This window comes from Hylobates moloch, unplaced genomic scaffold (genome assembly GCF_009828535.3).
Source record: "Hylobates moloch isolate HMO894 unplaced genomic scaffold, HMol_V3 SCAFFOLD_2, whole genome shotgun sequence".
Classification (NCBI taxonomy): Eukaryota; Metazoa; Chordata; class Mammalia; order Primates; family Hylobatidae; genus Hylobates; species Hylobates moloch.
Window position 1 is genome coordinate 35846248 of NW_026652277.1, and position 439013 is coordinate 36285260.

At 35.4% G+C, this 439013-nt stretch overlaps 1 long non-coding RNA gene across 1 annotated transcript; it reads right to left on the bottom strand.

Annotated features, from left to right (window-relative positions):
• Window positions 1-72970: 72970 nt before the first annotated feature.
• On the bottom strand, window positions 72971-395442 carry LOC116457532 (uncharacterized). Its single transcript, XR_009210332.1, has 3 exons — window positions 395365-395442; window positions 286536-286601; window positions 72971-73121 (listed from the first exon to the last, which is right to left on the bottom strand). It is a non-coding gene; the product is annotated as an uncharacterized LOC116457532 (long non-coding RNA).
• Window positions 395443-439013: the final 43571 nt, after the last annotated feature.

Genomic DNA, 439013 nt, shown 5'->3' on the forward strand with positions numbered 1-439013 from the left:
CAGACACTTCTCAAAAGAAGACATTTATGCAGCCAAAAAACACATGAAGAAATGCTCATCATCACTGGCCATCAGAGAAATGCAAATCAAAACCACAGTGAGATACCATCTCACACCAGTTAGAATGGCCATCATTAAAAAATCAGGAAACAGGCCGGGTGCGGTGGCTCACGCTTGTAATCCCAGCACTTTGGGAGGCCGAGGCGGGCGGATCACAAGGTCAGGAGATCGAGACCACGGTGAAAACCCGTCTCTACTAAAAATACAAAAAATTAGCCGGGCGTGGTGGCGGGCGCCTGTAGTCCCAGCTACCCGGAGAGGCTGAGGCAGGAGAATGGCGTGAACCCGGGAGGCGGAGCTTGCAGTGAGCCGAGATTGCGCCACTGCACTCCAGCCTGGGCGACAGAGCAAGACTCCGTCTCAAAAAAAAAAAAAAAAAAAATCAGGAAACAATAGGTGCTGGAGAGGATGTGGAGAAATAGGAACACTTTTACACTGTTGGTGGGACTGTAAACTAGTTCAATCATTGTGGAAATCAGTGTGGCGATTCCTCAGGGATCTCGAACTAGAAATACCATTTGACCCAGCCATCCCATTACTGGGTATATACCCAAAGGATTATAAATCATGCTGCTATAAAGACACATGCACACGTATGTTTATTGCAGCACTATTCACAATAGCAAAGAGTTGGAACCAACCCAAATGTCCAACAACGATAGACTGGATTAAGAAAATGTGGCACATATACACCATGGAATACTATACAGCCATAAAAAATGATGAGTTCGTGTCCTTTGTAGGGACATGGATGAAACTGGAAAACATCATTCTCAGTAAACTATCGCAAGGACAAAAAACCAAACACCGCATGTTCTCACTCATAGGTGGGAATTGAACAATGAGAACTCATGGACACAGGAAGGGGAACATCACACTCTGGGGACTGTTGTGGGGTGGGGGGAGGGGGGAGGGACAGCATTAGGAGATACACCTAATGCTAAATGACGAGTTAATGGGTGCAGGAAATCAACATGGCACATGGATACATATGTAACAAACCTGCACATTGTGCACATGTACCCTAAAACCCTAAAGTATAATAAAAAAAAAAAAAAAAGAAAAAAAAAAAAAAGAAATTTATTCTTCAACTTTGTTCTTTTTCTTCAATACCATGTTGGCTATTCTGTGTTTTTGGCCTCTCTCTATAAACTTCACAATTAGTTTCTTGATATACATAAAATAACGTGCTGGTAATTTGTTTGGGATTTTATTGAATCTATGGATGAGGTATGAAAAACTGACAGCTTGAAAATATTATATCTTCCTATTTATGAATGTAAAACATCTCCACTTGTTTAGTTCTTTGATTTCTTTCAACAGAGTTTTGTAGCTTCCCTTGTATACAACTTGTATTTTATTAGGTTAATACAGAAATATTTTATTTTGAGGTTGCTAATGTAAAAGAAATTGTGTTTTTAATTTCAAATTACTCTTATTCATTGCTGAAATACAGAAAAGCAAGTGACTTTTGTATTAATCAAGTATATTAATCTTGTGTTGTACAACCTTGTAATCACTTATTATTTTGAGTAGTTTTTTTGTCAATTTTTAAAAATGATGTCATTGTGAGGAAAAGCAGTTTTATTTATTCTTTTCCAAATTGTATGCCTTTTATTTCCCTTTGTTGTCTTACCACATTAGCTTGGATATAATTTTTATTGGATTACAGACGATACGCATTTTACTTTGTTTTGTACTGGTTGTTTCATATTTCTGAAAATATTCTTGAGCTGTCTTTTGTAATGTGGTAAAGTTACTTGGAAATAGTTTCTGGTGTGTGTGTGTGTGTGTGTGTGTGTGTGTGTGTGTGTTAAGGTGGAGGTGGCTTTATGCTTTGTTAAATAAAACTAGATCTGTATTTAGTCTTGGGTAAATTTTCCCTATTATTTGCTATTCTCCTTGATGCCCTGTGAATTATGAGGTTTTCCACTCAAGAATTTGGGAGGAACCCTCTGTGTGCCCTGCACACTGTTCCTTCCAATGCAGAATTTCTCAACCTCAGCATAATTGTGATTTTACACTGGACAGTTCATTCCTGCCAGAGGCTCTCCTGGGATTTATAGGATGTTTATCAACATCCCTGGAGCCTATCTACTTGATGTTAGTTGCAACCTCACCCTAAGTTGGGAGAGGCAAAAATATCACAAGATATTGCCAAATATACCCTGAGAGACAAACCTGCCCCCAGTTGAAAATTGCCACTTTTAACGTTTGCGAGCAGTCCTTTTTTTGATCTCAGGTAGATTTTTTGCATGCCTGTGCTGATCACGGAATACCTGAAGAAGGTACTTCAAAGATGTTTGGAGTTCTCTCTGTGCACCTGTGTCCTCTGTGTTTCTCTACCTGTAAATTCTAACCATGTCACTTTTTTTCCCAACTCCCTGCTCTTTCTCCTCAATGTCGAGAGTCTGCTGGGCTATTTTCTTGGTTACTTCTCCATCTGGTGCAGCCTAGAAATTTTCTCTAAGCAGCACATTCAGCAATTATAGGACTTCGCTCATTATTTTTTATCTTTAGGGATCGTTGGGTTTCTTTTGTTTGATATTCAATCATTCACGTATTTTCTTTTCTGGATTATTAGTTGTTTTAGACAAGAGAGTAAATCTTATTCTTGTTACATAATCTTGGCCAGAAAGAGTGGTGTCTTATGTTTGCAAATATATAAATATTATACTATTATATTATTCACATATTTACAGTGTTCTGGCATGTTTAAATTAAACTAATTTTATTTTAAATTATATTAATTTAAATTAATTCATTAAATTAAATTATTTAAATTAATTAATTTTAGTTTTAAAATTTATCCCCTGTTAATTCTCTATACTTAGAAAAAAAAATTATCCCAATAAAATTTGTCCTTATGTTGGGAATGCCTACCTTGTCACAATTTTTATTTAAGAATTATAGATCTAACAGTTCCGCTTATCCTAAAATAAAATCCAGAACTGACCCACCAGATTCTACTTGCAAAATAACTATGACTTTCGACTTGAATTATTATATTCTTATCAATAGGATGGTAAATCATAAATAAAAATCAAAGGCTAAAAGTGACTTTATATTAACCTTTAGCTACTAACCAGAACTGGAATCCTTAAAATATAATTAGCAGAACTTTAAGTGATTGCCATTAATATATTTTATTAAATTTTCTTCTATAATTGAAAGGTAAGAAAAATGTATGCAAACATATTTTGCAGTATTTTCTAATACTGCAATAATTTGAACTTGATACTGTTAAATTATTCATCTTTTGCTCCTGCCCGTTTACTTTTGCTAGTTCTCAGACTCCATCCTGCCCAGCTTACATTGGCATTCCCAGATAATTGTCCAAGTTTCAGACATACTTCAATTTACTCCCCTTTTATTGGAACTCAGGACCTACCTCGTCTAAGAAAAAACTACCTCTAATGCAAAAAAAAAAAAAAAAAATCTGTGTTTATTTGTAAATAGGAGCTAAGTATCTTTTGCTATACTTATCACCCTAATGCATGCATTTTAATTCAACATGATTCATTGATATCTACTATGCTACAGTCATAAATTTGTGTGCTGGAGTATAGCTTTAGTTAATTTCCTCATGCAAAACATAGTGATAATGTTAAGTAATTTAGATATGCTTCAGGGGCAAGAGGAGGATTTTTACATCTTTGCTGTCACTTCATATAAGTTGTTTTTATTCTGCTTACCACAGGCCAATCAAAATTTGGAGATAAACCTTATTAAGTAAGGAATATCCATAGAGTAGATACATGGTATTTGCTTTCTTTTTCCTTTAAAGAGACATTTCAACCCAAAATTTTCTTGGTGTTCCTTGGGATGATAGAGTAATTTTCATAATGGACTAAAATCTGTTAGAAATGGCAAAACATAAAATTGTCCTTTATACGAACAAACTGAGTACACATTGCACCTACATACAATCTGTCACCATAGCATAGCATTTTGCACAGAATAGGATGTCCAGCTGTGTTTTCATAACACAATACAGTTCCATCGTCCCACACAATGTTTGGATACTCTTCCAGAGGGCCTGAAATATGCCTCTAGATAAACCACTGGCAATCTCTAAAATTCTGCCTTTCCCCACTATCCCCAACTAATTATTTTTACCTATTTAATTACTTTCTTTATTATTGAAGTTCTACTTCCTTTCTAATTTTTGTTAGTTTAATTAAAGTTACTAAATAGTATTTTAAAACATGTATATTTTACATCTTATAATAATGTTCTCATTTGATGTTCTTGGATTAAATTCATTTTTTAAATAGAAAAGTTTAATTACATCTCAGAGAAAAGTTCTTTTGCTTAAAGTTCATATGACTTTGAGTTTAACCTTTGCCAAATATTTATATTCTCACATATAACCTAGTGCAGACCATCTACTTCACAGAGACATTTTAATGTGTTTTGAAAATTTGTTTTACATCTTCAGTCTATTGTATGCTGGCCCAAACCAGTTTTGACATTCACAATTACTAGTTTTTTGTTTGTTTAATAGATATCATTAGCCTCCAATAACTAGTTAGGTGAAAGCCATTAAGTTTTTTATTTCTTACAATGCTACTACCGGATAGTAAATAAAATAAATATGAATTTCAGAATACTAATATGCATGCAAATATTTATTAGGAAACAGTGATGAAAACAGTCGTATCACCTTTTCTTACAAGTTCAATAGAGTCCAATTTATTATCATTTTGGGGACTCTAGTGAGAATCTTGCATCTCAAGGCATAAATGACAGTCTTCTAGTAGAAGAACTCAGCTGCTCATCTGGTTCAAATATAGTTACATAATTCTTTGTTACATGTCTGAATGAAGGGCTGATTCAAAAGTTTTGGGCCTAGGATGCTACTCTGAAAGGTACAACATGCTAACCAAATCAAGATACTTCGAATAACATACATCATCAATGAAAAATCATTTCTAACATCTCCTGTATTAGTTAAACTCACAAGAACTAAAGATCATGGAAGACATTTGAGTGAAATCTGGCATTTGGCTAAATCTGGCTAAACTAACCAATCATCTCTGAAGTATGTATTCTTAATTAAGGTTATTTAAATTAAGCAACAGCCATTAAAATATAGATTAAAGTTAACTTAGACACACACACACACACACACGTACACACACCCAATTGAGACTTTTAAACATAAGTTACAGCTGTATGACAAAGGCTACATGAATAAAATCCATGCTATAAATATATTCCAGATCCACTTCTCTAAAACAAAGCTCTGTTCTTCTTTTTCACCTACTCACTTCCTGCTCAAAAAAGTTCAGTTGTAATTTATGATCTACAGAGTTAATGCCAAACACCTCAGCCTGACCGTGATGAGCATCCAAGATCTGATACCATCTACCTCACAAATCTTAACTTTCACCACTTCTCTAATGATCTCTTTCACTAACTGACATTCTTTCCAGTTTTACTTTTCTCTCACTGTTACATTTTTTTCTTCTTCATCTCCATTAGTAAACTCTTATTCTTCATAAATGCTATGACACCAGTTTTTCCTCTGCTGTCTTCTGCACATTTTCCTGTGGCTAACTAATATGCTCATTGGACTTCAGCAACCACCATGTGCTGAGTCTAAAAAGGAAGTGAGGGAAAGAAGAAAAGCAGGGGAAATAGCAGGAGCATTCGGAATGAGAAGGAGCAGGGTTCTGATGGACAGAAATCTTCAAAATCAATCCCAGTGGTCGAATTTAGAATCTCTTAAAAATTCAAGGTTTACATTTTTTGCAAAAATGACAATTTGAAGAAACACCAAAGGCCAAAGAAGAAAAGGGACATTTGGCTGGGCATGGTGCCTCATGCGTGTAATCCCAATGTTTTGGGAGGCAGAGGCAGGAGGATCACTTGAGGTTAGGAGTTAGAGACCACCTTGAGTGACATAATGAGACCCCCCCATCTCTACAAAAAAAAAAAAAAAGAAAGAAAGAAAAAAAGTAAAATATGGCCGGAATTGTGGAACGCACCTGCAGTCCTAGCTATTCTGGAGGCTGAGCCAGGAAGATCCGCTTGAACCCAGGAGTTCAAGGTTACAGTGAACAATGATCACATCACTGCATTATAGACCAGGTGACAGAGCAAGACCTTGTCTCTCAACTTTTTTTTTTTTTTAAAGAAAAAAGACGTTTAGGAGAGGTCTTCAAATACTGAGACAGAGTATTCACTTTCTCTCCAAAAGTGTTGAAATTCCATGATACTATTCACAAAATTATTTTCCTTTTTATATGGAAACAGAAGTTACTAACATTATGAACAAGTAAGATATGTAGGTAAGATATTTCAAAGTTAATTGCAAACTTTTCCATGAGACAGTTACATGTTTTTTATGAGAGAGAATAAGTAACACATGCAATTTAATATTTACAATTTATTTGTATAGAAATCCAGGTGGCCTGCCCACTGGGTTTTCCCCATTAGATTAAAGAGAAATAGTCACAAATGACGCAAAATGAGAACTTGCAAAGATATCAGCCAATGGATTGAGAGGTAGGTGGAGGCCTAAACTTTTCCTCAGAAAAATGGAAGAGGTTTAGAATACTACTTTCCCACTTGTTGCACCTTTGTTTGGTCCCTTTTTGCCTTTTGTCTGATGATTATCATCAAGCAAATAACTGTTGCTCAGAGCACAGGACCAACTGGCAAAACTGAAATTTCCCTTTGTCAGGCAGAGAACAGAAGGCTGTATAGATAATACTGGGATGTAGACTGAGTTTGCACATGGAATAAATGATACCCTATTATCAGTTTATTTTTTCCTGTTGTTACTCTGAAGTGTTTTGTTCATTGTGTTTAGTTGAATCAAAGTATTGATTTCAGGGAGAGACCTGTCTAGATTTTGGCAGATTTTAAACAGGGCACTTTAAAAAGAATTAAAAATACTAATTGTTTAGAAGCGAACTTAATTTTCCCAGAGTCTTTCTAGATAGGAAAGAGACCAAGAGATATATCAAGTCTGGCCAACATGGCAAAAGTCCTTCTTTACTAAAAAATACAAAAAAAAAAAAAAAAATTAGCCGGGTGTGGTGGCAGGCACCTATAATCCCAGCTACTCTGGGGGCTGAGGCAGAAGAATGGCTTGAACCCAGGAGGCAGAGGTTGCAGTGAGCTGAGATTATGCCACTGCACTGCAGCCTGGGAGACAGAACGGGACTCTGTCTCAAAAAAAAAATAAAAGAAAACAACAATAACAAAAAAAAAAAAAAGAAAGAAAGAAAGAAAAGAAAGCTTGGAGCAAGCAACCAATGATCACTTTTGGCACTTATGTACCCTACAAGCTCCAGGGGGATAGCTTCCAAGGGGAGATTCCATACATTGACTCATTCTTCAATGAGGAAGGAAAATAATTCCCTGTTTAGTCTTTACTCTGTATTTAGGGCTTCTTTAAGGGCCTACCACATGTGTCCTATTACAAACTCTCTCTTCTCTACATTCTGAGAATCCACTGATACCATCCACTCCTGTCTTTTAACTTGTATACTCACTAAACTCACCTCTCCCCACACCACTTCCTCCATGCCCACATGCATATGATATGTGTATGTCATCTCCAGAGAGAAGATGCTAGAGCCTTATTCTTACTTTTCTTCCTTTCTTTGCCTGGGTGAGAGGGAAATCGTAGAATCATGATATCCAACTCTATATAACAAATTCAGACCTTTATCCTAAGCACCTTTCCCACATATCTACTCAAGCTGCATATTTCCACCTGAGTTTGTTAATTCTATGAATATTCAAGTACTCAGGTAATTGTAACCCATTAAGGTGTGATTCCTGACCTCATGGAGATTACATTCCAGGTAACATTTATTGACTATATTATCCTAATTTGATCTTCACAACAACTTTCTTTTTCTCCTTCACTTATGAATAACTGAGTTAAAGGAATTTTTCAAGGTCATATTGTTAGCAGGAAAGGAGGCTGATGTGATTCACAAGCAAGTCAAGCTTTATGTATCCAAAACTAAACTCTTGGTCACTTTTCCCCTCCCTTCTGTTCACAAATGAAAGAGAAGGAGAGAGAAAGGCCCACCCGTCTTCATATAGTCTCAGTTTCTATGGTTGACTACCCCATTTTGCAAGCAAGAAATCTTTAGTTATCTTTGATTTCTCTTTGTTCTTCATTATCTGCACTTACTTAGTCAACAACTACAGTCAATTTTACAACCTAAATATTTTTCAGTTTCATCAGAATGCTACTGCCTTACTTCAGACCCTCATTATTTCTTCAGTGAAATGTCATCCTAATTGATCTAACGTTCAGTGATTTCATACCCTCCCATCTATTTTCCACATTGTCACCACATTTATTGCTCAAAAGTCCAAATGTAATCATTCCTCTCTCATGTTACTACCTTCCACGTCTCTCAGTTACCTTCAGTGAAAAACTTCATCTCTATGCCTCTCCCATAAGGAGCTCCTGTTATAGGTATAGAGGCTACCTGTGATTTGCTGAATCTGAGTGTGATCCAATTGTAAACTGGTAAAACTTCTTTGGAAAATAACTTAATGTTTTCTTATAAAGTTGAACATGTATTTACCATGTGAATTAGCAGTTCCACCCCAAGGTATTATCTTATGGGAAAAAAATACATGTTGGTCCAAGGTGTCATATCAACTTTCTTTACAATAGTCAAAAACTGGAAACAACATTGATAAACCACTAAAAGATAAATTGATTTACATGTAATAATGTTCTGGAGCTAGCTTATTATCACCCACCAGAGCCTATTGTTAAATTTTCAAAAATTTTGCCAGCTGGTTATATCATGTTGGTAGTTTGTATCTGTCAATGGTAGGAAGAGTTACACCATATAAACTGACAAGTTACACATCAAGACTCCTCGCTTCCCCCGCCAACAGAAAGCTGGTTTTAAAGCACTTATCACATCACTGGTTATATTTGTAATATGGAATTCTTGCTTGAAATAAACTGAAACAAACTACAAATAAATACAACAACACAGATAAATCTCAAAGACATTATGCTGAGCAAAAGAGGCCAGGCAAGAAAGATCACAATACATATAATTTTATTTACTAGGTTGGTGCAAAAGTTATTGTAGTCTTTGTCACTATTTTTAATAAAAAACCACAGTTACTTTTGCACCAACCTAGTATTTGCAATTCTTCAGGCAAAAATAATCTACACTGACAAAAGACATAATAGTGGTTTCCTGCATCCAGGACTTTCGTAGTGGTGGGAGGCTGACTACTTAAGGATATTGGGTAACTTTTTTGCGGTGATGAGATGTTCTATGTCTTAAGTCTGGTAGTAGTCCCAGGGATATATTTGTCAAAACTTGTCAGACTGTGCTTTCAAAATGGTTGCATTTTACTGAATGCAGATTGTAGCTTAATAAAATTGATTTACATTTTATAATTATATATGAATTATATTATATATAATTATTCATATATACCTGTACAGATATAACTTTATATTGAGAACTAGCTGAGTCATCTTATTTCTAGCATTGTAATCTCTGTGTGAAGCATTTGTGGTTTAATAGGAAAGATTCATAAAATTAATCTTATTTCAAGTCTTTTTATTAAAAATATTGTCACATTTCTAAATGCTAACTCTCTTCTTAACAGTTTTCTTCTGGTATTTAAAATTGCTTTTCTTAAGTTACTTCAAGTTAAATTGTTTTAGGAGGTGTGCTTAAGCAATTTTCTGGTTGGAGGTAGTATTAATTCCTAAAATCAGTAACAACCGAATTCAATAAGAAATACATGACTCATATAGTTAATACTGCTTTAGAAAAAGTGTAACTACTAGTAAATGACTTGCCCCTCAGAAATCACTAGTTATTTTGTCCTGACTTTAATGCAAATAAAATATTAAAATGTATTATAAATATTTTGGAAATATTGTTGATGCTTTAAAGACTTTTAAGGCCGTAAAAAATAGAATATTTTAAACAGAAGGACAAGTTACTACAATTTTAATTTCACTTGAAACTATACAAACTTTATTTCTGTACATATTTCAAATTTAATATTACATGATTTATCTTACCTTTAACGTGTAGCACCATAAAACATGTGAGAAGTCCTTGCATTTCTCTTGAAGCACACTTGTCTTAGTCTACTATCCAAAAGAAATTGCTCTCCTGAAGTATAGGTTAAAGGTAATTTAGTGATGAAGTATTACGCATTTGTAGTGGTGATATTAGAAGTTCTAATTAAAGACAGAGATGAAACGTGTTTATATCCATATATAACAATTTTTCATTCATTTTCATTCTTTGCTTATGAATAATTCTATTTATCATTCAACCTGGAAATTGAATCTCTTGGGAACTACACATTGTTTTGGAGAGATGTGTGCTGAACTTTAATTGATAAGGAGAAAAGTATGTCATCTGTTTTCTATGAGGTCTGATGTAAAATTTTCTATTATGCTTTGTCTCTGTATTTTCCAAGTACATGTCCAGTCTCAGAAGTAATGAGATTCACTTTAACACATTCACTTTAACATCAGACTATTTCAGGAATGACTGTAGCAGACACTGTTGGTGTCCTGTGCCAGGTCTTCATATTTCTGCCTCCGAGTCCTCCTGCAGTTGTAATCTGAATTCTTCTCACCCTCTGTCTCAGGTCTTTCTCTAGGCAGCAGAGTCAATCTCTCTGAGTCCAGATGCAGTTGGGCCTACAGGGGCCCTGGGAGTGTTAAAGAAAGGGAGGCATGTGGTGACTTCAAACAGCAGGAATCTAGAGCTGGTGGGTAAAAGCCCCAGCCTCCAATCCTTCAGGGGAAGGTTTTGTGTACATATAACAGGACTTACCAAAGTCTTAAGGGAAATTCAGTCTCAGTTGCCCAAATTGATGACAAGCTCAAAAATTCCCTCTTTACTGTCTTTATATTTCCTTGTCTCATTCTCCGCATTCTCTCACTCTAGCTCCCCGAGATCAACTCCCAAATAAAATACCTGTACCCAAGTCCTTAGCTCAGGTTCTGCTTTCAAGTGAACTCAAGCCAGGACAGCTTTTTCAGTATAATTACTTTTTAAGTTGGAAGTAACCTTTCTTGACTATATGTGATTATGCTAAACGGCGTTTGTAGTTCTCAGCTCTAAAATGAATATTTTGAATCATACAGTGGAAATGAGAACACTGATTTGAGTTCTTGCTCAAGTTCTAATTATGTGACCTTAAGAATATGATTTTCTTTCTGTGATCCACAAGTTCACTCTTTGTGGAGTGTGATGATAGTAACTATTATAGAACTCTTTTAAAGTGAAATTAGCTAATCTATGGGAAATTCTTTTTTTTTTTTTTTTTTTTTTTTTGGGACGGAGTCTTGCTCTGTCGCCCAGGCTGGAGTGCAGTGGCGCAATCTCGGCTCACTGCAAGCTCCGCCTCCCGGGTTCACGCCATTCTCCTGCCTCAGCCTCTCCGAGTAGCTGGGACTACAGGCGCCCGCCACCACGCCTGGCTAATTTTTTGTATTTTTAGTAGAGACGGGGTTTCACCGTGGTCTCGATCTTCTGGCCTCGTGATCCGCCCGCCTCGGCCTCCCAAAGTGCTGGGATTACAAGCGTGAGCCACCGCGCCCGGCCGGGAAATCTTTTTAAGTACAAAGGACTGTATAAATGCAAGCCGATTTTAAATACTACCTGCTATGGTTTGAACGTTTTCCTCCTCCAAAACGCATGTTGAAATTTAACCCCCAGTGCAATTGTGTTAGGAAGTGGAGTATAATAGGAAATGTATAGGTCCTGAAGGGTCCACCTTCATCAATGAACTAATGGCACTATAAAGAGAGCTTGCAGGCATGGGTTCTCTCTTCTGCTCTTCTGCCTTGTTAAGGCAAGAGTTTCTTCGTTCTGGAGGCTGCAGCACTCAAGGCACCATCTTGAAAGCAGATAGCAGCCCTCACCAGACAACAGACACAAGTGCCTTGGTCTTGGTCTCCCAGCCTCAAGAACTCTGAGAAATAAATTTCTGTCCTTCACAAATTATAGTATGTGACATTCTGTTATAGCAGAATAAAATGAAATAAGATGCTACCTGACACAAAAACTTTTCTAAAATATTGTTCTTTAAAATTTAGTAGTTATTAATATTTACCTTTTGATTTTACTGATGTACATGTTTATCTTGTAAACTTTTAAAATTTTATTCACAATAGATAGGTATCAATCATGTGCACAACCCGTTATGTGAATTGCTAGAGTAGTGTATTGTAGGTATGTATTAGCTCAATAATCGAAAAGTTTAGAAATGACTTCAAATCTGGAAGAATATAGAATTCATTCAGTTAATCTCTTTTTCACTCTCTCTCTCTTTTTCTCTCTCTCTCTCCCCTTCCCTCTCTCTCTTTTCTTCTCCCAGGTATTTTATCTATTGTTATTGAATTCATTCTTAGGTTTTCTGTATATCATGGAACAAGGGCCCTCTCTAGCTACTGTCTTTTATTATCCCAGTTTGGCAAATGAGGACAGGCTATATCTTGCTTAACAGTTTCAGAAAAATTCCAGATATCACTCTAATTGAACATGTTGTGATAATTGGAGATGTTGTACATCCTTGACCAATTATTGTAGGAGATAGAGTCCTCTGATCTGCCGAGCCTGACAGTTATCTCTCCTCCCTTACTCCTTCTCAGTAAAACAGAAAAATATATCTACACATTTATTTACTATACCTCTTTCTTCTAAACAATGAGAACAGGTACCTTCATCGGGCCTTTTTCTTTTCTGGCAGAAGTGATGAGCCCAAGTATTCACATTTAGAAGTGCACTATCCCAATGGTAAATTTATTTGTATAATAAAGATAGGAAGAATTTATGAGGGATAGTTTCAAAGAGTAAGCAGTACTTATCAAAGCTGAGCACAGATTGGAGACAAATTGTGAAGAATTCTAAGGAGGATATCAAATTATTGTTTGTAGTATGCCTTTCCCCATGGAATAATCAGGTAATTCTACATTGGAGGACCTCTTGGTACATCTTAAAAGTGACCAAATTGCAACCTAGAATGGTACAGGGACAGAGAGACTGAAGGATTTAAGATAGTGTGTACACAGAGAGACTATATATAAATTCATTCTGACAACTGGTATTTGGTAAGCTAAATTTTGGTATTAATAGCACCATCTTACCTTTAAAAACTAGTTTATCATTTATTGTTTAGACACTCTACTCTGCTTGGAGGTATTCTAGATTCATAGTGAAGACATTGGTGATAAGATGTTCCAATTTATCCCATTGCTAGGTTTTCTTTCCCAGTCATGAGTAATGAGAAGCAGAATATACTCCAAGTATAAATTTATTTATTAACCTCATATCCTAATAATATATAGTGGGATAAACAATGATTTTTGTCATTTTGGTATATTCTCTTCCTGGGCATGCAGTAAGTTGAGTTTTGTGTGCCCATGAATTTGGTATTCCTTTGCTATTCAGGTGTGTCATGGAGATTGAGTTTTGGCCAATGGAATGTTGATGGCAATAATGTGTACTATTACTTGTCATGGAGTTTTTTTAAAAATCTGCATAAATCTCCAGGTCTCATTTTTTCTACTGTGGTATTCCTGGAGAACAAGTATTACAGAAGATGTAACTGCAGGATGAAGGAGGGCTGCTGGACCCATGTTGGACACTGCACTTATTTGTTATGACTCTGAGTATGTAGGATTTTTCTGTTGCAACAGTTAGGGCTGCTTACTCTAAAGAAAATGCATTATGCCATTAACCTAATCACTGTATGCTTATGACTAAAAATAAATAAAATTCAGCTTGATAATAGACTTCAGGATTTTGTCATTACTTTTTGTTATCAATTTGCCTTTAAATGTCTTAATGGGGTCAAAACTAATCTACCTTTATCATGAAAGTTGCTTGATTCTTCTAAAATTTCTGTTCCCATACGTGCTCCTCTAGCCCTATTTATGTATATCTCCAGTTCTTAAAAAACATTTGGTCCATTTTTTAATTTATTGGAAAATACTTTGCTACATCTCAAATTTATCAATTTTTTTCTGAATTAATTTATTTCCAAAAATAACACCAAGGGCTCTGGTTACTATTTTCAACTTTCACATGCCTAATAGGTCCTCATTCATTCCATTAATGTGGAGATTAGTTAAGAAACTGATCTTATATGCCTTTCAATTCAATAATGTTGTTGTAATTTTAATGCAAGTACAAGTTAAATTCAGTCAAAGCAAATATCAATAACTTAATTTTAGAATATATTTTTATTAGTATTATTTTAAAATACTCTTCTTCACTGAATAGAAACCATACTACTTTTTAGGCTAGTCTAAGAGTTGGCAGTGCTGCTATTTCAGTTGTCTTAGCCCATAAGAATGAATACTGGCACCTCTTGAATTTGCAATTTAATATTTCTCCCTTATATCCTCAGCTTTGTATTTTACTTATGACTCTGCTTTGTTCTTGCATTATACATCTCTCTTTTTCAATTATTTAGTATTCTGTGTAATGCTTTTTTATCTTCTTATCTTGTCTAGATTTTCTTCCTTCAGTATCTACTTTTTTAAGAAAATCTCTTATTGCCATAATTTATTTTTTCATCCTCTATATAACTCTATAAAAGGATGTTATATCAAAGTGATATTTTATTTTTCATTTATTTAACTGACATCTAATTATTTTGCCTTATGTTCTCTCTATAAGAATCTTTATGGGTTCCATGTAGATTTAATACTGTCTCTTATACCAACTTTCCTAAAGGAGGTATTTCATTGTATATTATCTTGTTTCAAACTCCAACTCTTCCAAGTATATGCGTTGCTTCTCAACTTCTATTGTAACAATCTCTGGTGCAGATATGTTAAAAACTACTTTTCTCTTCTTCATAGTTCCTAGTAGAGTGTGCAGTTTCTAGTAAGTTCTTAACCATATATTAAATCAAATGGAATTAGATTAAATTCACATGCATATGTGACTGTAACAATCATATAAAATGATATAGATGTCAAAATCTTTGCATGTACTCTAATATTCTTTAAAAAGAAAAAGAAAAAATGCAATGTGCAGTTCATTCTAGTGAAAAGGGCACTTAAATTGGAAGATTCTTAGCCAGTAGCATTTCCAGTGTCGCAAAATGTTATGGCTCCCTGAAGAGCATCAGTGTAGTAATTAAGCTCTTAGCTTCTGGAGTTGAACCCCCTGGATTCAAAGCCTTGCTGCAAACTTACTGATGTGAGTGTTATGTAATGTAAGTAAACTCCTGTGACTCAGATTTTTATTTTTTGGTTATTTTCTTTTTCATCTTTAAAATAGCAGTAATTAATTCACAGGTTCTTATGAGAATTAAGTGTCAATACATGTGGTTAGTAGTAAACAGCATACAAGGGTTAACTATAATTTTAAATCTGTTTTGGTTATATACCTTGCAACTCATCACTCATGAGCATAAGTACAAAATTAAATTTGCTGGGGATCTCATATTACCTGAGTAAGTAGCTGAGTAGTTGCCTGTCAGGCTACTATCTACAGAAACCTCATGAAGTGACCTCCAAAAGGTTCAGGTTGATTTTGGTTTAACAAAACCTAAAAGAATTTTTTGAAATTTGGGCTTTAGGACACCACTAAGAGAACTGTTTGGGAGAAAAGTAAGTAGACAGAAACTTTGGTTAAATCACATACAATTTTATACAACAGGTAATTAAACATACAATTAAACAGATCATCAAGTATGGTGTTATTTAAAACCAAACTTTCCTATCTAGGGATGATTTCATAGTCCTTTCCTGCTGCTATAACTAAATACCACAGACTGGGCGATTTACAAGGAACAAAAGTTTGTTTTTCATTTTTTCTGGCAGCTAGAAAGCTGAAGATCAAGGCACTGGCAAATTTGGTGTCTGGTAAGCGCTTGCTCTCTTCTTCCAATATGGTGCCTTGTTGCTGTGTCTTGTGGAGGGGACCAACGCTATGTATTCACTTAGCAAAAGGCATGAACTGACTCCCTCAAGCCATTTTACAAAGACACCAATCCCACTGGTGGAGCCCTCATGGCCTAATCACTTCGTAAAGGTTCCACTTCATAATAATGCTGTATTGGAGATTAAATTTTAACATGAATTTTAGAGGGACCCAAACATTCAAACCATAAGATGGGCATCAGTCATTGGTGGTTACAGTACTTTAAATTAACTTTAAGAATAACTAGTTTAAGAATAACCACTTTAAGTTATTCCCACTTGGGGGAACTTTAAGAATAACTACTTTAAGTTATTCCTGAGTGGGAATAATTATAACATATATATACTATATATAATATAATATATGTTATGATTATTATATATTATATAATTATTTTATATATATATATATATATATCTTTCTTGTTGTATTATCTTCTGCTGGCTCGCCCTACTATTCATGTCTTTCTGAGCTCCTGCTGTGATGATCATGCAGGGCGCAGCACTAACCCTCTCACACTGCAGTGTTTTTACTAAAGTACCTAAGTTCCAAATGGCTGTCACCATTACTCAAGCTGCTTCTCCTGGCAGCATGCTGAAATACTGGTAAACCGGGAGACTGATTTGTAGCAGTTATCAATATCCATGGTATAAATATTGCTTCTAAGTCCAATCTAAAGCTACCAATAGTTTAACAATCAGCTCATAAAATACCTGAACATATAACAATGGGCTTGTGGGAACCAGAAGGAGTGGACCCCACAAGTGAGTGCTGATATTTCCTTTCCTATATACATTCTTGACTTTCAAAATTTCATAAATGTGAACAAGCTTAATGTTTTTTTTTTTAACATCAGCCTCAACTTCTGCAATTCTTGAGGGACCAAGAAGGAATTTGTGATTTAAAACAACTTCTGAGTAAAGTGATATGAGAAGTTTATGCTTCTGACTTTTTCGTGTCTTTATCCATTAAAAAGCCCATACCATAATTATAGAGCAAGATCAAAGCGACAAAGTGTTCTTGAGGGTTTTGCAACTAAAAGTTGGGGCATGGGATATGAGGGGTGTCTACTCTTTTTTTTCTTTCCCTGTAGGCTACAAAAAGCACATGGAAAAATAATATATAGAGAGAAGTTTAGAATATTTTAATTCAATATGCCTAGCACAGCTTGGCCTTTCCTCTCCAATATGCCAGCAATTCTCCCTTAAGCATTCTGGGAAAAACTTTGAAACAATTAAACTATAATTCAATGCACTGCAGCTGTCTTACTAGACTTGCTCACCACCCTCTTTTAATGACTCCTTTCATTTTTCAATTCCCTTTACCAACTTGTATTTTAGAAATTATTGAATTTGAATATTCTCAAGCTGGTAATAATAACAAAAAAGTCCCTATTATTTTCTATTTATAACAATACAAAACTCTAAAAGCACATATTCTATTAGACTTACCTGATTACCCCATTTATGACGGGGAATTTTGCATTCCTTTCCACCAGGACAGTAAGGGATGCCAACTGCCTTGTTCATTTAGCAAAACATGCACAAATGACATTTTACATGACATCTTGAAGTTGAAGAGGAGAGAGATTAGTGCTAAAGTCTGCAAGAAAAAATTGATACAATTCTTAGATTTCCCAGGAGCAGACTGATTCCTCATTTTCATGAGCTTCAAATATTATTTAGTGATTTTAGTGTTTGCCAATTCACTTGTTCTTCTTTTATCTGAGTCCCACAATTACTCCATTGACATTATGTTTACTTGATTCAGAGCAAACAAGCTGAAAACCAGTCTGCTAACATAAGAGCTAAGGGAATAACGTGCAGATAAAATCATGCTGTTTTTTTCTATATATACACACACACACACAAAAAAAACGCCTTTCTCTAAACAACACAAGACACATGGAATACCTTGTTATACCTTTTTAGTCTTTGTGATAATCTGATCAAATTAATTAGGTAGATATTGCTTTGTCAAAGAGGAAGTAGCATCTCAAGAGAGGTGGTCATTTTCTCAACTGTCTTTTAATTAACATTAACCTGTCTTTTGTCAGTCTAATTTGCAAGGCCATAGCCAATAAACTTAAGATGGTTAGAGGAAAAGCAAATTTTTTTCTTCCTTGAATAATAATACAAATATAACTGGCCAATATTACTGATGAACAACCTTCTGTTTTACTTGGTACAGATAAACCCAGATCTTCTAATTACAACAGCTTAACTCAATCCTACAGGCTCCAGCTAGCATTATCCTATACATCAGCAATATATATTCGTTAGATATGTGAAAGTTCTCTTCCACTCTTAGCAATATAGGGAGATAAATGATCTTTTTAGGACTTTTTTTGTGAGATTGGGCCGGGCCTGAGCAAAGAAATTGGACAACATTGGAATGAGGAAAATTGAGAAACAATAAATTGGTAATGCTATTGTTTTGAAACATAGATTGAATGACAAAATTAATATGCTAAAATGCAAATAGTTTCAAAGACTCAATTTTGGTGAAAATTATTCATTGATAATTTCTGTAGGTTGAAAAATAAGGACAAAAATTTATATGATAAAACAAAACAAAGCAACTTAAAAACCTTTGGTGTGTTGTAAAAAGCACCAAGGGAAGTACTTCAGAAATTTTAAATACATTTTATGTTTATGGTTTCTAACATTGATTAAGGATGACGAACATACAAAGTGACGTGAAGATAATTACAAAACAATGTATCAGCAAATACACTGATTACATGAAGAGTAGCAGAATATGTCACCTCAAAATATGCTTCTTTGGCATGTGGACTATTTTGAGCTGAAGGAAATCGAGAAGAAAGAGATACAAGAAAAAGTTTCTGGCCTCTCCCTGTTTGCCTGAAGACAAGACATTCATTTTTTAGGTGTTTTCCCCTCCCATTTCTATCAAGAAGACCATAAATTAATTGCTGGAGACAACTCCAAATCCTTACTAGCCAAGAGATGGCAACAGAGGAATCTACATAAGAAACTTTACTAACTAGTCTTTATCTACCATTATTTGTCCCATATGTATTACTTTCTCACAATTTGCAGACCCTAGAAACCCAAAGTCCTTTCCTTTATCTTGTCACTTACCTACAAATTTATTGGTCTTTTCTTATGAGGCTATATAAGCCCAAGTTTTAACCATCACTTTGAGTTACTGATCACTGAATGCTCTTGTGTGTATACATGATGCACTCATTAACAAAATTCTACTTTTCTTTCATTAACCTGTCTTTTGTCAGTCTAATTTGCAAAGCCATAGCCAATAAACTTAAGATGGTTAGAGGAAAAGCAAATTTTTTTCTTCCTTGAATAATAATACAAATATAACTGGCCAATATTACTAATGAAAAACCTTCTGTTTTACTTGGTACAGATAAACCCAGATCTTCTAATTACACCAGCTTAACTCAGTCCTGCAGGCTCCAGCTAGCATTATCCTATACATCAGCAATGTATATTCATTAGATATGTGAAAGTTCTCTTCCACTCTTAGCAATGTGCAGATCAATTTTCAGGAGTCATTCTGACTGAGCAATTTGATTGCATCTTAAGAGGTTCAAACTCCTCTGGCAAGATATGCTGATTTATTGGTTTCCAAATGGAAATGAAAATTCTAAGTGCTGGATCAGCAAAAACAAAGCACAGAAAGCTAGTGACCTTCAGGACCCTCGAGAGATTCCATGTGAGGGTTGCTTGATCCCAAACTCAAAGAAAGAATTGGCTCCATAGGCCCTAAACAAGCTCTGATGCTCTAAATTGAAAATCTTGTGACTGTGAATGATGTATTCTCATTTTAGTCTATGCAAATAGTTCTCCCTTAAGCAAAATTTCCATTGGATTTTTGTTATAGAACTGTACAACACGGTAGCCCTGCTGGGCATCCTTCACTGACAATGCCTTTCCATGCTCTTTATCACTTGCTTAAATTCTACCCCATCCTGAGATTTCTTCTCTTGCCACCATTGTGTCTCTTTCTCTAACATCTCAGAACATGTAATTCTAAATGCTATTTCAAATTGCTAAAAGTCTTTTTATATGTTTTCATTTTCACCACTAAATTATTCCTTATGCAGGGAAACATTGCCTTATAATTCAGGAATACTTAGCCTTTGGCTCAGTGTTTACTAGCGATTTTAAAAACAATCTTGAAATACAGAAGATAAGCAACATTTATTTGCTTGACTGTCCATTAATGAGTTAGAAGCAACCCATGTCCTCAAGAATTTCATGCTATGTTGATAACTCCAAGCAATTCTGTGTTTCTTTTTTTCTAATAGGTAATGCCCTTTCTCTGCTTTTCTTTGAAAACTTTCTGCTTAGCCTCAAAACTCAACTGAAATGTTATCTCTGTTTATTGAGACGGTGCATTATCCTCTTTGATTTAAATACTCTCACGCAGCAATCTCTGTTGCATCATACGTTTAGAGGAAGTGAAGAGTATGGGCAGCAGTGAATGTTAATTTTCATTTTACAAAACTTTTCCTATCAATGTTGGCCTTTTGCAACTAGTCCCAAGGTTTTAAAGGGGTAAAACTTGGTCTCAGATTGAAAGTTTATTGAGACTCAACTAAAACTTCATTATGCATTATTTTATGTGTATGTAGTATGTGTGTATATCCTACAAAAAAACACACATATATATGTTTATATAAATATATGTGTTTTATAGGATAAACGTATATATGTGTGTATATTTTATAGGATAACACAGAAACACATATGCATACATATATACATATACACATATATCCTGCAAAGGAAAACATATAAGTATATATAAAAGCATATATGTTTATACATATACAAACCCACACACACAACTTTCAATTTTATTACATCAGCTGCTGGGTCATTGTGGGGAAGGGCTAGTTGCTGTTCATGGGTGTGGGTCACCCACATGATGTAGGTTTGAATTTCATCCCAACAAGGGGTATCTTGCCACAACTCCTTTAATTCAGTTTTGCTATTAACAGGTGTTAATAGAAAGTTACCATTTTTGTGCTCTTATAAGTCTTTTGTGTTTTGAATAAAATAATATATTCTATTTTTTAGTAATCATCTTTTATTATATATATTTATTGAATATCTTCCTGCTAAACATTAGAATTTGGAATGCATTGCATTCTTTTGTGGGATGATCTAAATATAACCTTTTTCTTTTGTGAGATACTCTAAATATCTTTTGTGAGTTAATCTTTTATGAGATAATCTAAATATAACCACAAATAAGTCATCTCACATTGATATCTCCATTTTTCTTAAGGAAAAAAAACAGACCTTATTGTTTTATTTCCAGGACTGCATTCTTAGTACTCTTTACTTTCAAGTAGTTGGTTGAGTCAAAAAACAATTTTAAAATGCCTTCTGTATAAAATGTCAAGGAACAGAATCACGTATGGGTCCCACAGAGCTTCTCAGCTCCTTCATGGGCCCAAACTCTGCAGAGTCACAAATGAAGAGTGAAAAGTCTGAACTCAGAGAACTCATAGAATAATTTGGATATTATTAAACATCTTGAAGTTGAGTGCATATAAATCATAGAGAAAGTTTTCTAAAATTGGCTTTAGGAATATCTCTGTTTTCCTGAATCTTTCCCCTCTGAGAAGCACCTGAAATACCTTCCTCTTTGTCTCCTGCACACAGCCCTCCATGGCAAGCTGACTCCCTCTCCCTGTTAACTGTCTCTGCCCACGTGCTGCTCATGCATGCCATGCCGCTCATGCATGCCATGCCCCTCATGCTGAACAATTTGCCCTGGGTATAGGCCCTAAATATATATTATGTGCCCTTCCCCATGAGGCCTGACCACTATTCCAGCATCTTCCATCAAGGTGGCTACAGATTAATAAGGTACAAAGGAATACTTTCAAATTTAAAAAAATCATGAGTGAGGTGTTGAGGAATTGGTAACAATGAGAAAAATGTCACTGAATAGCATAAGAGAAGTATTCTTTTGATAATTCCAAGGACTTGCTTTTATAAAACTGTCTTTCTAGTTTTTACTTTCTCAAAGTTCTACCAACTTTGTACTCTTTTTCAACATCACCATCAATTCCCTGCATAGTTTTGAGGATAGTATAAAATACTAATTTTTCCATGCTGAGGCCAATACTGGTATGTTACTATTTGTCATATGGACTGAGGAACTGAAATTGAAACCAGCCCTATTGTCCCATACAGCTAATGTTATGGATTATTTTGAATAAATATAGAAATTGACTCCCCCAGTCTCAAAATGTAGAAAATTACATTTGCCTTATTTGAGTTCCCTTCTCAGGAAACCAACCGATATTGTTTGGTTGTTGTTCCCTCTAAATGACATGTTGAATTGTAATCCCCATTGTTAGAGGTAGAACCTGGTGGGAGGTGACTGGATTATGAGGATGGGTTTCTCGTAAATGGTTTAGTGCCACTCCCTTGATGCTGCCCTTGTGATAGTGAATTCTCATGAGATCTGGTTGTTTAAACATGTGTGGCACCTCTATCCACTGCCCAGCTTCCTGCTCTTGCCATATAACATGCCACTTTGCCTTCCACCATGAGTAAATGCTCCCTTAGGCCTCCCTGGAAGCCAAGCAGATGCCAGCACCATGCTTCCTGTGCAGCCTGCACAACTCTGAGGCAATAAAGCATCTTTTCTTATTAAACTACCCAGTCTCAGGTATTTTTTTATAGCAATGCAGGAATGGCCTAATTCACCAACCATCAGGCCTCCAAGATAGTATCATGAAACTGAAGCTTATCAGATCACCACATCTGGTCAAGAACATGCCAAACCCCTCACCCGTCATGATTGCCTTAAATGCCCACCTGCTTTCTGTTGAAGGCTTCTTAAGCTTCAAAGCTTCTTCCTCACCCCTTCCTAACTTCTGTTTTCACAAACATGGTGCTTCCCTGCTATTTAAACTCCTAATTTTAGATGGTAGAGGAGATGGATTTGAGACTGATCTTCATCTCCTTGGCTATAGCACCCAAATAAGGCCTTCTTCCCTGACATGACTTTTTGTCTCAGTGATTGGCTTTCTGTGCAATAAGCAATGAGACTTAGAACAAACCCCTAGTGTTTTGGTAGCAAAATCATTGTGAATGTGATTTAGGGCATTACCTGCCAGGAATCAGAGGTAAGTGGTATGGGTAGTATCTACTGATGGAATATATAAGAACTTTGCTGTGTGATTATAAAAAAAGGCAATCAATTCTATTTAGGCAGTAAAATAGACTTGAGGTTGATTAGGTGTAGACAGCAATTGATAGGTGCCACAAATCCTTATAAATTTATCCAATAGAGTGACTATAAGTGATGAAAGTTTCATTGGTTAACGTAGTATTCAAAAAAACACTACAAAAGCAATAGTTTTGATTGGAAAAATTGATGATAATGTCAGGTAAAATAATTGTTAATAATTTTTTTCTGAATTCATTCACTTGTCCCTTTGTTCATTCATCTATTCATTCCTTCAGTCAGTCAGTCAGTTATATAGCCAATACATCTTTATGGTGATCCTTCTCTTTGCCAGAAGGTATATACGCATACATGGCCCAGTCTACTAGGAGTCAGAGACCAAAGGAAAGACAAATACTAAATCAATATGATAATAACTAAATGTATAATTATACATTGTGATGAATACTATAAATGACAAGAACAGGGTTCTATAAAATAAACTGAGGATACCCAAATGAGTTTACGAAGGCAATATTATAGTCATATGCCTATATAATGACATTTTGGTCAATAATGGACCACATATATGACAGTGGTCCCATAAGTTTAGAATATCCTATTTTTACTGTATTTTTTTCTGTTTAAATATTTTTAGATACATAAATACTTACTTTGTATCACAACTGCTTATAGTATTCAGTACAGTAACATGCTGTTAAGATTCATAGCCTAAGAACAATAGGCTATAACATATGGCTATATCATCTAGGTTTCTGTAAGTACACTCTATGATGTTCATGTAATAATCAAATCACTTAATGCCCATTATTTTGAGCCTATGTGTGTCTTTGCATATGAAATGGGTCTCCTGAATATAGCACACCAATGGTTCTTGACTCTTTATCCAATTTGCCATTCTGCATCTTTTAATTGGGGTATTTATCCATTTACATTTAAGGTTAATTTTGTTATGTGTGAATTTGATCCTGTCATTATGATGCTAGCTGGTTATTTTGCCCATTAGTTGATGCAGTTTCTTCATAGTGTCAATGGTCTTTACATTTTGGTATGTTTTTGCAGTGGCTGGTACTGGTTTTTCCTTTCCATATTTAGTGCTTTCTTTAAGAGCTCTTGTAATGCAGGTCTGGTGGTGACAAAATACCTCAACATTTATCTGTAAAGGACTTTATTTCTCCTTCACTTATGAAGCTTAGTTTGGCTGTATATGAAATTCCGGGTAGAAAATTCTTTTCTTAAAGAATGTTGAATATTGGTCCCCACTCTCTTCTGGCTTGTAGGGTTTCTGCAGAAAGATCCACTGTTAGCCTGATGGGCTTCCCTTTGTGGGTAACCCAACCTTTCTCTCTGGCTGCCCTTAACATTTTTTCCTTCATTTCAACCTTGGTGAATCTGACAATTATGTGTCTTAGGGTTGCTCTTCTCAAGGAGTATCTTTGTGATGTTCTCTGTATTTCATGAATTTGAATGTTGGTCTGTCTTGCTAAGTTGGGGAAGTTCTCCTGGATAATATCCTGAAGAGTGTTTTCCAACTTGGTTCCATTATCCCCATCACTTTCAGATACAGCAGTCAAATGTAGGTTTGGTCTTTTCACATGGTCCCATATTTCTTGGAGGGTTTGTTTGTTCCTTTGCATTCTTTTTTCTCTACTCTTGTCTTCACACTTTATTTCGTTGAGGTGATCTTCAATCTCTGATATCCTTTCTTCTGCTTGATTGACTCAGCTACTGATAATTGTGTATGCTTCACAAAGTTCTCATGCTGTGTTTTTCAGCTCCATCGGGTCATTCATATTCTTCTCTAAACTGGTTATTCTAGTTGGAATTTCCTGTAACTTTTTATCAAGGTTCTTAGCTTCCTTGAATTGGGTTAGAACATGATCCTTTAGCTCAGAGGAGTTTGTTATTACCCACCTTCTGAAGCCTACTTCTGCCAATTCATCAAAATCATTCTCCATCCAGTTTTGTTCCCGTGCTGGCAAGGAGTTATGATCCTTTTGAGGAGAAGAGGCATTATGGGTTTTGGAATTTTTGGCCTTTTGGCACTGGTTTTTCCTTACCTTTGTGGAATTATCAATCTTTGGTCTTTGATGTTAATGACCTTCGGATGGGGTTTTTGAGTGGTTGTCCTTTTGTAGATTTTGATTCTACTGCTTCCTGTTTGTTAGTTTTCCCTCTAACAGTCAGGCCTCTCTTCTGTAGGTCTGCTGGAGTTTGCTGGAGATCCACTCCGGACCCTGTTTGCCTGGGTATCACCAGTGGAGGCTGCAGAACAGAAAAGATTGCTGCCTGCTCCTTCCTCTGGAAGCTTCATCACAGAGGGGCATCTGCCAGATGCCAGCCAAAGATCTCCTATATTAGCTATCTGTTGGCCCCTCCTGGGAGGTGTCTCCTAGTCAAGAAGCATGGGGGTCAGGGGCCCACTTGAGGAGGCAGTCTGTCCCTTAGTAGAGCTTGAGCGCTGTGCTGGGAGGTCTGCTGCTCTCTTCAGAGCTAGCAGGCAAGAACATTTAAGTCTGCTGAAGCTGCACTCACAGCAGCCCCTTGCCCCAAGTGCTCTGTCCCAGGGATATGGGAGTTTTATCTATAAGCCCCTGACTGGAGCTACTACCTTTCTTTCATAGATGCCCTGCTAAGAGAGGAGGAGTCTAGAAAGACAGTCTGGCTATAGCGGCTTTGTGGCACTGCAGTGGGCTCCACCGAGTCCAAACTTCCTGGTGGCTTTGTTTACACTATGAGGGGAAAACCACCTACTCAAGCCTCAGTAATGGTGGGTGACCCTTCCCCTACCAAGCTTGAATGCCCCAGGTGGACTTCAGACTGCTGTACTGGCAGCGAGAATTTCAAGCCAGTGGATCTTAGCTTGCTTGGCTCTGTAGGGGTGGGATCCACTGAGCTAAGCCACTTGGCTTGCTGGCTTCAGCCCCCTTTCCAGGGGAGTGAAGGGCTCTGTTTTGCTGTCGTTTCAGGTGCCACTGTGGTATGAAAAAAACAAAACAAAACACAACAAAACAAAAACAAAACAAAACAAAAAACAACTCCTGCAGCTAGCTCAGTGTCTGCCCAAATGCCCACCCAGCTTTGTGCTTGAAACCCCGGGCCCTGGTGGTGTAGTCACCTGAGGGAATCTCCTGGTCTTTGGGTTGTAAAGACAGTGGGAAAAGTGTAGTATCTGGGCAGGATAGCTCTGGTTTTCACAGCACAGTCCCTTACAGCTTCCCTTGGCTAGAAGAGGGAGTTTTCTCACCCCTTGTGCTTCCTAGGTAAGGCAATGCCCCACCCTGCTTCTGCTCCCCCTTTGTGGGCTGCACCTACTGTCTAACCAGCCCCAGTGAGATGAGCCAAGTACCTCAGTTGGAAATGCAGAAATCACCCTTCTGCATTGGTCTTGCTGGGAGCTGTAGACTGGAGCTGTTCCTATTTGGCCGTATTGCCTGGGATATCCAGTGTGGGTAATTTATATGATTTACCCAGAGTGGGTAATTAATAATGATACTATAGACTGTGTAGTTTATGATCACAGAATTTTGTTTTTCACAGTTTTATAGGCTGAGAAGTCCAAGATCAAGGTGCCTGGAGATTCAGTGTCTGGTGAGGGCCCACATCCTGTTCATAGAATTGCCCCTTCACGCTGTGTTTTCACAACTCACATATGATGGAAAAGGCAAATAAGCTCCCTAAGACCTTTCTGTATAATAGCACTAATCCCATTCATTAAGGCTCTACCCTTATGATCTAACCACACTCCAAATACCTTGCATTTTTAATATCATCACCTTTGGAGTTAGGATTTCAAAACCTATGAATTTGGGGGGAACACAAACATTTGGACTATAGCAAATAGTATTTTAATGAAGACGAAGGGACAATGATATCAGATTGATAATGAGAAGCAAAGAGGACATCAACCCTACCTCTAGTCACAGTAGTACCTATGATGTAGAAAGGAAAGAAAAGAACACCAGAAAGCAGTGTGCTCAGTTAAGGGGGCTTGGTTTCTTGAGCAGCTTGTGGAAACAAAATTGATGCTACACACATAGGCTGGGGTAGTCCTACAAAGTGCTCAGGGTGATCTGTCCCCCTTAAATCTTGAAGCGGACAGTATTATGGCTGTGGTTGTCCCTGGAAAAACTGTGAAAAACAGAAGGCTTCCCACTAAGCACCATGAAAGTTTCCTGTTAGCATCTTCTTTGTGCCCACATAATGCAGCAGGTTTGCAATGCACACATACCTAGTGATTGGTTAACCTTGACAGCCATGTGGATTCTCCTTCCTTGGAGCAATAATGCTTTTATTTACCTCTTTTATTTACCCAAGTACCTAAACAAGAGTCTTCCCTCTGCCTTATCCTCTCTCTCAAATCAATCACCAAGTCCTTAACAGCTCTCTAAGACTATTATTTCTTTTGAGTTTGCCATTTCCTCTGTCTTGGCATTTAGACCACTCTCATTTGTTATTGGTATTATTACAACTTTCCTGCAGCATCCAAGCTTGTCTCCCTACCTTCAGTCTTCAAGCCTCTAATCCTTTTACACTAAAGTGTGAAACCGATGCTGTCATTTCCCAATTAAAAATGCTTAATAGCTCTCTCATGCTTCCAAGATAAAGTTCAGCCTCTTGCCACAGCTTCCAATACCCTCATGATCTGTCTTGCTTATTATCAATCCTCACTACTACCTTTGCTACTTTCAACCTTGTACTCTCAATTAGCTATACTGAACAACTGGAATTTCTTCAATACACCATGCTGTGTACACCGTTGCACATGATTCGCCCTCTGCTTGGACCTGGTAACCTCCTACTACTCATTCTTGGGTCTCGACTTAGATGCAACTTCCTCTGAGAAGCCTCCATGATAATACAATGGATGACCTTTCTCTATTTCCAGAGTCCTCTATTCTTATTCTGCTCACAGCACTTAACAGTTAGACTTGAAATGGTCTGTTTTTATTTCTGTCTTGTCTACTAAAACAAGTTCTTTGGCAAAAATTATGTTTAATTTCCCTCATCATTAGTATCTGAGGGACTAGTATAGTATGAGGCATGCATTAGAAAGTCAGGGATAAACAGCACCAGTAAAGGAAAAGAACTTTACCAATGAAAATAAAGAGCAGCTCTGATTATGTATGAGAATGTCCTCTGCCTACCCACCCACATAGACATTTCCAGAGATTTACAGATAAGAAAAGATGCAGTCCTTTCTCTTGGCATGAATAAAAGTTCTTTCAACAGATTTAGGAACAATTTGTGTATCTAATACCAAGTAAAACCCACTTAAATTAGAGCCCAGGGAACATTTGGGTAAAGGCAATTTTATGCAGTGGATAAGTTAGGTCTTCTAGCCATCCAACTTTTGCTCCAGTTCGACGATTGTTCTCTCTCAATGCCTTTGTTGACATCTATATATCAGATCATTAAAAAATGTATGCATACATGAACCCTGATTGAGGACATAGCTTTATGTCTTTCTTTCCCAGGGATTCATCCACCTCTATCTAATTAAGAAATAGAGCTATAGCATTCTATTATATTCAAGGTGGCATTATTTCTTAATTGCATATAGAAGACTTCTAGGGACATTGCAATTGGTCAGCCAGGATATCTTTTTATTTATTCAAAAAACAAATTTTGAGCTTCTGTTATATGCCAGGCTTTGGGGATAAAACAGTAAAAACCATAAGCCAGGTAACTGTTCTCCTACCAGTTATAAACTAGGAGGAGAGGCAGCAATGAACAAGTAAAAGTATGATGTGTTCATTGAAGGAGTAAAACAGAGTGCTACAGATGCACACCCAGAATTTGGGAAAGGCTTTTCTAAGGAAATGATGTGAAGCTGTGGCAGAAGAATGAACTGGTTAAAAACTGAAGTTCATTTAGAAGGCCCTGTTTCCTTGAAGCCTCATGAAGGAACCTTCCCTCCTGCCAGTAGGGATGCTGCTTTTTCTTGCTGGTCCTATAGTCACAGTCACCTGAATTATGGCTCTTATTGCTACCAGAGTTGTGAGAGCTGCTGCAATGATGCAGATTAAAAGCTCCAAAACTGTTTTTTCTTCCAAAAAAAAAACTCAATGAAAGGAAATTGCTATGGCAAAAATGGTGACACTGAAACACTAACCGCTACCACCCACACTGAAGCCATCTCATCACATCCCAATACCACTGCTCTGTAGTCACTAGCACCACCCATTGTATAGGCTTACTTACAGCATACCAGTGCAGTACCACTGCATTGAAAATAACCCATTTCTCCTATGTCTTGTGCCCATTTATTTCATCGCCCTTGCATCCCACAGAAAGTATTATGTGAACAATTTTCTAAGTTATTTTCACTTTGTAATTGAAGATCTTCCTGAGAAGACTAAGCTGTGGGCCCATGAAGGTGGCAGCAGGTGTATAAGACATGTCTGCATAGCAGATGCCATATTGCAGTCAACATTGCTCTTCATTTAATCATAGACACTGTAATTGGACCGAGTTTTTGATGTCACCGCCTTTCACTTAGGATTTATAAGGATGTTTACATTGGACTCAACTAATACTCATCTTCAATAGTTGTACTGGAAATGCTTGATACTGTAGTTGTCATACTACAAGGAAACAAATTACCAAAGCCATATTAATGAAGAACAAGTTATTATCCAGTACTATTGTGCCACATAGGCATTACTATGGTTTGGCTCTGTGTCCCCAACCAAATCTCATCTCAAATTGTAATCCTCATAATACCCATGTATCCAGGAAGATACCAGGTAGGAGGTGATTATCCAATCATGGGGGTGGTTTCCTCCATGTTGTTCTTGTGAGTTCTCATGAGATCTGATGGTTTTATAAGGCAATTTTCCCTGCTCTTGCTCACTCTGTCCTGCTGCCTTGTGAAGAAGTTCCTTGCTTTCCCTTTGCCATCTTCCATAATTGTAAGTTTCCTGAGGCCTCCCAAGCCATGCAGATCTGTGAGTCATTTAAAACTCTTTCCTTTATAAATTACCCAGTCTTGGGTATTTTTTTATAGAGTGTGAGAACAGACTAATACAGTCATCTTTATTTAAATGTAGATGATAGACACCCTATAAATACAAAGATTTGTAAAAGAGGCAAGCCTCCAAGACCACGCATTCAGAAACACATTTAGAAAATGCCTTTTTAGTAAATGTAAATGCATTTCTGCTTAGCAGATTCGACCTAGGAAATGATGAAGCCTTTGTGAAATAGTTTAAAGAGATTGTCATATACTAATCAACTAAATATATTCAACATCCGGGTAATTATTATTTAGAAGCATTCAGATCTGATTGGCTCATTGAAAATTTTGTCACATAAATGTGAAATGACAAATTTACTACCTAAAGCTATTCATTCCTAAATTTTGCATGCATTAATGTCATTATATCATCTCCTGTCTGGAATAGTAAAATGGGTAGTTTATTTTTTATTATTGTTACTAAGAATTGTCTCTCCTACAGCATGCTTTGCCAACACTTTCTTATTGCTTTTCCTAGATGAGACATATTTTCTGAGAAAGAGTCAAGTTTTTTTGAACTTTTGTCATAAAATAAAACTATGTATTAGGTACAGAAAAGATTATTCCTGATCCAAGTCTCTGTATTGTGGGTGCTCAGGTCAGTGGACTATACAAAGAATCACTTGAATAAATTGACGCAATAGATAAACTGGGTAATTGCTCAGTGTATTGACTTTATATCTCATAAACCTATAGATCTCTAAAGTTGATATGCCATAAACTTGTACTTACTTGAACTGTTCCTACTGAGCCCTCTCATTGACCATAGTAAAGGTCCTTTTTTAGCCAACCCAAGATTGACTCAGATTAGATAAGATCCAGAAGACTGGTTAAGAAATATTTACCAGCATACCTCACATCCTACTCCTACCTCAAATGCTTACAAAATGAATTTCTTATTACCATATTTCTTTCCTTAATTAATTTTCTATACTACTTATTTTGAGTCTTTTCCCAGTTAGTATGTTTTGGGTTATTTGCAGCTATTCTACAATATAATAAATTCAATAATTTCAACAATTTGATTTGTGATCCTTTATTCTTAAGATCTTACTTAAAACAATGAATAAAAATCAAAATTTACATTTGAGTTGTTGTGTATTAGGTAATACATTCAGTGCTATTAGGAAAAATGATGCTGTGATTCGTGAAGCGATAGTGAATTTTAAAAAATTTAATTTACTTTATCTCTTTAGAGTGTTTAAGAATACAAATATAAGGCAGTAAATGAAAGAAAACTCATAGTTTATTTTATCAGAAGAAAAAGAGTTGTCTATCTTAATCATAGCTCTTGTGATTAAGCCATTCAAATTAACCTGAAGAAGAAAAAAACAAAGAAGTAGAAGATGTGTGAAAATGAGATGGGAATTTAGTGTAAGGCTATTGGGCTATTTCATGGAATCTGAAGAGAGACATATATTTAAACTTCTTCAGGAACTGAATCTCATTATTATTAATTTTATTTTTAGGATCTTGCTTTCTCCCTGTCTTTGTGGGCCTTGAGAAGTTGTTGTCTTTGATTTTTATTACACGTTTGTTTGATTCCTTGATTCAAGTCTCCTTTTACTCTGAAATCAGCATTTTCTTTATTCACAAGACTAACCAAGGGAAACTAGATTTTGGAACCAACCTGCAGGTCTACAGAGAGAAGACCTGGTGAATCTAGCCTGAATCCAGTGCCCATTTCTGGCCCAATAAACAATGACCAGTGGTCAGTTTCACATAGTGCACACATGATTAGAAGTGGTCTGACCATATGGGATAGGAAAAAAATTTTCAGAAAAATAAAATAGATAATAGATTGAGCGAACCTCACAAGATGTCTCCTCTGTTGGTACAACATAGTTTTTCAGAGGGAAATTTAAAATATTCATGTTAATGAGCCCTTGCTAATAATGGTTCTAATTAAGACCTTCTTTCAGAAAATGATTTTTTCACAAGTGGGAGATCACCTTGTAAGGAAAGAAGCCATCTTCTTGTATCTTGATTATAACTAACTATGATCTGGTTAACTACTGTTTTTTTAATGGTAAATTTTGAAACGTTCTATACTACAATTATATTAGTCAAAGTTCTCTAGAAAAAGAAAACCAATAGGATGGATTAATGGATAGATAGAGAGATGGACACAGATGGATGGATGGATAGATAGATGGATACATAGATGATAGGTAGGTAGATAGATAGATAAATCTATTTTAAGGAATTGGCTTGTGCAATTTGTGAGTTCTGGCAACTGGAAAGTCTAAAACCTGTATGACAAGCTGGCAGGCAGGAGATTCAGGTAAAACTTGAAATTGCAGTCTTGTGTCTGAAAGCCAGAAACTCAAGTAGAGTTTCTATGTTGCAGAAGAGAAGCAGGATCCATCCTTTTTCAGGAAACCTCAGTCTTAAGTACTTCAATTTATTGGATGAGGCCCATGCACATTATGAGGGATAATCTGCTTTATTTAAAGTCAACTGATTGTAAATGTTAATCACATCTTTTTATAACAAAATCTAGATGAAGGTTTGACTAAACACCTGTCACTATGGTGTAGTAAGTTGTCACATAAAATTAATTATCACAGTCACTAAGTATTCTTGTTTTTTTAATTATTATTATACTTTAAGTTCTAGGGTACATGTGCACAATGTGCAGGTTTGTTACATATGTATCCATGTGCCATGTTGGTGTGCTGCACCCATTAACTCGTCATTTAGCATTAGGCATATCTCCTAATGCTGTCCCTCCCGCCTCCCCCCACCCCACAACAGTCCCTGGAGTGTGATGTTCCCCTTCCTGCATCCATGTGTTCTCATTGTTCAATTCCCATCTATTAATGCTGAGCTGCTAACTACTTAAAGCTCTAGAAGAAAAGCCTGGTGTTGTCTTTTTCATCTTCTTATGATTATATTTTCTAGTATTTTAGTATCCAGTCTGCTTTTATATTGTTATTTAAGAATGACAAGCCAGACAGAAATGCACTTGTATACATTTTCTTTTACAATTCTTTAAAAAATTTCAAGTCCTGAATTTCGTCATTAGCAAACTGTTTTCATATTCTTTCAACAAATGAAATTTACATCATTACAAGATATGTGACAATGTTAGGAAAAATATGTTTTAGGATTGCAAGAAATTAAATAACTCCTATTTTTATTGTTACAAATGGCCAAGTCAAAAAAAGAAGATAAAGCACCTCTAGCTGTAGAGAGTGTTGTGAATAAATTCTAATGCAAGTCAAATATTGATGAAAATGAGAATGCAAGAGAAAAGAGAAAGTTCACAGGAGATCTGAAACTATTAGATGAGAAACTAAAACTCTTCTGAATAAACTACGGACATCAACAAACTAGCAAAACAGAATGACAGAATAACTGAGAAATGAAGAGAATTCAAAATAACTAAATTTAGGAAATGAATAAAAGGTTGCAGATTCATTATGTCAAATTTACTTACAAAATTCAAAGGCTAAGCAGAACTAGGTTTTAAAAGATGAGGGTTCAAATAGAATTTTCATTAAACTGAATTTAATGATGCAAATTATTTAATCTCAATTTTAACTCATCATCTTAAAACAACTTATATTTGGCAGTGATTGATGTGGTTCCAGTAAACAAATGGATATTGGGCCCTGGATTTGAATTTATAATCACAAGTCAATTACCCAAAATCAACATCTTATCAAGTACATGAAATGTTTTTATCTATAATATTGAGTTGTATCTTTTATATTTGTTAAAGAGAATGAATAAAGTATTATAAAGTTCTCAAGCCCAGGTTACCTTATGTTGTTTAGAAAGACATCCTTCTATTTGTTGTCACCACTATTAATGCATGCTGCCAGCTAACACACCCTAAATTTAACTGAACTGTGTAACTCAGAATGAGAACATTCCTACTCATGCTACATGCTGGTAAGTTCTGAAACTGAGTTGCCAAAAGACTCAATCCATCTATTAAAATACCCAGAGTATTCATTTTCTAAAAATACTTAGATTAGTATTTATTACATTCTAACGTGGAATTCCTGGTAACTTTTTTCTGGTAGTTCCTACTCTACACTCCAACATAAGGCTATAAAAAGGAGATTAAAAAAATAACAGACTACATATTATTCAATTTTATGTCTAAACCAGGGGAGATCAAGCTCTGTGGGCAAAAAACCATGTTGCATGTTTAATAAACTATGCACACAGAGCACACATGAGTAGAATTTGGTGTACTAATCAAATAAAAGACATAAAATGTTAATGAAACATTTAATGGTCTACATAATCATTATTGTACAGCATAGTAATTAGGTATAAAATTGTAGGAAACTCACTGAAAGTCAATAATCATACTGTTCTTTTGTGATGGTTTGAGTTCAAACAGTGTCTTCACAGCCTCTTTTCGTGGTGACCGGAGAAGATTCTATTCAAGTAGTATTGGGAGTTCTGGTCATTCATCTTATCAAAACAGTTCATAGTCAGATCAGCTGAAGGAAAGGAAAGAGGATTCAAGAAAAGGGGTAAGGAAACTATTTCACAATGAATTAGTACATGTAAATGAAAAATACACTATTTGACATTAGTTTTCTGTTTTTTTGAATAATTTCTAACATCATCTTCATTTTGGTTGTTTTCCAGAATACAAATAAAGCTAATTTAACACTTTTCCCCATCATCATATATTGCCAAATATCTCTGCCTCTGTCTCTCTCTTTTAGACAAAATAATACCTTATATGCTGAATTCTCTTCAATGTTAATTTCCCATTAATGCTCTTCCTTAAAAAATCAACATAATATTTTCACAATTCCCCAAATGCTTGGGAAGCAGGAGGGCAGCATAGAAAATTATCCATGGCAGTAAAATCAGTATGGTAAGAATGCGGGATTATGTTGGGGGTTGAGGCAGAGGATGAAATTTTAGGCCAAGAGCCAAGTAACAGGCTTAAAGGGAAGAGAGCCATAGAGTGCTCTAGGGTTGGATTTGAGCAGGGCAGGTGCTGGAGGAAGAACTTGAAACAGGTCATCATACCACTGCTTAGATAACAATCTGATCCAGAGACAGAGAGATTATAGTTGCTGGTAACAGCATCATGAGTGTTCCTCTGACTTAAAAGAAAACAATCTTGGGAAACAGTCTCAGAGCCTGGGATGAAAGGCAGAAACACTGATTGCCCTTCCTCACTGTGCTACTCCCTCAGCTCCCTGAAACCCCCAAGGTAAATTTCCCTCAAGAGCCATCCACTTGCTCAGCTTGGGGTCAGCCCATCAATTCTTGACCAGTAGAAATATCAGAGCTGAAACTTTCATTATCATACTGGTGTTAAACTAGGTTACAACTCTCCGGTTTTCTTCTAGGCAACCATCTTGTGGTGGCTACTTCTGATAGTCTGACCTTTGTGTTCATCTTCTCCCAAGACTCAGCCAAGGACCTAAGGGTTACCATGTAAGGGCAATAAGGAAAAACAGTATCCTCTTTACCACATCCCTTTCCCTCTTCCCATTCCTACTTTAGCAATCTTCATTTTCTATTTAAGATGATAACCCAAAGTAAAGTGGAAAGCTCTTAGTTTTTCACTCATGCCAGCTCATGCAGGTGAGAGGAACCTGGTAGAAGCTTCTACTTGTGTCCTAAGCCAAGCACAACACAGCAATTTGAGACTGAGAGATAAAAGCTTTTCTTGGCATCCAGCAATCCTCCATGTAACCTTTTAACATGTATATGGAAAGCAGAAAGGACTAGAAAGTCACAGGCTTACCTGCCCCAAATTTTCTCCCAATTGTGTCTATAGGTTTTCATCTACATTCCCTGGAAGGAGTTGGGCAAATTTTTTTTTCCCTGCATTGGTCCTTTCTTTCAGCCTCTTCCGCCCCAGAGTCATTGCCCCGACAGAAGTGCACACTCTTTACCCATTTTTTTTTCCTTTTCTCAGATCTATATTTAAGAACAGAATAATACAAATGGTACATGCTCCTAAACCTGTAATCCTGATGATTTAACTCATCTTGCAAAGTACTTGTTAGAAAATATAAGACAATATCAAAACAAATTTGATTTCTTTTGCACACAGCAATAACTTCATGGGAAGAAAACAGAGGTTGGCTGGCTGGCCTCCCATTTTGGGGGCCCAGATATTCAGAGCTGAGTACTCCCCAGTTTATGGTCCCTTTCAACTGCAGTCTGTCAGATCACTCTCTTAGTCTTATTTTTTCTTTTATTCCAGGATCCTACTTCAATTTAACCTCTCCCCACTGTAAGTATTTATTCTTTGTGTTTATAGTAAATATCTCTGGATATGTATCTTTGAAAATATGCATCTTTGAAATATGTACATATCTTTGAAAATTATATATAGTACTGTTTTATACACGTATTTAAATTTAAATAAATTGAACTGTACTAGAAATCTGATGTTTTTTCTTCTTTTGTTTCAAGACAATGATATATATGTAAGCATTATCAGAATATCTGCATTGTATTTCAGATGCTTCAGAAGTTTTTCCATCACATTTCATTTTATTTAGTCCTATAATAAATTTCTCATTTAGACTCTTAAATTACTTTCCAGTCTCTGCTATAAGAAAACAACAACAACCACCAAATGTTTATTTGTATTTGTGTACTAGTTTCTCTGAGGTATGAAACTAAGTGAATTTGAATTTCTTGGTGATAGAATGTAGCTAATGTTATTTCACTGATTCTCAAAATGGCCATACTAGCTTAGATTCCCATCAGTAATGTCTCAGCTTGCCTGCTTCTGAACATTCTTACTAATATTTGCTATTACCCAATAATCTATTTTTGCTAAACTAATATTTGCAAGGGGATATCACTATTGTTTTAGTTTCATTTCTCACTTCATAATGAGGTTGAACATATTTTCATATAATTTAGATTTCCTTTTTGTTATCTTCTAATATTCATATTAGGTTTCCTATATTTTTCATTCACATTGGTTCCTTACCTTATGTTTTTTTGGTTTTTCTACTGCAAAAATCTCCTCCCAGTCTGTCAACTGTCTGTGGACTGCCCCTAGTACATCCTAATGCCCCCCTCCCCCGCCTTTTTTTTGAGACCCAGTCTCGCACTGTCACCCAGGCTGGAGTGCAGTGATGCCATCTAGGCTCAGTGCAACCCCCACCTCCCGAATTCAAGTGATTCTCCCCACTCAGCCTCTGGAGTAACTGGGATTACAGGCATGCGCCACCACGCCCAGCTAATTTTTGTAATTTTAGTAGAGACGGTGTTTCACCATGTTGGCCAGGCTATTCTCAAACTCCTGACCTCAGGTAATCCACCCTCTTTGGCCTCCCAAAGTGCTGGGATTACAGGCGTGAGTCACCGCACCCCACTACATGCCCTTTTTTCTCCCTTTTACCTCTCCAAATTTTCATCATTCACTAATGCCTGACTCAAAACATTCTTTCTTATTAAACATGTTTTACTACTCAAGTATTATGAACTCCTTTATAATTTATTATCTATAATATCATATGTCACAACACAATCTTCGAGATATTACATGTATTTTTACAGTATGCCCTCAGTATGGTAGATTGTGTTTAATATAGTTACACCTTTTATGATGCCATTGTACCTAACGTAGTGTTTAGGAAACAGCTGTCTATTTATTGATCAGATATATTTGCTGAGGTCCTTAAAACGTGATTGCCATCACCCATCATGCGTTATTGTTAGGTGATTCATTTATCAGTACATTTTATTTGGTCATAAAGTCTCAACAAGGTTTTATTATTGTTTTACAATGAATGTAGCAAGAAAACCTAATAGAAAAGACTAAGTAAATGTTCTTGTTAGTAAAGCTTATGTGCTTACGTTAAACATATTGGAAAGCTGTTATTCCTATTACATCAAAAGTATTGATTGACTTTGAACTTCTAATTGTGCTTGCTTACTACTTATTTTTCTCAAACTGTACATAAACATAGCTGTTAATTTTATAGCAAAATGTCTTATAATACAGTGATACATGTATTAAATCATTTCCTGATACACATACATCCAGTGGCATATAATGGCACTCTAACCAGTTTCTATGGAGTTTATTCTCATGATTATTGTCATGATGATCTTCACTCTAGTAGGAATGCTAAACATATGATTATTGTTTTTGAGGTGATGGGGTGCTAAGTATTGTAACATTGTCCTGATTGAACTACTAACTATTGAAAAAAGGCTGCATGCAAAAAATGAAAACATAAAAATGGAACCCATTTAACCAATTTCCCCAACCTTGCCAATTTTCCAACCCCAAGTCTGGACATATAAAACATTGATTAAGGGATCAGCAACAAATGCACACATGGTATTAATAATCTTTTCAGAACCAAAGCTTGACTAGATTAGGTTTCTTAATAGAAGGAGAGAGTCGTTAATTACAAATTGGCTTCAAATTAACTGAGATTTGCTTCAAGATAACTGAGATTATCTTAATGAAAAAGTCCCCTTAGATAACTTCTCTCTAGGTTCATGGCCAGATGAATAAGAACTGATTGAGTTAGACTTGTCTGTTTCACTCAAGACTTTCACAACATAGAAATGGTTTATTTCCTCTGTCTCCTACCTTCATAAAGTCTCAAAGACTGGAGCAGATGAGTGCTTAATCATTACCAGTCTTGCTGAGGCTTTGCTGAAGTTGACACTTTGGTAACCTTTGGAAAATAAGACACTCTGAAGGCTATATCACAAGGCCTATGAAATTTGTTAAAATTTAACAAACATTTTGAAAGAAATAATAAATATCTACATACAAACATATCCAATATATTTTTCTGAAAACATCTACATACATACATACTTACATCTTGAAGTAAACTTTCTACTCACAGGTTAACATCTATCTTTATCTATTTATCTATTATCTTTGAATAAATGCAGAGTATCTTTTCAGCTTCCTGCACAATATTAACAAGGCAGCATTTCTTAAAAGAACATATGCATACAGAGAATTTTCCAACATCAAAGCCAAAGTGTTGATTTTTTCTACATATTGAATGACAAAATGTAGTCTTTATAAAAAGATAATACATTTAAAATTTATTAAATTCCTTACTTAAATTCTCTAGTTAATCTTGCTTTTTATAAAAAAACTTTTCATTGCAAAGAATTGGCAATTTTATACACACACTTATTTATATAGTTTCAACTTGAAGAATTATAGTAAAGGTATCATAGCTTCAGTATGATTAACTTAGAGCAGAACTGTAGGGCACAAATAACGTTCAAATTTTATCAGTAAAGAACTATCACAGGCATTTATTTCAGTGTCATGGATCTATCTCTCTTCAGGGCACCAACAGATTTTTCAGACATCCCTCAAAATACACAAATGGACTGGATGTCAAGTCATAGAATTCTACTTGAAAAATGTTTTCATTAAACCACTTTATCAGCGTCTACACTTGTTACAAATTTCATCCAAGGTCTATAACAAATCTTTCTACTCAATTTTATTCCCTTTCTCCAATTCATTCTGTGTAAGTTTGAAGTGGTTAAGTGAAAAACAAGACCATATACCAATGCAAGTATATTATAAAGAGAATCGTTTCATTTACATGGCCCCTAGAAAATTAAGGAGCATAAATCACCTTTCTGGTGATCCTGAGAAAGCATGAACAAGTCTTGTACTTAATGACTTCTTTCTTAAAAAAGCTATTCATTGCACAATCTTCTAATAATAATAATTCATTTAAAATAATGCATAAGCTCATGATTCTAATAAATCTACTTCATTTTCATTTTGCCATGTTTTCCTCCAATTTCCACTAATACTTATGGTTTACATAAGATACTTATATAACAAATAAAACTTTGTATTTTCTTCTTTTTAAATGTAATATTTCCATGTCAGGCTTCCTTTCTTTGATGGCACATAGCTTTCTAAAATATCATTTTTTATTTCCACAAAATATACCATAATATGCCATAGAGTTTATGTACTCAATGAATTAATTGAGCTTTTTGTTTGGAACATTTAATTTGTTGCAGCTTTTGCTTATTTATGCCAATACAATTAGCTATCATTTGTTTATTTTCCTTCAGATAATTTCTCTGTGTTTAGGTGCTTATACTAGGATTATAAACTCTTTACTTTTTTCTATCTCTGAAAAGTATCATCAAATTGCTTTCTAAAATAAATATAACTAGTTATACTGACACTAACAGAATATTCCCATACCCATGTGAAAATAGTATTGCAACACTGGATATTATCAAAATATTTATTATTTGAACATACTATAAATAATTCAATAATTATTTGCATATTATGTTTTTATTGATTTAATTATAGTACATAAGCAAATATCCACTGACTCATATAAATAAATTATATTCTTATTCTTATCTACTTAGAAAAATAACTTCCCCAAATCATTTATATTTAGAAGAAATAGTCTAGGGAACATTGCTGCTTGCAAATAGCTCTAGAAAAAGGTACAGACTTGATTATGTAAATAAACCTATCTGGCAACTCACTATATTTCTTTTTAAAAAATATATAAATATGAAAAAATATGTATACAATATTGAGTATAATGCAGAATCTCAATACAGAGGGATATTGGGAAAATATAAACATAGTTTTCTGGCCAAAGCACTAGAGGTTTCTTCCAAAGACTTTAATCACAAAGGAAGATCCATTAAAATGGTATTCTCCCACAATACACAAGCACAATAATTATGGTCAGAATTCAACATATTTATTTTAACTTAACATACCAAGCATGGTTCCTTATTGAATCACATGAAGAGGCCTCCTTGAGAGGGAAGGATGGCATGAGCACTTCAGGCTAATAGAGAAATGGATCCAGAGGAGGCAAGAGAACCACGGGGAGCAACAGAGGATTCCTAGAAAAACCCTGCTTCCCAGTCTCTGCATATGTTTCCAGCACCCACTTCAAAATGTTGTGATAAGTATTAAATGAGTTACTATGGACAATATCCTCTAAATAGACCCTGCTATGCAATATCTGTTGGCTGGCTACCTAATATTCAGGTCTGTACACCCCAGAAATTAAGGCATTTCCTTGCATTCCAATACTTTTCTCATCTCCCTCATCTGCCGTGACTATATTATGCTCGTATTTACCTGGGACAGTTCTGGTTCTTGCTTACTGTCAAGGTGTTATTACTCCATGTTATAACTCCATTGTATGGTGTTAAACACTCCTTTTTTCTCTTATGTTCAAAAGTCTCCCATTTTACACAATAATTTTTACGGTCACCCTATATTACCCTGTGTATTTTCCCTCCATAATACTTGTCACCATCTAATATACTGTATATTTATTGCAGATGCATTTATTGTCTGTCTTTGCCACATGTAAACTCCACAGAAAATAATCTGTCTTTTTAATTCATTGTTCAATGTCTATAAATATGTCTGATACAAGAAAAAATCTCAAAAAATATTAGTTGAATGAATGAACTAACCATTTTGAGCATGGTAGAGCTACAGTTGGGAGAGTGTCATGCTTAAGGTAAGAGTGAGGCGTGTCCAAACCACTCAGAGTGCCAAAGTGGGACAGTTGATGGAGGTGGTCTGATCAGCTGTAAAGGGAGAATTGCTGCAGTCTTTAAAGCCAGAAGACACTTTCTGGAGACAACTTTAACATTAGTAAAAGCTTTTTAAAGAAGGCTTTCTTTAACTACTTTAAAGAAGGATTTCTTTAACTACTGCTGTTACTAAATTTGCATTCTGTTAATGTTAAATAAAGTTGCCTTGATCACTTTTATCCTAAGATATCTGGGGCTTATAATTGGAGATGGGGATTGGTTCACAAAAATACTGTGGTTTGTACTGTATAGTTTGTATTGTATAGTATGTACACTTAATTCCCCTTAAAATTATCCCAATCATAGACTGGATTTTAGTCAGTCACAAAGACTGTTCTATGTGCAGAATATAACATGACAACTTGATGGGTGTTGAAAAGAATGGCACAGCAATTCACCAACTGTTTTTCACATTATTAGTATAATCACAGAACATTTATTTGGGTCCTGTTGGCAAAGCATGCTGCTGAATTCCAGAAAGAGTTTGAAATAACTTCTCTTGATATCTGAAATACTTGAAAGTATTTATATTAAATATAGTGTACATAACATAACACATTTAACACAAAAATTTGAGTTTTATTGAATGTCTGTTTTGTTCCAGATATTGACATAGGCACTGGGAGGACACCCCATCTGCCATCAAAGAGTGCCTCATCCAGTGGGTGAGAGAGACAAGGAATAACTTTTGTCCAATATCATTGGAGCTAAGAGAGTATTAGGCAGCGTATTAAAGGAGCAAATCCAAATGTAGAGTGTGTGGTGATTGAGCTCTGCTTTGAGTTTCCACTGAGGAAAGTTTCTTGTCAATGTACTAAATGAATAGAAGGATTTATGTTTAAGGGGTTGGTCTTTCAAACTTCTTTATGATAATGATAGTGACTACTTTCAAGTAATACCACAGGGATTGAAGAATCATCTACTCTAGGAGCTTGTATGAAAAAGATGAAACCATAATCTATTTGTTCCAAGAGAAATAAAATAAAATAAAATGACATCCCAAATTCTCTTTCAGTCTTTTAGTTTTATGAAATGCATCACTTGCCCCTAGGGTATGTGATCCTGAAACTGTTTATCTAATGTTCAGGGATAAGAGGGGAGTGTCTGCCTATTTCTGTGTGGAAGGCTTTCCTGTCCTATAGACTTTCCATTGCCCCTCAAGCAATGCCCTTTTTCAGGGAACTTAGAAATAATCCTGTTAAACAGGCTTACCTTTGCACTGTATTAATATTCGTGTTTAGGCAGTGAAATGGCCTTTACATTTTCCTGACATGTCAGGAATAGGCTTAAGTTTTCCTTGCTATGCAGTCAGCCTTTCTAACAGAAAACACAGGGTTTCAATTTATGTTTCCGAAAACCAAAATAGACCCATCTTACATAAATGAACAGTGTCATTGGCTGCAATTTACATCTCAATGTAAATGTCATTTCCCTGCTTACTGTTGAAGCTTTAAGTTCAGGCTTTGAAAAAAGCGCTATCTGTTCCTGTTATTATAAGCTACATTCCTGACAGCTCTCACATTAATGACAGCAGATTGCTTGCTTAGTATCTTCCTTTTTGGAGCTTATTTTGTCATCATTCACCCATTCTTTGCCTGCTCACAAACAGAATACATTCTATTGAGATTTGGAAAAGTTATAAGCTTTTAGACTCAGAAGATAACTTCTTTTTCTGGGTTACTTGACAACTGACCCACAATTTACTTAGAAATGGAAGCCTACACACCTTAGCTAGGTTCCGTTAAGGTAGGAAGGTGGATAGAAATTTACTCCTTCCCAGGTATCACATGTATGCTCAACATATTTAAGAGTAAGGATAAGCTGTCATGAGGGATTGAACCAAATAAAATAAATTTGATTTTGTGTTTTTTCTGCAGTATGAAAAAACAAACCTGATAATGTTTTTTAATTTTTAAAAAAATATAGAAAAATATCGTATTGTTATGTAGTCAACATACAATAAGCAAATTGTTTTATATCATTCAGTGACTTTTATAAGATTATATAGCTTGAAATAGCTAATGGGAAAAATATAGAATGCAGAGTGCTAAAAGCTGATTCTTTAAAGGAGATTTATTCTTGTAAAAGGATTTTGACAATATGGTGATGATGATATAGTCTGAGGACTATTGTAAAAGGAAGATGATGATATTGGATAACAACATGTTTGGAAAGGAAAAAGAGAGATAAAAGCAAAATATTATGTCATTTCTGGTTGTGGTAGATAAGACAGTTGCCTAGTTTAGAAACAATGAGAATAGGAATGTTAAAGGAATATTTCAAGAGAAAAAAATGGTAACCATAAAAGCTATGCCTCCATATCTTTGAGATGAGATGATATTCATGAAAGCTCTTTTAGTTATTTGGAAGACAGTAAGTAGATGGAGCCAGATTGCTATATACTATTATTATCTGAACGAAAAGCTTCATTTTTTCTCTGAAACTTAAATTGTTGTGACATATAAAAGAAGATGATGGGAAGACTTCTAGTGGAGGTTTTTTCTTCATCAAATATAGCATAATAGACCCTTCCATATTAAAGAGATGTCAGATGGCATAGCCAGAGCCACAGGATACAGAAGGCTATGTACTTGTCTGGAAGCTTGAGCTGCAAATGTGTTATGTGAAAAAAAGACAAAGTCATATTACTCAAGGTTTAAATGGACAAAAATAAGTCAATGCAAATCTTAACATATTACTAGATTATTAGATCCTTGACCAATGATGATCAATACTTGAAGACATGGATGAGAAATCGTGAATTATTTTTCACTCTTTATATTTTCTTTTCACATTGGGGAAAATAGTACATTCTTGATAACAATTTTGTGGTTAGTTGCTTCCTAATTCCTTGCCAACATATTCTCCTTGTCTGTTCACTCATTATATGCCAATGTACCACTTATCTGAGGGTGATGCTTACTATTATTACACCAGAACGCATTATAGAAAGGAATAGGGCAGTTAGAAGGAAGAGAGTGTATGTGTTTTCTGATTTTTTTTTTTTAGTCAACAAAACAAACACAAGAATTACGAATCAGAATGGGTCATGTGGCTTCCAAATGATGAGAATGCTATCACAAATGTGATTCTGATTGTACAATCGAAAATAATTCTGATGGGTGAGAGAAGGATTAGTTTCCCAAAGAAAGCCATGTAACTGTGCAAAGACTGCAATGGTAAACTTGGATTTTTGCAAGAGGACATGAAGCAAAGACTGAAAAAAGTCATAGAACCCAGGGCAAATACAGAAGACTGACATGGTATGATAAGAATGATGTTAGCAAGGACAAAGCCTCAAATTAGCATCCCAGAATTTATCTTTCTGGGAGGGCGCAGCTTGGATTTGGGGACATTCTTCTGTAATCTATAGAGATGCTATTATTTCCACTGACAGAGATCCATTGGCATGTCTCCTCCACTAGACTGCCATCTCTGTAAGAGAAGATAATGTGCTTTTATGTCTTAAACTACTAATGAAGTCCCTGTTATAAAGAAAGGAATTTAATAAATGTTTGATGAATAAATGAAATATTGTGTACACATCATGTCAAGGGCAGCAAAAAGCAGGGTGGGGATACTTTTAAAAGTCATATATGATACAAGAAAATCAAAGAAAGGATACACTTGCTGCTGGCAGTCAACAACAAAGAATACATATCTCTGGCATTTCAAACTTATATTTCCTGTCAATAAAAACAATCTTGAAACAAAAGAAGATGCACTAAACCTAAGAGAGGTTGGATGCTTAATAAGAATGAAAATTGGAAAAGGACATTGACCTGCTCTGAATGAGGTTAAGCTTAGGTTGCCTGGCCTACTTCCTTATATTCCAGTTCAGGAAATAATTTATTTCATATGTAGATCCTTTATAAGAATTTAAAATGTTATAACAGGCTATCTTGAGAGACAGTGAGTTTTCTACCCATGGATAATTTTAAACAAGGGGTAGTTACTGACTTGATGGAGATAAAATAGAGGAGACACAGCATCAGAGAGGGGTTGGACTGAACTATATAAAGATTCTTTGTCTTCAACTCTAAAGTTCTAAGCATATAGCAATCTCTTGAAGTCATCTCTCATCTTAAGAGTTTGGCTTAAGTCTTACAAGTTTACTTCTAAGAAATTCATTTTTTCCTGCTGTTAATTTCCTTTAAGACATAAAATCATTTTAGTAGAATATTAATGTGAATTATAATTATTACTTTATTAAGAGTTGTGCTTTAGCAAAAGTAGTATGAATTTTTGAGTCAACTCTGGTATAAAATAGTAATTATGGGCATATAATTTGTTTCATTTATTGTTTGATTTCATCTTGATTCTGCTCTTACTATAGTATCGTTTTGGGTAAGGTATGTAACTTTTAAATTTCAGTTTACTCATCTATAAATAAAAATAACACTTTTTCTCACAGGGCTGCTCTGAGAAATAAATAAAATAATGCATGGAAGAATGGCTAGCAAAGATCATGGTACATGATAATTGCCTCAATAAATGTTAAGGTCTAATTTGCTAATATGTAATTGTTCTGACCCTCAAGTTTTTCAACTGTGAAATGGAGTAAAGCAGAATCATTTCAAAGAATTGCAGTTAAGATTTAATGAGATGTGAAAAGCAAACAGCACAGAGCCTGACTCATAGTAGTAGATTAACAGTTGCTAGTATTCTCTTCTCTATTGAAGATCTTCAGGACTGTGGGCAATATTTGCCACACTTGTCCGTTTTTGGTCTTAGCTTGCATTAGCTGTATTTCCTATTAATCTTTGGAAACACATGTTTAAATGCCAAACCAGCTATTTCATGGGTTGAACAGTGATTCTTAACGTTTTCTTGGGGCTTTAAGCCTCTTTGAGAAGCTGCTAAAAGCAACAGCTCCCCTTTCAAGAAATACACATACGTGTATATAGCCACAAATTTTGCAACCGATTTCAGCTAGTTTATAGATCCCTCGAATCAGTTCATGGTCCTGTGGACTCCAAGTTAAACACTTTGGTCTACTGCATATCCCAGTTGTGCATGAAGACACATAAATGATCAAAATGGAATCGTCCATTGCACATTGCTATCTGACTCTATGCACATCAATCCTGTATTCATTTGAGTTAGTGCTTTCTAGTTTAGTTTCAATGCTTCCAGAGGTCTCACACATAATTTTTACTTTGGAGCATGACTAATACACTAGGGTTCACAAGTGGGCAGCCTTCATAAATACTAATTGATATTAAAATTAAATGAAGAAAACCTCACTCTCTGAGAAATACCACCTAGGATTTAAAAAATGAAACCAAAATGCCAACTTGTTTATATAAGGGGCTATAGCAAGGGTAAGAGAGAAGTCAAGAACTCCAAATTAATAAACATTGAAAGTAAATATATGCATACATATTCAGGTAATAGCTTACCTAATTCAAAGCAACAAAATGCAATTTTCCACTTGCCTAGTTTCATGATTTGATTGAGCCACTCTTTAAACTTCTTCCTTCCGTAGCTGTCTCTGATCTAATTGCACCAGCTAAGCACACAAGCTGTTTAAACGTTGGAGAAAAGTATAGCTTTGTGAAATAGATTTCTCACACTTCCCAAGTATTTGCCAATACTAAAAAAAATAAAAGTAAAAAAAAGGCTTTTAGACACTCAATATCCTTCTCCCTAAATCACTGATTTTAAAAGTACTATGAAAAGATAAATAATTTCTGATAAATAGATGTAATAGATAAACATCTATTGCCAGACCAGGAAAATGAAACAAGTGTATTTAGAACTGTTCAAAATGGTAAGTAGAGTTCTTCCAAAATGTGTTAACAAGAGATCTCAGTGTGAACTTTTTTTCTCGTGGTAGGATTTTTTTCATGATAGGATTATCCTGAATTTTGTATTATGTTAACACCAAGTCATGGTTTCTGAGACTGCATGTTAACTATTATATGTGTCAGATGTTATGAAATTCTACTTTTTTAATATATAACAGACCTTGAAAAACATGTATTCAGTTCAACATATTTTCTGTACCTTAGATACTTATAAAGATCTAGGTGGGGTACGGTGTCTCACGCTTGTATCCCAATGCTTTGGGAGGCTGAGATGGGAGGATCACCTGAGAGCAGGAGTTCAAAATCAGCCTGGCCAACAAGGAGACCCTGTCTCTACAAAATAATAATAATAATAACTAGCTGGGTGTGGTGGCACATGCCTGCAGTCCTAGCTATTCAGGAGGTTTTGGCAAGAGGATCACTTGAGCCTGAGAGTTAGAGGTTACAGTGAGCTATGATGGTGTCACTGTACCCCAGCCTAGGCCACAGAGAAGACTCTGTCTCTAAAACAAACAAACAAACAAATAAATAAAGCAAGTAAAAAATTAAGAAGTATGCTATCAACTGCTTTTAACATATCTTCAAGGAAATAATTATATTTACTAAACTTTATTAACTTTTTCATTTTAAATGTTTTTGGAATTTAGGGGCTTAGAGTTTATCAGAAAGGAAATCAATATTACTTTGTAAGAGTTTATGGCCACCTTCTAGAGTCAAAGTAAATTCAAATTCTGGCCCCATCATTTACTATTTCTGTGACCTTACAAACTTGTGGTTCTGACTTTGGTCTTTAGCCCCACGGGTAGAACAAGGTGAATTACTCCAAAAAGCACATAAAGGAGTCTAGTCAATTCAATTTAACACTAAATGAAAATTTAAAGAACGTATGCAAACTGAGTGCTACCAATTAGTTTTGAGTAACTAAAATTATTGTCATAAGTAACTACATTCTAATTTGTGAGACATTTTTATGTTTTATTTACAATTCAGAAATCACTACTCTTATGTACTAATTGTATATATCTATATGACTTCAGAATTTGACACTTCTGCAATCTGTTTATATGAGATGAATGTAGATTTCTAAAAAATTCTCCCTTAAAACTTTGCTACTCAGAACATGATCTGGGGACCAGAAGCATCAGCCTCAAGTGAGATTTGTCAGCTTCAGAAATGCAGAATCTTAGGCCTCCCTCAAGACACTGACTCTGAATCTATATCTTAACAAAGTTATTAAAAAATCTCTATGGACATTGAAATGGGAGAACACTGTACTGAAGAGTGATAAATATGACATCTTTCTGGTGTACATTATGTTTAATTTTTTTAATTTAGTTGTTTTCTTTTAAAAGAGATCTGCTTATATTAAAACATATAATGCAAAGTTCTTATGAACTTAAAAAAAAAAGAAGCAGAAATCTTAAAAGAAATGTAATGATTGTATTAGGCCAGAGTGAAGTATCCAAAGGAGACATTTTTCTACTTTCAGTAGTATGAGGAGAGAGAAGTTTTAAAGAATTGCCTAACCAAATGCAATTCTAGAACACTATCCAATCACAGATCCCCTTGAAGATAGTTTCAGATAAATTCTGACTTATTGTTAGAATGTTCTTTTCTCTATTGGAAGAATCAGAGAACATTTTATTAGCCATATCTGATAAAGAATTTTTACTAGTTATTTAGTGACTAAGATTTAAGAAATCAGAACACCATTATATGATTTCCAGAGTAGCTGGAAAAAACAAGGTTTAGTTAACTATATAATTCACTTTACATAGTCTTTAGAAGTTTTCCATCTCAAGAAAATAATATCTCCAAGTTGTTTTCCAAAGTCTCTACTTGCTTAATAAAGTCCTACCCAATTACTTAAAAATCCTTATCCCCAGTGTGGGAAACACCACATAAGTGGTTCTCCTTAGAGAATGATGCCTTAACCTGAAACATTTCTACCCCATGCCATAACCATTAAATAATAGAAAAAAAGAGAACATTTTATCAACACAATGTAGGAGTGAAACCACAAGTACGTATATCAATCAGAAAACACGCTGCCAAATGAAAAGCGTAGCTGAGTCTGAGACTTTTAATTAATGTACACTTGAGGCTCAGCAATTCATTTTGTCACTTTCAGTTCCCCTAGCAGCCAAAAAGTAACAGGCAGAAAAGAATTAAGAAAAATATATACAAGAGAAAATTTCAAGCTTCAGAAAGTGAACTGGGAAATGTACATCATTATTTGATTTTTGCACATGGAAGAACTTGTTCCAAATTGCAGATTGTTCCTCAAGAGGGATACTGCTTTAAATATTTCTTGTTAGGTGCATTCATTGTACCATTGAACATATACAAGAACTATTCTGATTTGGGGTTTGTAGGCTTGACACCTTCCATTGGGTGCAGTAGGGGGTGGAAACTGGGGAGACATTAGGAAGGAAAGCAAGACACAGCAATACTTATTTTTCTATGTTTAGGTAGGAAGATATTTAAATGTTTATAAAGGTTCTGTATCTTTATAAAAAGGAGGAATTGTTTCCTGTATTCTTCCATTTAATAATAACAGTAGGCTCATTTGTCAGATGTTATTCATATTTTAGAGATGAATAAATTAAGGCTCAGTGAAGTCATATGACTTAACCAAAGTCACAACAGAGATCCAAGACTGAAACTCAGGTCTTCTCATGGGAAGTTTTGCTAGTAGTCCTACTACAGTAATTTTGAGAACAAAACAAACTATCCTGAATTAAAACATGTAACAATAATAGTCATCATTACTTCTGTGCTTCCTATATGCCAGACTCTGATCTGAATGCTCCAATTGAGTTAATCCTCCACAGGGAATTCACATCAGGGATGTGCACAGTAAGACACAGAGATGTTACATAATGGTCACATAATTTCCCCTTAGCCACTCAGGTGGGAAGTGATAGAGTCAAGATTTGATCTCAGATCACTGACTCCAGAGACTCTATTCTTAATCTTTTACTAATGTAATGCTGCTGTGAATATGCTTAGCCTAGTGTCTGACACAGAATCAGATTTCCAAATAACTGCTAACAATCATAACTTTCAATATCTAAAATTGACTCCAATTAGCTAACAGAAAATATTTTTGGATGACAGCAACTGCATTGTTGAAAAAACACACTGACAGATTGAGAGTTAAATATAATTAATCACTAGTTTGTGTATATAACATATATATACACATATATGTGTGTAGATATATATGTATATATGTGTAAAAATAGGATTATACCAGAACAGAACAAAATCAAGAGAACAATAAAGCCCTTTTGAATACTATAAAAACCCACACAGACAATATTCCTTATATGTCAAGATAACATACAGCAGCAGGCAATGCAGAGTCGATTTTCCTTTTCTCTTTAAAAAATAATTATGTTCCTAGAACACAAAATCTAAAATTTTTCTTCTTAATAAATTGGAGTCAATTTTAGATACTCATTGCCTAAGAGGTAAATTCAATATCCAATGTTTACTTATCAATAAACAGAGATGCAGAAAGTTAAATAAGTTGCACACACTCACAGTAAATTATAAGGCTCAGAACCTAGTCAGTGTGGCTCTAAAACCCAAGTGGAAAGTTCCATAACAAATGAGGCTTAGTACCCCTATCTCAGTTTGTTTGCAATGTTGTAAAAACATACAACAGACTGGGTAATTTACAAACAACATAAATTTATTTCTTATGGTTCTGGAGTCTGGGAAGTCCAAAATCAAGACTATTCAGTGTCTGGTGAGGGCCTTCTCGCTGTATCTTCACATGGAAAACGGCAGAAGGGCAAAAAGACCTAGCTAGCTCTCTCTGGACCCATTATAGAGTCACTAATCCCATCCATGCATGCTCTGCCTTCATGACTGAATCATCTCCTAAAGGCACCACCTCTTTTTTTTTTTTTTTTTTTTTGAGACAGTCTGAAATGGAGTGGGATGATCTCGGCGTACTGCAACCTCTGCCTCCTAGCTTCAGGTGAATCTCCTGATTCAGTCTCCTGTGTAGCTGAGACTACAGGCATGTGCCACCATGCCTGACTAATTTTTGTATTTTTAGTAGAGGAGGGGCTTCACTATATTGGCCAGGCTGGTCTTGAAATCCTGGCCTCAGGTGATCTGCCTTCCTCAGCCTCTCAATGTGCTGGGGTTACAGGCGTGAGCCACCATGCCCAACCTAAGCACCACCTCTTAATATTATAAAACATATGCATTTTTGTGGAATACATACATTCAACATACGAAGATGGTTTGAATGTATATTCAAACCATAGAACCCTATTTCAGATTCTTCTTTTTGGAAGGACTGAAAGAGGAAGAAGTTTAACACAAGAGACCTAGGGGGCTGTGAGGGACTGTGATTTAGTTCCAGAGCCAAATATATCCCTACAAAATACCCTCTATTTCTCACCCTTACCCTGTAAGAAAATGCAATGGCACCTGCACATTTGCTTAATTTTCTCCATTAGTTTTCTGTTATATCTATGTATTTGGAAAGTAATGTGTGAAAGTGACTGTAGACATATTTAAATTTTATTTCAGACAATTGTCTCATTTGTTGAGCAAAATATTATTCTTTTATTATTCTTATTCTCACTTATTTGATACTACTTATCTTTGGAATATGTGTTCCAACATAATAATATTTATTAATTTCTTTAACAGCTCTTGTTTGAAGGCTAAATTGAAGAGACACAGTTTTATCTACTTTATTATACTTGTTTACCAATACGGAACAATATTTTTTAATATCAGTAGTACTAAAAATTTTATATTTGTTTTTATAAGCAAAATTGTGCACATCTACCTCTGCTCTGTGTTTAAAACTTGCGTAAACTCTTTTACTCTCACCTGGGACAATGTACTGAGATATTTTATGAACTGCCAGGACAAAACTTCCAACATAAGCATCATGTTTTTTTTTTTTTTTTTTTTTTTCACAAAGTAAAATACAAAAGTAATAATAATTCTTTACTTTTGTACAGCATTTTATAAAATATCACTCCTTCCACATGCATTTTCTCACTTGTTCCTGATTTGAAAAAACAAATGACATAGTTGAAGTATTGTTTTTTTTTTGTTCTGAAGTTCTCAAAAATATTTAAACAGAGCATAACTCAGATGTCAAACTGGTATCCCACAGATATGTTTTGTGTGACATATAAAGCTTGTCATTCACATTCCTTTAAAAAATGAAGTTTTTATAATATTTAGAAATATTACATAATTTTAATGTAATTTTAAAATGTTCTTCTATATATAATTGCCAATATTTTATGTTTCATTTTAGCCTTCAAATTGGGAGCTGATAAAATTAATTCAGTATTATATTTAGAGATACATATTTCAAAAATACCATAACCATCTGAATCATAGTAGTAACAAAAGACTAACATTTTGGTTGATAACGTTTTACTTGATAAAACTTTGTTCCTACTTGACAACTTGTAAGATATGATCTCATTAGGGCTACTGACCAGCAAACAATAAGAACCAGTTTCCTTCCTTACAGCAAACAGGTATTCAGTTGGCCACGTCTGTAGTTCCTCTCTGCTTAAACCAAATATTCGTTGTTGCTACATGCAATATTATGCAATGAATAAACCCTATGAAAGAATTTGTGTGAATTTATTAGAAGATTTTTTACCATAGTATCACATCTAGGATTCCAAAAGTAGGGTACTTTTTATTTCTATAAATGTAAATGTTGGCATGAGTTTTAAATCCTCCAAATGAAAGATACTGTGTCGCAGTAACTAAGTGTACATTTTTGCTTTTAAGAAGGACAAACTGTAATGTAAGGGAGAGGAGCACTCACAGAATGAATACAGATGGCTTGTTGCTTACTCAAGCTTGCTTTCTTTGCTCTGCTACTGGAAATGTCGAAGAAGATAGTGGGAACCATGGTACCCTACCCTCTGCTTTCCAAACCTAGCACTTTATTCTGCTGTTTTTTTTTTCCCCAGAATTTGTTAGAAGATTTATTTAGGTGGTTCTGAGAAAATCTGAAACTTAATTATCATGGAAACAAATTTTCCATCTGCTAACCAAATATGTCACTCCCTAGATTTTCTGTATTCCTGAAAATGAGACTTCAGACACCTTTTGGATCATGACCTTGGTTTGTGTGTAGGTTTCCATGTATAGTTTTTTAACTTTTTAAAGATTTTTGAACTGACATACACAAAAGTTGGAGAGATAATATGGTCTCCACCATTCTTTTATATTTCTCATCTTCACTTACTTTCCGTCATGTTAACATTTAATGTAGCCACAGTGTAGCTGTCAAGAACATAAAATAAAAGTGGTACAATAACATGAACAAATGTATAGCGCGTACTCAATTAGTGTCACTTTTTCCACTGATGTTCTTTTTTTGTTCCAGATTCATATCAGAATCACGTAGTTGTGATTTCTTCTTAGTCTGTCCTGGTATGTAACAGTTCCCCAGTCTTTTCTTGTCTTTCATGATCTTGAGACTTTTGAAGCATATTGATCAAGTATTTGGTTTTCTTTTACATGGTCTTTTTATCACCTTCCCCAGCACACCCTCTGTCCTTGTGCAGATTTACATTAGGTTCTGTCCCTTTCAGTTTGTTGGAATAAGTGCACTTAGGAGGATCTAGGTGGATGTGAACCACAACTTCAAAGTAAAAAGCAGATTTTATTCGGTGAGTTCATAAATCTCAGCAGTCTTAAGCTCCACAAAGAGAACGCAAAGCAGAATAGAACAGTAGTTTAAAAGGAAAAGAAAGAACCAAACCAGAGTGGTTCTTTAGTTTGGTAACTGTATAATATAAAATTGTACTTTATATTATGGTGACTATAATAATTAGGTAAAAAGGCAAGAAATTTAAAAAATCAAATGGATCAAATTAAAATATCTTGATATCCTACAACGTGATATTTACATGGCTGGTTAAGAAATGTCTTAAGAGTACAAACAGTGCATGTATAAAGTAGAGCAATTGCTCATGAAAAGCAGGCTATCTATTAAAATGTGGGAGACATCTGGTAAAGAGAGAGGTAGAAATTGCCCTGCAGTCTTTTTGCTGCTCTGTTTAAAGTAATGAACTTTGTTAAAATAACACAGTGTGCATTTTATTTTCAGCTTTACAGACTGTGTCAAATAGCTCTTGTGAACTGTAGAAAGCAACATGCTGAAAATGAGAAATGTTCCTCTACCTTATAGGAACAAGTGGGAAGGAGAAAAAGTGCATTGAAATATATGGGTGCATATAACTCCCCATAATTGAGAAGTGCATTGCTTGTGCCTCTCAGGTAGGAATAGGCCTATCTAGCTGGTTACAGTGAGGGTAAAGAAATGTGATACTATTAATACTAGTCCTAGAAAAGACAGATCTACCATTTGAACCTCCACCAACTGTAACCAGGTTAGAATGTGAACCTGTTGTTTTACTCCATCTATTTCACCTTAGTGTCATATTGGAAATTATAACAGAATTTTAAAATCATCTTCATTATTATCTTATATGGCTTTAATAATTACTAATGTAAATGTAACTTAATTGGCCATAATTTTACAAGAAAACAATAGAATTAAGACTATTGAATGTTGGCCAGACGTGGTGGCTCATGCCTGTAATCCCAGTGTTTTGAGAGCTTTTTTGAACAATATGCTCACTTTTAAGAGTTTGTTCTGTGAATCACCATGTTATGATGATGATTAAACTCTGTTCTATGAGGAGCTGTTCATCATGTTTCTCCACTTGTTGGAGAAGAGTGCAGCCCTTCTCAAGTTCACTTCATTTTGTCATTTGAAAATATCCTTTACATAGTAGGTACTCAAAATATAATGGTGATGATGATATTCAAATAACAAAACACACAAGAACGAAGAGAATCAGTATAGTGATGGTTTAAACTATGTGAAAATAGTGGTGATGTTAACACAGCATTTGAAAAGGAGAAACAAGGAGAGATTGGGGAAATGAAAAGAATGTGCTATATAAATGAGTGTATTGGAAAAGCAATAACATCACTTATTGAGAGACTCTGCATGAAAGAAAGTGTTCTAAAGTCGTAATACTTCCCAAGTTCATAGAGACTTAAACATTTTTTATTGATTCTGTGTGCTTGCAAGTAGATGACAGAGTACATATGCCTTCACTTATAGATGGAGTCCCTAAGATGTAGCAGTAGAGCTCCACTTAAGACAAAATGACATAGCACACAAAAGGAAAGGCTGTCATTAAAACTTAAGCTCTCTTGATTTGGTCTTAGATTCCCTGAAGAGTGTGGAATATATTTGCAGTGTTTTTATGTCTGAGAGAACTCAAAGCCTAAGATGATATAAATATGTTTTTCTTGTTAGCTAAGTCAAGTCCTTTCTTAGTATTTGTCTTACTGTCAAATATATGAAAAATGGTTTAAAAATAAACCTTCAATATACCCAGCCTGAGTCTGTTGTGATGGTGATTAGTGGCTGCTTGTTCCCGATATCCTTCTGTTTGTGCCTTCTTCACTCTCACGCTCTGCTTTCATATTCACATTTTCTTTTCTTAATCTTTAATGAGAGGCAAAACACCATTTATGATTTAGCGTTGAGGAAAATTAACTAACATTTCAAATGTACCTTGAGTTAATAACCTAACAATAAAAAGAGAATTAAAACTACTATAGTTGTGGCCAAGCGCAAAGCAAAGCTTTCAGTAAGTGCTTCCTGTCCCTTTCAATTAACATAAACTGTAAGTCCAATTTTATATGTATTAGCATAGTTAATTTATTGTCATTTAAATGCTTTCTTCAAGACGTTCCCAAAAATACTGTTTAAAACTCTCTCCATACTCTCAGTCCAGAGTTTGAAACATACTTTTCTTTCTTAGAAAAAAATTCGAACCTGTAAGATCAAGTGCACATTGTTTGGAAAACTATGTAGACTAAAATTTAGCCACATTCCATCATTCCTTATTTCATTAATTTTTCATAAAAAGAAAAATCCCATTTAGAGACCCATAATTAGAAGTCTAAGTTGATTATCAAGTAAATTTTTTAGGAATGATGCATTTATAACTGATTTCTAAACCAGACCTAGTTCTCTCATATTTTGAAAATATGTTTCATTAATGTGGTTCAATGTGTTATGGGTTTTCTGTTTTTATCTTTTACTGAATCAAACAGCCAATAACTTGTGTTTTTGCTTTTTACAGAAAAGACATCACAATAAACAGTGCAATTGTCAAATATTGTAACTTTACCTTGTAGCTTGGTTGCCATGATATGTAAGCTTTTAAGGAGATCAATAATATTAAAGATCCAGAAAAAATATTGAATGCAATTGGATATGAGTTCAAGAAATATCTTTGAAAATGTGACATTTTCTATTAACTTTAGAATATTGCAAAATAGGCAGACTGAGCTTCCGTTACTGGCTACTATTAACAAAATTTGAGCTGAGACTGGTTTGAAATTGAGCAATTCAGAGCAGTGATTGAGGAATTAGTATCATATGTCCAGTGCACAGAAGTTGATGACATATCACAGGGGCCCAATACTAATTTAATAATGTATAATATTCATTGAGCACATATTAAGAGGCAGACACTGTACTAAGCACTTTAGAAATTTATAGCAGAGCCAAACCATTCCTTTACCAAGAAAACTCATAGTCTTCATTATAGCTTGACATGACTAGGGTTTATTCATTAGATTGTTGACTTTCATATGCCTTCATTGTAGCTCTCTGATACCTTTCTGAGATCTAGTAACTATTTCACTTGACAGAAATTGAAAACATTCTCCAAGTTTAGCACTTCCACCCATTAGATTGGACTAAGTCACAACTGTTTGGGTTCTCTTTGTGTTTTTAATAACATTGCTTTGATTTCAACTGGCAACCACTACAAGTCTCAAGGGATTTAGTATTTCAGCAAAAAGGCCAGCTTCAAGTCCAATCCAGGCACTGTTCTACAAACTGAAGTTGGAGTAAGAGGAACAAGAGGAATTTTGAAGGGAAGGGGCGTGTTCTGGGGTAGTTTTAAGATAAGAGGAGGACTCAAAAATGACATGCTAATATCCATCATTTCAAGAAGATCATGGTCCAGTGATGGACCTAATTGCCAAAGAATTTTAAGAGATTTTTAGAAATATAGACAATAAAGAGCCTCACTGCCTAGGAGTGTTAGGTAGATTTCATGGCAGAAATAAAAGACAAGCATTGAAACATGGGTATCATGCCCAAAACAGGATGCAAATTAACAAGGTATATTTTTTAAAGTTGGGATAGCATTGTATATACCTGGATATAATTCGTTCTTTTGTTTTTTAATATTTTTTCTCAGAAAAATTAAATTGGGTTGGCCTTTAAAATTTTCTATTTTGTGTTGATGCAGTTAGACTAAGTAAGCCGGGTAAAACCATTCTTAAATGCAAATTTGTATAATTTAATTTTAAAATAAACTTAAAATTTAATGAAAAAATGACATTAAAAATATTTTGACATTCTCCACAACAATGCACAGCTGTTTAGAAGTTCGTTGTCATCAACATGCATGTATATATACCTAGTTTTTCTAACACTGCATGCAGAATTCTTACTCTGTGTTTTTACTTAACATTATCCTGTAGACTTTTTTTTGTTTTTTGGTTTTTGGTTTTTTTTTTTAGATAGAATCTCACTCTGTAGCCCAGGCTGGAGTACAGTGGTACGATCTCAGCTCACTGCAACCTCTGCCTCCAATGTTCAAGCAATTCTCCTGTCTCAGCCTCCCAAGTAGCTGGGGTTACAAGCACGTGCCACCATGCTCAGCTAATTGTTGTGTTTTTAGTAGAGACGGGGTTTCACCATGTTGGCGAGACTGGCCTTGAGCTCCTGATCTTGTGATCCTCCCTCCTTGGCCTCCCAAAGTGCTGAGATAACAAGGGTGAGCCACTGTGCTCAGCCAGATATTTTTATATTTTACATTTCTTCCTTTTTAAAATATTATTGAGAATTTTAATTTAAGAATGTTATATTTACTTTTATATTTTGGAAAGAGAAATCCTATCTTTCTAATAGAAGGGAGAGAAATGAAAATGAGACCCACAGTAAGTGTTTGCTGCCATTCAGTTTAAAAATGTTGAATGGTTTCAGAAAACAGGCCAGTATGGGTGGTCTTGAGAGATTTATCAGCGGTAAATCAATGGCCAGTAAGAAAGAGAGAGAAATGGCAGCAAGGGGGTGAGCACTGAAGATTCAGATCTAGAAGTCTTTGTCCCATGTGTTGATTGTTGATGATATCACAGAAGAAGAGCTCAAAGAAAGAAGAAAACTCATGGGCCACAACACCTGATTCCACAGGTATCAGTGGTACTCTTGGTGAAATGGAAGATGAAAAGGTAAGGAAAATGGAAACTATTTCCAATGTTTGCTGATAAAGAGATGGAAAAAGAGTGATAATTTGAGAGATAAAGCAGTGAAGAAAAGGAGATTTGATTTAAATTTCTTTATTAGTTCTATGTATTTTTAAGATTGTACATATTTGCAAATGTAAGGGAATTTTTAGAGGAAAAAGAAGAATTTTATAAAACACTCAAAAAGAAATCAGAGGAGATAAAATTTAAAAGCCATGAGAGACAACACAGTGAATGTCAACTTATATTTATTAAAACCCACTTCTAAAGCATTGGAGTTTAAAATATGAATACAGTAAAATTGATTATTTGAAACAGATAGCTTTTTCCTTTAAAGAAGAAACATTTTACAAAAAGAAGAATCTTGTGTACAATGACCATTTAAAAATTCATGGTATCCAATAACATCTTTTTAACACCATTTTAAAGCAAAACGATATATTTATCGTCATTTCAAAACTGCAGTAAGATAATTTAAAAATTAGTGACATAGTCAAAAATATAAGGAAATTAGAAAAGAGAAATATTGGAAGTAATCAAAGCACATTCTCTGTGAGCTTCATTTACACTGCCCTGTATACTGTGATGACCATATTAATTTAGTTTTGCATGACAAAATACGTGTGTACCTTAGTGTGTATCACCACTATAAATTCATCATCAAGTCAGCAGCCACTTTGTTCATAAGATATACTTTGGTGAGCTAGAAAGAAATTAGTGTAATCCTATTCTTTAATTCTAGAGAATTACCCTCTATTCTATGACTCTTCTCTCATTTCTCAGCATTCATATTAAATGAAAAAAGAGTTCTCCATGAAAATATGTAAATCGCAAGCTTTTTTTGGGCTATCTAACTCTGCTTTTCATTTGGATCATGAGGAAATTTTTAAGATGCCTTTAAGATGGCATACAATTCTCTTAATTTTTATGTAAATATAACGATGTGCAATAAGTGAATGAACACTGAATTTAGAAACCTAGTACTTAGATTTGAGCCCTGACTCTACACTTAGTTGTTTTATGATCCTGAGCCAACCTCCAAAGTTCTTTGCTCCTGAGTTTTATCACCTTAAAAACGGAGTTAATCCTTCCTTACCACATTTATTGGAGGATTACATGAAATTCCAATTTGTAATAATAAGCCCTTTGTAAAGTATGTATCACATTTCACATACAAGAGATTTTTCTCTTATTGCCTGTGCTCAGACCTACAGCAAAGATGTGGGTGGATAAAAGGTCCATATCTTTTCTTTTGTCTCTGGTTTAACCAGGTTAGAGCAAAACAATGCGGAATCCCCATTGCTTTTGTCAGGTTTGTCAAAAATCAGATGGTTGTAGATATGTGGCATTATTTCTGAAGGCTCTGTTCTGTTCCATTGATCTATATCTCTGTTTTGGTACCAGTACCATGCTGTTTTGGTTACTGTAGCCTTGTAGTATAGTTTGAAGTCAGGTAGCGTGATGCCTCCAGCATTGTTCTTTTGGCTTAGGATTGACTTGGTGATGCGGGCTCTTTTTTGGTTCCATATGAACTTTAAAGTAGTTTTTTTCCAATTCCATGAAGAAAGTCATTGGTAGCCTGATGGCGATGGCATTGAATCTATAAATTACCGTGGGCAATATGGCCGTTTTCACGATATTGATTCTTCCTACCCATGAGCATGGAATGTTTTTCCATTTGTTTGTATCCTCTTTTATTTCACTGAGCAGTGTTTTATAGTTCTCCTTGAAGAAGTCCTTCACATCCCTTGTAAGTTGGATTTCTGGGTATTTTATTCTCTTTGAAGCAATTGTGAATGGGAGTTCACTCATGATTTGGCTCTCTGTTTGTCTGCTATTGGTGTATAAGAATGCTTGTGATTTTTGTACATTGATTTTGTATCCTGAGACTTTGCTGAAGTTGCCTATCAGCTTAAGGAGACTTTGCGCTGAGACAATGGCGTTTTCTAAATATACAATCATGTCATCTGCAAACAGGGACAATTTGACTTCCTCTTTTCCTAATTGAATACCCTTTATTTCCTTCTCCTGCCTAATTGCCCTGGCCAGAAGTTCCAACACTATGTTGAATAGGAGTGGTGAGAGAGGGCATCCCTGTCTTGTGCCAGTTTTCAAAGGGAATGCTTCCAGTTTTTGCCCATTCAGTATGATATTGGCTGTGGGGAAATGATTCCCTATTTAATAAATGGTGCTGGGAAAACTGGCTAGCCATATGTAGAAAGCTGAAACTGGATCCCTTCCTTACACCTTATACAAAAATTAATTCAAGATGGATTAAAGACTTAAATGTTAGACCTAAAACCATAAAAACTCTAGAAGAAAACCTAGGCAATACCATTCAGGACATAGGCATGGGCAAGCACTTCATGTCTAAAACACCAAAAGCAATGGCAACAAAAGCCAAAATTGACAAATGGGATCTAATTAAACTAAAGAGCTTCTGCACAGCAAAGGAAACTACCATCAGAGTGAACAGGCAACCTACAAAATGGGAGAAAATTTTCGCAACCTACTCATCTGACAAAGGGCTAATATCCAGAATCTACAATGAACTCAAACAAATTTACAAGAAAAAAATAACCCCATCAAAAAGTGGGCAAAGGACATGAACAGACACTTCTCAAAAGAAGACATTTATGCAGCCAAAAAACACACGAAAAAATGCTCATCATCACTGGCCATCAGAGAAATGCAAATCAAAACTACAATGAGATACCATCTCACACCAGTTAGAATGGCCATCATTAAAAAGTCAGGAAACAACAGGTGCTGGAGAGGATGTGGAGAAATAGGAACAATTTTACACTGTTGGTGGGACTGTAAACTAGTTCAATCATTGTGGAAGTCAGTGTGGCGATTCCTCAGGGATCTAGAACTAGAAATAACATTTGACCCAGCCATTCCATTACTGGGTATATACCAAAAGGATTATAAATCATGGTGCTATAAAGACACATGCACAGGTATGTTTATTGCAGCACTATTCACAATAGCAAAGACTTGGAACCAACCTAAATGTCCAACAATGATAGACTGGATTAAGAAAATGTGGCACATATACACCATGGAATACTATGCAGCCATAAAAAATGATGAGTTCATGTCCTTTGTAGGGACATGGATGAAACTGGAAACCATCATTCTCAGCAAACTATCGCAAGGACAAAAAACCAAACACCGCATGTTCTGACTCATAGGTGGGAATTGTACAATAAGAACACATGCACACAGGAAGGGGAACATCACACCCTGGGGACTGTTGTGGGGTGGGGGGAGGGGGGAGGGGTAGCATTAGGAGATATACCTAATGCTAAATGACGAGTTAATGGATGCAGCACACCAACATGGCACATGTATACGTATGTAACAAACCTGTACATTGTGCACATGTACCCTAAAACTTAAAGTATAATAATAATAAAATTAAAAAAAAAAGATGTGGAATCACAAAATAGAGATGATTAGTCTGTTTAAGGGCTCTGAGTGCTAACATTAGGGATGGTCAATGCAGAGGGCTCTATATCAGATTTCCCTTCCTGGGAACATCTGAGTTCCAGGCCTGGGGTGGAGAAGCCCTCCATGCAGTCACAGTATATTTGCCTTCTACCTTTGAGCAGTGTCATTTAAACAGTCCATTTCTGAAATCTATTCTGAAAATATTGGGAATTTCAAACTGAGCAAGGTGGTTCCAGGAAATGGCATATGGCACAAATTGAAATGATTTGGCAAGAGAAATCATACTCAATATACTCTTTGCTCTCAATTTATTTATTACTCAATGTATATATATTTTTAATTCCTGAGGTTGGGTGTGGTGGCTCACACCTGTATTCCCACACAGAGCTTTGGGAGATTGAGGTAGGGGGATCACTTGAGCCTGGGAGTTCAAGACCAACTTGGGAAATTCAGTGAGACACCGTCTCTATGAAAAAATTTAAAAAGTTAGCCAGGTATGGTGGTGTCCACCTGTAGTCCTAGCTACTCAGGAAGCTGTGAATTGCATAATTATGATGTACTGCACCCTACCTGGTGACAGATGAGCTGGTATATATATTAATATATATATATATATATACTGCATGTCCTTCTGAGCTATGTGCATACCCACACAATTCTGTGGGTGATATCTAGACCAGAGCTTCACACACTGAAGGCCTGGTTATAAATAAAGAAATTACTTAGGATGACTTTACAATATGAAATCAAGAAAGGGGGATCTTATATTTTAGAGGAAGCAGTGTATCATAATCTCATTATAAGTAATATCTTGCTTACGTAGGGAGAACAAGACAGGAGGATACAAAAGAAGGAAATTGAAAGTAGTGAAGATGGCTGCCAGGAACTGCCTAAGAGAGATGCTGAAGTTTGTTTCACCAAGTTCTGTCAGTTGGTATCCAGTTTGGCCCCTGCAATAGTCCTGCCTTCCCAGGTTCCAGGTTCCCCCACGGTTAGTTTGTTTTTTGAAGCCAAATTTCCTATAACAGGTTCATGCTTGTGTACTGTAAGGAGAATATCGTTGAAAAATATTTCCAAGCAAGGCTTTTAGGTTCCTAAACTGGGGGTTAAAATAACAGTTAAGATGAGATAGTTTGGAGAAGAAAGGTGCAGCATTTTCAGTAGGGCCTTTGATAACGTGAGGCTTTCCTAATATGATATGGCTTTAGAAAGTTAACTTCCTATGTAAGATTCCATGTCTCTGTGAAACAAATAAAACTGTGGATGGAATGCAATTATGGATGGGAAAAGCATGGGTACTACTGGGCAGCTGTGGGGATAGAACGTTTTGTCTCTGCTTCAACCCTAATAACTCTCATGCTACTCCACTCTCTTTCCTGTTTGCGTGACTAAAATGTCCTGAATTCAGTTAAGGGTAATTGAGTTAAATCAGTTTCCTATCCAAATAATATTAAAGTAATGATATATGGTAGAAAAAAAAAGAACTGCTTTGGAAACCTCTGTTTTAAGGCTGAGAAACAGCCTGATGAAATTTATTCTCTTCTGCCCTCTCTCTGTGTTTGAGAAATGAAACCATGTTTTACAGAGCGATGCATTCCTTTCCTTTTTCCTTATGCCCATATCTATCTTCTTCATGTTGGCAAAAGATCATTGAATTCCCTTTCTGAACATCTGAAGTCATACTCTTGCTGTAGTGACTGCCAGGTCCTGCCACACAGTCAGGGGAGCTGGAAGGAGCCCTGAGAAGCAGCCTGCTGAGTAAATGGCTAATTAATGTAATGCACTTTAAAAAGTATTCATAATTAAAAGCTGTATTGGAGAGCAAGATGAAATCATTCACAGAACTTTGGCTCCGTTTCTCTCAGCATGCATGGCTACTTGAAAACAGTCTTTTAAACTAATCATTAATGGCCTGTAATGTAAATGTTGAATTTCATGAGGAGGCTTTTCTTTCTTTATTATGTTGAAAAATCAGCTGCTTCTGAAGCTAGGAAGAATAACCTTTACTTGTTTGATGTTTTCGTGTTTCTAAAATGAACTCATTGAAACTGGTATTTGGAGCATAAAGTGAAGTCCTACTCAGGGGTGCCTGGTGTGACTAACCATGCTGTGAATTGTACAACTCCAGGGAGTGTTATTTACCTAGGCAACAACAGGGCTAGGTCTCCAGAAGTTATGTTATTCAGTAGACTTGGTCAGAGCATTATTTAATAGTACATTTATGGCTCATTCTTCATATCGTATCTTCATAACTGTACATCAGGTTTTTCCTCCCTGGTGCATTTGGAAGCATTGAGGTCCAGACTTGGAACATACTTTTTTTTTTTTTTTTTTTTTTTGATAAGAAGTAAGCAAAAACAGGGGATCTTTCTTCATTAGTCTGTGGATTCCTTGACAACAGAATCACTCTTCTCTTGTCAGTGCTTAACACACAAGTAATGAATGAGTAAGGAAAATAACCTCTGGGTGGAATAATTTATTCCTGGGGTTCGAAGAATGTCGAAAAAAGTTGAGCGTGAACTTTTGGGTTCTCTTCTAGATGCCAGATATGCCAAATTCTTTAAGGCATTGTAGGAATGATCAGACTTGGAAAATTAAGTACAATTGTTACATATTTTGAGTGCTACTTTTGCAGGGTGCTTCTAAAGATTTCGAAATTGCATTGAAAGAATAATATGTTTTGCAAAAATTTTGAGGATTTTTTTTTTACTGGTGAACTTTTGAGTATTTTTCTTTTTGGAGAGGATTATGAATTCAAAAAGGCAAACAGTTATATAACTTTGTAAGCAAATGGTGATTATTGTTTTGTAAGAGTTTATTTGTATAATATTACAAGGATGTTTATGTTTTACATTGTAAAATAATCAAAACCTATTTTCTCAGGAATTTAGTAGGAAATGTAGATAATAAGGTTTTGGTTGTTGACAGTGATGTTTATTTTGCAAATTCATTTTTAAATGGCTTAAATGCACAACTGCCATTATGCAAAAGCAAGTAGCAAAATAAAGAGCGAAATCTCCCATAAGGACTAATATAGTATATATGTTATATACATACATATGTGTAATACATATATATTATAATATATACATTATATAGTATGTTAATATAAATTATTTATATATAAGATATAATTTATCAGTATACACTTTATATATATATGTGTATGTGAGTGTATACACACAGAGAGAGGATACATAGGCCTCGAACCCACAGGTCTACATTAAATCTTTTCCTCTATGCTTCTCTAGCACACTGTCTATCCTCTGTTAATTATATTTTCTTGTAATTGTTTATTCAGTTATTTATATTCTTTACAAGACTGTAGGTTCAATGAGTGAAAGAGTTAATAACAAACATCTTCAGTGAGATTCCCTGGATTAAATCTTGGCTGTATTATTTATAAGCTCCATGACCTTGAACAAGTTATTTAGTATGACTGGGTCTCAGTTTCTTGATCTGTAAGTTGAGGGGGGTTAATAGAAGTAACTACATCATAACTTTATAGTGAGAATTCAATGAGTTTTTAAATGTAAAACACAGAGAACAACAATTGGCTTATATTAAGTGCTTAATATACATTAACACTGCACATTCCTAGTACACTATGATACGTTATGTTTTTATGACAGAACTCAATAAGCTTTTGTTGAATAAATTATACTTTCTATTATAAAATGAATGCTTAGGAATGGGTAGCATTAGAAAAGATATGTTAAGAAACAAACAAGAAAACACATTATTGCTGCCCTCAGGGAAATTAGAATATCACTGGGGAAGAAGAATTTTTAGTCATAAATCATTTTTCAAGAAGATAAGGCAAAAGGCAATCAATTGGCTATACACTGGTAAACAGAGCAATATAGTTCAGAAATTTAGACAGCAGCTGGTCTGCTCTGCAGGAGCGTCATTGGAAAGGTAGGACCTGAACTACACCTAGGAGTATAGTTGAGACCTGACTAAATACAGACATATGAAAGGTTCCTGCTGTACAGAAGGGCAGATGGAGAACATTATATGTTCAGTTAGTGTCAATACATCTTTGGGTAAATTGGTCCTCACTGCAGCTTATCAATTGTCACTTTTGATAATTCAGACTTAAAAATCAGCCTTTCCCCCACCTTGGGAATTTAGTAAAGGCTTTGTATGACTAACTAGTATATTTCAAGCCCAAGGTAAGAGATGTATCATTAGAGGGAAGGTAAGGAAAAGGAAGGGAGCAAACACATACGGGGTTTGAGTAAAGCCTTTTGTTTGTTTCCTTTTCTTCTTGCTCTCCTAAGAAAAGAGATCAATAGCAAACAATTTTCTATAACTCTGCCAGACAGTAACCTTTTCAAAAAGTTAGCAATGACTTTTGTGGTTTTTCTTTGTACATTCATCTTATATACTGAATAGAAACACAGAACCATCGATGTGCTTTTGTTTATTACACTCATCTCTAGCTTTAAAATTCTGATGTTTATAATAATTCTCAGCTCACCTACTTTATATAGTAGTTACAAAAAATATTTCTTCAGCCCAGAGTCTAGTGAAATTTGTTTTTTTTTTTCTCAAAATACTTACCTAACATCACTTAAAATGAAATAGATTGGTAGTTTCAACATCATCTAAATAGGTAGGCAATTTTTTTTGAAAATGTCTATTTCCCATTCAGTTTTAATGAACTAGCAAAAATTAACTGTCAAACATGTTAAGAGTAGAAATAATAGCATGCCAAGCAAGCCAACCAACCAACCAAACAAACAAACAAAAAAACAAAAAAACAAAATATGCACAGATCTGGAGCTGAGAGAGAGTGCTTGATTTGCTTTAAAACTCGAAAAAAAAGGCCAGTGGGGCTAGAGTGCAGAGTGCAAAAGGTAGAGAGAAAGGAAGGAGGGAGGGGAAGTTGATAGCATAAGATCACAAAGGATTATGTAGGACGTGCCAAGGCATTTTTGTTTCATTTTACCTGCAACTAGACGCCACCAAAAGGTTTTAGGCAGGGCTTAATTTAAGTTTTTAAAACGTTGTGCTGGCTGCTATGTGCACAATTAGTTTAAGAAAAGTAAAATTGGAAATGGCAAGATCAATTAGGAAGCAGTTTTATTAGGGAAGAACTGATTATGATTTGGATTACTTTGATTGCCATCAAATTGGAGATAAGCAGAGGGATTTAAAGTAGATTTGAGGTCTATACGCAACATTGTTGGACTAAATATTAGCGGGCGTGGAGTAGGGGAATCCAGATGAGTTTCAGTTTTGTGGCTTAAGCAGTTTGGCTAATTGTGGTGCCATTTGCTGATCTGGCAAAGCCTATGAGAGGCAAAAACTTCAGAGTAAAGTAAAATATAGTCAAGAATAGAGTCAAGAGTTTTTCTTAGGGCATAGTATATTTGTGATATCTGAATGAAATTTCAATAGGCTATGATAAGAAGATATTTGAATATATGAGCTTACTGCTAAGATAAGAAGTCTGATATAAAAATGTAAATTTGAGAAATGTGAGCATATAGGTTATATTTAATGCCACTGGAATATAGGAGAACATTTTAGTGATAGAGCAGAGTTACAGAGTAAAACTGTGAATCGAGCTCTAGTAACTTGAACACTTAGCACAGGCACAGGTGGGAGGAAGCTAAGATATTGCTCATTCCAGAAGCAAAGATAAGTTTATATATAAAGAAGGGGAAAATGCTCAAACAGATGAGAATAAAAACGTATTATTTAGAGTCTGTAACATGAATTGTCAGGCAACTTGGAGGAGAGTTGTTTTGATCAAGTAATGGAGACGAAGCAAAATAGAAGTTGATTAAAAGGTTATGGGAGAAAAGGAAGTAAAGACAGTGTCAGTAGATTTAGGGAAGAAATGAAATAGATGTATTGGGCAGTAGCTGTCATTTCATGTTCTGCATAACATTCTTCATTACTGTTTTGAAAATTTTAGTTACTATAACTAATGCAGGAAGTTGGCTGGATATCTCTGCTTTCCCACATGCTGACACTTAATTCTTTTTTTAAAAAATAGCAAACTTCTTTATATTTTAATAGTGTTGTCTTAGGAAAGAATGATATAAACCTAGCTTGGATGTGCAAATTAGTAATCCTGACAGCTCATCTAAAAATCAGACTTTAATTGACTGAACTAAATGAATATAAACATTAATTTCAAGTGTAGGGCCTAAAATGTTTGAGGTGGAGAGCAGATTTAACCTGCCCAGAATCCTGATTCCAATTCTACTCTTTTTCTATCTGATACTCTGTCTGGACTGCTCTGTAGGAGCGTTATTGGAAAGGTAGGACTTGAACTACAACTAGGACTATAGTTGAGACCTGACTAAATACAGACACAAGAAAGGCTCCGTCTGTACAGAGCCCAGATGGGTGCACCTTGAAAAGTTGCCTCCTTTCCTCCTGGTTACCTGTTGGTACACTAGAGGAGTGTATTTAGGTGACCACACAATGCCAGGAAAGGAAACGGAGCCTCATGCATGATTTGTTAGTTAACTATTCATAATCTTATGTGCCTCTTAAAGGGATCTTAATTAAATTATTCGCTCAGAATTCCTGTCATTTTCACATTGTGAAAGCTATTTAAAATCTATTTTGGTGAGTCTCTAATTTATCATTTACTTTACACACACACACGCATGCACACACATGAACTGCTTCTTCGTAGTAACCTATAAAAGATTAAAAGCTGTTAACAAGTTTTAAATTTACTATCACTCAGGGTCATAATTCACTGTTTAATCACTAAAGGGGAATAGCTACAATCATTTCGTAATAAAATACAGCATTCTTAGGTATTCTGCTAAATTACCTACTAAGAGAAATTTCCATCTATACCAGGACTAACTGCCCATATTAAAGGAAAACACAGGGGCTTAGAATTTATCTGCACTACATTCTAATTCTTCAAGCTGTGGCTATACTTTAAAGAGGTATTTTGTTTTTAATCTATCTAAAGGTGTCAAGTTGATATTCGCATTAATTCAGAGACATTGGGCCTCTTCATTGCTAGGTCAATGAAATGCTCAGTGGGTGGCACTGTGCTGAGGGTCTCACGGTGAGACCAGGAGGTCTAAGTACAAAATCAGCTTCATACATAAAGGTAGCAATCATTGAAGTCAATCTGAATTTCAGTGGAGGTTTTCAACACCATGCCAAAGACTGTAGCTAATTGCCAGTTGCACACTTCCTGTTTCATCACCTGTATTATTTGTGTTATCTTTATTCTTTCTCTACCATCTATGTTCCTTACTTCAACCTACAAATAAAAAACTATTATGTGACTTTAGGTAACAACCTCAACTAAGAAAACAATGACCTAAACAAGTTTTTGTTTTTGTTTTTGTTTCTGAGATGGAGTCTCTCTCACACTGTCACCCAGGCTGGAGTGCAGTGGCTCGATCTTGGCTCACCGCAAGCCCGGGTTCACACCATTCTCCTGCCTCAGCCTCCTGAGTAGCTGGGACTACAGGTGCCCGCCACCACGCTCGGCTAATTTTTTGTATTTTTAGTAGAGACAGGGTTTCACTGTGTTAGCCAGGATGGTCTCGATTTCCTGACTTCGTGATTTGCCTGCCTCGGCCTTCCAAAGTGCTGGGATTACAGGCGTGAGCCACAGCACCCAGCCCATGAGTTTTTAAATTACTTTAACCTAGCGAATGTCCTAAAAGTCATTTTTTCTAGGTTACTTCTATCTGGAAGGTAACACTTGTTTGTATTCTATTCAATATTCCTTTGTATACAACTTTTAGTAAGAAGCATTCCATGTACGCATAAGCAGTAATGAAAGTGAAATATTTGTTACATTTGTTTGCTTGACTGAGGGCCAAATTTTAATAGTTCTACCCTAATTTTCTTGAAGTCTTTGATGCATTGACCAGAGTTCATCTTCATAACTACAATACTCGTTTTACAATCTGTAAAATAACAGATAAGTCAAGAAATCACTGTGTAAGATGTGAAATATAGAGCCGTCATTCATTCTGGAGGCTGATATGTTCACAAGACTAGTACAAACAGACGTCTCCACTTTGTGCCAAGGGCAAAGTATTTAATGTTCCCCATTAAAATTTGCTGTTCTGGCATTGGTTGTGTTAGAGATTATAGGAGAAGGAAACGGCATCTTTAACTCTAAAGTCAACCATTGAAATCTGAAGCAAATTGAGAGTACCTAGAAGTAAATACCATTAGATAATGGAACATGAATTTTTAGTAGAACATCATGAAGAGTACCATTTTCACTTGTTCATATTTTGGTTTGTTTGTTGCTTATTATTTTTCATCAATATGTTCGTATCACTTCTCTCATCAAAGTCATGACGCATTTGAGAGTGAAAATCGTGTTAAAAACATAATATAACATTTGAATTATATACAGTTATATTTGCATATTTTTACAATTGTAGCTTCTATTTCAACTGGAAAATATCCTAATTAATTAGGATGTAGTTAAAAAAATCAATGCACACCATACCAGTGACATTTCATCTTCATTGGTTTCTTCAGGAAGAACATTGTTTTGCTTTAAGACACTGTGCTATGCAAAGTCATACGTTTATATTATACAGGTAATTAACTGCGAAAAAGCAAATAACCGTCCCTTCATTGTTGAACATTTTGTACAATTTATAATGGGATTCTTAGCAATATCAGATGTTCATTATTTCTTAGGATGGCTGGTAAACAACCTCATAATATTCCTGTCATAATTTTCTTCAGATCTCATTATCTTGGACATGGTTTATTTTCATCACTCCATTCCCAAATTTAGAACTTGTAACCAGCCAGTAGGTAGACCATTTGCTATCACTCTTGCCCTGTGTCAAATACTATTGGAGGAGCTGCATATATTTTTGGTATCTGAGCAAGTCAAAGTTAAGTTGAAGAAGATACATTTATTTTGGATTTCATTGAATTGAATATATTTTGCATTTATAATACCATATTCTTTATAGAAAATTATATTACAAATTATTGTCATATGGATAAATGGTCAAAGACTATATAGCCAAAAAATGTAACTTAATATATAATTAAGTTAGTGCTACTCATTCCCATGTAGAAATGGCTCCAGGAATACCCTACTCCCTACCTAGTATCATAACATGATGATGTCAGCCCAAAGGTCTTATCACAATGTAAATATGTCCTAAAACATCAAGCACTAAAAGTATGAGGATATGAAGAAGAAACAAGTATTTAAAAGTATAAGCAAGAAGCAGTTCTATGTAATATCATCTCAATCATTAAACATGTAAAATAATAAAGGAAGAATTTTATTTTCATTGACACTTCATCAAAAGAGAGTATTCTCCTGCAAAATGTAATCCATAATGCAGTGTTTACTATCACAAACATATCATTCATAAGCTTTTGATAAGAATTAAGTGAAATATAATTTGTGAAAATTTCAAGAAAAAATATGTACCAGTATTAAAAAAATCCAGACATCTGTGCTTTATACACCTCAACTATCAATAATCATAAAAATAACTAATTTCACTCAACTATAGTAAAGGATGGTTTAATGATCTTTCCATTACCTACAGATGATATTTCAAAATTATTGCCATATAAACAAGAAATTTAAAAGTAATACATTTTTAAAAACTAAGAAAAAGTATTTTATGAATATGTTAGGTAGTTAAATAATACTTTTTCCATGGATGGCATGATATTCTTATGTTCGTCAACTATGCTTCAATAGAAATTTGTTGTGATTTCTTTTTTTCTTTAAACATGTATTTATTTTTATATTTTATTTTGTGCTTATATTTGTCTTTTCCTTTAAGAGGGTCCCTGGTTTCACCACTTCTTAAAGGATTCTGGAAGGGCTAAACACTACTTAAGATATTTATATTAGTTCGTTCTCACGCTGCTTTAAATAAATACCTGAGACCGGGTAATTTATAAAGAAAAGAGGTTTACTAGGTTCATGGCTCTGCAGGCTGTACAGGAAGCATGCTGGCATCAGCTTCTGGGAAGGCCTCAGGGAACTTACAATCAGGGAGGAAGACAAAGGAGCCTCAATGCCCATGGCTGGAGCAGGAGGAGAGAGAACGGAGAGGTGCCACACACTTTAAAACAACCAGATTTTGTCAGAACTCTTATCAAGAGAACAGCAGCAAAGGGGGAAATCTGCCCCACGATCTAATCACCCCTTACCATTTCCCACCTCCAACATTGAGGATTACAATTCAACATGAGATTGGGATGGGGACACAAATCCAAACCATATCAATATTCTAGGGAGCAATGTAACAATATTTACCCATATTAAGTTTAGGTCTTAGCCAAAGTTTCAGTCTATGACTTGGTAATTCTGATCCTAGGTATCTCTATTCTCCAATAATTCAAATAGCCTTTGACTTCCCTACTGTAGTAATAAGTTGAAAAGTGTCCATAATTGAGAAAATAGATGGAAAAAATATGGTGGTTTGGTATCTCATTGTACTACTTTGCGAGTAGAAGTAATAAACTAGATATCCAAGTGACAACACAGCTAGATCTTAAAAACAGCTTTCAGTGGATAAATACAGTTTAATTCTCTAAATTCAAAGCAATCATATGCACTTTGCCAAAACCCCCACGCAAAAAAATCATAGACAGTGTCTACAGTAGGAACAAAGAATGGAAACAAATGACGGTATAAAACAAAACAGATGTCTTGTGAGAATTTTCCAGGAACTGAAAACCAGCATTTTTCCAGAACCTGAGAAGAATGATAGATTCACACTTGTTCATCTAATGTCAGTCAGAAAAAGAAAAAAAAAAAAAAAACAGATTGATTAGTTATCATGAGAATAAATATTTATAGGTTGCATATACACACTATGTAGTGTAGTGTTAAGTATATTGTAGAGATAATTATTCTTGGCTCTTGTTATATACAAAATTAAATAATCTGTGATGGATAATGATGACATATTATCAAAACAGACTATAAAAATATATGCAACTAAAGGAATGCATATAGTCCAGCTTCCTCCTTCTTTGCTTTAAGTTCTCATAGTCCCCAGGACCAACTCTTAATTTTTTTCCTTGCCATTTTTTCCCTCAATTTTTGTATTATTGTATTCCTACCACAAAATTCACTAACACTAATAATTTAAATTCCAGAACTCTGGGAATAAGTGCTTACTAGATAATTCTATCAACACAAACTCAACAAATGCACAGCTGAACTTAGTATGTTTTGTGCAAAATGTTCTCCTCAGCCTAGATACTGAGATTAACATTATTTGCTAAAAAAATGAAAAACTACTTGAGTCCTCCATCAATCGAAATTCAAATCCCATTTATTCGTTATCTTAGCACCTCTCCTCTATTTCCATCTACATCTTTTGATAGGACTCTTGCATTGGTTTCTTATGTTTTTCCCTTGTCTCCATCAATTGTATTCTCTATAGTGATATTCATCACTACAAAAAAAAAGGCCCATCCTTTTAAAAATAAAAATCTGAATAAAAAATACATTTAACTTCATTACTTGGTTCTAAACTTTATTTGAAACATCATCAACATCACCATATAATCACATTTTTAAAAATAATATACATTTCAGGAGGCTGAGGTGGGAGGATTGCTAAAGCCCAGGAGTTCAAGGCCAGCCTGGGCAACATAGCAAAACCCTTTCTCTATGAAAAACAACAAGCCGGGGGTGGTGGCTTACGTCTGTAATCCCAGCATGTTTAGGAGGCCGAGGAGGGCGCATCACTTGAGGTAGGGAGTTCAAGACCAGCCTGGCCAACATGGTGAAACCCCATCTCTACTAAAAAATACAAAAATTAGCCAGGCATGGTGGTGCATGCCTGTAGTCCCAGCTACTTGGGAAGCTGAGGCAGGAGAATCGCTTGAACCCAAGAGGCAGAGATTGCAGTGAGCCGATATTGCTCCATTGCACTCCAGCCTGGGCAACAGAACAATACTCCATTAAAAAAAAAAAAAAAGAAAAAGAAAAACAACAAAAACAGAAACAGTGCATTTGGAATTACTGTTCATAATTCTGCCATTTTTTTAACTCCTAAATTTATTTACACATGCTATCTCCTCTATCCTCTGCCTGCTCAGGCTTCTAGATCAAAGGTCTCTTACTCCTCAGTTGTTCTTTGATCTCATTTCTTAAGCAAAATTCATCTTTGCCTTAGTATATTCTATTTTGTGCATAACAATCTCCTATTATTTGCATTGGTTATATTTATTTATCTTTTATTCCTGCTATTGGAGTATAAGTCCCTTGAGAGCATAAACTGTGTCTTATATGTATTTTTTATCTTAGTATAGTGGTGCAAAATTGGTATTCAATAAATACATGGTATGCACATTGATGAACTATGAGTAAATGAAACAACCTAAAATTCTTTCTATAGCAGAATGGATAAATTGCTGTGATTTCATACAAAGAATATTTTATTTTATTTAGCAATAAAAATAAATTAATCACAGAAATATGATTTTAAGCAAAAATGCCAGACATATAAAGAAAAAATTTTTAATTTTATCTATATTGTTAGGATAAAAAAAACTTTCTCTCTACTCTCTATGTTCAGTGATGGGAACCTGCAAATTAAACAGACAAAAGATAGATTTAAAAGATTTTTTAAAAAATGTTTATTCGTATTCATATGCAGCTACCAAAGAAATACTAGCTGGCTAAATTGCTAAAGTTAGAGGTTTATACACCTAATTTGGTAGAGAAAGGGAGAAGGAGAAAAGACTTCTATGGGAATAATAAATAGATTTCTTTAGCAAAGATAAATAGAATTTTAGAACAAACTGCAAATAAAAAATGTTGTTTATACAGATGTCAGTGGTCTTTCTCTCATCTTCATGGCCATGAAACTATCCCAGAGAGGAAATTTATGGTAGCTTGATTTCACAATATTGCCCCTTTAAGAAAGTAAGAAAAGCTCTAAGAAGGACTATTTTGGCATTTGTTGAAGTTTTGACTGTATTTAGCTTAAAATAAACTTTGTACTAACTCTGGGCTTCCAAAATGGCTCTCCACAACAAGAAGCTCAAAAAACAAGAAAACAGGTAAATTTATAATGTTAGCAGTTAGGATATGGGTTACTTTTTTGAGGAGATGGAAGTGATCAAGAGGGGCTATGAGAAGGCTTTTGTAATATTGGTGGTATTCTATTTCTTGCTCTGGAGAGCAATTGTTTACTTAAATGTATTCAGGTTGAGGGAATTTGTTGAGTGATACGTGCATGGTTTCTGTAATTTTCTGTCTGTGTATTTTCCCCAAAAAGGTTATTAAAGAAGAATGAAAGAATAAATGGATAAATTTAATTTGATGTTTAACAGAAATTGAATTAAATATGTTGAATAGTAGGGACCAGAGAAATCATACAAGTGTGTAATCAGGACCAATGTGACTATCTTTATAATTAATCAAGTAAAGATTATGAATAGCTGATTTCAGAAAATGCTTAACTGGAGGAGAAATATTGACTTCCTACCTCTGAGATATATTGAGGCTCAGACTTACATAACTAATGATCTGCTTAGCTCTGGACTTGGATGCCACAAAGGACCTCAAAACTATTTCCCAAACTGAACTCATCATCTCTTCTTCCTACTGGCCAGGCCAGTGGCATCACTTGTGTTTTCTGATTTGGTAAACATCATCATCAATCTTTCAGTTTCTCAAGTCAGGACGCTGGAAGGTAAAATAGAGTCATCCAAGCAATCAATACATTCTGTTTATCATGCTTTGCATGTATTTCTTAGGTACGTCTATTTCTTCCCATCGTCACTGTCCTGTTCATGTCAGGGCCATCACCTCTTTCGCCTGCATTGCTATAGCATCCACCCAATTGTTTTACTAGCTCTGGTATTATCTTTACTGTCATTTATTTTCTATAATGTAGACAGAATGATCTTTCTAACTACCTCCAGAGAACTAAACAAAGGTGTATTTTAAGAATGCATTGCCCTAAGGAGAGTATTGTGAGAATAAAACAAATAGCTTCTCAAAAAAAAAAGGAAAGTATAGGCATCACATTTCTTACATGCCACAAAGTTAGGATGGCATCCTATTTATATACATAAACAGTCTCTCTGTTTAGAGTTAGCATTCAGGAAAAGAGATTGTTTCCCCAGTAATACATATTAACACATAAATTCAAATTTAATAATAAAGCCACACATTTTCAGATGGAGTAATTCTATTTGGCTGCTCTGTATAACAAAGACTAAAAATTGCCATATAATGTCCACAAATTAAATGCAGTAAATTGTACCTCCAAGATTTTGATGAAAATATATTTAAAGCATAGATATAATACACAACACCCCAGAAATTTTAACTTGGCAATGACTTAACTATAAAATTTAAGTATCAAAATGAAAAACTATAAGGGGCTATACCATTTTTGAAAACCTTTTTAGGTGGTGCATGAGCAAAAATGTTTGACAACTAATAGATTAAATGTGACAATAAAAAACCACCACCTAATGAAAGAAGGTTTCACTATGAAAATTATGAGTAATATGACAATTGCCTTAAACTCTAAAGAAAGGAAGACATGCCTTTTAATTCCCTCGAGTTAGTAAGTGTTTTACATCACAGGTATATATGAGGTTTTGAACTTTTGACATTTCAATGTATTATACCACACGTAGTCAGAAAATAAATTCCAGCGATTATGACTTTCCTATGAAAAATAAGTTTTAATTTACTGTATAAGAAAATCCATGTTTATAGCGATGTCTATTGGAGCTTTCTCTCAATTTATGCAAGCCAAATTCTGTCTCACAGAATGATAATGAAATTTCATCTGAGCAACAAATAAAAGCTTCAGCTCCAAGAATATAATAGACCTGTATTGGTATAAAGAGTATTTGTAAGTAGTATTGAAATGTTTCTGCTGTGCTGGAAACTAAATAATGCAGAATACAGCTAAAAAAGTAATGAGTAAAATGTGATAACATTTTGATGTCTTAAACTGAACTTTCAATGATTATTATTTTTAACATAATTTTGATAGCAGTGGCAATCTTGTCCACTGTCTACAAAGTGTGTTTAACTGATTTATTATTAATCATTTATTCAAGTATTTCAGAGAGATTAAGATATTTTAATTACATGTTTTCTTAAACCTATGTTTATACAAATGTATAATATAAATATTTATGTTCCAATTTAGAGTTTTAAAGTTTTGCTAAAATATTATTAGAGAAAATGCTATGTAACTTTTTATTCCTGATGTTTATTTAAATATTTATTACCAACAATTCTTGAACACTTAATTTCTACTTTCAGGCTTACAATATTTACAGTTACATTTTTATAATTTTTATTTTCGGGCTCTTTTTTTACATCAAGTCTGAATGTAAAATCTCAAAATATCAGATAATTAATTTCCATTGCAACATGTTTAACATCTCTTGACAACTATAAGCCAAAATATTATTTAGTAAACACTGAGAAGCAATAACAAATGGCATTCCAAAATTTTTACAAACATAACTCATTTTCTATTATTCCCCCCAAAAAAATTGGCAAACAGGTTTATTAAAATAAAAAACATTGCTATTAGTCTTGATGCCCAATAGAAAATGTACCCACAGTCCTGCACAAAAAGTTATCTCATTAAGATTCATCAAAATCAAGCTGTACAAAGAAGAGATTCTGCATCTCTAAAATAGCAAAAATAAAAAAATAAAATCTTAAAATAGAAGCCATCATAATCATATATTCCTATGGGATATGTTAGGATGAAATAAATCTGTGCTTTGCTTAAACAGAATAGGCTACCAGTGGAGTTTGGAAATGATATGCCAACTGGTAGGTGGAGAAGATTTCCAGGAATAGAGAGAGAAAGAGAAAAGAAACCACAGACATAAAAACAAAAACAAAAGCTGATGTACCTTTTATGTCTTATAAAATTCACAAGGTGAGCCACAGATGAAAATAGATGATGCCCACTAACAAAAAACTAAGATAGTCAACCCCATAATCTGTTGCTGCCCTCTGAGGATGAGTGTCTCCATGAGAACAATAGAAAATCACAGACCAATGGGAAAGACAATAGAAAGCACAGGGTCAGAAAAGCCTATGCAGATTTATTCTACATATTGACAAATATAATAGGCTTGGCATAGAAATTCTTAATTTTTTTTCTTTAATTTTGATAGTCAGCTTCCTATGTCAATACTGAATATTGACTTTTACCTGAATTATATACACCTGGTATTAAGAATTTCTGGTAGTTTATTGGGAATGGCATTGAATTTATAAGTTTCTTTGGGCAGTGTGGCCATTTTAACAATATCGATTCTTCCTGTCCATGAGCATGGAATGTATTTCCATTTGTTTGTGTCATCTCTGATTTCTTTGAGCAGTAGTTTGTAGTTCTCCTTGTACAGATCTTTCACCTTCCTTGTTAGCTATATTCCTAGGAATTTTATTTTTTTTGTGACAATTATGAATGGGAGTTCCATTCGTGCTTTGGCTTTTGGCTTGACCATTGTTGGCATATAGAAATACTAATGATTTTTGCACATTGATTTTGTATCCTGAGACTTTGCCGAAGTTGCTTATCAGTTTAAGAAGCTTTTGGGCAAAGACAATCGGGTTTTCTAGATATAGGATCATGTCATCCGCAAACAGGGAGAGTCTGATTTCCTGTTTGAATGCACTTTATTTATTTCTCTTGCCCGATTACCCTGGCCAGAACTTCCAATACTATATTTAATAGGAGAGGTGAGATAGGGCATCCTTGTCCTGTATTGGTTTCCAAGGGGAATGCTTCCAGCTTTTGCCCAGTCAGTAAGATATTGGCTGTGGATTTGTCATGTAGTACTCTTATTATTTTGAGGCATGTTCCTTCAATATCTAGTTTATTGAGAGTTTTTAACATGAGGAAATGTTTAATTTTATTGAAGTCCTTTACTTCATCTATTGAGATAATCATGTGGTTTTTCTCTTTAGTTCTGTTACGGGATAATTACATTTATTGTTTTGCATATGTTGCATCCCAGGAATGAAGCCAACTTGATCATGGTGGATAAGGTTTTTGATATGCTTCTGGATTTGGCTTGCTAATATTTTATTGAGGATATTTGCACCAACGTTCATCAGGGATATTGGCCTGAAGTTTTTGTTGTTGTCGTTGTTGTTGTATCTCTGCCAGGTCTTGGTACAAAACTAAAGAAAACTATTTTAAAATTCATATGGAACTAAAAAAGATCCTGAACAGCCAAGGCAATCCCAAGCAAAAAGAACAAAGCTGGAAGTATCACACTGCCTGACTTCAAACTGTACTACAGGGCTACAATAACCAAAACAGCATGGTACTGTTACAAGAACAGACACATAGACCAATGGAACAGAATAAAGAACCCATAAATAAGACCATACACCTACAATGATTTGATCTTTGACAAACCTGACAAGAACAAGCAATGGGGAAAGGATTCTCTGTTCAGTAAGTGGTGCTGGGACAACTGGCTAGCCATATGCAGAAAACTAAAACTGGACCTCTTCCTTGAACCATATACAAAAATTAACTCAAGATGGATTATAGACTTAAATGTAAAAACCCAAACTGTAAAAACCAAACATATAAAATCCCTAGAAGAAAACCTAGGCAATACCATTCAAGACATAGGCACAGGCAAAGATTTCATGATGAAGATGCCAAAAGCAATTGCAACAAAAGCAAAAATTGACAAATGGAATCTAATTAAACTAAAGAGCTTCTGCACAGCAAAAGAAACTATCAACAGAGTAAACAGACAACCTATAAAAGGGAGAAAATTTTTGAAACTATGCATCTGATAAAGGTCTGATACCCACCATCTATAAGGAACTTAAAGGAATTTACAAGAAAAAAATATCCCATTAAAAAGTGGGCAAAGTACATGAACAGACACTTCTCAAAAGAAAATATACATGCAGTCAACAACTGCAGAAGAAAGGCTCAACATCATTGATCTTTAGGGAAATGCAAATCAAAACCACAATAAGATAGAATCTCAAAACAGTCAGAATAGCTATTATTAAAAAGTCAAAAAATAAAAGATGCTGGTGAGGTGGTGGAGAAAAAGAAATGCTTATAGACTGTTGGTGGGAGTGTAAATTAATTCAACCATTGTGGAAAACAGTGTGGCAATTCCTCAGGACCTAAAGACAGAAATACCATTCTACCCAGCAATCCCATTACTGGGTATATATGCAAAGGAATATAAATAGTTTTGTTATAAAGACATATACATGAGTATATTCATTGACCACTATTCACAACAGCAAAGACAGGGAATCAACCTAAATGCCCATCAATGACAGATTGCATAAAGAAAATGTGGCACATAAACATGATGAAATACTATGCAGCCATAAAAAAGAATGAGATCATGTCCGTTGCAGGGACATGGATGGAGCTGGAGGCCATTATGTTTAGAAAGCTAATGCAGGAACAGAAAACTAAATACTGCATGTTCTCATTTATAAATGGGAGTTAAATGCTGAGAACACATGGACACATAGAGGGAAACACCACACACTGTGGTCTATTGGAGGGTGGAAAATGGGAGGAGGGAGAGGACTAGAAAAAGTAACTATGCATACTAGGCTTAATACCTGGGTGATGAAATAATCTGTACAACAAACTCTGGTGACACATGTTTGCCTATGTAATAAACCTGCACATCCTGCACTTGTATCCTTAAACTTAAAAGTTTTTTTTAAAAAAAATTTCTGCCCTATATTTCAGATTTTCCTAAATATAATGAAATTATTAAGGAAGGATATGCCCACCTTCTTGTATCCTATGAGGCTATCTGAGGAAATTTAACAAACTACTGTGTTGAAACTCCTAATAGGGTGAGTTCTAGTACTTGTGGTCAATATTATGAGGACAACCCATATTATTTCCATATGGAATTAATAATTAGAACATCTTAGTTCACCAGCAACTTAGGTATCAAGATCCAACATAAATGATAGCCAGTTTAAGAAGAATTTACCAGTAGTAATGAGGAAATTTCCCCAGTTAATTCAACTCAGTCAAAAATATGTTTTCTTGTTATTCTGATAGCAATAATGCCTTGGGCTGTTATATGACAAATAAATTCAATGACAATATTGATGAATGGGGTTGATAGAGCCATTATCTCTCTTCAGTACAATGCTAGAAGCAAGCATCTCAGATCCTCTGTATGATATTCTAAACACCCATGGGACTGTTGGAACTTTTACCACAAGGTGGTGAGCCCAGGATGCACCTGATGTTAGACACCGGAAGAAGGAAGAACTTCCCCTCGAGTAGAACTTTACATTGCTTTTCTAGGAGAATAGAAGGAGCAATGCTTCCCATGTGCCACTGAGATGATAAAATAAGTTGACATATAAAGTAATGCTAACTGGCCAAATTTTTCCACCTTAATTGAATTCTCAGAAAGAAGAGGAAATAGGTCCCTAATGATGAAGTGACAAAAACAAAAAGTGAGTTCCGACTCATAAAAAATTCTACAAAGACTTGAGTTATTTATCTAGACATTTTAAAATAAAAACCTGACTTAAATATTTAAAAATTTTCAAACTTTAAATATTTTAAAATTAATATTAAAATACTATTAAAATTAAATATGTTTAAGTGTTATATGTTTGCTTTTACTTGTATTTGGTTGTTTTATGGTAGTAATTTCCATCAGTCTATTTGAAACTTTTAATCATTTAGTAAGTTATATATATTATACTAAGCACTGGGCTAAGGGAGAAGATATAAATATACTTTATTAATTTATAGAGTAATTGATTAATTATTATTCCAGACACCAATTTATCATAAATACATTAATTTATCAAAAATTTGAATACTGTCTATTATGGACTCTGGAGATTCAGAGGTAAACAAGGCAGATGAGATTCCTGATCTATCAAATGTACATTATAGTGAGAAAAACAGAAAACAAACAGGCATACACAGTTTTCAAAAATATACAAAGATTATGGTAAGTGATGAGAGAAAGAAACAAGGATACATGACAGGGTCTGTGTGCTCATTTTCAGAGTCAACAAAGATGAGGTGAGGATCGTTGATCTGAGAAATTAGCATTCCATTCCACAGTCTAACCTGGGAAAATGAAATCTTGAAGGTATTCAGTGTATGCCATCCCAGAATATGCCACCCTGGCATAATGATTATTTTGAGCTAACAGCAATTAAAAAAAAAAAGCAGACACAAGAAAAATTATTCTTGTAGAGAGGAGCTGTTCTCCTCTCTACCAGGAAGGGCAGGATAATTCCTAATCACCGGAGACAACAACTCTAGATGCTTATCCCCCAGAGATGGCACCAGAAGAAACTGCTTAACAAACCTTGCTAAACCCAACCCTTATCTTCTATTAGTTCCCCCATATATTTATCTTTCCACAATTTGCAGCCCCTAGAATTCCAATCCTTTTCCATTATCTTGTTACTTCTTTACAGACCTTTATTTGCTAAAATGCCATTTAACCCCAAGTTCTAACCACCCCTTTGAGTTACTAAAAGGGGTAACTCTTTAGTTACGCGTTCTGTGTATACGAGTACTTCTGTGTATACGTGCAATGCATGCAGTAATAAATTTTGGATTGATTTTTTCTTGTTAATCTGTCTTTTGTCAGTCTAATTTGTGGGGTCTCAGTGAAAGAACCTAAAATAGGTAGAGGAAAAATAACAGTTTTTCTTCCCTTATAGTCCCAAAAGCCAAAGTCAGTAGTGGCAGCCAATAATAAGGAAAGTAGTCAAATCCCTTAAATTTGCTAATATTGTAAAAGTGTGTCATACAAGGGTCTTGAAACAGCTGCTTGTTCAAGCATTAGAAAGCCCGAGTGTTTTTACATTGCAGAAATGTGCTGGTTGATAGTCAAAACCAGAAAAGCCATATCTGGGAAGTTCAGAGGGTGGTGGTGGGCACTGAAGTGGCAGCTGTCAGAAAAATGTGTAGGAGCCTAGAGTACCAAAGCAGATCACTTGATAAGATTGGGATTTAGCAGAAATGCTGTTTGCCTTATTCACAAGCCACTCTTTTCAAATGCCCTTTTGTGACTTTGAATGAAGAAAGGGAATAACACAATGATAAGATATTGGGCAAAAGCAAATACGTAATTTTCCTTTGTAAAAAACACATTCATAGTCTATGGTTTTTATTTTAACTTGTGCTTCACATTTAAGAAAAAAAGAAACACTTAACATTTGCTAATGAGGAGAAAATAAAGGTGGATGGCAGAAGTTGCACGGAAGATAAAAGCACAGAAAGAACAGTAGCTGTTACTTTTATTTAACATTTTACCAAAACAAATAAGTAAAAATAAGTGTGCTCTATATATTTTGTGACATACCAGTAAGGTTTGGCTTTCTCCTTGCAGCCCAGTTGATTAGTCTGGAATGTTCTCTTTGCCCTCGGCTTTCCTTTTTCTGACTAAATCTTGGTTTAGCTTTTCCCCAATCTAAGGTAAGACCCTCGCTCCACCCCATCTGTCTATTTTTTTAACCTACTCTATGTTTTCTGTTTTCTGTTCCCTACACTACTTTATGCTTGCCTGGTCCAGAAGCACTTATTCTATGTTTTCAGAAGTGTGCCTGCCTAAAATAAGGCTGTGAGATCCATGAAAACAGAACCTGTACCTGTCTTGACCAGTATTGTGTCCTAAGTGCCTAGGCACTTAGAAAGAGGGCCTTTTATAACCAATAGATAGCTCGTAAGTGTCTGACCAAAAGGTCACTAGGCAAGTCATATTCTTCTTTTATTCCTTCCTTCCTACCCACCCCATCCCTCTCTTTCTCCTTCTCTTTCTTTGGGCCCAAGTCATGTGATAAGCATTTCATATAATTATATATTTGAAACAGTATTGCCATTATAAAGGAAAAGAACACACTTCTGAATTCAAATTGTAAAACACAGGAGACTAAGGGTATTAAACAATGAATTAGCCAATATGTCAATATATCAGTGAGCCTTAATCCAAATAATTCACAAATGACTTCCTTTTGCTCTATAATTACAAGTTTTGTCTGTGCTCTTTGTTTTTGAGTGCTATTTTCCTTAGAGTATAGGTAAAAGAAGTTTTTGTTTTCCATTTTGTTTATCTCTCAATAAATTCAGTGATTCAGAAGAAGAAAGCTTCCTGCACTCAATTTTATCATCCCTTTGATAAAGCAAGGCTCAGTAAATAGCACATCTCCTCTCACCTGTTGCTTTGTTTGTTAGGAAAGACACAGAGCCCTCGACTGTAAAGAGCAGGCTTTAGAGAAAAGTGTCTTATATACTAATCAGAAAAATGTTACAAAGAGTACACAATGACCCTTTTATAATATTTCCATCTCCTTTTTTTTCTTTTCTTTTTTTTTTTTTTTTTTTTTTTTTTTGAGACAAAGTCTCACTCCGCCACCCAGGCTGGAGTTCAGTGGCACCATCACGGCTTACTGCAGCATCTACCTCCAGGGCTCAAGGGATCCTCCCACCTTGACCTCCCAGAGTGCTGGGATTACACACATGAGTCACTGTGCCTGGCCTCCATCTCCTTTTTAAATAGAAAAAATATAGAAATAAGCCTTTCAAGGCATCATGTAACAAGCCATCCTCCTTTATACTTCCTGGGAGACAAAGCAGGTGGGAAACCTATGAAGTTTAGGAAACCCAAATGTTAAGAATCTTAGAAGTTTTAACAATAAGAATGTTTCCTAAGAGAAGCATTTTTCCAAGTAGTTCTTGAAAGACACTCTTCAGAGAACAAAAAGACAAAGTGTTTATGGACAAAGATGTTTGGGAAACACTACACATTATATCCCTTGCTTGGATTAATGATACACAGGCATAGGTTAAACTCTAAGAAATACTACAAAAGGAACGTATTTGATTTTGATGACAGAATAATTTATTGTGGTTTTTAATCTCATTTTTAATTTACTGCTGTGTCTTCTTCATATCATTCAGGCAAGTATTCTGATCTTTTCTCATTTCTTGTTTCTTGGTTTCTTGGCTCAAAGCAGAAGATGCTTCATATGATCGCTTTCTCTCTCTATTTTTCTCTTTGTGAAAGCATAAGGTTATTGAAAGAAAGATAGTAAGTGTCCTAAAGGTACAAGAGTTTGGAACAGATATAAATGAGACATTTTTCTAGACTGAGAATCAGACCTGAAATCAGCAGTTCTTGGTTTTGATAGGAATACACATCTCAATCGCTGATTTTACCCTCGACAGATGACAAAATCCAGAGGGTAGAGGCTGCATGTGGGGAGCCTAAGTCCCAGGGCTTTAAACATTAGAAAAATTAAAACTCATGTGGCCCAAGGTTGGTACAAAAGCCATGGAGCAGCCTGCCGCTGGGGGCCTTGTGAGCTGAGACAGTGACGAGGCCAGGAGTTGCCATGATGGACTGTCTATGAGCAATACTCCCCACACATATCCCAGCACCCATCTTAGTCTCTAGTGTTCTTGTGCAACCTGAGTTTATAAGCAAGCAGCAGAGAAACACTGATAAGGCTAATGTTGAATTTCCTGCTAAACTAGCACATTGTGTAGCTCCAAACTGAATTGGGTTGGTATTTAAAATAATTTAATATAATCGTTCTTTTACACTAGAGTTTGTGAAATAAGATTCAGAACTATAACAGTTTCCATCTGAATCCTCTTCTTAAGTAACACAGTTAATTTATGTCGCTCCTGACATATGTAAGGGATCCAGATATACTTAAAGAATAAAACTTCTTATGCAACTGCTATTCCATGAAAGATATTCGGGGATTGCAGCCATATAGTGTCCCTTTGAAAGGACTTCCTCTGTTAGAAGTGTTTATTGCCACAGCGAAGCAGTCCTTTCTACTACCACCCAAAAGGCAGATACTCATATCCCTGTTAGACACCCAGAAGGAGAGACCCAGCACAATGTCATTCCTGAAGCATCATTTATTTTTCAAATACTCAGGTATCTAGGAAAGCTGCCTCACTTCTGCCACCAACCTGATTGTGCATGTCTTCGTGGGCCCAGAAAGGGAGGCTCTTTGCTTTGGTGTGCCCTTAAAGTGGAAAAATTCTGGTGGCTATGATTAAAACATTCTGAGCTAGACAACACCAATTAAAATACGCCCCAAATTACAGGTAACACCATCAACTCTGGGGCTAAACTTCTAGGTTGAAATCCCAGCTTTGCTCCTTAATTGATGTGAGCAAGTTATATAAGTTTCTTCATCCATAGAATGGGGATAATACTAATAACTATTTCATAGGATTATTATGGATTAATAAATTTAAAAATGTGACATTTTCAGAAAAGTACTTGACACATATTAATCATTATTATTGTGTACATTTAATTAACAAGAATAGATAAATTGCATCATTTCAAAGGTTTGCATTTTCTGTGTCATTATAGTTGTTTCAGACTACTTTAGGGCAAAAATGAGAATGCCCAGAGATGTCTTCTGTTACAATTACATAAAGCAAATCTAAATCCATGTATGTTTTTAGATATATAAAAGCAGAAAATCAGGAAAAAAAGCAGAAAATCAGGAAAAAAATATCTATTTATAAATGCAAATGTGTAGATGGGTCTTTCTATGAGTAATAAACCTAAGTCAGTTGATATTAAATCAAAGTTAGAAAAGTTTCTGAAATACAGTGCAATACAGCTCCAGTGGAAATCTCGCTTTTTTTAAAGTAAGGAATGAGAGATTCTGAAAGCTATTTAACACTTTACAGTACGATCATAGTGCATCATCACAAAGAAATTTAGTCCAGGTGTTGCAGTAATTGTAATACGTGGGGTAACTTCATAGCTCACTGACTGTCAAATGTGAATTTCCATATGGGAAGTGATTTAAGTCTATTACACTGTAGAGTAAGAGAGTGAAAGCTCTAAATTGAGCTTGCATTGGTTATCAACTGTTTGTATTTTAAGTGCCTTTTATAGCTTTCTGGATATTCCTATAAAACAATATTTTTACAAAGCAAAATATTTAATACTCTAAAGTCAGTATACTTGCTATGACAATATCAAGTATCATAATAAAAATAAGAGTTAAGCAATTTGAAGATGGTTAGATTATTGCACCAAAACTTTAATATTAGATAAAGTAGGTGATTTACACTTGGAAAATATCTCAATTTACAAGTTACCTTTGTTTTCAATAAAATTTTCTTTTCACCATGTATGTGTTTGCTGAGATTAAAAATGAGAAAATCTATGAAAATATTTAAGTAAAATTTACTATTTAAGTTTTCTTCCTATTAAGAGATAACTATATTAAACATTTTTCTAAACTTTTAAGGAAATATCTTCAAAGCAGAAAATTAATTTATTTCTGAGGTTGAATATAAAACAGTTGAGATCTTATCCAATAAATTCTGTTTTTGCACCGTTATATTTTCTTGCATACATAAACTAAAATAAAGGTAACATATAAAACAATGTGCCAAAAGTCACTGGAGATGTTCCAAATTTTTACTTATAAGGACAAGGGGACAGCAAAGTATAATTGGCATATTAGGATATTTTATCCTGTTTTTTTTTCTGACATATGTTATATATTCAAGTTTGGGGATAAAAACTATATATAAGCATTGGTTTCAGGTGCTTTATGGCATATTCTACCCTAAATTTGTTGATAAAAAATAATGAAATTCAAACTTGGATAATGTCCTGTATGGTGATTAAAGAATTACTGAAAATGAGGTATCATTAGTACTGAGGGGTCAGTAATACCTAATGAGATAGTACAGGGTGACTGAGGCATAGAAAATACCTGCAATATTTACTTAAAGACATCTATTTCAGGGTGTTTCTCTTAGAGCAGTTTATAGTAATTGTACTGTCTTAGTCCATTTTGTGGACGGAATATCAGCAACTGGGTAATTTATAAAGAAAAGAGACATTTCTTACAGATCTGGAGTCTGGGAAGTTCAAGGTTAAGGGGCATACACCTGGTGAGGGCCTTCTTGCTGCATCATTCCATGGTAGAAGGTAGAAGAGCAAGAAAGCATGCAGAGAGACGGGAAGGGAGCTGAACTCATCCTTTATCAGGAGTGCACTCCCTCCGTAACTAACCCACTTCTGTGATAATGACATTAATCCATTCATGAAAGCAGCACCCTCATGACCTAATGGTGTCTTAAGGCTTCTGTCTCAACACTGCTGCATTGGAAATTAAGTCTCCAACACAGGAACTTTGGGGGAATACATTCAAACCACAGCATGCACCCTCATTTATAAGTTTTGACAAAAATTTATTCTATTTCTGCAATTTAGTCTAAAATCATTTGTTTAATATTTACTATTCTACTTAACTTTGTAACAGAATAAAAGTGAAATTGGAAACATATATGCTATCCCTATAAATATAGATAACCTACATTCTCATTCCTTCTGTTTTTGACTGTTTTTCTCAGTCACTATTTGTGTCTTTTAACCTTTAAATTCTCATAGCACTCAATTCAGTTCAGAGCAGGGCAGTATTCTTTTATAAAAAAATTGTGGCTACATATGTACAACATAAATTTTGCTATTTTAGCCATTTTTAAGTATACAATTCTTTGCCATTAAGTATGTTCGCATTATTGTATGATAAAACTTATTGTATGATAAAACTATCATCACTAACTCCACACAATTTTTGTCTTCCTCAGCTGAAACTCTGTACCCACTAAACACTAACTCCATATTCCCCTCTCTCTTCAGTCCCTGACAACCACCATTCCATTTTCCTTCTCTATGAATATGACCACTCTAGTACTGCAAATAAGTGGAATCATATGATATTTGTCCTTTTTTGACTGGCTATGTCTCTTAGCGTAATATCTTCAAGGTTTATCCATGTTGTAGCATGTGTCAGAATTTCTTTCCTTTTTAAGGCCAAATAGTATTCCATGACTATTATGTGGTGTGTTTGTGTGTGTCCGCACCTGTGTGTGCGCGCGTGTGTGTGGATGTGTGTGCATGTGCATGTGTGTGTGCGTGTTTGTGTGTGTGTGTATACACTACATCTTGCTTATCCATTCTTCAGTCTATGGGCACTTCTATTGCTTAAACCTTATGGCTATTATAAATAATTTTATAAAAATGAGTGTATAAATATCTGAAAATATAATGTTTCAATTATTTTGGATATAGACTCAGAAGAAGAATTTTTAAATCATACGGTAATTCTACATTTAATGTTTTGAGGAAGTGTAATACTGTTTTTCATAGGTCTGTATCATTTTACATTCATACCAGCAATGTGCAAGAGTCTCAACTTGTGTCTTAGTCCATTCAGGCAACTATAACAAAATACCCTAGATTGGGTGGCTTTTAAATAACAAAAATATATTTCTTATGGTTCTGGAGGCTAGGAAGTCTAAGATCAAAGGGGTCAGCAGATGTGGTACCTACTGAAGTCCCATTTCCTAGACAGCCATCTTTTCACTGTAACCTCACATGGCAGAAGGGACAAGGGATCCCTCTAGGAACTCTTTCATCAGGGAACTAATGCCATTTATGAGGGTTCTGCCCTCATGACCTAATCACCTTCCAAGGGCCCCACTTCCAAATACCATCACCTTTGGGGTTAAAATTTCAACATATAAATGTTGGAAGTATACAAACATTCAAAGCATAGTAACTTCTTATTTTCTGTTTTTTATTACTATTAAGAAATGTGGAAATCCAGCTCTTATTTGCAACTTTGCTGTTCCTCACTTTTTCTGTGTATAAAATCAGGAAAGTACCTGCTTTCTAGCATTATTGTAGAAACAAATATATTAATATCTGTGATATCTGTAAATTACTCAAAACAGTGCATGGCACAGAGTAAGTACTATGAAAATGTTAGCTCTTATTATCATAACACTTTTTTTTTCTTTAAGCTTTCTCTTTTCTTCTTTAAATATTCATCTGGATTTTTATGGTCTCAACTTTTGCTCTATACTCATAATTACCTATTTTAGGACTTCTGGAATCTCTTTTATAATTGTCCTTGTTGTTTGCTGGTCGTTTCAACTTTCTCATTTTCCTTACAGTATCCTCATTTTTCCTTATTTTTCTCCCTGAGACTACTAGCAGAATGTTTTCCTTCAGAGCGCACCTGCCATCATCAGACAGTTGTTTTCTTGTTTTCTAACATTTTTTTCTGCTGCTGCTACCATTTTCTTATTTTCTCTACAACCACATAAAAATTATCTGCTTCGGTCGCCCTCTCCCCCAATTTTTTTTCTGCTTTTCTTACTAACTTCTACTTCCCTTAAGGCCCCAGGTGACCTTGGGGATGCAGCTGTCTGCTGTGCTGCACATTTGTGAGGCCAGCTCTCAGAATCTTTGCCTAGACTGAACCCTCTGTGCCAAGGATGCGGCTCACAGCCCCTCGCTGAGCCTCATCACCCATACCTGAACATTATTTCCTAGCTTTTTACAGTTAGCTTCCCAGGGTATATCTATAGCACAACTTGGGGATTATACAGAACGAGGGATGCAAGCCACAGGTCAAATTAACTCCTTCCCCCCAGGGCCACAGTGCTGCCATTCACAAAGCCCTTTCTGCCAGCTTTACTGGGACGGGTAATACATCCCTATTCATTTTATTAGGTTGGTGCAAAAGTAATTGTATTTTATTAAATACAATTAAGTAATTTTACTAGGTTTGTGCAAAAGCAATTACTTTTGCACAAACGTAATAGCAGGGCCACAGAGTCTCCTACAGTCACTCATGTCTGAAAAGAATAAATACCTTTTATTTATTCTTTAATACATTTTATACCATTTACAAACACCACTTTCTTGTCCACTTTTGAACACGTCAATGACTTTAAAAATTGGTCTCTAAGGCCGTCCTAATGGAATAATTGTTCGTTAAGTAGATACACAAAATTCATAAGAATTCTATTCTTGAAGGACTCCTCCAAATGTCTTCTCCCTTCAAAATAGCTATGTAGACAATTTTTCTTTTCTTTGACCTCAAATCCTATTTCATGTACCAAACAGCTTCATGTAAGCCTCGCCAAAGGGCCAGTGTGGTTGCTTCCCCTAGGTCTGCTTATGCCTCACATGTCTGTGAGTCCCCGGCCTGTCTGTCAATGACGTGCACTTATTAAACATTTTCTTATGTACATTGTGCTTATAAAAGTATTATCATAAGATAGGTATAATCTATGTTTATACTCAAAATACATCAATTATTGAGGGTTTTTTTTTACCATCACGAAGGCAAATGAAAAGCAATATGAATAGCACGAAGAGTGTTAGATATGTCTTATTACATATCACTTAATATGTTTCTCCAGTTTTATACCTAGCAAATCATTTAGATATAAAAGGCATAAAAATAAATGAGACAATAAGAGCTCAAGTTTGTATAATAAGACTGAGACATACACACAAATAAGTATAATACATGACAAAACACAGAAAGTACCTTCAAAGCTGTGCTATGGGAGTTTCAAGGGAGCAGTTGCTGGGAGAAGCAGAGGAGAATTGGGACAGGTCACCTAGTCATCATTTGAAATGCTCAACAAAGGTTGATTAAACTCACCATGAAGCATTTGCACCATAGTGTGCTTGTTTAGTTTGCTTTAGATGCATCTGTAAGTAATGGCAGAATCTTAAATATATGTTTATTTCTATCTCACATGAATGCAGGAAGTTCAGGGCTGGAATGGCTACTCTGAGATCATCATGGACCTAAACTTACTTTCTTTTAAAAATCCATCATACAAAACATGTGGCTTCTATTTCACGCTCCAGTATGGGTTTTCCAGCTCCAATCATGATGCACTCCAGTCAGCAGGAAAGAAGACAGGGTAATGCAAGGTTGTATGCTTTCTCTTTAGGAATATTTTCCAATGTTGCATACGCCAATTCCAATTTCACCCCATTGTTCAGAGCTTAGTTACATGACATCTATCTGTGCAGGGGGCCTTTGCACAATCCAAGAACCTTCTTATTGAAGGAGAAGAAGAAGAGGAGGAAGAAAGAGGGAGAGTGGGAGAGGGGAAAGAGGAAGGAGGGATGGAAGAAACTTTAGGAGACAGTCACTGAGATCTTTTTGGTACTTACATACTCATAATATCTTTAGACTTAGGCAAATTGCTTTTTTTATATTGGAATTTATAGGTAACATAATATCTAAAACAGTAGTACTTTAATGCTTATATGCAGATTAGTATTGGGCTAACCAACAGTATAGTGAGAGACTCATTCAATTCATTTTTTAAAAAAAATCAGAATTATGCTTTGACTTGATTTTTAAATACTCTATGTCATACATAATGATAGTGAGAGAAAATGGCATTTATTGTTGCTTTTTAAACTATCTTTCAGGCTAAGAGAAAATTTACCATTCCTATACAAACACTCACTGTTGATTACATTGCTGTTCTGGTGGTGATGATTGCCACTTTACTGGCTTATAAAATCCAAAAATGTCTTGGAAACACTTTTGTAAAAAGTAACATTTACACTGAGATATTGTAGATTCACATGTAGTTGTGAGAAATAATAGAGAGGTCCAGGGTATTGTTTACCCAGTTTCCTCCAATGATAACATCTTTCGAAACTATAGTACAATGTTAAACATGGAATACTGACAATGATACATTCAAGATACAGAACGGTTCCATCACCACAAGATCCCTCTTGTTGTCCTTTTATAGTCATATCTCTTCCCTCCTGCTATCTCCCTCTTCTCTATTTTCCATTTCTGGTTTTGTCATACAAAGAATGCTATCTAAAATTTTGAAATATATACATATTTCAAATATATGTATATATTTCAAATATATGTATATATTTCAAATATATATATATATTTCAAATTTATATATATATATGCCCACTGCTCACCTCCTGGTGCAGATATATATCTATATCTATATCTATATCTATATCTATATCTATATCTGTATCTATATCTATATAAAACACAGCAAATGAAATTTAAAGACTGATGTTTTTACTCAAACAAGTCATAAGATATTCCCCAGGGATTCATTTGATTTGTTATGTGCTTTACTAGTTCATTCCTTTTACTAATAAGTAACAGTCCATGGTATGGATGTACCACAATTTGTTTAACCATTCACCTATTGAGAAACATCTGCTTGCTTCAGGCTTTTGGCTAGTACAAATAAAGCTATATATATATAGGTTTTTGTGTGATTATACATTTCTATTCTATTGGTATGAATGCCCAAGAGTACAAGTGCTGCATCATATGATAGTTGATGTTCAGTTTTAAAAGAAACTGCCTAACCTTTTTTCCAGAATGGCTCTAACTAACACAGAGGTATCCAATCTTTTGCCTTCTCTGGGCCACACTAGAAGAAGAATTATCTTGGGTCACACATAATACACTAACACTGACAAAAACTGGTTAACAAAACAACAACAAAACAAAAAACTGCCAAAAAAAAATCTCATAATGTTTTAAGAAAGTTTACGAATTTGTGCTGGGCCACATACCAAGCTGTCCTGGGCTGCATGTGGCCTGGGGATCATGGGTTGGACAAGCTCTCTGTGACATTTTACATTCAGACCAATAATGTATAAGGGATCTGGTTTCTCTGCATCCTCAATAGCATTTAGTGTTATCATTATTTTTTGTTTTAGCTATTCTGAATGATATCTAGAGAAATACTTTTTTTGGAATAAACATTGATAATCAAGGCAAACAAGTAGAGGAATAAGTTTTGAGTTATTTTTTCTTTATTTCCTTTCCTTTCCTTTTTTCATTCTTTAAAAATAAGTATAAATCCATTCAAGTGTAGGACTGGTGAAAAATCCTGTATTATAAGGATATCAGAATGCAACAAGCTTCACAGGGCTGATATGCAAGTAGCATAAATAAAGCTATTCATCAGGGGTCCCTGATCCCTGGTTTGTGGACCAGTACCAGTCTGTGGCCTGTTAGAAACCAGGCCGTGCACTAGGAGGTGAGCAGTGGGCAAATTAGTGCTACTGCTCCACCTCCTGTCAGATAAGCTGTGGCATTAAATTCTCATAGGAGTCCAAACCTACTGTGAACTTCACATGTGAGGGATCTAGGTTGTGTGCTCCTTATGAGAATCTAATGCCTGATGATGTGAGGTGGAACAGTTTCATCCCCAAACCATCCCCCAATCCCACATATGTGGAAAAATTGTCTTCCACCAAACAGGTGTCTGGTGCCAAAAAGGTTGGGGATTGCTGCTATAAATGGAATATTTGAATTAGAAAACTACATCTTGCATTTTATCCTTTTTAATTCACTCATTCTCAAATATTTACTGAGAAACTTCTTAATAGAAGTCATAGCACTATTGCTGAGGATAACAGATATGGCACCTACGTTCATAAAGTACATGAATAGAAAAAACACTTAGCATTAATAAAACAAGTAGTGTACTTTAAAGGGTAAATTGACAATCTTCTATAACCCTTATCACCACAGTTTTTCTGCTATTGTGAGTTATTTTGTAGTTCATAACTTTAATTGGAAGATAGTAATTGAGTTTTATATCTTTCACTTACTATGATTATATAAGATTTTATAATATCATTTATAATATGATTTTGTAAGATAATATAATCGCTACTTCATGAAGCGATTATGTTATCTGTGAGTCTCCTCCTACTTACATATTAAAGGCAATATCGACTAGCACATATAATGATGATCATTACCATAATAATAAACAGATTTTACAGTTGGGAGAAATCCCAGCCCAAGAAACAAGCAAGCTGCAAGGACAAGAAAAAATTAAGGAATTATGACAATCTCACAGGGAATTTAAACATATTTACAAGAAAAAAGCCAACAGCCCCATCAAAAATGGGCAAAGGATATGAATAAACACTTCTCAAAAGAAGACATTTACACAGCCAACAAACATATTAAAAAGAGCTCAACATCACCGATCATCAGAGAGATACAAATCAAAACCACAATGAGATACCATCTCTTGCCAGTCACAATGGCGATTATTAAAAAGTCAGGAAACAATAAATGGCTAGCAAGGCTGTGGAGAAACAGAAACGCTTTTACACTGTTGGTGGGAATGTAAATTAGTTCAACCACTGCGGAAGACAGTATGGTGATTCCTCAAGGATCTAGAACCAGAAATACCATTTGACCCACCAATCCCATTATTGGATGTGTATCCAAAGGAATATAAATCATTCTACTATAAAGACACATGCACACGTATGTTTATTGCAGCACTATTTACAATAGCCAAGACATGTAACCAACCCAAATGCCCATCAATGATAGACTGGATAAAGAAAATGTGATATATATACACTATAGAATACTATGCAGCCATAAAAAGGAATGAGATCATGTCCTTTGCAGGGACATGGATGAAGCTGGAAGCCATAATCCTCAGCAAACTAACACAGGAGCAGAAAACCAAACACCACATGTTCTCACTAATAAGTGGGAGTCAAACGTTGAGAACACATGGGCACAGAGAGGGGAACAATGCACACCAGGGCCTATTGAGGGGTGGAGGGTGAGGGGAGAGAACTTAGAGGATGGGTTAATAGGTGCAGCAAACCAACATGGCACACATATACCTATGTAACAAGCCTGAACATTCTGCACATATATCCTATTTTTTTAGAAGAAATATAGAAAACAACTTAAGATTTTATGACAATTTGAAATCCTTTATGGATGTTGGAATTTATAGGAAATATAATATCCAAACGAGTAGTATCCTAGTGCCTACATGCAGATTAGTACTAGGCTAACCAACAATATAGTAAGAGATTCATAAAGTTCAATTAATTTTTTTAAATCAGAATTTTGCTTTGAGTTGATCTTTAAATACTCTACCTAGTGTGTAATAATAGAGAGAGATCCTATCAGGGACGACTTAGGACCCTTCTCCTAGCTGAGCCTTAGAAATAGTTATTCCTAATGATTGTAAAACATGAAAGAAACACAAGTTAGTCAACAAAGACCATATATTTAGTTAAGTAATAATAAATATGCCAAATTTCAATAAGTAGAAGATCTATCTAGCTTGACAAAAGTGTTATATCAGAAACATTATCTTAAGACATAACTATTTTTACCATGACCGTTGTTTAATTAGTTCCTATTTTTAAAATATAAACAATATAGGAAACATCTTCATATAAGCATTTGAAAATAGATCACTTATAAATTTTAGGAACACTTCACAGATTAAATGGTTGCACTTGATAATCACATGTTTATCTCCGATACCCTCTCTGCTTCAGGAAGATTTCTCTGAGAGATCTGGACACTATTAAGATTAGGTACAGAGGTTAAAATAAATAAGTACTGATGAAAAAATACTGGCATAATGCAATTGACAGAATTGGAAATTAACAGAAACACCATTTTATTCTACCTCTTAGCAGCATTCAACACTGCTAATCCCATTCTTCTATGCAAATGTGGCTTCAGAGACACTCTCTTAAATATTTTTTCTGCTTCACCAGTCACTTCTGATTCTTCTTTAGTGGCTTCTCCTCCTCTACCTGGAATGCTTGAGAACTCTCACCCACATTCTCTTTCCTTCTCTTTCTACACTCTTTTTCCAAGGTTGTCATGATTCATTGATGAAATTCTCAAATGCCTATGTACAGCCTAGACCTCACATGTGAGCTAAGGACTCACATGGCCAACTGTTAATTGGCATTTCTGCCTGGATGTTCCACACATGTCTGACACTTTTGTCTAAATATGAACTATTGATTTTACTTTCTGGGTCCATCCTAATCCCCTTCAGTATTTCCATTTAATTAAATGGCATTACTACCCACCAGGTTCATCAAGTAATACATTTTTACTTGATTCAAAAGTATCCCCTTTCTATCTCCACCCTTGTCCTAGCTGAGCTTTATAATATTTTTTATCACAAAAACGCATATGAGGCCCCTCACTTGCCTTCATCCTCAGTGTCACCACCGACCATCAACTTTCCTTGCCTAACATTTCCTTGCCAAAGATTTCCAGTGATGGCTCTATGTCTGAACTTGTCATTTCTAATCTATTTTGTTAATATATAAAACAGCTAGGGAACTCTTAAAACTGAAATCAGCCTCTGTCAATGCCCTGTTTAAAAACAAATATAATTTGACTTTTTAAAAAATTTGTGGTTTAACCATAGTGTAGGGCATTAGATGAGGTTAAAAAGGTAGGTGAACTGTCTTCAATCTGCCAGATGATCATGGAAGCCAGATTATCTACCTTTCTAACCTCATCTAATGCCCTTCATCGCCACACCACATGCCTTTCAGTTCCTTGAACAGGAGGAGTCTTTTTCCTGCCTGTATCTTTACACACACAGATTCTTCTTATTGCAGTGTTCTTCCCTTCACTCTTTACATATATTTCTGATATATTTTAATGTTCCAGTGTAAATTCCACGTTCTCAGAAATGCCTTTCCTAATTGCACCACTTAATTAATACTCACCTAACCTACACTTTTCCCTTTCAGGAAACTCTTTCTGTTTCTTTAATAGCCCTTGTGTTAACTTTTAATAAGTTATTTGCTCATTTTCTTTGTTCCTATTTTTCTACCTTACTAGTCCATTATTTTCGCAAGAAAGTCGTTTGTTTTCTTGTTTCCCATTACACCCTCAAAACCTAGCTGGTTCTTGGAATATAATAGAACAAATATTTGTGGAAATGTAAATAAGTATTAGAAATATGCCCCATCAGAAGATTCATTTGGTTGTTGAAGTCAGTCTAAAAGGACCTAATTATAAATAATAAGAAATCTAGGCAATCAAGAGGATTCATCAGTCAGATAGCTGGGGTTAAGTAGCAATCCAGAAAGATGATCTAGTGGAATCAGAAGTATCTGGCACTACAAAGACTAGGCCTGGGAACAGAAGGTTAGGAATTAAACTGCAGTATATGTGAGTTCTAGCAAGTGCTAGATACTAGTGCCATGCCTTAGGAACAAACTCCAAATTCAAGTCATACAAAGAATATACATGATTCTGGAGTCCATAGTTATAAGGAATCTGAAGACCACCCTGGTTTTAGAACTAGGTTCAGCAGAAAGAAAGAGTAGACTAATATGAGTTATTAAACATTTCATTTGGAGATTCCCAAATTCTTCTTAACTCTGGAGAGGATATTTCCTACTACTTAGAAGATGATACCTATGCACTAAATCTTTCTTTGTGGTTTTGTGCAATACAGACTATTCAAAGCACAGGCCTTGGAAGCAAATCAACCTGATTTTTTCTTTAAAGTTAAATATGTAGAATCCATGAGATCTTGGACAAAAAATCTTTGAGACTTCCTGTACTTAACTTGTTAATGGTAAAGTTCAGATAAGATACTAGCTTCTTAGGGTTGTTGTGAAGAATAAAGATTAGTTTATACAAAAGGCTTTCCATGATACATAGCACATTGTCATCATTCAATAAATGCTGGGTAATATTATATTTTAGGCTCTTGCTTTGTGGATTGGGAAGCATGAGGATTGTGGGTGAGTTGGAGGGAAGCAAAAGAAATAGTTAGGTTTTTAGTAGGGCTGTGGCCTGACCACTTTCCTTGTTTGTGCTCTCTCTCTCTCCACATTAGTAGGTGCACCCTGGCAATAAGTGTGTGTGAGAAGGAAGGAGATGTATTCTTACCTACTCTTGGAATGTGGTCTTTAGTCTTTCTAAAAATATTTAAGTGGAACTTTCAATATTTCACTCTAAGAAATTAATAGGGCTCTGTGAGAAGAAAGTCCAATCATGATCAAAATATGATTTAATGCATGAAAATACTGTACTTTACACTACTGCAGTTAAGTAGATTGCTTGTTGGATATTTATTATTTCTACATTAGAAAAGGGTAAATAGCTTTTGACAGAGAATTTTTTTATTGTTGAAAATCTTAATGAAAATCAGTCACAAAAGTGAAAACAAAACTAAAGATGAGTGAGTCTCAGTGTAGGGATGAAATGATTAGGCACAGGTCTGTTGTTCTATGGCATTCCACAATAGCCAGCATTTAGATTTTATTGTTTATGTCATTATCAGAAGGAAAATAAATATTCTTTCAGTTTCCAGGCTGTATAAGATAATCTAAGTACAAGTAGGTAAATTCAGAACTGAGTAATCAAACAGCATTAATTTAAGCGGTATAGACTTGGGGAGTCCTTTAATACACACATAAAGAAAATTTGGAAGAAGATGAAAATATTCTAGGCATGAAGGTCACTGCTGAACATTCATGAGCAAGCATAAATATCACTTACAGTGCTGCCAGTAGAAATGGCACTGGCTTGTCACCAAAAGAGCAAATAAAATTGCAATAGGATGAGGGAAAAAGAATCAAAGGATAAAGTCAACTGGAAAATTTTTCACGAACAGGTAAATGTAAATATATTTTTCTTTCTGAAAATGAATCCCAGAGCACTATTCCCATTAAACATCCATCTTGATAACTGCCTATCAAATAGTGGTAAAAAGACAAGGCAGAAAGGGAGGGAAAGAGAGAGGCGGGGAGGAGGGATGGCAGGCAGGAAGGAAGGATGGCAGGCAGGCAGGCAGGCAGGAAAGAAGGAAGGAAGGAAAGGAGGGAGGGAGGGAGGGAGGGAGAAAGGGGCTCACATCCTTAGAAGCAATTGAGGAGAAAGTCTAAGGGGCTTAGACTTATTTTAGCAGTGGGCTTTTGTTTAGCATCTCTTCCTTTCCCTGTGTGGTGCATCTCCCTCTGCATAACAATGTACTAATGTTTTTCAGTGCTTATGTCAAACAACATCAGCCTAAAAAATTGCTGTAGAATTTTAAGCCTGATACTGGGCAATTTTCATAAAAGGAAGAAAATTCAATAATTTTAAGTCATATCCATTGATGGATTAGAGAAACTTAAATTTATAATGCAGAAAAATTAGATGTTTACCAAAGTAGATCATTGTATGATGAATATCCAGTATGTTGAATTGTGAGGAGAAAGGTGGAAATTGAATTATGGTATGTTTTGTATAGAAATATTGAAAAGAGGTATATATTTATGATAGATATACAAAGGTCATGAATGAAAAATTACATATTTTTGATATGTCTGAATATTTCTGCTCTATTTCTTTCTCTAAAGGTTTTTGGAGGTATAACAATAAAATTTTAGTGCTTCGGGAAGTGAAGGCAGAAATTTATGTGAGAATATTATTGGTGTTCTATCTACAACATGGTGAGCCATTAGTGCTACATTTGGGAAACTGGAATTTGTTACTGTAACTTATGTTTTACAGCAGGGTTTGTGGCATAAATTATTTATATTTATAATACAATCATAAAAATAATATAGTATAAAATTAATAAGTATATAATATAGTATAATTAATAATAAAAATAACAATTATAAAAACATATCTGTATGTGGTACGATTAGTTATAAAAGGATGGGAGGAGAGTATGTTAGTGGTAGGTATGTATGTTGATGAAAATGAACACAAAAGGTTTTTTAAAAGTATTATAAGATAAAAATGAAAATAAAGATGTGTTTTAGAAAACAAAAGTCAAATGATGTCTTTACTGAGGCAGTGTGGACGAGTGGATGCTTGAATAGGTTGGTTGGGAGAGCAATCTGACCTTAGTTTAAATTCTGGAAACTCACTTATCCTGTTTGAGCCTCAGATTCTTAATCTGTACATGGAGTTAATAATACCTTACCTAGTTATTATGAGGATCAGAAACAAGATGTATAAGATGCCTTTTAAAAGAGTGACTCTGAAATTAAATGCTCACTAAACATTTGCCATTACTAATAAAGCTGTTGTAGCCAATCTATTAATTCTACATAACTTAATTTAGCAGCCTTCCAATTGTTGAATGGCCTGAAGAAATAACATGAATGTAAAGACCAGTGACATTCAGTAAAACAAAAAAAATTAGAGTATCTTTGATATTTTAAAGCACTTTGAATTCAAATTTCAAATAAATGTCAAATATTTGAAAATTTTAAAATCTTAAATTCAGGGAAGTATCATTTTAAAACAAGATGGGGGATAGTTTTTAATCTTTGTCCCATAGTATATTACTCATGAATAACAGAGCTGAGTTTAGAACAGTCCTAACCACCATTTACTGAGTACTTTGAGGAATGTTAATTACTACACATATATGATATATACATTTATCTGTTTAACGCCATCACGCGACATCTGAAGTCCATCTCACACTTAATATGGAGCCTCCTCCATGCTACCCCCTTCAATCCCAGTTCTGCTCCCAGCCCCACCAAAACTACAGCTGCTTCATTTCAACCAATGACCATTTGATCCTTATAGTAGCCTAGACCAAAAATTCTGTTCACCATAGACTCTTCCCTTCTTCTCACAAATGTCATTCACTCCATCAGCAAATCCAGTTGCCCCTACCTTCAAACTTTATCTAGAATTCAACCACTTCTCACTCATACCCTACTTATATGATCTGGCCTTCCAAATTTTCCCCTTCAGTCTATTCTCAGCTCTGCAGTAAGCAAGATCCTAATAGATTTGTACATGAGATCAAGATTATTTTCTGCTTAACCCTCCCAGTACTTCCTTGTTTACTCAGAACAATGCTCAAATACTTAGACTGACTTCCAGACTTCCAATTACCTCTCTAAACTCATGCTCTCACTCAAATTGCTGCTCATTTCACTCCATTCACTCAGGTGTTGCTGTTTCTTAAACACTTTAGACATACTTTTGCATCAGGAATTTTGTACCTGTTATTTCCCTGCCTGTAGCACTCTTTCTCCAGATAGATGTATGGCCCACTCCCTTAAATCTTTTCTTTCCAATAATTCCTTGTTGATGACTATATTTTAAGTTCACATATTCTTTATATTCTTTATGCCACTTCCCTATTTTTCTCCTTGGTGCTTGTTACTGTCTTACATATAACATAGTTATTTTTACATTTTTTCTTCCCTCACAGTCTACATGAGGGCAGGAAAAATTCTCCATTTTGATGCCTGGGGTTTTTTTCTTCAGTGTCTAGAAGAATGTCTGATACATATTTGCTGATGAATAAATAAGTATTTGCTGAATGAAAAATGAACTAATCATTTATTTATCTTAATAACCTTGTGAAGGGAAATATATTTATTTCACAAATGAGAAAACTGAAGGATAACTTATGTACCATTTCTAAGATTCCACAACAAATAATGGAGGTCAGTCATTTAAAATACAACCTGGGCTTGAAAGGCCCACTATCTGTGTCCACCTAGCATTCCTAATACACAAAACTTTATCTGATCAGACACTGTTACCACCCAGTTGGTTGCAGTTCTTAAGTCTAGCTGCTATTTGATTGGACCTACATCTTGCTGTAATTAATTGTGGTTATGGTAGCAAGAGCAGATTCCACTTTGCAAACATCACCAAATAGCAGCCACTTTATGCAAAAACAAATATTGGAACAGTGGTGAATGCTTTGGTCTTTTTTTTTTTTTCTTTGCAAAAGGTATTTTATTTCTTATATAAGTAGAAGTTCTTTGATTTTACAGAATCCTAAAACTGGGAGGGACTCTTAAGAGACTCTACTTCATTTCCTGCCCTAGGTCTTCAGGAGAAATGCTGGGTAAAGATTTTGAGGGAGGCAGATTTCATAACCTGCCTTAGTTCAGTGGCTTGTTTTATTACTGAACATCCTTATCTCAAAAATCTCTCTGCATTTTAACTACTATTACCTTTGTTGTTTTTCACATATATATATATGAAACATATATATATATATATGAAACATATATATATATATATATGAAACAGGAAATGAATAACTTTTTTAATGGGAAATTCCTTTTTAAGGGATAATAGTACAAAAAAATGCTGAAAAGTAACTGTTGGAATTGTCTGCTAGAAAGACTTGAAAATCTTTATAGGCCATAAACATTAAATTCCTGTCTCTTAGAATATATTATGTTTCTTCAGGCACAGTAGCTCACACCTGCAATTCCAGCACTTTGGGAGGCCGAAGCAGGTGGATCACTTAAGGTCAGGAGTTTGAGACCAGCCTTGCCAACATAGTGAACCCCGTCTCTACACATATAGAAAAATTAGCCGGGCATGGTGGCTTGCGCCTGCACTCCCACCCACTTGGGAGGCTGAGGCATTTGAGCCCAGGAGGTGGAGGTTGCAGCGAACCAAGATCACGCCACTGCACTCCAGCCTGGGTGGCTCAAAAAAAAAGAAAAATAAAAAAAAGTGGAACCAGCCATATCGGCAAGGATGATAACGTTAAAAATTTATTTTATTTACTTTGGTTTAGCACCATAATGAACACCTGTGACATCTAGCATCAAACTTCACCTTGAAATTTAAATTTTAAATTTTTTTTTTTTTTTTTTTTTGTCACCCAGGCTGGAGTGCAGTGGCGCGATCTCGGCTCACTGCAAGCTCCGCCTCCTGGGTTCACGCCATTCTCCTACCTCAGCCTCCCAGGTAGCCGGGACCACAGGCGCCCGCCACCATGCCCGGCTAATTTTTTGTGTTTTTAGTAGAGATGGATGGGGTTTCACCATGTCAGTCAGGATGGTCATGATCTCCTGACCCTGTGATCCGCCCGCCTCGGCCTCCCAAAGTGCTGGGATCACAGGAGTAAGCCACCACACGCAGCCTTAAATTTTTAAATTTTTGATTCCTTGGAGTCCTTTGGCTTCTTTTTTTTTTTTTCTTTTTTTTTTTATATTGTTATACTTTAGGTTTTAGGGTACATCAATGCTTTGGTCTTATACATACTTTTAGATGTGTTGTAGGAAAGCACTCTTAAGGATAAATAGAAGCAGGGAGAAGGAATTCTGGTAATGTGTTTCTAATATCTCTCCCACTATTGTAGGCATGAGAGCAGTTGACTGGTGGGATGTGCTGTGCGGCAGGATGAAGTTCCCAGGCTCCTGAGAGCTGGAACTGACTCTCATCCCGTGTGTCCCTGAAGCACTCAAATTGCCTGGGTGGCTGCTCCACATTAGGTGGAGAAATTCCTTATCTTTTACATCTCGTATTCTTTTCCCTCTCACTTTCAAATTAGTTCTTTATTAAGCAAAATAAGAAAAAAATAGAACAAAAGAAATAATCTCTGCCCTTCTGTCTCTTTGTTTCTATTTCTCTCTCTCTCTCTCTCTATCTCTGTCTCTGTCTCTATCTCTATCTCTATCTATCTCTATCTCTATCTTTCCCTGGGCAAGAGGGTTCTTTTGTTAACAGCAAAGCTGTTTGTTTTCTGCCTCCTAGCCAGAATGGGCAAATTCCATACAGGGTCGGGGGTGGGGGTTGAGCATGAGCCCGTTCTCAGACCCTTATAATGTGTCAATTGACTTCATCTAATAAAGTAGACAAATAAAGATTAAGTTTTTATGTCAAAAAGGATTACATGTTCGTATGTCACTACACCCCTCTGACATCAACCAACTTTGGATTCAATTGAGAGCTTTTTACTTATTAGGAACAAAACTATGACATGCATTAAGTAGTTAACATTCCTGGAAATGGAGGCTGGTAAAAGTGTGACCCAAGGACAAAATGTGTCTAAATGCAACATTCTCTCAGTCAGTGTTCACTTCTCTGGATCATAAAATGCGATAGGTTTCTCAAGAATAGTCAATATATGTAGAGTACTTAAGCCTTTCGCAAATAATTATCGTAAGTGAGAGACAGCCTTTGGAAAAAAATTGTTAGGGCCTTTTGATTTTTGGTATGATGTTTATTTTTATATTAGGTTCTTGATATTGCTGTGTTTTAATAAAATAGTCTAATTCATGATAGCTACATGATAAATGTTTTATGAGGTGGGTGAGGTCATGGTAAAAAAAAAAGAAATATGAAAAAATGAAGCCATACCAACAATATTTTGATGTATGTTGGAAGGCAAGTGGTGTTTTATGTTTCATATGTGGTAATAACTATTTTGCTATCACCCTATAAAATGTAAAATCTTTTTAAATCGTCCAAACTGACTTATGAATGAATAATATAATTTAGGTTTTCCAGCAGAAAAATCATGCTACAATATTTACATACTGTCAAGATTCACTTTTATGATATAGTACAATAAAATTACCTTTTTCTAAAATAGCAGGTGATTAATTGAAGTTAGCATCTCATATTTATTTTTTCTTAGGTATTCCAGATTAATGTGGAAAACCATTCTGTTTCTGATTAAACAAATAATGCTATTAGAATCATTGTCTTTATAAGCCCAATAAAATCTTATTATAGAACTAAAGTTGCCTTCTTAATATATGAATATACCAATATTGATAAAACTTAGCCCAATAACACAATTATTTAAAAATTAAATAAGTAGAAAAATGTAAGAAATCTTTGAAACTGTATTTGGAAAGTTTTACTATTATTCTATATTTTTCTGAGTTATTAAAAGCCTTTACTACTTAAATAAACCAATCTCCCTACAAAGTAAAGTGTCAACCTCTTCTAAATTAAAAAAAAAAAATTAATTCCCAGGTTTGATCTGTGACTGCTGGAGATCCTTTCTATAATTAAGTTAAATTAAATTAAACTAAACTAATATTGAATGAGTATCTATTTACCAAACACTGCCGGCACTGGGGAAAACACATAGTCGAATATGACAAAGCCTTCTACATAGTAATAATAGAGCACCCATCCTATTTGGCTCAGCTCTTTGAAAAGTAAACATAAAGCCCATAAAATACAAGCACATAAGAAATTCAAGTTCATGACTGATTTATTGAACCCAGCTTTGAACCAGTTTGTCATAAGTCAAAACTTTCCATGCTTTTTGTCCCTATTTAGAACACCAGTTTCACCTTCCTCTATAGTATCCTTAGATTTGAGCAAGTATTATTCATGCAAGCTTCACATCCCTGTAGACCTGTTAACGGGTATTCTCCTTGGCACTACCTAGAACTTTTCACACTGAGAGCTGCTCTTGGCCGCCCCTGAGACTCAGCATAGGCCTCCTGGAAAGCCAGGTCTTTGTACCCATCTGTTAGATGTGCTTTACGGAATACCTGCTTATTCATTTTATAACAAAGCAACAAAAAATGTTGAACTCCTTTTCCTATGTTTTTCTCTTTTATGATTTTTTCTTTACACACATGATTGTAATAGAGGTCTTTCATTCTAAAATAATTGATTTTATAAGCTAATAGTCAACAGAGGAAAAATAAAAGAAACATTCCACAAACTTAATTTTAGCCAACAGTTTAATATGTCCTCTCTCTCTCTCTGTCTCTCTCTCTCACTCTCTTTCTCATTAGAACTGAAAAATTAAGTAATAAGAGTTCCCTTTTCCCAGCTGTTTTCTGAAAGGAATGTTAAAAGTAGTGGAAAGACGGAAAGTTAATGAAAGAAATAGATGAAACAAAAAGCTACATTAATCCACCCATGAAATCACCCTTCCCCTGATAACAGAGATGACCATTTGGGTTTTGATTTTCAGATGTAATCTACTGTCCTGAGATACTGAGATTTAAAAATAGATGCCCTCCATTTTATTGAGGTCACTTAATTAACTAAAAAGGGCAAATGGAGTGTATAAAGCCTGTGAAGCCCTTTCTTACATTCTTTATTTCACTTATGTTGAAATACTTTACTCAAAGGAATGGGAAATGATTTCATGTTGTTTATATATCTACCTCAGATAATTTAAAAGATATTGAAATTCTTTATCTATTTTTTAACCTGGGTATCAGCCTACATCAATGTTTTCAAAAGAACAGAGGAAGAGTTCTATTTAACAAATCACTTAAAGTTTTGTCCTTGCAAGCATCTTTTTATTATAGGTTACTAAGGAAAAATGCTACTCCTTTCTCAGTTACAGCTTTTATGTTTGCAGACCATTTTTTACCTGTTAATGTCTGTCCAAATAATTTGCATGCAGTTATGCTCTGACTCACTTTTTCCCTGTAATTTTCTCCAATGTCATTGTTAATTCTTTGGGAATTAGTTTTATCTCTTGCATAAAAGGGTGGAAATGAAGTACAAAAAAAGATGTTTTTTTTCTTATTTTATTGGTAACTGTAATATTTTAGGGGAAAAGATGTAAATTTAATGGGAAATAATATTGTAGTGTCTCATAATTTAAAGCTACACATTTCTCCCAGACGAGCATTCAAAGGTCACATTTTAATCAGAATTGTTTTAGTCGGAAATTTTCATAACTAATAGAGGTAAATGGCTAGTTACAGATATTTGAAGTATGATGTGCTGTGTGAGTGCCATACAAAAGCCAGAAAATATACTCCATTTGCAAACATTTCTTGAGCACTGTTGATGGGACATAGTCTCTGAGACATCATGGTGAACAAGACAGAGGTGATCATGCCCACATGGAGATCACAGTCTGGGGTGGAGCTAAATTGATTTTACCAGCTGCTCGGTCTCACATAAACTTGGTCTTCTGATCTCTCAGTGTTATGATGCACAATATATTGACATAGAAGCATAAAATTGTCAACATTTCTGTAGTATTTCCAAAATACACCCTGAAAGACCAACCACAAAAATCTTAAAAGTAAAAAGAGGCAAAAATTAAGATAGAGTTGAAGAAATAAGAGAAGTTGGTCTTACTGAGTTAAATCTTGATCTTGATTTAACACGATAACCTGGTGAGTGCTCTTCCATGATAATGATTTTAAATCTTCATGAAATAATAAATCAGTGGAAAGTGATCTGTCCTGTCTATCCATAGCTTCATGGAAATGCTTACTATCAGATTGCGGACCAATTCTGCTGAAGGGGAATAGGACAGTCTGAGAGCTTATGGTAGAGTGTTCTTAATGAAGAAACAAATCGGCCACCTGTGAATGTGAATTACCTGTAGACAGTAACTCATGAAATAACTGTTTAGCTAGAGCATTTTAAAATAACTTCCCAGAAAAGTGAAATTCTAATTACAGATGTATATAGAATCTGTGTCTGTGTTAATAAAACATAATTTATAATATCAAAAGAAACAAATGAAGTATATATTTGCAGAATGATCAAGAAAACTTATTTTGGATGGAAGAAAGTAATTTTCTATCAATTCAATTCACACTTCTCTTGATTGAGAGAAATCATATCTAAATCATACTGAATAATTACGCAGGTCATAATGTGAGGAAATCAAATACTTTACAGTCATGAGCTGCATAATGATGTTTCCATCAAAGACAGACTGTATTTATGAGGATCAACCCATAAGATTATAATATTGTATTTTTACTGTACCTTTTCTATGTTTAAATATGTTGAGATACACAAATACCACTGTGTTACATTTGTGTACAGTATTCAGCACAGTAACATGCCTTATGAGTTTACAGCCTAGGAGCAATAGGCTATACCACATAGCCTAAGTGTGTTACAGGCCATACAATCTAGGTTTGTGTAGAGTACATGCTATGATGTTCACACAGTGACAAAATCACCTAATGATGTACTTCTCAGAACATATTTCTATTGTTAAGTGACACATGGCAGTACATGAAAGAAGCAAGGCCAAAAGTAAACACCACTGTATTCCATCAATTATCCCATTGATTATATTAAATTGTAATTCAAGTAATTGACCTCCAATTGCCTTGCTTAGACAATTTTAAATTTTTGTGGTCTTTATTTTGTAATTTTCAGGATTATATAACATTTGTACATATTTATGGGATCCACGTGATATTTTGATACAAGGAAACAATGTGTAATGATTACATTAGGGTAACTGAGATATCCATCACCTCAAATATTTACCATTTCTTTATGCCGGGAACATTCAAAATCAATTCAACTTATCTAGTAATTTTGAAATATAGAATAAATTATTTTTAACTACAGTCACATCATCTTGCTACTGAATACTAGATCTTATTCCTGCTAACTGTATTTTTGTACCCATTAACCAACACTTTTTAAAACCAATCCCCACTACACTTCCCAGCCTCTGGTAACCATCATTCTACTCTCTACCTCCATGAGATCAATGTTTTTAGCTCCCAAATCTGGTAAAAACATGAGATAATTTTCTTTCTGTGCCTGGCTTATTTCATTTAACATAATATCCTCCACTTCCATCCATGTTGGTGCAAATGACAGAATTCAATTCTATTTTATGGCTGAATAATATTCATATATATATCTCCCATGTTTTCTTTATTCATTTATTTATTGATGTACACTTAGGTTAATTGAATATCTTGGCTATTATGAATAGTGCTGCAATAAACATGGGAGTGCAGATATCTTTTTCATATACTGATTTCTTTTTTTTCTGGAAATATAACCAACAGTGGAATTGGTAGATCACATGGCATTTTTCATTTTTGATTTGTTGAGAAACCTCTGTAATGTTTTCCATAATGGCTATACTTATTTACATCCCACCAACATAGTACAGGGTTTCCCCTTTCTCCACATCCTCACTAGCATCCATTATTTTCGTCTTTTTGATAAAGGCCGTTTTTACTGGGGTGAGATGATATTTCTTGCGGTTTTGATTTGCACCTTCATGATGATCAGTGATGTTAAGCATTTTTCTTCATATACCTCTTGGCCATGTGCATGTCTTCTTTTGAGAAATGTCTAGTCAGATCTTTTGCCCATTTTAAAATCAGATTATTGATTTATTTTTGCTCTTGAGTTGAGTTCCTTAGATATTCTGGTTATTAATTTCTTGTCAGGTAATAGCTTGCAAACATTTTCTCCCATTCTGTAGGTTACCTCTTCATTTTGTTTATTGTTTCTTTTGTTGTGCAGAAGTTTTTTAGCTTGATGTGATTCCATTTGTCCATTTCTGCTCTGGTTGCTTGGGCTTTTGAGGTCCTGCTCAAATCTTTGCCTAGACTAATTTTGAGAATGGCTTATTATTATATAATTTTTACTTACATAATAGGAGACAACTACTTTGAGGGGAATTAAACAATACATTTTCTTTCCCTCTCTAGTGTAATGCCTTTCCACCAAACTGTGTCATGAACATCACTGTGATCTGTTCAACTGATAAGTATTAAGTCAAACTATTTGACTAATGTTAGTAAATGCTGTGCTACCTTGGACCCCTCCTCTCATCTTTATTCATAATTTAAGGTAATCCATAAGTTATTCTCATCGTACAATTAGTTATTTACTAAAAGTCGTAAATGATAGAGTAATATTCTGACCTAATAATTAAAATGAAGAGAAAAGCATTTATTCATTTCTTAAGCAAATATGTACTGTATGACTACTGCATATCCAGGCAGTATTCCATAAGAGGCTATAAAAGAAAAAAAAAGGCAGACAACAGCCTTACCCTCAAAGGGTTATATTTTAGTTTGGAAGGGACATTTTTTATGTAATAAATATAGTTATAATTACTTAGAATAAAGCAGGAAAACGAGAATAGGAAGGACACTTCCATAGAGGACTGTGGCTACATTAGGGCCTGACACAGCAGCACACTTGGAGTTTGGGAGGAAGAGCCACTCCCAGCAGAGGAGGCCAGTGTGAGCAAAGGTGAATGTAGAATGAGGTTAAGTCACAGAGGGAGCAGAGTTGAGCAGATGGCAAAAAGAAGGAAAAACTTCAGCTTGTATTCTGAATGAGAAGCTGAATGTTTGGAGTGTTTTGAGAGATAAGTGATATATTTGCCCTATATTGCTTCAAGCTACACAAAACTTTTATAATAATCTAAAATGTTTTCAGAAATACTTTATTCTAAATTGTAAGTGAAGTTTATAATGAAGAGTAGTATACATAGGGAAAAGTTCAGGAATCATCAATTTGCAGCTTAATTCGTTTTGGCATAGTGCATAGCTTTGTCATCATCACGCAGATCAAGAGATAGAATATTAAGGCAATGCAGAGCAAGCCCCAGTGACTGGGGAGGCCCCATTCCTCTCCCAGTCACTACCTTCTTCCTTCCTCCCCAAAGGTAGCCAGTATCTTTATCTCGTTCATTGTAGATTAATTATGCCTATTTTAGAATTTTATAGAAAATGAAACCATTCAGCATGTGCTCTTTCATGTCTGACATTCTGTTAAGCATTATGTTTGTAAAAATTTATTCATGCTTTTGCATATAATAATCATCTGTTGTATCTCATTGCTTCAAAAAGATACATAGCAAAAAAAAAATGCCACCATTTGTTTATCTTTTCTATTGTTGATGGGCATTTAGGTTGCTACTCTTTTGGGCTATGGACTACTTCTACTATGGATATTGTACATGTCCTTTGGTGCATATATTTTCACTCATAAACAGTTAGATCATAGAATATCTTTTCAGCTTTAGTCGGTACTGTCAGAAGTTTTCCAGAGTGGTCATACTAACTTACACACCCATCAGGTGTGTATGAACATATACTTTTTCAAACAATGCTTGGTATTATCCTCGTATTAGTTTATTATGGCTGTCATGACAAAGTACCTCAGACTTGGTGGCTTAAATAACAGAAACTATTTTACCGTTTTGGATGCTAGAAGTGCAAGGTCAAGGTGTTGGCAGGATTGTCACTTCTGAAGCTTCTCTTGGTGGCTTGTAGATGGCCATCTTCTCTCCCTGTCTTTACGCGGTCTTTCCTCGGTATTGTCTGTGTCCTAATCTCCTCTTCCGTAAGCACAGCAATCATAGTGGATTAGGATCCACTCCAGTGACTTTATTTAAACTTAATTATGCCTTTAAGATCTTTTCTAGAAACGCAATCACATTCTGAGATATTGGGGGTTAGGTATTCACATATGAATTTTTAAGAGCTCACAATTCAGCCCACAACAGATATCTTTGAAATTTCAGCCAACCGGTTGGAAATTATTCCTTTAAGGTTTTCATTTATATTTAACTGCTGACTACTGAGGTTGATTACCTCTTTACGTATTTAGTCCTTTAGACAACCTTTTTTTTTTTTTTTTTTTTTTTTGAGAAAATCTTAACCTATTGTCCAGGCTGAAGTGCAGTGACATAATCTTGGATCACTGCAACCTCTGCCTCCTGGGTTCAAGCAATCCTCCCATCTTAGCCTCATGAGTAGCTGGGATCACAGGTGTGCACCACCACACCTGGGTAATTTTTTTGTATTTTTTTGTAGAGACAGGGTTTCGCCATGTTGGCCAGGCTGATCTCGAACTCCTGACCTCAGGTGATCCGCTTGCCTTGGCCTCTCAAAGTGCTGGGATTACAGGCGTGAGCTGTAATCCCACCATGCCTGGCTTAGATAACCCTTTTTAAAAAAGTGTATGTGCTTAATTACTTTGTCCATTTTTCTATTTTATTTTCTTTGTTTTTAATTGATTTTAAGAGTTTAAAAATATTTTCTTCATGTAAAATTATGATTGCACACCTTTTCATCAATCCTCTGGCTTATATTTCACTTTCTGAATAGACTCTTTTGACAAATGAATGTTTTTAATTTTAATGTAGTCCAATTTATCAATCTTTTTTAAGGTTAATAGTTAATTTATCCTATGTAAGAAACCTCTGACTATTCCCCAAGTCCTGAAATGTGTTCTATAAGAAACTTAACTGCTTTACATTTCACATATAGGTTCATAATCCAATTATAACTGATTTTAGTATATAGTTGTAATTATAGTCTAGTCATATTTTTTTCAATATTATATCTAATCATTTGGCACCATGTGTTAAAAAGATGATCTTTTTCTCACTGCACTGCAGTGATTGTTTTGACAGTTCAATGACTGTGAACATGTGGGTCTCTTTCTGCAATTTTTTTCTGTTCCATTGGTCAGTGTTTTCATCCTTGGGCTAATGCTACACTGTCTTAAATTTTGTAACTTTAAAATTCTTTGAATACATTTAATTTTGTCTTATAGTCATTTTATCTAGAAAGATGAAAACAATTTTCACATATTCATGAACCTTTTCATGTTGTGAGCTCAAGAACGTAGCATAAAACTGGCAGCACACTTTGCATGTGACTGATGGATTTGAAAACATCATTATTTATGTAATTTAGAACTTTATATTTTTAAGGTTACTTATAAGTATGCATCTTGGGTTTCTCATTATGATGTTCCAACAAGGTAATTGGGTATTATTTGTTCCATTTTATATCCAAGGAAACCAAAGCTAATTGCCTCACCTAGTGTGAGATAAATCATTATTTAAAATTAGAATTCACAGTCCCTGTCTTCTCATTCTGTTGGTTAACCAGTGAGGCAAGATGCCATTTTAAGTCATTAGTCTTCTTTAAGAAAACAGAACGCTGTGTTCCTGAAATCAAATATTGTTTACAGACTCCCATTAACTCTTAATTTATAGCCTACAAAACTGAAAATTTCCTTGCTAAACAGCATGTGCTTGGATGAGTCATAACTCATGACATAACTTATTCAGTTATATCTTAGTAATTTAAGTTAATTGAGTCAAATAACAATGTGTCACTGGACCTGAAAGTAGAAGATTTCAGATTCTGCCTTTGCTGCCTCTTTTCAATTACCAAATCATACTAATCACCATTACTGTCCAAATTGACATCTGTATCTTCCAGAGTATTTCTCTAACTGCCAGGATTTTGGTTTAGTGATTTTATTTGCATTCTTATCCATACCCCAGAAGCAGTTATATCCTCTGTTTTGAACCCTCTGGATGTGAAATATGTCTTCATCCAACTTTGCCTCATGCTAGTGGTGTCAGCCTTATTCTAAGCTGTTTCTCCTCAACACTAATTACATAGCTTCTGCATTTATTTGGCCTCTAAAGGTATTCTAAGCTGAGTATGTATTTAGTGGATCTTAAAAGAGACAAATAATTGGGCCAAAGAACTTGCTTCCACTTGTGGTTTTTTGTTCATCCTGCAAGCTTACAATGAAGCACACCTGGGATATTTATGAATAAATTGTAGAGTTTTAGTTTATGTAATAGGTATCCATATATTTGTGCATATATACACACTATATGATACACACACACACACATATATATATATAGATAGAGAGCAAGTCTAATAGTTTTGGCGTTTTGTAGCTCATATTGATCAATAATTTAGGAATTTACTTTCATCTATTCAACATGTTTTTATTTAGCACTTTTTTTTTAGCCTCAGTATTATTTTTCTCAGTCTCAGAATTTTTTTAATTTTTGGCTTAAAAGGATGAAATGACTTAAATATTTGAATACTGCTGTGATATAGCCCTGGCCCTGTCAATCATAACCTTTTCATTTATTAATTGACTTTATGCTTCTTCATTACCTGTGACTCCAAATCTTATTTTTTCTTTTGAATTTAGGTTTGGACAAAAATGCTAACACACTTAACAGCTTAGAAAAAGATGTAAAGGCTCTGGGAAACTCTTACCAAAAGGAATCCAAGGTTTTCTCATAATAAAAGTGTAGCATGTAGCTTATCGCTGTTACTTAGTCTTTTAAATTTTGAAGTTAAAAATTTCATTTAAATTTGTATTCAGTAGCATTGGAAATTTATAACTGCTGATTCTAAGATGTTCCTGGCAAAAGAAACCAGTCTACTTAAATAAATTTTACTATAGTGAAATTTAAAAGTCATATTGGAATCAACTGATGTGTTGTGATGGTCAATAAAGTGAATAAATAATGCTGTGAGTATGAAGCTCATTGATATAAACAAGTAGACATATTTTGACTATGAAGTGTTACAACAAATTCTTAGAATTTTATGTTGCTTTGGCATTTATTTAGAATATAAATTTAACTTTTTTATACTATAAGTGGGACTTGGTCACCCATGACACAGTTTCTAGCTCTATATCTCCTCCCAGTTCCTCAATGTGGTCCATCCAAATATAGGCCTGTAATGGGAACAACACAAAAAAGGTTGTTGCCAAACACTAGAAATAGGAAACCACACCCAAACAGCCAAAGCCAGTGGCCAGAGATAAGAACTTAAGGGCACCTTTTCTGCCCAGCATACTGGGCTTCCCACTTTTCTGATGCTTTCTTTAAATAGATCATTCTGATATGTGCCCCTGAAGTTAAAGTGATCCACTTCCTATTCCCCAATATATACTGCTAGCTGTGTATGGGCTCTCTCTCTCAGCTTGACTCTTCATTCCTGCCTACCCCTGACCAAAGGACAGAGAGCTGCCCTCCTAACTCATTGTTCCCATCCTGCTCAGAATCTGTAGGTAACATATCTTTGGACTGATTTCAAATTATGGTGGTGTACTGAATTTGAACCTCTCACCTAAAGAACCAGGGGCTACCACAGGTTGAGTTTTCTCCCGGATGCCCAGGAGAACACAAGGGCAGTCTCCTCAAACCAGAGTAATGGTCAGACAGGTATAAACTGGACATAGGTCAGATAAGAACCACAAAGGTGTCTGCCAATGTTAATAAATTTCCTGTGTGAAAAACACATGGTCAAATGTCAGAAAACTAGGTATTAGACCATCTACCAGATAAAAAGACTATCCTGTGAAAGGCAAGCTGTAAACACACATGAGTTTCTCATCAGGGCACAGTTGCCAGCTGCCCTGGTACTGGAATTCCAATTTAGCTTAAGGCTCTCAAGACAGATGTACATTGTCATTATTTGAAATATGATGTTTCTATGAAGGAGGACAAAAGATTGATTTCATGACATGTTTTTCTATTCATTGGACTTGCACCAACCACACACACACACACACACACACACACACACACACACACACATTACTGGCTGAGAAAGGATTTCAATTCATTTGTTGATAAATAAGAAGTGCTTTCAAAATTTTTGTTTTAAAATCTACTATCTAGATTTCCTCATTTCTACATGTAATCAGGCTTTTTGATGATATTTAAGTCTGAAACCATGACTCTTCATTCATTATTTCATATCTGAAAAATCTCATCACTGCCTAGAAGACTCAGTCAAGTCATTTGAAAATTTCTCTCATTTTGTAGTTACACCTCTTTCTTCACTACACAAGAATGTTCTGCCACATGGCCTCTGTCTTTTTTCCCAGCAAATATTGTTAGTGTGTATCTTAGAAAAGGGGTATTTTTTTTTTTTTTTTTTTTTTTTTACTAAACTGCCCAGGGAGAGGTTCCTGTTCTTTCTCTGATTAGCTGTAACTGCTTGTCAGTGGGGTTGGGTTTCTGGGAAGTAGAATCAGATGAGTATAGCTTCTAATACATTTATCAGAAAAAACTCTTGGAGAAGGAAGCCTACCTGGGCAAAACAGGAATTTGAGATACAGTGTGGGCCTGGGAACAGCTATTGCATACTCCCTCAAGAGCTCTGGACCTCAAATGGGCTTTGAGAGTTGTTCTGAATTCTTTCATCCTCTGCTCTCTTAGTCATTGGATGCTAGCCGTGACCTTTGGTGAGGTGGTTCTCTGTACCTGAGGCAATCCCTCCAGAAGCTGACAGTTTCAAGGCTGTTTGCAAACAGCAATGCCCAGAAACTATGGCAATAAGTCCTTCCTTGAAGACAGAAATTGGATAACTCAACACCATGTCCACCACACTGCCTTTGCTGGGAATGATGTGAAAAGATGGTGACTGCACTAGGATCCACAGCTTGGAGGGCTTTCTCTCAAACAGCTCCTCTAGATACTATTGTCCTTTAAATGATTTGATCACATTTTTTTCAGCTAACTTCAAGGTGGCTTATAGCCAAAGTCCTCAAGTAACATTTCTTGATTGTCATACTTCTTTGAGACTAACACTGGAGATCCTCTGGATCTGGATCCGATAGGCACATTTAAATTCAAATCTCCATGCTTCCTGGTACCAAAAACTCAGGGAAAGAGTGGTAATACCAACTTATGCCACTATGCTATTTCATTTCTAGCATTATGAGCAGTTTCTGTGAGGTATCTCTTCCCTCTTTTCATGAATACTCCACTGTCTCTACAAGTAACCTCTTTTTCTTTCTTACTTATCATCTCCTCTTATCTGTGAGGGTAGAGAAAAATAAAGGAATACTGGCTCTGTTGAAATGGCAGCCCTCAGTAAGGCCATACAAACATGTATCTGGATCTCCCAAACTTAAAATCAAATGTAGTAAGAAACATTTCCTGTCCATATAGGTCTTAAGAGAAATTTCCATATTTAATAACAAGTATAATTCTATTACACATTTTTATTTCCATGGCTGCCTCAGCATGTAGGAGACTAATAGGCTAGAGATTAATAGTTCTAATTTAGCAAAGCTACCACTTTATAGAGATGTTTTTATTCATTATTGAATCCAGTTATATCCTATGAGGGTCCATAATTAATAACCATATATTTAAAATATCAAATGTACTATTCTTATATATTTTAATTTTTAATAAAATTAAAACCACATAGACATTCTAAAGTATGTTAATATGTATTTATATGTTTTTCCGTAAATATTTATCTGCATTTTCTTTAAATTTATTTTGTTGGTTCTGAAGTATATGTGTATTATTTTAGAATATTGGAAAGTATTTTATATCTCCTTGATTTCCCCTCATAATTTCTAGAACTCAGATAGTTATCTGTGGGTCCACAATATATAAAAATGACTAAATTATGACTTTCTCAAAGTCATGACTTTCATCTGTCCTTCCCTGTAAACTCAAGTCAAATTAAGCAGATCTAGCATTGACAGTGAATCCCTAGTTTGTCATGTTAGTAAAAACAAAATTGGTGATTTGAAATTAAAATATGCCAATGGTTTTGATTCACTTGTCTTAAGATATTAATGAAACACTTCAAAATACTGATACTAAGTGTCCAAATTCTCAGATGTCTATTGCAGAGTTTTGTTTCAATGTGTTTGAATTTTTTTCTCAGAAACAATGTGAGGCATAAACTACATAAGAACAGAGAAAGAATAATCTAAGTAAGAGGTAAAAATACTGGAAGCTCCCTCATATAGAGTAGAGAATAGAACCTGTTCCAAACAGTCACAGTAGTAAACCTTGTAATTTTCAGGGTATTGAAGAAAGTTTTCAAAATGGTTTTGCCTTAATAATGAGAAAAATTAAACCCAGACTAAGTGATGCTCTGGTCCTTCCTGCAAAATCTTTAAAAGCAAGATCTGAAAGGATTAATCTGTTTCAATGTAACTCAATTGGGTTCTCCCAAAAGTTTAATCATGTTTATAAGAATACAAAAATATCCACCAAGGTAAAACTCGCAATGTCTGGCATCAAACAAAAAATTAGGAGGCATGACATAAGCAGAAAAATACTACTCCTAATGGGGAGAAAAATTTGCATTTTATATTGACCCAGAGTTGACACAGAAAATTAAAAATAGAAGACAAAGACATTAAAACAGCTATTATAAGTATTTCTCATACATCAAAAAGGCTAAAGGAAATATCAAATAAGGTGAGACATGAAATATGTAAATAGACCCCAAATTGAACTTCTAGAATTTAAAACTATAATGTCTAAGATAAAAAAATACATCACATGGGATTAATAGCACATTAGATACTGAAAAAGAAAAGATTAGTGAACTTGAAAACATAGCAGCAGAAACTAATTAAAAGTAAAACACTGAGAGGAAAAGAAAGACAAAACCAAATGAATAGAGCACCAATATTTCCAATAGCCAAACATATAACTGATGTCCTTAAAGGGGGTTGAGGGTAGACAAAATTTGAAAAATAGCTTAAAAATTTTCCAAATATGGGAAAGATAATGAATCTACACATCCAGGTAGCTTTGGGAACCCAAGAACCAGAAACACGAAGAAAACTATACCAAGTAACTTCATAAGAAAATTACTTAAATCCAATAATAATAAGGAAAATGTCTTAAGCAGCTAGACGAGAAAATCACACAATACCTTTGAGAAAAAAAAACATAAAGCTATCAGTAGCACATTATATATTGAAGAGACATGTTAGAAATTGATGATTTCTCATAAGAAATACTGTAAGCAAACAGGCAACAAAGCAACATTTTAAAATTACCAAAAGGAAAAAGCAAACCTTCCTTCCTAAATACTTTTATCCACATTAAAAAAAAAAAGAACCAAAACTTTTTATGCAAAAAAAACTGAAATAATTTCTCACTTACAGAGGTACACCACCAGAAATATTAAAAGATGTTATTCAAATAGAAAAAAATATGAGATAAAAATCTGTACTAGAATGAAGGCCATCAGAATTGGTAACTATGTGAATAGATAAAATACTGTATATGACTATGTAAATCTTTTCGAAAGTTACTTGACTATTAAATGCAAAAACAACTCATAATTGTGTGTGTGTGTTTTGTGTGTGTGTGTGTGTGTGTGTGTGTGTAAAATAGCATGGCACCAATATCCCAAGGACTGAAAGGGGAGAGATATAAGTATAATACAGTGTGCTTTTATACCGTATATGAAAACATATACTATTACTCGAAGGTAGACTATGATAAGTTTCAGATGTACACTATAAACCTTTAAGCTATCGTTAAAAGTACAACACAGAGTTATATCTAATAAGCCAACAAAAATCTAAAGTGGAATTTAAAAAAAATACTTAACCTGAAAGGAGGTATAAAAAGAGCAAAAATGACAAAAAGAACAAGTAGAATAAATTGAAAACAAATAGCAAAATGATAGCCAAAGCAAACCATATCTATACTAGCATTGAATGTAAATTAGAAGACTGATTATCAGATTAGATTTTAAAAATCAAGATCCGCAATATTTTTAAAAATATAAATATGTTAAAAATTAAAGAGGTGGAACATAATATGTAATGATAACCTTAATTTTTAAACTTTGGAGTGGTTAATTTTAATATCAAACAAAATTGATGTCAGAGAAAACAATATTAAAAGGGATGATAAGAGCTAATAAATTGTAAAGAAAGAGCTCGTTCATTAAGAGAAAATAACAATCTAAAAGTTTATGTACCTAATAACAGCTTCAAAATATATGAAGCAATAATCTATAAAACTTCAAGGAGAAATAGACAAATCCATAACTATACTTAACTATTTCATCACATTTTTCTTAATATTTGATAGAAATGTTAACAGAAAAAGTATATAGAAGACTTGAACACATTGTTAACAAAATTGACCTAATCGATATATATAGAATACTCCACTCAACAACAGCAGAATAAATGTTATTTACAAGTGTACATGTAATATTTGCCAAGATACACCAAGCTGTGGGCCATAAACAAGTAAAAATAATTGAAAGTGATTTACACCGTGCAAAATATGTCCTTTGATCACCGTGGAACAACAGAAAGATACCTGAAAAGTCCCCAACTATTTGAAACTAAGTAACACATTTCTAAACAACTCATGTATCAAAAAAGAAAAAAGACACTTTAGAAAATATATTTTACTAAACAAAAATGTCATTAAAACATATTTTAAAATTTGTAAGATGCAACTAAAATATCACCTATAGGAAAATATGTAACATTACATGCCTATTTAATACAACAGAAGAAAGAACTCAAGTCAATAATTTCACTTTCCACCTTAAAATTTGTGTAAAAAGCAAATAAAACTCAAAGTAAGTAGACAAAGAAAAAATAAACATCAGAGTGAAAAATCAATGAAAAGTAGACCAAAAAGTAGACCAAAAAGTAGAGAAAAAAATGGAACAAAAGTTAGTTCCTTGTGAAGATCAGTGAAATGTATAAGCCAGTGAAACTATTCAGGTGCAAGAGAAAAGAGAGAGAAGATACAAATTCCAATATCAGGAATGAGAATAATGACACCTTTACAAATTTTTCAAATACTAAAATGATCATATAAAATATTAACAACTTTATGCCAATAAGCTTAACAATTTAAAAAGACTAAATCCTTGAAAGACACAAACCATTAAAGTTTATTTAATAAGACATAGAAAACTATCTCTATATATATTAAAGCAATTGAATTTTATTTTTAATTCCACAAAGAAAACTCTAGGTCATAATGTCTTCACTGGAAAGTCTAACAGACATTTAAGGAAGAACAGTAGGTAAAATTTCTCCCAAAATTAAAGAGGATCAATCATATTTAATGACATTTTATAAGGCCAACATTACTCCAAAAACAAAAGCAAATAGAAACCTGAAAAACTATATTTTATTGCCTATAATGATAATCTCTAATGAACATGGATAAAAAGTTAACAAATTCTTAACAAATCAAATCTGACAATATATTAAAAAGGATGATATATTATGACCAAGTAGAGTTTAATCGTAGAAATGCAAGTTTGGTTTAATATATATAATATAGTATATTTAAAAAATTGATCAATGTAATTTACCTTATGAACAGACTAAAAGCAAGAACATTATATGATGATCTCAGTAGACACGGAAAAATCATTTGATACTATGTATATACACTTCTTCTAAAAACTATGAGAAAACCAGAAACGGAAGGGAACTCCCATTAGCATAACAAGGACAATTGCAAATAAGTTACAGCTAACGTCATATTTAATGGTGAAAGACTGAATGCATTCTCCCTAAGATCAAAAACAAAGCAAGAATGCCATTGTTTACTACTTCTGTGTAAGCTTTTCCCCATTGGATATTCCAACCAGTTCAACAGGCAAGAAAAGGAAGAAAATCCAACCTAAAAGTAAAGGAATTAGATGGCCTTTACTTGCAAATGACATAATCGTTTACATAGAAAACCAAATCAAACTTACACATAAGCTATTTGAACTAAAAAGTGAGTTTAGCAATGCTGTGGGATATATATTGTCAATATTAACAAACTCATTTGTGTTTATATATACCAACAATAAGCAGAAATTGAAAATTTTTAAATGCATCAAAGTATCTATCTTAAAAACTATCTAGAATTTATGAAAAAAATCTGATTAATGATATGTGAAAGACCTAAACACTTAAAACTACAGAAAATTGCTAAGAGAAATAAATATTAAAAAATAGAAGTAAACAATTTTCTTAGATCAGAAAACCTAATATTTTTCAGATGTCAGTTCCCCCAACATTGACCCACAGATTCAATACACAACTGAGTCAATCTCAGTAACAGTTCCAGAAAGATTTGTAAGGAAAATGTCCTAGATAATTATAGAACTCATGTAAAAATGCAAAGATTATACAATAATCCAAACAACTTTGGAAATAAAGGAAGCAGTTATAGAAATTACACTACCCGACTTCAAGGCAGTAAAGTGACATTAAGCCAAATAGTGCAGTATTGGTATGAAGATTGACAAACAGAGCAATGAAACAAAGAATTAGTAAATAGTGCCAAATATGTGTGATGAACTGATTTTTCACCATTACAAATGCAATTTAATTCAGAAAACAAACATTTAAAAAAACATGCTGGAACAATTGGATATCCATATGAAAAAATAAATAAAAACTCCTCTGATTCATACTTTGTAATATTTAATAAAGTTTACTCAAAATTATTTACAGTCCTAAAGGTTTATTTTAAAATTATAAAACTTCTAGAAAAAAAACAAGGAGGAAATCTTTGTTACCTTGGGTTAGCCCAAGATTTCTTGGAAATAACACTAAAAGCACAATCCATTAAAAAAAATGTACATCCTTCTTTGTGAAGTGTCTGTTTTTGTGAAGTATATTTTACCGTTATATCACTGGGTTGCTCGATTCTCTAACATTGCTCTCTTTCTTCTTGTTCACTTCCTTCTTCACTTTCTAGCCTCTGTTCCTGTTCTAATCAAATAGAGGTGAGTGGCGAGTAGAGTTAATGTGGTTCTTACTGGAGAGAGTGGTTCCATATAATCTGAAGTTACAAAGTCGTTAACTTTGAATTTACTGATTGTTTCCTCATTTCTTTTGGAGAGTTCTTGGGTGAATCCCATAGGCAGAACTTTTACCTCTTGACAATGTTTTCTATTACTCTGACTCACAGGAGTAACTTCAGGCCCTGGTTCATTGATGTTCAATTCCACATCAATGTTCCACAATGAATCTGTACTACTGGATTTCCTTCAATCTCTCTGGTGATCCTATTGAACGAAAAATTTAAGTGGTTCTAGATTTACTTGATTTTCTATATAGGGCAGTTATGTTGCCTGGGAAACATTCATATGTTACTTGATCCAAGAAAATCATGGACGTTTAGCCTGATCCTAACATAATCACCTCTATCTTACTGCCTCAGGACACATTTTAGCTGTTTTTTTCCTAGTGATTGAGTCTAGCCTCAGACTTCCTTTCCTCTCAACTGCAACAAATCCATTTCAAGGTCTCTGAGTGGCCCCATAAAGGCCCCTTCATTAGACTTTAGGCCAAGGAGATGTTGACACCCACCTCTTTCAAGAAAATGCATAACATGGCAACAACTCTTTAAATAAATATCTGTACAAATTCAACTTTTTCTCTCCATGCTGTAACAATTATTTGATATTTTCAAAATGAGTAATGGAATTCATGAGTCATGGAACTGATTTTAAAACTTCAAACATTTAGTTTATAAATTATCCATATGAAGATGTAAATTTAGATTTTCTTATCCTTTTTTGTATGCCGTTTTTAACAACTTTTAATTTTAATGATTCTGTTTCATGCAAAATTTAGATTCTGAATCAGATTGCTTATGTCAAAAAATAGCAATTCTGAAAAGGTACAGTGTTCCAAATGTTACAGTATAGTGTCATAAGATCCACAGTATGACTTTCTGAGTTAGTAATACATGCTTGACCACCAGATGGGTAAGTTAGATAATGTACTTAGCTCAAGTTATCTCCTTGCAATATGATGTTATGCCATGAGATGATATCAAAGATCCCCTCCAGTTCTACCATTTTATATTTCCATATAAATAATAATATTTTTAATCACAAGAAGAGTAAGTACTATGTTAGGAAGCAAAAAAAGGTTATAATAATACTAAATAATACTAAAAAAAATAACGATAGTGAAAATGTTCTCCCTTACTTCCACTAACTGGATTTATAGTAACAATAAAGAATTTGTAGTTAATGTATGTTAATATCCTGAATATGCCTCTTTTTAACCATTTGTAAGTTGACAATCCTTGGTAATTCATCCTGTTTCTATTGAAAGCTTATACCTTCAGAAGTCTCCCCATCTTAGAAATTCTAAATCTACTCTGGTCATCTGTCACATGTCAACAGAACTTACCTATCATTCTCTTTTACCTGTCTTCAACTCTGGTCACCTCCATATCTGAGGCCATGCTAGGGGATTCTTTCCCCTCTCACTAAGGTGTTTACTATTAGGCATCACTGTCATTGCCTCCCTCTGGGTAACATCATTGCTGCTGTCAATATAGGGAAGCATTTGTGTTTTTTGAAGACCTTAGTTTGATAAAGTCAATTTGTGAAACTTATAGTAGCTGGTAGTTTTCCTTTCTCTGCTTGAGTGTTATTTATCTCCTCAGGGAAGCCAAAAGCCTTTGTGCTTATACTGCAATGTGTTGCAAAAACTTTTGTGAAATAAGTCTTGTGGCTTTTATTTACAGTTACTGTCACCTCTGCCTACCACATGCACACACACACACACACACACACACACACACACCATTTCTCCTTGTCTTTTGTGAAGAATGTAGGAATGGGTGTATCAATAGTAAACAAAAATTAATTACTGTGATAAATGAATGATAATTTGTACTTGGATTCTAGCCAGATTATGTAGAAAGAGAAACAAGAGCAAGCACAGGCACATGAAGAGCAAGAATTCATGAGTGTGTAATGTGTGTACTGTAGTGCCTCAGAGATACGTTTATTGTGCTAGAATGTGCTGTACTTAAGGGATATGCCATTTAAGAACTAAATCAAGAAGGAATTGTCTTATAATAATGTGGCCTGTATTCATCAAAGCTAAATAAATGAGGGAAACTGCAAGTTATTCAATAAGTGTATTATTTGATAAACATTTTTTGACAACCTACAGTATGGAAGGCACCATATCAGAGTGGCTGTAAAAGAAGTGGCTACTTTTTTCACACCAGGAGAAAGTGAAAAATATTGAAGTTGTCAGCGTTTGAGTTTTTAAATATACCACCTCTAATAGTTCACGCTTGTGTTCTTTAGTGTAATCTTGGCCCAGTGCCTGAGGGCTTTAGAAGAATCACCCATTCCCTATGAGAAAGTGAGTCAGAAGACGCATTTGAGTTACAAACACTTTACTAAATTCTGATTATCCCCTGACTCTAATGACTAATGTTTTGTTACTAGATCAAACTTGTCTGCTTTTCTTTCTTCCCATAGCGTAAATAAATTCCCAAGAGACTTCTAAGTTCTTGATACAAACAGACTTTGACTCAATTTGACAGACTTTCCCAGATATGCCCAAATATTCGATTGAGTTGACATGCAAATTGGGCTATAAGCAACAATCTACATGTGTCTAGATAAATTATTCAAACTGTTTGTGCCTCTCATTTTTCACTTGTAAATATGTGTAAAATACCACATATTTTAAACTTAACCCATTTCAAACCACAAATTCTTAAATAGATGAAAATAAATGCACTTGCTACTGACATAATAGAGATAGGAAAACCAAGAACAGGTAGGGAAATCTGAATAAAATAAAATATTAAAGCCAGATTTTTTAATGATATAATTATTGAACTTCATTTTTGTTATGAGCTTTCATCCTCCAGTTAAATTGGGAGACACAGTCAATTATTACGTTTATTTTTTTGTTTTTTTAGACAAAGTCTCACTCTGTCATCCAGGCTAAAGTGCAATGGCGTGATCTCAGCTCATTGCAACCTCCACCTCCCGGGTTCAAGCGATTCTCCTGCCTCAGCCTCCTGAGTAGGTGGATTTAGAGGCATGTGCCACCATGACCAGCTAATTTTGTATTTTTAGTAGAGATGGGGTTTCTCCCTGTTGGTCAGGCTGGTCTTGAACTCCCGACTTCAGATGATCCACCTGCCTCAGCCTCCCAAAGTGCTAGAATTATAGGCGTTAGCCACCACACTTGGCCTAAGTTTTCAATATGAAAAATAAACTTGAGTTCCACTTTTACTTAGAAAGCCATTAAGAGAAAGATATTGCTTCCCCACCACCAACAAAAGTCATACAAATTGTATAATTATAACTTTACCTCTCTAGAGATTTTGAAAGATTGAGGTTGTAGGTGAACTAAATTTCAAAGAGTAACAAGCATCTTAAGAGATATAGGACATGTTGAATGTTACACTTTAGGCAGACCACAGGAGGAAGAAGTGATAGACGTGAACATGAGCCAAAAGTAAACCTGTGCATGCAGACATGCATGTGGTAATTGGCTGACACCTGTGGGCAGGACTGATAATGCCAATGTATTGAACTCTTCTTTTATGCAAATAATATCCTGGGATTATGTTTTCCACTCTATTTATTGAATGTCACAATAACTGAGCCATTAAAATGAGAGCGTTCCTTGGATGCATGTCAAATTGATTAACTTTTCCTACCTAGTGTCAACTACACAAAATGCTGAAGTCATTTTTATTTGCATCATATATGGGTGGTGACTTTTTTGGAGTGGAGAAATTGCTGATTTTTATTTTAAAAACTTTTTGAAGGGGGCCTTCATGATGAATTTCTAGAGGCATGTGATACTTGCCTCCTCCACAAGGAAGGATCAAAACAGGGAGTTGATAATCACACTTTAAATAGAGCATCTAACAGAGATCACTAGAATGCAACAAAGAAATGCCAGAAAACACCTGAGGCATGGAAGAAGGAAGCAAGATAGCCAGCCCAGCCGGGATCAGCTGTGAGCCTGCAAAGGCTCCTCAGTATGGGGAGAGAGTAAATGAGAGGTCCCCAGCAATCCATATTCACACCATGGACTCCTGCAAACCTAACCACAGGAGAGCTCCTCTATCCCTGTAGACTCTGAGACTAGTAAAAGGAGCTACCTGGAGTCTGTGCAAAGGCAGTGCCCCAGAGATGAGGTTCACACTGGGGTCCCACATCTCACACAATTCCTGAAACCCAAGCAGCTGTAGCATGGCACCATTTTGAGATCCCAACCCCCATCAGACTGTATTAGGCCGTGGGTTCCAACTGTCTCTGCATTTCCACATCCCTGGAGCCCTAGCAACAACTCCTACATCCATCCAGAGGGCTGTAGTGGCTTGACACTTGTTGGACCCATAGTGCAGGCAGATCCCCAGCACTCTAGCCCACACACTGTCCTACACTTTGGAAAATGAATGATGTAGCACACTGGGGAGGCTGCTCTCAGGACAAAGGGAGCCAAAGTATATGCTCCCTAGAACCTGAGTGCCCTCTGCCTAAAGTTGCTGTTACTGATAGCATCCAGGCTCCCCTCAGCAGCACAGCCACAGGGCACTTACACATGCCCTGATGATGGGTTCTCCCTGCCAACTGCCACTGCAGCCACAAATACCCAAGCACACTACCCTGGAACTTCAGAATTGGCTCACCCTCCAACCCCATTCACAGCCTTCACCTATGTAGGCCTGAGGACCAACTACCAGGAGCCACTTCTCCCAGTGCCTAAGCACACCACCCAGGGGGCCTTGTCAGTCACCTTGGGTATGCCTGTGCACCACCGGGAGACCTAATAACAAGAACAGAATGCCTGCAACAATTAGTGCCCAAGCACACCATCCAGAGGCCTGGGGGTTTCCCTGCTTAGCCCACCACAGCCTGCACCTGTGTACACTGTCATGGGGCTTAAGGATAGATGCACCCAGCCTGGCATTGTCCCCCTGCAGTTCCCTAGCACTCTATCTGGAGCCTGGGTATCCCCCTCTATCCGTCTATCAGTTGCCCCGGGCATGCATGCACACATTTAGAAAGCTAACGGTATGCTCAGAACGACTGCCATTGCTAAGCATGCCATCTAGAAGCCTGGGTATTTCCCTGCCCCATCCACCACCACTGGCACCCATACACTCCTCCTGGGGACCTGAAGATGGACCTGCCCAGCCTGCTGCCGCCACCGTTGCTGGAACCCCCTCCACACACACACCACTTGGGGGCCTGGGGACTGGCCCTCCGAGCCTGTTGCTGCCAAGGCTAACACCACTTCGTGCCACCTGTTAGCCTGAGGGTTGTTCTGCCACAGCTACTGCCATCATGCACGCCATACATGCTGCCCAATGATCCAGGGACACACCCCCATGCGAAGTTCACTGCTGTCACTGCTGTCACTTAAGCAAGTTGTATGAAGGCCTAAGAAACAAACCAATAACCCACTTGAACCTGTTAGTATCAGTGCATGCATATGTCACTTAGGGGCCCAGGAGAAGCACACACAGCCCACTACTATAACAATTGAAGCCAAGGACTGGCAACCTGACATCCTCATCCCCAGAAAATCATCACCACAGCCTCCACTGACAACTTCAACCTAAACCACTGAGGAAATCACAAACATGACTGATGCTGTTTACAGCTGAAGAAATCAAAGACTGCATTATTGCATGCACACAGAATCAAAGCTAAAGTGCCTTACCGAACAAATGCCATAGGCATATCTACAGGAAAAAGTCTTCCACTATGAAAGCCAATCCAAAAAACTGGAAAAGTGACTGTTATACCAGATGCACAGGTATCAACATAAGGACACAAGAAGCACAAAATATTAAGGAAAGATGACACCTTCAAAGGAACACAATAATTCTCTAGCAACAGATTCCAATGAAAAAGAAATTATGAAATGTCTGGAAAAGAATTTAAAACAATAATATTAAAGAAAGTCAGTAAGACACAAGATAACACAAGCAAACAATACAAATAAATCAGAAAAATAATTTAGGATAAAAATGAGAAATACACCAAAAAGATAAATATCATTAAAAAAACCAGAAATCCTACAAATAAAAAAAATCAATGAATGAAATAATAAATACAATTGAGAGATTCAACAGATCAAGAAGGAACTGTTTCAAAAATTGAAGATGGGTCATAGAAATAACCCAGTAAATACAAAAAAAGAGAATAAAACATTATTAGAAAAGCCTACTTGACATATGGGATGCCATATAGTGACAGAATTTTCTAATATTGGGTGTTCCAGAGGAAAGGAATGGAGTAAAGGTATAGAAATCTATTTAAGGAAATAATGGCTGGAAACTTCCCAAAGTCTAATAAGACATTTAAATATCCAAATACAGGAAGCTCAAAGATTCCCAAACACATACATCCTAAAAACATTTTATTCAAGACACAGTCAATCTGTCAACAGTCAAAGAAAAAGGGAGAATTCTAAAAACAGCAAGAGAAAAGAATCAAGTCACATATAAGTGAAATCCCATCAGAATAACAATGGATTGCTCAGCAGAAACCTTACTGGCCAAGAGAGAATGGGATGATATATTCAAAGTGATGAAAGAGGAAAAAAAACCAAACAAACAAAAACCTGTCAGTCAAGAATACTACACCCAATAAACTTATCCTTCAAAAATGAAGGAGAAATAAAATCGTGTCCAGACAGGCAAAAACGGAGTCAATTCATCACTACTAGATCAGCTCTACAAGAAATGTTTAAGGAAGACCTATGCCTGGAAGTGAGAGGATAATATCCACTATCATAAAAATAGACAAAAATCTAAAATTCAATTATTAGACTTTTGATAGAAAAGCACACATATGAGGAACAGAAAAGCCTGTTTTTTTTTGCTGTTGTTATTGTTGTTCTTATCACTACAAAAAACACCAAGCTGCAATGATAAACAATGAAAAGAGAAGAAAAGAATAAAGGATATAAAAAACAATCAGAAAACAATTAGCAAAATGACAGAAATAAAAACTTACATATCAATAATAATGCTGAATGTAAATGGATTAAATTATCCATTTAAAAGATATAGGCTAGATGAACGGATAAAACACCTTACCCAACTCTACACTACTTATAGCAAACTTACTTCACCTGTGATGAGTCTTATAGACTGAAAATAAAGGGTTGTAAAAAGATATTCCACGCAAATGAAAACCAAAAACAGGCAGGAATAGCTATACTTGCATCAAATAAAACAGACTTTAAGTCAAAAACTATAAAGAGGGACAAAGAAGGTTATTATGTAATGATAAAGGGATCAATCTAGCAAGAGGATATAAAGGAGCACCCAACACTAGAGCACCCAGATACAGAGAGCAAATATTATTAGATCTAAATGAAGGGATAGACTCTAATATAATAACAATTCAGGATTTCAGCACCCCACTGTCAGCATTAGACAGATCTTCTAGACAGAAAATCAACAAAGAAACACAGGATTTAAGCGGTACTTTAGACTAAATAACCTTAACAGGTATTTACAGAACATTTTATTCAAAAACTGAAGAATACATATTCTTCTCATCAGCATATAGAACTTTCTCCAGGATCCACCATATGTTAGGCCACAAAAGAAGTCCCAATGCATTTTAAAAAACCAAAATCATATAAAGTATCTTCTCAGACCACAATGGAATAAAACAAGAAATCAATAAGAAGTTTGATAATCGTACAAATACCTGGATCTTAAACAACATGCTCCTGAAAGACCATTAGCTCAATTTAAAAAGTAAGAAGAAAATAAAAAAAAATATATTGAAACAAATGAAAATGCAAACAAACCTACCAAAACCTATGGGATACAGGAAAAACAGTGCTAAGAGGGAAGTTTATAGCAAAAAATGCCTATTTCATAAAAGCAAAGGATTTTAAATAAACAATCTAATGATTCAACTCTAGGAACTAGAATAGCAAAATCAAATCAGACCAAAAATTAGTAGAAGGAAAGAAATCATAAAGATCAGAGCAGAACTATAGGAAATAAGGACTAATACAACTATATAATCAACAGAAAATCAGTTTTTTAAAAGATAAAATTAATAAGCTGCTATCCAGACTAACCAGGAAGAAAAGAGAGGACTCGAATAAAATCAGTAAGAAAAATGGAGACATCAGAACAAGTAACTCAGAAATACAAAAGATAAGCAGAGACTATTATGAACAAATATACACTAAGATACTGGAAAACATTGAGGAAATAGATACATTTCTGGACACATTAATCTTACCAACATTGAATCAAGATGAATCGAAAACCTGAACAGACCAATAATGAGTAATAAGATTTAATCAGTAATAAAAAAAATCTTCCAATAAAGAAAAGCTCATGATCAGATGGCTTCACTGTCAAATATTACCAAACATATACAGAAGAACTAACATCAATTCTCAAACTCTTTCAAAAAATTGAAGAGGAGGAAATTCTTCCTAACTCATTCTACGAGGCCAGAATTATCCTGATACCAAAACCAGAAAAGATGCAACAAAAAAGAAAACTGTAGGCTAGTATTTCTGAAAAATATAGACGCAAAAGTCCTCAATAAAATACCAGCAAACAGAACCCAACAGCATATCAAAAAGATAACATACCATGATCAAGTGGGATTTATTCTTATTTTATTATTATTTATTGCAAGGATGGCTCGGCATACACAAATCAAAAGTGTAAGCAAGGATGCAAAGATGGCTCAGCATACACAAATCAATAAGTGTGATATATTGCATTAGCAGAATGAAGGACAAAAACCACAAAATTACCTCAGTAGATGCAGACGAAGCATTTGATAAAATTCAGTATCACTTCTTGATTAAAAAACTTTCAAAAAATGATCCATAGAATGAATATACTTCAATGTAATAAAGGCCATATATGACAAACTCACAGCTAACATCATACTGAATGGGGAAAATCCGAAAGCCTTTCCTCTAAGATATGGAACAAGAGAAGGATGCCCACTTTAATCACTCCTATTCAACATAGTACTGAAAGTCCTAGGCAGGGCAATCAGGCAAGTGAAAGGGAAAGGCAAGTGAAAAGCCATGCAAATTAGAAAAGAGGAAGTAAAATTGTCCCTCTTTGCAGAATACACGATCTTGAATTTAGAAAAACCTGAAGATGCCATCAAAAAGTCTTTTAGATATGATAAACAAATCTGGTAAAGTTTCAGGATACAAAATCCACATACAAATATGAAGTGTTTCTATACGCCAATAATTAACTGAAAAACATCAAGAAAGCAATTTCATTTCATTTACAATAGCTACAAAACAAATAAAACAACTATGAATAAATTTAGCCAAGGAGTTGAAAGACCTCTGCAAGGAAAACTGTAAAACATTGACGAAAGAAACTGAAGAGGACACAAACAAATGGAAAAACATCCCAAGCTCATAGATTGGAAAAATTAATTTTGTTGAAATGATCATACTATCCAAAGCAACCTACAAATTCAATGCAGTCCCTATCAAACTACCAATGACATTTTCACAGTAATATAAAAAAAATCCTAAAATTCATATAGAACATAAAAGGAGCCCACATAGCCAAAGAAATCTTGAGCAAAAAGAACAAAGCTGGAGGCATCACACTACCTCACTTCAAAATGTATTACATGCTATAGCAACCAAATGAGCATGATATTGTTGTAAAAACAGAAACATAGACCAATGGTACAGAACAGAAAACCCAGAAATAAATCCACCTTTTTATAGCCAATTGATTTTTGACAAAGACATCAAGAATGTACATTGGAGGAAGGGTAAAGTCTTCAATAAATAGCGCTGAAAAAATTGAATTGCCATATGCAAAAGAATACAACTAAACTCGTGTATCTTTCCATATAAAACGAATCAACTCAAAGAGGACTATAGTCTTAACATTTAAGATCTGAAACTGTAGTACTACTAGAAGAAAATATACAGAAAACACTCTAGAGCATCTGTCTAGGCAAAGGTTTTATGACAAAGACTTCAAAAGCTCAAGTAACAAAAACAGAAGCGGACAAATGGGACTATATTAAACAAAACAGCTTCTGCATACCAAAGGAAACCATCAACCAGAATGAAAAGACAACCTTGTCAATGGGAGAAATGATTTGTAAACTATTCATCCAACAAGAGTCTAATGTGCAGAAATATACAAGGAACTCAAACAACTGAATAGTAAAAATAATAATAATAATCTCTGGCTGGGTTCGGTGGCTCATACCTGTAATCCTAGCACTTTGGGAAGCTGAGGCGGGCGGATCACCTGAGATCAGAAGTTCGAGACCAGCCTGGCCGAAAGGGCGAAGACCTGTCTCTACTAAAAATACTAAAATTAGCCGGGCATGGTGGTGGGTGCCTGTAATCCCAGCTACTCAGGAGGCTGAGGCAGGAGAATCACTTGAAGCCGGGAGGTAGAGGTTGCAGTGAGCCGAGATCGCGACATTGCACTCCAGCCTGGGCAACAAGAGCAAAACTCTGTCTCAAAATAATAATAATAATAATAATAATAATAATAATAATAATAATAATAATAAATAATCTCATTAACGGCAAAGGACATGCCTCAAAAAAAAATACGTACACATGGCCAAGAGATATTTTTAAAAATACTCAACATCGTTAATCGTCAGGGAAATGCAAATCAAAACCCCAGAGAGATATCACTTCACCCCAGTTAAAATGGCTATCATCAAAAAGAAAGAAAATAACAGACACTGGCAAGGATGTGAGAAAAAGGGACCTTTTATATACCATTGGTGTAATGTACAGTAATATAATCATTATGGAAAACAGGAGATTTCTCAGAAAACTAAAAATAGAACTACAGTACAATCCAGAAATCCCTCTAATAGGTATTTATCCAAAGGAAAGGAAATCATGATACCAAAGCGATATCTGCACCCCCATGTTTATTGCAGCACTATATACAACAGCCAAGATATGAAATCAGCCTAATTGTCCATTGACAGGTAAATGAATAAATCAATGTGCTATATATACACAATGGAATTCTATTTGGCCATAAAAAAGAATGAAATCCTGTGATTTGTAGCAACATGGATGAAACTGGAGGTCATTATGTTTGGCGAAATAAGACGGGTACTGAAAGACAAATTTTGCATGCATTCACTCATATGTGAGAGCTAACAAAGTAGATCACATGGAGGTAGAGAATAGAATGATAGAAACCAACAGCTGGGAAGGATGTGTGGGTGAAACTGCGGGAGGCAGAGAGGTTGGTTAATGAATTCAAACATTCAGTTAGATAGAAGTTGTAAGTTCTAATATTCAACAGCAGAGTAGGGTGACTATAGTTAGCAGCAATGTATTTTATATATTTCAAAGTAGCTAGAAGAGAAAACCTGAAATATTCCCAACACATAGAAAGGATAAATATTCAAGGTGATAAATACCCAAAATATGATGATTTGATCACTATACATTCTATTCATGTAACAAAATATCCCATGTAGCCCATATATATGTAAAATATTCTGTATCCATAAAAATATATAAACAATATTGGCTGTTTTCTTGTCTTCAATTTACAGGTAGATCCCACATGTCATTTGCCTGTATCAACACTGTTCAATATAGCATGGAACACTAACTAATGCGTGGATGAATAAATCCATTCATTTGTCCTGATTGATGTTAATTAAATGAAAACATTTGAATTAATATGCACAATATAATAACATAATCAGTATCCAGAGAATTGATATTAGATTTTATATTTCCTAATAGTTAAGCAAGAAATTTGTATTTTTAGCTATAACTGTTTCAATAAACTAAATTTATAACTAAAAATAATAAATAGTTTAGGAATCTACTCCTTACCTCTAACTGCATTTTAGGAACATTTTTAGAAAACTTTCAAGAAGGTAGTATAATGAATTTAGGCTTATTTTTTAGAGACATTATTTACTAAGGGCTAAATGAATGAAGAGCAACTGAATTTTCCTTGATCTCCTTGTCTGCCTCACAGCTTAAAAGTGATTTAAAAAAGAGGCAACGCTTCCCAATTGGTAGGTAATATTTCAATTGACCACACAGGGTTCTTGAGTCAGTTAGCTAATGAGATTTTACTTTCTATCTGTAATGAGAATAAAGAAAAACAGTATGTTTTCCCATGATGGGTCATTCAATATCATGACCATGCAAGAGGCTGAAACAGAGATGAAATGTTCAGCAAACTCTAACTCATTATCTCTGCAAGCAGAGGTTTAAAGGGCAAGGGTATTAGTGGTGACTTTCAAAACAACTTAATGTATGTTTCATGGATATGGTCAAAAAGATTATTTTTGAGAAGAAAATGTCACATTATTTACTTTTAGGGGCTCTGTTACAAAAAGGGCAGAATAATAATATAGGGCAAATGATTGTCCTAGCCTGAAGATTTTCAGGAAGTTGATTAGCATTGCTAGGAATTCTTTGGTATTAAATTATTCTTTTATTAGGTATTGACAGACGTGTTTAGAGTTAGGTTTCTTGTAGGAATATTTTCAACTTGAACCTTTTCTCATTTTAGTCCACTCTCAAACATGGGTCACAAAAGTAACTCAGGGAAAGAATTCTGTATATATGTCAGGACAATATGAATTACTGAGGAAATGCTCGGAAGGAAGAACATTCATTATTTTCATTTAGAAGCTTCTTGTCTCCCAAGAAAGCACTACAGATTAATGAATAGACATTAGAGTAGCAAGCTGAGTCATATGTGAAGGTTTCAGGCCTTCACCTGAAAGAAATCTGCTGTTCAACCCTTTTATGTGTTTGTGAAAGCAAAAGACAAAGGTGATATCAGTCAAAATTACCTATTTGATTTTTCTTGTGTTACCTCTTTAATAAGGACAGTTTGATGTACATATGTGTACGTAAGTGACAGATTAAAGAAGGTGATTTGTAAGTACATCATCAAAAGCACCATTTTAATTAGCCTTCTTTAACAGGCACTGCCTGGATGTCATTCAGTTCGGAACACCCAACGCTGTCTGATTTCATTCCTCCCTAAGCTTGTCTGTATTTAGAAGTCATCAATAATGAAACTAATTTCTTTCATCTCTATGGGCACTGACAATGAAAAATGAACAAACAAGTTGACGTGAATATAAATATTAGATGCTTAAATACATTGCTCTTCATCATGGCACAGGGACTGAGCATTGTGTTGATCTGGGCACATTCTACATCTGACAGAGTCATTTCAGTTTCTTTCAAAATGATAAATAGGTCAAGGAGCTCAACTACATAACTAGTAACATGTATAGGATCTAGTTCTCCATATAAAAATGTTGAATTTTCTATGCTTGTATTAATCTTTCATGAAAAAAGGAAGAGAGAAAGAGAAAGAGAGAGAGAGGAGAAACTTAAAAACTGTTAAAGGAACCAGAGATACCAAAGTTATTTTTTTCTAATAGCTTGTGAAGAGACACATTTCATTTCACTATAGGGATTTTGATACGGAAACAAAATGTAGGTAAATTAATGTTTTTAGATAATATCAACATATGAGTGCACTCTTAATTTTTGTACTGACCACTAAGAACTCTTTGCCTATTCAAAAACTTACATTGGCTCTTCATGACTGATAAACTGGGTACAGATTCCTCTGACTTGGCATTTAAGTTTCTTTGCAATACTGTATTAGTAAGGATTCTCCATAGAAAAAGAACCAATAGAATTTATATAGATATAAAAGATTTATTAGGGAAATTGGCTCATAGTATGCCATCTGCAAGGCTCACAGTATGCCATCTGTAAGGCAGGGAACCACAAAAGTTGGTGGTCAAATTCAGTCTGAATCAGAAGACTCAAGAACAAGGATCTTTGATATTCAAGGGAAAGATAAGATAGATGAGCCAGCTCAAGGAGAGAGACATTATCTTTCCTTCCTCTACTTTTTTTGTTGTATATGGGTCCTCAATGGATTGGATGATGCCTTCCCTTATCGGTGAGGGCAAATCTTCCTTACTCAGTTCACTGATTCAAATCTTACTCAGTCCATATCTCTTTCAGAAACACCCTTAAAGACTCACAGACACACAAAGAACTAATGTTTTACTAAGTATCATGGTATCCATTAATGCAGTCAAGTTGACACATAAAATTAATGATCACAAATATGAATATGAATGCTACCTATCTCTGTATATGATTGTCTTATTGCTTATCTACATTTAACTAACACAAAGTACCTGGGCCATTCTCAGAAACTACCCTGCTTGTCCTCACTTATGTTCCTTAGCTCACATTATTACCTTTAGTATACATATGCCCCTAAAGTATCATGCTTTTAATTTTTTTTCCTTCAGTGAATCTCTCTTAATTCCTCCAGCTCCATAAGGCTGGGGATTTTTTGATTGTTTGGTCTTGAGCAATATCTTGTACATAGTGGCAGCTCAAAAAATAATTGTTGAATGAATAAAGTGCTGATTTATTCTGTAGCCCCTTCTATGCCTCCTAATTCTTTGCACATGGTAGATAGTCAGTACATACCTATTGAACTATGGCACATTTTTTAAATGCTGTAAGTACAAATGTTAGTTGCAGATGTCTGACTTTGAAACCTAATTAGTGTTTACCCCTTTGGATATGTGAATATTTTGAAAGCAGTTCTATGCAGGAGTGGGGATTAAGATTCAGACTCTCCTCAAGACAGAAGAGGTCTCCTGAGGTCCTTTAGTTTTATGGCAGCCCTACTTTATAAAAGTGATCCCTTGGCTAAGAGTTTTATAATAAAAATGGATTTTACCACAGCCTGCTTTCTGCCTTTTCTGTCTGGTTACATAAAAGTCATCTTCTGTTGAGATCTAGATTCCTCTTCTTTAGTGGTTTTCTACTTGTGCTCTGTGAAGATCTACAGTTCTACAGCGATATTTCAAGGGTTTTCACAAATACTGGAATCAAATGTTATACATATAAATGTTTTAAAAGTTTCAAGGGTACCTAAAGCACTTGAATATTGTAGTACATTTTAACACATTGGAGACACAAGAAGTAAATGTGTATTCTCAGTTTAGCTAAGATTTTGTGCTATTCTTCTCTTGACATGGCTGTTTCTTATGTTTAGAATGTTTTGAAAAAGCATAGTGAGTAAAGACATGAGCAGTTCTGCATTGTTTTTGCTTTGCTTTGTTTTTGAATCTAAAGTTGTGTGGGTTTGTACAAATAAAAGCATACCAATATACAGTACTTCAAGACATATGTGCATGAGAAATTAATAGCAATACAAGCTTTAATACATCAATTTATGGCATGTTATCCTCATTAATTCATGTGATAAATATAAAAAATAATATTACCTAAGTGCTCATTACCTGCCAGTAAAGCTCTAGGCTCTAAGAATATAGATATAAATAAAACAAAGTGCTTTCATGTACCTGGAATGTTAGTGAAAGGTAGGAGAGAAAATAAGCAATAGAAAATGCTTATATAATATGCTAGGTCACTATAAGAATGTATAAAAAAATGAGCAGAAGAGTAATGGTTTTGAAATACCTATCTAATGAGATGATATTTGAGCAGAGATCTGAGGGGATGGCAAAACCCTTAGAAATTCTTAGGGTAGAGTGTTCTGGGAAGTGCAAGTGTGAAAGCCCTAACAGAAAGTCTTGCCCATCAAGGACCAGTAGAGATCTGGGTGACCAAAGTGAAATCAGCAAGGAAAAAGTAGAAGGGAGATGAGCTCAGAGAGTTCAGCAGGGTAGCTGATATGAAACTGAAGAGTAGTTTGAGATTGTAAGAGAAGCTGCTAAAATAAAGTAACAGCAATTTCTCTGTGGGAACCAGAACACTCTCAATATCATGTACCCAGAGCGAAAGTGAGGCAAAATCTAATAGAGGAGCAGAAGAATCACTAACACAAAATCAAACTGTTGTGTTCATCAAAAAAATCAAAGTTTTAATGATTTATTTTACAAGGTTACTTAATGCAAACTGAAAGTGAATATCAAAACTCATTTTTATCTCCTTTTAGTTTTTCAATGTCAAATAATATTTCATTAAAATATAATTTTCAGCTTAAAAGGGTTATTATGTATAACTTACAATCACTGATGTAGTCACGTGGAACTTGGATAACTTAACAGGTAATGTTGTAACTCCTCAGATGACAAACATTAACAAGAAAATAGAAGTTATATTCATATACCAAGAAAGTAAGTCATTAGAGCCACCTATTTTACTTCTCTTTTTCATAATTTTTTGTTAGTGTGTGATATGAGCACTCATAATAATGAAAGAGAACACAACTAGTAAGACAGGAAAATACAGTATCTGTTCCCTGCTCTAATTTATAAGTGAGATTAGATTATTGCTTATTTCCCTAAGGCAATATGATATCATAAAATCAATTTAATTAAATGTTCCATGATTCTGCATACTGTAGTACTAGTATACTAAGCTAATAAGTGAGATAAAATTTAGTTTAGGTATTTAATTTCCAAGTAGAAAATAATAACACAGGAAGTTTTTAGCTTTTAAAAAGACTACTGAAAATGTTTTAAACAAAGTAGAATCACTCACAATGAACATCTGACATTATAATGAACTCTTCTTGAAAATATGTCCGGGTCTGCATCTAGACATATTCATATATAAAGAAATGAAACAAATAGAAGTGATTTGATACATAAATAATATGTTTAATCTATTTTGATTATGTAGAGTAATAACAATTATGGAGTAATAATACAATAATTTATTTAGTTCACCAACTAATAATTTTATCATATACTTGTATAATAATAGAGTCTGTGGATAATAAATTGTAACTAGTTTTTAAAACTAGTTTGATATTTGAAACTATGCCTTAACTGAAGAAATAAAATAATGGTCCTATATAAAACAATAAGCAATATGTATTAAAATAAAAGATAAAGACTTTTCTCCCATTAAATTATAGAGCAGTAGAGAGAAAATTGATAATGATGTAGAATACCTGAACACATAATCAACTAAATTAATCTATTTGAATCCCAACAGTAACAACATAATACACATTTTCTCAAATGCGCATGAAACATTCAACAAGATAGATTATTTTCTAGCTCATTAAACAAACCACTACAAACTAAAAAAAAAAAGTATATTTTCTTATCTCATCGTAGATTAAAATTTAAAATCAGTAACAGAAAAATATCAAATACCCCAAACATAAAAATTAAATTAAAAAATTATAAGTAATGTATGGATTAAGTAGGAGGTCTTGAAGGAAGGAAATTTCAAAATATAGTAAAACAAATAAAAATAAAAATGTGGCATATCAATACATGTGAGATTCAGGTGAAGTAGTGAGTAGAGGGACATTTAAAGCATTGGCTATTTTTATTAGAAGAAAATAAATTATCTTAAATCAATAACCTTAACAGCCACCTTATGAAACAAGTAAAATAAGATAACTTATATCCAATGCAATAAGAACTATTATATAGTAAATATGTGAGCAAAATCAATGAAATTGGGAACAGGGAAACAATAGAAATTATCAATGAAAAATTATCAAAATTGTTGGGAAAGAAACAATAAAATTTATAAAGCTCTGGCCAACTAGCTAAGAAAAAAAGAAAGAGTATATCTAGCAACCTCAGGAATGAAGGGGTAGTCACAGATATTAAAATAATATGAAGGAAATACTGTGAATAACTCTATGCCTATTAGTTTGAAAACCTAGATGGAATGGATTAATTTCTTTAAAAAAACAAACTACCAAAAGTTACTCAAAAAGAAATAATCTTAATAGGCCTATATCTATTGAAGAGATTTAATATGTCATTAAAAATCTTTCAAAAAAGAAATCATCCTTATAGTACACACATTGCCTAGAGAGTGTTTTTGCCAATAATATATAACTTTTAACTATTTATGTGAAGACAGAGAGATGTTATGAAAAGCAACTGATTTTGACTATTCAAAAATATCAGTGATCCGAAAAGACAACAAGAGGCTGGGAAACTTTCTTTAGGACACTGACAAAGAAAATGAAATCTGACTCACAATGGGATCCTATATTTAGGCAAATAATAACATAAGAAGAGTTATAAAATACATTAACAAGATAATTGGGAAGTCTTAAATACAAACGTTATATCATAATTTCAGTTTATTCTATTGTATCAACAGTTTTATGGGATATATTTATGGTATTGGTCTTATATAGGAGTATGTCTTAGTTCTCAGAATTTAGGTTGCAATATGTAGGGGTAAGTGCAATAATGTCTACAAACTAATTTCAAATGCTTTAGAAATAAACTAATAAATAAATGCCCCTGATAATTAGTGATATTGAGCATTTTTTCATGTTTGTTGGCTGTTTGTATATCTTCTTTTGAGAATGATTATTCATGTCTGATATGGTTTAGCTGTGTCTCCACCCAAATCTCATCTTGAATGTTGTGGAAGGGTTCCCGTAGGAGGTAATTGAATCATGGGGGCAGGTCTTTCGCCTGCTGCTCTCATGATAGTGAATAAGTCTCAAGAGATCTGACGGTTTTATAAAGGAGAGTTTCCCTGCACAAGCTCTCTTCTCTCATCTGCTGCCATGTGAGGCATGCCTTTCACTTTCTGCCATGATTGTGAGGCCTCCCCAGCCACGTGGAACTGTGAATTCACCATTAAATGTCTTTCCTTTGTAAATTGCTGAGTCTTGGATATGTCTTTATCAGCAGCATGAAAACGGACTAATACAGTAAATTGGTACCAGTAGAGTGGGGCGCTGCAGAAAAGATGCCCAAAAATGTGGAAGCAACTTTGGAACTGTGTAACAGGCAGAGGTTGGAATGGTTTGGAGGGCTCAGAAGAAGACGGGACAATGTGGAAAAGTTTGGAACTTCCTGGAGACTTGTTGAATGGCTTTGCTCAAAATGCTTATAGTGTTATGGACAAAAAAATCCAGGCTGAGGTGGTCTCAGATGGAAATGAGGAACTTGCTGGGAACTGGAGCAAAGATGACTCTTGCTATGTTTTAGAAAAGGAATGGGCAGCATTTTACCTCTGCCCTAGCGATTTGTGGAACTTTGAATTTGGCAGAGATGATTTGGGGTATCTGACAGAAGAAATTTCTAAACAGCAAAGCATTCAAGAGGTGACTTGCGTGATGCTAAAGACATTCAGTTTTATAAGGGAAGTAGAGCATACATAAAAGTTTGGGAAATTTGCAGCCTGAAAACGTGATAGGAAAAAAAAATCCCATTTTCTGAGGAGAAATTCAAGATGGCTGCAGAAATTTGCATAAGTCACAAGAAACCAAATGTTAATCCCCATGGCAATGGGAAAGATGTCTCCAGGGTGTGTCAGAGGTCTTTATGGTAGCCCGTCCCAGCACAAGCCCAGAGGCCTAGAAGAAAAAAATGGTTTTGTGAGCTGGACCCAAGGTCCCCATGCTGTGTGCAGCCGAGGGACTTGGTGCCCTACACCCCAGCTGCTCCAGCAGTGGCTGAAAGGAGCCAATGTAGAGCTCTGGGTGTTGCTTCAGAGAGTGGAAGCCCCAAGCCTTGGCAACTTCCACATGGTGTTGAGCCTGCAGGTGCACAGAAGTCAAGAATTAAGGTTTGGGAACCTCCGCCTAGATTTCAGAGGATATATGGAAGTGCCTGGATGCCCAGGAAGAAGTTTGCTGCAGGGGTGGGGCCCTCATGGAGAACCTCTGCTAGGGTGGTGAAGACAGGAAAAGTTGGGGTGAAGCCCCCACACAGAGTCCCTACTGGGGTACTCCCTAGTGGCCTGTGAGAAGAGGGCCACCATCCTCCCCACCCCAGAATGGTAGATCCAGTGACAGCTTTCAACATGCACCTGGAAAAGCCACAGACACTAAATGCCAGACCATGAAAGCAGCTGAGAGGTAGGCTGTACTCTGCAAAGCCACAGGGACAGAGCTGCTCCAGACCATGGGAACCCACCTCTTGCAACAGCATGACCTGGATATGAGACATGGAATTAAAGGAGATTATTTTGGAGCTTTGAGATTTGACTGCCCCACTGGATTTTGGACTTGCATGGGGCCTTTAGTCCCTTTGTTTTGACCAATTTCTCCCATGTGGAATGGCTGTATTTACCCAATGCCTGTACCCCATTGTATCTAGGAAGTAACTAACTTGCTTTTGATTTTACAGGCTCATAGGCAGAAAGGACTTGCCTTGTCTCAGATGAGACTTTGGACTGTGGACTTTTGAGTTAATGCTGAAATGTGTTAAGACTTTGGGGGACTGTTAGGAAGGCATGATTGGTTTTGAAATGTGAGGACATAAGATTTGGGAGGGGCCAGGGGCAGAATGATATGGTTTGGCTGTGTCCCACTCAATTAAACCTCTTTCCTTTATCAAGTACCTGCTCTCAAGTATGCCTTTATTAACGGCATGAGAACAGACTAATACATGTACTTAAGGTCCATTTTTATCACTGTATATATTATCTAAGTGGAAAGCTATTTTTATCCTACACGCTGTAATTTCCTTCACAAGAGACTGTCATGCTTTTACAATTATAGCATTTTTTGTTTACTTACTCTGTTTCAGGCTATGCCTTTTCAAGCATGTTTTGATGAAAATGACAAAGGTGACCAGTAAAAAAAGTATAACAGGAAAAATAAAATATAATCTTAAAAATATTTTTCTCCAATTTGATTGCCTATATTTGTGCCTTTACCCTCTTTTCCCTCCATTTTGGAGGAGAAGAGTTGTAGGACATGATGTGTATTAGTTCACTTTCACACTGCTATAAAGAACTATCTGAAACTGGGTAATTTATGAAGAAAAGAGGTTTAATTGACTCACAATTCTGCAAGCTATACAAGAAGCATGACTGGGAGACCTCAGGAAACTTACAATTATGGTGGAAGGTAAAAGGGAAGCAAGCATGTCTTTACCATGGTGGAGCAGAAGAGAGAGAGAGAAGGGGGATATGCCACACACTTTCAAACAATTAGATCTCATGAGAACCAACTCACTATCATGAGTACAGCCCCATGATCTGCACCCCCCCCAATTACCTCCCACCAGGCCCCTCCCCGACCCTTGGGAGATTACAATTAGTCATGAGATTTGGGTGGGGACACAGAACCAAACCATATCATTCCACCCCGGTCCCTCCCAAATCTCATGTCCTTCTCGCATTTCAAAACCAATCATATCTTTCCAACAGTCTCCCAAAGTCTTAACTCATTCCACCATTAACTTAAAAGTCCAAGTCCGAAGTCTTATCTGAGACAAGGTAAGTCACTTCCATCTATGAGCCTGTAAAGTTCAAAAGCAAGTTTGTTACTTCCAAGATACAATGGGGGTACAGGCATTGGGTAAATTATCCCATTCCAAAGGGAGAAACTGGTGAAAACAAAGGGATATAGGCCCCATGCCCGTCTGAAACACAGCAGGATAGTCATTAAATCTTGAAGCTCCCAAATAATCTCCTTTGACTCCATGTCTCACATCCAAAGCATGCTAATGCAAGAGGTGGGCTCCCGTGGCCATGAGCAGCTAAGCCTCTGTGGCTTTGCAGGGTACAGCCCTCATGGCTGCTTTCACAGGCTAGTGTTGAGTGCCTGCAGCTTCCCCAGGTGCACAGCACAAGCTGGTCAGTGGATCTACCATTCTGGGCTCTGGAGGACAGTGGCTCTCTTCTCACTGCTCCACTAGGCAATGCCCCAGTGGGGACTGTGTGGGGACTTCAACACCACATTTCCCCTCCTCACGGCCTTAGTAGAGGGTTTTCATGAGGGTTCTGCCCCTTCAGCAGACCTCTGCCTGGACATCCAGGCATTTCCATACATCCTTCTCAAATCTAGATGGAGGCTCCCAAACTTGCCTTCTGTGTACCTGCAGACCCAACACCATATGGAAGCTGCCAAGGCTTAGGGGTTGCCCCTCTGAGGCAATGCCCAATCTGTATGTTGGTCCCTTTTGGCCATGGCTAAAGCTGGAGTGACTGGGACACAAGGAACCAAGTCTTGAGGCTGCACAGAGCAGCAGGGCCCTGGGCCCAGCCCACAAAACTATATTTCCCTCCTAGGCCTCCAGGCTTGTGGTGGGAGGAGTTGCTGTGAAGGTCTCTGACATGGCTTTGAGACATTTTCCCTATTGTCTTGGCTATTAACATTTGGCTTCTCATTACTTATGCAAATTTTTGCAGCTGGCTTGAATTCCTCCCCAGACAATAGTTTTTTGTTTTTTGTTTTTTTTTCTATCACATGGTCAGGCTTCACATTTTCCAAACTTTACACTCTGCTTCCCCTTTAAACATAAGTTCCAGTTACCAACCATCTTGTTGTGGGCACATACTGTATGTTTTCAAGAAAAACCAAGTCACATCTTGAATGTTTTGCTGCTTAGAAATTTCTTCTACCAGATACCATAAATCATCTCTCTCAAGTTCAAAGTTCCACAGATCTCTAGAGCAGGCAAACAATGCCACCAGTCTCTTTGCTAAAACATAGCAAGAATGACCTTTTCTCCAGTTCCTAATAAGTTCCTTATCTCCATCTGAGACCTTCTCAGCCTTCATTGTCCAAATCACTATTAGCATTTTAGTCAAAACCATTCAACAACTCTCTAGGAAGTTCCAAACTTTCCCACATCTTCCTGTCTTCTTTTGAACCCTCCAAACTGTTCCAACCTCTGCTTGTTACCCAGTTCCAAAGTTGCTTCTACATTTTCATGTATCTTTATAGCAGTGGCCCATTCCGTGTGAGTCCGTTCTGACTCTTCTATAAAGAACTACCTGAGACTGCATAATTTATGAAAGAAAAGATGTTTAATTGACTCACAGTACTTCAAGCTGTACAGTAAGCATGGCTGTGAGGCCTAAGAAACTTACAATCATGGTGGAAGTGAAGGGGACGCAAGCATGTCTTTGCTATGGTGGAGCAGGAGAGAGAGAAAATGGGGACATGCAACATATAAATGATCTTGTGAGAACTCACTATCACAAGAACAGCAAGGGGGAAATCTGCCCCCATTATCCAATCACCTCCCACCAGGTCCCTCCCCTGACACATGGAGATTAAAATTTGACATGAGATTTGGATGGGGACCCAGGGTCAAACCATAACTTTTGGTTTCAAAAAGACCATAGTAAGATGTTTGTGGTAAAGGAAAATCAGAAAACCTAATCAGAAAACATTTGGTAAATGAAGAATGAGTATTATTCTTTAAGCAAGCCATTTACTGCATATCAGGTGCCATGTGTGTTATAGGTTCATGGGATATAGCATTGAAAAACAAATTTCTACCTTTGCGAGATTGATTATTAAAGGTAACATTTCCATAGTACTTACTATGTGCTATGCACTTTTGTATATAGTAATTAATTTAAACTTTATAACAGCCCTACAAGGTAGGTAGCGTTATTATTCACATAGATCCTGAGGAACAGAGGGTTTACCTAACTTGCTCCAGGTCCCTCAGTTAGTAACAGTTAGTAACCTGTCATTAAAACCTAGGGCACTAGACCCAAAAACTTACATATTCTTATATATGCTAGTGTATGTGGCAGTGGAGATAACTGTGAAAATAAAGAAATAAAATACGTAGTACACTAGTTATACTATATTATATTTTGTTATACATAATGTGGAGTAAAATAGAACAAGGAAGGAAAATAATGAAAATGTGGGGTTGGGAGAGTGTAAGGTGCTACTATTTTATAGAGAATTTTCAGGAAATATTTCACTGAGAAACTGGAATTTGAGTAAATCTATTGGTATAGATAGATAGATAGATAGATTGATAGATAGATAGATAGATATGGATATAGATTTATATGTCCTTTGAGGTTATCTAGATGAAAAAGACTAAAAATTCCAAATCAATATGTATATTAGTGTAGGACATTTGTTCAATTTACATTTGTTTAAGTATAACCATTTCTGTCAATTAACATTAATTTTACCTGAAAAATATTCAAAGTATTCAAATAAGTATTAGTAATATATAATATTAGTGACATAAAATGAAAGCTAACAGCCTATTTTTTTCAGTGTCTGAATAATCACTAATGCATTCTAATGTGATCAACTCTGTTCATAAAATTGAATGTGATTGATCACTATAAAGTATGCACTAATAATGATTAATTTTACTGATTAAACATAACTGCTAACCTTTGCAAATATTCAGATTGTCATGTTGGAAAAAATTAACTCTAAATGCAATAATAAGCTAATGCAACTTATTTTGCTTAAACACAACACTGTTCTGGGTTTTAATATCACTAGGTATACTTGTATAGATCTCTGTGTAACTTACTAATAACAGCTGATGCTTGATCTAGTTTTTTATAAATATGTCTCAATAAAGGCCAAATAAATATGTCTCAAGAAAGGCCAATAAATATGTATGTCTCAAGAAAGGCCAAAACAACATAATTTGGTTTTTAGTGAATAATGCATTTTGTGAGAAAGGAGTTAGCCATCATTTCATAAGAAGCTTTTCATTCAGGCTTCTTTTCTATACCTAATATTTTATACAATAGAATCATTTATTGCACTCCAAGTCAATTAGCCTGCAGAACTATAGACATGCCTTTGAAGTACACACACAAAAAAGAACAATTGAAATGTTTTGACAGTATGCTGCTTCAAATGAAAATGTTATCAGTGCTGGAGAAGGGAGGTTGTTGAGCCCAGAGAATTATGGCAGGATTTCTCAACCTTAGCACTATTGACATTTGTGGATGGATGACTCTTTGTTGTGGAGGATTGTCCTGGGTATTGTAAGATATTTTCCATCCTTTCTATCTTCTACCCACTAGATATCAATAGTACCTCCTCACCCATCTCCCTGGTTGTGACAGCAAAATATTTTTCCATACTTTGTCAAATGTCTTCTGGTGGGTGGGTAGGGTGGGAACAAAATCACCTCTGGTTGAGAACCACTGATATTGAAAATACCTTCTTCTTATTAATAGTTATATTGATAATAATGAATACCACTTATTGAGCACAAATTATATATCAAGTGCTTTGACAAGTGCTAGAAATATATCATCTGGCTAATTCATCTTATCTGCCACATGAGGAAGGACAAGAGTGATGTCCATCTTAGAGATGTGGGAGTTCAGCCTTCATGAGGCTGAATTATATGTCCAAAGTCATATGGCCAGTAAGTACCAGAGCAAGTATTAAAGCCAGCAAGTTATATCTGTCTGATGTGAGGAATTATGCTCTTGCCTACTACTCCTTTACAGTGCCCTAGTTTTCTTAAAATTTGAACTTGAAATGTCTTCGATGGCTTAAGGAATCAAAATGTAAAAAGAGAAATTTATAACATATACAAACACTTTATGCTTTTCATAGACTCAGGTAAATATTATGGGTGGCATTCAGAACATACAAAATACTTCTTCTACCACATTGTTCATCAGTGAGGACTAGGGAATGTGTTTCACTGTGATTCAGTTTGGCTTATAGATCCAAGGAGGAGGAGGGCATCAGCAGGAGCACTTCTCAAGAGATTGCAAAGCCTTAAGGGCGGGACAACTGCCAGCAGGAACAGAAAACCGAGCCAAGTGGGGAAATAAAGCCTCTCTGTGGAGAATATGTTAAGTCTGCCAAATCAACATAATGAAATAGACACCTGTGCCAGATTTTCTGATAACCAGGATATTAGATTAATGAATTAAAAACAAAAATGATTGTTGCCACTGCTGACCTTTGGCCAATGGCTATATCTCCCTGGGCTTTGACTAAGTTCAGAACTGAGGATGAGGGTCTTCACTCATCTGTTCTGCTGGGAGAGGCACATAGCTGCTCAGGAAAGAGCTTTTAGCTCCAAATAGGAAAACGTCCCATCCGCCCAAGGTTCTTGTGTTATTCTGGCCAGAGCCAGAAGGGAGAGGTATGTCTGCGGCCTGAGTCCTCCATGGGGTAGGGAAATCCCTGGATTTGTGATTTGGAAAGTGGTTCTGCAAGCAGATTCTGAACTGCTCATAGGAGGACTCTAGTAGATACTAAGAAAGACCCAAGTTATATTTCCTCATGAGCTCTTCTCAAGCACCATGACTGCAGCAGAGTTGCAGAAAACCATCTCCAGCCCTGTCAATGACTGTATTATTAAACATATGATAACTGGAAGAGAAAATTATATATATATATATATATATATGTATATATATTATCCATTCCTGAGACACTAAGACCAACCCCTCCTCTCACTCTTCCTTCTTAGCCTACTTAATGTGAAGATAACAGGGATGAAAACATTTATAAACATCTACTTCCAGTTAATGAACAGTAATGGTAAGCTGTTATTATGAGATAGAGAGGAGTTTGATTTATTAGAAGAAATTGGCTTATGAAAATTTTGGAGGCTGAGAAGTCACAAGATCTGCAGTCATCAAGCTGAAGACTGAGGAGAACAGGTGGTATAGCTCCAGCCAAGGGCTGGAAAAAAACCAATGTAGTCCTAGTTCAAGCTATTAAGAAGTTACAATTCTCTGTTACTTAACCTTTTTGTTCTATTCATGTCTTGAATTAATTGTGGGAGGCCCATACACATTGAGGAGGGTAATCTATTTTATCAGTGTACCTATTCAAATGTTAATCTCATTCAGAAACACCCTCACAGACAAACTCAGAATAATGTTTGACTTAGTATTTAGGCACTATATGGCCCAATCAAGTTGACATGTAAATGCTTGTAATACCCTGTGCCAGATACACAAGTTTTACCTTGATGGATTTTAAACTTCAAATAAAAAGAGGAACAAACAGAAAACAAAATAATACATCATAAAAATAGAAGAAAATGTGCATTTTAAATGAAAATGTATATTTTACCTCTCCATAGCACAGACTTTCCTGAATATAACATTTGCATCTGCTTCAGAATAAACCTCTCTACTGAAAAGCAGACATTTTGGGCCGCTGTGCCAAGTGACAATGTAGCATTTCCAGGTCTATCTTTATGATTCTCTGGAAAGATATTTTGCAGAAACTGTTCTTCAACCCACCCTTCAACTAATGTAGGCTATATGACAGTCACAAATATATCACTGAATCTAAGATTTAATGACAAGATATGCCATTGCTTTATGTTCTATCTTGAGAAAAAAAAACTAATAATTAAACTTTTACCTTTATTACTCAATTAGAACTCTTTTAGATTTAGCTTAACTAGATTTTTGTCATTCTTTGACTATTAAAAATAGAAAGCATAAATAAATTATTAGTTATACTGGTCCTAATATTTATACACTTCCAGCGTGTGACTCCTTTAATTTACCTTTCAACTCAAAGTTAATGATTACTGCTTTGTCCAAACACTATAGTACACTATCATTTATCAAGATAAATGGAAATGCAGCATATTTTAAAAGAGATTTTTCTCTTGTTTCTAAGCCAATGACAGCCATTTCAAGTCAGTTAATTATTTTTCATTTGGGGAAAATAAGAATCTCTGTGTTTTAGAATTTGCTAATGGGCCTATATTGATTTCCTAAGGGTGCCATAAGAAAGTATTACAAGCTTGTTGGCTTAAAACAATCAAAATTTATTCTTCCACAGATCCAAGGACTAGAAACCTAAAATCAAGATATATTCAGGTTGGTTCCTTTTGGAGGCCCCTCTCCTAGTCTCTGATGTCTGTAGACAATCCCTGGCTCACTTGGCCTTCAGATGTATCACTCCAATACTGTTTCCATCTTCACAAGAGCCTTGCTGTCTCTTGTCTCCATGCGTACCAAGAAGTCCTCTCCTTTCTTTCATGAGGATAACAGTCATCAGATTTAAGGCACACCCCAAATTCAAGAATATCTCATCTCAAGATCTTAACTATATCTTCAAATATCAGGTTTCTAAATAGGGTTACATTCACAGGTACCAGAGGTTAGGATTTAGACATACCTTTTTGCCGGATGCTATTCACTCCACCATATGTGGCAACAATATAAACATTAGATCATTGCTATGTGTAAATAAAAGGATATTCTAAATATAAAGAGCTATAAAATATAATTTTGCATTTTTAAATTAGATTTCTTTATGGTATTAACATTAACTACTATTCTTTGCTCAATTCACATATTAAATTTATATTTTGTTTTATCAACAAAATTTTACAGATGCAAATCAGCAATCAGAAGATCTAGGGGTATATGCTAATATTTTAAATGCAACTAAGAGGCAAATAGCATTAAATTATTCCTATGAAAATTAGAAACATAAACATTAGGGTTCTTAGAAATATGAATGGCAGGTAACATTACTTTTTCAGTTTTGCCACTCTTCCATTTCAGTGAAAACATGTGAAATGAAAACATGTAAAAATTTGATGCACTGTATTGGTTACTGCCCAAAAAGGACATTTAAAATGTATCTGCTTCCTCATTTGATAGTTATAGTTTTTCCTTCAAAGTTAGTCATATTAAATGCTTTATAGTGAATGTAGACATATATTAATTTTCTGATGGGTTCCAAAAGTAATTTTAATCTCTTGGCCTTTAGTTTCCAAAGACATGCAAAGATTATTCTAATAGTGGCCATTTTTCAAGGACAATTGATTTTGTACACATTCTTAATTTTCAAGTCTTATTGTCAAAGTGTGTAACAGAACTAGTAGCAGCATTTAAAAAATGTGAGAGAAACTAAAGTACTTCAATTTACATAGGAAATAGTAATAAATTCATTATGTTCTATAAATATTATCTTTTGGAGATTATATTCTATAAATATTATCTTTTGGAGATACACATATGCTTTAGAATATTTATATTTGAAAGTTAGCATAAACATGTACCTATATACAACATACATGCATATGTACCTGCACAATTTTAATAATGAGGATATGCATTTCCATTGATTTCAAAATCTGTTGGTATCAGCAAACTGCTTGCTCAGGAAGTACTGTATTAAAGTGACCACCATCAATATTTTAAATATGAAAATGTGATATTAATATTAACCTAAGATATTTGTGATTGTGATTACCTATTAAAAGCAGATTTCTTTGTAAATAGCTTAGTCTCTTTTTGACAAGTTACAAACTAAGCCAGGTTATAAATAGTAATAATTAAATACATTATATTAAATTCTTCCCTGGATTTACTAACTAAAGCAAAGATTTTCCCACTTAAAACTAATTCAGCTGGCATTAGATGTAAAGTTATTCCTCAGTAGAGAAACACATTTCATTTTAGTATTGTATTAGACTGTTTTTATGCTGCTAATAAAGACTAGGCAAGTTACAAAGGAAAGAGATTTACGGGAGAACTCACAGTTCCATGTTTCTGGGGAAGTCTCACAATGATGGCAGAAGGCAAGGAGGAGAAAGTCACATCTTACGTGGATGGCGGCAGGTAAAGAGACAGCTTGTTCAGGCAAACTACCACTTTTTAAAACCATCGGATCTGTTAAGACTCATTCACCACCAGGAAAACAGTGCAGGAAAGACCCATCCTCATAATTCAATCACCTTCCACTGGGTTCCTCCCACAACATGTGGGAATTGTGGGAGTTACAATTGAAGATGAGATTTGGGTGGTGACACAGCCAAACCATATCAACTATCATTTGAATTATATCATTTGTTTATTCACAGATATTTTAATAATATAATACTTCATTCAGTTATTTGACAAATATTAATCTAGTGCTGACTACATGTCATTCACTGAGTGGAAGGCACCCTTAAAGAAGGCAGCTCAAGACTTTACCTCTTGGTATTCACACCTTTTGAAATCTCTTCTACTCATGAGTGGAATGGTGATTCAGTTCTAAAAAATAGAATAAGGAAAGGAATAGGCTGTCACTTCCAGGATTAAGTTACAAAACGACTGACTTCTGTCTTGTTTGCCTTCTCACTTGCCTGCTCAGATGGAAATCGGCTTCCAGTGTGAACTGCTCTATGGAGAGACTCACATGGAAAAGAACTGATGGAGACTCTCAGCTCACAACTGGCAAGGAATTGACATCTTCAGTTCAAAAACCTGTGAAGAGCTGGATCCTGCCAACAACCATGTGAGTGAGCTTGGAAGCAAATCCTTCCTCAAATGAACCTTGAGATACCTGAAACCCCAATGGAATCCTTGATTGCTTAATTGTAAGAGACAATGAGCAGGAATATCCAACCTAAGTGAAAACACAGGAACTGTAAGATAATAAGTGTGTGTTTTTAGTAAGCTGCCAAATTTTCAGATAATTTGTTAAGCAGCAATAGATATTTAATACACACTACTTACGTACAGATGCTCCTAGACTTATAACAAACTTGTCCAACCTGTGGTCTGCAGGCTGCATGTGGCCCTGGACAGCTTTGAATGCTGTGCAACACAAATTCATAAACTTTCTTAGAACATTATGAGGGTTTCCTGTATTTTTTTTTTTTTAAGCTCATCAGACTTTGTGAGTGCTACTATATTTTATGTGTTGCCCTAAACAATTCTTCCAGTGTGGCTCAGGAAAGCCAAAAGATTGGATACACTTGACTTACAATGAGGTTACATCCAGATTACCCCTTTAGAAATTGGATATAGCACAAATCCAAAATACGCTTAATACCCTGAAAAATCTATCATAAAGTTGAAAAATCACAAGTTGAATCATGGTAAGTAGCAGGCTGTCTGTATACTACTGGGAACATCAGAAACAGGAAGCAGATAAAGTTTAATAACAATTTAATTCTTTAATTTGGGCAGATTAGAGTATGTTGATGTAGGAATGGAATGTTGGTTTATGTGTGTGCACACACCTGTGATTTTTACACTTGCTTGATTTAAAACATATGACAATTTTTCTGAAACGTGATATCCGCCTCATAACTCTATAGGTATGGACAACGATAACATTCTGAATTAATTCTTATTAGACAAGAGATTATAGCACATAATAAAATTTTTATCATCTTTTTGACCTGAAATAGTTAGTTCTTAATTTCAATTGCACCCCAGTATTTTGTCTTCTTTTCTTGCAATGTATTCTTCCAATTTTAAAAAGAAGATTGCACGGGGACACGATAGCTGATTAGAAGCAGCTGCAATCCATGGCACTCACAAAGAGAAATGAAAAGGGAGAGTGAATTCAGCACCTTCCACTGAAATATCCAGGTTCTCGCATTGGGACTGACTAGACAAACAACTCAACCCATAGAGAATGAAGAAGAGCAAGGCAGGGTAAGAGCCCATCCAGGAGTAGCATGAAGCCAAAGCAATCCCACCTCTGGCCAAGGGAAGCAATGAGTGACTGCGTGAGCCTGCCTGGGAAACCACCTTCTCCCACAGATCTTTGCAACCCTTGGATCAGAAAATACTCTCATGGGCCCATGCCCATAGGTCCTTTGGTCTGATACTCAGAGCTGTGTGGAGTCTTGATGGAGCAGTTGCTCAGGCACTCACAGAGACCTAGGAGTTTTACATACTCCACCCCAGGATGCCCAGCAAGGCAGGAGATCCATTTGTACATATCCCTAGGAAGGGGGGCTGAATCCAGGGAGCTAAGCAGTGCTGTTCTGCAAGTCACACTTCCACAGCACCTCACAAGTTAAGACCCATTGGCTTGGAATTAGATAGCCAAGGCAACAGGTTGGAATCTGCCTGAGACAGGACCAAGTTCCCAAGGGGAGGGGAAGCCACCATCTCTGCAGTTCCATTGACTCAGCCATTCCAGCTTGCTGGCTTTGGAAAGTCCAAATGGTCTGGATGAGGAAGGGTTCCCCCCACAACACAGCACAGCTTCTCTACCACAAAGCAGCCAGACTGTTTCTTTAACTGAGTCCCTGATCTTGTTCCTCCTGACTAGGTGAGACCTCCCCACAGGGGTCTCCAGCCACCTCTACGCCTGCATTCAGGCTGGCAATAGGTCAGTATCTCCCTGAGATAGAGCTTCCAGAAGAAGAAACAAGCTGCCATCTTTGCTGTTTCACAGCCTTCACCAGTGATACTTCCAGGTACAGGAAAAACTAAGGCAACTAGGGTCTGGACCTGACCACCAGCAAACTGCATCAGCTCTATGGAAGAGTGGACTGACTGTAAAAAGAAAAACAAACAAATGGAAAACAACAACAACAACATCAACAAAAAATACTCCACTAAAACCCCATTCAAAGGTCAGCAACCTCAAAGATCAAAGGTAGATAAGCCCACAAAGATGAGAAAGAATCAATGCAAAAATGCTGAAAACTCAACAAGTCAGAGTGCTTCTCCTCCAAATGACTGCAGCACCTCTCTAGTAATGGTACAGAACTGGGCTTAGGCTGAGGTGGTTGAACTGACAGAAGTATGCTTCAGAGGGTGGGTAATAACAAACTGCTGAGCCAAAGAAGCATCTTGTAACCCAATGTAAAGAAACTAAGAATCATGATAAAACAACACAGGAGCTGATAGTCAAAATAGCTAGTTTAAATAGGGACATAACCAACCTGATAGAGCTGAAAAACACAACACGAGAACTTCACAATGCAATTACAAGTATCAATAGCAGAATAGAACAAGCAGAGGAAAGAATCTCAGAGCTTGAAGAATATCTTTCTGAAATAAGACAGGCATGCAAGAATAGAGAAAAAAGAATGAAAAGGAATGAACAAAACCTCTGAGAAACATACAATTATGTAAAGAGACTGAACTTACAACGGATTGGGGTACCTGAAAGAGACAGGGAAAATGGAACAAAGTTGGAAAACATATTTCAGGATATTATCCAGGAGAACTTCCCCAACCTAGAAAGTCAGACCAACATTCAAATTTATAAAATGCAGAAAACCCCAATAAGATACTCCATGAGAAGGTCATCTCCAAGATATAAAACATCAGACCCTCTAAGGTTGAAATGAAAGAAAAATGTTAAGGGCAGCCAGAGAGAAAGGTCAGGTTACCCACAAAGGGAAGCCCATCAGACTAACAGCCAACAGAGCAGCAGAAACTCTACAAGCCAGAAGAGATTGGGGGCCAATATTCAACATTCTTAAAGAAAAGAAATTCCAATTCAGAATTTCATATCTGGCCAAACTAGGCTACATAAACTAAGGAGAAATAAGATTCTTTTCAGAGAAGCAAATGCTGAGGGAATTCATTGCCACCAGGCCTGCACTGCAAGAGCTCCTGAAGGAAGCACTAAATATGGAAAGGAAAAACTGTTACCAGCCACCACAAGAACACACTGAATTACACAAACCAGGGGCACTATGAAGCAACCACAGAAATAAGTCTTCAAAATAGCCAGCTAGCATCATGATGACAGGATCAAATTCACACATAACAATACTAACCTTAAATGTAAATGGGCTAAATGCCTTTTAAAAATACAGAATCGCAAGCTGGATAAAGAGCCAATACCCATTGGTTTGCTGTCTTCAAGAGACCCATCTCACATGAAAAGACACATAAAGGCTCAAAATAAAGGATGGAGGAAAATTTACCAAGCAAATGGAAAACAGAAGAAAGCAGGGGTTGCAATTCTAGTTTTTAACAAAACAGAATTTAAACCAACAAAGATAAAAAAGACAAAGAAGAGCATTATGTAATGGTAAAGGGTTCAATTCAAAAAGAAGAGCTAACTATCATAAATATACATGCACCCAGTGCAGAAGCATCCAGATTCATAAAGCAAGTTCTTAGAGACCTACAAAGATGTTCACACTCCCATGCAATCATAGTGAGAGACTTTAACACCTCTCTGATAATAACAGACAGATCATCAAGACAGAAAATGAACTTAGATATTCAAGACCTGAACTCAGCTCTACATCAAGTGGGCCTAATAGATATCTACAGAATTCTTCACCCCAAAACAATAGAATGTACATTATTCTCATTGCCACACAGCACTTACTCTAAAATTGATCACATAATTGAAGTAAAACACTCCTCAGCAAATGCAAAAGAATAGAAATCATAGCAGTCACTCAGATCATTAGAGAAATGCAGATCAAAACCATAATGAGATAGCATCTCCCACCAGTCAGAATGGCTATTTTTACAAAGTCAAGAAACCACAGATGCTGGTGACTTTGCAGAGAAAACAGAACACTTTTACACTGTTGGTGAGAGTGTAAATTCGTTCAACTACTGTGGAAAACAGTGTGGCAATTCCTTAAAGACCTAAAGGCAGAAATACCATGCGACTCAGCAATCCCATTACTGGGTATATACCCAAAGGAATATAAATCATTTTATTTTAAAGATACATGCACTTGTATGTTTATTGCAATGCTGTTCACAGTAGTAAAGACATGAAATCAACCAAAGTGCCCATCAATGATAGACTGCATAAAGAAAATGTGGTACATATACATCATGGAATACTATGCAGCCATAAAAAGGATGAGATCATGTCCTTTGCAGGGACATGGGTGGAGCTGGAAGCCATTATCCTCAGCAAACTAACACAGGAACAGAAAAGCAAACACTACATGTTTTCACTTATAAATGGGAGCTGAGTGATGAGAACACATGGACACATGAGTGGGGGAACAACACATACTGGGGCCTGTCAGAGGGGGTGTTGTTGGGGGAGGGAGAGCATTAGGAAGAATAGCTAATGAATGCTGGGCTTAATACCTAGGTGATGGGATGATCTGTACAGCAGAGCACCATGGCATACATTTACCTATGTAACAAATCTTCCCTTCCTGTACATGTACATCTGAACTTAAAATAAAAGTTGAAGAAAAAAAAAGAGGACTGGAGATGTGGCCATAACGCAAACTACAAATGGGGAAAATGAATGATTGTAACTGGGTAAGCAACGTAAGGAACAACCTGCTGTTTAACTTATTTTGCAAATAGAGATAGAGCATCCATTATACCACATTCATCAAAGCATATACCTGTTTTGGAAATATGAATCAATATTAATCATGTACTACATTTGTTATATAAATTGAGAATTTGAAACATGTAATTAGAATGAATTTAGAACATGAGGAAAGTTTGTCTGAATAATTAGCTCCCTCTCAATGCTTTTAGATGGCTCTAGCTTTCCTTTGCCCATTCCTGAGAGATGAAGCTTGGGGGAAATCTATCTATTTAGACTTTTTTTGCTAAGACTGAAAATAAATATTTTCTTCCTTTACAACCATATAAACCCATTCATATGTCCTTTGTTGTTGTTTGGTATAGAAAATATGTATGTCATTTCTTTGTTTATATTTATAACACATATTATAACTATTGTTTTCTTTCTTCTAAGAGAAAATAGAGGACTTGGAAATGTTCAGTTCTGTATTCAAAATACATGGTTCTGTAACAAGCCAGTGAAAGATAATTATATTTTTTGGAGCAAATATATCATCACGTTGCTCTTTTGTGTTTTGTAGCACATTAGATGCTACAAAAACTTTATTGTGTAGAAATACATTAAAGTTGGTGCTAGTAATAGACCATACATTTTAAATAGACCGTGCTTTTTAAAGAAGAAATACCAGGAAGAAATATGAGAAAATGCCCAGTGATCTTTTATTCCTTGTGGTGAGGGATGTAAGATATATATACTATCAAGTGTATCTTCATCTTTGTTCTGATCTATAAACTGTGTCTAGTTTAAGGAAAGGAAGATGACATAATTTTCAGAGCACTTAACTCCACATTTTATTGACTATTGTATTGGAGAATTTCCCCTTGCCCAAGTAAAAGCAAACAATCCTATAACAACAGAACTAGTTAGCAATTTGCCTGAGAGATTCTCACACTCTTAATGTTTTTCTTAATAACTCAATACATTTCTTGAGGGATTAAAGGAAAATCTGTTAAGATTTTTAAACTGAACTTCCATATATCTTAGTAGTTATTGAATTTATATACCTATGTAATTACTTCGCATTACAGCAACTGCTAGGTATTAGGTAGAAGGAAATAAAACAGAAGCAAAATATATTTCATGTCCATCACCCATATATTTGAAGGTCAATCTATCTGAATTTCTTAAAAAATGATCCTTTCTTTCTTAAAGTAATACAAAAATTATAAGAACTATAGAGTACTATTTTTATTACTTTGAAATAATTTATTTTATTCATGTTGTTGCCCAATATATGAATATGCTAGTCTACAAATACACTCCATAGGAAATTGAAACTTAAATTGCTATCTCAACTAGTATACTAAAGATTCTGTTCTCAAAAATCAAATGCATTGAAAAACAATGAAAATTAAAGCAGCATTTCCGATTTTTAAATGATAATATATTATAGACTACAAAGATAATTATAAAAGAGAATCTCTAAATATTCTTGGAAAATGTGAACATCTTAATTGTATGCAGACCTAGATTGACTCTTTAAGAACATATATTTGGATCTAGAAATTCCAATGTACTCCTTAAAAATATTACATTATTACATACATAATTCTTCCATGTTTAATGTTTTAGATTTATAGTATGGTACATCCACCCATTTTACAAAGGGTATAATCTTCATTTTGGTATAATTTCTGGGATCCCTAGAGACCATGTTCTTTTAATTTGTGTGTATGCCATCATGGTTAAATTAATTCTCCCTATTCTTAACTAAATGTATCCTTCCAGATGGAGCATTTTCTGTTAGCAGATTAAACAAATTACTAGATAAGCCATTAAAATAAGTATTAGTTGTTATCTCGAAGAAACTGCAAAAAAAAAAAGCAATGAAATGTCGTTAATGGATGACCCTTGCTTTAACTGAGTGAGTTCATTACAAAGAAATTTATACATTTAAGCTTTCTGGAAAGCTGAGTGGGCCAAAAATATTGAAAATAAATGAGGTTTACAATACTTTAACAATTGCTGTTGAGTCAATAAAGCTTTAAAAAATTACCGTTGCTATGTAGGTGTTTTTCTGTATATGAAGAAAAGACATAATTGGTATTGATTAGCTTGATTAGCATTGTTTATATTGATTGACTATAATTAAACTATCCCAAATGAATTTCCTTGGTTGGTATAAATTGAAACAATTAACAATCAATGCTACATTAAATTTTTTTTAAATATCAGTATAACGCATGTTGATGGAATATATTCCTGGTAACTTCTCTTTTATTCTTATTGAACTCTGTCACTTTAAGTGATAAAACTACTGTATTTTGTTATTTCTATCAATAGAATCTGGGGGGATAACTTGTTTTCCTTTCAAAGCAAAATTCAATGAAAGAAGGTCTAGGTAGGCTATTTAGGATTCATCTGTTTTAAAGCACTATTCTCAAATGTTACTATGTGGAAAAATCATATGGGGAACTGGTTAAAATACAATCTGATTCAATACTTTTGGGCTGGGGTTTGTAATTCTGCATTTCTTGTCCCAGTTACTGTAGATGCTGTTGGTTGATAAGCAAGTTTTTAAAGAACAAGAGCACGTTCTCCCTTTTCTCTTGGGGTTTACTAGTGTAGACATGTATCAATTGCATCATGGCTAGTAAGTTTAGTTTGCCATAATAAAACTGTATATCCTGCCCTAAAGGCAATATCAAGATACTTTATGGTTTATATTTTCTCCATATAATCATTTCTTTTTTATTAATTTAATTAACTAGTGAAACTATCTTCCCCTTGAATCCTAAAATGAAAAAGAAAACCCCCCAAACTCCTTCTCACATTAAAATACTGCTTCCTCAAACCATCATTCAGATGCTTTCCTCATTTTTCTTGTTAGCCTTTTACGACCTTCCGAATTTAGATGATTTTTTTTTCATTTTTGTTTCCCATAGTTTGAATACAGAATATAGTTGGATTAGAAAACAGGGTAAAAGACTCAGTGGTAATTTTAGCACATCATACTGTGCATTATATTTTGCACTAGGGAAAGAGTGGAATATGCTTTCTATCCAAGAAAAACATAATGAGATTTCTCTGTTTTCTTTCAAGTTGTCCATCCATCTCCATACTAAGACTTCCATGACAAGTATGAGCTCTGTGCCAAGGGGAAGCTCTGGTGTTCCCTTCCAAGAGCTCCTACAGGGACTACGTGGAAAGTGTCCCTGGCTAGAAGCAATGGCTTTCCCCCATAGCCTTCACTCTGACTATGAGTTAATCAATCAGAAATATAAAAATTGTTGCAGAAATAATATAAGTGAAGTAAAATTGTCTTTACTGTAAAGCCTAAAGGGGTATAATATTACAATCTCCTTGAAGACAAAATCTACTTATTTCAATAATTAAGAAAGTTTGGGCAATATATAAGTGACCAAAGGGTGGGAGTTTCTCCAACTTGAATAAACCTAGAACGTGAGAATGTATTTCAAAAAGAGAGTTCCACAAAATTGTTAGAGAAGTTCTTATTTAAGAACCTAAAATCTTAGACTGTGAATATAAATTTCAATAGGGAATTGCCATTGACTTAAGAATCTAAAGTCTTAAGCTATGATTATAAAATTCAGATGCTCATTTGAAGATTACATTTGAAAACTGAGGCTTACCAGCCTGATGCCGGTAGGGCATGTTTGAAAAAATATTTATAAACTAATACTGCCACTTAGGTTGAACTCTGTTACTTAAAAATTAGAATCTGGATACAAGCACTGAAACCACACGGCAATATTCAGTTCTAAAGAGTTTACAATAGGTAATCCAGAAATGTTTTCTATTATTTTAATAGAATATTTAATTCTATTAACTTTTAATATGTTTAATAGTTAATGAAATAAAGATGCAAACTAAATAAAGTCTGATAGATGACCCAGAAACCCCTGAGAATATGTTCCCTTACTAGCTTTCAGATATTTGTATAAATTAGGGGTTAACAAACTTTTATAAAATGTAAAAAACCATATTTAGCTTTCAGGCAATATAAAAACAACTAAAAAGAAGGAATAAGCCTATGGGCATAATTTGTTGATCCTCAGTATAAACAATGCATTATGAGTTCAATATTGAAATGGTAGGGGATCAATGTGTACCGAAGTCCTTGATGTCAAAGGTTAGATGGGTTTTGGAAATAGAGCATCATGAGGAAGGTATTGAGCACAGCAGAAATACATGCACTTGGAAATATCTTAAAGAAGATTAGAAAAAAGAGACTTTTGTCATTTTTAAGACAGTGAGGATGTTGAATTTTAGAGTGTTGATATTGAATGTTACCCCACAGCTTTCAAGTTTGTTATGATCTAGGATAAGAGCCGAATGAAACGCTTCAGGGGAAGATCATTCTGATGGTCATGTGCAGGATGAGATGATTTTACCGAAGGCAGGAAAAACAGAAGACTAGTACAGAAATTCAAGCATGACAAATTGACCTAGAGAAGTGGTAATAAAAATAGAGATGAAGAGAAAATAAAGTTGCACAAGTATGTTAATAATCCACTTGGAATCTGACCTGATGATATCTTTAAGAAGATGAAAAAGGAATTTAAACGTATTTCTAAAGGTTTGAATTCATGTAACAAGAGAAATGATGGTACCATTGATACTAATAGTGACTTCCGGAGGGATGAGCAGTTTAAGAAGAAAGATTTTGATTTTCGCCTTGAGTTAACAAATCTGAGGCTACTAAATGAAAATGCCCAACTGCTAGATAAATATAGAAAAGCCAGTATCTCCAAGATTTGGGAGGAGTTTGAAAGAGACAGAGGTGGTTTATTGTGTCGAATTTATAAAGCTCTATTATTCTATTTTGAAGGTGCAAATAGTCATATTCTCACCCTTTGGGAATGTTCAGTTTCTGTTTAAACATAAGCACTTGCTGTGTGAGTGACTGCATCTCACTGCCTTCTAGTGTGAGGCGAAGGTGCAACAGAAGGTTAACAAAGGATTTTTCTGGTAGGTGTATTTGTCCCACTACATGAAATAGACGCTTTATAAGCAGAGCATTATAATCTCAAGAAGGATTTTGCTTCAGGCTCATCTCTTCTCCCATGGGATGTGGATATGTGTGCATGAGCCAATTTACACCCCTTCACAACACTTTCATTCATCTAAAATTACAATACCATCCTTATATGATTTCTACGCACCCAGAGGAATTAAGCTCATCCTTACTATTATGACAGTAAAGCGCTCTTAAGAAGTTGCTATGTTGGAAGTTTCCCAAATGATTCATTGAATTCTCATGCCCTATCTTTAAGTATATAATTTCCCATTTCCATTTTTAAGATACTTAACATGTATTGTAACTAGTGTTTTTAAAATATTTATTTAAGATAATTTTAGTAAGACATCACTTACAGGAAATAGACCGTTCTATAATTTGCCTATCAGAATTTCTTTGTTCACAAATTGTACATGTGAATGCAGGAGTTTGGTATTACATGACTCGCCACAGTGGGGATATGTTAAAGCACTTTTATTTCCTGATTAGCACAAGTTAAATGTCTGTTTGAACACTACCTCTAACTAGAACACATCTATCTTTCATGTCTTTCATCTGGAACACGGATCAGTGAAGCACCTACATTAATCATCCATAACAATTCAGTGAACGGAATTTTTAACGGATTTAGGAGTTATTTATCCACAGATTAGGACATTCTTCTCTGATTATTTAAATTGTTTAGTTTTTAGAGAAGCAAAAGTTAAAATTTCAGATGTCTTTGATTAACATGTTTCCCAAACTTATAAAAATGCTAAGTAACACAGATAATAAGCTGTTTATATTTGGCAGCTGATTATCTTAATTATCCTTGTCAGCTGGGGATGGGTTATTCCTGTAGCTTTGTTTAGAAACAGTGGTGAAAAAGCGAGGGAGGTACCCTGTTTCGCCTCGCAGAGGAGGGGATAACATAAATATGTAATAGACTATAAGACGTAATATGTACACAAAATCAACTTTATATATTTGCTAAAAAATAAATTAATGCTTTTTTTAAAAAAGCCACATTTTTGTTTTATAAATTGAAATCAGGGGAAACTATGAGCTCTATTTTACGAAACCACCCACCATTACCTTGTGACCTTATTCTCCATCTCCGCTCACTATACCCAACTAATTTCTCTGAGTAATACTGTATTTGGATAAAGAAACAGTTTATGAGAACATAGGTTGTTCATAAGAAATTATATTATTAATAATATACTCATCTATAAATATTATTACCTCATACATTATGTTATTTGTTCAATAAATGAGTATAATAGAAATTATTCCAATTTTACTTTTCAAGGCCAGAGCAGAAACCTATGCTTTTGTAGTAAACACACCAGTATAAAGAAGGTGATGAAACAATGATATGTCCTTGTCCATGCACACGAGGAACGCAAGTTTAGTTCAAAGTCTATGTGGAAAGAATCTTTTCTCATGGTCTGACAGCTCTAGACTGGACAGAAATGTTTGCAGCAGGAGAACATTGATCCCTAAGGAGAGTTTGGACATGGCTGCCCACCTCGGAAAGACAACCCAAGCATTGTTTTGCTTTCCCTCAAGTGAAAAAAGGAAGACCAAGACTTCAGTGGGAGGAACAGTGAACGAGGCAATGTCCCAGAACAAATTCAGCTGGCTTAGGGCCATATTGGTTGTCTTAGTAAGAAAAAAGCTTAATAGAGGATACCTTTTATATCATTTATTGTTCATTGTACATAAACACCGGTAACTATGGTTCTCATTATTGAACTTGGATTGTGTCATTTTCAAAAAATCCTTTTGTTTTCTTCACAAAGTCTTAAGTTAAATAAACCCATGATATAATGTATTTAGACATTATATTATAATGATATTACAATATAATGTAGCAGACATCTGTTGCTATACTGAATAAGCCAATATTTATTACCAGACCATGAGTGTCACTGGAACTCCTGGCCTTAAGTGATTCGCCCGCCTCAGCCTCTCAAAGTGCTGGGATTACAGAAGTGAGCCACTGTTGGGGGCAAAAATTATTTTCTTTGTATGCTCTTTTTTTTTTTTTTTAGAGCTTTCATATGTTTTATTAGGAGTAAGGTAAGATCTTAGATCTGGCTTGAACTGCCAAAATTTCATTCCCAATTCTGGCACTTATTATCTGTGTGCAAGTTAAGCTCTTGATGTTCAGATTCTTCATTTGCAATGAATTGATTGCTGTGAAACTGAGACTTAAATACACCGAAGAATAGAAATTTCAACAATATTACTATTAATTTATTTATTGTTTAATTTTAATTAATTTTCCAATGATTAGTAATAGAGAAATATCTTAATTTTTGAGTGTTAGGTACCCCAAAATCTAAGAACTAACTTGCATGAATATTACCTTAACTGGAGTTATTTCTGTTAGGCTATGCCATGGTAAAGCTTTCACTTAATATAGCAGATAACACTAGATTATTTCTAGATTTATAAAGTGGTAATAATAAAATCAGTGCAATATTGACCCCAAAATAGACAAATAAATAAATGGAAAAAAATAGACAATCCAGAAGTAGATTCACAAACATTTGGAGAAGTGATTTTGTTAAGGCTGAAAGGGGTTTTGGAGTTAACATTCTGGGATGATTTTAGAATTAAGATACAGCCCACTTAACTCATAAACAGAAAAAGAAGATTAGCTTTCTTAAATTGTTTTACTTTAACCAAACACACATTATTGCTGCTCTCTGACAATGAATACCGTGTTTGAGTATTACTTATAATCTGTAATATTTCTGTACAGCTGGCTACAAGTCATGTGCTTTTACCTCCAAATGATTGTTAGAAAACCCTATATAGAGAAAATAATGCTAGAAATAATACAGTTAGGAAATAAAAGCAGAGTGAAATGGAAAGAGCATGACTTTACCAGGTTTGCTTCACTTAATATTATGAGCAAGTTATTTAACTTTGCTCAGTCCACAATTGTTTGTAAAGTTGGCATATAAAAGGTTACCATAGAGAGCTCTAGTTCAGGTGGTATCACAGAACACAGTAGCAAACAAACATATCCACAGGTAATGATTTATAAATTTTAGAAAATAAACACACAGATACACACATGCACACACACAGACACACACACACAGACAAACACGCTATTTCAAGGCACAGGAGAATGACTAAAAGCAGAAAGAATCAGTTGATAATTTGAGACAAAACCAAGCCAAAACTGATCAAGATTGTCTTGTTGGAAGTATTTTGCAAATAATGGCTCATATTTGAGCATAAATCTGTTAACTTTATCAGACTGAGGGGTCAGAAGATATAGTTTAGGACTAGCAGAACAGCTGGAAAATTAGGCATGGGAAAATATATCAGAATAAATGGAGAGGTCAAAAATATTTAGAAATACCCCTTCGAATATTTGGCTGGGCACAGAACTGTGCATATGTTGAGGACACTATAAAAAAAGTAGAAAAGAAATGATTAAATGCTGAAAAACTTAAGCAGAAATTTCAGCTGCTACCCATCTCACAGGAGACATAATATTAATTCCTGCCAAGATGGAGTTGCTTGTAAATACCTTGGGCTTTCCACTAAGAGTAATGCATTAGGAATAACGAGTTCGTCCCTGAACTAGGAGATTTACTCTTGGAATAAGGAAAACATAAAACAGGCCCACCTTGATAGAACATAAAACCAAGTTCCTAATTGTACAAGGTGATATGCCAGTTATTTAATTGAGGGCTAAAGAAAAATTAACACTCCTAATAGGAGGATAACAAAATCCAGAGTCTCTACAATGTCTTATTATACATATTTACATTATATCATTCTACACTTGAAGAAATAGGAAAATCTACTCCATAATGCTGGAATTAGCAGAAATGTAGTTTAAAGCTGCTATAAAGAAGTAGAGGCCAGGCATGGTGGCCCTTGCCTATAATCCCATCACTTTGGGAGGCCAAGGCAGGAGGATCACTTGAGTCCAGGAGTTTGAGATCAGCCTAGGCAATATAGCAAGACTCTCTCTCTACTATATATATATATTTATTTCATTCAATAAAATTAGCTGGGTATGGTAACATTAGCCTGTAGTTCCAGCTACTTGGGAAGCTGAGGAAGGAGGATGGCTTGAGTCCAGAATTTCAAAATTTCAATGAGCTATGATTGTGCCACTGCACTTCAACCTGGGTGACAGAACAAGATCCCAGCTCTCTAAACTAACAAACAAAAATTAAGAATTAAAGCAGTGGTTCTCAACCGAGAATAACTATCAATCCCCAAAGTGGACATTGGCAATGTATGGCAGAATTTTTTCTTGTTGCAACTGCCTGGAGTGCTGCCAACATCCAATGAGTAAAGGTCAAGGGTGCTGCAAAACATCCTACCATGCACAGGACAGCCTCACCCGGCAAAAACTTATCCAGCTCAAAATGGCAATACTACCATAGTTGAGAAACTCTAACTCAGAAAAATATAAATGTCAGCATGAATGAACATCTAGGGATTCTCTGCAGAGAAATAGAAACTATGAAAAAAAGAAAAAATGATATTCTACATCTTTATTATTAAGGAAATGAAATTTAAAACCACAAGAATAGATAACATCACGTTAAGTAGAATAGATATAATAATTTAAAAAGGCAGAAATAATGTGGCGGTAAGGATGCAGAGCAACTGGAACTCTAATACATTGAGTATTGGGATGTAAAACGATGTAGTCTAATTGAAAGAAAGTTTTCATTTTTTAAAAAAAGTAAAACAAACTCACCATATGACACAGCAATTCTACTTCTGCAAATCTACAGAAGGTGAGACATATGCATTTACAAAGACTTTTACATTTAGTTTCACAGCAGAAAAATATCCTAAAAAGGAGAAACATATTAAAAAGTAACAAAATGATACATGCTGCAACATAGAAAAACTTCATAAACCATAAATATGAATAAAATATGATGCAAAAGACTACATATTCTATGATTCCATTTATAAGAAATGTATATAAAATGGGAATCTAAAGAGCAAGCATATTAGTAGCTACTTGAATTTGCCGGTAGAAATGGTTATCAACTTCAGAGTTGGAATGATTAATTTTGAAATGATGGAAATGTTCAAGAGCTAGCATCACAATTCTATCAACATATTTAAAAGCATTGAATTAGACACTCACAATTGACACATTTTATGTAATGTAAATTATACCATGATACAGCTGTTGGGGAGCTATTTTTAGTTTACAACTCCAAATGTTAAATAATCAAGTCCATTAAAAATAATAAAACGGTTAAACCCCTAGTTAGCTAGAGTGTTCATTGAAAAATGAGAAAGGAAAAAATTCAAATTAAAATATCGGTAATAAATTAAAGATAAAATTACAATTCTGTAGATATAGAATAACTAGTAAAAGAATATTATAAATAACTAGGTTACTGAATTCAAATTATTTAGATGAAAAACTAATTTTTTCAAGAACACACCAAAAGGACAAAAGAAGAAATAGAAAATTGAATTGCTCTTTATCTGACAAAGTATTTGAATTGTTAATTCAAAACTTTATCCAGAATTAAATTTCATGACTACATGGTTTCACTGGGTAATTTTTTCAATCATTTAAGAGGAAATCAAATAAATCATATGAATCTTACAGGGATGCATTCAGAAGTAGAGGAAGTAAGAACATGTCACAACACATAAATGACAACAAATATTCCTAACAAGGACATTATAAAAAAAGAAAATTACAAACTAATGCTCTTCATGAACAGAGACACAAAATCCTCAACAAATTGTCAGATTCAACAAAGAAGACTTTATCTTGCAAATGAAAGGTTTTAGTTTTAACAACAGAAAACTAAACACTACAGTATAGTGTATGTATAGAATCAAGCCACATTCATGGGAAAATTCCAAAAAAATGCAAAAAAAAAACCAAAAAAGCATATGACATGACTCAATAGCCATTCAGTTACAAACGTTCTACAAGTTAGAAATACAAAAAAGCCCCAAATTATAATAAAGATCATCTAGAAAAATCGTACAATTAACAACACATCTATTGATACAATATTAATTTATTTCTACCTAACATTGAAAAAAAGCAAAAATGTCCTACCTTACCACTGCTTTTCAACATTTTGCTTCATACCCTAGACAGCACAATAAGACAAGAAAAGGAGATCAAAAGTCATAACAATTAAACAGCAAAACATTCAACTGCAATTATTTCCAGACAAAATTGTGTCATTAAAAATTTTTAAAGAATTTATACACACAATACACATAACCTGCTAGAACTTATTAGTGAATTTCAAACGTTTATAGGACACAAGGTCACTACAGAAAAACTATTTGTATTTATATATTGTAGCAACAAAACATTTGAAGATAATTTAAAAATTAATTGCATCAAAAACATAACACTAAAATAATAAAAAGTATGTAGTAACTCTAGACTGGAAATTACTAGGCATTACTGAGATGAATTAAGACATAAATGGAGACATACTATATTCTTTGATTGGAAGACACAAAATTGTTACTATGTGAAATTTCTCCATATTTATCTGTAGGTTCCCTGTAATCACAGTTATTATCCCAAGAGTGATTTTTGAAGAAAATGAAAGATAAACTTTAAAAATTTATATAGAAATGTAAATGGTCTAAAAAACAATCTGAAAAAGAAAACAAGTTGATTTATACTGCATATCTTTAAATTTACTTTAAAGGCACAGGAATTAATAAGGATATGCAAATAGATTAAATGAAACTAAAGATAAACTGCAGACATAACCTCACATAACAGTGGAAATTGATTTTTTAACAAAGATGGCAAAACAATTAAAAAAGAAAGCAGTCTTCAACTAATGGTGCAGAAACAATTGAATATTCAAATGGAGAAAAATGAAATTTCGAATCATATGAATATATAAAAAATTAATTGAAGACGTATCATTGATGTAAGTATAAAAGCTAAAACTGTAAAGTTTTGAAAACGCAGAAAGATATTATAACCCTGGTGTAGGTAAAACTTTCTTAGGATCCAAAAGCATTAACAATATATGAAAAATATATAAATTGGGCTTCATAAAAATTGAAAACTTCTCTCACTAAGAGACACTATTAAGTAAATGAAAAAGCAAATTGCATACTGTGAGAAAATATTTATAAAATTTTCTGGCAAAAGACTTCTATTCAGATTACACGAAGAACTCCAAATTATAATTGTACACACCAACTACCCAATTAATAGACTAGAACAAACAATTTACTAGAGAAAATATTTCATCAAAGAGATGCAAATCAAAACAGAAATCATTCTATTTCTTCTAGAATGGCTAAATTTTAAAAATGTTTAAAAGCAATTTTTGAGGAAGGTGGAGCAACTGAGAACTCTCATGCTATAAATTGCTTGAGGAAGTACAAAATACAAAATTGTTAAACTGTTTTATAAAGTTAAACATGCACCTGCCTAATGTATCAAGTCTGCTTCCTGGTACATAATGAAAACAAGTGAACGCATGCATCCGCTCACCACCAATGTTTGAAGAACTTTTTAGCATCTTAATTTATAATAGCTCCAAACTTGGAAGACAAGGGATAAAAATAAAATATCTGTCTACAAGAATTGTTGTATACTTATAAAGCAGGATAAATGAAGCAAGAAAATGTTATTACTGATACATGCAACAGTGTGGATTAATTTTACAGCTATCATATTGTGTGAAGGTACCAAGTAAAAAGTAATATATGCTCTATGATTCTATTGGAATAAGGTTCTAAAAGAGGAAAAAATAATCTATGGTGATAGAAATCAAAACATTGGCTGACTCTGTAGGAAGAGATTGACTCAAAAGGATAAGGAAAACAATTTATGGGGTTACAGAAACATTGTATATTTTGATTTGATTGCTGTATACATGGGTATTAGATTTGTCAAAACCCATCAAGTGAACACTTCAGATCCCTGCATTTTTCTGAATGTACATTGAATCTGAATTTAACATATTTAACAATTCTAACTTGATGCATTGGATGTGCTTTTCTTCTCAATGTTTCTGGAACAGAATCATGATTTTCTCAATGTAGCTCAAGTAGCTTAGTCCTTTGAAAATTAACCCACAATAATCATATTTGTAAAAAATTTAGTTATAAACCAGAATCACAAAATATCAATTTATAATTAGTGATATTACTATTATGTTCATAGTAGTAGCAAGGACATCTACTGTCTCCAAGTCTTTCTGGTGAAGCCAAATTCCAACCAGAAGTTAGTTTGGTGAATACAGAATGAATTCAACCACAATTAGTTTTATAAATTTCAATGGCTGATGTCATCAAGCTGGGATAACCTGAGGCAGCCATCTCCATTTCTAGCCAAGTGGACCTCTTCCCACACTAGACAGATACAAAGTCAAAAAGCCAGGCTCCAGCCTCTGAATGCAGTTTTTCTGGGCTCATCTGAAAGATTGTCTTTCTGTTAACACCGCCTTTCTCTGAAGAATAGTGCAATCAATGACACTTAAGCTTCCTATTCAAAATCACCTTCTAACTTGCTCTACTGAGATTTCTACTAGGTCATTTTGTTTAGATTTTCATGTTTCTATGTTTCTTATCTATGAAGAGCTATGGATGCAGAAATATGTCCTCATCCTCTATGCATATATTTTAATATTTTAGCTCTTACAGAATAAATTCTCAGGGGTCCTTCATTATAACATCTTCTGTATTTGTGATGAAACTGGACATGTTTGATATGATTGATCCTACATAAAAATTTGAATGCAATGGTTTGTGTCACATCAATTTATTTAAAGGCTATATTTTATTAGCAAAAACAGTTCTTAGCCTTATCTCTGAACTCCATCCTTCATCCCTTCTTTGATCCTCCCTCTATCTTTGACTTATAAGCTTCTCTCCATTTTAACTCCATCTATAGCTCTAAACTCTCATATTTTATTTGGCTAATTCCCAAGTCTTAGCTCATCCCAAACACATCTGGATGTAGTGACAGGGTAATATTCAGCCACAGTGTGAAAATATATGCCTTTCATATTACTTGGCAATAAAATGGCTAAATGTTTAGTTTTCTTAATGTACCTCATCTAAATTATCTCTAGTCAGAATGATCACATAAAACTGTTAAGTAAAATGAATTCTGGTATCAAAATAGCTGGTGAAAATAAAAGCTTTTCTCTAAATGTTATATGCCCATGTGTTGTAGATTCTATTTTGAAGGCAGAATGCAAAGATGGATTAACTGATTAATATGATTAAGTCTCACGCTTTGTAGGTATGGATAATCTGACTGGAAAATAATCTCACCCCCTTCTTACCAAGGTAGATTCATGAGTGTGTATATTCTTTCTTAATTCTTCCATTCATGTCCCACCTGAAACTGTGATTTGAATCAGATGGAATTACTTCATCTAAAGTCATATATTTTTAATATGGAGTTGGAACTGCAGGACTTAATTTTGATGATTGGCAACAATGACCAAATTTGTAAAAATGCCGGAGTCTCACAGGAATGAATAAGTAAAAGTTCATTCTTTCAAGGTTTCTATTTTCCTGTATATTAGATAAAACATATCAAGTGGGGTTATTTTTAAGATTGAAAAAGTAATATTTGACTGTTATTTTAGAGTAATAAACTTATCCCTATATCAGAATAATCACATGCTTAACAGAGGAGACAAAAGAAAGTTCAATCCCATGACACAGCAAAGATTGCTTATATGAGACATACTGTGTCTCTGAATTCCTAAGAGAGCATGACAGTTATTTTATTTTATAACAAATTACCTTGGAGGCCAGAAAGAGGCTGGGGCCTGACACAACCACAAACAAGCCCTAGTGCCCAGGTCCTGGTGACTGAGATCAGTCTGGAAGACATTCTTAAATAAGTGGGGAAATATCTAGTTATCATAAAGGCAAATGACAAAATATGCCACAAAGAAGAATAAAGAAACAGTGATTTGTCCGAAAATATAGGCAGAGAACTATCATAGATTAACAGAAGGCTGGTACTCAGAGATCTGCCCGTAAATTTGTGTGAATGTCTGCAGGAGTCAGAGCAAGGATAATCCGACTTTGGATCCAGGTGGGGGATGGGATCTAGAGTCTAAGGACAAATCCAGATCGTAGTCAAGACCTCACAATTACTCAAAGTTTAAGAAATTAGCCAGCCTGCTGGCACAGTCACATGAGCAGGACTGTTGAAATGTAAATGAGAGGACCACAGTAAAAGGGAACACAGAGATTGTGCCCTTTGGGTCAGTATGTAGTTCAAGTGTTTTCTGTTCAGCCCTGGGTACACTTCCACAATCAGCCTAAGAAGGAGGGGCAGATTGTAACTGCTCAGAAATTACACTTGAATGAAAGTCATTGAGCTATAAAAAGACCATCAGACAGGAGTCTCCAGAAGCATCAGCTTTTCTAGAGTTGGATGAGGGACCAGAAACATATACAAGGCATAACTACGTGAAGTATTTAATCAATATAGGAGACTTCACTTTATTTTATTCAATATTGAGTTAGTGCAACTACTACAAGTTATTCCATTTTCACCAATGCAAATAGAAAATGAGTGAGAAGATATTTGCTTAAATAGACATCAATATGTGTGCAAATAAAAAAGCAATTAAATTGTTTTTGATGAGCTTATTTTATTTATTTCATGATTATTTGGAAGGCTGTTCTGGCAAACTATATGTTCACCAAAAATATTCATTTTCTCTCAGGTTATGAAAAAAAAGTTGTTCTCAGGTTTTTAAACCAGTAGCAAAATTAATTTAAAAAATTTACATATATAATTATATATAATTTTTCATATTAATGGTTGAATATAATCACCAAAAAAACTTGTATACTATCTTATTATTTTTAGTTTTATGAAATTATTATTTCTAAAATCAAAGGAAAAATATATTATTTTAATATATTCAGTAGATATATATTTAAGTAAATAAGAAAGGTAGTCATGCAAAAATGACTTGAAATTTTATGGAATGTTTACACATTTCCACCTAAAACTTAATAGCTTCATATAGATATAATTATATACCCAGTGGAGAGCATTTTATAAAAATATTGTTTAACTTTCTACTTATGTTCAGACTGTAGTTTCAAATAATTCCATAACAATTTACCTAAATAAGGATTGAGTAACAAAATCTAAACAAGATATTAGAAACATAAAAAGTTTATATATGTGAATAATAAATTTGTGTATTAATGTGAGGTCTTATATTTAAAGAGATGTTGAACTGATAAAATACATATTTATAAATTAAACCAAAAGTTATACATTATACCACCCATAACATTGCATACTTGCTGAATAATAAATGTTAGAATGTGGTATGGTTTATGTGAAGAATGAGTATATAAGTGTTCTGCTGCTGGGCTGAGGTACATCACATTGTATCAGACCAACACTTCTGCTGAGAAAATATTAAAAAATGAATAAAATATTTTAAAAAATAAATTTAAAAACATCAGAAAACCCTCCAGTCAGCCAAAAGTTTAGAGGTCAATATCTTAGAGAGACAAGAGACTAAAAGATGAAAACTCGAGATTGGAAGTTGCACTGAACTTGGAGCTATTTGCCTACTCCAGTTAGATCATGATGACCTGTGCTTAGCATAACCAGTAGAAGAAAGGCTGAGAAGCTGATCAAAATGTTTTATCTGAGTCTCACGAAGATGCATAGACATGGGATGTGGGGATGGGAGGGTGGTGGGCCCTGGAATACAGCCTGGGATTTCAGTTGACATCCCCAAAGAGATGCATCAAAGAGAATGGCCAAAGAGAATATAGAATTACACTTATGAAGACTGAAATCTACCCTGAAACAGTTTAATTTCTGATAGGATTAAAGCAATCTGCTCCTTATGTAATTGCTGGTTAGGAGAAAAGAAAGTAAAAATAGCATTTCTGGATCTACAAATAACCTATATGAATGTTCACAAACAATGTCTAACATTTAAAAAAATACCACATATACCAGGAAATGAGAAAAACTAACTGAAACCAATTAAAAATCTAGACCCAATCCTCTGTAAAACAAAATAAAACAAAAACCTACAGGGAGATTACAAAAACAAGTAATAGAGCTATCAATCATGAATTTTGAAATAACTGTGATTAATATATTTTAGAAAATATATATTTAAAAATTTAGGATTTCAGTAAGAAATTTGAATTTATAGAAAATCATTCAAATACAACTCTAGCAATAGAAAAATATAACATTAATAATTAAACATTTATTTGATAATACTTTGGACAGAACTCAAATATCATCTGAAATGATAAATCAATGTAAATAACTGACCTGAAGCACAGAGAGATGAAAAATTCAGAAAATACAGAAAGAAAGGATAAGTCACCATAAAGGAAACTAAATCTGGTCTAAAGATACCCCCATAGGTGGTAAACTGTAACCTAACTTTGTATGTAAATTAACTTCCACTTAATTTAAGAGTATATTCTTGTAACAAATAGCTTCACCCAATTGCAGCATCCAGGCTTCAGCCACAGACTGCCAACTGATCAGATCTTTAGGTTTTTTCTTTTAACAACACATATGAGATAAGGAAAAAGAGTCTAAAATGTTTGCCATTGGAGTTAGGAAGGAAATTTTAAAAAAGGAAATTGGGCAGAAGCAATATTTGAAGAATAAGAGTACAGATATTTCAAAAAAAAATGACACAAGATACCAAGCAACAGATTTAACATTAACACGACAAACTCCCACTTTGTTGAATTTTTTGGCAGTATCTTCTAATATGAACATAAATTGCCACTTAAATAGGCAATTTCCATCCTAGGTACAAAGAAAAGAGAAGTGTTTATATTTGTGCAGCAGAAGACATATTCAAAAATGTTCATTGCAGCATTATTTGAAATGGTCCTAAATTGAAAACAACGAAATTGTTCACAAGTGAATAATGTGTAAATAAACTGTTTAGTATTCATATAGTGGAATATTGCATAAAAACAAAAAGGAACACATGACAACTACCTACAACAACATGGTTTAATATCACATTCATAATTGTGAAGTCAGACGTAAGAGGTCATGTGATCTAAAAGTGCATTTGAATAATGTTCAGAAACAATCTAATATTGGAGAGGGTGGATACCTCTAAAGATAATTAGTGTTGTTACCAAGAGAGGGCTTGAGGGGAACTTCTGAACTTTACATTTTCCTTCAGCAATACATTTTCTTAAATTTGAGACATGTGGGATCAAGCTAAATCCTGAGGTTTTAGGAGGATGACCAATGAATGATACCCTCCATTCCCAGGACCTGAGTCCAGGGTATTTTCCTATGTCTTGTTCTGCATTTGTTCATGGGTGTGTTAACTTCTCAAGAATTACTAAACATGTAAACTTATAATTAGTTCACAATTTTTAATGTAAATCATATTTTAATAAAAATTAATAGTAAAAATAATATACTGTTCCAGAAAAGATTATGAAAGCTAATGGACGTATCAAAAATGAAAGTCCAATGGACAATCCTGGCACATTTTCAAATTTATGGGACTAATCAAAGAATATTTTCACAAAAAAAAGGAGGGAAATTCTCAGTTTTATCTCAGAGAAATCACTGACTGTTGGCCAAAAGAACTTACAATTTCTTTCATTTGCAACTTAATACAGATATTTAGATATTTAATACCCTTCACTCAAAAAACCAGCAGTTTCAAAGAACTTGCAGATGTTTGGTTATAGATCATTTAGCCAAAAAAGTCCCCTTTATTATAACACAATCAGATAAGTGATTTACATTGCAAAATCCTTGTCACTTTTGGCCAATTCATGTGATTTGCATTCTTGCCCTGTTCCACAATTTGATGGGTATCATTTACCTTATATTTTATATGAAAAGTGTCCTCAAAAGATACACAAAAATATTAATGATAAATCAAAATTATTTATCTGATAACATTGCGCAGTGCCTCATGGCAGGCAGAGCCTGAGGCAAGTTTTACAACTGATCAGCTCTGTCCGGGTAATCTCATTGTGAATGTGAACCAGTCACTTCGTCTTCCACTAGAGTGAACATAGAGTATGCATATATTTAAAATGATATTATATGAATAGAAATAATTCCAACCTTTCCCTAAGTTACTTGCTGAAAAAATAAATGTATAATCTGTGAGGATAATAGTTGATCACAGAAGATTATGTGAAATATATGGCATATATCTTAACTTTTACGCTCACATTGATCCATGTGTTCAGTGTTTTATGCATTTCTCTCATTTGTTATAGCATCAACATGTGGGCAAATTCCTGAATCCAGTTTTCAAACATACACTCATAGTCGTGAGGTAGAGGAGTTGGTCTCCTGGAGTTATAGTCAGTTATGTGAGATGGTACTTGGTTATCATATGGGCATCTTCATGTGGCTGTCTCCTGGGTAAATGGCAGAGATATACGATGGTTAATGATTATTCAAAGCCATATTATGCTAGAATGGTTAGCTAAGTGAATAATGTATCTTATCTCTAATTTTTTTTCTTGACCCTTCAACAGTAGCTCCCTTTGCTATTTAGGATAAGCAGAGATGGTGTAGTCTTAAGACTTTCGATTTGTGGGCTTTGAAGTTTTCTTAGCACAATAAGCTCTTTTTCTACTGTGTCTACTTTTGCCACGGGCCACTGCTCATTGTATAACCAGCATGCTGTTCCCTGAAGTGAACCTCCCTGGGAGTCTGTAAAAAGAGAATCTAAGGAAATAGAGCCCTTCATCAAAAGGTTTCTGCATGAGCACACATTCAATTCTCCGCTGTTTTGACAAGGTACAGTCTTTCTTTTCTCAAGTCCAAACTGCTTATTAATGCTTTTGTAATAATTGCTACCACATGTACAGAAATGCAAATCTTATTCTACTGCTTCAGCAGTACATTTCCTCAAATTTGAGACATTTGGGATTAAGCTAAGTCCTTGGGCTTTAGGGGGATGATCAATGATACCCTCCATTCCTAGGTCCCAAGTCTAGGGGAGAGAGTAAACCTATGGTGCTCTGCATATTTTGGCCCAGGCTGGGCTTGTACGTCAATTGTCTCTTACAAGAGTTTTTCTTAATATCTCACAGCCATTTGAATTTCAGAAGCCAGTGTAGGCAGTGAATCATATGGCAGCTCTATTCCCTGCATGGTCTCATTTGAGGCAGGTAAAGATTTTTTACACAATGTGCTCATTGGCATTCTGTATAATAAAGAGACCCAAGAGAAAAATATCTTTGCAAAATGAGTCAACTAAAGTGCATATTTCAAAAACACTCATTGGAAAGTCAAGGATCCTGATTAAAAGATAACAAAGCCTAATATTTAGTTTAGCATATCTACACAGGGAAGTAGAAAAGAAAATAAACTTTATTCTGATCAATAATGTGGCTTTCTGAATGGAAATGAGTCAAGGAAACATTCCCTTTTCCAAAATGGGTTGAAATAATACTGTCAATGTCTTATTGACAATGCACAATATCCAACAGGAATAAAGTATACATATGTGTACATGCTTGTTTGTGTGTATGTGTTTCAAAAGATGCAGTAATTAAACAGGCCTGTCTGTAGCTCGGACTAACAAAAATCAAAATGTGACAAAGATGGAGAGATGAAGTATTCTTCTGGTGTGATTTTAACAGCCTGGTAAAATACTGTTGGGTAAGCCCAGAGGGATAGTGAGTCAGTAACAACCATATTCTTATAATCCTGATATAATTTATTTAACAAAAGGAAAAGGTCTTAGAGAGTTTTCCATTTCCCAATGTGCATAAGAGGTCGCCTTATATAAAATAGATGCTGAATAATGTTTATCAAATGGATAGTAAGCAGAAACATAAGCTTGTTTCATGTATAGTGTTTTTTTTTAATTAACTTTCAATAAAAGCAATACCTCACATCGAAGAAAAAAGTTATCCCACTGAAGCATTCCTGAAACTATGTCGAAATTGTGAAAAATACATCTGTATATGTGGTAATAGAACACAAGGTGATAGTTTTGAAGGAGATGAGATTGACATCTGTATTTACCATTCAAACTATAAAGTTGTGCAGGTGAGTACAAATTGGATTGGGGAGAAGAAAATGGCAACCCTGAAAGAAAACATCATGTGCTCTCTAATCTAACATTCAGAAACTTGACATGCTCCATCCTCTATAAGCTAAATTTACTGAGCCTTATTTCATTCAACAAATTTTTTTGGTTCTAAAACAGGCATTCTTTTAATTTCTGTGTTTGTATGAATTGAAAATTTGTTTGTAAGTAATATCTAGCTGTCTGTATTATTACAGAGATTCCCTCATTCCTCAGAAAAGTATTAGGCATCTTGAAAAATATTTTACACTTTAAGAGGAGAAAATCACCCAGCTTACACAGCACATTCTATGGGGTGTGTGTCTGTGTGTGTGTGTCTGTGTGTGTGTAAAATAAAAGTCATTTGCAAGTTGAGTGATCAAATTGTTCTCATTCCCTTTCTTTGGACATGAATTTAAGAAGCACTTTTCTTTACTTCACTATAAACAGCCCAGCCTCAAACTTCTAAAGAAAAATGAGAGCTCTGTAGTCTGCAAGTTCCCAATCATATGCATTCATGAAATGGATAATATCTTATGAGCTCTTGAGTTGCTAAAAAGAGAAAATAAATAACTTTTGGCTCACCAAAGATAGGGACTCTGAATCAATGTTTCATAAAAGATTACTAATATTAGAATAGGCATAAAATTTTGATCTAGTTAGTTTTCTCTTGGTTAATTTAACTGAAATGAAGAAAATATAAAAGATATTATGTCCCCCAAGTTCAGTATTTTAGAGCTTTCCTGAATTCACTCCAATGTATAATGTTGTCTAAATTACCTACTCATTTGCCCACATCAACATACTTACTTTTAACTCATCAGATATTTCACTTTGGTATGCAAAATAATATTTTTATGTTTATGGTTATAAATTATGAAAGAGCGGACAGGCATGGTGGCTCGTGCCTGTAATCCCAGCAGGCTGAGGCGGGCGGATCACCTGAGGTTGGGAGTTCAAGGCCAGCCTGACCAACATGGAGAAACCCTGTCTCTACTAAAAATACAAAATTAACTGGGCATGGTTACACTTGTAATTTACAGCAATTACAGTAATTACACTTGTAATCCCAGCTACTCAGGAAGCTAAGGCAGAAGAATCTCTTGAACCTAGGAGGCGGAGGCTGCAGTGATCCAAGATCGTGCCATTGCACTCCAGCCTGGGCAACAAGAGCAAAACTCTATCTCAAAAAAAAAAAAAAAATTGTGAAAGAGCAATTTTTATAACATCAAAGAGAAAGGCCAATACTGAATGTGAGCCACAATTAAATGTACACTTTAGTCAGAATTAAAATAGCATCTGGTTTATATGAGATCAAAAATGGGGATAATGCATTATTCTTCTACAATTATATTACACACATACTCATCCGTAAGTCCTAGCCAAAAGAAGTGAAGGCTAACTGAAAGAAGGCAACAGCACACTAAAATGTCAGTAGGATAAAAAAAGACAATTTAACAACATTTGCATTTTAGATAACACTAGAAATTAAATGCAATCTTTAAGGTTTTATCACTTTAAGTAATTGAAATCTGTATTTGCTCCAAACACATGGTGAAGAGAGAATGTGTCTTAGACCTTGTTTAAAAAAAAATTAAAAAGATCCTCCCATACCCACAATTATCAGCCATTCCTTTATTTCCTTTTATCAAAATTCAGCTATGAGTGAAAAGCAAGTCGTGGTATCTTCAGGACTCATATGATTTATAGTGCCCCACACTTGGTCCAGACTAAAATAGATCATTTTGATTGCCTCCTCAAAGAACAGGCTCATGGAAAATAAACTGTCCCTGAGAAATCATTAGGACAGAAAATTACGACAGATAGATTTAAGTGTCTCACCAGGAAACTGTAATACTTAAGAGTTTCAAGTTTCTCCAAGGGCCTAGGGAGTAATTTTAAGTTTCAGGGCACTCCAAAACTATCATGAGTTGTTGACTCTTCTTAGTCCCCACACCCCAACAAATGGGATTTAGTTCAAACCTGCATCTAGGACTAGATCACCCAGTGCAATGAGCACAACACACACACACACACACACACACACACACACACGCACATATTTTTTCCATTTGGCTCCTTATCTGTCCTTGAGAAATTGAGACTACAAAGAAACTGAAGGGAGAGCGCTGACAGGCAGGTGAACAGCTTCTTATCCTCTTCCAGATAGTGATTTTGATATATCTCAATCACTGGAACTGTAACAAACACATACAGCTAGAAACAATTATCTCTGGGGAATGTCATCCAGTTATGTTAGATTCTACAATTTCCTTAAAGCTGCTTGATTCTCCATGCAGGACTCTATGAGAGATTTGATTTTGGGTTAATGTTATGATAACTACTACTTATTGACCATTTACTGTGAATCAGACTCTGCTATAAGAGTTTATATTATTGATTATTTAATCCTCACAGAAATAGTCAGTAGTGCCACCATTCCCACTTTACACATCTTAAGATAAAGCAAAGATAAGTCAGATAGCTAGAGGCACTGAATAACTAGCCCAACATGAATCTCTGCTACACTAACTTACTAATAAGTAGAAGAGTGGATTTGGACCCAAACAATCAAGCACCAAAGTCCATGTCATCCACTGCACTCCTGCTTCTCAAATGTGACTACTCATGTATGTGACAGTGATCCTGAAGATGATATTGACTGGCTCTAAAACGTTTTGAACACTTTGAGTTCACCTGTATAATACTATAGCATTGGACTCTTCTGAGACACATGTCACTTTGAGTAATGTCCTGTTTCTTAAACTCTCTTCACTTTATTTATTTATTTATTTTTATTTATTTATTTTTTTGAGATGGAATTTCACTCTTGTTGCCCAGGTTGGAGTACAATGGCACAATCTCGGCTCATCACAACCTCCGCCTCCCAGGTTCAAACGATTCTCCTACCTCAGCCTCCCAAGTAGCTGGGATTACAGGCATGCACCACCATGCCTGGCTAATTTTTGTATTTTTAGTAGAGACAGGGTTTCCCCATGTTGGTCAGGCTGGTCTCGAACTCCTGACCTCAGGTGATCTGCCTGCCTCGGCCTCCCAAGTGCTGGGATTACAGGCATGAACCACTGTGCCTGGCCTCTTTATTTTTATACATAACATGAATCTTTCTAGTTTTGGTCAAATATTTTGAATATTTGTCTGAATTGTTGTTTATCTTTCCTTCCTTTCTCTGGTTGATTTCCAGAGATCCAGAGAGACTAGGTAAATCTGACATATCTGTTTTCAAGAGGAGAATCAATGCTGATATACATTTTATTTTAGCATAATTTGAGCACTTATAGACTGTGTTGTTGTAACCTCCAGGACCATGTTTTGTTCAAGACTGAGAATAGAACAAATTATCCATACATGATTTTTATTAATGCTGTTGGACTATCTCATTTAAATCTTTCCATGTCCCTGTAAAATCAGCATTGTACAAATGAGAAAGATATATACCAGAAAGTAAATATAATTTACACAGGGTTGCCCACAGTGACGCCCACAGTTAATATATGAAGAAAGACCTGAAGGAAGCAATGGAGTAAGCCAAACAGAAATGTGGGAGTTGCCTTTTCAAGACAGAAGGATCCGAAAAGCAAAGATGACCACATGTTGGGCATGATTTAGGAACAGCAGAAGACTCGTGTGGCAGTTGTTTAATAAGCAAATGAAAAAATAAGGCATGATGAGTCTAGCAAAGTAGTAGTGAACCTTATCCTATAGAACCTTGTATTCCGTTGGAAGGAAGTGTGGCCTTTGCATCTGAGCAACATGAGATACCATTGATGGTTTGGGGCACAGCAATGATAAAGTCTGCTTTGAGTTTTAATAAGATCATTCTAATTGTTGTGTTAAGAACAATTTTTTGATATATTGAGTGTAGAGAATTAAAGAAACAAATGAGTGAGATGAATCCAGGATGGTTTGCTTCATCCATTGTAAAATGGGTTTTGCATTTATACAGTTGGGGAAAACTCAGGAGAAGTACATTTGGGGGAAGTTCAGAAGTTTTGCTTTGGGTATGTTAAGTTTGGGATGTTTATCATTCATTAACATAGTTAGGTCAGATAAAAATATAGCTATAAGAGTCTGGAGTATAAGGCAGACATGCAAGATGAATATTTCAATATCTGAGTCATATAGCACATAGGTCATATTTAAAACTATGAACTGAATGAGATCTTCAAAAAGGTCAAGTAGTTAGAAAAGATTTAAAGACTGAACAGTTGGATGCATAAATCATTAGAAGTCAGGAGTATGTAGGTAAACCAACAAAATCAGGATACACCAGAAGACACGGTGAGCAATGTAAGAGGAAAATCAGGAGCAGATAATGTTCTGGAATCCAGGAAGCAAATATTCAAGGAGAGGGCCTGAGAAACCATGAAAAATCTTGAAAATAAGTCAACTAAGATGAGAGTGGAGAACTGACCATTGATTTTTAACAACAGAGAGCGACTTGATAGCATGAAAGTGTTTTGGTAAAGTGGCAGAGACAATTTCTGATTAGAATGGACTCTCAAGCGAGCACAAGAGGGGACACATTAACAATTAATATACATCTTTGAATTTTATCTGATTTCCTGGCTTTCAGACCCCACCCTGTTTTTATGGCTGGCTCCTCCCAGTACAGGATGAAGTATAGTCCTCTGGGATTTAAAGTGCTTATTTAACGGGTAAAATTTTGAGCTATGATGCATAGATATTTACATTAAAATAAAATGGATAGAGGTTTCCCAAATATTTTTTCTTAATATTCTAAATATAAGGTAATTCTAAATATTTTACATTGTTTGAATGATAATAAGTAGAACAATTGCACTTATAATATTTCAAGTTTGTGTCCTAGAAGTCAATGTCATTATAAATGAGATGCTATGTGAAACACTTTTAATATTGAGACTCAGGCAGCTTGGAAATAAATTAACTGAACTGAGATTGTTATTTCCTAAGATAAAAAGGAATGATTTCTTTTCTTTTAACCTTTTACTTTATTTTCTTTTGTTCAAATACTTCTCAGTTATTAAATAGTCATAGCTCATTCTTTAAATTATATCTTTTAGTTTTCTGAATCAAATTACACACACCCACTTATTACATACCAAGTAAAGTAGCACAGCTTTTCCTCAGATGCCTCTCAGACGTTTCAAGGAACCTTTGAACTAACTTATTTAGAAAGAAATACTCGCACATGTCACAATCTCCAAAAGTATGAAAGTCATCTTTATTTAAGATAAAGGATAAATATTTCCAGTGTAAGGATTCTTTCACATGAAAAAACATCACTGTGCTTTATTTTCTGTCTATAGATGAATCATGTGTGGATAAATTGTGGATCACATTTATCTTTTGAAACTTACTACTTAAGGAGGTAAGAAAAATAAAAAATATGTCATCTTTGAATACACTTAGAAGTTCTCTTACAGCCCAAGACTTCACAACTTTTATCTTTTTTATGGTACCAACTACTTTGTAAATTGTATTTCTCTATAAATACCATTTTTTGTTTAACACCATTTTCGTTTTCCTCTTGCTTTATTTCTCTCCTTATTGTGTTTTTCTCTGTTACTTTTGCTCTTCATGAGGACAGAATATTTTCTGTCAAAAGTAACAAAACACCATTCTATTAAATCCCTGGCTTTTGAAAAGAGTGCTAATAACTTTGATCACTGCATTTGTATAATTAAAGTGCAGGTCCTTGCTTTAAAGGAGTTCATCTCTTGCTTTGAATCTGGGAGGGATGATGTATTTTTGAAGATGAGCACTCTGTTGGAAAGTCCCTGGTCCCCTTTGGTGTCGCATCTATCTATGTCCCCAGACTGCTCATCCAATGTTCCAATGACAATGATTAGCAAGACCCCCTTACGAGCTGCAGATGGAATGAAGCAGAGCGATAAGGCACATTGCCTTTCAGATCAGCAGAGAGAGGGGCCTTCTTCACAGGAAGCCCAAGAGGAAGCCTTTTAAACAAGCGTGCAGAAAATATTGGGGTAATTACCAAGCACCAGGAGGGGGTCTCAGCATTGAGAATAGATTCAAAAATTCATTCAGCAGATTAATTGATGCTTTCCCTGCAGCTTGTCTTTGGAAATAATTCCCATAGAAATTCACAGCTGAGATGGGAAAGTGTATTATAAAAAGATATTTTCATTACAGCATATATGTTTACTAATGCTTGAACCACATTTGTTTCTGTCAGAGAAGCTTTGACTCTTTTGATCATTTGACTTTGTAGGTTTGCTCTCTAAAATAAGACTCTTGGACTCACAAAGGCCAGAAAACCTTTATGTCTGCAGATATATTATAAGAAGATGTTTAAAGTACTCTGTTGGAAATATCTGGGCAAGTTTTTGTGACTTCAATTATTTTCTGGCATAATATTCTTGATTGCCATTCTGACGACCGATTCAATTTATCTAGAACAAAATCTGTTGTGGGTGTGTTTGAACAGGGAGCACCCTAAAAGAGAAGGACTGGTATCCCTCAGTCCCACAAGGTCACTGGAGTGGAACATCAATGCTATGACAGATTTGTTTCTGGGGAAAAGCACATTGGCCTTTGCCTCCTTCTTTTCTAACCAGCTGGCAAATAAAGGTATTTGACAGCAAAAATACAGAGATATCCACTTATCAAATATACTATTTTGGAAAAGGTGTCAGAAAGCAGAAATGAATGGGGGTGTGTGTTGTGTGCTGTGGCACCATATTTATAGAACACAGGGTTAGCCTTAAGAAAGACACACCTATCTTTTGGAAATATTGATCTGTCATCTTGAAAAATAGGAAGAAAAACTGTTAAAATTCTGTTGCTGCATTATTTTCATTGGCACCCCTAGGAAAATCCTTTTACTATGTCCAGTTTATTGGAAATTGTCTTAGAATAAATTAATGTGAGTATCCTCACTGCAGATGTCTGTTCATGCACATAATGATTTTAGGACCACTTGGAAATTCAAGAGTGAGGATATCCATTCCTTTGAAATGGGGTGAACAGGATAGGTGATTCATGTCTCCCATGATGAAAGCATATACTGTTCCTTTCACCTTGAATGCACTTCCCTTTCTTGTGTACTGACATGCTACACTCATGTAGCTAATACTGTATTATGACTTCCGTGGGACCCTTCCTTTATATTAAAATTTATGGTTCACAATCTCGCTGGTATAAAAGATGAATATATTAGTGATACATATTAAAACATTTTATTTGACCTAAAAATTTATTTGTTCTTCTTATTTAAAAGAAATTAAACTATTTATGGCCCCAGAATCTATTGTGGGCCTCAGGCATTGTACTTATTGTACAATGAATTACTCAGTCTTGCATTCAAGTAAATGTCCAAGTAAAATGTTGACAGTTATATGGAAGCCTCCCATGGCAACCATTTCCTTCCTTTTCTGACTAACAGATCCTAAATTTTCTTCACAGTTCAGGAAAGAAAAGGCCCAAGGAGTAAGTTCTTCCCCTAACCAAAGGATAGACCATGATTGGCTCAATGCCATCATGGAAATTCTGTTCCCTTTTGTCAAGCAGGGATTTTAAGTGTGGGCCATCTTTTTTTTTTTTTCTGATGGAGTGTCGCTGTGTCACCAAGCTGGAGTGCAGTGGTGTGATCTTGGCTCAGGCTCACTGCAACCTCCGCCTCCCAGGTTCAAGCGATTCTCCTGCCTCAGCCTCCCGAGTAGCTGGGACTACAGGCACGTGCCACCATGCCCAGTTAATTTTTTTTTTGGATTTAGTAGAGATGGGATTTCACCATGTTCACCAGGATGGTCTCGATCTCTTGACCTCATGATCCACCCACCTTGGCCTCCCAAAGTGCTGGGATTACAGGTGTGAGCCACCACGCCCGGCCAAGTGTGGGCCATCTTTTGATCATAAAGGATGTCATGGCTTAGCAGACCAATGGAAGGAACCTGAATATTTGATAAAACTGTTGAGCCACTGAATTAATGTGGGATTCTTTTTTTAATTCATGAGCTATTCACTTTGCTACCAGACCTGCTCCTATAAAAACCATAGCTTTCAATGCAGGCAACCTCTCTTAGGCTGTCAAGCCAAGATTATCTATTTGATCTTGTGGAAAATTGATAATAAATGGGATAAAAATGAATTTTCTGCATCAGGCCACCTATATCTGAGTTTTGTTTTGGAATGAGTCATTGTAAAAGGAAGACTGTCAGAGACTATTATCAGAAAGAGTCATGTCAGCCAACAGGGAGAGGGGAAGAACTGACTGACATATCAGTACCAAATCAAGAAGAGCTACAAAACATGTCACTTCTTGGGGTTGGCTGGGAAGCAAAAACATGAATAAAGCAGAATAATCTTTTCTGGAGAATGCATTCAGTTGAGCCAATCTGGTACAAATCCAATAGCACTTTAGGGTTAGAAAACTTTAAAATATGGGGTGTTTTGATATATGTCCTGCAGATTGGTTTGGCTGAGTGAAAGTCTAACCTTCTGAGGATCATGCCATGTTTTCCTCTGGGATATGGACAAAATAGAGTGAGAGCAATATGAGGTTATTACATTATCTTTTGCCCCTCACATGCACATCTACAGCTTTTAACTACATTTAGCCCTTTCTAGAATGGCAATAAATATAGCTCCTTTGCCAAACCACTCAATGTTTCTAAGTAGCAGTAGCAGAGGCAAGACAATCTAGGCAAATTTCTGTAGTAAAATCTATTTAAAAATATATATGTAAGAGGGAGATATGGGTCATAGCTTTAAAATTTCAGAACAGTGTTGTTCTAATGAAAGTTTGTCAAAAAGATTAAAGCTTGAAACTAAGGACAAAAAAAAAAGATATGGGGATTGGTCATTTTGGAACTGGGATAAGGTAACAAGGAATTATAGAACCAATGTTGGTGACAGATGATGATAAGAGGTTATAATTCATTCAACCAAAATGTACTTACAAATGTTCTACTATCTCCAGGCATTGGTCAAGGTGCTGGGTGATAGGTACATAGTGAAGGATAAACCTGATGGCGTAAAGAATGCATAACTACCAAATGTAATTCTTTACATCATTTGTAACAAAGATACTGGTATTTAGTCAGGAAATGATGTAATAAATACAGCTCCGGACATACAAGAAGTTGTTTAAGAAGTAGTTATTTGAGTTAAAGTTTTGGGGTTCAAGCAAACAGACCAGAACCTGCTCTCAACTGGGAAGTGGGAGAGATACCAAAACATTACCATCCTGACTTTTACTGTGAGGGAAAAAAAACATAGTCAGAAAAACACAGATTAGTAACCTCAATTTTACTAATTGAACAAAGGATTGTGAGCAGGATTGTCCCAACAACAGGGAAGCAGAGTTTACCACCTAGCAGGGACACAGTCATGTTATGTATTAGTAAAGTAAATAACATGATGATAAATGTATAATGTGTAGAAGGCTAAAATATATATATATATATACATATCTTCTAGGGAGAGGAAAGAAAGTGCATTAGGTAAGTTGCCAGTAACAGAACACTGAACTAAACAAGGCATAAACATGGAAGACATTTATCTCATTTGCATTTTATGAAATTATCTTGAAAAATAAGATTTAATGGAGTTCAATAATATTCTGATTCATCAAATCCCCTTTGTTCATTTTTTCCCATCAGAATATCAATACCTAAGAAAACACTAACACAAATGAATATTGGCATTTACTTGTGTTATGAATGCCAATATTCATTTGTGAATATTGTTTAATGCATGGAGTGAACACAAGCACAAGCATAATGGAATAAAACAGCAAGAGCAAAGACCTAAATGCTGTGAATAAAATTTCTAAGACCTGCTATAAACCTTCGTTAAGTATGTATTCTTAGAAATAAAATATTTTTTTAAAAAAGGTCTTTAAAGAAGTAAAAATGTCTCCAATATTTTTAAAAGATCAAAAAATTCAATTGCAAGAAAAAATAACAGAAAATTCTAAACTTTGATATATGTACATTAGAAATGAAAACATAAATGAGAAGGTACTTCTATATGTATTGACTAATCCTTAAAATGTTAGAAAGATGTTAATAACTCAAAATAATATAACATCAACTAAAACAATAGGCCTCAATATAGCTACAAAATTATCTAAAGGGAGGATGAGTTTAAACTAACCTTCCATTTGGCTGATCAATCTGTAGGCAAAATGCTTCTAGGAGACATGGGTTTAGGTCATTGCTTTTTGAGAATCAGGTATCTACCCAGGCAAATATGTATTGGGCTTTCTGACTACATTAATTGTAAATGCCTATAGGATACTTGTATTTCATAACCTATGCCTCCCACTGTGCCCCCAGATAAGGCATCTGATTGAGGAAAGCAAGCCTAGCAGGGCAGACACAATGGCAGGGCCACTTTTGTCTCTGTTACCTTCAGGGATTAGCTTTCCTCTGCCTACAATTCTGTTCTTGGTAATTTGGTTTAAACCTTAAATTTCCCCAACTTAGGCAAATACAGTATTTATTCTCCTTTTATTTGTTTTAAGTATCCCAGAGATATGAATTCATGAGCAGTCAGTTTGGTTTTCACATACTTTCCCATTTCTTCTCCTTTTAGATAATTTAGAATTACAATAATTTAATTATTTATTGCTTGTATCATAACTCTTTATCCATTTTCTCTTTGAGAAGCTCTGGCTATGGAGGCAATCTGATATCTTTCACATGATTCAATATAATGTAAGGTATCAGGTATTTTTCTAGAAGGGAGAGTTAAAAGTTCCAGTTTATGCATCAATTCTTTCATGTTCAAACAGGATTAGAAGAATCATTCTCCCTTTCATTTTCTTAACTTACAAAATAAATTAATAAGTCTAGATAGGAATTTTTCAGTGGTCTAATAATTTGTATAAGTCTTCACAAACCTCAGATACAAAATTAAAGAAAATAAAGTGGTCTTTAGTGTTAAGTTTTTAAATGAGTTTATGATAGGTAAAAGCACACTTGTTTAAAATGTGGAGAGATATTACAAAGACAAATATGGACAATGCCCTGATTCAAAATCTGGCCTTCTTAGAACCTGGTTCTACTCTCTATCTGAATACTCAGGAGAGATATGTGTCAGACAGTTTTTATTTGATGTCATTAAATATTGAGTTCTCTAATTCGCTCTTTCTCACCAGACAACCAACCTACTGATGATAATGTGACTTCCTATATCATGGAAAAAATGTCTTGACTAAAAGACACAGCCATATGGTTATATTCGCCATAGTTGTCATCTCAACCAGACAATTTACTTTTTTTAACTTTATATTTTCTTTGTTTAACTTAAGTATTCCCAGAGGGGTGAATATAATCTTGGTGAGCTGACAATGAAGCCTGCCAGACCATAGGACAAAGTTTGAACCAAAAGAATTTTAAACTGCTAGATTTCTTGGGATAGATTCATCAGGTCTGGTGTGACAATCCTTCTCTATCATTGTGCATTGTTCATTAGGAGCTTTTTCTTTTTCTTTTTCTTTTTTTTTTTTTTTGAGAGACACAGTCTCACTCTGTCACCAGGTGGAGTGCAGTGGCTCAATCTCGGCTCACTGCAACCTCCACCACTTGGGTTCAAGGGATTCTCCTGCCTCAGCCTCCTGAGTAGCTGGGACTACAGGTACACACCACCACACCCAGCTAATCTTTGTATTTTTAGCAGAGACGGGGTTTCACCATGTTGACCAGGATTGTCTCGATCTCTTGACCTCATGATCCACTCACCTCGGCCTCTCAGAGTGCTGGGATTACAGGCGTGAGCCACCGCACCTGGCCTAGCTTTTTCTATTTGCAGTTTGTATGAGTGGTTGCTGCTTATTTCACATTAAATATCTGGGTCCAGTTACATCTTGCAATTGCGCTAATTTATAGGAATGCATCCCGTTACTGTATTAATGGCCTATAGTCCATTCCTTCTGTTTTTCTCACTGTCATTCTTACTTAAATACTTCTTGACATGTTTCTGTCTTTTCATGACTCTATGGACCTCCCAGGTAACATAATGCCACCTGCTACTCTTTCTAACAATCAAAACTTCGTGACAACTGTGTGTATTACAACTAAGAAGATCAATTTATTTTTTAGCAGTTTCACTTTATTTGTTTCTCAAACTGTATTATCCCTCAGTCTACTTTTTCTTAGAATATGATCTCATGTCTTACTTAGAATACATCCCACTTGAACTATTTTAGTTTCTCAACAAATTTGTTGAAGAAACATTATTTTCCCTTGGTTATATTTCTATGCATAGATGGCCATTTCATTCTCCAAGCAGAAGCAGTAATGAGGTATTATTTTCAAGAATTCTGCATATTTTTCTCATTTATTTTACCATAAGAGATAAACATTTTTATTCATTGACTATCCTGTTGGTTGAGTTAACTCATTAGAGAAGAGCACTCACACATAGGCCTGCTACTTGTTTGTTTGTTTGTTTTTCTCTCTGTCTCTCCACAGTTGCCCCATCTGCAGCATAAAGTTAGGTAGAGTACATGGGGTAGAACTGCAGACCACACATTTGAAACCTTAATTCAGGCTGTTTATTCAATCCAGGTTAAACAGAAATAAAATAATATATTGTTTAAATTTTTATTCCTATGTCTATTTTTTAATTGGTTCAAAACATAAAAGAAAGATAATTAATTAGTACCTCTCAAAACCTTCAAGACCTCAAAAAATCATTTAATTTTAATATATGGGTATTACAAACTTGTTATTAAAATGTATACTTATAAACAGTGTAATGAGAAATAGGTACATGATGAAGAGTTAACTTATTTAATGGCAAACAACTTACTGAGTGGTCAATTTTCAAGTTCATTGATGAAACAGTTTGTATTTACAGAAAAATAACTAGATGATATATGTCCCATTAACTCCCTGTCTTAGTTCTTTGTTTATTTATTTATTTATTTATTTATTTGAGACAGAGTTTCCCTCTTGTTGCCCAGGCTGGAGTGCAACGCAATGGCGCGATCCCAGCTCACTGCAACCGCTGCTTCCCAGGTTCAAGCGATTCTCCTGCCTTAGCCTCCTCAGTAGTTGGGACTACAGGTACATGCCACCATGCCCGGCTAATTTTTGTAGTTTTAGTACAAACAGTTTTGCCATGTTGGCCAGTCTGGTCTCGATATCCTGACCTCAGTTGATCTGCCTGCCTTGGCCTCCCAAAGTGCTGAGATTACAGGAGTGAGCCACCACGCCCAACCCTAAGTTTATATTCAAAGTTAGGAGTGGAGACAATTTGTTAAATTTCAAATTGTCAGAAAAATAGGTGGAATCACTAGTGGAATATTGGGGATCTAGAAAATAAAGGACACCTCCAGAGAAGAAATAAAGTTCACAAGAAGAACTTAAACAAATTTACAAGCAAAAAATAAACCACCCCATTAAAAAGTGGGCAAAGGACATGAACAGATACTTTTCAAAAGAAGACATACAAATGGCCAACAAACAGATGAAAAAATGTTCAACATCGCTAATCATTAGAGATATGTAAATCGAAATAACAATGAGATACCATCTTACACCAGTCAGAATAGCTATCATTTAAAAGTCAAAAAATAACAGATGCTGGTGAAGTTGTGGAGAAAAGGGAATGCCTATACACTGCTGGTGGGAGTGTAAATTAGTTTAGACCTTCTGGAGAGCAGTGTGACAATACCTCAAAGAACTTAAAACAAAATTACCATTTGACTCAGCAATCTCATTATTGGGTATATACCCAGAGGAATATAAATCATTCTACCATAAAGACACATGCACACATATGTTCATCACAGCACTATTCACAAGAGCAAATGCATGGAATCAGCCTAAATACGCATGAATGTAGACTGGATAAAGAAAGTGTGGTACATATACACCATGGAATACTATGCAATCATAAAAATAATGAGATCATGTCCTTTGCAGCAACATGGAGAGAGCTGGAGACCGTTATCCTTCACAAACTAACACAGGAACAGAAAACCAAATACTACATGTTCTCACTTATAAGTGAGAGCTAAACATTGAGTACACAAAGAAGGGAACAACAGACATGAGGGCCTACTTGAGGGTGGAGGGTGGGAGGAGGGTGAGGATGGAAAAACTACCTATTAGGTCATCGGGTACTATGCATGTTAGCTGAGTGATGAAATAATCTGTACACCAAACCTCAGTGACATGCAGTTTACCTATATAACATATGCAAAATTACCCCAAATCTAAAATAAAAGTTAAAAAGAAAGTTGACATGGAGAGGATTGAAGGTTTATGAAAGCCACCTACTGTCTGCCAATAATCAAGACTGTACATGTCTCAGTGGCAGGTCTGAATCTATATACGGTAGTTAATTTGGTTAACTCTCAGGGTCAGTGAACTGCAGAGGTATAAGGTCCAAAAAGCTACTATTAAAAAAACACTATTAATATTTCAGTGCCCTTAGAGATCTTGTCTGTATTCTAGGTGCAGGACCAGGTCCTTAGTTTGTCCTCAGCATGCAAGAGATCTTACTGGCTATCAGATTCTCTCTTCCATACAGGCCTGCCTGTGGTCATGAATTCCAACTGAGAATTGCCACTGGTTTGTCTCCATTCTCCTCCCTATCACAAGCTGATTCCTTATGTCACTTCTCATATAAAGTGACGTTTTCTATAGGCAACACTCCCCTACATACTCCTCCTAATGCACTTGAGAAGGGAGACATAAGAATAAAAACTAACACTAAATATTTACTATGTTAGTAATTTAAATATCCTTATAAAACCAATCTTATTTTTACTTTACACATGTAAGTCAAGAAATAAGATATGGGAAAATGAGAGAGCATCAAAATCCATAAATGTGAAGATAATTCCTATTAAATATTCTAGAAAAAAATCTGAGTAGCATTTTGCCATTTCTTAATTTTTCATGTTACCAGAAAAATCTTGTGACATCACTCATTAATGATGACCGTGCAGTCACTTTAATCAAAAGCCTGTGATCATTGGAAAGAATACATACAAACAGCTGTTGAAATAGATGGTTCTCTACAGTTCATGTCTGTCAGCAAACGGAAAGTTTTGATAAGCAAAACAGACTCTCAGAATCTCTTAGTAAAGCATCACAGTTTTAGTTTTATAAATGAGTACTTTTCTTTTGGTATCAGTGAAAAAAATATTTCTGCATAATAGATTTTAATATAGCCAATTGATCTGTATTTGAGACACTGTAAGGATTCATAAGTGACTTCCAACAAATTGAGATGCCTCTTACTAAAGGTTTCATTTATTGGCCACCTTATTGGCTTTAGAGGCAAATACAAATGTATTTGTCATTTGAGCTCTAAAATAATTATGGGAAGGGTTAGCAAAATTATACATCAGTACGCTATTCTTTATATGCTTTAAAAATGTATTAAACTATAAAATGTCCAGTGTACTTTTGATAAAATTTGACATAAGTATTTATTTCCATTTAGAAAGGTCTACTAACCACAGTCCTGGGAAAGTTACTGCTGTAACATGCATCTAAGATACAGTTTTGCTAAAATTGCATTATAGTTTCTTGGGGGTTTTAATGCTTGCTTTTAGATGCAATTTAGGTTGAAACATCTAGATACTATTCTTTGATCTGACCTAATCAATTTCTAAAATATTCTATGTAGAGCCCATTCAAAAAATGTTGAGTCAGATTCCTAAATGGTCACAAAGAGATTTGATTAATAGGTTTAAGCTCACTTTTGTGTAGAGCTTTAAAAAATAACAAAGCTTAATCACCTTAATTAACATATATCTTTCTTATACTTTTATAACAAATAAAGCATACTTGCTCTTTACTGCCTAAAATATAAAAATATATATCCATCATCGACTAATGGTTTTGTTGATTTCTCTTAAATTCTACCCTAATCAAACACTTAAAATTGCATCTGGAATTTAAATTAATCTCTAATCCTTTAACATTTCCCCAAACTGAGAAGCATGAAGAAGGTCCTATAGTAGTTCAACGGATGTCTGTCTTTCTATTTATAACTTTTAAATGTGGCAACCAGTGCTGAAAAAGATGTGCAGAAAAATTAAAAAGTGTTTATTATAAACTCAGATTCTGATCTGAAGCATGTGTCACTTCTCTATTTCTTGTTAGTTCATTTTCTAGGATGTCTTTTGAGGATCCATTATAGAATTCTAAGTGTTGTGTCTACTGGGATTTACACCACTTGTTCAGTCTATTTATACCAAGTTAATTAAGTGATAATCCCAGAGTATCAGAGGACATATGAAGTAATAAATGCCTGCTTCACTCTCAGGCATACTGAGACCACATGGTGAGGAGTCACAGAATGGAAGACTGTTTTATTACCTAATGTCGTATTCTGCTGTATAGGGAATATTGCTATTAAACAATCTGTTCTTTTATTTTCTGGGGTTTTATGCCTTCCATTGCATAAATATTCTTTTGACAACTGATGTGATGCTTCTGAAAGAGATTCAAACCAAAGGTATGGAGAAAAAAATTTTACATTTTAAGTAAGAGATTGGCCTCAACTTAGCAAACTAGATCAAATTTATTCTCAAAATAAATACAATAAATAAAAATACAGTCTCATTTTCTGGTTGTTAAATGAGTTCCATGAATGGATATAGAAAAACCTACTAGATGCCTTAACAATGAACTCCACGTTGATGTTTTATGTGCTTGCAAACATACACACACATACATACACACACACATACATACATACACACAGAGAAACCCAAATTATTCATTTGCCCAAATGCCTGTTTAAATGCTTATTAATTTATCTATTTTGTCGACTAAGCAAGAAGAAAGAAAAATTCAGTGTTGTTTTATTAACACTATAGTCAGTTATGAAAGCTAAGAAATACTGAATGTATTTATGTCTCAGAAATTCCATGAGTGATTTGTTAAAGCTATAAATTAGATGTAAAACTATTTCTAACAATTTAAAAAATTAAAAAAGGATTCGTCAACCTAGAAAGTTCATCATTACATTGAGAGTTGTCTAGTCTCCTGATGACATAAAGAATTAGAACGAAGTCCATTCAAATGTAACCGTAGAGGGATCCTCCTTTAAAGATGAAGGAGTTTCTTTACACCAATTTAAAATGTTGATTTGAAAAATCAAAGGAGCTTAAATGACACTAACAAGTTTATAAACGTGTGAAATTGGGAAATTTGGGAATTATTCAAGTCCTGGTTCTGCTGCTACTAGTTTGTTTTGAAATACAAAACCTTTAACCATATTAGCCATTAGTTTCTCCCTCTGTTATGTGTGTAGGGTGAGGTTAAAGTAGGTTAGCTCTTACATCTCTTCTTTTTAAAAATTATTTGACATTTAGAGTTTTTAAAAAATCAATTTCATGGTTATGATTGAGTGAAGTACAGATTTTAAACAGTTTCTTGTTTAATGAACTAAGCATTAATTTAAAGGAAGAAATAGGTCTTAAAATGAGACTGTGCATGTGTAAAATAACTAAAAACCACTTAGTCTGGGATTCCCCCATTGTAACTATGAATATTGGATTTTTGGTCTTAGGTGATTAAATATTTGTATCCATTTGGTTCATATATAAGATGGCCAGAAGGCTTTGGAGCAATATTAGATAAGAAGAATTTTAGAAATGGTTTGTAAGTATCATGTGTTAGTATTGTGTTCTGTCATTATTGTTAGTCTTAGATTGTAAACTTTGGTAAAACAAAGACATTTTCTACCATAGTTGGTGCAATACTGTACTAAAATATCACCAAATAATTTCCTATCTTGATTATAAATAATGATTAAAATATTTTCTTGCATTAGACAGTATCGGACAAGCTTCTATATTGCAGATTTTTTATCTTTTTAATTAATTAATTAATTAATTTCAACTTTCATTTTAGATACAGGGGTTATACATGTAGGGTTGTTAAAATGGGTATATTGGATCCAAGTAGTAAGCATAGTACCCACTAGGTAGTTTTTCAACTCTCTCCCACCTCTCCCCCTCTCCCTTTTAGTAGCCCATGGTGTCTTATTGTTCCCATTATTATGTCCATGAGTACTCAAGGTTTAGCTCTCACTTGTAAGGAAGAACACGTGCTATTTGGTCTTCTGTTCCTACATTAATTCACTTAGGATTATGGTCTCCTCCAGCTCCATCCATGTTGCTGCAAAGAACATGATTTTGTTCTTTCTCATGGCTGCATACTATCCCAATGTGTTTATATACCACATTTTCTTTATCCAATACATTATTGATGAGCACCTAGGTTGATTCCATGTTTTTGCTATTGTGAATATTGCTGAAATGAACATACAAGTGCATGTGTCTTTTTGGTAGAATGATCTATTTTTTTTGAGTATATATTCAGTAATGGGATTGCTGGGTCATATGGTAGCTCTGTTTTAAGTTCTTTAAGAAATCTCCAAATTGCTTTCACAAGTGGCTGAACTAATTTACATTCCAACCTACAGTGTATAAGTATTCCCTTTTCTCCACAGCCTCACCAACAATCTGTTTTTTTTTTTTTCACTTTTTAACAATAGCTATTCTGACTGGTGTGAGATGTTATCTCATTGTAGTTCTGATTTGCATCTCTCTTATGATTAGTGATGTTGAGTGATTTTTCATCTGTTTGTTGGCTACTTGGGTGTCTTCTCTTGAGAAGTGTCTGTTCATATCCTTTGCCCATTTTTTTAATGGGGTGGGTTGGTTTTCTCTTGTTGATTTGTTTAAATTTCTTACAGATTCTTGACATTAGACCTTTGTAATATTATTAGATGGACGGTTTGCAAGTCTATTCTCCCATTCTTTAGGTTGTCTCTTTACTCGATTGATGGTTTTTAACGTGCAGAAGCTCTTTGGTTTAATTAGGTCCCACTCGTCAGTTTTTGTTTTTGTTGCCATTGCTTTTGGGACTTAGTCATAAATTCTTTGCCGATGCTAATGTTGAGAAGACTATTTCCTAGGTTTTCTTCTAGGCTTCTTATAGTTTGAGGTCTTACATTAAAATCTTTAATCCTAACATCACATCAATAAATATATTTTATTTTATTTCTGTTATGATGACATGAAATGTGAGGCACAAAATAATGTTTGCAGATTTTTATTGAGTATAGATGTAGAGTAATGCCATTTCTAATGTGTCTTTGTGAATCTCCTCACCAGAATGTAAATTCCATGAAAGCAGAGTTATTATTATCTTTATTATATTTTGAGATGTAGTCTCGCACTGTCACCTGAGCTGGAATACACTGGCGCAATCCTGGCTCACTGCAACCTCCGCCTCCTGGGTTCAAGGCATACTCCTGCCTCAGTCTCCCAAGTAGTTGGGATTACAGGTGCCCGCCACCACACCCAGCTAATTTTTTGTGTTTTTAGTAGAGACAGAGTTTCACTAAGTTGGCCAGGCTGCTCTCAAACTCCTGATCTCATAATCCACCCACCTCAGCCTCCCAAAGTGCTAGGATTACAAGCTTGAGCCACTGTGCCTGGCTGAAGGCAGAGTTTTTTTTTTTTTTTTAATTTTCTGTCCTATTTTTGCTGTATTCCATGTATTCCATGTATGTACAGCATGTCTGCTGCATAGTAAAGACCTAATTAATATTTAATGAATAAATGAATCTCCTTAGAATATTGCTTTCAGTTTTTCCATGCTTAGACATTTTAAAAAATGCAGTTAGAGGAAGTAAAATGACTGAAATAAATTTACTCAGAAAAATTGTAAAATGAAATTGATTTATTGATTCAAAAATCGTTTCGTATCCTTGGATGTTATGTAAAATATATGTATTGAAAGAAAATGAAAACAGTGTTCAATGTTTGTTGGCCTTTTAATTAAGAAAACAGAACTTATTTGACTCAATAGTTACAACAATTACAGAATGGAATCCACTACAATGCTTTCATATATTAGAATTAGTTTGACTTGATTTCCACCACCTCTCTCAGAACCAAGCTAGATAATGTGCTTACACTTTAGCAAGAGAACAGGATCCCAGTGGTGGAATGACTCATCAATATTGTATAACACCTAGTTAGTAAAGAAAAATAGTTAGAATTAAGGTAGTTTGAATTCTGTTTGGCATTATTTACATATTAAAGAAACAGGCCGGGCGCAGTGGCTCACGCTTGTAATCCCAGCACTTTGGGAGGCCGAGGTGGGCGGATCACGAGGTCAGGAGATCGAGACCACGGTGAAACCCAGTCTCTACTAAAAATATAAAAAAATTAGCCGGGCGTGGTGGCGGGCACCTGTAGTCCCAGCTACTCGGAGAGGCTGAGGCAGGAGAATGGCCTGAACTCAGGAGGCGGAGCTTGCAGTGAGCCGAGATCGCGCCACTGCACTCCAGCCTGGGCGACAGAGTGAGACTCTGTCTCAAAAAAAAAAAAAAAAAAAAGGAAACAACAAGACCATAGAGTTGCAAACAATCATTTTGATACAATAATGTCATCTCTCCTGCCTCTGTCTCCCCAGCAGAAACTAACAGCTTTAGCACTGGGTTGTTTGACATTTTCTGAGTGATGACATAACAGAAATGTTGAGCAAAACAATGAATGAATTTTTGTTTTTAGAATTTCAAAATAGATTTTTGAGACTTGTGGCCAAAACTGTACGATGAGATGAAACGGTTTGTATTCCAAGAATTCTGTCTAGAAAAGATCCGCTGACACACACACACACAAAAAAGCAGAAGAAGCAAAACAAGATAATTAGGTGCTGGTGTCTATATTTGATGATGTCATATTTAATTATAAGATCTTAATTTGTAAATAAAAATAGCTGATTACAAAAGAGCTTTTGAGTATGACCATATTTGCGTTTTCAAATATAAATTAATAGGGCTACCAATATCCACTCAGGGAAGTAGAGAGATGAAAGGAGCACATCTCCCATTCTTACACTAAAAAAAGGGTCACATGTTGAAATATGTATTATTACTCCAAGCTTACATGTAGAAATGAAGGGAAATGAAAGCTTAGAGAGCTTGAGGCATGTTCATGGTAGTCCACGTGTCACGTGACAAGTCATTTACTAAAGTGTCTCTCTTAACACTCAACTTCTGACTCAGAAAGGATAATAATAATGAATTGGCAATGATAAATACAAAAATTTTATAGTTCCTGTAACTCTCAAAGTCAAAAATGTCAAATCTTATCTTGTACCACTGTCACTCATATATTTTAAAGCCATCAGAAAATTCACACTCAAGTTTTCATTACTTTTCTAAGACTAAAGCCCACTATAATTGAACATTATTATTTCCAGCAAAAAAAAAAATATGTTAAACAAAAATGTGTTGGCGACTTAAATTCAGAATCAACATGTATTCCCACATGTTCATTTAGCTAAACATTTTCTGTTTTTGTAAGCTTAGACACTTTTACTCCTGCACTTTCCCTGTTCCGTATCACACCAAGAAAACAATAGTGTCTACGTGGGAACCTCACAAAAGTATCAACAGCTCCTTGAAAACTACTTTCTGCTCATTACAGCATTTCAGTGTTGATTTTTCTAACTGCTCTTCCTTTTGTCTACGGGTGACACTTTCTATTTCTACATATGTAATATGTTATTTTTCTTTAATTTTATGCTGGCCATCGTGGATTATATTATTTAGTGTTTGAAGTATTTTGTCACCCGTTAAAAGGCAATGCATTTTGTTTTGGCACGTATTTCAAATACTGGCCTATAATTTGGCCCTATCAGATTTGATTTTATCATCGCTAAGAACATTCTATTCCTGTTTTATACTTAGCATTTAGAACACGCCACTTACTGCATGGTGTGGTCCTGACTCTTAAGCGACAGCATTTTCTGGAGTCTCAGCTAAATGCTCAATGTGCTCAAAGGGTGCAGGGCAGATCATTCCATTCTGGCTGGGCTGACACTCTGTTCTTCTGAAGTTAATCACTGAGCCCTCACCCAAGGACCCATGATGATTCACTACAAAGACTTCTAGAGCCCCTTCTCTGGAAGAGAGCCCTCATCTTAGATAGCCAGAGCTGTATATTTCAGCTGCTGCACAAGCCAAAAAATCTAATACCTTCCTCCTCAGCTCAGCAAAATCGCTGTTATTTTGCCTTAATATTTTGCAGCACAGAAAAGTCTCTAGGCAGAAACCAGGGGCCACCATACTACAATCATCTGGTTCACCTTGTGTATTTTCCTTCTCCCCATGATCACAGATCTCTGCTTATTGTTTCAAACCTGAAATGTTGTCTCTCATGTATTTTATAATTTTCTGCAGTAGTTATCATGAAGAGATCACATGTCCGGTACCATTTTTCTCTGTCATGATTGGAAACAGAGGTCCCAACAGAGTAAAACATAACAAACAAAAATGAGTCATATTTCCTCCTTGATTATTTCATTGTGTACCCATTGTGCTTAGATTAAATCTATATTCTTTACCAAGGCCTATAACTGTCTTCATAATTTACCTCTTGCATCCTCTCCAACATCTCATAAATATTACTCCCTTCACTCAAGACACACTGATTTTTTTTCTAGACCCTGCAAACACACAGCTGGTCACGAAATTGTAGGAGCAAAATGATCATACCTTTTCCCTACGTATCACAAGGGTCATGGTTAACACTTCCATAACGTAAGACAGATTACAAGAGAAAAATATATTTTTAACAGTTTTACCTGACATGGGAGTCTTTAGAAATGAAGATCAAAAGATCCAGGGAAAACTGTATTTTATGCTTAGTTCAGTGAAGAGTGGGCAACATATAGAAATACAATTGCACAAAAAAGGGTATTATCTTGGTTGGGTGTGGTGGTTCACATCAGTAATCCCAGTGTTTGGGAGGCCCAAGAGGGAGGATTGCTTGAGGCCAGGAGTTTTAGGACAACTGGGCAACATAGCAAGACTCTGTCTCTACCAAAAAAATAAAAGGGAAGAGGGTATAATCTAATGGTTATAAAGTGAGGAGGAGAACTCACCAAGACCTATCTGTTTAGATTATTCTTGGCCTCTCCTGTAGCATTCCTTCCTCTGGGTATAGGGCAGGACACCTGTCTCTGGAGGATCTTCAGAGGAGAAGGGACAAAGTCAGGGAGTGACATTTCTAGGTTTTACAACTTATTTTGAAGGAAAGAATTTCTAGTTTCTATGAATTGTCATGGGGAAGAGGAATTCTAGTTTCTATGATTCACTTCTGAAGAGAAAGAGGGGCTGGAGACAGGAGGGTGAGAGAAGGTCAGAGAAAACCATTGCTTCTGAGGTCTTTCTAGTATCCTTGAATTCAAAATACTCAGAATGCCAAAGCACCCTGCTTTGAGGTATTGTGTTATGAGCTCCAATAACACCATCTCAACATCTTGACAAAGATGTGCCCCCTGACTGAAATGATATTTTGTTTCTTTCTTTCTTTAATTTTCAGTTAAAATTCTACTTCCTTTTAGAATACTTCCCTGACCACCTATGCAACATACGCCTCTTTTTTCATAATCATATTTCTTTTTCTTTTTAGCCCTTACTGCTATGTTAATCAAATATTTATGTGGGTGTTTATCAGTACAGCATGTATAGCTGGAGACCCAGAAGAGCCCATGGTGTAAGTTCCAGTCCTAGTCTAAATGTGAGCCTGAAGGCAGAAGAAGCCTGTTGTCTCAGCTTGAAGACAGTCAGGTAGAGAGAGAAACAATTCTCCCATACTCAGCCCTTTTGTTCTACTCAGTGGATTGGATGAGGCCCAAACACACTGGGGAGGTCAATCTACTTCTCCAGTCTACAGATCCAGACATAAGGTCATACAGAAACACCCTCACAGAAACACCTAGAATAATCTTAAACAAAATATCTAGGTATCTCAGGGCACAGTTAAGTCGACACATCAAATCAACCATCACACTCAGAAAGTGTTTGCCAGAGGAATAAAAGAAGTTGAGATGTAAAGATGCAGGGTTAGCAGGGTTAGTAGTACAAAAAGTGATGAAGAGCAGTCTGGAAATTTGAGACTCTCCATGCAAAGTTGGGAACATATGAAAGAGTCTGATGTACTAAGAAAATGAAAGAAGTTAAGGGACCTGAAGCCAAGTGAGTCAGATGGAGAGTGTTGTGATAAATTCTGAGTGATTGCAAAGGGGCCAGATGATGTAGGACCCCACTGATTCTTGCTATTCAAAATATATTTCTCAAGTCCTCAATATGGGCATTCCTTAAGATCAACTCAGAATGTACAGCCTCAAGTCTCACCCTAAATAAATATTATCAGAATCTGCATTTTAATAAGATCCCAGCATAAAACTTATCTCAGATATATAAACTTGATAGGACCTGGAGATGGACTGTATATTGGTAATGATTGGTCAAGGACAACTCCCAGGTTACATACTTCGATCAAATGGTTAATAAATAAGCCTTAAAAAAAACAGCACTGTAGGAAGGTCAAACATGGCAGATGGGGGTATGTACATATGTGTGTATATGTACACATGTGTGTTTGTGTTTGGTGGAAGATTAAGGTTTCCAGTTTTGCCTTGCCATGTCTGAATTGACTAAGATACATCAAGTAAATAGTAATGAGAATCTAAGATATAACTTTAGAAATAATAATTTAAGAAAAAATTAAGAGATTGAACTATTGAAAATAAAATACTAATTCAACATACAAAAAAAAGAGAAAAAGAGTGATCAAAGATGACTCCAAAATTTTCATCCTGTGTAATTAGAACAAGGAGATGCTAACAGATAGGGAATGCAGAAAGATGTTTAAGTACCTACTCAATATGCTGGAAATAATGAGTTTGAAAGGACAACAGGATACTCGTGTAAAGAGATGATTTATTTTTTATATATATATAATGATTTATTTATATATATACACACATATATATAAATGTATATATGTATGTGTATCTATAAACACATATATGTGTAAAAGTGGACTGCAGGATGTTAAATCAGAGTTTAAATCTTCAGAAGGTATATGCATGACAAAAATAGTTGGACTGTGAGCATAGAGCTCCATCTTTTACTGGCTCTGTTGAATTCCATTTCCATTCAGTGGGATGAATTCATTAAAGTCAATACCCCACCTAAAAAAGCTGACTGGTCATTCCTCAACTGGTACCCAGCCCTGAAAGCTATATTGAGAAAACATACAAACGATAGCCATGAAAAGGAGTGAGATAAGATATTAGTTTGAGTGCTTAGGAGATTCTTTTTATTTCCCCTAATAGAAAAATGTCTACAGTTTTGAAGGAAAAGAATTATTTGATACAGTGAGATAGACTGAAATTGTATGAGAAAGAGGAACAAAAATTAATATGGCATGACCCTAGTCCTGGTGTGAAAATTGCCTGGAGACTAAGATAAGAGAGATTAGCACTGGTGAAAAGAAAGGATGATTTTCATACAGACAGCCCAGGAAAAGCCAGTTAAAATAATAAAATACATTCTCATAGGTTGGCAATTTGCCTTTGCTTTGAGTTCTCAGAGGATGGTTACTGCCACACATACTCATATCCCAGCTGCTTCTGCCCATGCCCCAACTTCTAGGATCAAACAATTAAAGCTTGAATCAGTAGCAGATTGTATTTGTAACCACTGTTACTTGTGTCCTTTCTGATTGGTAGGTGCTCATGGAAGATGGGCTGGCTGGCCCTCGGTCTGCAGGTACCCAGTGCAGGGAGACCAGGGAGAGGTGAACAGCTGACATGGCACCTCATATGAATAATGTCATGCAATGCAACTGGAAGGTACTTATTACACCTAGAGAACATCCAAATCTTTTGGCTATTAACAATATTAAACATATTAATAAAATGTGATCCCTCATTAGGCCATGCCCTTGAGAAAGAAAAATAAATCTTGGGGCTCTAAAATCACTAAGCTAAAGGGAAAAGTCAAGCTGCGAGCTGCCTGGGCAAACCTGCCTGCCATTCTATTTAAAGTCATCCCTCTGCTCACTGAGATAAATGCATATCTGATTGCCTCCTTTGGAGAGGCTAAACAGAAACTCAAAAGAATGCAACCATTTGTCTCTTGTCTACCTATGACCTGGAAAGCCTCTCCCCACTTCCAGTTGTCCTACCTTTGCTTTGAGTTATCCCACCTTTCTGGATAGAAGCAATGTTCATCTTACATATATTAATTGATTTTTCATGTCTTCCTAAAATGTATAAAATCAAGTTGTGCTTACACCACCTTGGGCACATGACATCAGGACCTCCCGAGGCTGTGTCACTCTCATGGGTGCGTCCTTAACTTTGGCAAAATAAACTTCCTAAATTGACTGAGACCTGTCTCAGATATTCGGGGTTCACACCCTAAACATATGTTAGCTCATTTGAGTACTATAATTACTCGATTATATTGAGTACTATAATTTTACAAATGAGAAAATGAAGTATATTGAGATTTAAAAACTGCAGTAACAGAGCTTCTATTTGAACCTTCGCAACCAGTAAAAGAGCCCCTACTTGTGATTATACTAATACCACTAATCTGTTCTGAAGGAAAAGGTTCAACTCATTTATAGGTTCCCTGCCAATAAATGAGTTATGTGTATTATTAATAATAGAAATAATTAATACATTAAAATACTGGGCATAACTATAAGGAATAGAGAAAGAGTGACTTTAATGGTTGCTAATTCAACAGTGGCTAAGACAGGGTTTAGTACCATGAAGAAACATCCTTGATCATGGGCATGATGAAGATGAGTTTGACAAAACTGCAGTTAATCCTTAATATGCGAAAATAAAATAATGAAGGACTTATTTTAAATGGACACAAGTTTTGTTTATATAAAGGTATGAAGTCATCTGAAGAAAGAAGAAACAGTTCAGAGATGACCTAGAAAGTTTTGGAGGTGGTGTGCAAGTGAGTGATGGGGAACATTTCAAATGCTTTATCATGTACCAGCTACTTCAATTGTGAAGGAAGTATAATAAAGAAAATGGCATTCTTTCCTCTTTGTATGTATCCTAGAAAGGGAATGTCTTAAAGTGCATATTTTATGCGTTATTCTTAGTTTCAGTAATAAACAGTTTTCCAAATGTGTAAGATTGGAAAAAAAAGTACAGAAATAAACTATAATGACACCTAATAAAAGTAGGCATTTAACCCATATTTATGCCTCCAAAACCTTTGTTAAACCCAACATACTGACGTTGCTTATGACTTTGATACTTGCATGGAGTATTCAGGGTTTTTTTTCAACAAATAGCACTTTACATTATTAAACCACTTAGCCATTTTCACAGCCCAAATGTACCTTTAAAATTATATTGTAAGGTGTTATATGTTCACTTAAAGGAGGAAAATGTCGTAGGCTGGATTAACTAGGATATGAATGAGCAAGCAGAATAAACCAGTAAAATTTAATTAAGCAATTTAGCACTCCATAAAAGCAGCAACACATAAAAGTGAGATGTAAATGACAGGGGCAGTTGCACTACAATTCTAATCTTTTAGGAACTTAAAAAGGAGCACTGTGCAACAAGCAGACATTCTTTTTCTACACAAAGTAAATTTAAATACAAGTATTAATAGTAATTGAAGCGGCCTTTACATATGAAAATTCTGTGCATTGTATTCTTTACTTTGGCTTTGTGCAGGTGAAGCAAAAAGAATAGGCACAAAAGTAACTTCATATGCAACAAAGACATGACTGTAAAACTTATAGTCTTCCATTTGCTACAATTAGACAGGCAAACTGAGGAAGAAATTCATTTGTAAACAGTCCAGTTTTCAAAATCATATGCCTGCCACATACTTCCATTAAATAATCCTAATGAGATGCTGAAAAAAACTAGAAGCCCAGAGGTGAGAAATATAAGGCCCCTCTGCATTAAAAGGACTGAAAGGATGAATAGTATCCTTTGCTTCCATAGCAACCATTTCAGGAATCTGACTTGTATTTTTATATCTCAGGGTTATTGTGATACCATATTTCTTTTAATTAAATCAAACTTCATTGTCAAGGTACCCGTAAGCTGGCCATTTCAAATCTTATTTCCAATTAGCTTCCAAAATTTTCCCGAGAATTTCCTTCAACTGAAGCTATTTTAAATGTTAAAACATCTAAATTCAAAATTCAAAATTCAAAATTGAATCCTTTAATATTCAACCATGGACTTTATCTCAGGCTCTAAATGACATATTCTATAGGATCTACAAAATTACATTTTATTTGTATACATTCTTTAGCTACTTGCTTTTTTCTCTGATTCTTTTTATTTTATAACTTAAATATTATATAACTATATATCATATTGTATATATTATAATTTATTTTAATTTATAATTTAATTTCTGTTTATTTAATAACATATATTATTACAAATTACTCCAAACATTTGTCATAGAAGACAAATAATAAGAAAGTGGGTAACAATGAAAATATAGAATTTCAAAGTATATCAATTAACATCAAATTTCATTTTATTTCCTTACCAACAGTGGAAGATTTTTTAGAGAAGACCATATATTTTTCTTCCACTATCTTATGGGCCTTAACATAATCATAAGCACACAGTATATATCATTCAGCTTATTCTATGAATCCTATCTTTCATGTCTTTTAAAAATTTGCACCCCTTATTTTTCTTTAACTTACTTTTTACCAATTCTATCTTTTAAATGCATTTTAATATATTATTTAAAAACAATTTCACATGCAGAAAAGTTGCAAGAATGGTACAAAGAGCTCACAAGTCCTCTTCTTTTGATTCTTTCTTATTCCTCAATTGTTAGCATTTTACCATGTTTGCTCCATCACCCTGTCTCTTGGGAGCATCGTGTAGACACAATCCCTCATTATTCCTAAATACTCCTGTTTGCATGTTAGAAAAAAAGACATTTTACTACTTTACCACAAAACAACTGCAATGCAACAATTCAAATATGAAAATTATTGCAATGCTAGCATGCAGTTCATATACCTCCATTAAATATTGTTAATTGTCCCAACAATCTGTATTGTTGCTTTCTAGTCTAGGAACCCGGATAGGATAAGTTTTCCTGTCTCTTTTGTCCCCTTCAATCTGCTACAGTTTCTCAATCTTTCTTTGTCCATCATGAATTTGACAGCTGCAGAGAATTTAGGTCTTGTGTTTTATTTTTCATTGCCTTTTGATAACTTCTATGTGGGGGATACTCCTAAGAAAGTCCTATCATTTATTTTTCACATGCAATACCTGTTTTTCATCAAATCTCTACCCACCAGCTCTAGCATTCATTAATGACTTCTTTCTGAATTTGTACAGAACAAATTATATTATTTTTAGAATTTTTCTCTCTCATAGTTAACACTACCTTATTAGTTTGGGGTTATTTGTTTTGATCAGTGGGAGATTAGAGTGAATAAATGCACATAAAGGTCTCTGATGTACAATATTTCCTAAACTCTTTTAGATGTTGCAATAATACTACATTGACTTTCTATGAAAGTTCTAACGTTTTTAAAATTAACACATAGCAACCTGCATTTTGGAACAGAGCTGCCAACTGCTTTGAGATATATGTGTGTTTGTGTCCCTGTGTGTGTGTGTGCGTGTGTTTCTCTATGTGTACACAACCACACATACACAATTCAAAGTGTGTATCACACTTCATTTTCATTGTGTATCACAATCTATTATATCAAGTACAAACAGAAACAAATTTAACTCTAAAAACATTTATTTGCAAACCACCATTGACTGTAAGATATATAACGCACTATAAAATTTGGTCAATGATTTGTTATTTTGGTCATTTGTATTTACTCTCTTCAGGAAGAGAATTAACTACCTTATTGCTAGTTTAGATTAGTTTTCTTTTTTGGTCTATTACTTTCCTGAGAATATATGCCTTGTGCTTATGTAATAACAAATAGCAAATTACAATGCTATAGATATGGATATATTTTATTTTTCAAAATCTAAATTAGTCTCCTAAGGTACAGTACAAGACAATAAGTCTATGATCAGTGAAATATAGTTGAATAGATTAAGGTGAATGCTGTTTGCTTTCATGTACCTCAAGGAGAGGATACAAAATATCTTAGGATTTGGGAGAAAATATTAAATAAGTGGTAATGAGAGCCAATCAAACCACAGTTAAATGCCGTTAAGAACATTCTCATTGCCAATGAAAGCAAACAAATATTTAGATCTTGATGTATTATTTTACCTTACCAAAGAACTACGATAATTGTTGCCTTCTCTCCAGTGAGTAAAAAAAATAACTAAAAAACAATACGTGACACTAAGGAGATTTTTTTTAAAAATTGCAGAATTAGAAAGTATATGTCAGAGGTATAAATATAGGAAAAGAACTACAAACTTCTCAACGAACAAGAACAAGGTGACACAAGTGTGTGAAGTCCTTGGGGACATAAAAAGATGCTGCTATATACTTAACACATAGTTTCTGCCAGTAACAGTGTGTTATTTTCAGAGAATTTCTGCTTACTTGTAGTGGAAGGGAAAAGATGTTTGGCTGGGAAGTAGAAAGGTAGCGTGTGTTCACATTTAATGTCACATTGCTCAAATAAAATTTGAATGAGAGTCTCACAATGTATACACCTGCATCAATCAATTATATACTAGCCAAATTACCTGGTAAAGCCAAAAAATCCTCAACCTTATAATTCAGATAATATTTACCACATAAGGTAGTTATAAGAATTAAGTGAAACAATAAATAAAGATGCCTAGACACATAGAAGGTATTCAATAAATTTTTTCTTGTCTTTTTTCCCCTAATCTTCTCTGGTTTTATTTTCCTTTGCATAAGAAGGAGTGTCAAAAAGGTAAAATACTAGATTAAGATTTTTAATGGGATATTTTATATTTTAATTTACTTAATTAATGATAACTACACATTACTGCTCAGTGTAGAAGAACACCATTTTACAAAGTAGAAAACTAGGCCAGAGAGATTAAATGACTTTCCTGAGACTTTAGCTACATTATGGCAGAACTATATAAATACCCAATTTTTGTCACTTTTTATTCTTCACGCTTTACCTGCACATTTATTACATTAAGTTAGTTACTCATAGACTAGCTAATGTCCTACATACTGATATGCAAACATTCCCAATATCAATATGATTGATTAAGTGGTTATTTTTAAGTGGAATCACATCTTTACTTATGTGGGAGCCACGAAGAGGAAGGCTTCTGTCATATTTCAAAATTGTTTTTTAATTTCATTCGATACATTCTAGTTTCAAAAGTTCATTCAAATTCATTAAGGTTAAATGTGAAAATTAACTATCTAGTAGACAGATAAGATTTCGTATTCACACTGTAGTAGTGGATGTAAAAGTGAGAATAGATAGAATTACCTTATTTTCTACTTTCATTGTGGAATTATTATTTTGTCCAAAGCCTCACCAAAAAAAAAGAACCATGAAAGCAATAATAAGTGATTAATTTTTGCCTTCTAACTTGGCATTTTGTTAATAAAATATTTCTGAAGTGAACGTAAGGGAAGTGAATGGAGGGGGGAAATGGAAAATGGGAAGGAGAAAAAAACAGAAACAAAGAGGAAAAATGTTGGGTAAATTGCATTCTGAAAGATAATAAGGTATATTGAATCAAATACATTTGTTTGTATTTTATTTCTTAATTGACAAATAACTGTAAATATTCATGGGGTACATAGCGATGTTTCAATACATAAAATGTATAGTGATCAGATTGGGGTAGTTAGCATTTCCATCATCTCAAATTTTTAGCATTTCTTTATGTTGGGATTGTTCACTAGCCTCCTTCTAGCTATTTGAATCTATTTAAAACGTTATTGTTAACTATAGTCATTCTGCAGTGGTATAAAACACAAGAACTTATTCATTCTATCTAGCTATAATTCTGTACCCATTAACAAATCTCTCCCTCCCTTTGCTTTCCCAGCCTCTAGTAAGTATTCTTTGTTCTACTTTTTACTTCTATGAGATCGACTTTTTTTAGTTTCCACATATAAGTGAAACCATGTGGTGTTTAACTTTCTGTTCCTGGCTTATTTCACTTAACATAATGTCCTCCAGTTCTACCCTTGTTGCCCAAAATGACAGGATGTCATTTGTTTTCTTTTTCAATTGCGTATATATACCACATTTTCTTTATCCATTCATCTGTTGTTGGACACCTCGGCTGATCCCAATTCTTGGTTGTTGTGACTAGTGCTTCAATAAACATGGGGGGTGTAGATTTCTCTTTGATAGAATGATTTCTTTTCCTTTGGATACATTCTCAGTGGCAACATTGCTGGATTATATGGTTGTTCTATTTGTAGTTTTTTGAGGAAATTCCATAGCGGCTGTACTAGTTTCCATTCCCACCAATGGTGTATAAGTGTTTCCTTTTCACTGCATCATTGCCAGCATTTGCTTTTTGTCTTTTTCATAACAGCCACCTTAACTAAAGTGAGATGATACTTCACTGTGGTTTGGATTTTCCTGATGATTAGCGATGTTGAGGGTTTTTTGTTTTTGAGACGGTCTTTCTCTGTCACCTAGGCTGGAGTACAGTGGCACAATCTCAGCTCACTGCAGCCTCGACCTCCCCAGCTCAAGTGATCCTCTTGCCTCAACGCTCCAGGTAGCTGGGACTGCAGGAGCATGCCACCACTCCAGGCTAATTTTTGTATTTTTTGTAGAGATGGGGTTTCACCATGTTGCCCAGGCTGGTCTTGAACTACTGAACTCAAGCAATCCATCTGCCTCAGCCTCCCAACGTGCTAGGATTACATGCATGAGCCACTGTTTCCAGGATGTGTATTTTTTCATTTATTTGTTGCCCATTTGTATGCCATCATTTGAGAAATGTCAGTTCAGACAGATAATTTGCCCAATTTAAAATTGGATTATTTGTTTTTTTGCTGTCCAGATGTTTGTATTCCTTGTATATTCTGGATATTGATCCTTTTTGTGGTGAGTAGTTTGCAAATATTCTCTCCCATTCTATAGGATTTATTGTCAATGTGTTGCTTGTTTCCTTTGCTGTGCAGAGATTTCTAGTTAAATATAATCCATTTTCATTAGTTTTGCTTTTGTTGCCTGTCCTTTTGAGGTCTTATTCATAAAATCTATCCCCAGACCAATGTACCGAAGCATTTCCCTTATGTTTTCTTTCAGTAGTTTTATTTTTGGGGGTGTTACATTTAAGTCTTTGAACAGTTTTGTGTTGGTTTTTGTATAGGGTGAGAGGTGGGTGTCTAGTTTCATTCTTCTGCATATTAGTATCCAGTTTTCCCAGTATCATTTGTTGATGAGATTGCTCTTTCCTCAAAGAGTGTTCTTAGCACTGTTGTCAAAAATCAGTTGTCTATAGATATGAGGATTAATTTCTGGGTTATTTATTCTGTTCCATTGGTCTACGTGTCTGTTTTTATGCCAGTAACATACTGTTGTGGTTACAACAGTTTGCAGTACATTTTGAGGCCTGGCAGTTTGATAACTCTAGCTTTTTTTTTTTTTTTTTTTTTTCTTAAGATTGCTATGGGTATTCAGGTTCTTTTGTGGTTTTTACTAATTTTAGGATTTTTTTTTCCATTTCTGTGAAGAATGTCATTGGTATTTTGATACAAATTGCATGGAATTGGCAGATTGCTTTGAATAGTATTGTTATTTTAACAATATTAATTATTATGATTGATGAGCATAGGATGTCTTCATTTAGTTGTATTTTCCTCAATTTCTTTCATCTGGATTTTGTAGTTTTCCTTGTAGAGGTATTTTTCACCCCTTGGTTAAATTCATTTCTAAATATTTTATTTTTTGGTTTTAGCTATTATAAATGGGATTATCATCTTGATTTCTTTTTCAGCTAGTTCATTGTTCTTGCGTAGAAGCACTACTAATGTTTACATATTAACTTTGTATACTACAACTTTACTGAATTTGTATATCAGTTCTAAGAGTTTGTTGGCTGAGACTTTAGGTTTTTCTTTATATGAGATCCTGTAATCTGCAAATAGGGATGATTTGACTTCCCCCTTTTCTATTTGTATGCCCTTCGTTTCTTTTTCTTGCCTCATTGACTATCTGGCTACTACTTCTAGTACTATGTTGAATAAGAGTGGTGAGAGTGGACATACTTGTCTTGCTCCAGTTCTTAGAAGAAACATTTTTAGGTTTGTCCCATTCAGGAAGATGTTAGCTGTGGGTTTGTCATATATGGCCTTTATTATTGAGGGCTATATTATTATTCTATATTATTATGAGTTTTCATCATGACAGGATATTAAATTTTAGCAAAAGCTTTTTCTGCATCTATTGAGATGATCATATGGTTTTGGTCTTTCATCCTATTGATGTGACGTATGACGTTTATTTATTTGTGTATGTTAAACCATCCTCGCATTGCTAGGACAATCCTATTTGATCATAGTGTATTACCTTTTAGATGTATTGTTGGATTCTGTTTGCTAGCATTTTGTTGAAAATGTTTGTTTCTAGGTTCATCAGAGACATTGGCCTGTAGTTTTCCTTTCCTGTTGTGCCTCTATCTGAGTTGGGTACCAGGGTTATACTGGCCCCGTAGGATGTTAGAAAGAATTTTCCCCTTTTCAATTTTTTGGAATAGTTTAAGAAGAATTAGTATTAATTCTGCTTTAGAGATTTGGTAGCATTTAGCAATGAAGTCATCCAGTCTCTGACTTTAAGTTGGAAGACTTTTAATTACTAATTCAATTTCGTTACTTGTTTTTGGTCTATTAGATTTTTATTTCTTCTTGGTTCAATCATGGTAGGTTGTATGTGTCCAGGAAGTATTGCTGTACATTAGCTTTACTATTCAAACACATGAGTATCAAGTAAACATAATTATTCTAGGAGAAAACTGCTTTATGTCTGGCTTAAGATATTTTAGAAATGCAGTTCTACATTATTTGTAGCTTTCTGATAAGTAGGTTCTTACTTGATTTCTTCAGTTCTAAATTCTAAGTAGAAATTAATTTTGTAATGTATTTTAAATGCATATTTTATATTGAATGCTGAGTTGATAAAATAAATCCTGAGTTTAGAAATAAATCCTCAGTAATTATCAAATTCAACTACATCATTTTACAAAGGAAGGAACTTCCTCTTAGAAAATTAAAATCACCATTTTCAGTGGCACATAGATATTGGAAGCTTCAATTTTAGAATACTAGGCTAACTTCCCTTTCAACAAAAAGGCTTCTTGTTTCTATTGCCATGTAAGTTTATATTCTGAAGTCTTAAGTGAATGGAAGACCACATTTTGTCACTAGAATTTTTTTCCTTGTTTAACTGATGAGATATCTAATTAATATTTTCAGGGTAAAAGTTGAAGCAAATAAAGGCAAAATAAACCATTATAGAGATGGTTAATTTGCCTCATTAATGGGGATGTTGTATGCTTTGAAGAGTTTGCGTAACTTTTAAAGATATCAAACTGTAGGACCAAATTTAAAAAATCAATGAAAAATACTTAGTTGAGCCTGCTAATGAAAAGAAAAGACCTGAAAAGAAAAGTAGAGGCAACTGAGAAAGGTACTGAGGTTAGAGGTATAGCAAAATAAAATGAGTGGTTTCAGAATTTTTAGACTAGGTCTCTAGAAACCAAACTTAGCTTAAATTACAATTCTTTACTTCTTTGGTATTCATCATTGACAAAAGCCGCCTGACAATCATTGGATACCTCCTGCTGTTGAAAATGTCCAAGGGAAAGAAACATGACATGGTATCTTAGTGTTTCATTTCAGTGAGTTTACTTTAGGTTCCTAAAAATAGAGGATAACATGACAAGAATTACCAATAGCTTAGAAATATTTATGCATTTACTTCCTGCATTATTTCTTCACAAAATTTCTGTCATTCTCTAATGATTGTTGGTTGTTTATATGAATACAAATCTGCTAAAAGAAACTCATATTTAAAACATGAGATTTCCCATCTATTATAAACAAGTATTATAGTATCAATAAAGCAAAACAGCCAATTACTAAGCGTTTTGAACACTTTGCTAAGTGTTTTGAAAATGAATCTGGCCGGGTGCGGTGGCTCACGCTTGTAATCCCAGCACTTTGGGAGGCCGAGGCGGGCGAATCACGAGGTCAGGAGATCAAGACCAAGGTGAAATCCCGTCTCTACTAAAAAATACAAAAAATTAGCCGGGCGTGGTGGCGGGCGCCTGTAGTCCCAGCTACTCGGAGAGGCTGAGGCAGGAGAATGGCGTGAACCCGGGAGGCGGAGCTTGCAGTGAGCCGAGATTGCGCCACTGCACTCCAGCCTGGGCGACAGAGCGAGACTCCATCTCAAAAAAAAAAAAAAATGAATCTATGAAAATTACGTATAGCCAATATTAGATAACTCATAGGAGGATTTCAGTGTTCCTTCAGAAGGCATTCCCTTATGATTAACCATGATTTCTCAATTATTATTACTCTATCATGAAAAAATAATCATTGAATCGAATTAATGTCAGAGAGAAACACCCAGAAGCACATAGGATAATAAAGAAAAATTATTTGGTGATGATTTTAAAATGGAAATTACCCTTAAAATAGAAAATCAATACATACATAGATTTGGCCATGATTAATGACATAGGCCAATATCTTAACAAATGAGAACAAAACCAAAAATGTAAATCTGAAAGACAGACTTTAAAGCTACAGAATATGCAGTTAAATTCATTATACATCCAATAAATATAAGTGGTTAATGAAAGGTAAACACCGTGTGTGTGTGTGTGTGTGTGTGCACGTGTGCACTTTTAAGTAACCATCTGTAGAATACACACTATGATAACAGTCTCCAAGTAAATGTATGATTTAGCAAATATGAATCAATAGGGTCTTCTATTAGGCAAAGGGCAACATGTGCATCACTATTCAGCATGCTTTCATTACAAAAAGAAAAGGCACTACGTCTATCTTTCTAGTTATATGATTCGTTTGAACTGAATGCTCAACTGAAGCTACACAGAAATACTTTAAAGTTGAGTGTAGTAGAAAACACCGAAATGCCAAAAATGTACTTAAACTTTAACAGTACTTAACAAAAATTGGTAAAATAAACTGGTGTTTACATAGCAATGTCGCGGGACTCTTGGGGTATCACTTCACCAGCCAGAAACGTCTGTGGCTGTGGCACCTTCTGCCTGAATATTTCTCGTGCCCACTGGGCTCGTTCAACCCACTCAGCCTGGCAGGCTGCACTTGGCTTGCACTACCAGCCCAGATACCGCACCTGCCAAGGGCAAGCCAAGTGCAAAGCAATGAGGGATGTGTGGGTGACCAACCACAGGGTCTGGCTACTGCGCACAGTCAGGCATGCTGGCTGCTGTGGCAGGGAGGGCAGCTCCGGGTGCTCGCACAGTTTCCGGCTGTGTGTGAGGCTGTGTAGAACCATATGTACTGCACATGGCTTCCACTGTGGGCACCTGTGTCTGAACGAGGGGAACGCAGTGGAGCCTGGAAGCTTAGAGACACCAGGAACGGCAGAGCCCCAAAGAGGTCGTCACAGGCAGGGCTCAAGGAGCCCCCAGGTCTGAGTTCCCTAAAGGGCTGTACCTTTTCTCTCCTTCATGCCAACCATATCACAATACATGGGGGTGAGCGGGGGCATTTCAGCCGTGTGTGTGTTATAGCTCTTTCAGTCTCACCATTCAGGTCCCAAATTCTTGTCCCACATCCAGGAAGAGTGAAGTACACAGACACCTGGAAGGTGAGCAAGGCAGAAAGGAGCTTCACTGAGTGACAGACCAGCTCTCAGCAGACCCAGAGTGGGTAGCTCCTTTCCACAGGCAGGTCATCCCAATGAGTGTCCAGGTCTCGGTGAAGAGGAGTTCCAGAGTGGGTAGCTCTTTTCTGCAGGCAGGTCATCACTATGAGTGGAGGAGATCCAAACTGGGTAGCTCCTTCCCATAGCTGGTAGTCCTGATGTCTCTGTGAGTATGGCTGATTCCAGGGGGTTCTATGTGCTTCAGAAGAGAGGAAGTGAGTCCTGATTGGTCCACTGGTGGCCATGGGTGGACCTGTAAAAATCTCCATAAGTTCTCACTTTAGGCTGTGGACTCCACCCAGAACTGACAGCCAAGCTCCCATGCTTCAGGCTGTCCCTGGCTTGAAAGTGGGGCTTCACTGGGGACCTACCACTTTCCATCCAGGAGCCTGTCTGCCTCTGGCTGCCATCAGTCATGTTGTTCATGGAGAGGGGTGCCTTTAGGTCCCTGCCAAGATGCCCTCAGCACCCTCTTTACCTCCCTCCTGTGCTCCTCAGCACCCAAAGCCTGGAGGGGGCCTAAGCGGCAGGGGGCTGGCATGTCAGTGCTGCCCTGAGTGAGTGCACATCCAGCCAGATCATGACAGTGCCCAGGCTCAGCCTCAACTTTGCAAAATCAAAGCAGGGAGCAGGAAGAGGCCAGGTAGCCAGAGCAGCACTTCCTAGCCCCTAGGGGCAGGGAGGGATTCCGAGGCCCCGTGGGAATGCAGCGATGTATGGTTGGGCAGCTGCAGCTGCTCCCAGGAGGCAGGACTCCCTCTCTGCCAACTCAGAAGAAGGCTGATCTCCTGCCTGTTCCCAGCTCCTGCCCACTCAGTGGAGCGCACATGGAGCTCACAGCCCTGGAGGTGCCTCCCCTGTGGCAGCTGGCGACTACACAGCAGCTGCTTCTGATAGGCCGCCACTGACATCAGTAATATATAGATAGAAACATAAATGTTTGTGAACTCATCTAATATAAAAAGTCCAATTTATATTTTTTCTATTATGATCACACTTTAAGTGAATTTTTAAACACAAACTATTCAATAGATTTGCAGCCATTTCCATAAGTTAAAAAACATTATTAGAGTATTTTTTTGGAACTTACACTATCTTATTATAGATGGTAGGAGAGTAAGACACTCTCTAGCATTCTGAACTTTAGGAAATATCATTAATTCATAACATTTTTATAAAGATTCTTTAATGAGGTTTATTGTATATGTGAAGTAGAATAGTGTGATATAGGACAGTAATTTTCAACATGTGTTTAGATTAAGATTTGCTAAATATTACTATGTGTTATTACAAAACATATTTTATAGTCAAATGAGTTAGGAAAATGCAGGCTTAATTACCCCAAGTGATTTATTTCACTAGAGGACTTCAAAGAGCAGTTTTAAATAATCAATTCAGACCTGGTGCAGTGACTCGCACCTATAATTCAATACTTTGGAAGGCTGAGGTGGAGGATTGCTTGAGGGCAAGAGTTTGAGGTTATAGTGAGCTATGATTCCACCACTGCATTCCAGCCTGGGTGACAAAGCAGAATCCTGTCTTTTAAAAAAAATCAACCTTATTAAAAATATTCAAAATTAACATATGTTCTAAAGAATTTTCCCAGCTTATTTGATCGATATACCCTTTCAGATGACTTCTTATAGGATCAGAACTCAAGAGAAGTCTCTTTAGGAAAATACATTCTTTTAGAAAGAATCCTTGGCTAGCCATTTATAGCACAGCATAGCATAGCATAGCATAGTTGGATTTCACTATCTGGCATGAACTACCTATAGGAGGACCTCATTTAGTCAATTAACCCTTTACACTTTTGTAATGTGTCAGAGTACCTTCATATATCACATTTTGAAAATGAAAGAAGATTAAATGTGAATAAACTTTAAGAATACACAAAAATAAATATACATTACTTTTTAAACTACAATAAAATAACATATTGTTTGCACTATGGCTTTTGAGGGGGCCTCAACATTCGAGACTTCAGCTGCATATTAGAATAACTCTGGAAACTTTAAAAACAATCAATGTCCAGGCTTCTTCCTAAATCAATTAAATGAAGATCCTTGGGTTGAGGCCAGACATCAATGTTTTTAAAAACTCTCAAGATGATCCTAATGTACACTGAAGGTTGAGAAGCACTGCTATAGACTCTCTCTCAAAGGGAAGAAATCAACTCTCAGACCAACCAGAATTGTCCTAAAGGAATAAATTTTATCAGATAAGAAAGCATGTTCCTTATTTTCTAATACCTGTTATTTGATACAACATATCCTATGCTGGTTATTGGGCTTTATCTGACAACGGTTCCTCATGATACGGGACAGAATCTGAGAGTAGGTGAAAGCAGAGGTGGCTGGCAACAGAATGAAGGGTGATGGTACTGATTTAAGTTGACTTGATAGGTGACTACTTTTCAGTCATAAAGTGGGGAGTGGAACAAATATGTCATAATTGTCCAAGGAGTCATATTTACGTCTGGACAATCCCTTCTCCTCCTCACCCACATACATTTTCATACAAATGTCCTAGAAATTTTGTTTTTCTCGCATCACTGAATTGAAAAACATTAACGCAGAAAATTTCTTTCAAATTCAGGACCTCTGGTGAGTATCACACTTCTCACTTAAAATGTATTCAATGGTGAAAATGCAAGTACTATGAGGAAGGAAAACACTGTAGTATATCTGCTTTATTAACTTGATACAAAAAATTAGGAAAATAAAGATTTGAAAGATTTTGAACATCAGAAAAGAAAGCAATAAATACTGAGTAGGTATGAGGTAATATATATTATATCTATATATATAAGGTATATATATATGAGGTGTATATATATATATGTGGTGTGTATATATACATATACATATACATATACATATACATATATATATATGAGGTAATATATTTCCTCCTGGAGGAAATCTGGCATATATTTAAGGAGTTTGAGGTATTTAGGGCGATTTTTACCTATTTAATAACTTACTCTCTTCCTGAGACTTGTAAGAAATGTCAGTGTTGGACAGACATGTTCACAAAGCCATAGAGAGAGGAAAAGGCACACAAAAGATTTTGGGCCTGAATAAACGTAGTCCATACTAATTTCATATATCCTTTATTATTGTCAAGACTCTAGGTCTTATTATGTATGAGATTATATTTTCTTGCTCAGAAAAATATTTCTAGCAGATTTATTGCAACAAGTAGCTGAACTGCTTTTGGAAACAGTAGTAAAGAAATCATTTTAAAAGCATGTCTTTCCTACTTTTCAAATCTAAACAACACAGCCACTATTAATCAAGTTTACAGATTTCCAAGTTCCTAATAGTCTGGTTTGGTTTGACTTAAATGTATTTGTTATCTTAACAGCTTTTTCCTTTAAACAATTTTATTGTTCAGAATTACCTTAACTGGAAACCCTTGCTATTTCAGCAAGCCCTCATATCATAGCAGCCATGAATCAATAGCACAGTATTGAATTTTCAGAAATACTGACTAACCCTATTGCTACAGGACAGGATTTGCTTCTAACTAGCAATTAAATTGCCATGTAGGCTAAAATCCATATTTCAAAAATCGTCACCATAATGTTAGCTTGTTTGATTCCTAGGCTTTCAAAAACCTACTTACTGTTCAAATGTACTGTTATTAAAAGATGAAAATCACAAAACTAAACCTAGGCTTCCTCATCTCTAGCTTCTGCTTGTGAAGTCATGGTAGCCTGAAAAGATTTTCTTATTGCTTTGAGAGAGCAGAGGTGAGTTACGAGTACCAAATAAAATAGAGGTGTATTGACTCTACCCAGTGCTCTGATTCATACCTTAGTCTGCCTTAAACAGGAGTTTTGTGGTTTGAGATGTGGGTAGAAGAGTACAAGAGGAAGTGCCTGAAAGCTGTAGGCTGGGATAGGTCAAAGGGTATCAGAGGATCATAGAAATAGCAGCCAGCTAGTAGTCCTGCTGAATGCTGAAACCTTGACTCATGACACCCACTCACTTAAAACTAGTGACTAATAGGAAAATTAGTCACTAGTTTTACATTAGTTATAAAAGTTAACATTTTTCCAGGCCTTCTCAAAGGATTGAGTTGCCAAACAATTACATTTAATTACAAAAAAAAATTGCAGACCCAAATATTGTGTATGTATTAATTAGACTAAAAATAATATTAAGGCTAGTGTTCAAGAGGTAAAATAGCTCAAAGGGATACTTTGGTGTTTGAGACAGTGTGAAGGATTAAGCCACCTATTTTGCTGTGCTGTTTTGGTAGGATGGACTCTGTCTCATGAAATTTCTTCCACATAGAACAAAATAACCTCAAAATCACAAAACTTCAAATATTGGTCACCCAAAATCAATTTATATGTGCTCTATGCTTTAGAACTCAACATTTTTTAAAAATGCACTTTTCCTCTGAATTTATTGGCAAGTGCAACATTCATTATTTGGCCTCAGGAGAGTACACTAATATTTAACTATATCCAGGTCTCCTCTAACAATAAAAAATGCTATAATTGATTGAAGTGAATAAAAATTATTGAAACACAAAGTTAAACACTTGAAGATAAAAAGTATATCAGCATGTTGAATAATGTATTTTTTTCTGATACATAGAGATAGGTAGAAAGAAAGAGAGAAAAAGAGATCCTTAACTGATTACCAAAGATATAAGGAAAGGCATTAAGAAGTGTAACATACTTTTGTTGAAGCAATGAAACTTCTGGCTTAGGAATCTATAAAATAGGCTGCAGGAAATGTGTAAATCCTACTGCCTTCTTGCCTTCATTATTTCAAATTATAAGTAATTTATCAATTGCATGGCTCTTACTCTGCATGTTGAGTTGTTTCTCTCCTATTGTTTTGAAGAATTTCTCTTTGTTTTTCAGCAATTTGACTTTGGTATATCTAGGTTTAGATATCTTTGTGTTTATCCAATGTAGGAATTGTTGAGCTTCTTGGATCTGTAAATTAATATTTACATCAAATGTGGGACATTTTTGAGCTTTATTTCTTCCAATATTTTTCTGCCCCTCCTTTTTTCTATCTGGCAGTCACATTATATCCATGTTAATATGCTTGATATTTTCTCACAAATCTCTGAATTTTTATTTTTCATAATTTTTTCTCTTCTTTCTTTCTCTTTCTTTCTTTCATTGTTTCTTTCTTTCTTCTTTCTTTTCTTTCCTTCTTTCTTCCTTTCTTTCTTTCATCAGTCTTGCTATGGTGCCCAGGCTGCTCTTGAACTCCTGGGTTCAAGCGATTCACGCACCTTGGCCTCTCACAGTGCTGTGATTACAAGCATGAGCCACCATGCCCAGCCTCTCACTAGTTTTAAGATTGAATAATTTTCATTGAGCAATTTCAAGCTTATTGATTCTTTTTTTTTGTTTTGTCAGGTTCAAGCCTGTCTGGTAAATTTTCTCTTTCATTTATTGTACTTCTCAACTCCAAAATTTCTATTTGGTTCTTTATTCAAGCATTCCTATATATTTACTGAGATTCTCTATTTTCTGAGTTATTGTCATCACAATTAAATTATTTAAGCATTGGGCCGGGCGCTGTGGCTCACGCTTGTAATCCCAGCACTTTGGGAGGCCGAGGCGGGCGGATCACGAGGTCAGGAGATCAAGACCACAGTGAAACCCCGTCTCTACTAAAAATACAAAAAATTAGCCGGGCGTGGTGGCGGGCGCCTATAGTCCCAGCTACTCGGAGGCTGAGGCAGGAGAATGGCGTGAACCCGGGAGGCGGAGCTTGCAGTGAGCCGAGATTGCGCCACTGCACTCCAGCCTGGGCGACAGAGCAAGACTCCGTCTCAAAAAAAAAAGAAAAAAAAAAAAAAAAAATTATTTAAGCATTGTTTTCTTTACTTCTTTGAATATAGTTATAACAGCTACCTTGAAGTCTTTTTCCTTGAATCCAATATCTAGGTTTCCTTATAGATAGTGTCTTTTTTTAATCCCATGCACTAGTCACACTTTTAGGCTTTTTTTCATGTCTTAAGAATTTTTGTTGAAAACGACATTTTAGACAACATAGCAACTCTGGATTCTGACCTTCTTCCTCTGTGCTTTTATTGCTGCTGTTTAGTTCATTTGGTTGTCTGTTTAGAAACTTGTCAATACTAAATATGTGTCAAAAGCAAAAGGAAGAACTTAAATGGGCTCTGACTAGACAAATCTGAGAAATGTGAGCATCAAAATTAATGATGTAATGGCAATAATATAATACGTTAAAATTGATACGTTCATGGAAAAAGAGGGGAGAGTTCTTAAGAAAGTCCTGATTTCTGACAAGGATGTGGAGCAACAAGAAATCTTGTCTTTTGCTAGTGGGAATGCAAACTGGTATAGTCACTTTGGGAGACAATTTGGCAGTTTCATATACAATTAAACATAGACGACTGATACAACCTAGCAAGGGCACGTTTAGGTATTTATCTATCTGGTTTGAAAACTTATGTCAACCAAAATTTTGCATTTGAGTATTTACAGCAGTTATCTCCAAAACATGAAAGTGGCTAAGATGTGTTTCAGAAGATGAATGGATAAAACACCCTATTATACATCAATACAATGGAATTAAATTCAGTAATAAAAAGAAATGAACACAATGACATTAATAAATTTTTCATTTATATTGCTAAGTGAAAGAAGCTTGTGTGAAAAGGTTACATATCGTATCATTCCATTAGATGACATTTTGGAAGAGGCAAAACACCTATCAGTAGTTTCCAGGATTTTAGAGAGCATTGTATAAGTGAAGCACAGGAGATTGTATTTTAGGAGTGTAAAACTCTTGTGTGATTGCTGAATTTGTCAAACATGCAGAACCTTAAATCCAAAACGTAACATTTAATGTATGCAAATGTAACTTGGGAGGTCAAGGGATCCCAGGATGGAATACAAATTGTGGGAAAATAATTTAATTGTATTACAAATGTGTGACATCACTGAAGGAATTAGGGTGAAAAATTGCTCACCCAAGTGACTTTGGAGATAAGGGGAGACAGTAAGACTGAAGAAAACATGAATTGTGCATAAGTGCTATACTCTAGTTGGTGAAGTTGTTTCTCATAGGTCTATGAGTTAGTAATTCTGAAATCACTATATATACATACTTGGACTGAACAAACACATGAACAAATTATAGATACTGGAAGCCTTTTTTTCCCTTACAATCAAAGGAGCAGGAGTAGAATGAACCTTTTAATACCAAATTAAGTTGGAGACATCAGTATAAACTCATGTTTAATTTAATAATGATTAAAAACTGATAGATATAGAAATACTTATAAATAGGTATGTGTACACAGGGCATAATAGAAACAAATTTCCAAGTTGTGTCACCTAAAAAACCTTAGAAGTAATAATACCCCAGTAGCAATGAGCATACTGAGAACCTAGTATGATCTTAGTTTCTAACAGAAAAAATAGAGCTCCTTGGAAGAAGTCTAGGGTAGCAAATATGTAAGATAAGCCTAAAGCATCTAGTAATACCAGATAGCAAGGAAGTGCTTAAAAAACAAACCAATGACATCAGCCTTGGGAAAGAATGTATGACAAAGTTCTCTAAAGCAATTGCAACAAAAACAAAAATTGACAAGTGGGACCTAACTAAATTAAAAAGCTTCAGCACATCAAAAGAAACTATCATTGGAGTAAACAGAAAACCTACAGAATGGGAGAAAATATTCTCAAACTATACCTCTGACAAAGGTCTAATATCCAGAAACTACAAGGAATCTAAATAATTAAACAAACAAATATCAAATAACTTCATTAAAAAGTGGGCAAAAGACATGAACAGACACTTCTCAAAATAAGACAAACAAGTGGTCAATAAACATATGACAAAATGTTCAACATCACTCATCATTAGAGGGATGCAAATAAAAACAGCAAGGAGATACCATCTCCGTGACAGAATGGCTATTAGTAAAAAGTCAAAAAAAAAAAAAAAAAAAAAAAAAAAAAAAACAGATGCTGGAGAGGCTGTGGAAAAAAATGAATGCTTATATGCTGTTAGTGGGAATGTAAATCAGTTCAGCCACTATGGAAAGAAGTTTGGCAATTTCTCAGATAACTTAAGACAGTACTACCATTTGACTCAGCAATCTCATTACTAGGTATATAATAAAAAATAAAATAAATTACTCCACCAAAAAGACACATGCTCTAGTATATTCATTGCAGCACTATTCACAATGGCAAAGACATGGAATCAACCTAGGTACCTATCAATGGTGGATTGTATAAAGAAAATGTGGTACATGTACACTATGGAGTACTATGCAGTCATACAAAAGAATAAAATCATGACCTTTGCAGCAACATGGATGCAGCTAGAGGCTATTGTCCTAAGCAAATTAACACAAGAATGGAAATCAAATGCTTCATGTTCTCACTTATATGTGGGAGCTAAATATTGGGTACTCATGGTTATAAAGATGGCAACAATTGACACTAAGGACTACTAGAAGAGGGAGGGAGAGAGGAGAGCAAGGGTTGAAAAACTACCTATCAGGTACTATGCTCACTACCTGTGTGATAGGATCAATCATAACCCAAACTCAGCACCATTCAATATACCTATGCAATAAACATTCACAGTTCTCCCAGAATATAAAATAAAAGTTGAAATTATAGAAAAGAATGAAATATGTCAAAGAAGTACAGGAGCCAAGTGAAATAGCTCTTAGTGACAAAGCTGGAACAAATTGAGTGAAAAAATAAATAACATAGAACTGAGCTCTTACCTAAAGTAAAAATAAGTATCTATGAGTTCATACTTGGGAGGCTGAGGCAGACAGATCACCTGAGGTCAGGAGTTAGAGACCAGCCTGGCCAATATGGTGAAACCCCATCTCTACTAAAAATACAAAAATTAGCCGGGCATAGTGGTACATGCCTGTAATCCCAGCTACTCGAGCGACTGAGGCAGGAGAATTATTTGAACCAGGGAGGCGGAGATTGCAGTGAGCTGGGGTCACGCCACTGCACTCCAGGCTGGGCAACAGAGTGGAACTCTGTCTCAAAAAAAAAGAACTCAGAAAAAGAACATTACATAAAAACTAAATAAACCAGCTAATGTATGGACTATATTTAGTGTCAATAGTCAATTATTAATGATCAAAAATGTATCATCTAATGCAAGATATTAATATCAAAGCAACTGATTATGATAAGTGAAAGAACTCTGTACTATCGTGGAAGGTTTTCTGTAAATATAAAACTATTCTATAATTTTTTTTAGAAAAGAAAACATGGGGTAAACTTTAGTAGGAAAAAGTATGTTCACGTAGTTCAAAGGACTGCCCCACTAATTGTTTTTCATTATAAAGAAGTAAAGGTATCTTTTTGATGGAGAAATCTAGAACATACCAACTTAAGCAAGTGATGAATTTTTTCATTGCCAGAAATTGAAAAATTACATGCCATATGCTTTTTGATGTGCTATACAGAGAAGGATACAACATCATTTATGCTGTGATTTTGACAAAAATATCTACTATGAATTTAATTATGAAGAAAGTATTAGACAAAGTCCAACAAAGTGATATTTCACAAAAATAACTAAAATTTCTTAAATATGTAGAAGCTTTACTAGCTGGAGGAATGCAAGTTAAAGTATTAACTTTTTTACTTATTGGTAATATTTTATATAGAGTTTTTGGAAAGGGCTTCTTAGAGTACTAAGTGGCTTTAGTTACATAAATCTAAGGATCTCTTGAGCAGGATCTCTATGACTGAGTGGGAGAACAGAATACATGCTTTGGTGAGTTAATGTTTTCCTGCATAAGTAGAATGAAAAACAAAAAACACAACTCTTTCTAAGAATTTGGATTGGGTAAATCAAAGATGATCAGGCATAGTGTCAGTGATGTGAACATTTAGAATTTAAAGTTTACCTAATCCTAAAGCATTGCATTAACTCTAAATATGACTATAACCAGAAGCTTTCTTCCACTTCATGGTCTAGATATAAACAGTCTTTCAACGATTTTTTCTCTGCTCCTACCATAGTCAATGTAACCACAGAGGAACTGAACATGTGAACAATTATGGAGCATAATATTTTTTGTAAAATGGAAGTGATTATTCATCTTTTAAAAATATAAACCTGACATAACTTTTTAAATATAAAAATTAATTTTGAATTAACATAACAGAATGACCAGCCATGAATATTATGTCTTACTAGAAAGGTAAGGCATTATTCTGTAACATCATTTTATCTGGCTAGGCAGCAGAGTTTGTAGTTTTTTACTCTGAAACATTTTCTTAATTGGATCATTAATATCAGCTATTGGTTGTAATTTTAAAATGCTCTATACAGAGAAAAATGTAAAGACCCCTTCCCACTACAATGTTTTTGTCTTATTTTGTTTTCAGTATTGTCAAATTTCAGTAAGTCTGTTAGAAAACCTGTATGTTTTACACATGCTGTAAATAATCTGATCCTGTAAAGTAACAGATATGTGTTCTTACTATCAAGTACTACAATTATATCGCTTTGTTTGAAGTGAGCTTTCTTCTTTCTTCCAACTTTGTGATCTCTTTCCAAGTACATACCAGAGCCTCCCTAGAATGGGTTGACTGAGTTATTTGACTTTGCCCTAAGCTTTCCAAGGCCCCCTGTGGCTGGTTGTAAGAGGCATTGGGAAAAAAAGAAAAATGCCTTTTGCCAGCTAGTACTGAAGAGAGAAATAACACAGACACCTTGAGACTTATGTTCAATTAACCTTCCTGCCTCCCAGCATTTCCACGGCAAAACTACTAACTTCCACAAAAGTTATCAGCAATTCAGCAAATATTTACAGGACTCCTAGTGGGGTGGGAGACATTCTGCTAGGGCCAGAAAGGGAGGAGTAAAGGGGAGGAGGAAATTGATTAAGAGAGGGGGAAAGAGTCTAAAAGTCTGAGTTTGGAAGTTAAAAAAAAAATGCGTTAAAGACTTAACTCTTTCCTATATTGATCTGTGAACCTCAGTAAGTTAACATCTATAATTATTTTTTCTCATTTGAATAAGGCAAGTGGGATTTATGTAAAACCAAATGAATACCATTTTAGTTTCAAATAAATCAATAACAACAATTCAAGTTAAATTTAATAGAATTAATAAGTGTAATATTTAAATATTACAAATTTATTGCCTACTAACTTGTGACTGAGAATAAGAATTTAATCGAACTAGTTCTGGGAAGCAAATCAGACTTTGGAAAGATGGATAAAATTTCCTGAGAGGAGACAAGTCATATAGACTGAACTATATAGGGATCAAAATTCTAGGTTTTCTGGTGAAATTGAATTTATACATTTACATTATAGACAGGTTAGCTATGAGTGCCTGAATGGTGTGCCAAAGACTGATCATAGCATTATTTTATTGAATGACAGTCTGGGGGGCCAGTCAAATATTTGATAGCAAAATATAAAAGAATAAGAAATAAGTGGTTAAAAGAAGCACAAATTACACACAGAGAAAAAACCTGGAATAATTTGTTCCAGTTGATATGGGAGGGATTATCAGGAAAGGTTTTATGGGATAGGTGGCACTGAGTTGAGTCTTAGAGATAACAGTGTTGATATCTAAGGCAGAGAAGGGGTAAGGACTTGATCAATGTCAATTCTGTGGGCACAGGATGTATTGAAGAAATATGGAAGTATTGAAGAAGTATGGAAGTATTAAAGAAATGATAGATATGCCAGAGAGTCACAGTATGTTAATGTGATCAAGAATAAGTCTATATGTACAGAGGGCAGAGAATGTTGCACAGGTAACCTATGCAGAAAGCCAATATAAGGAAAAAAAATGAAGCCTAAGGACTGAACCCTGGGGAATATCAACATTTGGAGTTTGAGAAAAGATATAGATCTGGCAATGAACAATGAAAATAAAACATCTATAAAATAAGAAATAAATTGGAGAGAAGTAGAAAGTAAAAAACAAGAAGAAAGTAAAGAATGAAAAGTGAGTATCTGTATCAAATACTGCTAAGGTTTGAGTAAAAAGGAAACAGATAACTGATAGCCAATTTAGCAAGATGGATGTCTTTAGTGATTTAAAAGGGTTGGTTTAATTGGTTGTTCTAGCTGAAAACCTCTGCCAGTTTCTAGAGATAAGAAAGTGGAGAAATTCAAGACAGAAGGTATTAACTGGCAACTTTCCCATAAGATTTGATTATAACGTTGTGTTATAACCTTCTATACTAAAAGAAAAAGTTAAAAAATGGCTGTAAATGGAGGGAAGAGAGAAATTATAGTCTGCATGTATGCTGAGAGTAATCATCATCTTTGACTTGGCTAGAAAGAGTGCTCTAAAAATATTTGAGATTCATGTTGGAAATCAATGTAGCAATAGTCTAGGAGGGATATGATGTCTGGTTTGAACTACAGCATTGGCACTGGAAAAAGAGGAAAATGGAAATACAAGTAAGACAATGTAGAAATAGAATGACTAAAGTGTGGTGATTGGCTTTAGAGGAAAAGAAAAGTGGTAAAGATAATGCTACAATATTTAGCTTTTGTGATTTGGTTGATGCCATAGTTCAGAAACAAAAGGTAGGTAGTAATAGGTGTCAGTTGAAGTGCACGCCTGGATTAGAACAATGCCATAACCTCTGAGATCAGCCTCACTTCACTTATGAGCTTACAATGGTCAGGTGTCTCTCAAATGGCCTAAAATTAGCTAATTAGAGGAATTCTCTCTGATTTTGCAAACTGGAACTAGGAAAAAAGATCCAGTCAAAACTTCCAAATTTGAAGCTCAAATATGAATCCTTTGGACTAAATATTTGTCCTTCTCCCCGCCCTGCAAATTTATATGTGGAAGCCCTAATCCTCTATGTAATCTTATTTGAAGCTGGGGCCTCTGATAGGTTACTAGGTTATGAAGGTAGAGACTTCATGAATAGGATTAGCACCTGGATAAGAAGAGACACAAGAGAGATGATCTTTTTCTCTCTCCATCATGTGAGAATAACAGCAAGATGCAGGCTGTCTGCAAACCAGGTAGGAGACCCTCACTGGGAACCAAATCAGTTGGCACCCTAGTCTGGAAATTCCCAGCCTCCAGAACTATGAGGAACAAATTTCTGCTGTTTAAGCCATCCAATCTATAATATTTTGTTACAACAGCCTGAGCAGACTAAGACAATGAAAATCAGGAGTTACTGGCAATCACCTTCCTTACCCTCTGAAATGAATGGGTTTTATTGGACTTCATAAAACTGACACTTATAAACAAGGTGGGAGAACAAGGATACAGACACTTAACTATTGTTATTCTAGTCACACCCAAGTATATGTCCAATAAATTCCTCTTTAATCTAAGTTAATTTTAGTGGAAATTCTTTGTAACCCAAAAAGGACATACTGATTGAGTAGTATGATTTAACAAGCTAAATTTTTCAAATATTATGTTTGAGATATCAACAATAGCTAGTGGATTTTAGAAATTCAGACCTGGAATTCACATATGAGTTCAGAACTGCAGTTTCATACTTTAGACTATCGAGGATATAATCAAACTATTGGGCAAGAACTATACTCTAGTTGTGTATATAGGCATGGTAGGAATATTTTTAAATGTGTACATTGAATCATATTGTAAAATATATACATAAAAAGAATAGCGGACTAAAGCCTATGGAAGATAATTTTAAGAAAAGTAATCAGAGATGTAAGGAGACCAAAAATACAGTTGTCATAGAAAGTGAGGGCATGATAATTTGGGGGAAGCAAATGTACTTTAGTGTGTGAGATTTTTTTCAAAGAGGTGATGATCACTATCACAGAATCACAGTGTTTGATATTTGAGAGGTTAATGACCTTTGAGAAAGCAGGTTTGGAGAGAGAAGATTATTAGGTTAAGTTAGTATATGCATTGGCAAAGAGGAGACAGTAAGCAAAAAGTACATTTTTAAGTAATATTAAGAACAAGTACAGTAACTAAAGGGAAATTCAGAGTGGAAGAAAAATATTTTCCACCCTGAAATATCTTTCCACCACGAATAAGAGTGATGCTTGAGCATATTTTTTAGATGAAAATAAGGAAAACGGGATAAAAGGAGAGATTGAACATGTAAAAGTATAACCAATAGAGCATGGATAAGATTATCAATATGAGAGGGAGAATTAGCCTTAGAAAGAAGGTGGGCCATGTCTTCTGTTAGAGGCAAGATGACCAACTGTAGTTAAAAGAAAGGTAGAGAGATATTTTAAGGTAAAAAAGTGGGGGAATGCCTGCTTTGAGGACCACAATTTTGAGAAAAGTGACCAGATATAGAAACATGAAAATACTGACAAGGATTTACGTCATCTACAGTAGCAAATAGAGTAGAGAATTATCCAGAAATGAACATGGTATGCCACTTTTTTTTTTTCCTGGAAGCTGACCCTTGATTTCCAACTGATTCAAAAGATAAAATATCCAAGGACTGTGCCATAAAATGATACTAAGAGAGAGAACATACGCTGGAATTTGTTTTGTGATCTATCCTGAAGAGGGTGTCTCTGAATCCTATGCCACAAGGAAAGCCTGAATTTCTCAGATGTGAGTGAGCCTTTCTAGAACGTTACCTTCGTATATGAATAAGAGAAAAGGACTATGAATTTGCTGATGAAAGTCTTTCCATAAGAGAAGACTGATGTTTAGAGAAAATTGATAGCTCCTACAAGGCTACCAACTTTGTATTGCCCTATCCTTACAATAAGGAGTTTCTGGAATGAATCACTATCTTCATTTACAATAGAACAGTATTATGGAGCTTGGTATACTAGAAACACTTGCTTCAGAGGATTTTAAATGAATATACATGCATATAAAATACCATCCGTTTACAAGTTATGGATCACCTTCAAGTTTACTGCTGGTTCTTTGTTTGAACCCTGAATCAACAGAAAAGCACATTTGCTCTCCAGGCTGTGACTCTGATACACGGAGACATCGTAATTGCTCCACATTCCTGAGTAATCATTTTCTGATGGGTTTATTGCCACCTCTGTCTTATCAGGGCATGGCACTGTTACGGACCCTGGTGATAAATTACCCTTTAGAGAGGGATAAGACTGTGCCACTTTAACAAGTGCAGTAAAGCACTTTTTATATTAGGAGAGTTCAGTGCATTTCCCATTCATCATACATCCTCAGTGATTTTACACAGATTTTACACTGTTGATTAGCTCATTAGTGGGGTTAATTGGATACATTAACTGGCAGAATTACAGCTTGACTATGAACCAGAGGCTGCAGCATTATAAATGACAGACAAACCACAGACATGCATGGCCAGCCTGAAGGAAGTTCTTCTCTTTGATTAACTTTCATTAGATTTTAATTCTTTCCCCCTCCCACTCCTGTAACTGACTCTACATGAATATTTACTATGGATTGGGTAAGTGAATAGATGACATTAATACACATTTCCAATCCTGTTCTCTCCTTCTAAAGTAACTCTCTGATAAATAATAAGAAAAAGTACAATTTAGAAAAGTGATAGAAATAGCCTATGGGAAACCAAGAAATGATGATTGTCTAGAAATTTAATAAATTATCTTCTTATGAAAGCTATGTTTTTATTGAATTGTTGATTATACATAGTGGGAATTAATACTTCTCTCATGGGCTCTACATCAGAATCACAGGGAAAGCATTTAAAAATACAGATTCCTAGACCCTCCCCTTAACCTATTAAAGTAAAACTTCTAGAGGTATGTTCAGGAATCTTTATAATTAAGCAATTCCCTAGGTGATTCTTACACAGTGAGTTTGGCACTGTGGTTAAAATAGCATGTCAGTTTGCATTAAACATCAAGCAGTGTGGAGTATTGACTTAATTAAATGAATTAAAGAGATGTGTTACCATTTGAAGAAAGGCCACGAAACAAGACAAAACTTTCTTTGTACATCAAATTCACTACCAGATACAGAATCTAAAGTGTTCGTGGAACTTTCTAAGGGGGCTCTTCATCTATATTCCCTTTTTTTTTTTTCTTATTCTTCTTCTACTAGTTATCACTGCCATTATGAAAAGAAATGTTTGGTTTTATTCTTTTCTTAAGAAATTATAGTTGCCTCAGCGAAACTTCAAGAACGAAGCCGCGGACCCTCACAGTGAGTGTTACAGCTCCTAGGGATGATGTGTCTGGAGTTTGTTAATTCAGATGTTCAGATGGGTCCAGAGTTTCTTCCTTCCCGTGGATTCGTGGTCTCGCTGACTTCAGGAGTGAAGCCGCGGACCTTCATAGTGAGTGTTACAGCTCTTAAAGGTGGTGCGTCTGGAGTTGTTTGTTCCTCCTGGTGGGTTCGTGGTCTTGCTGACTTCAGTAGTGAAGCTGCAGACCCTTGCAGTGAGTGTTACAGCTCATAAAGGTAGTGCAGACCCAAAGACTGAGCAGCAGCAAGATTTATTGTGAAGAGCAAAAGAGCAAACCTTCCACAGTGTGGAAGGGGACCCAACCAGGTTGCCGCCACTGGCTGGGGTGGCCAGCTTTTATTCCCTTATTTGACCCTGCCCACATCCTGCTGATTGGTCCATTTTACAGAGTGCTGATTGGTCCATTTTACAGAGTACTGATTGGTGCATTTACAATCCTTCAGCTAGAGACAGAGTGCTGACTGGTGCTTTTTTACAGAGTGCTGATTGGTGCACTTACAATCCTTTAGCTAGACAAAAAGTGCTGATTGGTGCATTTACAATCCTCTAGCTAGACAGAAAAGTTCTCCAAGTCCCCATTTGACCCAGGAAGTCCAGCTGGCTTAACCTCTCAACTGGAGGCAGAGCTCAGTTGGTAATGCTTCATCGCCTACCACTGACCTCCTACTGTGCAGCCTGGTTCCCAACAGGCTACTGACTAGTAAGGGTCCATGGCCCGGAGGTTGGGGACCCTTGGCTTAGAGTAGGTTATAGTATAACCCTGAGTTTGGACTCAATGAAAAGCTTCAAGTTGAAGTTTTAATACCTGCCAAGAATTTGAGGTATAGTGTGTGTAGTGTTGTCCTATTTCTACACTTCCCTGAAATTTGAGGTATAGTGTGTGTAGTGTAGTCCTATTTCTACACTTCCCTGAAATGATATGAGCTCTCTTTAGTATTTGGGGTAAAACAAAGTTGAGTTCAAGAAATACATACTCATATAAAACAAAAAATTCGGCCGGGCGCAGTGGCTTACGCCTGTAATCCCAGCACTTTGGGAGGCTGAGGCGGGCAGATCACGAGGTCAGGAGATCGAGACCATCCTGGCCAACACGGTGAAACCCCGTCTCTACTAAAAATACAAAAAATTAGCCGGGCATGGTGGCAGGCGCCTGTAGTCCCAGCTACTCAGAAGGCGGAGGCAGGAGAATGGAGTGGACCCAGGAGGCAGAGCTTGCAGTGAGCCAAGATCACGCCACTGCACTCCAGCCTGGGCAACAGAGCGAGACTCTTTCTCAAAAAAAAAAAAAAAAAAAAATTCTTTTCTTTCTTTCAATTTATTTTAGAAATGGAATAAAAAATCCAAATATATAAAGTATTAGGCACTGGTATTTTATAATCCCTACTCTTAAGCTACCTTGAGTTGTAACTATAGCTTGAATATAAAAGACCTTTAATGTCAAAAGCATTTATGATACTGCATATGCACTAGGATCAAGTTGCAAATACAAAGTTGAATAAGAGACAGTCACTGCTCTCAAGGATTTATACTTTAGAAGATGCTTTTTGCCACAAATAGTGCCAGCCTAAAAAGTGTAGAGAGCTTAAAACAAACACTATTAGTGAAAACTGGCATTCGACAGTGTTATCCACATATGTAGTCAGCATATGTATCTACTTAACAGTCCTCTGAGAGAAAGGAATTAGAACATCCAGCATAGCCGGATAATAATTCATGCAGTATTGAGACCAAACAGCCATTTTGTGTATATTCCACTCCAGTGTTTTCTTCCAGAATTGTGAATGCCATTCTGTCTCTCATTGCTGGCTCTGTGCTGCCCTAGATCACAGTGCTTCTTGAAGGCTGCTAGGGAATGAACAATTTTGTTTCTATTCCCAGGATAACATCTGTAGGAAAACAACTCAGGCAGATATGTTCAGTTATGCAAGCAAATACCACTTTCTTTTTATCTTCAGAAAGTTATTTGATGCATGATTATGCAGCACCTGCCAAGATGTTATTGGGTGTTTCTTTCCCCTTAGGAAGATGTAGTTCTGATGACCCTAATTGTATTGGAAAGAAAAAGGGTCATGATTAGATGGTTATAGTCTCTCATTGGAAGGCAGATTTCTAGTTGAGACTTTTTATTTTCACTACAGCTTGTTCATGTAAATGAGAAAAAAATGCCACACTCACACAAATCCTCCAAATAAAATAACACATACTCAGTATATCAATCTGGATTTTATCTTCCTCAAAATGGATTCATCTCTACAAAATATCCAATCTTTCCAACCCTTCCACTTTCTGTTGTAATTAAACACCTTTTAACATAAATTACTATATTTTACTACGTTAATTGCACTTACTTTTTATTCTTTTGCCTTACTGTGAAAAACATTTTCTTCATTACAAATAGAGGACTGAATATTTAAAGCTTTGCTATGTCATCTCTTTTACTACCTATATGTGCTTATTAGCCATTTCATAACCTGTGAATTGCTTACATTCCATCATATGCCTCAGTGGAGACTGCTGATCCTGTCTTTGCAGTGCTCCATGATCATTTCATGGAAATTGGATAAAACAATTCCAATTATATGCAATTTCTGTCTCACTTGAATTCTTCTCTAGATAGGCTAACCTTCTCACTAAAATGTGCTTAATTTGTTCTCCTCTTCACTGTATGGAATCCCCTCTTGGCTTAACATTTTGCAATTGGCCCTTGAGATTCACTCTCCACCCTTCTTTTTCTTACTCTGTGCACCAGTAATTGACTTTTCTGTTCTGCAGCGCTAGACTTCTTTTTAATACTTACATTTAATTTTTCTCAGTAGAAAACTCCAATGAGAGATGGGTGGCTGTGCACAGAAAACTGCCATTGCATTTAAATATCTCTATTAGCTTGTGATTACCAGTGGCTGGTTCCTTTACTGTGAGCCACAGCTGCAGTTGGGAACCCTTCTATAGATGTAAGTCCTGCCATGTTCAATCCTAGGAGAGGCAGAGGTCGCTAGCTCTTGCCAATCCATCTGATACTTCACCTTCCTTCTTGATCTCCCATAAGTGTGTCTATGCAATTGTAAAATGTCCTTTATTAAACTCTTTTCAATGACCTTTTTTAAGTATGAAATATATATTTCCTGCTAGATCTCAGCTAGATACATGCCCTGCCTCACCCTAACCAACATCAACAAAGACTGAGAACAGAACAAATGAAAATATTGAAGGGCCAGGTACAGTGACCCACGCCTTTAATCCCAGCACTTTGGGAGGCTGAGGTGGGCAGATTGCTTGAGGCCAGGAGTTTGAGAACAGTCTGGCCAACATGGCTAAAACCCATCTCTACTAAAATTATAAACATTAGCCGGGTGCAGTGGTGCACATCTGTACTCCCAGCTACATCGGGAAGCTGAGGCATGAGAATTGATTGAACCCGGGAGGCCAAGGTTGCAATGAGCCAAGATCGCGCCACTGCATTCCAGCCTGGGCAACAGAGTGAGAATCTGTCTGAAAAAAAAAAAAATTAATTAATTAATAGCAGATTTAAAAAGACAAAATATGGAAAGACTCATTAAAGAAACAACAGAACATATAAGAAACAAGTTTAAATTTTTAAGTGGAAAAAATATGAATAACCACCACGGGAAATGGGTAAGCAGTGCATGGAATCTCTTTCTTATAACAGCAGGTAGTTCTAAAATTATCTCAAAATTAAAGCTTAATTGTAAAAATCTATTTTAGAAGAAGAAAAACATGATTTTACTTTGAAAGTATTGCTACTCAGGGTAAAAATAAAAGACCCCAAATAATAACTTTTCATCATATCTTTAAACTCTAAACCATAGTATTGACACTATTTTCAAAACTCCGTAAGAGTTGTCTATTTTTTTTTACCTAGAATCTGCCTCTCATTACCTTTACAGATTATTTGGTAAAGGTATTTTCAGGAAATAAATAAGTGGCTATTTTTATCTTTTAAGTATTAAGCAACTAGTAGCAATATTTTATATATTAGGGATATCAATGAGTAACCATGGCCAGTCTATGTAGGGCCTTATAGAACTTGATATAGATTTAGAATTTTATTATAATTTGTGAGTAAGGTTAAGATTAAGAGTAAAGTTTGCATTAGAAGTAGCCTATAATCTTTGTTTATTCTATCATTTACAAAATAATATTTTTCATATTATGTAATTTACTGTGAGAATTTTGATTTATGATTTGAGCTTACCTAAATTTCTTAAATAAGTTTTTGCCACCTCCAGATAATACAAATATTCTTATACATTTTTCCAATATGTTAATACTTATTTTAACTTTACATTTAGAACTTCAATACATCCAAAATTTATTATTGTATAAGGTAAAAGTTTATATATTTTTTTCTTAATAGACTACTGGGCACCCTAGAGTCATTTTTGAAACACATTTGTCTCCTACTTGTTTGGTCATATTATTATATTATTATTTCCACATAAATACTTTGATCAATTTCTTTACTTTCTATTTTTTCCACTGACATCTTAGACATTTACTATACAAATATCACACTATTCTGATTCAAGCAGCTTGGCAGCCAATGGTCAGGTACCTCTTCACTATTTTTTTTATTATTTGTTTAGGGATTTCATATTATTTTTCCATATGAACTTTAAAATAATTTTCTATTTTAAAAATGTCCATTGTAATTCTGGTTGATATCAAATTAACTGTGTATATTTATATAACCAGATGACTATTTTTACAATATGATGCCTTTCCTTCATTGTATGTATTCATTTATTCAGGCATCTATTTTCCCAAAAGTGCATTTCACTTATTATTTTTGTGCGTGTGTGTGTGTGGGCCCATGTAATATTTAAATTAAGCTTTTGGTAATAGGATTAGGCCAGCGGTTTGCCTCTTAAGTGTATGTTAAAATTTGCAAGTAATACTACCTTGGCTTTGAAAATCATTTTAAGTCTTGAAACGTTCAATCTTTTGTTGCTTTTTGAACCAGTTATTATCATATATATTTTGCTAGGAAATCATCAAAGATGTCATAAATGTGCACAGACTATCATTTATAGTAATTTAAATCACTTTCATGTTTGTAGTTCTATCCAGTTTCTCAATCCTTAGGTTTGTATGTATTCTTTTTCTCTCTCTTTTGTTTTGTTTTGTTTTGTTTTTTGTTTTTTGTTTTTTGTTTTCTGAGACGGAGTCTCTCTCTGTTGCCCAGGCTGGAGTGCAGTGGTGCGATCTCTGCTCACTGCAACCTCTGCCTCCCAGGTTCGAGCGGTTCTCCTGCTTCAGCCTTCTGAGTAGCTGGGACTACAGGCACGTGCCACCACACCCAGCTAATTTATTGTATTTTTCATTAAAGACGAGATTTCACCGTGTTAGTCAGGATGGTCTCGATATCCTGACCTCGTGATCCACCCACCTTGGCCTCTCAATTTTCTCTCTTTCATAATAACACTTTATAAGGAAAGAGAACATGGATTATACCAGAATTTTGTAATAGTTTAGTTTCTACTTTGAAGCTAATCTAAGCTTTTACCATACTCATTCAACTCATTATTTTTGGTTTATTTTGTTGTTCTTTTTCTATTTTCATAACTAAATAATAACATACATTTTCTATTATTTCTGAAAAAAGTATTTAAACAAATATGATTTATTTTTATCAGGAGCTTTGATATGTTGTCTTAAAAATGTCTTTTTAATTTAGATAGGTTTACATTTTAAATTGCTGTTTATTTAATATTCAGCTTATTTTTGTTGTTGGCTTTCCAGATTTATTACATGAAAGTCTGAGAACACGGCCTCTAAAATCCTTGCTGTTAGCATTTACTGAGACTGTGTTTGCCGCCAAGTATGAGATTTATTTTTGTAAGGGTTTCACAGACAAAAGAGAAGAATGTGTTCTTTCTCTATTGGTTCGGACATTCTCTTACCTTTGGTTTACAGTCCAGTTTCCAAATTACTTTTTGCCTACTCTTGAAGTGACAGTGATTGTAAGGATGGGGAAGCAATTATGTGGGTGAGAGACAATACAGTCTGCATCAGTTGCTTCAGAAAGTGACATGCTGTTGTTGCCCATTGTGGTCCCTCAGCGATTCTGTGATTGCTACTGTATAATGTGATTTTAGCTGCTTTCCCTTCTGTTTGAATTAATGTTTCTTTGTTGCTCTTAGCTAACGTGTTATTCAAATTCAAAACATTATTATACTTCTCTCTTTTCTATTTCAGATCAAATCTTATGACAAACCTGATTTCTACTCGTTTTATTGTCAGTCCCCTTAAGGTACAACCAGCAGCCTTCATGCTTTTAGAAAGAGCAAGGAAGCACAATTAGTTGAGCTGACACCTTAAAGGCTTACTGTTAAAAATATCTATAAATCAAAACTCATAAAACACATTAACATTTTTAAGCAAAATTCTCCCAAAGGCCACTTAAAGGAGGATAAATATGAGCTTTCTTTCCACATGTCTCACATCATTGCTTTTTAAATATTTTTCTCTTTGATATTTTGGAAGGGACAATCATGCCATTACATGTCTGCTTTAGAAAAGCCATTTTAAACAACTAATGTGAGAAAAATCAATCTGAACTCGCAATCCATTTTAGGCACCATTATATAAAACGTCTGTCTGCATATAACATATGTGCCCATGTTTAAGATGCTTGGAGAAATGTACTACATCCATAAAAGATATAGTTGATGTAAAAGTATTGATCTTGCAAAATGTAAGGGGTAAAAAGTGTATTACTGAGTGGATATAATTTCTAAAAATTACCTAGCGAAAATTCAAGAATAATGGTTTATATCTGGGATACTTTTTCATGTAATTTCATTCACACCAATAAGGAATGGTTACCATGCAGCAATTCTTTCCAGTATTAATCATGAACACAAAGACGCACACACACGTGCAAACCCACATAAACTTGAAGGAACACATGTGTGCAATTGCACGCACCTAACTGTGCCTACACATACACTCACATAGACATACACACACATACATAACCTTGAATATCTCTAACTGTGGGGACCCTGTTGCCAGTTCTTTTCAAACTGAAATTATGCATAAGAAGAATTTTTTCCAAAAAATTCTAGGCCACCAGAGACTTATAAAAGCAAATGTCTTGGGAATAGGGACTAAGAATTTGTCTATACACTATCTTCCCCACCACCACCCCAGGCAGTATCATGCAAGGAGTCCCTGAACCTTTCTCATAAGCATGACAAACCTTGACATAATAATAAGAATGACATCTAAAATATAATTTATTGTATCTTGTTCTACTATTTAGCAAAATTTTAGTCAACTTTTCTTCTAAGATTTACACATTTTAAATGAAGAAACAAATAAGAGACCCTACTTAATAAACTCTAGTCCAGACCCTCTTTATTACTAGCAATGGAACTCTGCTTAAATTTCAGTTTTTCTGAGCCTCATTTTTCTTATCTGAAAAATGAGAATAATAAAATTCCTTCTCTTCCTTATAAGCCTCAGCAAGTGAAGTGAACTAAAACATGAATATTTTTAACTGTAAAGCAGTAGACAACATTACTAACTTTTAAATAGCCGTATTAATATATTTTGACAATTCCCTTCCTTATCACTAGTAAATAAAAATTATAAATTTATATTCTGCCTGCTGGTTCAAAGAGCCAGAAAAATATATTTATCAAGGTGAGGTATGGTTGCTTTCTAAACAAAATCTTTCTAAAAAGCTTTCCACCATACAAAGAGAACATAGTTTTGTGAGAAGTGCACTGAACTGGGAATTAAAGTACAGAATTCCACTAATTACTTGATGACAATCAAAGATCTGATATTCTGCATTCTTCAAGTACCATTGAAATTGAAATCTGGAAATGTGGGTAAAGGTCTTTTTTTATTTTTAGAGTCAGGGTCTTGCTCTGTCACCCAGGCTGCAGTGCAGTGGCTTTTTGAAGCTCACTACAGCCTCAAACTCTTGGGCTCAGATGATCCTCAGCCTCCCAGTGGTCTTTGTAGACAGCCCGATGGAGTCTTATAGCACCGAAGATTAATTAAACAACGTCATTCAATTCTAATTAATTTCTGCGATTCAAAATAAATAAATAAATAAATAAGGTACAGAATTCCAAATCCTACTTTGGCCAAGAGTTAGCTATGGCGTTTGGACCAAATGGACTTATTTTTCTTGGGCTGATTTAGACTTAAATTGTTTCTATGTCATTAGTTATATCCATATCTACATTTACATTCATATAAATTTTAGATTAAGGACATGTAAACTCTTTGGTTAAACTATTATTAAATGTTGACTCAACCACAATTTTCATTATTCTCCTTTAAGAAAAACTGCTATTTTAAAAATCTCAATTGCTCCTTGTCCAAAAAATTAGAGGTGTGTTTATCTTCATTTTCACAGTGATTGTGCTCGTGATGATTCCAAAAATCACATTGTTGTTAATGTTAGTTAATAATAATTATGCTAGATCACATAATGATTTTAAGCTTTTGTCGTCTTGAGATAGAGTCTGTTTGCCCACTCCTTGACCCTGGGCAGGCTGTGTGTCATGCTTTAACCAATAGAAATGCAATAGAAGCAACTTCCTAGCCTATCTGTGACAAAAGCTTTCTTACTGCCATGTGACTAATCCCAGACTAATCTACTGAATAATGAGCGAACATAGGCAAGTTGTCTGCCCCCTCTCAATCCTCTGTTGCTCCAGCCACCGGTTACCCAGTCATCAGGGGCAGAGCTGTCCTCTGAACTGCAGCTCACTGCAAACGTCAATGAGACCAAATTGCCCCACTGAGCCCAACCCCAAATGCTGAATATAGAACTGTGAGCTAAATATAGTTTTAAGGCACTAAGTATTGGAGGGTTTTCTAAGCAAAACATCAATCAATAAATAGAGATAACCAGAAAAATAAAAAGAAAATATAACTGTGGATATTAACAAATGATAAGTTGATTATAAAATTTATATTGAAAGGCAAAGATACTAGAATAGACAAAACAAGTCTGAGAAGAACAAAGCTGGAGGAGTCACATAACTTTATTTCAAGACTTACTGGGAGGTTACAGTAATCAAGACAGTGTGGTAATGGATAAATAATAGAAACACAGATCAATGGGACAGAATTGAGAAATACTAACATAATTAACTGATTTTTCCAAAGCTGCAAAGTAAATTCAAAGGAGAAATAGGAATTTGGAGAAATAACTGATTCTAGGGCTGGGGCAGGAAAAATAAAAAATGAGTCTGGGGCAATTTGTAGTGACAGTCAATAAGAAAACGCTAAAAATAGAATCAGAGCATGCCAAAGAGATAGCAGAGCCAGTTTGAAAGCGCTTCCAATGGTAAAGCTGGAACAACTGAGCAACAAAATAAATAACAGCATTGAATTACAACTCAAAGTGTAAAATAAATATCCATAACTCCATGCTATATAAATAATTACTTGAATAAATAAATTGAATAGACAAATCAATAAAAAAGAATTTGGAATAGTTTATATAAAAACTTCCCATGAGGGGGAGTTTATTTTCCCCATTTCTTGAGTATAGACTGCACTTAGTGACTTATTTAAAAGATTAAAATTTAAAAAGCGATGGAAAAGTAGTTTATAGTGGAGAAGTTTGGCAAACTTTAACTTAACCAAGACATCAAGGTTACTATCACCAGAAATAAAATGTCATGTTTATAACATGTACCCCTGATACCATGTGATAAGAAGACAGCCACCCTTTAAAACCGTATTCTTCCCCATAACCCGCATCCCTAGTCTCACCAGCAGAAAAAAAAAAGAAAAAGAAAAAGAAAATTAGGGATATAATTCAAAACTTTCAGGATCTTTAAAAGTAAGGAAATATTGAGTAAATATCCAGGCAACAGGAGACTAAGGAGAAATGATGATTAAATGTAAGGTTGTCTCCTAGATAGGATTCTAGAACAGAAAAATGACATTAGTAGAACATTAATGGCAAATGAGTTGAATAGATGTGATTATAAAAAGGTAAACACAAGAGATCCTTTTAGTGTTCAACTGCTCTACATCCTGACTGTGGTTGTAAACACATAAACCTAAACATGTGATAAAATGGCATAGAAATAAATACAGACACACCAGTACAAGTAATACTGGGAAAATTTGAATAAGTCCTGTAAGATACATGTTAATATCCTGGTTGTGATATTGTACTATATATATATTTGCAAGATGTTGCCATTAGGGAAATCAGGCAAAGAGTACAGAGAATCTTGACACATTTTTTACAAATGCATGCAAATCTACAATCGTCTCAATTTTTAAAAAAAGTATAATTTTAAAAATTAATCAGAAAAAAAAGGATAGCCTCTTTGATTTTCACTTTGAGATGGGCACTGGTAAGTTTGGTGTTGTAAAACTGCACACTGTGCCACAGTCTGGGAGAGGAGAAAGCAGCTAGCCCAGCCAGAGTGTTCCACATGAGTTAGCTATGTGAGATGGTGGTTGAGCTACCCCATTAGGCATTAATTAAGTAAGTGATGTAAGAAGACTTTCCAGAAAGGAGGAATAGTGTGAATGGAACCATGTAGACCAGAAGTAGCATGACAGCATATTATGAGAGAGAAAAGTATAAGGACAGAGACAGTGAAGACTAAGACAAAAGCCAGGTAGCTGCCAGGCCACCAAGCATCTTTGATGTCACAATCAAGAGATTGGAGTTTTTATAGAAGTGATGAAGAGTCAATGGAATGATTATATATGGGATTTAAACAGTTTATTCTGGCTCTAATCAACAAATAATTGGAACTGGGGGCACTAGATTTAGAAATATTTGCTCAAATTTAATAACCAACTGAGATAATCTCTTTGAGCATGACAAAGATAAATGTTGATAACGAGGGAGTAGAAGGAGGATAGATTAAACATCTTCTGTTGTCTTTAAAGACACATCGATTACTTACAGATGGCTAAAGAATGAAAGTTACATAGAATGGGTTTTGCCTTAAGTGACTGGGTGTGAGGTGGGGCATTTGTCACAGGCAAATAACCCAGGAGGACCAGCAGGTCTGAAGGAAAAAAAAGTGGATTCAGTTTTAGCCTTCTGGCTGAAAGTGTCTAGCACAGCTCCAGCAGGATATAATGTCCCAGGAAATGGCCCACTGTTCTCTTTATGTCCAGATGTTCCCTAAATTTCTATCAGAGCACCTATAACATTTTACTTTATGTAGATTGATTTAAACCTGCTAAACTCAAAGCCCTCAAAATCAAGGGCTATTTTGTGTACCTTTTTATTGGAATCTAACACATTTTCTGGCACATGGAAGGTGTGACAGGATGTCAAAATGGGCTATTTCTGTTTCAGAATTTTTGAAAAGACTCACAGGCCAAGAACAATTGTTTCCATGCACTCCACATCCTAAAACAATGTTCTAGAGACTTTTGTAAGACGTATTAAGAGATTGTAATAAGATGTTGCCAGGATTAGCCCATTTCTCCCCTTTGTCCTTATTGTTGAAAAGGGGAGTTGGGTATTGTATAGAACAGGAAATGAGAATTTTGGGAGATAATTTTTTGGAAATATTTTTTGAAAGTGAATCATTGTTGGAATTCTGTGACATTTGCTCCTCCACCCGATGGAGAAGGATGAAGAGAATGTAATGTTTCTTTACTACTTCAAGTCAGGAGAGTGGGGCTTCACAGAAATTGTTTGGAGTGCCTAATACGAATTTTCTGAAGCTTGAGGGATTTGGATTCTAGAATTTGACTCCTACAGAATAAGTCAAAACGATAAAACACTTGAATTATATATATCTGAAATGTCAAAATAAAAAAAGGAAAAGAAAGATAAGCCTATGATGGAGAAAACCTTATTTTTCCTGATGGCAGGGAAAATACCATGTGTTTGGGACCTCATGAGAATTCTGAAATTAGTTGGCATAGGGTCATCTTAACAATAGCCCTGAAAGGGATAAAGGGTTTCCATCAGAGAGGTGATTACCTGCAGACCAATGGCTGACAGGGGTGGTCAAAAAAGGAGTAGATGAATGCAAAGGGAATTACAGGTACAAGTCCCTTCTGGAGGATCTCTGAGGCACTCACAGAAGCCCCATAAGAGAAAGAACCAAAAATTGTTTCTCTACCATCCTGCATATGTTGACACCAAATTCCAAGTTTAATAATCTAGTTAGGTCTTTAACATCTCTTATCTTTCTTCTATCCCCTGCAACCCAATAAAAACCAGCAAGGGAAGGTAGGATTAGAGAAGTGATTTCATAAATATAGTCCTGGAGCAGGAGAAGCACCAAAGAACTTGGTAGAAATCAAATCCTCAGGCCCCATAAGACCCTAGTGAATCAGGAATGCTAAGGGAGAGGCAAAGCAACCTGCTTAAAAATTCCTCCAGGTGGATCTGACTCATGCTAACATCTGATAATGACTGAGTTAGAGAAATGAAGAGCGGAAGGGGTTTCACTGCATCACACTTGCCCATTACAGGCCTGAGATGTAGAAGGAAAAGAGCTCCCAGACAGATCAAGAGGACATTTGAATAGGATATAAATGTTAAATAACTGAAATTGAGACCTTCCCTTTGTCCTAGGAATGACTCAAAGAATCGATAGTCCAGATGCAAGAGAAGAGGAAAGAATGAGTTTAGAGAGTGTGTTTGATAAGAAAAGGGGGAAAATATAGCCTTTTCCTGATTGTTTCCTGCAGAGTTTAGTTCATACAATAAACATGTCAGGAAGCTACCAAATATATGTGTACGTGTATTTGAGTAAGTTTATTATACAAGTCTGAAGTTCAAGCGAAAAGTCAGAAGAAGAGATAATGATTTTGCTGTCCATTGCATATGGATGCTTGTTAAATCCCTGAGAAATGTGGAGAAACGTAGAAACCATCAGGGAACAAAAGATAGGAGCCTGAAAACACCAATATTTAAATAAGAGCTGAAGGAAGAAGATCTCACAGGCAGATGGAAATAGAATTGTTAGAAATGCCAAAGAAAAGCTAAGAGAAAGTGGTAAAATACATGGCAAAGCAGAAGAGTCAAAGAAAAGAAATAAATTATGAACGGTTTAAATTTCCCCTGGAGACCAGAGAGTACATGTGAAAATGTGGATTATTTTTCTTCCCCAGAAGCTTAGCAGGTAACAGATGATAGGCCAGGAGTTGGAGCTGAGGGTAGGAGCAGAAGGAAAGATTCTAATTCACATGAGACAGAATATGGAGGATATTTATAAGGTTCAGGTAAAATAACCACAAGAATGGAATTGGAATGTTCCTAACACAAAGAAATGATAAATGCTTGAGATGAGGAATATCTCAATTATCCTGATTTGATCATTACACATTGTACGCTTGTATCAAGATATCACGTGTATCCCACAAATATGTACAATTAGTACGTATTCATAATAATTAAACAGTAATTTTTTAAAGAACCATTAGATATAAAGATGCTGAGCATGTAGGACAAGTGGTAGCAACACAGCAAGATCCAGAAAGGGTGGAGGAAGGGAGGGATAATGGGCACAGGGGAACAAGTTCGTTATTGGTTAAACAGCTGGTTGTTTAAACAAAATTTTATGATGGTTCTTTCACAACAGCAATTGAACGTCTATTAATTATTTAAGTGTAATATTTAGACAGTAGGTGGTTCTAGAAATTCTTTGCCTTTCATGAATCACCTAAAGTAGCACAAATTTAAATTATCATGAGGTCTAATGCTACAAAATATCAGCTAATAGTTCCTTATTATGCCCACGCACAGTGAATTTCAAATAACACTGAATTTTCCTGGCAGTAGCATCTATTTACCCCCAATTAGAGCTTCACTTATTATTTCCATACTGACACTAAATATGATAGATGAATCAGCCCATCTTGCAGTTTGTATTCACATGGTTCTCCCTTCCTTATGTATATTTTGGCATTTATGTATCTTACTGATGACTGGAGCAAGGGTTATGGCTGCTTATCAGGCAACTAAAAAACAGAAGGATTTATATAGAAATGTTCAACCTTAAAATTTACAGCTTTTACTTACCCAATAACTTATGAATTATTTAAACAAATATGTGTTACAATAGGTAGTTTAGCTATGATGACACAGCAAGGAACAGATATATGTGCCCCTTCCTCTTCGAAATTCAAAAATCACAAGAAAGATACAGGCAATTGAACAAAAATTATCAAATAGTGAGATGCACGCTAGGATAAGGTTACTTTCTAATACATAGGTGCACACATAGAGAATTGGTTGAGGACATGAGAGGGAACATTACAGAGGAAAAGTTGAGCAGGACACAAATACTAGAGGGTTTATATCAGCATTATACAGTAATATTATAGAGATTTAGTAATGAGAAATGGCTGCTCCAAGAAGGCAAGTAGGCCTAGAAATCATATGATAAATCTATAGGTATATAAATAAGTTAAGGATATGTTGTAATAACCTTAATGAAAACAATGGTCTTTATTATACTCATAGCAATGAGAATGAAGACACATATACAAATTATATATATATGATGCATGTACCACTGGTTGATCTTATCCAAGAAAGACAAAAACTTAACCCTTCAAACTTCTCCTGGGATTGGATAGATGGGTTCAAGATGCTATAGTTCATCTAAGGCATTACATGTCCTGGATAAAGAAAAGTGAGGATGGAACAAATTTATGGCTGGGTCTGGAGAAAAGGTCCCTCTACTATTTTGATCAATTTAATTGACCACTTAGTGCAAAATTATAGCGGGATTATTAGGAGAAGGTGAAGCTTATCTGGAAGATAGAGATGACTCCCAAATCATAACTGGCTCCCTTTGTGATTAAAAAGAAAAGTAGATGAACCAATAGGGTGGCATGCTGGGGTCATTAGCAAGTTAACCCATTGTCCCTCTACTTACACAATGAGTCTGTCTGCATTAAGGCATTGATCGTTCTATATGGAAGCTATCTCACAGACTCACAAATTTCAGGCACCAGTAGCACACCACTGTTCATAATGTGACATTCCCTTCCTTATCCATATAACACAATGCTGGTCTGACCAACATCAGGTAGGAAAGAGATAAAAGATTAGCAGTTTTTTCTTTAATCAAGCAAAATTTTTGTTTAAAAAATTACTTAAGACTTAAAGTAGTTGGGGTAATGACCAAGTTCAAAATATAGCCATGGGGATGGCTGCTGCAGGTGGAGAAACTTAGGAGCAAATTAGTCATCAGGAATATCTGGGTCAAGGAACTGGGAACCCAGTGTGTTATGTGTGGGCTTTTACATGGACATTTAATCACTCAGAATGATGGTAAACATTTGAATGGAGAATAAGACAAGAAAAAGCTAGGCAACAAAGTTATCAATGAGAGAGAAGAAAAGGTCAAGAACCATTGTTAAAGTCTGAGGAAGGGTCATCGACTACATAGCCAACTGGCATAAGCCTCAAAGAGCACTGGACTGGGTTTTACATGAGAAATTAGCAGCAGTGGTGCAGAAAAGGCAATGGAAATCTAAAGCTATACAAATCCCGCTTGATACTTACATGCTAGTGCAGTGTAGGAGAATAACTTCCTTTTGAATGTTCTACAGAGAAATTATATCCACCAGATCGCAAGATTAAACAAAAAGGATGAGTCTGTAATAAAGTTTAATCATGGAATGAGAGTTTCAGAATTCACAGTGGACATATTTGCGAGCAAAGACAGGAAAAAAGAAACGCTTGAAAGAGTATGCTGGTAGAAGCACAGGACAGAATGAATTATGAAACACATTATATTTTGGGCACTGGTCAAAAGTTTCAAGAATATGAAGAATGGTAAATAGGAAATTTTACGTAATAAGATACATTTATTAAGATGGTGTGCATGCAAAGAGAGTGCTATACAAGGTTGGTTGTAAAGAAAATAATAAAATGTTATTATATTAAAATTGTTAAAACTTCCGTTATCAGTTAAAGAACAAAATTCCCAAAGTGTCTTATATACCTTTAGTCGACTTATGAAGCCACTGCACTTATGGAGAAATATGATTAGAATACTCCAAGACAGATTTTCTCTAGTATTTGATAGTCATTAATCACACATATTATCATTACCTTCCCTATACAGATACAGAATTTTTTTTCTTTTAATTTCTTTTTTTTTTTTTTTTGAGACGGAGTCTCACTCTGTCGCCTAGGCTGGAGTGCGGTGGCGCAATCTCGGCTCACTGCAACCTCTGACTCCCTGGTTCAAGTGATTCTCCTGCCTCAGCCTCCTGAGTAGCTGGGATTACAGGCATGCACCACCATCCCCAGCTAATTTTTGTATTTTTAATAGAGACGGGGTTTCACCTTGTTGGCCAGGATAGTCTCGTCTCCTGACCTCATGATCTGCCCACCTTGGCCTCCCAAAGTGCTGGGATTACAGGTGTGAGACACAGTGCCCAGCCTTTTTTTTTTTTTTTTTGCTATTTTTATAGATCATCGCTTGACACAGGAAACAGATACTCTAATTCTATTATCATTAAAATTGTTGCTATGTAACACTTTTTATCTAGGGCAACTATAAAAATGTGAATACTTAATGTTGGGATTTTGTTATATGATTATCAATTTTGTACTCTGTCAAACAAATTATTTTGTACATTATAATATATTCAAGTTTTGAATTCCCAGAAACAATTTTGATAAAAAATATTTTAAGAGGGCAAGGCTCAGTGGCTCACAGCTGTAATCATAGCACTCTGGGAGGCCGTGGCGGGTGGATCACTTGAACCCAGGAGTTTGAGACCAGCCTGGCCAACATGTTGAAACCCTGTCTCTACTAAAAATACAAAACTTAGCAGTGGATGGTGGCTTCTACTTGCAGTCCCTTCCATTCAGGAGGCTGAGGAGGAAGCATCACGTGAGCCCAGGGAGGTCAAGGCTACAGTGAGCCATGATAGTGCCACTGCACTTCAGCCTAGGCAATAGAGTGAGACTCTGTCTAACAAAAAAGTATTTTCAAATATGGCAGTTCCAAAGCATATTTGATTTCTTAAAATGTAGATTGAAAACAATTTAATGTCATTCTTTATATATATTGGCTTTAATATGTTTTAATTTTTCCAGTTGAAAGAATTTTTCAGGATGAATAAAAAGGACTGAATGAACACTACATGTAAACAGTTTACATTTATTTTTTCCTACTGCACATTCTTCATATCACCATTGTAACAGGCAAGTGGATTGGCTGCTAGGGGAACATCATTGATGGCAGGTCCTTTTCTATGTAGTTCAGTAAATAATTGCCAGGGAACTTTTTGAATGAATTGACTTTTATGCTAGGTTAAGATAGCGGTATGATTTTATTTTATTTTATGTTATTTTTGCAGAACTAGGGTCCATTTTAGATAGCTATTTTAGGGATAAGTGATTCACTCTGCTCCCATAGATCATTCTAAACTCAGAACTTCTCACTTCTAGCTAAGTTAGTTTTGTGTATCCAGGAATAGCTTGGGAAGTTGGATCATACCCTCTCCTGATAGAAGGGATAGTAAAAATACTGGATAAATTTCATAAAATATTGTTCCATAAAACTATCTCCCATAATCCCAGTTTAAATTACACTGAACGGACATAGATGTTTTAACTATGAGGTAAACATGAAGAATAATGTTAGTAATTAAATTTCTTCTGTCACAGACATTAGATATGAAAGATCCTGGCTATCCTCTCCATACCTTTAATGCCCCATCATTATAAAAAGGCAAAGGAAACTCGATAGATATGCCCTCTCTGACACATATTGTTAAATTTACTATTGATTCAATATTTAAATACAGCTGAATATTATATTATCCATAACTCAAAATAATTAACATCTTTCTTTCTCATAGTCACAATATAATAAAATATTTACTTTATGTATTTTGAAATATGCATGTTTTTATTTACATTCATGACAAAACATCCAAGCTGCTTTATAAGGACCCTGATAGATTCTTTGTATATTTAACTATTTTCACTAATTTAGAACAGGAAAACAGTGCTCACTACAACTCGTCAAAAAGAGACTTAAAAAAACATAAAAGAAGGTCTCAGAAAAGCAGGAAACATATAATTCCAGGAATTACAACCACATAACAATCTTTAGCATTCTTTATAAAAACCTACCTTGTTTTTAACTCATGACTAAAGGTATTCCATTCCTTAGTATTTCTGCTGAAGTCAAAAGCCTGAGAAAGAAGTTAGTCTAGACCGAGTCATCTTCCAACTCTATACACTGCAGTCAGAATTCTATGACGGACAGCTTCACCAAAATCAATTTGAACAGAAGACATCTCAAGAAAATTGAGCCTGGACGAGTAATCTACACTCACACTATTTATTTGTATTACTTATTTCATATTGTTGTATTGCTATACTACACATACACACACACACACACACGCATACAATAACACCACCTTTCTCCGTGTTCTTTATATTCACTTCCAAAAATGCCCTGTCTACAAAACTGACCCACTCATAATTAATTGCAAACAAATTCACGACATGTCAAAGAGAGGCAATCTAAAATAATGTCTAGTTAAAGCCTACAGAGGTATATGTCATGAGGCTTCTTTGATCTAAATTCAGTATCTTTAGGAAGTATTACTGACTTACAGAAGATTTGGTGTTAAAATTATTCCCCAAAATCACATGTAGTGGAAATGAAAATAAAAGACCAAACTTCTTGTCCAATCTTTCAGTCTGAAGCCTTCCAAGAACCTAATTTTCTAGTCCATTAGTCATAACTCATGAATTATTGTAGATCCTGACCCCAGGCCATCACTTTTTTTAAGCAAAGTAAAAAAGAAAAAGTAATGATTGAAGTTTTTGCCTAATCAGAGAATTTTCCTTTTGTCCTTAGGGACTTCCTATTAATGAGGCTATACTATTTCAGTTGCCCTCTTATTGCTGTTGTCTGCACATTTTCAGAGCCATCTGTAATGTGGGCAAGAGGTTTTCTGTTCCTTATTTAATTGATCTGAGGCACTCCTTTGGTTTCAGCTGGTGGTGAGGAAGTAGTAGGCATGCAAGGCACTTGAGAAATAGTAACTAATGCACCTTGTGTGTTCCTTCTGAGCCAGCTCAGCTCTCCCATGTGCCAAGTTTAATGATAGCACAAATTGTCTAGCATTCCCACTTTAAAGCCAGATGAGTGAGATAAGGCTGGCTCCCTGTTGCCATCTTAAATTGTAGGGGCACCTGCTAGGCCAGAGATAGGCAAGCTATCACCCTCAAAGGTCAGCAATAAACCAGAATCTGTGTCTTAAACCATCTTCAAATCCTTCTGAATAAAACTCTTTAACTTTTCTGATCTGCTTTACCAATTCTAGATTTTCTCAAGTTTAAATGCATGTTATCTTGTAAATAATAATATGAGGAGCATGGTAGGAGGAGAAGAGGTAACTTTTCTCTATAGGAGGACCACATTATCTCCAGTCAGATAGGACACAATGCAAATAATTTTTAAGGAATTTGGGAATTTGGGATTCTGCAAATACTTTTATTCTTCCTAAGAACAATGTGATCGTCTTAAAGTTTTCACCTAGAAGGCAACTATCATCAAATTCAGCAACTCCTACAATCAGTCTCTACATATCATTTTCAGCAACAGCAGTTGCAATGTTCTTTCATTGCGGTCTCATAAAACTCCTAAGTGATGAAAATTTCAAATTTTATTTTGTTTTTTTTTTTATATTTAAGTATAGATTGCTTTAAAAACAATCTTCGAAAAGCATTTCTTCTCTTTCTTTATGTTGATCTACCTTAAATGTTGCTTAGTCTTCCAAAACAATATCAAAAGGAACATTACACTATGAGGCCACGTGGAGTAACTTGATAAACAGAGACTAACACTGAGAGGCATGGACTAATTCTGTGTTCTCCAGAATACAAACGGAGAACTCAATTCCATTTACCCAATCTGAGCTTGATAACTTGATAACAAATTAAAATACCTCATGTTTCCGGATGGTCTTTTTTCCTATAGTTCCTGTGAGGTATTAATTTTTGTATTACTTAGGATATTTGATTATCAACAAGTTCTAATTTCAGCTAACTTAATAAAAGGGAGGAAAGAAAAGTAAATGGGGGTTTATTTGAAGAATTGCATAGCTCAGAAAATAAAAATAATTCTTATAGTGTAAGATCTCAAGGATGACAGAAATCAGGGCAGCTTGACATCTATCACAGCAGCATAAACTGGCAGCATCTCTCCAGGATGAAGCAGCAAACAACTCAATTCCCACCACTTTCATCCCTATGTGTAACTGAAAGAGATTCTGAAATGGCTCCCGGCCTATCTACAAGGAGAGGGCGTGTTCCTGGATTAGCAGCCTACCACAACCATCTGGCTCTGGAGTAGAAGGTCATTCTCAAAGGAATGTTAATGGGGAAGATACTAAATAGTATAGGTTATTCCCAAATATACTTGTGACCCTTTCTTATTTGGAGATTTTCTTTACCTGACTAGAAATTTCTTAAGATGTAATTTTCAGATTAATTAGGGTCCCTATTATGTCCCCCAACAAAGAAATATCTGTAAGACAGGAAAGGTAAAAATTGGAGAAATGGGAAATAATGCTAATTTTACCCTCTTGCTATTAAGTGTTATAAATAAACTGGTTTAAGATTTTTCATGTGTAAACCATTGTTCTTTAAATAAAATTTTTGGTTTAAAGTCCTTCAAACCAGATCATTTATTCCTAATTACATGGCTAGTTGTAACTATTATTCCTATTAAGGATCTTGTCCAAAATTACATAGTTAGGTATTGGCTGAATTAAGATTAGAACCTCAATTTTGTCTGAACCAAGAGACTACACTCTTTTTTTTTTTAATTTTATTATTATACTTTAAGTTTTAGGGTACATGTGCACAATGTGCAGGTTTGTTACATATGTATCCATGTGCCATGTTGGTTTGCTGCACCCATTAACTCGTCATTTAGCATTAGGTGTATCTCCTAATGCTGTCCCTCCCGCCTCCCCCCACCCCACAACAGTCCCCGGAGTGTGATGTTCCCCTTCCTGTGTCCATGTGTTCTCATTGTTCAATTCCCACTTACAAGTGAGAACATGTGGTGTTTGGTTTTTTGTCCTTGAAATAGTTTACTGAGAATGATGGTTTCCAGTTTCATTCATGTCCCTACAAAGGACATGAACTCATCATTTTTTATGGCTGCATAGTATTCCATGGTGTATATGTGCCACATTTTCTTAATCCAGTCTATCGTTGTTGGACATTTGGGTTGGTTCCAAGTTTTGCTATCGTGAATAGTGCTGCAATAAACATACATGTGCATGTGTCTTTATAGCAGCATGATTTCTAGTCCTTTAGGTATATACCCAGTAATGGGATGGCTGGGTCAAATGGTATTTCTAGTTCTAGATCCCTGAGGAATCGCCATACTGACTTCCGCAATGGTTGAACTAGTTTACAGTTCCACCAACAGTGTAAAAGTGTTCCTATTTCTCCACATCCTCTCCAGCACCTGTTTTTTCCTGACTTTTTAATGATTGCCATTCTAACTGGTGTGAGATGGTATCTCATTGTGGTTTTGATTTGCATGACACAACCAAAAAAGAGAAATTTAGACCAATATCCTTGATGAACATTGATGCAAAAATCCTCAATAAAATACTGGCAAACTGAATCCAGTGGCACATCAAAAAGCTTATCCACCATGATCAAGTGGGCTTCATCCCTGCTATGCAAGGCTGGTTCAACATATGCAAATCAATAAATGTAATCCAGCATATAAACAGAACAGAAGACAAAAACCACATGATTATCTCAATAGATGCAGAAAAGGCCTTTGACAGAATTCAACAACCCTTCATGCTAAAAAACTCTCAATAAATTAGGTATTGATGGGACGTATCTCAAAATAATAAGAGCTATCTATGACAAACCCACAGCCAATATCATACTGAATGGGCAAAAACTGGAAGCATTCCCTTTGAAAACTGGCACAAGACAGGGATGCCCTCTCTCACTACTCCTATTCAACATAGTGTTGGAAGTTCTGGCCAGGGAAATTAGGCAGGAGAAGGAAATAAAGGGTATTCAATTAGGAAAAGAGGAAGTCAAATTGTCCCTGTTTGCAGATGACATGATTGTATATCTAGAAAACCCCATCGTCTCAGCCCAAAATCTCCTTAAGCTGATAAGCAACTTCAGCAAAGTCTCAGGATACAAAATCAATGTACAAAAATCACGAGCATTCTTGTACACCAATCACAGACAAACAGAGAGCCAAATCATGAGTCAACTCCCATTCACAATTGCTTCAAAGAGAATAAAATACCTAGGAATACAAATTACAAGGGACATGAAGGACTTCTTCAAGGAGAACTACAAACCACTGCTCAATGAAATAAAACAGAATATAAACAAATGGAAGAACATTCCATGCTCGTGGGTTGGAAGAATCAATATTGTGAAAACGGCCATAGTGCCCAAGATAATTTATAGATTCAATGCCATCCCCATCAAGCTACCAATGACTTTCTTCACAGAATTGGAAAAAACTACTTTAAAGTTCATATGGAACCAAAAAAGAGCCTGCATTGCCAAGTCAATCCTAAGCAAAAAGAACAAAGCTGGAGGCATCATGCTACCTGACTTCAAACTATACTACAAGGCTACAGTAACCAAAACAGCATGGTACTGGTACCAAAACAGATATAGATCAATGGAACAGAACAGAGCCCTCAGAAATAATGCCGCATATCTACAACTATCTGATCTTTGACAAACCTGACAAAAACAAGCAATGGGGAAAGGATTCCCTATTTAATAAATGGTGCTAGGAAAACTGGCTAGCCATATGTAGAAAGCTGAAACTGGATCCCTTCCTTACACCTTATACAAAAATTAATTCAAGATGGATTAAAGACTTACATGTTAGACCTAAAACCATAAAAACTCTAGAAGAGAACCTAGGCATTACCATTCAGGACATAGGCATGGGCAAGGATTTCATGTCTGAAACACCAAAAGCAATGGCAACAAAAGCCAAAATTGACCAATGGGGTCTAATTAAACTAAAGAGCTTCTGCATAGCAAAAGAAACTACCATCAGAGTGAACAGGCAACCTACACAATGGGAGAAAATTTTCGCAACCTACTCATCTGACAAAGGGCTAATATCCAGAATCTACAATGAACTCAAACAAATTTACAAGAAAAAAAACCAACAACCCCATCAAAAAGTGGGCAAAGGACATGAACAGACACTTCTCAAAAGAAGACATTTATGCAGCCAAAAAACACATGAAAAAATGCTCACCATCACTGGCCATCAGAGACTACACTCTTAATAACCAAGCAATGTGGCTTCATTAGATAAAACCAATTATATAAAATTCTTGAATCAAGGAAGTTTTAAATGTTCAAAAGGTCTAAATGCACTTTAAGAAATGCCATACATACATAAAAATTTGAGTTCCTCCAAGTTGTTCTGAGTAATAATAATGCTTAACACTTATGCAATGTTTAAATTCAAAGCTCCTAAGGCCAGAACTATTCTATATCTATTAAAAGTGTGATTGTATTAGCTGAGGTCTTTCTATCCTTTTGCCCTAATGTGTGACACTTTCAATAGGTGAACATGTGGTGACGAGATGAACACTAGAAATACCCCAGGTACTTTAAGCTCCACATATCCCAAAAATAAATAATCCTCCTTCTTCTCAAAGGTATTCACCCACCTGAGATTCTTAGTCGTTTTGGTTGAGTATAACTCCATTCATATTTCTAAGCCAAAAATCTTATAATTGTTAACTTTTTTCTCTTAAATTCTACTCTTCCAGTAAGACACCAAATTCATTTAAGTATATCAGAAACATATCCCAAATTTAAGCATTTATTTTGATCCATTCTCACTCCCCTTTTTAGTTCAGGTTCTTAATGTCTTTCAACTACAACATCCTGGTTAATGTTCTTGTCAGCACCACATTTATTTAAATAGAAAAAAACACGTATATACATTCTCACCATCATCAGATTTATCGTCCTAAAATTGTCCAATTAGGTGTTTTGTGACGAAAAGATTGTTTTTTAACCATTGCCTTCATTATAAAATCAAACACTGCTTTAAGGTATAGTAGGTATGCAAACTGGCACACAAGTTGGCCTCAATTTACCTTTTGGATTTTATACCCAATTTAATCATCATACCTTTTCCAAAAGCTTTTGTTTCAGTAACACTGAAAATCTCATATGTCCTATGTGGCACCTCAGAGTTATTTTCTATGGTTTTACAAAGAGGCATTTCTTCTGCTAGTGATATCCTTTCATCCTCTTCCTGCACATTCTTGTTCACTATTCAAAACACAGCAAAAATGTCACTTCCCTTGTAAAGGGCTTCCAGACTATCTGGCAGTGCTTATTCTGAGAATTCATATTCACTCTAACTGTCCCTGCAAACTCTGGAAAAAATAATCCAGAAAAATTAGTATGATAGTATCATTAGTATTGTTCTCATAATCATTATTATTATATTGGATTACAGTGACTTGTTATATGGCTATCTCCCTGAGCAGCTTCTGAGATTTTGAAAAGCGAGAACCCTACCTAATTTGTCCTGGCTATTCTCAGTGCCTAACATTGGGTCTGGCTTATATTTGTTGTTCAGTACATTTTTAATTGACTAGATTAATAATTGAATCTCCTGGCTGGGCGCGGAGGCTCACACCTGTAATCCCAGCACTCTGGGAGGCCGAGGCGGGCAGATCACCTGAGGTCAGGAGTTCAAGACCAGCCTGGCCATGGTGAAACCCCGTCTCTACTAAAAATACAAAATTTAGCTGGGCCTGGTGGTGTGTGCCTGTAATCCAGCTACTCGGGAGGTTGAGGCAGGAGAATCCCTTGAACCCGGGAGGCGGAAGTTGCAGTGAGCTGAAATCGCACCATCGCGCTCCAGCCTAGGCAACAAGAGCGAAAATCCACCTCAAAAAAAAAAAAATAAAAATAATTTTTAAAAAAACGGAATCTCCTAAACCCAAATTATGATGCCTATCAACCACAAATAATTCTGATTTGTAATTATACTACTCTAATACCCTTTAGAAATGTACAATACTTTTTTTTTATTAGAGGACATTAAAGAAATAGTTAAACTGCCCTTGGAGTTACCTAATTATTGTCTAGATTTATTTTACTTATATTAAGGAAATCTACATTTTGTTATCCAATGTAAAGATGACCTTGGTTCACCCCCAGAAAATTAGCAATAAAGTGAAGGATTTTAAAGCAGCATGCTTGTTTTGAAATCTTGTCTTACTCGTTAAGATAAAGGTGTTGCATTAACTATTTTTGTAAAAAATATCTTCAGCTGATCAAGTATACTTTGATGTATGCTTAAACATTCATCTTACCAGAATAAAAGGAAACTTCTAATCAAAAAGAATCTTATTAACGCTAGGCCTAGCGGGAGGTAGAATGTGCACTGAGTGAAGAAATTGCAGGATTCTCAGGCAACTTGCACTCTGAGACCCATCTAGATATGCCAAAAATGAAAGCCTTCAAATGTGATTTCAAAGTGTTCCATTTCTTTTTCAAAAATTTTTACTTGTTGTGAGTTTAAGAAATATTAACTTGATACCTCAGAAATCCTAATGGAGACAAATGGGTAATAAGTTTTTGATCTCTTTCAATTTCTTCAAGTCTAAAATTTCTAAGGGACAAGTAAAAGCAAAGCCAAACACATGATTGGGTACTTGAAAAGCTTGTTTCTGTTCTTTGTATAAACTCAATGGTGCAGATGTTTGCCTTAGTCTGTTTCATGTTGCTGTAACAGAATACAACAGACTGAGTAATATATAAAGAACAGGGATTTATGTATCACAGTTGTGGAAGCTGGGAAGTTCAAGTGCATAGTACTGGCATCTTGTTAGGGCCTTCATGATGCATCATCTCAAGGAAAAAGGCAGAAGGGCAAAAGAGCACACTCTAGAGAGGGAAAAGAAGACTGAACTCATTCTTTCATCAAGAAACTACTCCCAAGATAACTAAACCACTCCTGAAATCATGGCATTAATTCATTCATGAAAGCAGAACTTTCATGACCTAATCACCTTTTAAATGTTCTACCTCTCAACACTGTTGCATTGGGAATTAAGCTTTTAACACATGACCTTTGGGGGACACAGTCAAACTATAAAAATGTTCATGAAGGGACACATTTACGTACTAGTGGTTAACAGTTGTTTCTGAGCCGCCAGCATTCTGTGAGACATTGCTGTGGTACAAGGCAATGAGTGCACACATTAACTCATTCAGCAAATATTTACAGATATTATTCTAGGGTATGGGGTACTGTGGAATAAACAAAGCCTTTCCCCCTTAAGAAGCTTACCTGATACTGGGGTAGAAAGACACATAAACACAAAAAATGGAGTATAGTATAATGACTGGTAGTGACAGATAGATAGTACATATTTTAAAGTGGTTAGAGATAGGCCATTTGACAAAGTGTCATTTTATCCCAAAAGGAATGTACCACAAGGAAAGGTCTTGTGAAGATTATAGGAAAGGAAGAGGACAGAGAATTCGTAAATGTCTGGGAGTTGGAAAAAGCCTAGTATATTCTAAGAATAGAAAGAAAGTGATGGTATTTGGAGGTGGGGCCTTTGGTAGGTCACAAGATATAGATGAGGTCATGAAAGTGGTGTCCCCATGATGGGATAGGTCCTTATAAGAAAAGAATGAAACAAGAACTCTCTCTCTCTCTCTCTCTACCATGTGAAGGTACAGTAAGAAGGCAGCCTCTGTACGCCAGAAAGCAGGCCCTCCCTAGACACCAAATCTGGCTGCACCTTGATGCTGGACTCCCCAACCTCCAGAATTGTAAAAAAATAAATGTCTTTTGTTTAAGCCATCCAGTCTATGGTATTTTGTTATAGCCTCCAGGGCCAACTACATCAATGAGCCATCATTGGTGCAGGAAAAAAAAGAGGAGTGTATGGTACCCTGAGAGTCAAAGGAAGAGAATAATTCAAAGAGAGGATTATCAATGGTGTCCAATACTGTTCAGAGAGAAAGCTGAAACCTGAGAGAGAACTGACCATGCGTGTGGCCAGAAGAAGGTCATTGCTGATGATTCTTTCAGCAGAGTTATGGAGAGTGAAGATGATCAGCATGTGTTGAGGACAGAATGGAAGAAAGGACAAGAAATAGCACAAGTCTAGCCACATTTTGTGGGGTTGCTACAGAGTTGAACAGATCAATGGGGCTAGAAAATGTGGGATCAAGGGAAGCTGTGGTTTGTTTGTTGCTTTGGTTTGTTTTTAAGTTGAGAAATTACAAGATGTGTCTGTGAGTTGAAAAAAAAAGCATTCCAGTAGAGCGGGAAAAATGTATAATGGAGATGAGAAGGAATAATTTTGGAAGCAAAATCCTTGTGATGCAAATGGAACTGATTCCCTGCACAATATATTGTGATAGGAGGGAAGGCAAATTTTATGGAAACACATATGAGTGTGTTATTAGATTTGCTGTTTGGAAAGTGAAGTAATTTTAATCTGATGACTTCTGTTATTTGGTTATTCCTGTATGATAAAACTGCAAAGTCTTTTCCTAATACATTTTCTGAAATATTTGCTTTAAAACTTTATAGAGGAAGTACATTCCCATTGTAGATTTTATATTATCATGGTGCTTATCATGAGTCTTGTGGGTTTTATTCCTTGTTTTTAAACTTATGAGAAGATTTTTTGGCAGAGTAATATAAAGGCTGAAGAGTCAAGTAAGAAGATATAAAATAAAATTAAAGAAAATAAGCAATTTTTTTAAAACCCCAAATGAGTGTTAAAGCTTCGGGGATGTTAAAAGCCACTTGATATAAATTTAAAAACAGAAAAATAAAAAATAAGAGGTTAACGTTATTTCTCTTTCACTTTTCCTATCTCCATTTTCTTTTCCTCCTACATGTATTCATTATTCTATTCATACGCCTTTTTTTTTTGTTTTATCAATCTCCTTTGAATCTGTAGATTTCAGAAGCCCATGTAGAGATAATTCCAAAAATAAATTACTAAGGATTTATCAGAATTCCTTGGGTCTGATTTGCTGTCAGGTGTCCAGATTTATTTTTTTCAGCATTTAAATCAGTTTTGAAAGGTGAAAATCTAGTTACCTATTCTAAAACAGGACATAAGCAAGGTAGAAGACATTTCTCAGCTTCTCCATTGAAAGATGCCTTATCTCTCTTAAATAATTCTAAATAAAACATTATTATCCTAGAATTTTAGGTGGATCATATAGATACATAGCCCTACGTTAGAAGTTAGAATAGTGGTTACCATTGTGGGTAGAGGTGAATAGTGCTAGATGGGCCATGGAGAGGCTCTGGGGTGCTGGTGACTTTCTAGTTCTTGTCCAGGCCATTCTGTCTGGTTCATGCTCCAGTATAGTCCATTGGACTCTTTAAGGGCAAATCAGCCTTTAGCCTTCTTGTCATCTTTGTGCTACATCCAGCACATAGATTTCAGAGCAGTTCTGCCACATGTCACATGTTTGACCTGAAATTCACTGTAGCCTTTCCCTTACATTTAGAGATTATCTTGAAAGGAAGAGCAGACAGGTTAAGACAATGTAAGAGAGAGGCACTGATTGTTCAATTGTCCCCTTCCTGCATTTTGACACATTATCTGTGAAGCAAATGCATCTTAAAGATGTTTTCTGTTAGAGAGATTTTTCCCAGAAGACTCATTAGTTCTTCAGGCAAATAGCTCCATGATGGGTAACCTAGGGTGGAGACAGTGAAGGCTTACAAGTCATTCCCTTTAAATCCCATAGCACTTTTGCATCTGTTGTTTTTATTATTTGATAAAAGGTCACAAGTTCATCTTTTGCTTTTCAGGTCAAGACAATATGACTCAGATTCTTGTGATTTTCATCAATTAAAGATTACAGATGTGAATTCTAAGGAACTCCATATAACTCGGGCTTTTCTTCTACCAGTTTTTATTGTTTTTTCTTCCTTTTGTATAGTTTATAGAATTCTAGCCTATAGAAAAACTTAGTGTGATATGACTTTATCTGAGGCAAAATAAATAAAAAATGACTCACTTTATGGTCACTGCAGGTATAAAAGATATGAAAAACATATCATCCTATTTGAAGATAGTCATGTTTTTATCAATTTAATCAACTTGTTAGTTTGAAATATATTTCTTGTCAAGAAAAAAAATGAGACATTCTTTTCTAATTTGTTTTAAATGTCGTGCCTTCCTGAAACTTAGGGTGACATTGCAAAGTACACATGACAAAATTCAGTCTGAAAATGTTATAAAAAATTTATCTTGTGGGATAATGCTATGTTTCACCTGAAGGCTTATCTTCTGTCATGGCAATGATGATGACATTGCACCATTTTAAATGCATCTAAATTGAGATGATAAAACATGGCAAAATACTGATTCCACAGAGAATTGCAGTAATTGCTCTGACCCTAAAGGTAACATGTTAGGAACACCAGGAAAGCCACAGAGCAGGGATAGTGCCTCCAAGCAAAAGCTACCCTTTTCATTAAAATGTTGCCATTTCTTTCTATGCCCTTTACTGTAATCATTTATGGCAATAGTTTAATCTCACTTTTATAGTTCTAAATAATGTAAATCATCACAAGCCACACTTAACATGAAGAATGTGAAGTTTAATTAGTCACTGGTTTATTACTTCAGTAAGTGTCCAAGTGAGGAAAATAACCTTGAGATATTCATAATAGATAGGACTAATGTCTTGAAGTTACTGGGATTGGGAACTAAAAAAATGAAACAAAAGTCTTGACTTGAATTTCTTGTTTTATTCCACAGGACCTATTCTTCTATGGTCAAAGTGTTTGAGGATTATCCAGAGACCAGATTTATGTATGCATCTTTACAGAAAATTACTAAAAGTTTCCAAATTTTGGTAACAAGGGAAAACATAACATTAGCAGATTGATTGCTTTATTGTTACACATTTTTCTCACAGGATTATCTTCGTCTGCACAACATATGTGCATATGTGCCTCATTCTTTTAAATAATCCAGTTTATCAACCTAATCGATCAGTCTACCATGTTATGCAAATAACCTCTTTCATATTGTTTTAATTCAGAATATAGATGTAGTATTCAAAAAGTACATTTTTACCCTAAACATTTCTTTAATCCCAGCTAGTTTTTGATACTTCACACTTTTCTTATCCTCAGATCTAGAGCTATTTGCACCCCTTGTACACATTTGCACACATATACTTGCATATTTATCATCTACCCAGAATCTAGAACACCTCAATGTTAGGTAGAAAATACATAAGCAACTCTACAATAACACTCTGCACTCAACACTAAGACATCTTCATTGCCTCTCCAAATCAGACCCATTTATCTGTGCTCTGAAAATTCAACTTCTTTGTTTCCTGTTAAGTGACTAAGTTTTGGGATTATTTATTAGGATCCCAGTTTTTCCAGGACTCAAATTCTAATTTCTTCTTGTCAAGTTCTGCCCTGGACCAGCCTCCTTTCACCAATATACCCAATTCCTAACCCCCTCCCATCCTTTGCCCTTAGTTCAAAAGTGACACAAGTTACTCACATTCATTGGCCTGAATTTGTTACATGGCCCACCTAATTGCAAGGGAGCTGGTAAGTATGGTTTTCCATGTATACGAGGTGGAATATTAACGGAGTTTTGGTGAATATATAGCACTGTTTCCTTCATATAAAAGAAACTTAAAAAAATAAATAACATCTATCAACAACTTTAACTGAGACTTTAATCACATAGGAACAGAACATTTCTGAATGCCAAAAAAGCACTGTGCAGATTTCAGACATTGCCTAGACACTTTGTAATACTTCATTTTCTCATGACCCAATGACAAATGTTTAATATCACTTTTGTAGTTATAAAGAATATAAATTAATAAGGACAGAATAACAGTGAGACTCCTGAACATTTTAAAACTTGTGTCATTTGCAACAATTCATGTTTATTCATCCCAAATTGCCTAGCCTGGGGGTGATTTATTAATTCATATGCTAATTAAATATAACATGTTTTTAATTTGCAGTGGGTAGAAGATAGAAAAGATTTGGAATAAGGCCAGGGTTTGAATACCAGGTACTACTAGTTATAATTAATCTGTCTGGTCCACAGTTTCCTTTATCACAAAAGGAAAACAATTTCAGAATTATTGAAGAATAAAGGGATCAGTGTATATGAACTTTTCACTCCAGCGCCTGACATACTCCACATGGGTTAGTTCCTTTTCCTCCAACTTCTGAAGACTTCTTTGTGTTGAGTTTCTGATTACTGGTCGAATCTTCCAAATATCATTTGTTTCTGAATTCCTTATTGCTATTCTCTGCTGTCCTGTTAGATTAAGTGTGCAGTGTTGGAGCTTTCTGATACAAAATTTTGTATGCAACTGTATTACTATCTGTGACTTGCTTGGCCAGATTTCCTCCTGGCACGTGCTGCAGTGTCTGTGCTCTGTGTGTGTCTCAGCCCTGGAGCAGATTCCACAATCTGGCCCTCCCAGCCTGCTCTGCCAGGCCACAGTTAACATGCCATCTTTTCCTCTCCAGAATTGTACAGAAAATATTTACACAACCCTTTTTATACCTATAAGTTTCTTTAAATATTCAATGGTTTTGAATTTGCTACCTGCCACAAAGAAAACAAAGGAACAAACACAAGTCTTATTTACTGTTTCATAAACTCTCCAAAGGTTGTGCATATATAGAAAGCCTAATACTTCCCAGTACTGCTTATGAGTTTTGAAAAACTTCCTATTTTTTTCTAAGTAGTAGAGATGGTAAAACCACTGGCGGAAATATATCTCCTAATAATATAAACCTTGTTTTCTAAGGGAATTTAATTAGCAGATCATGTTATTCTAATTAAAGGAAGTATAACTATACAAATAATAAATACTCTACTTGCAAATAATTCCTACTCCAGTTAGTTGGACTTCCCAGGGAAAGAAAAAATAAAAACAATCAATAAAAAAATTTAAACATACAGATAAGAACACACACTGTTTTGTGAAATATTAAAGATAACTTGGTGCATGTAAATTGGTTGTTAATATGCAAGCTTTTCTAAAAACTTTTTTCTCTCGGATATTTTTATTTGAAGCTTTGAGATTCCTAGGTTAAAATCTGTAGTACTCATATTTTTCTGTGTGGGGAATAGGAGTTTACTCATATGAGGTCAGCAGAAAATATTGGCAATATTTTAATGATGTTAAAATATTTACCTGACAAGAATGTAAAATATTTTCCATTTAATCATCCCTCTTTCCATGGGGTTCCCAAAGGGAGCTCTGTACATAGGCTGAATGGGAATTAAAGTACACTTTATGATTATTTGGGTCCACTAAAATCAAGGCAAGGCAGGGCTCACTGCCAAAAGGTGAACTGGAATGTGTGGCTTTGTGGCTTTCCCTAGAACTCTAGTGCAGTCTCATATTTCTACTTTGAATCTAAATTTTGGCACTAGCAAATCAAGCCTCCCTGTGAGGAAAGGTAAGCTATGGCCTAACCTCAGAGCAGGCCCCAACTAACCTATTTAGTAATTGATGAAAGAAAAGATGCCCTGGCTAGCCGTGCATATAGGCAGTGTGGCCCCAGGCGAGAGAGGGGAAGTCTGAACTTTCTCCTTTACTACAGTCTACTTACTGGTAAAATGTGGCAAAATTAAGCAGTCATAGATTCTGACCAGTTAGACAAAACAACAAGCAGGGCAGAATGGGGAATGAGAGTGGGCATGTTTCTTCTCAACTTCTATGGCGGTGGAGAAGAGAGAGGACTTGGTCACTTTACATAGGCTTCCTACATGTGTCCATTACCCCTTCCAGAGAAAACTACCCAGAAGCCCATCATTGCAAAAGTAAGCTTTATGCTATGAGTTTCACCCAACTGGATCTACCGACATACTCACTTTGTGGGGTTGATTTGGAAGAAAAATAGTTAAGCAATAATGCCACTTAAAGCACATTAGCCACTTTAATTTTATGTGTATACTACAATCACTTTTGTACTTCTTACCAATGGAATTCTTTCTACCAAATAATTGTACGATATTGTAAAATAATCCTTGTACTAAAATTTCTTATTGTATTTGTGTGTATGTGCTTCACTGTGCAAAGTAGAAATTCCCCCATATGTCATTTTCCTAGCATTAAGTTATTTAAGGATTCCAGACACATTCTATGTAGTCTTATGTTGAAATGTTGCTGACCCTTGCCTAGGGATATTACTGATTTTATGTTAATATTTCCTTTACATCATTTATATTAAAGTCCGCTCATAATTGAAAACTATTTTTGAATTACAATTTTGCTCCTAACTGTAAACCTTGATATTTTTCTTCTAGAAAGTTTTATTTTATTTAAAACAATGAAAATTATTATAGACAGAGAAAGAAACAACAATAAGATAATAGGCACACATGTATCCACCATCAAGATTAAATAGATGTTAATATATTTGATTTTTTAAATTTTATTAAAAAGAAAATGAAAATGATAGATGTAACTAAAGTTCCCCTGCCATTTTTCTCATTTTTATTTTCATGGAGGTAAAAAAGACCCCATGGTTGACACATTCATTTACATTTTTATATTAGAACTTGTATTACACATTTATATTTCATTATAATTCTTAAATGCATGTTTTGAAACAATATATACTTACTCACTGTATGTATGCTTATTTGACCTTGGAATTATAAATGTTTTCCTAGTTATACATGTATCACTCATTTATTTGCAGTACTTTGTAGTTTTATATTATATAAATGAATAATTTTATCCATTTTTATATCAAAGGAAAGTTAGATCATTTTTATGGTTTTCTATTTAAAACGAGGCTGCAATAATTATTTTATTTGTTTCCTTGTTCACAGGAAATACACAGTTGATTTGCTGAATCAAAGGATATGAGAATAATCAACTTTTCTTTAGTTAATTAATTTTCTTTAATTAATTAATTAATTTAATTAATTTCCAAAATGTAACAATTCAATGCGTCAGCAAAGCTATAAAAGGTCCCATTTCTTTACATTGTCACCAAATAACACCAAGAGTTCTTAGATATTAATTTTTGTCAATATGATAGATGTGAGATGGTATCCAAGTGTCTTAATTTACATTTCCCTCTGTCTTAGTAAGAACAACTATGTTTAGTTATTTTGCCCATTTTTCTGATGCTGCATCCTTCCTTTCTTATTAATTCGCGGAAATTCTTTCTCGAATTTCTTTGTTTCCCTGACTAAGGAATATTTCCCTACATTGATGTAATTAAGATGTTCTCATGCTTGCTTTCAAAGTATTTTCTGGTGTTCATTTTGATGTCTTTTCTTTATCTGGAATATGTTATCAAGAACTCTGGAAATCTGCTGCCAATAGTTTTTTAAATATTACTGCTCTCTAATCTTCCATGGCATCTCTTTTTGGAATTTTAGTTGAAATTCCCATATCTTTAGCTTCTCACTTTATTCACCTTTTTCCTTAATTTCTACATCATAATTTTGAACTCTTTATATTTGTGCATTTCGGGTAATTTCCTTAGTTTGTCTTCTAGTTTATTAATTATCTTTCTTAATGTTTAACTAGTTTAATGTATATATATTATTTCAATAATTGTATTCTTTGCTTCTAAGAGTTTTAGTAGTATGTAAAAAAAACTGACTCATATTTTTTATATTTTCTCATTTTATCTCCTGATTATGTAAATATATTATTCTATGTCTTTGATGTCTTTTAGTATACTTCTTTTGTATTCCTTAGCACATTCTTTTATTCTGCAATATTTGAGGATTACTACTCTCTCTGTTTCTCGCTTACGGTATTGTTTTCCCCCACTAACTTCCACTCTGAGCTCTTCTCCAGGAGCCTTTTTCAGTAGTTATCCTGTGCCCTGAGCAATTTTGTGTCTGATTCTGCCAGGCACTTCAAGGCTAGTGGTCCAGGATTCAGTTTTATGATCTTTTCTGAGTTTGGAGGTTTTGGAACTACTGCACATAGGGTCATTTAAAAAACATAATGTTTGTAAAGTATAGAGCATGGATATGAACTAGAATAGATTTTTTCTTTTTTTTCATCAGGTCTTATGAGAGACTGAAAAGCAAATTTCCTTTTTCACTTATTTGCACTATTTTTCACTTATTAACAGCTCTTTAAATTTCTCCATATTTTGTTCAGGCTGCTCAGATCCAACTCTCTGCATTTCACAGGTCAAGGCCTTACCTCCTGACACCACATGACCAAGCTAGCAGGTTAATGTAGTAACAAACTCTGACAACCCACCCTCCCCTGCCCCCCCCATCATCAACTGTTTTCACAAACATTGCCTAAAGAGCTCTTGTCCTTGTTTTCAATTCCTTCTGCATTTCCTGCACCTGGTGGTTTATTTATTTACTTCATTCTAATCTCAGCTTTCAGTGTGTAAACGTGTGGTATATGGTTTTCTTAAATGTTAGTGCTTGGAAAGCCTGCAATTTACCATATTCTTAAAATATGAAGTCAAATGACACATTATTTAACTACTTTTAGTGAAGAATATTAACATGTAGAAGGAATACTTATTCTGATAAACAAAAATAAAAGGTTAAAAAACAGAATCTATTATTTTGCAACTTAAGCAAAGTAACAGTTATATTCTCTCAGGTCCTCAAAGTAGAAAGAAGCCTCTAGGCAAACTTGATTATGGAAAAAAAATGTCAATAGCAGCATACAACATTAAAATTTGCTTCTTGAAAGCAGATAAAATCTTACATAGAGAGAATTATCTTAATCAATACAGTCAATATTATTTAAAAGATAAGATCATAAAGCACTGAATTGGTTTTTATTTTGAAGAACAAAAACAGGAAAAAAATACCACCCTTTAAAAACAATGTATTGGCTCAGTACCTTGGTCAAATTAGTCTCCTTGTGCCTTAGTGTCCTCAACTTTAAATTGAGGATGAGGATTGCATGTTCTTGGTAGGCTTTCACTTTAAAACAAGAAGTCTCAGCAACAGAACTTTCTTTTTTTTTTTTTTTTAAATTATTATTATACTTTAAGTTTTAGGGTACATGTGCACAATGTGCAAGTTTGTTACATATGTATACATGTGCCATGTTGGTGTGCTGCACCCATTAACTTGTCATTTAGCATTAGGTATATCTCCTAATGCTGTCCCTCCCTCCTCCCCCCACCCCACAACAGTCCCCAGAGTGTGATGTTCCCCTTCCTGTGTCCATGTGTTCTCATTGTTCAATTCCCACTTACAAGTGAGAACATGCAGTGTTTGGTTTTTTGACCTTGCGATAGTTTACTGAGAATGATGGTTTCCAGTTTCATCCATGTCCCTACAAAGGACATCAATTCATCATTTTTATGGCTGCATAGTATTCCATGGTGTATATGTGCCACATTTTCTTAATCCAGTCTATCATTGTTGGACATTTGGGTTGGTTCCAAGTCTTTGCTATTGTGAATAGTGCGGCAATAAACATACGTGTGCATGTGTCTTTATAGCAGCATGATTTCTAGTCCTTCGGGTATATACCCAGTAATGGGATGGCTGGGTCAAATGGTATTTCTAGTTCTAGATCCCTGAGGAATCGCCACACTGACTTCCACAATGGTTGAACTAGTTTACAGTCCCACCAACAGTGTAAAAGTGTTCCTATTTCTCCACATCCTCTCCAGCACCTGTTGTTTCCTGACTTTTTAATGATTGGAGCTTCTGCACAGCAAAAGAAACTACCATCAGAGTGAACAGGCAACCTACACAATGGGAGAAAATTTTCGCAACCTACTCATCTGACAAAGGGCTAATATCCAGAATCTACAATGAACTCAAACAAATTTATAAGAAAAAAAAAACAACCCCATCAAAAAGTGGGCAAAGGACATGAACAGACACTTCTCAAAAGAAGACATTTATGCAGCCAAAAAACACATGAAAAAATGCTCATCATCACTGGCCATGAGAGAAATGCAAATCAAAACCACAATGAGATACCATCTCACACCAGTTAGAATGGCAATCATTAAAAAGTCAGGAAACAACAGAACTTTCAACTATAGACCTTGAATGACTTCATGGCTGCCCACCTATGTTTTGAGGATTAAAGTATTTTAACTAACACAACTAGAACAGTCTTTGACACATAGTAAGCACAAAAGAATACTTTTTTTTAAACAAAAAAACCATGAGATCTGTGGAGTAAGAAAAAGGAGAGCTTTATTTCCTATAAAGGGTTACAACCTGTAGGTTGGAAAACGAAGCCACTGGCCAAAACCTAAAGCAGAGGCTTTTGAGACAAACAAAAGGAGGAAGGAAGCCTAGGATTTACACCCAATGGAGTTATCTATACATACCTATTCAGCAGATTATAAGAGAATCTTTGAATATTTGAGAGAGAAACCAAACATATGATGAGTGAATAAACCTACATGATTTCTATGTCCCATATTTACTTTGGGGTACAAATTTAACTTTAAAATAAAGTGAAACTTGGCTCTTTGTGTCAAAAGGTGAATAACAGGACACAAAGGCATCTTGCACTCAGCCTCTGTGGACTGGCCAGAACCAGCCTGTGCTTGGTGGTCAGCTATCAGGGTGGAATGCCTTGTGAGGCTTGTCAGCTGTCACAGCAAAACTGTGAGAAGGGAGGGGAGGTCGGCCCTGGCATCAGGTTATGTGTGGAGAAATCTTCCAGACACTGTTTTTCAGGAACTGGTTTCTGTTTAATAGTAGAAAACACAGTCCTGAAATGGTTATTGAGGTAGGGTAGTGTTAAGACGGGACTGACCTCTTACCTTATCAAAGCTGGGAAATTTCATTTTTCCAGGTTTTGGAGGGGGTCTTTTCTGCCACAAAGAGTCCTTTAATTCTGTCTGGGGGGCTTAGGACTCTATTTTTATTTCACATTTGCTATTGTTGTTGTTATTATTATCTATTTTGGTTATCTATAGCTGCAGAAGAAACACTAAGCTTATTTCCATTAAACGAGAAACATCTATTTCGATAAATATGTTATTGGAAACAATAACCATTTGTTATACCCATGGATTCTTGAGGTCAGGAATCCATAGAGAACATTGCTGATATGGCTCGTCTCTGCTTTTCTGCATCAGACTTCACTTTAAAAAGACTCAGCATCTGGCTTTGACTAGAAAGTTTAGAGTCTGCAATTATTCATGGGTTTCTTCAATTACAAAGCTGGAAGATGGGGATCACTGAAAGGCTGAAAAAGCTGGATCTGCCAATGAGAGCAAATGCATAAGGGCTTTTTATGAGTTTCACAGCACCGTGACTGGGTTCTGTGAGGCAGCATCCCAAAAAGAGCTTCTGCAGAGTGAGCCCTCCAAGATGCCAAAGTGGAAGCAAGGCTTCCTCTGACCTGGTCAATTCAACCATGGTCAAGGATTGTCCTTTCTTTTGATAGGCAAGGCTTTTTAACTTTCTAATCTCGATCATTGTGTATTGATTTCATAGTTTAACTCTTCAACTTACTTAAAAGTTATAGTGTATGCGGTAAGATCCTGCTGCTCTCCCATGTTTTCCTCATGTGTCAATGCATTCCAGACCACTGTAATTATAACAGATATTTATATTTTTTATCTGACTACTTATTTATTTATTCGAGACAGAGTCTTCACTATGTCACCCAGGCTGGAGTGCAGTGGTGCGATCTCGGCTCTCTGCAAGCTCCACACCCTGGGTTCACGCCATTCTCCTGCCTCAGCCTCCCAAGTAGCTGGGACTACAGGCGCCCGCCACCACGCCTGGCTAATTTTTTGTATTTTTAGTAGAGACGGGGTTTCACTGTGTTAGCCAGGATGGTCTCGATTTCTTGACGTCATGATCTGCCCACCTCGGCCTCCCAAAGTACTGGGATTATAGGCATGAGCCACTGTGCCTGGCCACTTTTTATCTATTTTTTTTTTTAATTAATATACGAAGTGTTTAACATTTCTACTTTTTCTTTTTTTTTTTGATGGAGTCTCACTCTGTTGCCCAGGCTGGAGTGCAGTGGCGTGATCTCGGCTTACCGCCTGGCAGGTTCACACCATTCTCCTGCCTCAGCCTCCCAAGTAGCTGGGACTATAGGTGCCCGCCACCAGGCCCAGCTAATTTTTTGTGGTTTTTTAGTAGAGACGGTGTTTCACCGTGTTAGCCAGGATGGTCTCCATCTCCTGACCTCGTGATCTGCCCGCCTCAGCCTCCCAAAGTGCTGGGATTACAGGAGTGAGCCACCACGCCCGGCCCCTAACATTTCTACTTTTAAAAGCTCTCACTTGTGAGTTATTTTAAGAACAAAATTTTTGAAGGATTTTTTTCATTCATATTTTGAAAAATAAATTTTTCACTTCTTCCGGAGTATAATCTCTAAAACTGCTGCTGCAATTACTTTCTAAGTCTCACCATTGCATTTTCCTCTCTCCTATAAATACAGAGCACAATTAGAACAAAGTGAATTTTTGTCAGAAGAGAATGTTTTTTCCTGCACTCTATCTAAAATATCTTTCACATTAGGCAAAGCCATTGGTTCATGGTGACTTCCTGGGACACATGGCTATCCTCACATTGGTTGTAGGTTTCTAGTTAACCTGTTTATGCAATCTTTGCAGAAGATTCATGTACTTGACATTTACTGAGCTCCTAACATGGGCCAGGCATAAAGCAAGTGGAAAATACAGATAGAAAAATGTTAAGACATAACAATAAGTATGTGATTACATGATAAATATTAAATATTAAAATGTGATTTAATGTATTTAACAAATATTGCTTGAACACTATTTGCTACTTAGCAGGCTGGGTAATTATATTCTGCAAGAAGTGTTTCTGCTTATATAGGTAGCATCAAATTTTCTTCAGTTTAATTATGATACATTTCCTTTGTAATTTGATGATAATTATTGATTGCTTGCTTCACATTTAATAATTTATGTGCTCTTTTACTTAAACACATAGTAAGTCAAAAAGCAAGCTTAAAATCCAGCAGGAACACTTTATAAATTGAGGGATGAGTCATAAAGAACTCAGGCCTTTGTTATTTCAAATAAGAGGCTATGTCACAAGGATATCATAAAAAGAAAGACTTGAAGGAAAATAATTGAAAATCTGTATGTGTAAAACTTTCTTCATTAAGTCTTCACAATAAAATTTTGCAATAGTATTTTCATTCACTTAATTTTGAGATTGTTAGTGAAGTATTCACCCACGTAATAAAATGTTGAAGCAAGAGTATGCTGTCTTCGTAAATGGACAGATAAAAGGAGTAGTGCAGAAAGTTTACGGCATTAACAAATAGAACTGATTATATATAAACATACAGAATATTATACAACAGACATGTTACATCACTGGAGATTTCAGTGGTTAATTAGAAAATAATATAGGAAACATTTTCTATTTGGAAAAAAATAAGGTTGGGTCCCTGCCACATATGTCGCAAAATAAATTTCAGATGTGTTAAAATTTCAGATGTCAGAAAATTATGCCATATATGTACTAGAAGATAATAAGGACTATCTTGAAATAAAATCATTAATTTGGCCATTATTTTTGAAGGTCTATTACTTGATAGGGAGAAAGCCAAGTGCTGGCAATTGAAGGCCTACCTAGGTTTAATACTAGATGCAAAATAATAGATAAAACATTATACATTAATCACATCAAATTTTAGTAATAGTCTCCATAAATAAATGTAAATAGCAAACTGGGAAAATCTGCAAATTAATAAACAGAATGCCTACAGCTTAAAATATGCATTTCCTTACTAATAAATAAGAACTTGAATACCACAATATTAATGTTTTTAATTGGATAATTTATATCCATTTAATATTCTGCACTTTTCACAGCCTTGTATAGTATTATTGCAGATTAACCCACCCAAGTAATAGATGCTTATTGTAGAATGATGTTCTTAGTAAGTTAATTTATTTATATCTGAATATATATGGTTTCTTAGACAACTTAAAATATTATTGCTCATTTCCAGAATATTTTAGTTACTTTATTATAAATTAAATTATATGCTATGCCAGCTGGAATACTATATCAACTTAATTTCTATGAAGAATTTTAGAAAATAATCCAATCAAGTAGTTCGCATACTCTTAAGTACCATAGGGGTTCAGTATCAACTGTGGAGAAGGGTAGAACCAGGACAATGGAAGGGGAAAGATAGAGAAAGATTGGCTGTGACCACCTTTGCTTCTAACAAAGCAGTTCTGCTTTATGTGTTTAACATGTAAGGTGTCCTTATAATACTTCATGTAGAGAGAGTCCTCCAATACTATGAGTAGTAGCAATGTCAGTAGTAGCAGCAGTAGTAATGAATAAGCCTACTGTGAAAGGTTAAAAAATGTTCCCTTCCCCCAATATCATGCCTTAATCTCTGAAATTTGTAAATGTTACCTCATCTGGAAAATGTTTCTTTGAAGATGTGATTAAGTAAAGGATGCTGAGATGGGGAGATTATCCTGGTAGACCCTACATGCCATCACATGTATCCTTATAAAAAAGAGAGTTAGAAGGAGGCTTGACTTATGGAAGGTCATGTGAAGATGGAGCAGAGAGCTTTAAAGCTGCTGATCTTGAAGACTGGAGTGAAGCAGGCAAAAGACAAGGAGTGCCAACAACCACCAGAAGCTGGAAGAGGCCAAGAACAGATTCCCCACTCCCAGAGGGCGTGCCACCTGCTGACACCTTGACTTTGGCCTAGAGACACTGATTTGGGAATTCTGGTCTTCAGAACTATAAATCATACATTTCTCTTCTTTTAAACCAAAGTGATTTTAGTAATTTGTTACAGCCGCCTCAGGAAACTAATACAACATTAACCACCAGTTTACTCCAACCCTGCTCAATTTTAAAATGGGAAATTGAAGTTCAGTAAAATTAGAGAATCAGTCAGGGGCATAAAATCAACTAATTAGTATTAAAATTGCAGTGTATTTCAAGTCTTGAGTCTTTGGAGTTGTAGTCTAACATATATTTTTTATTTCGCTGTGATTTTATATCTATATATGCATACATAAAATAAACTGAATAATTTATTATATATAAAATAAATTGAATATATATTTTCTATATATAAATTGAATATATATATATTGAATGTATAACATATATTGAATATATGTATTTCAATAGCTTTTGGGGTACAAGTGGTTTTTGTTTACATGGGTGAAGTATATGGCAATGAATTCTGAGATTTTAATGCATCTGTAATCTTTACATCATGCTCATTACATTGTGAGTTATTATTAGAAATGATATTAGTAAGTAATATCATTAGTAAACTCTGTTGAAATGATTAAAGGTTTCTTTTCACCAAACAAGTAAATTTTTGCCTATTTCTTTTTGAAAGGAAATTATTATTTTTCCCAACTTTTTTCTTTAACTTTACTGAAATATATAAATTGAATAGGCACTGGTGATTTAAATATAAGGAAATTAACAGAGCTTTGAATTCCTGGAACTTGCAGTTGCAATGGAGTAATTGACAATTAAACCTTTAAATGACAAAGTTATTTGCTATGAATACAGAACTGTAGGAGATCACTACTGGAGTACATATTAACTGTACCTGAGAAAGGGCCCCAGATATGGTGACAGAAATATGAGAGAGAGAGAGAGAGAAACAAAGAGAGAGAAAAACAAAGAGAGAGAGAGACAGAGAGTTTTCCAACCACTTATGAAAATTCAAGGAAGGTTTCTCAGAGTAGTGACTTAAGCTGACACTGGAAAGATTAAACAAAGCAATGGGACTATGGAGAGAGCAGCATGTTTGTAGAACTTATCTTTAAGCAGCAAGGTCATGAATTGAAGAGTTGGCTATCAATATTGAAGCAGAATAGGGCTAACTGTGTACACAGTGTACACAGAAAAGAAGACAGCAGGGCTTCGTATTTTGTGAGTCAATTAAACTAGTTACAGTTTTTTTCACAAGATATGTGTTGCAGGTCCGGGCTGCAGGCCAAAATTAGCCTGAACCCAGGCAGAAGAAATGGTCAGATCCTTTTAGAAATTAACAGAAGAGACCTGGTGCAGTGGCTCACACCTGTAATCCCAGCATTTGGGAGGCCGAGGCGGACAGATCACATGAGGCCAGGAGTTCAAGAGCAGCCTGGGCAACATGGCGAAACCCTGTCTCTACTAAAAATACAAAACGTAGCCAGGCATGGTGGTGCACCTGTAATCCCAACTACTCGGAAGCTGAGGCAGGAGAATCATTTGAACCTAGGAGGCAGAGGTTGCAGTGAGCCGAGATAGTGCCACTGCACTCCAGCCTGGGCAACAGAGCGAGACTCCATCTCAAGAAAAAAAAGAAGGAAGGAAGGAAGAAAGAAAGAAAGAAAGAAAGAATGAAAGAAGGGAGGGAGGGAGGAAGGAAGGAAAGAAAGAAACAGAAAGAAAGAAAGAAAGAAAGAAAGAAAGAAAGAAAGAAAGAAAGAAAAGAAAGAAAGAAAGAAAGAAAGAAAGAAAGAAAGAAAGAAAGAAATTCAGTTCTTACAAGAGATGGCAACTGCAAATGAAAGAAGAATATTCTTTGTAGGTTAGAAATTACTGTGCTTACATTGTCTTTTTCTCTTTTCTCTCTCTCTCTCTTTTTTTTTTTCTTTTGCTGAAGACCAGGTTTCTGGCGGACCAAAAAATGTTGGATGACCCCCCTGTAACCACTCACCACATAGATAGTGGCTTCTATAAATTCAGCATTTTTGTAAAAAAAAAGGTGATATTAACACTAAGAGAAATTATAGTTACTTGTATCATCTTTAAATATCACTTTAAACTTTAAATATCACTTTAAACATCCACTGTTTTGAAATAGTGATTGCAGTATATTTTCTGCCCATCCTGCTAATACTTTATTTCTTTTTTTAAAACACTAAATTTTATTTTATTTTATTTTATTTTTATTATTACTATACTTTAAGTTTTAGGGTACATGCGCACAATGTGCAGGTTTGTTACATAGTTAATGGGTGCAGCACGCTAATACTTTATTTCATTGAACCAGAGCCAGCACATACAGTAAATGTGCATCACTTTGTCTGTATTCTTGAGGATTCTGCTTTGTATTGTTAGTGAAAATAACCCTGAAAAGGAAGAATAAATTGTTTAAGGAGTCAAGTGTGATGACTCAGGCAAGTGCGTATACCACTGTTTTAGAGAATAACAAATCAGCATCCTCTCTTATAATCTTCGAACGTGTCTTGGAACAAATAGTTCTGCATGAGTCCATAGATTTTTATTCTTATTTTCAAAAGAATGTTTCTTAACTCATTCCTTATTAATATATAATTTCAGAGTGTGCTGCCTTTGAAACACAATCTGTTTATTTTTAAAAGTAGCAACTTGTTTGGAACTTCTAACATTAAATCGTGATAGGTTATAACTGTTAGTATTTTAGATTTTTAAAATTAGAGATCAATGTAAAAATTTAAAAGCTGTTCCTCAGCCAAATTTGAGATCATCTGCATAGATGTCATAATGGAAGACAGTTATGGATGTATGGATGGGGAAGCTTACTGAGAAAATATATCATAAGTCAATAACAGGCTGTATAATAGCCATCAGGGATTCTAAAATGTACTGCCCAATAGAAGACAGCAAACATAAGTGACTGAGAAGTTACAGAGTTGGGAAGAAGCCAGGACAGTGTCACAACATCTATGCAAAGGGAAGACTGCCTCAAAAGGGAAGTAGCACTCAGCAATATGGATTTTTAATAAGGGATGAAGCAAGGGAGGTATGGAAAATGTTTCCGGTTTCCTAACATAGCTATAGGGAGATGAAGGAGAAATAACCAGATCAAAGAAGATATTCGAAACATGTTAAAACCTCTTTACATCAAAAAAAGGGAATATGCCTATAAACATTGTCAAAAATATGCATCGGCAACATAGTACAAAATATACATGAATCTCTGGTAAATATTTAAAAACTAGACAATTTGGCTATGTGGGAAAGGAGTGATAGAGGATTCTAAGTGGAAAAAGTAGTAAAATCCAAGAAAAAAGTTATGTTTAAAGACTGAAAGACTCCGGGGACAGGAAGAGTCTGCAAAAGAAAAGTAAAGAAATAGTTGGTGGGTAAAGCCCCTGAGAAGGAATAATGGGTGGTCATGCAGCACCACAGGCACTGGCCTGAGGCACCAGGAGCTGCTCCTGCCTTGAAGCAGCAGGGAAGAAGAAAAAGACAATAGTAATTTGGACAGGTTTTGAAGGGAGTCTTTGTGATAGGATTTCTATTTTTTTATATTTTAGGAACCACAGCTATTTGTAGGGCTTTGTGGAAATTGGTGATTATTAGCTAATGGTTCAACCAATCTGCTTTTTCCTTTTTTTATTCTTAATTTTTATTTGTATTTTAAGTGCCGTGATACATGTGCAGGATGTGCAGGTTTGTTACAGAGGTACACATGTGCCATGGCGGTTTGCTGCACCTATCAACCTGTCACCTAGGTATTAAGCCCAGCATGCATTACCTATTCTTCTCAATGCTCTCCTTCTCCCCACTCCACCCGTTACAGGCCCCCAGTGTGTGTTGTTCCCCTCCCTGTGTCCATGTGTTCTCATTGTTCAGCTCCCACTTTAAGTGAGAACATGTGGTGTTTAGTTTTCTGGTCTTACATTAGTTTGCTGAGAATAATGGCTTCCAGCTCCATCCACATCCCTCCAAAGGACATGATCTCATTCTTTGTTATGGCTGCATAGTATTCCATGGTGTATACGTACCACATTTTCTTTATCCAGTCTATCACTGATCGGGATTTGAGTAGATTCCATGTCTTTGCTCTTGTGAATAGTGCTGCAATGAACATATGTGTGCATATATCTTTGTAATAGAATGCGAGTCTGCTTTTTTCATAACCATACTCAACAATCCTCAGCTTCTGGGGAACACCCCTGGCTAAATTTGGCTCCATCTGAGTTCATTTTATTTGGTTTCATTCAGGGCTATGATTTTTGTCCAGGCAAGTGTGACGAAAAAGATAGAGGCATAAAACAATTTGAGACATTGGCAAGCATGTTCTTGAAATGATGCTCCTAGGAACTTAATCCAAGTATGATTAGCATAGAAGAACAGGCCTATCTCCTGGGAATTCAGTCACCGATGTCAGTGACTGAAAGTCTCCAAAAAAGTGAATGAAGTCATAGGGCTGCCATTGAACACGTGAGCTGGAAGAAAGGAGGTTGAGATAGTGATTTTTATAGGCTCATCAATTTGAGGTGATGACAGGTTCAAGATCTGACTTTAAGGGTGGGTTGCTGTGGAGATATGAATGATGATAAAGTAATTAATAATAATAACAATAAAGTTTGTTGAGAGTCTATGAGGATCCAGACTCATTTTTGGTACATTTTATCTTTTCTTTCTCTCTCTCTTTCTTTCTTTTCTTTCTTTCTTTCTCTCTTTCTTTCTTTTCTTTCTTTCTTTCCTTCTTTCTTTCTTTCTTTCTTTCTTTCTTTCTTTCTTTCTTTCTTTCTTTCCTTCCTTCTTTCCTTTCTTTCTTTCTCTTTCTTTCCTTCTTTCTCCTTCTCTCCTTCCTTCCTCCCTCCCTCCCTCCCTCCCTTCCTTCCTTCCCTTTCTTTCTTTCTTTCTTTCTTTCTTTCTTTCTTTCTTTCTTTCTTTCTTTCTTTCTCTTTCTTTCTTTCTTCCTTTCTTTCTTTTTCTTGACGAAGTTTTGCTGTTGCCCCCAAGCTGGAGTGCAATGATGCTACCTTGGCTATCTTGGCTCACTGCAACCTCCGCCTCCTGTGTTCAAGCAATTCTCCTGCCTCAGCCTCCTGAGTAGCTGGGATTACAGGTGCCTGCCACTACGCTGGGCTAATTTTTGTGTTTTTAGTAGAGATGAGGTTTCACCATGTTGGCCAGGTTGGTCTCACACTCCTGACCTCAGGAGATCCACCTACCTCGGCCTCCCAAACTGTTGAGATTACAGCGGTGAGCCACCATGCCTGGCCCTACTTATTTATTTCTCTCAACAATCTTAAATTCAGAAATTATAATTATCCTTGTTTCACTTATGAGAAAATTAAGACACTGACAGTATAGTAACTTTCTTTGGTGGTTGTGAATGAAGCTTTCCGGTTCAGAAATGGGAAGGCAGGTAGACTACACAGTCCATAGCTTTGGCTCAAACATGTGTTGTCTCTTTAAAATGACTGGTATAGGGTAGGTCTTATATGTAGATACTAAAGTCATCCAGGATATTGATGTTTAGGGTGGAAAAGAAGACTATAATCAAAGTGCTCAACTTTTCAATAAATGAGAGAAAGGGTACAAAGTCAGATGACTAATCAGCAGAAAGGGAAGAGATGGCCCAGGTGCATGGCATGAGCTGCATTAGGCAAATCTGACTAAAAGAATAATACGGAACATCTGGTAGATACTATGTGACTATAAGAGGAACACATCCTCAACACCTGGCATATATATATTCTTATCCTCATACCCTTGCTATATATCTATATCGATATATCTATATCTATCTATCTATATATGTATGTATGTATATATATGTGTGTGTGTATATATATATATATATATATAGAGAGAGAGAGAGAGAGAGAGATAGAGAGAGAACTATCTCCCTATATATATATAGATAGAGAGAGAGCGCAAGATTTGAGATAATTCCAGGAAAAAATGAAAGATTACATCTCATTTAAAACAAAAGGCCCCAGTCTGTGATGTTCCTCTTCCTGTGTCCAAGTGTTCTCATTGTTCAATTCCCATCTATGACTGAGAACATGTGGTGTTTGGTTTTTTGTTCTTGCAATAGTTTGCTGAGAATGATGGTTTCCAGCTTCATCCATGTCCCTACAAAGGACATGAACGCTTCCTTTTTTATGGATGCATAGTATTCCATGGTGTATATGTGCCACATTTTCTTAATCCAGTCTATCATTGATGGACATTTGGGTTGGTTCCAAGTCTTTGCTATTGTGAATAGTGCCGCAATAAACATACGTGTGCATGTGTCTTTATAGCAGCATGATTTATCGTCCTTTGGGTATATACCCAGTAATGGGATGGCTGGGTCAAATGGTATTTCTAGTTCTAGTTCCTTGAGGAATCGCCACACTGACTTCCACAATGGTTGAACTAGTTTACAGTCCCACCAACAGTGTAAAAGTGTTCCTATTTCTCCACATCCTCTCCAGCACCTGTTGTTTCCTGACTTTTTAATGATGGCCATTCTAACTGGTGTGAGATGGTATCTCACTGTGGTTTTGATTTGCATTTCTCTGATGGCCAGTGATGATGAGCATTTTTTCATGTGTTTTTTAGCTGCATAAATGTCTTCTTTTGAGAAGTGTCTGTTCATGTCCTTTGCCCACTTTTCGATGGGGTTGTTTGTTTTTTTCTTGTAAATTTGTTTGAGTTCTTTGTAGATTCTGGATATTAGTCCTTTGTCAGATGAGTAGATTGCAAAAATTTTCTCCCATTGTGTAGGTTGCCTGTTCACTCTGATGGTAGTTTCTTTTGCTGTGCAGAAGCTCTTTAGTTTAATTCGATCCCATTTGTCAATTTTGGCTTTTGTATTAATGCTACTAAAATTGAAGGTGCAAGGCATTGAAAAAGTGTTACTAGGATCTAGAGAATTTGACTGCATGACTCTAGCTGTAGCAACAGAAATATCAAAATGGCTGATAAAATATTGTCCCAACAAGAAGAAAGCTGTAGAATAAACACCTTGATCTTTCTCTACCACAGTCCTCCCAATTGTTGCTAATGCATTCCTTTGGAAGCTAGAGAGCATGGGACCCTGCTAAGGTCATGCATCAATGGCAGCCTCCTGGAGCAAAGGCATAAGGTACAGAAAGATCTGGAAGGGCTAACTGTTAAAATTTTCCCCAAGAAAGATGACGTCATCACACTCAGGGCTGCCACACATGGTTGTGTCCATTGTGCAGTGCACAACCCCAAGAGGCACCATCCACATAGGCAGCAGTACTGTATGCCCATTCTGCCTGTCTTGCAGGTATGACTGTGATTTATCAATCTTTGAAAGCATAATCAGATTATAATTTGTCTTTTTCACATAATAGCTAAACTTCAAATAGAAGAATTCAAGGCTATCATGATAGTGGACTATTCACTTCCACTAATTGGGAACCAGCTGTGGCACAGGGTAGCCTTACATAAGTGCCTGTTTATTTTATGTTTTTTGTTTGTATATTAGTAACACATGATTTAATGTAACTCACAACTGGAACTCTTATCACATCAATACATATTTTATTATAATAATATACATTTAATAAAATATATTGTAATATTTTATTATAATAGCAATAATATTTTGTTATCTAAAACTATGTAAAACAGACCAAAAAAAGTTCTCAATGCAGTTCTAGCCCTGTGAATTTTGTAAAGATGTTGGACAACACTGAATGGAAAACATAGGTGATGCGTGTGAAGTGTGTTGATGAGATCTTCATCACTGTTATTAAAACTAGTCTCCTTCAAATAGATTTCAAGTATTTCTAATAGAATCATAATTATAGATAATGTGACACCTGATTTTTCTTTACTAATTCAATCTAAAAAGATTTGGGGGAACAATAAATTAATTAAGAAATAAAGTCGTATCCTTTTCTACTGATAAAAATTTAGAAACATGATGTGAATACATATAAATTTTAAACACTTTAACAATTGATTTTAATAGTCTTAAAGCATAGTACTTAGTTTTTCATGGGAAACCAGATTTAGGTAATGTCCTTCTGCTGTTTTAAATTTCAGTATATAAACTTTATATTTACAGAATATGGTAAAATAGCAGTTGAACAGAGAGAAATCAGCCATATGTAAAATTGACTAACCATGTGTTTATTTAGCCTCCACATCTTATTAAACAACATCATCTTTGTTTAGAGAATAATCAGGACTGCTAAAAGCAGTTTATCAAATATTCACTGTAATGTCTACAGAAAGAATCTTGTTAGAGGAGAAAGCAAATTTTATTATCAATTTTATGGCAAATAAAATCCTGATGGGGGTTAACAGAGAAGCCTTAGGGTCTGAAAGAAAAAGTTAATATACACCGTGTGGGAAATATTTACCAAAGCTTTTTGTTTACCCAATTCCATTGCATATTATGTAAATATGTGTTGAGGTACTTAAATAATGTTTGAACTACAAAATGCAATATTTCAAAACCTTACCTAATAAGAAAATTATAGAATTTTTTTATTAATTGTCACATTACAGAATATGATTTGACACAGTATCTTCAAATAAAGAGTATCTATGACATGATGGCATAGAAACAATAGGGATAGAGAAGCAAGAGAAAATTTTAATGTATTCATACTTCCAATTTCCTTAGCACGAATTCCAATTCAAAGACTCAGATTTTTGCTCAGATGACTGAAATAATGCATTAATGTTATACTGTCATTCCAAATTCCACCACGTGTCATTTAAGTCTCAAAGTTCAATTAAAGTGACAAGGATGACACACATCAATAGTTAAGGAGGAAAAATAAAAAGTGAGGGAACTTCTAAATGACATTTAATTATGATCTCATGGTAGAAATCATTCTACAAAGAAAGGAAATGCAATAGAAAGCAAGATGTCATACTTTGGAATTTTCATCCCCAGAGAGAGTAAGCCAAAAAAAACCTGTAGCAGGGTGTGATTAAGTCTGTATGTTGTTCTCGACCTCATTAATGGAGTCAGCGGATGTATTTCCAGATCAATTTGTATGCAAATGTAACAGAAATAAGAATGCAGCTTTACAACTAATCTGCCCACTTTTAGACTATGTACTTTTTTTCCTCTCTTGCCATCTTCATTTATTCATTGAATGATATTTATTGGTGGCCTCACAAAAGTGTCTTGAAAACTGACTGTGTATGGTAAACAAAAAAAGGAAAATGTAAATCTATAATTTTATTTTATATGAGAAGCGTGGTATTTAAATGCAGCCTAACATTCTCTGAAGACTTTTATAGGTGTGATTTTCTTTACTCCTAAATTTTTCTAGTGCATCCTAATATACTGGAAAGTGACTAATCAATAAGTACAGACTTTGGCACAGTTACAGCCCATTCAGCTTGAGGGATGGAAGGGGACATTTCATGTCATTACGACAAACAATAGGAGCCAAAATGGAGGCGTCTTTTGCTGGTAATGAAAAGTCTACAGCTATAAGACTTTTGTTTGTGAGAGTGGTGTACATTTTTGGTATTATGAATGCAGTGTCAATCTGATATGATACTCATTATGTATACGGTTCACACTTGATTTCAACTGCTTATTCAATTAAAGTCAGTTGATAAATAATATATTGTGAAGTATCTAGTTATTGCCATTTTTTCATATTATTTGACACAGTATATTCAAATAAAGGATATCTATGACACGAAGGTATTATTAGAAACGTTGGGGAAAATTAGTTTTACTTTTGTATCATTTTATAAAGATTATACAAACCTGAACTAGGCAGATGAGGTGAAATAAGCCTGAAAAGGAGAAATCTAAGAGGCTTACAGGAGGAAAAACCAGTAAGATTTATGACTAGTTATGGGAAGAGGGAAAACCAGAATCAACCCTAACTGAAGAATGTCCTTCCGGGACACCAAGAGTGCTGAGTCCCTGAATAGGGTCGCAGGTTAAATATAGGGCAGACTGAAATTTACAAGCCATTATTAAAAAGCACTTGAACTTCAGGTTCCATTTTAATCAGACTGATAATATGTGATTTTTTCCTCTTCCTCCCAAGATCCTATTAAAAACAGTAGTACACAATAACGAAAACAATGAAGTTAAAAAATGAACAGGGCTAATGTTCCCACAGTCTTAAAGTACTAAATCCTCACTTACCATGGCAAAAGTCAGTAGGTAATATTCACAGTTAATCAATGTATATTAACTATTATAAGTATCTAATGTAGTGATGTGAAAGTAACCAACAGAATAAAAGAGACAGAAATTTTTTTTTTTAAAGTATTAGGGGTGGGACAAGGAGCAGTGGAGCAATGTAACCTTTGCTTTTCCTTATAGGGCCTTGTGTACCACTGGATTTATAAGCTCTGTGTGTGTGTGGTGTGTGTGTGTGTGTGGGTGCGCTATGTGTGTGTTTCTTAAAACATAACACTACTAAGGAAAAAATAGTATTGTATGTACTGAGAATTCAACACATTCCTAAATATGCTATTTACATTAAAACAGGAATTTCTAATCACACAAACTTCCATCGGCCGCCTTAAAATTTAATAGTCAATACCTTTCTTGTAAACATATTTATAAAGTTCCTGAAATGTTAAATTATAATATGCTATTTTAATTTTAATTACATATTAAGGGTTCATATATAATCCTGATAAACTTTTTGGCTCAGATATGCTTTCAATTCTTTGAAAATATGGTATACATTTGTGAATATGCATCACTGATGCTTTTTGGCAGTCTAGTTTAAATTAGTATGGAGATTTATAAAATCTCAATATTTTGGCATCATTTTCAATAGCAGATCAACAAACGTCTTTTCAACACCTATTAAAAAATGAGGTAATATGTTGCTCACTGTTCTTTAAGCATGCTAAGGAATAAGGGTTCTCATTCAAATCCTCTCTATATTAACCTGTCAATCCCTGTCGATTCACAGAAAACCTCCACCAACTATGAGCCTGAAAAGTAATGCCTGCTATTAGAAGAGCTCAAGGCCCACAAGCATCCCTTATATGACAACATGCCTTTATTAAAATGCTGTGATTTCTTCTGTTAACTTCGTCGAAATATCTATTCATTTTAAATGCACAATTCAGTGACTTTCAGTACATTAAGAGAGTGGTGTAAACAATATCAAAATCTAACTTTAGACACTTCCAGCACCCCAAAAAACAAACATTGTGCCCATATATATTCACTCCTAAGCCCCACATGTTGCCCCACATCACCACCAATCTACTTTCTGTCTCTATGGATTATATGGTCAGTTCTTTATGAATAACTTGAGATTAGACATTTTCAGTCAACTCAAAGTTTGAAACCTGTTGTTCAGTTAAAGTATTAAAATAAAATAATTTCTCATGTCTTAATTTTGCTTATATTTATTCAAAAAGCAGTCTAGAATCCATGAATACTTTCCAGTGTCATTACTCAATTGTTTGGCTGTTTTTTACCATATTTATTTTAATATATCATTGATCAAAATTAGCTGGATGACTGGCAAATCAACATTATAGTTGTATAAATTAACCAGATGCAATGCTTAGGTTAATAGCATAGTCTGCAAAACACTGACTCCTTGTAGAATTTTCCTTACCTTGGAAAATCAGTTTCAGGTTTAGAACTCTGTTTGTAATTAGCTAAAATCGTTTTTTTCTAAACATAAATTCATTTATTTATATGTATACTTTGGGTTGTAAGTATATTGGTAAGTTTTCCCTGAACTGAAGAGTTAGCCTAATTGTGACCAAACTCTTATAAATATAACAGTGATGTCAATTCCCAGTGTAGTAGTAACAATTTCTGCAAATTACTAGCTAAAATTGTTATTTTATAATTTATCCAAATCCAATGAGAATAGTTCAGATACATTGGATTAAGACCAAAACACTATCATTTTATAGATCAACATAAAACAATATAGAAATCTTTCTTTTAAAAAGCCTGGGCAATGGCTTCGGTAAAATAAGCCCATTAGACTACCATCTTTCACTGCACCACAGGAGTAAGAGAAAGGTTGGTCATTCTCAAAGCTGAAATCTTGTCAGCCTCACTGTAGATTTATGAGGCAGTGTTCTAATCCCTTGTTATTATCTGTCTTGTTGTTCTCCATTACTGCATCCTCAAGGAGGCTGTTTTGTTGTGTACTCCTCATGTCATGCTCAGCTGAAGTATAACTGACTGGAAGACCACCTACACTTACGGTGCATTCACACACAGATGAGTGGATGCTAGAAAAGTTGTACATCCATTAAGCAGAGAATTAGTTTTGATGTTATTCATTTATCTATCAAATATACTTAGACATATGAGTTCTCTGAAGGCTTGTTTACTAAGAAATGGTTCTTTACTCTTAGATAGGGGAAATGAAAGATATTGCTGCTGTCAATGAGTTTAAAAGCTTTTATGCAGAAGTCTGAAAAATGAGAACTTACCTCATTTTTCCATTGTCTGTTTTGTGGCATTTTCAAAGTGAATTCTTTCAGCAGGCTATTTTCATGCTGTGATCAGAAAGGAAATACACCATTACTTTGTGTTGCCTTATTCCATCTCTAAATAGAAATGTATAGAAATTTAAGTCATCAGTGACTTAGATATTTCCAATTGCGGGTAGTCTTTTAAAAAATAATAAAATATGATGAACAGATAATTTAAAATGTTGGTTTTCATTTGTATTAAAAATGTGCTAAATTTGATGTGATATGGCATATGTGGGAAGTGAGGAAGGGCAAGTCAGTGGAGATAGTCATCAGGAGCATGATCAGGTTTGTGAAGGAGAAGTACAGGATGTTGTCTAAAAATATAGTAGGGACATGCATGCTGATATGAGGAGTCTTGGAAGCTCTTTGGGGAAGTGGCAGATAAGTCTAACTTTAAAGATTAAGAGTTAGCAATGAAAAGAGAAGAAGATGAATATTCAGACTTCAGAAATCAGAGAGTGAATACTTGGAGACAGACCATCTACCAAATAACAGTCAATATTTTTGACATAACCTTCAAAATGAACTCATAATATTTTAATATCTTTTAACATTGTTGTCATTAGAAACTTGATAATTCTTAGTGAGACTAAAAGTGAAAAAAATATGTTCAAAACACTCATATACAGTTAGGAATGAATATGCATAGTTAATTGTCCAATGGCACACATTATATTAGTTACTTTAACATAATACCTACTCTATTAATAATTTATTAATACTATAACATAGACATGGAGAGTTCTATTAAAATAGTGTCATGCATCACTTAATGATAAAGACACATTCTGAGAATTGTAGCATGAGGCATTTGTCATCATGTGAACATAATAGAGTGTACTCACACAAACATAGATGGTATAGCCTAATATACACCTAGGCTACAGCTAAGCCTTGTGGTATAGCCTTTTGCTCCTAGGCCACAAACCTATACAGCATGTTACTATGCTGAATACTGGAGGCAACTGAACACATGGCAAGTATTTGTGTATCTAAGCATATCTGACCACAGAAAAGGCACAGTAAAAATACAGTATCATAATCTTCTAGGATCACAGTTGCATATGCAGTCCATTGTTGATGGAAATGTTCTGTGGCGCATGACTGTTTATGTCTAATTCAGGGTACTCTGCATTAACATTGCATACTTCATAATCATGTAATAATTTCAAGATCTTGAATCCATCATAAAATAGCCAATTTTTTCTAAGTACCCTATTTGGGTTTATGAATAGAATTAAGAATAGTTATTGAATATCCTGACTCAAATTTTATCTTCATAATAAAATACATTTATGTTGTACAGTGTTTACATGTTAGATAAAGATTTAAAATGAAGTCAAAAAGTAAAACATACATTCCCAGTTCTACTACCTTGTTAATTTTGAGTGATGAGTTTTTTTCTAGACTTTCACATATATATGTTTTGCCTTTCTAAGTTATATCACATAAACAATTGGAAAGTCTGCTTTTTCAATTCAACTTAAATAAACACTAGGCTAAATTGTTTAAAATTTCACTGGAAACTTTAAAGAAAAAAGTAGCCATTAACAGGATTGCGGTCAATTTTTTTACCATATTGAAACATAGGCTTAATGTAGTTTAGTTAAACAAAATTGATAAGAATAAGAGAAAAATGTTAAAATTAATGGTATATACTGCCAAATTGTTTTCTAATGTGGCTTATTTAAAGTTAACATTATTTAGCTAAGACTTAATATTAATTGTGAATAATAAGCAGAATTTTTTTCTTCCAATTTGAGTTAGTGGTTTCACATCTAATATGCATAGGAGCAATATATTCAAATTAATTTGAGAACCAAAAGGAACCTGTAGGACACTAGGTGGTTCTTCTTGGTTTTGTACGTGGTAGGGTGATGACTTTGAATATTATAGTCCTCAATTCCAGGCTGATATACAGCATTTTGAACCCCTAATTTTTCCTAATTTATTTTCAACATGTTTGTGACATTTTAAAATTTTATATAAAACAAATACAACTTGAGCTCAACTACATCTAGTCTTTGATAACACTTCATTCAGAAGATCTCTACTTTTCCTTTTGTTTTCTTTCTAAATTTCCAATCTAGACTAGCATATCTATGTCAGCACTCTTTCTACATTTGACATAGGTTACAACGCTCCCCTCTTACCTCTTACACAAATGAAACTACATTTTTATCTCAGATGTATTTATTTCTAGCTCAGTGAAATGAATTCAACTGAATTTTAAACTTAAAAACATATGCACATTAAAAATATTATATTTCTTTAGAGATTAAAAAAGAAAGGCTAAATTATATTACCACAGACAATTATCAATATATTCATAACCTTCCTTTTTTTCTGTCTGCTTTTATTCACTAAGTTGTGCACCTAGACAGAGGCAGCCACTGAGTTGAAATACAGTGATTTCTCAATTGACTAACCCTCTGTTTTCAAAACCTGAAGAAAGCCATTCATTCTGAGTTTCCAGAGAGTCGTCGAAAGGTAAAAAGTCTTTAGTGTGGAAGACTGAATATGCTAAAGATACAATGACCAGACCATACATTATAACAGAAAGCTGACCTCCAACCTCTGCTACAGCCAGCCCCAATACTTGGCCAATGAATGTTTTGTTTTGTTTTTTAGCACCCTCCCCCCCAACTCAGAACCAACCAGAAGCCAAATATGTTTCCCCAATTAATTATATGAGATGCTCTGCTTTTAGTTAGCCTTTCTCCAGGTTCTCCATGACCTCTTGCTCTGAGAGCATACACCCAATCCTTGTCTTTTTTCACTATTAGGTTTTCCCACTTCTTTGCTTGCCTTTAAGTCTCTGCCAAATGCAAGTGATGGTGGCTGAACCCCTTTGTACAGCAACTTCTGAATAAATAGCCTCTGTTTGTTCTCATTTGATTTGTCTTCATTTATTTCCTTAAGTGTTTGTTGTAAATCTTTGATGCATGAAGGAGGGACTAATCAAGGGCTATTGTCTCCAGGTCCAGCACATGGAGAGGAGACAGGGCCAGCTGGGCGGTGACATTTTGCAGTGTCCAGTAGTGTCCATCCGTACAGAGCTTATAGCCAGCTGTGTCAGGAATGAAAGGATCATTCCCAGAGAAGGAGGGGAAAAGAGAGGGCTTACTGAGTTGTATAAAAGGAGGAATGGTTTAGTCCAGAACAGAGCCTTGTAAAAACTCAGTACAACTATTACGCACATAATATTAGGCAGCCACCTTGCCTAATTAGCTCCCTAAGTTTTCAATACGTTCTTAATTTCTTTACTTTTATTGGATATAAGTTCTTTGTCACATAGAAGGTTTTCAAGTATTTTCTTTCAGTCTGTGGCTTGTCTTTTCATTCCCATGAATATTCTTTGCAGAGGAAATTTTAAAAATTTTCATGATCTAATTTAACATTTTTCGTTCTTATTTTACAGTATTTGTGCCCTATTTCTTTCTCTTCTCTTTATGGTACTCCAGTTGCATCCATGGTATTTCATTTGATACTGCCCCAAAGCTTATTGGTGCTCTATTCACTTTGCAGAGTCTTTGGTTTTGTTTTGTTCTGTTTTGTTGTTTTCTCCCCACACTGTGTTTCATTTGGAAGCTTCTACCACAAATTCTTCAAATTCACTAATCTTTTGTTCTTTAGCTAAAACTTGAGGCAATCTCTCCACAGAGCTCTAGCAGTATTTTTTCTCCAGTATTTTGTCCTACAAATCCTATCACCTTCTCTTACACAAAAACTGAACTTTGGCTGGAAGTGGTGGCTCATGCCTGTAATTCCAGCACTTTGGGAGGCTGAGGTGGGCAGATCACCTGAGGTCAGCAATTAAAGACCAGCCTGACCAACATGGTGAAACCCCGTCACTACTAAAAATATAAAATTAGCCAGGCGTGGTGGCACATGCCTGTAATCCCAGCTACTTTCGAGGCCAAAGCAGGAGAATCGCTTGAATCCGGGAGGCGGAGATTGCAGTGAGCAGAGATTGCGCCACTGCACTCCAGCCTGGGCAACAAGAGCGAAACTCCATCTAAAAACAAAACAAAACAAAACAAAAAACTGAACCTTGCCTCTTCAACATAGCCAGCCTGCCAGCCTCTGTTTGAATTGTTCCTCTCTGACTGTGGCTCCACTCCGCAATCTGAAGGAATCTGAGGGCTCAGCTGATTTGTTTCCCTTTTCTCACATATTAGCATCTAGGATTAGCTCAAATTCAATGGCTGACAACTTATTTCATGAATTTGTTCATTTTTCTGATTTTTTAAAGACAAGAGGGTAAATCAGATTTCTATTATTCCATTATGGCTGGAAGTAGAATTCCTAGGAACTCTTCTTAAAATGCACAAATATTCTGCTACTTCTCTCCTTTTTCTTGCAACTTGATTACTATTTTTCTTTGACTTTGAAATCATTTGGAGGTTTTTAGGTAGACAAAGTCAAAGTACCATAAATAAATTCTATATGTGAATTCTTACACCAAACAATGTGTCAGTCATTTATTTTTAGGTTTTATTTTAATAGGCTAAAATCATTATTTGTTTTATAATGATTTTAACTATTTGTGTATATTCCTATTTCATCAGTTAATTTTTAAAAAAATAAATTAGAGCAAAACTTAAAGGCATTTCTCATGTCCTTATTTGTCGCATCATGTTAGAAATTTAACCAGTTATGTTTATTATATAACTGCTAATATATTTGACAAAATTTAAAAAAATAGAAAAATGTAAAAATATTATTTTGCATAGCTAACTTAAAACTGTTCTTTTCTTTTTCTGGTTACAAATTTATGTGTGACAATATAATTATTGCTTATATCTCTAATTATATATAAAGAGCTACTATGGCAGTAAATTTCCAGTGCTGAGAAAAAAAGTAGTCAGGATTAAAATAACAATTACTCTTTTGTATTTACACGAACCTCAATATTACATCCTGGTGACAAGCTAAACTAACCTATATATTACCTAGAAACTATTTAGGTCAGGAGAGAAAACTAAATTAGCTCTTCCACAAACCACTGACTGGGTTTATGCCAAGTATCCTTTTAATTTGGTATTCCTGGTAAATAGAAAAGAATATAAAGATGATTTTTAAGCAAAATATGAATAGAAATTTGTAGTTTTTAAATATTTTACTTCAATTCTAGGAGTAAAATTTCAGTCTATTCACACTCCGTCTGAAGGGTACATCAACATCCTCTACACTGTATTAAAATACATCTAAGGGAAAAATGGTAATTTTTTAAAATCAAAATATCTTTGGATCTTATGCTCATGAGCACAAAAGAAAAATATTTTAAAGAAAAATAAACAATGTTATCATTCATTACTCATTGTTTATTACTTATATTGTTTTTACTGATATCTATGAGTTAAATTTTGTTGATTGAAATTTCTTTATGTTTTATGGATTCACTCATTCAGTCAATATTTCTTATGGACCTACACTGTGCCAGCTATTGTTATAGGAGCTGCAAATATAGTAGTCAAAAAAGGCAAAGAAGAAGTATCTTTACTTATGAAATTTTATTTCTAGTTGCATAAATAGCCAGTAAACAAAATAAATAATATAGTGCATTATAATATGATGTTCCATTTTACCTCCTTCCATGTAAACACACTCTCTTGGTAGCTGATGACAATTGTCCAATTAGGTACAGTTACTACCTTAATAAAACTTAAATTCCTTTTGCACATACTAAACAATTTGCATGGGCATATGGTCAACCAGACTGTTGCTTTTCTGCCTGGGGATAAATATGTACCTTCCTTTCTTTATTCATTGAATTGAGCTTACTACACTGCAAATGTGGCCTATTCTCACCAGCAACCGAGAACGTTGTCCATTATCAACTCATTCACCAGGATGTCTTTTCAATCATACTAAAATAGATTGTTGGTTGTAACTTGATTTACAGTCATTCTCCATGTGCAGACTCCCATCTTGTAGTTAATCAATTATGTGACATGAATATTTGAACTTATCCTTTTCTTTGTTTCCATAGTCTTAACATTCTCATTTCTTTTTATACCTCCCCTTTTGTGTTCAAACTTCACTTTATATTTTCTATATATAGTTACTACAATTAGAGCAGTACCATCTGATCCTTTTATTATTTTCAGAAGATAAAAAAAGCAATATACCTATTTAGTCATAATTATGTTGTGGGGTTTTATATTGTTCTGTTCTATTTTTGGTGATATATCTTACATTTGAGTATTCTTTGTTTTTTATTAACAACACTATTGTACATATCTGCTCAGTTTTTAAGAACAACTATAACAGAGATAAAATCATGAAAATCAATATATAGTCAATACATATTTAATCAATATAGTCAACCACGTATGTAAATCACATACTCATTTTCCCCTCTTGACTGTTAGCTACTACATGTCCTAAATTTTAGGACAATTTTGATTTAAATAATTCGCCCTACTTTCAGAAGAAATATTAGATTCGTATGTCCTGGTATTTTGGAAAATCATGTCATCATTCCTATAAAACGAGATTACTAAATGTACCTTAGATTTAGTGACTCAGTATGAGATACAATTGCTATCACATATGGACTAGAATAAAACATAAATTGAACAGAATAGTTTAAGCATATTTTTCTGTGTTTTTTGAGCTCCCATAATGTACACAATTGAAACTTTGAGAATATTTGTCTCAAACCCCAAAATTATTTTCAAATGAGAGATTATATTTCTATATGCTCATACTGATAATGATTATTTTCTCAGTATTGTTCCTAAGTAGCACACGTAAGGATCAAATAACTGTGGTACATAGAATAAATTACATTGTTAATGACATACTTTACCATTTACTTTTATTTTACCAGTTTTTATGTGAATATTAATGAATGCAATTGATATGAGAAAAACATATATATTTTGTTTCAAAGAAATTTAAAGGAAGCACAGAATATATTACATAGTACATTGCTATTGCGAGTTTATGACAGGTGAAATAGGTACTTAAAATTGCATAGTTTTATTATATTCAGTGGCTGTAATTTTTATTCTTATGTGTCAACTTTGTTAGGTTATGTAATTAAACACTAATGTAGGTGTTGATGCAAACCACATGTATTTTCCACATGTAGTGAACATCTACAATTAATTGACTTTAAGTAAAGGAGAGTACCTTCAATAATATGGGTGGGCCTGATTAAACCGGGTAAAGCCCTTAAGAGCCAAAACATGTTTCCTAAAAAAGAGATTCTATCTCCAGATTGCTCAAGACAAGCACCAACTCCTAACCAAATATCCAGCCTATCAACTTATTCTACAACTTTCACACTCACTGCCCCCAACAATGGTGTGAGCCAATTACTTAAAATAAATCTTTCTCTCTCTATCTGCATTCTAATGGTTCAATTTCTCTGAAAAACCCTAACTAATACTACAAATATTAGAATTGGAATCCAAAAGAAGTAACATAAGAAAATTATTCCTTCTTTTGTTTTTTGAAACAGAGTCTTGCTATCTCACCTAGGCTGGAGAGCAGTGGCTCAATCTCAGCTCACTGCAGCCTTGACCTCCCAGGCTCAAGTGATTCTCAAGCCTCAGCCTCCTGAGTAGCTGGGATTACAGAGTCATGCCACCATTCCCAGCTAATTTTTGTATTTTTAGTAGAGACAGAGTTTTGTCATGTTGGCCAGGCTGGTCTCGAACTCCTGGCCTCAAATGATCCACTCATCTCAGCCTCCCAAAGTGCTGGGATTACAGACATTAGGCACCACGCCCAGACAAGAAAAGTATTCTATTAATAAAAAGAATATAAATTATTTGGCAGACTTACAAAATAAGTTAAATAGGCTTAGAAAATTTTGTAATTATAAGGTATTTATGAGGGTCTTATATAATTCTTCAAAGAAATATTATCAAATTATTCAGGAATTCTTTTCATAGCAATATGTGAGATGAAGCTATTTATTACTAACACTCTAGAAATAAATATAGTTCACACATTTCATCCTAGTGTAGAAAAGAGAAGAGAGAATAAGACATCAGAGAAACAAATGGTCAGGCTTATGTGTTCCGATTTTCCACATATTTGTAGAATTAACCCAGAATGGGTTATTAGGATAAGTGAAAAGCCCAAAGTGCCACCATATTCTTAGTTTGCGACTATCAGAGAAGACTTTCCAGGCATGGAGGTCACAATACAACAAGGGAGAAGTAGTGGTTGCTAAACTAATGAGGGTTAAGATCAGAAGTCAATCAGCAGGGGCTGGCTCTGCATGGCCATGCTGCAATCCCCAGCTGTCCATGTTTGGGCATTAAGAAAGCCTGACTTTGCCCTCATGAGCCTCCCTTGGTTTCATAAGTATCCAAAAGTTCCCATTCTTCCATGATAGTTTAGTAAAGTTAACAGTTTTGTTGCTAGGGCCAGAGCAGGCAAAGTATCTTCATAATAAAGTTATGATGTGCATACCTGTGCCAGAGGAAAGAGTAGAAACATCAACTATTTCATAATACAGCTGATGTAAGAACCAACACGGCACATGTATACATATGTAACAAACCTGCACATTGTGCACATGTACACTAAAACTTAACGTATAATAATAATAAAATAGAAAAAGAAAAAATATAAGGGAATTCAGCATAAAGACCAATGGAAAAGGAGAGTAACATAAAATCTTTGACAAATGGCTGAGAACTCAAGTACCCACAAGCACCATGTCATGCAAACCTCCTGTCGCCCATAAATAGAGATTACACTTTCAGAAAGAGCAGTTGAAGGTTAGCATTTATCTGAAAGAGACTGAGTTACCTGAAAGAGACTGAATTACCTGGAAGATACCTTAAACCGAAAAAAAAAAAGAAAATATATCAAATTGGTAAATTGGTAAGTTAAAATTTATACTCGACCTTTATTCCCAATGGACTTTATGAGAAAGATGAAACCTTTTGAGAAAACAAAGAAGCTTTATTTCTTCTTCTTTTTTCTTTTTTTTTTTTCTTTTTTTGAGACGGAGTCTCGCTCTTTCACCCAGGCTGGAGTGCGGTGGCGCGATCTCCGCTCACTGCAAGCTCCGCCTCCCGGGTTCACGCCATTCTCCTGCCTCAGCCTCTCCGAGTAGCTGAGGCTACAGGCGCCCGCCACCACGCCAGGCTAATTTTTTGTATTTTTAGTAGAGACGGGGTTTCACCATGGTCTCGATCTCCTGACCTCGTGATCCGCCCGCCTCGGCCTCCCAAAGTGCTGGGATTACAAGCGTGAGCCACCGCGCCCGGCCTTCTTCTTTATATCTTAAAACAAGCATAGCAAATTGGAACTCAATTGAAATGTTTGTAGTGAAATAATTCAATAGGTCATTACTGAAGAACCCATTCCTGCCATTTGACATATTTAATTGCTTGACAAGGAAAAAGAATAATAATTAAGTTGCATAGTAGAACCCTGTAGAAATTAAAGTATGTAAACACATACTTAACATCTTATTCTACCTCCTAGAATGTTAAATGTAAGGGTTTTTAATAAATACACTCGTGATGACCTCTGAAAAAATATATCTGTATATGTATATATGTATACATACATACACACACACATATACAAATACATACACATATGTGTATAAACTTATTTCCTATTTTATAAAGCATTTCCCAAATTCAGTATGACAAGAAATTTTATGAACTCATGAGAAATTCAAACTCCATAAGCCAGCTTAATGAAGATAATTCTGAGATGTGTATACTTAATCCTTCAATTGCAAAAATAAATAGTATGCTCTTAGTCAGAAGAGTATTTTAACTGGTTATTTTAGAAAGCAGTTTTAATTTCTCAACATATGAGCTATTAAAAAGTTGGTGATAAACATAAAAATCAGTTCTCAAAATTCTATGCATTATTTTTCTATCATATTAGCAGTAAAAGATTTCATAATTTTGACTTTCACAGGAAAAGCCAATGTTTAAAAATTACTAATTTCTCGAATAGCTAATAGAATATTTCAAAATAAAATAAAAATGAAAAACATAAAATTGTATTATCTTACAATACACACATTTATATATTATAAACTCAAATTTATGGCATAGGTTATGTAATAGTTAAGAATGATGAAAATACGTGGAGAAATAAGACAAATTTAACTTTTAAGATGTGGGGAGAAGAGTTATCACTTTATCGCAGTTTACAATTTTAGTAAGTTTCTGATTTTGATATGATTTTATAGTAACAAACCCTAATTGAGAGAGAAAAATACTTGGAAATTCATAGCTTTTTCTTTAATAGCTCACTGTACAATATTATTACATTACTTAATGTAAAACATTCAGATTTTTTAAAAAGGAAAATCATTAATAATATCTAACAACTTCTATTTCTTAATAATTGAAGCAAAATCCTTAAGTAGTCAATTTTCTGGAACTAGCTAAAGAGGTTTTCAATCATTTATAGGTAGAAAGATGTATTTTTTCCAATTTATCTTATAAATATTTTTCAATCTTATCTTAAAATACTTATCTTAATGCTTATTCTTATAGACACTCTTAAATTTACTAGAGTAATTTCAATGTTATTACTAGTATGTTATCTTCAATTTAAAGCATAGATCTTTATACTCTGTAATTGTTAAGTGTGCTTATTCAGTTTATTCAAAGGCAGATATGGAGCCCCTTAAAATTATAATAAACGAGAAAACCATAAGCATTCTAGTTCAAGGTGCTGGACTCAACAAATGTAAAAATAGTAAGAAAACAGAATAAAAACGGTGAACACAAGGTATTTCTAGAAAAAATGTAAAATTGTTATTAGGGGATTAAAATGTGGAAAAAATTCTTTAAGCTAAGAATGAAAGAGGGCTAGATTTCTTGAGATAACAAATATAAGAGAGAATTGTAACCCAAAAACCAGAGCTAAGTTCCTTTCAAAGAAAGCTGAGAGCTTCAGAATCAAACTAAAAATATTTAAAAAGTAGAAAATAGCCACAGGATAATCATCTCAGGATTCAGAGAAATGCAGTTCAAATACCTGGGCCAATCACATCCTCTAACCTTTCCAGTGTACACAACTGCTGACAGCAGCCTGCCTAAGACATTTATGTGAGTTTAAAGTTTAAAACACTAAATGAAAGGAATATTTAAGCTTGAAATACTTCCATATAAAAATGAGATACTCAAAAAACAAACAAAAAAGAAGACAGCTCAGCCCAGATGTAACATTCACTGCATTAATCCAATTCCAGAATAAAACTCTTCTAAAGTGATTATAAGAGTTCCCAGTATGCCTACCTTTCACTATCAGGGTGCCCTTTAGAGATGTCTACGTGTTGACAAATCTCTGCAACTTGCAGTTGTTTCATTCAAGGCAGAGACCATTTTGTGAAACCAAAAGGTGATTTACACCACATAATTAACCTAGTCTTTCATTCAAAAGCATGAACTAAGAATCATCAGAAATTTAAAAGCAACTATGAGTATGAAATAGATGAACCAAAATGAGCACACAGAACAAATGACCCGGAAAGAAACAGACATATTTCAGGCAGTAAAAGAGGACATTAAAAATTCAAATTAGTATCCCTTGAGAAATGGAAGAAGACATTGTATCTCTAAGAAAATAACCAGTTGTTATGAAAGAGCAACCAGAGAATAAAAAGAGTTCTTAGAAATTAAGAAATGATAAAACTCATTTAAACAATTAAATGAATAAACTGAATAATAGAATATGTCAGACAAAAGATTAAGCAGATAATGAAAATATTAAACATGAAGAAATCTTTCATAACACAGAGGAAAAATGATAATGATGGTAAATACAACAGAAAAGTTATGACACATGAATGCAAGAGGATACATTAATCTAATTAAGGTAAAGAAGCATAGAGAGAGATAGTGAAGAGAAGATATAACTGAAGAAATAATAGAGAAAAATAAATTGAAAAAATAAAATTGCATATTAGTCTTCATATTTAAAAGGTCAATGTCATACTGAGAAAGTAGTCTTTCTAGTGAAATTTCCAGAAAGAAAAATGTAGTCTACATTTTTAAGGAAAGGGCAATCAGATCAGATTCAAATTTCTCATAGTAATACTGAATCTTAACATATTGCATTATATTCTTTAAAACATTTGAAAGGAAATTTAATCTATATAGAGAATTATCTACTCTAACCCTCAAACGACTATAAGAAAAAAATAGATCTTCTGGGACGTGCAAATTTACCATCCATTCAATATATGTAGAATGTGTGTGTGTGTGTGTGTGTGTGTGTGTGTGTGTGTGTGTAAATTTCAAAGTAACAAACCTGTATAAAATGTTACATTAATAGATTTTTTCTTAAATGCTAGTAACTGTAACCTAGAAGAAATGAAGAAAATCTATTGGCCCTGGACACTTCAGATCTTTTACATTTAGCAGCAGAAATTCAGTGAAGTGAGATCATAATTTTGTCTTCATGGGTCTACCCAGAGCTCTTGGTTCACAAACATATTTCTTTGTTGAGTAGTTATATGACTTGATGGTTGTGACAATATCTGGTTTATCACAGGCAGTGTCAGATGCATGATCTCTTGATATCCAGTGGCCAGATGCTCAGTTTGCCCACTAGCATGCCAGCAACTGCTGAATATAGTAGAAAAGATAGTTCTCTACTAGAGGTAGCATTGCCTTGTCCTAGAACCCTAAAGATCTATAAAGCAACTCTACTATTGCAGCTTTCCAAAGAAAAAGGAAGTCTCTTTTGCTACCCTAGATAACCTCCAGTATGATCGGACCTATCAGTTCTTATGTTCTAAATGATATGGCTGTCTGTCCTCAGCCTGGACCTGATGCCAAGTCATTTTTGCTCTGGGGCCCACTAAAAGCTAGCAGTTGTTCACGTAAAATCTATTGTAGCAGCATTATCACATGTAGAATATGCCAAAAACCATACCAAATGTTAGTCTTCTCCTGAAAACTTCATCACTGAACCTTTATAGTGCTTAATTTATCACATTTTTTTAGCACATGTGTTTTACGATACAACACAAATGCTTGCTATCTATTGCTCATAGGTCTGATTAAGATAATATCAATCTAGTGAGCCAGTATGATGCTTTGCAGAATCTCCAGATGGCCCAGGTCCCTTGGGACTATATTATGACCAAAAGCAACAACATGAGGTTTCTATTAACAACTATGTATGACAGATTCAATAGGACATTCAGGAAACTGAGAAATGTTTACTAGTTAGGCTTGTGGATCAAGTGGACACACTATGATGTGAACTTTGGCTATAATTCATTTACTATTTGATCCCTCTATGTCTGTATCCCAATAGAAGACCAGGATGGTGCTTTGGATCTCTGTCTCTCAGAGTCAACTCATATACTGTGTGTTCTGCCATTAGCCATGAACTTTAGAGAAGCTAAGACTGAGCTTTCAATAATGCCCATTCTAAGGAAAATGTGGTACATATACACCATGGTACTACACTGATTACATGGGTGACAAAATAATCTGTACATTAAACCCCTGTGACATTCAGTTTACCTATATTATAAACCTGCACTAGTACCCCTGAACCTAAAAGTTAAAAAAAAAATGCTTGTTTTCCTCACCAATACACTCTTTATTGGACTAACCTCTGGGACCACCCAAGCAAGGTAGTTAATGTGTGGATTTTCTGGTCTTCTTTAGGAAATTTATTCCAGCATGCTACTTTTCTGATTCTTTTTATTTACTTCTTAATAGATTACAAAGTCAGCTCTGCCATCCCTACTTTATTTAATGAATATAAATACTTTTTCCATTAATTCAAGAGATCTTCTGTGAGGATATTAAATTCTTTGTCAACAGAGAGTACTCCAATGTTGGTAAACCTCCCCAGCGAGGTTTATATTCTGCCCAACCTGTTGACACCTCTCATGATCCCTTCCAGTCCCGCTTCTCTGGTTCCTGCTTGTAGCTCCCTTCATAGACAAAACTGTTCCATCCTAATTAGGTACACTACTTTCTGGTTGGGTCAGACTTAAGATTTGCCTTTAATTAAGAGTCTGTGGCTCCAAAGGGCATTTGTAGGCACATCTTGAGGAAAGCAAGTATTATTTTGTCTGTTCCTCCCTAATTTGAATTTCCTATGTTGTTTTAAGCAAGAAACTGGAAGGGGAGTATATCTTTCAAGGAGTTGACCTTGAGAGTTCCACAGAACCTCAAGATTCAAGATTCTCAGGTACACCTGTCCAGATACCCCTTTCAAAATGTCAGTGGCTTATTACTTCCATATCAGTCCCTAGCCTGACATAGAAGATTTGCTTAAGCTAAGAATTCAGGCCTTTCCGAAGTTACGCCACTCTTACAGATAATGTGCTGGGCTTAAAATTTAATGGTTCTGCCCTGGGACTTCAGGAGGTGAGGCTTTCTTTAAATGCTGGTGAGGAAGACTCCTGAATCTACCTTTGCTTTAAGGCTTTGGTTAATAGAGCTTGTTATTTTCTCCAACATATGGATGCTCAGCAACAAGCATCCACTTCCACAGTTCTTATTTTTTAAATTTCCATAACACATTTCAAACACTGGAGACATTGTACCAGACAGTGTGTCCTGTTTCACTCACATACCATCCCACTTCACTCCAGCCGTAGCATGATGGGATCCATCAATCCCTCACTTGTCATAGTGATATAATATTCCAAGTCAACCAAACAGTAAAGGACTCATTTCCAGAATGTCACTCTTACTGCTTCTGAGGGACCACTCCCTGCCAACTATTTTAGGTCAGATTCTCTAGAAGAAGTGACTGAGATGGGGATTCTTATGCATGCCATTTATTGGGGAAGTACACTTAGGATTAGGAGAATAAGGGACCTAGGATAGGTCAGGGAAGCTCAGGGATAATGAAAGCATAGCTGGAAACTAGCTTTATTCTGAAGCACCATTAGACCAAATTATCAGTCACACCTGTGACAAGGGATTTGGCATTTGTTTTTTGAAGTGGGGTCTCATTTTACGTTGCCCAGGCTGGCCTTAAGCTCCTGGGATCAAGTGATTCACCCCAGTAGCTGGGACTACAGGTGCACACCATTGTGCCAGGCACGTATCTGGCATTTTGTACCCCTAAAAAAGTCAGTCATTGGCTAAGCTCTAAATGGGCAGAAAGGGGAGGGGCATAGACTCCTGGTTGATGGGATCATGGGGAATTCTCCAGAAAAGAGGATTGCCTTGAGTTTTTATTAACTGAAACACCTAGAAATTGAGAGTTAAGTACATCAGTCTGCAAAGGAAATTGGGAAGGACACGAAGAATTTCCACTGCGTGCTTTTTAAAATGCTTTTGCCTAAATTATCATGCCAAGGAAAAAGCATGGTACTAGGAGATGAGCCTGTGTCCTGCCTGATATTTATTTTATTCAGTATAACAGACAGATGCTGGACTGTTATATTTTCTTCTACGGTTTTATGTGAGCATACAGATGCTAGAGTTTTGTATTTTCTTTTATGATTTTATGTGAGCTGAAACTAAAAAAATGACCACCGTATGACTATAATCTTTCTAATCAATGAAACATTTATCAAATGTGGCAAGAGAAGTTTATTTAAAGGAGTACACCAAAATTATGAGAGCCATTAGTTAAAATACTGGTGGTTTCCAATGCATATTTTTAAATTACTATCATTTGAATTGTTCATAAAGTGAATATTTTAATTCATATTGCAGTCCATTATATATTTGGACTTTGTAGGCTGTCTGAACCTTCTTGCCAAGTTATAGGTAACCAAAAACATCTTTACAAAGCTCTCTAACAGAACAATGTGAATGTAGGAAAAGAAACTCCAGCACTCTTGTCAACATTCTGTGCCTTCATGTAACTATTAAATACAGACCTCAATTTATTCCTTGTGTGTGTGTTCTAGTTTGTTTGTTCATATCTTCATAATAAATAAAGATGGGTTGATCCTCCCTTTACCTCCTGGACCTGTTCAGAACAAAAATTGCTTAAGCAGTATTCATGACTAGAAACAATACTCTTCATTTCCCATATTAGGCAGTAGATAGATCTTATTCCCCTATGCGCTATCACATTATCATTTCTTCTCTCTCATTGTCCATGAGCCCTAACAAGTCTTAATATATATAACAGTGAATCTGCCCTCAATTCACAGATGGATACTTGCTCTTATACATCCCACTTTTGTAAATGAACAAGAATTGGGCCAAGCCCTTGTAGACTGCATCAAATATCAAATAGCCGATGTTTTATTTTCCCCTTCTAAATGAACACCACTGGAGAAATTTTCTATTCCCTGAAGAAAATTCAAATGACACATTATTTCAGACTGTGCAGCCTTACCACAGCCCAGAACCTAAAACATGTACAGATTAGAAAGTAAATAAGCATATAGTAAATGCTAATTCTTTCCTTATGAATAGTTATTTGTGTTTTCACTATTTAATGAAGTTATGGACTGTGGCCTTTCTGTGAAAGTACAGTCATTAGGAATCAATTATACTTTACATTGAAACCTTGCTTACTCTGCCACTGTGGGATAATTGGGAAATAACTATATTGTCATTTTTATGTATTTTGGCTACATTGAATCACAGCGTTTTAGTGGTGAGGCACTGGCAAATTGCACATGCATTTGTTCATATTAGGTCACGGTACATGAAGACAGTGTAAAAAAACTGCTCACTCAGAATGAACTGTGAAGATAATGTGTGAGTTCAAGCAACTATGCAAAGATAGTGAGGGCTTCCCAATTAATTTCCATTCTCAAAGCAATTAGTGCCACTTAATAGAATGTGGTGCAATATCAGAAAATGGATCTAAAGGTCTTGCTGATTTTCTGGATTTTTTAATTTGATTACTAAAATAAACTAAAAAATTCAGATTAAAGAATTTGTTTTGGGGGCAGGAAAGTTTTTCTAAGAATAATTTTTTATTTTAAATACAAATGCTTTGAGAATAATACATCAAAATAAATAAATATAAATATTAATATGTTGGCTTTCACTGCTTTGAAGAGATTTTCAAGTGAAACTTTATTTATTTATTTATTTATTTATTTATTTATTTATTGAGACAGAGTCTCACTCTGTCGCCAGGCTGGAGTGCAGTGGCACGATCTTGGCTCACTGCAACCTCCACCTCCCAGGTTCAAGCGATTCTCCTGCCTCAGCTTCCGGAGCAGCTGGGACTACAGACACGCACCACCACGCCCAGCTAATTTTTGTATTTTTAGTAGAGACGGGGTTCCTCCCAAAGTGCTGGGATTGCAAGCGTGAGCCACTGCGCCTCGCCTATATTGAAACTTTTTAAAGAGAATATTATCTGCTTATAATGTTACTGGGAACAAAACCTTGTGATATTAGATAAATATTTTGTTTCCTTATTGTTTATCTGTATTTAGTTTATTTTTAGCATTGATGCTGCTAACCAGGTCTCACAGGGAAAGCCAGTGGTGATAAACACTGAGCGGGGATATCAGTTGAAGATTCTAATAAGACTGCTATAAAAACTTCCACATTAAGAGTAAATAGGCAGTTGCTTACTTTCTGAAAACAAAGCAAAGATAAACCAGCATTTATAATCCATTGTTTGGAAGACCTGTCCCAAATGTTGGAAAGTGAGGTAAGTTTGGCATGCAAACTATTGTTTTTTTTTTTTTTTTTTTTAATTCCTTCTTTCTTTTCCTTTTCTTTTTTTTTCGCACTTTTTAAACTTTAAAAATAATGTCAGCCGTTTAATAAAATAGATTTCAGACTCATCACAAATAAGTGGTTATAAAATGTAGCAGCAAAAATTTAGTCATATGTAAATTTACATCTATAGGAAAAGGTCAGCTAAAAGATTTTTCAACTGCAAAGAGTAACCCTGTCTTCTACTTTGAAAATTATCCTGGTTTGCAGCATCCTTAATCTGAAGGATCTACATAACGTTACAAGGAAATTGTACTTTTAACATGGTCAAAGTGAAAAAAGGTAAACTTCTCAACGCATCTGGATCTCAAACGTTTCATGAAAACACTGTTCAGATATAAATAGATCCCATTCTGTGCTTTTAAATGTAGTATGTACTTTCCTCCAATGGGTGGAAGATTATATATAATAGCGAGAATTGTGGTCCTTAAAATAAATTGAAAGCATTGTTCCAGAGCTGCCTTCACTAATACTACCCCTATTATCTTCAATTAGACTAGCCCACCAAATGAGGCAGTACAAATACCCTATAGACATCAAACTGTTCTAAAAGCCGGGTACACTTGATCACTGATTACACAATTACTTAAGAGGGAGAATCCAAGAACAAAACATAAGTAATTAAGAATAGAAGATTTGTGTTTTTAATTGTAAACAAACTAAATTAAGTCAAACACAGAATTATCACTGTGAACAGAAGAATATAACAGAAATTGCCTCAAATGTGACTCTATAAAGCATTATTTAGTAGTCAACTAACTTGCATCATTTAACAACAGAAAATTAAGACAATGGGCACAAACATGTTTTTCTCTTCCTGAGATCAGTTTAGTTCTCTTTCTTTAATTTGTGTAATTGTGAAATTAAATTTAAAGATGGTGAAAGAAGTAAAATTATTTAAAATGACTTCTGCTGGAAAAATTCAAAGAGTAAATAAATATTATTATATCTATTTGTACCATTTTTTCTGAAAAGCCAAAAAGCAGTAAAAATAGGTCACCTTGAATACACAGAAAGACAGTAATATTTGATTCAATCTATCCCCTTGAAATGAGAGAAAATCTAATGTAGTAATAATTTTATGATTATACAAATTTATAAGTTATAGATTTCCATTTTTCCTAAATATTTCTCAAAGTTAAATTTATAATATAAGCATTTTTTCTGAATTACTCTATTTCTATCTGGTTAAAGTAAGTCCTAGTTTTTACTGGAGACATGTTCAGGAGCAATTGAAATATTAAGTTGAAAATGGCAGTTTCATACGGGTTAATCCAAAATATTAACTAGTATTTGTTTTCTGAGAAGGTGTCAGCATAGCGATTTTACATTTAAAGGGAAAAGATTACTGATACAAATGAGCTTCGAGACAGCTGGGGCTCTGAAGAATTCTCAGCAATATATTACTTCCACCTTAGTGTACACTTACCCATGATGATCTTCGCATTTTCTTTCTTTATTATCATTATTATTATTATTATACTTTAAGTTTTAGGGTACATGTGCATAATGTGCAGGTTTGTTACATATGTATCCATGTGCCATGTTGGTGTGCTGCACCCATTAACTCATCATTTAGCATTAGGTATATCTCCTAATGCTGTCCCTTCCCCCTCCCCCCAACCCACAACAGTCCCCAGAGTGTGATGCTCCCCTTCCTGTGTCCATGTGTTCTCATTGTTAAATTCCCACCTGTGAGTGAGAACATGCGGTGTTTGGTTTTTTTGTCCTTGCGATAGTTTACTGAGAATGATGGTTTCCAGTTTCATCCATGTCCCTACAAAGGACATGAACTCATCACTTTTTATGGATGCATAGTATTCCATGGTGTATATGTGCCACATTTTCTTAATCCAGTCTATCGTTGTTGGACATTTGGATTGGTTCCAAGTCTTTGCTATTGTGAATAGTGCCACAATAAACATATGTGTGCATGTGTCTTTATAGCAGCATGATTTATAGTCCTTTGGGTATATACTCACTAATGGGATGGCTGGGTCAAATGGTATTTCTAGTTCTAGATCCCTGAGGAATCGCCACACTGACTTCCACAATGGTTGAACTAGTTTACAGTCCCACCAACAGTGTAAAAGTGTTCCTACTTGTCCACATCCTCTCCAGCACCTGTTGTTTCCTGACTTTTTAATGATGGCCATTCTAACAGGTGTGAGATGGTATCTCATTGTGGTTTTGATTTGCATTTCCCTGATGGCCAGGGATGATGAGCATTTTTTCATGTGTTTTTTGGCTGCATAAATGTCTTCTTTCGAGAAGTGTCTGTTCATGTCCTTTGCCCACTTTTTGATGGGGTTGTTTGTTTTTTTCTTGTAAATTTGTTTGAGTTCATTGTAGATTCTGGATATTAGCCCTTTGTCAGATGAGTAGGTTGTGAAAATTTTCTCCCATTTTGTAGGTTGCCTGTTCACTCTGATGGTAGTTTCTTTTGCTGTGCAGAAGCTCTTTAGTTTAATTCGATCCCATTTGTCAATTTTAGCTTTTGTTGCCATTGCTTTTGGTGTTTTAGACATGAAGTCCTTGCCCATGCCTATGGCCTGAATGGTATTGCCTACGTTTTCTTCTAGGGTTTTTATGGTTTTAGGTCTAACATGCAAGTCTTTAATCCATCTTGAATTAATTTTTGTATCAGGTGTAAAGAAGGGATCCAGTTTCAGCTTTCTACATATGGCTAGCCAGTTTTCCCAGCACCATTTATTAAATAGGGACTCCTTTTCCCATTTCTTGTTTTTGTCAGGTTTGTCAAAGATCAGATAGTTGTAGATATGTGGCATTATTTCTGAGGGCCCTGTTCTGATCCATTGATCTATGTCTCTGTTGTGGTACCAGTACCATGCTGTTTTGGTTACTGTAGCCTTGCAGTATAGTTTGAAGTCAGGTAGCGTGATGCCTCCAGCTTTGTTCTTTTGGCTTAGGATTGACTTGGCGATGCGGGTTCATTTCTGGTTCCATATGAACTTTAAAGTGGTTTTTTCCAATTCTGTGAAGAAAGTCATTGGTAGCTTGATGGGGATGGCATTGAATCTATAAATTACCTTGGGCAGTATGGCCATTTTCACAATATTGATTCTTCCAACCCATGATCATGGAGTGTTCTTCCATTTGTTTGTATCCTCTTTGATTTCATTGAGCAGTGGTTTGTAGTTCTCCTTGAAGAGGTCCTTCACATCCCTTGTAGGTTGGATTCCTAGGTATTTCATTCTCTTTGAAGCAATTGTGAATGGTAGTTCACTCATGATTTGGCTCTCTGTTTGTCTGTGATTGGTGTACAAGAAGGCTTGTGATTTTTGTACATTGATTTTGTATCCTGAGACTTTGCTGAAATTGCTTATCAGCTTAAGGAGATTTTGAGCTGAGACAATGGGGTTTTCTAGATATACAATCATATCACCTGCAAACAGGGACAATTTGACTTCCTCTTTTCCTAATTGAATACCCTTTATTTCATTCTCCTGCCTAATTTCCCTGGCCAGAACTTCCAGCACTATGTTGAAAAGGAGTGGTGAGAGAGGGCATCCCTGTCTTGTGCCAGTTTTCAAAGGGAATGCTTCCAGTTTTTGCCCATTAAGAATGATATTGACTGTGGGTTTGTCATAGATAGCTCTTATTATTTTGAGATACGTCCCATCCATACCTAATTTATTGAGAGTTTTTAGCATGGATGACTGTTGAATTTTGTCAAAGGCCTTTTCTGCATCTATTGAGATAATCATGTGGTTTTTGTCTTTGGTTCTGTTTATATGCTGGATTACATTTATTGATTTGCGTATGTTGAACCAGCCTTGCATCCCAGGGATGAAGCCCACTTGATCATGGTGGATAAGCTTTTTGATGTGCTGCTGGATTCGGTTTGCCAGTATTTTATTGAGGATTTTTGTGTCAATGTTCATCAAGGATATTGGTCTGAAATTCTCTTTTTTGGTTGTGTCTCTGCCGGGCTTTGGTATCAGGATGATGCTGGCCTCATAAAATGTGTTAGGGAGGATTCCCTCTTTTTATATGGATTGGAATAGTTTCAGAAGGAATGGTACCAGTTCCTCCTTGTACCTCCGGTAGAATTCGGCTGTGAATCCATCAGGTCCTGGACTCTTTTTGGTTGGTAAGCTATTGATTATTGCCACAATTTCAGAGCCTGTTATTGGTGTATTCAGAGATTCAACTTCTTCCTGGTTTAGTCTTGGGAGGGTGTATTTGTCGAGGAATTTATCCATTCCTTCTAGATTTTCTAGTTTATTTGCATAGAGTTGTTTGTAGTATTCTCTGATGGTAGATTGTATTTCTGTGGGATCGGTGGTGATATCCCCTTTATGATTTTTTATTGCATCTATTTGATTCGTCTCTCTTTTCTTCTTTATTAGTCTTGCTAGTGGTCTATCAATTTTGTTGATCTTTTCAAAAAACCAGCTCCTGGATTCATTAATTTTTTCAAGGGTTTTTTGTGTCTCTATTTCCTTCAGTTCTGCTCTGATTTTAGTTATTTCTAGCCTTCTGCTAGCTTTTGAATGTGTTTGCTCTTGCTTTTCTAGTTCTTTTAATTGTGATGTTAGGGTGTCAATTTTGGATCTTTCCTGCTTTCTCTTGTGGGCATTTAGTGCTATAAATTTCCCTCTACACACTGCTTTGAATGTGTCTCAGAAATTCTGGTATGTTGTGTCTTTGCTCTCATTGGTTTCAAAGAACATCTTTATTTCTGGCTTCATTTCATTATGTACCCAGTAGTCATTCAGGAGCAGGTTGTTCAGTTTCCATGTAGTTGAGTGGTTTTGAGTGAGTTTCGTGATCCTGAGTTCTAGTTTGATTGCACTGTGGTCTGAGAGACAGTTTGTTATAATTTCTGTTCTTTTACATTTGCTGAGGAGAGCTTTACTTCCAACTATGTGGTCAATTTTGGAATAGGTGTGGTGTGGTGCTGAAAAAAATGTATATTCTGTTGATTTGGGGTGGAGAGTTCTGTAGATGTCTATCAGGTCTGCTTGGTGCAGAGCTGAGTTCAATTCCTGGGTATCCTTGTTAACTGTCTGTCTCGTTGATCTGTCTAATGTTGACAGTGGGGTGTTAAAATCTCCCATTATTATTGTGTGGGAGTTTAAGTCCCTTTGTAGGTCACTCAGGACTTGCTTTATGAATCTGGGTGCTCCTGTGTTGGGTGCATATATATTTAGGATAGTTAGCTCTTCTTATTGAATTGACCCCTTTACCATTATGTAATGGCCTTCTTTGTCTCTTTTGATCTTTGTTGGTTTAAAGTGTATCTTATCAGACTAGGATTGCAACCCCTGCCTTTTTTTGTTTTCCATTTGCTTGGTAGATCTTCCTCCATCCCTTTATTTTGAGTCTATGTGTGTCTCTGCACGTGAGATGGGTTTCCTGAATACAGCACACTGATGGGTCTTGACTCCTTATCCAATTTGCCAGTCTGTGTCTTTTAATTGGAGCATTTAGCCCATTTACATTTAAAGTTAATATTGTTATTTGTGAATTTGATCCTGTCATTATGATGTTAGTTGGTTATTTTGCTCGTTAGTTCATGCAGTTTCTTCCTAGCCTTGACGGTCTTTACAATTTGGCATGTTTTTGCAGGGGCTGGTACCGGTTGTTCCTTTCCATGTTTAGTGCTTCCTTCAGGAGCTCTTTTAGGGCAGGCCTGGTGGTGACAAAATCACTCAGCGTTTGCTTGTCTGTAAAGTATTTTATTTCTCCTTCACTTATGAAGCTTAGTTTGGCGGGATAGCAAATTCTGGGTTGAAAATTCTTTTCTTTAATAATGTTGAATATCAGCCCCCACTCTCTTCTGCCTTGTAGAGTTTCTGCCGAGAGATCAGCTGTTAGTCTGATGGGCTTCCCTTTGCGGGTAACCTGACCTTTCTCTCTGGCCGCCCTTAACATTTTTTCCTTCATTTCAACTTTGGTGAATCTGACAATTATGTGTCTTAGAGTTGCTCTTCTCGAGGAGTATCTTTGTGCCATTCTCTGTATTTCCTGAATCTGAATGTTGGCCTGCCTTGCTAGATTGGGGAAGTTCTCCTGGATAATATCTTGCAGAGTGTTTTCCAACTTGGTTCCATTTTCCCTGTCACTTTCAGTTACACCAATCAGACGGAGGTTTGGTCTTTTCACATAGTCCCATATTTCTTGGAGGCTTTGTTCATTTCTTTTTATTCTTTTTTCTCTAAACTTCTCTTCTCGCTTCATTTCATTCACTTCATCTTCCATCGCTGATACCCTTTCTTCCAGTTGATCGCATCAGCTACCGAGGCTTCTGCAATCTTCACGTAGTTCTCGAAACTTGGCTTTCAGCTCCATCAGATCCTTTAAGCCCTTCTCTGCATTGGTTATCTTAGTTATACATTCATCTATTTTTTTTTCAAAGTTTTTAACTTCTTTTCCATTGGTTTGAATTTCCTCCCGTAGCTCGGAGTAGCTTGATCGTCTGAAGCCTTCTTCTCTCAACTCATCAAAGTCATTCTCCATCCAGCTTTGGTCCATTGCTGGTGAAGAACTGCGTTCCTTTGGAGGAGGGGAGGTGCTCTGCTTTTTAGAATTTCCAGTTATTCTGCTCTGTTTTTTCCCCAGCTTTGTGGTTTTATCTACTTTTGGTCTTTGATGATGGTGATGTACAGATGGGTTTTTGGTGTGGGTGTCCTTTCTGTTTGTTAGTTTTCCTTCTACCAGACAGGACCCTCAGCTGCAGGTCTGTTGGAGTTTGCTAGAGGTCCACTCCAGACCCTGTTTTGCTGGGTGTCAACAGCGGTGACTGCAGAACAGCACAAATTCAGCTGTCTGGTTGTTCCTCTGGAAATTTTGTTTCAGAGGAGTACCTGGCCAAGTGAGGTGTCAGTCTGTCCCTACTGGGGGGTGCCTCCCAGTTAGGCAGCTCGGGGGTCAGGGACCCACTTTAGGAGGCAGTCTGCCCATTCTCAGATCTTCAGCTGCGTGCTGGGAGAACCACTTCTCTCTTCAAAGCTGTCAAACAGGGACACTTAAGACTACAGAGGTTCCTGCTGAATTTTTGTTTGTCTGTGCCCTGCCCCCAGAGGTGGAGCCTACAGAGGCTGGCAGGCCTCCTTGAGCTGTGGTGGGCTCCACCCAGTTCGAGCTTCCTGGCTGCTTTGTTTACCTAAGCAAGCCTGGGCAATGGCAGGCGCCCCTCGCCCAGCCTCACTGCCGCCTTGCAGTTTGATCTCAGATTGCTGTACTAGCAATCAGCCAGACTCCGTGGGCGTAGGACCCTCTGAGCCAGGTTCGGGACACAGTCTCCTGGTGTGCCGTTTTCCAAGCCCATTGGAAAAGCGCAGTATTAGGGTGGGACTAACCCGATTTTCCAGGTGCCGTCTGTTACCCCTTTCTTTTACTAGGAAAGGGAACTCCCTGACCCCTTGTGCTTCCCGAGTGAGGCAATGCCTCGCCCTGCATTGGCTCGTGCAGGGTGTGCTGCACCGACTGTCCTGCACCCACTGTTTGGCACTCCCTAGTGAGATGAACCTGATACCTCAGATGGAAATGCAGAAATCACCAGTCTTCTGCGTTGCTCACACTGGGAGCTGTAGACCAGAGCTGTTCCTATTCGGCCATCTTGGCTCCACCCCCCATCTTCGTATTTTCAAATCAACGTATCTTCTTTCGTGGTAACTGCTTTTAGGTGATTTTGTGCTGGATTTTGAACAAATATTCAATATTTTGAAAACACTTTACAGTGGAGGAGAAATAGTAGGAAATTGTGGTTACTAGGTTGCACACACAAGAGAAATGATCAGAATGATTTTGTGAAGATCCAGAGAGTAATTCTAGCTCTTAGCAGAACGGAGTGGATCAAGGAACCATCTATCTGGTCTGTTCATGTCTATAATTGAGCAATGACACTGTTTATGTATACTTAAGCATAACAGGAAAACAGCCAACTTTTGACCTATTGCCAGTCAGTAATTTGTTACATATTAGACCTCTCACCTGGAGCTTCATACACATTCTTTGCAAGAAACCTTAGATTATGTTTAAGATTAATGCTTTTGTTTTTTCAGCCGTATTTTCTTTAGCAAAATGCTGCATTATTCTCATTGTAATGGATGATCCAGTATTTCATAGAAAATAAATCAACCTTAAAGAAAAACTATAAGACCAGACATTAGAGGATGAGAAAGTATCAATTTACAAATAAAAAAAGTTTAAAAATCTTAAAAGTATTTTACACAGAGTCACAAGGCAAGCTAGTAGAAAAGCTGGAAATAGAATATGTATCTCTGGTTTTCTAAGTCAATTTTTATGCCAGTTAATTATATCTCAAAGCAATAAACATCTGTTTGAGAAAATATATATGATGCTATAAATGATGTTTTCTCATTACTACCATTGAATCTGGATTGGCATTAGAAACCTTATTCAACAGATATTTTAAATCAGATTAATGTATTTGGACTCAGGACATTTTGTAATATTTCTCAAAATATCACTTTTACTAAATTCTACTTTTGTGGTTATATACCCCAATGGCTCTTATTTCCTTGTGGAATAGAGTAGAAATTCTCAATCTAGCATTAAAATCTTTGTGGAAATGATCTGATCAAATTCTGACATATTTCTATGTATGCCCCACTACACATAGTGAGACAGTGTTGTGTGTTGGTTAGGAAAACTAAAAAGTAAAAGCACCTGGGTTGCACAGCTTGACCCCACATCCTTGTTCTGCTGTGTCAATCAGTGGTCAAAGTACTTATCCACCTTGATCAGGAACTAAAGAAGAAAATATGGAGCCTTACTTCATAAGATTGTTGGAACATTAAATTAGATGAGAAAAAACAGATTGATATGTGTGCGTGTATATATATATATATATATATATATATATACACACACACACACACACACGTAATATATATATATATACACACACGTATATACCTTTTCTACGTGTACAGTTATACAGTGGCTTAATTTCTCATATCAAACTGATTCACACTCACTTTCTTTCCATGTTGTCACTTTGTTAACGCTATTTCTCCTTCACAGAATAATCCCTAAGTCCTGGCACATATTCTTGTCTTCTGTAAAGCCCTCAACTTTCTAGATTAAATGAATGCTCTTGGGAGTTACCTGAAGTTCCCAAATTTAAGTGAGTTGACCTATTATACTAGTCATCCATTGCTACATAACAAATCACTACAAACTTAACAGCTTGAAGTTACAAATACATATTTTTTCACAGCTTCTGTGTGTCACGAATTCAGTCACAACTTGAATTTGTCATCACAAAGCTACTATTAAGGTGTTGATGAGGATTGGAACTCAAGCTTTCTCTGATTTCCAATCCTCAACAACACATTATAATAATTATCCTGGTTTGCAATTGAAGGAAAAGAATTAATGTTTCCTTTTTGCAAGTCAAACTTCACATATATAAAATTCGGTGTTTTGTGAGGTTAAGAAACACATAGAGTTAGTTAGCTTTATTCTTGAAATTAATCAAGCTTTTGAAGAATTCAAAATAATTATATTTATTATTTTATTCTGGTCATCTTAAGTTCTTTCTTTTTTAACTTTTTTTGATAATAAATCTAAGTATTTCTTGCTATGCTTGTATGCCACTGATACTTTCCAAGGTATTTATTTCCATAGTCCAATTTCTTCAGTTGAGACACGTACCTATTTTTATACTAATTTTTTTTTTTTTTTTTTTTTTTGAGATGGAGTCTCACTCTGTTGCCCAGGCTGGAGTGCAATGGCGCAATCTCGGCTCACTGCAAGCTCCGCCTCCCGGGTTCACGCCATTCTCCTGCCTCAGCCTCTCTGAGTAGCTGGGACTACAGGCACCCGCCACCACGCCCAGCTAATTCTTTTGTATTTTTAGTAGAGACGGGGTTTCACAGTGGTCTCGATCTCCTGACCTCGTGATCCGCCCGCCTCGGCCTCCCAAAGTGCTGGGATTACAAGCGTGAGCCACCGCGCCCGGCCTCTAATTTGTTTTTATACAGAAATTATAAAATACTTTTACCACCTCTCAGATATCATTTTTAGTGTATATTTCATTTAAATTTTAGGATATTTTCCCCACGAAGAACTTTTCTTAATTTTCATTTTGTAAAAGTTATTAATGTTTTTCTTTCTTTATTTTGTACCGGGCTTAAGAAAGTCCTTACGTGGCATTTTAGGACTATTAGATTTAGGACTAGTAGATTTAGTCCTAATCTAAATATAGATTGATATATGTATTAATCTATATTTTATTCTAGAACTAGTATTGTCTTACACATATTTAGCATATGAAGAATTTATTTTTGCTGTAAGATGTAACAGGTCTAAATTACTTTTCCAAGTGACTGTTTTTAAACACCATATTCTTTATAATCTCTTGCCCCATTACTGCTTTGACAGCCATTATTATTTCAGTCTTTTTATTTACTTCCACTGATATGTTTCTGCATTTGTTCTATAAAGTCTTGAATTTTGTAGTTTTCTATGCTTAAAATATGATAAAGTAAGTTGTGTGTATTGCCCTTATTTTACAAAAATTTCCCTGCAGACTTTTTAAAACTCTAGGTGAAATTTCTATTCTTTTTGATATGTGGCCATTTCCTAGTAAACTTATTCTGAAATATTGTCTTTGTTATGTAATACAGATTTTAAATAATTTTTGATATATATCTTTGCATATGTGTTTAAATATGCATTTATATATTTTTGCTTTATAATATCAAGAAGCAAATGATTTTGTGTATTTATTTTATTAAACTCACATATTGTTCCTAGTATCTTTTCAGATGTGTAGTTGGTACAGTGGAAATAAAATTTCAAGAAGGAAAAAGAATAAGGTTGGCCGCCTCTTAAAGAGAAGCTTTGTCATATTTTAAAAATAGATGGCCATATATACTGAGTGTTCTGATCACCTCCTATTTATCTCATTGCTGAGGGAAGCATCCCCACCCTGAATAGGGGGAAATGGTAAACACACAACACTTGACATGGGACAAATGAGATTAATAGCAGTTTGTTAGTCACATATACTCATAACCTGAGAGAGAAGGAGACATTGCATACCTCACAGAGCCACAAAGTCATTGCATTCTGGAGCAAAGTGAACAAGCAGGGGCTATGGGAGGTAGTCTTTGTAGAAGAGGTTAGAGTGCTCCTCGTATAAGAGACATTATGAAACCCATTAGATAGAAGGTGGGTGGAATGCAGTTAGTTCAGCTGATAGGAAAACTAGTCAGGTAGAGAAACTTTCCCACTGGATAGGTGACATATCTGAGGAGAGCAGAAGTCCTTAGGGCCCTATGAGGTCCAAGACATTGAGACAACGTATGAAATTTTAGGCCATGTATTACAATTGACCACTTAATTCCATCCCATCAAATATCCACGTTAGTGATGACTAATATTTTTAGTAGGGAGTACCTCCCTAGGAAGTGCAGTAGACACTTATCTGGGAGGGCCACATGGTGAGATGGTTGTTGAAAATTTGAACTTTAGAGATGTCCCCTTTATGGCCAATAAAGGCAATTGAGGAACCTCTATGGCATTGATGTAAGGAATGTGTTATCCTTGGTAAGCATAAATTTAGGCTAACTGATGTCTGTGATAAAAATGATACAAACAAGGGTTTATTTGCCATTTTGTAACTTAATAGGTATGAGGAGGTCGATAGGCCTCTTTATGAAGATCAGCAATTTGGGACCTGCGATAGAGAGGGAATTTCCATTGAATGCCTTCTTCAAGAGCTCAGCATAATATATTTTGAGAAATAGAGTAGGTATCTTGATACTGTTAGTAATGTCTAGAACCCCGAAGAGAATAGAATGTCCTTGTATTGTGGCTTTAGCATCTATTACCTTTAATTACATTTGGAGTACCTGTGAGGCAAGAGATTCCTGGAGTTTTTTACTCCAAAGGGGGCAAATTTAGACACAAATTGCTGCTGCCACTGGCCAAACAAAACAACCAGATCATTGGCAGTGGCCCAATGTTTGGCAAAAACAGACAGATGGGACCAATTGTTGACCAGGACATCCAGAACTATAGTGACTGTCTGATATTTGTCCAATTGTCCTGACCCTAGGGTTTCCTCCTTTATTGGGAACATTCATGTTAAAAGATAGAAAACAGCAACATTCCACTAAGTTGCATCACATATAATGGCGGCAATCAACCCTATCTGTAAAGTCTATGAACTTCCACTGTTGTTCCCTCAGTTAACCCACAGGCAATTTTCAGGTAGCCAATGGGTCTGTGAGAGGAGTAGCCTCTTCTAGCTCTGTGCCCTCAGACTATGGACTAAGTAAGGATATGAGATGCCATCCATCCTGCAGGCATGTTATTCCAGTGGTCACAGATGTGGTTTCATCTTGTGGCAAAGAGATTCTGGTGATTATAGTCCAAATTTTTAACAATATTGGCTATTGACTGTAGAGTGTGTAAATGGATGGAACCATAGCATTGTGTAATTCACCTTGAGTAGCTATTTAATCTTTTTAAGTTTAAGAAAAAGCCAAACTGAACTATCAGACTGAGAAATGATATACTCTCCCCTGTATTTATTGTGTCCAATATAATAAGTTTCAATTCTTGAATGCCTTGTTTTAACTTACATGGGGTCATATTAACTATTTTAACTGGTGGCAGGGGTCTGTGGGTTCCCATTTTGTCAAGCCCATTTGTAAGTGCCAAAGATTCAATTTAATTTTAATGTAATCATTAAGTCAGAGAAACAGGGCCTGCTATGAGATGTTTTAGAGCAATTGGTGCTATCACTATGGAAAATTTAGAAAATGCAATAAGGCATACTTATTTGCCCTCTATTTTGTATTCAGTAGTCCCCCTAAGATTACAGGGGAGACTATGTTCAAATTTAGTAGGATTCCCAAATCCAGTATTGATTTAGTCCATGAAGGCTTGCTAATTGGTATATTTCAGCAGTTGTTGAAGTTAATTTAGAGCCTATATTGTAAATGTGCAAGAGCAAATCTTCACCTTTTATCTTTTTGTTTGTCAGAGCTAGTTGAGAGTTGAGAGTTTTGCTTTAACTAGGGTACCTAGGGAAGGTCTAACTCTCAGTCTATATGCTTAGGATAGTAAAACTTATGTCATTGAAGATGTACAATCTACAAGTTACTTAACAAAAATACATACTAGCAAGGGAAGCCTATATTGTTAGAGGAATATTTTGGCACTATTTGTTAGAACTCTTGTAAGAGTAAGTTTGTCACGTTAGATGAATTATTTCTTCTAACTGCAGATAACATGGCTGGAAAGTTGGTTTTGTGCAAGGGAGTTGATTTCAAGTCATGGGCAAAAGATTAGTCATGAATATAGAATCATTCAGTCTTACAAATCTATTTTATGTCCATATGTTGTTATGGGCCTTAATTAAGATTACTCATACTAACAAATCAAAGAAAACAGAGACACCCTATATTAGAGCATACAAGACTCATCCCATTTAAGTAGTACATTTATATTTCCTTTGAAGACACAGCAGATCCATCATCATAAATTTGCATATACTTTATATAATATTGGGTTTTTTATGGGGATTTTATTTATGAAATAGTAGCCATTTTAACTCCACATAGTCAATCATATTGATTTTTTTCAACCCAGTACCGTTGCTACAGCAGCATTCCATTTAAAAACTGTAGACTAGAGCAGTTGTCTACCGGTAATTTTTATTGATTATGCATAGAAATTCGAATTCATGGAACAGCAGAATACTATAAGCATCAGGTTTTTTATTTAATATTGGTTTCAATTTTTAAATGCTCATAGTGTTTGCCTATCATTAAGAAATAGTCTTAAAGCAGTCAGCATTCATAGAAAAGCTAAGATGGGTAAGATTTATATTTATAGAAATATAAATCTGTTGTCCAATGAAAATTAGTATTAAAAATAAATATCAGTGGAACTATATTTCATCAAGTAAGATAAATAAATGCATTGTATTTGAATTAGCCATATCTTTCTATTATTCTACCTACCTACCTACCTATCTAGTATATATAACAACTGAATTATAAAAGAGCATTAAAAAAAGCTCAAATAAAAAGAAAAACAAATTAAAAAACACTGAAAATCAAAAGAATGCAAACGAAAACAATAAAACCATGTGAAAACTTTTGTCTATTAAATAAAAATACTTAAATGCCAAGTGTTATTGCAGCTGCAAAAACTGTTAGTATAACTGTATTAAAAATAGTTCATTCTCAATCTTATTCCACAAAAAAATTTAAGATCATTTCTAAAAATACATAACATAGTAAAAACAAATACAGTCCTGAGCCACATGATGAAGTTTCAGTTAACAACAGACTGTATGTACAATGGTGGTGTCATAAGATTATAATGGAGCTACTAAAATTTCCTATTGCCTAGTATTTACTGTATTGTACTTCTTATCAATATTTTAGAGTGTACTCCTTCTACTTATAAAAAAAATGCTACCAATAAAACAGTCTCAGGCAGGTCCTGCTGGAGGTATCCAGAAGAAGGCATTGTTTTCATAGCTGAGAGCTCCATATGCGTTATTATCCCTGAAGGGTTTCCAGTGGAACAAGATGTGGAGGTGGAAAACAGCAGTATTGATAATCTTGACTTTGCATAGGCCTACGCTAATGTTTGTGTTTGTGTCTTCATTTTCAGCAAAAAAAAAAAAAAAAAAAAAAAACAGTTTAAAAACCAAAACATAAAAAAATTAAAAATAGATAAAAGATTATAGAATATGAGCATGAGGAAAAAAATTTGTACACCTGTGCCATGTGTTTGTGTTTTAAGCTATGTGTGATTACAAAAGAGGCAAATAGTTTTAAAAATTAAAAGTTTATAAAGTAAAAAAATTACAGTAAGCTATGGTTAATTTATTATCGAATAAACAGCTATTTTATATAAATTTTGTGTAGCATAAGGGTACAGTGTTTAGCAAGTCTACAGTAGTGTATAATAATGTCACAAGCCTTCACATTCACTCATGACTCACTCACTGACTTATCCAGAGCAACTTCAAGCCCTGCAAGTTGCATTCACGATCAGTTCTCTTTACAGGTATGCCATTTTAATCCTTTGTGACATATTTTTACTGTACCTTCTTTATATTTTAGATATGTTTGGATATACAAATGTACAGTATTCTGTACAGTAAAGTGCTCTACAGATTTGTAGCCTAGCAGCAATAAGCTATACCATATAGCCTAGGTATATAGTAGGTTATACCATCTAGATTTGTGTACGTGCATTTTATGATGTTCACACAGTGACAAATTGCCTAAGGTTGCATTTCTCAAAATATACATTTTCCATTAAGTGACATATGACTATAAATTGTTTTGAAAGTTGGACAAAGGGAATATATGGGTAGGCAAAAGAAACAATAGAAATACTGGCACATAAAATTGCACCATGTAATTTCCTTTATATGTATTAGAGGTGACCAAAAAATTTGGCTCAGATTTCTTAGTGAGAAAAAAAAAGGAAAAAGAAGATTAGATAAAGTAATTAAAATGTCCAAACATAAAATCAAAACATTAATCAAGATAGTTCTTCCTGATACTAGACTGAAGGGAAAAGGCATATTTCAGATGTCTCCTGAAGAGTATACTAGAGGATTAGAGTATATTCTCAACTATGTTTCTACCATAACTATAATTTTGATTCTTATAAATTCTGATTCTCACAAAACTATTTGTTGTAGCCTTCATCACTGCAAGCTGATAGCATAAGGCATATCACAAGTCAGCAAACTCTAAAAGAAGCCAAATTAAATCTGTTTCATAGACGAATTTCATATTAATCTCAGGAATAATATTCAAAATATCTAAATAAATATATATATGCTGCAGGTGTATACCCCTTATATATTGTTCCTAAAAGCTTAGGAGCAGCTCACTTAAAATTGACAAACAGTAATCAATCTTCCCTTATGTCTGCCAAAATAATTCCACTAATATGCTAGCACAACAAATTATTTCCTTTGGGAATTCAACTAACTACATTCCAAAAGATGAAACTTAATCTTCTGGAGGCACCCTACAAAAATTCCTCTGGTAGTAAAGAAAATCGCCACTGGCCAGCATGAGAAGGTCCAGCATGAGAACTATGAGAACTGAAAAGTCTATTGGAGTCAACCTTGACTGTTACAGGTACATTATACTTATTCAATATATCAGTAATGAGGAAAAGCTCATAGGTAAATTGAGCAGATGGTGTCATCTACATAAGCAGATAAAAGTATCACCTCATTTCTAGGCTAAAAGGATAAGATAGATGAGTACTTTGGCTAAGCATGTGTTGATATATATGACACTTGCAGATAATATTATTATTACCTCCTCAAAGAGTTTTTATCCTAATGTTTGATGGGAGAAGCTGCTCCTAAATACAAATATATTTTTTTTCTTATAAAAATTCGGGTTACCTATAAATCAGTAATTTGAAGAAAGAGCTTCAGTGAAAGCTTACTGATTAACTTTCATGGCTGTAGAAGTTGGCATTTTAATGATGTATTTACAAAAATTGGGGCCAAATTGCCAAAGTATTAGCACCTGCTATGGGCAGATGAGAATCAATGACTATAAGTACGTTTAAGGTTTTTGAAAAGGGTTTTGATGCTCTTTGGAAGTCATTTCGTAGTGACATGGTTGTGACACATCTAGTGCTTCCTTTTTAGGAAGGTTAGGAAGGAAGGTCCAAGAACTTGAAGCTCAGACAGGCTTATCACCAAACATAATTCACAAGCTAATATATCCCATCACTTTAGAGTGAGCTCTGACAACTTTACAATAGAAGGTAGATTCTCATTATGAAAACCAAATATTCTTAATTTTATTTTCTCTTCCAGCAATCTCTCCCATTATTTTTCACTTAAGACTCAAAGTTATTTTCTAACCAGTCTCTCCCTTCCAATCTATTATTTGTACTGTTGCTAAAAATCTTTTTTCTCTATAGTCCAAGGGTGACAGAAAAAGTGAGATGATTTTATTCCTCTTATATTCTCATGTGTATTTAATGTGAACAAGGCTTTTATATTTTAAATTGTCTTTACTAAAATGATTTATCTGATATTGACTCTAGAAATACAGAGACTGTTGCTATTTCTACTCTTTTAAGTATATTCTGGTGAAAGTCAGTAGAATGTCCCTTAAGTATAGTCCTGGGTATTGTATTGTAATATCAAGTAAAGAGTAGAACTTTAATGTACCCAAAATTTGATTTTTATGGTGAAAACATCTACCTTTTTCTGAACTACTATAACATGCTTAGCAAAATTTAGCAGTATAATATTTAGATGATTTCAATAACTCCATTGCTATTGACATTTTGTAGTAATATTGATATCATCTTCAGACTGCATAAGAAAATCAGTTACAATTTATATGTCTCACAAAAAACTAAATCATAAAATTAAACATGTTAACCTGCTAATAATAAATTTCAATAGATATGTGACAGTTGTCCTCTAACAAATGACATGTGCACTGTCAAAGAACATTTAACATTTCTTTGATTCATGTTTTCCAAATTGACTGTCCCAAGAATAGTGATAGTTTAAATTCCTATACTATTTTTCATGTCTCATTACCAATGGCTGAAGTTTACAGCTGTTAGATTTCAGAATAACTTTTGATAATATTTTCAAATCAAGAATATTTATACAATCACCTCCCAGTCACCTCCCATGGATATAAGAAATTGGTTCCAGGGCCTGTTATGGATACCAGAATATATAGATGTTCAAGTCCCTGATCTAAAATGGTGTAGCATTTGCACATAACCTATGCACATTTTCCAGTATACTATAAGCCATCTCTAGATTACTTACAGTAATATTTACTAAGACAATGTAAATGTCATGTAAATAGTTGTTATCCTATATTGTTTATAGAATAATGAGAAGAAAAATGTCTGTACATGTTCAGTAAAAACAGAACCAGTCATTTAAAAAATCTGATCCATAATTGGTTAAATCCAAGGATACAGAACCCACAAATACAGAGGCTGACAATATTTTGTTTTTTCTGAATTGATTTTGAAAACATCATTGCAATGCATTGCTTTCCCAGTCGAGCCTGTGAGCACGAACAGGGTTCCCTTCTAACAACTCCTGAGAAAATAAAATTTGTTTTGAGTTTACTTTAAATACTTTCATATACCTAAGCAAACAAAAATGTCAATTCATTTGTAGACTATATGTAAAGTTTCAATGGAGTTACATTAACAACAATAAACAGTATACTGGGAGCTCCTATCTCCACCAAAAATTTCTGGAAATCTAGGTAAGCTATTGAAAGTTTTTCCATACAATTATTTTTGGCAGTCCCAACAGGGTGTCTCATATTTGTTACCAATAAGCTCTCCATTAAATAGTGTTATATACAAACTCTGCTCTTTTGTTCTGACTGTTGTAAAGATATACTTTCTGCAGAAGCATCAATCGAAAGGGGAGACAGTCAATTCAGATACTGCTTCCACCACCTTTAGCCACACAAATCTCATGTCGAATCATAAATCACAATGTTGGGGAGGGATCTGGTGGGAGGTGATTGGATCATGGGGCTTATTTCTCCTTTGCTGTCCTCATGATAGTGAGTGAGTTATCATGAGATCTGGTTGTTTAAAAGTGTGTACTACTTCCCCCTTTGCTCTCTCTCTCTCTCTCTCCCTCCCTATCCTGCCGCCATGTGAAGACATGCTTACTTTCCCTTCACCCTTTCGTCATGATTGTAAATTTCCTGAGGCCCCCAAAGCCATGCTTCCTGTACAGCCTGTGGAAATGTGGGTCAATTAAACCTCTTTTCTACATAAATTACCCAGTTTCAGGCAGTTCTTTACAGCAATGTAAGAATGGAATAATACAATGATAGTACATGAAAATGAGGTAGTATATTTGAAGATGCAGTATGAACCCTAAACCAATGGCGACTATATTGTTCTGTGTGACCACTAGGAAGACTGAATGGGTTCAGGGACCAATGGGTAAAAAGCAGGGTTTGCCTTGCTTACCATCAATCATAATGCGGTGCTTGGGGAATTGTGCTTTCTGTCCTCACAAGACTCAGTATCTAGAGTCTTGAGTCCCACAGCATAGACATAACCACTGAGAGATAAGAGAATCTGTAAGCTTACAGCTTGCAGCCCCCTGTTCTCATTGGGTTCTTTGCTCCAGTAGACCAGCAAGCAGGAATAAATGGCCCTCATCATTAAGGGGAAGTAGGCTGCCATTACATAACTGGGGCAAGGAGGAGTTTGGAACTCTGGTGATCTTCCTACATATCTCTTCATATCCGCAACCTGAATTAAGCCAAAAAGGAATAAGAAGAGCAACCAAGGCCTGATAATGGCTTTGTAAAAATGAGTTTAGTTTCCATTCACATGATTATATGGGTCCCCCACCATGTAAACCACCAAGACCTGCAAAAGTGCTAGCTGAAAGGGAAGGCAATCTAGAAAGAATTTTGAAGGAGAAAGATGATGAATATTACTTAAAGCCCCCAGAACAATTACAGCATCTCCCAATTCATGTCCTGTAAGTTTTCTCTGAAATTGTGACCAACAAAAATCCCCCAAAACTGTGGCTGTAGTGTTAGACCTAAATGGGTCTATGCATTGTGTAGTATGAATTATAGTGGATTTTGTTGGTGACCTCCTATATTCCCTTTATCATACAATGTCACCACACCCCAACTGCTCAGCATTTGAGTTCCCAAGGCTCAGAACTCTCCCATTCTCCAGAGAATACCACAACAAAAGGAGATCCCTTGTACCTCCCACCCACTTACTGAGGTTGCAGTTTGCAGTCAAGGACTGGTGGACTGAAAATGTAGAGTTCCTCTTGGAAGCAGACTGAAGCTAATCTCTAGCTGAGACCACATCTGTGCCTTACTGTTTTCCCTGCTCTGCACTGCTTCCTCATTCTTTCTCCAGAGAGCACTCTTCCATTATATTGCACAAACCTATTTCAGATTACACCCAGAGAACCCAACCTAAAAACATGGAGAAATACTATTTCCACATTAATATAACCTTGAGCTATTCACACAATATTGATGTCTGGAAAAATTGGTAAAACTATGTAAAGCAAAACAGTTTAAGTCCTAAGTTGTTTTTTTCTTTAAATTTCCCCCACTCGGCCACCCCGAGTTCTAACTTTTTAAACTCTGTATTTTCTTTCTTTAGAAGTTATCCTACAAAAATTATCTTGCAAAATTTGAAAGAAACAAATGCATAAATGATTCTTACAGCCTTGTATTTAGTGGCAACAATACCGAATGTTCATCAGTACGGGAATGGATTAAATAAATTATAAAACATCCATACATTTAACATCAATGAAACAGAATTAAGTAGACTCATTTATTCTAACACAAAAACATGTCCAACATATGGCAGAAGTAAATCAAAGAGCTTAAGTAGATGTACTTTCATGTCAGCAGAACTGAGTTCTTTTGCAGACTGCTTCTTACTGCATGATGGTAAGAAAGGTACTTAACCTATCTAAACCTACATCTCGTTTTCTTCATTTTTAAAATTGTTTTTTAATAAGATGTCACATGCAAAGCACTTAGCACATAATTAATAGTCAATATAAATTAGCTGTTCTTTTGTTGTTATATTTTAAGTTAAAATGTTAAGTACGAGAACACTGTGATTCACTGAATGTATTTGGAGTATGGCATAGCATCTTACAATGTAGTTCAGATAGTATTGAAGTTAAAAGATTACCTTGTTTTCAGATTCCCCATGCTAATCTCTTGTTACATCTCTAACTAGTGTGTAACCTTGGGAAAATTTCTTAAACATTTTAAGCTCCAATTTTCTTATCAGCAAAATGAATACAATAAGAATTCTTATTTGGGAGGGGTTACTACCCAATAAGCTTACATGAGATAAAAATTATAATAGCTAATGCTTACTGAGTGGCAGATATTATTCTAAATGTTTTATAAGTACATTTCCTCTTTACCTCACTATAGCCCTCAGAGGTGGACATTGTTATAACTACTATTTTACAGATGAAAAATCAAAAGCATAAAATAGTTAACCTGCCAACAGTCATAAAGCTAGTCCAAGGTGAATCAGAATTTGAATCCAAGCTGTCAAATTTCACAGGCTGGAACCATAGCCACTTTGATATAATGTGATTCCTGACATTTACTAAGGGTTCAACAAAGTGTTGATACCATATTTGCATAGTATATATGTATGTACATGTGTGTTTACACACACACACATATACACTCATACGTGTGTGTTTGATTATTCATAGAAAAATCAAATGGAATGAGTTTAATCAATTGTTATTATTACATGGGAATAAGTTTCAAGGACATTAGAGGTGGATATTAACGTTTTAATCAAAATATTTTCATGTTTTAAAAATTTTTAAATGAGCAGGTATTCTTTTGAAACAAGAATGAGAATATAGTTTAAAAATTAAGAAAATTATCTCAGTTGAATCCTAAAAATAGATCCAATTAAGTTAAAATTAGTACACTTAGTAATAACCAATTATAATTAAAAGTTCAGGAATGACAGGTAGGTAGGAAATGTGGAAAAATCAGATATCTAACCATAGTTCACTAGTGATAGAATGCATTTATTAGGTTGGAACAAAATTTAGGTGGTGGCGAGTCACTGGAGTTTTTATTTATTTATTTTTTTATTATTATTATACTTTAGGTTTTAGGGTACACGTGCACAATGTGCAGGTTTGTTACATATGTATCCATGTGCCATGTTGATTTCCTGCACCCATTAACTCATCATTAAGCATTAGGTATATCTCCTAATGCTGTCCCTCCCCCCTCCCCCAACCCCACAACAGTCCCCGGAGTGTGATGTTCCCCTTCCTGTGTCCATGAGTTCTCATTGTTCAATTCCCACCTATGAGTGAGAACATGCGGTGTTTGGTTTTTTGTCCTTGCGATAGTTTACTGAGAATGATGGTTTCCAGTTTCATCCATGTCCCTACAAAGGACATGAACTCATCATTTTTTATGGCTGCATAGTATTCCATGGTGTATATGTGCCACATTTTCTTAATCCAGTCTATCGTTGTTGGACATTTGGGTTGGTTCCAACTCTTTGCTATTGTGAATAGTGCCGCAATAAACATACGTGTGCATGTGTCTTTACAGCAGCATGATTTATAGTCCTTTGGGTATATACCCAGTAACGGGATGGCTGGGTCAAATGGTATTTTTAGTTCTAGATCCCTGAGGAATCGCCACACTGACTTCCACAATGGTTGAACTAGTTTACAGTCCCACCAACAGTGTAAAAGTGTTCCTATTTCTCCACATCCTCTCCAGCACCTGTTGCTTCCTGATTTTCTAATGATGGCCATTCCAACTGGTGTGAGATGGTATCTCATTGTGGTTTTGATTTGCATTTCTCTGATGGCCAGTGATGATGAGCATTTCTTCACGTGTTTTTTGGCTGCATAAATGTCTTCTTTTGAGAAGTGTCTGTTCATGTCCTTTGCCCACTTTTTGATGGGGTTGTTTGTTTTTTTCTTGTAAATTTGTTTGAGTTCATTGTAGATTCTGGATATTAGCCCTTTGTCAGATGAGTAGGTTGAAAAATTTTCTCCCATTCTGTAGGTTGCCTGTTCACTCTGATGGTAGTTTCTTTTGCTGTGCAGAAGCTCTTTAGTTTAATTAGATCACATTTGTCAATTTTGGCTTTTGTTGCCATTGCTTTTGGTGTTTTAGACATGAAGTCCTTGCCCACGCCTATGTCCTGAATGGTATTGCCTAGGTTTTCTTGTAGGATTTTAATGGTTTTAGGTCTAACATTTAAGTCTTTAATCCATCTTGAATTAATTTTTGTATAAGGTGTAAGGAAGGGATCCAGTTTCAGCTTTCTACATATGGCTAGCCAGTTTTCCCAGCACCATTTATTAAATAGGGAATCCTTTCCCCATTTCTTGTTTTTGTCAGGTTTGTCAAAGATCAGATAGTTGTAGATATGCGGCATCATTTCTGAGGGCTCTGTTCTGTTCCATTGATCTGTGTCTCTGTTGTGGTACCAGTACCATGCTGTTTTGGTTACTGTAGCCTTGTAGTATAGTTTGAAGTCAGGTAGCGTGATGCCTCCAGCTTTGTTCTTTTGGCTTAGGATTGACTTGGCGATGCGGGCTCTTTTTTGGTTCCATATGAACTTTAAAGTAGTTTTTTCCAATTCCCAAAATCTCCTTAAGCTGATTAGCAACTTCAGCAAAGTCTCAGGATACAAAATCAATGTACAAAAATCACAAGCATTCTTGTACACCAATCACAGACAAACAGAGAGCCAAATCATGAGTGAACTCCCATTCACAATTGCTTCAAAGAGAATAAAATACCTAGGAATCCAACTTACAAGGGATGTGAAGGACCTCTTCAAGGAGAACTACAAACCACTGCTCAATGAAATAAAAGAGGATACAAACAAATGGAAGAACATTCCATGCTCATGGGTTGGAAGAATCAATATCGTGAAAATGGCCATACTGCCCAAGGTAATTTATAGATTCAATGCCATCCCCATCAAGCTACCAATGACTTTCTTCACTGGTGTTTTTAAATTAGACAGTTCATCCGCCAGCTGAAGTTGTGTAGATCATTACCTGAATCTACTTGGGGCACACTCTCTTCAAGACCCCAGCTAAGCAATACAAACAATGGTGATGAACAGGTTCTCCCAGACTCCCTTTGACCCCACTTCAAAAATGTGCAGAGGCCTGGCGTGGTGGCACTTTGGGAGGTCGAGGTGGGCAGACCACAATGTCAGGAGTTCTAGACCAGCCTGCCCAACATGGAGAAACCCTGTCTCTACTAACAATACAAAAATTAGCTGGGCACCTGTAATCCCAGCTACTTAGGAGGCTGAGGCAGGAGAATGGCGTGAACCCAGGAGGCAGAAGTTGCAGTGAGTGGAGATCATGCCATTGCACTCCAGCCTGGCCGACAGAGCGAGACTCCTTCTCAAAAAAAAAAGTGCAGAACATTTGAGTAAAAAGATGTCATTAACCTAGGATGTTCATAACTTATTTACAAAAAAGTTGGAAAAAATTTCCTTTCACATTCAAAGTCAGACTTGTATTAACTTATTGGGTCAAATTAACACGTTTAAAATGACTTTAGAGAGCCTGCTTTGAGTTTATGAGAAGAAATATATAAACTATTGAAGGAAGATAGAATGAGTGAGAAAATCAGAAAGTAACTTAGTATAATCCAGAAAACAAAGAGAAGGCACGTGTGTGGTATTGGTTTGGGGTGGATGTTGATAACTATAGATGGCATGACACAAATAATCAAGTTACATTTTATGGTAGGCATATTTCTAACAGCTTAAGCTTATACATTATTGGATATTCCATTAGAAAACATACTGTGCAAAGTGATTCAAAATGAGTTTCATTAGCACAGAGAAACACAGCCTACAGAAATAGAAAACACATTCTATAAAGTTCCAAAAGGGACCATTCCCAAATACCCCTTACTTACTTTATTGAGGGTTTAAAATAGTCTAAGGATGTTTTAACTCTTCTAAAGAACACATCTGCACACTGGGCTCTTTTTGGTTAAAATGCTCTCATGATGTCTTATAGAACGGGCTTGTTCTGGCTTAAGTCCTGATGTAAAGAGTGAAATATGGGATAAAAGCATGGACACAGGAATCAAAGTGTCTGGGGCACACATTCTGCATTTATATCAGCCCAACTATATGCCTTGGGAAATGATTGAATTTCCCTGAACCTGATTCTCATTTGGCAAAAATAACCTTACAAGGTTATAGTAGAATTACTAAGACAATATACATGAGAAAGTGGCATATAGTAGGTGATTATAAATTATAATGATTATTATTATTTTCCTATATCCCTACACAGATCATACCTCAGCCTATTTTTGAAAATCATACTTTCCCAGTTCTCACTGTAGTGAAACAGCCAGATCTCAAATGAACAACCACATTGTGTAGAAAATGGAATCATTAAGTAGCCAAAGGAGGAGTTAGAAGAGAGAGAAGAGAAGTTATATAGGAAGAACAAGAGACAATTCATTATTTCTGACTCTTGGATTACGTTTCTATTCTTTTGACATGAAAAGTTATAAGAATAGAGAGGAAAAGAGCTATCGCTTTTGTGCTTGTAATTTTATTTTCATTTTGAATCAGGTTCACCCGAGAGGCAAGGCCTGGCAGAATCAACCCCTGTATTAGGTGGTTCCAATAAGCCAATACCTATTTATTAAATTGGAAAGAAGACTGGGTATGTTGATGTAGCCAGCTTCAAAGCAAGCCAAAAGCTAAGTGCAGGGAGATGCAAGCTGTTCAGTGGAGAACACAAAAGCTTCCAATAAAGGGAAGTACTTTCAAGGTAGAATGCACCTTAACTGATAGAGTATCAAGGGTTTATTCATAGTTCAGAAATAAAACTGCTTCTGTTCCCATCAATATCTGGGGTTTGATGAGTTTAATTTAAGGAAGCATTTTAATAAGTATTGATACAAGTTGGTTTTCTCTAAAAAGGTAATCTTCATCATTGTCAGTTTACTATTCAGAGAGAACTAAGTTCTTTTCTGCCACCTACTAGTATTATAATATTAGAAAAGCCACTTTATCTGGTATTCATTCTTTTATTAATTTAACAAATACAAACTCTGTCTTTTAAAATGCCAAACATTACATAAGGTCCTAAAAATACAAAATTGTCTCCAACAAGATTGCTCTTCTCAGAAAAGTTTATAGTCTAGTGGGGAAAAATAGACATCTGAACACAAAATTTCAATAAAGTGAGAAAAGTGATGATACTGATATGCACAAAATGGCACACTTTCTGAAGAAATGTAACAGAGGCCTCGTGAAGTTAGTTACAACCGAGCTCAGTCTTTAAGATAAGTGGCATTATTGAGGTGGGAAAAACAGTTCTCCAAAATGTGGCACTTTGGCGTGCTGAGTGCTTTGAAAATTGAAAGGCTTCAGAAATAAGTCTCAAAACTAAGGTTTCTCTCTGACTTTCCCCTGCCTGCCTCTCTCTGATCCTCTTTCCCAAAGCACTGGGAGGGACTCTCTCAGGAATTTCCTTACCTAAGAAAACTTATTTCCAAAAGAAATGCAATAGTCTAACTCTTCCATGAAAATTGGAATCAACTTCTTCCAAACTCTTGTTAATGTTCATATTTTGAACCCCTCCCACGAATCATGAATATTTTTAATAGTATCTAGAATGGTGAACACTTTCCAGAAGGTTTTCACTTTATTTTGCACACATCCATCAGAGGAATCACTATTGATGGCAGCTATAGACTTAATAAATGCATTTCTTAAATAGTAAGACTTTAAAGTCAAAATATTCTTTGATCCTTGGGCTGCAGAGAGGACGTTGTGTTAGTAGGCATAAAAACAACATTCATCTCCTTGTTCGTCTCCGTCAGAGCACTTGGGTGAACATGTGCATTGTCAATGGACAGTAATATTTTGAAAGGAATCTTTTTTTTCTGAACAGTGGGTCTCTATTGTGGGCTTAAAATATTCAATAAAATGTCATCCAGCCTCTGTTGTTCCATTTATAGAGCATAGGCAGAGTAGATTTAAAATAATTCTTAAGGACCTTAGGATTTTCAGTATTGTAAATAAGCATTGGCTTCGACATCAGGTCACTGGCTGCATTAGTCCTAAACAAGAGAGTCAGTCTGTCCTTTGAAGCTGTGACCCAGGCCAGAGTACAGTGGTGCAATCTTAGCTTACTGCAGCCTCTGACTCTTAGGCTCAAGCAATCTTTCCACCTCAGCCTCCCAAGAAGCTGAGACTACAGGCATATGCCACAATGCATGGCTAATTTTTAGTATTTTTATAGGGATAGGGTCTAGCTACGTTGCCCAGGTTGGTCTCAAACTCCTGACCTCAAGCAATCCTCCTGCCTTGGCCTCCCAAGTGCTGGAATTATGAGCATGAGTCACTGCAGCCAGCCTCAAACACAGTTTTTTTTTGTTGTTTTTGTTTGTTTGTTTGTTTTTGAGACGGAGTCTCGCTCTGTCGCCCAGGCTGGAGTGCAGTGGCGCAATCTCGGCTCACTGCAAGCTCCGCCTCCCGGGTTCACGCCATTCTCCTGCCTCAGCCTCTCTGAGTAGCTGGGACTACAGGCACCCACCACCACGCCCGGCTAATTTTTTGTATTTTTAGTAGAGATGGGGTTTCACCGTGGTCTCGATCTCCTGACCTCGTGATCCGCCCGCCTCGGCCTCCCAAAGTGCTGGGATTACAAGCGTGAGCCACCGCGCCCAGACCAAACACAGTTTTAATAAATGTCTGAATTAGATGTCTGCTGTCCCTTCCTTCCCTGAAATTATGTTTTGTCTTTAATATAGTGCTATATATTCATTTTTCTCTATAGAGAAATAGAAAGCACTTAATGCCCTCTAAGTAGCCTCTTGAATAATGCAACTTACACATCATTCATTTAGTGTTTAAGACAAAAATCTGAGATAAGTTCTCCTGGGGAAGAATTACTCCTAGATTAGCAGAAAATGAGTTGAGGCAGTCTCTGCACTTTTCTTCTAATTTTTAAAAAATTTTACTTGAATAGGACACCAGAGAAATTATTTTATCACATTATTTTTAATTATTTTTATTTTTTTTCTTACTAGAGCACATATTTCATTTCTCTCAATCACCAGAGTGGAAAATAGCATAGTTAAAAAAACTTCCTATTGAACACAAGTAATACTGATTTATTAAACCTGAGCTATTAAAAGTATTTTATAGTGCTGCACAGTGGTGATGTCAGGGAGGTCCAGAAAAAACATCTTTGAATGTTTTCATGATATAATTGATTTTTGTAGCACTGAACTGGTCAGTTAATACCTATAATATATCCTAATAGGGTGAGTGAATAAAATACCCACTCTTAAATAACTTGAAATATTATTTGGCAATAAAAGGACTATGCCAATTTAGAAGTAAAGACATGTAAAAAGATGTTATATATATTTCATTGTCAACTAAATGACAAATAAGAATTTCTTCAACATTTCAGATCAAGGAATCACGTTAGCTTTTCTGTCGTATGAATACTGTTTGGAAGAACATGAAAAAAGTGGATAGAGGGTACAGGAAGGATGAAAAGAATCAGCAAAAGCTCAAAAGCAGGCAAATGGAAGCTAGATTCAGTGAAAATGATCATGTCATTTTGTCTGTCACAGAGGTGTGCTTAACAAAGAAGAGCCTGGCCAGGAATGAACAGAAAAGATCTGAAACTTATAGCAATGAAAAGTGAAGTGTTATCAGCCAGCAAATGAATAAAGGCATCTCTGTGAAGGCCTTCCCAACCAGAAGTCACTTTGTTTATTTTCTCTAAAACCAAAAAGAAAAGAAAATATAACTCTAGAAGTATACAGAAATAAATTATGTCTATAATCTTTCACATAAAGTATTGTAATTCTATTCAGTATTTTAAGTATTTACATAAACCTTCTGAAGTAGAGTAAACCCCCATAAGCTTTGTAAACATTGTCTGGAGGTTTAAAAATATTCTCTTATGTTTAATGTGTGTGTGTATATATATTTAATATGAATTTTGCTATACATATTTACTATATATATTTGTGTGTATATATATGTATTATTTTCTATTTTGTTGTATTGGGGAGCTTTAAAATGGAGATAGATGAGAAAATTGTATAGTAAAAACTAAATGTAAAAGCCTAACTCTGCCAGGATTGTTTTAAGAGTTTGCAATTTCCATTCTCTATATTTCAATACAGTAATGGCACGTAGAAGGAAAGGAAAAAAAGAAAAAAAATGCGTGATGCAAGAGAAGATCACAAACTTAAAAGTCAAATAGACCTATGTTGCAATAAGTGTAACTTTCTCCCTATATGATTTTGAAAGCCATTTAAGCTCTTTGACCTTTAGATTTCTTATCTATATAAAAAGGACAATTATTTCTATCTCAACTATTGATGTGTCTGGTTTCCTGCTTGGCACAGAGGCAGTGCTCAAAAAACATTAGCTCTTATCCCACGAACATCATTATTTTATTCATGGTAGATTTTCTGTTAGTCACAGAAAAGACAATGTCAGCAATTTTAAAAGTTCAGTATGAGGTTATACCATGGTTCTTTTAAAATGTATTATAATTAACAACATCATTAATTCTATACATGTTTTTTGCTGGGTTGAGGTTACTGTAGTCAGTATTAAACATTCAGTTAATATATGATTCAAAGTTCAGTTGCAGGGAAAAGAATCCACTTTATTTTGTGGTAGCAGAAAGGGCTTTTTGGTAGAGCATTAAATGCTTACAGAAGTTTAGGGAAGCTGAAGGACGTGCCTCTAACCAGATCTTTTAGAAACGATTACCAAAAATCTGTTCTAGAAGCGAGAAACTCAGATTGGTAAGAAAGCTCCACACTTCCTCTGCTGTAATCTTCATTAGCAAAATGGATGGCCCAAGCCATCCATTTTTATATGGAATTCCATATAATTCCAAAGGCAAATTTGGTTTGTCTATAGGATTTGCCATACCTAGATTAATATTTGAAATTCTAGGTTTAAGAAAGATTAGATTTTTTTCTTAGATTTTGTGCCTCTTTTGCATAAAAATTTTTATAGAAAGCAGTTAAAATGGATCATTAATATATTAATACTGTATATATATATATATTACAGTCTAACAGAGTTTCTACTCAATAGCCTATTTTCATTCTTAAATTTCTGAAAAATAATAGTTGGTATTAATAGGTACCTACATAATAAATATAAATATCCTTCATGCAATTGAAATGTTACCCAAACATTACTGAAATGGCACATTCTGCATGATGTTTACTTTTTCTCCAGTTCTACAAAAATCCGATCATAATAGCCATTATGTTTAGCTAGGGGTAAATGTAAAACCAATATATCCTGTCTAAGGTAGTTGGACAAAGGGAGAGAAAAACAAAACAAATTTGGTAAATATACAGGCACTGTAGACACATATACGGGTGGCTTCTTCAGTCTCCATTTTTGTAAGTGGTCATATATGGGTAGCTTCTTCAGTCTCCATTTTTGTAAGTGGTAATAAGTTAATAGATGTACCACTTGTTTCTTCCATCAGCCTTTCTATATTTCTTTTGTCCCTAGGGACAGCTTCTACTTGTCAGAATTCTTTACCTGTTGGAGTGACCCAAAACTTTATTCCCAAAGGATCCACCACTTGACTCTACTGTATATGTGTTGTTACTCCAGTCTTCCATGAACCAAACTCACTGAAAATGACAGTACATGAAATACTTCTCCTTACTCCTATTGTGTCAAAACAAGCCCACTTGCTCATGATAATCACAACCTGTCATCCCAGGTGGCATAGTACTATCCCTACTTTTTGACCAGTTGATCCACCAGCATAAGCAGCCCAAATGACCAGGTGATAATCTCAATGACAAGTTCAATGGATCACCATTGGATCATCTGGTGGAAACATTTATCTAAGAACTCTAAACCAATAGAGCTCTGTGGTACAGAGATAAGAAGAAAATCTAATATATTGTGAGTTAGTCATTAGGTGTGACATAAGGAATGTTAATAGATTGGTGCAAACATCATTGTGGATTTTGCACTGTTGAAAGTTGGTGTTTGATATTGGAATACATTCTTAAATGTGGTTATGTTATATATCATATCAATGCACATTTCTCACTTTATGTTTTCTTGCTAATCATTTGTTACTTGCTGCTTATTTTATATTTGTTTTAGACTATGGAAATCATGTTAGACAAAAATCAAATTAGAGCGACTTTCTTATTCAAGTTCAAAACGGCCCATAAAGCAGTGGAGACACCTCACAACATCAACTATGCATTTGGCCCAGGAATTGCTAACGAACATACACTGTAGTGGTGGTTCAAGAAGTTTTGCAAAGGAGACGAGAGCCTTGAAGATGAGGAGCATAGTGGCTGGCCATCAGAAGTCAACAATGACCAATTGGGAGCAATCATCGGATGATCCTTTTACAACAACATGAGAAGTTGCCAAAGAGCTCAATGTCAACCATTGTAAAGTCATTCGGCATTTGAAGTAAATTGGAAAGCTGAAAAAGCTTGGTAAGTGAGTGCCTCATAAGCTGAGTGAAAATCAAAAGAATTGTCATTTTGAAGGGTCGTCTTCTCTTAGTCTATGCAACAACAATAAACCATTTCTCGATTAGATTGTGATGTGTGACGAAAAGTAGATTTTATATGGCAAAGGATGTTTGGACTGAGAAGAAGCTCCAAAGCACTTCCCAAAGCCAAACTTGCACCAAGGAAAGCTCATGGTCACTGTTTGGTGATCTGCTGCCAGTCTGATCCACTACAGCTTTCTGAATCCCAATGAAACCATTACATCTGAGAAGCATGCTCAGCAAACCGATGACATGCACCAAAAACTGTAACACCTGCAGCTGGCATTGGCCAACAGAATGGGCCCAATTCTTCTCCATGACAACACCCCACCACATGTTGCATAACCAACATGTCCTTGAATAAATTGAGCTATGAAGTTTTGTCTCATCTGCCATATTTACCTGACCTCTCACCAACTGACTACCACTCCTTCAAGCATCTCAACCACTTTTTGCAGGGAAAATGCTTCCACAACCAGCAGGATGCAGAAAACACACTTTCCAAGAGTTCATCGAATCCCAAAGCACAGAATTTTAAGCTACAGGAATAAACAAACTTATTTCTTATTGGGAAAAATGTGTCAATTGTAATGGTTCCTACTTCGATTAATAAAGATGTGCTTGAGCCTAGTTATAATAATTTAAAATTCACAATATAAAACCACAATTATTTTCGCATGAACCCAAGTCCACATGGTTTGGCCATAGGAGAACTAGTCTAGCCTTGTATGTTGGTCCCAGATTTATAAAATATTATGTCTCTTCTATAATGCCATACTTTGGAAATTTTTTTTCTAAATATGACAACCCCAGGATCTTTAAGGGATCTAAACAGTTACTTGCCAGTGATAGCGTGAGATTGGTGAGTTCCATTGGTGTAAACCAATTGCTCCACTTCTTTGGCTGGAAAACAAATTCATTGTTCAGAAGCAGAATGTACTGATTAAATAAGGAATTCTATACAGGTAGATGCACTGAGTTCAGAGACTTCTAGAGTGGCAATTTTACTTTTCCTGAATATTTTAGGACATTTCTATTTATAAAGATTATAATCTTTATGTAAAATATAAAAAGTACTTTAAAGATTGTATTTATAAGAATAAACATTAGAGTAAGACATCAGTGGTCTGCTGCATCTATTTAAATCTAGTATTTCAGGAACAATTGTGAGAAATTCTGATTATTATCACTGTTACCTATTATGAAAACCATGATGCCCTTGTTTCTGGCCATTAAACATTTCCACCTAGCCTCTAAATGCTAAGAACTCATCATACTCAATAAAATCAAAAGGCATATTAATTCAACCCTCATTATTATCCTACCAAAAATAGTAAATAGTGTGCTATGGCTTTCCTTACCAATGCATTTCTCACTGTCTTGGTGAAAGGATTCTCAATACTCCAGGAGTCACAACTAGCAGATATATAAGTGGATTATACACAATTAAGCCACTTCAACACTGTTATCTCTTTGAGATATTAGGATCCCCTTTTCTGTGTTGTATCATGGACATTTTGGAATCTCAACAGTTTTGCACAAGCCATCTTTGAGTCCATGTTTAAGAAACAAATCAAGGAAACAGAATAACTCTTGGTTGGCTCAGTTACAAATAATACTCAGATCCCCTTATAAGTGCAGCCTCATAAATGTATTTATCTATAAATATATAATATTTATATAAAACTGTGTTTTTCCCTCCTTCATCCACCACATTCATAATTAATTCCCATACATTTTCCTCATTTCCATGATATGTTAGAAAAATTGTTAATTAACTATGATAAATAAATGTTATCCCAGATCACCCTATGATTTCTCTCCACAAATATGCAAATGGTGCAGTAGGTGACAGTGGTGGGTCTTAAGAATAGGCATGTCTTTAAGGTAGCCACAATAGTTAACATTATTCTAAGTCTTGAGGTAAATCAGAAATTATCTCAATATTCATGGAAGAAAAACTAATAAATATAAACAGAAACTATGATAAGGGAACATTCATCTCAGTAGCAATGGCTATGTAGCTTGAACTACTTTTGTTTTCAACTACCTAGATTTGGGGGGTTGTTAATGAAGCATGGATTAGTCCATTCTGACTAACACATTGATTAATATGCATATTAGGCCTTTGTCTACACAGAAAAAGGGATTACAATTTTTAGGACACTCACATTCTCTGCACCTGTGACAATGTCTTGAGTAGTACTTTGAAACTTGGGCTAGTTTCCTTTTCCTTTTCTAAATTCTCTAGAACAGTTGCTCCTTCTAGAATTCATGCATTCTTCATTGTTGTCATAAGAGTAGATTGCAGCAGCTCAGCAGCTTACCAAATACTTGACTTCAATAGACACTTTCTCCCAATAGACTACAGTTAATCATTTAATGCTGTTTATCTCATACAATGGAAAAACAATGTTCTATACTCTGACAATAGCAGGACCCTAATTGCTTCAAACACAACCAGGTCAGATGCTAAATACCAGATGCCCGTTTCCTTGAAGCTTTTTTTCAGGTGCCAATTACTCTCGGTTAGAGTTTATTAGCAAAGACAGAACCCACTGAAGTTAGTATAAGGAAAAAATTATGCATTGGGATGTATTTAATATTTTATTGAATTATTGAGAGGCTTTAGATTGAGATCCCAAAAGTAACTTCCAAGTCAACAACAGAACTGGTCTTTCAAGGAAGCCACTTTTCCTGACATAGTCAGAGAACTGCATGTTGAATCAGGAAGTCACTACTATAGCTCCTTGCTTCAGAACCACAACACCTGTACTAAAACAGACACACACACACACACGCATGAATATATAGAAATGGACGTTTTCTGTCCTTCTTCTCTCTGTTCTTAAATCAAGATTTTTAATTCAAGTCTCATTTAAATGTATCTGATTTGAGGAACGTAAACTAAAACTAGAAATATGGGCATAAAAAATCTTGTATTTTTATTTTGTTTCACAAATTCGTCATTTCTGCATATTCAGAAAGCAAGTTAGAAAGAGGTGGGAATGGATATTGAAATGCTCAAGCCAATGCATCTACCACAGATTACTTACAGAGTAGTGATTTATGGAGTAAAATCCTGATTGTGGAAAGGCTTTATAATTAGCACTTCAATTGTGAAGTGTTCCCTCAAGCATTAACTCTATAGAATTGTTGCCAAACTTTTAGTTCAATTCACAACTTTAAGTACATAATTTGTGCCAAGTACATAATTTGTGTTACAAAGATGAATTATCCCAGTTCCTCACCCCTAAGGTGCTAACAGTCTGCAACATCGAGTAGACTAATCAATACCTACAGTAATTCAGGTATTAACACTGTGCCAAAAAATGAACAACATGTTATAAGATTAATTTAGCCTCTGATGGGTACAGAATAGATATTTGGGGACACTTGCATAGGTAAAGTTAAATCATGCCTTAAAGGATTTTTTGTCTGGCCTTAAATGAAGAGCAAAATATATTCTTTTAGGAGACAAGAATATGAGTAAAGCATGAAAAAAATGAATGTGAATATGATCCTTGAGCATAGTAGGTGTGCAGTAAAAAATTGTTGAAATACATAAGAAAAAACTAGGCTACAGAGGTCATAAAAATGAACAGAAATGAATTGTTAGATTGTTAAGGGCTGTTTAAGCCAGTTTTGAACAGTAAGTTTTGAGTGGGAATCAGGTGTATCACTTCCATGCCAGAGCATTTAATTGCTGGTACAAAACCACATAGTACTTTCTTTTTCTTATTGCTTAGCCACCAATGTCAAGAATGTGACTGTTCCAATTATAGGAAATGCAGAAAACCAGAATTGTTTTGTACAAAGAAATCCCCTAGTCATATTTTTATAGTTGTAACTTTAGAAGCACTGAGGAGGACAGATTACAGTGCAGACAGCTGGAATCTGATCAAACAGAATACTATGTAAGGGTTGTGATGTAACAAAAATATATATTTGGTTTCTCCTCCCAGTTCCTGACACAGAGCTCCTAGTACTCTTGTAACTTCTCAAGTGATAGGGATGATAGGAGCCTCTCTTGTTATAGTATTTGATATTAGTTCCTGGTTTCTGACACAAGACCCTTGGAATCTCTGGAGGGGTAAGTATATATTTTTTGCATATTAATGAGATGACTCACGGCTGAACAAGCCGCTATTAATTTCAGGAGGAGCTGGTTGACAAAATAACTAACCACATAATTAGAGGGTTGGTGCATTCATCCCCACTCCTCAACCTGTGGGGAAGGGAAAGGGGCTGGAGATTGAGTTTAGTCACCAGTGGCCAATGATTTAATCCATCATGTCTGTGTAATGGACCCTCCATGAAAAATAAACAAGGAGAGCTTCAGGATTGTAGAGCTTCCAGGTTGGTGAACAGATCCAAGTGACAGGAGGGTGGCATACTCCAACTCCACAGGGACAGAAGCTTGTGTGCTTGGGACTTTTTCAGACCTTTCCCTGTGTATCTCTTCATCTTACTCTTCTTCTGTATTCTTTATCATATCCATTGTAAATTTAAGTAAATGCTCTCCTGAGTTCTATGAACTATCATAGCACAATATCTAACCTGAGCAGGGGTCATGGGAACCCCTGATTTGTAGTCAAGTCAGACAGAAATGTTGTAACTACTTATGACTGGCATCTGAAGTGGTGAGCAACCTTGTGGGACTGTGTCCTTAACCTGTGGAGTCTGCACTAACTCCAGGTAGTTAGTGTCATTGAATTTAGGACATCAGTTGATATACAATGCAGGATGTGCTTTGTTAAAAAAGTGCTTGAAGGCAGTATGCTTGGTAAAAGTCATCGCCATTCTTTAATTTCAAGTACCCAGGGACGCAATACACTGCGGAAGGCCGCAGGGACCTCTGCCCAGGAAAGCCACGTATTGTCCAAGGTTTCTCCCCATGTGATAGCCTGAGATATGGCCTTGTGGGAAGGGAAAGACCTGACCGTCCCCGAGCCTGACACTCGTAACGGGTCTGTGCTGAGGAGGATTAGTGAAAGAGGAAGGCCTCTTTGCAGTTGAGATAAGAGGAAGGCATCTGTCTCCTGCTCATCCCTGGGAATGGAACGTCTCCATGTAAAACCTGATTGTATGTTCTATTTACTGAGATAGGAAAAAGTTGCCTTAGGGCTGGAGGTGAGACATGCTAGTGGCAATACTGCTCTTTAATGTACCGAGATGTTTGTGTACGTGCACATCAAAGCACAGCACCTTTCCTTAAACTTATTTATGACACAGAGACCTTTGCTCACATGTTTTCCTGATGACACTATCCCCACTATTACCCTATTGTCCTGCCACATCCTCCTCCCCAAGATGGTAGAGATAGTGATCAATAAATACTGAGGGAACTCAGAGACCAGTGCCGGCGGGAGTCCTCCATATGCTGAGCGCCAGTCCCCTGGGCCCACTTTTCTTTCTCTATACTTTGTCTCTGTGTCTTACTTCTTTTCTCAGTCTCTCGTCCCACCTAACAAGAAACACCCACAGGTTGTGGAGGGGCTGGCCCCCTTCATACAAGAGTTGGAGAATGGGTTGGTGTTGGAAAAAAGTCCACACACTTCGTATCAAAAATGTTGCATGTGGAGAGTATACAGTTGTGTTTTTTTCCTTTATAAAGAGTCTATGTCCGCTGGAGAAGAAAGCTCATCTCAGACACATTAAGGGGAGGAAATGAGAAGGCTTAGTTGAAAAAAATATATGGATGAAGAGAGAAGGAGAGAAGTCAGAAATAAATTCTAGATTTCACCTTGGCTTTCAGAGTGACTGGTGATGTCTTAGATGAAGTGCAGACATTTAACACTCACCAAATATCTATGTGTGTTCTCGTATTTCCCAAGCCTCTTGCTGCTAGATGGTGTCCCGTAACTTCGCAATGAGCTATGAGCAGAAATGACATGTGTTCCTTTTGGGATTAAAAAAAAAATAATAAAATAAAAAAAAATAAAAATAAAAATAAAAAAAAAAAAACAAGAGGCATGCAACTTTCTGAAATGTTTCTTCCCTGATCTGATAACAGTGGAGGTCTAGAACTGAGATGGCTGGAGCACTATGTGTGAACTGTATTTTTAAGGAACTTGATAGATAGAAGTAATCATAAAATGTCCTCTAATTCTCACAATATGTTCAGCCAAGCAAGAATGACTTTTTCATGTGTAAATTTACTGTGATTATGGGGTTGTTTCTATGGCATCTTGGTCAGTTTACCCTCACTAAAATGTGAGTAGGAGAAGAGAACATTTGTCGAAATAAATAATGGCAAAATTTACTGAATATTTATCATATGCTAGTCACTGTTTTAAGCACATGTTTGACACGTGACAACCCATCTGCTTCTTGAAACAACCTAATAAGAAAGGGTTGTTTTATCCTAATTTAATAGGTGAGGAAATTGAAGCACAGAGAAGCTAAATGAGTTTATTTTCTATAGCTGGTATACTGTGAGCTTGAAATTCTGGATCTTATTTTATATATGCTAAATTTAAGATGAGAATATCATTGTGCATATAGAGATAATTATTCATACTGAATAGATTTTATTAATAAGAGTCGATATTTGAATCCAAAGGGCAATATATCTGGAAGCATATGAGTGCAAAAAAAAAATTCTGATAGTTACTATGAAATATCACTATATAAAAAAGATAGAGAATATGTATTTTTAAAAGGTCAGAAAGCGATAACTCTAAGAGACAGCAGGAAAATTAAGTTGATATTTGAAATCTTCTTTCTCACCTGTAAATATTGGGATGTCCAGCTCTCAATTCCTACCTGTCTCTTCTTTTCTAATCATAGAGTCTATCTAGATTATTTTGCTCAGTCACCAAAGTTTAAATGCCTTCTTTGTGTTAATTGATTTCCATTTTATGTTATTAGTCCTGACTTATGTCTGGGTTTCCAGACCAAATATATTAAAATGCGTACTAGGATACTCACTCTGATATTTAGTAGGCTTTCCAAAGGAAACACATTCAAAATCTAACATTATTTATTTCCCTCTTATTTGTCTGTTCCCTAGTCTTCTCTATTCCAGTTAATTGCACACAATTTAACCTTGTTGCTTAGGCCTGAAATGGAGAATCACCCTTAATTCCCTTAATTTGCTTACACTTTTCCCCCAATGTACCAGAAAGTGTTGTAGACTTCCTTCAAATATATATCCCAAGTCTTACTACTCCTTACTATTCCTTCGTTATTGTCAGAGCTAGACACCATTATTATTTGCCTGTCATGCTAAAATAACCCACATACATGTCTCATATTATGTCTGAAACTGGTGGGTTCTCGGTCTCACTGACTTCAAGAATGAAGCCGTGGACCCTCGCAGTGAGTGTTACAGCTCTTAAGGCGGCGCATCTGGAGTTGTTCGTTCCTCCCATCCAGAGTTGTTCATTCCTCCCGGTGGGTTCGTGGTCTCACTGGCCTCAGGAGTGAAGCTGCCAACCTTCACGGTGAGTGCTACACCTCATAAAGGCAGTGCATACCCAAAGAGTGAGCAGTAGTAAGATTTATTGCAAAGAGCAAAAGAACAAAGCCTCCACACTGTGGAAAGGGACCCCAGCGGGTTGCCACTGCTGGCTTGGGCAGCCTGCTTTTATTCCCTTATCTGACCCCACCCACATACTGCTGATTGGCCCATTTTACAGAGAGCTGATTGGTCTGTTTTATGAGAGCTGACTGGTGCGTTTACAATCCCTGAGCTAGACACAGAGTGCTGCTTGGTGTATTTACAATCCTTTAGCTAGAGGTAAAAGTTCTCCAAGACCTCACTAGATTAGCTAGACACAGAGCACTGATTGGTGTGTTTACAAACCTTGAGCTAGACACAGAGTGCTGATTGAACTTTTAGCTAGACCTAAAAGTTCTCCAAGTCTCTATCAGATTAGCTAGATACAGAATGCTGATTGGTGCATCCACAAACCCCGAGCTAGACACAGAGTGCTGATTGGTGCACATGCAATCCTCTGGCCAGACATAAAGTTTCTCCAAGTCCCCACCGGACTCAGGAGCCCAGCTGGCTTTGCCTAGTGGATCCCCTGCCAGGGCCGCTGGCAGAGCTGCCTGACAGTCCCGTGCTGCATGCCTGCATACCTCAGCCCTTGGGCAGTCGATGGGACCGGGTGCCATGGAGCAGGGGGTGGTGCCCGTCAGGGAGGCTTGGGCCCACGGGAGCCCATGGCGGGGACTGAGGCGGGGGTGGAGGACTTGGGCATGGCGGGCTGCAGGTCCGGAGCCCTGCCCCGAGGGGAGGTGGCTGAGGCCCGGTGAGAATTTGAGCAGGGCACAGGCAGGCTGGCAGTGCAGGGGGACCTGGAGCACCCTCCGCAGCTGCTGGCCCAGGTGCTAAGCCCCTCACTGCCCAGGGCCCACTCGGAGTGCGGGGCCGGGGCCCGCGGAGCCCGCACCCACCCAGAACTCACGCTGGCCGCGAGTTCCTTGCACAGCCCCGATTGCCGCCCGTGCCTCTCCCTCTACACCTCCCTGCAAGCAGAGGGAGTCGGCTCCAGCCTCAGTCAGCCCAGAGAGGGGCCCCCATAGTGCAGAGGTGGGCTGAAGGGCTCCTCAAGCGTGGCCAGAGTGAATGCCGCGGCCGAGGAGGCACCGAGAGCAAGCGAGAGCTGCTGGCACATTGTCACCTCTCAATATTTTTTCTTTCGTTCTCAACAGGTAATTCATTATATAATGCCAGAGTGATATATTTAAACATATACCAGATCTTGCAACTATCATGCTCAGAAACTGTCAATTACTTTCTTTCACTTGAAGTATGAAAGTCAAAACTATTTAGTTTGGCCTATGGTACACTATAATATCTGATCCGTGTTCATCACTCTGATATTTCTTCTAATTTTCTCCTGATCACCATCACATTTTTTAAATTTTTATATATTTTAACAGTTTTATCGAGGTATAATTGACATAAATAGATGAACATACTTAGAGTCTACAATTTGATCAGGTGTGACAATCCCACAAAACAATAACTGTAATCAAGATAGTGACCACACCCACAACCCCAAAACGTTCCTTTGTGACACTTCATAGAAATTCTTTACCACCTCTCCCTGCCTCCTCCTTCCTTGGACAACTTCTGATCCGCTTTATGTCAATGCAGATTGGTTTGAATTATCTAGAGATTTATAGAAATGGAACATATGGCTTATAATCATTTTTATCTGGCTTCTTTCACTCAGCCTATTTTTAGTTTCATTTATGTTGCTGCATGTATTTGTAGTTCATTTGTTTTCTATTGCAGAGACACATCATATGAGTATACTGAAAAATATTCATCAATTCACTTATTAAGAAGCATTTGGGATTTTTCACAGTTTTTGGCTATTACAAAAGAAAATGCTCCAAATATTTATGCAGAAGTCTTTGTATGTCATGTGCATTCAAGTCTCTTGGGTGAATATATAAGAGTGAAATAGCTGTATTAGAGAAACCCCTGCTGACCAGGCCTCTGGTTTAATAAATGATGACTAGAGTGACTCCATCTTAGAGTGAGTAGTTGGGCACTCACAAGGCACCTGTAAGGTTAATATTTATGGTCTGAAAATATCTACATCCCAAGCTGACCACCAATTATATTTACAGAATATTTATGACCATACAGAATATCTGTCACCAAGCCTGCAGAATATCCAGACGTCCTAAGAATACAGCACCCTTTACTTAAAGATAACATTAATGAGTAAGTTTAGGTTGAAGGATTAAAGGTTATCAGTAACACCAATAGCCACTACCTTTAGTGTGCACATAGGCGCATTCCAAGTTTAATTATAGCTCCTAATAGTTTCTTATAAGTAAAGGAACCAACCAAGGGCATGGTGCTCCTCCTCCTGCTTTCTGAGGACATCCTGCTCTGTAGCTGAGTAGCTTCCAATAAACTTGTTTCTTTCACTGTGCTCTGTGATTCACCTCAAATTCTCTCCTGCATGAGATTCAAGAAACTGCTCTTGGAGTCCAGATCAGGACCCTTTTTCTGGCATCATATAGAATGAGTATGCTTAACTTTTTAAGAAACTAGCAAACTCTCCTCCAAAGTGCTTATGCCATTTCACATTTCCATCAGCTCCTCCACATCCTCCCACACAGTTGGTAGGTCTACTCATTTCCTAGGGTTGTTGTAACAAAGAACCACAAACTAGTGGCCTAAAGTAACAGAAATTTACTTTCTCAAAATGCTGGAAGCTAGAAGTCTGAAATCAAGGTGTTGGCTAGATCCTACTAGACTCTAGGTAAGAATCCTTCTTTGCTGCTTCTAACTTCTGATGGTTGCTGAAAATCCTTGACTTTCCTTGTTTTATGGCAGGATAACTTCAAACTTCTGGCTTCACACAGTCATCTTTTCTGCATGTATTCCTGTGTTCAAATTTTCCTCTTCTTGTAAAGACAATGATATGGGCTGAATTATGGGCTGAATTTTCAAATAGGGTTGCCTTCTCAGCTACTAGAAGTTAGGACTTCAACATACAATTCTTCCCCAAATTTAGCTGAGAAGGCAACCCTATTTGGAAATAAGGTCTTTACAAACATAATTAAGTTCAAATGAGGTCATTAGAGTGGATTGTAATCCAATATGACTGGCACCCTTATAAAAAGAGGAAATCTGGACACAGACACATGCAGAAGGAAGACAATGTGAAGACAAGGGAGAAGATGGTCACCAACAAGTCAATGAGAGAGGCCTGGAACAAATTCTTTGCTTAGGGACCTTAGAAGAAACCAATTCTGCTGACATTTTGATCTTCAACTTCTAGTCTCCAGAACTTTGAGAACATCAGTTGCTGTTGTTTAAGACTCCCAGTCTGTGGCACCTTGTTAAGACAGCCCCAGGAAACTAACACAGATTTTAATCATTAGATTTGGGCCAAACTTAGTTCTATATGACCTCACCTTTATTTGTTCACATCAGCAAAAAACCTATTTCAGAATAAAGACAGGTTATTGATAGGAAAAATATTTGCAAAGCATTTATATGACAAAGAATTTTTATCTAGAATATATAAGATTTTTCAAATCTCAGTAATAGAAAACAATTCCAGAACACATAAGCAATAAAGAATAAAGTCACATTTTCAGGTTCCAAGTGGACACAGATTTTTAGGGAACACTATTTTGCCCAGTACGGTAGGGCCGGGATTTTAAATTTCAGATATTCTAACAAGAATATAATGGAATCTTATTATATATTAATTTGCATTTCCCTAACTGTTAATGCTGTGGAGGATATTTTCATGTGCTTATTCACCATCCATATATCTTCTTTGGTAAATAAGTTGTAAAAATATATTGCTTATGTGTTCTGGAATTGTTTTCTATTACTGAGCTGTGAAAAATCTTATATATTCTAGATAACAATTATTTGTCATATAAATGCTTTGCAAATACTTTTCCTATCAATAATCTGTCTTTTTTATTCCATTAGTGTCTTTCAAAGGACAGACATTTTAGATTTTGATTAATTTTATTAATTTTTTCTATGGATTGTGCTTTTGGTGTCTCACCTAAGAAATCACAGAGCTTTTCTCCTATTGCCATCTAGCAGTTTTATAGTTTTTGGTTTAACATTTAGGTCTGTGAGCTATTTTAAATTAATTTTTGAACCTGTAAATTATGCATTATATGAATTAAAGTTTGTTTACTTTTGCTTGTTTTGTTTGCTTTTATATTTGAATATACAAATGTTTCAGCAATATTTGTTGAAAAGACTATCTGTTCATCACTGAATAGTCTTTGAACATTTATCAAATGTTTTTCATATATGTTGGATCTACTTCTGGACTCTATTGGGTTTTATTAATCTGTTTGTTTAACCAAATAGTGACAATTCTCTGGGGATGGGGTTTTTTGGGGCCCTCCAAAGCTAGTTTTTCCCCTCTGGTAGCTGCTAGGCTGCTGTTTTTCATAGCTACTGTGGTTGCAAGACTTTCATTTTTCAAGGTTACCAAAAAAACTGGGGAAGAAGGGATAGGAAAAATGCAAGATAAACACTGCAAACCTTGCTATTCTCACCACAATACAGCTGTTTTTTCAGGAATGGATACTCCTCAAATTTTTGTAAGTCATTGGTTAATTTCCATAGTTCTGAAAAAGTTGCTTTTGATGATTTGTGCTAGTGTTCTTGCTTCTATATAGAATCAGATTTCTGGAAGACTTGCTCCACTATTCCATTATTAATTTTTATTGTTAATCAATCTTTGCATTCTTTCATAAACTCCATTAGTTATGATGTGTTGCCCTTTTTATATATTGTTAGGCTGATTTGTTGAAATTTTGTTTACAATTTTTACATCTGTATTCATGAAGATCTTGTCTGTAGTTTTTGGACTGTCTTTGTCTGGATTTGTATCAAAGTGACAGTGGTCTCCATTTTCTGGAAGAACTCTTATAAATCTAGAATTATTTTCTCTCTTTAATGTATAAATGTATAGATAATAGCATTTATCCATGAAGCCATTGGGCCTGGAATTTGTGTGTGTGTGTGTAAAAGTTTTTTTGTTTCTTTTTAACCACAATTCAATTCCTTCAATAAATATGAAGCTATTCAGGTTATTTATCTTGAGTGAGCTTTCCTAACTTGTATCTTTCAAGGAATTTTCCAATTTCATCTAAGTTATTAAATTTATTGGTGCTAATTTGTTCATATATTTCCCCTTTGTTATCCTTTTAATATGAGGGAACTATAGTAAGATCACTTCTCTCATTCTTGATATAATTTCTATGCTTTCATTTTCTTTTGATAAATTGTATTTTTATTTCATGCCATTAAAAATTTCTATTTGCCTTCTTTTTTGACCCATGGGTTATTTAGATGTGCTCATTTCCAAATATTTGGAGACATTCCAGATACCATTTTGTTATTTATTGATTTGCATTCTAATTTCATTTTGTTCAGAGAATGTACTTTATATGACTTAAACACGTTTAAATCAAGACTTGTTTTGTAATACAGAATATAGTATATTATTGTGAATGTGCCATGTCCACTTGAAAAGTGTGTATATATTCAGCTGTTTTTAGATGGAGTATTCAATAAACATCAGGTCAAATCAATTGCCTGTGTTGTTCAAGTTTTCTATACCTTTACTGATTTTCTGTTCAAATGTCTTATAAATTATTGAGAGCAGAGTAATACAACCTAAAATTATGATTGTGAACATCTTTTCTCTTTTGCAATAACATCATATTTTTGCTTCATATATTTTGTACTTCTGTTATTATCTGAACTAATATTTAGGATTTTAATGTCTTCTTGAAGAATTAGTCCTGTTAGCATTATAAAATAATTTTCTTTATCCCTAGGGTTATTCTCTGCTCCAAAGTCAACTTTGTCTGATATTAATATATAGCCACCCCAGCTTTATTTACATTAGCTTTCATATGGTATATAGTCATTTCTCTGTATCCACAGGTTCCACATCTGTGGATTCAACCAATCTAGGATAAAAAATATTTTCTTAAAAACAATAAAAATAACAATACAACAATACAAACTAGTACACATAAAAACAATAAACAACTATTTACATAGCATTTATATTGGATTAACTATTATAAGTAATTTAAAGATGATTTAAAGTATAGGGGAGGATGTGCATAGGTTATATCCAAATACTATCCCATTTTATATCAGATACTTGATACTTGTGGTCTTTGGTATTAGAAGGATAGTCCTGAAACCATTCCCCTGTGGATATCGGGGGAGGACTATATCTTTCTCTGTCTTTATACTTTGAATTTATTTGGCTTATATCCAAAGCACATTTCTTAGAAGGACTTTATGTTTTGTCTTACGTTTTAATCAAATATCACCATCTGTTTTTTTTTAATTGGGGATGCTATTACTATTTGCATTTAATTTAATTTTTTAATATTTAATTTGTAGGTACATAGTAGGTGTATATGTTTATGGTACATATGAGATGTTTTGACAGAGGCATGTAATATGAAATAAGTACATCATGGAATATGGGATCTCCATCACCTCAAGCATTTATCCTTTGAGTTACAAACAATCCAATTATACTCCTTTTTTTTTTTGACAGAGTCTTGCTCTGTTGCCCAGGCTGGAGTGCAGTGGTGTGATCTCGGCTCACTGCAAGCTCCGCCTCCCGGGTTCATGCCATTCTCCTGCCTCAGCCTCCCAAGTAGCTGGGACTAAAGTCACCTGCCACCACGCCTGGCTAATTTTTTGTATTTTTAGTAGAGATGGGGTTTCACCACGTTAGCCAGGATGGTCTCAATCTCCTGAACTCATGATCCGCCCACCTCAGCCTCCCAAAGTGGCAATTATACTCTTTAAGTTATTTAAAAATGTACAATTAAGGTATTTCTGACTATAGTAACCTGTTGTGCTATCAAATAGTAGGTCTTATTCATTCTTTCTATTTTTTTGGCATCCATTAACAATACCCACCTTTCTCCAATCTCCCATTACACTTCCTAGCCACTGATGACCATCTTTCTACTCTCTATGTCAATTAGCTCGTTTGTTTTGATTTTTAGATCTCACAAATAACTGAGAACATGTGATATTTGCCTTTCTGTCCCTGGCTTATTTCACTTAACATAATGATGTCCAGTTGCATACAAGTTGATGAAAATGACAGGATCTCATTTTTTTTTTTATAGCTGAACAGTACTTCATTGTGTATATGTACCACATTATCTTTATTCATTCATGTGTTGATGGACACTTACGTTGCTCCCAAATCTTAGCTATTATAAACAGTACTGCAACAAACATAGGAGTGCAGATATCTCTTTAATATGCTGATTTCCTTTTTTGGGAGTATGTACCCAGTAGTGGGAGTGCTGGATCATAAGGAAGCAGTGCTGTTTTTTGTGGAACCACCATAGCACCTGTACTAATACACATTCCCACCAACAGTGTACGAGGGTTTCCTTTTTTCCATATCCTCGACAGCATTTGCTATTGCCCATCTTTTGAATATAAGCCATTTTAACTGGGGTGAGATAATATAGCACTGTAGTTTTTATTTGCATTTCTCTCATGATCAATGATGTTGAGCATCTTTTCATATGCTTGTTTGCCATCTGTACGTCTTCTTTTACTAAATTTGTCAGTTCCAATAGTTTTCTTGTGGAATCTTTAGGTTTATTCAAATATAAGATCATATAATTCACAAACAAAGATAATTTGACTTTTTCCATTCCTACTTGGATGCCCTTTATATCTTTCTCTTGTCTGATTGCTCTAGCTAGGACTTCCAGGAAAATGCTAAATAACAGTGGTGACAATGAACATCCTTGTCATGTGCTAGATCTTAGAGGAAAGGCTTTCAGTTTTTTTCCAATGCATTATGATACTAGCTATGTGTCTGTCATATATGGCTTTTATTATGTTGAGGTATGTTCCTTCTATCCCAAGTGTTTTGAGGGTTATTATCATGAAATGATGTAGAATTTTGTCAAATGCTTTTTCAGCATCAATTGACAGGATCATACGGTTTCTATCCATTCTGTTGATATGATGATTTGGGTATGTTGAAACATCCTTGCATCCCACGGATTAATACCACCTGTTCATGATGAATGATCTTTCTAATGTATTGTTGAATTTGGTTTTCTAGTATTTTGTTGATGATTTTTGCATCAGTATTCATCAGAGATATTAGCCTGTAGTTTTCTTTTTTTTTGATGTGTCTTTAGTTTTGGTATCAGGGTAATACTGGCCTCATAGAATGAGTTTGGAAATATTCCCTCCTCCTTTATGTTTGGAATAGTTTGAATTTGAATGGTATTAGTTCTTTAAATGTTTGCTAGAATTCAGCAGCAAAGCCATCAGGGTACACGCTTTTCTTTACTGGAAGACTTTTTATTATGGTTTTGATCTTGTTACTTGTTATTTGTCTGCCAGGTTTTGGATTTCTTCCTGGTCCAATCTTGGTAGGTTATATGTGTCTAGGAATTTGTCCATTTCTTCTAGACTTTCCAATTTTTTGGCATATAGTTGCTCATAGTAGCCACTAATGATCCTTTGAATTTCTGCAGTATCAATTGTAATGTCTCTTTTTTCATTTCTGATTTTATTTATTTGTGTCTTCCCTCTTTTTTTCTCAGACTGGCTAAAGGTTTGTCAATTTTGTTTACCTTTTCAAAAACCAACTTTTTGTTTCCTTGGTATTTTGAATTTTTTCATCTCAATGTCATTTATTTCTGCTCTTATTCTTTTCTTCTACTAATTTGGGGTTTGGTTGCTCTTGTTTTTCTAGTTCTTTAAGATGTATCATTCAATTGCTTATTTTAAATTTTTCCTCTTTTTTGATATAGGCACCTATAGCTATGAACTTCCTGTTTAGTATTGCTTTTGCTGTATCCTATAGGTTTGGTATGTTGTGTTTCCATTATCATTTGTTTCAATAATTTTTTCAATTTTCTTCTTAATTTCTTAATTGACTCACTTGTCATTGAGGAGCATATTTTTTAATTGCCATATATTTTATAGTTTCCAAAATTTGTCTTCTTATTAATTTCTAGTTTTTTTTCTGTTGTAATCAGAGTAGATGCTTAACATTATTCCAGTGTTTTTGAATGTGTTAAGACTTGTTTTGTGACCTAGCATATGGTCTATCTTAAAAATGATTCATGTGCTTAGCAAAAGAATATGTATTCTGCAGCAATTGGATGAAATGTTGTTTACATATTTTTAGATCCATTTGGTCTATAGTGAAGATTAAATTTGCTATTTCTTTGTTGGTTTTCTGTCTAGAAGATCTGTCCAATGCTGAAAGTGAAGTGGTGATGTCTCCAGCTATTATTGCATTGGGGCCTGTGTCTCTCTTTAGCACTAATAACATTTGCTTTATCTATCTGGTTGCTCCATCGTTAGTTGCATATCTGTTTACAATTGTTATATTCTCTTGCTGAAATGACCCCTTTATCATTATACAGTGACCTTCTTTGTTTCTTTTTATAGTTTTGGTCTTGAAATCTATTTTGTCTGATATAGGTATAGTGACTCTTGCTCATTTTTGGTTTCCATTGACATGGAATAACTTTTTCAATCCCTTTATTTTCAGTCTATGTGTATTTTTATGGGCAAAGTATTTCTTGTAAGAAACAGATCAATAGATCTGGTTTTTTATCTATCAGCCAGTCAACATCTTTTGATTGGAGAGTTTAGTCCATTTACATTCAATGTTATTATTGATAAGTGAGGACTTACTCTTGCCAATTTGTTATTTGTTGTCTTTTTTTTTTGTATTGTTCTCTTCATCATTTCTTTTCTTTTTGTCTTCCTTTAGTAAAGGTGATTTTCTCAGTTAATATGATTGAGTTTCTTGCTTTTAATTTTCTGTGTGTCCATTGTATGTTTTTTGGTTTGAGGTTACAAGAGGCTTGCAAGTATTATCTTATAACCCATTATTTTAACCTGATATCAACTTAATACTGTTTGCATAAACAAACTAACAAACAAGCCAAAAGAAAACTAAAAAACTCTATGCCTTAACTTTGTTTTCCTACTTTCAAACTTTTTGTTGTTTCTATTTATATCTTACTGTACTGTGTCTTGAAAAGTTGTTGTAATTATTATTATTGATTGGTTCATCTTTTAGTCTTTCTACTTAGGAAAAGAGTAGTTTACACACCACAGATTCAGTGTTATAATATTCAGTGTTTTTCTGTGTACTTACATTACCAGTAAGTTTTGTACCTTCAGGTAATCACTTATTGCTTGTTAATGTCCTTTTCTTCCTGAGTAAGTTCCCTCTTTAGCATATCTTGTAGGACCAGTCTCGTATTGATGAAATCCATCAGCTTTTATTTGTATGAAAAATTAGTCTTTGGGAGACTAATTATTTCATTTTATTTTATTTTTCTTTCTTTGAGACGGTGTCTCACTCTGTCGCCCAGGCTGGAGTGCAGTGGTGCAATCTCGGCTCACTGCAAGCTCTGCCTCCCGGGTTCATGCCATTCTCCTGCCTCAGCCTCTCTGAGTAGCTGGGACTACAGGCGCCTGCCACCACGCCCGGCTAATTTTTTTTTTGTATTTTTAGTAGAGACGGGGTTTCACCATGGTCTCGATCTCCTGACCTCGTGATCTGCCCTCCTCGGCCTCCCAAAGTGCTGGGATTACAAGCGTGAGCCACTGCGCCCATCCTGGAAGACTAATTATTAAATGCCTTGAGGTAGTCTTCCTTGAGTTAACTCTGCTTGGTGTTGTATAACCTTCTTGTACTTGGATATTGATACCTTTCTTCAGGATTGAGAAGTTCTCTGCTATTATCCTGTTGAATAAACTTTCTATCCCTATCTCTTTCTCTATCTCCTGTTTAAGGACAATAGCTCTTAGATTTGCCCTTTTGAGGCTATTTTCTAGGTCCTGTAGTTTTGATTCATTGTTTTTTATTCATTTTTTATCTCCTCTTCATATTTCAAATAGAAAGATTGAGTTTTACCTAATCTTCCCTCCCCTTTCCAAAGGCATAGGAGCCTCACTCATAGCCACCGCCACCCCAGATCACAAGGAGTACTGCCAGACTATTGCTGATGTTCCCTTAAAGCCCAAGGTCCCTTAAGTTAGCTTCTGGTGAATAATGCCTGGCCTTGGACTCACCCCTCAGGGCAGTAGGCTCTCCTCTGGCCCCAGACAGGTCCAGAAATCCTATCTAAAAGTCAAGTCTTGGAAAGTCAAGTCCTGTCTTTAAGCTTACTAATTATTTCTTCTGCTTAATCTATTCTGCTATTGAAAAACTCAGATGCATTTTTCAGTATGCCAGTTGCATTTTTCAACTCCAGAATTTCTGCTTAATTATTTTAAGTTACTTTAATCTCTTTGACAAGTTTATCTGATGAACTTCTGAATTCCTTCTCTGTGTTCTTTTCGATTTCTTTGAGTTTCCTCAATACAGCTATTTTGAATTCTCTATCTGAAATGTCACATATCTCTGTTTCTTGAGGATTGGTTCCTGATGCCTTATTTAGTTCTTTTGGTGAGGTCATGTCTTCCTAGATGGTGTTAATGTTAGTAAATGTTGTTTGGTGTTTGGGGTTGAAGAGCCAGGTATTTATTGTAGTTGTCGATTTCTGGGCTTATTTGTACCCATCCTTTTTGGGAAGACTACACAGATATTTGAAAGGACTTGGGTGTTGTGATCTAAGCTACACGTGCTTTAGGAAACAACCAAAGCCCAGTAATGCTGTGGTTCTTTTAGAGTTGTAGAGGTATCAACTGTTGATCTTGGACAAGGTCTGAGAGAATTCTCTAGATTACCAGGAATAGACTTAATCTCTTCTCTTACTTTGTCCCAAACAAGCATAGTCTCACTCTGTTCTGAGCCACTTAAAGCTGGGGGTGAAGTGACACAAGCACACCCATGGCCACTACCAGTATGACTGTGCTGGGTCAGACCTGAAGCCACCACAGCACCAGGTCTCACCCAAGGCCTGCAGTAATCATTCCCTAGCTACTGCCTATGTTTGTGGAAGGCACTGGGGTTCTACATAGAGCAGGTGGCAAAGCCATCCAGGCCCGTGCTCCCTTTCAGGGCAGCAAAAGTCCTCAAGCCCTCAGTAGAGGCAGAGGTGCCATCCAGGAGCCAGAGACTAGAGTCAAAAACCTTAGAAGTCTACCCGGTATTCTATTGTACTGCAGGTGAGATGACACTCAGACCACAAGAGACAGTTCTTCCCAATCTTCCCTCCCCTTTCCAAAGGCAGAGGAGCCTCACTCATAGCCACTGCCACCCCAGACCACAAGGAGTACTGTCAAACTATCGTCAATGCTCCCTTGAGGCCCAAGGTCTCTTATGTCAGTTTGTGGTGAATGCTGCCTAGCCTGAGACTCACCCTTCAGGGTGGTGGGCTCCCCTCTGGCCCAGATCAGGTCCAGAAATGCCGTCTGAGAGTCAGGTCCTGGGATCGGGGACCCAAAGAGTGTGTTTGGTGCTCTACCGCACTATGGCCATGCTGGCATCTGAAGCCAGGAAGTCTCTGAGGCTCACCCATAGCTCTCAACATAATACCTAGCTATCACTGCTGGTATTCAGGGCCTCGAATCTCTTCAGTTAGCAGATGATGAATGCTGTCAGGACTGGGTCCTTTCATTCAAGAAAGTGAGTTCCTTTTTGGCCACAGGTTTGTCTAGAAATGTCATCTGATAACTAGGACCTGGAACAAGGAACTCATGACTCTGACCACTGCCCTATCCTGCTGTGGATGAGCTGGTACCCAACATGAAGGACAAAATCCTCCCCACTCTTCCCTCTCCTCTCCTCAGGCAGAAGGAAGTGGTCTCTTTTGAAGCTGTGAACTGTGCAGCCTAAGGTTAGGGGAGAAGTGATGCCAGCACTCCCTTAGCCATCCCAGCTGTTGTCTCATTATGTCACATGCCACCCCCAGTCCACTGTCTTTCAGCCTAGTTCATCAATAGAGAACACAGAGTACTTTGGCCTTTGGTGGCATGGTTTTTGAGAAATCAAGTTCTGACCACTAGAATCAGCAGCTCCCCTCTGGCTAGGGCTGGTTTAATTGCTCTCTTCATGGTTAGGCATTAGTTGAGCTTGGGCCAGTTTTTCTTTCTGCTCTAACCAGGCAGCACTGAGTTCAAGCCCTCACAAGTGCTGCGTTATCCCTCCCCCAGCACCCAGAGATGCTCTCTGCACCATGCTGCCACTACTAAGGGGTGGGGGAGGGGTGGTGTCAGTGGCTCAGGACTGCTTTTGCTATCTCTTCAGTGCCTCTTTCAACAATAGAAGTTAAAACCAGTTACTATGAGTGCTTTCCTTATTTTTAGTTCTTATGAAGGTGTTTTTTCTGTGTAGATAGTTGTTAAACTGGTGTCCTTGCAGAAGGGACGATAGCTGGAGCCTTCTATTCCACCATCTTCCTCTGCCCTCCTCTAATATGATTTTTGATATGATTGGACTTAGGTCAATTATCATGCTATTTTTTCCCTATTTGTCCCACCTTTTCTTTGTTTCTCTTATTTCTTCTGATATCTTTTGGATTAAGTAATTTTGCTATTATATCGTTTTATTTTATTTATTGGCTAATTAGCTGTAATTATTTCGTTGCTTTAGTGGTTGTGTTAGAGTTTATAATATACAACTTTAACTTATAACAGTTTACCTTCAATTTATATTTTACATATTATATAAGAACCTGGTAATAGTATTCTTCAATTTCTAAAGGCTACTGTTGTCATATAATATATATCCAACAATGCACTTATTTTTTAGTCAATTTTCATTTAAATATATGTAAATAGTAAGAAAATAAACATATATTTACCCATGTAGCTACCCCTTCTGGTATTCTTCTTTCTTTTTTAAATAGATCTATGATTTGATTTGGTTTTATTTTCCTTGGCCCTGTAGTGCTAAATTTTTTTATCTCTTGCGTATCTGAAAATAAGTTTTTATTTTATCTTAAGTTTTTATTGAGATGAAATCCACATAAGAGAAAATTAGCCATATTAAATTATATTATTGAATTGAATTTAGTATATTCATAATGTTGTGCAAACATCAGTTCTAACTAGTTCCAATTGCTTTGTTTTTGAAAAACATTTGGCTAGTATACAATTTTAGGTTGACAGTTTCTTTTCTTAGTAGTATTTCTAAAATATTCTTCCACTGTTTTATCACTTGCTTTATTTACAAAAGAAAACCCTGCTTTTATCTTTATCTATCTTCCTGTAAGACACATGCATTTTTTTCTCTACTTTTAAGATTTTCTATTTATCATTAGTTTTGAGCAATTTGACCATGATGCACTATGTAATTTTCTTTGTATTTCCTATAGTTGGGTTTATCTTAGCTTTTTAGATTTATAAGTTTATGATTTTCATCAAGTTTGGACTTTTTAAAAATAATTATTTCTTTAATTTTTTAAAATCTCACTTATCCCAACCCTTTTGGTAACTCCAATTATTCACATTTTAAACCACTTGAGTTTGTCCCAGCTCACTGAAGCTTTTGTTTTTCATTTTTTTGTTGTGTTTTTTTGTTTTGTTTTGAGATGGAGTCTCGCTTGGTCACCAGGCTGGAGTGCAGTGGCACAATCTCAGCTCACTGCAACCTCCACCTGCCAGGTTCAAGCGATTCTCCTGCCTCAGCCTCCTGAGTAGCTGGGACTACAGTCACGTGTCACACGCCCAGCTAATTTTTGTATTTGTAGTAGAGACGGGGTTTCACCATGTTGGCTAGGATGGTCTAGATCTCTTGACCTCGTGATCTGCCCCCCTCGGCCTCCCAAAGTGCTAGGATTACAGGCGTGAGCCACCGCACATGTGTTTTATTTCTGATATTTTCTGTAGCTACAGTTTCAAGTATATTAATCTTTCTTACCCCTATTCAATGTATTTTTCATCTCAAATGCTATATCTTTCATCTCTAAAATTTAGATTTGTGTCCATTTGTATCTACTTAACTATTTGGACATATGTAATACAGTAATAATAGCAGTTCTAATGTTTATACCTGCTAATTCTAATATCTGTGCCAGTTCTAGGTCAGTTTCAGTGTTCTTTTTCTCTCTATTATGGGTCATATTATAAGTGAAGAAATGAAGATTTGCTGTGAGTGTCCATGAGATAGTGGCAAATTATGTATATAGCACATCTGAGAAGGTGAGAATGTAAGAGGATTTTTCTTTTTTAGAGACCTGAAGTTGCAAGAATGCACAAAAACAGGGATATCAAGACTGGAGCCTCTTACTCAGGCCCCAAAGTTTTAGATCTTGGCTACCTACTCATGCTGCTAAAGACTGGCTGCCTACTCAATGCCTGTAAAGTGTGGGTGGTGGAAGTGAAGACCATCGCATAAAGCTGAATCTCCAAAGACCTAACTCCTCGCTTTGCAGAGCTCTTCACCAGGAGGAATAGTGAGATAATTATCTATCTCTGCCCTCAATCTGGGGGAGAGGAAAAAAAAGAAATATTTACTCTGATATTTCCTCAGTATAAACCCACACTCACTAGGATTTGGGGGCAAAATTTAAAACCTGTCACCCTAAAAATTCAAGAAGAAAATAAAATATAAAGTGGTTCAGCAAGCAATTCTTCTCTGTAGAGTAACTGGTTGAAATTGCCTAAATTTGACATTTCCTTCTTCACTTGTTTTATTTATTTTTTAATTTCTGAGTGCAAAACTCTGTTGATTTTCCTTTATTCTAAACAATATTTATCCTGCACTATTCGTCATTATCCCTCAGGCCACGCCATCTATCTGACCTTTGGGGGCTTTATATTTGAAACTCATGATTTCAACTACTATGTGCATATATACACATATTTTTTCCAAATCTCTATTTATATATTTATGATTTATGTCTAACTTGCATTCTAGTTCTCATTCCAAGTCCTTAGACCCTGATGTCTATAATACATCTCTAATTAGTTGTTCAACTCACTGGTATACAGGGAAAATTAAAGTCATTTGATGGTCAACATTTCTTAATGCTGTTACTGCTATAAGATTTCTGCAAGATAAAATATGTTATCAGGAAATCATTATGTCACTGAAAACTCTTGGAGTACTGAGTTCTTTGATTTCAATCCTATCTCCTACTTATGTATATGTGAGAGTTAGAATTCTCTAAGCTTTAAAATTCTGAACCTCAGTTTTCTTATCTGTAAGTTGGGAATTATAGAAACTACTTCACTTGTTATTGTGAGTGCTAAATCAAATCCTTAATAAAAAATCATTGATATACTTAGTATATGTTAGGCCCTCTACAAAAGATAGTGGTGCTCTTCCAGGTATTTTGTGTTTTCAGTTATATTTTTACTACCAGGTAGCCAATTGCGTCTATCTATTAGGATTTTCAAATTATTCTCTTTGAAAGCTTATTTCATTCCCAGGTTTTATAGTTTAGATTTTAGAGTAATTAAGAATATATATTGAGATTAATGTTTTTCCTCCATAGTAATACTTATACCTCTTTCTAATTGGGTAAAAATATACATATGTGACTTTTAAAATTTTTAATGAATATTTTGGAGTGTCTCTACTTTTAAATCTTGGGGAAACTTTTCATTGACAATCAGGGATATTTTTACCTGCTTGATTTTCCCACTCATCTCCTAACTGATTATTTCATAAAAGTCTCTTTGCTAAGAAAGACTAAATTCTACTCTCTGACACAAATTAATTATCCATTAATTACATGTTGGAAATGTCACCAACTCTACTTTGCACTGAACTGTCTATGTTTAAATCCTGAAATAGTCCCCACATTATATAATCAGTATGTGTGTAGGGATGTGAAAGCTTTGAAACAAATTTTGGGAAAGACTTTTAGAAATGTGATTTGTATTATAACAGAGGCTCCTTAATGCTTTTTTATGTGCAATGACTTTTATCAAATGATGTGATTTAGAAAGATATCTTGCTCTCATTTTTCTTAAGATTTTTCAATCAACTTCCAGTTTCCAATTCTGACTTTTTCTAATAAGTGAACACCTACTGAAGAACATCAGCAATTTTGTGCCTGGAAATTGAATGGGGAAAAATACTGTTTGCCTCAGTGGGGGAGTATCATGACATTCATTGCTTTCTTATATTTTATTGTAAACCAATAATGGACCCAAAAAGTGTTTATTGCAGAGGAGATTATGATTAATATTTCTGGTAAGCGGACAAAAGTATTCCTTTAAACCTCCCTCTGTGCAAGATATAAGATAAATATTATAATGTTTTTAAAAGCAAATATTATAATTTTTTTCTTACAGGTTTCTCATTTTTACTTCAAAATGCTAATAAAATTTATTCCCAATTTATTATTTTAATGACAGTTGAGACTGCTAATACAGCACATAATGCAGAGAATTCTATTTCAGTTCAATTAAAACTAGTTAAGAAACATCTGTTCAAAAACTTTTTTTAGCAAAAGAATTATAACCCATTTTCAATTTTGTTTAACTTCATGAATAATTTCCTTTTTTTGTAATTTTACAGTGGATGTAATTTGAAAAAGTACCTAATGTTTCATTATCAGGAACGTAGTTCATGTCTGAAGGAAAAGTACACATAATAATCCCACATAGAGGCAGAGGACGCTCATTTGGTAATCTGTATTGTCTGGAAGCAGGATATCAGCCAGGAACAGTCATGCATTCACCCACTCATTCAGGGTTTACTATTTGATATGCGCTGTTTATAACGATGAGAAGGTCAGTCCTGACCTCACCTTCACAGAAACTACAGACAATCAGGTGACACAGAATTCAAGTATTTCTGCCCATTCCACATGTATAACCTTTACTCATAAGAGCTCTTAGTCCGAGTTGTATCACTCAAGTGTGCTTAATAGGCTTGGTAATCAAGCACTTTAGCCCATGGCTGATTAAAGTAAGTAAGTCAAACATGAGTGAGATTATGAAATGGCAAAGACATTAACAAGAAATACAAGCAATTTAACTGTGAGAGTGGATAGGAAAAATACACACAAAGAACTAGGAAAACTCAAAGAAAAATTTGACCTAAGCTTGCTTCACTTTACATTTCATTGATTCAACTCAAAATACTTTGTCATATTCAATTCTAATTTATTCATTTAACATTTTTGACTATGATATGATATGTAATATGCATGGCTCTGGACTTATAAGAAATATATGACCCCTAAATTAAAGGAACATAGAGTATTGTACATATGTACAGGTATCCTCGTTTGTGTGCTTGTATTTAGTGGGGGATGGAGGTGAATAGTTGAGAGTATGGGTAGTGGGGTAGGTTTAGGTTTTAAGAGTCAAAACCAGTTATAGAGAATATAGGTGATAGAGCGTCAAGAGAGAACTTTTTAACTAAAATAGAAGTGAGTTGAGCATAAGGGTTAAATCCGAAGTTTCTGGTAGAGAAGGTATTAAAACTATAATAAGGGTGGCATGACAAACATGGTATCCATGGAAGGACAGAATGAGGTTAGAATCAGGATAAAGATAGAAGACACCTATCTCACTATAATAGCTGGAAGAAGAAAATGGATGAGAATCTGAGAAGATGAAAATAAGTTAGGCAGTGTGAATATTTACATATGGTTCTGCAAATAGTCAGTATATTTCCTGCCCCACTATAAGTAGAGTATATTTTCATACCTCATTGATTTTGGCCTTTGCTATATGAGATGCTTTGGTGAATAGAGGCAAAAGGCAAACTCCAGATGTAAGCCTGAAGAGGTATCTTTGGGCGTTCTCAACTTTCTGGCCACTTTTGATCTCTGCCATAAAGACAGAGCTTTTGTGTCTTTAGCCTGCCCCCCGCCCTCCACCAAAAAAAAGATAGATGAAGCAAAATCACCCCAGCAAAATTGAGCCCCTGTGAAAATAGTTACTGAGAATAAATGACAATTCTCATTGCAAATAAATACTTACTGTGGTATAATACTGAATTTGAAAGTGCTACTTTTTGTACCAATAGCTGATTAATGTATTAATTCATACCTAGAATGGGAGTGCTGCATTAACAAACACCTAGAGTGAGTCACACTGGCATTGAGATGGGCTACTGGATTACAGGAAAACTCTTAAACTCCTAATGAAGGCTGGATAAATAGTGAGCTGTGGTATGTGATAGCAAAGTGTTTGATAAAACATTTGCCTATGGCTAACATGGAAGACAAAACTAATACAGGATGAACTTGTACTTTCAGCAAGGAAGCTTTGAAAAGAATTTTGAAGGCCATGTGTGGTGGCTTGTGCCTGTAATCCCAGCACTTTGAGAGGCCAAAGCTGGCTGATGGCTTGAGCCCACGAGTTCGAGTCCAGCCTGTGCAACACAGTGAAACCCTGTTTCTACAAATAGACAAAAAATTAGCTGGGCATAGTGGTGCACACCTGCAGTCCCAGCTACTCAGGAGGCTGAGACAGAAAGATCACCTGAGCCTAGGAGGTCAAGGCTGCAGTGGATTATTATCACAACACCACACTTCGGCCTGGGCAACAGAGTGAGACCTTGTCTCAAAAAAAAAGTAAAATAAAAAGAGTTTAGAAAGCATGAGATAAATGCTACTTGCTGCATTTGGTAAGGTTCTACAGGGAGGAAAATTAGCCTAGAAAAGATCTGGGGTTTGAAATCAAAGATGAGAGGGAATATAGAAAAAAACATAAATTGCAGGGTTAAAATAAAATCACAACCATTACAACATAACTTCAGGAAAAAGCCAAAAGTCCAGAGCACTAGATAAGAATGTAACACGATTTGTTGAGATATCTGAATGAATTAAAGTAGCCTCTACTACATTATTTGAGCTGAAACAAAGAGCTACTGGAAAACCCAAGGATGTGGTCCTAGAGATGTCTGAAATGTAAAAAGAATAATAATTATGTCTCAAGAGAAAGAACAATAAGCCTAAAAATATTAACATAAAGAAAAAAAGGAAACTAGCAGTTCTGGCTTTTAGCAGTTAACCTTCACTGGCATCAAACACATAGGAAATCCATAGTTTTAAAGAAAGTTTTATTAGCAGAATCATTGTTGTCCTGAAACAAACTAGACAGTGTACTTAAATGTTAAAACACATCAGAGCTACCAACTTTCTACACATAGAAAACAGTCTGAGAAAGCTGCTTAGTCACCAGGAAATATTGCTCCAACAGCAGGTAAGGAGGATTATAGATAAAGAATGACCTCCCAGAGGTCCTCCTTGTAGCAAGAGTGATAGAGATTGATGAACTAGGTAGTCAATTCCAGGGAACAAGTCTGTATTGTAATTGAGGAACATCTTCTACCCTTAGGGTAAAGGCCTCTGGCAACATTTTCCCAGCAGGAAATCAGAATTCTTGTGGACTGTCAACAACTTCTGCCTCCTATTCTTGTTACAAAATGAAAATGTACTATAGATATATTTCCTTGTTCCTCTACTGTACATTGGGAATGTGGAGAGAAAATTATTTGTCTTTTTATAGTTCATAAACCTCCATATCAAGAGGATCTGCACCTGGATAACATGCCCTTGATATTTTTGTCTTAAAGTGTGATGCTGCTCTAACAGATAAATGTATTAGTGGACTTGGAATAGGACTACCTGCATTTAGCATGAAGGAGGATATATGAAATACCTGTGAAGAAAAGAGTAGATTTCGATTGTTCACTCTCTACCTCCTACTATGGGTAAAGTATACTTCTAAGCTCATTGATTATGGATTTGGCCCTAAGGCCTGCTTTGGTCAATTGAACTGGCAATGGAAATAACAGAATGCAAAATCCAAATGCATACCTTAAGAGCCATCACATTTCTGCAGGCTACCCTTGTAGATTCTGATCTCTATGATGAGAAAACCATGGCTCAGGTAACTTCTGCATCTCCAGCCTAGATTCTTGAATGGCACAGAGCAGCCCCAGCTGATCCATACATAAGCAGCCTTTCTAATGAGTCTTTAGAATAGCTATAGCTGACCTACAGACATGTGTGCATGAGAATAATTGAATATTGCTGCCTGCCACTGTGTTTTGGGGGTGTTTCATTATGCAGCAATAGCTCACAAAGACAGGCAGGGAAACTTACTTAGGTTGGTGCAAAAGTAATTGTGGTTTTGCCATATAGTTCTGTAAGAAATAAGGGATATGGATATCTATGCTGAGTAGTAGGAAAAGTGGTGTGATATGGACCATGATTTTGTTGCAGGGCTCTTCCTTAGTTCAGCTAAAGACGGGGTCCTTGTCTGTCTCAGGGCCATGGAAATTCTAGCTCACAGAGAGTTTGAAGGGTGAGTAAAGCAGGGTTTTATTGGGTGAAAAGGGGAAAAAAGGGTGGGGGTAAAGGGGATCCTCCACAAGGCCAGAGTCCCTGCTAGAGCACTTCCCTCCCACTGCTTGAGTTCCAGGTTCCACACAGGAAGAGGAGGCGCCAGGCTCCTCCCCAGTGCAAAGGGCATGAACTGAAGCTCCACCCCAGTGTGCACTCTTCCCAGTGCACAGGCCCATTAGAGTTTTTCCAGGGACCCTCTCCCACCTGGCTGTCTTAATCAGAGTATTGAATTCTTTTAAAAGTGGTGATAAGAGGTGGCAAAAAGATAAGAAGCAACATGAAAAAAGAATCTAGGGGAGTATTGGGAAGAAGTTTTATTTTTTTATTTTTTCTGGGTAGAAGAATGCTGGCACTTTCTTGTAAATTTCCAAAATGAGTCCTTCTTTCATTCTATGATTTCTTGTCCTTTCAGAAATTTCATGTACTTATTTCTTTACACTGAGATCTTCAAACTCTTGTTCTCATAATTACAAACCTATTTAAATGTACTCTTCAAAAACTAAAAAAGAAAAAAAAAACTATACATGTATGTATAAACAGCAAGAACACCAAAAGAAAAAAAAATATTATTACCCTGTTAAGGCTATCATAGACTCCTAAATCTTATAACTTCCAAAGATTTTTCAAAAGAGTTGAAAAGGCCCTTGACATTTTGAACAAAGAAACCCAAGGTTTTTGCAAAACAGCCTATTGTTTTAAAATGCCATTGTGCCAGGAATGTCACTCACTAGCAAAGCAATGTATTAGTATTTATCAACTGTGACATTTTTTAAAATGCAAAAACTCAAGATCTTTAACTCTTTTTTTCTCTCATTTTTATCCATTTCCTATCTAATTATAACAATAAACTTTCTAGTACCTTAGTGTTACTGTCCTTATCTCAAATTATAACCTGCCAAAATTCAGAAGTAAAATTTATCAACGTCTCTTGCATCTCCACTTCCTCATTCTCAAGTAATAAAGTTACTTGGTGTTTTTCATGCCACTTCAATCACCTCAATAAAAGTTGAAGATTACTAAATGCTTTCTAATCATCAAAGTGCCCTTTCCAGATTCCATGTACCTTGAAGTCTCTGTACCATTTAACATTATTGGATTTTAGTTCCTCTTTGAAATAGTCTTCCTTGGCTTCACTGGCCTTATATTGTCCAGACCTTCTGTTTATCAATTCGTTACAGCTTCTTCTATTTACATGTATGCCTCATGTCCTGATGCCTTATTTTAAGCAGATTCTATAGATTTTTATTTTTCTTCTTATCTACCTCTCTCTACATTCTTTTTACTCTTTTATTTTAGATGACACATAATAATTTTATATAAATATGGGATACAGTGAGAAATTTTGTACACATTTATACAATGTATAATGATTAGGTCTGGGTAACTGGCATATACATCATCTCAAATATTTGTCATTTCTTTGTGTTGTGAATGTTCTAAATCCTCTCCTCCAGCTTTTTGAAAATACACAATAAATTATAGCTAATCATATTTACTCTACATTGCTGCAGAACACGGAAATTCATTCCTCCTAGCTAGCAGCAATTTTGTATCCATAAAGCAACTTTGTTTCATATTCCTCTCTTCTCCCATTCTCCACCTTTAATACCCACAAATCTACTCCCTACTTCCATGAACTCAAATTATTTTTTTAGCTTCCACATGTGAGTGAGAAGAAGCAGTATTTCTATTTCTGTGCCTCACTTACTGTCCTTAACATAGTGACTCCAAGCTCATCCTTGCTGCCACAAATGACAGGATTCCATTCTTTTTTATGGCGGAATAGTATTTCATTGTTTATATATAACGGAATACTATTATATTTTCTTAGCTTTTACATTTTTTAGTTTTTTGAGAAAATTCCATACTGTATTCCATGAATGCTCTACTAATATACATTCCCAATAACTGTGTATAAAAGTTTTCTTTTTACCACATGATAGCCAACATTTGTTATTATTTGTCTTTTTGATAATAGCCATTCTAACTAGGGTGAGATGGTATCTCATGTGATTTTGATCTGTATTTTCCTGATGATTAATGATGTTGCACTATTTTTTCATATATTTATTGGCCATTTTATAGCTTTTTTTGAGACATATTCCTGCTCTGTTGCCCAGGCTGGAGTGCAGTGGGATGATCACAGCTCACTGCAACCTTGATCTCCAAGGTTCAAGTGATCTTCCTACCTCAAGCTCCTGACTAGCTGGGACCACAGGTGTACACCACCACACCTGGCTAAATTTTTTTTTTTTTTTTTTTTTTTGTAGAGACAAGGTTTCACTGTGTTGCCCAGCCTAGTTTTGAAGTCCTGGGCTGGAGAGATCCTCCTGTCTCAGCCTCCCAAAGTGCTGAGATTACATGCATGAGCCATTATGCCCAGCCTACATATTTTCTTTTGAAAAATGTCAATTTGGTTTCTTTGCCCACTATTTAATAGAATTATTTTTCCTTTTGAGTTTGCCTTATTTGCATATTCTGCATATTTACTCCTTGTTGGATAAATAATTTGCAAATATTTCCTCCTTTTCTACAGGCTGTCATTTCACTCTGTTGATTGTTTCCTTTTCTGGGTAGAAGTTTTTCAGGTTAATATGAACCCGTTTGTTGTTTTGCAGTTTTGTTGCCTGTGCTTGTGGAATCTTAGCTGTAAAATCTTTCCCTGGCCCAATGTCCTGAAGCTTTTCCCCTGTCTTTTACTAGTTTTGGATTTTATGTTTAAATCTCCTATCCAGTTTGAGTTGATGTTTTTATATAGTAAGAGGTAGGAATCTAGTTTCATTCTTCTTCGTATGGATATCCAGTTATACCAGCACTATTTACTGAAGAGAGTGTTATTTCCCCAGGGGATATTCTTGGCACTTTTGTCAAAAATCAGTTCACCATAAATACATGGATTTATTACTGGATTATTCTATTATGTTCCACTGGTCTGTGTGTCTATTTTTATACTAATATCAGCTATTTTGATTTCATTAGTCTTGTAATGTATTTTAAAGTTGGGAGTGAATAATTTTTTTGAAGAAGTATTTGAGTTTTACTATTTATAAAATCATATCATCTTTGTTGAAGATCAGATGGTTGTAGATGTGTGGAGTTATTTTTGAGGCCTCTGTTCTGTTCCATTGGTCTATATATCTGTTTTGGTACAATTACCATGCTGTTTTGGTTGCTGTACCCTTGTAATATAGTTTGAAGTCAGGTAGCATGATGCCTCCAGCTTTGTTCTTTTTGCTTAGGATTGTATTGGCTATATGGGCTCTTTTTTGGTTCCACATGAAATGTTAAGTAGTTTTGTCTAGTTCTGTGAAGAAAGTCAATGGTAGCTTGGTGGGAATAGCATTGAATCTATAAATTACTTTGGGTAATATGGCCATTTTTCACGATATGGATACTTCCTATCCAAGAGCATGGAAGGTTTTTCCTTATGTTTGTGTCTTCTCTTATTTCCTTGAGCAGTGGTTTGTAGTTCTCCTTGAAGAGGTCCTTCACATCCCTTGTAAGTTGTATTCCCAGGTATTTTATTTTCTTTGTAGCATTTGTTAATGGGAGTTCACTAATAATTTGTCTCTCTATTATTGGTGTATAGGAATGCTTGTGATTTTTGCACATTGATTTTGTATCCTGAGACTTTGCTGAAGTTGTTTATCAGCTTAAGGAGTTTTGGGGCTGAGATGATGGGGTTTTCTAAATATACAATCATGTCATCTACAGAGACAATATGACTTCCTCTCTTCTAAATATACAATCATGTCATCTGCAAACAGAGACAATATTACTTCCTCTCTTCCAATTTGAATACGCTTTCTTTCTCTTGACTGATTGGCCTGGCCCGAACTTCCAATACTATGTTGAATAGGAGTGGTGAGAGACAGCATCCTTGTCTTGTGCTAGTTTTCAAAGGGAATGCTTCCAGCTTTTGCCCATTCAGTATGATATTGGCTATGGGTTTGTTATAAACAGCTCTTATTATTTTGAGATATGTTCCATCAATACCTAGTTTATTAAGTGTTTTTAGCATGAAGGGGTGTTAAATTTTATCAAAGGCCTTTTCTGCATCTATTGAGATAATCATGTGGTTTTTGTCATTGGTTCCGTTTATGTGATGGATTACGTTTATTGATTTGTGTATGTTGAACTAGTCTTGCATCCCAGGGAGAAGCCGACTTTAATGTGGTGGATAAGCTTTTTGATGTGCTGCTGGATTCAGTTTGCCAGTATTTTATTGAGGATTGTCACATCAATATTCATCAGGGATACTGGCCTGAAATTTAATGGAGAAAGGATTCCCTATTTAATAAATGGTGCTGAGAAAACTGACTAGCCATATATAGGAAAAAAAACTGGACCCCTTCCTTACACCTTATAAAAAAACTAACTCAAGATGGATTGAAGACTTAAACATAAACCTAAAGCCATAAAAACCCTAGAAGAAAACCTAGGCAATACCATTCAGGACACAGGCATGGGCAAAGACTTCATGACTAAAACACCAAAACCAATTGCAACCAAAGCCAAAATTGACCAATGGGATCTAATTAAACTAAAGAGCTTCTGCACAGCAAAATAAACTATCATCAGAGTGAACAGGCAACTACAGAATGGTAGAAAACGTTTGCAATGTTCCATCTGACAAAAGTCTAATATCCAGAATCTACAAAGAACTTCAACAAATTTACCAAAAAAAAACAAACAACCCCATCTAAAAGTGGGCAAAGGATATGAGCAGACACTTCTCAAAAGAAGACATTTTTGCAGCCAACAAACATATGAAAAAAAGCTCATCACCACTGGTAATTAGAGAAATGCAAATCAAAACCACAATGAGATACCATCTCATGCCAGTTATAATGGAGATCCTTAAGAAGTCAGGAAACAACAAATGCTGGAGAGGATGTGGAGAAATAATGCTTTTACACTGTTGGTGGGAATATAAATTAGTTCAACCATTGTGGAAAACAGTGTGACAATTCCTCAAGGATCTAGAACTAGAAATACCATTTGACTCAGAAATCTCATTACTGGGTATATGGCCAAAGGATTATAAATCATTCTACTATAAAGACATATGCACCCACATGTTTATTGCAGTACTATTTACAATAGCATAGACTTGGATCAACCCAAATGCCCATCAATGATAGACTGGATAAAGAAAATGTGGCACATAAACACCATAGACTACTATGTAGCCATAAAAAAGAATGAGTTCATGTCCTTTGCAGGGATATGGATGAAGCTGGAAATCATCATTCTCAGCAAACTAACACAGGAACAGAAAATCAAACGGTGTATGTTCTCACTCATAAGTGGGAGTTGAACAATGAGAATACATGGACACAGGGAGGGGAACATTACACACTGGAGCCTGTCGGGGAAGTGAGGGGTAAGAGGAGGGAGAGCATTAGGAAAAATACCTAATGCATGTGGGGCTTAAAACCTAGATGACGGGTTGATAGGTGCAGCAAAGCACCATGGCACATGTATACCTATGTAACAAACCTGCACATTTTGCACGTGTATCCCAGAACTTTAATTTAAAAAATCATGTCATCTTCAAGGAGGGACTCTTTTACTTTCTCTTTCCCAATTTGCATGGCTTTTATATTTTTCTCTTGCCTAATTACTCCAGCTAGAACTTCCAGCAATGTGTTGAATAGGAGTAGTGAAAATAGGCATCCTTGTCTTAATCCAGTTGTTAGAGAAAAAGCTTTCATCTTGTCCCCATTCAGTATTATATTAATTGTGGGTTTGTCATATATGTCCTTTATTACATTGAGCTATGTCCCTTCTATGCCTAAATTGTTGACAGGTTTTATTATGAATATTAAATTTTATCAAATAATTTTTCTGTATCTATTGAGATGATCATATAGTTTTTGTCCTTCATTCTGCTGATGTGCTGTTGGAGGCCTAAAGATTGAGGGTCGCGATCAACTCAGTATACCACGGGAGGCTATACGAGTAAGCAGCAAACATACCTCAACATAATAAAAGACATACATGATAGACTCAAGATAGTTTCATACTGAAAATTGAGAAAAACCAAAAGTCTTTCCTTTAAGATCTGAAACACGACAAGGATGCCTAATGTCACCACTCGTTTTCAACATAGTACTAGAAGTCCTAGCTAGGGCAATCACACAGGAGAAAGAAAGAAGGGATATCCAAACTGGAAAGGAAGGTGTCAAATTATCCTTGTTTGCAGATGATATGATCTTATGTTTGAAAAAACCATAAGTATCCACCAAGAAACTATTAGAACTGATAAACAAATGCAGTAGTTACTGGATATAAAATAAACATACAAAAATAAAGATCATTTCTACATGCAGACAGCAAACAATCTGAACAAGATATCAAAAATTAATCCAACTTACTACAGCTACAAATAACATAAAATATCTAGGAATTAACCAAGAAGTGAGAGATTTCTACAATGAAAACGATAAAATATAAATGCAAAAATTGAAGAGGACACACAAAAATGGAAGACTTTCCATGTTTGTGGATTGAAAAAATCAATATTGTTGAATTTTCCATATTATCCACAGCAACCTACATATTTAATGCAATTCCTATCAAAATACCAATGAAATTTTTAACAGAAATAGAAACAAAATCCTAAAATTTATATGGAACCACAAAACACCCAGACTAGATATAACTATCCTAAGCAAAAATAACAAAACCAGAGGAATCACATCACCCAACTTCAAATTATACTACAGAGCTAAAGTATCCAAAGCAGCATGGTACTGGCATAAAAACAAACACATAGACCAGTGGAATAGAACAGGGAACCCAGAAACAAATTCGCCCACATACAGTGAACTCACTTTTGACAAGGGTGCCAAGAACATAAGGGAAAGGACAGTCTCTTTAACAAGTGGTGCTGGGAAAACTGGATATTCATATGCAGAAGAATTAAACTAGACCCCTATCTCTTACCATATACAAAAGTCAAATCAATATGATTTAAAGACTTACTCCTGTTTGTTGCAGCACTGTTCACAATAGCCAAGATTTGGAAACAACCTAAACTTCCATCAACATATGAATGGAAAAGGAAATGTGGTACATATACACAATGGAATACTATTTAGACATAAAAAGTAATGTGTTCCTATCACTTGCAACAACATGAATGAAACTGGAGGTCATGTGTTAAGTGAAATAAGCCAGGCACAGAAAGACAGACTTCACATGTTCTCATTTATGGAAGCTAAAAATTAAAACAACTGAACACATGGAGATAGAGAGTAGAAGGCTGGCTATCAGAAGCTGGTAAGTATGGTTACCAGAGGCTAGTGTTTGCTAGCACAAAAGTGTGAGTACAGTAAAAAATAATGTAATTGTACATTTTAAAATGACAAAATGAGTACAATTGGATAGTTTATAACTCAAAAGATAAATACTTGAGATGATGGATAACCCCATTACCCTGATGTGATTATTACATATTGCATGCCTGCATCAAAATATCTCATGTAATCCATAAATATATACACTTACTATGTACCCACGAAAACTTAAAAATAGAAAAATAGAAACTATGTTAAAAAAGTCTAATGGAAATAACAAAATTGAAAAATATATTTGAACTAATTTGAATATGTTTCTTTACCCTTGAAACTCCACTTTTTTTTCTATAAACTGAACAACACTATAGCATTTCTGTCTACTTTACAATCTTGTTGCTCATCGTAAGCTCTTAATAGCTTATACAAATATGACATACTGTTGCATGTAGAAAGGGCACATTTTAGTTTATATTTTACTTATAGATATAACTACACATACATAATAGATACTGGAAAATAATTAGAAATTTATCAATATTTTATCAATGCCTTAAGATATACTCATTTAATAGTTTGAAAATCTGCATTTTATTTAGAAACTATCATATATATTAACTATCATATATATATATCATCTATATATATTAGGGAACTAGCAAGATATATGGTATGAATTATTTTATGCCTACCTGTGTAAATCAAATAAATTACTTATTAGCAATGACAATTTTTATAAGTTAAGAATAGAGCACATGGAAACAAACATACCAGTTTTTCTGGTGAATCATAGGGCCTTATAATGTGATCAATCTTTATTAACGAAAAATTTGTAAAAAGGCAAATTGAGTAATAACTGAATTAATGAATACCATCCATCCATGGAGTTCTTTCTCATATTTCTAAAATGGATACTGCTGTCTGTAATACACTGACTTTACTTATGCTTAATTCAGTGATCCCATTAGGCCAGAAGCCTTTTGAAAATTGTGGAATTTCACCGCTTTAGATGCCAATAATTCTTGATGGGCCATAATGAGATAATGAAACAACAGAGTGCTCTATGTGTCATCTATCATGTAAGCTGTATATGCAAAACAATTAGGAAAGTTTTACCATTAAAAAAAAACCCAGTTGTCCTAATATTTTTGGGTTACAGTGTGATCACTTTATTGTTATTGACATTACCTTCGCCAAAAAAATTACATCAAAGTTCAGGGATCCCTTGAATGTACAAGCATTATTATTTTACTACTGGCTATCCATTTGCAGCATTTGACTGTATCTTGGTTTAATCTTTTTCTCACGTTTTAAATAGTCAATTTAATCCTCATTTTCAAAGATAAATAAATTAAATTTGAAAAGCAGGAAGATAAAACTTGTGTAATCCTACTTATTTTCAGGCAAATATTTGTTTTGTCAAACAGAAAATTACTTTTAAATGAATATTTGTGTGTATCTGAGTTAATGCAGTAAAACGTACTTAAAATCATTATAAATGCCATATTTTTATTTCAGCTGAACAGATAAATTTGGACAAGTGAACACGTGCATTTACATTTCAGGGTTAGAAACCATATTAAATGAGCTCCGAAGGGTCAGTTTGTAACAAGACTTAACACACATTTAACACGGTGGTAGATCACCACATGATGAGCCAGGTCATTTGAAGTAATAAAACCTAGGGCACTGCTTTTTTACTTCTCATTCCCAAATAACAACATGTGGGCATAATTGGGGAATTTTAAATGATGTAGTTTACTAAGACCTGTGGTGAAAATGACTGTTGTTATTGAGGATTTTTTTGTTTGGTTTTGGTTGTTATTACTAATCTCTTCTTTTTCCCCACTTACTTCCTTTTAAAAGATTTTTTTTTCACCTGAATTACCAAGTAAGACTTTCCACTTCACTTAACCCAGCTAAGCATTTGTATTTGTGTTTTATCTTTCCAGGCACTCAGATTTCCCAAGGTTCAATCAGCCCCATGCCCACAGCACTTTAATTGATAGTGTGCAGTTTCTTCATCTTGCAAAAGAGTGAAGTCATTTTTAGCCTCTATGTAAAAGGCATTGTCATTCAAGTCAATAAAATGGCTTTTAGTCTCTGTGCTTTTAAACAATAGGGCACACATGCTCAGCTTTCAGGGAACTCATCATAGAACTTTATTGCTAAAAACTGAATTCCTTCTCATCTGCTAAAAGTATGAGTCAGTTATAATCTTAGTTGACAGTGTGTATCCCATTGAGAGGAAATACTTTTTATAAGTAAATGGCCACTGTTATTAGATGTCATGCTATATTTTAATAAAACAATGTTATACAAGAGCGATGCATTGTAAGGGGAAAAGAAAAAATAACCTTATAATAAAGGAGTTACTATCTTAAAATTTTACCCACAATAATTCATGAACCAAAAAGAATAAAACCTGACATTATAGCAGTTGTTGGGGTTCAGAAAATGATACCCCAGATTAAGGAGCTTTGGCATGCAGACTATATTGAGCTAAAGGATGTTGGAAGACCTCAGAAGCAGCCTCAGAACCAAGGTCTCTGACCTAATCCTGCCCTCCTGTCTCTTGCTTCTCATTCTCCCCTGAAGTTAGTCATAGAAACCAGAATTCCTCTTCCCAAAAGTGAGTGATAGAAACCCCTTTTCCCAAAGCCAGTCACAAAAACTAGAATTCCTACTTTAACCGTCTCTCACCTTTCTGTCAAGAAGCTGGCCATAAAGAAATTCTCTGACCTACCCATGTGTTATAGTTGGTAATAAGATCCTCATTTCAGAGGTCCCGCCCCATACCTGGGAGGAAGGAATGCCACGCAAAAAGGCCAAGAAGAATCTCAACAGACAGGTGGTGCTGGCTTTTCCCACTCAGTCTGTTACTATTAGATTGTTCACTTTTTGTCCAATCACATTTCTACACAGCTGTCCACTCTTCATCAAAACTAAGTATAAAAGTGACAGTTTTCTCTTGGGCCTTTGGGTCTTCATTTCTGAAGGTTTTGTGTCACATAACACTATGATTAAGTAAGTTTGCTATGTTTTTCTTTTATCTTTTGTTGCAGGAGTGTCAGCTGTAACTCATGATGGGTGAGGAAAGATATCACACCCTTTCTGCCCCTACACAGTACAGATGACTGATGAATAACAATTTGCAAAGCTAACAAGAAAACTTTCTCAAAAGTCTCTTATTTCCATCAGATGTGATGTGACTTATGTGTTATAACAGCTTTTTATTTTACTTGATACAAAGTAAGAGCATTAATAACAATGTGGAGAGTACAGAAGTCTAAGCTTGATCTATAAAGTAAATGTTTCACCACACATGAGAAAAAAACCTCAGAAATATCATATCAGAAGTAACACATTGAAGACTCATAGAGCTTTCTTATCTCCAAGAACCACACCCTGTGGTAACACAATTACTGGGTCCCTGATTATTTGCATAAAATAATATAACCATTTTTTATACATTAATGTGATATGAACATGTGTTAATCTTATATGTTTTACCTTATTTTATAAATATATGTATATACATAAATTCTATTCCCTAATATTAAATAACAAAATATACTTAATGCATAAAAGAGAAAAACTTCTTTAGTTTCATCATGATTTGTTTTGGAAAAATGAAAGGAATATTTATAGTCTCATTCTGAGAATATATTTTAAAACTATTCAAGGTATGAAGGCAATAATATACCCAATATTGCGTAAGAAAAAATTTAGGACATTTGGAATAAAAGTGTTTCTAAAGGAAAACTATGAATTATTTAGGACACACCCTTCCAATTTATTTGATCCTGTTAGGGACTCTGTGCCTTTCATTTACTTAAAAGTTATTTTGTAACACTAAGTTGTAAATAACTGATATCAATGCAAAATAATTCCTGTGTATAGGTATGCAAACAAATTCTGTGGAAATTCACTTGTGTTCCCTCCTCAACTGCATTAGAAGTAAGTTTTGCATCTCTTTGCAGATTTATTCAACATTCAAGATCTATAAATTGCTCTTCTTTGGATTCTTCTTTGAACGAGTTGTAACTTATTTCCAGTACTCTCATTTAAATAATGACTAAAATCTTTGATCTATGTTCATTTTATTAATATGTGAGCCATAATTCTTACTTGAAAATTATTTTTTATCTTAGGTACATTCCAGAATTATATTTTCAAAATTATAATAAAACTAGACATTTAGATTTAAAGGTAGTAAAACAAAAAACATAAACAAAATGTATTCATAAACCTCAGTAAAGTTCTAATCACCAAAAACACACTGAGTAAGAAGGGAAGCCAGAATTGGGATGCAAGAAGGAGCACTTTTGGATTTCTTCGTTTGATTTGTTTAAATCTGCCAACATGTTTCTTATCAGTGAACTGGAAATGAGTGATTGCTCTCAAGTAGATGCCCTGAAAGGTTCAGAGATGAGAAGAACATGCATTTTGTTGTTGAACATGGCAACTCAGAATTGTAAGTAGAGGGCTGGAGACAAGACAACATGTCAAGAACTGGGAGGCAAGAAAAACTTGAAATTGAAAGAATCAAATAAAGAGAACACGGATAGAAAAAACAACATGTACTACTAAGTTCAAGCATCAAGGGAACATAAAAAATTAGATGGAGAGTTACCATCTGGACATTCCATTTTATTTTACTTTACTTTCTATTCTATTCTATTCTATTCTATTCTATTCTATTCTATTCTATTCTATTCTATTTATTCTATTTATTTTATTTTATTTTTGAGACAGAGTTTCACTCTTGTTGCCCAAGCTGGAGAGCAATGGCATGATCGCAGCTCACTGCAACCTCCACCTCCCTGGTTCAAGCAATTCTCCTGCCTCAGCCTCCCGAGTAGCTGGGATTACAGGTGTGCACCATCATGCCTGGCTACTGTTTTGTATTTTTAGTAGAAACAGGGATTCACCATGTTAGCCAGGCTGTTCTTGAACTCCTGACCTCAGGTGATCTGCCCACCTCAGCCTCCCAAGGTGCTGGATTACAGGCGTGAACCACCACACCCGGCCCCATTCTTGTATTTTTAACTTGTTTCAGTTCAGTCTTCAGATGCAAATGAAGAATGAGCAATGGTATTAATATGTAGACATGAAACCATCTGAAGAAACATAAACTCTATCCTGTTTCAAAGAAAAAAGAAAGGAAGTTTATCTTTTTCTCTAAAGTTCCCTTCCACTTTCTAGAAATAATTGAGCATTAGAAAATGGTCTACCCTTTATTTCCTAAACCTGTGGTCTTCATATTAGACAGCAATTTACCTTTCCCAGAAGACTTTCTCATGGATACTCAAGGATGTAATTTAAAAATAATCAATGTCTGATTCCTCAACTTCCATTTATAGAAAGTGATTTGCCTGCAAATGTATTTCCTGTGGGTTTTCCAGGTCTAATCCTCTTTCCTAAAATTATTTTACTTAGGAAGGCATACATTTTACTCAAAGTAAATTTTAGTATTGTGTACGGACTCAGGGTTAAGCACCGCAAGCCTCAAAGAAAAGGGCACATTAAATTACTCAAACCATCTGATACGGTTTGGCTCTGTGTCCCCACCCAAATCTCATCTCAGATTGTACTCCCATAATTCTCAAGTGTGGGAGAAACTCAGTGGGAGATAATTGAATCATGGGGACGGTTTCTCCCATACTGTTCTTGTGGTAGTGAATAAGTCTCATAAGATCTGATGGTTTGATAAAGGGAAACCCGTTTCACTTGGCTCTCAGTCTCTCTCTTGCCACCACCATGTGAGATGTGCCTTTCACCTTCCAAAATGATTGTGAGGCCACCCCAGAGACATGGAACTGCAAGTCCAATAAATCTCTTTCTTTTGCAAATTTCCCAGTCTCAGGTATGTCTTTATCAGCAGCATGAAAATGGACTAATACAGTAAATTGGTTCCAGTAGAGTAGGACATTGCTGAAAAGGTACCTGAAAATGTGGGAATGACTTTAGAACTGGGTAACAGGCAGAGGTTGGAGCAGTTTGAAGGGCTCAGAAGAAGACAGGAAAATGTGGGAAAGTTTGGAACTCCCTAGAGACTTGTTGAATGGCTTTGACCAAAATGCTAATAAGGATATGAACAATGAAATCCAGGCTGAAGTTGTCTCATATAGAGATGAGGAACTTGTTGAGATCTGGAGCAAAGGTGACTCAGGTTACCTTTTAGCAAAGAGACTGGCAGCATTTTACCTCTGCCCTAAAGATTTGTGGAGCTTTGAACTTGAGGGTGATGATTTAGGGTATTTGGCGGAATATATTTCTAAGCAGCAAAACATTCAAAAGGTGACTTGGGTGATGTTAAAGGCATTCAGTTTTAAAAGGGAAACAGCATAAAAGTTCAGAAAATTTGCAGACTGGCAATTTGAAACAAAAGAAAATTCCATTTTCTGAGGAGAAATTAAAGCTGGCTGCAGAAATTTGCATAAGGCAGGGGAAGCTGAATGTTAATCACCAAGGCAATGGAGAAAATGTCTTCAAGTCATGCCAGAGAACTTGCAGCAGCCCCTCCCATCACAGGTCCAGAGGTTCAGGAGGAAAAAATGATTTTATGGGCTGGGCCCAGGGTCCCTCTGCTGTGTAGTCTAGGGACTTGGTGTCCTGTGTCCCAGCCACTCCAGCTGTAGCTAAAAGGGGCCAAGGTATAGCTCAGGCTGTTGCTTCAGAGGGTGAAGGCCCCAAGCCTTGGCAGCTTCTATGTGGCGTTCAGCCTGTGGGTGCAAAGAAGTCAAGAACTGAGGTTTGGAAACCTCCGCCAAGATTTCAGAAGATGTATGGAAACACTTGGATGCCCAGGCAAAAGTTTGCTGCAGGGGCTGGGCCCTCAAGGAAAACCTCTCTAGGGCAGTGCAGAAGGAAAATGTTGGGTGGGCACCCCTACACAGAGTCCCCACTGAAGCTCTGCCTAGTGGAGCTGTGAGAAGAGTGCCACCGTCCTCCACACCCCAAAATGGTAGATCCACTGAAAGCTTCCACCATGATCCTGGAAAAGCCACAGACACTCAATGCCAGCCTGTGAAAGCAGCTGGGAGGAAGGCTGTTCCCTGCAAAGCACAGGGGTGGAGCTGCCCAAGACCATAGGAACTGACCTCTTGCATCAGCATAACCTGACATGAAGTTAAAGAAGACCATTTTAGAGCTTTAAGGTTTGACTGTCCTGCTGGATTTCAGACTTACATGGGGCCTTTAGTCCCTTTGTTTTGGCCAATTTCTCCTATTTGAAATGGCTATATCCACCCAATGCCTGTACCCCATTGTATCTAGGAAGTAACTAACTTGCTTTTGGTTTTACAGGCTTATAGGCAGAAAGGACTTGCCTTGTCTCTGATGAGACCTTGGACTGTGGACTTTTGAGTCAATGCTGAAATGAGTTAAGATTTTGGGGGACTGTTGGGAAGGCATGATTGGTTTTGAAATGTAGGACATGAGATTTAGAAGGGGCCAGGGGCAGAATAATATGGTTTGGCTCTGTGTCCCCACCCAAATTTCATCTTGAATTGTCTTCCCATAATCCCCATGTGTTATGAGAGGGACCCAGTGGGAGATAATTGAATCATGGGCAGTTTCCCCCATACCGTTCTCATGGTAGTGAATAGGTCTCAAGAAACCTGATGGTTTGATAAGTGGAAATCCATTTCGCTTGGCTCTCATTCTGTCTTTTGCCACCACCAGGTGAGATGTGCCTTTCCCCTTCCACCATGATTGTGAGGCCTCCCCAGCCACGTGGAACTGTAAGTCCAATAAACGTGTTTCTTTTGTAATTTGCCCAGCCTCAGGTATGTGTTTATCAACAGTGTAAAAACGGACTAATACATCATCATAAATTTTCCTGGTAGCTATCATTCCTGTCACATATGTATTTCTGTTAGGAATAAAGTATAGCTTTAAATCAACATCATGATCTGTGAGGATATTCTTTTTCAGACTTCAAATATTATGGAATATACTTAACGTGAACTGTGGAAATAAAAAGAATGGCTTAGGAAGTCTTCTACTTCTAACTAAATTTTATTTTTCTTTTCTCATCCCAATATTCTTCCAACATATCTCATGTTACATTTTAAAATCTTCATTTGGCATTTTAAAATTCTACTTTCCTTGTAGTTTAGTTTTGATTGACTTTTTGAAGCAGTGGGCTGATACTTGAGTAAGACGTTTCTTATTGAGAAAACAACATACATTTGGATAATCTGGTTTCTGTTTTATAGTTGAATATCAGAACTGCATATGTCTGTAATGTCTGTGTATAATATGACATTTTAAATGCCTTATTTTGCTCTCTATTCTGGGTAGGACTTTTATTTCTAGAAGATGATATTTTAACACAAATACATTTAGTATTTTAAGCTTATCATTCAAGTTATAGTTCTTCCCAATATATCATTACAATTCTTTTAAAATAACTACAACAATACATAACACTAAGCTTCTCTATAGTGCTAGCACATGGGGGATTGTTTTAACATCTATCAGACAAAAGATGAATTGTTAAAAATAGTTTTGTTGGGTATAAATGTTGATGCTTAAAGCAGAGCAAATATGCTAATCAAAAGATGGCCACAATATATTTCATTTTCATCTATCATATCCCCCTGAATTCAGAGTTGTGAGGTATATAAAATCAGAAAGTTATACTCCAAAGGCATTGGTTTCTAAGGGCACTGATTCAGGTACCTGTGTTATCTGCACTTCATCTTTTCCCAGCACATCTCTACATCTATTTATGATTCAAAATGCCCACAGAATATGGATAAGAAATTAGGAAATGAAAATCATGGTTTTGGTGGTAGATTTTAAAAGTTGTTCATTTAACATTAAGACCACGGTTTGGATAGGTATAGTCCTGATAATTAATGTTTCATATTGAAGACCTTGGTTAATTAACTAGAGAAGCTTATGCTTAAATTGACCAAAATGCAGACAATAAAATTATGAAATAATCTTAAACCTGGGGAGCTAAATTAGATGATAATTTGTAGGCAAACTGAGCAAGTGTGAGAAACTTCAACCTGTACTCCAACTCTGAGTTTGAATGGGAAACTAATATCATCCAGAGAATAGTGATTAGGGACAAACATCATTTTAAAAAATAAATAAATAACAAGTCTGAAAAATCTTGCCTTGAAAGATAATTAAGGGTAGAAAATCAAAACCAGCAATAGGTGGACTATGAAAACAAATTCAAACATTATGGAAATAGATTATGGATCATCTATATGGCTGAGAGGAAAAGTATATAATTCACCCTCATTTTGGATGGAAAATCAGCCTCTGTCTCAACTAAAAAGGATCAGGGATTTTGGTTTATTTGTTTTAGTTTTCATTAGTCAAGTGAATCAGTGAGAGTAGAGAAAAAAAAAATCTGTAACTGGTTGTGATAAATTAGTTGTAAGCATTACTGCACTTCGATAAGCCAAAAAGGCTCTAATGCTCTACTTCTCTGAAGAAATATGGTGAAACCATTTATACATCCCAGATATTTACCTGCTGAAATATGTTGACATGTTTCAAATATATATTGTCAGCATTTTTAATATTACTAAGTTAACACCACTTCTGTTTCTGACGATGGAGAAACTTTATCTTTTCTATAAGAGCATCATGAGATTCCTCCTTGCCTACAGATAACAAAGGATAGGTTAGGTTGTGTCTGTTTATAACAGAAATCTTACAATTTTAATGGGTTTATACAGAATTCAGTAAGATAAAGGAGGAGATGAAAGAAACTACAACTCTAAGACTTACCTTGGATACCTACAAAGCAGAATAATGCAGAGACACAAAGCAAAGGTATGGAGAAGATGTTATCTGTAATGTAAACAATAAAAGAATGAAATTAGGAACATGAGAAAAAATGTAGTGGATACAGAGAATAGAGAGAACTAAAGCTAAATGTCAAAATTTTGCTTCTGGAAATGGCAGAATAGCTTCTGTCAAAGTAACTTTACTGCAGATAGCAATTATTAAATCTGAAAAAGCATTTTTCAAAGCAACAGTTTGAAAGCACTAGAGAAACCAAAATCAGGCCAAAACTAGAGAATAGTTGACTCTTTAAAGAACAGAACTGTGTGGGGTGAAATTAATGTTTATATGGCTTGCCACTGAAGTCACTGTGAGTCCACTGGCTGCAGAGTTGCTACAACTCAAAAAGAGACACACAGCTCCATGGATAAGAGGATGAAGTACACCACTACAGTGCCTGGAATGTGGTGTTTGGTAGGGCAGGGGGAAGGGTGGGCATAAAGAGAAAGAGACACCCAAGAGATATCCCACAAAATTTCTATTCTAACTTTACCTAAATCCTTGCCTGGCCCCAGAGCAGCACATGTGTGGTCAAGATGCCAAGAACGCTAGCAAAATCAAATGTGGGAGGCCTGAAAGAATGACAGGAGAAACAAGTTTGGAATTTGAGTCTAGTTAAATTAACCATCTGTTCGAAGAGATATTAATACTCTTCAGAGGAAGATAAATAAACCTAAATTCTTTGCACCATATCAAATATAGTACCATATGTAGAAGAAAAGAATGGTAATATTGCAGAAAAACCAAGAGAATAAAAATCTTGGAAGTAGATAGAAAAAAATAAAATACATATTAAATGTGAAAGAAGCCATAGACACAATGGCTGACTTCTCATCAGAAGTAATAAAGGAATGATGACAAATGTAGAGAAGGAAAAATTTTGTTTCTCCCTCATCACTAGGTTCATGGCTGAGATCCCTATAACAACAAAAAACGATTAACGAGAACAAAGATTATACATTTATTTAATATAAGTTTATTTTACTTGAGACACACTTTATAAGGAAATTAAGACCTAAAGAAACAGAAAAATCTGTGTATTTTATGCTAAGTTTTATAAAAAAGTGGGTAGTTGTGGAGAAGTATGGTTGGAGAAAGAGAATGTAAACTAATAGTAATAAACTGGGGAACACTTAGAAAAGCCTATTTGTTCATATTCTTCTATATGTCCCTGTCTCTTCTGAAATAAAGACATTCCTTTCATTTGCGTAGAGGGTAGGTACCACTGCAGTGAGAGCTTTATGACCTGCTTCATGATAGAAAGGCAGGAGGAAAGTGAGAGTGACCTTCCTGCTTCTAGGGTTTTCTTAAATACAATGGTTCCATATTTGGGGGTAGCATGTCCTAAATCCCATTACAAAGAAAGCACATTTTTAAAGTGCCTAAATACATTTAAAAATAAATAAGTAAACCCTATCAACCGAGAATTTGGTAACTAAAAAAGTCTTCCAAGATCTTTAGGCCAAATAACAACAATTTTAGATAAGTAAAAATTATATTAGTTTTGAAGGACCTTGCACTTCAAGAAATGATAATGATGATCTGTAGGCTGAAGGGAAATGCCAACAAATGGAAACCAAGATCTACAGGAAGAAAGGAAGAGCAGTAGAAATGATAAATATGTGGAAACATATATGCTTATCCAGTTAAATTTATAGGTCATGTTAGGAAATCACACGCTTCTATATTCTCTTTGTAGGAGGAGGAAAAGCTAATGAAAAAGGTTTGAAAATAATGATATGCAGAAATAAACATTTAGGAACAGTGTTTCTCTGCATTGGTTGCTTAGTTGAAGTTGGAGAAATTTACGGTGTTGGTCAAAATTTTTCCAGGAGTACTCAGCAGCCTTGATACAGGCAGAAAGGTCAACAAGAAGAATTTTCCAGGAAGGGTTGGTGGGCAAAAGAATATGAAATCACGAATACTGTCAAGAGAATAAGTAATGGACTGCAGAATCTAACTGGACAGTAAAGGAAAGAAAAACAGGAGAATTTAGATGGGGAAAAATGGAGATGTGGTTAAGGAGTTCCTGTGAGGTCCAGAAATGCAATTAGTTGTTTGGCTAACCTCCATGCTCAATGAAAACATCTTCAATGGTAGGCAGGTTTGGGGTAGAAAGAACTACGTGCCATAAACAAGATGACACATTTTCACAGTACAAGGGGTAGGAACCAGGTCAGTAAACTACGATTAGAAAAAGAGATAGAATGAGGCATAATCTTCAAAGTGGGAAACTTAATCATGAGGGTACATGTGGAATGCTTAGTATGTAGCAGTTGGCACATGGAAGAACATTAATCTTGAGAAATCTAGTAAGGGGAAATAAGTAGTTTCCATCTCTCGGGGTTCTGAGGAAGTATTAATCACAGCAGAGAGATTTTCGTTTTGGCTTTTTAAGTTGGAAAATCGGGATTCCTAGGAGGTATACTAAAAAGAATTCAAAGGGAAGAGAAAATTGGACATTAGTATCAGGATGAGAGTACAAGGGCTCACATCTTGAGTGGTGACCAATAATAATGGAGTTGTGAGACATGGTAGGTGCAGTTGTTCTTAAGAATCCTTCACAATAGGCCGGGTGCGGTGGCTCACACCTGTAATCCCAGCACTTTGGGAGGCCGAGGTGCACAGATCACGAGGTCAGGAGAGCGAGACCATCCTGGCTAACATGGTGAAACCCCGTCTCTACTAAAAATACAGAAAATTAGCTGGGCATGGTGGCATGCACCTGTAGTCCCAGCTACTCGGGAGGCTGAGGCAGGAGAATGGCATGAACCCAGGAAGCGGAGCTTGCAGTGAGCTGAGATCGCACCACTACACTCCAGCCTGGGCGACAGAGGGAGACTCTGTCTCCAAAAAACAAAACATATCCATCACGATAAACCTATTGGGTAGAGGATTGCTGTCAGGGCATGGAGGTTCAAGGGTGTGAGCAGTGGTCATTGCCAATACCAGTCTGGGCTCTTTGAACTGGAGCAGAGCCTTTGCTTGGCTGTATGCTTGAGAGAATATAGAAGTAAGGTCAAAGTGGTGATGATGGTAAGGACATTTTGGAAGACTGTTGTGTGGATTTCAGTGTTAGGCAAGCAGAGCCATCTGTTCAAACCTACTCCAAATACATGGAGACAATGCTATTATGATTGTGATAATGTCACAATCTACTTATTTTAGATTAAGGGAATATTTTTCTAACTCTTCTATTTCTTATGTCTCGAAATAGAAACTATCTGTCATTAATAGTAAGCTTGTGACTCAAAGTTTAGGACTTTTTCTGTAATGCTAAGAATTTAAAAGATTTTTTAAAAAATAAATGACATTCTCTCAGTGTTTTTCTGATTATTATCATTACTTATCACTACTTCTTTAGTGTATATCAGGAGTAATTTGCTATACAGATACCACAAAATTGACCTCTGAGTCAATTGTTGGTGGTTACTATTTTTCTTGATTCAGTCTCTGAATATGCTTCTTCATGTACTCTCCTCCCCTTTTTCCTTTCCCATCCTTTCCTTTTTTCATTTCCTATTTTTGTTTTTAGAAATTTCCTTTGTCTTTCTTTTCCCTGATTTTCTTCACCTTTCTCTTTGTCTAATTCTTTTGGGGGTATGTGTTTAACAATATAGTTTGGGCTAAAGTGTCAAGTAGCTCATGTTTTGAGGTTTATAAGTCCCTTGTACAATAAATCAGAAACTCATGAAGATGGAAAAGGAGGAGTATTCTGATAAACTGGTGAGAACAATACTGAAAAATAAAGTTAGGGATAAAGAGTGACATATGGCAACACAGAACAAAAACATTAAAAATGAAGAATTCATTTTTAATTTCTATAAATGTGTATATTAAGTACTTCCTAAGAAACAGAAATCACTCTATAGATTGAGAGTAAAATAAAAACATTGCCATAAAGTAAGTACAATCCAAAATAGTAGGTATATTTATTTAGTCACAGTCCGCTTGGCATGTCTCCTTACCATATTGTATTATAAATATTATTTCTTATCTAATTACTTGATTAACCACAGTATATATCTTGATCTGTTCTTTATACTCAAACCTCCTAAAAGTTTATGTTGCTTGGCAAAGTCACAAAAGCCTACTAGGAGAAAAATGATTCTTTCAGCTTAACTAGCAGAAACGAGAGAAACTATTACCCCAGGGACAAAAGAAATAAAGTTAAAAGCCAGAGGGGAGTGAGCTTACTATATAAAATATACCAAAAGGAATAACTATTTTGAATCTGACAACAGTGGGAATTATTGGTAGTCTCTTTGTTGAAAGTTGAAACATAGATAAGCAGAGAGAAATACCCGTAGAAGATAAAGTTAACAGCTAATTGTTTTTATAATTTAGAAAATTTTCTGAAAATTACTTTCTATATATTAAAATTTTACATAGCATATTTGTACATTCATTTGAGACTAAATTTTAGCTTCAAATATATTTTTCTACACTACTATAATTATTTGACATATATGACATCATATTCATTATAATAGAATTGTAAAGCAAAAATACAATTTTGATTTTGAAGGAGTTAAATTGAATACCAATACTCTGTTCATAATTTCCTAGAAATTTCAGTTACAAATTTCTGAATGGTACTTAATTAAATGATAATTTTAAAATTCAGAAATGTCATTGAACATACAGATTATATCATTGAAAGGGACTAAATATCTCTTTAAAATTCTTCTCCCATAATATGAATATTCTGCCTGTTCTCTTCTCAGATAATGGCAATATGAGATTTCTAATATTCAGACCAAAACCTTGAGAATCTTTTAAGACTTCTCTCATTGATTTACCTCTCATTTCAACATTTCAACAAGTTATTCAGATTCCATCTCCTAAATATCCCTCAAATACATCTCAGTTGAAAATTTAATGATGAATTACCTTGGAGTATATAATTAAGGGCATGTCCTTGGCAATACATACTGTCAAAGTTCTTTTCTATCTTCTTCTACCCTTCCACATTGTCAAGTCAACTTTAACCCCACAGTGAACAAGTAACTACCCTATACTCTATTTGTTATAAATATTTGTCATTCAGTGAAAGCACACTTTCAAAGTTATTGTAAATGTCGATACTTGTGCCTATTCTTGTAGTATCTATTCCTCATGGTTTTGGCTTTCAAAATCTTAGACTTTTTTTTCAATTCTCCTTCATAAAGCTTTCCAGGATGACAACAAATCCCTGCATACACCACGATATTTTGTGATTGGGGCATTTGGCATATGGCAATAAAGGAATGTACAGTGCCAACTAAGTCTAGGACAAATAGGAAGAGAGGGAAGACAAGGAAATATGGAAAGGAAGAGAAATAGAGAGAAAATATGTAGAAGAAATGTTGGCTTCTTGATGCAGTTCATTGAAGGTAAGGAGTTTCATCTATCTCTAGAAATAGTACGTTGAATTATTGAGAATAAGCTCAAGGTCCATATCAGTTTTCAATTTATTTATTTATTTATTTTTTGAGATAGAGTCTCCCTCTGTTGCCCAGAGTGGAGTGCAGTGGTGCAATTTTGGCACACCACAACTTTCACCTCCTGGGTTCAAGTGATTCTCCTGCCTCAGCCTCCTGAGCAGCTGGGATTACAGGTGCCCACCACCATGCCCGGCTAATTTTTGTATTCTTAGTAGAGATGGGGTTTCACCATGTTGGCCAGGATGGTCTCGAACTCCTGACCTCAAGTGATCCATCTGCCTCAGCCTCCCAAAGTGCTGCGATTACAGGCATGAGCCACCATGCCTGGCCTAAATTTATATTCTTATTGAGATCATTCAACATTCATTTGCAATTATAAGTAGCATTAAAGACATATCCAGTGTCAACTTTACCCAGTTTCACACAATAACAATTACAAAAAACTCTAGTACAGCTTCACAACAAGGATGTTGACATTAATAAAATCTACTGAACTTATTCACATTTCTAGTTTTGTATTCATCTGTGTCTGTTTGTGTGTGTGTATCTATGAGTGTTTAGTTCCAAACAATTTTATCTCATGTGTAAGTTTTTGTACCCACTTCCACAGTCAAGATAAGGAACTATTCCATAACCACAAGGATCCCTTCTGTTACTATTTAAAACCACATAAATCTCTCCAACCCACCCTTGCCCCTAACCCCTGGGCAGCCACTAACTTACTACCCATTTCTAAAATATCATAATTTCAAAATATAGTATAAATAGAATCATGAAGTATGTAACCTTTTAGAATCAGATTTTTCCACTCAGTATTATTGTCTGGATAATCATCTAAGTTGTCATGTATATCAATAATTTGTTCCTTTTTAATGCTGACTAGTACTAATATGATATATATTATGACAGTTTGTTTAACCATTAGTCAGTGAAGAACATCTATACTGTTTATAGTTTTTGGCTATTACGAATAAAGCCACTATATACAGTCATATGCATGTTTTTGTGTCAACATAAGTTTTCATTTCTCTGGGATAAATCACCAAGATTAAAATATCTGGGTCATATGCTATTTGCATTTGAGTTATACAAGAAACTGCAAACTTGTTTTCCACAGTGGTTGTAACATTTAACATTCCCATCAGCAATGTATGAGTAATTTAGTTTCCCTTTATCCTCACACATTTGGAATTGTCACTATTTGTTTTTTTAGTCATTCTGTTAGGTATGTAATGATATTTAATTATGGTTTCAATTTGCATTTTCCTAATGGCTAAGGATGTCACACCTCTATTTATCTCCTTATGTGCCAACTGTACAGCCTCTTCAGTGAAATATCTATTTCTTTTTTTAGTTTTCAGAGTTCTTTATATATGCTACTTACCTATTCTTTGTCAGATAAGTGGTTTGGAAATATTGTTTTCCAATCTCCTGCTTGTTATTTCATCTGCTTAACAGGGTCTATCACCAAGAAAACTATTTTTTATTTGGATGGAGTCTCAAGTTATCAATTTTTTCTTTTATCAATCATGCCTTAAGATCAAGAACTCTTTGCCAGTTCTAGATCTCAAATATTTTCTCTAATGTTTATTTCTAACAGTTTTATACTTTTCCATTTTACATTCGTCTTTGTTATATTTTCGAGTTAATTATTATAAAAAGGCTTCAGATTTATGTTGGGGGTTATTTTATTTTATTTTTTGCCCATGGATGTCCAGTTGTTCCAATACCATGTGTTGAAATGATGTTGAATTAAATTGAATCAGATTTCTCTGTTTGTTTTTTAGACCATTGTCAAAAATTAGTTGAGAGTATTTGTGTGGATCTAATTTCTAAGTTCTATATTCTATTCCATCAGTCTGTTTATACCTCCTCCAATAACACGCTGTCTTAACTACCATAGCTATATAGTAAAACACAGTATCAGGTAGAGTGCTTTTTCTCACTTTATGCTTCTTTGTCAAAATTATTTTAGCTTTTGTAAGTTCTGTGCCTTGCCTTTCTTTTTTTTTTGAGATGAAGTCTCACTCTGTTGCCTAGGCTGGAGTGCAGTGTCGTGACCTTGGCTCACTGCCACCTCTGCCTCCCAGGTTCAAGCGATTCTCCTGCCTCACCCTCATGAGGAGCTGAGATTGCTGCGTTCCACTGCTCCCAGCTAATTTTTTGTATTTTTTTTTAGTAGAGATGGAGTTTCATTATGTTGGCCAGGTTGGTCTTGAACTCCTGACTTCAGGTAATCCACCCGCCTAGGCCCCCCAAAGTGCTAGGATTACAGGCGTGAGTCACCATGCCTGGCTGTCTTTCCATTTTATTTTTTGGACTAAGCTTGCTTATATTTACTAAAAACCTTGCTGGAATCTTAAAAGAAATTACATAAAATCAATAGCTCAATTTTGAGTGAATTAATACTTTTCCCATGAAGAATATTCCAATGCATTAATGCAATATACCTTTCACCTAGTTTAGGTCTTCTTTGACTTATTGGTGTTTTATAAGCGGCATATGGATGCTGTATATATCTGTATTAAGCACATACCTAAGTACCTTTTTAAATTTTTTATTTGGAGTAATTATTATTTTGTTTATTTTTAAAATTTTATTTATTAAAATAATTTCCACTTTTATTTTAGATTCGGGGAGGAACAAGCCTATGTAGTCTTCCTTCTATTGGTAGGTTCTGGTTTTGGAAACACTGGGATTGGGTCACTTTCTTCTGTTGGGTAACAGATGCAGGACACTTTGATGCTGTACTGTTTCTCTAGTTCCGTGGTACTAAATCAACTCACTTTCCTCTTACCAACTTTTCAAGCTCTCAAGCCCCCTTTTGTGTTATCTCTAAGGTTTTTAGCTATATTTTTCTGGGAGAAGCTGAGAAAAGTAAGTCTACGTGAACTTGTTCAGATTCCCATATCATTTTAATTCCAGGAAAATGTCTGCCCTTGTCCAGAATTTAATATATGTCAAATAGGTTGCAATAAATTTATTAAAAATTTGCAAGAAAATATGTTTGGTTTTCTAGACTCAATAATGGACATGGCCTGTATACTTCAAAATGGAAAAAAAAATACCAGCTTTATGTTTTTATTATTTTATAAACACCTCTTTGATTATAGCATTCACAGCTGAACCTAATAGATGGATGAGCAGGCTATTGCTTCGGTGAGTATCTAAATGGCAGTTAGTTCTGAAGTTTAGAAAATCAAGAAGAGGCAGAACAGGACTCTACGTGAAGATTATTTGTAAATAGGGACCCCAGCAAGGTGAAGAGTAATTATGAGAATGTAGATGAAAAAAATTGATACGATTTAATCCATTTTTAAATGTCATAAAGAGTGAAATGACCATTTTTATTTAATATTCATTTTTAAAAATATAGTAGTTTGACAAATTTATTTTTTATCCATCATGGAGGTTAAAAGCACATGTGTGCCCATTGTTTTAAATGGCAAGTTTTTCAATAATAATACAGAGGAAACTGAGGATGTCATCAAGATTTGAAAAATTAATGATATCTTGATAAAAGCAGTTGTGGGAAGTATAGCTCAGTAAATTAGGACCTCTTTACTGCCAGATACTAAATTCGAGAGTTGAAATCATTCACACAGCTCACTGTTCACATTATCAGGATGTTACTATTCCACTGGTTTTATCAACATAACTTTACTGTTGCCCAGCGGAAGTTGCAAATAAGTGTATTGTACATTCCAAGAACTTCTTGAAACATGCTATATTTAATAGAAATTATCAAATGCCAATTATACATCAAGACTCTGAATGCTCACCTCAAAAATTTCTATCTTCCTATGTCTGTCAATCCCTAAATCATTATATCACAATCCTTGCCCAATCTTAACAAAGCCATCTTTCATTGAATGACCTGTCTTGAACTACATTTAAATATCATAAAAAGCATCCCAACTTTTTCCTCTTCTTTCTGTGATGCGAATAAGCATATTTTGCAATGGTGTTCCCCCTTTCTAGAGTAGGCAGTAAACACAGATTTGTCTTTCCAAGGAATTGTATTGGTGATATTTGGTGCAGCAAACACTTGACAATTAATATTTAATAGTGGCTATAAATAACCATTCAAAAGGATTAGTAACTATATTTCCGCTTTAGGAGTGTTTCTTATGCACACACATACCCTAGAACCTGCCATGGATCATAGCAATATAATTTTTCCAGTGCTAACTGTGTAGCAGCCATCATGCTAAGTGATTTATAGGCATTATCTCAACTATCCAATGAGATATGTACCGTTATCATCATCATCATCATCCACATTTTCAAAATGTGGAAACTAAAGCACAGAGAAGTTACACAACAATAGTAAGTTTATGTCGTAGGTAGCAGTGGCAGGACTTGGTCTGAGTGTGTCAGGTTCCAAAGCTTGTGTTGTTTCTTATTTATTTTCTACTGACATTCTTCTCTGCTTTATGTTATGGTTCTAAATGTTTGATTTTATTAAATCCTAGCCATTATCTCCATTTCACAGATGAAGTCTGGAAGGATTTAATTACATAGATGTAGTTTGAAAGACTACAAAGATGTAGCTTGTAAAAGATAGAATTTATGGGAGGGGCCAACATGGCAAACCAGAAGCAGAACCTGTGTACTGCTCTTCCAGAGAGGAAACAAAAAGGGCCTGCAGGGGAACACTGACTCTCCAGGCCAATCATCTGAGAAACCATATTGGGATACATCACAGCAGCAGGGGACCACAGAGAGCAGAGAGAATCTAAGCTGGGCATCAGCATGTCTGGGCTCAGTGTGGAGCCGGGAGAACCTCTCCAACACGGGAAAGGGTGAGCGAGTGAGAGCCCCTAGAGGGATTCATGCACTCAACAGAAACCTGTGCAAGACAGGAAACAGGAGAATCTCTCTGCCCCCAACTCCCACACCTCACCACTGCATTTCTAGACTGAGACAGAGAGTCACCCAGATGTTTTGCCTCTTGAGTCCAAGGGGACCTCTACAAGCCTGGGGCCCCAGAGCAGACCGGTGCCGTAGTCCAAATAGAGGCTGCAGTTGTGGAGCCTGAGAGTAGTAAGATTGCTCCATCCCCTCTTGCAAGACCGGAGTCAGTGCCAGCTTCTGGCCCAGTGGTCCCACTTGGCCTGAACTTGACTGGCCACTCCACCCACCCTCACCACTGGTAGACACGTGGGCAACACTTGCTAGAGCTTCTAGCCAAGCTGGCTGTTTCTATGTAAACTCAGCTGGAGGGCATAGTCTCTTGTTGTTCTGGGAAACACTGGGATGGCAGAGTTTACAATCCCACCTGCCTATGTCACTGGTAGTCAGGTGGGAAATAGATGTTAGAGCTTTCGGTCCAGTGGTCCCCACTTTTGTGAAAAGTTAACCTGCAGACATAGCATCCTGTTGTCCCAGAAAACACCTGGATAGCGGAGCGTGTGACCCCATTCACTCCTGTAATTGACCACCAGGCAGGCAATACCTACTAGACCTTCTAGCTGAGCAGTCCTGCTTCTGTGTAAACTCAGCTAAAGGATGCAGCTTCCTGTTGCCCTGAGAAACACCCAGAAGGTAAGGCAGGCATCCCCAGCCACCCCCATTTCTGGCAGCTAGGCAAGCCATGCCTGTTAGAGCTTCCAGCCCAGCAGACCTACTTCTGCCTGAATTTGCTGAGGGGCACAGCCTTCCGTTGCCCTGCAAACATCTGGATGGCAGAATGGACTTCTCCACCCACCCCAGCCTCTTGTAGCCAGATGAATCACGCCCATTAGAGCTTCCAATCCAGCAGTCCTGCTTCTCCCTGAACTCTGTGGGCAGGCACAAATCTGTGTTTCCTCATGAAGCTGAGAAGGATTCAGCTTGTCTGACAACTGAGGCACCTGCCTGAAGGTGCCCCATGAACCAAAGCACCCAAAAACAACAACAACAACAAAATAGGCACAGAGACAGTAATCAGAGGGGGCTCCTCCAAGACCTAGGAGTGAAATAGAATCCAAGCCAGTTAATCAAACCCACCTTATACCACAATTATACCCTCAAGGGCATCAAAGAAGAAAAAAAGAAAAAATCCATCCAAAGAATAGTAACTTCAGAGATTAAAGGAACATCAGCCCACACAAGTGAGAAAGAATCAGCACAAGAACTATGACAATTCAAAAACCCAAGGTGGCTTCTTAACACCAGATCACCACACTAGTTCCTCAACAATGGTTCTTAGCCAGGCTCAAATGGCTAAAAATGCTAGAAATAGAATACAGAATGTAGATAGTAATGAAGATCATCAACATACAGGAGATAGTCAAAACTCATTCCAAGAAATCTAAGGATTAAAATAAAGCAATATGGGAGGTGATAGATGAAATGGCCATTATAAGAAAGAATCAAACTTATCTTATAGAGCTGAAAAACACAGTAGAAGAATTTCATAATGCAATTTCAAGTATTAACAACAGATTTGACCAAGCTGACAAAGCAATCTCAGAGCTTAAGACTGACTCTCTGAAGTAACTCAGTCACACAAAAATAAAGGAAAAAACAATAAAGAATAATAAGCAAAACCTCTGAGAAATATGGGATTATGTAAAGAGACTAAATCTACAGCTCATTGAACTTCCTGAAAGAGAGGGAAAGAAATCAAGCAACTTGGAAAACATTTTGGGATATCATCCATAAACATTTCCCCAACCTCTCTAGAAAGGCCAACTTTCAAATTCAGGAAATGCAGAGAACCCTTGTGAAATACTGCACAAGAAAACCATCCCCAAGACACATAGTCATCAGATTCTCTAAGGTCAAAATCAAAGAAAAAATGTTACATGCCACTAGAGAGAAGGGGCAGGTAACATACTTAGGGAACACCATCAAACTAACAGCAGACCTGTTAGCAGAAACCCTACAAGCCGAAAGATACTGGGGGCTTATTCTCAGCATTCTTAAAGAAAAAAATTTGCAACTGAGAATTTCATATCCAGCCAAACTAAGCTTCATAAGTGAAGGAGAAATAAGATCCTTTTCAGACAAGCAAATGTTGAGAATATTTGTTACCTCTGGCCTGCCCTACAAAAGGTCCTGAAGGGAATGCTAAACATGAAAAAGAAAGACCATATCTGGCCACTACAAAATCATCCTCAATTAAATAGACCAGTGACACTATTAAGCACCCACACAAACAAGTCTGCATAAGAACCAGCTAACGGCATAATTACAGGATGAAATCCACACCTATCAAGGCTAACCTTAAATGTAAATGGACTGAACAATCCAATTATAAGGTACAGAGTGGCAAGTTGATGAATAAAATGGTATGCTGTCTTCAGGAGACCCATCTCACATGCAATGACACCCCTAGCATCAAAGTAAAGGGAAGAAAAAATATTTACCAACCAAATGGAAACAGGAAAAAGCAGGAGTGCCATTCTAATTTCAGAAAACACAGACTTTAAGCTGAGTGTGATGGCTCATGCCTGTAATCCCTGCACTTTAGGAGGCTGAGGCAGGCAAATCCCCTGAGGTCAGGATTTCAAGACCAGCCAGGACAACAGGGCGAAACACCATCTCTACTAAAAATACAAAAATTAGCTAGGCATGGTGGGGTGCACCTGTAGTCCCAGCTACTCAGGAGGCTGAGGCAGGAGAAATGCTTGAACCTAGGGGGCAGAGGCTGCAGTTACCCGAGATTCTCCCCTGCACTCCAGCCTGGGCAACAGAGCAAGGCTCCATATCAGAAAAAAAAAAAAAAAAAAAGAAGAAGAAGAAAGAAAAAGAAAACAAAGATCAAAAAAGATACAGAATTATATAATGGTAAAGGGCTCAAGTCAATGAGAGGACCTAACTATCCTAAATATACATACACTGAACATAGGAGCACCCAGATTTATAAAGCAAGTTCTTAGAAAACTATGAAGAAATTTAAACTCCCACATATAATAGTGGGAGGCTTTAACACCTCACTGACAGTATTAGACAGATCATCAAGGCTGAAAATTACCAAGGATTTTGTAAACTGAAAATTACCAAAGATTTTCAGGATCTGATCTCTGCACTTGACCAAATGGACCTAATAAGCAACTACAGAACTCTCCATGCAAAAACAACAGAATACACATTCTTCTCATCTGTACATGGCACATACTCTAAAATCAACCACACAATTGAGCATAAAACAATCCTCAGCAAATTCAAAAAAACCAAAATCTTACTAACTACACTCTCAGATCACAGTGCAATAACAATGGAAATCAATCCTAAGCAAGTCACTTAAAACTACACAATTACATGGAAATTAAACAATCTGCTCCTGAATGACTTTTAGGTACATAATGAAATTAAGGCAGAAATCAGGAAATTTTTTGAAACTAAAGAAAACAACAATACAACATATCAGAATCTCTGAGATATAGTCAAAGCATTGTTAAGAGAGAAATTTACAGCATTATGCCTACAAATAAAAAAGTTAGAAAGATCTCAACTTAACAATCTAATATCACAATTAAAGGAACTAGAGAAACAAGAGCAAGCCAACCTCAGGCTAGCAGAAGACAAGAAATAACCAAAATTAGAGTTGAACTGAAAGACATTGAGATGTGAAAAACCATACAAAAGATCAGTGAATAGAGGAGTTCGTTTTTTGAAAGAATTAATAGGACAGATATACTGCTTGCTAGACTAATAAATAAATAAACAAGTGAGGTGCCCAAGATGGTCGAGTAGAAACAGCTAGTGTGTGTGGCTGTCATGGAAAGGAATGGAAAAAATGATTAAATATAGCATCTTCAACTGAAAAATCCATGTACTTACATTCGGATTAATCAAAGAAACAACTTGAACCAAAGATAATGGAGAAAAGCAAGGCAGGACAATGGGCCACCTGTGAGTGATACAGAGCCAAGGAAGCAGTGAGTGAATATGCAAAACTATGCTGCTCCCATGGATCTTTGCAACCCTTGGGTGAGGAGATCCCCTCACAAACCCACTTCACAAGAGCCATCAGACTCCACACATACTACGTGGAGCTAAATGGAGTCTCAGCAGAGCACATCCAGAGACTGGGGCTCTCCATGCTTACCAGCAAAAGTAGCTGCAACTTTGACAAAGTGAGAGGTTAGACCTCAGTACATACCCTAGGAAAGAGGCTGAATCCAGGGGGCTGAGAAGACAGTCTGCAGGCCCAACTTCCATGGCACCTCACAGGATAAGACCCCCTGGCTTGGAATTCCAGCCAGCCACTGGTAGCACCATTGCACCTCCCTGGGATGGAACTCCCAGGGGGAGGGGCTGGTCATCATCTTTGCTGTGTGGGCAACTGAGCCATTACAGCCATTGGGCTTTAGAGAGTCCAAGCCAACCAGGGGAAGAGAGGACCCCCCCAGCACAACACAGCTGCTCTATGAAAATGTGGTTGGACTGCCTTTTGAAGAGGGTCCCCAATCCCATTCCTCCCCAGTATGGGCAGGATCTCCCAACCACAGCCTCCAGCCACCACCATCACTGTTCTCTAGTCAACAGAGATTTGAAACCTCCCTGGGATGAAGATATAGAGGGAGGGACACACTGACATATTTGCTGTTTGGGCAACTTAGCTGTTCCAGCTTTCAGACATTGGAGAGTCCAAGACAACTGGAGGGTGGAAGTAGTCCCCCAGCACAGCACAGCTGCCTTATGAAAATGTGGCCAGACTGCTTTTTAAAGCAGGTCCCCAATTCTGTTCCTCTTCACTGGGTAGGTTTTTCCAACCAGAGCCTCCAGCCACCACCAGAGCTATGAAGCCAGTAGCAACTCAACAACTCCCTGGACAGAGCCCCCAGAGGTAACTGAAAGCTTCTCTGACCCTTCTTCTACAGCAGAACTGTACTAACAGTTGCTCCTTTGTTAGTGCAAAAACCCTAAGTGATTTATCCACACCTCCAACAAGCTGCAGTTGACCCAAGGAGAGGAGGCCAGTTTGTCTCTCATGGGTCGCACACACCCCCAGTTGCTCATCACCAGACAGGAAATTCCTGCCTTGGGCCTGCAGCACAAACCCTCCATCCTGGGATGATTGCACTGAGCAAATGCTGACCCACATGTCTCTGGGATGGAGTCCCCAGGAGATAAGCAAAAGACCCTGCACCACAACCACAATGAAGGTGGTCTCTTCCTCTGCTGCCTCCAAGTTTGGGAAGGAGCATAAACACTGAAATCACCCCAGAGCTGCAGTGAGCAGTCCAGGAGTTTTAAGCTAGTACTCAACGGGGAGAGGAACCCACAATTTCAAAGCATTGAGAGAGAACATAGCTGCAACTGTGAGGAAACGTAGAGGAGACACACAACTGAGCAAGAGTCTACCAACTGACGAATAAGCCTAAGTGCCACCTACTTGATCACACCAAAAGCTTCAACACCAAAAATATCACACCAGCATATCTCTCTCTGAAACCAGAGACAGAATGTTAGCTCCAAATAAAGACCCTGCACAAAGCCTCAGCCCAGTGAAAGCATCCAGAAAAGATGTCTATTGACTACACTCAATATACATTGCTGTTAAAGGAGTACCCACACACAAAGATGAGAAAGAACCAACACAACAACTCCACTAACTCACATGGCCAGAATGTTGTATGTCCTCCAAATGACCAGAGCAGTTCTCCAACAAGAATTCTTAAGTAGGCTAAACTAGCTGGAATGAATGAAATAGAATTCAGAATATGGATAGAAACAAAGATCATTGAGGGTCAGGAGGATGGCAAAACCCAATCCCAGAAATATAAGAATCACAATAAAGCTATACAGGAATTGAAGGATAAAATATTTAGTATATAAAAGAACTCTATGGGTCTGACAGAGCTGAATAACACAATACAAGAATTTCACAGTGCAATCACAAGTACTAACAACAGAATAAACCTAGCTGAGGAAAGAATCTTAGAACTTGAAGACTGGTTTTCTGAAATAAGACAATCACAGAAAAATAAAGAAAAAATAATAACCATATTTCAGAATATTGTCTATAAAAACTTCCATAACCTTGCTAGAGAAGTCAACAGTCAAATTCAGGAAATACAGAGAACTCCTGCAAGATTCTACACAAGAATATCATCCCCAAGACACATAATTGTCAGATTTTCCAAGGTTCAAATAAAAGTAGAAAATGTTAAAGGCAGCTAGAGAGAAAGGGCTGGTCACCTACAAGAGGAACACCATCAGGCTAACAGTAGACCTCTCAGCAGAAGCCCTACAAGCCAGAAGAGATTGAGGGCATATATTCAGCACTCTTAAAGAAAAAAAGTTTTCAACCAAGAATTTTATATCCAGCCAAACTAGGCTTTCTAAACATAGGAGACATAAGATACTGTTCACATGGTCAAATGTTGAGGGATTTCATAACCACTAGATGTGCCTTTGAAGAGATCATGAATGGAGCACTAAATATAGAAAAGAAAGACTGCTATCAGCTAATACAAAAACACACATAAACACACAGACTAGTGTCACTGTAAGACAACCCCACAAAAAACACGACATAATAACCTGTTAACAACATAATGACAGGGTCAAACTCACACATATCAATACTAACCTTGAATGCAAATAGGCTAAATGCCCCACTTAAACTGCACACAGTGGCAAGATGAATAAAAAAGCAAGACCCAATGATATGCTGTCTTCAAGAGACTCAACCTCCATTCTTGGCTTTTGTGTACCCACAGGCTCAACATCACATGGAAGCTGCCAAGGCTTGGGGCTTGCAGCCTTTGAAGCCACTGCCCAAGCTGTACCTTGGCCCCTTTTAGTCACAGTTGGAGCAGCTGAGACACAGGGCACCAAGTTCCTAGACTGCACAAAGCTGAGGGACCCTGGGCCCAGACCACAAAACCATTTTTTCCTCCTAGACCTCCAGGCCTGTGATGAGAGGAATGCCACAAAGCTCTCTGACATGCCCTGGAGACATTTTCCCCATTAACTTGGTGATAAATTTTCATCTTTTCATCACTTATGCAAATTTCTACTGCCAACTTGAATTTCTCCTCAGAAAATGGGATTTTAATTTCTATCACTTTGTCAGGTTGCAAATTTTCCAAACTTTTATGCTCAGTTTCCCTTTCAAAACTGAATGCTTTAACAGCACCCAAGTCACATCTTGAATGCTTTGTTGCTTAGAAACTTATTCCACCAGATATCCTAAATCATCTCTCTCAAGTTCAAAGTTCCACAAATCTCTAGGGCAGAGTTAAAATGCCACCAGTCTCTTTGCAAAAACACAACAAGTTTCCAACAAGTTCCTTATCTCCATCTGAGACCATCTCAGCCCAGATTTTGTTGTTCATATCATTATCAGCATTTTGGTCAAAGCCATTTAACAAGTCTCTAAGGAGTTCCAAACTTTCCTACATTTTCCTATCTTCTTCTGAGCCCTCCAAACTGTTCCAAACTCTGCCAGTTACCCAGTTCCAAAGTCACTTCCACATTTTCGAGTATCTTTTCAGCAGCACCACAGTTCTGGTAACAATTTACTATATTAGTTAGTTTTCATGCACTGATAATCAAGACATAGTCTAGACTTGGTAATTTACAAAGAAAAAGAGATTTAATGGACTTATAGTTCCACGTGGCCAGGGAGGTTTCACAATCATGCCAGAAGTTAAAAGGCACTCTTACATGGTGGTGACAAGCGAGAGAATGAGAATCAAGTGAAAAGGGTTGCCCCTTATAAAACCATCAGGTCCTGTGAGACTTATTCACTACCATGAGAACAGTATTGGAGAAACTGCCCCCATGATTCAATTATCTCCAACCGGGAGATAATTCCCTCCCAGATCATGTGGGAATTATGGCCACTACAATTCAAGATGAGATTTGAATGGGGACACAGACAAACTATATCACTACCCAAAGCAATTTACAGATTCAATGCTATTTCTATCAAACTACCAATGACATTCTTTACAGAACTAGGAAAAAAAAACTACTTTAAAATTCATATGGAATGAAAGAAGAAACTGGATAGTCAAAGCAATCCTAAGCAAAAAGAGTGAAGCTGGAGGCATCATGTTACCCAACTTCAAACTATACTACAGGGCTACAGTAACCAAAGCAGAATGGTATTGGTACAAATACAGGCACATGGACCAATGGAAGCCAATAGAGAGCCCCAAAATAAGGCCACACACCTACAACCACCTGATCTTCAACAAAGCTGAGAAGAACAATCAACTGGGAAAAGTATCCCTATTCAATAAATGTTGCTGGGATAACTGGCCAGCCATATGCAGAAGGCTGAAGCTGTACCCCTTCTTTACACCATATACAAAAATCAACTCAAGATGGATTAAAGACTTAAATTTGAACCCCCAACTATAAAAACCCTGGAAGACAACCTAGGCAATAACTGTCCTAGACAAAGGAATGAGCAAAGATTTTATGACAAAGAAACCAAAAACAATCACAACAGAGGCAAAAATTGACAAGTGGAATTTAATTATACTTAAGCACTCCGGCACAGCAAAATAAACTATCATCACTGTAAACTGAAAACATACAGAATGGGAGAAATTATTTGCAAACTATGCATCTGACAAAGGTCTAATATCCAGCATTTATAAAGAACTTAAACAAATTTATAAGGGAAAAACAACCCCATTAAAAAGTGGGCAAAGGACATGAACAGACACTTTTCAAAAGAAGACATACCTGTGGCCAAACAAGCATATGAAAAAAAAACTCAGTATCATTGATCATTAGTAAATGCAAATCAAAATCACAATGAGGTACCACCTCTTACCAGTCAGAATAGCTATTATTAAGAGTCAAAAAATAACAGATGCTGGCAATGTTGTAGAGAAAAAGGAAAACTTTCAGGCTGTTGGTGGGAGTATAAATTAGTTCTACCATGTGGAAAGCAGTATGGTGATTCCTCAAAGAACTTAAAAAAAAATCTAAAATTTGCCCCAGCAATCCCATTACTGGGTATACACCTGAAAGAATATAAATCATTTTACTACAAAGACACATGCATGCCAATGTTTGTTGCAGCAAACATTGCTATTGCTATTCACAATAGCAAAGACATGGAATCAACCTAAATGCTCATCAATGACAGATTGGATGAAGAAAATGTGGTACATATACAGCATAGAATACTACACAGCCATAAAAAAGTACAAGATCGGCCAGGCACAGTGGCTCACGCCTGTAATCCCAGCACTTTGGGAGGCCTAGGTGGGTGGATTGCCTGAGCTCAGGAGTTCAAGATCAGCCTGGGCAACATGGTGAAACCTCATCTCTACTAAAATACAAAAAATTAGCCAGGGGTGGTGGTGTGCACCTGTAATCCCAGCTACTGGGGAGGCCAAGGCAGGAGAATCACTGGAACTTGGGAGGCAGAGGTTGCCGTGAGCCGAGATCATGCCACCACACTTCAGCCTGGGTGACAGAGCGAGACTCTGTCTCCAAAAAAAAAAAAAAAAAGTACAAGCTCATGTCTTTTATGAGAACAGGGATGGAGCTGGAGGCTATTATCCTCAGCAAACTAATTCAAGGACAGAAAACCAAATACCACATGTTCTCACTTATAAATGGAAGCTAGATGGTGGAGGTTGGAGGGTGGAAGGAGGGAGAGGAGCAGAAAAGATAACTATTGGGTACTGGGTTTATTACCTGGATGATGAAATAATCTGTACAACAAAACTTCCTGGTATAAGTTTACCTATGAAATGAACCTTCACATGTACCCCCTAAGCCTATAATAAAAGTTTAAAAAAATAAAGTGATAGAAAAGATCCAAATAAACGCAATCAGATTTGATAAAAGGAATGTATTAGTCCATTTTCATGCTGCTATAAGAAAAATGCTCAAGTCTAGGTAATTTATAAAGGAAAGAGGTTTAATTGACCCACAGTTCTGCATGGCTTGGGAGGCCTCAGGAAACTTACAATCATGGCAGAAGGCAAAGGAGAAGCAGGCACCTTCTTTACAAGAGGGCAGGATGAAGGGAGTGCAAGCAGGAGCATTGTCAGATGCTTATAAAACCATCAGAACTTGTTAGAACTCACTATTGCAAGAACAGCATGGGGAAAACTGCCCCATGATCCAATTACCTCCACCTGGCCCCACCCCTGACACGTGGGGATTATGGAGATTACAATCTGAAGTGAGATTTGGGTGAGGACACAGAGCCAAACTATATTAGGGTACATTCCCACTGACTCCATAGAAATACAAAAAAAAAAAAAAGTCCTCAGGGACTATTGTGAACACCTCTATTGCACACAAGCTGGAAAACCCAGAAGAAATCAATAAATTCCTGGAAACACACAAACTCTCAAGATTGAACTAGGAAGAGATTGAATCCCTGAAGAGACCAATAATGAGTTCAGAAATTGAATCAGTAGTAAAAAGCCTACTAACAGAAAAAGCCCAGGACCAGATGAATTCACAGCCAAATTCTAACAGATGCATAAGGAAGAGCTGGTATCAATAATACTGAAACTATTCCAAAAACTGAAGAGGAGGGACTCCTCCCTATGGCATTCTATGAGGCTGGCATCATCCTGATACCAAAACTTGGCAGAAACACAACAAAAAAAAGGGAAAACTTCAGGCCAACATTCTTGGTGAACAGAGATGCAAAGATCTCAAGAAACTATGAGCTGAATCCAACAGCACATCAAAAAACTAATCCACCACCATCTAGCAGCCTTTATCACTGGGAAGAATAGGATTTAAAGTTTACAGAAAATTCACTAATTTTCCCAGAACCACACAAATAGCTAAGATTTGAAGCTAGGATTTTGAATTTTAAAATCATGGATTTTTTCACTAACCACTAGTAAATGAATTAGATTTATTAACTTCTGCAGCATCCTAAATGGTGATTGAATAGTCATATGTCTTCTTCAGGAGACTCTGAGTCAAAACAATGCTTTTCTATTTGAAAATGTAAAGTTAGTACTCTACACTCTGCTGCTTATACATGCATATATTTTTAAAAACTATTATAATAAAAACTTCTAGGTTTTCTTGATTAATTATTCTTTAGTTATAGGCTTGTGCTCATATTTAAATGCACATCAAACACTGCTCTGCCTTTTCTTGATTTCTTAAATTTCAGAAAAGAACACAAAATGGTATTTAGTCACTTACAGAGGGAATGCCCCATTCATTAACCTATTGGGTACAGCTAATAATACTAATAGGATTGACTGTAAAATAGCTTAAGTTGATATTTCTCTCTTCACATAGAAAGTGTGAGCTTAGTAATAACCTTGTATGTCTCATTTAGCAGACTGGCCAGAGAATAGGAAGAGATTTATTTAAAAAATTTTACATGGTAACGGTGGAGGTGCCTAAACTAAAGATCTTCTGTTCAGCTCTTGTATTTTATATGCTATACTAGTCCCGCTTCTGCCATTCCAAATTATTTCAAGACTTCACATGTATTAAGAGAGACAAGTTCTTTCCTACAGTTTTTTTTTCTTAAAGCATAACCGCATGCTATCAAATTCTTTTGATATGCTCCTTTCTTTGAGCTTGTCTTGAGTCCACCTAGCATCTTTTTTCTTCAATTTGGTGCACTTTGAAAACGGTAAAAAATTAGTATGTTCTGAGTGGTGATCTTCCAAATTTAGACACATTCTAAAGAGTCCAAGATGGGTAAAGAAAAAAAGAACAGAGAGAACACCTAAATGTCTTCTTTCCTTAGTAAAAATAGACTGTTACTTTCTACCAGAAAAATAAAGTTACAGATTCCACAGTGGCATAGATAAATATGACAGAACTTTGTACTTTCTTCAAAAAGCATAATTTATACTAAAATAGGCACATAAGAAGTAGCCCACAGTTAAGTGAAAAGTGTGGGTCTTGACAGCCACGTGGCAAGTCTTCCAAGGGAAGCAATGCACTGCTTAACTCAGCAGAATTCCATGTGATGTAATTTTTCTTCAACAAAAAAGGTCCTCTAAGATTGATATATTCATGTGGTAATATATCCATCTAGATTTAAAGCAGAGCAAAATTACTATGCTTCTGAAACAAAACATAAGTTTGGTGGACTTCCATTCCATTTTGAGTAGCTAGAGATAAAAGACTTATATGAGCTATGCACGTCAGATAAAAGAACTGTTGTTAAGAAGACGGCAAGTTTCAGAGTTTGGGATTTAGAATTAGAAACATTTGAGTTCAAGTGTCCATACCTTTACTTTTTGGAAATTTTTTTTTTTAATTCAGCTCTGGAACAAAATGATTTAATAATGTAATAACACTTACATCATGGCACTCTAGTAATAGTACGATGAGGTAATGCATGTAAAGACACACAGACCATGCTAACCACTCGATAATCTACCTGTATTTAAAGTACAATGTACCTTGTCATAATTAATCACTAAATTATCATGAAATTCTTATAAGATACAATTACTTTTTCAGATAAAACAATTAAAAAATTAAGTGAGGAAGCTTGCCTTAGTAACAGCTTAAGCTTATGACAATTAAGAAATTAGGTTCTTTTAATTCAGCTCTCGAATAACACTGGAAGTTTTTATTTCCTACAGTTGATTTAACAATGTCTCTAAGCACTCTTCATCCAATGAACTGGTATTTCTTGATTATAAGGATGGACATTTTATTCACCTTTGAGGATATATAGCTTCTTAAAAAAAGTAAAAGTCGATACCTGTCTTCAGGCTTTGTATATTAGACTGGAGATCAGACAACAGACACATGGAAAAAATCTGTGTGGTACAGTGGTAATGTACAGGACAAGTGAGATTAACTGTACAGCTGTGGAAGAGGGGAAATCATGCAGCAGAAATTGCCATTTGGGGTCTGGACTAGTCGCAGACCCATAATGTTTAGACTTATGATGAACTGCTAAAAGAGAGATGATGCAATTCATTCAGATAGATAACAAAGCAAGGCTGATTTTGGGGAATACAATATATAGATTTTTTTTTCTGTGCTTTTTGAGGCTCTAGCTTATTCTTGAAAAGGCTTCCATCAGTCAATAGGCATTTGGCTTTGCTTTACAGAGAATGAGGATTTGATATGATGATTTGAGCCTCTATCGAAAAGGTGAGAGTTGAACTATAAAAATGTAAAAACAATGTAGAAAAAGGAAAGGTAGAGCCCTAAGATGCAGCACAATGCCATATATACAGCAAATGGTCAATACACATTTGTTAATAAAATAAGTGAGAGACAGGACTACCTAATGTTACTGGTATTGCTCTAACAACTACTAATCTTGCTATCCGTACTGCTATTGCTACTGTTTTTACTATTACCATGTTCCTATTACCTGTTTTTCCTTTTCACTTAAAATGGAGAATCATTTTCCCTCCCTGAGCCTATATCTTTGTGGAAGAAAAAAACAAATTCAGGGCAGACCTAAGTGGTTTAAGATAACTTTCCAGACATGCCTTTGGGCTATTTTCACCCTTCAAAGACTAAGTAAGACCAAGACTAGGGAAAAAAAAAATGGGACCAAATGACCTTTAGTCACTGGAGGACTAACAATATTCACAAAAAGTATTTGACATTTGATATACAACAAAAATGACAGTAATAGCATCTAGAATAACTTGAATAGGAATGGGAGCACATGGGGGAGCCTCTATTCACCATCGAGGGGAATTGAACTAAACTAATAAGGCAAAGACAACATAACTTAGAATGTCAGGCCATGGACTGTGGGGCTGCCTTTCTGTGTTTGAATGTTGCTGTTTGAACGGTATGGGTTTGAATGCTGGTGTTGCTAATTATAAGATCTCTAACCTTGGGCAAGTCATCTGACCTTTTTGTGTGTGCCTCACTTTCCTCATGTTTAATATGTAAATAATGACTCATGAAAGTATATAAAAAATTAAATGAGTTAATATACTTGGAAGTGTGTTAGCTGATGTTCTTTACACACTGTCTCATTTATCCTCAGAAGAACCCTATGAGATTCCTATTTTGCCCATCAAGACATAGGCTTAGAGATGTAGTGTAACTTGTTTAAACTTATTTCTTTAATAACCAACATCCAAGGCCAGCATTTGAAACTAGGGGCATATTTAAAGAGCAAATATAGAAAAAACGATACCAACAAATGCTGACTGTTGATCTCCCAAAAGACCACCAGAAAACCTTGTGGATAAAACAAAACTAAGTTTATTAGACTTGTGCAGAAAGGTAAAACTCCACTTTGCAGAATCTTACTTTAGATGTACTACATTTATAGGGTTTTAGAGCCTAGGCTGTATGATTTTTAAGGTGTATCTTGACAAACAGGGAATTCATTGGACAGAGTTTATGACCTAACACCTTTGGGTTGGTGATTGCAGTGAGGGAGTGTCATGAAATTATCAATGAGCAAGCTGTTAGCCATGATATGTGAGCCATTAGCTAGTCCATAATCTTATCTTCTAGGAGCAGGTATTTCTTGGAGCAAACAGTTGGGATATTTTTGCTTGATTTTAGCACATTCCTTCACACATAGAAAAGGAATTATGTTGACTTCAGTTCGCTGAAAGAAGAAGCAAAAATAACAGGAGGAGACCAGCTAAAAGAGTTCCACTAAAGGTCATCTGGAGAGACCTATGCTGATTTATAAATGTCCAGCAACAAGATGGACAAGATTGGACATAAAAATAAAGGTCTTGTAGCACCATTTCTTTTTTATTATTATAAGATTTTATCTAGAGGCATAGGATATAAAAATGATTTGATTTTTGCTTTAACGTAAGAGTCCAACTCAAATTGAAACGTAAAAATGAATGACTTGCAAAAACCTTCAATAGCAGAATTCTGAAAGCCAATTTAATACTAACTTCTAAACTACTAGTACAATATATAAAAGTCCATGTTTTTACCAGTCTTTCTTAATCTTATTTGATTCATCATTGCTGCCACTTCTTACTCTATTTCACATACAATGAACTTATTGTCAGGAGTAACATTGTTAAATATATTTAACTTTATATTTGAAATGCTTAGAAAACACCAATTAAAAGTATTTCCTTTTTGAGAAACTTAGACAAATGAACCCATTTGGAGACTGAATTAAAAATGTGCACTAATTACTCATGTCACTGAAGCATAACAACTTATCTCCATGAATGCACAAATGGATGAGGCCTGCACTGATATGGGCAACAGATGGGGGTGAAGGGAGTGAGATAGAAGAGGGGGTATATGCTGGATTCAACTGTGTTACTAAAAGTTATCCAGAGAAATTTGAAATTGATAGAAGAGCTTTGATATTTGTAAAACAACCAATGGTTTTTATTTATTTAGTAAGCTAGTGTTCATGCGTGTGTGTGTATTTATGTATGCATTATGTTGAAAATATTGTATGTTAAATACTTGGCTGAGAGGGAAGCAGAGATAAAGATCTCTAACAATCTCTCTCCTCTAGGAGCTTACCATCTAGTGGGATCTTTTAAGTATGTGCACAAATAACATTCAGAGAAAGTAGTGTTTGAAAAGCCCTGAATGAATTGCTCAGATAGCTGTTTATTAGGAGTCCAAACAACTAATAATAGGTAATTTTGAAGTTTAGGAAATATTGGGTAGAATTTCTATTGATGATACTTTTTAATGTTGTACCTCAGTACTTAGAATTTAATGCTGTCTATCCAGCAATCTACAAATAACAAATGTTATTAAATATACTGCTATAAGTCCAGCAAATATAATCATGGAATAATCAGTAGTTCATGAATCTTACAATCAGATGAAAAAAATCAGAAATTAATCAATAAGCCACGCTAAATAAATAAGAATTGTTACTGTAGAAGTTTCAATGAAGAAGAGAGACAAACAGTGCCAGGAAGTATTGGTCATTAACTTCATTTGGGAAGTCCAGGAAGGATATCAGAAAGCAAGTGTTGATGAAGCTAGAATATGAAAGAAGAACAAGAGAAATTAAGTCGGCTGGGGGAGTTAAAAGATGGGGAAGGTTGGAGATGAAAAGATGATTCCAGGAAGAATAAGCGAGTATGATGAGTTTCACAGGCATAGGAAATCCAGAAACCCAGAGTGGTCTAATGACAGTGAGCACCATCTCCTAGCGCCCCCCTCCCCCCAACACACAAAAATGTTAAGACAACGAAGGAGAAAATGGTTGTGACAGGAACCCTTGGGTTTAATTTTTAACCTGAGTAAGTATTTTAAGCAGGGAATTATGTGATTGGATTTACATTTCACAAGATCACCCCAGCTGTAGTTTAGATAATTGATTGGAAAGTGTCATGAAGGAAGGGTACCTGTTAGAAAACTAGAGTATTTGCCCAGACTAATTTGGACTGTAAGTGCTGGCAGTCGGAATGAAGGAAAGTCAACTTCTTTAAGACATGTTTAGGAGGAACTGGTGAGAGATTTGTTAAGCCAGAGCAAGTGGAAAAAAAAAACATACATGATGACTCTTATATTTCTGATTTGGATAGCAAGACGATAGTTCAAACACTCACTGCAGTAGGGGACCAGGTTTGAAGGAAGCTCATGAATTTGGTTTGAAAATACTGATTTTCATGTCTATTTGAGACATTAACTGAATGTTTAATGTGGACACAAATGCGTTTCTTGTCAAATTTGAAGATGGCATAAAGGCTTTAAAAGAGCATGGAACAAAAACCTTTTTAAAATTAGAAATAAATACTGACATCAAGTACAGCGACGTTAGTTTTAATAGAGGTATTCAAACTTGTCTGTCTTAAAAGCAAGTTAATAAACACAAATTAGTGACGATATCAAGTATAAATACTGTAAAATTTAAATGGGAAATACACAAATAATTACTTCAATGATGTAAAACCTAATAACTAGTTGTTTAAATTGGTTGTTTAGTTTCAGTTTTTAAGCTCTATTTGTGTTATTTTTTATGTGCCTACATTTTACTCCTAATTAAATTCTATCCCCATGACATATCTCTATTTTGAATATAAAAGTTTGTTAAATACACAAGATTTTGAAAAATATTAAAAAGCTAGGTATGTAGTAGCTTGTATATTTACTTTACATTAGTCTCTAAACAGCATACAGACATGCCTTTTAAAAATGATTTGGAAGAGTGACAAGTCACCTTTATACTTGCATAGTGTATTTCATACTTGCCTTCTCAGCAGTATTCAGCTAACAAAGCTTTGTAATTCTGTTTGAAAGCTGGCTCCAGAATACTGGTAGCATTTACTCTTATTCCTAGAATAAAATGTGGTACACAAATGGCCTTATTAGAAAAGACTAGTCCATCCTTCTTTCTATATATTTATGATGAGGTGTTCTAGTCAACTAATATTATGAGTAGATATAATACTTTTTCTAATTCATAACTTATGCACATAGTCTGATGAAATATACTCTTTACTTAAAAGCTACTGCAGTTCAGGTGAATGCACAGTTAGTCCACGTGCAGATAGAGTAGATATTTACCTACCTGATATTAGAAGAAAGATTTGGGGACAGCATATATATTCTAGAATGTATGCCCTAAACAATCCTACCTTATCACCACATGTTTAAAATTCTAAAGTAAGGTATTTAATTATTTGAGCAAAAACTTTAACAGTAGTAGCCTCTTGTTAAAGACTGGAATTTTCTTCATAATTTATTTAGAGTCATTGAGCTATTATTAGTCATAAACAATATAATCTAAAGCACAAACCTAGAATTTAGGGGTTCTGCCCTAGGCAGAACAACAATATGAGAGTTCAGAAAAGCCCTGGAGCACAGGAGAGAACTAGAAGAGGACTGATATGGCTTGGCTCAGTGTGCCCACACAAATCTCACTACGAATTATAATCTCCACTGGTTGTGGGAGTGGCCTGGTGGGAGTTGTTTGAGTCTTGGGGGTGGACTTGCCCCTTGCTGTTCTCCAGATAGAGTTCTCACGAGATCTGGTTGTTTGATAAGTGGTGCTCCCCCCTCCCACCCCCTACCCTGTTTCTCTCCTGCTGCCATGGGAAGACACGCTTTGCTTCCTGCTTGCCTTCCACCATGATTGTAAGTTTCCTGAGGCCTCCCCAGTCATGCAGAACTGTGATTCAATTAAACCTCTTTTCTTCATAAATTACCCAGTCTCAAGTATGTCTTGATAGTAGTGTGAAAATGGACTAATACAAGGACTATCTTCAGAAAGGGAAAAGACTCTGCTAAGAAATTTAAAAGGGCTTTAAAGGGAAAGCTGCTGACACAAATATTCCAAAGAAGTATTGTATTGAAGCATAAAACCCAGTGTAATCTTCTAACAAACCTCTTGGGAGCGTATATTGCATCAGACTTTATGCTTTACATTCTCTTAAAAAAAAAAGCAACAAGACAGTATGAGTTTTTATTTTTTCAATTGTAAAAATGTATAAGCCCACTTGATCCCAAAAAGACTTGAAGCATGCAGTCATATATCAGCTGAACATTTGTGTACTTTCTAAATATAAGAGGACCATGCAATCTTTTTATTCAGCCCTATTATATATATATATGTGTGTGTGGATATATATATATCCACCTTCTCCTCATATATATATATAATATATATCAGATATATATGGACATATATATAGGATCTATATTATATATATCCTATATATTGGATATATATAGGATATATATTATATAGATCCTATATATTGGATATATATAGGATATATATTATGTATATCCTATATATTGGATATATATTATGTATATCCTATATATTGGATATATATAGGATATATATAGGTTATATATAGTATATAGATATATATTGGATATATATACACTATATATGGATACATATATGTATCCACATATATACATATATGATACATATATCATATATGGATATATATGGATATCCATATATGATATATATATCATATATATATCATATACCATCCATATGTATGATATATATCATATATATCTATGGATATATATATCCATATATATCATGGATGATATATATGACATATGATATATATGACATATGATATATATATGGATATATACCTGTATATGGATATATATCATATATATCCAATATATATAATTATACATATATATCTATATATATATATATGGAGAGAGAGAGTGAGAGAGGGAGAGAGTATGTATTTGTGATATTCAATTAGTTTTCTTGGAGATAAATCTTCTACTTAAAAAAATTGTCTTATTGTTCATGATAAACAAATTCAAGGGGTCTGAGCCTTTTTTATGATTTTGATGCCTGTATTTGTATTAGTGTGTTAATCATAAGTGATTATCTAAGTGCCAATATTTAATTTTTAAAGTTGGGGAGACTATTTCTGTTTGGCCTTAGGTTAATATAGACAAGTTTCAAAATGACACAGAAATTCTCCTGCACCCACTGTTGAACCCAAATTATGTTGTCAGTTATGAAGGCCAAAATTATATGTACAATTGCAAGCAATTTTCATAAAAAGGATTATGATTTCTGAAATTAGTTAATAAACTGAGGCTTTTATTTTACTTCACAATAATGATAGACAATGCTTTGTTTTCAGTACTATCAAGACAAGGATTGAGGTACAATTAACATGCAAATGTACACCAAGCGAAGATGAAATGTAGACAAAACATTCTGTATAAATAACAGTTTTTCAGTAGTTAAACTAGATAATAGAAATGGGTTGTTTGAATTATAACCCAACATACCATAGTGTGTCTGAGACATTAGAGCAGTATTGGTTAAGAAAAGACAATATTGAGCTTGGCTTCTGTACTTGAGTTTGGATGAGTGACTTCACCTTTTCCTATGTCAGCTTCCTCAGTGACAAATCGGGGAAATATATATGTTCTGCATAGAATTGTTATGAATACTAAATGAGTTAAAATGTGGTTAAACAGTGTCTGGGACATCATAAGCACTGAATAATGGCTAGACGTTATTAATGCAAAATACTGTGCACCAAAGGAGTTCCCACAAGATACCCATGTTGTGGGTATTAATTTCAGCAAAGTGATACCATGTGCAACATTAAGTTAATATTGCTGATATGAATGTAGTTGGTTTAATAATTTCATTTATTAATATTTACAAATATTATTATTAAATTTATTAGAATAGTGAGTAATTTACGGTAGTGACTTACTTCAAGTCCCAGGTGAGAAACTAATTAACTGTAGTTTACATCAAATTCACTTAACCATTGTACTCTATTTACTCTTCCACAAATTGAAATTTGAACTAAATAATCTTTGAGGCAGCAGATCACAAAATGTGATTCTTTGACCACCTGCACTAACTGACATAAAGACAGTGTGACATTTTATGTTCAAAACACTTATTCTAGATATTAATTAGAAAGCATCATTTTGGAATATATATACTATATATGTAAAATAAAGCCACTGAATTAGAAGAACAAAAGCATGAATCCTTTCTAAAAGTCAAGTGGAATTTAGAGTCATATAGTGTGAGAGGATAGTAACTTGTTTTTACTCTTAATAAAATAAGAGCAGCTAACATTAATGAATGCTTTCTCTTTGAATTCCATTTAGTATAGGTCATAAATTGTTTTTATAAACATAAAACATTATAAATAAGTTGTCTTTTAACCTATAATAAATCTCATACTATTTAGGAGATTTATTCAAAATGTGTGATATTTACTACTTAATGTCAGCAAGAAATTTCTTTTACCTTAAAAGACTTCTGAATTACCCTTGAAAACACCATTTTATCCTCTGAAATATGAAACTAAGAAAGTATATAGAGAAAATTAATTCATGTGATATCAGTAACATGTTTTGAGTATCTCAGAGGAAATTTTTAATTTACAAAATAGCATTTTATGTAATTAATGTCACTATTGGTGGTTTATTTTTTAACATTTAAGTGTCTCTTTATGTTCAAAATATTATAAAATTAGATGAATTTAAAACACACTGAATGTATTTATTTTAGGGAAAAGTGAATTCTCAGGACAATAACTTTATATATCTACATATTATTTTATGTATATATGTATATTATTATCTATATATCTACATATTATCTACATAAAATTGATATTTATATTAATTTTCTATTTCATTCATCTTCATTTTAATAAGTATTTTTCATGTTTACTAGAAGTTATTAATTATATTTCCATTGTTATCTTCATATTTTAAGGGGATAAATTTCAATATTATCCCTAAAATATACATTTATATTGTTCATTATATTTGTAAAATTTTATGTTAACCAAATCAGTAAAAAAATTACTTATTATTGGTATTCAATTTAATGAGCTATTTATTCACGCAAAAATAAAAATTGTGTGCCCTTTCAGCAGAAACAATTTCATAGTATCAGTTCTCCCCCCCATCCACTTGTGTAATATCTCTGATCCTAAGGGAGAATAACTTGAAAGAATGACCTCCATTATCTGAAATGTCAACCACTTGGAAAGTCGTGTGTTTCCCACCTTCTACAGCTATGACTCTTGACCCATTGGAGCTGTTAGAGGCCTCTAGACTGTTTTGTAAATTCAGGCTTGAATGTTTATAAATGAGATAGGAAGTAAAAATATTCTGTGACAGCATAATCTTTGGGCCTATAGTAAGATGAACCATTAATCTTACAATAGGTTTTCCTCATTCCTGTTTGCACTTTCCTGAAAAAATTATCTGAACGATACTATCATGTACTGTATTAGACAATAAGATTTGTTTCTTACCCTTGTAAATGGACAAAAAAAAGAACCAGGGATTGTAAATCAAACTTTTTAAGTCAGAAATTCAAAACCTTTATTGTTTTCTACTTTTTAAAAAACACAGCATATAATTTGGATCATATTTCTAGTTATGGCATAATAACAGATCTTACTATTTGCTCTGACAAAGTGTATATAACCTGGTGATAGAATCACTGAAAGAGATGATTGCAAAAACTAACCAAAGTTACAAAATATTTACATTTCTTGAGGAATTTAGGCTTTTGAGAGTTTAATATGGTCATTAAACTTGGAAAGCCAAGATCAAACCAAGTTTTAGAGCTCCTCTCATGACACTTTCTCAAATACATTAAATATGACTTTGCTTAATACTTTTTTCTCAATCATAATATACTAACTCTTTTGGATGAATGAATGTTGCCATCTTTGCCTTCTAAAAATTATATGTTTATTTGAGACCCAAATAAGCAATATTGCATTGAAAAAGTTGGCCCATATTATTCTCAGCAGGGTCTGAGGCAACATCTCATAATCAAACATATTGGCATTTCTTTAGAAAATTATATCACTAATAAGACAATATGATATATCTATGAAGATTGTAGGAAATAGATCTATTTGGATAGAACCATTTAAAAAATAACTCTATCTGATATATATTTGAACTGGTGAAAATATTATTCTGGTGTCCAATCACAGTATGTAATAACAAGGTGGGGGGTGTGGGGCAGGGATGATGCCTCAGTGGAAAAAAATAATATTGTCTTATTATATATCTAGTCAATATGATATAAATTATCATATATCTCATATATGTCATATATCATATTATTAGTCATACTCTGTGAGAGTGTGTGTGTGTGTGTGTGTGTGTGTGTGTATATATATATATATATATATATACAATCTAATAATACACCCCTTCCTCTATTGGTTCAATGTAAATTCTACCACCAAATGAATTTGCCACAATCTTACCAAATGGATACTTTGGGTTTTTAGAAATTTTGTGGTTTCTAATACTGAGAATAATGGATCATGGTGGTGGTATTCCAATATGGTGGTGGTATTCCAACATTTTAGGAATCTTGATCTTCCCTGCACAATAAATTTGCCTCCAGGGAGGAACTTTGACACTGTGGAGAGTCTAGATACTTCTTGGATTTCTATAAATAGTTGTACTTATTGGGCTGCACTTAAGCAGAAGGGCATTCTCATTACACAATGTCCTCCATATATCATAGTCCTAGGATTCTGGTTCTTTCTATCAAAGTAAAATGTTATTTTTGGTAGGGTACAGTGTCTCATGCCTGTAATCACAATTCTTTGGAGGTCGAGGCAGGCGGATCACCGGAGGTCGGGAGTTCGAGAATAGCCTGACAAACATGGAGAAACCCTGTCTTTACTCAAAATACAAATTAGCCAGTCATGGTGATGCATGCCTGTAATTCCAGCTACTCGGGAGGTTGAGGCAGGAGAATCACTTGAACCCAGGAGGCGGAGGTTTGCTGTGAGCTGAGATTGTGCCATTGCACTCCAGTCTGGGAAACAAGAGCGAAACTCCGTTTAAAAAAAAAAAAAAAAAAAAAAGTTATTTTTAACACAAGAAACATTTGATTTGCTCCTGCATCTCTAGTGACTCTAGCACAGAGAAGCAAAGCTTATTATTACAGTGCAGAATGAAAAGAAATCTGGAAAGTTCAACTAAGTTAGACATGTTTCTATTGATTACAACACTACTGAGAGGAGGATGGGGTAGATAAAAACCAGAAAGTTGGAATTAGTTTAAAATTCTCTCTCTAAGGATTGAGCCCTTTAGAAAAAGCAGTAGATACGTTACAAGTTGCATTTTAATAACCTTCAAGCACAAAACTGTGAATGTACTATATATATGTTCAGAAAGAAAACATAATTGTAATGTTATTTAAATACTTCTTTTGACATAATTAGTAGATTTTCTAAGGAAAATTGCAAGAAATACCTTGCAGTTGCCATGGGAGCAGAGTCAATATGTTTTGAATGCAATGACATGAACTGTTGAAAAAGAAAGAAAATATGTACCCCTGGTGCACTTTGGGAACAGTGCTATGCATGCAGCTTTCTGTGATTATGCACATGTGGTGGTCACTAGCCACATGTTGATGTAGAGCTTTTGAAATGTGGCTCCTGTGACCAGGGAACAGAGTTTTCCATTTAATTTTATTTCAGTTTAAGGGTAAATATATGTGGGCAGTAGCTACCCTAGTGAACAGTGTAGCTATGGAATTTAACATGTATTAAACCTGTGAGCTTTTTTCCCTGCCATCTTAAGGTGGTAAAGATTGTAGGAAATAGACCTATCTATCCCTATCTATTTGGATAGACCTATTTAAAAAATAGCAACAACTCTAATTATCTGATATACATTTGAACTGGTGAAAGTATTATTCTGGTGTCTAATCACAGTATGTAATAACAAGGTAGGGGAGGAGGTGGGGATGATGCCTTAGTATAAATATAAATCTTAGTTACATACGTCTAAAGTAAGTCAGTGCTCCTCAAACTTGAAAGTATATAAGAACCAGATGAAGAACTTGTTAAAGCCCAGAGATTCTTACTTGGTAAAACCAGGATGGGACTCAAACACTTTCATTTCTAACAAGCTCCAAGTGTTTCTGCTTGTGGTGATCCATACACCAAATATTTAATAGTACTTACTGGTTACTTAGTGTAGTTATTATCCTCAGTGTAGATTCTGGACTAGAATCTTTACCAGAAGAATTACTTTGGAACTTGTCAGAAACGCAAATTATTACTATTAGGAGTTATCCCAGATTTATTCAATCAGAAACTCTAGGGCTAAGCATAATGTTTTCACAAGACTTCCAGATGAATACGATACATGCTAAAGTTTGAGAATCATACTGACTTGGTGGATTGGGATGTCCTAAGAAGCAAGAAAACGTGACTAATTACTTATTAATATAGTCAGAGCATATAAAGTTACATTTCTTATATTGATTCTAATAAAAATCAATCCATTGCTTTGCATTGATTTATTAAACTATAACATAGTAGCAAAATGTAGAATTTTAATAGAAAAATTATGTTGTGATGAGATTGAGATTTCTTTCAATTACATAAAATGATTATAATATGAAATCTGCACTATAAACTATGAAGTAAATAATTTTAATATGCACTGCCTTATGACGTATTAACATACAGATGGTACACTTGAGGCTCTTTTCCAGGAGATTTCAGTAGAATCAACTTAGTTCTATCTTCTTTCTGCATTGTCAACATTGAAACATTTGCATCTGGAGAATGTGTAAATCTCAGAAAGATTTACTTTTACAGTGAGATAGGTGATTCTCTATACCCAATATCCTGTTTTGGAAGAATTTATGGTATAATAAAAAAGATATTTGTTTTTCATCCCTAGTACAAAGCTCCTAAGAGGCTTGTAATTTGCTGAGTGATAAAGGTGATAAGAACATCTTTTATTCTAAAAGGGCAAATATTGGCAGGTCCCTAGAGAGCTTCAGGAGAGCAGCTGATTGCCAGAAAGACCAAACTTTAATTAGATGCTTGGAACTTTTAGCCCCTCTTCCCAACCTTTAGGAAAGGGTGGAGGGGATGGAGAATGAGTTAATTACTAATGTCCACAATTATGCCTGTATAATGAAACCATAAAAAACAAAAAAACAACCAAACCATAAAAAAACCCTCTAATCAAAAGGGTTTAGGAGCTTCTAAGTTGGTGAACACATCCACATGCTGACAGGGTGGTGCACCCCAACTTCATAGAAAAGAGAATTGTGAGCTTGGGACCCTTCCAAATCTTATCCTATGTATCTCTTCATCTGGCTGTTCATTCGTATCCTTTATAATAAACTATAATGGTAAGTATAGCATTTTCCTAAATTGTGTGAGCAATCCTAGCAAATGATCTAACCTAACAGGTGGGTTTTGGGAACTTCCAACTTTGTAGCCAAGTGGGACAGAAGTTTATATTAACCTGGGGATAGGGAGCTGATACTTATGACTGGTGTCTGAAGTGAAGGCTGTCTCATGGGACTGTGCACTTACATGTGTAGAGTCTGATGCTAAATCCGGGTATTTAGTGTCAGAATGAAATTGAATTGTAGGACATTCGGATGGTGTTGGAGAATAAGATAATTAGTTTGTGTGGGAGAAAACTTCTCAGGACTGTTAAACAAACATGAACTAGCACTTAATGACTTGGCAAATTGTTAGCCTATGTATATTATCAATGAAAATAAGAAATTTAGGAGATTAATTATTAGGAAAGCATGCTGTGGGAGACAAGGCCAAGGGTGTAGCTGTGCAATTTTTTTTTTTTCTGAAGAAATTAGCATATGAATAAAGGGCATATTTAATCATTTCAGTGGAAGTGAGAACTAAATGTGAGATTTTCTAGGAACAACTGCAGGACCTTCTTAACTAATGGTGTGAATTCCTATGACATACATAGGCGTTCCATAAGGTTTCTGAGAGTGTTACATCAGAAACATAGTTTGGAATGAAAGAGAAATAGGGCAAAATGAAGGAAGACTATGAGACTTGGGGCACCCTATAGGCAGGAAAAATTAAAACTGTTGGAGCTTCTCAACAGCAAACATGTGCTATCCTTCAAGAAAGAGGAAGAATTACTCCAACAGCAGAGCTTTGGGCCTAGAAGATAAAGCTGTAGCTAAAGAGATAAAGGCTGGGACACCCAGGAGCATGGAGGGCAGAGCCAGAGACCTAGAAATAGAGCCTCAAATGATAGGGGATGATTCTTAGGCCTTGAAACCTAATGAAATTTTCCCTGTTGGATTTAGAACTTGCTTGGGATCAATAACCACTTTATTACTCCATGTTCTATTTTTAAAATGGAAAAAACTGTGACTCTTATATTAATCCTGTTGTACCATATTGGAAGTAGACAATTTGGAAGTACATAAATAAGCCTTTTGGAAGTAGATAATTTTTTCTGGTTTCATAGGTCCACAAATGTAGTAGAAAAATTTTGCATGAGGATGGATCATATCCAAAGTCCTATCCATACCTGATTTAGATGAATTATATGATGAAATTTGGCACCTTTGAACTGATAATATTTAGATGAGATTTTGGAATTAGCATTAATGCTTTAAATGGGTTGAGTATTTCGGGGAAGTTGGGTAGGGGTGAATGTGGAACAGATGTGAATTTTGGGTACAGAGGGCAGATTGTAGTGGTCTAGACGCTGTCCTCCAAAATGAGATTATTACCTTATTTTGTAAATGATGTTTGCATGTGGGGATTAAATTTTTCGTCTTGAGAGGAGAAGCTTATCCTGGTTTATGCAGTCAGACCCTAAATGCAATCATGTGTGTCTTTAAAAGATAGAGAGATTAGACTGAGAAACACAAAACGAAACAAATACAGAGAAGAAGAGGAGGTCATATGACTATGGATACAGAGATGGAGTGATGTGGTCATAATCCAAGGAACACCTGGAGCCACCTGAAGCTGGAAAAGGCTAGAAAGGGATTCTCCCCCCAGGGGTTTCACAGGGAGTACAGAGGTGCCCACATTTTGATTTCAGAATTTTTAGCCTACAGAAGTTTGAGAGAATAAATTTATGTTGCTTTAAGCCACCCAGTTTGTGTTAAGTAACACAAAGAAACTAATACATTTAGCAACTAAATCTAATTATACCTCTCCAGAGAAAGTTGGCATACAGAGAACTAACTAGAAGATTCATATATTTGCCTTTTCCTCTGTCTTTATCAGTGTCACTTATCCTCCTTTTGCTGCTTATTAGGTGGTAATAGAGGTAAAATTTGCTATATAAGTGTAGAAGATCTTGTGTATGTAGCTAGGTATTCCCTGCTAAGTTGAGAACATCAATAAAAATGCTGACAGTATAATAGGATTTGAACTAATATTTTTATAACTCTTTCAAAATGAAAACCTCTCATAATAGCAAAACTAACCTCCATGGTCTTTAGAAAACCAGAAGTGTAATTATTTCTCTTTCTCATTTTTCAAGTTATTTTTGTTGCCACAATTAACAAGTCAATCTTAATAAGTATAGTCAGTTACAAATAGATTCTAAAATTGAGTTGTTGACATCTCAATTGTCATACATAGTGCATACAACAGTGCATATTTTCTAAGTAGGGCGTGTAGAAACTATGAAAAGTTGTAGGGCCAAAACGGTGATTCTAAAATGGGTTTAAAGTGTTGCAGAAAATAATAGAGTTATCTGGCCTTTTTAATCTGCTTATGCCCTCTGAGGATCTCATAGATCCTCCTCGGGAAAACTCACTTTTTGCCTTGAAGAAAATTACTGTCACTATGAGCTGTTTACTAAAGAGATTTTGTAATTTTCCTCTGGTATATTGCAATAGAAATCAAGTATTAGCTAGTGTTTAGTGTTCTGTTTATAAGTCAACATCATGTATGTAAAAATGTATGAAAAATTATTCATCTTTATTTCTATAATATGTGTCTTTACACACACACACGCATGCACACACACACACACACACACTTTATAAAAAATTTGCCATTCTTAGGTTTTACAAGACCAATACTAAAAAAGACTGCTTATTTCTTCCCTGGGAATTTGCCTGCATTTTTGAAGACAGGCACATCAGTAATGTACGACTATGACTTCACTGTTACAACAGTTAAGGTTACTATGGTTTAGATATAGATTCAAGGTTTTCGTTTTTCTTTTTCTTTTTTTTTTTTTTTTTTTTTAGATGGAGTTTCTTTCTTGTTGCCCAGGCTGGAGTGCAATGGCGTGATCTTGGCTCACCATAACCTCTGTCTCTGGGGTTCAAGCCATTCTCTTGCCTCAGCCTCCCAAGTAGCTTGGACTACAGGCACTCACCATCATGCCCAGCTAAATTTTTGTATTTTTAGTAGAGACAGGGTTTCTCCATGTTGATCAGGTTGGTCTCGAACTCCCAACCTCAGGTGATCCACCCACCTTGGCCTCCCAAAGTGCTGGGATTATAGGCGTGAGCCACTGTGCCTGGCCAGATTCAGGGTTTTTCAACCAGTACTTCACAGAATCCTTAGGGATCTTGAGATGCCATTAGGTGTTCTGAGAGATCTTAGGACTAAAAAATAATTTTGAACTGTGTGGTGCACAATGATAGAGTTCAGAGTGATAGACAACACCTCTAGCAATTCTATTAGCATCTTTCAGTCCTATATAGCAGTGCACAGTAGGACACCATAATGATTTGGTTGAGCCTTTTGTGTATGTTCTCAGGTTTTGACATCAAATTGGGGTGAGCTAAGGGGGTTGGGAGCATTAAAAATCGGTGAGTGCTTGTATTAGTCCATTATCATGCTGCTATGAAGAAATCCCTGAGACTGTGTAATTTATAAAGAGAAGAGGTTTAATTGACTCACAGTTCACCATGGCTGGGGAGGCCTCAGGAAACTTACAATCATGGGGGAAGGGGAAGCAAACATGTCCTTCTTCACGTGGCAGCAGCAAGAAGTGCCAAGCAAAAGGGGAAAAGCCCTTTATAAAATCATCAGATCTCAAGATTACTCACTATTATGAGAACAGCATGGAGGTAACCACCCCCATGATTCAATTACCTCCCACGGCATTGGCATCTGTCCCACAAAATGTAGGGATTATAGGAAATACAATATTAGATTCCAGTGGGGACACAGCCAAATCGTATCAGTGCTCTATTGAGAAAGAGGACAGTAGGCTGATAATGTCACCCTCTCTGTATTTTTACCTCTTTGAGTCTTCTCTTAAGCACCACCTATTAAATTACAAGAGCAAGTCCCACGTGTATCATTGAAAATGTTTCATTTAAAAACAAAATTTTTATGCTCCATGAATCGGGAGTCCTCCTGATAATTTGCTATTATTGTTAAGTGCTGCAGAATATGAATAGTGTAGGTTGGAAGAGTTGCTAAGTTTTAACATTTTTTGTTATTTTCTTTTTAAATTATTTATCGTCTGTTTTTACGTTATTCATATTTGTGTTTACAAACATTTTTGCACATCCATAATGGTGTTTCCTTAACTTGAAGTGTGAGATGGAAGAGGATGATTTTAGACATGTTTCTATGGATATTTTGATAAGATTGGTAATACATGATTAAGATATTCAGTCATTTCAAAGTAACTGGCACCACAGCAACCAAGAAAAATACAAAAACTACAGCAACAGCAACAACAATGAAACTTGTCTTTACCATAAATGTTAATTATTAATTAGTTTTACATGAACTAATAATCCAAGCTGTTATATCCTGTTGCAAACAATTTCTAAATGAAGGAATACTTAAAATACGCTTAAATAAACTACATTTGCCCAACAAGTAGAGGTACTATAAATGGTACTGGAATCATCAATAAATTCAATAAAGTTTTTTAAAAAAAAAGTCACATTCAATAAAAAGTCTCAAGAACCAAGTTATTTAGTAGCAGCAATTATTGACCAAAAAAGGAAAAGTTAAATAGTTGATGGGAACATAATGATGCCAGCTTGTAAAGTTGTAGTGATACGATAAATGGTAGGTCAAGATGTAGCTGGATAAATTGAAGACCCCACTGTCAAACAGTATGATAAACTGAAATATTGAAGGCACATCACCTGAAGCTTGAAGATATTTCAGGGTAACAAACGGAAGAACAACAGTTTGTCCTTGTAGATTGATGAGTTAACTGATTTTAACATTAAATGTCAAACTCTAGCATTTGTAAAAGGTGTAAATGTTGGTGAAATTCATGAACAATGTTTCTCTGCTGCAAAGCACTATCTAAAACAAGAAAATGCCAAGATATATTTAATGTTTTGTTTTCATATCTAAAAAATTCTGTTCAGGAGGAATTGTGTGGTTGGCTCTATGAGAGGTTTTGTCTATTGTATAAAATAAAATCTTGAAACTGTCATATAACACTTATTTATTCATAGAGAAATACTGGTGTCAAAAATACTTAAAAAGGAAATGAAAACTAAAGTGTCTGGATAACAGCACAAAATGATTTACTTTATTAAATAATGATCAGCTTACTTGAGAAAATTTTTAAAATATATAAAAACTTGGACAAAGAGCACCTAAATCGTTTAAAACATAAACAAATCTGGATTCATAATAGAGGGAGAGCTCTCGGGAAAAACTTTGGAGCTGAAAGGTGAATTTCAGTGGTATATTTGAGGAAATATTAAACCAAATTTTGTCGAATTATTTGAAAATGATAAATGGTCACTCAAACTGACCTAATTAGCAGGCATTGTTTCTTCACTTGAACCAGTTGAATAACTCTCTGCCAAGTCCTATAGTGACAAGATTTTTATGCACAAATGAAAACGAAATCTTTGAAAAATCATGTTGGAGAAGAAAATCTTTATATGTTTCTACTTTGGGCTGGGCTTGAAAATGAAGTATATCAGTAAATCTCATCTCAATCCCACATTAATTAAAGGTGCTATTAACAGCTGGCCAGAAGACATTTTATTTAGGAAAAACTTAATAATACAAGAGCCTCTACTGATATTATAAGGTTCTTAATAATATTACAAGTCAGTTTAATCAATATCTAGTTCTATTTGGGCTGCTTTTTAAAAAAATACCATAGATTGAGTGAATTATAAGCAACAGAAATGTATTTCTCACATTTCTGGAGGCTGGGACATACAAGATTAAGGCCCTGGAAGATTGTGTCTGATGAGGTCCTATTTCTCATAGATGGTGTCCTGTCACTGAGTCTTTATACAGTGGAAGGTGTAAAGCAGCTGCCTTGGGCCTCTTTTATAAGAGCACTCACCTTATTCATGAGGGCTCCACACTCATGACCTAATCACCCCCTAATGACCCCACCTACTAACAACATCAAATTGATGGTTAAGTTTTAACAGAAATTTTGAGAGAAAACAAACATTGAGATCATAGCAATCAAATAGCACAATGCAACAACTGAAAATCTAGGGAAAAAATAGAAAATGGAAACAGATCATTAAGAAAACAGATTTTAAAATAATGTTAATTCATATAGTCAAAAGTACAGAAAGACAGAGATTTAAAATCCACCAAAGATAATCAAACAAATACTCTAAAACTGAAAAAATAAATTAATAAAATTAAAAGTCAGTGAACATTAATAGCACACTAGACAGAGCAGAAAAAAGAATTAGGGAAGTGAAAGATAGTTTAGTAGAAAATACCAAATTGGAGTTCACAAAGAAAAAATAATTGAAAATTCAGAAGTTATAAGAGCTATAAAGTATATGGAAGAAAGTCTAATATTCAGGTATACTGGAGTTCCAGAAATAAAGAGGGAATGGGATAATCTCAAAAACAGAGAGATAAAAAATTTTTAATAAGAATTGATTTCAGGCATATATTAAAAAATATCATTACAAATTTGACTTAATCCACAAATTCAAAATAGGTTGAGCAATTGTAATAGTTCGTTTTCACATTGCTGCAAGGAAATACTGGAGATCTGGTAATTTATAAACAAAGGAGGTTTAATCGACTCACAGTTCTGCATGCCTGGGGAGGCCTCGGAAAACTTACAATCATGATGGAACAGGAAGCAGAAAGAAGTACCTTCTTCACCGGATGTCAGGACGTGTGTGACTACAGGAAAAACTGCCATTTATAAAACCATCAGATCTTGTGAGAATTCACTCACTATCAACAACATGGGGGAAACCGCTCTCATGATCCAATCACTTCCCACCAAATTTCTCCCCTGACATTAAGGGATTATGGGGATTACAATTCCAGATGAAATTTAGGTGGGGACACAGAGCAAAACTATATAAGCATTTAAAAATGCATCAATGTAATTATCTACATTAACATAGTATGGAAGGAAAATCATCATATGATTATACTAATAAATGCAAAAAAATTGGTAAAATTCACCAACTATTTATAATTTTAAAAAATATCAAGCAGACTAAAAATAGAAGAGAGTTTACTTAATAAGATATGGGTATTTACCAAAATCTTACAGCTAACATCCTATTTAATGGTGATATATTGTAAAATTTCCCTGTGAATCCAGGAATGAGATAGGGAAGATTTCTAACATCCTTTCTATTCAATATTTTATTGTAGAGAGTTTACTGATGAAAGAAAAATAAATAAATGGCATAAGTATTGCAAAGGAAGACATAACACTGTAATTATTCACAGAAAATTTTAGTATATAGGAAATTCAAAAGAATATTAGACAATTAGAGTCAATATATGACTTTAGAAAGGTCAATGTATTAAATGTAGACATAAAAAAGTAAGTTTTTTTCTTACAAACAATAACTAAGAAATACAATTTCAAAAAGATATTATCAAGTTATTGGGTGCAGCAGACCAACAGGGCACATGTATACATATGTAACTAACTGGCATGTTGTGCACATGCACCCTAAAACTTAAAGTATAATTTAAAAAAGATATTATTGATCTAAAAATTCAACTAAGAAACTTGCTTAAGACTTATACAACAAAGAATATTAATTAGATAAATTAAGAAAGACTAATCAATGGAGAAGACTCTTGTACACTTGTCACTTCTTCTGAAATAATACTATAGATTCAATGCAATCTTAATAAAAATGTCAGCACTGTATAATTGATGAGCCTATTTCAACTCATATAGAAATGAGATATCTAAGAATAAGGACAATTTTTAGGAAAAGAACATTGTTGGAAGATACAATTCCCAATTGTCATCAAAGCTTCTAGTAAAGTCTCACTTGTTAAAACAGTTGTATTAACTCAAGGATAAGCAAATAGACTAATAGGATGTAATAAATAGCACATAAACTGACTTGAGTAAGACACAGATGTCTCTGCAATACAGTAGGGAAAAATGCTGAGTAATTGTATACCTGTATAGGAAAATAAACCTATTTACATCACATTGTACACAAAATCAGTTCCAGGTAGATTGAGATATATTTGACTGTTAAATAAATAATGCTTCTAGAAATAATACAATATCTATCACTTTGGGGGGAGAAAAAGAATTTTTAAGCTAGCTACAGAAAGTACTAACCATAAAAAAGATTGGTAATTGAACGCCATTAAAATCAGAAATTTGGTTTATCAAAAGAAACCATTAAAAGGGAGAAAATGCAAGTCACAAAGTGAGAAAAGATATATTTATATTCAACAAAGGACTTACATATAGAATAAATAAAGAATTCCTAAATAAGTAAAAAAGAAAACACAAATTTTATAACATCTGTAAGGTTTGAACTGGTCCTTACAAAAAGTAATCAAATGAGCAATAAATCAATGTAAAGGATTTCAACATCAGTAGTCATGAGGTAAATAAAAACTAAAGCCTAAAATGAATGCCATAGCTTCATCACAGCAGTGGCAATAATTAATAATAATAATAAAAGATGATTTTAAGTATTGGTGAGGATATGGAGCAAATAGAATGTTCATTCACTATTGGTTAGAATATAGATTGGTACAACTGATTTAGAAAACAGTTTTATAATATTTACTAAAGTTTAGCTTATAAATACTTAATGAGTTATTAAACGTAGACCAACATTGTTCATGGCAGTTTTCCCAAAATCTTCAAACAATGCAAATGTCCACCAATAGAATGGTAAATTCTATGGGGATCTATGAAGCATGGAAATCTCACAGACACAATGGTGAGTGAAAGAAGCAAGACACAAAACAATTTGTAACATTTTATGTCATTTATACAAAACTCAATCACAGGCAAAAAGAAATCATGATGAGAGAAATCAAAGTAACCACTCCCTTTGAGATGTGGTAATAACTGGGAGGGGATGAAATGGAGACTTCTGGGATGATGGTAAGATTCTATATCTTCATCTGAATTGTGATTATGTGAATGCGTTGTCACTGAGCTGTACAAATTATAATCTGTGTACTTCTCTGTATGTGTGTGATACTTCAATGGGAACAAATTGAGATTAAAATAAATTGTGAGACTGCAAGAAAAGAAGAAAATGAAATAGTTCTATGTAGCTAAGATTGTATTTGTGTTTGATTTACTGCTTTATGTGCATATTAGATACTAAAACATACTTTATTTTGGACAAAAAAAGAACCAGTCAAAATTATTTCAAAAGAAAATTATTGTTTAAAAATATTATAATCCCATTTTTGTCAAGTACATGTCTTTAATACATACTAAATTTATTGTTCTTAGATTACTAAATAACTTTGTAATTAACTTTTATCTAGGTGCCAATTTTGGATATAGCAAATCTGTCTATCTTTGGACTCTGTTTTTCCGTTAATTCATGAGGCTATGCATGTTCAGAAGTTCAATTATGTTATTCATTTTATTTTTAGGGTAAGTTTAGAATTAGCTTGACTATTTCCAGTAAGGCATAAAAACAATATTGGCATTGTACTGTGGTTATATTTTCAAATTAGACTTTATTGAATTAATATTGTTTTCCTAGCTAATGATAGAATATGTATTACCATTTGTTCATCTTTTTGAATGTTCTGCAATGGTGTTTAATAATTTTTATAGAGATTTTTTCATATTTCTTATATGTTTGTTTTTTAATATTCTATCTTTTTCATTGCTTTAGTAGATGGGTTATTTGCTATTTCATGGTGTTTTCCTTCATGGACTATGGGAAAACCACTTTAAAAAATAAGTGATCTGATAAGCAGCTACCTAAGCACATTCTCTTATAGTATGAAAAGACTTTGTTTTTGTTTTTCTTGTGTTTCTGGTACCAAGTTTTACCATCTGTAAATTGTGATAATTTTATTTCTCTCTTTCCAAGTTTCTGATCTCTAATTTCTTGTTTCTTTTTTTTAATTGCAGTGGCCCACCCTGCTCATAAAAATAATACATGCTTTATGAAGTCTTGATTAGGGATCCAGCATGATTTGCTCAGAATCTGATGGCAGGGAGAATGGATGGTTGACTAAAAATAACAAATTTGGTGTTCATCATCTGCAGTCTTCTTAAAAGACATTATATAGGGAGGAAGAGGGAAAAGGAGAACTATAACTCTTCTAACAATTATTATAGGGACAGGTACAGTGTCTCACACCTATAATCCCAGCACTTTGGGAGGCTGAAGTGGAAGGATGACCTGAGGCCAGGAGTTCAAGGCCAACTTGGACAACATAGCAAGACCCCATCTCTTAAAAAAACAAAAATTAAAGGTAGCAGGGCGTGTTAATACATGCCCATAATCTTAGCTACTCAGGAGGCTGAGGTAGGAGGATCACTTTTGAGGATGAAGTGAGTTATAATTGTGCCACCATACTCTAGCTTGGGTGATAGAGAACCTTTCTCTAAAATAAAAATTTTAAAAAATTATTATAACATTTTCCATAAGGAATTGAAGTGAATTTGTTTATTATTATATATATTATATATAATACTCTGTATGTATATTTATATACCCTAGGCTTCTAACAGATCATATCTGTTTTCGACAAATGGGAACAACATTCAAATAATCACTCTAATTCAAGGTGTGTATATTTATAATCTTAAAATACATAAGACATCTTTTTAAGCTCATTTATATGAGCTTACATACTAGTCAGTGAGTGGACAAGGGTTATTGCAGAAAACTACACTTGCTTGGAGACTAATTTTGTCATAAAAACACGAAGGCAGAGCCCTAATTAGACTGTGCAGTACTTATTTGCCAGGGAAGGAAATAAAGATTGTCATCCAAGTCATTACCAATGATGAAATAACTTCTCCCTACCTCATATTCCACCAGTAGTACCTTCTGGGTTTTCAAACATTTCCTTTTAAAAAGTTCTAGCAGCAAAGGGGGATTGAGGAATGGAATCTCTAGAGGCTCTCCATATATGTGAACTTTCTGTTAAGCATTCTCTTTTCCGTAAAAGAACCTCAACATTTTTTCCTCTTTACCGTATCTTATCTATATTTGTTTGCATATAAATATATTTTTAAAAATATTAAAATTACTTTCCTGAGAGATGTGCCAGCTTATTTTGTGGCTTCCACGGAGAGAGGCCTGCCATTTGAGAAACACCTAACCTTTATGGTAGATTGTAATATTCCATATGTGACTCCCAAGCCCCGAGCCAATAGCGTGGCTGAGGCCAGTACAAATCATACAGTGTCATTAGTATTTTCTAGCTTACATCCACATTTCCATCTTTTATTTCAATCTCTGAATAGAGCCAGGTAACTTATCATCAAAAATATATTTCAAGAAATGGTTGCACACTGAACAGCACCACTCCGCAATGTAATAAATGAAGCATGTTTTTATTTGCTGCAACTGTCATATTTGTTAGAACCAGTGGTGGTATATATGCCAGAATTACTTTGTATAAATAAATAAAAGGCTAAAAATTATGCACTTTTATAAGTTCTTGAATACTACATAGGATGAAACGAGAAATAAATATGAACAATACTGGCTTTAAAAAAACAGTCAGGCTCTAGCAACTGTTTTGAAAGGCTAGCAACCTTACTTTTTATTTATTTCAATCCCCTTAGCTATTCTGAATTATTTAAATGATATATGTTTATACTATGTAGAAGCCATTTGTGTGTTTATCCAGGGGCAAATTATAGAACAATGTGTTTCGCATAGAAGTCTATTTTTGATGTTCTATTTTTCACACTAAAAAACTTGATGCAGCATGGGTCAATGAGCTGAAACTTGTGCCAGTTCTTTTTATTGCAACATTAAATTTGGAATCTTTCTCTGGAGTAGGCAGAAGGCAAGTAATCTATTAGAGTGTGCACAGAAGATTTTTCTTCCTATGACACTTGTATTTCTGTTTTCTACACATGTCATTACTCTTATTATTCTATTATTCTGTGACAAAACAACATGTAATTGTGTGTATGCACATTTGTATGTATGCACATGTATATCTGTGCATTGTGTATAATATAACTTATTAAATTGAAAGATGTAAAATGGAATATAATAGTGGTTAAGAGAAATATTTATGGAGTAAAAGTAGATCGCTTAAACCCCAGCTGTATCACTACCTGAGTGATTTTGAAGTTGTTATTTAACTCCTTCAAGCCTTAATTTCCCTATCTATAAAGTGATAAAAACAAAAATTTCTATTCCATACAGCTGTTACCAGAATTAATCCAGGTGACCCATGTAAAATACTATGCAATTGCTACTTGCTAACTCCTATTATTACAATTAGCTTTCAATAAATATTTGAATATTGGCAATAGCTTTTTTTTTTTTTTTTTGAGATGGAGTCTCGCTCTGTCGCCCAGGCTGGAGTGCAGTGGCGCGATTTCGGCTCACTGCAAGCTCCGCCTCCCAGGTTCACGCCATTCTCCTGCCTCAGCCTCTCGGAGTAGCTGGGACTACAGGCGCCCGCCACCATGCCCAGCTAATTTTTTGTATTTCTTTTTTTTTAGTAGAGACGGGGTTTCACCGTGGTCTCGATCTCCTGACCTCGTGATCCGCCCGCCTCGGCCTCCCAAAGTGCTGGGATTACAAGCGTGAGCCACCGCGCCCGGCCGGCAATAGCTTTTTAAAGCCATTTAGTTATAATTATATAATCATCCTTCAGTTCTGAAATTTACTGTTATCTCAGGCAAGTTATTTACCCTCTCTGAGCCTCAGTTACTCATTCATAAATAATGATAATAATATTACCTATTTCATGTGGTGTCTCAAAGATAAATTAGATGAAACATGGAAAGTGTTCAGAACTGGGTGGCACATGGTAAATGCTCAATAAATATTTGTCAACATTATTATTATTGGCTTTTCTACTAATATTATATTTTAATTTAATGAACTAAGATTTAATATTTTACTTAATTTCTCTTGTTCTATCTTTTTTTTTTCTTGTTCTATCTTTTATGCTCCTTTCCAGTTTCAAGAAAATCTCTTATATAAAACTTCATTCTGTATAAATTATATATGTGTCATTTTTTTTCCTTAAATCAGTCTCCTTCAGAGACTATTAAATACAAAATGCATATTTATCTTTATTTTCTACCTCAAGCAAATAATATAAATCACCTTTTATATTATTTGATGATGAATGGCAAGGTTGTTTCTCCTCCTCTGGTACCCTCCACCAGGGCCATATTGTATAGTAGAGACACATCAGTCAAAATACACAGAAGACCATAGTTCTTAGCAAGGGCTAATAAAACATAAATTGCAAACAGACTATTTGATAGTTATTGCACTTGTCAAACCAAATAAGCTATTGCTTGAGTGGTATGACTTAGTGGAAAGCCTTGCAAGTAAATCCCAGCACTGTCTGACCCTCCTGGACTCACGAACTCTCTAATGGCAACAACATTCCACTGCCTGAACAAAGTCATTGCATAGCATCAATGAGCACACCCCAGAGGCTCTAAGGACAACCTGGGCATAGCTACAAAAAATGGAATTAGTGTCTAAAGATACAGAGGTTGCTGTTAGTACCTGACAAATCTATTCATACCTAACTTAATACAAAACAAATGTATCTTCAAGTGATAGTGCCAAAGCCCATTTTATTTGTCACTTCAGTCTCCAAAACTCAGCATATTATTACTTGTTATATTTTATGGATCTTTCTCCACTATTACATCTTTCATACATAAGAATGTATAATAGTTAGAATTCTTATGCAAATTAAATAGTGATTATGTTAGAACTTGTATTGCCTTCTAAACCAAAGCCAAGAGCTCTGAACATAGCAGCAAGTAATGTTTCCCTTCAACCTATTTTTTTTTTGGAGGGGAGAGTAGTAAAAGAAACATACAATTTTGTTAACCTGAAACTAATTTATCATGTTTCACTGTTTTTATCTTCATATTATTTCATAAGATAGTGTTTTCCTAGTATTTATATGAGTTGCTTACTGTTTCACATAGTTATTGCATATTGCCCTAATAAGTACTTAAAGGGAAACATCCAGATTTCATGCAATGTACAGTTTAATTCAAATTGACGAATATTTTTTTCAGAAATTAAGATTGTCAGAGGATGTGCCTGACTATGATGGTAGAGTTTGCAATTTCAATAATTTTTATTCATGTCTCTTCATGTTGTTAAATGTTGCTATGTGCTATCATTTATGTTATGTATTTTTCAACAAAATACATGGACAGCATATATTTTGCAAAATGAGTTAATTTGGGCTGTGTTTCCTTCTATTTTCTTTTGTTGTGTTCTCTTATATCTGAAGCACTTGCAAATTTCCTGTGTAAATATTGAAAAAAATTAGAAACTATATATGTGCAAATGAATAAAAGAAGCAGATGACAATTACCCTGTTACTCTTAAATATAGTACCTTTGTTTCTTAGCAGGAACAAAATGGCATATCTGTTCTTCCTACCGTCCACATTCCCTTGTCCATTTAGACACATTTCTTGACATCTATGAGTCTCAATATCTTCACCTGTGTAAAGAAAATAATACTTCCGTATTCTTAGGTTTGCCCTGAGTCTAAAATGAATGACGCATATAAAATGCATAACACAGAATAGATACTGGACAAATTTAATTCTTCTCTTCCTTTCTCCTTTTGTTGAGACTAGTAATTAACAGTCAAAAGTGGATCTCTTAACTATACATTTAATTCGAGATGCAATTACAAGGATATGTTGGCTTCTGAATGAGAAATTGATGCTTGATGAAAGTGATTCTTACTGGAATGAATAGAAATGAATTGAAGATTAGAGACTTCAAAGCTATGAATCTAATATCAGCATATAGGTCTTTGCACAGACAAACTGCATGGCATTTAGAGATTATGATGCAAAAAATAGATTAAAAATAGATTTTAGAAATGCTTCAAAGTAAAATAATTATAGTTTTTATATGATAGAGAATAAAAAAAGAGAGGATTACCTTTTCATTCTAAATTTGATTAGATGAAATAATACAGCTTACAACAGCATTGGCAAAATTATAATTAAGGACACTCAGACTGTCTCAAAAGTTACACTGGTTTTTAGAAGAGAAAGCTATGGATTCATATTATCCAGCAATAAAAATGTTAGTATGAGTAAACTAAGAGTGACACATACACCTATTTCAAGCAGGTATAGTTAAGAGATCAATTATGAAGTTCAGACAAAACAGCAGTACATGGAATCATAATGTATGTTCCAAAAGAAAACACAATATTTAAGACTATTACTATACATAATAAGAGGTGGGGCAGAATAAGTTAGGATGGTAGAGGGATAACTAGCTGATATGTAGCTCCTCCATCCCCTAAAATGGAAATTTTGCTTCAAAGTGACAGGCCAAGGCCAGTCCTTGGTAAAGGCCAAAAAGAAGGAGGGCCTCTGAGAGTTAATCATTTTGAGCTGACCCCAGTTGTTCTTCATGCTCCACTAATGCAGAGACAGGGTGACAGCATTTCTTTTCATTGATAATTGCTGACTGAGTTTGGAAATACTGAATTTGAGAAGAGAGGAGGAGAGGTAGGGAAAACAGCTTTTTATTCACTGCATAAATGCTGCCTATTCAGCTGTAGCAAGCAGGAAGTTGCCAGTGAGAGAGGAGAATCACAGGGTGCCTATTAAATTCAGTTTCTGCTCTTGATTCAGTCTTATCGCTTGGTAAACAAAACTTGGGTTTAAATGACTTAGGGTTCATGAGTCCAGACCAAGTTTCTTCTACTCAAGGAGCTGGGTCAGTGTGTGACCAGCCTAACTAAAAATTCATAAATATAATTGTTTAATCTGTTGTGTAAGTTGAGAGTCGCTCTGGATTTTTAATCCTCATTTACTTTTCATTCGGCAATGCTCTGCTGTCTCCAGCCTGAGAGGAATCTGACTCACACACAATGGGAAGCTCTAGATGTTTTTGCCTCTGAGACATACTCAGTTTATTGTGGTTTCTCCATTCATCATTTTATACTGCCCTTGACTGAAACTGGACTTGAACAGAACTCTCCTAAGTTACCTCTGAACAGAAAATCTTAATCTAGTCACTGTTTATTAATGCAGACAGTAATACATAATGAAATGTCGTTAATTCACAGATGCAATATTGGTTTCTAATTTGAGGCATCACATATAATTATCAGTAGATTAGTTACTCAGATTCATAGCCTGGCGACTGTGGGGAAAATGTGCCTAATTCTACTACCTGAACTGTCAGAAAATAGAATGATGTCTATTTCTTATGAGGGCAACTAGGAAATCTCTGAAGCCTTCACATCGTTATAAATTTATGGCTCAGTCCATAAAGAGAGCTCCAGAAAATCAGCTCTGCTGCTTGTTATTTCTCCACAGCTCTCATCTCAGACTGTGCTTGCAAAGAGCTTCATCTTAGAAAAAGCACTTTATTTCAGTGCAACAGTTAGAGGCCATTATCCTGCTGGATTTGGGGGTAAAGGGCATCAAAACATGGCAGCCGTATTTCTAAAGCCCTGACTTCGGAAAGTTTAAAGGAGTTCAACGTTTGATCAACCTTTTGGGGGGCATGCTTCTTATTCATGGCATGAATTCCTAACCTCTGACTCTGTTTGCTTAGCTAATATAAAGCATTTGCACCCCAGAGCAACCCTGCTTATGCTCACATCTATTGTTCAAGACTAGGTTCAGAAAGTGCTTTTCCATTCTGGGAAAGAGGAACAGGCATACTGAAGCTTCAATTATATATTCACAAAGGCTGGCCTTTTTGCAAGGAAGTATAAATGTTTGTAGAAAACATTGTCTATCTTGGCTTTGAGGCAAACGCAGTCAGCAGGGAAGTGTGAGGATGTCAGGTAAACATAATCAAGCCATTTGTGGGAAATATGAGAGGAGAAAGAGGGAGATTAATGAAGCCTGGATTCAGCCGGGCTGTTTCGCAGTCTATTTAGCTAGATTGTCTTTCTCTAATTGTTTTTCTCCCAGGATCTTAAAAAAGAGAGAGGCAATTTCAATATTATAAAGCTAAGCTTTTTTTTTTTTTTTTGAGACGGAGTCTCGCTCTGTCACCCAGGCTGGAGTGCAGTGGCGCAATCTCGGCTCACTGCAAGCTCCGCCTCCCAGGTTCACGCCATTCTCCTGCCTCAGCCTCTCCGAGTAGCTGGGACTACAGGCGACCGCCACCACGCCCGGCTAATTTTTTTTTGTATTTTTAGTAGAGACGGGGTTTCACCGTGGTCTCGATCTCCTGACCTTGTGACCCGCCCTCCTCGGCCTCCCAAAGTGCTGGGATTACAAGCGAGAGCCACCGCGCCCGACCATAAAGCTAAGCTTTATTATTAGCAACTTCAATTCTTTCACAAAGAAATATGTACAGCATTATGGTAGCAACCAGTAAAAACTCTAGTTAGGGATTTGTCAACAATTCCGGGATAGACTCTTGTTTTGGAGATTTCTATTTCAAAAGTTAAATATTTGCTTTAGGGTAAAATGGCTCAAATAGTCTCATCCCAAGGGCATTTTCCTTTGCCCAACATTTTTTTTTAATCTTCCAAAAAGTGATCTTTGTCAGTGTTTTTCTGAAGACTTTCGTTCATAATTTACATGAATGTTAATAGTGTGAAGACATAAAATTAAGATTCAAATTAGTCATTGAGAATAGAATTATAAACAGTTATCATCTCAAATTCAAAATTATTTTTCTATTATGGTGGATCTAGCTGAATGTCAATCATCTATAAAAATGGAAAATAAGGATGGGTAAATTAAGTACCTAATATATTCCTAAACCTCATGTAAATTAATAATTTTCTTCTTTTCTTCTTAGTGGTTCCTACCAACTATCAATCAGACCAATAAATAAACTTGAACAACAATGGCACTATTTTTTTTATCAACTTTCAGAGACATACATACATTATTAAGCAGGAAAATGGTCATATAAGCAATAAAAAAGAAAGATAATTCAACAAAGATCTAGAATGAGACTTGTGACTCATAGATAGACTTTGAGGAAATTCATGGATCCCAGATATTCAACAGGTTTAGTGTATGTGCATGCATGTGTATGAATATGCCTATATAGGAATATGCATACTATGTATATACCATGTAAATATGTTTATTTTTTCTGACAAAATCAGTTTAAGTGTGAACTAATGCAAATAATCGCATTTATTAATTTATGAACAATTAATATATGACTGTACTATAGTAGAACTACCCTAACTCATCTTAGTATCTTCTGTTGAAGTATCTAGAACCTCTAGGAAAATCTAATATAGCCTGAAATCTTCTTTCAAATATATGTTTCATAGCTAAGCATTCATCATTTTATGCAAGAAAGAAAATGGTGAGGATAAGAATGTAAAACTTAATATATTAGGCAAAGCACTAGTGCACAAGAAGCCTGGAAGAGAAACATTCATAAAAATTGCAGTGAATGGAAACAAAAATGGATGATAGAAGAAATGCATGTCTTTGTCCCAACAATGTGACCCTGGGCAACTCACAGACTTTTCAGTTCTCTTTGTCTTCATGTGTAAAATGAGGCTGCTTATAACTCTAACAATATATGATTGCATGATTTCTTTTCATCAGTGAACATAGATATCCATTTTTTTGCTATCCAATTTTGGGTTAAGAGAATTTCAAAGAAAAGATTGATTTTACTTAAATTTCTTAGAAATGTTTCAGAAATTTTTAATCATTTTTATTGTAAATTCTAATGAAGGTTGGGATTATTTTTCTTTTCTTTGCCTAATTTTTGTCTTATTTTTTTCTTCCCCCATAATCACAAGAAAGCAAAACATGAACTTTTTCTCTTTTTTTCTGCTAAGATGATTGGTAATCCATAAGTGGCTACAAATATCTGATAAATTTAGACACAAAGACATACTAGACCTGAAAGACCTGCCTGTTAGTCCTTAAAAGGTCAATACTGAAGCAGTACGAGAATATGTTGGAAAGTCAGTGGAGTGGTATTGGATGACAGTACAGCAAGATTAAAAAAAAGATGAATGAATAGAAGCATTAAATAAAGCTGTGTTACTGTGGGCAAATACTAATCTTTCTATTTTCTAAAATTCTAAAATGGGGACAATAACAGAATCTAAATAACAATGTTAACATGAAAATAAAAATTATAGAATAATTATATAATTTTTAGCTACTATTTTTGTTATTAATAACAAAGTTAACTCACAAATGATTATTTGTAGCACTGAAAGGTATTGAAAGAACAGACTTTGCAAGTATATACTGGAAGAGAACTAAAAAAAAAAAGTTTGCTCTACTGGGAGCAACTTTGGAATAAGGATGTGCTACCTATCTTCTCTCCTCTCCTCATAATGTTATATATTAGGAAACTACTTCAGTGAGATATATTAGTTAATGCATATTTGTTATACAGCTCCATTACTTCATTAGTTATGCTGTGATACTTCAGATGCTTTATATTATATGTACATTCCAAAGCACATAACATGATAAAAATATTTTTTTCTGAGCAAAGCATCATCTTCACACTGACTTAAAACAGTTTTTGCATTCTGTACAGTTGTGTTTTGAATGTTTCTTTGTTCACAATTATATTCCAGTTTAGATATGAATTTTAAGAAAATTTTCCAACATTTATGAAGGCACAGAATATTGTAGCCTAACAGATCAATGATCTTAGCGTTGTGAGTTATTTCAGCTCCACCACACAGCCTCTATTCAGCACTATTCTAAAACTCTCAAAGTAGGAGCCATAAAAAGTACATTAAAATTTTATCTAATGTTGATTCTGCTTTTAAGAATATATTTCAAGCAGTTTAGATATTTATGGTAGCTTATACTTTATTGAATTTATTTAATACATTTAATCAATTGGCAGAAAATGTATATTATTCTCTGGGGTTTTCATGAAGAGTAGTCCTTAGTGTCATCATCCTTATTGTATTCTTTTGTTAAGAAACTATTCATTATCCTTTTCTTTCTGTTGTTAAACCAAAGAACACATCAAGCTAACACAATATTTTGTTTCCTTTACCTCAGTCTTGTTTCCTTTGTGCATTTTCCTCCTACAACTTCCTTTCATCTCTTTTAACCCTCTTTCTGACAGGATATGGACCTAAGCTATATATCTATATAACATATAGTATATATTATAATGAAATATGTACATACATATTTATACATGTCAAAACACTAATTTAAACATACATAATGTGATTAAGCATTCAGCTATTTTACATTCTTATCACTCAACACCTTGATGTCTACAACTTCGCTAAATTATCTGTTGCTGCATAACTAATAACACTAAAATTAGGCACCTTGAAACAAAAAATATTAAGTATCTCACATAGTTTCTAAGAGTCAGGAATCTAGCAGCAGCTTAGGTCTGTAGTTCTGGCCCCAAGTCTCTCTTAGGTCAGTCAATCTGTTAGCCCAGGCTGCATTTTTCTAAAGGCTTGAGTAGGGCTGGAGAATCCACTTCTCAGTCCACTCACATGGCTGCTCGGAGGAGACGTCAGGTCCACACCACATGGACTGTTCATAGAGTTGTGCACCACATGGCTTGCTTCCATAGAGAGACTGAAAGACAGTGACCATGATGGAAGCCATGGTATCTTTAAAATGTAATCTTGGAAACCACAAACCATCATTTCTGCTGTGTTTTCTTGGTCCTATGGACAACTTATGTGGAAATGAACTACATAAGAATGTAAGCAGACGACAATTCAAGGTAATCATGAAGACTACTATAGCCAGCATTAAAACTAAATATTTGGATAACAACTGGGTTTTCATTAATATTTTCTCTCACAGTAATAAAGCTTTTAATTTAGAAGTGTGTGTGTGTCTGTATGTAAGTTTTATTGAGATATAATTTGCATGAAATGTATTACTTTAAAGTGCATAATTTGGTGTGCTTTGTTTTATGCTTTTGGTATATTCACAGAGTTATGCAGCCATTACTGCTATCTAATTCCAGACAATGCCATTATCCCAAAAGAAACTCTATGACAATTAGCAGTCATTTACTGTCCTCTCTCCTTCCTACATTCCCTGACACCTAGTATTCTATATTCTGTACCTATGGATATGGTTATCCTGGGCAATTAATATAAATTGAACTATATAATATGTGGCTTCTTGAGTTGATATCTTTCTTTCATTTAGCATAATTATTTCAAGGTTAATTTATGTTGTAGCATGTATAAGCACTTAATAACTTTTTATGGCTGAATAATATTCCACTGCAAGGATATAGCACATTTTGTTTATTCATTCTTTAGGTGACAGACATTTGGACTATTTCTACTTTTTGAATATTATGGATAATATTGCTAAGAACATATGTGTAAGTTTATGTATAAGCCTATATTTTTATTCTTTTGTGTATATACCTAGGAGTAGATTTTCTGGGTCATTCCCCTGGTTTTAATACCCTCTCCCACTACCTGATCTTAAAAGAGTCAAAATATTACTATTCTGAGGAACTGCCAAGATGTTTTCCAAAACTGCTGCACCACTTTACATTTTCACAAACAAGGAATGAGTTTCAATTTCCCACACTTTCACCAACACTTGTTATTGTATTTTTTATTTTAGTCATTCCAGTTGATCTATCTTAGTGGGCATAAAGTGATACCTCATTGTGGTTTTGATTTGCTTTTCACCTTAGTATATGTCTTTTCATAAACATGTAAACATCTCTGTTGGAATAGTATGCAGTCTTGGAAGTAAGGAAAGAAGGAAAGAAGGAAGGAAGGACGGAAGGAAGGAAGGACGGAAGGAAGGAAGGAAGGAAGTAAGGAAGGAAAGGAAGGAAAGGAAGAAAGGAGAGAAGGACGGAAAAAGAAACGAAAGAGTACATACACCCACATACCTATATATATATGCTATATATATATGCTATATATATATGCTATATATATGTGCTATATATATGCTATATATATATGCTATATATGCTATATATGCTATATATATGCTATATATATGCTATAT